General features: G+C 46.4%; 7 protein-coding genes, 3 long non-coding RNA genes and 2 pseudogenes across 16 annotated transcripts in view; 6 read left to right on the top strand and 6 right to left on the bottom strand.

Annotated features, from left to right (window-relative positions):
* Nucleotides 1–1,972, top strand: part of ZNF572 (zinc finger protein 572) — a 6,717-nt gene extending 4,745 nt beyond the window's left edge. For both annotated transcript variants that reach the window (XM_008255896.4, XM_008255897.4), the window contains exon 3: nucleotides 1–1,972. This exon is cut by the window's left edge and continues 1,306 nt beyond it. In XM_008255896.4, coding sequence (XP_008254118.2) covers nucleotides 1–205 — 205 coding nt within the window. In that variant the 3' untranslated portion in view covers nucleotides 206–1,972.
* Nucleotides 1,973–16,390: 14,418 nt separating this feature from the next.
* Nucleotides 16,391–41,224, top strand: SQLE (squalene epoxidase). Its single transcript, XM_017341522.3, has 11 exons — nucleotides 16,391–16,855; nucleotides 20,400–20,652; nucleotides 25,071–25,251; nucleotides 25,987–26,083; nucleotides 27,438–27,551; nucleotides 27,635–27,806; nucleotides 30,993–31,088; nucleotides 37,437–37,579; nucleotides 37,967–38,063; nucleotides 39,605–39,692; nucleotides 40,708–41,224. Exons 1-11 carry the CDS (start codon nucleotides 16,565–16,567, stop codon nucleotides 40,898–40,900), a joined length of 1,725 nt encoding a protein of 574 aa, XP_017197011.2. The 5' UTR covers nucleotides 16,391–16,564; the 3' UTR covers nucleotides 40,901–41,224.
* On the bottom strand, nucleotides 32,219–32,820 carry LOC138849985 (uncharacterized). Its single transcript, XR_011389332.1, has 2 exons — nucleotides 32,684–32,820; nucleotides 32,219–32,562 (listed from the first exon to the last, which is right to left on the bottom strand). It is a non-coding gene; the product is annotated as an uncharacterized lncRNA (long non-coding RNA).
* A 1,601-nt stretch (nucleotides 41,225–42,825) lies between the features above and the next one.
* On the bottom strand, nucleotides 42,826–116,789 carry WASHC5 (WASH complex subunit 5). Of its 3 annotated transcripts, XM_070075481.1 has the most exons (30): nucleotides 116,584–116,789; nucleotides 110,942–111,036; nucleotides 105,065–105,378; nucleotides 104,115–104,260; nucleotides 103,410–103,494; nucleotides 102,817–102,917; nucleotides 100,613–100,805; nucleotides 98,347–98,499; nucleotides 95,070–95,183; nucleotides 93,677–93,848; nucleotides 89,156–89,283; nucleotides 84,424–84,553; nucleotides 80,839–80,951; nucleotides 79,379–79,545; nucleotides 79,230–79,305; nucleotides 77,399–77,509; nucleotides 76,486–76,626; nucleotides 75,155–75,235; nucleotides 68,407–68,508; nucleotides 66,984–67,163; nucleotides 66,049–66,173; nucleotides 63,579–63,741; nucleotides 63,092–63,194; nucleotides 62,924–63,003; nucleotides 59,049–59,152; nucleotides 57,788–57,917; nucleotides 56,359–56,455; nucleotides 51,591–51,744; nucleotides 48,184–48,271; nucleotides 42,826–43,236 (listed from the first exon to the last, which is right to left on the bottom strand). In XM_070075481.1, the coding sequence occupies exons 3-30, from the start codon at nucleotides 105,248–105,250 to the stop codon at nucleotides 43,180–43,182; spliced, it is 3,480 nt and encodes a 1,159-aa protein (XP_069931582.1). In that variant the 5' UTR covers nucleotides 105,251–105,378; nucleotides 110,942–111,036; nucleotides 116,584–116,789; the 3' UTR covers nucleotides 42,826–43,179. The 3 variants fall into 3 exon arrangements, with proteins under 3 accessions (XP_069931582.1, XP_002710586.1, XP_051700757.1); XM_002710540.5 differs by lacking the exon at nucleotides 110,942–111,036 and having other exon boundaries at nucleotides 116,584–116,765; XM_051844797.2 differs by lacking the exons at nucleotides 42,826–43,236; nucleotides 48,184–48,271; nucleotides 51,591–51,744; ... (8 more) ...; nucleotides 68,407–68,508; nucleotides 110,942–111,036 and adding an exon at nucleotides 72,632–74,093 and having other exon boundaries at nucleotides 116,584–116,763.
* NSMCE2 (NSE2 (MMS21) homolog, SMC5-SMC6 complex SUMO ligase) lies at nucleotides 116,648–366,629 on the top strand. Of its 3 annotated transcripts, XM_070075483.1 has the most exons (9): nucleotides 116,813–116,927; nucleotides 127,247–127,417; nucleotides 146,084–146,205; nucleotides 176,054–176,160; nucleotides 206,695–206,848; nucleotides 253,745–253,828; nucleotides 355,343–355,443; nucleotides 355,790–355,896; nucleotides 366,282–366,629. In XM_070075483.1, exons 4-9 carry the CDS (start codon nucleotides 176,077–176,079, stop codon nucleotides 366,397–366,399), a joined length of 648 nt encoding a protein of 215 aa, XP_069931584.1. In that variant the 5' UTR covers nucleotides 116,813–116,927; nucleotides 127,247–127,417; nucleotides 146,084–146,205; nucleotides 176,054–176,076; the 3' UTR covers nucleotides 366,400–366,629. The 3 variants fall into 3 exon arrangements, with proteins under 3 accessions (XP_002710587.2, XP_008254122.2, XP_069931584.1); XM_008255900.3 differs by lacking the exon at nucleotides 146,084–146,205 and having other exon boundaries at nucleotides 116,769–116,927; XM_002710541.5 differs by lacking the exons at nucleotides 146,084–146,205; nucleotides 253,745–253,828 and having other exon boundaries at nucleotides 116,648–116,927.
* LOC138850101 (divergent paired-related homeobox-like) lies at nucleotides 118,824–119,396 on the bottom strand. The gene has a single exon (XM_070075919.1). It carries the CDS (start codon nucleotides 119,394–119,396, stop codon nucleotides 118,824–118,826), a length of 573 nt encoding a protein of 190 aa, XP_069932020.1.
* On the bottom strand, nucleotides 196,889–197,366 carry LOC100356786 (cytochrome c oxidase subunit 7B, mitochondrial). The gene has a single exon (XM_051844819.2). It carries the CDS (start codon nucleotides 197,272–197,274, stop codon nucleotides 197,032–197,034), a length of 243 nt encoding a protein of 80 aa, XP_051700779.2. The 5' UTR covers nucleotides 197,275–197,366; the 3' UTR covers nucleotides 196,889–197,031.
* LOC138850257 (U2 spliceosomal RNA) lies at nucleotides 202,970–203,146 on the bottom strand (annotated as a pseudogene).
* Nucleotides 233,961–238,656, bottom strand: LOC138849984 (uncharacterized). The gene is made up of 2 exons (XR_011389331.1): nucleotides 238,421–238,656; nucleotides 233,961–235,515 (listed from the first exon to the last, which is right to left on the bottom strand). It is a non-coding gene; the product is annotated as an uncharacterized lncRNA (long non-coding RNA).
* On the top strand, nucleotides 316,442–328,963 carry LOC138850031 (PRKC apoptosis WT1 regulator protein pseudogene; annotated as a pseudogene).
* A 53,948-nt stretch (nucleotides 366,630–420,577) lies between the features above and the next one.
* On the top strand, nucleotides 420,578–428,456 carry TRIB1 (tribbles pseudokinase 1). Its single transcript, XM_002710613.5, has 3 exons — nucleotides 420,578–421,690; nucleotides 423,537–423,829; nucleotides 426,198–428,456. Exons 1-3 carry the CDS (start codon nucleotides 421,322–421,324, stop codon nucleotides 426,661–426,663), a joined length of 1,128 nt encoding a protein of 375 aa, XP_002710659.2. The 5' UTR covers nucleotides 420,578–421,321; the 3' UTR covers nucleotides 426,664–428,456.
* Nucleotides 428,457–456,457: 28,001 nt separating this feature from the next.
* LOC103348129 (uncharacterized) lies at nucleotides 456,458–485,375 on the top strand. 2 transcript variants are annotated; one of them, XR_007919177.2, is made up of 4 exons: nucleotides 456,458–456,815; nucleotides 460,999–461,114; nucleotides 461,868–461,996; nucleotides 480,613–485,375. It is a non-coding gene; the product is annotated as an uncharacterized lncRNA (long non-coding RNA). The 2 variants fall into 2 exon arrangements; XR_007919178.2 differs by lacking the exon at nucleotides 460,999–461,114 and having other exon boundaries at nucleotides 456,528–456,815.
* The last annotated feature ends 81,844 nt before the right edge of the window (nucleotides 485,376–567,219 follow it).

The raw sequence follows: 567,219 nt of genomic DNA on the forward strand, positions 1-567,219 counted from the left end.
CAGGGGAGAGAAACCCTACAGATGTGCTGACTGTGACAAGTGCTTCAGCAGAGGCGCCTACCTGAGCCAGCATCGGAAAATCCACCTCGGGAAGGCTTCTGCCTCGCCCGGAGCCGGGCGTCTCCCTCAGGCGTGGGCTTGGAAAAACTGCCCGGCGGGGATGGCCCTCCTCCCCTCATTTTCCGTCTTGAATTCATCTTCCTGAGTCTGCTGGTGGTGTTTTCTCAGTGCCCCTTATTGCAAGGCGTTCTGCGATCATTGTACTGTAAGGTTTCTTTGGTGTTTCTGCCGAAACCTCTGGAAAAAGTCAGCCCCCTGGGTTAGAGGATGGGAGGGCTCCGATCATGAGGTTGTTGGAGTCTTCCAGTGAGAGACACTGCCAAGGGCGAAGAGAAAGGGGGTGGGTTGTTTTTTTACCGTAAGATAGGAGTAGCTTTAAGGGAGACTGGAGTGTTCCTGGAGTAATTGAAAGGATCTGTGAGAATTTGGACCTGGAATTGCTACTGAGTTATCCTGCTTTCCCTTGTCTTTTTAAGTGGAAATAGATCATTGCTGGCCGTAGGGGTTTGCCCAGAGAAAGGGTCTTTTTGAACAAATATGAATTTCTGCCTGTTCTGTGTGTCATAAGAGAAAGATTTAACTTTTGTAAATGTATTTTTATTAAATAAAAATTAACTTTGTAGCAGATAGAACTGCACGGTCTAATACTGTAGCTTCTGATTTAAATTTAAAATTAAGTGAAATCTAAAATCCTATTCCATAATCACTTTAGCCACACTTGCTAAGTTCTCATAGCCACTTGTGACTAGTGGCTGCTGTATTGGGTATCTTTATAGAAAGTTCTTTCTTTTTTTGAAAAAGATTTTATTTTTATTTATTTGAGAGGTAGAGTCACAGACAGAGGGAGAGACAGAAAGGTCTTCTCTCCACTGGTTCACTCCCCAAATGGCATCAACGGCTGGAGCTGCACTGATCTGAAGCCAGGAGCCAGGAGCCTCCTCCGGGTCTCCCACATGGGTGCAGGGGCCCAAGCACCTGGACCATCTTCCACTGCTTTCCCAGGCCATAGCAGAGAGCTGGTTCAGAAGAGGAGCAGCCGGGGCCAGAACGGCACCCATATGGAATGCTGGCACGGAGGGTGGCGGCTTTACCCACCACGCCACAGTGCAGGCCCCTCTTTCTTTATTTTTTTTTAATTTATTTTTTTATTTTATTTTTTGACAGGCAGAGTGGACAGTGAGAGACAGAGACAGAGAGAAAGGTCTTCCTTTGCCGTTGGTTCACCCTCCAATGGCCGCCGCGGCCTGCACGCTGCGGCCGGCGCACCGTGCTGATCCGATGGCAGGAGCCAGGAGCCAGGTGCTTTTCCTGGTCTCCCATGGGGTGCAGGGCCTAAGCACCTGGGCCATCCTCCACTGCACTCCCTGGCCACAGCAGAGAGCTGGCCTGGAAGAGGGGCAACCGGGACAGAATCCGGCGCCCCAACCGGGACTAGAACCCGGTGTGCCGGCGCCGCAAGGCGGAGGATTAGCCTAGTGAGCCGCGGCGCCGGCCTCTTTTTTTTTTTTTTTAATATTTTATTTATTTTTATTTGAAAGGTAGAGTTACAGACAGTGAGAGGAAGAGACAGAGAGAAAGGTCTTTCTTTCGTTGGTTCACTCCCCAAATGGCAGCAACAGCTGGAGCTGCGCCAACCCAAAGCCAAGAGCCAGGCATCTCCTCCTGGTCTCCCATGTGGGTGCAGAGACCCAAGAACTTGGGCCATCCTCCACTGCTTTCCCAGGCCACAGCAGAGAGCAGGATGGGAAGAGGAGCAGCTGGGACTAGAACTGGCACCCATATGGGATGCTGGCGCCACAGGTGGAGGATTAACCTACTGTGCCATGGTGCTGGCCCCAGTTCTTTATTTCAAAATCATCATTTTTGACAGCCTCAAATATTTCTTGAAAGACTCTAGAAATTTGTCCCAGCATTTTTGCCATCCAAAAGGAATTGTAATACAAACTAGAAATGGGGTAGAGTTTTGAAGGCACTGGGTTGAGAGATTGGATACATGTTGTACTTTATATGTTCAACCAACTACATTATCTAGTGATGTGGTCTCATTGCTTGGTCAAAGCCAGGATACGAGGTAGGATTCCTGAATTCTGTTTTTTTTTAAATAATAGAAGGTTTTTTTTTTTTTAATTTATTTATTTTTTTGATAGGCAGAGTGGACAGTGAGAGAGAGACGGAGAGAGAAAGGTCTTCCTTTGCCGTTGGTTCACCCTCCAATGGCCGCCGCTGCAGCCGGCGCACCGCGCTGATCCGATGGCAGGAGCCAGGATCCAGGTGCTTTTCCTGGTCTCCCATGGGGTGCAGGGCCCAAGCACCTGGGCCATCCTCCACTGCACTCCCTGGCCATAGCAGAGAGCTGGCCTGGAAGAGGGGCAACCGGGACAGAATCCGGCGCCCCGACCGGGACTAGAACCCGGTATGCCGGCGCCGCAAGGTGGAGGATTAGCCTATTGAGCCACGGCGCCGGCTTGAATTCTGTTTTTAAGTTTGACAAAGAGCCCCCCCCAACCTTCCCCCGCCGCCGCTGCCAGTTTTGACTTTACATAATCCTTAGTTCAGTAACTGGGTTCTCTTTTTAATATTTAGCCCACAATTGTGAGCCAGCCTCCAAGGACAGTCTGCCTTTGGACACTGATATCCCCTAGCGTCAGTATCTGCAGTTTTCCTTTGTCTCTCTCTCTCTCTCTCTTTTTTTTTTTTTTAACAGGCAGAGTGGACAGTGAGAGAGAGAGATAGAGAGAAAGGTCTTCCTTTGCCGTTGGTTCACCCTCCAATGGCCACCGCGGCCGGCTTACCGCGCTGATCCAATGGCAGGAGCCAGGTGCTTCTCCTGGTCTCCCATGGGGTGCAGGGCCCAAGCACTTGGGCCATCCTCCACTGCACTCCCGGGCCACAGGAGAGAGCTGGCCTGAAAGAGGAGCAACCGGGACAGAATCCGGCGCCCTGACTGGGACTAGAACCCGGTGTGCAGGTGCCGCAAGGCGGAGGATTAGCCTAGTGAGCCGCGGCGCCGGCTTCCTGTCTCTTGATGGTCCTGCCCAATGGATCTGGCCAGTGGATAACCGAGAATCACCTTCCTGGCCCATCTGCCCCATGAGAATGATGCTTTGCAAAGAAAGCACTGGATATATCCTATTCTCCCTTCCCATTTTTTTCCGACTTGTGCAAAGGTGGGTGTGTCGGGAGCTCAGGACTCATAAGCTACCCAGGATTTCATCTTATGTATTTAGAATGTGGAGCCAGGTAGGGCTAACTGTGGCTGCAGCAAAGGGCTATAGCTGGCAGATAATTGAATTGCGTGGGGATCATTTCATGACTGTGGTGCCCTTGAAACTGATGAGGCATTGTGCATTTTTGTATTGTAACATGGCTAGAAACTAAAGCAAAAGCTAACAAATAAAGGTATTTAAGAAGTATTTGGGAGTGGTTTTTCTGTTTTCAGAAAGGGAGAAAACCTTGGGCATGACTGGCTATTATACAACTGCCTAAGCATCTTTCTGCCTCTGTATGCTATATGGTACTGCATACTCAAGAACTCCAAGGGATAAGGTACTGGAAAACACAAGCTTATATTTTGTTTCAAGTCAGAAACACTTATTTCATTCACTTTGTTGTAAGCAGCTGTATCAGAAGCAGAGAATGTGACTGAATTTTTGTTGGTATTGATGAAACAAAGGATTTTTTAAAAAAGATTTATTTATTTATTTGAAAGAGTTACACAGGGAGAGAAGGAGAGGTAGAGAGAGAGAGAGAGGTCCTCCATCTGCTGGTTCACTTCTCAATTGGCCCCAACGGCCAGAGCTATGCCGATCCAAAGCCAGGAGCTTCTTCTGGGTCTCCTACACGGGTGCAGGGGCCCAAGGACCCGGTCCATCCTCTACTGCTCTCCCAGGCCATAGCAGAGAGCTGGATCAGAAGTGGGGTGCCCATATGGGATGCCTGCACTGCTATGCCACAGCACCGGCCCTGAAACAAAGGATTTGGTTTAAGTCAGAAAAGAAAAATAGGCACTTAAGTTAATTTACATCTGAAGAGATTAACAACAGCTATAATTTATATTTTATTGCTATCACCTACACTATGCTTTATGACTGCTGAAAATTATAAAAAACCGATTTCACAAACTTAGTTGACTGCAGGGTATAGATATTCCCATTTTAGAGGGTCAAGATAACTACATCAGTAAATCAGTTTGACAAGACTCCTGACCTCCTTTGGACAGAAAATGAGGAAAATAGAAGAGAGATTTGCCCCTTGTGAAGGAGACCTAACAGCTAAATGTAATCATGTTTGATGTGTTTGCTTCAGTTTTGTTATTTAGCAAATGGATTCTTTGCTTAGCTCCATGAAAGGTAAATATTCTGTATTCTCTATTTTTCTTGCTAGCACAAATGGTTCTGCCTGCAAATGAAGCATTGTTATTATGAATGAGTTGTTTCACAGTTTCTTTTAAGGGGAGACTCCTATATTCAAATTTTTTGATTCTGAGACGAGACAGTACTCATGTATTTCTCTGATTCAGTGCCTTACAGAGATCCATGTCAATGCAAGTACTCACAAATACAGTGGGCAGCTCTCTCCCTCACTGTTGTACCGCCTACCAGAGGGCATGCAAGCATGTCTGTGTTGTGGAATCTGAGGTCAAGGTAGACTCCTGTCATCCCAAGTCATCCAGCCTGGATCTACCAAACGGACCCTCTCTGTACTGTAGGTTTCCTCACCTATGGTGAGAAGTAGTGTATGGTACTGTGACTGTTGCTCTTTAGGCATCAGTCTGACATACAAGGGGGCTTCGGAAGGTTCGTGGAAAAATGGGATTAAAAGATAATGCAGGGGCTGGTGCTGTGGTGTGTAGTGGGTAAAGCCACTACCTGCAGTGCTGGCGTCCCATATGGGTGCCGGTTCAAGTCCTAGCTACTCCACTTCTGATCTAGGTCTCTGCTATGGCCTGGTAAAGCAGTGGAAGATGGTCCAAGTCCTTGGGCCCTGCACCTGTGTGGGAGACCTGGAAGAAGCTCCTGGCTCCTGGCTTTGGCTCAGCCCAGCTCTAGCCATTACAGCCATTTGGGGAGTGAACCAGCAGATGGAAGACCTCTCTCTTTCTCTCTACCTCTGCCTTTCTGTAATAATGCCTTTCTAATAAATAAATCTTTAAAAAAAGATAATGCAAAATTTTTGTGAACTTCTGAAGGCCCTGATATGCATCTCAGTCAGCCTGTTCACCTGGAAACAGCAATTACAAAACAGCATTTCCTTTTAGTTCTGTTTTTGAGTTTATGCAACTCCTTTCAAGCAGTGTAAACTTCCATTAACTAAAAAAAACTTTACCTGGTGCCTAATATGTTTGGCAGAGGTCATGTGCCAGTGGGAGGAGAAAATGTAAGCATTATCCAGTTGTTGAGTATGTGCAGCTTTGGGGCCAGTGCTGTGGTGTAGTGGGTTAAAGCCCTGGCCTGCAGTGCTGGCATCCCATATGGGTGCTGGTTTGAGTCTTCGCTGTTTCACTTCTGATCCAGCTCTCTGCTATAGCCTGGGAAAGCAGTAGAGGATGATTCAAGTCCTTGGGCCCCTGCACCCATGTGGGAGACCTGGAGGAAGCTCCTGGCTCCTGGCTTCAGATCAGCTCAGCTCTGACTGTTGTGGTCATTTGGGGAGTAAACCAGCGGATGGAGGACCTCTCTGTCTCTCCCTCTCTCTGGAACTCTGCCTTTCAAAAAAAAAAAAAACAAGATGAATACATGCATCTTTTCAGATGACTCCTGTCTCCTTGTTGGCTCTGGAACTTTATTCTGCTAAACCCACCCTCTTCAAATTCAATCATTTGGTAGTCTGAGGAGCTAGAGATAACAGGGTTTAAAGTGAGTTGGCTTTGCTTTGTGAAAATGCAAGCTCTGTGATGCTAGACTCACCGTTTTGTTCATAGTGGTGTCAGTAGTTGTTGAGAGGATATCGTACACATACGTGTTTTATGCTAACGTCCAAGTGAATGCCCTTCCAGGATATATGTTCCTAATGGACTATAAAGGCCTTGAGTGCAGGAATGGATTCCCAAACTCCAACACAGAACCTGTCATGTTGGTTTTGGTTGAGAAGTCCCATGGATGGAGTCTGCAGAATTAGGTTGTATAATCTGAGTGTCTCTTCTGGCTCCCTTAACACTTTGACCTGCTCCAACCACAGAGGCTGGGCTGGCTTTTAAGTGCAAGTGGCTGCCCTAGGAGGCTGGGTTTGTCCTTGCCCTAACCCAGGAGGACCCTCAGAATGTCCTGATTGTTCAGGATCCTATAAAGGGAAAACCTTGAGCTTCAGACTCAACTGTGTAGGACATGCTTAAAACCTCTTTCAAATTCAGATTTCAGTCACTGGCTGTATTAGCTTTTCATTACTTAAACTAAAATACCTGAGAGGAGTTTCTTGGGAAGGAAAATATTTAGTTGGCTTACAGGTTGGAGGTTACAGTTCAAGATCAGGCAATCCCATTAATCTGATGTCTGGTGGAAGCTGAGCATGAACGTGATTCTGTGATGAGCCAAAAAGCAGAGGGGAAAAGGATGCACATGCTTAGTTTATATAATCAGCCCTGTCCGAACCACCTTCTGAGGGCATGCCTAGAGCCCTTCCACTGGGCCCATCTCCTAGCTGTCATAATTAGATCAAGTCTCTACCCTAGTCCTTCAGCCGTTAGCATCAACCCATTAATTGTTAACATAGGACTTTGGAGTTTAAATGTCTTAGTGAGTTTAGGGAGCCAAGTCCTGTTCAACCCATCAATCCAAAACATTGGCTTTGTTCTCTGTAACCTCCTAAGATTTAGTAAGAAGTGAATGAGGTGAAGTACTTGACATCTCAGGTATTAAGGAAATAGTTGTTTGCCTTTTTCTGTCCACCCTCATGTGCTCCTGATTTAGCCAAGAATGGGCTTTCTAGGTACAGAAATAATCATTTCTTGGGTTGTTTCTAAGTTTCTAAAATAGATATGTTTTAAAGATTTGCTTATTTATTTGAGAGTTACACAGAGATAGAAGGAGAGGCAGAGAGAGAGAGAGAGAGAGAGAGAGGGAGAGAGATCTTCCATCCAGTGATTTACTCCCTAAGTGGCCGCAACCTCTGGAGCTGTGCTGATCGATCGGAAGCCAGGAGCCAGGCGCTTCCTCCAGGCATTCCCACGGAGGTGCAGGGGCCCAAGGACTTGAACTGCCGCCAACACTGCAGGTGGTGGCTTTACCCACTACGCCACAGCTCTTGCCCTCTAAAATAGAGATCTAAATACCACTTAGCTCATGGGTTTGTTCCGAGGATCAAATGAGATAGTGTAGGTAATTTGTTTGGCCTTGCTTACTAGCTAGTCATCACTCAATGTTAGCTGTTTACTATCATTATATAAAGTGGCCTTAGAACATCTTGAGTCATTGGGTTATCTTCCAAGGAAGCCTCTGAGTTGGAGGCATCCCCTAAGGCCACTAATCCTTTTGTTATTGTTTACCTCATGAATATGAAGGGGTGTGAATACATAGGAGTGTATAGCAAGCTGCAGAAAGCGGATAAAGCTGATAATGTGGCAGTCATTATTGTAATATGGCAAACATTTGAGCAACTGCTGCTTTTTCTGTTTAAAAATTATCCCACCTTTCACTGCCTTCCTCCTTTTTGATCTCCTTCATCTTTCGTGGTCCCTTACCTCTTTGTCTACATGTGAACCTGAACATAGGTCTTTTTCTACCTTTCATTTTGTTTCCCGTTATTCACTTCTTCCCCTACCCTGTCAGTGAAGTTGAAATCAAGTCAAGGATGAGAGTTGGTCAAATGGTGGGGTTTGGTTATAAAGACGCAGACGGAAACAGGCTACTTGGGAATCATGACACGGCGGGCGTGTGGCTCTTTACCAACAGAAGCACCTTGTTGGGGCTAAGATAGCCAGGTTTCGGATCTAACATAGATGGATAAAATTAGTAGAAGACTGGAATGGAGGTTTGGTTGAAAAATGACTATGATTAATTTTGAGCCATGCTAAATCATGGATAAATGGTATAGTTGATTATACTGACAGACACAGATAAGGGAAAAGATTTTTCCCCTAATTATTGCTTATTTTCTGATCATTAATGTAATACTTGCTAGTTGTAAATATTTAAATAAATTTAAGCTGGGAGATACTGAAGTGTATAAAGTGAATAAAGACCCATAAAAATGACCCATAATCATGTTTCCCTGAGATCATATTCACCATTAAAATTCTGGAGTCCTTCCCAGCAATCTCTTTTCTAATCAAAAATATGAATAAATGTTTGTAAAAATTGGATCATATGGTATACTCAGTATTGCATCTTGATTTTTTTCTTTAGAGATTTTTTTTTTTTTTGACAGAGTGGATAGTGAGAGAGAGAGACAGAGAGAAAGGTCTTAAATTTTTTAAAGTTTTATTTTATTTTTTTGAATGACAGAGTTACAGAGAGAGGTAGAGACAGAGAGAGAGGTCTTCCATCTGATGGTTCACTCCCCAGATGGCCGCAACCGCCGAAGCTGCATTGATCCGAAGCCAGGAGCCAGGAGCAGGAGCTTCTTCTGGGTCTCCCATGTGGGTGCAGGGGCCCAAGGACTTGAGCCATCTTCTCCTGTTATCCTAGACAACAGCAGAGAGCTGGGTCGGAAGAGAAGCAGCCAGGACTCGAACTGGTGCCCACATGGGATGCCGGCACTTCAGGCCAGGGCATCAACCCGCTGCAGCACAGTGCCGGCCCCTTTTCTTAATATTTTATCATTTTTCATTTTCATTGTTTTAGAATGACTGAGGTTTTTAATGGTTTAATAATGTTGCAGTGAGTGAATATGCTAAAACAATTTAAATTTCTGGGCCGGCGCCGCGGCTCACTAGGCTAATCCTCCGCCTAGCGGCGCCGGCACACCGGGTTCTAGTCCCGGTCGGGGCGCCGGATTCTGTCCCGGTTGCCCCTCTTCCAGGCCAGCCCTCTGCTGTGGCCAGGGAGTGCAGTGGAGGATGGCCCAGGTGCTTGGGCCCTGCACCCCATGGGAGACCAGGAAAAGCACCTGGCTCCTGGCTCCTGCCATCGGATCAGCGCGGTGCGCCAGCCGCAGCGCGCCGGCCGCGGCGGCCATTGGAGGGTGAACCAACGGCAAAGGAAGACCTTTCTCTCTGTCTCTCTCTCTCACTGTCCACTCTGCCTGTCAAAAAAAAAAAAAAAAAAAAAACCAATTTCAATTTCTCTAATGTTGGCTGACTGTTTCTACTTGTTTGCTGTTACAAGTAACACTGCTGCGAATAATTTTTTTTGATGGTTTATTTTGGTGTTGTTTGGTTTTTTCCTTTTTTTGTGGGGAGTATGCAGTTTCTCTAGGGTGAATGCCTAGAATTGGGATAATTGATTCAAAGAACATTAAAGCAATATTATTTCTTTCTGAAGTGTTTAGTAATTTAAATTGCCCAAGCAAAATTATTTTGTTGAACACATTTTTTGGGGAGGTGGTGGAGAAAAACAAATAATATGGAAGTATGTTATATATTATTTTAATCCCAAGTCAATACATGAATATGATAAAAACCTTCTTTTAAGTAAATTTTTATTTAGATAATCTTTTTCCTCTCCCTATCCCCTTTAGCGTAGGATCAGTCAGAATTCACTTTGGGTTGAATCATTTTAAGAACTATTTAGGGGGCCAGCACTTCGGCATAGTGGGTAAAGCTGCTGCCTGCAGTGCCGACATCCCATATGGGCACTGGTTTGAGTCCTGGGTGCTTTACTCCCGATTCAGCTCTCTGTTATGGCCTAGAGAGCAATGGAAGATTGCCCACGTCCTTGGGGCCATGGGGAACCCACGTGGGAGACCCGGAGGAAGCTCCTGGCTTCAGATCAGCTCAGCCCTGGCTGTTGCAGCCATTTGTAGGGGGTGAACCTGTGGATGGAAGACCTTTCTCTCCATCCCTCCCTCTCTCTGTCTGTACTCTACCTCTCAAATAAATGAATATATTTTTTTAAAGAACTATTTAGACTTCCTTGTGTTATCCTAGGCGAAATTTCAACAGACCTCACTAGAAGCTGCTCCAGGAACTATGGAAATGAGATAAGGTCCAAAGCTTAGAATGTGCCAAGAGGAAGAATGATTGAGGAAGGGCTGACTACTTTAATATACTTGTATTTTGCTACCTGAGTCAGAAAATGGAAGTGTGCCTCAAATCTAGGAGACTAGTTAAATTCAAGTTTGATAAATGGATGAATATTTCAGTTTTTGAAACTGATATTGAGGAAAGCACAGGATGGAGACTTACAAAATAATACCAAATTAGATTACTTATAAGAGTACTCCCATCTTTCCAATCATACTACTATCAACAGTGATAAAATTCTGTTATTGAACGTCGGCATTTGTGTTTCATTAATGTATTTTCCCATACTGTGTGGGAAAGGAAAAAAATAGATGTAGATGTAAGGTATGACATTCACATTGATAGTTAGAGGTTATCTGGTTACTCTTACTAATTCTTTTTTTTTTTTTTTTTTTTTTTTTTTTTTTTTTTTTTACAGGCAGAGTGGACAGTGAGAGAGAGACAGAGAGAAAGGTCTTCCTTTTGCCGTTGGTTCACCCTCCAATGGCCGCCGCGGCCGGCGCACCGCACTGATCCGATGGCAGGAGCCAGGAGCCAGGTGCTTTTCCTGGTCTCCCATGGGGTGCAGGGCCCAAGTACCTGGGCCATCCTCCACTGCACTCCCTGGCCACAGCAGAGGGCTGGCCTGGAAGAGGGGCAACCGGGACAGAATCCGGCGCCCCAACCGGGACTAGAACCCAGTGTGCCGGCGCCGCTAGGCGGAGGATTAGCCTAGTGAGCCGCGGCGCCGGCCGACTAATTCTTTTTTAAAAAGATTTATTTATTTATTTGAAAGGCAGAGAGATATAGAAAGGCAGAAGCAGAAAGAGAGAGAGAGCTTCCATCTGCTGGTTCACTCTCCAAATGGCCATAATGGCTGGAGCTGGGTCATCTGAAGTCAGGAGCCTGGAGCTTCTTCCTGGTCTCCCATGCAGGTGCAGGGGCCCAAGTACTTGGATCATCCTCTACTGCTTTCCCAGGCCATAGCAGAGAACTGGATCAGAAGTGTAGCAGCGAGGACTCGAACCAGCGCCCATATGGGATGCCAGCACTGAAGATGGCGGCTTTCCCGGCTATACCATAGCGCCGGCCCTACTCCTACTAATTCTTAAAATCTCAGCTTAAAAGTAAATTTCTTGGGGCCAGCACTGTGATGCAGGGGGCTAAGCCACCATCTGCAGTGCCAGCATCCCATATGGGCGCCAGTTCAAGTCCTGTCTGCTTCACTTCCTATCTAGCTCCTTGCTAGTGTGCCTGGGAAAGCAATGGAGGCTGGCCTAAGTGACTGGGCCCCTGCACCCAAGCAAGAGGCCTAGATGAAGTTCCTGGCTTCTATCTGGGGATTGAACCAGTGGATGGAAGATCTCTCTGTTTCTGTTCTGTCTCTTTCCCTCTCTCTCTGTAATTATGACTTCCAAATAAATAAATAAGTAAATCTTTTAAAAAATGTAAATTTCTCCAGTCAGCCTTCCTTCTCTCTTATAGCTTATTACCCTCCAGAACAATTCTGACTTACGTGACATCTTTAATTTGTTGTTTATTGCTGTCTTCTCACTTAACTCTAAGCTCCAAAATGACACCTGCAGTGTCTACTTTGTTCATTGCTTCCTTTTTTTTTAAGGTTTATTTATTTATTTGAAAGTCAGAATTACACAGAGAGAGGAGAGGCAGAGAGAGAGAGAGAGAGAGGTCTTCCATCCGCTAGTCCACTCCCTAATTGCCCGCAATGGCCAGAACTGCACTGATCCGAAGCAAGGAGCCAGGAGTTTCTTCAGGTCTCCCACGTGGCTGCAGGGGCCCAAGGATTTGAGCCATCTTCTACTGCTTTCCCAGGCCACAGCAGAGAGCTGGATAGGAAGTGGAGCAGCTGGGTCTCGAACCGCTGCCCATATGGGACGCCAGTGCTTCAGGCCAGGGTGTTAACCCACTGCGCCACAGCACCAGCACCCTCATTGCTTTATTTTCAGCACCCAGCACAGTACCTGACACAAAGCGGACACTTGATACATATTTCTTGCACTGAATTTGATAGATGGACATCTATGGCTTCATGAGCACTATTCAAGGAAGAAACTCCAGTTTTCCATATTAATTGGTCACTTGAAATTGGAAAAGGTTACATAAATGCTGGATTAAAAGTCCAGGAAAGGTCACTGCTGTGGCTGCAGCACTGGCATCCCATGTGGGTGCCAGTTCAGTTCCCAGCTGCTCCACTTCTGATCTGGCTCCCTGCTGATGCACCTGGAAAAGCAGTGGAAAATGGCCCAAGTGCTTGGACCTCTGCATCCATGTGGGAGACCTGGAAGAAGCTCCTGATCCTGGCTTCTGTTTGGCCCGGTCTGGCTGTTGCAGCCATTTGGGGAATGAAGCAGCGAATGGAAGACCTCTCTCTTTCTCTGTAACTCTGCTATCAAATAAATAAACAAATAAATAAGTAAATAAGTAAGTAAATAAATCTTAAAAAAAGTCCCTGGAGAAGTGAATGACTGATGAACAAGAAAGTTTTGAGGATTTCAATCTAATGTATTACAAAGAAAAACAATAGTGTAAAAGGAATTGCTTAGTTTGCTACTCAAAAAATGTGGGAAGGGGGAATAAAATTAAGAAAGGAGGGGTTGTATTCAATACATTGAAAAATGCAAATGCTTACCATATATGAAATATAGAATATTCAGCTGTGAGCACAACAGGGTCCTTGCCTTAAGGAGTTGAATCCTTTGGAAAAGGTATGTGGGTAATTATTATACAAATTGATGACTGCAACAATTAAGAGCTGGAATAATGAAAACCTGAAGAAAAAGAGATGTGTTAATCGGGGTCTTACAGCATGAATAGTTGAAGGAAGAGGGTTAAGGCTTTTTCCCCATATTGAGAATGGCACTTGAAAAGGCACACGTCTAGGTCTGGCCTGCTCAACTAGGCCAACTAGACAACAGAGGTATTCAAGCAAGGCAATAAAAAGGTCAAATATGATTTTTATTTTTTGTAAGATAAGTGGAACTTTGTGCAGGGAGGAGAAACAAAGTCAAACACTGCTAGATTCCTGAGCTAGATTTCTTATACTTGGCCTCAGACCAAGTAGTGTCAATACTTCTATGTCCATGACCTGTACGTCAGTTTTCTTGTCTGTAAAGTGAGGCTAAAAAACAGTATTTACCCAATAGTGCCACGAGGGCAAAACTAACGGATAGAAGAAAAACCCTCCGAATGCTGCAGGTACTAGAAGTTTTAGCTGTTGTCAGTAAATGGCTGATTTGATGTCATATTTCATTGCCTTCACTTCAAGCTTACGTGAAAGATTACTGATTTTGAAAAAATAAGCATGGCAAGATTGAAAAATAGTTTAGCAATGCTTATATAACATTTCAGTCAGTCCAGTTGGTTGTGCCTCATGCTGAGCCTTACAAATGTTCTTTCTGCCTCAAGTTCAGAAGTTGAAAAGGTTGAGGACATGGCATTATAAGAATGATTTCATAAACACGGAGATTTAAAAATCACCAGCTATTTAATAAGAAAAAAAGTCATCTTACAGGGTAAGCTGGAAACAGTCATCCATGATAATGTATTTGCATCTTAAATAATCAGCTACTTAAGCCGTTTGTCATTTAGCAATATAAGGACTCAGAGATACCAATAAAGAGTTTATTATCTTCCGGAAAATTACTTCCCTTATATTGAGTTGATTTTCTGAAGTCTCCTGAAATTTGATGTATATTTCAAAAAGCCAGTTTGTTGACAACAGTGTGGAATATTGTTGGGGAGAAATCAGTCTTTTTTTTTTTTTAAGATTTATTTATTTTATTTGAAAGGCAGAGTTACAGAGAGGCAGACACACACACACATACACATTCAGAGAGAGAGAGGGAGAGAGAGAGGTCTTCCATCCTCTGGTTCACTCCCTCAATTGGCTGCAACAGCCGGAGCTGAGCCAATCCAAAGCCAGGAGCCAGGAGCTTCTTTCTGGTTTCCCAATGCGGGTGTAGGGGACCAAAGACTTGGGCCATCTTCTGCTTTTCCAGGCCATAACAGAGAGCTGGATAGGAAGTGGAGCAGCCGGGACTTGAACCAGTGCCCAAATGGTATGTTGGCACTACAGGTGGCAGCTTTACTGGCTATGCCACAGCACCCGCCCCCAGTCTTGGTTTCATAACAGGAAAGTTTGAGGAGCTATTGATAAGAGCCCTGTGGAACACAAGATTTGGAGACCAGGATTTGGTTTTTGTTGCTTATAAGCTGTAATTTAGACAAGCCACTTAACCTCTTTAAGTTTCATTTTTATAAAATCTGACTTGTTTTGAGAGTCAAATTAGGGGCTGTGAGTTTTCTGACAAATGAAGCGTGTAATATCTGAAGCCAGGAGCCAGGAGCCTCCTCCGGGTTTTCCAACGCGGGTGCGGGGGCCCAAGGACTTGGGCCATCTTCTACTGCCCTCCCAGGCCATTAGCAGAGAGCTGGATGGGAAGTGGAGCAGCCGGGACTTGAACTGACGCCTGTGCAGGATGCAGGCACTGCCTCCACGCACTGTTTCACCGGCCACGCCACAGCGCGCACCCTGAATGCACCTTCATGGAGAGTAAACTCGTACTGTGCTAGGTGCTGTGAATGGTATCTTCAGATAGGCCTCTCCCTCGGGGATGTGATGGGAACGATAAGAGCCAACGGCCGGTGCCATCCATCAGAGGACGGGAAAAGGCAGAAGAAAGGACTGTGTGGCCTGTGACGTCAGCGGCGACTCGGTGGAGGCCTTGACGATCCAGCCACGCTTCAAACAGCAGAATGGAAGAACTGTAGGGTTTAACGAAGGTCGTCCAAGGTTAAACTGGGTGAGCGAAGGCGAGGGCCAGGGGAGTTTCAACATTGCATAACAAGTGCTCACACAGCTGTTTGTCTCTGGGCAGAATTCGGGGCGCCCGCAGGACGAGTGAATGGGGCCCGCCCCGGTGTACCTCACTTCTTTGGCCCCCGTGCGCCCCCGTCCTTGAGCGAGCGGGCCAGGCTCAGCCTGAGCACCTGGCGCAGGCTCTCGTCTCGGCGAACTCCCACTCTTGCCCCCAGGCTCAGCTCCCACAGCACGTACTTCACGCTCTCCGGGCTCTTTCTGCCGCCCTAAACCTGCACAGGGCACATGACTCAAGGCAGCGTCCGAGGCTCGCCCTGACCCCGGGGCCTGGAACGTCCGCGGCGCACCGGCAGCGCTCGCCCAATCAGTGTGCGCACCCCGACGGCAGGCGGCGGGCGTTCCGGCAACCTCTCCCTCAGAACCGCGCCATCTCTCCCCAGGTAGGATCCCAGGGGCTGGGACCACGGCGGGAGAGCCGACCCCCTCCTCCGGCGCCTCCCGGGCGGCCCCCAGCCCCACCCCTCCGGAGCCGGCTGGGCCTTCCCCGCCGCCCTCCTAACGCCGAACGCCGAACGCCATCCCCACGCCCCCACCCTACACCACGCAACATCGCCCTAGCGCCTCACCGGGCGGTACCGCGCGGGCTGCGCCGCCTGCGATTGGCCAAACGTGGCATAGCGCCATCTCGGCCTACTGCGCGGTGCGCGCCCTCATTGGCTGAAAGCAGGGGCGGGGGCGGGAAGACGCGCGCGGGGCGGGACGCCCCGCCCCCTGGGGCCCCGCCCCCTGGTCCCTCGTTGGGGCCGAGCCCTATCCCGCGGCTGAGGCGAGCTCGGCCGGCTGAGTGAGCGAAGGGCGCGCGGCGGTTGCTCTGGTTACTGCGGAAGCGCCGAGCTGGGAAGGGCCGCCGCCGCCCGCGTGGGATGCTGGTGAGGAGGCCGTCGGGAGCTGCCGCCGCCTGCGGGAGGCTCTCGGGGGGCCCGCCGTCCACCGGTGAGGAGTTGAAGTCGCGGCGTGGCCAGGTCGGGGGTCGGCGGCTCGGGACCTGCTGAGGAGAAGCCTCGGGGGAGTGACTGGCGGCCCTGTCTCCGAGGCCGGCCTCTGGCGGAGGAGGCAGCCCGGCGTTTGCCTGCGGCCGCGGCCAGCGATCGCTGTCGCCGAGAGGCGAGGCCGTGGTGTCTCCGATTTCCGGCCACCCTTCTTCCCCCAGAAGGCACCTGCCGCCGCGCCCGCACCAGCACCGCCGCATCCGCCGCCGCGAGCCCCGCGGGAACCCCGCGGAAAAGGAGGGCTAAATACCGGAGGACCGGGGCAGGCGGTTTTTAATACACGTTTCCAAGTCTCCTACAGCTGTCTCCCTTCGGACTGTTTTATAATAACTTTATACGATTTTTAAAAAAAGATTGGTCTGATTTGACTTCTCATCCTGTGACCGTAGTTACTGGACTTTGGCCGGTGCCCTGTGCTCCTTTTAGGACCGGATTTGGGGAGAGAAGACACCAGGACCCTACCAGGAGGGGGCTAAAAAAGAATCTCCACTTTGGTGCCACCGAAGAAGCCTTTGAACCATGTGGACTTTTCTCGGCATTGCCACCTTCACCTATTTTTATAAGAAATGCGGGGACTTTGTCACTTTGGCCAACAAGGAGCTCCTCTTGTGCGTGCTGGTGTTCCTGTCGCTGGGCCTGGTGCTCTCCTACCGCTGCCGCCACCGCAGCGGGGGCCTCGTTGGGCGCCGGCAGAGCAGCTCCCAGTTCGCGGTCTTCTCGAATATTCTCTCCGCTTTGCCTCTTATTGGCTTCTTCTGGGCCAAGTCTCCTCCTGGCTCAGAGAAGAAAGAGCAGCTGGAGTCCAGGAGGGTAGGTTGATGGCAAAGGGGCAAATGAATGAGCCTCTCATTGGAGAATTAGGATTGGAGTCACCCAAATAGGTTTTGTGCTGTGCAGGACGAGAGGTGGCAACTTAGTATAACTTCTCGTGTGTTTAGATTATTTTTAAAGATTCTGACTGTGTGCCTGGTCTGCATTCTTGACATTCTTTGGAATTATTGAAAACATTGGTTTCCCTTGGTGTTGGTGGCGCCTCAGTTGGAATGGAGGTTGGATGTTGATTTGATTACTAAAGGTGGAAAACCTGTTAGGATTTCATTTGGAAGGAGGATAGACCCACTTCCCAGGGCGAAAAAGATGTTTTATTTAAAATCCGTGGGTGCGGATAGGGTGTATACCTGGGAAGAAGGCTGCATGCTGCGAGTCAGCCACTGCCTTAAGAAGTGACAGCTGACGGAGAAGTGAGAACAGTGTGGGCAGCAGTGAAAATGCTCAACAGGTTAAAGCCCTTTGCAACATCTTTGAAGCATTAAGCAGATCACGGCAGTAGTGTCCTGGATCCAGAGAACAGTTGAACAGCGTCCACAGGGCAGTAGTGTTTCTACATCAAAGGCTGAACCTGCAAATACACCTGAACTTAGGATTCCTTCCCAGGGAGTGGAGGAAGCCATTGGCAGGAGATGAGTGGGGAGAAGTCCTTGAGGGTAGGGCCTCTTGGCTCCGGGTATTTGGAATGTTTCCTGGGGACACTGAAGGGCTTTTAAGTGTGAAACAGTATTTGATTTTTACTTTTTAAAAAGAACATAGGTTTTCTAAGAATGGAAGCGGGATGTCACATGAGAGACTAACAGGAGACCCAGTGAGGGAATGGCTGACCGTGGCTTGGAGTTAGGGTGAGTGGCCTGCACAGCGAGGTAGAGTTCTTGATCTACATTATTTGTTCTGTCCCCAGTACAGATTAGCAAGGTTTATAGAGGAGAGGAACTTGGTTTAGAATTTTTGCTCCACCACTTCTGGCTGTGAGACTTTTGGCAAATTGCTTAATTTCTCTAAGAATCAGTTCCCTCTTCTGTTACATGGGGATGGCACTTCCTTTGCTGGTAGTTAGGAAATTAAATGAGTTAATATTTGCAGACTGCCTGGCTTACACCTGCTTAATAAGTGTTAGCTACTAATAGTCTAAAAGTGGTATATATCTGTTAGAAATCTTTGGAGGAGTGCGGAATGGCTGTGTGTGGGCTGGAAGAATTGGAAAGGACGGGGAATTTTCAATTTGAAAATGTGTGTACTTTCGTCTAAGGTAACTTCCTTCAGTCACTGATCACTAGTCCGGGTTATTGTCATGGTGTTGTGTAGAGAAGTTTTGGAGTAAGAAAATTAGATCACCAGCAGTCACTATTGGTTCCATTTTGTGAACACTTCAGGCTTTCTCCTTATTTCTTAGAAATCAAGAGGCTTTTAAACTGATCTATGAAGTACTAGATTCTCATTCGTACTTCTGTTGATACAGCTCTGAAGGACTGACTTCCTCCAGACTCCGCTTCCAAGAGTGTGTGTGTGTGTGTGTGTGTGTGTGTGTGTGTGTGTAACAGGAAAGACTTAGAAAAAGTAATAGATCCTTAAGATAACAAAAGGAGCTTGTCTTGGACACTGCCCCTGCCCCCAACAGTCATTTGGGCAGTTGTGGCGGCCATTAAGAAATACTGATGAGAAGGATAGATTATTGCCTTCTACCCTTGGTAAAGGACAGAAAAGTATTCTCTAAGATGAATTAGAAAAATGGAATGGACAAGGGCTCAGTCCATTATAGAGGTAAAAGAATTCTGGGTGAATATTAGAATCACAGCATTAAAGCTCGAAATGATTTTAGGTTTCATCTTCATTTTGGCCTAAGTTCCTTTATTAAAATGCCTTGAAATGGAAATGAATTTTCTCTCCACCCTTAAGACAGAGAACTCAAGAAAGATGGTTCCTTGCAATTCTGTATCTGAAATGTATTCACATTTGTCAATCTACTTATCAAAAACAAATACTTGTTATGAAATAGATTTGATCATTCAAAAACCAACATGCTTGCAGTATTATTCTCAGTGCGTATAAATCTCTTAAAAGAGAATTTTTGTATCGCTTATGATCAAAGTTAAAGTTTTTGTTGTCAAATCAACCAGGGGTAAGCTTAATGTTTGTTGTTCCTAAATTGGGGGATCAACTCTGAGTAGGCTCTCCTGGAGTATCAGGATGAGGAAAAATGAAGGGGCAAAGTCAATAAGTGCTTATATGATAAGAACTAAAATTGTAAACAAATCTCAATTCCTTTGTAATTTTGTTGATTTAAATAATCCTTGATTGGTAGATCAATAGCCAGGATTTGACAGTCTCTTTGTTCTATAAAACTGATTTTTAGATTAAGGTAGATTTTTCAGTTGAAAATGCAGAAGCAGAGAGAGAAAATAAATGTTGGAACTATCTAAAAGGTAAATACTGTGTAACATGAAATCAAAACAGAAATTGTGATTCTGGTAAATGCACAGTATATATTTGAAGAACTGAAAAATAATAGACTTTGTCCTGTAGTAAGCCTTTGAAGCCCCTTATGAGTATTTATTATATTTGGCTGGTATGACTATCTTTTTTTTTTTTTTTTTAAAGATTTTATTTATTTGAAAGGCAGAGTTAAAGAGAGAGTGGAGTCTTCCATCTGCTGGTTCACTCCCCAGATGGCCGCAATGGCCGGATCTGGGCCAGGCCAAAGCCAGAAGCTTCATCTGTGTCTCTCATGTGGGTGCAGGGGCCCAAACACTTGCGTCATCTTCCATTGCTTTCCCAGGCGCATTAGCACAGAGCTGGATTGGACTGAGCAGCCAGGACTCAAATCAGTGCCCATATGGGATGCCGGTCCTGCAGATTGGGGTTTTAACCAGCTGCACCACAGTGCCAGCCCCTGGCTGGTATGATTTTCCAGAGATAGCTATATAACAGAATTTTCTAAATATCATGTTTGAAAAAAGGAACATATATTTAATTTCATTGGGATATCACACATTTTTATTTAACCAGTATTTTGATATAATTGATTTTTGAAATAGTTTTATTTTATTTATTTGAAAGAGTTACAGAGAGAGGTGGAGACAGAGAGAGGTCTGCCATCCACTGGTTCATTTCTCAAATGGCTGCAACAGCTGGAGGTGACCAGTCCGAGGCCAGGAGCTTCAGTCATGTCTCCCATGAGGGCGCAGGGGCCCAAGAACCTGGGCCATCTTCCACTGCTTTCTCAAGCGCATTAGCCGGGAGCTGGATCGGCAGTGCAGCAGCCAGGACTCGAACCAGCACCCATATGGGATGCCAGCGCTGTAGGCCAGTGCGTTAACTGGCTGTGCCACAGCGTCGGCCCTGATATCATTGATTTTTATATGTGATCTGGGTTTAAAAATGTTTCACTTGGTTTGATAATGTTTGGGGTCTAGCTTTTGCCCAAGATGCAACAGTCTGGTGTATTGGTATATTAATAGTATAATTTAAGCCTAATTATACTATACTTTCCAAATTTGGAAACGTATTTTTTTTTTTTTTACAGCACAGAAAAGGAACCAGTATTTCCGAAACAACCTTAATAGGAGCAGCTACCTCTACATCCACATCTTGTCAAAATGATCCAGAAGTTATTATCGTGGGATCTGGTATACTTGGCTCTGCATTGGCAGCAGTGCTTTCCAGAGATGGAAGAAAGGTGACAGTAATTGAGAGAGATTTAAAAGAGCCTGACAGAATAGTTGGAGAATTTCTGCAGCCAGGTGGTTATCATGTTCTCAAAGACCTTGGTCTTGGAGGTAGGTTTATCTTGATTTTTGGGAGAGTTAGAGAATAAGCAAGTGTTCTTTGCATAGGATAAACTATAAGTAATAAAAAGACATTTCAGTTTATTTCTGTTTGTAAAATTTACTGAGTTACCAATAGATTAGCATGAAAATAAGAGCAAAGGAGAAAACAGGATGTGAGGAGATATTAAATAGACTTAAGGAAATAATAATGAAATGTCTAAAAATTGTAATGGTCAAAAATGAGTATTGGAACACTCCTTGAATGAAGGCATGAAATTTAGTGAAAAGTGAAGGGAAGTATGATTTGTAGAATATATATTATATACTTGTTACAGCATTATTTCATTGAATCTGTTATTTAAGCATCATTAATCATCAATGCCTTTTTTAAAAAAATTATTTATTGGGGTGACAGAGACAGAGTTAGTGGTTCACTCCCCAAATTACTGCAAGAGCCAGGCTGGGCTGGGCTGGGCTGGGCGGAAGCTGGGAGCCAGGAACTCAGTCCAGGTCTCCCGTGGTGAAACAGCAGCCAATGACTTAGCTATCAGCACTGCTCCTGTGGATCACATTGGAAGCAAGCTGGGTCAGGAGCCAGTGCTGAGAGCAGTATCCATGTACTCAAATGTGGGTGGCAGGTATCTTAACCGCTAGGCTAAGTGCCTGCCTTAGAACCAGTGCTTTTTCAGCACCAATTGTTTATTTAGAAAATACGTATTCACTACCTACTTTGGTACTGGGTACTAAGAGTCTGTTGATAAACTAGACAGATAAACTCTATTCTTGAGAACAGAGCTCAAAATTTACTGAGGCTATGAGGTGAGAATGAGCTTGTTAGGTGTGTGTGGTAGGAAGTATGATGTATCAACTAGAAGCCTTCCATGCTAGAACTATAGTTTGAGTTTGAATACCACCTCTTAAAAGGTTTATGACTTTTGAATGCCACTTAAGAGGTGTGTGACCTTGCCTAGGTAACTTAACCTCCTTTTTTGTTCATTTATTTATAAAATGGGCTTAGTAAAAGAATCTGCCTTTCATGTAAATGGGTTCACATATATAATGCATCTGTAATAGTGCTTGACACGTATTTCGTATTCGCTGCTTTGTGTAAGGAACTGAAAAGGAGAACAATACAAAACTGGAAAGTAGTAGATGATGGAGAAGGAAGAGAGGCTTGAGATTAGGTTGGAAAGGTGGGCGGCAGCCAGATCATGCAGGCCTTGTTAGGCAGTGGAGCAAGAGTGTGACATGATCTTATTTTACCTTGAAAATAGTGGTTTCAAGCTTTTAACAGCTACTCACAGTGACAATACATTTTACATTCTCAGTACATTCAGTACATGTGCCCATCTGACAGATATTTCCTTTACTTCTTAAATACTTGTCATGATTTCACCTGATTATACACTTGGCAATTTGAAATTCATTTCACAGCTCACTATTAAGTCAAACTCTGGCATTTGTGGAATGCCATTTACATGAATATAGTATGGAAAATACACTGTAAGATTGTGGTAGTGGGCAGGAAGCAATGTTAGGAGTCTAGTGAGGACTAATTACTGAGTCTAAATGACAGATGGTGGTGGTTTTAATTAGCATGATAGCAGATATATAGAGAAGTAGACAGATTCATGATGAAATTAACAATTCCTGCTCAGGAATTGGCATGAGATGTCAGGAAGAGGATGCTATATCAGAAGTGATTTCTAGGTTTTGACTTAAGCAACTTATAAATGGTGATACCATTTGCTGAGAGTGAGAGAATATGGAGGTACTGGAGGGGAACAGGCGTGGGGGAACTTTGGGGAAGAACCTATTGGGATATCTAAGTGTAGATGTCAAATTGGATGTAAATCTGGAGTGCAGAGGAGTGGTTTGGACTGGCTGGAGTTAAAGTTTTCACAGTTGACAGCATGTTTGTGGTGCTTAAAAGCCATAGCAATGATCAAGACCCCAAGGGAAGTATAGGGAGAAGATAGAATAAATTAAGTCTTGGGAAATGCTGATATTTAAAGATTGTGTAGAAGAGGAGCATGCAGAAGAGACCGAGAAGGAACTGGCTGATGGTAGAAGAAAGCCAGAAGTGTTTGGTGTCACTTAATCTAAGAAAGGAGAATCTTTCTGTTCAGAGGAAATGGGTATGTTAAGAAAGGACAGCTATGACAAGGTTTGCTAATGAAGGGTTTGGTAAGATGAGTATAGAAAAATGACCACTGGGTTTGGCAGTTTATTTTTTAAGATTATTTATTTGAAAGGCAGAGTTACACAGAGAGAGGGAGAGACAATGAAGGAGATATTTCATCTGTTGGTTCACTCCTCAAATGGCTACAACAACCAGGGTTGGGCCAGACTGAAGCCTGGAATCTGGAATTTCATCGAGGTCTGCCACATGGGTGGCAGGGATCCAAGCAGATGGGCCCTCTGCTGTTGTCTTCCGAGGCGCATGAGCAGAGAGCCGGATTGGAAGTGGAGCAGTAGAACGTGAACCAGTGGTGCTTACATGAGATGCCAGTGTCACAGGCAGCGGCATAACCCACTGCGCCATCGTGTCGGCCCAGGATTTGGCAAATTAGACATTGTTTGTGACATTGCCAAGAAAACCTAGACTGAAATTAGTATTACTGTCACGAGTAAGAATCCTATTTTTGAAACAAATTTTAAATCTTTCTGTTTATTTGAAAGGTGGGGCTGGCTGTGGAGGGAGGGACAGACATCTTGTTTGTTCTCCAAATGTTCCACAACAGCCGTGTCTCTGTGTGGGTGGCAAGAACCAATCGCGTGAGCCATCACTACTGCTGCTAGGCTCCGCATTAGCAGGAAGCTGGACGTAGGAAGTTGGAGTCAACAGCCAGAGCTGGCTGTCAAACCCACGTACTCTGATGTGGGACATGAGCCTTTTAACCGCTAGGCTAAATGTCCACTCCAGAAAACTAATTTATTTTGATCTTAGCACAAATGTGTGGTAACATTGTTTATGAAAGCTTTTCTTTAATAAGTATTGAAATCAATATTTGATCAGAAATATATTTCATTTTAATATATTTCAATATATTTTGTCCCCAATCCAAGTACTAACCAGGCTTGACCCTGCTTAGCTTGCTCGACCAGATGAAATCAGGCACTTTGAGGGTATTGCGGTCATAGTGGAATACCATAGACGGGTCTGCTATAATGGAGTACCATAGGCAGGGTGATCTAAACAAGAAACATACTTTGCCCTTTGTTACTTTGGTCTCAATATTTTTCCTGTGGTTTTAATGTGTACCTTTTCATATGTAAGTATTCATATTTTGTTACATTTGATGATTTTCCAAAGTTTTTAGTTTTTACCTTTTAAAAAAATTTAGTTTTCAGTTGACACTTTATCTTTTTATTTTTTAAAAATTTATTCATTTATTTGAAAGGCAGAGATACAGAGAGAGGAGAGAGAGAGATCGATCTTCATCTGCAGGTTCACTCCCCAAATGGCTGCAATGGCCAGGGCTGAGCCAGGCTGAAGCTAGGAGATTCTTCTGGTTTCCCATGTAGGTGCAGGAGCCCAAACACTTGGGCCATCTCCTGCTACTTTCCCAAGTGTGTTAGCAGGGAGCTGGATCAGAAGTGGAGTAGCTATGTCGCAAACCAGAGGCCATATGGTATGGTGGCACTGCAGGTGGAGACTTAACCTTGTACACCACAGCACTAGCCCCTCAACCGACACTTTAAAAATGTTGTATTTTCTGTCAAATTTTTTTCTTTCCCCATTTCTTTTTCTGCTTTGAACATAGCAAAGAATTTTTACATGGATCTGAGGTATTATACATTTTGTTTGCTGCTAGTTTTTTTATTATTTGATTTACAAAAATTACTTTAGTTTACCTTGAGTTAATTTTGATGGAAGGCTTGAAATCATATTAAATAAATAATCCTACCCTTCCCATTTGTCCTGAGAAATCTACTTTTTCATATATTCAATCTTTTTTATATGTAAATTGGTCTTACCTTTTTTTTTTTTGGTTGATTTTTCTTCCTGCTTCTTTTTTGTGACAAACCCTCAAAGTCCTACATCAGGAAAAAAAAAAGAAGGTACTAAGGCCTGAACGTGTCCCTCTGTGTATACAACAGTTTACTCAGGGGAGGACTGCGGTTGTTCCATGTCATGTTGATTTTCTTGCTTGTCTCTCTGAGGTAAGGTAGAATTACAGAACTGACATTGTTGTGTCGTTATCTAAAACTACTACGGATTTTCTAAGACTCCTGTTCTCCAGAAGCATTAAGACTTCCAAAATAGTTACATTAATTAGCCAGTTCTCCAAATAGTAGCTTACTGTTATGAAGGCAGAGATTCACTTCTGATTTCAGAGGTGTCCTCTCTCCTCCTTGGTGCCTCGTGTATCACTCTGAGAATGTTAACCAAGCTGATTGTTTTGAACTGACTTGTTTTGCAGATACAGTGGAGGGTCTTGATGCACAGGTTGTACATGGCTACATAGTTCATGATCAGGAAAGCAAATCGGAGGTTCAGATTCCTTACCCTCTGTCAGAAAATAGTCAAGTGCAGAGTGGAAGAGCTTTCCATCATGGAAGATTTATCATGAGTCTCCGGAAAGCAGCTATGGCAGAGCCCAAGTAAGACTAACCGCTTCACATATATGATGTTAAAGAATTAATACACTTAAATTTGGCCTTTGTACAAATAAGATTTTATAAGTTTTATTGAAAGGACAGAGGACTACAGGGAGAAATTCCTGTTCCATTCTAAGTTCTCATCTGTTGGGACTGACTTCTCTTGGTTATTGCCTTCTATTTGCCTGTGGCCTTTAAATAGTCTAACAGAGGGAGTTTTTAACAAGAGAACCTTTATGTGATTGACACAGACTTAAGTGTTGATAAAGCAGGTGAAGAAGTCAGTGGACTTCTCCTTGGGACTGAAAGGGCTTGTGATCTGTGCAAGTAAAATATGAAAAATATCATTTTTGACTAGAAATAATTTGGTGGATAAACCCAAAACTCTTTTCTCCCCCTCTGTTTATAATTGTGTGTGGGTATATAGTTTCTCTACATGTACTTATTTTTTCATTAAGATAAAAAATCTAATGTGACTTTTAAAAATACTTTTTGCTTATTACATTAGTAATATGCATTCAGTATTGATAAATAAGAACATAAAAATCACACATAATTTTAAAGCCCATTAGAGACGTTTTCCCTTTTCGTCATTCCAGACCTCTGTCTATGCACATGTATGTATACACACATGCATATTTAGTTTATATGACTAAACTTGGGATAAGGAATATTTTTCATGTCTAATTTAAATGGCTCAAGAGTGCTACTATAGAAATTTGTTTGTTTATCCTTTAGCACAAAATTTATTGAAGGCATTGTGCTACAGTTATTAGAGGAAGATGACGTTGTGATGGGTGTTCAGTACAAGGATAAAGAGACTGGAGATATCAAGGTGAGATTTATTAGATGTCATCTCTTCCCGAGAAATGCGGTTTTTCCTTCTTTTTCTCTTAGTTTCAAAAACTAGGCTCACTGGTTTATTATTTATCAGATGGAGTGAGTTCTCACTGAGCTTTATGTGAGAGGTTTCAGATTGCAACACCGTGCTTTTTTAGGACATCTCATAATGCTATACAAAAGACTTTTTAAACAAAACTTACTATGTTAACAGTACTAAAAGCTGGAGTGAAGGGGAGGGCATTTGGTGCAGTGGTTGAGACACCACTTGGGATGACTGTGTTCTATATACGAGTGCCTGGGTTTGCATCCTGGTGCTGCTTCTGATGCCAACTTCCTGGTAATACACACCCTGGGATCCAGCAGATGATGGCTCAAGTACTTGGGTCTCTGCCATCCACATGGGAGACCTGGACTGAGTTTTCTTTTCTTTACTTTTCTTTTCTTTTCTTTTTTAACTTTTATTTAATGAATATAAATTTCCAAAGTACGACTTATGGATTACAATGGCTTCCCCCCCATAGAGCGAGAGAGAGGAGAGAGCATGCGCTCCATAGGGTTACCCTCTCCTATAGTTTGTACTCTCATGAGGGCAATTGCGTCTTTTTCTGCTTGTGTGATAGTACAAATATATACTGTCATTTCAACAAAAGTTGTAATAAGACCTAGCCAGATTTAAAAGCACAATGTGAAGTCAGACAATTCTAGGGTAAAAGAATCCGGCTAGTCTTCAGTGGCCCAAGCTTGCCTTGAGGTTGTTTCCTCTATTGTCTATCAAAGTGTGGAGTAATCCCAGATGGTTTGGATGGCAGAGCTGCCAAAGGAGAGGAGCCTCATGGATTCAGGAAGTCTCTAAAGGTAAAGGTCATGCATTATCTTAAGCTCACATAACAGTTTCTTCTTTTTTCCTGAAGATTTATTTATTTGAAAGGCAGAGTTTACAGAGAGAGAGAGAGAGACAGGGATAGTGTTTTTTCATCAATCACTTCCTCAATGGCTACAACTGCCAGAGCTGGGCCAGTCTGAAGCCAGGAGCCCGGAGCTTCTGGGTCTCCTAGGGGCTACAGGGGCCTAAGCATTTGACCATCTTCTGCTCTCCTAGGCACATTAGTAGCGAGCTGTATCAGAAGTGGAGCAGCTGGGTTTTTAACTGGAACGCATATGGGATGTTGGCATCACCTGCTGTGCCACTACGCTGGCCCCCAGTTTCTTCTAAAGCAAAATTTTCAACTACTCTGTAATATTGGTACCCAATAATATATTTACATCTGTTCATGTACATTTTTAAAGACTGATCTTCTTACTGTGCATCTGGCCATTTGGCTGAGAATTCTTTGTCTCTGTTACAGGAACTCCATGCTCCATTGACAGTTGTTGCAGATGGGCTTTTCTCCAAGTTCAGGAAAAACTTGGTCTCCAATAAAGTTTCTGTTTCATCTCATTTTGTTGGCTTTCTTATGAAGGTAACGTAGGAGTGTAATTGTAAAGAAATAACAGCAAGTTGAAATTTGAAAATTGTTAAAAGTATTTCATTTTGCTTTTTTAGAATGCACCACAGTTTAAAGCAAATCACGCAGAACTTATTTTAGTTAATCCGAGTCCAGTTCTCATCTACCAGATTTCATCTACAGAAACTAGAGTGCTTGTTGACATTAGAGGAGAAATGCCAAGGAACTTAAGAGAATACATGACTGAAAAAGTTTACCCACAAATACCTGGTAAGAAATAGGATTTTGCTTCTATTGTCTGAAAGCAAATTTCACAAAAAGACACTCCATATCCAGTTCTCACTAAAGCTGTGTCTTAAATAGGCCAGAAAGAAGGGTGCAGGTAAAAAGAATGCATTCAGTGAACCAGATATGCTGGAACTGAACTATTTTTTAAAGATTTATTTATTTGAAAGACAGAGTTACACAGAGAGAGGAGAGGCAGAGAGAGAGGTCTTCCATCCACTGGTTCACTCCCCAATTGGCCACATTGGCCAGAGCTGTGCTGATCTGAAGCCAGGAGCCAGGAGATTCTTCCATGTCTCCCATGTGGGTGCAGGGGCCCAAGCACTTGGGCCATCTTCTACTGCTCTCCCAGGCCATACCAGAGAGCTGGATTGGAAGTGGAGCAGCCGGGACTTGAACCGGCGTCCTCATGGGATGCTGGCACTGCAGGCGGTGGCTTTACCTGCTACACCATAGCACTGGCCCCTGGAACCAAACTATTTAACCTAACATGTTTAAAAAACAAAACACACATGGATTCAAAACGTCATGTTGTACCCCTTCAATAGGTACAATTATTATGTGTCAATTGAAAATTAAAAATAAGAAACTCTCCAAATGAAAAAAAAAAATTTCAGTGTTTTTGCTATCTTAATAAAGCATAGTATTCAGAATAATTATTAATATTGGCATATATCATAGTTTTTAAAGTAGCCTGGACAACAATCTAAGGTCTTTGAGTTCTTGAAATATGTCATAAACTTAACTGTTTTTATGCATGATTTTTATGGTAATAATAGCTGCCATTTATTGAATGCCTACTATATAGGAGATATTTCACAATTTTCTTTAATTCTACACTGCTCATTAGGAGGCAGGCATTATCATTAGTCCCGTTTTACAGATGAGAGACCTAAGGTTCAGAGAGATTACGTAGCTTCTGTAAGGATGAACTGTTTATGACAGAGCCAAGATTGACACCAGTTCTTTCTGGCTCAGATGCACCTGTTCTTTTTTTTTTAAGATTTATTTACTTGAAAGTTAGAGTTACACAGAGAGAGAAGGAGATGCAGAGAGACAGGGGTCTTCCATCCGCTGGTTGACTCACCAATAGGCTGCAATGGCTGGAGCAGCACCAATCTGAAGCCAGGAGCCAGGAGCTTCTTCCAGGTCTCCCACGTGGGAGATTCACCTGTTCTATCATGCCTGCCCTCAGAAAATGAGCATTGCAGGGGGTCTTTGAGATGATTTTAGTTTTAAGTTGAATACAAAGGCTTCAGGAAACTTTAGATGTCTTTATAAAAAAATTCCTTTTTTACATATCCAGAATTTTTATTGAACTAGTTTACTTTTATTTTTTAATAATAAGAAGATGTAGGAGAGAAATGTACATTATTAAGAATTTTGATAAAATTGAAGGGAAACCCTACTGGTCAATTATAAGATTAATAGAAAACTATTCTTGATATAAGTATGTTTTGTGTAAATATTCTGGTTTTTTTCAATTTATTTTTTAAACTAGGTAAAACCATTCTGTTGAATAACTAGTAGAATATTAATAAAAATGAAGTGAAGTAAAACAGTGGACAAAGTTAGATTTTTAATAATGACATTTTCAACATACGTACACACAGACATTTCAATAAATTTTCACTTAAGTCATTTATGAAGTTTTCAGATGGGAACATTAGTTATGAATATTTAGGAGACAATTTTGTTACCTGATATTTTTAGCATATTTTTTTTCTTTTGCTGTAGCTTTTTTTTTCTTCCAATCCAGATTAATTGGAGTAGCTTGATTTGAAATCATGATGAGAAATGTAGGTTTATATTAATATTAGTTAGGTTATGGAGATTCTACTCTTTGTGGATGGTAAAGTTTGAACATAGTGAAATCCTCCTTTGTTGTCTTACTCTGGGAACTCTGTGACAGTTCATTTTCTTTTTTTTATTTTATTTTATTTTTTGACAGGCAGAGTGGACAGTGAGAGAGAGAGAGACAGAGAGAAAGGTCTTCCTTTTGACATTGGTTCACCCTCCAATGGCCACCGCGGCCGGCGTGCTGCGGCTGGCACACCGGCCGATCCGATGGCAGGAGCCAGGTACTTATCCTGGTCTCCCATGGGGTGCAGGGCCCAAGCACTTGGGCCATCCTCCACTGCACTCCCTGGCCACAGCAGAGAGCTGGCCTGGAAGAGGGGCAACCGGGACAGAATCCGGCGCCCTGAACGGGACTAGAACCCGGTGTGCCTGTGCCGCAAGGCGGAGGATTAGCCTAGTGAGCCGCAGCGCTGGCCCATTTTCTATACAAGTAGAAGCACAAAACTTTAAAACTGGGAAATGTTGTAGAGATGAGTTAATCTAACCATTTCACTTTAATATATATATATATATATATATATATATTTATTTATTTATTTGAAAGGCAGAGTTAGAAGGAGATAGAGAGATCTTCCATCTCTGGTTCACTCCCCAAATGGCTGCAACAGCCAGTTGTTACATCTGGGTCTCCAACATGGGTACAGGGACCCAAGGACTTGGGCCATCTTGTGCTGCTTTTCCAGGCGCATTAGCAGGGAGCTGGATTGGAAGTGGAGCAGCCAGGACTTGAACCAGCACCCATATGGGATGGTGGCATCATAGGTGGCAGCTTAACTGTTAACCACAGCGCTGGCCCCAGCCATTGCATTTTATTGCTAAAGCAACTGAGGCTCAGGGAGGTAAAACTGATGTGTGCTTCTGAATCTAATTCTTTTTTAGTGTGTAAACTCTTCCACTGTTTGTGAAGTGGTGTAGTGCATTTCATCTGATGTTATCAGAATATGTTGATACAGTATATTAAATTTTAAGCACGACAGCTGTCAGCTAACATTAGAAAGAGGGTTGGATGTGTTGCTCCCTATCTCATCTCATCTGGATCCACGTCACTCTTCCAGTTTCTTTGTTCATTTCAGCTGTATGTATGCCTGTTTACATGGATTTTCTCTTAGATGCATTAGTTACTCCTTAGCCTGAACAACTGATGCTTAATGGATAATTTTATTAACAAAATAGATAATACATACCTTGATTTATCACAAGGGATGTATGTAATAGCCATGGCAGATGAACAGTAGGTATTTATATTGGATAAGAAACTGTTATAATTAAAGTGTTATAAACCATTTTTTGGGTGTGTATGATTTATTGCAGACCACCTGAAAGAATCATTCCTGGAAGCCATTCAGAATTCTCGTTTGAGGTCTATGCCAGCAAGCTTCCTTCCTCCTTCACCAGTAAACAAACGAGGTATCAGTACTTCGAATGACTTACGTGATTAAGTTATGCTGTTGTGAGGATGCAGGAAAGAGAATTGCTTACTACAGATTAACACATTCCTGATACCTATATTAATGTTATATATTTACTTATTTAATAATTGTATATAAGTCACTGTGCTAGTCAATGGGGATACAATTAAAGACCTGTCCTTGGGCTGACACTGTGGCGCAGCAGGTTAAGCTGCCGTCTGCAGTGCTGGCATCCCATGTGGGTGCCGGTTCAAGTCCCGGCTGCTCCACTTCTGATCCAGCTCTCTGCTGTGGCTTGGGAAAGCAATAGCAGATGGCCCAAGTAACTCTGCTTCTCAAATAAATAAATAAATCTTAAAAAAATATTGTCCTTACCCAGCAAAGGCAGTTTCTGGTTAGAAATACAGACTGATAATTTCACAACATTGTTCGTAAGTTTTATAACAAAAACCCATTCATTGGCCGGCGCCTTGGCTCAATAGGCTAATCCTCCGCCTTGCGGCGCCGGCACACCAGGTTCTAGTCCCAGTCGGGGCGCCGGATTCTTTCCCGGTTGCCCCTCTTCCAGGCCAGCTCTCTGCTGTGGCCTGGGAGTGCAGTGGAGGATGGCCCAAGTGCTTGGGCCCTGCACCCCATGGGAGACCAGGAGAAGCACCTGGCTCCTGCCATCGGATCAGCGCGGTGCGCCGGCCGCAGCGCGCCAGCCGCGGCGGCCATGGGAGGGTGAACCAACGGCAAAAGGAAGACCTTTCTCTCTGTCTCTCTCTCTCTCACTGTCCACTCTGCCTGTCAAAATAAATAAATAAATAAAAATAAAAACCCATTCATGGTACCTCTTGCTCACTGTGAAGGTGTGTGCAAGGCAGAGAGGAGAGTTTGTGAAATGGAAAGGGTGGTGAGGAAGGACATTGCTCAGGAGATAAAGCTGGAATTGAACCTGGAGGATGAGTGGGAGTTTGTTTGGTGGACACTGAGAAACACGGAGGAACTTAGAAGTAAATGAAATATCTGCAGACTAGAGGGGCTAGGATTGATACTTTCACAGAACTCAGTTTCCTATGGATAGGACCTACGGCTGTTTAACATGAATATATAGAATATATATAGAATATATGTTTAACATGTAGGTTTTTTTTTTAAAGATTTATTTTATTTTTTGAAAGACTGAGGTAGAGAGGTAGAGCAGAGAGAGAGAGGGAGGACTTCCATCTGCTGCTTCATTCCCCAAATGGCCGCAACGACCAAAGCTGAGTTGATCCGAAGCCAGGAGCTTCTTCAGGTCTCCCACATAGGTGCAGAGGCCCAAGGACCTGAGCCATCCTCTGCTGCTTTCCCAGGCACATCAGCAGGGAGCTGCATTGGAAGTGGAGCAGGTGGTACTTGAACCAGTGCCCATATGGGATTCTGGTGCTGCAGACCGGGTCTTTAACCCACTGTGCCACAGTGCCGGCCCCTAATGTGTAGTTTTAATCCTGTAGACAATTGAAAACATTGAAATATTTTTGGTAGTGGGTTTTTTGTTTTTAAAAGATGTATTCATTTATTTGTTTGACAGAGTTAACAGAGAGAGAGGGAGAGATAAAGATATCTTACATCCACTAGTACCCAGATGGCTGTATCAGCCAGGGCTGGGCCGGGCCAAAGACAGGAGCCAGGAGCTTCTACTAGGTCTCCCGTGTGAGTGCAGGGACCAAGCACTTGGGTCATCTGCTGCTGCTTTTCCCAGGTTTACAGGGAGCTGGGTTGGAAGTGGAGCAGCCGGGACAGGAACTGGCACCCTTACGAGATACGGCATCACAGCAGCAGCTTTATCGGCTATACCACAACACCGGCCCCTTGGTAGTGGTTCTATTGAGATAAAACTTGCAAATCATTCAGTTCACCCATTTAAAGTGTACAAGTCCACGGTTATTTTAGTATGTTCAACAAGTATGTACAACTATCACCACAATCAAATTTAGAACATTTTTATCACCCTAAAAAGAAATCCTGCACTCAATTAGCAGTTACTTCTCATTTCCTCCCAGTTCTCAGCCCTAGGCACTACTAATTTACTTTGTCTCTTAAATTTGCCTATTCTTGCTGTTTCCTATAAATGAAATCATACAACGTGTGGTCCTTTGTAACTTGCTTTTCACTTGGCATGTTTTTGAAATTTATTCACGTAGCATGTATCATTCCTTCATTTGCTTTTATGGCCAAACACTATTCCGTGGTGTGAATGCATCTCATTTTGTTTTTCCATGAAACAACTGATACACATTTGTGTTGTTTTGGGTTTTGATTATTAGAAACAGTGCTGCTGTGAACATCTATGTATGAGTTTTTTTTTTTTTTTTTCTTTTTAAAATGTCTGTCTACTTATTTGAAAGGGTGAGAGAGAGGGAGGAGAAAGAGACCTCCACCCACTGGTTCACTCCCAGAAGACTGCAGTAGCCAGGTCTCAGGCTGAAGCCAGGAGCCCGGAATTCCATCCTGGTTTCCCTTGTCGGGGACACATGTACTTGGGCTACCTTTCACTGAAGCAGAATAACCAGTGCTCCAACTGGCACTCCAATATGGAATGCCAGCATTGCATCTGGCAGCTAATAAACCCATTGCACCGTATCGCTGGCCCCTGTGTGCAAGATTTTGTATGGGCATATTAAAAGATTTTATTTACTTATTTGAGAGGTAGAGTTAAAGACAGTGAGAGGAAGAGACAGAGAGAAAGGTCTTCCCTCTGTTGGTTCACTCCCCAAATGGCCGCAACAGCTGGAGCTGTGCCAATCTGAGGCCGGGAGCCAGGAGATTCTTCCAGGTCTCCCATGTGGGTGCAGGGGCCCAAGCACTTGGGCTATGTTCCACTGCTTTCCCAGGCCACAGCAGAGAGCTGGATTGGAAGAGGAGCAGCCGGGACTAGAACCAGTGCCCATATGGGATGCCCGGTGCTACAGGCGGAGGATTAATGTACTGCGCTACACACCGGCCCTGGGCATATGCTTTTTTATTTTATTTTATTTTTTTGAAAGAGTTACAGAGAGAGGTCTACCATCCGATGGTTCACTCCCCAATTGGCTGCAATGGCTGGAGCTGTGCCAATCCGGAGCCAGGAGCTTCCTCCAGTCTCCCATGGGGGTGCAGGGGCCCAAGGACTTGGGCCATCTTCCACTGCCTTTGCAGGCCACAGCAGAGAGCTGGATTGGAAGTGGAGCAGCCGGGACTAGAACCGGCGCTATATGGGATGCTGGTGCCTCAGGCCAGGGCATTAACCCGCTGTGCCACAGTGCTGGCCCCTGGCATATATTTTCACTTTTGGAGATTTTTTCTTAGGAGTAGAATTCTGGATCATAAGGTAACTTTGTTTACAGTTTTGAGGAGCTTCTACAATGGCTGTTCCATTTTACATTCCCATCAGCAAGGTCAGAGGGCTCGAAGTTCTTCATATCCTCAGGATTTACTCTTCGCCATCTTTTTGCTCATAGCCATCCTGTAGGTGTGTCTGCTCCTCTCATGAATAATCTTGCACATCTTTTCATGTGTTTCTAGGCCATTTGCTTATCTTCTTTGATGAGAAATGTCTATCCAGACGGCATGGTTTTGAATTGGGCAAATGTAAAAATTCTTTATTGTTAAGAAAAATTCTTTAAATATTCTAGGCTGTAAATCTTTTTATATAGGTGCGTGTGTGTTTTGCAAAATTTATCTCATTCTGTGGATTTTCTTTCCATTTTTTTTTTTTTTAATTTACTTATTTGAAAGGCCATGTGACAGGGAGTAAGAGCTACACAGATGGTCATTCCTTCTGCTGGGTTCACTCCCAGAGTGCCTGCAGTAAGTAGAGCTAGGCCAGGCTGAAGCTAGGGCCAGAACTCCAGCTGGGTCTCCCACGTGGCTGTCAGAGGCCTAAGTACTTGGCCCATGATCAGTTTCTTTCTCAGGCATGTTAGCAGGAAGCTTGGATTGGTGGCACTCTGATATGAGATGCCAGTGTTGCAAGTGGTGGCTTAACCCACTGTGTCATAATACCAGCCCCATTTCCATTTTTCTTGATGGCATCTGTGCAGTACATGTTTTTAATTTTCTTGAAGTTTGGTTTACTTTTTCTTTTGTTGCTTGTGTTTTTGATGATATATCTAAGAAATCTTTTACCAATCCAATGTCACAAAGATTGATTTTCATATTTTTTCTAAGACATATGGTTTTAGTTCTTACATTTAGGATTTAGATCCATTTTGAGTTAAATTTTGTGTAGGGTATGAGGAAGGGATATTTTGTTATGGTTGTCCAGTTGTCATGGTAACATTTGTTGCAAAGACTATTAATCTCCCATTAATTTTTTGTCATTCTTGCTCAAATTCAGTTGACTATAAATGTAAAATTTATTTCTTTAACTATTATGAATTGACTTTCAGTAATATGAATTAAAAATGTTAATGGGTTAAAAGATGTTTATTTTGTTGTGAAAAAATTTTGAAAGTCCTAGATTTTTTATAAGTGTTTTCCATAATTTTCTGAAGCTCCCTTGTATTCTGTAGTTTTTCATAGTGTAAGTTTTGCATTTCTTTTTTAAATTTATTCTGGATTTCTTTCTGAATTTCATTTTAAGATTGGTTCTTGCATGTTTATTGTACATCTTAAAACCTTGCTGAACTCTTTAGTTCTAGCAGTTCCTTCAAAAGTATTAAATAATGTGGTGGCATGATTTTTTATTTTAGAGATACTACTCTGACATTGTTGTGGAAGATAGTTTGCGGGGAAGTTCAGATTGAAACAAAAATAGTGAGGCTATTTATATTCTGAGTGAGTGACAGTCAAGGCCACAACTAACTACTAGGCTTGTAAAATGGGAGGTAGGGAATGGATTTGGGTCTATGATGTAGAATGAATGAAATTTAGAGATTCATTAAGCATTGGAGTAAGAGGGAATGGGACTTCTTGAATACTGGTTTCAGGCTTAGTTTTGCTAGCCATTTGCTGACAGAGGCATAGGGAAAAAGAGTTGCGCTTAAGGAAAGCATGGGGAGAGGTGATGAATCCAGGTTTACAAGGTGTGGCGTGCCAGTACAGCGTTTGACCGGGGTGTCTGGAACATGATTGACAGCACGCGTCTGGATCGCAGAGTGGTGTGGTCTGAATGGGGGCTGTTGATGTCCTCTTCTTCCCGAATGGAGAGACTGCAGGATGCCCTAGAAGCACGTCTAATGAACTACCAACCATAAATGATAAAGCAGAATGAAGTTATGCCTTAACTGATATAAAAAAACATGCCGTGGAAACTCAACCTAATCGGCAGGATTGGGAATGTTCCATGGAAAAAGAATAAAAGCTGGACCTAGTTTGTGTTTTTTTTAATGAAGATTTCTGAGTAATATATAAAAATTTAACATTTAGGCCATTTGGGGAATGAACCAGTAAATGAAAGATCTGTTTCTCCTCTCTAACTCTGCCTCTCAAATAAATCTTTACACAATAACATTTAGAAGCTACCTTTTTATAAATAATATTTGTATGAATGTAGTGTAACTTTACAGAAATGATTATCCATAATTCTCCTAAAACCATTATTGTGGTCTGTTTTTCTCAGATAAAATCAACTCATTGTTCTGTGTAAAGGTCCCACTCGGTGACAGGTCGTTAAGCAGTCTGAGAATGGATTAGGAAACTTAGGCAGCACCTAGAGGCACTGGGAGGCACACTGTGGAGCTTTCTGCTTTTGTGCTTTTGATCCAAGGCAGCTGTTACCTAACATTTCATTAAAGTTATCTAATATTTCGTTAAGGTTTATTCTAAATTTATCATCTGCTCATTCTGAAATACGTCGCTATTTTGTTTTCTAGTTGAACTACAATAGGGCTACTTTCTTGAGGCCTACTCTTTCCCTTGGAACTATATAGACATTTGGAACTATATAGACATTTCTCTCTACTGTGGATACTGCTGTGAGATGCCAAATATATACTGATGTTTTTTCCCTAGCGTAAGACTTGTTTTTTATACCTGGCTGGCTGTAGATTTTTTTTTTCCCAAAATTTATTTTGCAAAACGCCATGTAGATGTATTGGCATTGTTGCACTAAATGTTAGGCTTTTGAGTAGATTTCTGGAGGGCAGAGGCCACGCTGCTGTTCTCATTGTGTCTCCACAGCCTGGCACACATTTTGTACCTAGTCAACGCTGACTTAATCAGATCTTGAATTTTGTGCCTCACTAGGTTTAGTCGTGATGTGTTCCCTTGCATTTTCACATTCTTATTTAATCATTCCTAACTCACACGAACAATATTTATAAATTACAGAGCTGTCATTTTTTCTCTTGTCTTAAGTGATGTCCCAGGATATCACAGTTTTAACGGCCTCTCTTTACAGGTGTGCTTATTTTGGGAGATGCATATAACATGAGGCATCCTCTTACGGGCGGAGGAATGACTGTTGCTTTTAAAGATATAAAAATATGGAGAAAACTGCTCAAGGGTATCCCTGACCTTTATGATGATGCAGCTGTCTTCCAGGTGAGGCATTAGATTATTCTCTGATAAAAACATCTCAAAATAGATTTTCTAGGGACTAAGATAGTGTTGTGTAGGGATCCTGATTCTTCATAATAGTTCTTAGGCAGTCTTGTTTAGGCTTAGCAAACCAGACTTGGAACCTGTGAATTGACAGTACTTAAAAATTGCTGTATTTGAATATTATCCAACACTGGATTGCTCACAGTGGTTGTAAATGTAGCTTCGGAGTTCATATAGCCCATTGCTGTGAAGACGCCTTGATTCTGTAATGACAGATGTAAGGCTGCCTTGCATGTAGTTAGACTTCAGGATTAAATATCAGTTTGAGAGGATTATAAACATCAGTTTTTGCTTTACTGTGTAATAAGTGATCTTTTTCCTTTTCAGGCCAAAAAGTCATTTTATTGGACAAGAAAAAGGTCTCATTCCTTTGTTGTGAATGTCCTTGCTCAGGCACTTTATGAATTATTTTCTGCCACAGATGGTAAGTGTAGATCTTTAAGTATTACTGAACTGCAGATTCTTAAGGCAAGGAAGAATCTTAGTAAAAAAGTTAGTGATTAGCCTAAAAATCAAAATGTTACCTGAGTTTGCTGACTCCCACGTTGTATTTCTCTTTAACTCTGTCACTGAGCAGGATTTTTAGTTTCTAATCATCATATATCCACCACTCTGTCTTGGAAGGCTGTTGACTTTCTTTACACAACACAGTAGCAGTACTACAGTAGTATATTCATGATTTTCAGTTTCTCTGGTCCAAACTGGGTTCTTCATATCCCGAAATGTTTAAGACTGTGATGGGTGGTCTTTCCTAAATACTAGCTTTGATTTCTTTGTAAGATAATGTTTTTAAAATAAATATAAGCTTCAAATCAAGTTTAGATTTGAAGCAGCAAAATGCATTTACCCTTTACTCACTGGAAATCCTCCTGTGGTTTTTTTGTGTCCATATTTTAGAGAGGTGATGCTCAATCTGTGTGAAAGTTTGAGCATCCCTAATTCACAACTCTGAAACCTGAAATGTTCCAAAGTCTACAAGTTTCTCAGTGTCATTTCTGCAATGCTGTGGTCCCAAGTATTTTGAATAACTTGCAGAAGTGGTGTTGGAAATGGAGGAAAAGGCAGCTGTGCCACCTCCCAACCATAGCAGTTTAAAAGTGAGTTAGTGGTAGATTACTAAAACGACTTCTGGGTTTTGAAGAATAAATATGATTTAAATTGCTTTACTCCAGAACATTTGCAACATGGCTATTTTATGACCTGGCCCAGGCGCTATTGATTAGTGCTTTGGTGACGGTACAAAAGAAAATACAATATAAATGCTTTCGTTGTCCTCTGTAACCATCAACTCTTGATAAAAGAATTAAACAACTGGCTGTGATGCAAAGCACATTTTCTCCTACATTGGCATATTAGTTAAAATAGCTTGGCAAATAAGAACTAATAGGTTTTGAGCTTCCCTAGGCTCTTGAATTATGGATTTGACTATACCAGCAAAACAGAAGTTCCCTGTTAGATCTTCTGTTGTAAAGAAAATTCTAGGCATGCCTTGAAAAGAATATTGATTCTAAGCTGTTTAAAAGGTTACTGATACACTATGATGTGAGGGTTTAAGGAGTTATTTTGAAAAGGCTTTAAAAATTACTAGTTAACCAAATTATCAAGTAAAAAGAACAGGTTTAAGAGATGGTAAGCATCTCAAGACTGGAAATTTGGTTCCTAGAATTGTGTTTTTATAATAGTTTACAAAGTATTTTGCACCTTTTTGTGAATTTACAGTATCAGGAAATAACGTTTAAACAACTCTAACTTCTGAGACCTAAATGTTAGTACGATAATTGTTAACCAAGAAATGGGCTTATCTTATACAAGTAATGTTGATTAAAAGAAACCCTGGAACTAGATAGTTAAAAGTCATCTTTAAGGCCTGCATTTTTCATCACTACGTTTTCTGATGTATTATTAACACTGTAACATAAATATGTGAATATTCTGATTGAGAGTAATTTTTCAATTTTATTTTAGATTCCCTTCATCAGCTAAGAAAAGCCTGTTTTCTTTACTTCAAACTTGGTGGAGAATGTGTTGCCGGTCCTGTTGGGCTGCTTTCTGTGTAAGTTGTTTTGATGGCACAAGAGGAAACGTGCATTCCAGATTTTCATTAAGACTATTCAGTTTGGGCCGGCGCTAATCCTCTGCCCCCGGTGCCAGCACCCCGGGTTCTGGTACCGGCTGGGGCACCGGATTCTGTCCTGGTTGCTCCTCTTCCAGGCCAGCTCTCTGCTGTGGCCCGGGAAGGCAGTGGAGGATGGCCCAGGTGCTTGGGCCCTGCACCCCATGGGAGACCAGGAGAAGCACCTGGCTCCTGCCTTCGGATAGGTGCAGTGCACTGGCTATAGCGGACACTTGAGGGGGTGAACCAACAGAAAAGGAAGACCTTTCTCTAACTCTGCCCGTCAAAAAAAAAAAAAAAAAAAAAAAAGACGATTCAGTTTGGATTATCACAAATCCTTGCTGTATACATTCTGTCCTGTTATTTATTAGTTTCCCAATCAGAAGGTGGCCCATAGGAATGAAAAATGGCAGCGTTCAGCTGTTATTTCTAGAAAACAGTAGCAGGAGAGGCAGCTTCACTAAAAAAGCAGCTGCTTTGTTTCTCTGTGGGTTATCCACATAATCTCATCTGTAGGATCCATGAGTAATGGAGAAATTTGAATTTAAAAATGAATTTGATTGAAGTGTGAAGACTCATGAAACTCAGTATTAGTTTTGACAGTGTGGACATAGGTATTGGAAAGTCCACAAAGTGAAATTCTTTGATCATTTCTCATTCATCTTTACTCTGAATGTCAATACTGATATTTTTGGAAAGACTTAGGCTTCAGCAGGTCAACCATTTAGTGTTTCAGCCTGGGATCTCAGATTAGTGAAAGAAAAGAGCTCAAAATATATGACTTATGTATTCTAGAGCAAGGTGAGTTACTGGCTTCTCTGAAAAGAATGCTAAATTTCTTATAAAACAAAATTTTCTTGTCATTAGTAACTTAACAGATAAACTTTTAAAGTCTTCTTAAATGTGGAATGTGTGTTAATTTCTGGGTCTTACAAAATTTTCTTTTCTATTACAGATTGTCTCCTAACCCTCTAGTTTTAATTGGACACTTCTTTGCTGTTGCATTGTATGCCACATATTGTTGCTTTAAATCAGAACCTTGGATTACAAAACCTCGAGCCTTTCTCAGTAGTGGTGCTGTACTGTACAAAGCGTGTGCTGTAATATTTCCTCTGATTTACTCAGAAATGAAGTATGTGGCTTATTAAGCTGAAAAGGGAACCATCTGGAACTCAACAAGTCCTAAGAGACTTCTGGAAGCGGATGTACAGAGCATGGTACTCTACCACTTCTCAAGTGGAAACTCTTGGACCAAGTTTGAGATCAGTTTGTTTTTTTGAAGTTTTTTGTATATAAGCATGTACATATGCCTAAATTTGCAATTTTAAATGAAGGGTCAAATAAGTTAGATATTTAAAAGAAATGATTGTTACCATAAATTAGTGCTAACAGAAGAACTGCAGTTTTTCTTTGGATTTCAGTATTTGGGATGCGTCGTTGGTACATACAAATAAAAGAGTGACCTCTCGTGACTTTTTGTTTCTTGTTGTGGACTTGTTTACGTGGTTTCATGACGATGGAAAGAAAAGTGAAGCCTGTTCCGTCAAGTAACTCACTCTGGGGAAGCGCCTCTCGCTGCCTTCTCTAGTGATGTAATCTCAGTTTCCACACTCCTGTAGGGAAATCATTCGAGGGCTTTTACAGTTCCACTGCGTAACACTAATAAGCCAGGGTGCTTTATTTCAGAAACGGTGAGTGAGTAAGCACTTGGGATACCTGGCAGACGATCTTAAAATCAGAATTTGCTGAGTTTATCTACAGTAAATCTGAAGAGATTAAGGACATTCAAAGGGTACTGTAAGATTTTAGTAAATTCCCAGATATCATTAATGTAAATTGCTACCCTTGAAAGAAAACTAAACATTTCAGCTAATAACAGTTAAGGCTAAAATGACTTGTAAAGCTTTTAGAATAAAAATTTCCACTTTTCTCCTTTAACGGAGAAAATATTTCACTGGTCAAATCAGTAGGAAAATCAGTTTCAAGTGTCACTTTGTCTTGTTTAACCATTCTTCTGCTTTCATGAGATTTACCTCTAATCTCAAACTTCTGCTTTCTGATTAAAAACTGCCTTAGAGCTTCCTTTTAGCAGCCGACTTTGTCCTCGCTTCACATGGATGGAGAAGAGCATGGCATTTCTGATTGGCTGTTTCCTGAACCAGCCTCATGGGGCGAGACCGAGTGCCCTGGGCCTCCGTGCCCCGCCACAGCTGGAGGGTGAGGCTGCCTTCTGCTCCACTGACTCCGTTAACACCTTTCCCACTGTGACAATGAAACAAAGCCTGGAGGGTTTCCCCCCTTCTCCTTCTATGCATCTCAGGATTTGAGGCTTTCTGACAGAAGAAGTAACTTCCCAGAAAACAAAAAAACCTGGATTACTTAGTTCTCCCTGTACAAAGATGCCAGGAGGCGGGCTTGGGACAAGGTTGAGCTGGTTGCAGAACTAGAAAAAAACTTTGCCTTGACTATAAACCAATGCTTCTTACCCTACAACTTGCTAAATGATTGGCAAGCACTTTTCAGATCCAGTTTTGCTTTTGCTTTTTCACTTGTTCTCTCCAGAGAAGGGCACTGCCAGCTATAGATTCAGGGCTGAAATATTTCTCTGGTGTCATTCAAGTTTTTGATGTTCGTGTAGCTGCAGTAGGATGGTAGCTTCCTTTTTGGGGTAATTTTTACGCAGACATGAGTTGGGATTTTGATGGAGGTACAAGCTAAGTGGTTAACAGCCACCAGAAAAGGGGAACATGAAGCTATGGGTACCAATATGGATTTAGGGCCTCGGGGCAGGGCTCAGGAGGTGCAGAGAAAGGTAGGCTGGAACGAGCAGCTGAGGTTAAGGAATACCTAGTTTTGTTAGAGCGCGGTGAACCTTGGACATCAAGAAACTTCTGTGGCACTTGGGACACAGATTGTGGTCACTACATTTGTACTATTCTAGCTGTCTCCAGGTGCCTACCAGGCTATCATGGGTGGGCCATAGTACCTTGCAGGGCCATCTCTTACCTTCCCAACAGGGTTTTGAAAGAGTGAATATATAGTTTTTAATCAAAAGCAGAAGGACGACTTTGGGTACTGTCAATTCTATTTTACTGAAAATCTGGAGTTGCACAAATAGTTCTTTAGAACATAAAACTAAATGGATTTATACATAACAGTTACATTCAGCATTTATAAGAGGCAGTACAAAAATGTGTTCTGCTTCTACATGATATAAATTGTATAGAATACCATTATTTAAACAGTATTAATCATATTAACTAGTGCTGTGAGATACATCTTACCCAGAATGGCTGATGTTTCCCACAGTGGAGGGAAAATACGCAGTTATATGAACTGTTGAGGTTTTTTTCATTTCCAAATTCATTTTAGTGATGGTGGGAAGATTTTGGGATGATCCTTTCATTGAAGAAATAGGAGAAAAAAGTTATAGGACTGTTCTGAATTCATCAAAAATGAAATTAGGCACATGTGCTTCAGCAACCTGAAAAACAAGAGTAATTCACAGCGTTAAAGTAGAACCAAGTTCAAGATTTTCCATATGGAAATTCATGAAACGATATCCTTTGGAGCAGGATGGATTACAGGGAAGAGCTGGACTCACATGGGGGGACTGCACCTGAAATAGCCACTTGCTGTTTCTCGTGTCCTCTGGCACTGTGAACTTGAGGGTGGGTATATAGCGTTCCCTGCCCCAAACGTGAGCTCCTGAGCTTGTAGAGGCATTCTGATCTAGGGGGGTTATGCCTCTGGGAAGTACTACCAGGTGGGGTTAGATCATATAACCTACTTGGAAGTGGCTGTGGGCGGGGCCCAGGGCGACACTGAGGCCAGAGGGGGAAGGGCAGGACGGCAAGAAACACGTTCCTACACATCCTTCAGAGTTCTGAGAAGGCTGCAACGGGTTTGGGGGCGGGGTCAGATGTAGCACTGGGCGATTTCCAAGTGCTGGAGCTGAGTATGTTCTAAATGTCACCTGCTAGTCACAGGGAATCAAGCTACTGTAGAGAGCATGAAAAAGAAGTAACATCTCACGATAATCCCTTCAGGAAAATGAAAACAGCTTTGCATTCTTCCACGTCATGCACACTATCCCACACAAAAACGGGTCGTCTGATCTAGGGTCCTTCGCCTCCACCAGGTCTTACATTACGTGCATCCTTGCACATCTGTCTTGGTGAACTTCTGCACGTATATCCGGGAGGTAAACCCCTTGAGGTGGAAAAGCAGGACTCAGAGTGAGCATATTACAAAACTTTTTTTAAAATAGGGAGAGCTGGCCGGCGCCGTGGCTCACTAGGCTAATCCTCCGCCTAGCGGCGCCGGCACACCGGGTTCTAGTCCCGGTCGGGGCGCCGGATTCTGTCCCGGTTGCCCCTCTTCCAGGCCAGCTCTCTGCTGTGGCCAGGGAGTGCAGTGGAGGATGGCCCAGGTGCTTGGGCCCTGCACCCGCATGGGAGACCAGGAAAAGCACCTGGCTCCTGGCTCCTGCCATCGGATCAGCGGGTGCGCTGCCCCAGCGCGCTGGCCGTGGCAGCCATTGGAGGGTGAACCAACGGCAAAAGGAAGACCTTTCTCTCTGTCTCTCTCTCTCACTGTCCACTCTGCCTGTCAAAAAAAAAAAAAAAAAAAAAAAAAAAAAAAAAAAAAATAGGGAGAGCTAAATTACTGTTCCCCCAAAGGCCAAGCCAATTTACACTCCAATTAAACAGCCTTGAGAAATCCCATTTCTCCAAACCCTACAAGCACTGGGGCCCAGCATTTTGTTTCTTGTCCTGCAAATTGCCTGTTAACATCCTTTGCCCGATTATTCTTCCTTTACGGGTTTAGTAGTCTTTTTCCTATGGAACTGGAGAAACACATTGTAAATCAAAGACACCGGTCCTTTTTAAATGTTTTCCATTTTGTCTTTTTTTTAAATTAAGATACATTTGATAATGTTTTTGGTTGCCTTCGGTATTTCTAAGTTTGTTTACAGTTTCTTCCTTTGGTATTATGCCTGGGGGTTTATAAGAGGCAATACCATGCCATCTAAAATTTCTGATTTATTTGCTTCATATTTCATGTCTAGCAATAACTTATTTTGATAACAAGGATGATACAAAGGATTAACTAGCTTTTTCTTTTTTTAAAGATTTACTTGAAAGGCAAAGCAACAGAGGGAGAGACAAAAAGTGAGATCTTCCAATCACTGGTTCACTCCCCAAATGGCTACAATAGCCAGGTGTGGGCCAGGCTGAAGCCAGGAGCCAGAAATTCCATCCTGACCTACCACTTAGGTGGCAGGGGCTCAAGCACTGGCCTATCTTCTGCTCCCTGCCCAAGTACATTAGCAGGAAGTGGTTCTGAGGTGGAGCAGCCGGGACTTGAACTGGCGCTTTCACAGGGGTTGTTGACATTGTAAGCAGTGTTTTAACTGGCTGTGCCACAATGCCAGCCCCTACCTTGCTATTTTTTAAGCACAAAATGAAGTGACTGTCTCAGCACTATGGACTAATATTCCCTTCTGAGGGAGTTTTGGATGCTGTTTTTCCTTTTATATGATTGCATGCCCAAAATTTGTTTCTAGGCCATATATTCCTATCCATTGATGCTACCACTGAGTTTCCTATCAGTACCACACTTTATTTTTGTAGTTTTACAAGATGTTTTATTATCTTTAAAAGGCTTATTCTAGCCCAAGTCTTATGAAATTAAAAAAAATTTAAGTTAAAAATTTGTGGGTTTTGCAGTAAATCTATAAATTAGAAAAATGACATTGCTATAATAGTCAAACGTTTTCTCATTCAGCTTTCATGTTTCAAAATTGTATTTTTTTGCCGGCGCCACGGCTCACTAGGCTAATCCTCCGCCTAGTGGCGCCGGCGCACCGGGTTCTAGTCCCGGTCAGGGCGCTGGATTCTGTCCCGGTTGCCCCTCTTCCAGGCCAGCCCTCTGCTGTGGCCAGGGAGTGCAGTGGAGGATGGCCCAGGTGCTTGGGCCCTGCACCCCATGGGAGACCAGGAAAAGCACCTGACTCCTGGCTCCTGCCATGGAATCAGTGCGGTGCGCCGGCCGCAGTGCGCCGGCCGCGGCGGCCATTGGAGGGTGAACCAACGGCAAAGGAAGACCTTTCTCTCTGTCTCTCTCTGTCCACTCTGCCTGTTTAAAAAAAAAAAATTGTATTTTTTCTAAATTGTTTTTCATAATCCTTTTAGAGGTTATTCAATTATCCTCAACTGTATCATTTCAGTTTTTTTTTTTTTTGAAGATTTATTCATTTATCTGAAAGAAGGAGAGACCAAGAGAGAGATTCACTCCCCAGATGGCTGCAATAGCCAGAAGCCACCATGTCTCCCTCACGGGGAGCAGGGGCCCAAGCATTTGGACCATCCTCTGCTACTTTTCCCAGGCCATCAGCAGGGAGCTGGGTCAGAAGTGGAGCAGCTGGGACACAAATCAGCACCCATATGGGGTGCCAGCATTGCAGGTGGTGGCTTTACGGGCTACACCACAACACCGGCCCCTTTCACTGCTATTTCTGTGAATGGAACCTTTTACATATTATATTTTAAATTGGTTATTAGTGTACTTTACACATTTATTCTGTAACCAGCTTGTTCATATCATTCTATTGGATGTTCAAGGAATACAGTGACATCTTCAATAAATAATGTGTAGTTTGTCTTCATCCTAATATGCATTTTAGTTTCACTTCTTATTTTATTATCTTGCTCCTGGACAGCAAAAGTAGCAGCAAGATACCATCTTACCACTTTTACAGCCTTGCCTTTCAGGAGAATGCCACTACCAGTTAAATTTTTTTTTTTTTTTTTTTTGACAGGCAGAGTGGACAGTGAGAGAGACAGAGAGAAAGGTTTTCCTTTTGCTGTTGGTTCACCCTCCAATGGCTGCCGCGGCCAGCACGCTGCGGCCGGCGCACCGCGCTGATCCGATGGCAGGAGCCAGGTGCTTCTCCTGGTCTCCCATGGGGTGCAGGGCCCAAGCACTTGGGCCATCCTCCACTGCACTCCTGGGCCACAGCAGAGAGCTGGCCTGGAAGAGGGGCAACCGGGACAGAATCCAGTGCCCTGACCGGGACTAGAACCCGGGGTGCTGGTGCCGCAAGGCGGAGGATTAGCCTAGTGAGCCGCGGCGCTGGCTTTACTAGTTAATTTTTAAAAGGTCATCCTTGGGGCCAGCGCTGTGGCATAGCGGGTAAAGCTGCTGCCTGCAGTGCCGACATCTCATGGGCGCCGGTTCGAGTCCTGGCTGCTCCACTTCCGATCCAGCTCTCTGCTATGGCCTGGGAAAGCAGCAGAGGATGGCCCAAGTCCTTGGGCCCCTGCACCTGCCTGGGAGACCTGGAAGTGAAGAAGCTCCTGGCTCCTGGCTTTGGATCGGCACAGCTCAGGACACTGTGCTGTGGCCATCCGGGGTGTGAACAGTTGATGGGAAACCCCTCTCTCTGCCTCTGCCTCTCTGAAACTCTGCTTTTCAAATAAGTAAATAAATCTTAAAAAAAAAAAAAAGGCCACCTCTGGCTTTCATTATATATATTAAGAAAAACTACCTTTAATCTTTTTTTTTTTTTATTTTTTTTTATTTTTTGACAGGCAGAGTGGACAGTGAGAGAGAGAGACAGAGAGAGAAAGGTCTTCCTTTGCCGTTGGATCACCCTCCAATGGCCGCCGCTGCAGCCGGCGCACCGCGCTGATCCGATGGCAGGAGCCAGGATCCAGGTGCTTTTCCTGGTCTCCCATGGGGTGCAGGGCCCAAGCACCTGGGCCATCCTCCACTGCACTCCCTGGCCATAGCAGAGAGCTGGCCTGGAAGAGGGGCAACCGGGACAGAATCCGGCGCCCCAACCGGGACTAGAACCCGGTGTGCCGGCGCCGCAAGGTGGAGGATTAGCCTATTGAGCCACGGCGCCGGCCCTACCTTTAATCCTTAACCTACTAATTTTTAAAAATGAGAAATGATTTTTTTCAGCATCTCTTGTATTTTAGTATCAATCTTTCACTTTCAGGTAAAAAAGTAGAACTACTAGTGATAAAGGAAAAGGAAAGAATCTCTTAGGCAAAACGCAGTCTTTCCTTGCACAAACCGTGGCTGCATGGGAATAGCTGTGGCGTGAACACGCAAACTCACTGTAGGAACCAGGTCCTCGCAGAGAAAGAACAAACCGCGTGTGGCCGATTCCTGACCTTGGCCCTGAGAGACGTCTCCCAGCTGGAGTCCTGCCCTTCCCTGGCCTGAGACGGGGGAGGTGTGTGATGTGTGAGAGGAGCGGGCGGGAAGCTGTGGTAGAGCCGGCCTCTGGCAAAGCACCTGGCCTGGCGGAGCGGCCGCAGAAGGCACCCAGCGGGTGCCCCAGGGCCACTGCTGTGACTTGCGGCTTCCAAGCCGGCCATGGCCATTCCGGACTGCCCTTCAGCGTCTTCTCACTTACCCGTCTGGGCAGCTTTGTGTAGCGGACGTAGTCCTCCAGGAAGAGCAGGGCACCCACGACCTCGGCAGGCATCTCTGGGATCTTCTGGCTGCAAGAGAGGACGGTGCGCATCCAGGCCCTGCCTGCTACACCTCAGGCCCTCGGTCAAAGTCCACATGCAGACTGCACATGGGACAGTGAGCAGACGGGGTCCAGAACCCCTCATGCTTCCTGCTCACAGGCCTCCGGGGGCCTGCCCTGCAGGGCCAATTCTCGGCAGCCCCCTCTGCCTTACCAGGGACCGCACACCCTAGCCCTGCGGCCTCCTCTCCCTCTGCTCCCCGGCCATGCCTCCCAGTGCAACCCCCAGCGGTCCCTGCCCTAGCCCTGCAGGCTCTGCACCTGACCTGGGGGCGCACTTGCCGCCGGTTTTCCTGTCCCACTCAGCCACTGCTGCCTCTGTGGAGGCCTCCCTGCCTGCCCTGGCACAGCCCTTCGCGGAGCCCGTCCTCCCAGCCTCTTCACGCCCTGCTCGCTTGCGTGCCAGCTTCCCACCAAGTATAATCTAGGCCTATGGGGGGGGGTTGGGGCCTCTTCAAAATGTTCATGACAAATGTGTATTATGAATTAGGCATGGATTTCAAAAAATGTTTAACTGATTGTAAGAACTGTACAGACTTATATGGGATACCACGTATACATTGCTTAATGTCCAATCTATCTACCCACATATTTAGCATTTCTTGAGGGGGAAACACTCAAACTCCTTTCTTGTGTTTTTTTTTAGAGGAACATGCAGTGTATCATCATGATCTACCGCTGCCCTACTGTGCAACACGACACCAGACACTCCCTACTGCTAACCATGAACTTAGTACCTGCTAACCAACCTTCCCCCAACCCTCCCTCCCAGAGAGCAAAATGTTGTTACACCAAAATAAACTTATTTGTCATTCCATTTTCCTCAAACTTTGTGAAGTGCCCTTGTACAAAGCACACCACAGATTCCGTACAGAGCTTCCGCTCTCGGTATTCTACCAGAGGAGTTTTTAGGTGTTAACAGTATTTCCCACGCATTTGCTCATGAGCGAACCTCATGGGAATGATCTGCCGACCTCTTCTCTGCAGACTGGCTGCTTGTGAGAGCGCTCACGCACGACCGCTCCTGGGACAGTTCAGCTGTCCCTCACTGGTGCCTGGCGCCAGGGGAGGAAGGCCACTGGCTCTCCACGGGCCTGTGCCCACGCACCAGGTGTTCAGGGGCCCACTGCACCTTCCCCGCAGCCTCATTGTGTGACGGCTAGAACTTCATTCGTGAGATCTCTCCCTCCTTCAAGCCCTCTTTCTTCAAGTTTTTAAAAGAAATCTACTTTTTGAAATGAGTCTGACCATACATTCTAGAAAAACATCCGATGTTTGTTTACTGCTCATTAACTCAGATGTGGAGGAACTGGCCTGACTGCAGCTCGTGGGGAGACGTGAGGATTGAAAGGAATGCAAAGGCGGTATGAGCCACCACACGCAATGGAGTCCCAGATTCTACTACTGCAATCCCGGGCGCACCGCCACTCACGGAGGGCCCAGGAGAGCGCCCGTGATAACTCCCCAGTCTGGGGCCGGCGCTGTGGCTCACTTGGTTAATCCTCCGCCTGCGGCGCTGGCATCCCATGTGGGTGCCAGGTACTAGTCCCGGCTGCTCCTCTTCCAGGCCAGCTCTCTGCTGTGGCCCGGGAAGGCAGTGGAGGATGGCCCAAGTGCTTGGGCCCTGCACCCCATGGGAGACCAGGAGAAGCACCTGGCTCCTGGCTTCGGATCAGCGCAGCGCCGGCCATGGAGGCCATTTGGGGAGTGAACCAACAGAAGGAAGACCTTTCTGTCTGTCTCTCTCTCACTGTCTAACTATATCTGTCAAATAAATAAATAAAATCTTTAAACAAAACAAAACAAGACAACCTCCCCACTCTAAGGGGAGGGCTGTATTTGGCTCAGGAAGCCACGTTTTACATGGCCAGTAACAGACTGGAATACCCAGGGAAGCTCTCCTATGGAACGTCTCTGAGCTACCAAACAGCAGGAGCAGGAGGAAGGGACGCAGCTAAGGCAGGGAAGATCCAAGGCAAGCGCCGACTCAGGGACTGGAGCGATACCACCGATAAGTGAGGCCACGTTTTCTCCTGTGTAATTTCAGAGGGTAGAAAAAAAGCTCACCAGCTGACATGTTCAGAGATGTGGGTTTCTAATCACCACATCGGGAACTTCCTAATGGGGGGTGGGTGCCTGGCTCGGCAGCTAAGATGCTGCTTGGGACGCCTGCATCCCTAACTGAAGCGCCGGGTTGGAGCCCAGGCTGCTCCACTCTCCGACTCCAGCTGCCTGCTCATGTGCGCTCTGGGAGGCAGCAGTCTTGCTCCAGTACTTGGACCCCTGCCTCCAATGTGGGAGACTTGCATTGAGTTCTAGGCTCCTGGCTGCAGCCTGGCCCAGCCTTGGCTAATGCGAGCACTTGTGGAAATCTCTTTCCAACAGACAGAGAGACAGACAGACAGACAGACAGACCTTCCTGGGGCCAGTGCTTTGGCGTAGCAGGTAAAGCTACCAGCCGCAGTGCCGGCATCCCATATGGGCAACAGTTCAAGTCCTGGCTGCTCCGCTTCTGATCCAGCTCCCTGCTAATGAGCCTGAGAAAGCAGCACAAGATGGCCCAAGTCCTTGGGCCCCTGCACTCATGAAAGAGACCTGGAAGAAGCTCCTGGCTCTGGACAGGCCCAGCTCTGGCTATTGCAGCCATCTGGGGAATGAACCCCTGGATGGAAGATTTCTCTGTCTTTCCCTTTCACTCTTTCAAATAAATAAATTTTTTTTTCAAAGAGAGACCTTTCCAATGAAACCACTCTACTGGTGTACTGCATTGCCTTAAGTGGTAGCAAGCGTCTGATCAGGGAATGTTCCAGAGAGGCTGACTCCCTGTCAGGGATGTCTCCGAGCTGATTCAGTGTACTTGGAGGGAGGCCAATTAAGATTTATTTGAAAGGCAGAGTTACAGAGAGAGGAGACACACAGAAAGACAGGGAGAGATCTTCCACCCACCGGTTCACTCCCCCAGTGGCCACAATGGCCAGGGCTGGGCCACCCAGGTCTCCCATGGGGGTGGCTGGGACCCCAGTACTTGGACCAGCTTCTGCTGCCTTCACAGCTGGACAGCAGGGAAGCTGGTACAGACGCGAATGCACCCAAAGGGACACCTCTGGCTGGGGGACCGAGGACAGGTGCATCTTCAAGGGTCCCAAACGAGGGGACGTGCCCCGACTCACTCTCCCCAGAAGGGCACACGGCCATTGCCCATCTCTGCCAGGGACATACTTAAGAGGACTTGGGTAGGCAAACTTTTGTGACTTAAGTTCCGTTTATCCCTGCGGGGTCATCTGTACCTTGTGCATTGCTCCACTGTGGAGCGGATGAACTGGCCGATCAGCGCCAGGAACTGCTCCGTGTAGCGGGAGTGAAACTGCTTCAGCAGGGTGAGCAGCCCCAGGACGAGCGGCGGCCAATCGACGGGGTCGGCGGGCTTGCGGCAGACCATTCCTGCGAGGGGAGAGATCACAGCGCCAGGTGAAGGACTCGGGCGACACCCACCCACGACGACTCTCGTGAGTGGCGAAATGTTCGGGGCCACGTCGTTGTCACCTGCTGGGGACAACCTGGCAGGCAAGGACCACTGTGCATTGCCTACAGGTGGGCGGCGCAGTCTAGTGCTTCCGGGGATTCAAAACAACAAGGCGGCCTCCAACTTTCCCCATCATCATTGCTGCCTGTTCTGCATCCCACAATGACTGCATGCGATTGCTGAAGCTTTCTGAAGATTTAGGTAAATGTAAGGGAAAAATAAAAATCCCCTGTTAATGACAGCATGACATCCTAGATACCTGAACTACTGTTCCGTGTAAGAACAACTGAAGTGCAGGATAAAGTAAGTCACAAGTCTCTCCGCACACAATGGTGAGCATTACACAAGCAAACAGCCTGCAGAAGCCAGCAGGGTGGGAGGTGCAAAGTTATGGAGTGAGTGAGTGCTGAAGCCGGCTTTCTCACTAAGGAGTTCTGCCAGAATCTGGGGTCTCTCACCTTCTACCTGCATGATTCTCTGGAAAGTAAGAGAAAGAGCCTAGGGTTTTCACGAGGAAACACAATGCTGAAAACCAACAAAGCTGGAAGTCTTACACTGCCTAATTTCAAGGCTCACCAACAAGTTACGGTAATCAAGACTAAGTATTGGCATAGAGGTAGATAAACAGATCAATGGAACAGAATAGAGACTAGAAATAGTTTTATTCTTGTATGATCAACAAAATTTCCACAAACATGCCAGATAATTTAACAGACGAAGAGAAATCTTCTGAACAAACAGTGCCAAAATTGTTTCACAGGGGAAAAATGAACCTTGACCACCCACTCTCATGCCATACACAAGAAGTAAGTTGAGAAGGACCCCAGACCTTGGTGTGAAATAAAGCTTCTAGAAAAAGACCTAAAGGAGTATGTTTATGCCCTTGGAGTAGGCAAAGATTTCTTAGATAAGACACAGGAAAGACTAATTTTGAAGGAAAAAAAATGGCTTAGTTGGACATCATCAACATTAAAAAATCTACTCATTAATGTTGCCAGCAATGGGGCAGGTGTTGTGGTACAGTGGGTAAAGCAGCCCCCTGTGACACTGACATCACACATGGGCGCCAGTTCATGTGCTGCCTACTCCACTTTAAAAAAAATATAAATATATATGTATATTTATTTATTTGAAAAGCAGAGAGTTAGAGGCAGAGGCAGAGAGAGAGAGAGAGGTCTTCCATCTGCTGGTTCACTACCCAGATGGACACAATGGTCAGAGCTGTGCCGATCCAAAGCCAGGTGCTTCTTCTGAGTCTCCCACGGGGGTGCAGGGGCCAAGTACTTGGGCCATTTTCCACTGCTTTCCCACGCAGTAGCAGAGAGCTGGATCAGAAGTGGAACAGCTGGGACTTGAACCATATAGGATGCCTGCACTGCAGGCAGCGGCTATACCCACTATACCAAAGCACCAGCCCCTGCTCCACTTTTGATCCAGCTCCCTGCTAATGGCCCGGGAAAAGCAGCTGAAGGTGGCCCAGGTGCATGGGCCCCTTTCATCCACATGAGAGACTTGGATGAAGCTCCTGGCTTCAGCCTGGCCCAGCCTTGGCTGTTGTGGTCATTTGGGGTGTGAACCAGCAGGTGGAAGAGCTCTCTCTGTGCCCCTCTCTAACAAATAACTGAATCTTTAAAAAAAAAAAAAAAAAAAAAAAAGTCATCAGTAAGAGTGAACAGGTAAATACAGATTGTGAGAAAATAGTCACAATATACGTATCTGACAAAGTAACTGTATCATCATCAATGAATTACTCCCATGCTGTGATTAAAAGATGAACAATTCAATTTAAAGACAAGCAAAAGACCATACCAGATGCAGACAGAGAGGGCAACAGGGAATGCCAACAAGCACACGACAAAGTGTTCAACATCACTAACCATGGAGGGAGGCGAACTAAAACTATCACGAGATACCACACCACTCTACCATCAGAATGGATACAGTTTTAAAAGTGACACCATCAAATGCTGGCGAGGATATGGAGTATACATACAGTCTCTGTTGGTGGGAGTGTAAGGGGTATAACCACTGTGGACAAAGGGCTGGCAGTTTCTTAAAAAGTTCAACTGATCAGACAGAGCCCTCCATTTGGGTTCTTGGGAAGGCTGGGAAATCTGTTAAACTAGAGATGCCTAAATAAGTTACAATCAATCACCTTTCTTGGACCCTGGCAATGCTGACCTACCATGTAAGAAAAGTACATGGAAACATATTCTAACAGTAGTCAATATGAAGAAATTATCCTGTCCAGGGAAAACAAACATGATGTCAACAACAGAAGCTTCCTCTAAAGAAAACACTCAAAAAGTCTTTCTGCAAAGGCACATTTAATTGTCTTAAGAACAACGCTCACCTCAGAATCAGCCCTTAAGGCATCCTGGTCTGGCTGAAAAGCCCATGAGAGCATTCCAGACATGGAAAGCCAAGACAGTGTGGCAAAAAATGTTCTACATGAAGGATCTCTGTGAGTGAGACCCCAGTGGAAAGCAGTGGCCATCAAAGAAGGATGTACTTTTCTCTGAAGGGCAGAGAGAACTTCCACTTTGCTTATGGCCTTGTCTAAATACTGACATAGTTTGTGGATTCAAAAGGCTTCCATAGCCTAGGTAGCTCATGACAAGGGCCTTGGGTGGTTGCTGATGCCATACGTAAGAGTGTTAATTGTTAAATTAACAACAGGAGTCACTGTGCACCAACTTTCCATGCAGGACTTCTGTCCTCAATGAGTTCTATTATGAAGGTTAACTGTAAAACTATTTCTCAGTTTTGTGTGTGTGCGCAATTTGTTGAAATCTTTACTTAGTACAGAGTTGGTCTTCTGTGTATAAAGTTAATTGAATATGAGTCTTAATGGAGACTGGGAATGGGAGAGGGAGGAGGGGGAGGGGTGGGAGGGTGGGTATGGTGGGAAGAACCAGTATATTCCTAAAGTTGTACCTATAAAATTTGTATTCCTTAAATAAAAAAGTTTCTTTGGGAAACAAAAAAAGAACGATGCTCACAAGATGGAATATTTTTAGAACACACACTGATGTTCCTTCCTTAGTCCTATTTTCCTTTAGTTTGATTCCTGTATTAACCCATCAGTCTAATTCATAAAAACAAAAGATAGTCAGAGATACTTTCCTGGGCTATTTAAAGTTTCTGTTTTGTTTTGCTTACAGTTCTGGGAATTCTATGTAACAGCGACATAAGCAGTTGTATAATCAAGGTACCAGATCCTCACTATATGAATAATAAAGAGCTAGTTCTTTAGAATAACAGTGAACAGTAAATCTTAAATGAAAATAAGATTCATTGTGTAATGACAATGATAAAGAATCACATTTATAAGTAACACATGGACAACAGAGAACGAATACAATCTCTGTCTTGAGAACCTTGAGTTGTGGGATGGCCTTTCACACTGATTTGATCCCCACACAGAAGGGAGTTAGCACCTGGTGAGCATTCACTCTGTGTGGAGCACTGTAAGGTGATGGAAGTCACCAAGGCTCACAGTGGTGAAGCCGGAATCCAAACACAGACGTGTTCCCTCTTCCCCAGTGGTAAGGATGCACGGTGGGCACCACACTCTGCACCCTGGGGCAGGAACAGGTACTGCCATGGGAGCGACGTCTGGGACCAATGAGTACTTTTGAATCAGAGAATGAAAACATCAGAGAGATTCTATATTTTTATCTGAAGAAAGCTTATAAAATAGGGAGGGAAATACTTTAAGGAAGAAAAGTACTTTAGAATCTCTGGTTAAGAAATAACATGATTACATTTGCAGAAATATTCTTTTAATGCATTTAAAATTAATTAAAATCTACAACGAATTCTAAAACTTTCTACTTAGTTGGATACAATTATGCAGACAGAGGAAGTAGCTGAGATTAAATAAAAATGCTCAAAATAAACTGACCAATGACAAAAAAAACAAACAAACAAAAAAAAAAACAAAAAAAACAAGGGTTATATTCCTTGAAAGGACAAATAAATTGAAAACCTTTGGTATGTAGTGTTTGTATTTTGACATGTACTCACCTATATATTAAAATAGCAGATATTCCTGTATTAGCCTATTTCTATGACTATGCTGTATTCTTCATATCACAGTACACATTTGACGCTTGTTGAATAGAATCCTACCCCAAAATGTTTCCTTCACAACATAATCAACTGCTCAAACATTAAAGAAGGGAGGCAAAGCAAGGGTCCCGCAGATTCTGCACACTGGGTAATTAATCCTTGGACAAGTGGACGTGGTCGATTTTAAACTGGTGTCTACTACATTTCATAAAGGGGCATTGGGCGTCAGGTTTCAGACACAAAGACATGGACTTCATAAATATGCATTTAACTAAGAACCCATCTCCTATTCATATTCTGTACCAACAACTATGTATTATGGGAGGGGGAAGCCATTGTAATCCACAAGCTGTACTTTGGAAATTAATATTCATTAAATAAAAGTTAAAAAAAAAAGAACTATGTATTAGATGCTGTTCTACTGTTATTTATTGCAGAAGGTAAACGTCATACAGTACCTAGATTTTTGCTGTACTGAAGTTTTGGCAACTGAGCGATCAGAAATAGAAAGTTGACAACTGGGAAATAGGGCAAGCGCTTTGTTGTTATGTATATCTGCAAAGAGAAAGCAGAGAAATGGATGGTTTCTTTACATTACACAGTAATAGAGGCACACATTCAAATGAAAAGCTTCAATTTGTTCAGACTACTTACAACTTGCAGGGTTCCACTAATTTGCTGCCTTTAGAGTTTTATTTAACGTCCCTCGTCTGACCCAAACCTGACAAACACCTGCAGTGAGCTGAATCACACACCCAGGGTATCATTATCGGCCCCTCCACGGAGAACAATTTTGCTTAAAATCAGCAGTGATTTTTCCTCAATCCCATTCATGTCATTAATACATGACATGGGGGAGTGATGAAGAGTCGGAGTTGGAGCAAAATAAAGACCGAGGCAGAGCTGGAGGGAGGAAGAAGATGAGAGAGGAAAGGCAAAGACGCACGGAGCAGGAGCGGCAGCGCCCACGTGGAAAGGAGGAATCCTCCTTCGTCATCTGGTTTCCCCTGTGCACTGCCACTGAGCAGTCCCCCACCCAGGTACCCTGCGGGAAGTGCAGAAGGGGCCTTCACGGCCATGGCAGACCCCTCGAGGAGACAGGCCAGGGGGCCTGGCCCCCACTCCCGAGCATGGAGCCTCGGGGGAGTCGTTTACCTCCCTGAGTCTCTGGTTCCTCACCTAAAAAGTGCTGATTTCAGAGTTGTAAGATTAAGTGAGATAATCCAAGGTTAGGGGGGTAATCCATGCTTGATATGTAGAGAATATTCAACAGATGTTGGCTCCCATTTGACTTCATAGTCTACCTAAAACCCTAGGGATAATATGCATTTCAGAGTTTCAAACCTTACAGATTCTAGAAAGGTAATCTAGGGTAGGAGTAACACTTGGCAATCAAGGTCATCAGTATTTCTGTATCAAAACATAAGAATAGCTGCACTAAGTAGGACAAATAATGAGTACAAACAGTCTTATGCCAATTCAGGAGAGATTCTGCCACCAAATGAGATCTGGCACCAATTTATGGAAAACCGCTCAGGCGATGACTGTCAGTCACAAGAGGACACTTGCCTGGCTAAAACAGCTCCCAGCTCCCATGCAGCTGCATCCCAGACACCAAACCCCAGACACACCCAGACTACTCTGGCAGCCATACAGCACTTCCCACTTCCGTAGAAGCCTTCATTGACTCTTGGTCCTCACAGTCCCAAGCCCAGCAGAGAAGGCGTGATCAAGGCTCCGTAAGGGCAGGGCACTGGAAGGAACGCAGGCATTGGTGTGTGGACCCAGGTTCTCCTGGTAACTGTGGCACCGTGATCTGTCTCCTGGGCCAGACTGCCTCCTGCCGGACACTGCGGCCCACTACGCCACGCTATGTGGCTCGCTCACCTTATTCAGTGGGTTGTGAATGCCAGCTGCCTCCAGATAGGCGGTGATTTCATAGAGGAGCGTGTTATCTTCTTTGGGGTACGGAAGCGAGGGGTCCTGATAATGGGCTTCGATGTCCGCCAGGAGCGCCCTAAGTGCAGGAAGAAAGCAGTGCTGAACACCAGCAGTGAACTGGATCTACACAACAGCTAACGCTGAGCAGTGAGGCGATCTTCCCGGGCCTCGGGCTCCCATCCACCAAATGAGGAATCGATCCGTCTAGTGGAAAAAACGACCTGGACATACTTTATCTTTTGGAGTCAAACTTAATCAAGTACTCTCATAATTCAAATCTTCAAGAACTGACTAGAGGCTGAGCTGCGGCGTAGCGGTTAAAGCTGCTGCTTGCAGTGCCAGCATCCCAGGTGGGCACCGGTTCGAGTCCTGGCTTCTCTTCCAATCCAGCTCTCGGCTATGGCCTGGGAAAGCAGTGGAAGATGGCCCAAGTCCTTGGGCCTCTGCACCTCCATGGAAGACCCGGAGGAATCTCCTTTCTTTGGACTGGTGCAATTCTGGCTGTGGCAGTCATCTGGGGAGTGAACCATCAGATGGAAGACCCACCCCCCCCGCCTCTGCCTCTCTGTAACTCTGACTTTCAAATAAATAAAATAAATCTTTAAAAAAAATTGACTAAACTGTTTTCAAAACCCACTTTGTCAAAGCACTGGCTTCACTACCTCTTAGGAACACGATTATTTATCTTCTGTAGGAGGTTCAAATGCGGGCAGGCTGCTGGTGAGGCGGAGAGCCAAGTGCACTTCAGGATGGGTACCCAATAGCACTACGGTCATCAACGCTCACTCTCAGCTGCCCCCTGGATGACCAGTGCTCAGAAGTGGACAGAACCTAGGAAGCTGGATGTGGATTTGAGATCATTTCCAAACCCATCTGAGTACCTAGCACAGTGGTGCGTGTTACGTGATCAATGTATGTTGGCTGAACAAAAGGATCCATGGTGGGGGCAGGGGGCGGGGAAGGAGAGAGAGGAAGGAAGAGGGACGACTGACGGGAGGAGAGGGCAGAGAGGGGCCGGGAGAGGACAAGGGATACTCTGCGGAAAGAGGCTTCTGATGCCAGATCTGACACCCACGGAGAGGAGGCCTGGGACGTTCAAGGACCTCTCACCCCAGAAGAACTGGAGAGCGAGGAACTGAAGGAACCAGGACACCTGGGAGCCGAGCCATCCAAGCCCACGGACGGCTGCTTCCAGGCCGCCACTTACTTATTGAGGTTCTCCAGAGCCGCTGCCAGATGCTTGGAGTCAAACCGACAGGAGTAATGGAGTTCATTGGCGATCTGCTGCCGCAGAATCTGCATCTGCCCGACCTGGGAAGAAGAACGAACGAGAGGCAGCACACAAAAGCGTTTCCAACGGACAGATGGTGGCAGGCAAACAAAAGACGGCAATTTTCCACCAGCAGGATGCCAACATCTACAGAAAAATGGAAGGATTTCCTGGAGTGGCTGCACAGCGAAGACCAGCACCTCGCCTGATGGGACGCAGAAGACGCTTCAAGCAATGTCTGGATAGTTCCTGTACGCTTCTCAGAGGGGCTCCGAAGTACAATATTTACCAGGTGATCCACTAGTGTTCAGTTGTTCATGGCTCAGAGGGGCGACTTTATCAAAGCTGTAGCTTTTCTCTCGTGGGGAATAAGCACTCCACGTTTAATAGCTGTTATGAGAAGCCCATCTTTCTTTTAGGCGTTCTACACTGAACTTTCTCAAGTCACTAGCATTCTCAGATTTGGGGACCATAAATCTGTCCATGTCATTCAGGACTACAGATCATTAATTATCTGGACTACAAACTAGTTTACAGAACATCTTCCAAGAAGACCCCTGTTACAATGAAAATCCCCTAGCCCTCTGGCTTTTTAAGATATTTTATTCTATTTTCATTAATTAATTCGAGAGACAAGAGACAGAGCAACAAAGAACTCCCATCCAGTGGTTCATTCCCCAAATATCCATAATATCAGGACGAGGCTGGGGTCAATCTGGGGCCCTGGAACTCAAGCCAGGCCTCCCATGTGGAAAGCAGGGCCCTAATTACTTGGGACATCACCACTGCCTCCTGTGGTGCGCATTACTGGGATGCTGGGACCAGGAGCCAGGGCTGGGTACTGGAGCTAGGCTTTCTCATACGGGACACATTTGTGTTAACACCAGGCTCAATGCCAGTCTTGAACCTTTCTGTGTGCCTTGGATGCTCCTTTGGGTATCTAGTGAAGCGTACAGACACCACCTCAGGACAATGCTTTTACACACACCTAAAAATGGGAGCCAACAGTGATGAAATGAAATTATCCGTTACAATAGAAATTGTGCGAGAGTTATGCTGACACAGCAAACCGTGGTAATTTCATAGTGAGGAACAGAAATGATAATGATTACTGGGTAATAGGAATGATTTTTGGGTGAGGCTCGAAAGAGTTCAGATTGCTCCTATAAACTTGTTGACACCACACGATCAATGGTACATTCGTGCCAATAAACTTCTTCTATTGGTTTTGAGTTTATTTATTTGAAAGAGAGAGATAGAGACAGATTTATTTTCCATCTGTTGGTTCATTCCTCAAATGCTTCTCACGGCCAAGGCTGGGCCAGCCTGAAACCAGGAGCAAGAGCTCCCTCTGGGTCTCCCAAACGGGCTACAAGACGTAAGTACTTGAGACATCACCTACTGCCTCTCAGGGTGCATGTTTGCAGGAATCTGGGCTGGAGGTGAACGTGGGATCCCAGATATTCAGACACAGAATGGGGGCATCTGGAGTGGCAGCTTAACCTGTTGCACAACACCCACAGATGTGCCACTAAATTTCTTTTTTCCCATTCAAGGCAAGGTATCCCTAAAAGACTGGCAAGGGGGGAGTGGGGAAGGGGAAGACTGTATTGTAATGCCAGCAGCAGTACAGTGGAAGTGAACATTTCTTCTCGGATTTGTTGGGGCACAGGAAAGAAAACGCAGTGGCCTTTTCTAAGAGAAGTCATGTGGATAAACTGAGCTCGTGAGAGTTCAAAGTAGGAAACGACCTCAGATGGGTGACTTTCAACCACTATTCCTACAAGGCTACTTTTCAATCACTAACACTATTTATTAATAAGAAATCTTTGAATTTACAGGAAAGTATTGTTTAAAACTTGAATAGGACCAAGCCAAGAAAATTGCAGGCTCTCTCAAGTCACTAAAAGTGTCTCTCACAGCTCATATTTGCCTCATTTATTTCCTTGCTTAATGCTCTACGTCTAGGATACACCAGGTCAAGGAATCTCATGGGGCCAGTGCCATGGTGCACCGGGGTAAGTCATCGCCTGTGACACTGGCATCCCAGATTGGAGCACTGGTTTGAGCCCCAGCTATTCCACTTCCAACACAGCTCCCTGCTAATGTGTCTGGGAAGGCAGAAGAATATGGCCCAAGTACTTGGGCCCCTGCCACCAAGGTGGGAGACCCAGATGGGAACTCTGGGCTACTTGGCATCCACTTGGCCCAGTCTTGGTCATTGAGGCCATTTGGGAAGAAGCAGAGGATGGTAGATCTCTCTCTCTCTCTAACTGCCTTTCAAATAAATAAATCTTTAAAAACAATTCTCATGAAAACATCAGTTAAGAATGTAAACAGAAATAAAGTCAATTTTGGGCCAGTGTTGTGGCATAATGGGTTAAGCTGCCGCTGCTCCACTCCTGATCCAGCTCCCTGCTAATGTGCCTAGGAAAACAGTGGAGGCTGGCCCAAGTCCTAGGATCCCTGCACCCACCTGGGGGACCCAGAGGAAGCTCCTGGCTCCTGGCTTTGGGCTGACCCAGCTCCGGCTGTTGTGGCCATCTGGGGATTGAAGCAGCAGATGGAGGATCTCTATCTCTACCTAACTCCACCTTTTAAATAAATAAAATAAAACTTAAGAAACAGAAAAGGAATAAAGCCACTTTAATAGAAATGGTTCGTAGTGCATACTGAGTCTCACTTAGTGCCTATTTTTTTACTTTTGTCTCACTTCAAGCTTGGATAAGCTACCAGGAGGCCAAGCAGCCTGGAAAGGTTGGTAAACTTATGTCACCTCTGAGTGCCTTGGTAGAGATACCTGCTCACCACCTGCACTCCAAGACTTTTCTAGAGCTGCACTGCCCAGGACAGCAGCCGCTAGCCACATAGGGCGATTTAATTGCAGGCGGCAGCTTTTACTTGCTACGCCACAGTGCCAGCCCTTGCCTTTGCCTTTCTAATCAATATTAAACAACAAAGCCTACTGAGCATACGTGAATTTTTGAGACATCAACAGCACTGTTTCAGTATATAACTGGAAACAAGAGAATAGAATGTTTCCAAATTCCCTTAGCATTCTAGACTTTCCCATGTTATGAGCACTTTTGACCACGAACCAGTTTTCATGAGGAAGCCTTCTCTGTCAGTAGGCTTTCTGAAGACATAGGCACTGCCTCATTTCACTCTCCAGCAGCAGACCAGGCCTTGGACATAACAGGCTGTAGCATATCATCAGACGATGAGAGGAGGACAGAGAGAAGACACAGAGAGTCTCTGGGGTCTACTGGCACAGGGCAGAAGCAGGCAAGGTGACTGGATTAGAAAATAAACTGGATTTCCACCCAACAAGTGTACACCCTCATTTGTCTTTCCTACTCATTTCCAGAGACACAGGGCAAGGATAATTTATGCTCCAAAGAACCTAGTTTTCTAACATCAATGCAGATACAATATGGGGGAAGAGACAGATCTCCTTTCTAACAGCTCCTTGGAAATTCTGTCTAGAAATTAACAGATCCTTGCAATAAATGCACTTGGCATTACTCAGGGAAGAAAATTTCTATTTCCTTGTATAAGAGCACTTCTGGTTTTGCAAAACCTGGTTTTGTTCAGCAAAAAAAAGGAAACCAACAGGCCCATAAAAATCCTATTGAAGAATAGTCCCAGAAAGGAAGATGACTCAAGTGAATTCAGAATTGTGCTAAAGTCTAATATTGTTGTTTCCCTGACAAAAGAAAGCAGAGTAGGTTTCTTTGGGCAATGAAGTCAGAGAAGCAAATGGTAATTTGAAAAATATAGTAGCAATTATCACCCTGTCTCCCACAACGTACCTTCATTATAGCATCGAGATAAGCGGTCCAAATCTTCTGTGTTTTGGCAATGGCGGAAAGATAAATTTTATTCGAATTTGCTGAAGGGTTAAAACATAGTTTTTTATTTAGTAAATTCTGAAAGGCTACGGTGTTAACTCCACACCAGACTAGTCTCAGGACACTTACCTACAATACTTTTTAGGGGGCTGACAGCATTCATGAGGGTTTTTAAAGTATCCTGAACAGTTCTGTCTCTCAGGATAATTTTCTGAAACATACTCAGGAAATTCTAAAAACAAGAAGGCATGATCAAAGAACCAAACGCAATGAGTACAATGAATAAACACTTCTCTTGGCTATAATGCTCTGTAGACCAGAGATGGGGCCTATGTCATACAGCCTATAGATAGGACAAAAGGGGACATAGCAACTTTAGGTTGCAAAGGAGTTATTGGCTGTAATGAAGTTTTATCTTCCCAAGCTTAAACTAACAAAAACAGTCTAACTATAAACATGCTATGCTGGCCAGAGAAATTCGCTTATTTTCAATTCTTACCTACCCAACATTAGCCTAAGACAGCATGAAATCAGTGAGTTAAAATGGTGGAACCAGATCTACTCTCTTCTCTCCCCCAAGGCCGCAGGGAACAGGCAGGGGTGTCCAAAGCCTCACCTGCAGCTCTTTCACAATCATGAAGCACAGAAGCCTGTCTAACCCATTCAGACCGAAAGTGCCCAGGGTGGTCTGGATTTCTGAGAAGAGGCGGCTGCTGGTCACTTCCTGATGAGTTTTCATATCGTACCAAGTGTTCAGCTGGTCTACGTGACACGTCATTCTAGAACAAAACCGAAACAAACCCAAAGCAGCTCAGATTCCATACCCTAAAGAGATGTGGGACCCAACAGAATTTGGGACATCAAATATCTAGAGCAACAGTTACCTGATTTGTGTCTTCTTAGCTCACCCAGTATATCGTCATGGTAACCACCCAAGCGACCAGTAAGGTCAAAGACAGTGAGGCCACGTTTTCCTACCCTAAGCCACATTGTTGGTTTGCATCGTGTATTTCCACTGGGTTGGGCTGCTGGTCTGGAATCATGCTGGGAACACAGGCTGGGTTCAGCGGTTAGACTGGAGGCCTTCAGAGCCCAGCTGTCTTCCTCTGGGGCCTTTCTTTACATTTTAGACATGGTGCCCTGTGTCATTTCCATCTGGTAAGAACGAACCCTGGCATTCTATATAATCTTTTCAACTTTTTTTATCTTGAACCTGACCTTATTTTTGAATTTTTTGAAGCATTTAATCCAAATCTTTTAAAAAGATTTAACAATTTTTAATATTTTACCATCTTCATATGTTAATATGATACACATATACAAACATACTGTTTTTCTTGAAAGCAGGGACATTAATAGCCATAATGTGGGATTCAAGACAAGGATCATAAAGTAGGGAAGGAAAAATTATTATTATGTAGAGGGTATAATTCAGTGAAGACAACATTTATAATTATCTACACACCAAATAATATGGCATCAACACTTTTTAAAATATTCTCTATATTATCTTCCATATATGAAATAAAATGCGTAGAATTTGTCTTTCTATGTCTGGCTTACTTCATTCTATCTAACCTTTGAGACCAAGGTGACAAAGCCCTTTGCTCTTTTTTCCCAGTTCCTTAAACTTGCAGATGTAGTGGTCCTCTGGCACTCAGGAGTGTGACAAGAACAGCTGCCGACAATATTTATGAGCACTTATCATGTGTCAGTTACTGGGCTAAGTCCTGTCCCTGGGTTATCTCATGTTGTTCTCACAGAAGCTCTGTAAAATACAAGCCATTTGATCCTCATTTTATAGATTAGATAACAGAGGTTCAGACAGGCCGGATTCCAACGCTACACCCTTAACCACCCTTTCAATGATTCTCAAGGAAGGGCTTTGCGTCACTGGGAGAGGTGATTCAAACTACAGGTGCCCGGATTCCGCTCCTGCAGAAGCTGATTCCCTCAGCAGGTCTGGGGTGCAGGCTGGCCTCTGCATTTTCACCAGTCTCCCGGATGACACACCCCACATCCCCAAAACCACCAGGCTTCCTTAGCAGACTGAGGGTTGGGAAAGAAAAGAGCCCCAGGAACAAGGGAGGTTCAATTTGGAAGTATATAGGGCACAAGATGGGTGTCCAGAACAGCTTCTACCTTCCAAGTGTTCCCCTGCCACTCGGTGCTGGCACTGTGAATGTGTCCCTAGTGAAGCCCCGGTTCTGATGATGAAACCAGTATATGACACGGAGATTCAATCACGCTTAATAATCCTCTCTGGAAGTCATCAACAGGGCACTGGATGGGGAAGACTTCAGTGACTCAACTCATGGGTACCAAGAAAGCAGGAATGACAAAATTTGTTGGGTCACTTATCCTTTTGGCCCATGAGTCAGAGATAGCATTCTTATTACTGTTGGAAATTCAAAGAAGTTTCTACATTGGTTGTCAACTTTCATAAATTTTGAGAGATGGAATGAGCCTGAATTAGAAGGTGGTACAATGGAGCCAGGTCACAGAACATTTGATTTATACAAATTCAACTTTTTTGGCTGGGTAGGTCCCACAGCCATTCTACTCAGTGAGCATGTGTTCAGAGGTAAGCAAGAGACGTGAGACGTGAACCACAGTCGGTCTTCGTACCAACTGCTTTGTCTAGGCTAAAATGAAGAAAAAGGAGGAAAACTGGCTCAGCTGGACTTACTGAGAGGCAGCGTGCCAGCCCCTGCTCTGGTGCCCACCTAACGTATTCTCAAGGACAGTTTCAATTGCAGAAGATTCTCACCCAGTTCCTGCTGAATGCGGTGTAAGCATGACTGGTAGGCAGGCTGTGGTTTTGAACCAGAATGGCACAGGGCTTAGGAGCGAGCTCGGGGGCAGAGGGCCTGCCAGGTATTCTGGGTCCACCATTTAGTAACAGTGTGATCTTGGGCAAGTGACTAAGCTTTTCCGGGCCTCGATTACTTCCGCTGTTAAGTGGGGGTCATGGCAGGGCTGTCTCATGAGTAAACGCCTGGAAGTGAGCAATATGTTAGGAAGAGTGCCCGGGTTAAGGGCATGTCCCTGGGGTGCAAGGCTTGGGACAATCTAAATACACTTACTTCGGGTCTGTGATCCGCAAGATCTCTCTGCAGAGCCGGCCGATGAACGTGACAGACTCGTCCACGGGGACGAACTTCGGTATCGGGATGTGAGTGGACTGGTACATACTTTGCCAATCTTGAATCTAAAAAGAAACCACAAAGACTTCGCATACCAGGAAAGGTAACCCAGGTGTCCTTTCTCTACCTAAGTTTACGCAGGCAGCACTACATGAAGAGTGAGAAGAATGGTCTCTGGAAGAGGAAACTTCCAGAAAGTCTCCCAGAAATGTCACACGTAACATTTTCTTATATCCAAAAACCCCAACACTTGTGACAAGTGACTAAAAGAAAGCGAGAAGAAAGCAAACAGGAACTTTAGACTTTTTGTCCCCTAAGTTGGTATCTATCAGTGTCATCTAAAAATCCACAACATCATGGGGCTGGGAGATAATTCTCTGAAAATGTCACCTGCACCATGAACCAGGTCAGATCCCGACATGAAAACTTGCGGAGTGGCGCCTTGTTAACGATCAACTAAAAAGAAACTTCTCACCTCTGGCACTAATGAATTCGGTGTTTTTGTTTTTAACCTAATTAAAGAAATAGGCAATAGGCACATGCAAAGATGCTCAACATCTTTAGCCACTAGGGAAAAGCATATCAAAACCACACAATGGGATATTATTTCATTTGTATTTTTTCTGGCCATGATATCAAATTAAAAAAAAAGATTATCAGCAAGTATTATAAAAATGCACAGATGTGGCAAAACTGAACCCTCACATACTGACAGTAGGAGTGCAAAATGGTGCCATTGTTGTAGAAGACGAGTTGGTGGCTTCTCAGTAACTATTTAAATACATTTTCTCACTGGTGTTTCTGAGGCTGGAGACAGGTACTTTAAACATGAGAAACAACAAATTTAGTCAAGAATGTTAAAATTTATTAGATACCTTTGTTCTTAAGAAGTTATTACACTCTTGCTCCACATTATAATTTATAATACGAGATACTTCTTCCTGCCAAATCTTCAGGCCATAGATGTTGACATAGTCCTGAATGTACTCAAAAGAACGGTGAAATCCATCCATGGTGGCTCCTAATTCTTTCAGCTTGGGCATCAATTCACTCGGCTGTGCCAAAGTGGAAACAGAAATCTATTATATTGGAGGAAACAGTCAACTACTCATTCTAAAACTGACTTTAAATGATACCCCAGCTAAGAGATCACAGTCATATCTTAAGACATAGTTTAAGCTTTGGAAATATCTATTTCCATTTCCCCTAGGATGGTGGCAAGTGATAGACATTCAGTGAAGAATAGATTTCATTCATTTGGGAAGGAAGCCTCATGTAAAAGAATATTAAAAAGTGAATATATTTTTTCAATGTTTTATTTATTTGAAAGTCAGAAATATAGAGAGGAAGAGGTGGAGGGGAGAGAGGGAGACAGAGACAGATACATCTTGCATCTGCTGGTTCACTCCCCAGATGGCTACAATGGCTGGGACTGGGACAGGCTGAAGCCAGAAGCTTCTTCTGGGTCTCCCAGGTGGGTGCGGTGACCCAAGTACTTGGGCCATCTTCCACTTCTTCCCCAGGCTCATTAGCAGGGAGCTGGATCAGAAGTGGAGCAGCTAGGACCCGAACCAGTACCCACATGAGATGCCAGCACTGCAGGCAGAGGGTTAACCTATGCTGGTGATGGCTCCTAAAAAGTGACTATGGATGAGTTAGTTCATATAACTTGATAAATATATCTAACCTTAGAACATATAAGATATTTTAAATTGAACTTACTAAAGTAAAATATTTACCCTATATCTAAATTTCAGATTTTTTATTCTTCTGAGAAAAATGACCACATTATTTAACAGATAAAGCAAAATTAAAAATTATAGCCTTGAAACTTCCAATCGCTTTTGGGTTTACAAATTCATCTATTAGAAGTTACTCTGAATCATAAATACCCTTTAAATTTTTAAACTTGGGGGTCAACAGGTGAAGGAGAGAATGGCTCAGATGCTTGGGCTCCTGCCACCCACGTGGGAGATCCAGATGTTCCAGGTTAGGACTGGTTTCAGCTTGGCCCAGTCCTAGCCACTGCAACTATCTGGGGAGTGAACCAGCGAATGGAAGATCTTTCTGTGTCTGTGTTTCTCCCCCCCTCTAACTCTGCCTTTCAAATAAATTCAAAGAAAAAAGCATTTTCTTATATGAATGGATTATAACATAGGCTCAAAAAGCATATCAGTTGTTTGTATTGAAAAGTCACATAGGAAGAAAGGCCTTGTTCATAAAGAGTTAAAAATGATGTTCTAGTCCACACTGTAAGCTGAGTAGACAAAGGGACAGACCTACTTGGTCATTTCTTACCTTGGCCCGAGGGTTGAATATCAGTCCCTTATGAAGGGCAAAGGCAACACGTTTAACCAGCTCTTTCCTTATTCCATCTTCCAGCAACTGCTTCGGATCCACCTAGGTGCAAATCACAAATATACAACATTAGTTTAGGAAAAAGCCAGTCCTGAAGAAACCTGGAGGAAAGATGATTTTCTGAGTCCACACTGGAGCGCTTTTCTACCTCTTTGCTCAATGATTTGGGTATTTTTCCTTTCCTGATCTTATTTGATCTTGTACGTACGGCTTAGACTGAATTACTCAATCTTTCATGTCTTTAAGACTCTGCGTGCTGATAACTTTACAACACAATATTTCAAAGATGGTGAGCATGGGAAGTTTTATTTTGATAAAAAGAAAGTTCATATTTTATCATTTTATCTGAACGAAACAGAAAGTGCCTTTCTTATCAGGAGGAAAAGGTGGTGGAATGAAGGGCTTGTATTTGAATTTAGATGCATTTTTTTCTTCTGGATGTTATCTCAGGGCATTCATACACGAATGAGCAAAGTCAAGTTCTGGATTGGATCACTCTGTAAATCAAATTATTCTCTTTGTTTCCAGTGTGTTTGAAATGCTGTTTGTAATTAGGGAGACACAATTGGAAGGAAAATCTGCTGTTGAACTCTTTTTTTTTTGTTAAAGAGTTATTTATTTGAAATACAGAGTTACAGAGAGAGGTGGAGACAGAGAGAGAGGTCTTCCATCCACTGGTTCCCTCCTCAATTTGCCACAACTGCCAGAGCTGCGCCGATCTGAAGCCAAGAGCTTCTTCCGGGTCTCCCAGTTGGGTGCAGGGGCCCAAGGACTTGGGCCATCTTCTACTGCTTTCCCAGGCCACAGCAGAGAGCTGGACCAGAAGAGGAGCAGCCGGGACTAGAACCAGCACCCATATGGGATGGCGGCACTTCAGGCCAGGGCTTTAACCCTCTGTGCCACAGCGCAGGCCCCTGCTGTTGAACTTTCTAAGTTTACTCTGCTACCTTTCCTGTAATTAGGAAGCTTTCATTATTCCCTTAAAGTCTCCTATCAGATCCATAAACCATCGGATGGTTTCACCACACTCCCTCTGAATTCCCTGACACTTGTTTATTTTTAATTTATAAAGACTCATTATTTTATGTGTTATGGAGATAATTGATGGATTCCATCTGCTTTAATTATATTTAAGCTTTGATTATATTTAAGACAGCCAAAATGGAAGATGCTGAAAATACAAAAGCCAGAGAAACATGCTGAACTACATGCAGACTGCGTAAAGAGCAAACCCGAGACTGCAGGAGGCTCAAGGTCAAAGGCTCTGGGTTCTATCTCAGATGAATGTAAACAAAGAATGGGATGGAAGAAACCTGTTCATTAAAAAAGACTTAAAAGACATAAGTTTTTTTAAAAATTTTTTATTTAATTAATTTATTCATTTGACAGAGTTAGTGAGAGAGAGAGAGACAGAGAGAAAGGTCTTCCTTCTGTTGGTTCACCCCACAAATGGTCGCTACAGCTGGCACTACACTGATCAGAAGCCAGGAGCCAGGTGCTACCTCCTGGTCCCCCACGCGCGTACAGGGCCCAAGCACTTGGGCCATCCTCCACTGCCTTCCCGGGCCACAGCAGAGACCTCAACTGGAACAGGAGCAGCCGGGACTAGAACTGGTGCCCATATGGGATGCTGGCACCACATGTGGAGGATTAACCAAGTGAGCCACGGTGCCGGCCTCAAGACATAAGTTTTTTTATGTGCAGATCTCAACCAGAGTTTCTAGAAATTACCCTTGGAAAGTAAAATATAGAGGGGCTGGCACTTGAGGGCATCGGGGACTGACTAAGTCATATATCTTCATTTAAGTGGTATTAGAATGAGTGGTATTTACCTTATAAAACCCATGAAGCTATAATTGTTTCTGTACATTTCAATATCTGCTGTATATTATAATGAAAATGCAACTATAAATAAATGTAATCAATGAGAGCAAAATCAAATAAGTAACATGAAGCTTGCAAAGAAAAATTCTTTGTAAGAAAAGATTTAGGGCCAGCGCCGTGGCTCAATAGGCTAATCCTCCGCCTTGCGGCACAGGCACACCGGGTTCTAGTCCCGGTTGGGACGCAGGATTCTGTCCCGGTTGCCCCTCTTCCAGGCCAGCTCTCTGCTGTGGCCAGGGAGTGCAGTGGAGGATGGTCCAAGTGCTTGGGCCCTGCACCCCAGGGGAGACCAGGATAAGTACCTGGCTCCTGCCATCGGATCAGCGCGGTGTGCCGGTCGCAGCGGCCATTGGAGGGTGAACCAACGGCAAAGGAAGACCTTTCTCTCTGTCTCTCTCTCACTGTCCACTCTGTCAAAAAAAGAAAAGATTTATAGGGCCAGTGCTGTGGAGTGTAGGCTAAACCTCCCCCTTTAGTGCCAGCATCTCATATGGGCGCCGGTTCAAGTCCTGGCTGCTCCTCCTCCCATCTAGCTCTCTGCTGATGGCCTGGGAAAGCAGTGTAAGATGGCTGGGCCCCAGCAAATACATGGGGACCCAGAAGCAACTCCTTGTATCAGATCAGATCAGCTCAGCTCTGGCCCTTGTGGCTACTTGGGAAGTGAATCAGTGGATGGAAGACCTCTCTGTCTCTCCCTCTCTCTGTAACTCTACCTCTCAAAGAAAGAAATAAAATCTTAAAAAAAAAAAAAAAGAACAGATTTATAGGGCTGGCATGTTTTTGAGCCATGAGAGCAGCCATGAACATGAGCTGCAGTGAAAGAAGGGGATATGTTAAATATAAAATAAAAGAAGGCCACATAGAGGGCTGGCATTGTGGTGCAGGGAGTTAGACTGCCACTTGCAAGGCTGGCATCCCGTATCGGAGTGCCTGGGATTTAAGTCCCACCTCAGCTTCTGATCCAAGTCCTGCTAATGTGCACCCTGGGAGACAGCAGGGTCAAGTATCCTGGGTCTCTGTCACCCAGGTGGGTTGACTGGCTCAACCAAGGTGAAGTTCCTGGTTCCTGGCTTTACCCTGGCCTAAGCATGCTGTCGTGGGTATTTGGGAAATGAAACAACAGATTGAAGATTCTCTCTCTGTCCTCCCGCTCACTTCCTTTCTCTATAACTCTGCTTCTCAAATACATTAAAAAAAAAAAAACAAAACAAAACAAAAAAAAACAAAAACAAAAACACAAACAAAAAACAGGTTTTGGGGCTGGCGCTGTGGGTAGTGGGTAAAGCCGCCACCTCCAGTGCCGGCATCCCATGTGGATGCCGGTTTGAGCCCCGGATGCTCCACATCTGATCCAGCTCTCTGCTATGGCCTGAGAAAGCAGAAGATGGTCCGAGTCCTTGGGTCCCTGCACCCACATGGGGGATCCAGAAGAAGCTCCTGGCTTCGGATTGGCACAGCTCCGACCACTGCAGCCAACTGGGGAGTAAACCAGTGGATGGAAGACTTCTCTCTCTCTCTGCCTCTCTTTCTCTCCCTGTGTAACTCTTTCAAATAAATAAATATTAAAAAAAAAAAAAAAGAACAGGTTTTGTGGAAAAGTTCAATGCTTTTGTGGATCTAAAGGTTTCAGGTGGCTCTTTCAGTGCTTCTTGGGTTGTCACTAATCTATGGAAACATTCACAGTGAGAAGGCCACATTCACACAGCACCTTCCTCACACTCCCAGTCCCTCCCTGAAGCTGACAACAACTAACAGTTCTCCCATGTGTCCTCCTGACTTTCCTCTACTCATCCATGCCTAGATTTGTCCTTAAACACACATTTAACTTCAAAAACCTAAATGACAACATTATATATATATAATCATAATATAAAATGATATGTCTTTAATATCACAATACATGTTATTCTTTTTTTAAGATTTTTTTACTTGAAAGTCAGAGTTAGAGAGAGAAAGAAAGAGGTCTTCATTCACTAGTTCATTCCCCAATTGGCTGCAATGGCCAGAGCTGCACCGATCTGAAGCCAGGTGCCAGGAGCTTCTTCAGGTCTCCCACACGGTTACAGGGGCCCAAAGACTTGAGCCATCCTCCACTGCTTTCCCAGGCCATAGCAGAGAGCTGGATCGGAAGTGGAGCAGCCGGGACTTGAACCAGTGGCTTTACCCGCTATGCCACAGCGCCAGCCCCTATCCCATCTTTTCTATTCTGGTGACCTGGCAGTGCCAGGGCTTCTCATCTCAGATTACTTAATGAGAAATTAAATTCACATCAGACTTCAAGCATGGTGAGCGGATTTATTAGTATTCTAGGGGCTAGAATGGTATTTCCTTTATCATACTTCCAGAAAACACATGCCAAAGTTTCATTTCTATTTAGATTAATGTCCTCTATTTCCTAGGATTTTAGTAATACAAGAGTTAATCAGGCAATTTAATACCTACACATTTACTAAAAACTTATAAATGTTCATAAAAGTACAATGCCCTATATATACAGGCACATCACTAGCCATCACAGGGCTCTAAACTGAAATAGTAAATGAGATATTTTATACCCTTTGGGATGACAAAAATTAAAAACTAGATAATACAAAGCATGGACAAAGGTTTGAGTGAGCACATAAGAAACAGTGATTCAGAAGGCAATGTGGCATACTACGAGGAACAGGCCCTTAGCTCCAACAGCCTACTCTGGGGCAGGGGTGTGTTTAGAGATGCTCCTCATGACGTTGGCTGGGTTAATGGGGAGCATAGTGTCTGTCCCTGGAGTAGCTAGTGAAAAATGTAATTCTGTGCAGCAATCAGAAGTAACTGTCTGACCTATAGCAACACAAATGTCAAAAGCAATAACTAGTGAGAAGAATTGGAAAAAGAACGAGACTTAGAACATTAGATTCCGATAAATCAAAAACACACACATAAAATACCACCATATGCTAAGAGTAAGCATTCTTGCATATTCAGGGGCATGCTTGTCTATGGGAGTTGGGATCCGGAAGGAAGGAAAAGTATGAGAGGAGCTTTTATGCATCAATGATGACAAAGGTCTGTGAACAGAACTGTGTGATTATCTTAGCTCTCTGCTCCTGGGGCACAAAACCAAAGTACCAAAAAGGAAGAAAGGGAGGAGGAGGGAGGAAGGGAGGGAGAGAGAGATATAGGAGAGGAGAGACAGGGAGAGAGATATAGGAGAGGAGAGAGAGAGGAAGAGAGAGAGGGAGAAAGAGAAGGAAAGAGAGAGGGAGAGAGAGGGAGGGGGAGAGAGAGAGGAAGAGAGAGAGGGAGAAAGAGAAGGAGAGAGAGAGGGAGAGGGAGGGGGAGAGAGGGGGAGAGAGGGAGGGAGGGAAGGAGGGAAGAGGGAAGGAGAGAGGGAGAGAGGGAGAGAGGGAAGGAGGGAGGGAGGGAGGGAGAGAGAGAGAGAATCGATTTTGCCCTAAGAAAATGGAAACATTTCTGGGCTGGCACTGTGATGTAACGGTTAAAGCTGCTGCCTGCGGTGCTGGCATCCCATTTAGACTCTGGTTCGAGTCCTGGCTGCTCCACTTCCAATCCAGCTCTCTGCTATGGCCTGGGAAAGCAGAAGATGGTCCATGTCCTTGGGCCCCTGCACCCAAGTGGGAGACCGGGAAGAAGCTCCTGGCTTCAGATCGGCGCAGCTCTGGCAGTTGTGGCCAATTGAGGAGGGAACCAGTGGATGGAAGTCCTCTCTCTCTCTGCCTCTCCTTTCTTTGTGTAACGCTGACCTTCAAATAAATAAATAAATCTTAAAAAAAAAAATAAAATAAAATGGAACTGTTTTGTTCTTTGCTGTGATAAAAATTTACTACAATAGATTTTTCTTAGATTTAAATAACTCTTAGGGGGCTGGTGCTGTGGCGTAGCAGGTAAACTCGCTGCCTGCAATGCCAGCATCCCATATGGTCACCAGTTCCAGTCCCGGCTGCTCCTCTTCTGATCCAGCTCTGTGCTATGGCCTGGGAAAGCAGTAGAAGATGGCCCAAGTCCTTGGGCCCCTGCACCAGCATGGAAGAATCTCCTGGCTCCTCGCTTCGGATCAGTACAGCTCTGGATGTTGCGGCCAACTGGGGAGTGAACCAGTGGATATAAGACCTCCTGTCTCTGCCTCTCCTCTCTCTGTAAGTCTTTTTTTTTTTTTTTTTTTGACAGGCAGAGTGGATAGTGAGAGAGAGAGACAGAGAGAAAGGTCTTCCTTTTGCCGTTGGTTCACCCTCCAATGGCCGCCACGGCTGGCGTGGTGCAGCCGGCGCACCATGCTGATCTGATGGCAGGAGCCAGGTGCTTCTCCTGGTCTCCCATGGGGTGCAGGGCCCAAGGACTTGGGCCATCCTCCACTGCACTCCCTGGTCACAGCAGAGAGCTGGCCTGGAAGAGGGGCAACCGGGACAGAATCCGGCGCCCCGACCCAGACTAGAATCCGGTGTGCTGGCGCTGCAAGGCGGAGGATTAGCCTAGTGAGCCACGGCACCGGCCTCTCTGTAAGTCTTTCAAGTAAATAAATAAATCTTAAAAAAAAAAAAAAAAAAAAAACAACTATTGGGTAAAACAGTTACTAGTAACACATGTTTCTCTAGAACTACAAGACAAAGGAATTCCAAGGTTATACTGCTTTTAATTGGAAATAAAGATTATTATGCTCGCTTTTCCTCTGTCAATAAGTTGGTGAAATGAAGATCAAAATCAGAATATTTAACAGCAAGATGAGAACATCACTGCCTGTTCCACACATGATAATTATCATAAAAATCTGAACTAAGGACACAGACACTAGCATTAAAAATGTTACCTTGATGATGCCAACCAAAGTCGTTTTCATCATTAAGATGCCTTCAGTAAAAATGGAAATAGCGTGAGTAAGCTTGGCGACCTTTAACAAAGAAAAAGAGGTATAATAAAGTCCTCACACAAAGACTCATCATTTCTGTGGAAAGCTAAGACGACCAGCTAATAGTCCTGTAACAGGCAAAGACAACAAAAAATGAGGTCGTAGCTTTGGATACCTATGTCCACATGCCCTGGACAGAAGTGAGGTTTTGTGGTACAGCTCAAAGACCACTATTACACATCTTGGGTATCTAAGTCAGAAGACATTCTTTAACCTTTGACAGATCATTTCCCCTTCTTTGGGATTCCGTTTCTCTTGCATCAAATAAAGACGTGGCTGGTCCCGTCTAGCTGGAAAAGACTAGCTAAAACTTTGTGGAGGGAATCTCTTTCCTTGCTTCCACCTTCTTTTCAAACCACATCAGATGTTGATGAAGCAGACAGGTGCTATCATTTTGAACATACCTAGAAATACCAAGCCTGATAATCTGAATTCCTAGTGTAGTCTTTTGAGTTGGGTAGGAGAATGGGAAATTGACACTGGGTATCACATTCTCAATTTTTCATTTGATTTTACTTTTCACATCTTTACATTTTCAGTTCAGGGAGAAAGAAAAGCAGAGGGGTTGGGGAAAAAGCACCTTTGAGGCTGTGTAACTATTCTGTGGGTTTCAAAATCTGTTGGAAATAATCAATGGAATATAGATTATTTTTAGCTACTGGTATGGTATAAAGATGGTCCCCAATATGTACAAGCATTCTGTTTTTCACTTTCAGTACATTATTCAATTAGTTAGAAGAGATGAAATGCTCAACAGTATGATGAACTAAACTTTGTGTTAGATGACTGAGTAACGTTCTGAACACAGCTACGGTATGCTAGGCTAAGCGATGATGTTCAGTAGGTTAAGTGTTTTAAATGCATTTTTTGACTTATATTTTCAACTTATGATGGTTCTATTGGGACAAAATTCTATTGCAAATCAAGGAGCAATCTAGCCCAGACAGAACAAAGGCTGACATACTAAGACTAGTTAAGAAAAGTGACCAGCCGAGTTCCTTTTCCACCGAGAACACTCAGACAAGCGAGGCCTTAACTGACACCAAGAAAACGCCCAGAATGAAGGTGGGCTGCGCTGAAATATTTGGTCTATCTGTGGTTGTCAGTGACAGTGGGACAAAGCAAACCCAAACGGGTCTCCTGGTCTCAGGCTGCGACAGGCAACGCACTCCTGTGATATTTCATGGTTGCAGTTGGAATTTTCAAAGGCAGAAGTCTAAGGGACACAGCACCTCGTATCGGGGCCCGAGCTGGGCATAGTCCCGCAGCTTGTCTTTGTCCAGGCGGGTAGGCACTTCAATGATATCGTGGGTCTGAAGCTTTATGATCTTCAGGAGAGATGTGAACATGCTTTCTGGAATGATCTGCAAAACCTTTAGTAAAAGGGAAAGGAAGAAATACATGTGAACATCTATTTTATTTTGCTTAGTTGACAAATATTGGGATGTCCCTAAGATAAGTACTGGCATGTACAAAGAGCACTTTGTCTACCAGAGAGGATGCTGGGAAACTAAAAAGAGTTGTTTAAATAACTGATAATGCAAAAAGCTGCATTCCTTCAAACATTAACTGATCACAGAATGCAAGGCTAACCCTCCCACAAATGCTGCCAGAGGAGGTATCACTTCCATGTTATAGATTTCTAAAAGACTGAGGCTCAAAGACATTAAGTAACACCACTGCAGAGCACTCAACTGGTGTATGACACAGACGGATTTTGAGTTCAGGCTGTCTGGCCCCTGCTCCATTTAGGTCTTATATGAACCAAGGATCACAAGTCCCAGGAGAAGCTGAATCAGTTTCTGGCTGGGATAGGCTGGCTCTAGATCTTGCTCCTGTCCCAGCCACTTCTGTGACTACGCTACTATAACCTCTATCCATCAGTTTTTACATATAAAATTCCTAAAATAAGATGGAGATAAATACCACCAGCATTTTACAAAAAGGTGCAAATCTTCTTTGAAAATACTACACATTATCATATACATAGTAAAAATATTTTCTTGTATTGCAAACTCCTAGAATATTTTAAAAAAGGAAAGGAACACAAATGTACTTTGCACAGGGCCCCAAGTGTGCCTTTTATATTTAAAGTAGTGATTAACCAGGAAAAGTGAATATGAGCTTGATGCTTTGTTTTTTTACCTTTCTCACATAAGACACCAATTCACCAGAATAATACTGAGACACGCTGAGAAGGTCAGGGCTATTTGCCTGATTTATACGAAGAAGGGGCAGGTCGAGGGCAGAGGCAAGCTGAAAGAAAAATAATAGTTATCTGTCTGTTTCAAAAGTTGTTTTAGAAATAACTTTCAGGAAATGTAACATACAACAACATATCTGGGCTTTACCCAATACACGACAACAATCCAAATGTCATTAATGCCATCAATAGTTTGACAGTTTATGTCTTTAAAAAACACAGTTATCTGCTGGAGCAGTGGTTCTCCAGCGTGGTCTCTGGACTAGTGGCATCAGCATCACCTGGGAGCCTGAGAGACATGCAGATCACTGGGCCCCACCCCAGGGGCCAGTGTTAATCAGAACTCTGCACTGCAGGAGCCCTCCGGGTGATGCCGATGAGGCTCCAGTGTGACAGCTGCCGAGCTACAGAAGACTCCTGGCGGGGAATCAGACATTGTGACTGAGGGACTACAGAATTTGCCAGACTGACGATGCCATCAAGTGTAAGAGTGCCGCTTGATATTATTTGCTGTGCCACTCAGAATAGAAACTAGGAGGGGGTCTTCAAAAGGTTCATGGACCATGCGTATTGTCAGAAAACTATGCATGGTGGCCGGCGCCGCGGCTCACTAGGCTAATCCTCCGCCTAGCGGCGCCGGCACACCGGGTTCTAGTCCCGGTTGGGGCGCCAGATTCTGTCCCGGTTGCCCCTCTTCCAGGCCAGCTCTCTGCTGTGGCCAGGGAGTGCAGCGGAGGATGGCCCAGGTGCTTGGGCCCTGCACCCCATGGGAGACCAGGAAAAGCACCTGGCTCCTGGCTCCTGCCATCGGATCAGCGCGGTGCGCCGGCCGCAGCGCGCCGGCCGCGGCGGCCATTGGAGGGTGAACCAACGGCAAAGGAAGACCTTTCTCTCTGTCTGTCTCTCTCACTGTCCACTCTGCCTGTCAAAAAAAAAAAAAAAAGAAAAAAAAAAAAAAAAGAAAACTATGCATGGATTTAAAAACTGCACCAAAATAAACTTATCATTTAATTCCATTTTTCCACTAAGTTCTTTTTCAGAGATGTTAAAATAGGAAGCAAATGCATCTCTGAATTGATACATCTGCTAACTCTATCAGAAGACACTGAGTCAGTTATTTGTTTCTTTACCATGATCTGATATTACTGAGAGCAAGGTGTGTGCCTGTGTTTACCACTATTTCTTGACATTTAGAGTGGACACAAGTTTGTAGCAGAGGTGCGAATAATGAATCAAAGGGCTTAATTCACCTCTAGGGAATAAAGAACCCAAAGGACACATATTTTTAATACACTAATTTTTAAAAACTTTTTTTTTTTCATTTTAAAATACTATTCTGTAAGATACTGCAACTTACCTATTAATTCAAACTTCAAAAATTTGACATCTTTTGAAACCATGCTCTCACACTGAAACTGCTAACAATTTTCAGTCTATGAAAATACCTTAAATTGGGGCCAGTGTTGTGGCACAGCTGTTAATCACTTGCAGGCACCAAGTGATTCTGTGTTCTGGCTGCTCCACTTCTGATCGAGCTCCCTGCTAATGTGCCTGGGAAAGCAGTGGAAGACGGCCCAAGTGCTAGGGCCCCTGCACCCAAGTGGGAGACCCAAAATTATCTCCTGGCTATTGGCTTTGGCCTGACCAGGCCCAGCCATTGCGGCCATTTGGGGAGTGAACCAGTGGACAGAAGATCTCTCTCTCTCTCTTTCTCGGTAATTCTGCCTTTCAAATAAATAAGTAAGTCTTCAGACTGCACTGCTCTTTGCTTACCTTTAGGAATGTAGCTCTGAGTTTCGTCACCATGGACGGGTTGACTCTGATGCTTTCTTGCATGATGGATGTGAAACTGTAGAGAGAGACAGGTGGTAAGAAGATGCTCCTGGAGGCCTCCCGGGCGACTGCCAGGCTGTGCGCATTACCTGTCAATGAGCTGCCAAGCAAAGGAAAGGTCCCCGATGATCTGCATTGTGATGAGGACCTCCTCTTTGATGTTGATGGTTCTGATCATCTGATGCAGAAACTTGCGAGTGTCGGCAAGAAACTGACACACTTGCAGATTTGATTCCAACTGGTGAAATTCTTGAACCTGTGTTACATAAATAAAGTTAACTTAAAAATATCTGAATAGCCTCGAAGGTGCTCATTTTTCCTTGAAAACACTTCAAATAAACACATTACTTATTAATAGTGTCTTGATGCAATTTTTATTTCAAATTATAATTTCAAAGATATATACGCCAAGTCATAAAATAGTACAAATTTCTAGGATCAGAAAATATGCCATTGCTGATTAGCCTGTACATACAGGACATATGTACAAATACCCTTTTTCCATTTACTATAAGTAAACATATATTGGGAAATTCTCTTAATTCTGAAGATAACCAAAAATTAAATTTTATCACAATGTGTTGGCAATTATTAGGTTCGTTTGATATACTCTTTAAAACAAAACAATGATTCCACAGGGTCATGAATTTTAATGGCTATAACCTGAGAGATCTGGGATATATGTCAAATAAGGCAAAAGATAAAAGCATCTGAAATTTACAAAGCTGTTTACAGTTGTACTATAGACCACAAAATCCAAGAAACAACAAATCAGAAGCCATACAAAGAAAAATTGTTCCAGAATCAGACAGTGGCATGCTAACAATGGAGTATTCTACTGTGTTGCCATTTTTAGCAACCATCCTAAGAACCTTGCTGGAATAAATAAAAGCCTATAAGAAAGCCTACCAAATGAAAAAATATTAGCTATGTCTTTCAAAGTGTGCAATCACACCAGTTGGATAGGGTTTCAGATTATGAGTTTATATGATGTCTGAAATAATAGACTTTATGGTTATTCTAATGCTTTTATTCCATTTTAAACCTAGTTAAAAAATTAAAATTCTAAGATTGGTATGATATAATCATTTCTTTTTAGTATAATCTTCTTCAAGTAGATAAAACAATGATAAACTTTCTTTCAGAAAAGAAAACACACCACATGATCAGAGAACTATTTTCATCTTTGTTCCTTTGTCGTTTTCCAAGGCACTCACTTACAAACCTAAAAATGGTGCCCATAAAATTCTGTTTGCTTTTAACCACCTTATCATATATTTCCCCATAATATTCTTTCCTAATTCTTTTTCCAAGACTACATATTTCTCCATGACAAAGTTATCATAGTGTAGGCTACCATTCTCTTTACGTTGGTCACTTAATTATTCTTTTAATTTCAGAGCTGTGTATAACATCACAGGCATAATAATTCACATTTCTTCTGCTTTGATGAGATATTCTTTTAGATGTAGGTAGGGGAGCAGACTGCCGGGTGGATTATAAAGTACGATTCATGACCCAAGACTGCCATTTAAGAAGACTTTCTTACCTCCTCCAAAGCTTGTATTAGTTGCACGGTTTTTCTGCCTGCAGCAGTAGAATCGTCATAATTTAAAGACAATATCTGTTTTGAGATCTCTCTGAACCAAGCTTGAAGATTTTCTATTAATACAGAAACAAGGAAAGATTACTGAAATCCTGGAATTCCTATGGCTGGGCTTTGAACTTAGTAAACAATCCTTTACAAATACAGTTTTCACTCCCCGTGCTTTTACTATAAAAACCCCTACCAGGGCTCCCAGGAATTCTCCAAAAAGTAACAATGCCTGGGGCTTGTGATCTACAAGGATAAACTTTCTACATAAAGAGCTTTATCTATGAAGGCCTCAGTGCATGTTATCAACTATAAGTGCAGGGGCCGGTGCTGTGGCGTAGCGGGTAAAGCTGCCGCCTGCAGTGCTGGCATCCCATACGGACACTGGTTCAAGTCCCAGCTGCTCCACTTCTGATCCAGCTCTCTGCTATGGCCTGGGAAAGCAGTAGAAGATGGCTCAAGTTCTTGGGCCCCTGTACCCACGTGGGAGACCTGGAAGAAACTCCTGGCTTCTGGCTTTGGATCAGCACAACTCCGGTCATGGTGGTCAATTGGGGAGTGAACCATCGGATAGAGGACTTCCCTCTCTCTCTTGTAACTTTCAAATAAATGACTAAATCTTTAAAAACAAAAACAGTGAGTGCAGAGGTAGCAGTGAGAGCAGAAAGCAGCTGGGGACAAAGGAAGGCTTGACGGTTACCAGGGAAAGCTTCCTGGAAAGCAAAGGTGGGGAAAGACCTGGAAAGGCCAACGCTGGCGGAGACGTCAGTGCATGAATGACAACGTCACGCCTCGGAGGGCACTGGACGTGCGAGGACTGAGGAGCTGTGGGGAGCGCGAGGACGGGGTGTGGAGCTGTGGGGAAGTTGGAACAGGTTAGCGGAGGCCACTTCGCTCACAGCTCAGCAGGGACACATCCTCGAGCAGAGAAAGGGAAGGCATGAGCAGGGTCCAGCACTCTCAGTGTGCCGGACAACATTCTAGGTATTCTTCTTCTTTTTTTTTTAAAGATTTATTTATTTATTTGAAAGGCAGAGTTAGAGAGAGGCAGAGGCAGAGACAGCAAGAGAGGTCTTCCATCCACTGGTTCACTCCCCAGATGGCCACACGGCCAGAGCTGTGCCAATCTGAAGCCAGGAGCCAGGAGTTTCTTCCAGGTCTCCTACTGCTCTCCCAGGCCATAGCAGAGAGCTGGATTGGAAGCGGAGCAGCTGGGACTTGAACAGCCCCCATGTGGGATGCCAGCACTGCAGGCGGTAGCTCCACCCACTACACCACAGCGCCAGCCCCAGCGTTCTAGGTTTTGTCTCATCTAACCTTCCCAACAGCCCATGAAGGCAGGAATCCTCAGGCGATTCTCAGGGAAGCTGCTGCTGAGATAACCTAAGGATCCATGCAGGGTTACACCATTACCGAGTGGCAGAGCAGAATTCTCACAGGGGCCTGCCCAAAGGTGAGGGCTGTGCTGTTTCACCTCACCCAGCTGATTCCCTACAGCTTTCCAGTTTACCAACAGGATGATTTCACTTCATCAAAAGGACTTCATGGTCTGTAATCTATTTCAACCACTGGTACAAAGGACACTTGCGCTAACTGTATAGACTTGTGCAGGGCTGAGGGACCGCTATGGAGCAGCAGGAAAGGAACACAAACTCCGAATCTGAGGCAATGGGACAAATGCAGGTGCTGGACCTTGGTGATCTGCGGCAAACAATGACATTTTAAAGTTCTGGTTTTCTCACATATAAAATAAGAATAAAGTGTTTATCTTACGGCACTGTAAGGATCACATGAGAAAGTTGTGTGGTAGTACTAAGCTAAAACCATACAGCCAGGAAAAATTATAAGACATAATTTAAAGACCTCTGGAACAAAGCTGGCATTTGTTAAGGACCTAAATGAGACCATAACAGTTATTAATGACCCTGGTTCTAGACAACTAATTTGGTCAGATTATTAGAGGTAGTTCTTGGTTTTTGGTTATAGCATGTTGCCAACCTATCATAATCCATTGGCACCTTTCTCTAATAGGGACTGTTACACAGATTAGAAATATATTTTAGACCAACTAAATCAACAAAAGCCAAAATATAAAATATTTATATTTTATATTTTAAAATATAAATATATTAATTAAATTATCTAATTTAATTATTTAATTAATTAAATTTAATTATTTAAATTAATTAAAATATATTTATTAAAAAATTTTAATAAAATGTTACATTGTGTAACATAATTGAAAATGAGTCTGAGGGGCCAGCACTGTGGTGTTGGGGGTAAAATCGCTGCCTGAAGTGCTGGCATCCCATATGCGTGCTGGTTCGAGTCCCAGCTGCTTCACTTCCCATCCAGCTCTCTGCTATGGCCTGGGAAAGCAGTAGAAGATGGCCCAAGTTCTTAGGCCCCTGCACCCACATGGGAGACCTGGAAGAAGCTCCTGTCTCCTGGCTTCGGATTGGCCTAACTCTGGCCACTGTGGCCATCTGGGGAGTGAACCAGTGGATGGAAGACCTCTCTCGTTCTCTCTGGCTCTGCCTCTCTGTAACTCTGCCTTTCAAATAAATAAACCCTTAAAAAGAGAAACTCATTGGTGGGGCTGGGGTTGTGGTGCAGCGGCCTGTTCCAGTCCCAGCTGCTCTGCTTCCAATCCAGCTCCTTGCCAAAGTGCCTGGGAAAACAGCAGAGGATGGTCCAAATCCTTGGGCTCCTGCACCCACATGGGTGACCTGGAAGAAGCTCCTGGGTCCTGACTTTGGATAGGCCCAACCCTGGCTATATCAACCATCTGAGGAGTGAGCCAGCAGAAGGAAGATCTCTGTCTCCCCATTTCTATCACTTTGCCTTTCAAATAAAAAAGATAAACCTTAAAAAAAAAAAAAAAGATCTGAGGGCTAAGTCAAATATTGAACATTTAAAAATAGTTTAATTTGTCACCTGAAAATTCAGCATGGTCTTGTGGAGGCGATGTGAAAGTTTTTATTATCTACAAAACTGCAATGTTGCTACAGTTTTCTTATAGATAAAACTTTCCAAAAGAAGCAGGAGCAAAATCATTGAAGCAAAACGAGAGCAATGCTTTATTTCAAAAACCAGATTAGAAGACAAGAATTTTAGATGCCACACATGTTGACAGTTATTAGTATCCTTGAGAGGACTGAGAGCTATAAATCCTACCTCCCCACAAAGTGCACACAAATGGACACATTAGCTTTGCACAGTATGGGGTGGGGGATTCTGACTCTCCAAACCATATCCATGAACTACGGAGAGCTTTAAGAACCCTTGGTTCAGCTTAACTGCATATTTCAAGGATAGGCTAGGACACGGGAAGTCCAGAGTGGATCTGAGTGTTGCCCAAGGGAGCATAAAGCCAGAGGCAGCGAAAAACTTCAGATCTCTATTAGCAAGAGCACGGAACGATGAGGTCATAGCATACAATGCTGAAAGCATCAAGACTTTGGGTTCTGCCAGTTTCCAAGACCTCAAACAATGCAGAGATACATTTCAAACACACCCACATCTACCTTCAGCCATTACCATTTTTCTCCACTCTGGTTAGCGGTTTCACTCCCGAAAAGACATCTGCAAGCTCAGTCATCCGCTCTGAGCCCTCCTTCTTATAATGCTCCCATTTGGCTTGCTTTTCTGCCAGCATCTGCTTGAACATCTATTGAAGACACAGCAAAGGTTTACTTACTCGAGGGGAAATGCAGATCAGGGAGTTCACAGAAAGACAGAGAGAAATACATTCCACACATCCACCCTGACCCTGTGCCAGCCACCTCTTACGCACTACTACTTTACACAAGTTGGGGGGCAAAGTTCGACCCCTACTAGGACAGAGGTTCTCATAAACACCGCCTGGCTCTACCCCTAAAGATTGTGGCCCAGAAGGTCTTGGGTAAGCCCAGGAATCAGCATTTTTAATCTGAAATTACATTTGATGATCGCTGTTGTAAGGCCCTTTCTTGGTTTTAGTGCCTGTGATTACAGTGTAATCAGTCAGGGACAACTGTATAATTTGTCGGGTGATTGCAGCATCAACTAAATTACCTACAATAGTTCTTTCTTGTTTGATGACATAGAAATTCTATTTATTCATTCACTCTTTCACAAAATTTGAATCATGCCATGAGTTGGGGAGAGAAGAAAAGGGCATAGGTCGTTTTTTTTTTTTTTTTTTTTTATTTCCCTTGAAAAAACTTGATCACTAATATCTCATTAGAAGTCATGGCACCTCCAACAAAGGTACAGGGTTTATTTCACTAGGATTTTAAGAGATGAGTATGCCGGCTGGCGCCGTGGCTCAATAGGCTAATCCTCCGCCTTGCGGCGCTGGCATACCGGGTTCTAGTCCCGGTTGGGGTGCCAGATTCTGTCCCGGTTGCCCCTCTTCCAGGCCAGCTCTCTGCTGTGGCCTGGGAGTGCAGTGGAGGATGGCCCAAGTGCTTGGGCCCTGCACCCCATGGGAGACCAGGAGAAGTACCTGGCTCCTGCCATCGGATCAGCGTGGTGCGCTGGCTGCAGCACGCTGGCCGCGGCGGCCATTGTAGGGTGAACCAACAGTAAAGGAAGACCTTTCCTTCTGTCTCTCTCACTGTCCACTCTGCCTGTCCAAAAAAAAAAAAAAAAAAAAAAAAAAAGAGAGAGAGAGATAAGTATGCCCAGTATTGACTTTTATCTCAAGAAATTTGCCATTTGTCAGCATCAAAATGCACACTGAGAAAAATGAACAAAGGGGCAGGCAGACTCCGGATGCAACTGAGGGAATCAATGTGTGTGGAGGAGGAATCTCAGTAAGCCGAGCACCATGACACATCAACAAAGTGCGCTAAGTATGAGGATGGGAAAGGATGAGAGTAATTTACTGTCTGCTTCATCTGAGTGCCAGGGATCGAGCAATGCCATTTAACACCAGCAAAGCACCAACACCAAGTCGCCCTGAGGGCTTCACCACACACTAAGTGGCTTCGAGCCCTTCCTCACTGCGCTCACAAGTTTTTTTTTTTTTTTTTAATTTTTTTTTTTGACAGGCAGAGTGGAGTGGACAGTGAGAGAGTGAGAGAGAGACAGAGAGAGAGGTCTTCCTTTGCCGTTGGTTCACCCTCCAATGGGCGCACTGCGCTGATCCGATAGCAGGAGCCAGGTACTTCTGGTCTCCCATGGGGTGCAGGGCCCAAGCTCATCCTCCACTGCACTCCCTGGCCACAGCAGAGAGCTGGCCTGGAAAAGGGGCAACTGGGACAGAATCCAGTGCCCCGACCGGGACTAGAAGCTGGTGTGCCGGCACCGCAAGGCGGAGGATTAGCCTAGTGAGCCACGGTGCCGGCTGCACTCACAAGTTTTTTTATCTCGAGGAAGGCCTCCGGGATGGGGATGGCCTTACGAATGAGGAAGTGCGCCATCACTTAAAGGCTAGGAGAAACTCAGGTCCGACGGTGTTTACAGAAAAATCAGAAAGTGATTCTAGGAAAAGTTTGGGATGCGCAAAGAAATACAGGCTGAAGAACCATGTCAAACTGGCAGAAATTCAAATACAACATTTCTTTGCTCAATTTATACTGAGTAGGTTTTCCCTTTCTTTCTGTTTGAGTTTTCTCTTCTTGAAACCCTTTAACAAGGGGCTGGTGTCGTGGTACAGCAGGTTAAGCCACTGCCTGTGACACTAGCATCCCGTATCGGAGCACTAGTTCAAGTCCCAGCTATTTTGCTTCCAATTCTGCTTCCTAAGGCACTGTGGAAGGCAGCAGATGATGGCTCAGGCACCTGGGTCACTGGCACCCACGTGGAAGACAAAGATGGGAGTTCTTGTCTCCCGGCCTTAGTCTGGCCCAGACCTGGCTGCTGTGGACATTTGGGGAGTGACCCGATGGATAAAACATACTTCTCTTCGTCTCTGTCACTCTGCCTTTCAAATAAATAAATAAAATTTTAAAACAGGGACAGAGAGAGAGAGAGATCCTCCACTGGCTGGTTCATCCCCCAAATCTGCAACAGCCAGGTTGTGCCTGGTTGACGCCAGGGGCCAGGAGTTTCATTTAGGTCTCCCATGTGGGTACAAGGGCCCAGGGACTTGGGCCATTGTCTGCTGCTTTCCTGGGTGCATCAGTGGGGTGCTGGATCGGAAGTGGAGCACCCATATGGGATGCTGGCACTTCAGGTGGAAGCTTAACCTGCTGCGCCACAGCACTGGCCCCTAAAAACAAACAAAAAATACAAACTTTTGACAATGAGTTGGTGCTCCTTTGCTCCTTTAGTCTGCCTTCTGTCTCTCCTCTACCTTAGTAAACAGAAGGAAGCTGCCATAGTATTGCGATAGATTGCAGAGAACACAGTCATGATGAGAAATGCAGGCTTGGGTCAGCTCAATGCCCCAGACCTGGCCTGATTCCCACTTACTCTACTGCACTACAGACAGAACTCATGAGTGCCTGGTGCGCATGATTCCAACTGGCCTGAGGACATTTCTTTCTTCTGGTCAGCTCTCATTTGCCTCTGAAAGGCCAGTTTTGCTTGGATCAGCTGCAGGAGTGGGGAACCTTTTTTCTGCCAACGGCCATTTGGATACCTTTAACATCATTTGTGGACCATACAAATTTTGAGTCCTGCCTGCAATTGCCTCGGCAGGGCCAGACCAGATGATTTCACAGGCTTCAATGACTGTGGACAGGACACTCTCCACTCCTGAACTAATGAGATGCCAACTTCCTGTTCCTTCCTGGTCTCTCATCTTGGCTTAACCAGGTCTTTCTTCCCCACTATCCTGAGAACTCCGGGATGGCACGGGCAAGCCTTCTTCATTTTTTAATGCCTAACACCTAGGCGGGAAGAAAGAGTAGGTACTTGATGATTATTTACCATTCAGAAAGAAAACATTGAATTATTAAATATATCAAAAAGGGGCAGAATTTCTCTGATCTTGTAAAATTATACAAAGATAGATCACTCAAAACAGCACATATTCACGTTACACTAATGAGCAACACCAACATTTCCTGAACCAGTTGATAGGGGCATGTAGTATCACTGTATACCCAGAAAGAAAGAAACATTTTGTATACCACTGACAAGACCTGGGCAAGGTGAGGGTTGGCTCTAATGGCAGTAATATCCAGGGCTAGTTCCTGGGCCGACATGATGCAAACATCCAAGGTGACTGGCTACAGAACTTGTGCATTCCCAAGCATCCTATTTTTATTATGCCCACAGAGGCTTCTTTAGGGGTTAAGACCAAGTTCAGAATTTTCCTTCAGAGAACTTGAATTCCTAAAAGTTCCTAAGATGACTCTGTTCAAATACAAATCACACACCTTACTTAAATCCTTTTCACCAGGAGCCAGCATTGTGGCGTAGCAGGTAAAGTCGCCATCTGTGGCACCAGTATCCCATAAGGGCGCCAGTTCATGTCCTGGCTATACCACTTCCGATCCAGCTCCCTGCTAATGGCCTGGGAAAGGCAGCAGAAGATGGCCCAAGTGTTTGGGCCCCTGCCACCCACATGGGAGTCCTGGATGAAGCTACAGGCTCCTGGCTTCAGCCTGGTTCAGTGCTGGCCACACGGTCATCTCGGGAGTGAACCAACAGATGGAAGATCTGCTCCCCCCAGCCCGTAACTCTTTCAAATACATAAATATTTAAAAAAAATAACCAACCCTTTTTACTAGGATAGAAATCCTGCAAGGCCCAGCTAGCATGGATCTGCCCCTACCTGTCTTTCAGCCTCATCTGTACCACCCTTCTGCCTCTTCATCCCCCTTCCAGTCAACCGGTCTTTCAGGTGCTTGAACAGATCACCCTCCTCCCCACGCAGGGGTCTTGGACATACTCTTTCCTTCCCTGGGACATTCTCCAGCACGCCCCTTACTCTGCCTAGCTAACGCAGGTCCCTTTGGCAGCCCCTGCTTCTCTTCTCTGCAAAGGCTTCCAGGTAGGACAGGGTCCTTTACTTCAGGTGCTCAGAGAACTCTGCTTTTCCTTTAGAATTCATATTTACATCTTCATTTGTGTGATTTTTCTGATCAACATCTGTGTTCTTTATTAAATTATCACCTCCACTTTTATGCCCTTTCTTCCCATCACTATTTCCCCAATGATAGTAGTTACTAAATGCCTATTAAAGGTTTAATCTTGTCCCTTTTCTGTAAGAACTGTCTCACAAAACCAAAATCTATACCTTGAATCAGAGACACAGCAACTAAACCCTAATTTTGAAAAATATTTTCGGCATACAAAACTAAGACTTTGGTGACAATTTATTCAATGTCTTTACCTCTTTGAGTATAAACTCAAACTGTGCAGTATCCAACAGCAACTGGAAGAGGATCTTGGGGTTGTACCTGGAGTCTGTTAGAATCTGGTCCTTGATTTGACGAAGGCGTTTGTTGTTTGGATCACAAGCTAGAGGCAAGGAAGAAGAGAATTACCTACTTATTAAACGTGTACAAAGTATCTATGAAATAAGGTGAAGTCTTAAATCCTTTCCTCCACTTTAAGTATTTCAAAAGCAACAAGCATCAAAAGTGGTAAGCAAAGTGTGTACCAGTAACAGGTGGTGGAATATAGCACCTCTATGCAATAGACTATGATTGAATCTGACTTGGGAATATCAACCCCACATATCACTGGATGAAGAAAGCAAGCTGTACGGTTTGCTTCCAAATCCTGTAAGCATTCTGGGATTGGTTCATATCGACTGCCCAACACGATGGGCAGGGCCCTTAGGTGCCATTTGCTAGGTAGGCAGTCTGCTTGGTCCTGTCAGACTTGCCTTCAGTTTAGGCTCTGACCCTTGCCACTCCACTGTGCACAGGCAGGCCTGAGACTGCTCCTTAGAAAGGGCTGTTTGCAAGGTTGGCATCTGGGATCATGGATTTCGGGAGGAGCTTTCATCACTGTGAGAACTGATAAGAATAGCTGACTATGCCTTAACTCTTTGGACAAACAACACAGTTCATGCTGTACATTTGCTTTCCTTCTGGGAGTTTGGGAATTTTGGTATGCGCCAAGCAGAGGTTGTCAAGGTGATCAGTACCCAGTGAAAGTCCTGGGAGGCTGAGATGTTGCTGGCTGGCAACGTTTCACACGTGTTACCATAACTCACTGCTGTGGAATTAAGCGCATTCCTATGACTGCCGGAGGACGACCCTTAGATGCTTGTGCCTTGCTTCCTCTGGACTTTACCCCATGTGCCTTCTCCATGACTAGTTTTGCTTCTGCTCCTTCTGCTGTAGTAAGCCATAGCAAGTGGCAACCTATGCTGAGTCCTCTGAGTGAATCAGAACCCAGGGTGTTCTTGGTGACTGCCTGACACTGCAGAGACCAGGGTTACCCACACCAAGGCATGGCATCTCCAAAGAGGAAGAACCAGACCAGTGGCCATCCTAATCCTTGCTTGTAAATGGGTGACAGCATGGTAGACACTCAGATTTCTGGATTGCTCACAATCCAGGCACAGAGAGCTTAAGGACAAGGCCATAAAATTAGGCAGTAATCAACCCAGGGACAAAACACTAGAGGTCGAGATGCTCAATTTAGCCTATCAGCTACCAAACAAAGCTATTTCAAAGAAAATAAACAATAGGTTAAAAGAAAATAGAATAAAAAATACTGATTTTTTGCTGAGTTTGATTACAGGGCTAATGATTTATCAAAGAAAGAATAAGATAAGCAAAATTACTTATAAACGAGAGCTATGTAAATCGCAAATAAAGTCAAAACAGAAACTTGGCCGGTGCCGCGGCCCAACAGGCTAATCCTCCGCCTTACGGCACCGGCACACCGGGTTCTAGTCCCGGTCGGGGTGCCAGATTCTGTCCCGGTTGCCCCTCTTCCAGGCCAGCTCTCTGCTGTGGCCCGGGAGTGCAGTGGAGGATGGCCCAAGTGCTTGGGCCCTGCACCCCATGGGAGAGCAGGAGAAGCACCTGGCTCCTGCCATAGGATCAGTGCGATGTGCCGGCCGCAGGGCTCTGGCCACGGCAGCCATCGGAGGGTGAGCCAACGCCAAAAGGAAGACCTTTCTCTGTCTCTCTCTCTCACTATCCACTCTGCCTGTCAAAAAAACAAAACAAAAAACAGAAACTTAAAAGACAACAGATACTGTCAAGAAGTTCTCAGCTGGATAAGGCCTTAGGTGGTAAAACTAGTATTACCCTGGTACACACATGCTTTCTTAGCCTCCCCCACCAGTATCTCAGGAAGTCTGGCAAGCACCGACAACCACGTTGTAAGAGCAAAGGTCACAGGGTGTTCTGGTACCTTAGAGTCACAGTCTTCCCTGGTACCACGTGGAGTGGTTCCAGGACCCCCTCTGGATGCCAGCATCTGTGGATGCTCAAGTTGCTTTTATAAAATGATGTAGTATCTGCATTACACCCTTACACATATCTCCCCATGTACTTTAAATTATCTCTAGATTACGTACAGTATCTACGATAATGTAAACAGCTCCTTTATAGAATTGTTTAGGGAATAGTGACAAGGGAAAAATATGCAGACAGTTCAGACATATTTCCTGTTTCTGAATAATTTTGATCTGTGATTGATTGCCTCAGTGGATATGGAACTGATGAATATGGAAGGTCAAGTGCACATTGATTTCTGAATTAGTCCATCTCAAGGAGACTCCTGAAGGGGCTCGGTTTAATGGGAAACTGCAGAGTTCCAGTTTTGCATACATTACCCTATCCAGGAAGAAATATAATAGAAATGGCAACACTGATTACACATACTTTTTTTTCCCCAGCATCATTTATGCCTACCAGAAAAAACAAAAGGTAAACCCAGGAGTTCTACATGTCTTCATATTAATTCTAATTCAGAAAGAAATATTCTGACATGAATTTCTTTTCCTTCTTGGATAGGGGACTCAAGTATCAAGTTCATTGGCAAATACTCTGTATTCTTCAATGTGTATAATATGCAGCTCCTTGGTGCAAACCAGTTTGGTTCCAGTATTCCCAGGGCCTGATCATTTCGCTCAGATCTGCCCCTGTAGAATTCAGAACCAAGGAACTGAGGGAACAGATCCTCCAGGGGTGGCAGCCTAGGGGTGAGATTCAGCAGCTTGCCAGCCTCGCTTATCTAAGGTACCTTCCGAGAGTGTTTCCTGAGCAGCTGCCAGCCCTGTAGAGGCATCCTAAGCCTGGCTAAAATGCCTTCAGTGGGTTAACAGGAGGCAGTGTAAGAATCTGCCTTTTTGCACACTTTGAGTAAAACACCCTAACAGCAAAACAAGCAGTTACTTTCCCCTGCATTAACTCACACCCAGATAGGCAAATCATTTGTTGATGGCAAATCATGACCTTGTGCAATCAGGTCAATGGCCAGACACAAAAATGGAAAACAGATGCGGCTAAAGATAAAAGCCTGGACCTCTGGCCAGCGGAGGCTGTCAGCGGCTGGCTGTCAGGCCCAGGTGCGACTGAGTCACTACAAAACCACTGCTGGTTTTACGACAGGACAAAGTGAGGCCCTTGATTGCTTATATGCTTGTGAAGGCAAGCCTTGTGGTAAAGACCATCATAAGCAGAATCAATATAGTAAAATTGGGGCCGGTATTGTGGCATAGTGGGTAAAGCCGCCGCCTGCAAGGCCAGCATCCCATATGGATGCTGGTTCAAGTCCTGGCTGCTCCACTTCCAATCCAGCTCATCGAAGGATGGCCAAAGTCCTTGGGCCCCTGTACCCACATGGGAGGCCTGGAAGCAGCTCCTGGCTTCAGACCAGTCCAGTTCTGGCTGTTTTAGCCATTGGGGAGTGAATCAGAGGAGGGAAGATCTCTTTCTGTCTCTAACTCTGCCTTTCAAATCAATAAATAAAAAATCTTTAAAAAAAAGTAGTAGAATCCTCAAATTAGAACTGGAGTTAATGTGAAAGAAATTCAACTGATCAAAACAGATCAGTGACATGATTTAAAAGTTTAACCATGTGGGGGCCGGCACCATGACACAGTAGTTTAATCCTCTGCCTGCGGCACCAGCATCCCATTTGGGTGCCAGTTCTAGTCCCGGCTGCTCCTCTTCCCATCCAGGTCTCTGCTATGGCCTGGGGGAAGCAGCAGAGGGTGGTCCAAGTCCTTGGGCCCCTGCACCCTCGTGGGAGACCTGCAAGAAGCTCCTGGCTCCTGGCTTCAGATTGGTGCAGATCTGGTCATTCCAGCCATTTGGGGAGTGAACCAATGGATGGAAGACCTTTCTCTCTGTCTGTAACTCTACCTCTCAAATAAATAAATAAAAAATCTTAAAAAAAAAAGTTTAACTATGGCATTTATTGCCTTGGATACTATATCAGTTTCCAATGGCCACTCAACAAATTATCACAAACTTAGTTGCTTAACACAGCACATACACATTCTCTTCACAGTTCCAGAGGTGAGAAACCTGCAACAGGGTTAGGAGCAAGGTATCCGTCTGCATACTTCTGGGGAGAATCCATTTCCTTGCCTTTTCCAGCTTCCTACAGCTGCCGGTATTCCTTGGCTGGGCCCCTTCCACCTTCCCAGCCAGCCACGGCCAAACCTCCCGCACAGTGCCATCTCTTGAGTTCTGCCTCTTCTGCTTCCATGTGCCCAATTTAAGGACCCCAGTGATGACACTCAGTCCACTGGGAGTATCCAGGATAATCGGGTAGGTTGTTTCCAAGTTGAGACAAAAACGACCAATTTAAAAAAGCAGCTTGACTTTCATCCAAGGGTTTTCTCCCTGCTACGCCATTCTGCACAGTGACATAGATTTTCACTCGGGGAGGCCTTATATGCGACACTATAAACACCCCTCCCCCGCTCGGTGCATACCTGAGTCTGCTGTATGAAGCATCAGCCATCGGATGGCAACATTGCAGTCTCTCAGGCAGTTCAGCAGCCTTGGGATCGTGTCCAGAACCATCTCCTCCCGTAAATAACCCTCTTTCAGAAACTGCTGCACCTGCGCGTGCACTCGCTCACTCACGGTAGCGTACCTGCTGGCCTTTGAAAATCAAAAACTCGAATTACATTTGAAAGATTTATCTAGAAAATCCAACAGGTTCAAATGAATCCCTTGACAAATAATACCATTTACAGACTATGGTATAATACCAAGGCTCAAAGGCAACTGGTTTATTGGACATTTTGGAAAGAACATGAGACTTAGAATTAAATTAAGTTAAATCCTAGGGCTGGCTGTGACTTTGGGTTAGTCTCTATTTTTATTTTTTTTTTGGTGTATTGGTTTCTTTCGATGTCAAATGGCAAACTGGACTAGGTGCTTCCTCAGAGCCCCTCTGTTCTAAACTTGCATGGGAAAGAAACAGAAGCTAACTTGCCTGTTCTTGGTAATAATGTTGACAATGGAGGCAGGGCAGAGCAGTAACACTCAAATGTCTAAACTTCTAGAGTCAGATGCAAGCTTAACAGAAATACAGCTCAGGATATTATAACTAAGTTTTCAAATCAGTCTTTTGAAAATTTCTTCATTCTATTTTACTAAGACAACAGTCAAATGTTAAACATCATTAACAAGTCAACTCAGCTTAAAACTATGCTGAAACTTTTTAAATGTCACCAACAGGGAAATGCAATGTGGGAAAGGAATTTTACTAACAAAAAATTGATGTTCTGATACTGGTAAATATGGAAGTGCTACTTCCTCTAATACAGTTCTAGGAGATATGCCAACATTGAAATTATTCTGTGCATTATTTACAGAATTCAATTTATTTGAATAAAACATGATGAAGGTTTTTGCATCAATATTGTTGTATCTGAACTCTAGGCTAAAGGACTTGAGTGCTGCTGCTTACCCAGGATATCAGAAATAATAAATTTAAATTAAAATGACAGGACATTGTATCTACATTCAGTTACCATCTTTAGCACTTATCTTACTGATAAAAAAAAATACAAATTTCAGTTGGTGGTGAAACTAGTTCTATCCATAAGGCCGTGGTCTTTAGGTAAATGTCACACTGATCTGTCTTAGAATATGAAGCAGTCTTTAGGACCCAAATCTCCAATTTACATTTACCACATAGAATAAGATAAATGTAGGATTTTAACCCAATAAAAGAAATCACCTGCCATTAATCACTGCACTGACATGTCTATGTGGGCATCTTAAATTCCCTGAGAAATCTCTTTAGCTCACTTCCTACCTCATACAGTAAGCTTGCCATTATTAGAGAATCCTTCCAGATTAGACACAACCTACCTGTTCTTTGACATTTGAGAGGTCCAGGGTATTGTTTAAGGCGGTTTTGGCGGCTTTGTAAGGTTCCCAAGCTTCAGCCAGATTAACCGTGATCCCCATGTAAATGCTGATGACCTGAACAAGAGGCACTCCTTCAGTATTTACTCATACATAGCCCTTCAAGGCAAGGGCCTAGGGAGACACAGCCCACGCCTTCAATGTAAACTTCATTCCACAGAAAAACCAAGGTTTCCCAAATATACAGGTCAGTGTTCTTCCATGTCAGCATGTTAGGACAACAGCGTCAAGGCTGTTATTCATGGAAAATGAACTGAAACAAGGTTTCCCGTTCAAACTCCCGTGTTAGATTCTTAGATGACTAAAAAAATAACAATGAAGGAAGCAGGGAAGCAGAGACTGGAGCAGAGGTTTACATTTTCATCTTGGGCTTCACATGCTTTTGTCACTGAGGGCCTCAAAGAACTTTTTTAAAAAAAGTGAGTTATAATTATTGACATTTATATTGCATGTCAAAACTGAAAAATTTAAAAAACTATCAATTCCTTTAAAATAATAAACACATTACCCATCACTTTTATTTTTCTAAACCCCAAAGTTTTCACAAAGAAATTTGTGAGATGTGAGCGTCACTTGACATTTCTTTGAAATCCCTGTAATGCCTGGTTTAACTGAAGACAGCTAGCTGGACTAACACCTCTGCTTCTGCTTTTGTCCACTATGCAACCATCTGTCAAAAAGCCTCGGGAAATGCCATGTAAACTGGGCAGACAAGGACCGCGAAAGGGCAGAGTGTCTTAGTATCACTACCAAACCAGTTTTGACTTCACTGATCCCTTCCAAGTGTTCCCAGTTCCCACAATGGGAATCCTTGGACTAAAGCAAAGAAACCCTTGATCTTGCCGTTCATCTGCCTGCTTCAGTTCCAAGGAGAAGGGGTTTATTTGCAACCTGACAGTTTGTTCAATTTTCCTCTGAAATGCTGTGGCCCTGGAGATTTTCGTTTTGTTTGTTTTTGAATGCACTAATAGACTGATAAGATCTGATCACAAATTATTCTTTTCCCTTAATGTTTCTGATCTATTCATGTTTCCTTTTTCCTCGAGTCAAATTGGTAATCTATATATTTTTAAAAATCATCCATTCTGAGTTTTCAAATGTGTTGGCAAAGTCATTTATAGGTTTTCTTATAACTTTGAAACATTTTCCTTGTATCAAGGTCTTCTTTTCCAAACCTAATATTTAATTTTGTTTGCTTGTCTCTTCTGATCAGCCTCACGATATACCTATCCTATTGACTCTCATCAAACACCACCTCTAGGTTGAACTGATCTCTCATTTTCCTTTTCTGTAGCAGTCAATTTCTGCTCATATATTATTGATTTCCTTTCACTCAATTTTGAACTCATTTATTTTTAATTTTTCTTGTTTTTCAACTAAATGTTTTCAAGGTTATACATTTTTTTAAGAATACTCAAGGAGTCACATCCCATAGGTTTTGTTGCATAGCACTTTGATACCACATAACTCTTAAGTCATTCTTCAATTTATATTATGATTTTCATTGTATCACAAAGTCTCTTTGGGACTGCATTCTTTTCCCCTCAAACATTTAAAAATGGCTTTTTAATGTTGATTTGTCATTTTCTAAATTTTTTTATTTGAAAAGCAAACAGAGACAGAGAGACAGATTTCCCATCCACTGGCTCACTCTCTAAATGCCTGCAACAGCTGAGGGTGGGCCAAATTAAAGCCATAAACTGGTGCTCAGTCTGGGTCTTCCACGGGGGTGGCAGGGACTGAAGGACTTGAGACATCTCCTGTGCTTCTCAGAGTGTGCATCAGCAGGAAGCTGGTATCAGGAGCAGTGTTGGGACTTGAACTCGGGCCCTCTGATATGGGATGTATGTGTCCCAAGCGGCATCTTAACCACTGCGTGAAATGACTGCTCCTGGTTTGTCACTTAACTGCATTACAGTAAGAGAATACAGTCTGTAGGCAATCGATTTTTTTTACTGTATTGACTTCCTTCATAATCTAATATTTTCATATATCAAATTTTCATATACAGCTTTTTCAAGCACATAGGGAAGAGCTATTATGCATTTTTGGCAGAGCAGGGATACACATAGAAAGAAATGTATTGGAATTTTCCATAATGATTGTGGTGTCATCCATTTTTCCTTGTGAGTCCATAAATTTTTGCTTTATGTATTCTGAGTATGTTATTGGGTGCATATAAATTCATAATTGTTAATTTATTTCATCGGAGTATTTTTAATATTCTAAATAATTTTTCCCTTTTAGTATTTTTCTTTAAAACTCTCTATCATGTGATTTTTCTAAGTTTCTGTTGGTTGGCATGTGCCTGCCATATCTTTTTTTTAATCTTTTTATATTCAGTTGTGCTAGGCTGTGTTATAAGGTGTACATCTCATAGGCATCATATAACTTTTTTTTACCTTTTTAATACCAAATATGGTTGCAATTATAGTGTTACAGTAAAAGTTTCTTTATTAACTTTAGGAACATGCAACAGGACTCTGAGTTTTTCTCTTTTGTCTCTCCACTCCAAGCTCCCAAGTATGACTTGTAGGTGGATAGGAGCCATCATCTCCTAACTGTAGGTCGTTCTCATACTGCTGGTAAATTCAAAGTTTCTTAGAACAGATAGTTAATGTGATTCAGTAATTGTGATTCAGGAGGAGGAAGCAGAAGAAAACCTGCTACCTGAGAATATGCTTTAGTTCATTGTATGTTTGTTCAAGAAAAAAATTTCATATATTTTAAGCACATTAAGTCAGTTTTATTCATTTAAGGATTAATATTTTTAAGCGAGACAATGTTTTAGTAAGTTACAAACAGATCCCTACAGTAATATAAACCTTAGTAGAGACATATCATGTCACAGATCGAACTTGACATACATCTAGAGGAATTCTGCTAGCATAGATTCATAAAATAGAAAATATCAAAACATCCTTATGCAATTTGGATGCATTCTCAGTAGCTAAAGCAAGATAACACTTTAATTCATGGTTTTATACTGAGTTCATCCTTTTAAGAAAAAGACTAAGTTCTTCAGGAAATTTTGCAAACCGATTTATTCCTTCATATTATGATTTATAAAATTCCTAATGCTCTTAAAACAACTTTATCTAAATGGTTTTATGTCCTAATGTTACAACATTATGACTTTTGGGTTAAAGGCCAAAAGAATGGAAAATCAGTTCATTAACAAATCTACTATGGAAAGGAGAAATCAGTAATTAATACTTGCCCAGTTATCTGGAAAATATTTATCCACTATCTCTCTCATTTTTGCCTGATGGGTGTGCAGGATGGAAGGGTCGAAGTAGAGAATCACATACAGCATGGCGGCTTGGGTTGCCAGGGCAGTGCTGCGATGCTCTGGCAAGGGATATGCCGAGACCTGCAAGACAGAGACAGCAACCCAGAGGGAGCTGTAGGTAACATCTGGGTGTATACACACGTGCTCAACTTAAATTAGTGAGTTCTAGGACACACTGGTTTCTCAAAGGCCAACATCTTTCAGGACCGTGGACGCTGGAAGCAATTCTCAGCTTGCGGCATTGGTAACCAGCATCCTTCTCATCCCTGACTCCACAATATTCTCTCCCTTCCAGCTCTTAACTCTGTTTAAAGGAGGAGACGTACAATTGCAGCAAACAGAATGTCCTAATCCTGCATCTCCTACTGGGTGTCCATTTCTGTGTCTTTCCCATCACAGGAGATTCCTTAGGATCTATGGACTCCACTCAATGCTGCTATTCTCTCACTTCCTGTTTACTCGGACTGCATGGGCATTTGACCTCCACCATGAACCCAAGGGAACTTCCTAATGCTTCAATGGTTTCTTTTTATTATTCTTAGTGGTTCTGGAAGGAATGAAATTCTTCCTCCTTTGACTTCCTAGATACCATTTTCTTTCACAGTTTACTTTAGAGTCCTAGTCCTTCTGGTCTTTTAAATGTTGGTATTCCCCAGGTCCCCATATGCATTAGGAGTCTTTGGCTGCACATAGCACATATCACCTTGAGCTAGGAGGAACTATTTCAAGGCCAGACAGAACAACGTTGCATAGAACCTGTGGGTAGGACCTGGGCTGTGAACCAGAATGCTTGAACTACCTCACCCCTTCATGTGACTGCTCTTCGTATATATATGGCTGAGTAAGGCTATCTCCAAACCCCAAATTCTGCACACTACGGATAAACCTACACGTAGAACCTGTTTGTTGGACCCAATTCCAAGTAAACTGGGGACACAGAATCTGATCCATTAGCTATGAACAAGGACTGGGGAAGATAGAGGACAGAGAATGGGATGGGACACAGCACAACCATAGCTTAACCTCTTTAGTAAGAGGTAAGGACAAAACTGAAACACCTTGCCTTAAGACTCAGACAAAATGGTCCAAATAAGAGGCAGAATGGTGTAATCAGAGAAGTGAAATATACAGGCATTGAGGAAACAGCATGAGCTTTGAATTCATAGAGACCTGAATTCAAATGTGGCTCTGCTACCTAGTTATGTAACCTTGTGTGCATTATTTCAGCTCTCCAAGTCTTATTTTCTCAACAGCAACGTGGGGACAATGCCATCTACTTTATAGCACTGCTTTGAGGAATAGAGGAAATGGGATCCTATGAAGCTGATTTAGACTGAATTCTCAACAAACAGCAACAAACACTATGGAGAAATGTGGCATGCACAGGTAGCTTCACACTGAGTTGTTCAAAAAACACCCAAAAAATAAAAGCAAATCATAAATTCAACACACACAAAATCCAGCTGGCTCTCTAAAGAATTGAACACAGCAAGTCTGTTCTGTGACAAATGATATTCCAGTCCTCACAGGCTCTGTTCTTTACTCTTACAGTAATAAAACACACAGAGTCTGTAACGTGTTTTCTTCAGAACAATGAAGCCAAATGGTCATTTCCCTGGTAATCTTTTTAGGAAGTGAATGATAGAAACGTTGCTGATGGAAGTGAGACCATGTTCAAATGCTGAGGATCTCTCAGCCCAGCTCTGGCTTTGCCTGCATGCATGGCCGTCACATTCTCCTCTGCTATCCACTGTGTTTGTGCTGCCACTGTGAGGGCTCCGGCGGCCCCTGTACTTCCCCCAGGACAACACACATTCTGCTTTACTATATTTCTTTTACTTGTCTTTTTGCCTAAGCTTCAAGCTCATTATTAGTAGACGATGGCCAGCCTTCTTCAGGGATGGATCCCCAGCACCTGGCACACAAATGGGCACATCACCCATGCTCAGCACTATTTCTTAAATGAGTGTCTACAGAATGCATCTCCTTTCCCAGAGCCCAAATCCCATCTTCTCCTCTGACGCTGCCAACATTATATTCTTGTTTATTTTATCATCCTGTGGCATAGCTCAAGGGCTTTAAAAAATCGTTTCTAGCTGCTTGTTCTCTTTGGGAAAGAAGGAAGGGAAGTGTAATTGAGGAGGAAAGTGAATTACCACTTTTCAGCTGTTAAGCTCCTAGATTTAACTCCTACCTGGTTATAGATATCATCAGATCTCAGGCGACCAATGACCATACTGATGAAGGATTCACTGATAGGCACTCTCTGGAAATAGCTCTCAGGATAGTTGGGTGGTCTTCTGGCTCCTGGTTGGCTGGAATAACCTGTACTTCGAAGCAGCTTACAAATATCATCCATATTGGAATCAGCAGAAGATCGAGCAGCACTGAATCATGTTCACAATGGAAAATAGGGGCCAAACAAATTGCACATATTAGAAACTCAAAAGTCCAGCAAAGCAGAATTCCAGTATCACTTGCCTTTGCATTGTTTAAAACACAACCATCAGTCCATTATATCCTGAAGATTCAAAATTATATTTTAAAAAGCATGTTTAGAAGGTGGGTAATATTTCTATGTGACGGTCCACGATCCTTTTTCCAAAATCCTTGGAGCTGGATTTGTTTCAGAGCACAGCATTTTTCAAATATAAGAAAGTAATATGGTATGTAGATCATATATAATACTCCAGCACAGCTTGAGTTGGCATCCCATGATCAACACATTGATAGTTCTGGAATAAAATTTATGAATATTCAAAAAAGTGAGGTGATGAAGACTACATATAGCTGCACATCTACTCTAGGCATGTTTTGACTCCAAATGATGTCAGGTTAGATCAGTTTTTGCTGCCAAATGAATTATGCCATGTGTTACGTGTGTATCTGTGCCTATGTATAGATCTGTGTATGTGGATTTTTTTCAGAGCTCTTTGGAGTTCAGATTTGTGGATTATAAAGAGGTGAACCTGAACTAACATTTCACAAACTTTAAAATATTATTTTTTAAATATCAATTTAAGGTGGGATTTATACTAACCAATTTTTCCTGTCAAGCTGCTTTTTCTATGGAGGTCTACTGAAAATGGCCATGACATTCAGGTGGAACAGTAAGCTCCAAAAGAATTAAACTAAACTCAGAATCTTCGACTTGGAGATGACCTCCTTTCTCTTTTACCGTAACTCCGATCTCTGACTTGCATTTGCTAGGTGTCACTTCAATAATGGACACTCATATTCCAAAGAATTAGTTGTACTCAAAGGGGCCAAACCAGATTTTCAAAGTTGAGCTTGCTAAGGATATGTATTTGTCTGCTTTACCTTCTTTACTGTTTTTGTTTTTCCAGGTATTTTCAGAAATATAGGAAAGGCCATTCAAATTTTTAAAAACATGAGCATTACAACAATTTATGGTCAAACTGATATGAATGAATGATATATTCTGGTAGACCCTCCTTTCACAGACTGATAAGGCTGAAAGAAAAGAAAACAGGCTAGCTCCAGGGCTATGGTTAATGTACTGCTAAGGCGACAGTTGTACTCGGTATTGCTGAAAATACAAAGTCCGCAAACAATTTCCTCTTTGTTGAAGATCTGCATCTCTTGCCCTATTTTTTTTTTTCTAATTTGAAAGCTTAAAATGGTAATTCTACTCATGATATCTTCAGCCCTGGCTCCTACCTATGGACTGTTTCTTTCTTGGATCTTAACTATTTCTGACATCGAATTTGTACCCAGTTTTTGACTCATTAACAAATGATAAATCTAGGTACTGGAATTAAAAACTGGTTCAAAGACACTGCTTCTTGAAGAGTCATAGCTCTGTACAGGCATAGCAGTACATGATTGTGGTGAATATGTGTTGCTATTCGTTTTGGTTTGGTTTCTACAAATATATGGGTGATTATTCACTTTCAACCTATCCTAAGTGGTAACTTTTCAAAGCCATCAACATGAAAACGACAAAAAGCAGGCTCACTCATTTTCTTACTCTGTCAGAGAGTACTATTTGAAAATAAAAACAAAAAAAAATCAAATGCCCCCCAAAACCCAAAAAGAATATTCATTCAATTTCTAAAATTCTTTGAAATTTTATCTCAAAGAGAATTCAGATGCATTTTTTTCTTTATACTGCATTACCATCAGGATGTGGTAATCCATATTTCTCTAATAATCTATGGTACTATAGTATAATGTGTAGATGACATGCCATATAATCTACCACTACGATATACACTATAGCTAATTGTTACATTCCTATAATAAGTTCAGAATAGAGAAGAATATGCTTTCCTATTCTATATCATTTTTCTGCTGTTCACAATAGTAGAATGGGGACACAGGCTGCGTTTCACCCACGGCAGTGTTCGGGAGTACGCAGTCCTAGCCCGGGGATACCTGTATCGATAGTAGGAGACCAGCATCCTCTCTCTGACTTCTCCCTCAATCTTCTGATCAATGACCAGCAGCATCACTCCATACAAGTACAGTGCCTCACACTGTGGAGAGATGACAACAACCAAACTCACAGGAGTGCATATTCTTATGAGTGGATGATTTTTCTAACAGAAACATATAGGCTTACTCCAAAGGGCTGTCACCTTCTCTACACAAAATAAATTTTAATTCCCAGTGATCATCTTTTAGTTGGTCTATTTTTGGAATTTTGCTGAATCTCTATCATAAAGCCATTCAGTTAAAAATTAATAAACATTTATCTTACGTGGTCACTATGTACAAGGTGCCAAATTAGACAGAATTCTTACACCGAGGAAGCTCATAGCCTCCACATAATCTTTCATTACTTGTAATTTTGTTCTTACTCATATTCTAAATTCAGGCATAGATTTGGTGGCTAGAAGATAATTATCAGTTGGTTTTGCTTCTCTTTAAAGAATGATATTCTGTATATATTTGTGACTTACAAGGAAAAAAATGACGCTAAGTTTGACATTCTTGAATTTCCGTTTTAAATGGTCACCATTACTCACCAGAAGTTGCTTTCCATCTTCATTGAGAAGCACAGTTTCTATTGTCTGCTGAATATAGACCCCTTCATTGAGGTCATCTAGATATCTGCGAACGAAGCCCCAGAGCAAGTTATTTGTTTTAACAGAAACTTGAACATCTTGAAGAAAGAACAACTTTTAAAAAACAAGACAGGATACCAGATATTCTGGCCTTCGACAAGTTTGTGGTGTTTCATGCTCTTAAAAAATAGCATTATAAGCCATAATTCATAGTGATTTAGGGCCACAGGTTGATATTTATGCATGTTCCAAGTAAAAGGTCCTGATTTATGAATTCCAAGTATCTTAGGAATAATGACATAACAGCTTGGAATAGTTATTTAAAAGCTAATGATAATGAATTATTAAGAACTGCAGAAGACACAAAGCTAACTAAAAGACTAAGTTCCTTTCCTTCCCCTCCCCAAATGTCTCATCTATATATAATATGCTGGAATATGCTACTGAACTATAGGACTGCAACCTATATACTAAGTTTATTATGATACTTCACAGGAACAGGCATTATAAGATTCAAAAGTATTAAAGATGACTACTGCTACAAGAAAGAAAAGGCAATTGCAAATAGCAAATCTGGTAGTAACAAAAAGATGTACTTTCTACTGTGACCCTTCTCCCTCTTCACTGTTTACTATTAGAATAGGCTGTTACTAAGTTCATCAATACCTGTTTAAGTCTACAATATATTTATGCACACTTTGAAACGCTAAATAAAATCTGGTCACAATTTCTATGTTGTTTTCACGAAATTCTTCATCTAAATCCTGTAGCTCTGGTTTAGCTTCCAGTTTGCTTTCCCATAACTCTGGACCCTACGAAGAAAAACACATTTACATGAAATGTCAACAAAAGCATATGTGTTGGCAACAATTTCTTAGTAGTCTTTTGAAAAATTTGTCCTTATGTTCCTCAATATCAAAAACTTAAAGCAGAGAAACAGAAAGTCATGAAGATAACAGAAGCCTAGATATAAAATGCCTTTGACAGTAATGAAGTTGAATTGTAACCAAGACAGGCATGCTTTGAAGAGCAGAACAGTCAACGTGAAATACAGAACAGCAAACTTTTCTTTTTAAAATTTGATTATATCATGGGAAGACTTCCATGCAGTACTGTCATCTGATTTTCAAGTTAATAGGTGAGGGGCCGGCACTGGGACATAGCAGGTAAAGCTGCTTCCTGTAGTGCCGGCATCCCATAAGGGCGCCAGTTCAAGTCCCAGCTGCTCCACTTCCAATCCAGCTCTCTGCTATGGCCTGGGAAAGCAGTGGAGGGTGGCCCAAGTCCTTGGACCCCTGCATCTACATGGGACGCTCAGAAGCTCCTGGCTTCAGATCGGCCCAGCTCCAGCCACTGCGGCCATTTGGGGAGTGAACCAACGGATGGCAGACCCCTCTCTTTCTCTCTGTAACTCTGCCTTTCAAATAAATAAATATATAAACAAACAAATGAATAGCTAAATCTTAACAAAAAAAATAGCTGGTGCCACATTTGGTTCAAAAGTTTTGCTCTGTAAATCTCTCTATAATTACCTAACCTCTTAGAGTCTCATGGTTCCAAGGAAAACATGCTTGTATAGAAAAGATAGCAACAAAAATGCTACAGAAAGAGATTACCTTAAAATAGCTGAAATCAAATATGATATCTCCATATTTCTGTTGATCAACTCGGTCTTTTAACCTGAACACAGCAGGAATGAACTCCGACAGCCTCAAGAGTTCAGCAATGATGGCATTGCCGCAGGAAACAATCCTCAGGATGGCCTGGCCACAGAGGTTGTTCTCGGCTAGAAAGTCCAGCATGGTAACAGGGGTCGAGTACGCTGTCCGGACGATGAGAACAATGAGCTTGCTTCAGAGCCAGAGTCTGTAGATCAATAGATGAAACCAGGTCTGTGGATCGACCAGCTGCTCCATGAAACGACCTACATCTAAGAAATTTTAAAAAGGTATAAAAGTTTCCATGTCAAAGGACGTACCTGCATATAAACATGGCATCGTATTTTCCCTCAATCCCCCTCAAAAATTCAACTCCCCTAAAGGCTTATAATGAGTTCTGATACGGGGAGAAGGGCAAATGTTATTGACTGTTTATGTGGAGGGACTTCAACAGATTAACATTCTTGACATCTTTCTCAATCTTTTATTCACTTCTCATAAAGAAAGACAAAATTGTTCATTTTTGAGCTAGGGCAAAGGAATACATATGCAGTTCCAATGCACTCTAATTGCAGAAGCAAATCTATGATTGAATATAATAGCCAATCATTGTAAACACTACCAACAGAGCTGACATATCTCTACACATATCTTGAGGTATCTGCCCCAAGTATTTCCTAGAAATGGAATTGCAGGGCTAAGGTACAGCATGTCCAAGACTGCTTTTAAAATTACAGATGCCAGAGGCAGGCACTGTGGTACAGTGGGTTAAGTCACTGCTTGGTATGCTGCCTCCTGTATCAGAGAGCTGCTTTAAACTGGTTCCTCTGCTGACACCCCCGGGAGGCAGCAGATGAAGGCCTAAGTACTTGAGTCCCTATCACCCACATGGCAGACCCAGATGGAGTTCCTGGCTCCTGGCTCCAGCCTGGACCAGACCAGGTTGTTGCGGGCTTTTCAGGGAGTGAATCAGGGATACAAGATCTCTTTCCCTCTCTTTTCCCGCCTTTCTCTGTCACTCTACCTTTCAAACAAATAAATCAAAGAAAAGAAGAGAAAAAGAAAAGGAGAAACAAACATTAGAGCTACATTCTACAAAATTCTGGAAAGATGATTTATAAATAGTAAATTAAAAAGGTCCCAAATCTCACATAACTCAGCACACAGGTGTCTAGTTCTGTTAGCACAATTATTTTATTTCTCCTTTATCTAACGCACTGAGGATGGTCAGATCACTTAGTGCACTAAATAATTACTGGCAACAGGTCATTATTGAAGGCAACGGTTGCTATGCTTTACCTTGCCACTCCTTGCTGAGCACCTGTTTGCCAAGCTGGATATGAAACTGTTTAAGCAACTCACTTTTTTTTTAAAGATTTTTATTTATTTGAGAGGTAGAGTTACAGACAGTAAGTGAGTGAGTGAGAGAGAGAGAGATTTTCCTTCCGTTGGTTCACTCCCCAAGTGGCCGCAATGGCCAGAGCTATGCCGATCCAAAGCCAGGAGCCAGGTGCTTCCTCCTGGTCTCCCACGCGGGTGCAGGGCCCAAGCACTTGGGCCATCCTCCACTGCCTTCCCGGGCCACAGCAGAGAGCTGGACTAGAACTGGTGCCGCAGGCGGAGGATTAACCAAGTGAGCCACGGCGCTGGCCCTGCAACTCACTTTCTAGTGCAGAGGTTCTCAAGTCTGACTGCACAGCACAATCACTTAGAATATTATAGTTTCTGGAAGAAGGTTAGAGGCAGCCCTCAGCACCTCTATTTTTCACCCAGAACATTGGAGTTCCTTGTAAGAAGGTGACAGGCAGTCCTAAGCACTTGTGTTTTTAAGAAGCTCCTCAGATGATTACAGATACAATGCCAGACTCATTACAAGGGTACAGAATGACCGCAGCAAGTAAATAGGAAATTAACAACATTTGTCTGTGTAAGCTGGGTGCTTAATTCCCTCCTTAGCATGAACAAATCTGGTGAGTGCAGGAATAACAAGATGAGGAACAGAGGCGGTGATCCCTCTCAGCCTGAAGAACAAGACCAGAAGAAGAAAGGAAATGCTTGAGTGTGCAGTCAAGATAAGGAAGTAAGTGTACCGCACGTTCACTTGTCAGCGTGGTGTCTTGATTGGTTCTTCTGTTGAGAAAGGTGGTTGTGCTACTCTGGGGGTTCTTAGTAAAGAGGCATCTTGCAGAAGTTTAGGAAGGGAGGGAAATCCCGAAGTGATCAAGAATGATGTATTTTAATGTCTCACATTTAAAAACTTTTCTATGGGGCATGATTTGCATGCCAGATTTGAAATGCAGAGAGAAGACAGAAGGTTGCTTGCATGCAAAGGGATCTTACAAGCTGACAAGGGCAGAGCTGACAGTGCCGAAGAAAAATAGGCGAACACAAGGGGGTAATTCATGAAGAGTAACCGCAGTGACAGCCAATGGATGAGAAGATCCTAACTCACCAACAGCGAAAAGAGCTGTGAATTACAGCAACTTCCAAAATTCTTTACTCCCATTAGGGGATACTGGCTAAAAAAAGTAATAAAGTTTGCTCCAAGAAGGAACTGGAGAAATATATTACTGGTGAAATAGGAATTATTGATCTGTTTGTAAAGTGAACCAACAACCTTTACTGAAAAAAAAAAAAAAACTTTCACCTCTAATCTCATGCTTTGGATTCTATTCTCTAGAAATCTAAGCACCAACATGAGAACATAGGTCCAAGGGATGTTTTCTGCAGCATCGTTGGTAATTACAAAAACTAGGAGATGAAGTAAGGGCCTTCAGTAAGGAAATTTGAATTTAAGTAGCCATTAACAAGAATACAACTCTATTAATTAAGTTGTGCAATTTCTGAGAGGTAATAATGAGTGGAAAAACTGAGATGTGAAAGCACATGAATAAGATGCTCTCATTTCATAAAACAAAACACACAGGGGCAGGCATTCTGCACAGCAGTTAAGATGCTGCACGGGACACCCACATCTCATATCGGAGTGCCTGGGTTCGAGTCCCATCTCTGCCTGATTCCGGTTTTCTGCTAAGGAGCATTCTGGGAGGCAGCAGTGACAGCTCAAGAAGTTGGGTCCCTGTCACCCATGTGGGAGACTCAGATGAAGTTCTTGGCTCCTGGATTCGGCCTGGCCTATTCTTGGCTGTTGACAGGCATTTTGGGAGTGAACCAGTGGATGGAAAATCTCTCTGCAAAGATATATATATATATATAACAATTTGCAAAGAAATATATAACAATTTTTTTAAAACTCAGAAACCTACATATGCAAATCCGAGAAAAACGTAAAAAGAGTTCATGCAGGTGGAAGCAGGAAGAGGTGAGGCAGCAGCTGTGTTTTGAGAGAGAGAAATACAAAGACTTCACCAAGGGAAAACAACGAACAAAACATCCTCACCACATGTGCAACTACTGTGATGTGCACAACAGCATGTCAGAGCATCACTGCTGCCCCCAGCTGTACTTTCTAAGCATCTTGTCTTTTTTTTTTTAAATTAGAACACCATCTAGCCTCCCGTTTTTGTTTATTTTTTGCTGTTATTTAACGATTTATTTGAAAAGCAGAGTTACAGAGGGACAGAAGTTTTCCATTCGCTGGTTCACTCCCCAAATGACTGCAAAAGTTGGATCTGGGCCAGTCTGAGGGCGGGAGACAGGAGCTTCTTCCAGGTTTCCCACATGGTTGCAGAGGCCCAAGCCTTTGGGCCACCTCCTGTTGCTTTCCCTGGCACACTAGCAGAGACCTGGATCAGAAGTGGAGCAGCAAAGACTCTAGCTGCACCCATATGGGATGCTGATGCTGCAGACAGCGGGTTAGCCTGCTACACCACAGTGCTGGCCCCCTAAGAATCTTCTGTGTCACAGAGACAACTCAACAAACTGCTCATGACCCACCCCTTTCCCTCCATCCCAATGGTCTCCTACAGCCAGTGCAGAGACAGGGGTAAGACAGCTGGCAGAGAGGCTGGTGCTGTGGCATAGCGGGTAAAGCTGCTGCCTGCATTACCAGCGTCCCACATGGGTACTGGTTCGCGCCTTCACTGCTCCACTTCCAATCCAGCTCTCTGCTATGGCCTGGGAAAGCGGTAGAGGATGACCCATGTCCTTGGGCCCTGCACCCACGAGGGAAGAACGAGAAGGAAACTCCTGGCTCCTGGCTTTGGATCAGCACAGCTCTAGCTATTGCAGCCAATTGGGGAGTGAACCAGCGGATGGAAGACCTCTCTCTCTCTCTCTCTCTGCCTCTCCTTCTCTCTCTGGGTAACTCTTTCAAAAAATATTTTTTTTTCTTTTTATTTGACAAGATACAGTTAGACAGTGAGAGAGGCAGAGAGAAAGGTCTTCCTTCCGTTGGTTCACCCCCGAAAAGGCTGCTATGGCCGGAGCTATGCCGATCTGAAGCCAGGAGTCAGGTGCTTCTCCTGGTCTCCCATGTGGGTGCAGGGCCCAAGGACTTGGGCCATCCTCCACTGCCCTCCTGGGCCACAGCAGAGAGCTGGACAGGAAGAGGAGTGACCGGGACTAGAACCTGGCGCCCATAGAGGATGCTGGCGCCGCAGGCGGAGGATTAACCAAGTGAGCCATGGCGCCGGCTCTTCAAATAAATCTAAATAAATAAATAAATAAATAAAAGACAGCTGGCAGAGAGCGAGATAGAGGCAACAGGAAAAGAAGTGAGAAAGACTTAGCAAACAAAATAACTCCTTGGACTCTGAGTTTTGATAAACTCCAAGGTGGGTAATTTTTTTTTTTTTTAATTTTTTTGACAGGCAGAGTGGACAGTGAGAGAGAGAGACAGAGAGAAAGGTCTTCTTTGGCCGTTGGTTCACCCTCCAATGGCCGCCGCGGCCGGCGCACCGCGCTGATCGATGGCAGGAGCCAGGTGCTTTTCCTGGTCTCCCATGGGGTGCAGGGCCCAAGCACTTGGGCCATCCTCCACTGTACTCCCGGGCCACAGCAGAGAGCTGGCCTGGAAGAGGGGCAACCGGGACAGAATCTGGCGCCCCAAACGGGACTAGAACCCGGTGTGCCGGCGCCGCAAGGCGGAGGATTAGCCTAGTGAGCCGTGGCGCTGGCCGGTAATTTGTTTTACTAGCCTACTTCTTACATGCCTGTCTTTCCCTAGACTCAAGCGCTCTGCACCTCAGGCGTATGTGTTTCCCCCGTGGCAATCCTGTTCCTTAGTGCAAGGCTTAAGAAAGCCATGTGGTCACAGTATTGTGATAACCAATCTACCCTGGAGCCTGGCCTGGGCTGTGTACTGGTTTGCTAGGGCTGCCATGACAAAGTACCACAGACTGAGTGGCTTAAAAATCTCAGATTATCTTCTGCCAGTTTTGAAGGCCCGAAGTCTAAGATCAAAGTGTCAGCAGGGCTGGGTTCTTCTTAGGTCTCTCTGGCTTCTAGATGGCCGTCTTCTCCCTGCCTCCCCTCTGTTGTACATTTCTGTCCTAAATTCCTTGTCTAATAAGAATACAAGTCCTGCTGGACTAGGGCACACTCAATTTTTTAAATTCAATTACCCCCCCATAAAGACCCTCTCCAAATACAGTCACATATAAGATACTGGGGTTTAGAAAGTCAATATATGGGGCCGGCACCGTCATAAGCTACTAGTTTTGGACTGTCCATTTAAAGTACAGATGATGCTGTTAACTGTGACACTTCCCTTTCCAGAATGTTCTGCAATACAGTTACTGCTTTTGTCTAACAACGGCGGTGCAGTTATTTTTGTATTGTACTATTACACTTTCCTCCAATCCCCATCTTTTCAGCTATCAGCTTCTAACACTTATTCAATTTTCCTTAAAGGAATTGTGTCACTTGTCTTACCTTTGGGAAAAGTGTCCTAAAAACCAGCAGAAGTGGGTGAGGTCCCTGTTATCAAGGCTAGTTCACACCACATCTAAGAAATACTGCAGAGTGACCTTCAAGTAAGAAAAACATTTCGTAAGAAGTGGCAGAAAAAGTTCTGGATAGGAACGCATCTTCAAATGATACACGTGAAATGTATTACAGTGAGTTTTTGTAATTAAAATGGATTTAACTGTGATTTTGATAACTTGTACTTAGTGCCGAGATTCCTAGTGTCATTTACAAAAAAGATTTCATTTATTTGAAAGGCAGCGAGTTGAGGCTGGAGTTGTGACTCAGCAGGTTAAGCCTCTGCCTGTGTCGCCAGTATGCCACTTGGGTGCCGGTTAAGAGACTCGGCTGCTCCACTTCTGCTGATGCACCTGGGAAGGCAGCAGAATGACCCAAGTGCTTGGGCCCTGCACCCATGTGGGAGACCAGATGAAGCTCCAGGTTCCTGGTTTCAGCCTGGCACAGCTTCAGCTGTTGCAGCCATTTGGCGAGTAAACCAGTGGATGAAAGCTCTCTCTCCCCTCTGTAACTCTCAAATAAATAATAATTTAAAAAATCTTAGGGGGAAAAAAAAGGCAGAAGGAGGGGGAGGGGAAGAGGAAGGAGGAGGGAAAGAGATATCAATCTTCCATTTGTTGGTATACTCCCAAATGGCAACACAGCCAGGACTGTGCCAGTTCAAAGCCAGGAGCCCAGAATTCCATCTGGGTCTCCCACAGGGCAAGGTCACCTGCTGCTGCTTTCCCAGGCATATCAGCAAGGAGCTGGGTCGGAAGTAGAGAAATCAGGATTCAAACCAGTGTCCACACAGGATGCCAGCGTTACAGGTGGTAGCTTAACCTGCTGTGCCACATCACCAGCCCCCATGGTGTGAATTTAAAAGTGTTAATTTTTACAAAGAATTTTGAAGGTGTTATTCATTTTCCCTAAGTCCTCTGCTACAGTTTGGATGTGTTCCCCAAAGTCACGTGTTGAAAGCCTAACCCCTGATGCAAGAGCTTTGAGAGGTAGGACCTCTCGGGGTGATTAGGTCATGAGGGCTCTGCCCTATGAATGAACTAATGCCAGCGTTTGGGGAGCGGGTTTGTTATAAGAGAGCGCTCAGCACCCCCGGCTCCCATGCTCTTGCCCTTCCACCTTCTACCATAGGATGACACAGCTTGAAGGCGCTTGTCATATGGGCTCCAGGGTCTTAGACTTCCCAGTCACTGTAAGAAATAAGTGTCTATTCTTTCTAAGTTATCAGTCTCACGTATTCTGTGATAACAACATAAATGGGCTAATACAGCCTCTGTCTGCAACTCTTGTGTAAATCACCATCTTCGGAAGCATTCATTGTGCCATCGTTATCTCTGCTGCCTTTCTCTTCTACAACTGTTAGTTTAGCCAAGTCATCACTTGTCAATTTCACGGAAGCCTGACTCATTTTTCACCTTCATGAAAGCCTGTGTAGATGGAGAAAGGCTTCTGACAGGAGTGCTTCCTCTGCAGCTGTAGCAAAACTGCTCAATGCTTGTCACGTCTTTTTAATGTTCATTCACATTCTGAGCTGCCCACTGCAGTTATCTACCACCTGCAAGGTCTGGAGAACCCTGGCAGAGCTTCCTTGTCCCTTTTGGAAGTCCGTCATTAATTCAGTATTTGGAAATGTTCTCATTTATTAGGACACTGTAGCTCTTCAACACTATTTCTCACCCCTTCCCCTTCTTCCTGGTGGAAGACACACCGGTCAGATTCTTACTCTCCTGCCTCCCTGGAAGCAAACGTTAGACTTGTGAGCCAGCTTTGACCAATGACATTTAAGAATAAGTCTACAGTGGGATTTCTAGAAAATGTATTTTTCCTCTTGCTAAAAGGAGAGAGGCAGGTGAAGAGAAAGCTATTCCTCTGCTTCTTGCCTTTGAATGAATGAGGTCTAAAGAACATGTAATACCAGGAGCTGCAACAGCTGCTTTGAGGCCATGAGGTGACACAGCTGGGGAAAAAGTCAAGAAGCTGTAGACTGTGGTGTGAAAAAATAGAAAGAATCTAAATTCTTGTTGGTATTACTGGTTTGCTGATTCAACTGCCTCTATAATCCTTGTTAAAGGAATTGTTTTTGTGGCTTACTCATTATTATTTGGGTTTTGCATGTGAATGCATCCTTAATACCAATTTTTCATTCAACAAATATTTACCCAGTGCCTAGTAGGTGCCAAGCACTGGTTTAGGATCTGTGGATACAGCGGTGAGCAAAACTAAGTTCCTGCTCTCATTAAGCCTACACACTATTGGGAGGAGGAAAGAGAAAATACTTATGAGGCCGTGGAAACTGTTGTGAAGAAAAGCCACAAATACAGGGATGGGGCACATGCAAGTTTACATGGATGATGTGATAATGGTATTTCAAGAGGAAGTGAGGGAGCGAGCATGAATGGTGGGCAGCTTCCAAGATGGTCCCCCTGCCCACAGTGACCTCTGACTCCTGGTACTCATGCCTTAGGTAGACTCCTTCCCTTGAATGTGAGCTGACTCACTGATTCCCTACTAAAGCCAGGAATACAGCACAAGTCAAAGATACCACGTATGAGATCAGACTGCAAAAACACTGTGACTTCTGGCACCCTTTCCGGCTTGCTAGTCCCTGTGGAGTAAGCTCTCATATTATGACAGCCCTGTGAAGCAGTCCACGTGACAGGGGACTGAGGCTTGCCTACAACCATGTGAGTGAGTTTGACAGTGGATCTCCCAACTCCATGGTAGCCTTCAGACAAGACCAGCTATAGGCATGCAGCTGATTCCACAGCCTGGAAACTGTGAGATAGTAAATGTTTATTCTCTCAGGCCACTGGGCTTTGGAGTAATTTGTTTTGCAGCAAGACAATAAGAAGGGCACTCCAGGCTGAGGGAACAAGTAAGGCGCTAGGGCAGGAATGCATTGTGCTGAAGGAGCAGCAAGGAGGCGGACAAACTCCTCCAGAGTGAGCAAGGGGCAGGCCCGGAAGGGGGATGTTTCCTGGACAGAGTCTGAGAGCAGGATTGCCGAGAAGTCACTGCCCCTGTCTGAAACTCTCCTGAGGGTATCCAATAAAGCACATTAAAGCATCAATTATTAACAGGTTTTCTCTGTAATGCTTGATTGGTAAACCACAGTGATCTCTAACAGGCTGGATTTCAAGCAATTCCACTTCATTTTCAGCACTGATAGGGTCTAGCTTGGGAATTAAAGGGGGGGGGGAATGGACAGTGGGCACTGGCACTGAGCCCCTTTGGAGACTCCCAGACTAACCCAGAGGTCTCGGCAGGATAACCCTCTAGACTCACGGAGAGATGGGCAAACCAGATTTGGGTACTAGCGTGGGGAAGGCATGGGGTCCTGGAGGAAACGGCTTAAAGTAAAGCCTCATTATCTGCCCTCTTCCCCATTTCTCTCCCAATAAATACTCAGGTATACTTAGCACCTGCACACACACATTCAGGGACACTTGGGCCTGTGATGACATAATTTTTTTTAAAAAAAAAAGACACAGAAGTCTTGATTTATCTGACAGGTAGAGTTATAGACAGTGAGAGAGAGACAGAGAGAAAGGTCTTCCTTCTATTGGTTCACTCCCCAAATGGCCTCTACGGCAGGTGCTGTGCCGATCCAAAGCCAGGAGCCAGGTGCTTCCTCCTGGTCTCCCACGCGGGTGCAGGGGCCCAAGCACTTGGGCCATCCTTCGCTGCACTCCCAGGCCACAGCAGAGAGCTGGACTGGAAGAGGAGCAACCAGGACTAGAACCCGGCGCCCATATGGGATGCCGGCGCCGCAGGTGGAGGATTAACCAAGTGAGCCACGGCGCCGGCCCCTCTTATTTTAATCCTTAGGTCCCTACTCAAGAATTACACTGTACACAACTTTTAAGGAGTATTAAAGGATATGAGAATCATAAAATAGATTCAACACAAACAAACGTTATGGGCCTCTATTACTTAGGTTAATAACCTTATCTGAGATCCCATAAAAACAGATGTTTGTGATGAATTCTTTAACGTAAGACAATAGATGGGTTATATTTAACAAACTTTTAGTGACATGAACTCACTGCCTGCAATCTGTCTCACCATGAGGGCATGAGACTTTTCTTCTACTTTTAATAATGCAAGCATCTCTTGTTAAATTTTTGAAGGCTGGGGAAGTTCAAACAAGATTAACAAAGAAGGAAATCACTTGGTTAAATCATCATATTTAGTTACATTATTATATATCACATCTCCTAACCAGGACTAGTTCTATTTTCCATGTGACAAATGGGATCGCCACAATCTGCACAACTAGGATGTGGCTAAAGCATTTGGTAAATGTGATGGCTGAAAGACTGGTCCTGAAGAACGGAATTCCAGAATCATCTTTCAAGATGCCTAACCACCTTGCAGTGACCTCAGACAGGCAGGTGGTTCCACAGGGTGTTAACCTGCAGCTGAGTCTCGTACAATTAGTCAAGAATGAGGTCCTCATGAACACCGCAGAAGACGCACTATTAAACCACCACTTGGCGCAATCAATGAAGACGCCGCCTAAGGACCAGTCTTCTCAATGTGGGCCCATTACTATCAGTATACAATGGAGCCAGAGATCCTCCACAATTCCCTTCTGTTCATTTCCAGGGTGCAAAGTGGTGGAAATTTTAAGCATTTGGCATGCAACCATGACTTTCAGTTTGCAAAGGCATCGTAGACAACACGCTTCCAGGAGGGAAGCATGGAAGAGTCACGCCGGGTACGCAGCAAGGGCAGGATAGCATTTCTTCGGAAACATCATCGCTGTGGATGAAACACTGTTTACCCTACTGGGAGCATAAAAGAAGATGGGTCTATATTTATCCTCCCACAAAACCTCAGTTCCATAATGAAGGAAGCGCTGGTCGCCCCAAACCCATTACCCTTAATAAAGCATAACGGTTGTTGATCAATTTAAATGTGACTGGCAGATCTCTTCCAGAAAAGTTCTGAAATGAGCCTGAGCCCTCTAGTCCGATTCAGGACTCCTGGCTGTGGGCAGAGGCAGTGAAACTTCTTCCTCTCTGCCCTTCCCTACGTCGAAAAGCGCTCCAAGCAATTGGAATTGGAGATCCAGCTCCATTCCTGGGTCTGCGCCTTTCTTTCCGAGGGACCATAGAGGAATCGGGGCCTTTATCCCCCCACCCCACCCCCATGCAAAGGACTTTGACATCTCCATGTCACAGTGAGAGCACTGAGGCGCAGGAAAGACCAACAATTTGCTCAAACTCGCAGCCCACAGCAGAGACATAATTCAAGCTCAGCACTGTCAAAGCCGCGCAGGAACCAGTTTTCTCGAAAGTAAATGGATGAACAACCACCACGCAGCAATGCTCCCGGAAAACTTGGAAGGATGAGACGCCGGCCAAACAGCGGGGTACCGCTTCCCACCGCCCCGAGTGTACGAAACGATTGCACCTAAGCGGAGATGATCAGGGGACTGCAGCCGCCGCCCCAGGAGGCGTCTGAGTCTCCTCCATCCCAGGCCCCTCATGCAGACCGCGCGCGACGCTGCAGCTGGCCCCTTGGCCAGGGCGGGGGAGGGGACCCGGGATGTGCAAGGAAGGGGCGCACACCCCGCCGGGGCTCACCTGTTAGCCGGACCGCGCTAGCGGCGCACGCGCAGGGCCGCCGGTCGCGCGCAGAGTCCGCACCCTCGTCCCAACAGTCTCTCTCCGCGGAAACCCCCGTGCGTCCCCAGCCCCTGATCTACAGCCGGCCAAACCCCGGCTTCCGCCCTTGGTTCCCCAGGCCGTCACATGACCCAGGAGGCGGAGAGCTGGGCGGGGCGTCATGTGACCACTTGCGGCGCCGGCTGATGACGCGCGAACCCGCGCTCGCCGTTTCAGCGACGGGCGAAGGGAGTTGAGGAAAGGATCGAGGATCCAGGTGTGGGAAGTTCAGGCGCACCCGGCGGCTATAGATTGGGCAGCAGGTAAGGCAGAAGCCGAGGTGGCGATGGGGAAGGGTAGCGGGAGTAGTCGCCTCCCGCTGGGGCGCTCGGCGGAGACCCGGTGCTGGGTTCTGTCCGCCCGGGAGATGGTCCTGGCCCTTTCTCGCTACAGCATTGAGACTGGGACAGTTTACCCCGGTCTCTGACGCCGTCTCTCCATCCTAAAGCCCTAAGAGTGTGGGAGAACAGGCCACCACTTTCTGATCCTAATAAACGTGATTTGAACTTGGTTCCAGGCATTTCAAATTAAATTTACTGTCGTTGGAGTTGAGTCTCTGGGCCCGGTTTCCCTTTGCTTCTGTAGAGTGCTGTGACGATTCACGACAGCGAGAAGGAAGCTCCGTGGCACCTGTCTGTGATACTCAGCAGATGTCCTGGGAGTGGCGGTTTCAGAGATTGGTATTTGTGTAATTCTCACCGAATCTTTGTCGATGGCCTATGATGTGTTAGGAGCTGTTTTGTATGCCATGTAAGTTGTTAGGATTCTAGTTTAAGGAGCACCCATGCTTAAGGAGTGGCAGCTGTGATGACTTTTATACTAGGGGTGTGTGTGTGTGTGTGTGTGAGTGAGTGAGAGAGAGAGAGAGAGAGAGAGAGAAAAGGAGGGAGGGAAGGAGGGGCGGGCTGTGAGGGAGGGAACAATCAATTGCATGGGTAAGAGACTGCCACAGAGAGAAAAGTTACATTCTAGCAGGTTGAAAAGGGAGTGACCGCTCTGGCTGAACTTGAACAAGGCTGCCATGGGATTTAGAGAGAGTCAGCATATTGTCTATAAAGTGTTTGCACAGTGCTGTATACAGAAAGATAAGAGGGAGCAGTAGGAAAGTATCTTTAAATTTTTTTCGTTTCTTAGTAATTGTGCCTACAGAGACTCTTACAGGCTTGTCAGAGGAAGGCAAAATAACATGGTAAGGAAGAACTGTTGTTCTAAACTGTTGGGAGAAGATGGGTAGAGAGCAAAAAGATGAGAGCCACCTGGGGAAAGATCTAAAAGGAGATTGTTTAAAACACTGTTTCTCAACCAATGCACTGTTGTTATTTTAGGTCACATAATTCCTTGTTGTGGGGGCTGTCCTGTGCACTGTGCCCACTGGATGCCAGTAGGTAGACTTTCCATCCCTTCCCAACTCCCAACAAACAGCAATGCCCAGGTAGGGGCCGGCGCTGTGGCGTAGTGGATTAAAGCCGCCTGCAGTGCCAGCATCCCATTTAGGCGCTGATTCAAGTCCCGGCTGCTCGACTTCCAATCTGGGCCCCTGCACCCGCGTGGGAGACTAGGAAGAAGCTCTTGGCTCCTGGCTTCGGATCAGTGCAGCTCTGGCTGTTGCAACCATCTGGGGAGTGAACCAGCAGATGGAAGACATTCTCTCTCTCTCTCTGTCTCTTTCTCTCTCTCTCTCTTTCTCAGCTCTGCCTCTCTATAACTCTGCCTTTCAAATAAAATAAGTAAATCTAAAATGCCTAGATGTAGCTAAGTTTCTGCCTGGAGAGGGACAAAATCCGCCCCCCGCACTCACCCAGCCCCAGCCCCAGCCCATTGAGAGCCACTGTCTGGTTTAAACCAAGTCTGGGAGGGTATCTTAGTCCATTCTGACTGCTCTAACAAATTCTATAAATTGGGTAATTTATATATATTTTAAAATATTTGAAAGGAAGAGTTACAGAGGGGGAGGGGAGAGAGAGATCTTCCATCTGCTGGTTTACTCTCTTTTTTTTTTTTTTTTTTTTCTTTTTTGTTCAGGGAGTTGGATGGAAGTGGAGCAGCCAGGACTGGAACTGGAGCAAGCCAGGGCTTTAACACACTGAGCCCCAGCACTGGCCCCGGGGTGTTTTTGAAACCCAGCCACCATATCGTTGTTTGTTCTTTATGGCTGGAAGTTATTTCTGTGTCTGGAAATCATTCTGGTTCTGTCTGCTTTGTGCAAAGAAAGAGGCAGCGGCAGAGCCGGGTCCTGGCTGCACCGTGGGGTCCCAGAGCGGGTAGAGGTTGTATATGGTGGTGTCTTCGCAGCAGCCGAAGTGGATGATTTGGTGTCCTCCAGAGGGGTTCCTGGGGACTTTGAGCCTGGGGTAGATGCTGAGGTGCGGGTAAGTGAGGCCCTGGGGGTAGGCGTCTTCAGGGTATCTGGCTGGTGCTTCCACTGGCGCCTGGAAGGAGTCGGGTGTGACTGGGTCCTCCAGGGGTGTCTGGTGCTGAGCTTCCTGCGGGGGTGGAACTTGAGTGGATTTTGCTCTCTTGAGTTTTGCTCTGTGGTTCTTGAACCAGACCTGCACCACCGTGGGGTCTATGTTCATTTTGGAGGCTACTTCTACCTGAAGGTCACGGTCTGGGTACGGGTTCTTACTGAACAAGATGTTCAAGTCTTCAAGCTGTTCATCAGTGAATACGGTTCTTTTCCTCTGTGATGTCTTGTTATATTTGCCTTGAAGGAAGTCCTCTGAGCCGGACATCTTTGTACTTCGACCCGTTCCCGTGTTCTGCTCCAGAGATGAGGACTGGCCCCGCTGGCATCTCCTGGGTCCTTGTGGAATGCAGTGTCGGGGTCTGCACCTCTAAATGGCCACAAAGGCTGGGACTGGGCCAGGCTGAAGCCAGGAGCCTGGAACTCCATGAGTCTCCCACATGGGTAGCAGGACCCCAAGCTCCTGGGCTATCTTCTGCTGCTCTCCCAGGCGCATTCGGAGGGATCTGGATTGGAAGTGGAGCACCTGGGACATGAGCCAGCATTCATTTGGGATGTCAGGGTTGCAGGCAGTGATTTAGCCCACTGCATCACAATGCTGTCCCCCAAACTGAGTAATTTATACACAAATTTATTTCTCACGATTTTGGGGACCGAGAAGTCCAAGATCAAGGCAGCAGTAGATTTGGCATCTGAGGACCTGTTTGCTGGTTTGTAGATGGTGTCTTCTGACCACGTTCTTTTGTGATGGAAGGGCGGGGCAGCTCTCTGGAGAATGCCTCTTAAGAATGTGAATCCCATTCATGAGAGTGATTCTAATTAAAAAAAGTCCCAGCTTCTAGCGCCATCACCTTGGAGGTAGGATTTCAACATATAAATTATCGGGGACACAAACATTGAGATCTCAGCAGATGGGCAGATGAAGTAAAGAGAAGAAGATGTTCTTACAGTGGGAGCAGGACAAGCAAAGACTTGAACTGGGCTTGTGAATGGTGTTTGTGAAGGAGAGGGTGAAAGGAGAGAGCCAGGTGTCTGAAGCCGACAGTTTACAGTGTTGTGTGTTTGCTGTTCGTGGAGCACTGTGAGTAGTGTGCAAGATGGTAGTGGTGAATGAAATAGAGTAACTGTCCAAGACTGCAGTTATAACCATGATCAAAGAGGGTGCTCTGTTCTAGTCCGTTTCGTGTTGCTCTAGCCAAACACCTAAGGCTCATTAGTTTGGAAAGAGGTTTATGTAGCATACAGTTTGGAGCTCAAGGGCGTGGTGCTGGCATCAGCTTCTGGTGAGGGCCTTGTGGTGGATCCTGCCTCTTGGCGGGAGGGCACGCAACAGCGAGGGGTCACTCAGGACGAGCAGAAATGAGAGCAGGTGGCGGAGCCAAGCTCCTTGTCTGACGGCTCACTCTCAGTAGCTAATCCATGATTTGGAGACCTCATCTGATCTTGAGATAAGAAAACCAATCTGCTGCCAAATGGAAAATATCTGTGAGGACTGGCCCCTCTCGTGACTCAAAATGCCTCTTGAAGGGCCTGGCGCTTCAACACTGTTACGCTGGGAACTATACCTCAGTGTGAGTGTTGTCCTGGACGACCCACTTCCAAACCACAGCATGCATTAGAGTCAGACCTGAGGGGCTGCTGTTGAGTTACGTACCTAGCAGTCCTTATTGGGAGGAAGAGAGAGAAGTTTCTACTCCATCTCTTTGCTCCATCTTTTAGCTCCTCAACCCAATCTCAGTCCTAATCTTTTTCCTTGGTATGTTCTGAAGGGTACGACCACATTTTCCCTAGTTCTCTGCCAGAATAAGGATTTGTTGGACTAACGTGAGCTTTGTGTTCAGGCAAATGATAAGGGTAGCTCCCATGTAGTAGACATTTATTATTTATCCCGATTCGCATTAATCCTTTATATAATTGTGTTTTAGTTCCGGCTGCCTATAGACTGGATGGCTGAGGCAACAAATTTATTTCTCAAAGTTCTGGAGACTTGAAGTCCAAGATCAGAGAGCCAGCCTGGTTTGGCTTTCTTCTTGGCTTGCGGATGACCACCTTCTCTCTGTGTCTTCCCGTGCTGAAGAGAGTGTGAGCCCTAGCATCTGTTCTTATGAGGGCACTGCCCATCCTCTATACCTCATGAACTCTCAAGGGCTCCTGGCTTCAAATATGTTTGGAGTTTAAGGCTTCACTGTATGAATTGGGGGTGGGGACACAGTTACTTCTGTTCTCCATGCTTGACTGAGCCTAAGAATCATCGGAAATGTGTAAAACTAAACAAAGCAAACGGTTTCCTCCTGCTCTCCACTAGGGACTCTGAATCAAAAAATCTGAGATTGTATTTTTTTTTATTAAGTGTTTCAGCTGAATCTTTTGTTTTTTAAAGATTTATTCTTATTTATTTGAAAGGGAGAGTTACTCAGAGTGAGGGAGTGACAGAGAGAGAGGGAGGGTGGGAGATCGAGAGATCTTCCATCCATTGGTTCATTTCCCAGATGGCTACAATGGCCAGGGCTGGCCCTGACTAAAGCCAGGAACCAGGAGCTTCTTCCTGGTCTCCTGCATGGGTGCAGGGGCTCAAGTGCTAGGGACATCCTCGGCTGCTTTCCCAGGCACAGTAGCAGGGAGCTGGATTGGAAGTAGAGCAGCCGGGACTCAAACTGGCACCCATGTGGGATGCCAGCATCATAGGTGGTGGCCTTCCCTGCTACACCACAGCACTGCTACTCGCTTCTTAGTTCTTGGCTTTAATTGTCTTAATACGGCACATGTTCTCTTCCAAGCTTGTATTGAGGGGTTGTGACAGAACTGCATTATGTTTATTCTAGAGCGTCAGATAGTGAAGATTTCTTGGAATATACAAGTATGTTTTGTCTTGGGGAAAGGTTGAATTTCTGGTGTGAAAAGCATGTCTGCATTATATTGTAGAAAGCTTTGGATACTCACGATGCTGAATTTTATTGTACAGGCAACAGGGAATTAAGACTCTTCCTGGTTTTTATTTTCTATCTTGATTTTTTTTTTTTAAATTTTTTTTTATTTTTTTGACAGGCAGAGTGGACAGTGAGAGAGAGAGACAGAGAGAAAGGTCTTCCTTTGCCGTTGGTTCACCCTCCAATGGCCGCCGCGGCCGGTGCGCTGCGGCCGGCGCACCGCGCTGATCCGATGGCAGGAGCCAGGAGCCAGGTACTTTTCCTGGTCTCCCATGGGGTGCAGGGCCCAAGCACCTGGGCCATCCTCCACTGCACTCCCGGGCCACAGCAGAGGGCTGGCCTGGAAGAGGGGCAACCGGGACAGAATCTGGCACCCCGACCGGGACTAGAACCTGGTGTGCCGGCGCCGCTAGGCGGAGGATTAGCCTAGTGAGCCACGGTGCCGGCCTATTTTCTATCTTGAATACTTGAATACAGGCATCCCTGTCTGTCTCATCAACAAGCACGAAGACTGTAGGGTGAAAGCATGCCTAGGGTATAAAGGACTGGCACAGACCAAATATATTAAAACAGGTGTTTTCAAAGTGTGATTCTTCAATGAGCAGCATATACATTCTCTGGAAATTTGTTAAAATGCAGATTTTTAAGTCCATTCCTACAGGTATTGAATCAGAAACTATAGGGGTGAGATCCAACAGTCAGCGTTTTAACAAGTATATCAGGTGAGTCTGAAGTGCTAACACTGCAGTGTGGTTTTGTCAGAGTTACATAGAGGATGTATTAGTCCATTTTTCATTACTGTAATGAAATGCCTGAGACAGGCTAACTTTATAAAGGGAAAAGAATTACGTAGCTCGTAGTTTCGGAGGCTGAAAGGTCAGGATTGGGTGGTTCCACTGGGTCAGTGGAGTGAGGTCAGTTAGTGAGGGGCTGACTGCTGATAGTATCACAGAAGCAGGAGCACATGTGGGAGGAAGAGATCACATCATTTTTTTTTTTTTTTATTTGAAAGGCAGAGTTACAGAGAAGCAGAAGCAGAGAGAGAGAGAGAGAGAGAGAGATCTTCCATCTGCTGGTTCACTCCCCAGATGGCTGCAACTGCTGGAGCTGTGCCGATCCAAAGCCAGGAGCCAGGAGCTTCTTCCCGGTCTCCCAGACAGGTGCAGGGGCCCAAGGACTTGGGCCATCTTCTACTGCTTTCCCAGGCCACAGCAGAGAGCTGGATTGGAACTGGAGTAGCCAGGACTCAAACTGTTGTGCATATGGGATGCCGCTATGCCACAGCACCGCCCCCCGCTTTAAGATTTATTTTATTTATTTGAAAGAGTCACAGAGAAAGAGAGGGAGAGACAGAGAGAGTGGCAGCCTTACCTGCTATGCCACAGCATCCACCCTGAGATCACATCTTGAAACAGGAAGTCAGAGAGTGACTGAGGTCCCACAGTCCCTTCCGAGGACATGCCTTCGATGGACCTCCCGTTAGAACTTGCCTCTGAAAGGTCACCCATCCTGACATCTCCTCACTGGGGACCAAGCTGCCAACACATGAACATTTGGGGAAGCACTTAAACCATATCCAGGCCATAGGTAGGACTTGTTCAAACAGAATATTGGGGCCTAAGGACTTTCATTCTTAAATTCAGAGTGGTGCTGATGCTACTTTGTCAGTGACCATATCGGAAATCCCTGTTGGTGGTGGTGGTTGTAAAACTCCTTGGCCTTTTATACAAATCTAAGAGAGGCAAGAAAGTTGCTAGAGGTTTTTAACAAGAGCTTATGTACATTTTTCAGAGGATCATTGTGGCTGCTGTATTGAGAATTGAGTGGAAGAGGCAGATGGGAGACCTGGTTGGAGGAGGCTGTTGGAATAATTAAGGCAAGAGAGATGATGGCTTGAATCAGGGTGGCCGTGGGGTTAGAACCTGTGACAGTGGCTGAATCCTGGAGATATTTTAACTGCAGAGCTGACAAAGATGTAGTTTCTATTTCATAAGATGGAACAGGATGCAAGAAGAATGGATTTGGGAAGGGGGTAGGTCAGGAGGGAAGGGAGTGGTAGTATTTAAATGGGATTGGCATGGCTAGGAGACTTGGTGGGTAGGAGAGGGTGGGCAAAAGAGGTCAGAGTGCCGATCCATGGGCATGCTGACTTTAGGATTGGGGGCAGGGGGGAGCTGTGCTGTTCTATGTGCTAGGTACATGGATAGTATTTCCCTCATTCACTCTTTCAGCAAATCTTTATTGAATGGTTACTGTGTGCCAGGCATTGTTTTAGGTGCTTGGAATATAGCAGTGAACAAAACAGAAAATGTCTTTGCCTTTAAGAATCTAAAGCACTTGGGGACTGGAGACAATGGAGCTGATAAATAGGAGAATGCTGTTGGCAGCAACTGCTGGGAAGACAGATAAAGCAGAGGAACTTGAAGGGTAGGGAGTACCTGTGGGGTGGAGAATAGGAGAGCTTGCTGTTTTAAATAGGGGGGCCAGGGGAGGCCCTACCTGATACGGTAAAGTGAAAAAAGTCTTAAGGAAGTGTGGGAGTTGGCCATGTAGTGTAGAGGCTGTAGGGGACAAGTATCCTGGCAGAGAGAACAGAGAAGGTGAAGTCCTGAGGCAGTACTGTACTTGATTGGAGTAAAGATGGAGGGGGAAAAAAAAAAAAAAAACCAGTTCAAGGAGATAGAGAAGAACCAGCAGAGGAGGATGAGAAACTAGTCAATGAAGTAGGAAGAACAGCAGGGGAGGCAGGTGCAGAAAGTGGGTCAGAAAGGAGGGTGCGATTAACTGTGTCCAGTGCTATCGGCTGCTACGTGGAAGAGATAGTGGCTGCAGAAGTACCCTTGATGGCAGCAGTGTTGGCTGAGGGGTAGGAGTGAGAGCAGAGCCTGGTTGGACTGCTTTCAAGAGAGAATGGGAGGGAAGGATTTGGAAACAGACACAGATGGATTTATAAAGGAGTTTTGCTAGTAGGGTGAGCAGAGAAGTGGGAGTAGTACCCAGAGGGAGAGGTGGGAGGAATGCGGTAGGGTGTTTTTCTTTAGGAAAAGCAGCAGTCAGCAGTCTGTCTGTTGAAGGGAATGTGGTAGAACCTCAAAACCTAGCCTGTTGTGCCCCAGCTGTCACTGACACTGGGGTGGTGGAAGAAAGTAGGTATTTATTTTCCAGAGTGCAGAGTGAGGAGAAAGGGCAGCTAGCAGTTTCCAGACTCCACAGGGGTTGAGGGTAAAGAATCTTACAGACTGAAATTGGGGTTGATAGTGCATGAGCTGGTCTCTGGTTGATCTGCCATGCTTGTGGTCCTCCTTTGATTAGTGATAGGGTGGCCATCATGTTCTTTTGGGAATTTTGATGGTGACCGAGTGGGCTGCAGCCAGTTGAGGAGCTATACACAGTGGGTTGTTGATTTGTTTGCTCAGGGCCTGCATTCCTGTTTAAAAAAAGAAAAAAAAAAAAAAGAGGCTAGCATCAAGATGTCACCTGTAGAGGAGATAGATGACCTGATTCTTGGGATCTGGGACCCTGTGGGGCTGACCAGACCTAAATCACCACTCTCTCAATTTGCTGAGTTAATTTCTTTAGAAAGAGGTTGATCTATAATCATCAATGCAGGGCAAGGAAACTTTTGCTAAGGGTAGGTCATGGGGAGACTAGGGCCTGGTAATATCTGCATCAATGGCACTGTGTAGGTGCAGTTTCCCAGGAGACAAGAAAGAGTTGCTGATGATGTGGGGAAGCTGGGATAGTTGCTGGGACTGTGTTCTATAGGAAGGAAGGAGGAACAGGATCTAGTGGCTAAGTGGAAGAGCAGTATGGTTGGTCTTACCTAGGAGCACACACAGTTCATTCATTTTGTTTATTTTTTAAAGATTTTATTTATTTACTTGAGAGGTAGAGTTACAGAGAAAGAGAGAGGGTTTGTGGTCTGCCTGTGATCACACAGTGCTAATGTGGTAACACCTGAATTCATGGTTCCAAGACAGTTTCCTTGTTTGTGTGTCTATACACCCTAAGTAACAGCTTTCCCATCCCTTTAAGCCTGTGTGAACTCTCTGTACTTTTCTAGTTGCTTTTATTGAATTTCAGATGATTTCTGAATTAAGCAAACTTGTTTTCTTGAAGGATGCTTTATAGAAGTGGTCCGGAGTTGAAAGAGCTGGTAGTTGAAGTGTGAATTAGGGAATGTTTAATATGAAGGTAATGACTGAAATCGTGATACTCATAGTAGATGACCTATCACAAGTTAAGAAATCTATATATAAATTCAGATTTTACTGAATCTGGGTTCTCACCAAATCTATGAACTTGATTGTTAGCACCCAAAGGAGCTGTCAGGAATATATATTTTTTTTACAGTTTTCAGAATTCAATATGTATTTTTGTCAGTTAAGTTAAAAAATTGTAGGTTTTTAAAATCCTCCCTTTGTAAACTTTCATTGATTCTTTTCATTTTTTTAGAAAATTGCATCATATAGACGGTCTACTTTTTTTTCTAAGGTTTAAGGCTTTTAAGAATTGTGCTGTTGTTGAATTCCTAAGAGAATCAAGGTTGCGTTTTTTTTTTATTTTTTTTTTATTTTTTTTTATTTTTTTTATTTTCCTCTTCCGGAACCAGTGCTGTGGTGTAGCAAGTAAAGTTGCTGCCTGTAGTGCTGGCATCCCATATGGATGCCAGTTTGAGTCCTGGCTGCTCCACTTCTGATCCTTCTCTCTGCTATGGCCTGGGAAAGCAGTACAAAATGGCCCAAATCCCTGGGCCCCTGCACCCGTGTGGGAGACCTGGAAGAAGCTCCTGGCTCCAGCTTCGGATTGGTGCAGCTCCGGCCATTGTGGCCATCTGGGGAGTGAACCAGTGGATGGAAGACCGCTCTCTCTGTGTCTCTCTCAGCTTTTCTGTAACTCTGCCTTTCAAATAAAATAAATCTTTTTTTTAAAAAGGATTTTTTTTTTTAATAAAATGATATTCTTCCTATTCTGAAATGAAGACAGTTACTGTCCCGTATGTTGCATGCATCTGTGTTTGGTGGCCCAGATGGTGGCACAATGCTTCAGTTTCTCTCAAGGGATATAGGATGTAGTTAAGAGTGGCATTGGTGGGGTATTGAATACAGTCATGGCAATGTTCACAGTAGTGTTATTTTCCTCTGCAATTATCATTCTGACGTTCTCTTATTTGTTGTGTTGAACATCTTAGGTAATAATTTCAAGATGCCAGGGCGTTCCAGTTCAAACTCGGGCTCCACTGGATTCATATCCTTCAGTGGTATAGAGTCTGCTCTCTCCTCCTTAAGAAACTTCCAGTCCTGTATCAGCTCTGGGATGGACACAGCTTCTAGTGTTGCTTTGGATCTTGTGGAGACCCAGAGTAAGTAATAACTACTAAAACTTTTCTGATTCTCTTCTATTTGAAGGCAATACTGTATGGCGGCATTACTCTAGGGGTGCCGTTGAAGTATCCTTGGGATGGTTATTCAATGAGATTGACTCATTCATATATGTTCAAGCAGTGAAGTTCATGGGCACTAGAAATTCATGGGCAAAGACACATGAGAAAGTCCCTGACCTAAAAGGAGTATTCAGTCCAAAGTATGTGGCACTTGTGAACTGTAAGGTATATAAATGTACCACGGTACTGGTATTTTTCCAGTAGTTTAACTCTACTATATTCATGTTTGGTTCCCAGTAGATAAACTAAGCATGTGCTAAGGATACCAGCAAAGGAAGGCCTTTATGAAAGTGAGAAAAGTTCATTTTTTATTAACTTTACCTATATATTTTTTTTCAAGCATAAGATCTAGAATGAAATTGTTAACTTTCTTTGGGTTAGAGTTGTTTTTATTCTGTATTACACAAGGAGCTAGGGGAGCAACATAATCTTTCTGTTTTGTGTTTGATGGCACTGATTTTGAGCAATTTGTGATATGCCTTGGTGTGATTTTCTTGCTCATCTTGTCCAGTAAATATTCTTTGGATTTTGTGGATCTGTGGGCTTACAGTTTGTATCAATTTTGGGAGAATTTCTGTGACTGTTTAATGAACTATTCTTTATGCCCTGTGTTCTGACCTTCTGGGACTCCAATGACATGTCTGTTAGAATGCTTGATATTACTGCATAAGTCAGTGGGGCCTAGTTGACTATTTTTTCCAGTTTTTTTTACCCCCTGGCTTCAGTTTGAATAGTTTCTGTTGCTTTGTCTTCAAGTTCATTTGTCTTATCATCTGCAGTGTCTAATCTTGTGTTAATTCTATCTAGTGAATTTTCAATTTCAGATATTATACTTTTTCAGCTGTTGAAAACTTAACAAAGAATTAGACAGAATCTCTTTTTTTTTCTGTCTTCCATTTTTGTTTTCATGTTCATGCTTTCCAGTACATTCTTGAGGATATGGAGCATGTCTATAATAGCTGTTTTAATATCCTTGTCTGCCAGTTCTGTCACCTCTGTCTATTGCTGCTTGTTCACATGCACATGGGATGTATTATGTGTTGCGTGTTTGGATTTTGTAGTCTTCCTTAAAGACTGTTGGAATTGATTTGGCCAGCAGCTAAGTGATTTGTGGATTAGGCTGAGCCTTTCCAGGCTTCTTGTTATTCTTTGTTAGGGTGGCTTTAGTGTGGCCTTTACTTTAGGGCTCGTTTATCCTTGTTACAAAATATGGTCCCCTGGAGTGTCTTCATTGATTGTCCTGAGGCTTCCTTCCATGAGAGAGCTCCACCCCTGCCAGGTGAAATGTTACCGTTTCCCAATCCTGGGTGATTCTGGGGAGTTGTCCACTTTATAGCTTCCAGAGATGGTTCCTCAGCAGTTTAGGATTCAACATCAGACTATAGGGCCTCCCAGGGCAGATTCCTGGAGCTCTGTGTTTGCGTAGCTCCCTCTCTGTGCTCTGGCTTACACAACCCTTCAGCCTTGGCCTCTGGGAAGTTCAATCTCTTGTCTCAGCAGCCCTTCCAGACTGCTGTGCTGTGCTGGGTCGCTCCTGGCTTGTGCAGGGAGATGGGCAATGGCAGGACTTGTGTCTGTTATTTCCCCTTCTGCAGTAATTGTAGTCCTGGTCTACCTGTTGTTAAACTGTTGTTAAACTGTCTGAAAGCACTCGTTTTATGTATTTTGTCCAGCTTTGTAGTCATTCACGAGTGGGGGGCCAGTTCCCTGCCAGTTCTCCATTCATGGCCTGCAGCAGAGGTTACCCATAATCCTTTTAGTGAATGATCTCTGAAAGTTTGAACACGACCTAGCCTGATTTGTAGTGTATTTGGAGGTGATGGGTATTTGGCTTTAGTAGGCAGGCCTAGGTAAAAGCCATTATAAAGTCAGTCTTATGAGAGAAGAAGTGGAACCCTCCCTGCCCACTACCACCACCCAACCAGGGATTGTATTTTTTCTAACATTTCTGAGTACTTTAGCTACATACTTTTTTTTGGTTTTATTTTAAATAAGCAATATGGTTTGGTATAAAATACAACATATATCTTGTGTAATTTAAAGAGCATTGTGAATACTTTGTGAAAGATTCATGCTCTAAAGCAAGTATTGGCAAATTTATTCTGTAAAGGTTCAGGTAGCAAATACTTTCACCTTTGGGGGCTGAGTCAGCTCTGTTGCACCCCTGCTATTGTAGTGCAAACCCACCATAGACAGTTCATGAATGACCGGGCATGGCTGTGGTCCAAAAAACTTTATACAAACAGGCAATAGGCTAGATTTGACTCACAGACTGTAGTGCTGTCTCCTGCATTAGGGCCAGAGGCAGCCATTCAATATTTGTTAAAAGAAAGAATTTTTTTTTTTTTTTGCTTTCAAACTTTTATTTAACGAATATAAATTTCCAAAGTACAGCTTATGGATTACAATGGCTTCCCCCCTATAACGTCCCTCCCAGCTGCAACCCTCCCCTTTCCCACTCCCTCTCCCCTTCCATTCACATCACGATTTATTTTCAATTCTCTTTATATACAGAAGATCAGTTTAGCATACATTAAGTAAAGATTTCAACAGTTTGCTCCCACACAGAAACATAAAGTGAAAAATACTGTTTGAGTACTAGTTATAGCATTAAATCTCAATGTACAGCACACTAAGGACAAAGATCCTACATGAGGAGTAAGTGCACAGTGACTCTTGTTGTTGACTTAACAAATTGACACTCTTGTTTATGGCCTCAGTAATCACCCTAGGCTCTTGTCATGAGCTGCCAAGGCTATGGAAGCCCCCTGAGTTCACCGACTCTGATCATATTTAGACAAGGCCATGGTCAAAGTGGAAGTTCTCTCCTCCCTTCAGAGAAAGGTACCTCCTTCTTTGATGACCCATTCTTTCCACTGGGATCTCACTCGCAGAGATCTTTCATTTAGGTTTTTTTTTTTTTTTTTTTTTTTTCCCCAGAGTGTCTTGGCTTTCCATGCCTGAAATAGTCTCATGGGCTTTTCAGCTGGATCCGCATGCCTTAAGGGCTGATTCTGAGGCCAGAGTGCTGTTTAGGACATCTGCCATTCTATGGGTCACATAAAAAAAAAATAGTGTCTGCAAATACTAGCTGATAGAATAAAAAAAGGGAGAGAATGATCCAACATGGGAAGTGAGATACACAGCAGACCCAAAGAAAGAATTTTTAAAAATATTTATTTATTGATTTGAAAGTCAGAGTTACACAGAGAGAGGAGGAGAGGCAGAGAGAGAGAGAGAGAGACAGAGGTCTTCCATCCATTGGCTCCCTCCCAAATTGGCTGCAATGGCCAGAGCTGCGCTGATCCGAAGCCAGGAGCCAAGAGCTTCTTCCAGGTCTCCCACATGGGTGCAGGGCCCAAGGACTTGGGCCATCTTCTACTGCTTTCCCAGGCCATAGCAGAGAGCTGGATCAGAAGAGGAGCAGCCAGGACTCGAACCAGCTCCCACATGGGATGCCAGCACTGCAGGTGGCAGCTTTACCCGCTATGCCACAGCGCCGGCCCCAGGTTTAGGTTTTAAAGAGTACACAAAAAAATGTTCTGTAGTTTGTCCTTTCTCACAGTTTATCTTCTTAGTAGAAAGATAAGCATGTATTAAAATGCCAAAGCAATGGGGAAGTGGAAAAGAAATTACAAGGCCACAGATAATTAACATCACCACTGTTCTCAAGAGAAAAGTCACAAACTCTCAAATTTTTATTGGTGAACATAAATTTTTCAAAATTGGGCTTTTTTCTTTAAAACTTACATTATCATCATTAGCAACAAGTACTATTGGTTATCTTTTAAATAACAAGCTCAATTTGTTAATTTTTTATTTTTATATATTTGAGAGGCAGAGAAACAGAGACAGACTGAGAGCTCCCTTTTCTGCTTTACTTCCCAAATACTCATAATGGCTGGGGCTAGGCCGAGGCCAGAGCCAGGAGCCGGGAACTCAGTCCAGGTCTCTTAGCTGTGTGACAGAAACCCAATTACTTGAGCTGTAACCACTAACCCCTGGTGTCTGCAATGGCAGGAAACTAGAGTCGGGACCTGGAGCTAGAGACTGAACCCATATACTTAGGTGTGGGATACGGGTATCTTGACTGCTGGGCCAAATGCCTGTTTCTTAACCCGCCAGGTCTGAGTAACCGCAGTTTGTTAATAACTTTCCATTCAGAAGGGTATTCCATGAAAAAAGCAGCCAGGTTAGCTTGCATCTCCTATAGTTACACGAAGTTTTGTCTTGAGGTAGTCAGCATTCTTTGGTATGCAGCAGAAGTGTTCTATGCATACTTAGCATTTCGTCACACAGTATTGAAAGACTTGTGCTTGATGATTGGTATTTAATAAATCTAATACATTGTACTGTTTCATCAAGGACATCTTAAGTAAAACTGGCATTTTCCTTTGGCCACATGATGGGGAGAACAGTGACTTCATGTTGCACAACTCGCTGCTGCCACTCTGGTTTACACTGCAGCACCAGCATTTTTTCCCATAATTGCTTCCATACCATCAGGGGAATCATCTGACACAATGAAACCAAACCAAACCAAACCAATCACATCTTAAAATTATTATGAAACTAGTTTTGACCCTTAGACCCCCTGAAAGGGTCCCAGGGACTACACTGTGAGCGCCACTCGATTATGAAATTAGAGTGCTTATGAGCAGGAAGTGGATGACATGAGACATTCTCCACAGAAAGCAAGCCTAGGGCAACCCCCACTGGGGTGATTCAACAAGAGCTTATTAGGCGAGTTTTATTTTTTTAAATCAAGAAATATTTTGATTTAATGTAATTATATACTATAAAGCATAATTTATCCATTTAAAATGTACTTAATTAAAAACTCAAGAAAACTTCATTATATTTACAAGTAAGTATTTGGTATATTTTTCCTCTTCAAAGAACTTCCAAGTATACAATAAAATAATTGCTAAGAAATCGAATCATAACTAATTATAAATTAAATGAGTTTCTCAAGGCTAATTTCTGTCAAAAACAAAACTTCTCAAAATTCTTACAGTGAAAACTAGTGTTTAATATGGTACATTTTTTCTAGTGTCATGTCTTTCTTTTAGCTAATACATAAAAATTGTATATATTCACGAGTTTCCATGTAAAGTTTCAATACATGCATAGATTGGGCAGTATTCAAATCAGGGTAAGCATGTCTGTCTCTTAAGATATTGACCAGTTTTCTGGGGTGAAAACACTTTAACTGTTTTCTTCTAGCTTTTTCGAAGTATATAATTCCTTATCATTATCTGTAATCACCCTGCTGTGCACTAAACACCAGGACTTCTTTGGTCTTACTTACTACCTGGTGACCAGCCTTTCTGCACTCTCACTCCCCCTGCCAGCATCTGGTAACCTCTGTTTTGCTCTCGACTTCTGTGAAATCAACTTGTTTAGATTCTGTGTATGAGTGAGATCATGGAGTATGTGCTTATTTCATTTAACATAGCACCTTCCAGTTCTGTCCATGTTGCTGCAAATGACCAGGATTCATTCCTTTTTGTGGCTGGTTAGTATTCCATTGTGTCCATATACTGCGTTTTCTTTATTTCTTCATTAGTTGATGGATACTTAGGTTGGTTCTATTTCTTGGCTATTGTGAATAGTCTTGCTGAAAACATGGGACTGTAGCAGACCAATTTCATTTTCTTTGGATGTATCCCCAGTGTGGGCTGGATCATATGGTAGTTTTATTTTTAACTTAAGGGAAAATCTCTATACTGTTTTCAGTAATGGCTGCTCTAGTGGATGGAAGATGTCTGTCTATCTGTCTCTCTCTCTTTCTGTCTCCCTCTCTCTGTGTCACTTTACCTTTCAAATAAATAAATACATACAGAAAACTTAAAGAAAAAAAACTGCAGAGACCCACGTGGAGCTATCCATAACTATCTTCATAGCAAAAATGCTCTTTTCCTTGTAGCCTTGTAAGATTGGGCAGATTTCTGCTTTGCCCAATTTCATCTTGAATTAGAATAAACTTCGATGAATTAGTTAGTAGTTATTACTGAGGCGTAACTTTCCCTCCCTCTGCACTGAAGTTCTCTCACTGCGGTTATTATGAAGTGATTAGTGAAGGGGATTCTTGCTGCCAAGAACGTTAGGGCTGCTGGAGGGTTTGATTTTGTTTCTTGTTGGTTACATTTTCCCAGTTCCTATCCCAGATGGTTAGCCCTTTTCTACTCTGGCTTATTTGAAATGATCGCCTGTACTTGTGTTTTGTTAACTACGCCGGTGGTGTCGAGGCAGGCAGACTCCGGGCCAGCATGTTTATTAGTTTGTCTCTAAATTTGTTGGTATTCTAGTAACACCTTCTTCATTTGACCTAATTGGAAAATGAAATTTGTTACGTTGGAAAAATGTTCAGATCACTGGAGCTTTTTTTCTCTAGGTTTTACGTTGATTTTGTGCTTTGCTGCTTTCCTGTACAGAATGTACTGACTTAATTTATGAGTATTATGGTTACTAACGTCATCTTTAAGTAATTGATTTTAGTAACCTTTAACAATTAGTTAAGTAAATTTGAGAAATGGTCCTTTCCTAAAATGTTACTGCCCCTTGGGTTTGGCTCTGCTTTCCCCTCATGCCTCTGTGCCAGGGCAAGCTCACGGGTGGACTGCAGAATTTTGGTGAATGTCTGCAATTCCATGGAAAAGCTATGTACACTTGGATTGAAAATGTATCAGATTTTCACTAAATATTTGAGCAGAACACAGATGGAGAAGGAGAGCTCTCGTTCCATGGATTCACTTCCCAGATGCCCACGGTGGCTAGTCCTGGCTGGGGATGGAACCCGAGGTGCAGTTCAGGAACCCAACTACTTGAGCCATCACTGCTGCCTCTCAGGGTCTGCGTTAGCAGTAGGGTGAGGTCAGGAGTTGGAGCCGAGTAGTGAACCCGGGCACTCTAAAGTGGTTACATGGGGTTCTAACGAACATCTTAACAGCTAGGCTGAATGGCTGCTCCAAGAGGGACATGGGTAAAATTCTATATATTGAATTGTTCAAGGGTCCAATAGATGAGAAAACCTTGTTGGAAGGCATGTTTTATTTTTTTTTAATATTTATTTATTTACTTATTTGAAAGGCAGAGTTAGAGGGACAGAAATCTTCCCTCCACTTCCCAAATGACTACAATGGCTGGGTCTGGGCCAGGCTGAAGCCAGGAGCCAGGAGCTTCTTCCAAGTCTCCTATGTGGGTGGCAAGAGCCCAAGTACTGGGGCCATCTTGTGCTGCTTTCCCAGGTGCATTAGCGGGGAGCTGGATTGGAAATGGAGCAGCTGGGTCTTGAATCAGCACCCATATGGGATGCCGGCATTGTGGTCAGCGGCTTAATCTACTACACCACAATGCCGGCCCCTGGTGGTAGGTGTTTTGAGTTTTCTTTCTGTGTTGTTTTTCTTATTTCTCTGGAGCTACCAGGCATAAAGCCTTCAGTTACTATGGTCAGGCAGGATGTGTGTTGAATGATGCCAGAGTTGGTGATGATGGCAAAGACGTGGGAATATTCGATGGTAAGGAGTGGAGTATGCCAGACACAAGTGGTAGGCAGGGCTCCATTTTTACATTGATATCTCAGGTGAGCCTGTGGAGTAGGTGAATTCAGGGATGTTTACTCAAAATTTTGAAGGTTCTTGCCGTATATTTAGGTAAGAATTCTATATATCAGCTGCTTATAAATAGAACAGGCAACCTGGTATAGTTTTTAGCATTTATTCAGTGAGAGAAATACACAGGAAAGTGAGGGATTTATTTAGGAGAGAAAAGTCTAGAAACTTAACGTTGGGTCCATACCAGGCAGAGAGCAGGCCGGGAGCCGTGTGGAACAAGTTCACCCACAGGTGCTCTGTTGTGGGCAGGAAAGCAGAGGCAGAGCGGCAGCCAGAAGGCTGGGCCCCCGGAGGCGTGGGACAGCCAGGGCAGGCCCACTGTGCTCCAGGCCTTTTATTCACTTCCAAAAGGGCGTGGTTACACAGTCTGACTGGCAGGTGGGTGTACAGGTGAGGTCAGGTAGGGGCGTGAGATCATAGGGGGCAGGGTGAAGGCGTGGTCTCCAGCTCACAGATGTAATCAATGTAATCCCATCTATATCATAGGGGCTATATGCCTATATCATAGGGGCTTTGCACGCGAGGAAACCGAGGCTTAGTGAAGTTAAGTGCTTTTCCTGGGCGGCAATTACGCAGGGGCAGAGTAGGGATTTGCGGATAAGCGGTGTCTCTCTCTGCTTTCTGCCCCTCACCCTTGCACTTTATCAAAAGTGCGCTGTGCCAATCTAATGGCATTTGCAGTCTCATAACAGTCAGTGACATTTAACTCAGCAAGCTTTGGCTCTTTCGTTGAGAGGGACGTTATCTGAATCTTGAACTCCAAAATGAGGTTGCATGCTTTTCTGAAAGAGCCTGTTGGCTTTTGCCCTATTCTGCTAGTGAAGTTCTCAACAGCGCTCTCTGGACTGGTTTTGAAGTCCAAGATGGCACTTCTTGGCTTTAGCCACCTCTGTAAAGATGGAGCCCAGTCTGATTATGGAAGGAAGCAGTTGGGACTTTGGGAAGCCATCATGTGGGCCTGGGCTACTACTTCCAGACTTGCTTTGGTGATGGGAAAGCAGACCCCTGTGAGGCTAAGGAGCAACCACCAAGTCTGCTCCTCCGAAGCAGGTGTGCCTGTAGAAATGAGAGAGCCAGTGGATTGGGTTGGTTGCCTGTTCTTTCATGTACCCAAATTGCATTGTGGCTAATAAATAATCATTGCCTCTTTAGTATGATTCCATTTTTCTCACCTGAGTCCCTACCCAGCCAAGAAACACAGTTTTCCCTGTGTGACAGTTGCTTCAGAGTTAATTATGAATAAAGAACAACCATCAGAATGGAAGCTCCGTAGTCAGGGGCATGTCCTGTCTACCAAGTAACTCTCCTCTACATTTGCAAATGTTAAGCATTTAGTTGACAGAATAGTTTGTTTGAGGGGTAGTAGTTTTACTCCTCAGTAAGGCATTCTTATTTATTTATTTATTTATTTTTGACAGGCAGAGTTAGAGAGAGAAAGATCTTCCTTCCATTGGTTCACCCCCCTAAAATGGTCGCCACAGCCGCCTCTGCACCAATCTGAAGCCAGGAGCCAGGTGCTTCTCCTGGTTTCCCATGTGGGTGCAGGGCCCAAGCACTTGGGCCATCCTCCACTGCACTCCCTGGCCACAGCAGAGAGCTGGACTGGTAGAGGAGCAACCAGGACAGAATCCGGCGCCCTGACCGGGACTAGAACCTGGGGTGCCGGCGCCGCAGGCGGAGGATTAGCCTAGTGAGCCGCGGTGCTGGCCTAGTGAGGCATTCTTAATTTGGTAAATATGGAAAAAAAAGAAAACCAGAAAATTATGCTTGCTCAAAATCCTTTCACCTATTTTATGAAAACACAGTAATAATTTTGCTTTAAAAAACTTTTCTGGAAGTTACTTAATTTTAGTATGCCAGAACAACTGACTTTGTATTTTCAAAGCTTGTTTCCTTAGGAAGAGTCACATTCCGGATTTTTACTACATTGTAATATATTTCTCCATCTAGAGAACTACTTCTTGTTATTAGGACTCTAGTTAAAAAAGGAGACATTTCTTTTGGGCTTGCCCCTATACTTTATTCCATAAGTCTGTTATTGAAGGGAAGCAGTAATTAGAAGTAGGTGATTCTAATATTAGTCATAGCCACAATGATAATAAAAATAACAATAACTTCAAGAAGCCAATGTTTGTATTTCTTAAATTGCTTTTATAACGAGCCAATTGAAAGTCAAAATATTATTATAAGTTAAATAAATGAAGACTATTTAAGATATATACCTACTTATGCCGCATGTGGTACTGAAAGTGTAAAGGCAGAAATGTGGAGGTAAGTGTACCTTTATGCACTGCTGTTCGGAGCATAAATTAGTCATTACAGAAAACAGTGGAGAGATTCCTTATAACTTTAAAATAGAACTACTGTATGATTCAGCACTCCTACTAGTGGGTGTTGTTCAAAGGAAATAAAATTAGTATATTGAAAAATTTCTGTATTCTCATGTTCATTGAGACTTATTCATAATAGCCAAGATGTGGCGTCAGCCTAAGTGTCCAACAGTAGATGAATGGATAAAGAAAATGTGATATACAAGGGGTCTTCAAAAATTACTTAGAAAATGCATGTTATGAAAAAACTATGCATGGATTTCAAAATTTTTCTTAACCACAATCTATATTTTAATTCCATTCCCACAAGCTTTCTGGAATGCTCTTGTATCTGGCTGTGTGTAAGAGTAATATTCAGTCTTTCATAAAAGGTGGTCTTGGCATTTGTTATAACATGGGTGAACCTGGAGGCCATTACACTAAATGACCCTTTGTTAATTTATGAACTTCATTTTTTATGACTTTGCATTTAATTTTTGTGAAAGGACTGTCTAAGCCAGAGGTTGTCAGACTTGTATGTTAAAATCACTTAGATGGCTCCTTAAGACAGATCATTGGACCCCACCACCAGAATCTCAATAAGTCTAATTGAACCCAGGAGTTTGCTTTTCTAAAAGGTTGAGGCTAATGCTGCTGGTTCACTCGGAGAACCCTGGTTTGTAGTCATTATAGTTCATTTGGTGGTAGACGTGCACCGCTAGGTGGCACCAGAACACTTCTTATTAGAAGGCCAGAGGCCTTGTTGACCAATGTTAGTTGATTGTAGAGTTTAGGATTATGCGCAAGATACAGACACTAATTGGAATTTAGTAATTTGAAGCCTGAATAATTCCACATATATGTAAAGTAAAAAAACATTGATGCTATCAGACCAAAGAAACTAAAGAACTATTATAACATTTTAAGAACTATTGTAACATTTAAATACATTGATGCTATTAGACCAAAGAAACTAAAGAACTATGTAACATTTTAAACAACCCTGCTAGGAATGAGGATATACTCTCATCTACACTAGCTTCATTTTCTGTTAGGTGGGTTACTCAATTTCATTTAAATACATTGATGCAAAATAGAAATATACAACTCCTGGGGCTGGTGTTAATGGCATAGTGGGTAAAGCTGCCACCTGCAATGCTAGCATCCCATATGGGCATCTGTTTGTGTCCCAGCTGTTCCACTTCTGACCCAGCTCCTTGCTGGTGGCCTGGGAAAGCAGCAGAAGGTGGCCCTGTGCTTGGGCCTCTGCCACGCACATGGGAGACCTGGATGAAGCTCCTGGCTCAGCCCTGGCTGTTGCAGACACTTGGGAACTGAACCAGCAGATTGAAGATCTGTCTGTCCCTCTCTCTCTGTAACTCTGATTTTCAAACAAATAATTTTTTAAAAATACAACTCATATGAATCTGAAGTACAAATGGAATTTAGTCTAAGTAATGAACCTTGACTTTGTCGTTGCTGATTACATTTAAAAAGCACTTTTTGGAGCATTTCCATGTATTATCCACTATAAATATCCTGTAGTTTTGCCCTTTTTCCAGTGGGCCAATCATGTTTGGGACAGTTTTATGTTACAGAATGTGAAGTGTGCTTTCCTTTCCTTTTGGCTGCCTTCATGAGAAAGTTGAGTGGTTTCTTTTTCAGGGCACTGAGGGAAAGTTTTGGCTGCTGTTTGCCTCACCTCACCTCCTGTTACCTTGGAGTCTTCATAAATTTCCAAACATTCCAACACCTCCAGATTTTCTCTTCCACTGACTGTGACACCCTGGAAGTTGGCATGGTTTCTCCACATGAGGGCGTCTGGAAATAATTGCTGGTTTTTCTCTCCTATTTTCTGAGCTCTCCCATTCATGTTAGAATGTCACTTTTTGAAATAGCAAATGAGTCACTTTTTAGTTTTTAAAACAGTATTATAGTATCTGAATACCATCTAGGTTTTTCCAGCCTCTTGAGAATATTCTTTCCATTGATTCTGTTTCCTTATCTTCGGAGCAGAGGCTTGGGTTAGGTTTCAGTGACCTAACAGGGTATGAAAATGACTACTATAGATAAGACTGAATTGGAGTCACTCTGTTAGATTAAAACATGAGACTAGCAATTTGTCATATATCTGTGACCACTGGAAAGATTGGAGAGAATGCTAAGCAAAGATGACAACTCAGAGCAAAAGTAGAACACACTTAAGGGACATTTTTGAAACATCAGGTTCCTTTTTATTTTTTATGTTTTAAAGATTTGTGTATTTGAAAGGCAGAGTTACAGGGAGGCAGAGGCAGAGAGAAAAGTCTCCCATCCACTGGTTCACTCCCCAAATGGCTATAATGGCCAGAGTTGAGCTGATCTGAAGCCAGGAGCTTCTTCCAGGCCTCCCAGGCAGGTGCAGGAGCCCAAGGACTTGGGCCATCTTTAGCTGCTTTCCCAGGCCATAGCAGAGAGCTGGATCAGAAGTGGAGCAGCTGGGACTTGAACTGATGCCCATATGGGATGCTGGCACTGCAGGTGGCGGCTTTTCCTGCTATGCCGCAGCACCGGGCACCCCCAGGTTCCTTTTAAAATTACATGTCTCTGGTAAGCAGAAAGAAGCTGTGACTAGATTGGTGATTGACTTAGTTGAAGCCAATTTAGTTATTCTTGAGGTTATTATCCAGATCTATTCTTTCTTTCTCTTTCTGTACTTTACAAATGAAATTACGTATTTGTGTTACATAGCATTCTTTAGACATAATAGTGTTAGTCACATGTATAATTAAAAATTTTTGATTGTCATCAGTACAAAAGAGGAGAAATAAATTTTAGTAATATTTTAGCCACCAAGTATTTATACATATATACACACACATTTATAATATTATTTCAACGTGTAATCAGTATAAAATTACTAATGACTTATTTAGACATTAAATTTTTGGAGGAAGCTGAAATAAAAATCTGACAGGTCATCTCAGTCTGAACTAGCCACATTTCACCTTTGCCACTTGTGCTTAGCAGCTTCATGTGGCCAATGGCTACTGGAGTAGAGGACAGCAAGTATCTGGTGTTTTAGTAACTAGATCAGAGAAGAGCATTAAATTGGAAGGGTAGCTAAGCCAATTTGTTTTGCAACTTTTTAACAGTTTTGATTGATGCATAATCAAATGGCTGGTAAAACAAAATAGTATCTATCAATTTCTTTTGTGTTGTCACTCCTCTACCACTGGTGTGATTGGTATTTTAGGTTTTTACCAAAATTGTTTGGCCAGCCTAAAATGAAAAATGATATATTTCTGGGGATCCTATTAGTATTTGCTTCTGTTTGAAATGCCGTATGGTAATTTGAATCCACATCTACAATGCTTTCATACTTTGTAGCTGATGTGGTAAATTAGTTTCTTATGGTATTGGGCAAGCCAGAGAGGTTAAGCCTCTTAACTTCGGCAGCCAGAATGCTCTAGTTGCTGTAAACAATTAGGCCTGTCAGCAATTGACCTTGGAAATGCTAATTTGCTTGTCCAGGGTGCCGCCTCAGGCACCAGCTTTCTCTCAGTGGGTGGGAGTTACAAACCGAGTTTGGAGAACTGTGTGCATTTGGGGCAAGCTCTAGATGCGCTTCTTGCTTCATTTTTGCATGTGGCTGAGTTGCAAGTAGGAATGTTCTTTGCACAAGTTTCTTTGAAGGTCTTGAGGAATCAGATGGAAATGCCTAGACTGAAGTTGAAAGGAAGCTTCATTCACCTTTGGAGCTACCCTTTCTCCTTCATTCCAGTGCTAATCGGCCACGATGAAGATTGATTTAAAAACTATGTATGCTTTCATCGCTATTTCATCATATTTCTTAAACCTATTGAAAGAGAACCGGGAAATCATCTTTTATTAGCCCCTTTGTTTTTTGTACTTATTAGTGCTATTGTAGTTCCAGATTCAAAAGAAGATAGTTGAATAAATTAGGAGAAAGAAATGTTAGTGTCAGGTGTTTGCCACCGTGGTTAAGAAGCCACTTAAACATTTGTTTGAGTTTGGTTTTTCTTCACTGTTCTTTTGTAATTATTCGTACTTTATGGTGATAAATAACCAATTATTTATTGGCTCATGCCTTTAAAATGCTACTAATTTAGTTAGATCAGAAAAATATATATACATATGAGATAAGGAAAACAGCATGGCAGTAAATGGTCTGTTTCAAATGAGGAAATTAGGAGTCTGTGTATTCCATTCAAGAATCAGTGAATGGGGCCTACGCTGTGGTGCAGTGGCTTAAAGCCCTGGCCTGAAGCGCTGGCATCCCATATGGGCACCGGTTCTGGTCCTGGCTGCTCCTCTTCTGATCCAGCTCTCTGCTGTGGCCTTGGATAGCAGTAGAGGATGGCCCAAGTGCTTGGACCCCTGCACCCATGTGGGAGACCTGGAGGAAGTTCCTGGCTTCAGATCGGTGCAGCTCTGGCCGTTGTGGCCATCTGGGGAGTGAACCAGCGGATGGAAGACCTTTCTCTGTCTCCACCTCTCTCTATAACTCTTTCAAATAAATCAAATAAATATTAAAAAAAATCAGTGAATGACTTTTTACGTTATGGGCCAAGACCCTGATTCTCTATCCAGTAGGCAAACATCTTTTGTAGATGCTACTTAATGGGCAACCTGGTAAAGCCAACTCTGCTTTTTGGTATGCCAGGCATATTCTAAGGGCCTCATGTGTGTTCATTCCTTTAATCCTTACCCACAATGCTGTGTGGTAGGTAATTAACACCCTTATTACCAATTTGCATGTGAGTAAGTTGAATTTTGAGGTTTACCAAGGACTATATACTTTATTTCTAAAGGAGATTTTCTCTGTTTTCACAAGAATAATCTATTTCAGATTAGAAATACGCATTTTATATATTCTTAATGCATCATCCTTTCAAAGTATGATTTACCCCTTTTTCAGGATCAGTAAACTTGGAGATAAGTCCTCTTATCTGTCCAGTAGACGTATACCTCTGCTCATGACAGAAGTGGCCCTTCTGCTGTCACCTTTATACCTGAAGAGGAAAGAGTTCCTCATTCAGAGGATCTCCAGAGTCCTTTCTGTACAAATTCTCATAACTGACTCTTAAGATCCCCTTGCTGAGCTTTTTACAAGAAAGCTAGTATATGGGTGATATTTATAAATATTGATTACCATAAATTAACTCCATAGATTATCTTTGATTAATCATTTCTCTACCCATGACCAAATGATCTGATACTTACTTTTGAAAAAAAAAAAGGAGATATTGATTTCTTTTTTTTTTTTTTTTAATTTTTGACAGGCAGAGTGGACAGTGAGAGAGAGAGAGAGAGACAGAGAGACAGAGAGAAAGGTCTTCCTTTACCATTGGTTCACCCTACAATGGCCGCTGCGGCCGGCGCATCATGCTGATCCGAAGGCAGGAGCCAGGTGCTTCTCCTGGTCTCCCATGCGGGTGCAGGGCCCAAGCATTTGGGCCATCCTCCACTGCACTCCCTGGCCACAGCAGAGAGCTGGCCTGGAAGAGGGGCAACCGGGACAGAATCCGGCACTCCAACTGGGACTAGAACCCGGTGTGCCGGTGCCGCAAGGTGGAGGATTAGCCTAGTGAGCCGCGGCGCCGGCTGAGATATTGATTTCTATGCCCACTTTAAACCATTGAGCATAGTTTATAAGAATGTTCATGATGTCACCAGCTAGCCCCATTCCATATCTGCTTTTGACATATTCCATGATCCCAGTGGATACCTGAAACTCCAAATAGTACCGAATCCTATATATTCTATACATGTTTGTGAAATAGTCTAGCAGTAATAATGAATAATAACATAGAACAGTTAAACAAAATACTGTGATTAAAATGATATGAATAGTGACTGTCTCTCTCTACTCGCTTTTTGGAGCAGTGTTTTATGTAGCAATTAAAATGACATATACCATATCTGAGTGCTGACTTTGAGCCCAATTCTATATTCCTGCCTATGTCTACCCTAGGAGGCAGCTGGCAATGGCCAAGTAGTTGGGTCCTTGCTACTTGTAGGTGACCTGGGTTGAGTTTCTTCTTCTGGCTTCATTATAGCCTGGTCCTGGCTGGTTGCAGGCATTTGGGGAGTGAACTAGCAGATGGGAGATCTCTCTCTGTCCATCTTTCAAATGAATAAAATTAAACATTAAAAAAATTATTGTACTCAGTTCTTAATGATAATATGAAATACGTACCTGTGTGATAAGTCTAAGTGAAGTGGATAACCACAGGCACTGTGAGGAAGGTATAGGCAACTGCGTAAAGGTTGCTTGAACAGAAGCAGTTAGTCTGGTAACTGAGATGGTTACTAAGTTACTAACAGGCGAGTAGTGTATACAGCACGAATATCTGGACAAAGGGATGACTCACATTCCTGTTGGGACAGAGTGGAATGGCAAGAGATTAAATCATGTTAATCAGAGTGGCGTGCAATTTGAAACTTACAAGTTGTTTATTTCTGCAATTTTCAACTTAATATTTTTGGACTGTAGTTGACCCGAGGTAATTGGAACTGTGGAAGGCAAAGCCACAGATAAGGAGATACTGTCGTGTGCCATAGGGACTGGATTCATGTGGCACCAGCATGTGCCCTGGAAGCCTCTGGTCTTTGTTCACGTGACTTCTTCCTTGCCTGCCCTCTCCATCCTGAGTGCTTAGAGGATACCTGTTCATCTTCTAGGCTAAACTGAAGTGTCATCTTTTTTATGCTGATCTTCTTCTACTCAGACCGAACTGACCTCTCTTTTGAGTTTGCTGTGCATTCATTCATTCATCAAAATGAGCATTTCTTTGCAAGTCCCCATTCACACTGGTAGAGACGGGGGTCTGAATAGACTTAATCAGTACTATCCTGTTTTCCAACCAAGTTTTGGCTTTGTGTTCCCTACAGTCTCCAATGCAACACTCAGTGCTACCATTTTGCTCAAAAGCGCCTGCCAGCAATATAGAAACAAATGAGCATGAGTTACCCAGTAGCAGGCACTTCATTAGTTCCTGGTCTAGATAAAAGTCATTCTATGATAGTCTCTTCTCATATCTATAAGACTAAGAATGGATTGAAATTTTATAATAAAGTGATACCTGAAAAGGGATTATGGAGAGGAGAGCAGAAATAATTCTTCCAAAAAGTTGTTTTTCACTGGCCAATTCATTATATTACTGGCAGAAAATAATATATTTTTAAAATTTCTTTATTTCAAAGGTGGAATTACAGAGGGAGAGGCAGAGGCAGAGAGAGAGGTCTTCTATCCACTGGTTCACTCCCCGAATGGCCACAATGGCTGGGGCTGAGTCAGGCTGAAGCCTGGGGCCTGGGACTCCACCCAGGTCTCCTACATGGGTGTAGGGTCCCAAGTACTTGAGCCACGTTGTGCTGCTTTCCCAGGCTCATTAACAGGATGCTGGATTGGAAGTGGAACAGCAGGACTTGAGCCTACTCTCATGTGGGATGCTGGTGTCACAGGCAACAGCTTAACCCACTGTGCCACTATGCTGACCCTGAAGAAATCTTACATGTAAAGTTCTTCTAGAGGCATGTATGTATATACTGAAATTGTGGGTTTTAATAATATTTTTTCTAAAACTCTTTATATTTTTTGAAGTTAGTTTCAAAATATTTACTAAATACCCATAATTTGACAAGCACTGGGCTAGAAATATAAAGATATGAAAATATCCTCCACAAATATGAAGATCCTTGTACTGAAAATAGATCTTTGTAAAAACTAAGAGTGGTGGTGGGAGAAGGGTGGGAGTATGGGCAGGAGGGAGAATAGGGAGAGAAGTATCACTGAGTTCCTGAATGTGTGTGTGTGAAATACATGAAATTTGTATACCCTTAAATAAAATTCAATATAGGGAAGTCTTATTATAGGTGTTTGCTTTCTTAACAATCCTAAGAAGACAGATGAGAGAGCTTAAGCTCAGAGGGATTAAATGACTTACCTGAAGTCGCGCAGTTTAGTTTGACTAGGATAGAACTGAAATCCAGAATAGCAGCTGTGTGAGCACGTGCATGCACACGCTCTCATGTGCCTATGTATATCAACATGTCCTCTGACAGTTCTTATTGTTTTTAATAGCTGTTAAATTTGGTGCATGTAGCAAATGGGATATAGTTTTTTTTTAAAGATTTATTTTATTCATTTGAAAGTCAGAGTTATAAATAGAAGGAGAGGCAGAGAGAGAGGGCGAGGTCTTCTGCTGGTCCACTCCCCAATTGGTTGCAATGGCTGGAGCTGCGCCAATCCGAGGCCAGGAGCTCCCTCTGGAGGTGTGGGTGCAGGGTCCCAAGGACTTGGGCCATCTTCCACTGCCTTCCCAGGCCATAGCAGAGAGCTGGATCAGAGTGGAGCAGCTGGGTCTCAAATTGGCGCCCATATGGGATGCCGGCTCTGCAGGCGACGGGCTTTACTTTTTGTGCCACAGTGCCGACCCCGGGATATAGTTTTGGTCTACTGAAATGTATTTCAGCAGATAATTAATTTAGTGTTTATCACCTTACTTTCCTGATAATGTTCTTTGGAGCACAGCAGTTTTAAATTCTACTTGATAGGCTTTTGTTTATTTTAACTTAGTTTTCTTATTAATACTTTCCAATTAACTAAACTTTTTTTTTTTTTTTTTTTTTTTTTTTTTTTTTTTTTTTGACAGGCAGAGTGGACAGTGAGAGAGAGACAGAGAGAGAAAGGTCTTCCTTTGCCGCTGGTTCACCCTCCAATGGCCGCCGCTGCAGCCGGCGCACCGCGCTGATCCTGGCAGGAGCCAGGAGCCAGGTGCTTTTCCTGGTCTCCCATGGGGTGCAGGGCCCAAGCACCTGGGCCATCCTCCACTGCACTCCCTGGCCATAGCAGAGAGCTGGCCTGGAAGAGGGGCAACCGGGACAGAATCCGGCACCCCAACCGGGACTAGAACCCGGTGTGCCGGCGCCGCAAGGTGGAGGATTAGCCTATTGAGCCACGGCGCCGGCTCCAATTAACTAAACTTTTAAAAATAACTTATTGGTATATAATGCACATGCCTTATAGTTCACCGATTTAAAGTATTCAGCTTAGTGGTTAAAATATTAACAGATATGAGGAACCATCACCATAATCAACTTTAGAATCGTTTTGTTACCCTATACCCTTTAGCTGTCACCTTTCTCTCTTTTCCCTCCAACCCTAAGGAGCCATGAATCTACTGTTTGTCTCAATAGATTTGCATATTCTGGAATTTCATATAAGTGGAATTATTTAATATGTGGTATTTTGCAGTTAGCATCATGTTTTCAAGGTTCATGCTGTGGCCTAGTAGGTTAAGTCTCTGCCTGGGGTGCTGGCATCCCATATGGGTGCCAATTTAAGTCCCAGCTACTCTGCTTCTGATCCAGCTCTCTACTAGTGGCTTGGGAAAGCAGTGGAAGATGTTCCAAGTGCTTGGACTCCTATACCCACGTGGGAAGCCTGGAAGAAGCCCTGGCTCCTGGCTTCAGATCGGCCCAGCTCCTACTTTTGTGGTTTTTTGGGGAGTGAACCAGTGGATGGAAAACCTCTCTGTCTCTCCCTCTCTCTATCTGTAACTCTGCCTCACAAATAAATCAGTAAATAAATCTTAAAAGGTTCATCTGTGGTGTAGCATAAATCAGTTAGTACTTCATCCCTTTTTATGACTGAATAATATACCACTGCATAGATATACCTATCACATTTTGTATATCAGTTGATGGATATTGAGTTTTTTTAATTGTGTTTTGGGTATTATTAACACATGCTGCTATGAACATTCACATGCAAGTTAGTATCTCACTATTTGGTTCATATTTCCTTGATGATTAATGATGCCCTGGGCTTAATGGCCATTTGTATATCTTTAGAGAAATGTCTGTTCAGACCCATCGCCCATTTTTACATTCAGCTATGTAAGTTTTTTATGCATTATAGGTACAAGTCACCTATCAGACATATGGTTTGCAAGAGTTTTTCCCATTACCTGTGTGCTGTTTTTTTACTTTCCTGATAATGTTCTTTGGAGCATTGAAGTTTTAAATTTAATAAAATCCATTTATCTATTTTTCTTCCTTTGGTCATGCTTTTGGTGTTGTATCCAAGAATTCATTGCCAAATTGAAGCTTGTGCAGAATTACTCTTCTGTTTTCCTGAGAGTTTTATAGTTTTAGCTATTGCATTTAGATTAATTTGGGATATTTTTATATATGATTTGAGTTTAAAATACAATGTCATTCTTTTGCAGATGGCTATCCAGCACCATCCTTTCCCCATTGAGTGGCCTTGGTCCCTTGTTGGAATCAGTTGACTATAGATAAATTGGGTTTTAGAATCTCAATTCTTTTTTTTTTTTTTTTTTTTTTTTTTTTTTTTTTTTTTTTTTGACAAGCAGAGTTAGTGAGAGAGAGAGAGAGAGAAAGGTCTTCCTTCCCTTGGTTCACCCCCCAAATGGCTGCTGCCACCAGCGCGCTGTGCCGATCCAAAGCCAGGAGCCAGGTGCTTCCTCCTGGTCTCCCATGCGGGTGCAGGGCCCAAGGACCTGGGCCATCCTCCACTGCCTTCCTGGGCCACAGCAGAGAGCTGGACTGGAAGAGGAGCAACCGGGACAGAATCTTGCGCCCCAACTGGGACTAGAACCCGGTGTGCCAGCACCGCAGGCGGAGGATTAGCCCAGTGAGCCGTGGTGCTGGCCAGAATCTCAATTCTATTTCACAGTGGAATTTTGAACATCTATCTTATGCCTGTACCATACCATCTTGTTGCTGTTGATTTGTTGTAGGTTTTAGAATTAGGAAGTGTGAGCATTCCAATTTTTTCCTTCTTTATCAAGATTGTTTTGAATATTCAAGGTCCCTGGAAATTCTCTATGAAATTAAGGATCAGCTTATCAGTGTCTGCTAATAAACCAGTGAGATTCTGAAGATACTGTGTTATTGCTAGGTAAATTTTGGGATTTATTACCATCTTAACAGTATCAAACCTTCCTATCTGTGACTGGGATTTTTTTCTCCCGTTTGTTTAGATGCTTTAAATTTCTTTCAACAGTGTTTCTTGGGTTTCAGAGCATATATCTTGCACTTGTTTTGTTAAATTTATCCCTAAACATTTTATTCTTTTTGATGCAATTGTAAATGGAATAATTTTCTTAATTTCATTTTCACATTGTTCGTTGCAGGTGTATAAAAAGACAATGCATATTTGTATATTGATCTTGTATCCTGCAACTTTTCAGAACTTGTTTGTTAGTTACTTTTTGGTAATGGGTTCCTTAAGATTTTCTTTCTTTTTTTTTTTTTTTAAGATTTATTTTATTATTTGAAAGGCGGAGTTAGAGGGAGAGAGAGCGAGCTTCCTGATGCCTTATTCCCCAAATGGCCACAATGGCCAGGGCTGGGCCAGGCCAAAGCCAGGAGCCTGAAGCTTCATCTGAATCTCCCACGTGTATGCTAGGGCCTAAGGATTTGACCATTTTCCTCTGCTTTCCCAGGTGCATTATCAGGGAGCTGGATCAGAAGTGGAGCAGCTGGGACTCAAACCAGTGCCTTTATGGAATGCTGGCATTGCAGATGGTGCCTTAACCCATGACGCCACAGTGCCAGCCCCAGGATTTCCATATATACTCATAAGAATGTGTCATCTGTGAATACCAATAGTTTTATTTCTTCCTTTCCAGTCTGAATGCCTTTTGTTTATTTTTCTTGCCTCATCACACTGACTAGAACCTGCAGTACAATGTTGAATACAAGTGATGAGAGGGCACATCCTTATCTTACACCGTATCTTAGGACAGCATCATCCAGTCTTTCATTATTAAGTATAATATTAGCAGGAAAACTCACTTCTGCTTGTATTCTGCAACTGCAGTGTCCTTCTAGCACCGTCTATTGAAAAAGCATACCATAGTACTCTTTGTAGAGGAAAATGCTTAAATCAATCCTATCAGTTATCACAGAGCGTGTATTAAAGTGTGAATTTTGAGCTGAGAAGCAGTTACCTGATAGTTGCCACAGCACACACAAATAAGCAAGTGGAGCAAAGCTGTACAGGTTCTACTAAACTTTTTTTTTTTTTAAAAAATACATTTGTTTATTTAAGAGGAAGAGTTACAGTCAGAGAGAAGGAGAGACAGAGAGAAAGGTCTTCTATCCTCTGGTTCACTCCCCAAATGATCTCAATGGCTGGAGCTGGGTCGATCCGAAGCCAGGAGCTTCTCTGGGGTCTCCCAGGGGCCCAAGCACTTGGACTATCTTCCACTGCTTTCCCAGGCCATGAGCAGGGAGCTGGATCAGAAGTGGAGCAACCGGGAATTCAGTGGCACCCATATGATACGGGATGTTGGCATCACAGGTGGAGGCTTAACCTACTATGCCCTAGCGCTGGCCCCAAGCTGTGAAGGGTTTGTGATAGAAAGTATTTTCAGGAAACAAGGGATTTGGTGGTCAGTTCTATCTTAGGACTTTTAGGAGACTTTTCGGAGACTTTGCATATAGGAAATGATGATAATAGAGAAGAATAGGTGTTCCACATAGAGTGGAAGAGAATATTTCAGAGGAAGCCAAGATAAGATGTGTAGATGGCTGTCACGTGTCAGGATCTGTGAAAGGTCTAAGTTTTACAAGTTAACTTGCCATAGTTTCATGGATGCTGGCTGAAGACAGGCAAATTCTAGGTCGGAGACAAAGGCCCTTAAGTCTTGTTGCACATCAAGCAGAGTGAACATCGTGGCGGCTTCCTTTCTTGTCCTGTCCCTACCCCAAGTCCCTTGGGGTTGATATCAAGGGCCTGGGTGATACTGCTGAAAGTTTGTGTCATAGCTGAGAAACTTCAGGCTTAGAGGACCCAGATTCTCCTAATAGGCAGTAAATCTGCCTGAACTTTGTCCTGAAAGAAAACCTATGTTTATTATTAGACTTCCCTGTGTCCTAGAAAGAGACAGTATGTTCCTCTTCCAAGGTTTTCTTCTTTATGCAAACCTCCTTGAAAAGATAGCCTGGAACAAAAGAGCAGTTGTGGTGCCTTTATTCTGAAAATGTTCAGAGATGGGTGAGATTCTGGAAGAATTGTTTCCCAGTACCTGCCAGATTTAAGGAACCACAAGTAGTTCAGATCAAAGGTTATCTTTAGCTTGGGCCTTTCTGAGACTTTTATCACCACATATGATAGCCTGAGCACTTGCTGTCTCTAAAAGTTAGATATATCTCTTGATGGAAAAAGGCCGCTGTTGCTGGTGTGTTTCTTTCTTCTTTCACTTTTTGCGAAGAGAACAGCAGAATACTTCTGTTGGCAGGACTGAATAATTTGGACTTTAAGACCTACTTCTAGAATGGCACTGGGTTCAAACTCAGTTCTGCCAGTGATTACCATTGGGACTTTAAGTTTTGGTTTTCTCTTTGTAAAGTAGGATAGTATTGTAAATTAGCAGCTAATTTCTAGTGCATATTTGACTTGTGCTCTACATCTCCTTCATTCCCACTTTGTGTAGGGTTGATGTGAGAATTAAACAATGTGTGCAAAATGCTTTCATTCTGCTCAGCACATAGCATTCATATTTTATTGGTCATTTGTTTTTGTTATGATTATTTGGGCTGTCTGCAGGACAGAGAAATAGATGCATTGGAACTTTTGGCTCAAAATTGGTGGTATTGTACAAAATACAGGTTGCCATAAGTTAAAATGCTAATTCTGCTGTCTAGTAGCTGTATGCATTTGAAGCAAGTACTTCATTTTTTTGGGCTTCATTTTCCTTGCGTATGAAATATGGATACCATTTCCTCTTCATGGTCATTCCTGGTTTGAAGCATGTATATGCTTTGCCATGCAGGATTTATTTCTCATCTTGGCTGATCAGCCTATAAATTCTTGCTTTGGTTATAGAGGGGATTAGGTGGAAAACAAGTGCTGTTGGGATGAGGAATCCTGTGTGTTTTGGGGTCCCAGGGAGTGCATGATAATGAGGGCTGTGTTGGGGGAGGCGTTATTTTCTTAATAGGAAAAAATGGCATTTATGATATGGCTTAAAAAGCAGAAATTTGTTCTAGTTTCAGAAAAATCATTATGGGATTTAATTTCAAGCAAAAAAGATTGGCACTCCTGAGGGATAGACCAAAATAGACATTTGAACCAGTTAACAAAATTATGTAATATGTTACATAGAAAATGCAGTTTTTGTTAATGTTCACTCTCTATTCTCTTGGAATAGTGCCTTCCATAGTTCTTAGGGAGTTTGGGAGTTTGTTAAGTTTGGAAGAATTACCCTGTAACTGCTTTAAAGTTCTTTCAGTGCTAGGTTTATGAAGGTGTTTGGATCTTGGCTGAAACTCAGTAATATTGATGTGGTAGTGATGTTATCTGAAACAACTTTCTAATTTTACGGTTTCCAAAGTACACTGTGTGCCTTTGTCTAGATGGTTAATAATTGGAAACTAAAATACAAATACTGCTTTCTATAATGAACCCAGCCAGAATCATGCATCCAATCGCTGTTGTAATGAGAAAGCTTTTGTATCTATGTGGATATAAGAGATGACTGTGCAGAGACCAAAAGGTGTTTCAGATGCTCAACCATAAGAGAGTGTCTTTCCTTCTCTCTTGTATTTTTTGGGATTGATTGTTCCAGTAATCTACTTTTCATTCATGTGGTTAACAAATATTTGCATCTCTGTTCTAATGATTTGTTTTTGGGTCTTTTTCTCACCACTCGAATGTGAACCGATGGGGAAACCTCTCAACATATAAGCAAAATCTTTCATGTTATCTGCCCTGAACATTTTAGTATAGTTACTGTACAAGCAGAACAAGTGACTGCCATGGGAATGGGGATTTTTTTTTTTTTTTTTTTTTTTTTTGGACAGGCAGAGTTAGACAGTGAGAGAGAGACAGAGAGGAAGATCTTCCTTCCGTTGGTTCACCCCCCAAATGGCTGCTACCACCGGTGCGTTGCGCCGATCCAAAGCCAGGAGCCAGGTCTTCCTCCTGGTCTCCCATGTGGGTGCAGAGTCCAAGCACTTGGGCCATCCTCCACTGCCTTCCTGGGCCACAGCAGAGAACTGGACTGGAAGAGGAGCAACTGGGACAGAATCCAGCGCCCCAACCGGGACTAGAACCCGGTGTGCCGGCGCCACAGGTGGAGGATTAGCCTAGTGAGCTGTGGCACCTGTGGGAATGGGGATTTTAATATACTGTTGTTCTTTGTTTAATTAGTGGTTTTAGTAGGTCCCAACTGAACTTTTCAAAAGAACAATAGGAAAAATATATTTGCAGAAGCTTGAGTTTACCTGGTAGTGTTTCACAAGTGATTGATTTCCCTTGCTTTAATTAAAAGGACTTTTTAAATCTGGATCTGAGAAAGAAATGAGGTAAGAAATAGGACAGGTGCTGGGCCAGCGCTGTGTTGCAGCGGGTTAAAGCCCTGGCCTGAAGCGCTGGCATCCCATATGGGCGCCAGTTCTGGTCCCGGCTGCCCCTCTTCCAATCCAGCTCTCTGCTATGGCCTGGGAAAAAAAGTGGAAGATGGCCCAAGTCCTTCGGCCCCTGTGCCCATGTGAGAGACCTGGAAGAAGCTCCTGGCTCCTGGCTTTGGATCAGCGCAGCTCCGGCCGTTGTGGCCATTTGGGGAGTGAACCAGCGGATGGAAGACCTTTCTTTCTGTCTCTACCTCTCTCTGTAACCCTGTCTTTCAAATAAATAAAATCTTAAAGAAAAATAGGACAGGTGCTAATACATTTATTTATTTATCATATACTGTAGTAACTACTCTCCAGGGATGGCCCCGGCAAGTCCCCCTGTCACTGTACATCCGTATTGTTCTTCACATTCAGAGATGGAGCTTAAATGATCAGTAATTGAGTCAGACCCAGGAGTGGGGTTCACACCTAGCTTGGCATATGTCCACATTACTGTTTTAATAAACTACCACAAAACTTAATGTTGTGAAGCCACAAACTTTTTTCATGTTTTGTCATTGAATATGTTGACTGAATTAAGCTGGGAGAGTCTAGTCTGTGTGATGATGGTTAAGATGGCAGTTGCTTGAGGCCTCTGCTAGGTTGGAACTTGGATTGTGGCTCAGTTACGTGACTGTTGCCTGGGTGCTCAGCTGCAGTTGTTGGCCAGAGCTTTATTTATTTATTTTTAAAGATTTATTTATTTATTTGAAGGTCAGAGTTACAGAGAGAGAAGGAGAGACAGAGTAAGATCTCCCATCTGCTGGTTCACTTCCCAGATGGCCTCAATTGCCAATGACTGAGCCAGGCCGAAGCCAGGAGCTTCCTCTGGGTCTCTCACATGGTTGCAGGGGCTCAAGGACTTGGGTCGTCTTCTGCTGCTTTCCCAGGCACATTTGCAGGGAGCTGGAACTACTGGTATTGCAGGCGGAAGACTTTACCTGCTATGCCACGACAGCCGCTGATCAGAACTTTAGAACTGTCAAACCCTTGGAATCTCTGAGCCCTTTTTCTCATTGAAAGCTCACTGTTACTTCTACAGTGTTGTACCTGTTAGCTGCGTTTATGTACAACTTATATTGTCCTTTCTTGCCACCCTTTTGAGTTCTAATATGTCTATACTGATGCAGTGATGCAACTCAACTCTTTGCCTTATCTTTGAGATCTGACTAATTTTCTCACCCTGAGTACCTCCACCTCTTGACTGCTAAAGTTTCTTAATAAATAGGCTAACTTTGACTTTTGAAAGCAGATAATTCTGTAACTTTGATTGGCGACCTATAAACCTGTCCATTGCCTTATTCACAGTCTTATACTTACAGCACAGCTGCTTGTCAACATCTCAGTATGTCTTCAGTGTGTTTATCTTCAAAATATCTGTATATTCTTAAATTACAGTGTGTCCAAAGCTATGTAAGTTGAAGGGAAAGATTGTGTCTCTCTGAAGCTGATACAGAAATATTTCTAAAAGTGAGGCACTCAACAACTTGTCTCAGAAACACCGAGGATGCTTATTTTAAAAATGCAGAATTGAAACTTCTGGAAGCAGAGCCCAGGTATCTGCATTTTGAACAAGACTCCCAAGCAATTCTGATAAATCCTGATGTTTGAGAGTGAGAGCCCCAGCTGTATGGTATAGTGCCTTGTACAAGTAGGTGCACTTCGTGTTTTTCACTAGATTCAATTGCAGATCAGTTCAAAAGGATGACCTTCTGATTAGAGAGCTGCCTTTGCAAATCATATTAGTAAAAATGTCTACTGTTATTCAGTGTTCATTCTGTGCTGGGCTCTGTGCTAAGTGCTCTTTATCAATGAGCTCATTTAGTTTCTGTGAAGAAAATACTGTTGTTTTCCTCTGTTAACAGAAGATAGATAAAATTAAACTTTAAGAAGTTAAATAACATCTCTAAGCTCAAAAAATGACTTTTCCCATTTTTCAAATTTATATAAAGGCAATAAATTTCATGTATTACCTATAAATAGTTTTAACAACATTAGGATACTTCTCTGCCTCTTTCCCCTGCTCCCACCCTCCCTTCCTCTGCCTTCCTTCCTTATTTTTCTTTTAATTTTTTTCAGTGGAATACTTTCAGTTTATTTTATCATCACAAGCTTAATTCCCCACTAAATAAAGGATTCAACAAGTAGTAAGTAGAAAAACCACTGTTCCTTAGGAATATAGACAAGAGCTGTGAATAATAATCAAATCTCACAATGTTAATTTCACTCGTATACATTAATTATTTTGTACTGTACATGTTAGTTACCACAAATTAGGGAAAACATGATATTTATCTTTTGGGGACTGATTTATTTCACTAAGCGTAATGGTCTCCAGTTGCATCAATTTTATTGCAGAAGATAGGATTTCATTTTTTTGGTGGCTGAATAGCATTCCGTCATGTATAGAAACCAGATTTTCTTTATCTAGTCATCAGCTGATGGAAATCTGGGTTGATTCCTTATGTTAGCTATTGTGAATTGAGCTGGTATAAACATGGGGGTACAGATGACTCATATGCTGATTTCATTTCCTTTGGGCAAATTCCCAAGAGTGGGATGGCTGGGTTATATTGTAGGTCTGTATTCAAATTGTTGAGGAATCTCCAAGCTGTCTTCCGTTAGTTGTGCTAGTTTACATTCCCAGCAACAGTGTATTAGGGTACCTTTTTCTCCACATCCTCACCAGCATTTTTTATTTGTTCATTTATTTACTTACTTACATTGTGGTTTTTACTTTGCATTTCCCTGATGGCAGCGGCTGTGGCTCCTCCTTCTCTTCCTCTTCCTCCTCTACTTCCTCCTCCTCCTCCTCTCCTCTCTTTTCCTTCTTTCCATCCTTCATTCCTCCCTCTTCCTTTTCTTATCTGAGAGAGATATATCCAAAAATTTGTCCATTAGCTCAGATATTCTTTCTTCTAACTCACTGAGTCTTGTTAATACTATGTATCCACTGTGTTTTTATTTGAAATATTGAATTCTTCATTTCTAATATTTCATTTTTCTTCAGTATCTCTATCTCCTGGAAGAATTTCTTGTCCATGTCATGTATGAACTTCTTTAACTCATGTATTTGCTTCTCTGTGTTTTTTTCTTTTAAAATTTTATTTTAAATTTAACTAAATTTAATTTTTAATTAACATTTTTAATTTTTTTAACAGATTCCATATGATTTGCAGATACAGTTCTAAGAACATGGAACATAATGATATTCCATTCCTCCCTCCTTCTCTCCCTCTCACACTCCTTCCTTCTCCTTTTTTTTTTTTTTTAAGTTTTGAGGTAGCATATTTTAAATTTACATTACAGTAAAAAGACTTAATATGACACAAAATAAGAAGTTTAACGTGGCAGTGCTGTGACATAGTGGGTTAAGTCTCTGCCTGCGGAACTGGCATCCCATATGTGTGCCAGTTCTAGTCCTGGCTGCCTCTCTTTTGATCCAGTTCTCTGCTATTACCTGAGAAAGCAATAGAGGATGGCCCAAGTGCTTGGACCCCTGCACCCATGTGGGAGGCCTGGAAGAAGCTCCTGGCTCCTGTTTTCAGAACTGCTCAGTTCAGACCATTGCAGTAAAAAGCAAAACACCCTAGTTTAGTGGGAATATAGACAGTGGTTATAGACAATAATGGAATGGAAAAATAACCAGTAAGTTTTAAAGTAATCACTGATCATTAAAACTATAGTATAGCATTCTTTTTTTAAAGATTTATTTATTTTATTTGAAAGGCAGAGTTACATAGAGGGAGGGAGGGAGAGAGGGAGAGAGAGAGAGACAGAGAGAGAGAGAGGTCTTCTATCCGCTGGTTGACTTCCCAGACTGCTACAATGGCCGGAGCTGCACTGATCCGAAGCCAGGAGCCAGGAGCTTCTTCTGGGTCTCCCACATGGATGCAGGGGCCCAAGGACTTGGGCCATCTTCTGCTGCCTTCCCAGGCCATAGAGAGCTGGATTGGTAGTAGAGCAGCTAGGGTGCGAACTGACACCCATATGGGATGCTGGCATTGCAGGGGGTGGCTTTACCTAATACGCCACAACACTGGCCAGTATAACATTCTTAACCATTGATTAGACAAAGGTATAAAACAAAGTTTTACAAAACTATATTTGCAGCAATAGTGATATGCATAGACATTTGTTTCTTGTTTGTTTTTTAAATTTTAGCTCCCACAGGTAAGGGAGAACATACAGTATTTGTCTTTCTTGGTCCAGCTTATTTTGCTCAACATGATGTCCTCCAGTTGCATCCATTCATGCTGCAAATGGAATAATTTCGTTCTTTTTTATAGCTGAATAATACTGCATTGTGTATATGTATACCACATTTTCTTTATCCATTCATCTGATACTGGTCACCCTGATTGATTCCAAATTTTGCCTATTGTAAACAGTGCTTCTATAAACATGGTGGTGCCGAAATCTCTTTGATACATTGTGTTCAAATCTTTTGGGTGTATACCCAGTAGTGGAATTGCTGGATCATATGGAAAATCTATTTCTAGTTTTTAAAAAAATCTCTGCACTCTTTTGCACAGTGGCTGCACCAATTTACATTCCACCAATGTATCAGTGCTCATCCTCGTCAGCATTTGTCACTATCTGTCTTAGAATTTAACCATTGTCAGGAGTGAGGTGATATCTTATTGTGATTTCAATTTGAGTTTCTCTGATGAGTAGTAATGAGCTTTTTTCATATATATTTGTTTGTATTTCTTCTTTTGTGAAATGTCTAGAAGTCCTTTTCCCATTTCTCAACTGGATTGGTTGTTTTTTTGTTGAGTTTAAGTTGCTGGTATATTTGTAAATTTGTAAGATAGGTAGTTTGCAAATATTTTCCCCATTCTGTTGGATGTCTCTTCACTCTGATCACTTCCTTTGCTGTGAAAAAGCTTCTCAGTTTGCTAGTCCCATTTATTTAGTTTTGCTTTTGTGGCCTTTGCTTGGGGGTCTTGTCCAAGAAGTTGTCCCCTACACCAGTGTCTTGGAGTGTTTCCCCTACGTTTTCTTCCAGCAGCTTCATAGTCTCAGCTCTTAAATGTAGGTCTTTGATCCATCAAGAGCTGATTTTTGTCTATGGTGAGAGGTATGGATCTAGTTTCATTCTTCTCCATATACACATCTCGTTTTGCCAGCACCCTTTGTTGAGGACTGTCCTTACCCCCCTGTATGATCTGAGCACTTTTGTCAGAAATCAGTTGGCTGTATGTGTGTGGGGCCCTTCAGGCCAGACGCAAGTTAGTGGGCACCGCAAGGTTCTCCCTCAGACAGTACCACCAGTGGCTCACAGGCTGCTACATTCTGCTCGCCTCCTCTTAGAAGATGGGGTTCTCCGCAGCCTCCAGCTGAGGGCTTCACTGGCAGTATCCCGCTAGCTGCTGTGAGATGGTGCCATCCTTCTCCACGGAGTCGGTCTTCTTTCTGCAGCCTTTCTATTGCAGGCTTCTTTCCAATTGCCCCCTGAGAGTGCAGTTCCTCCCCTATTCCTGGTATCTCACCGTGGTCAAAACAAGCTTGTCTCTGCTAGTCCTCCATCTTAGATGTCCTCCACAGAATGTTCCTAAGTGGGAGATAGAATTCAAATCCAGAAAGCCTCTTTTCCATGTACAAGTTGTTACTGACATTATGAAAGCTTTGCTTCTGGGGCTCATACGTGCATCCCCGTGTTTGTAGAGATAAGTCAACTAATTTAGTGAAGAAGAAGAAACTGCTAAATTCTGCCACCATTTTGGTGCTTCAGCAACTAAAAATATACTTTTGATCATATTCTCCTGTGTTCTTCTGTGTAATAGCAATGTTCTTGAAACCCAAGAACTGCATCTTGAAATGATTTTTAAATTGCTCAAAACAGATATTTAAAATTTATTAGTATCATATGAATTTAAAAGTATAATATCACAGAATGTGTAAAGTAAGATCACAGATTTATAGACCTTTAAGCATGAGATAAACCATACACTTATCTATCCCAACTCCCTCTTAAAATTGAGGGAATTGGGCCCCCAGAAGTTATTAGTGCAAAGTCTCAGAGCAAATTATTGACAGTCCCAGATGTCTTGATTCACTGTGATATCATTTCCACTTTCATTCTGCTTCAGAATCTCCATGAAACAATTAAAAGATTTATTAACCAGGTTTTTAAAAATCCTTTCCATTTACATGAACCTAATTAAAAATTGTGTAGATGTTCACTGGAGGATGACAATGTGTAGCTGCAATTAGAGAGAAATTTGGTATGTTTGGAAAGAATGTTGGACGAAGTTGCAAAAATATATGTAAGTAAATGAATAGGATATTTAAGTAGAAAAGACTTTTAAAACAAATGTTATTGTGGAATGCCTTATTTATGGGATCTTACATTAGTCTAATAAGAGCCTAAAATAATTTTGGGGGTATGAGAAAATAGCTGATTGAGTTTTTAAAAACATTGATTTGGAGAAAGAGAAAATTTATGGTTTTAATTATATATTAGCATGATACACCTCACATTTTACGATGCGTCTGAATCAGCTGGAGATCTTGTTGGAAACACAGACTGCTGGGGTTGGCTTGTGGCGTGGTGGGTTAAGCTGCTGCCTGTGACACCAGCATCCCTTATGGGTGTTAGTTTGAGTCCCAGCTCTTCCAGTTCCAGTTTAGTTCCTTGCTAATCACCTAGGAAAGCAGCAGAAGATGGCCCACGTACTTGGGCCGCAGCCACCAACATGGCAGACCTAGATGGAGTTCAAAACTCCTGGCTTCAGCCTGGCCCAGCCCCACCTAGTGTTGCAGTCAGCTGGGGAAGTGAACGAGTGAATGGAAGAGTCCTCTCTCCCCCTCTTTGTCTTTCTTCCCTCTCTGTAATTCTGCCTTTCTAACAAATAAATAAATCTTTAAAAAAAAAATGAAATTTCTTATTTAAACTAATACAGATTGCTGGGCTCTACCCTGAGTGTCAGATTGAGTCTACTGTTTAGAACTTAATAATTTGTGTTTTTAAAAAAGATCTATTTATTTGAAAGTCAGATTTAGAGAGAGGGAGAAACAGAGAAATCTTTCATTCCCTGGTTCACTCCCCAAGTGGCTGCACTGGTCAGACTGAGCCAGTCCAAAGCCAGGAGCCCGGATCTTCATCTAGGTCTCCCACAATGTACCATCTTCTTGCTGGTTTTCCCAGGCCATTAGCAGGGAGCTGGTTCGGAAGAGGAGCAGCCTGGACATGAATGGACGCCCATGTGGGACGCCAACATTGCAGGTGGAGGCTTTACTCACTGCTCCGCTGCACTGACCCCAAGAATTTGCGACTTTTAGAAATTCCCAGGTGATGCTGATGCTACTAATAATGTTGGTCCCTTGACCGTACTTTGAAAATCACTGAATTGGAGAAAACGAATTATATAATAAAATACTAAAAATATGAAAAGCAATTATACTCTTCTAGTGAGATAATTATAAACTAAAAACTGGGGTTCTTTTTGATATTTGATAACATAAAAAATTCTATTGACAAACATTTCCATAGTTTACATAAATGTCCTAATGAGTCATATTTTAGGATTAAATTATATTAAGTGTGGTTTGGGTTTTTGATTAAATATACTTTTTCAGTAACATAGTTGGCTGAACATTAGGAGTGTACTAAGGGTACTCTAGTATCACCATCAACTGATGTGGGCAGTCTTATTTTTAGTCATTTTGGTACATACATAGTGGTGTCTTATAATGAATTTAATTTACATTTTCCTAGTGATCAGTAAAGTTAGGTACCTTTTCATGTGTTTATATGGCATTCACCTATTTGGTGAAGTATTTATTCAAATCTTGTTTTCATTTGTTATTGGACTGGGTTTTCAGTTACTGTTGTATTTTTAGGTGTTTTTGAAATATATATTCTGAATACAAGTCTATGCCCTTCAGAAATTCTTTTGAAGAGCAAAAATGTTTAATTTTATGACTTAAGTTTGTCAATTCAGTCTCTATGGTTTGTGTTTTGAGTATTGAATCAAAGAAATCATTACCTAATCCAAATTCCCAAATATTTTCCTCTCTAATTTTTTTCTATAAGTTTTATAATTTTCAGTTTACATTTAATTATGTGCTCCATTCTAAATCTTTCTGTGTGGTGTAAGATGTGAGGTACAGATAGAACTACCTGTTTATTTATTTATGTGTAGCCAATTGTTGTAAAGACTCCTTTTGCAGCTAAATTGGCTTTGCACTTTTGTCAAATTAGTTGTCTGTTTATTTCTGGGCTGTTCTGTTGATCTCTGACTATCTTTAAGACAAAACCACATTGTCTTGTTATTGAAGCTTTTTAATAAATCTTGACATCTTATAGTATTAGTCCTCCAACTTCTTTATCTTTTCTTTCTTTCTTCTTCTTCTTTTTTTTTTTTTTTTTTTTTTTTTTTTTTTTTTGACAGGCAGAGTGGACAGTGAGAGAGAGAGACAGAGAGAAAGGTCTTCCTTTGCCGTTGGTTCACCCTCCAATGGCTGCCGCGGCCGGCGCACTGTGGCCAGCGCACTGCGCTGATCCGATGGCAGGAGCCAGGTACTTCTCCTGGTCTCCCATGGGGTGCAGGGCCCAAGCACTTGGGCCATCCTCCACTGCACTCCCGGGCCACAGCAGAGAGCTGGCCTGGAAGAGGAGCAACCGGGACAGAATCCGGCGGCCCGACTGGGACTAGAACCTGGTGTGCCGGCGCCGCAAGGCGGAGGATTAGCCTAGTGAGCTGTGGCGTCGGCCCCAACTTTATCTTTTCAAAGTTGTTTTGACTCTTCTAGATCCTTTCAGTTTCCATATAAATGGATCAGCTCATCAATTTCTACAGAAATGTCTGCTGTGAGTTGATTGCTACTGTGTGCCCTGCAGCCTGAAGCTCCCTCAGGATACTAAGGTGGAGCAATTATAGGTCTCTTCCTTTCTTCCTTAGGAGTCTAGTATTTTATAAACCTTTTTAAAATTTTTGTTTTTATTTTTCTGGTTGTTTCAGTCAGAGGATAAGTCTGGTCCATTATTCCATCTTGGCCAGAAGTGGAAGTGTATGGTAGACTGTTATAAACAACAGAGAAGCATCTTACACTTGAGAAAAAGAATGGGTAACAGCGTGGAAGAAGGAGTAGAGGGAAAAGACATTTGAAAAGGGAATCACAAAGGTGAAGCCGGTCACACATCTGAGGAGGAAACTGTACACTTGGAATAAGCACACTGTAGTTGGACAGAAGCTCGAGTGGATGCTGGCAGGCAGAGCTGATAGACTCTGTGACAGTTAGATGTGGAGGATGCTGACCAGGAGCCCAAGATGACGCAAGGGCTTTGGTCTTGTGTATGGCTTATGGTACAGTTCTGCTGGGCTGCACAGACTGGGTGACTGTACGTGGGATTGATGGGTTGGAACCTCTGATTTTATAGATACTACTGCACTGGTGTAATGGATACCCTGGAGTTCAGAACCAGTTACGAATTGATACTAATAGCTCTTTATTTCTTTCTTCACAGTTCGTTATAGTTATTATCCCCAAACAAATACATTAGTGAATAATCCATCCCATTACAGAAGTGGATGTAGTTTACTTTGCCCAACAAAGAGTTCTCGGAGAGGTTTCTAGTAGATTTAAGCATTTATGGATGATTATTTCCTTGATAAGAGGCTTTTCTTCTCATTTTTGCAAGGATATACTTTGACTTTATTTTTTATTTTTTTCAAAGATGTATTTATTTATTTGAAAGTCAGAGTTACACAAAGAATTAGAGAAAGAAAGAGGTCTTCCATCTGCTGGTTCACTCCCCAATTGGCCACAATGGCCAGAACTGAGCTGATCTGAAGCCAGGAGTCAGGAGCTTCCTCCTGGTCTTCCCACACAGGTGCAGGGGCCCAAGAGCTTGGGCCATCTTCTGCTGCATTTCTAGGCCACAGCAGAGAGCTGGATCGGAAGTGGAGCAGCCAGGACTTGAACCAGTGCCCATATGGGACGCCAGCACTGAAGGTGGTGGCTTTCCCTGCTGTACCACAGTGCCAGCCCCTTGAGTTTGTTTTGTAATCATAAGCTTAACCCTCCAATAAGTAAAGAATTCAACAAATAGGAAGAAAAAAAACAAAACAAAACACTGTTCTTGAACAGTAGAGAAAGGGCTGTAAAGAAAAATCAAATCTCAAAATGTCAATTTCACTCCTATACATTTTTTGGGTACTCTGTTAGTTACCACAGAGCAGAGCAAACATATGACATTTGTCTTTCTGGGACTGGCTCATTTCCCCAAGTATAATGGTTTCCAGATATTTGTCTTTTTGAGACTGGTTTATTTCACTAAGTACAGTGGTTTCCAGATAAGAGGCTTTTAAAGGAGGGAAAACAAAGAATCTTGGGAGATTGACTTCTTGAACTGGCAGCTGATTTAAGTAAATTAAGCAGAAAATAGAGCATCTTAAAGTCTGAATGTAATTAATGAGAAAAATAAGAATTTCTTTATGAAATAGGAGATCTTCCCACCACCTGCATATATGGAGGGGCAAATTTAAGAAGATAGGCTGTATTCGATTGGACAAGTATAACAGTGTTTGTAGTAAATTATGATAAATTTCTTTTCTGGGCTTGTCATTGATTTGAATTTTATCAGATCGAGTTGCCTTTATTTTTCTGAAATCAAATTTATTTTACTTTCCAAAAATAATAAACACAGCAATTATTCTCCAACAGATAGCAGTGTGAAATAGACTTACTCCCACTTTCTGTGATTGTGGCCCTTTCACTCTTACCTAAGAAATGTCAGTCAGAACAAAATCCTTCTCATTTAGACTAACCTTTAAGAGCTGAATAAATAATGTAATTATAATCCCTGTCATCATAGGTCTTACAGTAAACTTTTGATCAGATAGCTTGGAACTAATACTTATGGTATGGTTTTTGAGGATTTAATTTTTTTAGTTAAGCTGTTCCCTCACTGACTTTGTATTTTAAAGTAGTCTGACCTTATTGGTAATCTTCCTGGTATGAATCTGTTTAAAATAAGTAGAGATGCTACTTTATCTAAGGCAGTAGCTGTCCATATGCAAGTTAAGATCATTAACCTTTTTTGAGTAGCTGTCTCATTAATGAATTTATTTGATTTTTTTTAAAGATTTATTCATTTATTTGAAAGTGAGAGTTACACAGAGAGAGGAGAGGTGTGGGGGGAGGGAGGGAGAGAGAGAGAGAGGGAGAGAGGTCTTCCATCGATGGTTCACTCCCCAATTGGTCACAATGGCCAGAGCTGCGCCGATCTGAAGCCAGGAGCCAGGAGCTTCCTCTCAGTCTCCCACCTGGGTGCAGGGACCATAGAGAGAGCTGGATTGGAAGAGGAGCAGCTGGGACTAGAACCGGCACCCATGTGGGATGCTGACGCTTCAGGCCATGGTGTTAACCTACCGTGTCACAGCGCCAGTCCCGATGTTTTTGTTCTTCATCACCCTAGTTCCTCTCCCCTTCTCCACCCCAGCACCGCCTTTTAAAAATAAGATAATTGTCCTGGAACAGTAGGGATGCTTTCTAGCCTAATGCTACGTAGATTTTAGGAGGCATGAAACAGAGGCATGAAAATGGGTTATGCCCACAAGTGGTAGTTAGAATTGGAAGAACCATGAGTTGAATGACTTTTAGTTCAAGGCACCTAACTTCTCTGAGCTTACTTTTTCTTCCGTAAAGTGACATAATAATAATATCTTATCACAGAAGTATTAAAAGGGTCAAATGAGATACTATATATAAGTTGCTTAGCATAGTTTCTAGCACATGGTAAGTGCTCAGTAAGTGGTAGCTATTATTTAACTTTTTGAAAGTAAAGTATGACAGGCAAAGTTGTTAAATTTATATATCACGGAAAATAGGGAAGGCTAGTTGATAAATTAACAGATTGAAATTCAGAAAGATTTCTACCTCTGGAATAAAATGGAACACCAGTTTTCAAAAACATGAAATTTGATAGTCTTACGTTTTGAATTTTAGATAGAAAAATTCTTTTGTACTAATACAGAAAGGGAGCAGTCTGGCTTATTAGTCATTTCTGCTGAATTTTCTAGTTTTTTTTTTTTTTTAATCGACAAGACCATCTTGTGATCACACTGATATAAGTGCACGATAATAGCGCTATTGTCATAGTTTTCATTATTTACACCATGACAATAATGATTGTGTTTTATCCTGGAATCCATCTGTAAAGTGACAAGCATGTAGAAATGAAGGCAGATCATCTAAGTTGAAGGACCTTGACGACTGTTACTTGTCCTGAGAAGGCACGATTCGCAGGGTAGAAAATATCTAACAGCCATCTTTAGGTCTTTGAAGGACTGTGGCAGGCAGTGGCTTTACCTGCAATGCCACAGTGCCAGCCCCAGAAAGTTGAGACTTTCTGTATGCCTAGAAGATTGTTCTTCTGTAGCTCTGGAGTAGAGGACCAGCATTCAAGTCTTGCTTCTGATATTGAGGTGCAATTAGTTAATCTCTCTGAGCCGTATAAAGCAGAGAGCAGGAGGTTATGAGATGTAAATAACTAGCGTGTGTGAAAGAGGAATTCAGGTTTGTTGTTGGCATTGCCTGGCACTGTGCTAGGAAGGTACTCAGTCAGCTGTCTTTTTGGAAGGACTAATAATTACAACTATTCAGCAGCAAGATAAACTTTCTCATCACTCTTAGAAACAAAGTCGTTAGTTTTATCAGGGAAAATTACAAAATTTTACATGGAGTATAAATTTCTGAAAGCTCTTTGAGAGAAGATACAGTGCTTACGCAGTTCATTGCTCTCTGAAGGGCACCCATCTCAGTGCCAGGCACATAGGCTGTGCTTGGGAAATAGTTGTAGAATAAGCGAATGGAAGTCCCCCCTCCCCCCCAACTAATGCTCATATTCAGTTCATTTAGCAGCAGTCCACTCTCATTTCTAAGACGGTTGCGTATTGTTCCCCAGATCTGTGTACCTTTTGGCTGTTACTTAATTAATTTATTTAAGATTTGTTTATTTGAAAGGCACAGAGAGAGAGAGAGAGAATCATCCATCTACTGATTTACCCCACAAGTGGCCACAACAGGCAGAGCTGGGCCAGGTTGAGGGCAGGAGCCTAGAACTCCATCTGGGTGTCCCACATGGATGTCAGGAGCCCAAGTACTTGAGCCATTCTCTGCCGCTTTCCCAGGTACATTAGAAGGGAGCTGAATCAGAAGCAAAGAAGCCAGAACTTGAAACCAGCACTCCAGCATGGGATGCTCATGTAGCAAGTGGCAGCTTAACCCACTGCATCACAATGCCAACCCCTTGCTGTTATTTTAGAATGAATATTTTGACATTAAACTGAAGTAGCTTCTCATTGCTCTTTGTGTCCCTGTCTTGAAGGCCAGAGCAGCAAGAGAAAATTGACATGACTTTCATTGTGAGACCTTCTTGGAATGGTTTCTCTAACTTAGTCATTTTTAATTCCTTATTTTCTACCTTTTTTTTTTTAAGATGTATTTATTTATTTGAAAGGCAAAGATACAGAGAGAGAGAGAGAGAGAGAGAGCACTTTCATCTGCTGGTTCACTCCCCAAATGGCTGGAGCTGGGCCAGACCAAAGCCAGGTGCCAGGAGTTTCTTGTGGGTTTCACAAATGGGTACAGAGGCCCAAGGACTTGGGCCATCTTCTGCTTCTTTCCCAGGTACATTAGCAGGGAGTTAGTTTGGAAGTAGAACAGCTGAGAGTTGAACCGGTGCCCTGTGGGTTGCTGGCACTGCAGGTGTAGGCTTAACGTGCTATACCACATTGCTGGACCCTCTACTTTCTCTATATATTTTAATTTCTATAGTCCTGTTTAAAAGGGATGCCTTATACATGGCATATTTCCATGGAAAATAGTCCCAAGAATTTCATAGCAGTGGTAACCTCTGGGAGATGATTTGAGATGGGAACCTCCACATTATTTTACTCTTTGAATTTTTCACTATGTACTTTAATGATTTTTTAAAAGTATTTTTAAAAGCAATTGAGAGAACCTCATAATTATAAAAAATTTATATTGGAATGCTGAGAAATGCAGCAAGATAACTTCTGTTTGTTAAGTCTCCTCTTTGAGATGCCAGATTGAGTGCTTTCCCTGAATTCTTACTTTTTTTCAGTAAACATTTAAGCCTTACTCTGTTTTGTCTTTGCTGTCCCAGACTGATGTGAGAGCTTTGATACTGAACCCAAGTCAAAGGCAGATTCTGTTCCTTGACACTCCTGGGCCAGAGCAGACCTTGTGCCCAGTGACCTAAGCCATAAACCACTGCTTGGGATGCCTGCATCTCATATGGGAGTGCCTGGGCTGCAGTGCTGCCTCCAGCTCTGGTTCAGATTCAGCTTCCTGCTAACGTGTCTGGGAGGCAGTAGATGACAGCTCAAGTAAAGAGTCCATGATACCCATGTGAGAGACCTAGGTGGATTTGCTGGCTCCTGGCTGTGGGCTGACCCTGCCCTGGCTATCGTCGGTGTTTAGGCAGTGAACCAGTGGATGGAAGATCTCTTTCTGTTTTTCTCTCCATTGTTCTACATCTCGAATAAATAAAAATGAATAAGCATACATTAAAAAAAAAAGACTCCTGGGTCTCCAAGTCTCACACTGTACATAAGACTTGGACACAGCCAAGGACTTGAAGATGAGAGAAATGGCAGACACTGAAATTACGTTGGTTGAGAAATGCTGTGCAAAGTTTTTGGCTGCCTTGCATTCACTATTTAGTATTTAAGTAAAATGAAAACAAATTTTGTGGCTGACACTGTGGCGCAGCGAGTTAACGCCCTGGCCTGAAGCACCGGCATCCCATGTGGGCGCCAGTTTGAGACCCAGCTGCTCCACTTCCAATCCAGCTCTCTGCTATGACCTGGAAAAGCAGTGGAAGATGGCCCAAGTCTTTGGGCCCCTGCACTTGCGAGTGGGAGACCCAAAAGAGGCTCCTGGCTTCAGATTGGTGCAGGTCCGGCCGTTGCAGCTAATTGGGGAGTGAATCATCAGATGGAAGACCTCTCTCTCTCTCTCTCTGCCTCTCCTTTCTCTGTGTAACTCTTTCAAATAAAAATAAATAAATCTTTAAAAAAAAATGAAAACAAATTTGAACTTGAAGCTTTGGGTGCCTTACAATAGATGGCCAAAAGGGATCTGTGGATATGTTTTAAATTGATAGATGCCCGTAGTTTTGTGTTCACATGCTTTTGATGACCAACTGAGGTTAATTTGTGATTTTGTAAATTTCATTCATCATGGAATTTATTTCAGGCAACATTTTGAGTTATATCCTTGCCATCAAAGTTTATAGATTATTAACACACTCCTAGGGAACTGTAAGTTTAAATAATAAAGACGGCAGGGTGGTCATTACTTTGAGTAACTTTAAGTCAGTCAGTGTCTCTTTCACTTTATCTCTTAAAAGGAAGTACTTTTTGGAGTATTCCTCCAAGAAAAGAACAAGTTATTCTTTAGACCATAACTTTTGCATGAAGTGTGTATTTTCCTTATTCCTATGTAGCAGTTCAGACCCTGTAGCTGTGCCTTCCATGAAACTAAGTCTGGCCTGAAGTCAGTCCTGACTCCATCATTTATTAACTATGTGACCTGGGGCAAATGACTTAACCTCTGTGAGCATCAGTGTCCTTATCTCCACAGTGTTTAATCATCTAATTCACATTGTTGGAACAAAGGACTGGATGAGGCCCTTCAGAGTACCTGCCATAGAGTCAGTGCTCAGTGGTTTGTTCCTGTTTTAAATCCCTTTCTCTCCTGTTCATGCTCAGTGTTTTTGTTTGACCATTTTAATTCCAAATGTCAGTCTCTATGGAGAATAGTAAGGGCATTTGTTTAGCCTCCCCCCATGTCTGGTAAACATCTGAGCAACACTCACCCTTCAATACAGACTTCAAATTTACATTAATCTGTTAAGCCTTTCCTAACCCTGTGCTGCTGCTTGCTTCAAAGTGATTTTCCCTCTGGCTGACTTGTGCTAAGTACTCAGTAAGCATTTGCTAGGGAAATGAGTCTGTGAACTTGGGAAGGGTGCATGTTTACCAAGCTTCTCGTGGATCATTGCAGACTTGGGAGTTCAACTTAGCCCTTTAGAAGTTAGTGTGGACAGCCGAGAGGCTGAAGGACAGGATCTTGACCTGATGCTTTTTCATTCCAGGGGAAAATAATTTGAGTATTTAGGCTAAATAGATTTGCAGAGGAGTTAGTCATTCTGTAACAAGGGTGGCGGACGCCCACCTTGAGGGCTGTGTAGAGCCCATGAAATTATTTGATCTGGCCTTGCCAAGGCAACTGCAGGCAGGACATGAAATTCAATAAATCTATAACAGGCTAATTTTTAAGTTGATACTTTTGTATGGCCCACAAATGATGTTATAAATATCTAAATGGCTCTTTGCAGGAAAAAGATTTACACTCCTTGAAGTTTAATGCTGTTATCATTATGGATATTTGTTAGTCTTATTCTGGGCCAGGCCCTATGCTGATCATTTTATCTACTTTATCTCTCTTAGACCTCATAACAACTTTATGAATTAGGTGTACCGATTGTCCAGAGGAGGAACTGAGACTGTAATAAAATGACTTGTCGAATACTTTATAACTGGAAAGTAACATCATATAACCTAGATTTGAATGAACTTGATCCCAGAAGTGGAATCAGTTCGGTTTATGTGTCACACAGCTTCCCTCTTCTGCATCATGATAAGAGAATTGTGGATACAGAGGTGGGTGAGACAGTGCTAACTGTAAAGGGGAATGCTTCTGGAGGGCTTCTCCCTCAGTCACTGTGTTTGTCCAGAAGCCAGCTGCTTACTGACTGGTGGCACACACTGTTATACTCTGCACTATTACTTCCAGTGGGAGGCAGTTATAAAATGTGGACCACACTAATATTTATGTGGAGGAATAATTATAACTTGAAAGTACAATGTAGTGAGAAGTACCCCAAGTTTCTATTAAATGTTGCTCAAGCAGTGAGTAAGTCATTAATTTCAACTCCTGATGTATATATAATGATTGCTTAATATTACACTGCCAGGAAACACACATACACACACACGCACACACATACACACACTCATAGAGATAGGCTTGTGTATAGCCAAATAATGCTGGATAGGGTTGGAGCTATGTTTTCAGTTAATTGTTTTTGGCGAGGAGAGATTGGTGGTATGGCTTATACTGTCATTTGTTCAAGTTTATCCAAAAAGAATAAATACCTTTTTTTTTTTTTTTTACAAAGTGTGGAAGAATGAAATTTTAATTTGGAGAAATTGGGAAATACTTGTTCCCTGTATCAGCAAATAAAATTTCCGTAGTATCTTTCCCATTTATTCTAAGAAGTTTAAAATATAATCAGGCAATTCCCTGTCTCTTTTTCTTCATTCCTCTTTGCCAAAATGAACTGTTTGACATTTAATGTTTATCAGTTTCTTCTGAGTATATGAGTCATGTGGAATGGAGTTAGCAACCCCTTAAGAACATTAAGTGTCTACTTTGTCTTACTGGTTCCTGGTGTTTTACTAATAAAAGGTGTGGAGCTGAATTTAAGCGACTGTATGTAACTGATAGTGTTCCTGTGCAGACATGCCTGTCTATGACTTTGTTCAATAAAAAAAAAAAAAAAAACCTGATTCTACATAATTTGTATTTGGAATGAAGATTCCAGGAGGTAGCTTGATCATGGGCAAAGCCATGCAACTGATCAGAGACATAAAGTTGGAAGAGGTCAATAGCTGGAATTTGTCTTGAGGGTTTACCTCTAACACCACACACATACACACCCACACACACACGTGTGGTTTCAGTTATAAAGGTAAAAAGATTTTATGAACTTAGAAGGTCTGGTGTATTTGATTCTATTTTGAAGAAGAGAGAGAATTCTGGAAAAGAACCATGTGGTGAGGCTAGGGAACACAGAGTAAAGCAGAGACAGCTAGTGTAGAGAGAGGTGTGTGTAGATCTTCTAGGGCAGGTGTCTTCCTTGCCGTGTCTGTTTCACTGAAGCCAGTTCTACTGGAGGCCTGGGGGATGATGAGGGATCCTGTTTGGCTCTGGGTACCAGGTACTGCAGAACCCATCATCTTGGCTTCCTAAACTCAAGGCTGGGCTTCAGGGAAGAGAGTTTATTCCTGTCCAGTGGATGCCTTAAGCTACAGCTGTTGACCAGCTTTAGTTTGGGAAGGGCCCTATTTAGAATAGATGGTCAAGAAGCTGTATCACTTACCTTCCATTCTTTCTGAATTGGTTGCCGGTCTGGAATGAAAGTTAGATTGGTGCTCACTTGGATTTAGGAAAGCCAAGATCATCTGCTCCCTTATCTGTTGTTGTCTTTTAACCTGTGGCCTAGAAAATGGCATTATATCGGTCAAATGAAGTGTGAGTAGACCCTCAACAATGTTGGGTGTGGCACTGGATAAATTCATGTGACAAGGTCTTCAAAAAGTTCACAAGGAAAAATGCATGGATTTCAAGAATTTTCTGTACTACAGTGAACTTACCTGTTACCATTTTTCCATGAACTTTTTGAGGTGCCATGTGCATAAGAAGGACCGTATTGCTCCAGGCCTTCCACCTACATCTTTTAGTCACATAGGATCTGGAATTTGTCTTATTTGGGAGTCCCCGTCTGTAAAAATAGCTAATCTGTCTCCTCCTGTCTTTTCCTTTCTCACACCTGTCTCTTCTCCCTCATTTTGTCCCAGGGCTTTCCCATCGCAGACAACCGGCGCCGATTGGTACTGTTTTACTTTCAAACTTCTTGCTGCCTCAGCCATCATCTTCTATTGTTTTAAGTTTAATTTGATGAGGACACCAAATCCCCTATTTCTGTTTCATGTTGTACAGATCATGTAACGTTAATGCCTGTCCAACACTTCAAAAAGAGAGAGTGGTAATAGTTGTAATGTTGCTGTTAGTGCGTTTTGACATTGAGTAACAGATGATGTGTCTAATGAATAGTGTGGAGGCTTGAATTGCATAATTATAGGTGTTTTTGATTAGGGAAATCATATGCAGGCCAACTTCTTCCACCCAGAGACTTTTATATTCTAAATACCAGAGTACTTCAATCTAAAAAGAAGCCTTCCTTCAGTGATTATCATTCTTCATTTTTCCAGGGTTTGTCACTAAATAGGGAAAACCAGACAAACCAGGAGCCATGTTTTAAAGAGAGATTTAATTCTGTGCTCTTCCTCTTCTAAATCACACTTTGGACATTCTCTCAGTAACACTGTATCAGTTCACAGTGGTCTGGCATAGTGTTCAGGACAGTGCTTACCCGAATGGTTGCATCCAGACACGTGGATTTGTAGAACAGCCCTTGTTCTGGCATACTTACAGAAGCAACAACAATTTTGTAATGTAAATCACTGGACTTGATTTGCTGGGGCAGGGTGGGGGTTGTATTTCAACTAGTTATTGTACTAACTGCTTGGAATAATTTCCTAATGAGTGTGCTGGGTGACAGATTTCACAGAGACACCGTGAACTCCCCATGAGACTTCTCCATGTATTTATTAGCTTGTAAATGAACATCCAAATAAATATCTTAGGTAAATGTGACTAACGAAAACAGGGAATGGTATATTGAAGAAATTTGAAGATTCCTAGCCTTCCTAGACTTTGCCAGGTTGGGGGATGGCAATCAAAGATATGGAAAATAAAAATGAGTTTTGCCTCTGAGCTCCACTCAGGAGTACCTTTGCAACATGAAGCCTCCCACAAGGCTTCTCTTGCCCTTGAATGTTTTTCTGTTGCCACCTTTCATTGGCTGCCTGGTAGTTGGCCGTAGCCAGTTCAACTCTGTGGGTGACTTAGTTGCTTTTACAGTACTTCAGACTAGCTTTGCTGATGTGAAAGATCACTTTTCTTTAATGTCAAGTCTTTTTAATCTTCTAGACAGGAAGCAAACATTTTCTTTTTGTTACCAGTTTCTTCTGCTCCAGGACTTTAGAAAGGGCTATCCAGGACTAGATGCTATAGCTTAAGTGGCATTGCCCAGTAGTGTTGGTTTATGCTAACAGACTGACTACCAGCAAGTTGAAGCTCAGGGCCTTTGACATTCTTCTACCTGAGGACTTGTTCCCGGGACATTCATGGAAGAGTTAGAGGTGCTTGTCCCTCGATGTTTAAACACCATTTTGCACAAATGAACGACCATTTACACTTTGTAGTTAACGAAGCCTGAGTTGAGGCCTGGCTCTGCTGCTCACCACCCTCATGGCCTTCAGCAAGTTGCTCCACTGTTCTCATGTGTAAAGAAGAGATAAAACTATTTCTTAATGTTGCTGCAAGGTTTACTGTAACTCTGACATGCCCAGCACAGTGCTGGCACACAGTAAAGGAAGAATTCACTCGTTGTTAGCTGCAGCATTATTATAAAATATATACAGGTTGAGTATCCCTTATTCAAAACACTTGGGATCAGAAAGTTTCAGATTTTCAAATTTTTCAGGTTTCGGAACATTTGCCTATATGCAGGGATGAGACTTATTGACACTTGAAAAGTGTCAAGTTTTGGAGCAATTTGGGCTTTCCAAGTTTCTGATTAGGGATGCTTAGTGTAGATGAGTTTATCATCATGATCCTTATTTTGTGTGCTTTATCATTCATCTGCACCAAACTTCTGCAGTGCCAGGCTTGTAGAGGTGTAGCATAGTAGTGTTTTCTTCTTGGTATTGCCTTTCTGTGAATTTTCACCTTTTGTGTGAATCTTTCCTTCCCTCAGATTGTGCTCGTGTCAACTTTTTTCCTGTCAAAAAAATTTACAGTGACAATATAATAAGCAAATGTGTATATGTCATAGCCTCTTTATATTTTAGTTGAGTTGAATATCTGAGATAGGAAAATTTATGGTTTGGCAAAAGTTTAATTTTGACATTTGTGAAGTAATGGCGTAGGAGGATACTGCAGGAAGAGTTGCTCTAATTTTTATTAGATCTCATTCTGGCCCTCAGATGGATTAAAGTCTGTTAGAAGAAATGAGAAAAGCGATTGTTTATGATGTAAAATATCAAGTATGGGTGTTAAAGATAAATTAAGTGGAGGAAAAGATCCTTGTAGGCTGGTATAATTTCAGAATGTAGGCCTTGAGTTTAGCCCTTGAAGGATGCAGAGGGTTTAATTTGGTGTAGATTTTCAGGAAGGGCTTTCAGTAGAAGGGGGAGGGAGAATGCTGATAGTGACAATATCAGGTAGAACGGAGCGTCTAGCTGGTCAGTCCTTCTACAATCAACCCTATTCCCAGCCATCTTTTTTTTAGCCAACAGCCACCTGTACCTGCGTTTATGTGTTTATCCCTGGAAATCTCCAGTTTTTTTTTTTTTTTTTTTTTTTTTTTTTTCCCCTCCCTGTATTTGCTCTTCTTTCTCCACCATAATTCTTTGGTAGAATTGAACACAGATTCCCCATGCCTCCCTAACTTGTTGTTTCTGAAACGTGCACACAAATCAGATATTTTAAAAGAGGTTGTTAGTACAGGGATATAGGTTGACAAAAAGAATCACAAGAATTACGTAAAGTAGCCATGGCATGTTGCTGTTGAGGATGTTCTAATGACCTGTGTTAAGGTAGTGCTGTGGGAGTTCTCTTCTGACATCTCTGATTTCTGCCGCACACCAAGCTGCTGAGGCCGAACTGGCTGCCTGGGTACCACTTGCAGGTGTGCTGTGATTCCGAGTTCATTTTAAAAGCGCTGCCTTCCTGATCTCTCCCGTGTTTTCCCTCCCCTTGTTTCTGGGGGCTGCACTGAAGCATGTTAACCTGGGAGATGTTCTATGGACTGTGCTTATAACTGACTGTTGTAAAACTAAAGCATAATTTAAAAGTCTGAGAAGGTCAATTTTAAAAGCCAAATGTCAATGGATTTTTCCATTGTTTCAGATGATGTATGCTGTTTGTGGTATTGCTCTTCAGAGTAGACAGGAAATACTGATATTTTAACTGTGCTAAGATGTTTTAACAGAGAGTCCTTGAGTATGTACGTACCCAAGTGTGTCTTAGTAAGCCAACTTTCCTTTCATTCAGTTTTTTTTTAATGCTAAAATTTTTATGACCCCATGTTCTCTGTCTTTCCTGATCTGTTAAATTATATATTTAGGGCTTGGAAAAACAGTTTAGAAGCACTGTTAAGAACATTACTTTCCTTTCCAACCTGCTAGTGACTTTTTATAGTACCTTGTTCTCTGAGGATTTTAATTTTTAAAACATTGATAGAGAATTCCAATTAAGTGAAACATTTGCAAATACATTTCTAGTGATCCGTACTCTTGGTGGCTTGTTTTCTTATGTGTTTTAGGCTATATAAGGTTTTTGGTTTCCATTTTTCCCCCCGGTGTTCTGTTCATTATCCTTCAAAATTATTTGTCAGGATTATTTAAAACCTAGGAAGAAAGTGTCTTCTCCAGAAGGGGATTATGTCTGCTTCTACCAGATACCTGTAGTACTATCCATCTTGCACCGAGATTAGCGTTTAGGGTCCCTGAGGTGACCCCAGGTTGCAAATCCAGGGGGTCTAGTTTGTGGCCAGTTTTTCAGTTTGTTTTTTCTCCCTTTCCGTCCTCCTCTGTTTTATGGCCAAGACCCAGCTCCCATAGTCCTGAAGACAGGGTGGGATTATTTCTGGCTCGTTTTTGCACGGAGGAGTGGGGATCTTGCGCACTGTGGGAGGGTATTCTACCTGGGTGATCTCTGGACCCCCTTCTTGTCAGTTTCCCCTATATTTTGCCTTCCTTGCCTCTACTATCTTAGGAAACTTGTTAAGACTTGTTTGCGTTTTTCCCCCTGATTTTTTCTCAGTTGTTTTCAGTAGGAGGATTAGTCCAAATGACCTGGCCCTCATTACTGGAAGTGGAACTCTAGAACTCTCCCTTATCTAGCATTGTACACTCCTGTAGGTTTGTGTGGCAGGGACGGAACTGGACCACTTTGAGGAGGCGGCTGAGGCCGAGAGTGGTGCCATGATTGATTTAAGGTTGTACAAAAGAATGGCACATCCTGGAACTTCTTGGAATGAGTCTGTTTTTCTTTCCACCCCAACACTGCCTTTGAGCCTTCTACTAAGTGTATTTATAAAATTTTTAATGAACTTAGCATATTGCATAATACCTATACAAGATTGTTTAGACCATTGGCTAATGTAGATTATATTTGTGCAATTTTTACAGATGTGGCCATTTTAAGTGGAAAATAGTAATTGCAATCTTTTTTCCTTTCAGCTGAAGTGAGTAGTGAATATAGTATGGACAAAGCAATGGTTGAATTTGCTATGATGGATCGGGAACTAAACCATTACGTAAAGGCTGTTCAATCTGCAATAAATCATGTAAGTCTATACCACTCACCTGGTCATATTTGGTTACAACTCTCTGTCCTAGAAATAGAAACAGAAAATCAAAATTTTCTGTAGCCTCCAATATTTCCTTATCATTACTGTAGCAGCTATAAATTTTCTCTTAATCAGGAATCTTAAATATTCTCCCAGGTAGGCCACATAGATTGTCTTGCATTTTCTGTCTCAAAAATTATGGTGTAATCCACCTTTGAATGCGACAATTACATAAAATGCTAACAATTATATGCAATTTTTTGGCTGTTTTCTTTCTTTCTTTTTTTTTTTTTGCTGTTGTATTGCTTAAGCAAACAGTTTGGACCAGGTTTAGTTATTTTCCAGTTTTAATCAATATGCATCTCTTGTAAAATTCTTAGAATCAGATAATATGGAAAAGTTTTAGAGCAAGTTTAAAAATAAAAAAGGTTGGCATTTTGGTTTTTCCAGGAGCCAAACTTATCTTTGTTGACTCCAGCTGTCACAGGAACAAAACATGAGGCAGTTAAGGTGGGAACATAGCAACATCCTTTTTAGTAGTACTGTATTGAGTAAGAAATGAGCAATATGATTGCAGTAATGTTTCTGAGAAGTCCTTTGTCCTCTGAGCAGTGGAAACTCCCTGTTGAACTGATTTCATATACCTGTGTAATAGAGTGTCTTGTACTTCTGGTTTCTTTGTTTGCCTTTTCTTTCTTATAGCTATGGGAAAATTCCAAAAATCAAATATTTAACAAGATTGGCTACTGTTCATTGGAAGATAAATTTCTAGAGGTTGTTTTGTGCTTAACCTATTAAAATGTTCAATTCTGTGAATATTTCAATGATATAGTTATTTGAAATTTACCACAGTGGTGTATTTGTTGTTCAATTTAAGAATTTATATTTGTTCTAAATGTAAGACAAGGGGACCTAATGGGTGAAATGAGCCATTTATAGTTATAGGATGTTTCACTAGTTTTAATTAATGGTTAGTATTTATTAAGCATTGTATTTGTGACTTACTTTAAGAATATTTGCTTATATCCAAGTAATAAACTTGTTTGATTTGTGAAATTTTAATCTGTCCTGCCACTGTGACTGTTAGACTTGGTCTTGTGAATATTCCTTCATTAAAAAATAAGAAAAGGATGTCATATCAACATCATATTTGAAACTGGCTAATAAAGCACCTGCTTAGAAGTTTTCAGTTGTAGCTGAACCCCAGGCAGCAGTTCCTACTGTCAAAGAATGTGATTGCACTGGTCCGGAGCAGGGTAGGTCGCCAGTGTTTCCTAGAAACTCATTCTAATGTGTATCTAAGGTTGAAAATGACTTAAAAGGACAAGTCTGACTTTATAGATGAAGTGTGTTTGCTGCCAAAGATCAAAATTAGGTCTATTAGATGGATCTGTTTTGCTTTGACCTTTACATTCTGTAGAGATTTTTGATAACTATCTTTTACTTTCATACTGTACAAATATAACAGCACAGTGTATTATAGATTTTAAAAATGAGATTTGAGAATCAAAGAATTTAATGTTTATTTTCTATTAAATTTTAAGATTCACAGATACTTAAGGTAGTTTTATATCAAGTATTGAACTCTTGCCTCTTCAAGCAATTGTCACTCTTAAAAAAAAAGTTAAACACAGAGAAACCTCCATCCTCATTCATGTTCAGTAGTTAACAGTACTTATTTTATCTTGCGATCTCATCCTATTACCTTCACTCTACTAAGTGGGGAAGATACATTTCTCCCACTTTTCAGCCCTAGGCTCACACTAGAGGCTGTGGAGCAACTTGGGTAGAGAGATTCTAATGCTTGTCAGGGAAGTCTCTGGTCTTTCATAGTAGAGGAAACATCTTTGTCTTCCTTTTCTGATGCAGTTATGCTCTCTATGCAATCTTGTTACAAGGCCAAGAATAGTACATCATGATTTTACAAGGTTTCTGAAACTGAGTGGATAATAATCATTATTTTGAGGAAAATAGCTTGTACCATTTGCATATTTGGAGTTATGCCTGTTACTCTCTTAATACTTATTTTGGTGAGGGATAAAGAACGAGCAGCATCGAGGGAGGCTCGAAGGATGCTAGAGTTCCTTCGTTAACAGCAAGATCCCAGGGAATAGAAGCTCTTGCAGCCCTAGAGCGTCTTCTAAGTTGAGAAACTTACGTGGTGAAGAAACTTAACCTCTTGGACCCTCATATTCTTCGTCTATAAAATTCTTAGCCTGCCTATTTCACAAGACTGTTATGTGAATCAGATTAGATAATGTATATCAAAACACTTTGGCATTCATAAAATTTGATTTAGTGATAAGATATATTATTGCAAGCCCAGATTTCCAAACAACTTAGAAAGGTTGAACAGAATTTTCTAAAATGTTTGTACCTTATTTTACTAACTTTACTTAAGGTACTTTTTTAACTGTGGACTCTTCTACTCTGGAATTCAAGAATCGCATAAATTATGTTTAAGGTGCTTAAATTACAATATAAGGTATGGCCACTAAGATGAAGTTGTTTTTTTTTTTTTTTTTTTTTTTTTCAGAGTATTAAGAAAGAAGAAAGGTAATGGGAGCCTATAGGAGTCCTGTTTCTGTTTCTGAATTCCACAGCCGTAGGAAATTAAAAAAGAAAACTTTTTATTGTCAAGGAGCATTCATTATTTAAATAAACATTGCTGTCTTTTGCCCTCTCACTTTTACTTTCACAGAATTCTGAAGGTTATACACCTCTAGCAGGTCTTGGAATTTACTTTGGAACACTCGGAAGTATAGATCAATTCACCTGCAGTCCCTGTGTCAGTTAGCAGAAGCTCTCAGATTGCCTTCCTTTGTCCTTTGAGAAAATAGATTACTACATTCCATGGTGCTTGAAGGTAGTATTTGGTGTCAGCATTTATTTCGTGCTCCAAAACTAAAAATAAAAATGACTGTCTCTAGCTCATTTGTAGAGGGAATATTACACAGTGAGCACTAAAAATGCTTTGTCTGTAAATCATTTATAGAAACTCAGGATAAATGGGTTATATACTGTCACCACTCTTAACACTTTATACAGCATTCTATATGCCAGGCACTTCTAAGTGCAAGAAATAGGAAGTCAGTCAGCATGGCCCATGTGACCTTTACCTTCATGTTGTCCGAAGTCTAGAATAGAAGGCAAACATTTAACAAGGGACAATGCAAATGTCATTTAATTACTGTCATGATGTGTGCTGCAAAAGGAAAACGGAGCATTCAGGAAGAATTAAAACAGGGAGCATAATTTCTTTCGAAGGGAGGCTGGGAGATTTCCTTCCTGAGGGAATGGTGTTTAAGATGAAAGGGCCAAAGGAACCGTGAGGCAGGGGTGTGATAGATAACTTCCTTGTGTGAGTGTTGCATGAAATGAACGCATCTTATTTCTGATTGTCTTAATGTTAGCGTTTCAGAGTGCCTTGATCAGCCCAAGACTTAATCTGAGGAAATTGGGCCAGAGAAGTCTCATCCTCACGTGCAGTAAGTGAAAATATATAGAGTAATTGAGTAACCTACCTACCTAGTTGGTTGGTGATTCATTCATTAACAGATTTTCGAATACCTGCTATGTGCTTGGCACCGTGTTTAGTGATTTAAGTCATGACAGTAGTAGATTTAAGGATAATTCCATTATTGATACTCTGCTTCTCAAGAAACAGTTACCCCTCAACATTAATAATCATTGTGAAAAAGGATGGAAGTCATGAATGTTACTAATAAATGGCCTAACAGGTTAAGGGTAGTGTCACATTATTCGCAATCCATGATAAAATACAATGTGTATCCTCTAGTGTTTGTGATGAGTATTGTAGTCCTAAACAGAGCCTGAAATTTGCGTTATACTTTGGCGTGTGTGTGTGTGTGTGTATTTAAAGATTTATTTATTTATTTGAAAGGCAGAGTTACAAAGAGAAAATGAGACAGAGGCAGAGAGCGGGGGGGAGGGAGAGAGGAGGAAGGAAGGGGGAGAGGAGGGGAATCTTCCATCTCCTGGTTCACTCCCGAAATGGCCACAATGGCTGGGGCTGGACCAGGTCAAAGCCAGGATTGTGAAACACTGTGTGGGTCTCCCACTTGGGTGACAAGGGCCCAGTTACTCAGGCCATCTTCTGTTGCTCTTCTAGGCGTATCATCTGGATCAGAAATGGAGCAGCCAGGACTCAAGCTAGCATTCATATGGGATGCTAGGGTTGCAGGCAGCTGCCCAACCCACTGTGCCCCAGTACCAGCCCTGGAATATGTAGTTTTAAAATCATGATCCTTAATTTTATAATTTTACTTTATGCAAACTTTAAATCTGAACAGAATGTCACAGAATACCTGAGTATTGTTCTTTTAGTGTACGCTGCTTCAGAATGTTACTGTATTAGAAAATCCAAAGCCTGTGTATTTTCTTCACTTTATTCTAGTACCCTCTGTTTTTTTTGTTGTTTTTGTTTGTTTGTTTTTTTTTAAGATTTTATTTATTTGAGACAGCTATAGACAGAGGGAGAGACAGAAAGAGAGGTCTTCCATCTGCTGGTTCTCTCTCCAAGTGGCTGCAACAGCTGGAGCTGGGCCAGTCCAAAGCCAGGAGCCAAGAGCTTCTTCCAGGTCTCCCACACAGGTGCAGGGGCCCAAGGGCTTGGGCCATCTTCTACTGCTTTTCCAGGCCGTAGGCAGAAAGCTGGATTGGAAGTGCAGCAGCCAGGACACGAACTGGCACCCGTGTGGGATGCCAGCACAGCAGGCAGTGGCTTAGCCCATGAAGCCACAGCACCAGCCCCCATCTAGTACTCTCTTTTGTGTTATCTTTGTCTTATAGATAAGTAGGATTTTAAATAAGATTGTGTCCATGTATATATTTTGAACTTTTCTTTTTCTCAAATAACAGGACTTATTAAATTTTTAAAATTTTTATTTTATTTGAAAAAGAGAGGGAGAAAGATCTTCCATCCATTGATTTACTCCCCAAAGATCCGCAACAGCCAGAGTTAGGCCAGGCTGAAGAAAGGAACCCAGAACTGAGTCTCCCATGTGGGTGTCAAAGGCCTAATTAATTGAACAATCACTTGATGCCTCTCAGGGTGTACATTAGCAAGAAGCAGGATTAGAAGTAGTTGGTACTTGGGCCATGCATTCCTACATGGGATATGAGCATGCCAAGTGGAAACTTAACCACTGTGCCAAATGCCTGCCCCTACATATGTGGTTTTTTTTTTAAGTACTGTTTTACAACAGTCCCTTCCAAGAGCCTGGTGAAGGAGAGCATTTTTCTTCTTCACTGAAGCAATGAGGTGCCTTAGTGGTCCACTTGGGTTGTTTCTTAAAGATTTGTTCATGGACATACATACCCCATGTTAAGTACTGTGGTTTTTAATTGTTAGGATAACCTGAGTATTTTAACCACATTTTCAAACTAATATGTTATTGGTTAGAGGAATACAAATAGACTTCACCTAAGTTGTTGGGACGAATACAACCCTAGATATACTAAAAGTATAAATGGGTCATAGGTGTAGTTTACCTCAGCCCTGTCATTGTGCAAACTAATTTTGACTGTTTTTAACACAGCACTTGCCTGTGCTTCCTCACCCTTTACCCTTCATCATCTGGTAAGCTTTGCATTTATCTTACCCGAATTTACCTTAATATCCATCATTTTAACAAGAAATCTTATGGAGGGATCTTGCATATTGAGAATTACTGTTTTACTTAAACAAAATTGGGGGGTAGAACTTCTCTCTTAAAAATCTAATAATTTATAGTATCTGAAGGAAATTCTAGACTAGAGGATGCAATTTATAAGAAAAATTTGTGATCACCTGCTGATGGAGTACAAGAATGCACCCACTCTGTTAGTCAATTGTGAATTATTGACCAAAGAGGAAGCAGGGGAGAATTAGTTTGGGGATTATAAAATTTGAGGACAGAAGATTCCTAGCATGAGAGAAATCACTGTTACGGGAAGGAACAGCAGGAAGGTGGGAGATGACAGGGGCCTGAAATTAGTGAAGAGCTCTTGGAACCAGATGGGAAAGTCCTGGGAGGCCACCTTCTTCTCCACTGCCTGTCCCTACACTTGGCCCTCCAGGAACAGTGTGCAGCCTCTTGACACCTTTATTTCCAAAAGTTTTCAAAAGTGTATTTTATATTCCATGAATTTTTTCATCAAAAGGAATATTGCCCAAGTGTGAAAATTAACAGGGAAAAAAGTTAACTTTGATTTTTCATACTTTGGCCACTTGACCCTGGAATGTGCCTGTTATTATTACCAGTAAATAATTCTCATTCAGCGCCTTAGACTCTTTGCACCATTATCCTCTAATTAAGGATGTGTTTGGTAGCATTTTGGCTAACAACATAGTTAAGTCTGGAAATTGCTACTAGTTCACTTGCCTCTATAGGAAAAAAATCTAAATGTAAGATCTCTTAGACTATATAGTAATGTATCTGCTAGTTAATGAAAATTCTTTTTTTTAATGCTATATTATGTTATAGTAAGGCTGATTTTCATGGTTAGTTTTTAGAAATCATCTTAATGTTTTGAAGATATTAAGTGTTGGGTTTTAACCAGCATTCTAAAATGTTTACAATCTACTGACATAAATGTGCCTCTGGTGTAGCATTTTTCAAAAATTTGCTCCATATTACTTATTAATCAGGATGTGGATAAGTGTAATAGAAGAATAGGATTTTGTGGCCAAATAAGTTTGGGGAATGCTTGATTAAAAGAATTTTCTTAAAGACTTTGAAACCTTTAATATGCTTTTATACAATATGATTCTCCAAAGGAAAAGAATATTCAGAAATTTCCTAAATTACTTAACCACAAAGTTTCTTTGGGAGAGGAACTGATATTCTGCAGAGTTCACTTTGGGAAATGCTGCTATAGTCTCAGGCTCCTAATTTTACAAAAGAAGCTAAGAGGTGAGTTCAGCGGGTTGTGGCACTTTTCTGACACCCACGAAAGTGGAAGGTGTATTGAACTCTCTGCCTGAAATGGGCTTTGGTGATGTCTCTATGCAGAAGGTCAGGAAAGAGCAGGCCTCTGAAATGACAGTGCAGTATTCCAGTAGTGAGGAACAGAAAGAGAAAGGTTTTTACAAACATGCAGTGATTGCTTGCCTTTCATGGTCTCTATTTGAATCAAACAAGACCCCTCTGTGGAATGATGATTTGGGAGAGAAAAGGAGAGGAAATATTTTAGAGAAAGGAAGAGTGGACATTACAGCCTAGGGAGAAGGGACACAGCAACAGTATGGGCAAGAAAAGCATTCAGACCTTTGACGGCCCTGGGCACCTTGCCTTCAGTGACACCAGGAAATCCTGGCATCTAATTACTTGAGTTACTTAAGTGATATGAATGTTCTTTAATGTCACAAACTCCTGGTTATTGCTGGCATTGGGCATAATCTACATATAGCATTGAACCTTTGTTTTAGGTGGTCACTTTAGCCTCCTTCCATTATTGAACTTTTCACTGTGATTATACATGTTAAAGATCTTGAGATCGAGGCCTTGCCCCACTATTTGACAGAGATGCAGAATGGGATAATGCAAAAGAGGTGGAGAAGTAGATTGATCTGGGGGGATGAATCATCAAATGCTGAAGTTCACTGTAAAATTAATGCGTCTTCACCGTGTAGACTTGAAAACAGTTGCTTGTTTATTAATCACATAGTTGTTCTAGTGCCAGTGGTATGCTTAGTCAAATAAAGATAGAAAACCTTCTTGACATATGTACACTAAGTGGCTCAAAATCATTTTAGCAGTGAAATAGTTTTCCAGAGACAATAAAAATGTGCATAGGAAATTCAGAGTAATGGATAGAGCCTGTGCTTGAGTTCTGGCTCTGCACCCTCCCAGAGCCTTGGTTTCTTTTAAAGGTGGGCTGGTGCACAGGGCTCTGGTAAAGATGCAATGTGATTGCATGAAAGCACCGATACAGTTCCCTCAGACTAGTGGATAGGAGTGGTTGGAAACTTCCTTAAAGGCAAACTCAGTCCTTTGATCAAGGTGAAATAGGTGCTGAAAGGGAATTTTGAATTAAAGTCTGGAGGGGAGAGTGGGCAGCAGGTAACCACTGTGAAAGGCCAGAAATGATGTCCTTGAGAGGTTCATGGAAGATCCGCTTTCCTGGGAAGGGTTTACTCTGGTAATTGAAGGGTAAAGGTGTTTCAAGTGGAGTGGAACGCAGTGCTCATAGTTAGTGTTGTAACCAGAAAGAGTTGGGTAGCATCAGGGGAAGTGGGCTAGTGCAGAGGCCAGTGAGCATTATCGCATCTGGCTGAGTGGATTCGAAGCCCCCCGGTGGTAACTCTACCTATGTCTTTAACAATGAAATAGAGATGGTGCCCTTTAGTGTGCTCTGGTTAATGAAGAAGAGAGGAGGACAGGATTATTCTAGAGATAAGAACTAGACAGCATGTAGAAATACAATTTTAATTCAGGAATAACTTTCACTATTTTCTCTGATATTTAAGTCAATACCTTGAAGAAATGAAGCTCTGAAATGCATTTGTCTCTGTGCACGTGGTTATGCTATTTATTGGGTTATCTTGCTTACATCTTTAAGTATTTTTTACTTACTTTATTAGTAACACCTATTTTAAAAAAGTATTACGGGAGAAAAATGTGTTGGACTTAGTCCCCTGATGTATCAAATGCAAGTTGTCAGCTATATCTCAGATACATGCTCTCTGTTAGTTGTTGACAAGTGGGAGAATAGGATGAAGGTAAATGGAGGGCATATCAATGGATTTTCTGTTTTTCAGTTTGCAGTTATCTTAGTAATTTCAAGCTTTTTCATTCTCAAGTGAAACCACTGCCCGGTGAACCCTCATGGAGAGAATGGAAGGAATTTCTTTGTTTTGTTTCTCGAAGTATCAAGCTTCTGGAAACAGTGGCACTTTCATTCTTTGTGTCATGGCCAGCCAGATATTTTAACCATTGGGGCTTTCTGAATTTCATTTACTTCTGGACTTCCCTTTTTTTTTTTTAATGTCATATAATACAGCATTCTTTAAAATAGAATCGTCATGTTCATTTCTCATGGGCTAGAATAATGAAACTGGTTATTAGGTTATTTTCAATGTAATTTCCTTAATGCTTTATTTTATCTTTTTTGTTTGTTTGTTTGTTTGTTTTTTGTTTTTTTTTTTTTTTTGACAGGCAGAGTGGACAGTGAGAGAGAGAGACAGACAGGTCTTCCTTTACCGTTGGTTCACCCTACAATGGCCGCCCGGCCACGCTGATCGGAAGGCAGGAGCCAGGTGCTTCTCCTGGTCTCCCATAGGGTGCAGGGCCAAAGCACTTGGGCCATCCTCCACTGCACTCCCGGGCCACAGCAGAGAGCTGGCCTGGAAGAGGGGCAACCGGGACAGAATCCGGCGCCTCGACCGGGACTAGAACCCGGTGTGCCGGGGCCGCAGACGGAGGATTAGCCTAGTGAGCCGCGGCGCCAGCCTGCTTTATTTTATCTTAAAGTAATCATTTACCTTTCTGCTTATAGATATTGAGATTTAGAAAGGCCAAGTGAAGGTAGGTAGTTGGCATAGCATTTAAGATGCTACTTGGAATATATCCATATCAGAGTACCTGGATTCAAGCCCCAGCTCTGCCCCTAATTCTAGCTTCCTGCTTGTGCACACTCTGGGAGGTGGTGGCAGGTGATGGCTCAAGTGATTGAGTCCCTGCCATGGGAGACCCAGGTTGAATTTTGGGTTCCTAGCATCCTCGTGGCTTGGGCCTGCTTGTGGGCATATAGAAGATCACTGTTTGTTTCTCCCTCTGTCATTCTGCCTTTCAAATAAATAAAAATTTAAAAAAGAAAGGCAAGGCAATTTAACTTAAAGTTAGGAACAGTAACCAGAGATAGTTAAAGAGGTTCATCCACAGAATTGGTTTCTAGACATTCTTGCTTTCTTTTTACCTTCTCCTTAGTTGACACCTGTAAGGTCTTCCATGCTTCCACAGCTGCCTTCCAGTTACCTAGTCTGTTTGCAGTTCTTAGAATGCTCTTGGTACCAAGAAACAAGTCCTCAGGACCCAAGATGTTACTCCCTGTCATCCTGAGGTTTATTCTAGCCCCCAATATGAAACAGAAATCAAAAGTATCCCATAAAATGCTAGTGGAACTCTCAGAGAACTAAAACCTGGATGTGCTTGGAGAGAGACTCATCCCCTTGTAAAAGCAGAAATTCAATAAATTTAACTAATTAGACATATTTAGCCATATTTTTAAGAACATCAGCAAAAATATTGTATGCTCAATTCATTCCAGAAGAAATTTTTAAGATATTGCTTAAAGCACCTATAAATGATACAGTTGAAATGAGAATGTTATATCACATTTTCTGTTGTTATGAATTTTTCCTCCAGAATATGGAATTAAAATAGTTTGCCTTTAAAATAGTGCATCATTCATGATCCCATTACATTAGTAAGTTGTTTGGTGTTAATGTTCAATTTAATTATTGAATTTTCTTCTGTACCTATCCCCTGAACTAGCAGTGTGACCTTCAGCAAGTTTCTTAGCCTATGTCTCTCAGTGATTTCTTGATTAAAAGATGAGATAGCTATGTGAAAATACTTGGGAGTTAAAAGTGCTTTATAACGACAAGGTCTGACTGTTCCATCCTGTTAATTTTTAACTTTTTTTTTTTTTTACCAAAACATGCCTACCACATATTGATTTAAATTGATGATTTCTTTCTTCTTCCAACTGAACTTGGAATAAATGGTGATAGATAACCTTCCTCACATTTATTTTCCTAACATGGTCTAAACTGGAAGGAAAAACTGTGTAAGATTTACATTCCATTTTTGTCTTTAATTTAGTCATCATTTTCATAAAGGCTTAATCCTGTCCACCCCCCTGTCCCCAAGAGTTTTGTATGAATCTCATCCAACAGTTGAACAAATGACTAATGTAGATTGGGTTTGCTTGGTCACTGAGTCACTTTATTATGAAATACTTAAAACTTGAACTTGTGTGTGTGTGTGTGTGTATGAGGAAATAATTATTAACAATTTATACTTTCTGATCTGCTGGTTTCAGTGACTGACTGACTCATGAGGCAACAATGAATAATGAAAATTCACAAAGCCAGATATAATTAGTTTGAAAATAAAGTCTAAATAAGCCACAATCTCCTTTACTTCCCTCTCCACCTTTTCTGAGTGGTGGTATTTGATTGATAAGAATGTTGGTTGAGAAATAAAGATCTGACTTTAAATTGTAGTTCTGTTCTGTCAGGCTGTGGCCTTGGACAAGTCACACAACTCTTGATACTTTAGCTTCCTCGTTTCTAAAATGCAGTAGTAATAATGTTTGTCCTCTATACCTCTTTGGACAATAATAGATAAGAGAGTATATGTATGAATGTATTTTGACCCAACAAGAACAAAAAAAGAGATGAAAGATACTTATATAGTTAGAAACAACAAAGGAAACCAATTCTGCCGTAAGTAGCTCATTGTGATCCAATTTCTAGAGAGCTGTAACAAAGCCTATTTGTAGTATGGCTGTCAGTTTAGTGTCTGTTTACAGTGTTTTGGAGAACTAGCCTGGATATGGATAAGAGATAGCGAATTCACTAATCTTCCGGCTTCCCCCATTACCTAATATTTGCCCAAGGTTTGCTTAAGCCATGTTTGTAAATGTCAGTTCATATCTCAGTGCCTTTCACTAAGAGTCTGAAACCAACCTTCTTTGCTCCAGCTAAGGGATGCGAAACCATTTTTAATCCCTAGCCTACTGAATACACACAGCCTGTTTACGCAATTAGGAAAGGTGGCTGTTATTCACTCTGGGTCTCAGGAAATTTAGGAACTTGCCCCTAGATCACTTGGTTAGTGAGGTTTTTGTTGTTGTTGTTGTTGTTGTTTTTGATAGGCAACTCAAGAATCTTTTCCTGACATTCTGTTTCAAGACAGATGGAGTTTATTGAATTCACTTTGAATTGTAGTATTCAGCTGAGAATAAGAATGTTTTTGGTCTTACTGTATACATAGGCTCTTATACATAACTCTTATAAACCAGAAGTAAAAGTTTGAGAATTTAATCTAAAGAAAAAGGTGTCACAAGTGGCATTGTGGCACAACAAGTTAAGTAAGCCTCTACTTCGGATGCCCATATCCCATATTGGAGTGCTGGCTTGAGTCTATGCTGCTCCCCTTAAAGTCCAGTTTCCTGCTATTGTGCATGCTGGGAGGCAGTCGGTGTTGGATCCAGTGCTTGGGCCCCTGCCACCCACGTGGGAGAGCCAGACCGAGTTCCTGGTGCCTGGCTTTGGCCTGCTGCAGTTATTTGAGGAGTAAACCAGAGGATGAAGGTGTCTCTCCATTCACCCCCCACCTCGCTCCCACACTGTCTGTATCACTCTGCCTTTCGATGCCAGCATCCCAGTGTGGTTCAGCTTCTGGCTGCTCTGTTTCTGATCCAACTTCCTGCTAATGCTCCTGGGAAGGCAGTGGAAGATGGCCCAGAATGGAGTTCCTGGCTGCTGGCTTTGCCTGACCCAGGCCTTGCTGTTGTGCCCTCATAAACCTTCAGTTTCTTTATCTGTAAAAAAGAATAGCTATATTACATAGGGTGTTGTACTCAATACCTTCAAAAGAAGTGAGGCTTAATATAGTGGGCATTCAGAAAATATTATCTCTTAATCTCATGCCAAGATAGTTGTGAATTTAAACTGGAAAATAGTTTGAAAACTAGCTTAAACATTTAAAAATATCATCTCTGTCAATTCTGTCTCTCCCTCTCTCTGTAACTCTGCCTTTCAAATAAATAAGGTAAATCTTTAAAAAATATCATCTTAATATGAAATTTTCATTGTCATCTGCCTTCTTCAGCACTTACAGAGCAAAACAGGGGACTCAAAATAGGTTACAGTTAGAAAGTCTAGATTTTACAAGGTGGCCACCCAGTCTGAGAGCATAGCAGTTTCATGAGATTATTTTGCATTGTATTATATAGTAGTATCTTTTGCATTGTATTATATAGTAGTATCTTTTTCCAGATTGGCAATTGCTCTGTCATCTCACCTCTGATTTAATCTCTGTAAACGATGAGAACCGAATTATATACATTCTAAAATGTATGCTATAGGGAACAGGCATTTAGCCTACGTGTTAATTCCTTTTTTTTTTTTTTTTTAAAGATTTATTTATTTGAAAGGCAGAGTTTACAGTGAGGCAGCAAGAGAGAGAGAGATGTCTTCCATCCACTGGTTCATTCCCTAGATGGCCGCAACGATCGGAGCCAGCTGATCTAAAGGCAGGAGCCAGGAGCTTCTTCTAGGCGTCCCATACAGGTGCAAGGTCCCAAGGACTTTCCCAGGCCATAGCAGAGAGCTGGATCAGAAGTGGAGCAACCAGGACCTGAACCGGCACCCATATGGGATGTCAGCATTGCAGGCAGCAGCTTTACCTGCTACGCCACAGCTCTGGCCTTTAGGTATTAATTCTTATGTCCCATATCTGAACATCTGGGTTTAATTCTTCACTCTGGCTTTTGATTCTAGCTTCCTGCCTATGCAGACCCTGGGGGACAGTGGTGATGGCTCAAGTAATTGGTTCTTGCCACTCACATGGAAGACTTGGATTGAGTTCTTGCCTCCTGGTATCGAGCTAGCCCTGGCCACTATGGGCATTTGGAGAGTAGCAGATGAGAATTATCTTGTCTATCTCTCTGTTTCTCTGCCTCTCAAATTAAAAAAAATATATATATATCTATATATATATATAAAATAATAAGATGTATATTATAGACTCTGAGGCATCTAACTTTGGTTTTTGTTTTGTTTATTTTAATTTTCCTATTATACAGTGATTTTTTGATTAGGTTGGTGATAAATAGAATGCATTTTAATTTAGTCAGGAAACTTTTCTTACTGGAGGAAAATTAGAAGGCCAAAGTCAATTTGATAGCTCTGCTAGTGGGAAGTAATTTCAAATACCAGGAAGCCTTATTAATTAGAAAGCAACTTCAGAATTTGTTAGGGAATTTGATAGGCTACCAAATGAGTGGGTAGGTAATAACCAAGAGCGTTAATAAGCTGCTGGAGTATTGGTAATTCCGTAGTCTACTGTGTTGGGTAAGGCGTGAAAATTGATGGACCGGATCCAGCCTCTTGTCCTTGGCTTGCCCTCATTCCCTACTGTAGAATGCCCATTCAACGTAAAGAAAAGGGCCTTGAAGTTGGACTTACTGTTAGAACTTCATGGCATTTTGGAAGTTAACTATGTGTTTAAAGACAAATGTTAAATCCCCCAAATAGATGTTTTGCTTATCTTTTCAGTTGCTGTTATCTTGCTAAATAGGTTTTCTGAGGGATACCTAGTAGGAAGGGAAGAAAGAAAACAGCCTTTCCCCTTTGAATTCGCACAGCAGTGATGAATGGGTTCTTCTGGTTATGCAGATCCCCTGGTTTGTGGAGGATGTGACTGGAGGACCCATGGAAGACATGGAGTTTGGCATGAAGGCTCTTACCAGGCTTCACCTCAGACAGCCCTATATCAGGATACCCCAGGGTCCCACGTGTGAAAGTCTGGTCTTCCTGATGCAGAAGGCTCAGGAAGAAAAGGCTTCCATTAAACTTGGCCTTATCCTTCCAATCTCTTCCCACGTCTTGCTTGCCTCAGGTAGATTGCTCCATTCGTGTATATCCCTCCTCCCACTCTCCCATGCCATACCCTTTCCATACATGCTGTCACACACAGACGGGAGCAAAGCATGCTTCCCTTACCATGCCTGCTATGTTTTGTTTAGATTCTAGCATAAGATGGCTGTGTTTTACCAGCTCAGCTTCAGTGGCACCAACCACTGCTGAGTGGTATAGTAACAAAAAGTTTATTTAACAGGGCTAAGAAAGTTGAGATCCACGTTGGTTGGGACTTTAATTGCTAGGAACCTTGAATTCAGTGTAACAGAATATTCAGTTATGTGAGGGAATATTATTTAGGCTTTGTGTATTCAGAGTTACATTGAAAGAATTACAAAGTGAATCCTAAGTCAAAGAGGCTAGGAAGGAAGTTAGCTAAAGGGGTTAGAATAGTTTATATAGATATGAAAAAAGTGGAGTTCTTTTATTTTTCTTTTTAGGAAATATTTGTTTATTTATTTCCTATATTAGAATTGTAGGCACCTGAGGCAATTATCTCAGTGCTACATGCGCCCATGTCTTTGAGGCAGTGAGAACAAGAGAGGAAAGTAGAACTTTACTCCTTGATAGGAAAGTGTATATTGAATGCCTTCTGGGAAACTTCTCTGTGACTAACACTTTGCTAGTGTCGAAACTAAGCTGAAAGTCCGTTTGTTCAGAGGTCTCCTTAATCAAATAGTTAGAATATTTCATTTGATATACATAGTACCTAGCTTATCATTTCAAAATTTGTTGAAGAATCTTTGAAATCATTAAGCAATAGGTTTAATTTCTATGGAACTTGTGTTTCATTTATTGGTGGGCTGCTCATGAGTTTAAGCCGCCTCTCCTTAATGTATCATCTATACCACAAGCTCACGGTGATTGTGGTGAATGGAGGCAAAAACATGGCTCTCTCTGAATACTAAGACATGCTTAAATAGATTCTTTTGATATGACCTTGAGAATTTCTGCATTATATGCTGCTTGTAACAGGGGTGGGTATTTATAACATCATTCAAGGGCCATATAAAATTATTAGCTTAAAAATTAGCCTACCATAGGCTTATTGAATTTTGAGTCTCGCCTGCAGTTGCTTTGGCAAAGCCAGACCAAATGATGTCATGGGCCATATATGGCCTGCAGCCTGGACATTCCCCACCCCTGCTTTAGAAGGAGGGAGAAAGGACACCTCGGGAGGAATGTGGAAAAAAAAGGAAAATAACACATTCTTTTCTCCCAGTATCTATTTTTCAAAGGGCCTTTTGCATTGCATAGACATTTTGTCTTAATCGCTTTGGGCTGCTATAACAAAATACCCCAGATTGGGTCACCGATAAACTACAGGCATTTATTTCTCACTGTTCTGAGGCTGGCAAGTCCAAAATCCAAGGACTCTCTTTCTTGCTCCTAGAATGTGCCTTTTGGCAGTGTCCTCAGAAAGCAGAAGAGGCCAGCTAGCTCCCCAGGGCCTCTTTTTTAAGGGCACTAGTCCCTTCTTGAGGGGATTGAGGGGACTTTTGACATTGACTTCTCAAAGGACCTACCTCTTTACTATTTCCTTTCAGGTTAGAATTTCAACATGTGAATTTGGGGTGGAGGCAGGTCCACAAATTTTGGCATCACAACAACATGCATTCCATGTTGCTTCATGCCTTCAATCGTTGTTCTTGTTTCTTTGGTCTCTCTGGCACAAATAAAATTTGCACACAAAGTAACAGCATTTTTGTGCTGCCAAGCATGTGTAACACTGTGCAGGGTGCTTTATACACATCACTGTGTATCCTCATCACAACCTGTATGGTAAATGTAGAGTATTCTGGGGTAGATGAAGAAGCTAAAGTTGACAGTTGTGTGCATTGCCCAGGTTTCATACCAAGTAACGAATCGAGAGGATCTTGTGCTCTTGTTCTCTTATTTGACCTCTCTGCTTTTGATAACCACTCTATTCTTCCTCAACTTTTATGTGCTGTCAATATTCATGTTGGCATGACTCTCTTTTTTTAAGATTTATTTGGCTAGCACCACGGCTCAATAGGCTAATCCTCCGCCTGCGGCGCTGGCACACCGGGTTCTAGTCCCGGTCGGGGTGCCGGATTCTGTCCTGGTTGCCCCTCTTCCAGGCCAGCTCTCTGCTGTGGCCCGGGAGTGCAGTGGAGGATGGCCCAAGTGCTTGGGCCCTGCACCCCATGGGAGACCAGGATAAGTACCTGGCTCCTGCCTTCGGATCAGCGAGGTGCGCTGGCTGCAGTGCGCCGGCCGCGGCGGCAATTGGAGGGTGAACCAACAGCAAAAGGAAGACCTTTCTCTCTGTCTCTCTTACTATCCACTCTGCCTGTCAAAAAAAAAAAAAAAAAAAAAAGATTTATTTATTTATTTATTTGAAAGGCAGAATTACAGAGAGGCAGAGACAGAAAGAGAGGTCTTCCATCTTCTGGTTCACTCTCAAGATGACCGCAACGACTAGAGCTGAGCTGATCCAAAGCCAGGAGCCAGGAGCTTCTTCATGGTCTCCCACGTGGGTGCAGGGGCCCAAGCACTTGGGCCATCTTCTACTGCTTTCTTGGGTCATAGCAGAGAGCTGGATGGAAGTAGAACTAGTGCCCATATGGGATGCCAGCAGTATACGTGGTGGCTTTACTGGCTATGCCACAGTGCCACTCCCTGCCCCCCACCCCTCACCCCTGTATAACTCTTTTTCCTTCTAGCTTCTACCTATTTTTTTTGTGGGCTCTTCCTTAATTCTCTACTCATTAAGTTTTGGAATTTCTACCCATTCTTTGTCTTCTCTTTTCACATTGCATGAGGATACTTCAGACAGTTTATGGCAAAATAGAATTAGAAGATAAATTTATTTAGATGCAAAAAATTCTGATATCCATGCAGAATTTTTTCATAATATGAATTTTCCATGAACTTTTGGAAGATTCCTTGTTATATTACTCTTTCTGAGAAATAATATGCTCATAACTTAAATTGCTATCTTCATGCTACTGAATCCCGAGTCTTTCTTTTAGAATATGTATTTTATTTATTTGAAAGGCAGAGTTATGGAGAGAAAGAAAGGGAAAGGGAGAGACAAATAGAGAGCTTCCATTCGCTGGTTCACTCTTCAAATGGCTGCAATGACCAGAGCTGGACTGATGTGAAGCTAGGAGCCAGGAACTTTTTCCAGATCTCCCACATGGGTGCAGAAGCCCAAGGACTTGGACCATTTTCCGCTTCTTTCCCAGGCACATTAGCAGGGAATTGTATAGGAAGTGGAGCAGCCAGGACTCCAGCCAGCACCCGTATGGGATGCCGGCACTGCAGACGGTGACTTTACCTGCTGTACCACAACATGGCTCTCAAAATCCTTATTTCCATTCCAGATTTCTTATTTGAGAACCATACACATGAATTCAATGATATATTTGACTTTCTTCTCTTTAATGTATTATGAGAATCTTAGATTCAACTTACCACACATTCAGAATTTGGTGGTTGTTTCTCCTAGTTCCTCATGTCTCACATCCTATCTACAAATTTTACTGATTCTCCAGTTACTTCATTCATCTCCAACATCCCTGTTTTCGTTCTTAAATCTCCAGGGGCAAGTTTGCTGCATATAGTTGCTCTCTTCTGTTGTGTTTTCTATCTAGTAGCCCAAGGGGTGTTTCTAAATTGAAAATTTGATTATTTTGCTTTCCTTTTCTATAGCTTTACCTTCTTCAGCTTTTCCTTGGGATTCTTGGTACTAAGAACTTCTTTACATGGTTTATACCCCTGTTTACCTCTGGTCTCACTTTTTATTGTTCTTTTTATGCCAGTCATTGCGATGTACTCTTGCCTCTGGCCTTAGCACCGTCTACTGGGAATGTTCTTTTACTTCCATATGACTACCTGTGCCATATCCTTCACAAGCCAAGCTTAGTTCCTTTTTAACAGCCCTCTCTGACATCATCTAATCTCTGCTCACCCACTGGATTACTCTTGTGTGTTCTCATAACTCCATGTACTTACTCATTTTTTGTGGCATTGTAACTATAACCCAGTTCTCACTCAGAAGCCATCTCGGATATACAACTGTACTCTTTTTATTTCTACTTCATTTCATTCCCTCGGAATTGCACATTTAACCTTACAAGAATAAATTCTTTGACTTTTTTTTTTTTTCTCCAAAGCCAGCTGTTCCTCCAGACTTCCTCATCTCAGAAAAGGGCAACTGTAGTATTTCATTTCATCAGCTCAAAAAACGGAATTGTCCTTAGTGCCTTAATTTTTTCACATCTCATATTCAGGAAATCAATAAAGCTTACTTTTACCTTCAAGATATATTTAGAATCTGAGCACCTTTCACTGTTTCTGCTCCGTCATTCTGATTCATGTCATCGTCACTTCTTGCCTAGATGGCCACAATAACCTACTGATTTTTGTGCTTCTGTCTGATCTCCAGCTTCTGCCCTTCCTCGCCTAAACTCTACTGTCATCATGACAGCCAGATGATCCTTCTAAAAAGAAAACCAGGGGGCTGGCGCTGTGGTGCAGTAGGTGAATCCACCACCTGCAGCGCCAGAATTCCATATGGCCGCCAGTTCTGGTCCCGGCTGCCCCTCTTCCAGTCCAGCTCTGTGCTATGGCCTGGGAAAGCACTAGAGGATGGCCCAAGTCCTTGGGTCCCTGCACCCACGTGGGAGACTGAGAGGAAGCTCCTGGCTCCTGGCTTCAGATCGGAGCAGTTCCGGCTGTTGCAGCCATTTGGGGAGTGAACCAGCGGAAGGAAGACCTTTCTGTCTGTCTCTTCCTCTCACTTTCTGTAACTCTACCTGTCAAATAAATAAATACAATCTTTAATTAAAAAAAAAAAAAAGAAAATCAGATCTTCCCTGTCCTGCAGACAGAGCTTTCCTGCCTCTCTGAGACCTCTGTCCTGTCTCACTCCACTCCACACTCTTGTTATTACTTCTGATCTCATCTCTCTTTCCCGACCTATGTCTGTGACTCTGGCTCATTGGCTCACTCCCTTATTTATTTTCTTCTTCATTCTCTATATTGACAAGTCATCTTTGCCTTGATTGTCCATTGTAGAAGCGCTCACTCATTCCCACCCTGTGTAATTTTTTTCCATGGCACTCTTTGCTGTCTGGCTATATGTTTTCTTATTACTCTTCTCTACTAAAATGCTAACCAAGGGCTTGGTCTCTTGTGGTTAGTACTGTATTCACAGCATATAGAGCAGTGTGTGGTCCCTAGTAGGCTCTCAGTAAATAGTTGATGAAGTCTAGAGTAGCAGTTAAGTCATGGACTTAGTGATTTAACAGAGCTGCTACTGCAGTGAGTCCCAGTTCCAACACTGAGCTCTCTGCCCACTTAGACCGCTCCTTAGCCTTACTCTCTTAATCAGTAATCTAAAAGGAATTAGTTCTTACTTCTTATATTGTTTGTTTGGGGGATAGAATAAGATAATCCGTGTGAAGTGTTTAGCTAGTACCTTACTGATGTAATTAGTTGACGGCAGCTGTTGCTACTGGTACTGCTGTTAATTCTTATCAGACTGTATTATACGGTAACCCCAATCCCACCTCCTTATCCATGGTTTCACTCTTCTGCAGTTTTAACTATCCAACTGTGATCTGAAATTTTAAAAGGAAAAGTCCAGAAATAAACAGTTCATAAGTTTTGAATTGTGTGCCTGAGTAGTGTGATGAAATCTCGCACCAGCTGGCTTTATTTCTCCTGGAACATGAATCATCCCTTTGTCCAGCATATTCTGTCTGTATACATTGCCTGCCTGTTACTTACATAGTAGCTGTCTCAGTTATCAGATCAGCTCTCATGGTGTTACAGTACTTGTGTTCAAATTAAAAATGGCCCCAAAGGACAAGAGTAGTGATGCTGGCAATTTACTGATGCCCAAGAGAAGCTATAAAATGTGTCCGTTAAGTGAAAAGGTAAAAGTACAATGACATTTTTTATTATTTGTGTTTGGTATTTTGTTATAATTGTTGGTATTTGTTATGATTGTTCTATTTTATTATTCGTTTTAATCTCTTATAATTCCTACTTAATAAACTTTATCATAGTTATATGAATATAGAAAACCATACAGAGTTCAGTTCTTTTTTTTTTTTTTTAATGTTTCAAATGTACTTTATTTCTTCAATAATGCAGTATTTTGACTGGTACAGTGCTTTTACTTGGCATCACTTATGAGTTGGTTTTCAAGCAATTCAGTATTACACCAGCTGGGATGATTACTGATTTCTCCATTCCTTTGGGGTGACTCTGCCAACAGGGGACAGGTTCCATTCTATTCCAATTTGTGTTGCTGTATATGTCCATACAGCAATACAGAACGTGGCTCCACCAGCTAATACAATATTACCATATTTGTCATGAAAATCAGGTGTACGTTTCTGGTGGCTCTGCCTTGCCATTGTTTGTTGAATGCTTCGAACTTGGAGACGACTTAGCGCATTTCTGACCACAGGAAACATCGTGAAGCAGAAGATACAACTGCGGCAACAGTAGCTACCGCTTTGCTGCAATTCCACTACAGATACCCTTGCAGAGCCCTGAAGAACAAAAACCAGAGTTCAGTTCTATCTGCAGTTTTAAGCATCTACAGGAGTTCTTGGAATGTACCCCCATAGATAAGGGGGGACTCCTTTAGATTCTTTTTTTTTATCCAGCTTTTCCACTAGATAAGGTTTTTTTCTTTTCTTTTCTTTTTTTTTTTTTTTTTTTTTTTTTTTTTTTTTTTTTAGATTTTTATTTATTTGACAGGTAGAATTACAGTGAGAGAGAGACAGAGAAAAAGGTCTTCCTTCCATTAGTTCACTCCCCAAATGGCCGCCACGGACGGAGCTGCGCTGATCCGAAGCCAGGAGCCAGGTACTTCTTCCTGGTCTCCCATGCAGGTGCAGGAGCCCAAGCACCTGGTCCATCCTCCACCGCTTTCCCAGGCCACAGCAGAGAGCTGGACTGGAAGAGGAGCAACTGGGATTAGAAGTGGCGTATGGGATGCCGGCGCTGCAGGTGGAGGATTAGCTAGTGTGCCATGCTGCTGGCCCCTCCACTAGATAAGTTAAACTACATCGTTTTTTTTTGTTTGTTTGTTTAATTAACCATTTTTTGAAAAGATTTATTTATTTATCTGAAAGAGTTATACAGAGAGAGAAGAGGCAGAGAGAGAGAGAAAGAGAGAGATCTTCCATCCACTGGTTCACTCCCCAATTGGCCGCAACGGCCAAAGCTGTGCCGATCTGAAGCCAGGAGCCAGGAGCTTCTTCCACATCTCCCACTTGGTTGCAGGGGCCCAAGGACTTGGGCCATCTTTTGGTGCTTTCCCAGGCCATAGCAGAGACCTGGATTCGCAGTGGTGCAGTAGGGATTCAAACCAGCGCCCATAGGGGATGCCAGCACTGCAGGCAGCAGTTTAACCCGCCACGCCACAGTGCCAGCCCCAAACTGCATCTTAAACTGGCTTTAAGCTACATCTTAAACTTGGTTATTTTAACAACGATAACAATTTGACCCTAAGAATACCAGTAGTAATAGTGGTTAGCGTTTGCTCACTGAGTCCCAGGAGGTATTCTCCAAGTGAGCACTTTGCAGTGGAACTTCCTGCAGTGAAGTTGTATATCTGCACTGTCTAGGATGGTAGGCATTAGCCACATGTGGCTAGTGCACACTTGAATTATGGAGGCGTGACTGAGGAATACAATTTGTAATTTTGTTTAATTAATTTAGATTTAAATGACCACATGTAGCTAGTGACTATCATATTGGATCTAAAAGCTCTGAGTTCTTTACATATGTTAGTTCATTTAATATTCACGACAATCCCTGAGTTAAGTAGTCTTATAGATGAGGAAATTGGTTTTCTAAGGACACTTGCCCAAGATTACAACCGCTGCAAGGCAGACGTGGAATTTGAAGGTTAAATCTGTGGTGATCCGGTTCCAGGGTCTGTGTTGGCACCGTCTGTGCTGCCCTCTTTCTATGTCATTCTCAGGAGTTGAAGTCCCACAGGTAAAGGGTCAAGGTGACAGGTCTAATATTATTCTTGGTGTAAAGAAGACCGAGAAAGTAAATTTATGGTTTTTACCCTAGTGAAGTATCACTCCCAAGCTGAGAAATTCCCCAAATTTAGGAAAAATGATCAAAAAATCCTAGACAGGTTAATATGACTGCTCAACTTCTATATATAGTTTTCTTTCAAACTTAAATTTATGCAAACTGTGGCAATAGCCAATCTCTCTGAACCCTAGTTGATATTTTGAATACCTTTCTCCACTAACCATTCTGTACTCTCTTGCCCGCAGCCAGCTTTAAAGTGATCATAGCCTTTTATCTGACTGCAAAGTCTCAACTTTCTCTTCCAGAGAATGAGTTTCTTGATGGTCTTGTCTTCCATTATCCTTTACTTCCCAGGGTGGCAACATCAAGAGGTGTTACAGGTTCCAAATATACTCCTTTCTTTTCTCATTCTATAGCAGCAATCCTGTTTATCCTTGATAATCAAGATTCATTACTTCAGTCAACTTTATAACATCCCATTTTGTCTTTCTGTCTGCTGTTAAGAGTTACCCAGAGAATGGCTAGGTCACAGTTTAAGCCTCCAAATCATTGAAGGCATTGTTGAGTCCTTTGGTGAAGTCATTCTTCACTTGGGTCCTGAGACTGTTAAACCAGCAAAACCAGAGCTGCAATGATGGGGGGGAAATTGCAAGTTGGTCATTATATGTGATGAGGGGGAGGAGAAGAGGTGTAACCAATTCTCCTTTTGTCCTTTGGTTTCTGGGCTCTTGCATTATGGGTATGGGAAAAACAATGTCCTGTATTATTCACTACTTCTGAACATGCGGTGGGACACTACCCTACCTCACCTCTTGGGGCAGCACTAGAACTGAATCTTCAGTAGATGATTTCAGTATTCTCGAGGATGAGGTACATGAGCAGACCAGTAAATCCAAATAGCATCAACCCAGTGTGTTTTCTCTTTATAAAGTCTGCGGTGAGATACTATGATGGTGAATAAGACATTCAGTCATCTTACAGATGGCAGAGGAATGGTGGACAGAAAAGTTTCCAATTTAGGATGTGTCTTTTCATTTTAGAACTAACAAATGGCTATTAAAGTTAGGCTAAATACCTGAAATCATGTTGTTATTTTTTAATTAGCATGGGTATACAAATTTACTCTTTTTTTTAAAAAAAAAGATTTCTTTAATTATTTGAAAGTCAGAGTTACACAGAGAGAGAATGAGAGGCAGAGAGAAAGAGAGACAGGTCTTCCATCTACTGGTTCACTCCCCAAAAGGCCACAGTGGCCAGAGCTGGGCCAGTCCGAAGCCAGGAGCCACGAGCTACTTCTGGGTCTTCCACTTGGGTGCAGGGGCCCAAGGACATGTGCTGTCTTCTGCTTTCCCAGGCCATAGCAGAGAGCTAGATCAGAAGTGCAGCAGCTGGGACTCAAACCAGTGCCCGTATGGGATACCAGCACTGCAGGCGGCAGCTTTACCCACTATGCCACCACGCCAGCCCCACAAATTTACTCTTCAGTTATCTCTTAGAGTCACATGCAAAACAGAAACATTTAAGTTGAAAGTGGGGTTTGAATGAGTTGAAACTGTCATTGACTCACTATGACTTTGGACGAGATACTTCTGTGAGGTGCCCATTCCTCATGTCTTTGAAATTGAAACAGTGCTACTTTTGTGTATAAAGCTTTGAACCACTCAGATGACAGGTGCTACACAAATGCAAAATACTTGTTAATAATAATCCTCATCTCATCTTGCCCTCAGTATGACTTGTGTTTAAATTGAACACTTAAAACTGACTTCCAGGCAGTGGTGTCCTCAATATTTATGTTGGTGTGTGGCCTCCTAGCATTTGATATGTTTTCTTAGCAGCACATATCCTAGTTTGTGGTAATCAATTTGTTTCAATATTTGAATACTTGTTTTCTCTGCTAGATCCTAATCCCCATGAGAATAACAGGGACCACCTTAGTCTGTTTACTGTCTCATCTCCAATGCCTCACACAGTGCCTGTGTGTGGCAAATATTCAGTAATTTATTGAGTGGATGAATAAATGAATAAATAGTGTGTGTGTTTCTGTGAATTCTACCAAAACAAAAAAACAACAAAACCCCAGAGAGGCAAAATTTACAGTTTGGTTTTTTTCTCTCCCAACGCGGGAATCCCAATGCTGTATTCTATGTAAATAAGTGATTCCTGTTGGTCATAATCTTCAGCGGGCAGGGTGCCATGAGAAATTATTGGAGTAATTTTCAGCAGCCTAAGTGTTGAGTAACAGATGCACATAGATGGCAGGTTGCCTCATTCAGCTGCCATCTGTTGGACAACTGTCTGTTCTAATAGGACTGGTCCATCGGAACTAGAACAATAGCACTGGGACACATGCCGAAGCTTATTCATTTTCAAGATTTTTCTGAAAGGCTTGAAGGAGGAAAGGTGTTTCCCTGTCTGGTTGGCTGCTGCTCAGTGATGGTGTGTTACAATACCTTGGTAAACTATGAAGTCCACTGATGTGTCATAATGCCCAACACGGAAGTATTCTCTCAAGTCTTCTGTCAGAGGAGAAACCCATGTTAAATAATGGGGCTATGAAACTCACTCAACTACAAAGAAGTTGGTCCAAAAGAGTTCGGTGTATCTTGTGCAATGGCAATAGAAACTGGCAGGACATGGGAGAGTATAATCCATGCTGGGCATCGTGTGTGTGTGTATGTATGTGTGTGTTTGTTTATTATTTGAAGGGTAGAGAGACAGAGACAGACATAAATCTTGTATCCATTGGTTTGCTCAAATACCTGCAACAGGCAGGGCTGGACCAGCCAAGAGCCTATAACTCAGTGTGGGTCTCCCAGTGGGTGGCAGGGACTCAAGTACTTGAGCCATCACCTGCTGCTTCCTAGGGTGCACATCAGCTGCAACATGGGATTGGAAACCGATCTAGGACTTGAACCTAGGCATTCCCATATGGGATTGAGGGTGTCCCAAGTGGCATCTTTTTTTTTTTTTTTTAAAGATTTTATTTTTTACTTGACAGGTAGAATTACAGACAGTGAGTGGGAGAGACTGAGAGAAAGGTCCTCCCTCTGTTGATTTACTCCCCAAATGGCTGCAACAGACAGAGCCAGGTGCTTCCTCCTGGTCTCCCAGATGGGTGTAGGGGCCCAAACACCTGGGCCAGCCTCCACCGATTTCCCAGGCCCCAGCAGAGAGCTGGACTGGAAGAGGAGCAACCATGGCTTGAACTGGCGCCCATATAGGATGCCGGTGCCGCAGGCGGAGGATTAACCCACTGTGCTACGGTGCCGGTCCCCCAAGTGGCATCTTAATCACTATGCAAAGTGCTTGCGCTGAATTTTTCTTTCAGAGGAAAATCCATATGGTAAACCCTTTAGAAAATATAGTGTGTTTTTATACACACACACACACACACATACATATATACATACATACAATTAGGTTATACTCCGTGAAAGCATAATGGTTTTCAGCCTGGACATGCCTTTTAATAAAAACTTTACCAAGCTTTTTTGCTGTACAGACATGCAAAGGTAGAGCCAGCATTAGCCTATATAAATTGGCCACAGGGTACATTACCAGTTGGGTTGGTAATATGTCATAAGTGTGGGCCAGCTTCCATAAACGTCCCAGTGCCCAATATAATACCTGGCACACAATTGGGAGACAGTAAATATTTATTGAATTAATATTGTAGCACCAATTGAGGCAGTTCCCTCTGGATTCCATCTTCAAAGCATCTGCCATACCTTAGATCAAGTTATGAATAAGAATGTGCTAAGTGGTGTGCGGAGCAAATTGCGTATCACCAGCAAGTGCCTACAATAAACTTCTAATGGGTGTCTCCAAAATGTAAATTATTGAGTATATGTTATTTTAAGAACCAAGCATCTAACATTGGCTATTTTGGAGCAAGTAAATCCATCTGAATCTTGATGCAGTTACAGGAATGCCTAATTTTATACTAAATTCTCACATGATTCAAAAAGTGTGTGAATGACTCAGCCCATTAATACCTCTGGCTCCTGTGATCTCCTCTTCCAATGAAATGAAGGCCATAAGGCAGTAATGATAATTGGAGGAGGAGGAGACCTGGACTTTGCCCTTTGGCAATGAAATGACACAGTTTGAGCAATCACATATGTATATAATATTAATTGAAAGAAATGTGTGTTATCATCAAGTAAATATATTTAATATTAATGGTAAAGCATGGTGAAAGTAATATGTAGCATCAATTTGGGTATGGACTAGTTCCACTTTTTGTCTCCACACTTGATCTTAGCCAAAAGGCCGAGAAGCGATCACCTTTTGTCTCTACCATTGTCCTTCTTCCTGAAATAACCTCTGTTCAGAGAGGCAGACTCAGAGATACCCAACTGGGCTGTTAGCTGGCAGTTCAAGGCTTGCCTTGCCTTCCCCTTGCTGACACAGAAAAATGCTGCAGTTGTAGGAGTATTGGGTTCCATTTACATGTAGCTAATTATTCCTGAGTGACTTTGAGCTAAGCTAGAGCAAAGGAAAGATGGAGAGAAAAACACCATGAACAAGCCAAGGAGAAAGGCCTCAGAAGGAGCCAACTCTGCCCAGGCTTTGACAACCTTCTTGTTTCCGGATCTGTGAGAAAACAACTTTCTGTTTAAGCCATTTGATCTCTGGTGTTTTGTTATGGCAGCCCTTGTAAACTCATATACTTAGTGTCTTTGGATTTACAAGGGTTTTAAGTCTTATGTCACAGGGACTTTATCCTTGGGAAATGAATGGAACTAAGGATCTAATTGGTCCTGTCTGTCCATCTCAAATGTCTTTGAGGTATTTTAAATTTGTTCTCAGAAATAGGAGCCATTCTTATTTTTTTCACTAGATAACATGCATGATTGGCTAATTAAAAGAGTAGTTTCCCCTCTGCCTTTATCCCTATCCATTAAAAACAAGAAATCATAAAAAATTAATCCTTATTGATTGCATTGATTTAAACAGATAATGAGTTGAACATGTTCTGTGCTCTTGTTCTGATAGCTGGAATACAGTAAGTTCTCTTTGTAGCGGATAACTCTGCCAACTGCAGCATCAGACTTCCAGGGAAGATACTTGCTGTAATGAATTTCTGTGCTTTACAGAAGTTTTCTCAAAGTTCTGGCTATGGGAAACGAGTACACTGAAGCACTCCATTAGTTTCTCCAGGCTTTCTTCATCCTAGCAGGTTATCATGTTGTCAGCTCAGAGTGCTCATTCCCTCTGTCCTCACCGTTCCCACCTGCTACTCAGTCCTCCACTAGCTCCTGAGCTGTGATTGTAATTTAACTGGGGAATACAGTACAGTTGTCTAGAGATTGTTCAAAACATTGAATTTTATTTACATATGCTCCAAACAGATCTTTTCTGAACATCCCAGATTACATAATAATTGCAGACTGATCAAAGATCTTAAGAAGCCTCCTCTGAATGCCTTCCTCTAAGGTTGCCCTTGACTTTTCGCAAGTGGATGCAAATCTATCTTATTTTAAAAATCCAGGAAGAGAACCTATAATCTTTTGTAAGAACCAGTAATTTTTTTCTAGATCTCGTCTGAACTCTCCTTGCTTCTGTTTTGAGCTTGTCTTGTCTTACTCTCTCAAGTAGAGGTATAGGATAGTTAGTCACCAGTTATAATAGCTTTTATTCTTGAGACATATAAGACATTATTAAGTTGTCTTTCTACCTTTCTTTTCCAAATCAAGCTGTACTGGTTTTTAACCTTATAGGATTTAACATTTTTAATTATATGTAAGACTTGTCATTAAAACCTTTCTGTTTTAATAACTCTCTTTGATGGAGAATCTAGCACTGGTGGAGATCCTTAGTACAAAGAGAAGATGGTCTGTTTCTACACTGCGTATAAGTGTATGAGTGTAAATATGAATTTAAGGCATTTCATTTGTGTGCTTAATTCTTATTTCAATTTAGTAATCAAAATGCATGGCAGCTAAGTGAGAAATATTTTTTCTCTGTGACACAATCAGGACAGATAAATAGGAGATTATCTGTTGACTTCATATGAATTGATAGTCAGATTCGAAGATATTTAGAAATAATTCCTACTGACCAGAACTTAAACCAAGAATTTTCTTTGTCAACCTTGCAGCCTTAGCATTGTTTCTGACTAATCAGATGGTAGCAAATAAGTCAGTTAACCTCTCTGTGTATCATTTTATTTGTGAAATTGAGGAAGAAAGACATTAAGATAATTTCTAAATTGTTTTCTAGCCCAGATGTAGTATGTACTCTGTTAATCATAGAGGCAATAAATTGTGACTGTTGGTGAGTTAAGTATATTTGAAGCAACTAATTTGTTTGAAACATGTAAGTGCCAGAAACAGCAATATGGTGATGAATCAGGCATGTTTCTTTTTTAAATTTTTTTAAAGTTTTTTTTTTTTAAGATTTATTTATTTATTTGAAAGTCAGAGTTACACAGAAAGAGAGAGAGAGAGAGAGGGGGAGAGGTCTTCCATCCGCTGTTCACTCCCCAATTGGCCTCAAGGGCTGGAACTGTGCCGATCAGGAGCCAGGAGCTTCTTCCAGGTCTCCCACGTGGGTGCAGGGGCCCAAGGACTTGGGTTATCTTCTACTGCTTTCCTAGGCCATAGCAGCGAGCTGGATCAGAGGTGGAGCAGCCGAGACTCGAACTGGCGCCCATATGGGATGCCAGCACTGCAGGCGGCGGCTGCTTACCCTGCTATACCACAGCGCAGGCCCCATGGCATCTTTCAAAGAATTTACATTTTTTAGGGCAGCAGAATGAGAACCCACTGATTATTACTAGGGCTGTGGTAGAAGTCTAAGACACATGAGTTTTTCTTTTTGTCAAACCATTGTGAAAGGGTCAGAGATAAGAGGGCCAGTTATGAAGGCCTGAAGGAGAGCCGTGAAGTGCAGCTTATGGGGAGGCAGCAGCTCCCCTGCAGTGGCAAAGGCTTGAGGAGGAAGCGGAAACAGCAGCTCCTTTTCTTCTCAAGGGGCTGGACTATAACTAGGGAGAGGGAACAGGGGTTGTAAGAGGTTGGTTGTGTTTACACTTGGGAGTGAAAAGCCAAAATAAAGATTTCCTGGGAACGAGCCTGTAGAGAGGGAGAGTTTGTTCTAAAGGAGATGAAGAAGATGTAATTAAGAATTAAAGAACAGATAGATAGATTCAGAGAGAGGAGATAATACAAACATAGCAAAGTGTTAACTCTGACATCTAGGAAGTAGAGGAATGGTTGTTCATAGTCCAATTCCTTCAACTTTTATGCATCCTTGACAATTTTATGAATTGAAAAATAATTTTCTGGTACTGGGAAGGACAAAAAACGTGGATTGAGAGTTCAGCCTTGAACAAAACAAAGGAGGTACTTATTCCTTGTAGCAGGAAATTATGGAAGATCAAGTTGGAAGCCTAGAACTTCTTTTGTAACAGAAGAATCTCTCTCATCTGCTGGGGGTGAGGCCCAGAAGAAGGGGCTAGAGGATGAGGAGCCTTGGTGGAGAGTGGGAGAAGAGGCTGAGCAGAGTGGGGTGAAGGGAGACAGGGCGATGCTCTGGGTCTGGTGGCCTTGCCTATCCTGTGGTTTTCTCTGGTGGTTAGTGGGAGACAGCAAGTTAGCAGGAGCATTGTTGGACTGAGAGCTTCAGAAACAGAGGAGAATGAGCGGGTGAGAGGGATGAGTGCTTCCACCGTCTGAAGCAGTCTGCCCTGGAATGAGTCTCGGTCTCTCTGGTTCCTTAGTGGGAGGTTCTGTTTTCTGTCTTACCTTTTTAATTTGAATTTTGTGAGGCCAACAAAACCCCCTTAACACTATCATTAACATTAAACTAAGATTTGTGTTCCTTAGGTGAAAGAAGAACGGCCAGGAAAAATACCAGATTTAAAATTATTGGTAGAGAAGAAATTTTCGGCCTTACAGAATAAGAATTCTGATGCAGACTTCCAAAATAATGAAAAGTTTGTACAGTTTAAACAACAACTAAAGGAACTAAAGAAGCAATGTAAGTCACCATGCTTTGCTTTGCTTTGGCTTTTTGAAATTAGGGAACTGACTTGATGAACAGTCCCAAAAACTGGGTCTATAAAGTTTGTTTATCTGCTTGGCTTGATCCTCTTTCTAAGTTGCTTCTTATTGTTGTGGCAGTTCTGTATTTTGTCTGACTTTGGGTTCAAATCAGCCTGTCCATTTCTGAAAGCCAACAGTTTCCACAAAGTGCTAATAAAACCCCAGCAGCTAGAGAAAATACATGTATTTTCCTGCTGCGGGGGGGGGGGGGGGGAGGATTGGGAAAACAAATCAAAACTGAAAACTATTTTATTAAAATAGCAGTGGTATTTTTCAGATTTTCAGCTGCTGTGCCAAACTTTAAAATAATGATACTTTGATTGTAGTTTTTGTCTCTTTGGAGTAATATTTGTGACACTTTCTCAACTCTTTATTCTCAAATTCAAGAGCATTTCAAGAAAGTTCATGAAAAATACATATTATTAAAGAAAAACTATGCATGGATTTCAAGGTTTTATTTTGTGCTAAAATAAACTTCTCTTTTAATTCAATTTTTCTAAATACTTTTTGAAGGACCTGCATATGAACCAGAACGTCCTTGTTCTGTTTTTTATCTTTGTAGTAATATAAATTCCATGTGATTTTTAAAAATTTGTTGCTTCCTAAGTAAACTATTTTACTTAGGTTTTTTAATGAATAGACTTCTGATTTTAAGAATTTCAAGATGAAAGTGGAGAAAATAATATATTACACAAGGAAAAGTGTGCCGACCACATTGCTAGAAATAACGTCTCCTCTGCATAGGGCGGTATGTGTGCTCTTCATTCTTCCATTTCCACATGTGAACCCCATGCATCTTCACGTGAACTGATTGTTCACGTGAGCATCTATTGATTTCCATAGTTATTTCTTCTTCTAGGATTGAGGATGATTCCTTAACAAATTGAATGAAGTAACAAATAGCATTCTGTCTTTGTTTGTTTGTTTTTTTCACTTTAGTCTCCTGTCACCTGCATTGCATACACATGGAGTGAGAGTGTTGTATGATATAAGGCATATGTTCATTTCGTATGCTTTAATGTACTCAGTGTAGGAAGTCAGATTTTGAAATGGGCTATATTTTAAATATAAGCATTTTCTTTAAACTGATGCTGAGATCTCAAAAAATGGCTGAGGAAGCTATGTTTTTGTCTACTTCACAAATAACTTAAGTTTCACAATTTGTGATGTTTTGCAATCATGATGAGTATTTTGTTTTTACTGTAGATTTAAGCAGTAAGCATTTCCCTCGTATTTTAGATTATTTTTGAAGATTTATTTATTTATTTGAAAGGCAAAGTTACAGAGAGGCAGAGACGGAGTGGGAGAAAGAGGTCTTCCATCCTCTGGTTCACTCCCCAGGTGGCCATATCGGCTGGTGATGCCCTGATTTGAAGCCAGGAGCCTCTTTTGTGTCTCCCATATGGGTACAGGGGCCCAAGGCCATACTCCACTCTTTCCCAGGCCATAGCAGAGAGCTGGATCAGAAGTGGAGCAGCTGGGACTCGAACTGGTGCCCACAGGGATGCCAGCACTGCAGGTGACGGCTTTACCCACTTATTCCACAGTGCCTGCCCCAGATCTATTTTTTGTTCTTCATTGAACACAGTGTCCACTAAAATCTCTCTGTTGGAATTTGCACTGTTCCCCACATGGGTACTAATCCCCTAAACAGATAATAATTTGCTAGTACCTTTCTCAAAATCACTAGTGTCTTCATGATGCTAGTGTATTGCAGTGTTAGTATTGGTCAAAATAGCCAAACGTATTTTGTTTTACAACTTAGAGCTAGTGTTCACACATTATGGCAGTCATAGCATCCAATAAGACGTTTTATAATACACATTGAAGGATGGCTAGGATAGCTAGCGCAACATATAAATTGTTTCTTCCTGTGTTATTGTTTACAAAGTTAATATTCCAGAAGAGAAATTATAAAGAGTTTTAGAGTCATACACTCATGAGAAAACCATTTTCTAATAACATAGAACTAAACAAAATGTTAAATGTCGAAATCATCTTTACTCTTTTTTAGATTTCCCAAGGCCAGCAGTATGCATCATTTGTATTGATGGTTAAACCTTATGACAAAGTAAATTTGTGTTGAAAGGAATGCTTCCTTATATGATTTCCCCATGCATTGTAACACTGGAATTTAAACAACTTTCCTTTATATTTCCCCTAAAATAGTCTTTTCGAAAGTTACTAAATCTCAAATGACAGAACAAGTAAAGTATTAATACTCGTTTAAATTACTGTATAAGTTGTGTCTATCTTCCTTGCAAAATGTAATTCCTAGTGCAATATTAGCACTGTCAGTTAAGCTCACATCATGGCTAGAAGATTTTACTATAGGTGTCACTCTGCCATGAGAGTTCTGATCAGGATTGTCCCCCACAGTATTTGCGGCGCCAGGTCAAAGGTGCACTCTGATGTTAACTTAGATAATGATTCTGTTTTGATAAATTACAATATTAGTTTTTTGCCTTAAAAGATTGGAAAATGGAAGACAGGGCAACACACATATTTCTGGTTGCCATTTTGGCAAAGTAAAGGCTGAAGTGTTTTTATGGTCTGCATGTATCTGAAAGCTCTTTCATGAAAATAACCACTATATTTAATGTGCAAACACATGAGATTAAATTTTACCCAGTGAGCATCAGATCAAAAAAGTGTCAGCCAGCTCTTAGGTGGGAAGAAGTCAAAATGGAGATCAGCTGGTTCTGTCTGGAGGGCAGGCCTAATGCATTCTAATGGCAGTAGTCAATTCACCCCTGTGGGAGCCGTGGGAGCCGTGGGAGCCCAGCAGCTTGTTCTCAGGCTTTTTAATGTCCGGCTCCCATTAAATTTTTTTTTTTAAGATTTATTTATTTATTTGAGAGGTAGAGTTACAGAAAGTGAGAGGGAGAGACAGAGAGGTCTTCCTCTGGTTCGCTCCCCAAATGGCCGCAACAACCAGAGCTGAGCCAATCTGAAGCGAGGACCCAGGAGCTTCTTCCAGGTCTCCCACGTGGGTGCAGGGGCCCATGGACTTGGGTCATCTTCTACTTTCCCAGGCCATAGCAGAGAGCTGAATTGGAAGTGGAGCAGCTGGGACATGAACCACATCCATATGGGATGCCAGTGCTGCAGGTAGAGGCCTAGCCCTCTACACCACAGCGCTGGCTGGACCCTCCCATTAAAATCTTAAAATTCTCTGAGAGCTCCCAGAGATCTTTTGTTCACATGAGTTGTATCAATTGCCATTTATCATATCAGAAACCAGAAGGGGGGACTTTTAAACTCTCTTTTAAAAGTTGTGGGCTCATAACATGTTATTATAAACAGCATTTGGTATGAAATTAACATATTTTTACAAACATTGAAAAGAGTAGTATTTTACAGTTTTGCACATCTCTTCAGTATCTAGCTTCATAAAAGGCAAATAGATGCTTACATTTGCTTTCACATTCGATCTGTTATGATACATTGTTTTGATTGAGGTAGACATTGGTAAATGACTTTGCTGAAAGGGTCTTAGAAGACCACCACAAATTTGCATTTTGAGAACCCCACATCTAGGCCTGCTCCATGTTTTTCTGTGTTCAAAAGCTAAGAATGGTTTTTCTTTTTTTTAATTGTTGCAGTAAAAAATCCAAAAAGGAATAATATTTTGTGACACTTGAAAACTATATGAAAATCCAATTTTAGTTTCCAGTTCAGTGGTTGAATTGGAACACAGACTGTCCCTCTCATGTGTTGTTGTAGGTCCTTTCATGCAGTAAAGCCAACTTGAGAGGTTGTATCACAAACCTTCTGACCTGCAGACAACTGACTCTTTACAAAAGTAGTATACTGACTCCAGTCTAAACCGTATTAAAAAATAGGGACAGTTCTCTTATTTGTTTTTATTTATTTATTGTTTTAAAAAGATGTATTTATTTGAAAGGCATGGCTATAGAGACAGGGAGAGACAGAGAGAGGTCATCTATCTGCTGGTTCACTCCCAAGTGAACTTTGGCCAGGCCAAAGTCAGGAGCCAGGAGCTTCTTCTGGGTCTCCCAGGTAGGTGCAGGGGCCCAGGCACTTGGACCATCTTCTGCTGCTTTTCCCAGGCCATCAGCAGGAAGCTGGACCGGAAGTGGAGCAGATGGGACTTGAACTAGTGCCCATATGGGATGCCTGCGTCTCCTTGACTCACTGTGTCACAACACCAGCCCCGTGCTCTTATTTTTAGCTGAAGACATTTCCCTGAATGCAGCTCATTTGTCTCCTGTGTGTTTGGAGTACGGAGAGTGCCTACCATACATGAATCACTGCAGTTGATGCTATGAAATAAGTGGAAGGCAAAAACCTTGTGTTTGGAGACGCCCATATATACCAATATGAAACAATGTGAGCCTTTAATAACAAATATCAAATCAAAAACCAAACAAAAATGTCAGAAACAAGGGTCATACAACATGAGACCTAAAGGAACACACATTATCTGTTGTGTTAATATTGCAGTCAGTTGATGAAGCACTCTGGAACAGTTAGGTTAAGGAAGATTCTGAGGCTGGGTTCAGGCCTAGCAGGAAAGAGTAAGCCAGAGGATGTAGTGGGAAAGGGAAGGAGGAGTATAGATAGATGTCTAGCGCTTACCACCTCTGGAATATAAACCTAATAGTCTGTACTCACCTAAAGATATTAGCACTCCAAAAGTACCATTTCAGTGCACGTAATATGTTTCAATAATTCTGTCAATAGATATTACCAGGCATTGGCTCTAACTCCTTTGGGGAAACCTTTTTATCCCTTAGATACCCAATGGCTTATATGGGATGCTTCAAAAAAGGAAAATGAACTGAAAAGAAAATGTGAATTTTCCACAAACTTCCTGAAGCCCCCTCATATTAGAGATAGTTAAATCTATCTCAGCTTCAGTCCCAAGATTACATGAGAGCTTAGGAGTGTGTGAACACCTCTATGTAGACTTTCTCAAGTTGTCCAGCAGTCATCCTGGAGTCCTTTATTCACTTACCTATTAAATGATTAGCAGCTGTCATAGATTTTTGTGTAGATGAGCAAAAGCAGAAATTGAAGACAGTAGACACTAACTGATACTTAGAAACTTCCAAATAGATCTGAAATATATTTGCTTTGTGGTCAAAAACTAGAAATGCTAAGAGTAAGGGAAAGCCCATTTTTTAAATAAAAAAATGGCCAACGTGAGGTTGTTCACCACAAATTTAGACAATATATTTACACTGTTATATCTGTGAGTGAAATTTTGAAGCCATTTTGTGTGAAAGTGGTATTTGTATCATACATATAAATAGACATAGGAATTTATAATGTCATCTGATAATTATATAGATTCACTTGAAACACACCCAATGTAGATATCAAAACTGATAAAATAAGAAGTAGCCATTAACTTTACTAAATGATTCACTCAAGGATACCATTAAGTAGGGTTTGCTTCTCAGGGACTTTAGGATACTTTCATTCTCACTGTTTTCTAGTGGGTGGCTTTTCTTTTTCCTCCAGCTTTTTTCCAAAACTGCCACGTAGTTGCAGGAGGGTAGGGACGTCTGTGTTTTGCTTTGTGTTGTACTTGAGCTCTAGCATGAGGCCAAGGCTCATAGTACGACGGTAGCACAGGCCCTCGATAACCACAAGAGGCTTCAGAAGAAGCATTCTCTGCTTGAGAGCTTCTGACCTAGCCAGAGCAGGGTGCCCATCACCCCTGCCGTCCATAGGTGCGGACCCAGTACTGCCAGACCTTCGGGTCCTTTGGAAAACCCAGAAATCCAGCTGGTGGTTTTTCGGTTTCTAGATTTTAAACACCATGGAAGCAAGACCATTAGTTCGTGATCTTTGGCTTTCCTTTCTCATAATACCGTTTTTCGTGCCTTATTAGGCACTTTCATGAGTGGCATCCTGTTTAATTTACTAATAGTAGGTTATAGTTTCTTCAGAAAAGAAGATGATTTTGCTTTCAAGGTACTTCAGACTCAGCCCAGAATGTGCATTTTACTTCCTTGGGAACACATACTTAGGTAGTAGAAGGCTGTTGGATTCTATTGAAAAGGCAAATGCAGGCTTTGTGATGAGAGGCCAGATGTGGGATACTCTCACCCAAATGCAGGTGAACTAGTATGGTCATAAAGAAAACTAGCAATTGATAAGGTTTGTATGAATTTTGAAACTTGGAAGGAGAGAAGTGAGGAAGACACAAAGATAGATAGTGCCAAGAGAAAGATGTTTGGCTTTGCCCAGAAATATGTCATGTATGTTTAACTGGGCAAAATGTTGACCACCCTAACTTCATCCTGATACTCTTCAACTACAGCTCTCTTGGTTTGTCATAATGTATAGGGGTCTGTCCAGAGGATGTGTTTTGCTGCAGTGAACTGAAGCCCAAGAACCTCTAAGACAGGAGTCAGTTCTTCTTCATCTCCATATTCCTTTTGTACCTCCCGTAATAGGAGCTCAGTTAATATTTTTAGAATAGAATTCATCTAAGCAGAGAAACTGCCTAGAAAAAGAGGTCAGAACCTCATTAAGGCAGCCTGATGATAAAAGCCCTTATCCCTTCAACAATAAGTCATCAGTAAAGAGGAGAATAAGGGTAGGGGGATTACCATTCATAGGGTTGGGATCTAAAAACAGCAGAAAACGGTAAAAATTTATATCTTTGAAAAATCCCTTAAATTGTTAAATAAAAAAAAAAAAACAAGTCTGCATACACATATAAAACCTCTATGGTGATACATTGACACAATTGTATAGTTTATATAGTAAAATGCAGTTTTTAATACCATAGAGTTTTGATTCACTTTAAGTGTGATCATTGGGACATCTAAGCAGATTTGTTTAAACTTAAATTTGGTGACTCTTCTCTAGATTTATCATCTCTGTAACCCTCAGTTGGTCTTCATTTTTTCAGTAATGATATTAATGAAAACCATCACTATTCACTTGCTGGATGACCCTTAACTTTTGGGAAATACTAAAAGTTGTACTCATAAATTTTATAACTGAGGGTGACTTTATTCAGATTGGGTTACATCCCTCACCTGAGGGCTTAACATACACTAAGTGAAATTTCAGGCCTATGCAAAGTTTTTTTTCTTCTTTCTTTCTTTCTTTTAAGATTTATTTTGCTTGAAAGTCAAAGTTACACACAGAGAGAGAAGGAGAGGCAGAGAGAGAAGTCTTCCATCCACTGGTTCACTTCCCAGTTGGCCGCAACGGCTTGAGCTGTGCTGATCCGAAGTCAGGAGCCAGGAGCTTCTTCTGGGTCTCCCATGTGGGTGAAGGGGCCCAAGGACTTGGGCCATCTTCTACTGCTTTCCCAGGCCATAGCAGAGAGTTGGATAGGAAGTGGAACAGCCAGGACTCGAACCGGCACCTATTTGGGATGCAGGCACTGCAGGTGGTGGCTTTACCCACTATGCCACAGCGCCAGCCCCAGCAAAGTTTTTTTCTTTATGCATCTGCCTCTCAGCCTCTTCTTCTCACAGTCAGTACCTGATTCTTCCATGTGTCTCTTTTTTCCCCTCCTGCTTTCTTTGTGTCTCCCACCCCATAAATTTTCTCTTCTCTATACCTCTTGACTTATATTAATGCAGTTGAATGCCATTTTGAATCCTGAAGCTGCCTCAGGGGCAGAAAGTGATATGCCCAAGGCTCCAAAGCTAGGGAACAGTGGAACTAGAAGACAGGAGATGCCAGATAAGAGAGAACATTGGTGAGAGGTATGGAAGTTCCCTCCTCTGTTTCATAAAGTTACTTCCCAGGAATGTTTACATTTTAAGGCAGATTTGGGATACCAAATAAATAATTCAGTGATGAAAAGGATGAATTCAAATTAAAGTATTGATTCTGGGATGGTAGAGTTTTAATTGAGCCATTAAGTTATCAGGGAACTATTTTGTAGTGAGAAATTAACCTTTCTGCGTGATAATTTATGTTGAACAATAAATAAAGACATCCATTTACTCAACGTTCATCTCTGGTTTGCCTTATTCCTATTGGAAAACATTTATAATAAAAGTCAGAGCCAGATTTTGTACAGTACCTGGTATATAAAGTATTTAATGAGTACTTGAGTTAATGAATGATGACAAGCATTGTTTGAGTGCCTACCTATGCACCGATTATGGCACTTGTATGATTTTTGTGCGTAATTATTTCTCATGACTCTACAAGGTTGCTATCCATGTTTTGTAGATAAGGACAAAGGCAGAGAGAGATAATATAATTCCCTATGATCCTAAGTGCTGAAACTCAACTCCAGCCTTGGATGACACCAACACACATGTCCTTTCTTCCGTATCACACCAACTATTGAAATCGCTTCCATGTGTTTTCTTTTTTCTCAATTTAATTAGTTCAGTCATTTCTTGAAAAATTGACTTGTCACAGGACTCTTGAGTAATGGATCATCTGTTTGGGACTCCCACATCATAAGCCATGTTGATGTATTCTTATGACTCTGGAAGAATGTGCTTCATCTAGCTGAGCAGTACTCTTGGTGACTGACATTTAGAGATCCAGAGTCGTAATCATCTCAGACATCTATAGCAATCCTTTTCCACATTCCAATACATTCAGTAGTTAGTGGCTAAGAAGGATGTTACTGGTGTGAATAGTTGCTTGTTATGGCAGTGAGAAATAGGATATCTATTACATCACAAGTTTAGAACAAGTTCCGTGAAATCTGTTTTAAGCATAACAACAATAATCTCTTGCACATACATCATCTCACTTAATCGTTACAGTATCCCTAGTGTATGTGGGAAAGGAGGCATGAAGACTGCAGGATCTGTTTTTAGCAGACTGAACACCATAAAATAAAAATCATGGAGGTGACATTTACCCGGTGTCTCAGAGTCAGGAGGCCACAAGGATAGCAAATACTTTCAGAAGGGAAGGGGAAGATTTAGAATGAGAGATTGCTATAATTAAAGTTAGTAATGAACGATTCAGTTACCAAGGGACAAATGAATCAGCAGCAAGTTTCAACACAAACTGTGAGCTCTGGGTGTTTCTCATTTTCATGAGTATGATGCCATCCATACTCAGGAAACAGGCTGAGTCTAGAAGGACATTATGCTTAAGAAAATAATTATCTTGTCAGGTTTTGATTCCTGAAGTTCTGTAATTGTTAGATACAATGGGAGTGTCACACAAACTTATTAAACACTTCTAGTACTTTTTTTTTTTTTTTTTTTGAAAGGAGACTTTTAAATACAGTTTTGGCAACTTGGTGTGTTGCTTGTTCATGGTACATGGACATGGTTAATCGTTCATCATTCTGGCACTTGAAAGTCAAATAAAATATATTAGGCTTTCTGAAGCAACTATACTTGAATATTATATGGGTAGGGCAGCAATAATAGAGGGGGAAAAACTGTAGTTATGTGTATAGAAATTCAGAGCCATTGATACAGAAATGCATTGCAAATGAATAACCTTTGAAATAAAACAAAGTTTGTATAGTTTTACACATTCAAATGATAATACTAATGACCTATGTTTAATTTCATTTTAAGATTTTGGAAGCATTAATGTGGTATAAGATCTCCTTAACTGAAGTTGTGAGACCTGCTTTAGATACCAGTGGATGAACATGTCCCCTGTGGCAGGTCCCTGTCTGTTCCTGGATTCCCCATCTGCATCTCTCAGTTTCCCTTTTAGATGATGATAGGGGAGGAGGATGCCCTCTCTTTCTAACATGTGCTGCATCCTACTACCATTCTAGTATGTTGTCAATGGGATTCAAGATCTCTTGAGATGCTGGGGGGGGGGGGGTGGGCGGCAGTGTGGTGCACAGCAGGCTAAGCCACTGCCTGCAAGCCGGCATCCCCTGTGAATGCCAGTTCAAGTCCTGGCTGCTCCACTTCTGACCTAGCTGTCTGCTAATGGGCCTGGGAAACCAATGGGTGATGGCCCACATACTTAGGCCCCTGCTACCCATGTGGGAAACATGAATGGAGTGTTTTGCCTGGCCATTATGGTCATCTGGGGAGTGAACCAGCAGATGGGAGATCTCTCTTGCCTTCTCTCTCCCTCTTTAACTGTGCATTTCCAATACATAAAAATAAATCTTTTTTTAAAAAAGTTGATGATTGCCGGCGCCGTGGCTCACTAGGCTAATCCTCCGCCTTGCGGCGCTGGCACCCCAGTTTCCAGTCCCGGTCGGGGTGCCGTATTCTGTCCCGGTTGCCCCTCTTCCAGGCCAGCTATCTGCTGTGGCCCAGGAGTGCAGTGGAGGATGGCCAAATACTTGGGCCCTGCACCCCATGGGAGACCAGGATAAGTACCTGGCTCCTGCCATCGGATCAGCGTGGTGCGCCAGCCGCGGCACGCCGGCCGCGGTGGCCTTTGGAGGGTGAACCAACGGCAAAGGAAGACCTTTCTCTCTGTCTCTCTCTCTCACTGTCCACTCTGCCTGTCAAAAACAAAACAAAACAAAACAAAAAGTTGATGATCTGTGGCTGACACTGTAGCGTAGCAGGTAAAGCTACTGCCTGCAGCACCGGCATCCCATGGGGGCACCTGTTTGAGTTGTGGCTGCTCTACTTCTGATGTAGCTCTCTGCTAATGCACCTGGGAAAGCAGAAGAAGATGGCCCAAGTACTTGGGCCTCTGCACCCAGGTGGGGGACCTGGAAGAAGCTCCTGGCTCCTGACAGTGGATCAGCCCAGCTCTGGCCATTGCAGCCATTTGGGAAGTGAACCAGCGGATGGAAGATATTCTCTCTCTCTCTCTCTCTCTCCTCTGTAACTCTGCCTTTCAAATAAATAAATAAATCATTGAAAAAAAGTAGATGTTCTGAAATGATAGAGCAAAAATTATTCATGCTAGTATTCCTCATAATAGTATTTATAATTAACAATCATAACATGTCATGTCTGACATTAGGAGGCTAGTAAATAAAATGGTACATCAATAAAAGCTGAATATTTTGTAGCCATTAAAAATTATGTGAGCAGAATTAACTTCGGAAAATAAATACTAATGCTATAATAGTTTTAAAAAATGGGATACGAAGTTTAATATTCAGTATATTTGCAAGTAGCTTAAATAAAGCAAGGCATAAAACTGAATATTGAATTTAGTTGCAGTTAGGTTAAGTATACATTCATGAAAGGTGGACTTCATCATGGGGCTGGTGCTGTGGCCTAGCAGATAAAGCCTCTGTCTTTGGCACAGGCATCCCTTATGGGCACCACTTCATGTCCTGGCTGCTCCACTTCCAATCCAGCTCTCTGTTAATGGCTTGGGAAAGCAATGGAAGATGGTCCAAGTGCTTGGGCCTCTGCACCCAGATAGGATACCTGGAAGAAGCTCCGGGCATTGGATCGGCCCAGCTCTGGCTGTTGCAACCATTTGGGGAGTGAACCAGCGAATGGAAGACTTCTCTGTGTCTCACTCTTTCTGTCTCTAACTGCTCTCAAATAAATAAATCTTTAAAAAAAGGAAAGTAGGCTTCATAAAAATTAAGACTTTTAACTCAGCAAAAGACAAAGAAGCCATTAAGAAAATGGATAAATAAGCAAGCTACAGACTGAAAATGTGCATCTAAGAAAGTGAAGGAACTATATCTATAATTGATGCAGCATACTGTATATATAAGTAAAAAAAGATAAATACTCTAATTGTTTAAATAGTAAAGATTTGAACACTTAACAAAGGAAGCTATATAAATGGCTAATAAAAATATGAAAAAGGTATTACAGATTTATGGAATAAACACTACTGAGTTGGTAGCATAAGCTTCTCTACTAACTCCGTGGTCCATTCTTTATCTTAAAAAGCTGTATTTATTCTTTACTTGCTTTCTGTAATGGATCCATAGTTTTATAATCAGTAAAATGATATCCCTCAATTCAAAGAGCCACTAGCCGTGAGAGACAAACATGCTTGGGAGGATGTTTTCTTAGAAAAAAATCAGACACCAAACTAAAAGCACATTTCTGCTTCCAAGATTTCAAAAGAATTGGAAAAGTCCTAAAAGTGCTCTTTTTGTCTCTTTGTATCGCTAAGTCAATATGGCACACAATGAGAGATTGTTTGATGTTCATCACTTGTTATTCTCTAGTAACTCTCATCATCTCCATTAACTATACATTGTTGGCTTACTTGCCAGGGCCTGTCACTTTGCACTTGAAATAAGCGGGCACGAGAGAATGTCAGAGGTGGTCTGTAAAATATAACCAATAATATCTACCTGATTTCTGGCTTTAGCAACCAAGTTTTGGTTTTTCTCCATATATTTCTAAGCTTTTCTGAGTATTTTATAGATAGAACTCCATAGTATGTAGCTTTTTTGGTGACTTCTGTCACTTCTGAGAATGCATTTGAGATCCAGCCATAGAGCTGACAATATCAGCAGTGGGTTGTATGGTACGGCTGAGTAGTATTCCATCATGTGGGTAAACCAGGGTTGATCCATCCATTCACCAGTTGAAGGACATTTCAGTTGATTCCAGCTTGTGGCCCTGTGGATAAAGTTATTATAAGTATTCATGCACAGGTTTTTATATGGATACATTTTACTTTCTACTGGGTAAATATTCCAGGTATGGATTTGCTGACTTTTACGGTAAGTATTTGGTGCTTATAAGAACCTGTCAAACTCTTGAGTAAATATTCCAGGTATGGATTTGCTGACTCTTACGGTAAGTATCTGGTACTTATCTTGTAAGAACCTGACAAACTCCTTTTTGTTGTGCAGTGTATGAATTCTAGTTACTGTATACACTCACCAGCGCATGGGTTATTTTTGGTTTTGTTTATAATTTTGATCATTTTGGCAGCTATGTGGTGGTATCTCATTATAGTTTTAATGTACATTTTCGTAAATTCTTTATATTTTAATGTTTCTTGTGTTCACATGGGAACATTTGTGTATCTCCTACATTTGTCCTTGAGTCCAGTAACAGAACAGATGGCCTACAGCAGTGACTACAAGGGTAGACCCTCAGAGCAGCCGCAGTCGTTTCAGGCAGTACCCTCATAAAAATACAGGAGCTGCTACACCTGAAACTCTGAGGATGGGACTGAACTTAACAAGCGCCTCAGGTGATTCTCCTGTGTGCCGGAGTTTGAGACCCACTGGTTTACAGTAGGAGTGCTCACTCGTACCTGGGCGTCAGTAATAACTGTGGACGTTTAAAAAAAAAAAGGTCAGCACTAAGTCCTTAGCTGAGAGACTTAGTGGTAGCTGTTAGGCCTGTAGGGCTTTGTTGTCTAAGTTCCCCAGGTGATGCTAATATGTAATAAGAGTTGTGGATAACTATCCTACTAAAGGTTTGTTAGCTAGGTACCCTAGAGGGTACAAATATGACACAAGTTCCAGATCTCATGTACACAGCTTAAAACCCAAAAGGGAATATTCATATATAAATATCTTAGCATAATTAGAGCACGTATAGGTTATTCAGTATTTACCTAATGAATGAAATTGTACTTGGTGGCCTGGGTTTGACTAAAAACTAACTTTATTCTGTATGTAAGAACCTCACTTTTATACTCCATGTTGTACTTAGTATTCACCATTCAGCAGGTGTTTATTGAGTATACTAGCAGTATGGCAGTGAGCAAATAGACGAGCCTCTGTGCTCTCAGAGCTGGGACGTTCTGGTTTTCAGTACCTGGTTAGCATCAGATCACTTGACAGCATTTTGATGGAAATACTTAGCTGCTCTAAAACAAAAATTGTTTATTCATAAGCCTTCTTAGTCTTAACAATTATCATATTTGTATATTTGTAATGCTCAAGTGCTGTCCGTCAGAGTTATTTGCCTTGTATTTAAAATTTAAGGAAGCTGGGGTGGTGGGACAAGTGAGGCCGTCTGGGCTTGAGCTGCTCTGTGGCCCACCTTCCGCAGCTGCTGATTGTGCAAGATGGCTTCCCTGAGAAACGAGGGCCAAAATGAGGTACAGGATGCACCAGGAAAACAATATGGACTACTAAAAAGACAAATTCATTTGTATATAAATAAGTAAAATTATAACAAGCGTAAGTCTTTTTTTCCTGGATAACTTTTAAATTCATTTATTCATTTACCTGCATAAATGTTGTTAACAGTGTTATGGATAGAGACTGTCAAAGCCATTGAAAGATTCTGAATTTGAAATCAGAAAATATAAATTCAAGTTATGATTCAGCCAAGTAATTGTTTTTTGTTGCGTATTTTTATTTATTTCCTTTCATTTATTTGAAAGGCAGTGAGGGAGAGAGTGAGTGATCTTCCATTGGCTGGTTCACTCCCCAAATGACAGCAATAGCTGGGGCCGAGCCCGGCCAAAGCCATGAGCCTGGAACTCAGTCCAGGTATCCCACATGGTGCTAGGGACCCAAGTACTTGAATCAGCTGTCACCTGCTGGCTCCTGGGCATGCATTAACAAGCAACTGAGCAGTAATAGAGCCAGAACTCGAACCCAGGTGCTTCAGCACGAACACCAGGCATCCCTAGGAGCATCTTACCTGCCGCATCAAATGCTGATCCCATTTTTTTATTATCTCAATGAAGTTTTATTTTTCTGAAAAGTATGAGTCATAATAATAACAATAATGCTAACTAGCCCACAAAGTTATATGTTCAATTAGATATGTATGTGAAAGTGTTTTATGAACCGTAATATACCTCCCAAATATTAGTTTTAGCTTGTTAAAGGCATTTAGTAATTTTTATTTATATATATGCATAAAATATAAGGATATTTGTTTTTAAAATTACTATCAGTTGGCATGAATCATTAAGTGCAAAAAAGCATTTTGCTGAAATATTAAAATATTTTAATGAAGGATAAAATATGGCTTTATGGTCCAGTAGTTAAGGAATGTTCTGTAAATGGCAAAGATGTGAACAAAAAATATAGATCCAGTAGCAAGTCATTTTTCCATACAGTATTGATTTGGGCAACCCTTTCTTAACAAGGAGGCAAAGACTGCAATGCCAGGGATAGCACTGTTGGCACTCTGATGAGCACATGCATTGTGCGCCGATGTGTGGAGTTACAAGCTGCCACCATGTACTCTATGGCTCTTTAAAATACTAGGAGTTTGGTTAGTGATACACATTAGACTTAACTGAAGAAAATTAACTCTGCTGTTTGAGTTTGGTTATTTTTAAATCACCTGATGACATTTCAAATTTTATATAAATTTTATATATTCATATATAATACATATTTTTCCCAGTGTCTTCATCTCATGTGATCTACTTCCTAAATGACGTCACTCCCCGGGACTCTGCATGACTAAATCTATGAAGCAGAGAGGTGAGGCAGAAATGTCTTCCTAGAGGAGTGATGGTTGCTGAGGAAGAATCTGTATGAGCTCCCTAACCGGCACATAGCTCCTGGACACACCGCTTGCTTTATCTTCTTTTGAAAGAGAAAATCATGCTGATAGAGCCATTTTTAGGTTCACAGCAAAACAGCAGGAGGTGTGGAAATTTCCTATACGCCTCTTGGCTTCCTCCACCTACAAGTATAGCCTCTGCTGTTACCATTTACTTAGGGAAGAGGTGTCTGCTCTATGCAGGGTACTATACTAGTCTCCAGGAATATTAACAAGTAATTGATATCTTGACAGAGAAAAAGTGGACAAATAACCTGAGATTGCAGGGTCCTAGAACTTGACATGAAGAATCTGGAGAATGAGGGGCCAGGACTGTGGCGTAGCAGGTTAAAGCCCTGGCCTGCAGCACTGGCATCCCATATGGGCGCCAGCTGCTGCACTTCTAATCTAGCGCCCCACTATTGCACCTGGGGAAGCAGTGGAGGAGGCCCAAGTCCTTAAGCCCCTGCACCCACGTGGGAGACCTGGAAGAAGCTTCTGGTTTCAGATCCACTGAGCTCCAGCCTTTGCTGCCACTTGGGGAGTAAACCAGTAGATGGACTCTCTCTCTCTACCTCTTTCAGTAACTTTTTCAAATAAATAAAATAAATCTTTAAAAAAAAAAGAATTTGGAGAAGGAATGAGAGTGGAGTAGAGATTAATTAAAGGTTTTCTAAAATAAGGATAGCAGTTATTTTTTAAAATGCAAGAACGAAAGTTTCCAGGTCAGCTAAATCAATCAGTTTGTTTTGTTATGGGATTACATCATTTTTATGATGCAGTCTGCATTGAGCTAGAATGTCATTTCAGTAAGAGCAGGGACCTCACTGCCTTTGATCTGTATCCCCAGTGCCTAAACAGTATTTGGCATAGAACTAGCCGTGTGTGTGTGTGTGTGTGTGCATGTGTGTGCGTGTGTGTGTGTGTGTTTGGGATGTGAATGAAGGGCTACAAAAGGGGGTTATAACTTAGTTTATGGGATCTTTTTTTTTTTTTTTTTTGCTTGTGGGACAGATTCTCCATGGCAAATTCTTGAACACATACCAGTCCTGGGAATGAGAAGACAGGGCAAGGCCTTGCACCTTTTACCAAGGTTACTTTAGCAGACCAGACCTGGGCAATAGTCCTGATGATCGGTACAAAGGATGGCTACGAAGTTTGCTGGAGGTATTCCCAGACTTTCTGGCAACCTCCCTTGACCTGTTTGACCATTGAAGCCTTCCTAATGAAAGATGCTTCCTTCTTCCTCCCCTAGGGGACACACTGCTTTGATTTCAGATATATAAAGTAAGAACCTTAACTTGTAGTTCTTTCCTCCAACCCTCAGCCTTAGTAGCCTCCGTCTTTCCTGTTCTGTGGTAGTGTCAGTTTCTCCCCTGCACAGAGTATTAAGTTGTCCATTTTTCTAACATTTGATAATATTATGGAATCAAAGATGTGCAGTAGTAGCTTATTTTGGTATTTTTTTCTTACTGTTTCTGAGCACAATGGCTTTATTTTGCATTTACCAAAAGCAAAAAATTATTCCTGCAAAGATGGGAAGAATTAGCCAGTTAATGAGATGTGCTATCTCCGTCACATTTGTTCAAACCTCTGCCCATCCATCTGCATTTCCTTTTGCTCCCGCTGCTACTACTGCCCTGTTTGCATCTTGTCCTCAACCTCAGCCTCCAAGCTTGACTTCCGCCGGTTTCTGCCAGAGAAGTGACCATTTCACATGTCAGGCTGGTCGTGCTTGTCCGCGTGAAGCTGGAGTAGTGAATGGTGTTCCGTTGCTCTTCTGGGTCCTTCTGGCACCAGGCTTGTTTTTCATCTCCCCGCCCCTCTGCTGCACTCTCCTCTCTCTAGCCCTTTGATCTAGGAACTGGTAATTCTTGGAAAGTACTGTTTCCTTTCAGCTCCATCCTTTGTGTGCTTTGTGAACACTTGCTGGCTTCTTCATGGAGTTTTCTGCTACTCCGCTCTCTTCCCTTGTTTGATTAAAACAAGCCCATCCGACTGTCTTCATACAGGTGTCACCAACTTCAAGGTGCAGCAAGTGCACATGTATAATGTGAGACCTTTAGAGAAGTTTTAGTCTGGAGAGGAATATCCGGTTACACAGATTAGGAAAATCAGTAGATGAGATCATTTGGCAGGAAGTTGAGGCAAATTTTATGTCAGCTTGGAAATAAGCTATTTTGTTTTTGATAGTATGCAAAATGGAATGCAGTAATAAAAAATCATATTCATAGTCTACTACTTGAATGTGTATTAAACTGTCCTTCAGCAATGTTGGTAAAACTGTGTCTGCTGCTTTGGTGATGGTGTATCTCATAACACACACATACACACACATATCCCGGACTGAAATAATTTAACTTTCTCATCTTGACTGACTCATTTTGACTCAAATAGCAAGTTTTCCCATGACTCTGCCTCTAAGAATAGAATGTATATTATTATCTTTTCAGAATACCAAGCTTTGTTTTTTCTGTGTTGGCTATTGGCCTGGTAATCGCTTGAGCTGAAGACTAAAGGTCATAGCAGGAGGAGCAAAGGAAGAAGCGGAGGGTTGAGAGCAGAATGTTAGAATTATATGTCATAAATACCGACACTGTGGTTAATAATACACCAACTGTATCTGAGGATCAAGCTTTTAAGTTTTCATAATACAATGATATAGATCATTAAATAATGATTTAAGATAATTATAATCAACTGACTATTAAAGACATAGGATGCATGCCAAGACTCTTTAATATACTTTCCTTGTAAGTGTACTTTTGGGGATCTATTCTCATATGATATTACCAAATGCAAATGCATTGTGTACAGTATTTCTCTAAGATATTTAATAGGAAAGTTGGGAAACAGTGAAGAGCTTTGTGAAAATTATCTTCAAAATGAATCATTTAGAAATGTGTTATTGCATAATTATGCATTTTAAGACAGTATAAATATTATATGTGTATTCCAATCACCATCACCCAATAAAGACATATTGTGAGCCATGAACAAAAATAGGGAAAAAAGGCATAGGACATGAGAAACAGCAGCAAGTAATCTAGTTAGATCAGACCATGAGTATATGGGAGAAGAGCTTACAAGGGTAAGTAGAGGCTTATTTTTGGAGTTACTTGTTACTTGAATCTGTTACCCTTGTGAGTTACTTGTTGCCATTAAGAAGTAGTAGGGGGGCCAGTGCTAAGACACAGTGGGTTAACGCCCTGACCTGAAGCCCTGGTATCCCATATGGGCGCCAGTTCGAGACCAGCTGCTCCACCTGATCCAGCTCTCTGCTATGGCCTGGGAGGGCAGTACAGGATGGCCCAAGTCCTTGGGTCCCTGCACCCACATGGGAGACCCAGAGGAAGTTCTTGGCTCCTGGCTTCCGATGGGCACAACTCTGGCCATTGCGGCCAATTGGGGAGTAAACCACCAGATGGAAGACCTCTCTCTCTCTTTCTCTCTGCCTCTTCTCACTCTCTGTAACTCTGACTTTCAAATAAATAATAAATAAATCTTTAAAAAAAATAGTAGAGGAGGATGTTTAGGCTGTTGGTTGAGACACCAGAATTCCACATCAAAATACCTGGGTTTGATAACCAGCTCCACCTCCTAATAGATGGAGTAGTGATGACTCACGTAATTGTGTTCCCATCACCCATGTGGGAGAGACCTAGATTGAGTTCCCAGATCCCAGATTTGGCCCAGCCCAGCCCTGGCCATTGCACACATCTAGGGGGAAACCAGTGGATAAGCATTCTGTCTTTCTCCCTGCCTCTCAAATAAAGTAATAAATAAAAAGTAATGTTTCATGGAGAGCTAGTCTTTACGTGGAGAAGTTGACACAAATATCAAGCATATTGAATTTAAGATTCTGCATTTTAGTCTATTTTCCATGAATGGGTGGAAATGAACAAAGCTCCAGTATACGGCTCTGGCTAAAGAGGAAAGATGGGCTCTTCATCTGCTGCCAGGCCATGGAACTCTGGGAGCAGATGACCTCTGTGTGGGGGGAGGATGCCAAGCCACCCAACCTCAGGGCAAGCTCAGGAGGACTAAGGACTAAGGAGCCAAAAATATCAAAGGGGAAAATGGTTTTTCTTCTTAAGAGAATCATTTTCTTCTTTTAGTTGAATTTCCTTTTGTCCAAATGTACAAAATTCTGAGTCCTACACAGGGAATCATTTTCATGTTTCAAAATCTCATGTTTAAAAATTCATAAACTAAATTTCATAATTTAATAAGATTTAGCTTTGGAGGGAGAGAAACTAACCATTATTTTTTTATTTTCTGTGCTTCTGCTTCATTGGTCTTATTGGTCAGGTTTCCTTCATCTTTCTTTTCCCAGTCTCAAAAAGTGATATTTAAAGCAATAAAGAGTAAAAGGCGGCTGGTGTTGCAGTTCGGGTTGGCTAAGCTGCTGCTTGCAATGCCACATCCCGTACGAGTGCTGGTTCTAGTCTTGGCTGCTCCACTTCCTATCAAACTCCCTGCTTATGCATCTCAGAGGCCGTGGAAAGTACGTGGCCCCTGCCACCCATGCTGGAGGCCTAGATGAATCTCCTGTCTCCAGGCTTCAGCCTGGCCCCACCCAGGCTGTTGTACCCATTTGGGGAATTATCCAGTGGGAGGAAGATCGCTCGCTCTCTTTCTCTCTCTCTGTCTTTCTCTCTCCTGTTCTCTCTAACTCTGCCTTCTAAATAAATGTCTCTTAAAAAAAAAAAAAAAGATCAGTCCTGTTTTCGGCTATCCAATTTCATAAGCAAGAAACACATAGTTTACTTTAAAAAAAAAAACTCTCATGGCTCATGAAAGGATGAAGTTGAGGTATACTCTTTAATAGGTAGTAGTTTTTTAGCAGATCAGTCAATACAAAAGCTAGCAGTTTTTATTTGGAAATTATACTTTAATTCCATTTTTTAAATTTTAAGGTTATTTAAAAATATTAAACATATGAGATGATTTTCTTTTTAAAAGATTTACTTATTTGAAAGGCAGAGTAAGAGAAAGAGAGAGAGAGGAAAGGGACAGAGAAAGAGTTCTACCATCTACTGGTTCTTACCTCAAATGGCCGTACCTGCTGGGACTACACGAGGCTGAAGCCAGGAGCCTGGATCAGGCCTGGTCTCCCTAGTGGGTGGCAGGGGCCCAAGCTCTTGGGCCATCTTCTGCACTTAGCAGGGAGCTGGATCAAAAGTGGAGCAGCTGAGACTCAAATGGGCACTCATATGAATCCTGCAGGCTGTAGCATAACCCGCTGCATGCTGGGCCCCAGGGGATGATTATTAATGGCTGTAAACTGAAGTTGAAGACTGCTCAGAAATTAGTATTAGTATTGCTACATCATGTAAATACTCAGTCTTAAATTAAATGCTAATGAGTTTCTTTCAGTTTGCCTTTATTGTGGAATAATCCCTTCCGAAATTTAGCAGCTTAAAATCGCAACTATTCATTTGGCTCCTGATTCTGTGAACTGGTCAGTTGGCCTGGGGTTAGCTGGCTGATTTTTCCTTTGGTTTTGCTGGGCTCACCACACTGGCAGATTGTCTCTGTGCTTCTTGGTGGAGCGCCCCTGCTGGTGGGACAGCTGCTTCCCACTCCATGTGAACTCATCCTCGGGTAGACTGGTTCCATTTTGTTTACCTGCCGGCAGAGAATAGGTCAGACCTTTCAGAGCAGAAGCTGAGGGTCTCCTGAGGCCTGGGCTTGGAAAGTGCACAGTGCAACTTTTGCCCGACTTTTGGTCAAAGCAATGACAAGGCGGCTCGGAGTCAAGGGATGGGCAAACAGACTCTGCCTCGATGGAAGGAGCTAGAACATATAGTGGACAGATTTCGAGTCTACCACGCCAGCTTATCTCTGCCTGTTCATTCTGAAATTCTTATACCAAATTTTAACTGCCGAAGCAGCATAGACTTGTGCATGCACCCATAGTACTCTTTTTTTCTCAATATACTACCTCTGAAAAGAAAGGACTATTTGAGGTAATCTTACTCTTCTGATTCGTACATTTCATCAGAGACATGTTTGTGTGTTTAGACATCAAAGCAATTTGAAGAGTATTTAACAGAAACTAATGTACAACTGATTTACTTATACAGTATTTGTTGAAATATCCTTGAGTGTTTTGTGCCTGACTCTGGGCTAAGTGTAGAGAAAAAAGAAATATGTAGCACATCTTTACTTTCAAGACATTATATTCCACCAGCGCTGTGGTGCAGCGGGTTACAGCCCCGACCTGCAGCGTGCACATCCCATGTAGGCGCAGGTTTCAGTCCTGGCTGCTCCACTTCCTATCCAGCTCCCTCCTAATGCATCTGGGAAAGCAGCAGAGGATGATCCAAGTGCTTGGGCCCCTGGACCCACGTGGGAGACCTGGAAGAAGCTCCTGGCTCCTGGCTTTGGATCCGCTCAGCTCTGGCTGTTGCGGCCATTTGGGGAGTGAGCCAGCGAATGGAAGACCTCTCTTGCTCTCTCTGCCTCTGCCTCTCTGTAACTCTACCTTTCAAATAAATAAAATAAATCTTAAAAAAAGACATTATATTCTTACAAGATAGGCAAACTTTATATCCAAAAAGTGTTTATTACTAATGTGCCAAGGACTCAGCTTTAATCAAAGGTGGAAAACAGATGGACAAGACTTAGTCCTCATAGTAGAGCATAGAAATAGATATTTACAACTGCTTGAATAAGTGCTATGGGAGAAATATAAGCTGAGTGCTTACTGAATTAGCGAAAGAATGGAAGGAGGCACATGAGTGAGTGCCAGGATATGTGATTCATATAATTAACACCCTAAAAGAGAAAGATCTTTGAAACCAGGGAGTGATAGCTTCAGAGTGAAAATGAGTTTTGAAAAGACTTTGAAGAAGAGGTAGAATTTAAATAAGTGGAGAGGTGAGAATACTACTAAATTTAGAATTGGGTTGTGTTTTTCCAAGAAGGTAATTATTTAATTAAGGAGAATCTTTTCAACTAGTGAATGTTGAAGAGCATGAGATAATAGAGCTACAGAAGTGCTGTAGGAAAGATGATGCTGGCAAGATGGTTGGCACATTTTTTCCTCTCCGGTGGTCCAGGACTTAATTTTCTTCCATGAAATATTTGTGTTGGTTGGAAAATTAAATAAAGAATCTTTATTTTATTTTGTAAGGGAAGTGCACATTTCATTTTCATTGAATAGTGCTTTCACTGAGTAATGTTTTTTCCAAAAAATAGAAATAAATAAGGTATATTCCTACTGACAAGGAAATCCAAAATGAACAAAAGTAAGGAAACCCCCATTGAGTAATGTCAGCTGGTACTTTCTACAAGTATATCTGGATTTATTTAAGGGCTAAAGTGGTAGAAATAATTTGGGGATTTCCTTTTCTAAAACTTGAAAGATAAATTTGGTTTTTAAACTATCTGTTCTAGTTGGTCCTATTTAAATCATTTTGAGAAGGATCAGATAAAATGCATTTTATTTTATGCTAATTGGATAGTACAATATTTAAACATAGACCAATTACTACAGTACTCAAATATAGTTATAGAATAAAAGAATCATAATTTGTATTTATATAAACCAGAGGCAGTCTTTTCCTGTTAAAATGGCCTTTCAAACACCATTGTGAGTGAGTCCCATTATCTAGTTTATCATTGCCTTTCTTGTCTAACTTACATGCCACAGTGTGATGAGTTTCTGCAGAATTCTTTGAGAGTAACTTTTTTTTACTACCTCAGTTATTTTCAGTGACAGGGATTTTGGGGACGTATAATAGCCGCTATCATTTCATTTTAATAGGTGGGAATACATGTTCGTTTCAAAGAGAATGAATCGCAAGGCTATTACAGGTTGAAAGTGAGATTGCACTTGAAAGTACTTTACAAACTGCAAATAGGTGTAAGGCAGTGTTACTGATGACATTATTGGTCTGAGATTAGAATTTATTCTTTCAGATTCTCTACAGAGCAGTAATAGTTCATGGCTTAGACTCCAGAGCTACACATTCTGAGATCATGTCTGAGTTCAGCCCCTTACAAGCTGTATAACCCGTGAGTGAGTTTCTAAAACTTTCTGTGCTTGAGTTTCTCCATCTGTTAAAATAACAGAATAATAAAACAGCTACTTCACAGGGTTGTTTTGAAGATTCATGTATAGAAGTCACAACACGGTCCTGGCACACATTGAATGTTCTGTAACTGTTAACTATTATTTTCATCCTTACCATCATTATCAGTGTACCATGTAGATGAGTTAATCATTCCTATATGCTAATCATGTTTTTCTTCCTGAAATTCTTCTACTCTCCTAGTTTTGTATTTTCTTCAGATGGAGAGTTCACTGAGGATAAAAACTGACTCTCATCCATTTTTAATTCCTCAAAATATGGCACAGTTCCTAGCTTGTGATAGACGTTCAGTAAGTTAATGGATTATATTGTATATTTATACCTGTGACCATGGGTGGGGGCCTGTTAGAGATGCTGTTCTATTTTGCTTTTTTCACATGGTATATTTTGGGTTTTGTTCTTTTTTTAATATTTTAAAGATTTATTTATTTTACTTGAAAGAGTTACACAGAGAGAGGAGAGGCAGAGAGAGAGAGAGAGTGAGTCTTCCATCCACTAGTTCTCTCCTCAATTGGCCGCAACGGCCGGAGCTGTGCCGATCCGAAGCCAGGAGCTTCTTCTGGGTCTCCCACGCGGGTTCAGGGCCCCAAGGACTTGGTCTATCTTCTACTACTTTCCCAGGCCACAGCAGAGAGCTGGAAAGGAAGTGGGGCAGCCAGGTCTCCAACTGGCACCCATATGGGATGCTGGAGCTTCAGATGAGGGCGTTAACCTGCTTCGCCACAGTGCCGGCCCCACACATGGTATATTTTGATTATTATTCCATTTCCTATGTATAGAGCTTCCTTGTTCTTTTTTTTTTTTTAAGGTTTATTTATTTATTTGAAAGAGTTACACAGAGAGAGAAGGAGAGGCAGAGAGAGAGAGATCTTCCATCCACTGGTTTACTCCCTAATTGGCTGCAAGGGCCAGAGCTGTGCAAATCTGAAGCTAAGAGCCAGGAGCTTCATCTGGGTCTCCCACGTGGGTGCAGGGGCCCAAGGACTCGGGCCATCTGCACCAATCAGAAGCTAAGAGCCAGGAGCTTCATCCAGGTCTCCCACATGGGTGCAGGGGCCCAAAGACTTGGGCCATCTTCTACTTCTTTCTCAGGCTGTAGCAGAGAGCTGGATTGGAAATGGAGCAACTGAGACTTGAACTGGTGCCCATATGCGATGCTGGCACTGTAGGCAGCGGCTTTACCCACTGCACCACAGCACTGGCCCCAGCCTCATTCTTTTTAATAGCTATCTATTATTGTTATTCTTTGGCCATTACCAATGTCACTGCAAAGCCTATTCCTTTTTTTTTTTTTTTTTCTTTTTTAAGATTTATTTATTTGAAAGACAGAGTTGGAGGGGGAAAGAAAGGACAGTGTGTGAGAGAGAGAACAAGAACACATGCTCTTCCATCTTCTGGTTTACTTCCCGAGTGGCTGCAATGGAGTGTAGTTCTTGACCAGGCTATTGCGTGTGCCTCTGCGCACAGCCAGGTGAGAAGAGTCCAGTGGGTAGTGAAGTTGTTAGCCAGACTGCAGTTTGAGCAGATGATTCAGATAAGTGGTTGAATGCAGACCACTGAACATCCTTGCCAGGTTACATATTAATTATTTTGATATCCTCGTGGGCTAGGAAGCCCCGACTCACAGGGGCTTTATTCCGACTCACAGGCGCATAATTCCTTTATGAAAATGATATGTTTCTAAACACAGGATAGGATGGGACTGCTATATCCAGATGTAAGGTTTATCATGCACTACACAGAAGTACTGGCCAAGGAGGCAAGGGGTGACCAAGTTCCAGCCCATGTTCCCATCAAAGGCATGTGCTTCCCGTGCCTGGAGGAAAGTGTTTTCCTCATCCATCTGCTAATTCCTATGCTCAGAGTAGGCAAGGCGCAGCCTTGTGTCTTGCTCTCATGTCATAGACTTAAAATGAAGAACATCCCCCAATCTGTTAAGAAAAAAATATCTTGGGATCAATGGGCAATCATATTTTCTCATCTAAAAATTGCATTCAGTAGTAAGTGATAACTGATCCTAGTTTAATTCCCTTTTATAAAACAAGAATAGGGAAAAGGAAAAGAGAAGAACCTAAGTATTTGGCTTTGAAAGAATAGACCTGTATAAGGAAGAAATCTTGAGCTTTTATGCTCTTTTTTTTCTGACTAAGGTTTTTTCTCTGCCACGGTATTTTCCTCAGAGGGCACTGGAAGTGAAATGAATCATGCCATGGAAGAATGTCCTCTTGGTCTGCTTAGGGTTGTCTGTATCCCGCAGTGTACCTGAAACTGGTCATGGCATTAAATTGTGTTCCCAATTGGCCCAAGGACTAGGCATTCTGAAATGTGATTTCACTGCCCGTGTCTGTCGTGGATCTAAGCTTCTCTTTGGTATTTTAGTAAATATAGATTGTTATGGAGTGACTTAGCTCAGCTTCATTGTCCCCAAACAGTAGAGTCTACAAAAGGCACTAGTGCATCTCCTCATCTCCTCCTCTCTTTCTCCCTCCTTCCCTCTCTTTCCCCCTTTCCCCTCCTCATCCTTCCTACCCTCCCCCTCCTCTCCACTCTTCCCCTCCCCTCCCCCTCCTCTCCCCTCTCCTCTCCCCTCTCCTCTCCTCCTCACCCTTCCCCCTTCTCCACTCCCCACCCCTTCCAATCACACAGAGGTGTGGAGGTCTGTAGGCCACCTCTAGCCTGAAATGTGAGACTCACTTGACACACACAGTGTCGGGATTTCTTGTTTTTAAATGCATTCGGATCAGAGTCAGGCCTCTCAGTCACTCTCTGACCCTTTCCTTTGTCTTACATCTGGCCCGCTTCAACTGCTTTCTCTCTAACATTAAGGTGTGCAGTTCTTGCTTTACAACTGGGACACTGTCAGTGTAGAATTAAGGCAGGAAATTAGAAGACAGAGTGAGAATCTGCCCCTAAGAGCTTTATTTAAGTATTGAGGAATGTTTGTTCTATATTATAATTTTGTTCCAATGTCATTCTCCTAACTGCTCTTCATATTTCATTACTGTTAGACTGGGTTGTACCTTCTAGCAAGATAAATACAAGGTTGATAGACTGAACTGGGGGATTGTATCAAGACTTAGAGTACTAAGCATCAATAGTAGGCTAGTCTCTAAGCCAAAATACACACTGACACTGAGGTCAAAACAAGTCATAGGTCAGAGCTTAGGGAATAGTCACAGACAGTCTTAGGGAATAGCAGTTACATCCAGGGCCCATAGGAGCAAAGGGATCCAGAATCTGGGCCTCCAGGACCAGGAAGTATGTGAACATTAGAACAGTGAGATCGGATCAGACATCGCAGAAAAGAAGGTGGGACCCAGCAGGGCTGCTGGCTGAGTGATGGGGACTCAGGGTTGCAAGGAACTGAGTCCCTGGGAGTCGTGCAGGCTCCACGTGGAGGCAAGGCTTGCCCTAGAGCAACCATCTTTGCCTGTTTAGATTTTTTTTAATTAATAGACTTTATATTTTAGAACAATTTTAGGTTTACAGAATTGAGCAACTAGCACAGGGAGTTCCCATATCCTGCTGCCACACTGCCACCAGTTTCCCCTGTTTTTAACATCATGCATTTGTATGGCACATTTGTTATGATTGATGAACCAATATTGGTACATTATTATTAACTAAATTTATCAATTAATTTAAGGTTCATTCTGTATGCACTTCTGTGACATTTATTCATGTTAAAATTCACATAACAAAATTTGCCATTTTAACCAAGTATTCAGTGATTTTAAGTATATTCACATTGATGTACAGCCATCACCATGATCCATCTCTAGAACTTTCTGCATCCCGGAAGGAAACTCTACCCGCTGAATCATAATAACTCATCCTCCTTCCCCAGGTTGGTAACCACTCTCCTGCTTTCTGTCACTGTGTACCACTATAGTTGACTATTCTAGGTACTTCATATAAGTGGAATCATATAGTATTTGTCCTTCTGTGTCTGGATTATTTTGCTTACTATGGTGGCTTCCAGGTTCATCTGTGTTACAGTATGTATCACAGCTTCATTTTTAAGGCTGAATAATGTTCCATTGTATGGACGACGTTTTATGTATCCATTTATCTGTTGATGGACATTTAGATTTCTACCTTTGGCTATAATGCTGCTATGAACATTGGTGTCATATCTGTTTGAGTTCCTGCTTTAAATTCTTCTTTGTGTATACCTAGAAGTAGAATTGCTGATTCAAATGGTCTATGGGTTTCTGACAAATACCTGTCATGTCTCCTTCTTAAAAATAATTTTACTGTCCTAAAAATCTCATGCTTCAGCTGTCATTCCTCTCCCATTTATGCCTCTGCTTAGATCTTTTTTTTTTTAATAAAAATGTATTTATTTATATGAAAGAGATACAAAGAGAGTGGGAGAGACAGAGGTCTTCCAACTGGAAGTGGAGCAGTGGGGACAGGAACCTGGCCCTTGTGAGATGTGGACATGTAGGCGGTAGCTTACTCACTATGCTAAAACGCAGGTCCCATATCTTATTCCTTTTGTGAATAGTTAACTCTCTTTCACTTATTTGACCTTGAACTTTTCAGGTAAAGGTGAGTTAATAAAATCATAATCAAGAGTCAGGAAGTAAAATGTTTTGATAAATCAGTTATGGTCCCTTAGGCTTTGAGAGTTTTGAAAGTTATTTATGCAACATGTAGGTAACCAACACAGAACTTTAAAATTGCTTGGATTTCAAATGAGATGTTTTATCGTATCTCTGTTGCTTTGTATTGCATGCATTTATTTCACAACCCCTGTGCTAGATGCTTTAAGAATTGAAGAGTTCATCCAGGCAGGATAGACTGTTTTAGTAGGTCCCGCCTTTCTCATTACCAAGGTACCCTTTCACGGTTGTTCCCCAGGAGCCATGTGATTTGCAAGCGTCTGTTTTGTTATTACAGTTAGGAGACTTTTTCAGGGTGTTTAAAATAGCCTTTGAGCACTCGGGCATCCTGGTGATGTACGGATCTTGAGTAAGAGGTCCGGTCATGTTTTTTATCCAGTGCTTGAGTCTTCAGTTAGGCTTCTCTTGTGTGACTTGTCACTGTGCCCAGTCCTATCATGACAGCAGTGCAAGGTAGCTGGTGTGGCTGTTTTCCAGCGTTGCAGTGCTCAGATTACCATTCCTCAGTCCTCTCCTGTTGCCTGCTGACCTGGCCTTTTCCATTACACTTCCTTTGTGACAGTGACCCTTGAAATGTTTAAAAAAAAAATTCATCAGGGTAGGAAATAAAGAGAAGGCTCTTGCCTCTGTTTTTTTTTTTTTTTTTAAAAGATTTATTTATTTATTTGAAAGGCAGAGTTCCAGAGAGGCAGACGCACAGGCAGAGAGAGTGGTTTTCCATCCGCTGATTTACTCCCCAGATGGCCAGAACGGCAGGAGCTGTGCAGATCCAAAACCAGGAACTTCTTCCAGGTCTCCCATGTGGGTGCAGGGGCCCAAGGACTTGGACCATCTTCTAGTGCTCTCCCAGGCCATAGCAGAGAGCTAGATCGGAAGAGGAGGAGCTGGGACTAGAACCAGCACCCATACAGGATGCGGGCGCTTCAGGCCAGGGCTTTAACCCTCTGCGCCACATCGCTGGCCCCGATATAGTTAAATCTGCCTGTTTAGATCTTTATCTTAGAGGATCTTAGAATCCTCAGCATCATCTGTAGAAGTTATGGTACTGTCATACAGTGGTATTTTGCTTCGTAAAAAATACCAAAGTTAGCTTCCCTAGCAAGATTGGTAATGTGGGTTGCATGCACCTCAGAACGTATGCAAAGTCTTAGAAATCCTATTTATAATTAACTTTTAAATAGAAGGGAAAATTAGGTTTCAATAATAATGTATACATACAGAAAGTATATAAAGGTGAATAAACAAAATACCAGGAGGTTCACACGGGATGAACAACCAGAAGAGATGGGCCGTTGCGGCCATCTGGGGAGTGAACCAGCGGATAGAAGGCCTCTCTCTCGGTTTCTACCTCTTTCTGTAACTCTGTCTTTCAAATAAATAAAATAATTAAATAAAATAAATTTTTAAAATTATAGAAATTATCTATTCCCACAACTCCCTAATGTACTGTCTATTCAGGTATAAAAACTCCATGTGCATTCAGCCAGAAATAGCATATTTCAAAATATTGAGGGTTTTTGTTTTTTAGAAATTACATAGTATAGAGATTCAATTTTGCAAGATGAAAAGTTCTGGAGATCTATTTCACAGCAGTGGAATACATTTAACATTAATGAACCATGCACTCAAAAATGACTGAAGTGGTTAATTTTATGTTATGTGTTTTTTAAACAATCACTTAAAGGTTCACCATTCATCTGCAATCAATATTCTTTTTAACGCTTTCTGTGTGTTGGCCACTTTACAGACCCTGGCCATTCACTAGTCATGATATTAAATAAGAATTCCTTTTTGTATCAGTAGACCAAATTTTCTACTGATTTTACTTTCAGCATCATAGTCTCCGGTGATTACACTATTCATGAAATGTGAATGGTTGTGATTCTTAATAGGGAACCTAACAAAATCAATAAGCAACAGTCTACTAAAGCTGCTTTAATGGTACCAGTTTGTACATATCTTTAACAATATGCCCTCTATGTATTTGCTATTTGGATTCTGGGAGGCACATAGACAGAGGAAATGGAAGAATAGCCCAAGTTACATTTAGTGCTTCCGGTGTTCCAAAGCCTGGATGTAAATGAAAGATGAGTATTGCTATTTAATTTATCTGTCTGGATTTCTTGGCCTAATAGTTACGTATATACCATACACACTGTGGAGAAGCAACCATGGAAACACTTGTTTTCTCATTGGGCTGAATTTACTCTGGGTTGAATGTTAACACAGTGCCTGGCAGCCCTTTAAAAGCAAAAATAGCTTCCGCGTGATTCACTCTGAGTCACTGCTAGTGCTGCTATCCTGCCTAGAGCCCGACACTGAACAAGCTGGCAGCCTGTATTGCTACATTTTTTCTAGGAACTCTGAACACATTTCATTCTTGTGAATTCGCTTGTGCAACGATATTAAATAGAGTAATATGTTTATTTTGTTTCAAAGTCAAATGAATTTGAAAATGGTGAAACTGAAGTATTTTTCTTGGTCTTTCTGGAAAGACTAGATTCTCAGAATTCTCCTGTGGTTACAGAGATTTACTTTATTTTATACAGAATTAATAAAATGCCATGGAAGTTTTGTTTTTTAGATGCTCTTGGCTTTTCTGATTGAAAACACCTCACTAACGGAAGATCTTGGTCAAAAAGAGCCAAAGTGGGACCATCAAGTCAGATGCACTAAGTTTCTGACATTATCCTGCCGTGCACAAAGCTTTCTTCTTCTTTTTGAGTACAGTGAGGCATATGATATAGCCTGCCTTATAGTTAAGCTGGGTGTATAACTTGTAAACTTCTCTCTTGTTATTAAAGGTTATATAATGGGAAGTTCATTGGTTTTGAAAGACAGACCAGACCCACCCTCGGGATTTCTATTGGCCCTTTAACCGTGGTGCATTCCTTTCCCTGAGTAAACCCCTGTGGCCCAGAAAAGAGTGAGTGAGTAGCTTGTGGCTGACTGTGGGAAAACCTGTGAGGGCTCAGTTGATCTCATCTGGGCTGGAGTCAGAAACGGCTGAGAATCTAAAACCATATATATGAGGATGGTTTTCCCTTGATGTTGCAATCTTTATTTTAACATGTTTTTGTGTTTAGCTTTTGGAGTTGCCTAACAGTATAATTTCAATTGAGGTTTAGTTTCAGCTCTTGAATTTTAAACTGCAGAGAACATTTTTTTTTTAATTTAAAGGCATTATCATTTTGCCTTAGGATTTCAGTGATTTGTATAGTTTTCCTATGACAGCCTAAAACCAAAATAAGCCTAACTTAATTCTTAATATTGTTTTGAAATTGTTTTACCATAAAATTCTTACATTAGAAGATGTAACTCTGTCAGAGAATTTCAACATAGTTGCATAAATTGCGTTTCATATTACAACTTGTTCTCGGCTTGACTTCATTGAAATTAATAAAAGGACTCTTTCAGAAGGATCTGGTGACTTAGCATCATTATTTAAGGAAAAAAAAAGTAAAGAACTTACTCATAATGTATCCTGTGTTGCTAAGTTTTCAAAGTTAGCTATCTCAGCCACACCCAGAAGCCTTTTCGGAGAATTGAAATCCACGTATTCATTTATGCTGGCTTAGAATTCTCTTCCCAGTAAAGTAAAAGAGCTGAGATGTATGATGATTGCATGACAAACTGAAGTCAGGCAACTGTTGTTGCCGAGGCTTCAGTGTGATATGTAGTTCCTTATCCTGTGGTTAGAGAGATCCCTCATAGCAGGGCTTTCTGACATGGATCCTGTGGCTGCTAAAAATATCTCTGAGGTATTTTTTGTATCTCAGAGAGAACCCATCACCCTGCCTTCAATCCAGAGGAGAGAATGCCAGTCCTACTATAGCATTCCCCTGTATCTTCACGCGGACTCCCTGCTGCTACCTTTTGGAGGCATATGAATTTTTTGCATGACTTGAACATTAGCCCAGCAAGGTTTAGTTAATGAACTCCTTTCAGGTTATAAACTGAAGGAGCCAGTCTAAGTGAATCTGAACGTAACTCCACGGCCACTTAGTTATTACTGCAGTTGCATCAGGAATGTACGTTGTCATGTAGTGCCTAGGTACTCAATAAAGGCTCTTTAAATGTGAATTCATGCAGCATTGTTGAGCCTGGTCTGCCTATTTGGTCTATGAGGCTTGCTTTATTCCCTTTCACTCATCTGAACATACATTTATTGCACGCTTACTATATGTCAGAAACTTGGATATTTGAGACAAAAATATAATAAGCCGTCAAGAAATACCTTCTTCGTTTGGAAAGGCAGACTTGCAAATGATTGAACACATTAGTCACGTGCTTTTTTTTTTTTTTTTTTTGACAGAGTGGCTACAAACATGTCACTCTGCAGTAACAACAGTTATAAGTTTTTTAACTGACAATAATTGTACATCATTGTATATGGAGTACGGTGTCATCTTCCCATATCCCAAACATTGCAGTGATTAAATCAAGCTTCATCTGCTTCTTTGCAGTGAGAACATCTAAAATCTGTTTTAACACTTTTGAAACATATATTATTATTAACTGTGGTCATCATGCAGTGCAACAGACCATTGAAACTCCTCCTGTCTGGCTGGAAGCATATAACCTTGGACCAGCATGTCCCCTTTGCCCATTATTCCCTTCTCCAGCCTCTGGTTATCACCATTCTACTCTCTACTTATAGGAAATTGACTATTTGAGATTCCACATAAAGTGAGGTAATGCAGTATTTGTCTTTTTGTGGCTGGCTTGTTGCACTTAGCATATTGTCCTGGAAGTTCATCTGTGTTACCTCAAATGACAAGATTTTCTTCTTTATAGAATTCCATTGTGAACCTACCACATTTTCTTTATCCATTCCATTTGTTGACAGTTTGCTTCCATATTTTGGCTATTATTGATAATGCTGCATTGAACATAGTACTACAGATATTTCTTTAATATACTGATTTTTTTTAAAGATATATTTATTTGGAAGGCAGAGTGACAGAAAAAAAAGAGATCTTCCATCCACTGATTCACTTACAAAATGGCCACCACAATAGCTGAGACTGGGCCAGGCTGAAGCCAGGAGTCTGGGGAACTCCATCTGCATCTCCATGTGTGTGGCAGGGGCCCAACTGCTTGGGCCGTCTTCCACTGCTCTCCCAGGCACGTTAGCCGGGAGCTTCATTGGAAGCCAAGCCGCTGAGACTGGAACCAGCACTCCAGTGTGGGATGCCAGCATCACCGGTGGCAGCTTGACCTGACACACTGATTTAATGTCTTTGAATATATATGCAGAAGTGGGATTGCTGGGTCCATTTTCAGTTTTCTGAAGAACCTCCGTGCTGCTTTCCATGATGGCTCTGTTACAGTCCCACCAAAGTGTACAAGGCTCTCTTCTCCACATCCTCCCAGTACTGGATAAGGTTCATCTTTTTCAGTAGTAGTCATGTGAGCAGATGTGAGGTGATATCTCAGTGTGGTTTTAATTTGCCTTTCCCCAATGATTAGCTGTGTGGAGCATGTTTTCATAAATTTGTTGGCCATTCGTATGTCTTCTTTTGACAAAAATCTATTCAGGCTCTTTGCCCAATTTTCAGTGGGGGTGTATGTTTTCTTGCTGTTATTTGATTGAGCTCCTTTTGTATTTTCTACCTTTTTAGCTCATTATCATATTCCGGGTTCGCAAATATTTTCTCCCAAGCCAAGGGTTGTTCCTTTACTCTGTCAAATGTTTCATTAGCCGTTTAGGAGCTTTTTGGTTTGATGTAATCTTGTTTGTCTATTTTCGCTTTTGTTGCCTATGCCGTTGGGATCATACCCAGGAAGTCATTGCTCAGATCAAAGGCATGGAGCTTTCCCCCTATTTATTCTAATAGTCTTATGGTTTCAGAGCTTATGTTTGAGTCTTTTATCTCTTTTTTTTTCTTTTTTTTTTTTTTTTGGACACATAGTGAGGGAGAGAGACAGAGAGAAAGGTCTTCCTTCCGTTGGTTCACCCCCTAAATGGCCACTACGGCTGGCACGCTGCGCCCATCTGAAGCCAGGAGCCAAGTGTTTTTTCTTCGTCTCCCATGTGGGTGCAAGGCCCAACCACTTGGGCCATCCTTCACTGCACTCCCGGGCCACAGCAGAGAGCTGGACTGGAAGAGGATCAACCAGGACTAGAACCAGCATTCATATGGGATGCTAGCGCTGCAAGCAGAGGATTAACCAAGTGAGCCACGGAGTGGATTTTCATTCTCTTGCAGGTGGATATCCAGTGTTCCCACCACCATTTTTTTTTCTTTCTTCTTCTTCTTTTTTTTTTTTTTTTTTTTTTTTTTTTTTTTGACAGGCAGAGTGGACAGTGTGAGAGAGAGACAGAGAGAAAGGTCTTCCTTTTGCCGTTGGTTCACCCTCCAATGGCCGCTGCAGCCAGCGCAACGCACTGATCCGATGGCAGGAGCCAGGTGCTTCTCCTGGTCTCCCATGCCGGTGCAGGGCCCAAGCACTTGGGCCATCCTCCACTGCACTCCCTGGACACAGCAGAGAGCTGGCCTGGAAGAGGGGCAACCGGGACAGAATCCAGTGCCCCGATCGGGACTAGAACCCGGTGTGCCAGCGCCGCAAGGCGGAGGATTAGCCTAGTGAGCTGCAGCGCCGGCCCCCACCACCATTTATTGAACAAACTGCCCTTTCCCTATTGTGTGTTCTTGGCACTTTTGTCAAAAATTGATCGATGCCAAGTGCCAGCAGTGTGGATTTATTTCTGGGCTTTCCATCCTGTTCTATTGGTCGCTAAGTTCTAACAGTTGTTTTAACGATAGCAGCAATTGACCTTCTTTGCATGTTTCCTATGCACCAAGCTATTCAAGGTACTTGGCGACAGATGGCTGGTATCCCCATTGTATGGAAGAGAGTGTTGAGGCTCATCGAGGTTGAGCAGTTGGCCCAGCCTTATGGTTGAAACCCAGGAAATCTGGCAGCAGAGTTCCTGCCCATAACCATTTATGTAAACTGCCTCTTGTTGGGGAAAAGAGAGGCCTCATAGCAGTAGGAGGAAAATGCAGAATCAGGACTATGTGTTTTCTTCTGTAGGGTGTTAGATTTTTAAAAATTAGTGATTACTTTGGACTTCTTTTGCCAAAATCTGAGTTGCTAAAACAGGGTGGCTTCATGCAGTAGGATCCAGCTTGTTTTTCTTAGGCTCTATGTACTAATCCCTAAAATGAGCTGAATCTGAGAACTTAGACACATTGCTTCAGAGTCTAAAAACCAGCTCTTAAACCAGTGTTAGATTGAGCCATTCAGAGAGCTGCAGTGGCGACAGTGCCAGTCAACAGTTGAAAGTAACGCTTTCCTACCGTCGCAGCCAAGGGGGCTCCTTTCATCCTGTGCCTCCAAAAGCTCTCCGGCAAGCTCCTCCTGTCTTTCTCACTTCTTTCCCCGCCAACCCAGCCATTCTGTCCTGTAGTGCACACTACCAGGTGTGCGGAGCCCTGCAGCTCTTGTGTCATGCTTGGCTCTGTCCAAGTTCCTGAGAGCTGCAGAAGAGGGGGAAGACGTGCAGATGCTGAGCTCCCGCACCTGCTGTTCCGCAGCGCCCCCTGAGAGGAGTATGGGCACAGCCCGCAAGGCAGCCTCTCCAAGGAGCGTTCCACTGGCTTGTTTGTTTTACAGTGCACTTTGAGGAGGCCTCGGTTTTACTTAATAAGGTACTCCCTTTGTTATTTCGTGGCATATTTTATAAGAAAATGCTTTTTCTTAGCATAGGAGCAAATTCTGCTAATTTGCTGAACAAAGCCATCTGCAAGGACATTTTAGCTTTCACTTCAGGCTTTGGCAGTTGTGGACAAATGATCATCCTGTTTGATGAGGTGTAAAATAACACACTTGAACTGAAGAATGAACACATTTCCAGATGCGATGTGAACAGTTTCTTCAAGTAACAATTTCCGAAAGATGGATTTTGATAGACTGTTTACAGTGTTACCAAAGTGTCTCCTGAGTCTCTCTCAAGTTGCCCCCACTTGGTACCCACACGTGTACCACTTAACAATTACGGACACTTTTGATTCAATTCAGACTTTACTGCAAAAGAAGAATGCATACCATTTTGTTCAGTCAGAATCTAGCATTCTTTCTTGAACTTTCTCTTGGCACGTTAAGCTGACATATTGGGCATGGAGATGATGCACTGGAAATAACGCATTCCTACCCCGAGGACTGTGTGACTTTCAACTAACTACGTACGTGGCCCAGTTGTCATGTGGGTTTACTTTTATACCATGCCCGGCTCTGACATTTTAAGCTAACATTTTTGACATTCACCAGAAAAGGAAGGTGACTGTACAGTGATCAGATGATAAATTCTAATCATGGGACATTCACATTTATAATTGAAGAGAGTACATCCTTTGTAATTGAAGATAGTGCTCACGAGGACAGGGAGTAGCCAAGGGCAGAGAGCCGGGGTGAACAGCTGCTCTCCCTGCACTGGGTCCCCTCCTATCGGCAGCCAGCATCAGGCTAGATCTCCTTTGTGATTCTCCGGGGCCTCTGGGGTTTGGGAAGTCAGTTCCAGCGTTGGAGTCCACTCTGGGTTAGTGTTTCCCTGTCCCACTTTCTGACTCCTGGAGGAAGGAATGCACTTGTCTGAGAGGGAGTGGAAATGACTCTTGAGAATAAAAACTTGATTTTCATCCTAAGAAGGTGGGAGCCAGAGGAGGAGGAGCGAGAGGAGAGTTGGAAGCAGGGAAATAAGTGTGATTAGGGGAGGAAATTTGGGAGGGAGAATGGGACAGAAGATGGAGGAGAGGAAGAAATGACTTTCTCTCTTCCCCTTACTCCCCCCTTTTTGCCGCTCTGGTTATTTCTGCTTTTCCTAGTTTCCTCTTTTCTCTGCCCTTTTGATGGCACTGCCCTCCAACACTGTTCTCTCCTCTTCTCCCTCGTCTTTCTGTGTCTTTCTCTACCTGCTTCCACCCCACCCCCTTCAGCTGTCTTTGTGACCCCCATTCCCCTTCACAGAGTGTCCACCAGTGAGTGCTACAGGTACAGTCACGGCTGGTGCAGTCTCGGATAGCTCACTCTGACAAGCTTAATCAGACATTCCTGGTTCCCTTCAAATCAGAATGAGTCCCTGCCTTGGCGTGTTCATCCTGAAGTTGGGGGTGCAGTCCCCGGATCCGTGAGCAGGAGAGGGCCTGCCAGGACACTGCCATTGTGGAAGAGATTCCTGCAGTGGTGTCGGGCAGTGGTGAGGGAGTGTGCGCATCCTTGACTGGAGGATTGGTGAGGCTCAGAGAGCAAACCACACAGCTGGTGAGGGCGGGGCTAACTGGAATGCCAGCCTGGGCCTTCCCCCCCAGAGCTGCTGCTTTGGGACCTGCCAAATAAGGAGTCACATGTTGACTTACTCTGCCTTCTGTTTAGAGCTAAGGACAACTTTTGTTAATATGTTTTTCTAAGCCACAGCATTAACTCTTGGTTTTTGATCATGTCTACAGCTGTATATTGCAATTAATACTAAAAATGGAGAAGCCCTCTGCTTTGCTGGTAACTTTTTGGTGTTTGTAAATCTGAGTAAGTGTTCATTAGAATTTCCTTATATCTAATCATTTTTCATTTTCTGACAGTAAAAATGGGTATATTGTAAAATATTCAGTTTAGATGGCAAAGTGAAAATCACCTGTAATCCCATTACCCACAGATAACCATATATCAACATCTTGTATATTTCCTTAGTCTTTTTTTTATAAAATACATATTTGCAAAATTGAGATCAGTTTAGTATCCTGATTATTTCACTCAGCAGTGTTGGCTCAGTAAATATTTCAAAACAATTTTAAATTGATCCCTAATGTCCCATTTATGTGTGCACCATTGATTTATTCCTCTTTGGATCATTGTCCTGTACCAATGTTACCTCCAGTCTATCAGTGGATAACAATTGATATTATCAATTTTTAATGTCAGAGTAATAGTCTAAAAATATCTTGTTCTGTGCATTGAGTCTTAAGTATCAAAATAACAGGTTTTGGATTTATTGTTATTGTATTATATATTACAGAAACTATATCATGGTAAATTTTTCCAGTTGACACTGAGTTTACCAGAAAAATTCAGAAGCTCACATAAGTGATTGGTGTTGTGTTTGGGCAAAAATTTATGAAAGTGCTCTGATGTATTTATTGAATTAGCGGACATTTTACATTAAGTCACTCCCAGCACAAGGTGTTAGTTGCTCAATTAAACAGAAGGAAAGCACAGTTTCTACCTGCAGGAAGCTCATGGTTTAGAGCAGGTAATAAATGTAGATGAGTAATAATGTAACACAAATACATAAATATGCAACAAAGTAAAGCTGCAGGCAGTCTGCTTGGAAAAAACAAAAGTGAATGCGATGAATGTTGACCAGCAGAATGAAGGGAAGACTTCCTGGAAGAGTGAACATTTGAGCTGGGCCTCGAAGCACGATCGAATTTCACTGGAGAAGGCAGTTTAAAGGGCATTTGAGGCTATAATCAGTGCCCCAGGGGACTGAGAGCTTGTGTCATCTTCTAGAAAAGCACATGTTCCAGAGGGTCTGGCAGGGAAGGTGCTGCTTCATGGGGGCAGTTGTAAAGGAAGCATGCAGAGGAGAGGCGTAGCAGGTGAACCTAGAGCAAGACGATCAGTTACTGTGCACCTGGCTCTGTACTAAGCTCCTTCTCATATATGTCTTATCTCATTCCGGTCATATAACAGTCCTGGGAGCTGTTCATATTGCCACTCACAGATGGCAACGGGAGCTCGGAAAGCCTGAGTGACTCCCCCCAGTCACAAAGCTTACAGGAGGCAAAATCAAATCTCAAACCTAGGCCTGAAATCTGTTCTTTGTTTCCACTACCACATGAGATAGTATCATAGAAAGCCCTGAAAACTGTGTTAAGGTGTTTGGAATTTTTCGTTTGTATTGCTGTTTGCTTGCTACTTTGCTTGCTTGTTTTCTAAGCTCTTAATGTACTGATGAACTGCAGGCAGTTTCAAGTTTTTTTAAAATTACACACCCTTGATAGTGCAGTACTTTTTAACATGGATCCAGTTCAGTATTTTAACCTTCTTTCCAGTGGATTTTCTTGTATGTACCCCATTTTAGAGACCGCTGGAATTGATTACAAATAGGGAAGGGAGAGGGTCAGTGGTAGTTGGTAGGAGGAAAAGGTAGCAGAAAGGGAGAGCTTGTTTTTTGTATAGACTTGAGTTTAAGACACCTAAGTACCCAGATTTGAAGATGCTTCATACAAACTTGGAAATGTTATTAAAGATTTCAGAAAGTAAAATGGCACCAAGCCTATGCTCTAGATAAAATTCAGCTTCATCTTCAAAACAGAGTTCAACATTTTCCCCTCCAGTCTACTGCAAATGATGATTGATGAAAACATCAGGAGTCTCTTTTGTATTCATTTTAGCTAGTTATCTTTATTTGATTGCTTTAGTATTTTATCATCTTGCTCTCAACTAAATATTTACAGATTTTTAAATATGTTATCCTTGGCGATCTAAATTAAAGAGTGAGTATTCTTAAAATAGATCTCTTGTGTAGCCTGCAGCATGAAGATCTTTTTGAAGAAGACCTTGTCCATTGTAATTCATTGGCCTTTCCAGATTCCTTTAGAACATTCAAAGTTATCAAGCCTAAGCATGCCTTCAGACAGAGATTCAGATAGACATCAGGAGGTCTTTGCAGGTGGCTTATGCTTTTCAGTAACTTCCTCAAAAATATAATTCTTGTTTCCTTTTGGCCAGCCATCCATGTGAGTTAATGCCTATAAAGCTTTGCCCAGAGTCCCTTTAATTTATTAAAGCTGTACAATATATGATTAAAGACACAAGTGCTGGTTGGTGTTTTTGGCTTACTTCCATTTAGTTTGATTTTCATTAAGAACACTATTTTTTAAAAACGTCAGGCAAAAATACCTTTCATCATTGATATTCAAAGCACATTTCCTTGGGAAAATGGGAAAGAGAAGCAGCTATAGTTCTCCTGAATCTCATGAAATTCAATTAAGTTTCTTCATTTTGTCTGTTTTCTGTTCAGCATCAGTATCGGTATCCTCAGTGAATATTTATTGAATACCCAGTGAATAATAGTACTACTGAAAGCTGATCTCATGCCAATGTGGGAAAGCACCTTCTCTTATTACTTTGGATAAAAGGTGCAAAGAAGTTAGCAGTCTATGTCAAGTTCACAAAATGAGTCTTTGGTGCAGTTGGACAAACAGACTTGCAAAAGTGCCTAAAAAGAGAAACATTCTTCCTAATGGAGGAAGTGGCAAAGGAAAATCTAGTCGATGAGTCTCCCTGATCTTGCCCCTGTCTGTCTTAGACAGCAGAGGGCAGCAACATGAGATTTTAGCAGGAGTGGAGGGAACAGTTTTTACTGGCTCTTCTCAGAGCTCTGGACATAGCTGCCCTGGATCAACAGCAAATTTTTGAGACCTTGAAATAGAGGATTAAGGCATTGAACAAAATCACAGTGTAGATGATTGTACATTTAAAATGACAGTACCTGGATTTATATTTAATATATATTTTCTGATTCTGTTGCTTCTTAGGCCTTTATTTTATAGAATCTACAAGAATTTAGGACATTAGGAATAAACAGACTCTGAGGTTAGAAGCATTGATTTATGATGTGCTAATACAAGATGTTGATGGTTGTTTTACAGATAGTGGCAGGATAACCTGATATACAGGAAGTACCGACCCACGTAATGAAGGTTCAGTAGTGTGAATGGTGCAGACGTCCCATCAGGAAGACAGTGCCTTATTTCCATAGCTTGTGAGCGAGTACGGTCATTTGCTGCTTTACGTTTGCCCAGCATCAGACAGCACAGCGTATTACAGGGACAGAGTGATGAATGCATCCAAATTCCTTTGTTGTAGTCCTGCCACTGTAATATTGATTACACGCTGAGATAATCCATCCCCCCACTCCTGCCCCGTGCCCTTAAAGTCTTCCCTCCCTCCCTGAAGCAGATTTTTTGTGTTCTTTTGTTTTGCCACAGAACTGTCATCGTACTCATCACAGCACTATTTGCACCCTACTGGTTGCAACCCACCAGTGATTAATGAAATCAGTGTAAGAGGTTGTGATCAGTATTTTGTTTAAAGAGGAAAATTACTGAATAGGGTAGATTAGAAAATACCCATATGGATCATGCATACAAACGGTGTTGCTTTATGAAATTTTTGTTTATTACTTATGTGTGCATAGACTGGGTTGTAATGTAAAATGTATTTCTTATGCAGGTTATATTAAAAATTGTTTTGAAAAGCACTTCATTGTAGCATGGATCGCAGCATCATGTAATTAATTATCAGCTTACATATCCGTCCCCTAAGGAAACTGTGAACCTCTAGAAAGACAACCTTATTTTCTGCCTGTCACGTATAGGCCTTCAGTAAGTGTTAGAGAAATAAATGAATGACGTGGCAGCTACTTAACTCCTCTGAGCCTTCTATTTATTTTTCATAAATTAAAATGTTATCAGCTGTGTTTCCCAGTGTTTTCATGAAGATGACTTAAAATAATAGATGTAAAAGTGCTTTATGTAAGCACCGTGCACATAGGAAGGATTATTGTCTGGCATGATTTTTTTTATTGTTGTTGAGCAAATAAGCCACAGTAAGTCTTGAAATCTTAACTCAGTGTTTTAAACAGTACTGATGTTCGTTGTGTTTTTTTTTTTTTTTAAGATTTATTTGTTTATTTGAAAGAGTTACACAGAGAGAAAAGGAGAGACAGAGAGAGAGAGAGAGGTCTTCCATCTGTTGGTTCACTCTCCAGTTGGCCGCAACGGCAGGAGCTGTGCTGATCCAAAGCCAGGAGCCAGAAGCTTCTTCCGGGTCCTGCCCCAATGCAGGTGCAGGGGCCCAAGGATTTGGGCCATCTGCTGCTGCTTTCCCAGGCCATAGCAGAGAGCTGAATCAGAAGTGGAGCAGCCGGGTCTCAAGCCGGCGCCCATATAGGATGCTGGCACTGCAGGCCAGGGCTTAAACCTGCTGCGCTACAGCGCCGGCCCCTGATGTTCGTTTTTAAATGTAGAATGAGGAGACAATCTTGAAAATTTAGGTGCGTGCCCTTTTTATGGAAGGAGATTTCAAACACATAACGAACGAGTGTGCACAGTAGGGGATGCACGCCCAGCTTCCACACCTTGCAACTCTGGGCAGTTTTATGGTTTCCTCACCCTCTCCCACACTCCCCTTCTCATTACTGTAAAGCAAAGATGTGTTTGTTTTCTTCTTTTTATTTTTTTTTTTTACCTTTTCAAGTACAGTATGTAGAAGTATTCTTAACATTCTTCAAAGAATCTAATCCTCAGTACTGAAAAAGGTAGGTTGGTAGTGTAGACAAAGGACTGTAGTGTGTACTCGTTATTCTGACAGGAACTGGCAGGTAAGCAAGCAACTTTATTTCTCAAGATTTCATATGATGGTGACCATTCCATTGCAAAAGAGTGATCACATTCCAGAGTTGTAACAAGTTCTGGAGGCTTAGTTTTGCAATTGTCCACTCTCATCCTCCACAGGGATGTGACCTCGAAGAAAAGTAAGGAGTCCGAAGCCTGACAGAGCACTTTGGAGCCTTTCCAATTTTTGTGTTCTGTCCTACAATAGTCCTCAAACGTTTTGACCTCTAGCTGGGCAACGTAGGCTGCCACTGAGATTTCTGGGATACTGTGAAGCTATAGCAAGCCCTGCTTTGGGGCTAGGACATGCAACTTGGAAGTCAGGATCCGCTTAAAAGAAAATCATTTTAAAAACACAGTAAATCAGAACCACTTTTACTGATTTTCATTAATCTTTTTGGGTTTTCATAATTTTGTGACTCTGACTCTCGTAGTTACAAATATAAATAATTTAAAACCCTATGAATGTTTAATTCTGTCAAATATTTTATTTATGTAGAATTTTTTTCCTTTAAGTTGTGTGGAGTTTTTGAATTTTTAACCATGTATTACCCACTATGATAATTGAATATACAGCAGTTTTTCCTGTTGCAACTATTTTTTTAAGCAATTTATTTATTTATTTGAAAGAGAGAGAAAAGGAGAGAAATAGAGATCTTCTAGAGAGAGAGAAAGAGAGGTCTTCCATCTGATAGTTTACTCCCCAAATGGCTTCAATGGCCAGAGCTGACGCAGGCCAAAGCCAGGGCTCGGAACTCCATCCGGATCTCCCATGTGGATTACAGAGGCTCAGGTATTTGGGCTTGGACCATCTTCTGCTGCTTTTCCAGGTGAATTATCAGGGAGTTGGATCCAGGACGCGAACTGGAAGTCATATGGGATTTGGGCATTATAGGTGGAGACTTAACCTGCTGCGCCACAACAGTGGCCTCTGTCTCAGCTGTTTCAGTTTGTTTTAATACAGTCTTGAAATTTTTTCCAAAATGAAATTAATGCAAAGGGACTTCTGTTTTAAAAATTCCTAAGCCATCTTTGTGTGAATGCAAGGAGATTGCCTTCTCTCCACATAGAAGGGTTGTGAGTTGGGGGTAACAGAGATTGAGGAGATGAAACTTGTGTGATAAAATCACTGTGACTCCAGACCTGCTGTAGATTACCAGTACTGGTCTGTCACCAGCATCACCATTCCAGCAGACTCCCCTAGTGCAAACCTAGAAATACACTTATTTTCCTTGTTCATTCCCTGCATCCAATAAATAGGTCCTTATTGATTATTTATTTAGAAAAATCTTTTGGCTTTATCTTCCCATTCTCATGTCCAGCATGTCAGTTCTGATCTTTATCAACATATATCTGAACTAATTAGCAGTCGAGAAGAAATGGACTGATGGATTTTGGCTTTGCCATTTTATGTGTATTTATCCTTACAGCAGTCCTGGCAGGTGAAACAGTTATCCACATTTTTCAGATTGTGAAACCTGGGCAAGCTCTTGCAAATACTGGAAGAGCTTCTTGCTCTGAATCTTCCTTTCTCTGAGGTGCACTCTATTCAAGAATACCTAGATAATCTTCCTAAAATGTAGCTTTTAATAACTTCCCTTATAAAATCTATAGTTACTGGCATGTTACCAGGGATTTTCATGTTTTATCTCATTCTAACAAATTACTCCTTGAGATCCATATTGTTTCATATTACTTCCTTGTGAAATGACCTGTAAAGATGTCTGTTTCCCATTGAACCAGTTGAAAGTTCTTAATTTCGATAGCATTCCACATTTTATGCTTTGGCTCTGTTATATCTGTTTAGTCACCTCTCCCAAGGTAAACAGGAATTATCTTTAGCAAGGTCAACTTCCTTATGATCCTCTTTAGGTACCATTTTTATTTCTTTGCTAATGCCTGCTCAAAACACATTTCTTGTCCACCTAACCCAATTCCCCCCAACCCCACCTTCTCTCCTCATTTAAACTCTACCAGTGCTGCAAGGCCCATTCCAAGTTCTGCATTTTCCAAGAAGCCTTCTCCATCGTTTCTGTCTTATTTTTCTTGATTTCCTTTGCCACATATATTTGCCCCTAAGAGTATATTGTTAATTTATTTTTTCCTAATGCTGAAAATAATATATGCTTGTTGTGCAAGTATTAGATAGGATATTTGAAAGTGAAAAAGATAACTCCTCTGGCTTCTCACTTCTACCCATGGAAATTCACAGAAATCTGTGCATATTTTTTTCATAGTACACATTTTCCATTAACTTTCTCAAGACACCACTCCCCTTTCCATGCATGAATTTCAGAATTTTTTTTACTTAAAAATGGACTTATTTTAGGCTCCATTTTTTCCTCTAGCTCTTTGAAATACCGTTGTGTTTGTGTGTGTACCTACTCACGTGTATATATTATGGTCCCACATAAAGTATACTTTATATAAATGAGTGCATGTGTGTATTTATATTATATAAATGTTATAAATTTATTTAATAAGTTGTTTATATTCTTATATGTGTTTCCTGCACACATAAAATGATCTGGAAACACCAGACTACTAACTGAGGACATTCAGGAAGTTGTACTTTTGACTTTGTGTCACTGTAGTTAAATATTTTTGAAAAGATTAATTAATTTGAAAGACAAAGTGAAGAGAGATGGAGAGAAAAAGAGACATCTTCCATCTGCTAGTAAGCTCTCCAGATTCTCCCCAATGGCCAGAGAAAGGCCAGTTCAGAGCCAGGAACTCCGTTTGGGTCAGGTCTTCTGGAGGGTGGGGGTAGAGACCCAAGTACTTGAGACGTCATCTGCTGCCTGGTAAGGTATGCAGTAGCAGTAAGGGGGGTCAGAAGCAGAGGACACAAAATAGACTCTCCAATATGGGATGCAGGTGTCCCAAGCGGCAGTTTAACACACTGCACCACAATGCCCACCCCTAGTTAAATATTTTAAATAGTCCTTAGTATTTATATGTTTAAGATCATATTTAAAATGACTTCTCACTCTGCCTGTAGATATAAAAGTGCTCGTTCTGCAATGCTCTGAATCACTTGGCACGGTACTTTTTTTTTTTTTTAAGCTTACCTTGCTACTTTGCTAGACTGCAGGCTCTCAAAAGGAATAAGACAGTGTCATGTTTATGTTTATATTTCTCAAACCTAGTAAATCTGGTGTAGGACAGGGTCTGTAAATGCTAATGAAAAGTGAATGAGTAAACAAACGTACCTTTTAAAGAACAAAAAGCATCCTCCACATTTCTTGAGAGGCTCTTGATATACTTTTGAATGTTATTTTCTACCTGGCACAGCAGTGGGCAAAAAATTGGCACAGTAAATACAGGTTGATTTGAAGTTAACCAACACTTTGTGGAACTGTAGGCCAATGTGGAATCTACCATGCACTGACCCTCTTGATCCCATGCAGCAGAGAAATGAAAACCAAGAAGTGAATACCTAACTGATTAAAGCCAAGGGAGGCTTGCGGACTTCAGAGACATAAAAACTCTTTGGGCGTTAAGATTTGACTATACCCTAAGTAAAGACATTGACATCTTATGCAGACACACAGAAGAGCATGTCTCTGTGTCCAAAACAGAGAAAAAAAAATCCATTAATGTACCTGTTACGGTACCTAACAAAGGACTGTTAGACTCGCAGCACCTGCTGAGTTGAGGCGTGCATCCAAGTGGCCTGGCAGGTGTATAACCCAAGTGTGTTTAGAGAGCTGCAGAGCCTCATGCCCTGTTGCACTGAAATCCTGCATAAATAATTCCACTTGCTCTGCTTGCATTCGCACCACGCTTCCCTCTGATAATTCTCCTTCCCAAGAAACCAGTTCACCATCAGGCTGAAAGTGGCATGCCTGATTCTTCAGTTGTTCACTATAAATTAATAAAGTCTCCTGCTTCTTTTTAATACATTGGTGTGTTGTGAGTTTTGTTAGTATGAGTCTGCATTCCTGATTCCAGTCAATGAAATCAGATAGCAAAGCCTGCAAGGCTCATCCAGGTGAACACTACTGTGTGGGCTGAATTTCCCAGGTGACGTCCATCCACATTGTCGTGTACTGTGTTTCCTTTCCATTCCACACTTCAGAATACTTCCTCCCGATTGTAGTACTTAGTTCAGAACTTCTTAATGACGTGCACATTGTAGTTGGAGAGTACTAAATAATATTATCCGGATGACAGTAGACCCTTTTCTTCTGGGTGAGTATTCTTTGTCAGGTTGTGCAAATTCCACACCTGTATGAATGATTGGAATATGTGTTGTAGATGCCACATCTTGAGGACCGCCAGCAACTCCTTTCCAGTTCTTGCTTCCCAGCGTCTTCTGGTTCTCATCTCACTGTCAGCATTGATCCTGGCCTGATACCCAAGTCACTTCCTAACCCAGATCTCTCTTGCAGCGGTGAAACCTAAAGAAGATGGAAGACACAATGAGTTCGACCAGATTAAGGATAAGGATGCAAGTAGAGCAGGCAATGAACGAGGTTATAGAATTTTTTTCTTCCCTTCTCATCTGTCTCTCTCTCTTCAAGACAATTGCAATAACGTTGCAAGGGTTTCAAGTCCCATGAACTCTTATGAAAAAAATAAAACACAAGTTCTCTGTGCTTAACCATGAATGTAATGGAACTCAAACCAAGTTTCAATAAATCATTAACAGCAATTTCTTGCCAAAAAGGATATCAATGTAGATAACAGGGAAAAACCCATTACAACTCTCAGTGAATCACAGAGTTTTTTTTTTTTTTTTAATGGAGTAGTGTATCAAGTGCATTATTAGCTGCCACTTTACTACATAGCAGTTTTTCCTTTCTCCCCGTCTCCCCGATTCACAGCCAGAATATCTACTCGATCACTAAATTTCACCATCAGTTTATCAGGAGTTTACCCAGAGCCATTCCCAATTATCACTGATTTAAAATAGTGTATTTTTTCACAGATTACTAAGACTTCACAAAAGTTTCAGATAAGATAGTAAATATTAAATCTTGAACTGACTTATTTTTTATAAGCTAGGTTCTTAAAAACTTGTTTAATCACGCTAACCATAATTTTGCTTATGTAATTGCAATTCTGCAGCAAAATCAGACACCAGGATTAATACCTATAGGGTACTTCAAAAAAGTTTATGGAGAAATGAAATTAAAAGGTAAATGTTTTTTAGTGCAAGCAATTTTGAAATGCATGCAGTTTTTTCATAATACACCTTTTCCATGAACTTTTTGAGGCATCTTGTATAATACATCCATGAGACTTCTATCTCCACACAATATAATCGATATGTTCTTGTGTATTAATGTTTAATGATATGGGGCTGAAGTACAGAGTATTAAAGACTATTTATTTTAGATACTGACTAACCAGTAAATGAATTCTCTAGGCTCTTTGACCAAATTCCCCATCCTTGGGCTTTCTTTTTCTACTGGGTGAAAAATGATGCTAGTATTAGGAGGCTCCTGTTTCATCCCCATCGTCTTGAATGTGAGAGCAGGAGTTATACGACAGACTATCCAGTAGTAGAAGTGATGCTCAGAAGTATCAGAACGCCCAAACCTGCCACCACTTCTGTGAATGTCCTGCCTTAGGTTAGTGATGGCATCTTATGATACAAAGGTTCACATATTTTAAAACAAGCCAGGCAGTATAATTTGTTAAGGAATTAAAATTTAAGAAGAAAATTCATATTCCCTTCCTTCAATAAATGCTTGATGGACAGAAGATGGACATGGTCAACATTTATAATTTTTGAAAAAATTAGGACTCTCAAAACTACCTATATTTTTCAGAAGTTACATTCTCTCTCAATTTACCAAAGAGCATGATATATTGTTGATGTTCCTGCATATAGGAAAACACATAAACTATACCATAAATAAAGACAAAGGAGTAGAGTGGGCCAGAGAAAGGTAGTGATCTGAGAAGTGATGAGTATTAGACCCACACTGATCCCTGCCCCTCTCCTCTTGGCTCAGGCCACTGCCTTCCTTTTTCTTTGTCTCTTTCCTCCTGTTTTAGGTCAGGGTATAGACAAGAATTCACTAGACTGAACCAAAAAGACAACTAACTGTGGAACAGAAATGTCTTAAAATTGTGCAACATCAGGGCAAGCTGAAGTTTGCAGTTTTCAAAGTTATACAACCTTGCATACGCCGACTGCACAAAGACCAAGTGGGAGAGTAGGCAAAGATTACTTTTCTCTCCTTGTTTGCTTCTCTCAGTTCCTTTTCTGGAATCACCTGTTTTCCTTCAGTCCTCCTGCAGCCCTCTGCTCTCCATTTCTTGTCCCATTTTGGTAAAAGAGCATAAAGGCTTCATGTTATGTAAATATCTGTCTCTCTGTGTGTGAATGTATGCTCTATTTTGTTTTCATTTCTAATGACTTCAGGGTATCCCTTTTAAGTCAGATATACTCCCAACAGTAATACTAATTAAATTTTTAGAATTTCTGACTCTGAACAGTCTGAAAATTACTGTCAAAAACATACACAATTTCATGGTATTCATGGACCCTTACTACCTTTTTTATGGATCTCACCTGGCTTCAGATCCTTGCCCCGTGATGGAATTCCAAAGTTATATATTTGAAAACATACTCATTCACTAGGTACCCATTGAATGCCAGTGTGAGTCCAGAACTGTGCAGGTCTTTGAGATACACACACACACAAAAGACTGGTTCATCCATAAAAATTTGCAGTGTTAATTGAGGAGACTGACAAGTAAGTAAGCAATTATAGTGTAGAATAGATCCAGCAGTAGAGGCAGTACAGAATACTTTGGAGAGCATGTCAGATGAGTGTTTAATTAACCTTTGAGCATCAGAAGATTGTCTTTACAGTGATATCTGAGTTGTACACCTACATTGAAGAAATGCTATGTATGAAGTTAAGATAGTTATAAACTTGGCTGATGCCGTGGCTCAATTGGCTAATCCTCCACCTGTGGCGCCGGCACCTCAGGTTCTAGTCCCGGTTGCTCCTCTTCCAGTCCAGCTCTCTGCTGTGGCCCAGGAAGGCAGTGGAGGATGGCCCAAGTGCTTGGGCCCTGCACCCACATGGGAGACCAGGAGGAAGCACCTGGCTCCTGGCTTCAGATTGGCGCAGTGTGCCGGGCGTGGTGGCCATATAGGGAGTGAACCAATGGAAGGAAGACCTTTCTCTCTCTTTCTCTCTCTCTCTCTCTGTCTCTGTCTCTCTGACTCACTCACTAACTCTGCCTGTCCAAAAAAAAAAAAAAAGATAGTTATAAACTTGTATGTCATGTTGAGAAATTTGTATTTAATTCTTTTTAAAGATTTATTTTGTATTTGAAAGAGTGATAGAGAGACAGAGATCAAGAGAGAATGGATCTTCCACTCAGTGGTTCATTCTCCAAATGGCCATAACAACTTAGACTGGGTCAGTCTGAAGGTAGGAGCGTGGAACTCCATCCGGGTCTCCCGCATGGGTGCTGGGGCCTGTGTTGCCACTCTTTCACAGGCACATTAGCAGGAAGCTGGCTCTGATACAGGATGCCAGCTTTGCAGGTGGCAGCTTAACCCATTGCACGTCAAAACCAGCCCTGGATTTGATTTTTAAAGGGCCTTTAGTTGAGGGGTGATAAGAACTGATCTGTAATGGAGAATGGCTTGGAGGAAGCGGGACTTAGTGGCTGGGAGACTGTGATAGGAAACCAGGTAAGCAATAGTAGTGATTTTTCACTGACGTACTGAAGGTACAGATGTAAAGAAGTTGATAAGTTGAAAAGATATGAAGTGGAAACCACAGAATTTAGTGATAAATTAAATACATTTCTTTAACAAATATTAGTTGAGCTGCTGCATGTTAGGTATTCTGTTAGATACAATGATGAACCAAAAAACCCATCTCTGCCCTCAAACCTAGTGGCAGTGACCTCCAGGCTTCTGGAGCAGACAGCTCCATGGATGATGGTACAGTTTACCAGACAGATGAACCAGACCACAGATCCCTGGTCAGGAGAAATGCTTCTTGAAGCTTCGGTGCCCCTTTTCAGATTTCCAGAAGTCCCTGTGGTTGAGAAGGGTAGCGAGGGGTGTTACTGATGAGAATGTATCCTGTATGAACACTGTTTGGGGGAGAAGTGGAGAAGTTTGAGATGCAGATGACACGTGAAGCCAGGAGGTTGATATAACCTGGGAAATGTATAAAGAATGAGAGGAGAGGACTTGAGGATTGCACCTAGCAAAACCATGAAGAGAGAGGAGAAATTGATGGGGAGACCAAGGTAGTGCGAAGAATGTAAAGCGCGTTCTGAGGTGGAGCTAGTGGAACGTCTGGGAAGCAAAGCAGTGTGGCAGCAAGAGCCAGTGCGGGATAGATTGGACAGGTTTCTGATTTAAGGTCATGACCTGAGCTCACAGAGTGAACTTCACCCATTCTCCTCCATCGCTCTACTCTGCCTCAGTTCTACTCCTCGAATGTGCCTAAATGAATTTAATAGGAGAACGCTTTTATCACTGCAAACAGCTACAAGATGGTACGATGCAAACAAAACTTGGTTCTAAGAAGACCCTGTTAGCTAGGGGCTCATCCCGTGCTAAAGGGGATGCTGTCTAGGAGATACGTATAGAGGCCATTGGCCAGTGCTCATTCATGCCCCTCGGCTTCTAACAGCCACAGCTGGAGACCTGAACTGTGGTGTGGTTGTAGGAGAGGAGGGAGCATATTTTAAAGGTTTTGGAATCTCTGGCAGTCCCACAGGTTCTGGAGGCCAGGTTTCTTGAAAGGGCAATAAAAGGATCATCTTTGACATTGGTAGACTTGCAGAACATCCCACGCATGTGTACTTCCCCTGAGAGAGAAACGTAGGAAGGCATACTAGAGCCAGAATAATAACTAGACAATGTCCAGTAAAAAGGATATGTTTAAGTGGCACAGAATTGTGAATAGCAGTTTTTAACATAGTGGTGAACCACAATGCTAATGACAGATGATTCCTCAAAAAAGAATAATGTAACACACTAATAGCAGGCATCTGTAGTTACAGAATGCTAGTCAATTTAGCAGGCAGGAGGAAGGCAAAGGGATGCGCAGACTCCAAAAATGCTGCTGCTTTATTGACGTAAATTTAGGATGAAGAAAAGTCCAGCTATAATATAATCCAAAGGCACATGTTTAGAAAGATATATTAATGGAAAGAAATCAACAAAGGAAAAAGTTGGGATGCTACTGTTACTTTAGAATTTGAGGCAAAAAGCACCATAGTGTGCGATTTATTATCATTTCACTGTTAAAAATCTGGTGGTGAACACTGACACAATGGTGAGCATAAAACTTTTTTTTTATCAAAAGACATTGTTTTTATTAAAAGGCAACTGGAAAAACAAAAGGATGTAGAGTACTGGATAAGTTTAATTTAATATATACATTGTGTCCTATAGAAAGTATATGACTACAAAGTCAGATACTTATAAGATTTACACTAGACCATAAAGAGCATTTTAAGGGATATTAAAACATTGGAATTCTACTTGCCACATTCTCTGGCTGTAGAGTGGACAAATCCACATTTTTATGTCAAGTATTAACCAAAATATTAATTGCTTGAATTTTTAAAAAGACATAAATCAGAAGATATATAGTTGAGAACAACTAAAAAGTTAGTGAAAAGAACATACATGACTTAACAAAATGTGTAGATGGGAGGAAGGTTTAGCAAAACTGTATTAAAGGAAAATTGTTGCTTTATGAAGTCACACGGCATACACATAAATAAATTAAAACAGCAGTGCAAGGCGGGGAATCAGATAAAAAAAACAAAATAAATAGAAAAATTAAAGGACTAATAGTAATAATAAAAGAAAATAATGAACTAGAAAGAAGACAGTAGAATTAACTAATTTACTAAAAAATGAAATAGGGAAATAAAGATAGAAAAGATGAAATTAGGAATAAAAACAGGCTTATCTATGACTAGATGCACAGGGAGTTCTTTAAACATATATTGAAAAGTAATTTTTAACCTTATGGCAAAAAAAATTCAGTCTATAAAATGAATAACAGAATTTATTGTGAAAATGACCAAAATTGGCTCAAAATGGCAAATAGCTATAAATGGCATAGATGGGATTTTTAAAAAATATTCCTCCTTCCCTCAAAATACAAATTCCAGATATACTTTTCAGTAAATGTTGTCAAACCTTAAAGGAACGGATATAGCCTATGCTGGCTAATCTTTTTTAAAAAGGATTTTGTTTGAAAGGCAGAGTGAAAGAGACAGAGACTTTCCTTTTGCTGGTTCACTCCCTAAAAGGCCACAATGACTGGAGCTTGGGCAGACTGAAGCCAGGAGCCAGGAACTCCATTCTGGTCTCCCACACGGTGGCAGGGCCCCAAGCACATGGGCTGTCCTCCTGTGCCTTCCCAGGCTCATTAGCAGGGAGCCTGGTTAGAAGCAGAGTAGCCAGAAATGGAACCTGCACTCAGATATGGGATACTAATGTTGCAAGCGGTGGCTTGCGTGATCCCTCATATTCAGAAAGCATTTTAAATATGGAAATCTTCCTATTTTTGCTTTATGTAGCTAGGTGTCTCTGACTACATGCTTTATTTCCCCCAAGCAAAGAAAAAAGACATATCCTTAAAGTCATACAATTTGATGTTTTGATGCACATATAAATTAAGAAATAATCTCCACAGTCAAGCTAGTTAACATACCTAGCACCTCATGGTTACCAGTTTATCTTTTCCTTTTTTTGTGTGTTTCTGTGTGTTGAGAACTCTTAAGATCTACCCCCTTAGCAGATTTCAAGTCGCATGGCTACCCTATGATCAAATTCCAAATACTCCTATCTTTTCTTTCTCTTAAACGGGAGAGGGCATAGGATGGGCATTTGGTTCAATGGTTAAGACACAGCTTGAGACACTTGTGTCCCATATCAAAGTGCCTTGGTTTGAGTCCCAGCTCAGCTTTCCATTCCAACTTCCTGCCAATTCACACCCTGGGAGGTGACAGGATATGGCTCAAGAACTTGGGTCCTTGCCACCCACATGGGAGACCTGGGTTGAGATCCTGGCTCCTGACTTCATTGTGGCCTAGCACACACAGTGGTCAACATTTGGGGAATGAATCATCAATTTGAAAATCTCTGTCTCTGTGCCTTTCAAATCAAATGGAAATACATAAATTAAAAATGTTTTTAAGTTAAAAATACTTTAACTTAAAACTACATATAGGAAAACTAAAGTCAGATATTAGCAACTAAAATCTGGTAGCATGTTGAAAGAACCCTAAATATAATCAGTTAAGATTTGTCTCGCTTCTGGTTTATCACTTTTGTTTATCATTAGAAAATCCATGCTGTGGTAATCACATTGAGAAATCAAAAGGGAAGCTACTTTCATGTATTCATTAATTCATTATAGCAAGCCAACTATCATACTCTAGGCACTGTTGAGTCCAGTGGTGAACCAAAATGACTTGTCTTTGTGAAACTTAAGTTCTAAAAGTGATAAAAAAAAAAATAGCACATAAAGGATATTAGTGTATGATAAATTTTCAAACCAGTGGAGAAAAGTTGGCCTATTCAGTAAACTTAAAGCCATTGTTCAGTGTTTTAAAAAAGCAGCATGTTAAAACCAAAATTCATTCTCTATGTCCAAATACATTCCAGATGCATTGAAGATTTTAGTATTAAAAATTGAAACTAAGCTGAACAAAACCAATCCAGGAACCTTTGATATTATCGTATGGGCTTTTAGTCATGTCAAAAGGAAACATGCTTAAGAAAGTCTGTGAGCTGAAGGATGGCATTGCCTTGTTTCTGGGAAAGTAAGCCCAAAAGCAGTTACTTCAAACTTGGAAGCATTCAACAAAGCCAAATAGGTTCGCAAGGTGTTTTTGAAGGTGTTATATTCAAAGAACTGAAACTTTGCGAGGAAAAATCCCACGTGATTACTTGACATTATAAAGGTTTCATAGCCAAAGTCCAGTGAGTACTAAGACTCCCTAACATTTTTCGAGTAGTTCCTAGATATTTTTCTTGGCCATACATATAGAAGTGTTATCTCATGCAGCACTGAAAAGTCACCGGAAGTAGGTGCTGATAGTGTTTTACATATTTTACAGGCAGAGAGATCACAGTGGCTTGCCCTAGGGCACCCAGCTAATAGTCACCAGAAACAGGATTGAAATAGAGTTTGGTGCCAGAGTTCACATTCCTAATTATTATGCTGTACCAAGCAGGTCTCTTAAAGTTCTCCCAAACAGGTTCCTGAGTGAGGATTCGGGGAGAGGGGCGATTTCACTTGATCAAACTTTGAAGAATAAGCTTGGATGATAACTTCCTAATATCACAGCCAAAAATCCATTTGCAACCTGTGGGGAATCTTTTCTCACCTTTGTTTGGCCTTTGCCAGAAAATCTTCATGCAGTGTTTAGAACTCCAGTTTCATTTTGTTGACAAAATAACTTCCTGAAAATCACTTCAAAGAATTTTTGAGGAAAACATTTCCCAGTTTACTTCAAAACAAACGAGAGGACCTTGAATGTCATCTGCTCATTTCATCAATGATATTTGCAAGGCTGGGTTCTCTCCCTTTGTGACAGTGAAGGCAAAGCGATGTGATGAGCCTGACCCACACCGAGTTGTTCTTCCCACACCGCTTTGGTTAGAGGGCAGAGAGATTCTGGTGAAGCAGGAACACTCAGTGATTGTGTTGGTATCACATAATCAAAGTTTTTAAGCAAAAACTTTGTGTTAATATTTTAAATTTGGGATTTTTTTATTTCAAATATTAAAGGATGCCTGAAGATTTGCTTTATTTTATTTTTATTACTTGTAATTTGAGAGAAAGACAAAGACACAGAGAGCTTCCAGCCCCTGGTTCACTCTTCAAATGCCTGCATCCATCGGCCTAGGACTGGGTGAGGCCAGAGCAGGGAGCCAGCAACACACTAATGCAGGTCTCCTCTGTGGGTGGCAAGAACCCAATTAATTAGTTGAGCTATCACTGGATCTCTACCAGCAGGAAGCCCAAATCAAGAGCTGGAGCCCAGAATTGAACCTGGCTGTTGGATGTGGAATACAGGTGTTTTATATATTAGGCTAAATCCCTTCTCCTAGGTCTGAGGTTTTAAATTTTTTTAATATGGCATGGATTTTTTTCAAACATTGAGAAACATTATTTTATATATGCTTTTTGATGTGGAAATATAAAGATGCTCAAAATCTATTAGAAACAGCATGCCTTTCTTTCTCTGTCCTCCCAGATTTTTTTCTAGCCCTCTTATTTCAATTAAAAGATAAGTATATGTTGGTGCAAACACCTCTGAAATCCATGCATAGTTTCTCCAGAATACACATTTTCATGAACTTTTTAAAGATTCCCTCATATAACTTTGCTGTTTGTAGCATAAAAAGGCTATTATTTTCTTATTGTAAGTAAGCATTTATTAAAGATAGCCCATTTTACTTGTTCTACGTATTCTCATAAATTCAAATTTATAATTATTATAGCTGTAGTTTCTTCTGATTCTCATTTATTTTGTCTTTGTCTCTTCCAGTGATTTCTGAGATTTTATGTTTTAAGTCATTCTGAATCCTGATCTTTAAATAGTGAGGTTTATGTTGACAGTTGATAACAATGTTGATTATAGCATCAGTATTTGCGTATACATACAAAATGTTTACTGGATGACAACCAAACAGCGTGCTCACTATGATCCCATTTTGTAAAATAAATTTTAATCTATGATAGGACATATGGAAATAAAACAAATCTAAAAGGTTATGTAGCTATTAAAAAGTAATTGATTTGGGCCAGCGCCATGCCTCACTAGGCTAATCCTCCGCCTTGCGGTGCCAGCACACCGAGTACTAGTCCCGGTCGGGGTGCCGGATTCTGTCCTGGTTGCCCCTCTTCCAGGCCAGCTCTCTGCTGTGGCCAGGGAGTGCAGTGGAGGATGGCCCAAGTGCTTGGGCCCTGCATCCCATGGGAGGCCAGGAGAAGCACCTGGCTCCTGCCTTCGGATCAGTGCGGTGCGCCGGCCGCGGCGGCCATTGGAGGGTGAACCAACGGCAAAGGAAGACCTTCCTCTCTGTCTCTCTTCTCTCACTGTCCACTCTGCCTGACAAAAAAAAAAAAAAAAAAGGAGTAATTGATTGTATTTAATTGATATACATTTATATATTTATATGTATATGTGTATATTCAAATACATATTCAGAGTTTCTATAGTATAAATATATTCTCATAATAAAAACTATGTTTAATAAAGGGAATAAGAGAACTATAGGTCAAAGAAGACAAATGTCATTAGCTTTCTTATATACCACTCATACCCATTAGAAAGTATAATGGGGAGGCAATTAGCTAATTTAATCTTTACCACCATCTCAAACTATCCTTATGAGCCTCACTCTGTAAATAAACTGCCCATGGTCTGACAGGCTAAGTGTCCAAGCTGGGATTTACACTTGGGTCTGTAGTCTTCAGTCTTTTTTCGCTGCAGTCTACTCCTTATGCTGTCACTAAAGTCGTGGACCCCAGGCGAGGAAGCAGACTTAGAGTTGGACTGTTGAGCGTGCTGAGTGTAAATTTCCACACTATTAATTTGGAAGTAGACTTTTGGAATATGCTCTGGAACCTGGGGAAAGAGTCAGCTGAATCCATGCTTCGGATGCCACCTAGGGTTTGTTGAAGCTTTGCAAATAGGTGAGATTGTCCACAGGGAGGGAGTCATCGGCCCAAAGAGGCCAGAACCAGGTCTAGGAGCGCCAGCTTTTAAGCAGCCAGTAAAGAGAGGCTAACATGTCAGACTGGGACAGGATGGGAAATAGGAGGAGCAAATCAGTAACATACATACACTGTCTTTCATCGGTTGTGAGACCTGCTTTCCCATATTTGAATCTATTGATTTGCACATGTCTCTGACTATCAATGAGATAGCTGACAGCATTTTTTCTTAATGAGGCGTCGTAACTGTAGGAATATTATAATCTGATAGGTGATGGTTTAAAAATCGGTTTATGCGTTTCTAAATTATTTTATAATGAAAGCATAGGTTTAACTTTTACAGTCTACTTAAGCGGTGTGTAGATTAGGTTAAACGGATAGTTACATGCTGGGTGGACTGTGCAAGAGTTGAGAACTCAAGCTCTAGAGCAGAGCCAGGGCCATTCAGAGCATCTTCACCTACCAGCTGTGTCCCTTAGGTGACTCCCTTTATCCCCTTAAGCCCAGGTTTTCTCACCTGTAGAACAGGAATTAATTGTTAAGATTGTTGTAAGGATTAAGTGAGATAATTAAGTACTGAACATTGTGCCTGGCAAGTGATAGGTAAGCTCTCAGTCAACAACAGCTTTCATTATTATTATTATTTTCAATATTGATATTTCATATTAGGAAAAAATTATCCTTCCCTTCTTACCCCAGGGTACTGCTACTTCTCTATAAGTAAAGCTAAGTAACGTTTAAAATAGACAAATATGATGGGAGCTTGTGTACGCCTATGTGAGCTGTGTGTTATGTTGTCTCAAAGGATATTAAACTATGTCATCTGCCAGAGAATGTGAATTAGCAGGTGTGTGCAGATTCTAAACCTTTTTGTGCTCAGCCTAGTGCCTTGCTCTTAGTAGCTACATAACAAAGTACGGATTGATGCTGGTTAACCCCACGGGGCAGACTTTCTTTTTACTCTGAACAAAAAGATGCAATCTTTGTGGATGAGTGTTTGGGGAATTCCTGCACTATATCTCAGATTGCAATAGGGTTTTTTCCCCTTTCACTTTCCACTGTAACTCTGATTTGTTCCAGGGGATTTTATAGTTTCTCAGATGTTATACTGAATGAGAAGTAGAAGCCGCTAAACATTAGCTAGGGAGTGCAGATAATGTTATAAATATTTCTATTCGTTTGTCTTGTAAAACTGGGCATCTCATGTGACTTATCTTCATTGTGGAATTGCTAAATTAGTGCCGTGACTTTCCTCTAGAAAGCCCAAGATAAAGTCATCTTAAGCAGCTTGATTTACAAGATAATCATTATTTCATTTTCTAAGTGTTCTACTTTGCAAGAATTATGAGGAAGAAGCGTTTATTCCTTTGGAGAAAACTGATTTTTACTTTATCTTGATAAAATGCTATTGCATCTTCAGTTAATTTATAATTTCCACAGATAGTTTGATTGTCATAGTCATAACTTCTGTAAATATATCTAGTGTTTGAGAAGTGCCTCCAGAAGCCTAGAAGACAATAAATATTTTTCTGAGTGTGTGTTTCTAAAGACTATAACTGGGCATTTCTCTTAATTCAGCAAACTAATTATTTTTATTTAGTCAAAATCCACCTTTTAGAATTAGGGTTATAATTTGATCATTATTGATATCAAATTATTTCCTTTCCTCTAACTTTTAATAACTCAAACTCTAATAGCTCTTTTCACATCTGTGTTTCTATTAGTTACATTTGAAGATGTCTGAAAGCAAGGATCTTGTGTATTCTTTGAAATTCTATTTAATGTCAATGCATAAAGTTTGAGTCATTGGGGTACTGCAAAATATTTAACCAAGATGTGTAGTGTGACATCAGATAATTAATTGAATTACCACACTAGCTGTGAATGGGGCCCAATTTGCAAAAATAAATGATGTCCCCTTTTACAAGGGAGGAAATTAACAATGCTTATTCAGGTTCTAAGGCTTAATTGGCTCTGACTTACTAAAGGAAAAAAGTTGATCAAATAACTGGCACGCACTTCCCATATTTAGCAAATCCTGAATCACTGCCATTTTTTTTTATAGAACTGATTGGCTATGTTCTTTTATCTATGGCCTCAGTTTTGTCTGTTTTGTTTTATGGTAAAATGAAGCACTATAATTGCTCATAAATGCCCTCTGTTTCTAAAATGTTGTAAGATTTTAAGCCCAATTTCCCTTCAGGCTTGTTGCTCTTGTTAATTGATGTGGCTGAGTTGTCTGGAATCAACCTCATTCATGCAAGTGACTGAGACTTGAAGTTCTGTGGAGGCTATTTGGTCCAGGAATGAATCCATTCACTCAGCAGACGCGTGCTTCCACTAGCCAAGTCCTGAAAGAGCTCACGGCCCCATAAAGCCAGTTGTGGTGGTTTTAAGACATGGTTCCAAAATATTTTGACACTCCTTACATCCAAAGATGGGACTCTGCCCCTTTGCCAATAAAAATGCTGCAGAAGTGACACACTGAAATACTTCTAGGCCCAGACCTTCAGAAACTAGCAGCTTCCACTTCCTGTCCTTGGACTGCTGTCTCTTGGAACCCATGCTGTGATGAAGCCCAAGCCACCCAGTAGATAGAAAGACCCAAGCTGCAGGGAGCCCACGCCAGCACCCGCTGTGTGAACAGCCATCTCGCCAGTAGATTCTGCGGCTCCAGGAGAGCTGCCCCAGCCGATGCTGTGTAGGATGCGCACAAGCCGTCCCCACCATGCCCTGCCCCAGCTGCAGATTCGGGAGCAAACTAAGTGACTGCTGGGTTGAGCCTTGGGATTCGGCAGTGATTTGTTGCAGAAACAAGGAAGTAGACACGTACGAATTTTTGAAGCATGATGGAATTACAGTGGCAGTTATATGTTCTGTGTATCACCAACTCCTAACTTTGACCCCATGGTCCTGGTCATTGAGGGCATTTGAGGAGGGAACCAGAAGATGGGAGTGTACTGTGTGTGTGTGTGTGTGTGTGTGTGTCTTTTTAAAAAAATATTTTTGAGGTAAAAAATAAAATATTTCGAAATCTTAAAAGGATACTTAGTAACTGATTGTGGGGGAAAAAGGTCAAAATACAAGAACCCCTCCCCCCCAGATTTTTACGTTAGATGAGGGCTAGATGCCAGGGCTACCAGAAGGGAACAAGAGAGAATATGCAAAGCGTGGTTTCAGCATAGAGGCACTGAGTTCCGCTCTGATGGGCTGGATTTGCAGTCTACAGCATCCATGTAGGGATGTCAGTAAGGCAGCTACAAACAGAAGGTTCTTCCACAAGTTTGTGAGAAAATGGAATTGAAAGATGAGTTTATTTTTGGTGTGGAAAATGTGAAATCCATATTCCTCACATGATGCACTTTCTGTGAACTTTTTGAAGCTCCTATGTACAAGTCAAAAATTTAAGGTCGAAGCTGTTGGGCAGGCACTGTGGCATTCTGCCATAGTGGGTTAAGCCACTTCCTGCAGTGCTGGCATCCCATATGGGTGTTGGTTCAAGTCCCAGCTGCTCCACTTCTGATCCAGCTCTCTGTTATGGCCTGGGAAAGCAGTATAAGATGGCCCAAGTCCTTGGGCCCCTGCACCCACGTGGGAGACCCAGAGGAAGTTCCTGCCTCCTGGTTTCGGATCAGCTCAGCTCCAGCCATCGCAGCCATCTAGGGAGTGAACCAGTGGATGGAAGACCTTTCTCTCCGTCTCTCCTTCTCTCTCTGTGACTGTTTCTCAAGTAAAAAATATAAAATCGTTAAAAAAAATTACAGCTGCAAGCACAGATTAGCAGTCATTGTCAGCAAGGTGGTAGTTGCCGCTGTTATCGAGTAGGCTCACTCAAGGGAGGAATGTTCAGTGACAGAAAGAAGAGGGCCGAGCAGGAAACAGGAAGCAGGCCGTGAGGGTGCCGGCTTGAAGCCCGGCCGCTCCGCTGATATGCCTGAGAAGGCAGCAGCAGGTGGCCGGAGTCCTCGGGCCTCTGCACCCACATGGGAGACCCGGAGGAGCCTGCAGTCTCCTTGCTTCAGCCTGGCCCAGCCCCAGCCATTGCAACCATTTGGGGGAGTGAGCCAGTGGATGGAAGATAACTGTCTCTCTCTGTCTCTCTCCTCCTGTCTCTGTAGCATTGTTTTTCAAATAAATAAATAAATAAAGGCAGTTAGTTAAAGGAGAATGAACCCACAAACGAAATGGGAAGAGAATGACTTGATATGTTCCAGGAGAACCAAGGAAGGAGTTGTCTCAGAAACCAAAGGAGGGCTGGCACTGCAACTCAATAGACTAATCCTCTGCCTAGTGGCGCTGGCACACCGGGTTCTAGTCCCGGTCGGGGTGCCGGATTCTGTCCCGGTTGCCCCTCTTCCAGGCCAGCTCTCTGCTGTGGCCCAGGAGTGCAGTGGAGGATGGCCCAAGTCTTTGGGCCCTGCACCCGCATGGGAGACCAGGAGAAGCACCTGGCTCCTGGTTTCAGATCAGCGCGGTGCGCTGGCTGCAGCAGCCATTGAACCAACAGCAAAGGAAGACCTTTCTCTCTCTTTCTCTTACTGTCCACTCTGCCTGTCAAAAAATTAAAAAAAAAAAAAAAAGAAACCAAAGGAGGACAAAATCAAAAAGGGGGTGATCTCTGTTTCGAGGGTGAACAACCAGTCCAGTAAGACCAAGATAGCTGAGAGGTCGTTGATGACTTATCCAGACTGGGTAAAGCCAGACATCAATGAACAAGTGAACCGGAAGCACGATAGACATCAGTGATGTATGCCAAAGAGAATGCTGAGCAGCTAAAGAGCCCAGAGAAAGTTTGGTGGTGATGGCTCTTTTGGAGGGACAGAGAATATGGAAATACTTTTATGACCAAGGAGCTCATGCCACAAAACAGGATGTGATTGAAAAGACAAGAATAAAGGCAGGAATAAGAAGATGTGGTTCATGGAGTAACATCTAATCAGAAGTAGGAGAGCAGAGAGTCAGGGACAGGTCTTTTGGAATTGGAGACGTACCATAAAGGTGAATATAGATGTAAATAACTATAGGAGTGTGAAGTTCATAGTTGATAGCTGTAGTTTTTTTTCTGTGAAATAAACAAGGTTGTTCCTAGAAAGAAAGCAATAAAGCAGATATTAATAACTACTAAAGCAGGTGGTGAGTTTTAGAATAGTGTCTTAAGGAAAGGAAACAGAGGCTGGCTCTGAGTAAGCAGGGATTGGTAGATGATCCATAAGATGATCCGGCTGATGTTGGAGGTCATAATTCTGTACAGCGGCCCTCGGATCTGTGGGTTCTACATCTGTGGTTCAACCAAGAGTGGATCGAAATCCTCAGAAAATTGTATTTGCACTAAACATGTACAAAATATATCTCATTCTTTAAACAATACATATGATTTTCTAAATAACATTCACACTGTATTATGTAGTTTAATCTAACAATGACTTCAAGTATAGGAGAGACTAGATATAGTTATAGATATAGATACAGATTATAAACCAGTACTGTGCAGTTTATATAAGGGACTTAGATATCTGTGGATTTTGGTATCCTTAGGAGGTCTTTGAACCAATTCCCCATGGAGACTGGGGGACAGGACAACTGTATTTCTTTCAGAATTTGAGACTGACCGTCCTAAGAACTATCTGCAAAATTAGGATGCTCTTTCTCCCATCTTCCATCTTTCCTGCTCTGTTGGCCCAAGAGGTAGGAAAAGAAGATGGCCTCCACAGGAGGGAAGCGGAGCCAGGGGAGGAATGAAAGTCTGTTCAAGGCAAGAGGATAAAGCTGGAGGATGATTTCTTCTGTTTAATGACATAGGAGTTCTAGAAGACAAAGTAGAAGAGACTGGGAAGGGAATCAAGAATGAGAGAAGCCACAGATGAGAAAATGCAGAGGAATAGGCGGTTGAGGGTGGGAGAGAGGTTGGGGGTTCCCGCCTGAGGGGCTGTGGGCAGTGGAGGTGGTGATGTGATTGACCTTTTATTCCATAGCTGGAGGTTACCTACTCCAGAAAGACTTGGTACCGGATCCTGTGGGAACATAACTGATCTATGGGCTGCGGTAGGTTCTGGCCTGCTCAGAGAGCTTTTGAAGAGGATGAGAGTCCTTCAGGGCCAGTCAGGGCACTCCTTCTGGGTGAGGGCTGCCAGGGTTTGCAGCTCTCCCTGTAGAATTGTGAACAGCAGCATCCTTTTACCCTTGCTGGTTTCCTCTCGTTATTGCAACTTCCACAGACCTAACTAACAGTAGCAGTCGTCATACAGATGATAGCTTTTCCTCATACAGGCTTTGTGGTTTACAAATTGATGGTTTCATCAACTCTGAGAGACACTGTAGGTAACACTATCCAATTTACAGAACAGAAAGCATGAGTCTCTGTAAGGGGTTCAGCGTATGCTGCTAGTACATGAATGAGATAAAAATAGATACAGAACCCTTTAGAACTGTCCAGAGTCAGGGAAGTTAGGCCAAACCGTTATACCTCATCAGCCAGCCTTTGGATGCTGGTTGCCCAAGGAAGGGGGCATATCCTTGGTGAAGGCGTCCTCAGAGGGGACCGAGGGCAGAGGGCTTTGTGCCAGTAGCACTGGCAGCCCCTGCATTTTGCAGCATCTGGGTGATGCTCACAGTGGCCACCACAGTGGACTTCAGAGTAGGCGACATGTGCGTTTCAATCCTGGTAAGCCCTTCCACTTCTAGCAGCTCGGTGAGTGCGTGTGTTAGGCAGACTCGGGACAAGCTTCTTGTGGAAAATAGTGTGAGAACCAACTAATCCTTGGTTTCCTTGTGAAATAGGAGGAGTTAGCGTATCATCCTTCATGGGAGGCTGGTGAGAGGTTTTAGGGAGGTCATAAAGTCACCCCAGTACGTGTCACTTTTTAAAAGCTGGGTCTTATTATGCCATATTTTAAGTGTCTGCTTCAGTGCCAGAGACATAATATTTGCCATAAAAGTTACTCAATAAATATTTCATTTAAAAATGTTCCAGAAAGGTTCAGTAACTTCCTGGAGGCTGCAGTCCATGCGCAAGCCAGAGCTGGAATGCATCCTTCTGCCGTACTCTTGCGCTTGGGTTTCGGATCAAGAAATCTGGGAGGAGATCTCTCTCTGATGAGTCAGAGTATAGTGGAAAGGAGTGGCCCCTGAATGTGACTTTACCTGGGAGAGTCTGATTGCCCAGGCTAAGGAACCGGTATTAGCCCAATGTGAAAATGTGTTTTTCAGAATGAAATCCAGGGGATAAAATTGAAGATGAAGTCATCCGGGTAGCAGTACTCCAGCAAAAATAGCACTTTAGCAAAAGCATGATTACAGTGCGGGACAGGCTACTTTGATTCATTAGGGCTAAACGTATCCAAGTGTACTTTTGTGTACGCCGGTTGATTCCCCACTAGATCCAAATTCTAGTCCTGCGGGCTCCCTCATTTGGTAGATGTTGCACCGGAAACAGTTCACGTTCCTTCTTCGGGCTTGAGTTTCCTCTGTAAACTGAGAGTTTGGATCTGGTTGAGCCTCTTCTTGTTCTATCACGGTTTAAATTTTAATTCTGTACATACTCTACAGCACAGATGTTTTAAGATGAAACATGGCTGGATGATTCCATAAATAAAGGTGTAGAATAGCCTATGGAGGAAAGTACTGAATAGCTCTTACAGAGAAACCTCAATGTTTGCATCAGTGAAGAAGGGGGTGGAGGGGCGCTGTTTTGTGAGTCAACTTAAGAACTCTCTAGTCAGTATGTAATCATGTATGTAATGCTTACTTGTAATTTTTGTGGAATTGTCCAAAGTTCATTGTTTCACGTTTATTGACAATCACCGTTGTTCCGGATGCCATGCAGAGCAAACTTACGCAAGACCAACCCCAGCTGTGTTAATCTCCGGAAGGAATGGAGAGGTGATGAGATTCAGAAGTTGGCAAATACTAACACTTGTTTCTTTGGAAAACTGCAGTTAGGTGTTCTAAGTTAGTCTAGATCCAATGTCATAAAGCCTTTATTAACATTTATTAAAGCATCTGGGTGTTTCTTGTTTTTTTTGTTGTTGTTGTTGTTGTTCTTTTTGCTTCTGAAATTCTGTTAACTATTCTCGGTAAATTGAGTTTATGACTTTTGAGTAGCCTTTGAAATAGTCTGTTATGGAGATTCACACTTAAAGTATTTTAATATAACCCTTGAATTCAGAATTTTTTGTTTTGTTTTCTTGAGAGCAAGAGAGAGGTCTTCCTTCCATCAGCTGTTTGACTCCCCAGATGGCTGCAACTGCCAGCACTGGGCCAGGAAAAAGCCAGGAGCCAGGAGCTTCTTCAAGGTCTCCCATGTGGGTGCAGGGACCCAAGCACGCAGGCCATGCTCCACTGCTTCCCCAGGCACATTAGCAGAAAGCTGGATTGGAAGTAGAGTAGCCAGGATTTGAACCAGCACCCTTGTGGGTAGCCAGCATTTTAGGCTGCACCTTATCTGGCTACGTGGCATAGCCCCCAAATTCCGGAATTTAACAGGTATACTCACACTGTTCAATTTTTGCTTGCTTGAACCATTACACATTTTACAGAACAAATATTTAATCCTGAAGATTTCATAACAAAGGAATTTAAAGGTTAGCTTTAAGAAATAGGTCAGGGGAAAACATCTACTTTGGTTAAAAACTAATCAGATAAGGAAGTTTCAGAAATGCAGTTTAGAAGCTTGTCAAAAACATTTGTGAAATCAACTTTATATAATTTTGTGAAGGCTGTCTATATAGCTCAAGTATATGAGTCAGATCTTCCTTTAGTTTTGCCACTCATTCACCCATTCAATATTACTCATCATTCATTGTTTGTTCATTCATTCACCAAACACTGCTGTAGATACTAGGTTAACAACAAGAATCAGACAATCAGAGCTTACTCATGCCATTTCTGTGCCAAGCACTTTGACACTTAGAACCCAATGCTTTTAGCTCCACAACCTGGCATAATGGGATGAGTTACACTGGGAATCTAGTTTTTGTCCTAAACTCATTGTAAGGCTCAACGTCTTTAGGTGAGACCTACTTTATGTTAATTTCCTCTACTCTGAGACAGTATTGTTCATACTGTTTGCTTCATAGCTTTGATGTGAGAATCAGGTGAAATCCTGGTTTTGAAACAGCCTTGGAAGGTATCAGGCATTGTGTATTCTTGTAACTTGGGTATGTTTTTAGCCATTTCATTGCCTCTGTGAAAGGGGTTAAGGATGACTGCCTTGTTGTTCTCCTAAAACAGCTCTACATGTTATGATGGTCAGCAGGACCACTTCCTCCACGTGTATAAGTACACCACCTCCCACCCATGGCGTGGAGACTGCGTCGTGAAGTAGCTGGAATGATGACTGTAGTGAGTTAAAACTCCCATGTAGTAAACTAACATGTAGTGAATAAGTGCCCACACTAAGGGGGCAGAGAGAGGGATAAGGTCTTAGTTGGCATCTGTCTTCAAGAAGCCTAGACATAGATTTGAAAATTCAGAATGACTGTCTTAGTCTGTTTTGTGGCTTTTTTTTTTTTTTTTTTTTTGACAAGCAGAGTGGACAGTGAGAGAGAGAGAAAGGTCTTCCTTTTTCCGTTGGTTTATCCCCCAATGGCCGCTGCGGCCAGCGCACCACGCTGATCCTAAGCCAGGAGCCAGGGGCCATCCTCCACTGCCTTCCCAGGCCACAGCAGAGAGCTGGCCTGGAAGAGGAGCAACTGGGACAGAATCTGGCGCCCCGACCGGGACTAGAACCCGGTGTGCCGGTGCCGCAGGCAGAGGATTAGCCTATTGAGCCGTGGTGCCGGCCTGTTTTGTGTTGTTATAACAAAACACCTGAGACTTGTATTTTATAAAGAAAGGAGACTTACTTAGCTCACAGTTCTGGAGATCCAAGAGTATGGCGCTGGCATTTGCTTGGCCTCTGGTGAGGATCTTGTGGTAAGTAATCCAGGCCTGTGCGACTGAAACCACTCCTGTGAGACAGACATTAATTCTGCCCAAAGCTGGTATGCCTTGACCCTTTTTACCTACAATGAAGTCCCACCTCTTAAAAAATTTCCACCATCTCTCAATACAATTACATTGGGAACCAAGCCTCTAACATGTGAATCTTTGGCAACAAACCATATCCAACCATAGTAATGATCAAGTCAACATCTTTACCTTGATTGTCATCTCCCAGGAGCTATCTGTCGGGCTCTATAAATTTCTGAGGCCTCCCTTGGACACCGGAATACCCAGTTATGCCTATTGGACCATGGAACAGATCATCTTATGAGGAAAATAAAAAATTCTTGCTTCCTGTGTAATTTACTGCTAGGTTCAAGCCTACCAAACTGATGCTCTGGAAAGAGGTCCAATCTGTTCTAGAATAATCCTGGACTCAGGGATCCCTGTCAAATACCAGCTTTTGGGTTAAAGAGATTCCTCCGTTATAGTCACTGCCGTCTCCCAGTGCTTAGAAGAGTGCCTGACATCTGGCACTCGCTAACCGTGTTTTGGAAGCTCAGAAACTGTTGTCTATCACTGAGAGTTCCTCTGACACTCTGATTCCCTAAACAGACGGCTCCTTGAAGGCAGGGGCTGTGCCTTATTCACCTCCAGATGTCCCGGGGCTGGCACATTAGAACTGGCACTGTGCACGTTTGTCGGATGCACACAGAGAGAGGCATAACCCAGCACCATGGTGGATGCTGCAGGATTAGTGCTTCCCGGTCTGTCTCTCTGCAGCGCGGAAGGGAAAGGACTTGCTCCCCAGAAGTCTGAGGTAGAGCCCGAAGTGACCTGTCACAAGCAGGCAGTTGCACTGAAGTTGCTTTTTGAATGTTAGCATCTTTGCTTATTTTCTATTTTCTACTCCACTGATGCACCTTTCGAAAGATAATCCTCAAGAGGGAATGATGATACTCCCAGAAAATGCCTATGACTCTCCTCTGTGTAGTCCCCCCACATCAGTCACTCTCAGTGGCGGTCGTCCGTACCGCATGTTCCAGGACATAGCAGGCTGCTCTTGAAACTGCTTCAGAACCACTTAAGAGCCACAAGAGCCTAACAAACATGGATGCAGAATAGGAAAGAAAAGTAGGACAGTCTGCTAGAGGTGTTTTCTGATGTCATCTTTTGGTCTCATTAACTTTTCCACTCTTCATAAATAATTATACTAAAAGTGTCCTTATCTCTTCTAGTACCTTGACAGGTGCAGAAATCTCATTTGCTCTTCATGGCACCCTCTGTGAATGTGGCATTTGTTTGTTTTCAGTTGTTACATTTCAGTTGTGTTTGCTTAAAAGGCAGAGACAGAGAAACAGAGAGGGAGATCTCCCATCCAGCAATTCAGTCCCCAAATGCCTGAACCAACCAGGCATGGGCCAGACGAAAGCCAGGAGCCTAGAACTCATTCTGGGTCACCCACGTGGTTAGCAGGGACCCAACTACTTGAGTCATCACCTGCTGATTTCTAGTGTGCTTATTAACAGGAAGCTGGGATGGAAAGTGGAGCCAGGACTTGAACCCAAAGACTCAGGGAATACAGGTATCTCAAAGTTCCTACAGGCTCCCACAGGGCCAAGGTCAAGCAGGAAAGAGGGTCTTGCCAATGCAGTGTTGAGCCATCTGGCTTTACTTAAAATGTGTTTTGTTTGTCATGGAGTTTTTTGCATTTTGCTTTTTAAAGTATTGCATTAAAATATGACTTATCTTACTTAGATGTTCATTTTGCATCCTCTTAAATTTTAACCCCCACCCTTCCAGGCCAGGGCCTCTCACCTCACCCTAGTGGTAGCAACTGCCTTAGGGATCAAGTGCCCCAGATGACCTGGCTTGAAAATCACAGAACCTGCAGTTGAACCAAGGCTTCCTGACTCCAGATCGTGTGCTCTCTTCTCTTCATACCCCATGTAGTCACTTAAATACTGACTTTTCTAACTCTCTGACCATCTACTGGCCTTTTGTCTTTTAAATTTTCTTAGCCTTATAAGCCCCATTTTTTGCTAATATCTTTAATGCCCCTTTCTGTGTTTTGTTTTTGGGACATGGGGGTGGGGAATGTATATCCTATGCCGTTGGTTGTTTTAAATTATTTAATTTGTAAGCATTTCTGGACAAATCTTCTCTCAGGGGCACACTTCAAAAAAGTTGCTTTGCCTAGAACTAAGTTTTGTTGACCTAGATTGAGAGCAAATGAATATAGCTGTGTGTGAGCTAGAGAAGGGGAGGTCTATTCTTGAAACACCACCAAATTTAAAATGAAATAAAATAGATAGAAAGCAACTATGAATTCAACAGCACTTTTTTTTTTAAGATTTATTTTATTTATTTGAAAGGGGCATTACAGAGAGAGAGAGAGATATCTTCCATCTACTGGTTCACTCTTCAAATGGCTGCAATGACTGGGGCTGGGCCAGGCCAAAGCCAGGAGCCAGGAGCTTCTTCTGGATCTCCTACATGAGTGCAGGGGCCCAAGCACTTGGGCCATTGTCCACTGTTTTCCCAAGTGTATTAGCAGGGAGCTGGATTGAAAGTGGAGCAGCCAGGACTCATATAGGTGGGCCCATATGGGGTGTTGACACCATAATGCTGGCCCAGGCACTTCTTGTGAAGTCAAAAATTTCTATGGATTTTGTTGTTTAATAAAGTTTCTTGCATAATGAAAATAGTCTTTGATAATAAGAACAGACACAAGTAATGCTGTCCACATTCACTTTCTATGCGGGGCAGGGTGGGGGGGAGTATATCAGACTATATGGAGGTACAAACCACTTTTTACCCTTAAGATTTTGTTTCTCTAAAGTATGTATCTGGGGCCGGCACCGCGGCTCAATAGGCTAATCCTCTGCCTTGCGGCGCCGGCACACCGGGTTCTAGTCCCCGTCGGGGCGCCGGATTCTGTCCTGGTTGCCCCTCTTCCAGGCCAGCTCTCTGCTATGGCCCGGGAGTGCAGTGGAGGATGGCCCAAGTCCTTGGGTCCTGCACCCACATGGGAGACCAGGAGAAGCACCTGGCTCTTGCCTATGGATCATCGTGGTGTGCCGGCCGCAGTGTACCGCTCGCGGCAGCCATTGGAGGGTGACCCAACGGCAAAGGAAGACCTTTCTCCGTCTCTCTCTCTCTCACTGTCCACTCTGTGTATCTGTTGTTCATGTGGTATAGTTGGAGAGAACAGAAAGCTCTCCAAATGGTCATTTTCCCTATACTTGATCTTACTCCTGAGTAATTTTCAGACATCTTTGAGAATTTTGGATTCACAGTGCCTGTTGGGAATGAATAGAAGAAGGTCCTGGAACTTTGGATCTTTAAACATAGGGATGAAACATAAAATAGCAGCAGTAGACTTCTGTCTTTTTCTTTGCAATTAAGACTTAGTAGAGATAAAAGAAGTTGAAGGCAAGGAAGCATAGATCTTGGAATTACACGCCAGTGTCTGTTAACAAAAGGGAAAGAGAGATGTTAGAAAATAAGACAGCCCTGGGAATACTGCAGGATAAAAACTGACTCATGCATAAAAGCAGCGAAAGTTTGGTATGAAGATCAGACACAGAAGTAGGAAAGGGTTCCTTTTTCCTAAGCATATGCTGTCCTTATAGCTTTACTTTAGAGAGACAGATGTGTATAGGGAATTTCATTTGTAAGATATTTTTTATGGGGAATTGTGAGATGTGAGACTAGAAGGTCTGAACCACAGTAAGGGAGTTCAATGCTAGGCTAAGAAATCAGTAGACACTTAAATCTCTCCTATTTATCAAGTTCAAAGGCTTATTTTTCATTTGATAGATATTGAGGGAGAAACCATGACTTACTTTTTAATGTAGTTTTAACTCCCACAAATCTCTTTATCTCCACAAAATATGCGCTTCTTGTGCATGGCTGGCTTTGTTCATTACCCAAAATGGATCAAGCTGTATTTAGCCCTTTTACATTCAGAGAAGCTGTTCATATGTGACTGCTTTGGTGTTGGTGTCCAGGAGCATTTCAGAGTAAGGGAGTAAAATGCTGTTTTACCTCCTCTCTATTTCTACAGAGGAAACAAAACCGTGCCACCATAAAATGACACTCCTCAGTATTCTACTCACTGCTTGATTAATTTATTTCCTGTGCCTGGCTTTGATGAATTGTTTTTCCAGCAAGAGTTCTGATAGACATGAACATTCAGAGATCACAGCTTTCTAAAAAATCATTAAGTCTCTTGTTTTCTGCTTTGAGTATTTGCTTCTTGGCAGTAGTTCATGGAATCTGATTAAACCTAAAAGCTTAAAAGGCAAACACTTGTCTAGCTCTGCATTACAAAGGATGACATAGTTTGCTTGAGTCTCAGTAACAAGATATCTTGAATCAGTCATCATTCTCTGGTTATTAACATTCATCAAATTAATTGCTCAAGAGCCTTCATCAAGCTGAGAACATAACAAAATAAGGTAACATAACTGGTTAACCTGTCCCCTGGGGGCCTTCATTCAGCCATTCATTTGACATTTAGTGAGTATGTATGTATGTCATGGCAAGCTAAAGGACAGGTACAGCCTTTCTTGTTTTCTAAGACTTGTATCTTTACCAGTGATGGGAATCTGAACACAGGATAGATGTAAATGCAGTAGCAATTAGTGTAGGGAGCTACTCAAAGAGACTGACTAAACCTAAGGAAAGAGGTAAAAAATGATGTTAGAGACAGTGTACAGGAAATAGTCTGTGAAAGTCTTTGTATGACTTGCTGAAGATTGAATTTTATCCTGAAGGCAATGGTAGTGTTGAGATATTTTAAACAGAAACGAGCCTTGATCAGCATTGTTATCATTCTGGTTAGGGTAGAAGTATAAATTGAAGGAGTGAGAAAACTAGAAGCATGTAGACTGGTCAGAAGACCATTGTAGTGATAGCTAAGTGAGGAGAGCCTGGGTTAAGGTACTACCAAGGTAGACCTAGAGAGAAGGAATTGGCTTTGAAAAGTATTTGAGGGGGCCGGCACTGTGGCATAATGGATTAACGCCCTGGCCTGAAGCGCTGGCATCCCAAATGGGCACTGGTTCAAGACCTGGCTGCTCCACTTCCGATCCAGCTCTCTGCTATGGCCTGGGATAGCAGTAGAAGATGGCCCAAGTCCTTGGGCCCCTGCACCCACATGAGAGACCCGGAAGAAGCTCCTGGCTCATGGCTACAGATCGGCTCAGCTCTGGCCGTTGTGGCCATCTGGGGAGTGAACCATTAGATGGACTACCTCTCTCTCCCTCTCCCTCTCTCCCTCTCTCCCTCTTTCCCCCTCTCCCCCTCTCCCCCTCTCCCCCTCTCCCCCTCTCCCCCTCTCCCCCTCTCCCCCTCTCCCTCTCCCTCTCCCTCTCCCTCTCATCTCTCTGTGTAACTCTGCCTCTCCTCTCTCTGTGTAATTCTGCCTTTCAAATAAATAGATAAATCTTTAAAAAAAATAAAAAAAAGATATTTGGGCATTCATGGTTGCCAGTTGAATGGAGGAGACAGGAGGGAATAAGAGATAGGGTGTGGAGCCAAGGACAAGTTCCTGGTATAAATACCTAAGCAGTGGGGGTACCTGAGACTGCCTTCAGCTACCTGTAACCTGAAAGATTACACCTGAGTCATCGAAGTCTGATTCAGTCCCTGACAAGAATCCTAGATGTTCATCTTTGAAACCAACGATGAAGTGGCTTGTGACCTTTAAAAACCGAGACCTTCGGAACAGTGCTGAATAGGAATGAATCAGGTTTCACAGATAGAAACTCATGAGTTTCTTGCATCAGAGTTCTGAAGGATGCATGCTTGCTTTTATTGCAGTGGAATGCCTTTTTGATACAGTTTTCAGTCTTGCTTTTTAATAACTGGAGTCATGTGTCTGTTATATGTCTCACCTTGATAGTGATTATTATACTTAGCACTTCACATCTTCAAAGAGCTTACAGCATTAAATAATTTATCTGCATAATATCCCTGTGAGTTAGTAGGTGGGGATTATTGCCCCACTTTCCAGATGTGAAGTCTAGAGATAGTGACTTGCTCAAGGCTATAAAGGCTATACAGGACTGGATTTTTGAATCTGAACCTTTTCTTTATCTTATCACATTCATACTAGAGTTTTATTATAGGTCTTGTTATGCCATATTGACCACTTCACTTATTCAAATATCCAGCTTTTAGATCAAGAAAAGGACAAGATACAAGAAAGAGTGAAGGTAACCAAAGGACCAGGTCCAGCCTGTCGTGCGGAGGGGGTGGTAATGTAACTAGACCTCAACTCCTGGTCCACCCAGGGAAAGATTGTTCATTTTCCAGGGGAGCTATGACATCATTTCAGCTAACAGAGCAGCCAGTCATTGTGTCAGAGTCTCCTGTGACATTCTGGTGTAACTTTAATGCTTTATACAGCAGCAATAAAACAGTTACAGAAATTGCTTTTTTTTTTTTTTTTAATAAGGTTGTGTAGTATGATGCAAAGAGAACTGGCCCTAGTGTGGTTTGAATCCCTCCCAAGAGGGAGCTGGTGACATTAGGCAGGATCCCTATCCCACAGCACTGTGGGAAGGGTTAGATCTTGATGGATGTCAACTGCCTAGCATGGGATTTTATTGCTTCATAAATGGTTGCTGTTATTTTTATTCTCATTGAGAGACAGAGTATAATACTGAAAGGGCCATTGACTTTTTCTGTTGAATGGCAAGACCAGGTAAAATTGACTGTTGAGATATTACAGCCTGTTAAAGAAGCCAATGAAACATTTTGATATTGAGTCAGCCAGGTACTGGGCCCACCCCTTGTTCACTGACACATATGGGAAGGTAATTTCAGTAGGTCAGCCATCAGTGTGTACCTTCCAAAACATTATAGTCATGTTACAGTAAACTTTTTATATTTGTTGCGTCACAAAGATTTATTGAAGTGATAAAAGTTATTATGGAAAACAGTGTGCAGTAACTATGGTAACAGTTATTTGATCTCACAGTAATTAGCTAAGCATGTAGTTGCACAATACTTTCACAATGCCTTCCTGGTTAGTTCATTAAACAAAATTAGCTTTTGTTTGAACTGTCTTCCTGCAGCGTCCTAAATTTGATTTGAGTTCAAAAGAATTGGAAAGTGTATTTAAAAACTACCTTTCAGTGTTAGAACACATTTGAGGTTGCAACTGGTTTTTATTTCACTCGCTATTTTTACTACGGTATGATGGGAATTCATTGGATTGTCCCATGAATTTCTCTTGGTTTAGCAGAGTGGGCTAAGAAATGAACAGTAAGATTGGAGACCAATATGTTAATTCTAGTCCTGGACCAGATTGCAGATTGGCGTCAGCTGGTATCCTCCTTGCGACTTAATTTCAATACCTGTGAAGTTGGGTTGCTGTAAGAAAAGTGTTAGAGCCCCTAGGTGACACCACTGTGGTCATTTCTGATGATCTACTGATCTCCTGACGGGACCTGGAGTTAGGAGGTGCCCGGGCTTTCCTGCACCCCACCCCTTCTGCACTGTTGGACATAACTCATGCCATGTTCAGGATCCCGCATTTTGTAAGGTAGAATATATTGCAGATGATTCACTTAAATGGTAATGTCATTCTCAGAGGACTTCCAGAGCTCTTGAGACTTGGGCCTCTCAAACTGAGTTTCTGCCCTGTACCCCCCTGCCCACTCACTCCCAGTACGCAAGTGAAGGTGAACCTGTACTCTTTGGCAGATTGGGGATGCTAACCACAAAAGGAAACTTGTAGCTTTCAAGATTTCAAAACAGAAAACTGAAGAAAATGAAACAAAAATATCAGTTTTAACTTCTTTACTAAAAATGAGTGCAGCAGTAAGTCACTGCTTGGAACACCTGTATGCCATATCAGAGCGCCTGGTTCAAATCCTGGCTCCTCCACTTCCAATCTTGGGAGGCAAGTACTTGGGTTCCTGCCACCCACATGAAAGACCTATATAGAGAGTTCTGAGCTTCTGGCCTCAGAGTGGCCCATCCCCAGCTGTTGCAAAACTTTGGAGAGTGAACCAAAATGTTTAGAAAATTAGGGGATTCCAGAGTAAATCAATAAAACAGTATTTTTTTAAAATTCAGTGAATATTTCTTATAGTAATTTCATTTTAATTCCTCACAACTTAGGGATTCTTTTTTTTTTAAGTTCACTTAGCTTTTTTTAAAGATAAAACTAGCTTTTAAAAACTAATTTCTTTGAGTTGTGAGTCAAGCTCTTCTCCAATTAACTTCATGTCACCTGGCAATTTTCACTTAGTGAATATTTGTTCTTGCATATGGGCCATAGCATTTCTAGTCTGTGTATATGTATTTGCCTAATTAGGTTACGGTTTTCTGTGTGGAGAAATGCATCTTCAGTTTCACCAACCAGAACCTATTTGTGAGGCAGGCATTTGGCAAAGTGGTTAAGATGCCTCTTGGGATACCCATATCCCATATCCATATCCAAATGCCTAGGTTCAAGGTCCTGCTCTGCTCCCAATTCCAACTTCCAGCTAATGTTCACCCCAGGGGATAGCAAATGATGGCCAGATGGAGTTCTGGGTTCCAGGCTTCAGCCCGGTGCAGCTCTTGCAGCTTGCGAGCATTTGAGATGTGAATCAGTGGATGGAAGATCTTTTTCTGTGTCTCTGCCTCTCAAATCAAATGAAAATAAACACCTTTTAAAGGAATTTATTGAGCCTATTTGTTCTTGATTGCTCTTGCAGTTCGGGGGGACAGTCGTAAGATGAGAAAAGTGATGATGATGACAATGTTAGTAGTAGAATAATAAGTTATCCTTGGTTATTTTTTCCATCTTTCCCATTCTTACTTTTATTCTATGTAATTTTGACATCTTGACTGATGTTGAAGCCCCTAAAACTCTCTGTACACCTCTTCCTTTTCCTATTCTCTTCTTTCTCCAGATAACAAGATCTTTCTCTCACTCCATTTGGAAAATATTTGATAGCCTTTATGCAAGTCTCATTGCAGCTGCTGTGAAACGTTCCCCAGTGAACCTGGTCCCCTGGGCCCTAGCCCTCCCATGTCATTTGTACCTAATCCTTGACCCCTCTTACCGTCATACATTGTAACTTGTGGTTAAAACTGTCTTGTGAAGTGGGCTGTAAACTCCACCAGAGGATTTCTCCTTGCTCCCTGTTCCTTCCTGTGTCTTCCCATGGGGTCCAACTTGTGAGACTTCTAAGGGGGCAGCCAGCCAAGTCAGTGAGTGTGCATCACCCTCCCAGCTCCTCAGATCCCCCATTGCTTTTCCTTAGACTTCCACAGTGTTCTGTTTGTGGATCTTCAGTTAACTCAGGAAAAGAGGGAAGGAAGGACAGGTTGAGTATTCTTTATCTGAAATGCTTGGGACCAGAAGTGTCTCAGGTTTTGTAGTTTTTAAGATTTTGGAAAGTTTATATAAACTTTAATGATTGAACATCCCCAATCTGAAAATCTAAAACATATGGAGTGCCAACACTCAAAATTTCAGAGCTCTTCAGACTTGGGATTTTCAGATTAGTTCATCCTGTACTATTGACTGTGGGGAGCAATCCGGACTGGACTAAGTTACTGGAATTAAGACTTATTCTATGCATCTGCTCTCCCACAATATGGCGCTGGGAGAGAAGAAAACAGCTTTTACACAGCTGCCTCCAGTTCAACCAATAAAATGTAGGACTTGCTCCTGATTGGAGAGCAGCGTACTCGGCGTGTGGGCAGCCGAGTTGGGATTGGCGGAGGAGGACTATAAAGGAGGAGAGAGACGGCATGCACCGGGAACATCTAAGGGGAACATCTAAGGGGAACACCTGTGCAGCCCCCGAGAGAGCCGGCCGGCGGTGTGCTGCTCCCCTGCAGAAGTGGGGAATGTGGCCAGGGGGAACTGCCCTTCCACGGAGGTGGAAGGGATAGTAGCCAACCCGGGAAGAACCAGCAGCAAACCCGGGGAGGGCCGAGCAGACGAAAGAACAGCGCAGGGTCCTGTGTCGTTCCTCCACGAAGACGGGGAGCGACAATTGACCACCTAATGTGTTTTAGATACTGTGTAGAGTGTTTTAGTCATTCTCTAGACTATATTTTTATCATGAGAATTAAGACTCTGAATGAGTCTAAACTAAAACTAGGATTCAAAAAGTTTAAGTGGCATAAAGAGGCTAATAATTGTCGAAAGAGCTGGAATTCGAGCCCAGGACTGCCTGCCTCCAGAACCCAAACTTTTTCCAATCCATTAACTCTGTTTTGGTGATTTGGCCCAACTTCAGTTTTATCCTTAGCCAGATCATCAGCAGTCATCAGCACCCTATATTCCTTTGATCTTATGACCTCCTGCTGTGCTACCGGTCAGCCAAGGGTCTGCGTCCTCCTCTGGATCTTTTGTCCTGCTCTAGTGCTCTGGGACAGCATGAATCCTTCCAGAAGTGGCTTTTCACAAAGACCAACTACTCAACTTTATATTTAGACAAAGAAAACCTAATCCACCACTCACACACCGTCCCCAACCCCTGCAGTGCCCAAGACTGACATTGTCACTTAAGAGTTCATTCTCAATACAGTTTCCAAGGAAAGGACTTTAAGCAAAATTTAAGTCATAGATTATACCTGTTTACCGCTCTGATCTGTCTCCAACATGCTGTGGCTGAGCAGTTTTCCTACAGGACTTGGTCTTAATGTGCATTCCTCACACCCTAAAGCCCCTCTTCCCTACTCTTGACAAACTGAATTACTGATTGATTTCTAAACACACTTTGCTGCTGTTCACATTGATTGTTCCACTTGGTCCAACCTTCCTCCTATCACTGAGTGTAGAATAATAATAGGATGCACTTGCTGTATTATAAACTTCATAAAGGTAGATTCATTTGGATATTGCCCTATGTACAGTTCCTAATAAAGTGTGTGACATGTAGTTAAAGCTCCATGAACACTTAAATAAAAAAGGAAGGAAGGAGAAAGGAAAGAAAAGGCGGTTTAATATAGGTACTGAATTTATATTTTTGACACATCCCTAATAACCCAGTGAAGTTAGTATTTACTAGGGTTTAGATATTAGTTTGGATGGTGAAGTTCCCCAGAGACCCATGTGTTGAAGGCTTGATCTTCCAGTAGTGGAATTGTAGGAGATGGGACCTGGTGGGAGGTTCCTAGGTCATCAGGGGCATATTCTCAGAGGGACGTTCTTACGAGAGAAGGTTATCACCAAGTTAAGTTGGACCCAACCACTGTCTCTGCTTCCTGGATGACCTGGTGGTCCTCTGTCAGCAAGTGCTCCACATAACCCCCCACCGGCTTCCTCAGGGGCCAAACCATAGGGGCTGTCTCTCCCTGCCTCTCAAAATGAATAAATAAAGGCTGGCGCCACGGCTAACTAGGATAATCCTCCACCTTGCGGCGCCGGCACACTGGGTTCTAGTCCCGGTCAGGGCACCGGATTCTGTCCCGGTTTTCCCTCTTCCAGGCCAGCTCTCTGCTGTGGCCCGGGAAGGCAGTGGAGGATGGCCCAAGTGCTTGGGCCCTGCACCCCATGGGAGACCAGGAGAAGCACCTGGCTCCTTCCTTCAGATCAGCGCGGTGCGCCGGCCGCAGTGCACCAGCCATTGGAGGGTGAACCAACGGCAAAGGAAGACCTTTCTCTCTGTCTCTCTCTCTCACTGTCCACTCTGCCTGTCAAAAAAAATAAATAAATAAAAAAATAAAAATTTAAAAATTAACAAATAAAAGTGCAGGATCAAATGTGTTTGCACAAATACAAAAACAAATATCTTGCCATCTTCTTTAAATCTTAAATGCAATAATGATACTGGAGAATCATAGCAAACTACAAATTAAATGAGTACCAGAGGCCAAATAATTTCAAAAACAAAAAAATGGAAAAATTCTTTCAAAATTGTTTTGGCTAGAAAATTATTTTTAATTGGGTTGTGGGCACTTGAAGTGTGTTTGATACAGTGTCATTGTGGGGAAAGAAGGCTCCAAAAATGAAATATGCTTGGGCTCTTCAAACTCAATTGTCTGGATCCACAACACTGTGCACACGTACTTGCAATATGTTCATTAATTGTACTTAAGTGATGCTGGTCTTTGTTGTAGAAAGGAGGAGACGTGGTTACTTAATTTTGTTTTATTTTATTAATTAAAAGGAAAAAGAGTAAAGGGATCTCTCCCAGCTTATGGAGAGTGACATTCCTGCAGAAATACTGAGCAATCTTTGGGGCCAGTGTGTGGTACCAGGAAGGACCTGCAGTGGCTGTGACCTGGCTGTCCTCTCAGGTTTACCCGCTGCTCTGTCTGGCTCCTTCAGATGGTAGGAAGTGGGGGGAGGCGCCCAAGGCCTAAGGGCAGAACACCTGAGCAGGAGCAGCGGAGGCTTGCCTTCGCCAGGTCCAGGGAGAAGGCACCAGCGGCACTCCGCTGTTTGCTTTGGGAGGCGTGCCGGAACTGACCTTTCCACCTGCCCTTCAGGCTTGAGTGACTCCAATGATGAGCCATTGTTTCAGGCATTGATTATGTAGCCACCACGTTGAGGTGTTTCCTCAGCAGTGAGTATGAAACGTTTATAAAGTTGGGTCGATTTCTGATACTCATTTGCTTTAGTAAGGAAGGTCTTTTTTTCTTTCTTCTGTTTGAAAAAATGTTTGAGTTTCATTCTGTAATATAGATTGCATCCCCAAAAGCTGAAATCCACTGTGACCTGTTCTAAAACAGCTGTGGACCTTAACAGTTTTCACTGGCTGTGCATACTGTCGGCGTGCCATTTCTGTCAAAGGGTTCTCTCCCTACTAACTACTATTATGTATTATGTTCTCTCCCTGCTAACCATCTAGCAAGGAGTCATCTCACAGGGAGAAACACAATGGAACTGGCATTGAGGTGCACTCAGCTGGAGACTGCAACCATAGTCAAATGTGAAAATGTGAAGCGTGTTAAATCTGTTGTATTTGTATGATCAGTGTAGTACATCAGCTACAACCGCCATGAAGAGAAATTATTTTGTAAATCAGTGGATTCGTGTGATCTGCCATCTCTAAAATTTTAGAGTTGCCAGTTGAGTATACGTGTATTTTTCAAAGGAAATCATCAAGAAAAGACATTCCACTCTTATTACAAAGCTATTTTAGGGGTAAATATTTTGATAGATGCGGTCCAGTGCACCTGGGAGTTGAGATGTGGCTGAGCCTGAGGCAGTTAGCACAGATGGAGGGCTGAGAGAGACGGGGGTAGGGGAGATCGTTCCCTGTGTATCCTGCTAATGGTTGATCAGAGCAGCATAAACATTCACATTTTCTATGCCGCCATCAAAAAGTAGCTTCCTTTATAGAACTGGACTCATTATTTGAGAATGATAATAAGCAAACTACGGCTTTCTCACAAGTAAATATATAATGGAGTCTGTTATGATAGAAGCATTTTGTGGTGAGTACAAATGAGGATCACATCATTAGACTGGACAAAGTACTGCAAATCTGCTTAAATTTGCCTCAGACACAGTGAAAGGAATTAGGGGTAGGGTATTTTTTGGTCGTAAATGACAAAAACACATTAAGAAGGAAAGATGGTTACCTTGATGTTTCTCCTTTCCTTTTTTCTTTTTTTTTGCAGTTGAGTCACTAGCCAGATTTAATTCATTCATAACTTACCATGTATTAAAGTAATCAAGTTCAGCATCCCACTTTGTTATTAGGAAATAAGCATACACACTTAAAATGCTGGGCACTTGGGTGTCTCCTCAGTAGACAGTTTGCTTGTTAAGCGAAAATTCAAAAATTGTAACACTGTTTTTTCCCCTTGTAAAAGCTAAAGTCCTGTCATTTGTCAGCCTTAAGAAGTGCGTCCTCCTGAAGGTGCCTGTTTTTCACTCCATTAGCAGAGAGATGACTTCGCAAACCCAGTGCAGTCATCTGCCTGCTCCATAGTTTAGTTAAGAATGGCTTGAACCACGTAACGAGGAGCACATTTTCATTTGTCAGTTTTTGTTTCCTGTTGGAATGTAAGTTCCTTGAGGGCAGGACCATATTTATGTCCTCACCTAGTGGTTGTTCACTACATGTTGAAGGATTCATTGCCAAGGCAGTGACAATTTGCTTTACCATTCCCAAAGCTGTCAGCAAACAAATGGTAAAGATGAGTGGGGTTTTTAGACATTTATTTATTTGAAAGAGTTACAGAGAGAAAGGAAGAGACAGAGCAAGAGAGAGCTCCCATCCACCTATTTCTCTCCTCAAATGGCCACAATAACCAGGGCTGGACCAATTCAAAGCCAGGAGCCTGGAACTTCAGCCAGTCTCCCACATGGTTGGCAGGGCCCCAAGGACTGGGACCATTTTCTATTGCTTTCCCAGGTGCATTAGCAGGGAGCTGGAGCAGAAGCCAAGCAGCCGGGACTCAAACTGGTATTCATATGTGATGCCAGAATTGCAGGCTATGGCTTGACCTGTGATGGCACAACACTGGCCCAAGGATGAGTTGTTAAAGCTGTCTGTATTAACCACACAAGTAGGAATATGGATTATATGAGCTAGTTAAGAGTGATAACTCCCTCTTCCCCCACCTTTGGTGCAAGTTAGTTCTTTGTGAACTTAGTCTTGTGTTTCCAAGGAGAGAGAAGTAGGCCCACATGCTCCCTCCCAGTGAGCCTCCATAAATCTAGATCCTCCAGAGGGCTTCTAGACCAATGAAGTGTCCTTTTAAAACCATTTACCTAAAATGTTCTGTGCTTACAACATCTGCTGTGCCTATTATGTTCTTTTATTTAACGGTTTTATTGTTCAGTGTGCACACTGCCCATTTGCAACAATAAAGCTGAGTTGACTACAGACTTTCTAACAAACAGGTTTTTTTTAACAGCAGGAGAAACTACATGGTGCCTGTCAACACGCATACTAGTAAAACAAAAAATCCTGTTAAAAAATTATCCTATTAACCTCATGTTTAAAAAAGACAGACTCTATTTGAAATCCAGCTGATAACTATACAGAATGATTGTGAACATGTAATTCTAGCAATGCCTTTAATCCCTCCGATGATTTTAGGTTTTTGCTTGGGACCCCGGGAGGAGAGACTCGTGAGAATTCTGTAGATTATTTATTAAAGGCACAGGACTCAAATAGCGATTCACTAACTGAGGAAACCTTTTATGACATTATAAAATTCAAAGGGAATGTACTCACTATAAACTGGTGTAGTTCATCCCTAACTATATTTGGACTGAACCAAATGGTCAGATTTAGTGATTTCTTAAAGACTTCCTGGCTGCTGCCTTACAAGCCGCTGGTCTTCCTGAACACCAGCACAGCTGCAGAGACCACAGACGATTGCAGGCAGAGAGCTCTGCCCACCTTCCCAGAAGGAGTCAGTGAATGCAGATGTCAACTTCCTGTTGTTTTTTTTTTTACTCCCTCCCTCCCTCATGACAGCTATAACCGAGGTGGCTTCAAAGAATTCAGAGCTTTTCTCAGTGTCAGTCTTTCTTCTTGGAACACACGGGTGAGTTATCGTTAGCTATTTGTACAAGCTGTGCAGGGCGCTGCCGAACAACAGCATGGGTCATTAGGCCTGCAGCCAGCGGGAGGACACCGCGGCCCTCTCCGTGCTTTGTGCAGTGGCGCTTTGGAAACGTCCTGGTTTCGGGGACAAGACCAATTTGATATTGAGCCGTCAGCTTATTTGATCAACTGAGCCAAAGATGGAAAGCTCAGTCAGTACATGACAAAAATTTCAGTGCATACAGAGCGAGGCTGGCAGAGGAGACCGTTGGGTATCACTGCTGGGGGTGGCCACAGCCACATCCCACATCGGATTGCCAGGATTTGAGTCCGGACACTGCCCCTGCTAATGTGCACACAGTGAGGCAGCAGGTGATGTCTCAAGTAGCTGGGTCCACCGATGTGGGAGGCCCAGATTGAGTTCTAGAGTCCTGTGTTCATCCTGGTCCAGCCCCGTTTGAGAAGTGAATGAGCCAACAAAGCTTTCTCTTTCTCTCTCCCCACCCCCATTTCGAATAAATAAATAATTTTTTGGAAAGAAAATCTTAGAAGGTCCTGATGAATTTCCAAATTTTCCTCCACTCTGTTCAGCTCATAGTTTACTAACTCACAATCCTTTATGGGCCAGGAAGGAAAGTAAGTGGGCAAAACCAGTCCACAGACAGTGGTGGGCTAGAGAGCAAATGCTCTGTGTAGTGTTGTCACATATTCCAGTTCTTCTAGAGAAATTGGAAATTTGAATTTGTATTTTTAAATATTGGCTATTGATTGAAATTTTAAAAGCAGTGCACGGCTCAACAAAAAAAAAAAACCTTTTCTCTGGCTATATAATGCTTGATGGGTCACATAATCTCTTCTGCTCTACCAGTTCCCTTGATTTGACAGTCAATATTTGTCCTTATGAGTTTTAGTCTTTGCCTTTCAATTTTAAAACAGCTGTAACCCAGAGGAATTCATCATTTCAGTCTGTGTCAATAAAAATTTAGTAATTTCCGCTGAAAGCAGTTCAGCACAGTCCCTCTGCATTGTTTACACCTCATGCTCGGGCACTGGGCTTAATGTTACGCAGCCCACGCCTTCAGCCTATGTGTAGACTTCTAAGAGCAGGATGCCCTGATGCACATGACCTGTGTTCCACACAGTGTAGAACCTTGTTAGCAGCCTTGACTCTTCTTGCAAATGTTTTGCCTAAATTAAAATAGAAACCGTGAGGACAGTTTCGACGAGGGCAGCTATGCTGTTGCAGGGAGACAGATGGCCTGGATTAGAATCTTGATGGTGCTTCCTGATAGCTGTGTAATCTTATATTATGTAACCTCTCTTGGTCTCACATCTGTAAGTGGGACTGTTCAGGTTGAGTATTTCTTATCTTAAATGCTTGGGACCACAGGTATTTCAGATTTCAGATTTTTGTCGGGTTTTGATAAATCTGAATTTACATAATGAGATACTTGGGGATGGGACCCAAGTCTAAATACAAAATTCACTTATGTTTCATTGATGTCTTATACACATACCCTGAAAATAATTCTCTACAATATTTTTAAGAAGTTCATGCAAAAAAAGTTTCACAGTGTATTTTGCACTTGTAGCCATGACATCAGCACTCAAACAATTTCCTGTTTTGGAGCATTTTGGATTTCATATTTTAAGATTAGAGATGCTCAACTTGTCATAATAGCTACACCATAGAGTTATTATTTTGGAAGATTACCTTATATGCAAAGCTCTTAGTACATCACCTGATGTACATAGTAAATGCATAGTAACTATAAACCTCCACTGTGATTATTATTTTAATTAAGAAAGCATTGACTAGAATCAAGAGATTGGGTTTGTGCAACCCACCCTTCTTAATACGTGACCAACTAAAAAGCACTTAATAAACCTTTGTAAATAGCAATAAGTTTAGGATAACACAAAGATTTAATGGAATTATGTCCCAAGACACAGATGCAGAAATAAAAGATACTGTTTGATGGTGAGGAAGGGCTGACAACAGCATGGGGACAATCATCATGTAGATCAAGGGAATCTAAGGCCTATTTTGCCTCTGTCCCTTTCAACTCAAGCAGCCTGATCCATAGCAGGGCATTGCTGTAGTACTGACTTTATTTTTTTTTTAAAGATTTATTTATTTATTTATTTGAAAGTCAGAGTTAAACAGAGAGAGGAGAGGCAGAGAGAGAGAGAGAGGTCTTCCATTCGATGGTTCGCTCCCCAATTGGCTGCAACGGCTGGAACTGCGCCAATCCAAAACCAGGAGCAGGAGCTTCTTCCGGGTCTCCCACACAGGTGCAGGGGCCCAAGGACTTGGACCATCTTCTACTGCTTTCCCAGGCCATAGCAGAGAGCTGGATCAGAAGAGGAGCCGCCGGGACTAGAACTGGCGCCCATACAGGATGCTGGCACTTCAGATCAGGGCATTAACCCGCTGAGCCACAGCGCCGGCCCCTGTAGTACTGACTTTAGAAGGACTAAAATAAAATTGTAGAGAGTAAAAATTGTTTCGGGGTTTGGGGGAAAGTACTCTGAGTTTGTTAGAAAATATCTCTGGCTTGTTTTAGAAGAGTTGCAAACCCTGGCTAAGAGTTAGGGTGACATAACTGATGTAGAGGGAGGGCCATCCTCTAGTTAAAGATTCAGGGGGCCTGCGTTGCGGCCTAATGGGTTAAGACACCACCCTGTGACACCAGCATCTCTTGGGAGTGCCAGTGCAAGTCCTGGCCGCTCCACTTCTGAGCCAGCTCCCTGCAAATGCACCTGGGAGGGCAGCAGAGGAGGTATGGTCCCCTGCTACCCACATGGGAGACCCAGATGCAGCTCCTGGCTCCAGCCCCTCAGCTGTTGCAGCCAAATGGGGAGTGAACCAGCAGATGAAAGATTGTGTGTGTGTCTCCCTTTCTCTCTAACTCTGCCTTTCAAGTAAGTAAAATAACTCTTTTAAAACAATTTTTTTAAAGAGATTCCGGCAGAGCCACAGTGTCTTGAGACCAAAAGATCCATTAGTTCTTGTTTTAGAAAAGAACAGATAGGACTAGAGAGATTCCATCCTGTCCAGCCAGTGATAATTCCCCAACCTAAGATGCTTAGGTTCAGTTGTATTCAGGACTTTCAGCTGTTTCTCTGATTTCCCATGTTTTTGAAGCCACGCCATTCGTGTTTTAGTATCCGTACATCACTTGGGGGGAAAATGACATAGTGAAATAAAAGCATTTCCAGAGTTTCTTTACCCTACTTAGTAACTGTTGGTTGAATCTGAGTGTAAAGAAAAGAATTATTGACTTTATTCTGTGATAAATAGTAACGACAACAACAGAAAGTGGAGTTCCACATCCAGAGAAAACTTATTTTTGTTTTTATTTTAAAAAAATTTAATCCAACCAAATGAAAATAGATTGATCAAAACAGTAAAAACCCTGTTCCTCTCTGAGCTTGTGGAAAGAGCCCAATTTGTACACATTCTTTTTATAGCTAATGTGCTAATTGACTCAGAGATAACACCTGTGTAATCTATTTTTTGAAATCTCCATCTTAATGAGATTCTAGGAAAGAGTAGCAACAGCTGGTCCCACATCTGTGTGATTGATGCAGAGTGAAAAGGTTTCTAAATATATTCGGAATTTGAGTCAAATATATTGCCATGCTGTACTACAAAGTATCAATTGAACTCAAGCTGAGGAGCTTATCATTAAAATAACCAAAAATTAAATAGTACAGTTTGCTGTAGAAAGCAACAAATATTTACCTTAAGCAGTCTTTGTTAGCAAACTTGGGATATAACTGGTCCATTTCCACTAGCCAGATGGAGAGAAAGATTATAGCAGAGCACAGGGGAATAAAAATAAATCACATTGGCACAGGAAAGTGGCTTTTTACAAGAAGTCTTCGTCACATTCATTAGCTTAGGGGTGACTTGTTTCTATTTTCCCCAGTCCTTGAGTTTCATAACACCTGAGCTAGCGGTTCTCAACATCTGTCTTAGTTTTTCATGTTGTTATAATATCACAGGGTAATTTTCATGGTTCTGGAAGCTAGAACGTCCCTTGGCTGAAGTGCCAATATCTGGCAAGGGTCTTTGAGTTTCGTCATTCCATGGAAGAAGGCAGAAGGGCAACAGTGTAAGAGCGAGAAAGCAAGAAGGGGCTAAGCTCACTTTTATAGCAACCTGCCATTGGTAACTGACTCCCGCCATAATGTCAGTAATGCAATCTGACAGCAGAGGTCTCAGACCTAAGCACCTCTGCAAGCCCCCTCTTCTTAACACTGTGGTACTGGGGACTGAGTTTCCAGCTCATGAACCTTGAAGGATCCAGTCCAGCCTTAGCAACATCTCTCCTTTCCCTCCCCTCCCTCTTCTCTGCCTTCAACAGATATTTCTTACATGCCTACTCTGTACTGGGATTTTTTAGTGCCCTAAGGATCCACAGAAGAATAGGATAGACGTAGTAGTGTCTTCTTTCATGGGGTCTTAAACACTAAGTGACAATGGATATTTTACCTGAAACATATACATTCAAGTAACACCCTATCTATAAAGTTCTTGGACAGTACTTAGCACATAGTAAGAATAAATAAATAGCAGCTGTATCTGAAAACAGTCCAAGAGTCTACAAAGCCTGTAACAGCGGATCAAATATGTTAGCTGGCTGGCGCCGTGGCTCACTTGGTTAATCCTCCGCCTGTGGCGCTGTCATCCCATATGGGCACTGGGTTCTAGTCCCGGTTACTCCTCTTCCAGTCCAGCTCTCTGCTGTGGCCCAGGAGGGCAGTGGAGGATGGCCCAAGTCCTCAGGCCAATGCACCTGCATGGGAGACCAGGAAGAAGCACCAGGCTCCTGGCTTCGGATCGCATAGCTCCAGCCATAGCAGCCATTTCGGAGGTGAACCAACGGAAGGAAGACCTTTCTCTCTGTCTCTCTCTCTCACTATCTAACTCTGTCAAATAAAAAACAAACATATTAGCTACCATTTATCAAGCCTTTATGGTACACATGGAGTTCTTCATATATACACAGATACATGCATATGTGTATCCATGATCCACACACATTATTGTATCTCATCAGCACAACATTCCAAGGGTACATGTTGTTATCCCAACTCACAGATGAAGTGACTGAAACTCAGTAAGGTTGTGTTGTTCAAGATTACCTGCATGGCTGTGACTGAGCTGGGATTCAAACTCAAGTTTGTCATGACTAAAACTGAGCCTGAACTATTAGGATGGTCCTCGGCAGCATTCGTGCAGTCTCCATACGCCAGCACCAAGGATAGTGGCACTAGGCCCACTTTTCCCCCCACTATTGAGTGCATGAGAGAACTAATTTGCCCTCCACTCTCAACACATGACCTTCCGACCCCTTCTCAGGATCACAAGAGTACCAGAAAAGCAAAAGAAATTAAACTGATGGAAGATCTTTAATGCTGCTCTCCTGTTATTGGTGTCTTTGCAAGGATAAGAACAGCGAAAGTTATTTAGTGAACAATCTCTCGTACAGTTGCCCAATTTTCAAAGATTTCAAATACCATCTTTTTTTTTTTTAAGATTTATTTATTTGAAAGGCAGAGTTAGAGAAAAAGAATGGCACAGAGAGAGAGAAAGATCTTCCATCCGCTGGGTTGATCTGAAGCCAGGAAGCAGGAGCTTCTTCTGGCTTTTTCTCATGTGGGTGCAGGGGCCCAGGGACTTGGACCATCCTCTGCTGCTTTCCCAGGCACATCAGCATGGAGCAGGGTCGGGGCAGCCGAGACAATCCAGCGCACATATGGGATGCTGGCACCACAGGCCTTGGCCTTAACCCACTGCACCACCAAAGCCAGAAGTTAATTTTTAGCCCAGTGGGAACTCAAACTCAGCTCCGATTTCTTTGCCTCCTAAAAACATCTTTCTGCTGATTTTGCTGGTGTCATTTCCGTTATCGTCATGGTTTCGGCTCCCATGCCCACCTTTATGGTGCTGATCAGGATCCTTCGCCACAACCCTGCCCTTACTGCTCTGTCCCCTTAGATGTCTTGGGGTTCCAAAAGGGACAGCATGGCCTTGTATCCTCCAAAATCAATTCCTCTTCCTGCAGTCCCCACCTGAGTTAAGGGATTAGCCACTCAAGCAGACAACCTGGAATCACAATTAGACTAACCCCCTTTGTTCATCTCCAGTAGTCAAACTTCAGTGACTTTGCATCCTAGATATTTCTCGAATCTGTTCTCTAAGCCCGGTTCCTTCTTCCTGGCAGCTGTCCCTGCATTGCTTCTCCAGCGTTTGGCGTTGTTACGTTAACATGGCCAGGATGCTCTTACTCATAAAGACTCGCTGCAGGGTTTTCTTGCCCCTTTTATTGCCCTTCTACACGTGTGTCTCTCTGCACACTCTCTAGATCTTGACCTTGCCCACCAGGGGGAGAACTCTTTAGGTCAGGCAGTATTCCCTAGAATTCCTCTTCATGGATCCAGGGCCTCTGCATCCTCAATAAACGTTCGTTGAGCTGAGCCGGACTGACTTTCCAGTGTGATCAGACACGTGAGAAGCACTGGAAGCAGGGGCGCTTTGGAAAGGAAAACGGCAAGCAGTTCCTGAAGTGTCTTCTTCATTGACTATTCCAGGACTCCTGGATGTCCACGTGTCCACAAGCACTTCCAAAATTTCGGGGACAATGTGTATTATGATCAAACTATACATGTATTGCAAAAAAAAAAAAAATTGCACCACAATAAACTTATCTTTTATTCCATTTTCCATGGGCCTTTTGAAGTCCCCGCCATAATCTTGTGCTCCCCTCTTTGTCTGTGCATAACAGCATTACGTGTTCCTTTCTCTGAGTCACTCTGTGTGTGCCTCTGCTCTCTAACACCTGCTTATTCTCTTGGAAACAGTCCCAGAGCCCACCCCAGGAAGGGTTGGATGCCTCTCATACATGCTGGTATCTCTCACATGACACTTACCAGAGGGCCTTATGGTTTCCTATTTCCTCGTCTGACTTCCCCAATTAACCGTAGCTCATTTGGGACCAAGATCAAGTCATATTCCTTTTACGTTCTCAGTGCCTGACAGAGCTCTGCTTACAAAATGTTTGATGAATAATGAAGGAATATACTTTCAAAGCAGCAGATGTTTGTGGGTGTGCTGTTATGGAAATCTCTGGAGTATACCCCCACTCCGCCCTGAATATAAAGCTTCAGTTCCCTTTCTGGAGCAAGACCTCAAAGCCATGTATTTTAGGTGTGTACAAATTCTGATGTCACCACCAGAATTTGTTCAGCAGACTAGCTGTACTTAAAGCCTTTATTATCAGAGCCTTTTTGTCTATGAGTACAAATGCACCATTGATGTTTGTAGGAATTATTGTCTCCCCTTGAATGTTGACAAGCCACAGAAGCTGGTGTACACATGTGATAGTGCTTTTCGTAGAGTTTAAAGAATGTTGGCCTTTGATGTTCTGCATTGAATGGAGACAAGTCCTATTATAAGATCACCAGTGAGTAAAATGGGAACCTTCTAGCAAGCACCTGAGAAGCATCTTTAGAGTTCATAAGTATTAAAATCCAACAGATGCATTTGTTATGACATAGAAAAATGTATCCCATATGTCATGCTATAAAAATAAGTGAAAGTAGAATTTATTACTATTCATGTGAAGTAGAAATGTCTTAGTTAAGACGTGATTGAAAACAAAAGACACCTATACAAGGTAACTTTAGCAAAAAAGAAAAAAATGTCATTTAAAAAAGAAACTGTAAGGAAATAGAAGAGCCTCATGGGAAAAGGAGCTGGAACCAAAATCTGAAGTGAGGTGCTTTCTGTCTGTCAGACCTTGGCATTTCTTCTCTCTGATTCTTTCCATGACTTGCCTTAAAAAAAAAAATTTTGAAAGGCACAGCGACAGAGACAAACCTTCCATCTTCTGCTTAAGTCCCCAAATGTGTACAACATCTAGGGCTGGATCAGGCCGAAGCCAGGAGCCAGGAATTACACCTGCGTTTCCCACATGGGTGGCGGGAACCTGAGTACCTGAGCTATCAGCATCTGCCTCCTAAGCGCATTAGCAGGAATCTGGATCAGAAGCAGGCAGTCCCTGGGACTAGAATCAGACATTCCAAGTGGGATATGGGCTTCCCGAGTGGCAGCTTAACGCGCTGCACTGCCGTGCCCACCCCCCCATGACTTGCTGCTGCTTTTTCTCTCTCTCTAGAAATGCTTTCTCAGTCTCCCTCACCATCTGGCAGAATATGGCCCTCATAGCAATCTAGGATATGTCTTGTTTTGTTCCACTAAAGAACATTTACTGAATTACATGGTCTCCATTCCAATTCCAGCCTCTCAGAATTTGTGAGGCCGGCCATGTGGTGTGGTGGGTAAAGCCACCCGCTGTGTTGCCAGCATCCCATACAGGTGCCGATTGTTCCACTTCCAGTCCTGCCCCCTGCTAATGGCTGGGGAAAAGCAGTGGAAGATGGCCCAAGTGTCGGGCCTCTACACCCACGTGGGAGACCCAGAGGAAGCTCCTGAGTCCTGGCTTCAGCCTGGGCCAGCCCTGGACATTGCAGCCATTGGAATGAACCAGTGGGTGGAAGGTCTCTCTCTCCTCTGTCTCCCTCCCCCTCTCTCTGTAGCTCTGACTTTTCAATAAATAGATCATAAGAAAAAAAAGAGAGAAAGAGAAGTTGGTTGCTGCAGCATAGGTCAGAAGTCCACTACGGTCCAGGCAGCTGTGGTCAGGAAGACAGAGGTATGTTATGCAAAGATGGTACTTTGGCCCCCATCTGAATGTAAAAGAGGCAGTTCTCAGACAGGATGCACCATCACGAACTAGACAGGAAACCCCTACCACCACCAAAAACCAAGCGAGCATGATGTATGAAGTATGGTATAGCAGGTCTATCTCAGTGTGTGTTAAATATAGACTCACTGCCTGTTTCCTCCACCGAACTGCTAGTTGAGGCCAGCACCGGATCTTACTTAGTTCTGTGGTCCTGTGACAGCGCCTTAGCAGTGGGCATTCAGTACATATTTATTGGAAGATCAGAAACATATAGAAGCTCTGCCTTCATAGGAACTGTAGTCTGATAAGAAGAGCAGGCCATAACTGAATAAGCAAATGAGAGCTGTACTAAGTGAGCACCAAGAAAGTTTAAGAAGTGGAGGGCAGGAAAATGAGTGATTATCAACGTGTAATAGAAACTTTCAGGCAGTAACTGATGCTGGTCAGACTCCAAGTAGCTGGATGAACTTTGTTGATTCATCCCAAGAGGCTAGCAACACTGATCATGTAAGGTTCCGCTTCGATCCATGCCATTCATCATTTCTGCACACAGATCATTGTAGCTTACGTTAAAACATGAACTGCTAAAAGATTGTTGTAAAGAGCCATGTAAAATTAGGAGATATTATTAATATGTGCTGGAATCTTTCAATTTTTATCTTCAGTTTTAAATTGGTAAAACTCGTAATCCAGAGCTGCATGTAATTTTGAAACGGTTCTGTGAGACAGTGAAAGACGAAGCTCATAGGAGATGCACGTCTGCCAACTCTGCAGTGAGATTTGGATTTAGATTACCAATAATGCAGTGCAAGGGACATGTTCTCTGAAGCAGAATCAGGATCAACAACAGCAGGATGTGTGCTGTCCCATAGTGCTGGAAGATTGTCTCCAGTGATCTCAGTGATAGTGAAAGAGACTGGAGCGGAGGAAATGTAGGAACTGTGTTTCTGGAGTTCTACCAGTATACCTTTTGCCATATTTAACAGAAGGAACTACTCTGGAAGCAAGCCAGATCTCCTAAACAATAATTTACAGAGCTTTTCACATAGCTTTTTTAATTGGAATAACTAACTGGAGCTTCGGTGTGCACAACTCCAAAATCCTCAGTGGGCTATCACTGTAGGTTTTTCCTATGTAAAGTTCATTCTAGATAAGGGAGGTGTCCATTCCTACAGGTTGTTCAGGGACACAGCTCACTTCTCTTTGGGGCTCCATTGTCCTGATTCCCATGCATTCATGGGAAAGAGTGATGCTGGGCCAGGGCTGGACCAGGATGTGCACATCACTTCCACTCAGGCGTCCTTGGGCAGGGCTGAGCAACATGTACCACACCTGCCTGCAGGGAAGGCTGAGCAAACGTGTAGTTGGGATCCAGGAGCAAGAGAATATTGGTGATATTCTCAGTGCCTGCCACATTTAGCAGTAGGTGATGCAAGAAACAGGGGAAAACATATGGAAAGGAGAATATTGTGAGAAAGGCTCTTGTATCTTTAAAAGAATGTTGTTGGTGAATTTTGAGATTGCTTCAAGCTAGTTGTCTTTAAAGAAAAAAAGAGAAGCCTCTTACCACAGGTAGTGCTAGTAGCTTCTCTTTTTTTATTTGATTTATTTATTTGAAAGGCAGAATAAGAGAGAGAGAGAGAGAGCGTGCACGCGCAAATCTTCCATTTGCTGCATCACTCCCCAAATATCCACAACAGTCAAGGCTGGGCCAGGCCAAAGCCAGGAGCCAGGAGCTTTCTCCTAGTCTCTCATGTGAGTGCAGGGACCAAAGCACTCGGGCCATTTGCTGCTGCTTTCCCAGGTGCATCAGCAGGGAGCTGGATCAGAAGTGGAGCAGCCTGAACTCAAACTGGCACTCATATGGGATGCCCGCTATGCCACTGTACCGGCCCCAGTGCTGGTGGCTTCTACAAACTCCCTGGGATTCCCTGATTCTGTCTGTGCTAGAAAATGCAGGAAACAACAAAAAAGCATACAGATTGTGAAAAAGCATGGGCATCTAACCAGAACAGGGGTGGTTCTTGCCTTCCCTTCCCAAGCAAAGTTACGATAGTGACACAGCCACCGAAAGCAGAGGGCCATCTCCCCTAGCATTATTCTGGAGCAGCGTTTCCCAAAGCAAACAGCAATACTCGTGGAAGGCCACATGGAGATATCCTGGTATTAAAAATCAGAGAGAGAGAAGGCTGCTCCACTTTGCACTCTCAGGACTCACTTTTCCCATAGAGAACAAGATATATTGGTTTGGTTGTTGAATACTGACTCAGTGTGCTAATTTTGAAATTTATTGGCATTCAATTCAATAAGTGATCATTGAACATCTTGATGGAAAGCTCCATGCTAATTATTGCAGGGATCTCAAACAGGACGAACGCTTTATCATCAACCATATTGATTAGAAACAGCAGGGTCAGGACGACCTTACTCAGGGATGAAGCCACTGAAAGTTTTGCAGGCTGTTGTTCAGGCTCTGAACGATGTTCAGTGAACATTGTGAAAGACAATGATCATAGAACCCAAGTTAGACAGTCTTGTTTCCTGGTATCTAATGTGCTAATATTTGTTTTTATGACAGTTTTATTGAGCTAGAATTCACATACCGTAAAATTTACCCACTTGAGGGGTAGTGCTGTGGCATAGTGGGTAAAGCCGCCAACTACAGTGCTGGTATCCTGTATGGGCACCAGTTGGAGACCCAGCTGCTCCACTTCTGAGCCAACTCCCGGATATGGCCTGGGAAAGCAGGAGAAGATGGCCCAAGGCCTTGGACCCCTGCACCACGTGGGAGACCCAAAAGACGCTCCTAACTCCTGGCTTCAGATTGGCACAGCTCCGGCCATTATGGCCATTTGGGGAGTGAACAAGCAGATGGAAGACCTCTCTGTCTCTCTCTGCCTCTCCATAACTCTGCCTTTCAAATAAAAACGAAATAAATCTTTAAAAAAATTGCCCATTTAAAGGGTACAATGTAATGGCTTTTGCAGTATATTCACAGAGCTCTGTAGCCCTCACCACAATTAATTTTGGAATATTTTTGGAAAAAAAAGTTTATTAGCCTTCCTTTCCCATTTTTCTCCCAAGTCCTACCAACTCTAGACAACCACTAGACTCTTGTCTCTATAGATTTGCCATTTGGGACATCTCCTATAAATATGTGTATGTGGTCTTCTGTGACTGGCTTCTTTCATCCAGCATAATGTTTTCAAGGTTTATCCAAGTTGCAGCAAGTATCAGTGCTTCGTTCCTTTTTAGTGCTGGATATTATTCCTTTAGTATGGATATACCACATTTCATTTATCCATTCATCAGTTGACGATTTTTTAGCTATTGTGAATAAGTCTGCTGGGAACATTTGTGTACAAGTGCACACATGCTTTCAGCTTCATTTCTCATGGCGTTTGTCTAGGAGTATAATTTTTGGGTCACGTGATAACTTTGTTTATCCTTTTTAGGAACTGCCAGGCTGTTTTCCAAAGCTGCTACACCATTTTACATTCCCACCAGCAGTGTGTGAGAGTTCTAATTGCTCCACGCCCTCGCCAACACTTGTTATTATCTGTCCCTTTTATGGTAGCTGTCCTAGTGGGTGTGAAGTGGTATATTATTGTTTTGATATGCATTGCCCTAATGAATTAATATTGTAATATTTATTTTACCAACCTAGGGCTGAAGTTTCAATCTTAGACTTTCATATGCACATAATGGAAACTGTTTTGTTACTGCATTGACTTTCTAAAAGAAAACCATAGTTCTATTCAATACAAATGTCATTTGTGGGGCTAAACAAAAATAAAATGACGTGGAGTTAAGATTACACACTCACCTGGGAAATTTGTTTAGCAGAATGAACTCATTCACAGTGTTCTGAGGCCTTTATCTGAGCTACTCAGATGCTATTATGTGACATGTGCTGGATGATCTAGACAGCACTCCAGTTAAATCCACAGTGTGATGTCACCCAGTAAACACTTGGAAATGGAGATGCGTGCCTCTTCTGGTTTTATCAGTTGAGATTAGCGGTGGTTCACAGCACAGTGAACTTTTTCTCTTCTGTGATCCATCAGCCTGTTTCTCATTGTGGGCCAATAATCTGTCACTTGAAACTACTTAAAATAGGTTGGGCTTTCTTGAATGTCGTGTTGCTGTGTGGACAAGGGGTTTTGGCTGCCGAAGAAGGGAAAGAACCTATTGTGAATTTTAGTTGCCTCCTTGTCCCTTGTTTCTAGAAAAAAGCACAGTCATTTTTAGCCCTCTGCATATATATCTTGACTGTTTTCTGTACCAGCTGTACTTTCTGTCTCTACATTTTGGGGCTCCTAGTCTGCTTACCCTTTTGTTTTTTGTTCTGTTTTGTTTGAAAGATTTACTTCTGTATTTGAAAGAGTAAAGAGAGAGATTGTCCATCTGCTGGTTCAGTCTCCACATGGCTGCAATGGTCAGATCTGGTGCAGTCCCAAAGCCCGGCACTCAGAACTCCGCGTATGTCTCCTGCATGGTTGGCAGGGTTCCAAGCCATTGGGCCGTCTTCCATGCTTTCCCAGGCATATGAGCATCCCAGGCGTATTAGATCAGACATGGAGTAGCTAGGACTTGAGCCGGTGCTCAGAAACCGAGGCCAGCATCACAGACAGCAACTTAACTCACGGCCTTAGCCCATGTCCTTCTGTTTTTGTCAAGGAGAGAAAACGACGCAGGGCTTGGAAGGTCCCAGAGTTCCACCATGTTAATTTCTCCAGCTAGCAGATTCATCAAATCAGCATCCACCATGGCTGTTTGGTGGGAAAAGAAACACATAAAAAGGTGAAGAGAATTCAGCTGAGGCTTTCCTGAGACGAAGTCCGAATCACTCAGAAAGTTCCCCCAAGAAGAGACCTTGACAGCAGCGGGGTCGTCTCTACAGCTCGGAGGGAGGAGGGCTCGCAGGTCTCGCGTCGCCCTGCGGGACTGCATTCTGTCTTCAGTTAGTGCAGCTCTCAGGAGGCTGGAGGAGGGAAGGAAGGAACTAAGAGTGGATAATAAAGCCCTTCCAAGGATGTCATCACAAAGCTGCCTTATTTATTACTTAACTATTTTTTAAGATTTATTTATTTATTTACTTGAAAGCCAGCGTTGGGTGAAGAGGGGAGACAGACAGAAATCTCCCATCCACTAATTCACTCCCCAAATGGCCACAGCGGCTAAAACTGGGCCAATCCAAAGCCAGGAGCCAGGAGCTTCATCCTGGCCTCCCACGTGGGTGCAGGGGCCCAAGCACTTAGGCCATCTTCCGCCGCCCTCCCAGGTGCATTAGCAGAGAGCTGGATCAGAAGTTGAGCAGCCGGGACTCAAAACCAATGCCATATTGGATGCCAGTGCTGCAGGTGGTGACTTTACCCACCATGCCATAACATTGACCCCTATTCCTTAACTTTTTTTTTTTTTTTTTTTTTTGACACGCCGAACTAGACAGTGAGAGAGAGAGAGAAAGGTCGTCCTTCCGTTGTTCACCCCCAAATGGCCGCTACGGCCAGCATGCTGCACTGATCCAAAGCCAGGAGCCAGGTGCTTCTCCTGGTCTCCCATGGGGTGCAGGGCCCAAGGACTTGGGCCATCCTCTACTGCCTTCCCGGGCCACAGCACAGAGCTGGACTGGAAGAGGAGCAACTGGGACAGAACCGGTGCCTCAACCGGGACTGGAACCTGGAGTACCGGCACCGCAGGTGGAGGATTAGCCTAGTGAGCCACGGCGCCGGCCATATTCCTTAACTTTCAATATGGGTCTCTGAGATTCCATTAGGGAATGGTTGGAAGGAATGACTAGATCGATGGGTGGGGCCTGACTTTTGTCTTCCCCAAAGTAAAGGCAAGTAACAATTTTCTGCATCTCTAGAACTGCATCTCTTGTTGGTCTGTCTCCCTTGAGCATTCTATTAACTGAAATATTATTCTGGATGATATTGAAGCATATTGTGACCTAGTGGTGGTTACTGCTTCAACTGAAGAGCCTGAGCTACTGCATAATCCTAGCCCCTGTGCCTTCCGAACTAAGAACTAACTACTCTTTATGAAAGGATTATTAGAGATCGTAGCTAAGATTCTGATTTTTATAAACAATTAACCCTTGAGTGGTAATTTAAAATAATAATAGCTGGCATTTATTGAGCATTGACTACATGCGAGGCCTTAAATTATCTCATTGAGATCTTTCTGTGGCCCTCTGAAATAGGAACTGTTATTATTTCTATTTCACAAACCAGGGTTAAATGAAATGTGGCGCTTGCCATTTCCACAGCTTGCGTCCTTGGCTCCTGAACACTCACCTTCCCCTGTGTACACGGCATATTCAGTGACTGCTCTGTCCTTCCTCCTTATACACTAGACACGAGGGGAGAAGGGAGAGGAAGATAGGAATAGATGTTGAGAGCGAGCGTACCCGGAGAGGAAAGCAAGGTGATGGGCTCAGCTGGCTTTGCCACGGTGACTTTCATAGAAGGCTAGAGAGAACATTTCCTTGCCCTCCTTCATATTTTCGCACACAAACACACGAGGAGACCTGCTAAGGAGAGACAAATACAAGGCTGGTTATTCCTGGAAGAAAATGATCAGGATGTACATCCATGGACCAAAAGTGGACCAGACTTCCCGTGTTCTTTTCTATTCTGAAATTAGAATAAAAAGGAACATGGATTGCACTGACTTCCCTTTAGGCAGCCAAGCTCCTCGGATGGAGCATTTTGCATAGAAAATGCAGGGTATCTTCAGACAGGCAAGGAGCATTCTCTTTCTCATGCCGACATGGAGTTACTCAGTCACTTACTCAATTACATCGCTATAATCCCTCCCTGGGCTTTTCACTTGAGATCTCCTCAAGCCAATGAGCTGATTAACATCTCCCTCAGGTTCACTCACACATACACACCCAGTTTTAACAGCCTCTGTCTCATACTTGCATGCTTTTCAGTGAAGGGAAGTATCTGAATATAATGCAGAGGACATTCCTGTCTGGCAGTCTTTTCAAGCATAAAACACAGAATCTCCGGAGCTTCTCTCCCCAGTCCTTCCACTCCCCCTGCAAGAGAAATTCTCTCATGTGCTCTCTCAAGCGCCCCCGGCATGGTCATCTCTGGTTGAGGTTTCCGTGGGAGAGACAGCTCGTTCCCAGTGCGGCTAGTTTAAGTCCTGCAAATGATTTCCCTTGTTCAACCAGATTTTGTGTTCGTGGAGGCCTGCTTCTGCACACTCATCCTTCCTGAATGAGACAGGGTGCAAACTAGGACAGAGTAGCTGCATTCGCAGACATTTATGGGTTGCATGCAATATGCAGTTATGAAATGTATTACAACGGGCATATATATTCTTCATGATATTAACCTTTGGTTTGGAAGAATAAGCACAGACTTGGAAGTCAGAGAAGAGCAAAACCATGCTGACTGCTTGCCTGACGCTTTGTAGAAGTTAACTCCATCCTCTGAGGTTTGTACTAATACTCCCATTTTACAGATGAGGAAACTGAGACACTGAGTTTAGCTTTCTCAGCCAGCCAGCCAGCCGATCAGTGTGAGAGCCAGCATTTGTAATCGAGTGCTCTGGGGACCCACAGCCAGAGCTTGTAGTGCTGGTGCTGTGTGTGCCCTGTTAGCCAAGTGATGTGGGGGGTTTACTCACACTGCTTTCACATGGGAGGCTCCTGTTAAGAATTCCATGGAATACCACTGAACAGGACCAGTGGTTCTTAGTGGAGAGTGCATATCAAATTCATCTGTGGCCTGGGCTGTTTTTTTGTTTTTTGCTTTTTGTTTTTGTGTTTTTTTTTCACTTTAGGCCCACCCGGAACTTCTGACTCATTTAAATACTCTGTGGTATGTGGCTTGTTGTCACCGGTTTGAAACTCATGTCCACATTGCTTCCGAATAAGCAGGGTATTTAAAAAAATAGTCTTCCTGGTAGTACAATATTAATCAGATTGGTAGGATCACATTTTGGGTAAGATTAGAGAGTCCGATTTCATAATCCCATAGCAGCTGTTCCTCAGATACTTAAAATGTACTTCCTCGCCCTCGCTTATTGCTGAAATATTTTGTAAAATTTATTTCAAAAACAAAGAGAACTCCCATCTGATTCACTCCCCAAATTTCCGTAACAGCCAGGCCTGAACCAGGCCAAAGCCAGGAGCCGGGAACCCAGTCCAGGTCTCCCGTGTTAGTGGAAGGAGCCCAGCTACTCGACCCCAGTTCTTGCTGCCTCCCAGGGTGCATTAACAGGAAGCTGGAATCAAGAACCGAGCTGGGACGCAAACCCAGGCCCTCCGACGCGGGTTGCAGCTGTCTGAACCTGGGTCTTAGCTGCTCGGCGAGCTGGCTGCCCTGTTGCTGAAATATTTATCTGCATGCATACCCGAGGTAGAACAGCTCATGAAGAGCTGATGCCGGTAACAAGGAACGTGGTGTTCTTTTCTCCGTGTGTTTGATAACTCCTTTGCTCTAAGACAATGAGCCATTACGAAAGGAAACATTTAAAATATGTATAACATTACCTACAAAGATTTTGACCTTTTTAAGTGAACCCACCCCCCCCCTTTTTTTTTTTTTTTTGAAGCTTAATTTTACTTGTTTGAAAGAGCAACAGAGAGAGATCTTCCACCCGCTAGTTCACTTTCTAAATGCCTTCAACAGCCGGGGCTGACCAGGCTGAAGCCAGGAGCCAGGAACTCAATCTGGACCTGTCACATGGGTGACTTACAAGAGAGTGTCATGGAGTTTGAAAAGTCTTGCCCTCACCACGTAATTTTGATTTTCTTAAAGTGAAGCTGGGTCACTTTAAGAACCATGCCATTTGTTTTTCCTCCTAGGCCAGCTCAAAGGTGATGAGGCAGATGAATGGCTTAGAGGTGGCCATATCTCAGCAGTGTGGCACTGTCCCATTCAACATCCATTTGTTGAGTAGCCATTACTCACTAGGCACTGGGGTTGGAGACATGCGGAGGACACTGTCCCTGAACTCAAGTTGGCAATCTATGGGGGCAGAGGAACAAGTAGTTTCAGTAAAGCTAAGAGGTGCAGTGTTGGAGGAAGTACCAGGGCCTTTGAGACTGGGAAGCTCACCTCCTCTCTGGCCTGGGAGTTGGGGAGACAGAGGGTGAAGCTGGCTGATCTGCAATGGCTTCCTGGAGGAGGGAGTCCTGAGATGAGTTTTAAAGGAGAGATGGGCACTAGCAGGTAAGCACGGGTGGAAGAACAAGCCAGCTGGGCTCTGTGGCCTCTTGAGTGGCTCATCGCCCTACCAACCAGCAGTGCCGTAGGCTCCAAATGATGTCCTGGCTGACCGCTGACTTCTAATCCTATCGTTATCTGACTATTAAATTATCTCAGGGCAGATGTTTGGTCCAGCAGTTAAGATGCCCCTTAGGATGCCACATCCCCTATCAGAGGAGCTGCATTTAAGTCCCAGCTCTGCTTCTGCTTCCAGTTTCCTGCTGATGTGCACCCTGGGAGACAGCAGTGGTGGCTCGAGTTGTTGTCCCTGCCACCCGTGGGGGGACCTGGACTGAATTTTCTGCTCCTGGCTTCAGCCTGGCCCTCCTCGGGCTGTTGCAGGCATTTGGGGAATGAGTCAGTGGGTGGAAGATCTTTGTTTTTGTCTCTCTGCCTTTCAAATAAATAAAAATGCTTTTTAAAGTTTTTAAGATCATTTAAAAAATCATTTTTGTGTCACAATGATTAGCTGGTTTTTGTGATGTATGACTACAGAGTGAAAAACAAAAACAAAAAATGGGGCCATGTTGATTTTTTTTTTTGTCCCTGAAATGAGCAATCTGTGTGACCCATTTTGCATGCCCGCCTCCATCATAACTGGAGCAGGATTGGTTGGGAACTGTGCTCAAAGCCCAGCAGCCCAGGCTGGTGAGAAAGGGGACGGAAGAAAATCGCGGGCCTGTGTGCTTGGTTTCCAGGAGCGTGTACAGTAAGCCATGGAGAGACGAGCTAAGCCGCAACTCTGGCTAAGAGTAACAGTAGGCAATGGCTCACTCTGTCCAGCTTGTGTCATTTACTAGCTTTGTAATTGGCAAGTTAACCTCTCAGCACCTGGCCTTTTCCTCTAAAATGAGAAATAATTCCGCATACAGCACAGTGCTGTAAAGGGTGAGGGAGAAGAATGTTTGATTCTGATCATGGAACGCTCTTGGAACACTTCCTTATCTGTTAAGGGACAGAGTCCCAGTTCCCGAGGAAGGAGACCTAAGCATGATGTCAGGACCTCTGCAGTTAGTGGGCTCCAGTTCCCTTCAAGATCCGAGTTTGCTGAATAAGCCAGTTTATTTTCTTAACCCAGAGCTATTTCGTGTCTCCTAGATGCTAGGCACTGTTCTAAGCACTAGGGCTACGTTAGAGGAATCAGTCCCTGCGAAGCCCCTGCTGTGGGCATCAGCCTAGCATGTGCCGGACTTGGAGGGGCGGTTGCTGTGGAACAAGTGAGGGAAGGAAGGAGGAGATGAGATCAGAAAGCTCCCAAGGGCTGCCCGGCGCAGGGCCTCTCGGGTCATGGTGAGGACTTCAGCATTGACTTTGAGGCCACTGTGGGATGAGAATCAAGAGGATGAAGATAACTATTTAGAGTTCATAGACTCCAACAGGCATTGTGCTAAGTGCTTGACTCGGATTTTGAGATGGAATTCGACGAAGCGAACAGCTGAGGGCAATGGTTGCTGGGAAAAGAAGGGTGAAGGGGTTTCCTGGGCCAGTGTTCAAGCCCAGTTCTGTGTGACTTATGGTGTCGACCTGGAATCGAGCGACTGTAGGAGTGTGCTTGCCACCAGCTGATTATAGCCTAATTTTAGACTCCACTTGACCTCTCTGCAAGACTTGGGAGCAGAGAAGGGAGTTGGTGCCTTTACTTCCAAAGGACACAGAGTTAGAATACACATGATGCCCACACAAATGAGTTTCTGGGGCACAAAGCAAGTAAACATGGGGCCCATGCTCCTGCCCTCACACAGGCTTTTCAAGTGCTCACTTTGTGCTCACTCTTTCCACATTTAAAGCCCCGGTGTTGCTGAGTCCTTTTTCAGGGCAGGGTAGAATCAAAAACCAAAATACCAAAGGTTCCATTTCCTGTTCCTGACCACAGCAGACCAGAAAATGAGGCAGCTTTCAAAGCAGCTGCCTCCGCCCGTGAACCTGTAGTTCAGCTTTGACTCAGAGGAGCCTGTGGGAACATCAGACTCCTTACTCTGCAAGACGTTGTTCTGAACTGATTGGACACCCGGAGTCAGATTGCATGCTCAAGACCAAACTGCAGTACAGAACGTGAAAAGCCGGACGGAAGCCTTGTTGAAAATAAGATCGTTTGTTTTGCAGGACCAAATTAGGACCTGCCCGATAATCTGCTTAATTAACTCACACTCAACTAATTTGAAGCTTGTGACAGTTGAAGGAGCTGAACTGTAAGATGACAGGGAGACAGTATCGCTTTTATAAATTTTCTGCCCATTATGTTGCAAAGTACAATACTGGGTGTCAAGAATGCAAAGAAGCGTGGCCTCTGTACCCCTGTAGCTGTGTAGGAGAAGCAGTTTGTTCCTGCATGCTTTGGGTGCACTGCAGGTACCCTGCTCGCCATAAATTCCAACTGCTATGCCAAAATTCAGTGGTACATACTCGGCAAAAATGGAGAGGGAATGAAACAGAAAAAATTCAAATAATAGAGGAAGTTCTTCTGTCCGCCATTTCCACAGTGTGCGTGACTGCCCGCCATGTCCACAGTGTGCATGACTGCCCGCCATGTCCACAGTGTGCATGACTGTCCATTTCCACAGTGTGCGTGACTGCCCGCCATGTCCACAGTGTGCATGACTGTCCGCCATTTCCACAGTGTGCGTGACTGCCCGCCATGTCCACAGTGTGCATGACTGCCCGCCATGTCCACAGTGTGCATGACTGTCCACCATGTCCACAGTGTGCATGACTGCCCGCCATGTCCACAGTGTGCATGACTGCCCGCCATGTCCACAGTATTCATGACTGCCCGCCATGTCCACAGTGTGCATGACTGCCCGCCATGTCCACAGTGTGCGTGACTGCCCGCCATGTCCACAGTGTGCGTGACTGTCCGCCATGTCCACAGTGTGCGTGACTGCCCGCCATGTCCACAGTGTGCATGACTGCCCGCCATGTCCACAGTGTGCATGACTGTCCGCCATGCCCACAGTGTGCGTGACTGCCCGCCATGTCCACAGTGTGCGTGACTGTCCACCATGTCCACAGTATTCATGACTGTCCGCCATGTCCACAGTGTGCATGACTGCCCGCCATGTCCACAGTGTGCGTGACTGTCCACCATGTCCACAGTGTGCATGACTGTCCGCCATGTCCACAGTGTGCATGAATGCCCGCCATGTCCACAGTGTGCGTGACTGCCCGCCATGTCCACAGTGTGCATGACTGTCCGCCATGTCCACAGTGTGCGTGACTGCCCGCCATGTCCACAGTGTGCATGACTGCCCGCCATGTCCACAGTGTGCATTGTCGCTCCCCCTCTTCGTGGAGGAACGACACTAAGCCCTGCCTAGGCTTCATATCCGAGTCACGGCACCATTATGTCGCTCCCCCTCTTCGTGGAGGAACGACACTAAGCCCTGCCTAGGCTTCATATCCGAGTCACGGCACCATTATGTCGCTCCCCCTCTTCGTGGAGGAACGACACAGGACCCTGCGCTATTCTTTCGTCTGCTCGGCCCTCCCCGGGTTTGCTGCTGGTTCTTCCCGGGTTGGCTACTATCCCTTCCACCTCCGTGGAAGGGCAGTTCCCCCTGGCCACATTCCCCACTTCCGCAGGGGAGCGGCACACCGCCGGCCGGCTCTTCTCAGGGGCTGCACAGGTGTTCCTTCAGCTAGATGTTCCCCTTAGATGTTCCTGGTGCATGCCGTCTCTCTCCTCCTTTATAGTCCTCCTCCGCCAATCCTAACTCGGCTGCCCACACGCCGAGTACGCTGCTCTCCTCCAATCAGGAGCAAGTCCTACAGTTTATTGGTTGAACTGGAGGCAGCTGTGCGGAAGCTGTTTACCTCTCTCCCAGCGCCACATTGTGGGAGAGCAGATGCATAGAATAAGTCTTAATTCCAGTAACTCAGTCTAGTCCGGGTTGCTCCCCACATGCATGAACTCAGAGAAGTGAGCCTGCTGTTCCCTCAGCTGGCCTCAACCTCCTCATTGCACTCGTAGTAGAAAACTTGATTGCATCAAGTGAGAATTTTTTGTGTGTTGGAGTAGGCATTTGGTGCCGTAGTTAAGACGCTGCTCGGGTCACCTGCATCCCATAGCAGATGTCCGGGTTCAAGTCTCAGCTCTGCTCCCAATTCCATCTTCCTGCACCTGTGCACTCGGGAAGGCAGCAGGTGATGGCTCAAGTGATAAAGTCCCTGCCAGCCACCTGCAAGACCCAGACTGAGTTCCCAGCTCCCAGACATGTCGAGAGGGAACCAGAGGACAAGAAGATTCTCTCTCTCTCTCTCTCTCTCTCTGCTGTCTCTGTCTTTCTCTGTCTTTCTCTTTCTCTGTGTGTGTGTCTCTCTCTACTTTTCAAAAAAAATTTTTTTCAAAAGAAAAAATGTTTTGTACCTATAGCATGGCCCTAAGATGCGTGTCACCTACTTCTTGCACTGGCCAAAGGAGCAACATTCTTTCTGCTGTTTAAAGAGATACTGGCTGTGCTTGACCTTTTTAAGAGATTATCAGGCTGGCTTTTTCTTCCATGAGATTTTCATCTTGTGTTTGAGTTTATTCTACGTAAGATAGGCATTCATTGAACGGACAGATGTACAGGCTAGAGTCAACCCTGGTTTGAATTCTAATCTCTAACTGGTTTAGACCAGTTAGACTTCCAAGAGTGGCTAATGCTTAGCCTCATTTTTTAAAGCAATCTGTAAAACAAAGACAATTATATTCTTTCATTGGCATTGTGGGAATTGAATCGATGCCACACAGAAAGAGCCTGGCAAGATATTTAGCATAAATGATAGTAGCCAGTAGGTATAAATGTAGACTTTACCTATGAAAGCCAATGAAGGGTCATGGGCAGAGAAATGATATGATTGGCATGGGTTTAAGGAAAGATATGTAGTGTTCCTGTATGGACTGAATATAGAGACCTGGACAAGGACCAGCTAGCAAGTGGTTACAGTAGAGAAAGATGAGGGCCTGAATGAAGGCAGTGGCAATAGAAGTGGCAAGGGGGATCACACTGGGAGTTTTAGAGCTGAATTTACAAGCTACAGGGACCACTTGAATCAAGGTGGCGTAGGGTTGAGCCAGTATTGTGGCATAGGCGATAGAGCTGCCACCTGTGATACAGGCATCCCATATGGGCGCTGGTTCATGTCCCAGATGCTCCACTTCCAATCCAGCTCCCTGCTAATGGCCTGGGAAAAGTTGCAGAAGATGGCCTGAGTTCTTTGGCCTCTGTACCCATGTGGGAGATCTGGATGAAGCTCCTGGCTCCTGTCTTTGGTCTGGCCTAGCCCTGGCTATTAAAGCCATGTGAGGAGTGTACCAGCAGATAGAAGAGTTCTCTCTCTCTCTCTCTCTCTCTCTCTCTCTCTCTCTTTCTTTCTTTCTCTGACTCTTTCAAAATAAGTAAATAAATCCTTAAAAGTATTTTAAAAAGAGGGAGTGGGTTGAGCTTCAGATGTGACCAAAGACTTTGAGTACTGCTTGGGAGGTCGGATGGATGTGTGATATTGGGTTAACTGGGACAGAATAATAAAAGGTACTGCTTTTACTGCAAGCTGGATTATATCCCAGGCACTGAGCTGAGCAATGTCATACCTTAATTGATTTAGTCATCATGACAGTCATACAGAGTAAGTTGTGTCATTGCCATTTTTACTACTGTAGAAACCTAAACCCCCAGGATCCCAAGGTCATACAGCTCATCAGTGTCTTCCTAGGATTTTTGAACATGGATTTGTCTAACACCAATGGCTCACTTTAAGCTGTAGTAATAAATGAACCTTCACTCTGGAAGAGAGGAGATGGAGTAGGGGAAACTTCACTCTGGGAATGTTAACCTTCGATTGCTTGTGTCAGGCAGGGATATCTTAACAGCAGTTAGAAAATCAGACCTGCAGCTCTGGAGGGGTAGGAAAAGAGACACAGGTTTGGGTGGTGTTAGCATATGGTGTGGGGGAGGGAATAGGCTTACTCAGCAAGAAGTGTATAGTTTAAAAGAAGCAGATCCGAAATAAATGAAGGTTAAAATGGGAATGCTCACCTAGTTTAGGAGTCTAGATGCAGTCATATACCTGTGGCCCTGTAATTTCTTTCTGAAATTATAACATTGGGCTTTGATATATACATTCTTTTTAATGAAATATTTTACATTAATTTTCTTGTACTAGATCTTTTGAAACCAGGTGTGTATGTTTTAATTTATTTATTAGATTTTATTTATTTATTTGAGAGGCAGAGCTACAGAGAGAGAGAGAGAGAGAGAGAGAGAGAGAGAGAATGAGGTCTTCCATCCACTGGTCTACTCCCCAGCTGGCCACAACAGCTGGAGCTGGGCCAGGCCAGAGCCAGGGGGTCTCCCACATAGGTGCAGGGGCCCAAGCACTAGGACCATCCTCCACCACCTTCACAGGCCACCAGCGGAGAGCTAGATTGGGAGAGAAGGACACGAACTGGCACCCATATCGGATGCTGACGCCTATTTATTTCTTTGAAAGGCAGAGAGAGAGGAGGAAGAGACAGAATTTCCCATTCTGTGGTTCTCTTTCAAAATAGCCACAATGGCCAAGAGCCAGGAGCTGCTTCTGGGTCTCTCCACAGGTCCTGGAGCCTGGCTCCTCTAGATTTGCCTTTCTGCCTTACCAGTTGCTAACAGTGTGACCTTGGGCAAATACTTCACCTCTTTGGGCTTCGATTTCCACATCTGTAAAATGGGAATGATAATAGTGCCTATATCCTTAGGGTCCTGTGGGGAATAAATAAACTGATATATGTGAAGCACTTAGAGCTGAACCTGGCTTTCATACAGTAAGCAGTTTGTAAAGGTTGGATATTTAGTACCATTATCGTATTATGCCATTGGGTAACACAGCATGTTTCAAGATGGGAGCCACCAGCCAGTGAGGACAGATAAATCAACTCTGTCACTTAACGTACAGGGATGAGTCCAGCATTTGTCTTCGCTACCTCTCTTTGGGCGTTGAGAATTCTTGGCTTGTGGCAGAATTCAGTGGGAAGTCATTTCGAGCTCCATAGCCAGAGACCGGAAACTAGCTTGTATAAAAAATATAGGCCCCCTTCCTTCCAATTCCATGTGCCATGGCTGTGTTTAGAAACCTACGAGCAGTCTGGCAAGATACCTAAAGCATAGCATATGGCGAGATACCTACTGTATGATGAGGAAGATTGACAGGCAGCCAGGCAGCCATCGCATGCCTGTTTCATATTGTGTTGTCTGATCAGAAGAGGAAGATGATGAATTTTTCCATTGGTCCTGTTGAGCTGCCACTTGGAAGACCTTGGTTGACATGTGTCTCAGGCTCATTTGTCTCTAGTCAGAGAACAAACCTAGAATGTTAATAGTTGGCATGAGCTCCAGCTCAGAATCTGTTAGTCCCGCCATTGAACATCTCATCTCCCTGGCTAAGCTCCTTCCCTAGCTTGCCCAAGACATCTCAGGATGCCCCCTCTGTCCAGTCGGCAGCTACAGAGTTGCAGACTTGACATTGTTAGTGGAAGAAACTCATGCAGTTCCTGGACCTCTCTCTAAAACCCCACAGAGTAGAGATCTGAAGGACCTCTCTGCCAAGCAGCTGTGTAATTTACTCCTTGGAGGATGTGTCGGCTCTTGTTTCCTTTCAACTGCTTAAGAGTTAAAGCCCATTGCTGTGGTTAGAGAGGTCAGACACGAGCACTCCCTGAGCTGCATCCAGACCCCAGATGTGTTTGCTTTGGCAGTCGTATGTATGTATGTCAGCTTGTTACAACATACAAAAATTGGGAGGTTTCGCATAACATTCAGCACTTCCAAGTTCTTTTTCTATTATTTGATTTGAATGTCAGGTCCGACAGCACTGGGTCTTCCTCGCCTGAGTGAGTAGCAGTGCCTCCTTGGCCCCTATACTTTGCTATAGGCCCCACCTGGCCCCCTTTCTTTCTTCGCGTTCATTTCCTGCCCTCAGAGGCGTGGGAGTTTATGAATCTTCTCTTAGAGCCGAGTGCCATTTTCCCTACAATATAATCCCAAATGAAAAGGGAAAATTCTTCTCATTATACCCCCTGCCCTAATTTCAACAAAATGCAAATTACCGAGTCTCAGGCGTTTGCTCCCTGGTTGAAGATGAAAAATCCTAAGTAAAACCTACTTTATGGCATTTCTTTAAAAATCACATAGTTGAAAATTATCCTCGCCTGCTGGTTTTCCTGAGTCAGAAAAGCCTTTTTCCTTTGACCTTTTTTTTTTTTTTTTTGGTGGTATTTTACGCTGTTCTGGTTACTACCAGCAATACAGGCTAAACAGCAACCCAAAGTTTGACCCTCTGGCCTGGCCCTTAGTCATCTACTTTTAGCTGCTGATAGATTTGAGGTTTTGGCCAGTATTTGGGGAAGGGAGTGCAGAGATGTAGAGAGGAAATAAAATACCTGTTTCACTTCCACAGAGTTGAAAATTGAGTCATGAGGCCACAGGATACAAAGGTAAAGTGCTCAAAAGTATTTGCAAATCACTTTCCTGGGGAAGCCGATTGCTGGCCCCTTTCATTTCAAACTGCATAGCCCGCCCTCCCTCCCCACCTACCATCGGTCAGGGGAGTGTGCCTCAGTTGGTGAAGTGTGCCCCAGGTCAAGTTCTTCGCCCCTTGTAGCATTTCTTGATTGTGAAGCTGGAAGGAGAAATGTGTTTCTCTTACCACCTGCCAACCACTTGAGGGCAATTTGAGCTTGATAACGTGAGTTCGGTGTGCAGCAGCAGTCCGTGAGCGGACTGTGCCTTGAAAACACGGAGTGTGGTTATTACTGTGTGGGAAGTGTAATCAGTGTACAGGGCTTCATTAAATACTTTGGGAGTTTGAACTCAGAAGTCATATGTGAATATTAGTCATTCATTCCATTGTCATCACTGTTTCACTTTACCATAGAAATATTTTATTAATTTGCTCCAATTCCCATGACTCCGGTTTCGCTTGAGGTCGTGGACTTCTCAATCACGAAGTTTTTAGTAGCTTCGGAAGGTCTGAAATTTCAGAGGATTGAGCAAGGCCTCCATGGGGCTAGAACATGAGCTAATAAGATTGGATTGTCAAAACAAGAAGCACCAGTCTGTGGTGAAAAGGTTTTTAAGGAGGAAATGTGGAAGCTGTGAGAACCTCAAAAAGATGGTGAAACAGGCAGGTTTGGAAGGCAGTTTCTTCTCGCTACTGTCGTAGGTGGGACTCTCATCAACAGAGACGCTGCGGCGGAATGAGGTGCGCTTCAGCAGAAGCGATGGGTGGCATCTTGCTTTGGGGAAACGCTAATCGTTTGTGTCATTAGTGGGATGGAGCATCAGAAAACACTTGAAACATTTTTGCTGGGGCCCTTAAGGACACGTAGGGGAAAAGTCCAAATATGTCCAGGTGGAGAAGATACAGAATGCGGACTGGAGCCTGGAGCCCACTGTCCGCTCACCACCTGGGAGAAGTCTTTGTCGAGCTTGGGAGAAGATGTTGCGGGGACCCTACCTTGGCATTTGTCATTGTCTCCTAGCAGACGACTTGGATCCATGTTTTGTTCCTTGTGTGTGTGTGTGTGTGTTTTCTTTTTTAATCCCTAAAATGAGAACTGGAACATTCTAAGTTTGCTAGGGGGCCGGAAAAGGAGTCGTGTGTAGAGAGTGCTTGGATCAGTGCCCAATAGTGATTGCTATTATATGCGATGGAAATATGTAATAGCTTTCTGTTTTGGATATTCAGGATGTTTTCCAAAATAAAGACCGGTTCACTTACAATTTTACTTCAGATTTCCAGAATTACATTTAAATCCCCAGTTTCCAGACCTTTGGTTAGTCTGCTGTATCTCATCCATTTTGTGTCATTTTCTCACTCTCCCGGCCAGTCCAGTTCTAATAGCAGGTGCTCAAGACGAACTGTAAGGACTGTTTGGGCTGGCCCTGTGCGTTCTCTCTGTCTCCTGGGAGCTCATGTTGTCCCCATGCTCATTTACTGAAGAATACAACGTTTGCATGCCACCTGCTGCTGGGCTGCAGCGTAATGATTAACGAGGTCTGTTTATGAAATGCCTGCTGTTTGTCATCACTTATAATAAAACACCAATAAAGAATATGGCTTATTGATGAAGACACGTAGGCTACAAGGGGGAAAGCCCAATGCTCAGGTGAGCTCACTTTTTATGTTCGGTAATTACGACTGGTGAAGCTGAATCGATTTGATCAGATAAATCGGGGGTCAAAGTTACAGTCAGCAGTTACTGCTTCTGCGTTGTCTTTGTATAGCTTGGGAGAAGATGTTCTGGGGCCCCTACCTTGGCATTTGTCATTGTCTCCTAGCAGAGGACTGTGATCCGTGCAGCCATAGCTGAAAGCCAAAGCAGATAGTGTGCTCTTCTTCTAACAGATGATAGAAACCATGAAGAGAAGGAGTGTTCTCAATTCTGGGTGGAATTAGACCTGAGGAAGTCCCTGTAGCTCAGACCTTTGTTCCATTTGAAAGCCAGAATCTTTAGAGAAGTGTGATAAAAAGCACACACGTTTTTGATGCTTCATTTTCCCATGAAATTTCCAAAGAAGGAAATCTTTTTTCACCTTGGACTTTGAAAAAGAAACACAATAAAAACATTTCATTTGCTCTAACACATTTTATGATGTCACTAGGAATTCTTGATAAAGTTGTCAGCATGAGTGTGCCATTCAATTAATAAACCATGCTTCTTTCATGGGCTGTTGTGCAATCTGTCAGCATTTCCCCTTTCTTTCCTGTAAATTGTAACTTTTCTGGTGATTAGCCTTTAAAGTCTTTTCCTGATTAAGGAATTGTCAGCTCAGATCATCAGGGATTTTCCCCTTAGCTATTTTGGAAGAAATTGAAGAATTTAATCTGTTGCTTGGAAATTAAGAAATTTAGAATAATTCATGTGAATCTAAATGATGCAACAGAATCCAGAAATGGTTTCTTTTTTTTTCTTGAAAATAAAGTAATGATGGCATCACAGAGGAATAATGAAAACTTTAGAAATAAACTCTTTAAAACACTTAATAAACCTTAATGCCTATGTTCTATGTTTTTCAGAAGATTTTTGTGTTATGTTTTAGCAGCGAAGCTAAAATAAAAACAGTATAGCATCTCAGATGCTTGGAAAGTGATTTTTTAATTGAATTTCTTGAATTGCTTGGGGTCAACAGAAGTCTGTGTTGTACATTCATGCTGCATCCACAAGGATGGCAGACTGGAGCAGTGGAAAGTGTGCCGGCCTGGGCAGAAGGCAGGAGATCTGTTTGAAGTGCAGGGGGTATGCCATGGACTTCCTCCCCAGCGACAGGATGGGGCAGGGTGAGCAGGAGGCAGCTGGTTGGTGTGATAAAGAGTAAGAGACCTGTTCAAGAAGAATGGTCAGGAAAAGCCCTGCAGAGGAAGTGAACTCTCAGCTGCCCCAGAAGGAATCAGCATGGATAGGGCAGAGAAGAGCTCAACAAATACAAAGGAACCCCAAAAAAGCATGTGTAAAGGCCCTGGGGCTGTAATGATTTTGGTGTTCAAGAGACAATAAAAGCCCACGTGTAACTGGAGCGTAAGAGTGTATATTGGCAATGAGGCCTGAAAGATAGGAAGCAGCATCTCTAATAAAAGTCAGTGACAGGAAGAAAAAAATAGCAATCGGATTCATCTACTGTGTTTCAGAAGTAATGCCAGTTCTAAAAGCGGCATGTGGATGTCGCTCCCCCTCTTCATGGAGGAACGACACTAAACCTTGCCTAGGCTTCATATCCGAGTCACGGCACCATTATGTCGCTCCCCGTCTTCGTGGAGGAACGACACAGGACCCTGCGCTGTTCTTTCGTCTGCTCGGCCCTCCCCGGGTTTGCTGCTGGTTCTTCCCGGGTTGGCTACTGGTCCTTCCCGGGTTGGCTGCTGGTCCTTCCCGGGTTGGCTACCGTCCCTTCCACCTCCGTGGAAGGGCGGTTCCCCCTGCCACATTCCCCACTTCCGCGGGGGAGCGGCACACCGCCGGCCGGCTCTCTCGGGGGCTGCACAGGTGTTCCTCTTAGATGTTCCTGGTGCATGTTGTCTCTCTCCTCCTTTATAGTCCTCTCCCACCAATCCCAACTCTGCTACCCACACGCCGAGTACGCTGCTCTCCTCCAATCAGGAGCAGGTCCTGCAGCTTGTCAAGTTGGTGAGAGGCAGCTGGGTAGAAGCTGTTGCCTCCTCTCCCAGCGCCATATTGTGGGAGAGCAGATGCATAGAATAAGTCTTAATTCCAGTAACTTAGTCCAGTCCGGGTTGCTCCCCACATGTGGAAAACACTAAAAAGAAGCAACAAGGGGCTGTATGTCAAGGCTGACCCAGCTGCAAGCTCCATGTTTGGACTTGGCGACAGATAGGCCTTCCTCTTGGTCGGTCTCAGCAGCAGAAGGCCCTCATGACCTGCCTGCTGCACCTCTTCCATTGCCAACTTCCACAGAAGCAGAGGGAAAATGTGTTCAGCATCCGACATCTTGTGCCTTCTCTCCGCCAGCCACAGCCCTGCGCTTGTATTGCACGTGCCCTGGTAAGAGTCTCCTAGTACTCCCCTGTTCCTTCCTGGACAAGAAGTGTTCAGTCAGCGGACAAAGGGGTGGGTGACCTTTCCTCTTTTAAACAGGTCAGAGAAAGTGGCTTTGCAGAATGAATGAAAACAATCAAAGGGAGCCCAAATGACAGGCGGAGATCTGTTCTGCCAGCTCTTAACAACCGAATTCCGACAAAAATCTACTGATGCTTCCTCCAGCCAGTCAAGGCGCCCTGGGGAGCACCTTCAGGCCACGCAGCATTTCCAGGATAGTTGTTGAGAATAATGGAAAATGCAAAAGATCAGCTTGCGGCATTCAGAGACCCATAATCAAATAATGTAGCAGACATGCCGAGATTGGAGTTGGGTAGGTGTAAGGGGTGATTTGTTCAAAACCATTTAGCAACCAGAAGCAAAGTCTTTAGTGCCTGAGTGGGTATGGAAGCAGCAGGCCCATTCCCCCCTGCCATTAAAGGCTTACACAAATCCCATAAATCAGTCATGTGCCCTTTCCTTTCAAGGAGCCTTCACGTTTTTAGACCTCCGACCACTCCCTGAAAATAACCAAACCCAGGTGGTAGCTGTCTGCTGGTTGTCCTTATTTATTTATTTTTTTCCCCACCTCTGAAGGTGGGGCTGGGATCCTGGCGGTAGTTCTGTTTCTCCATAGCCAGCCCTGGAGAGGGGCCTACAGACCTGCATTCAGTCCATCTCATTCCCGTATTGTGCACTGCGCCTGAGCTGCGTGCCAGCTGTTGGTAATACAGCAATGAAATACCATGCTCAGCGGGGAGCAGATGGGAGATGGGCAAAGGGTGAGAAACTGCACCAACGCAGATGTGAACCAAGTGGAAGCTGAGGGCCGAGGGGCAGCACCGGATTCCAGCAAGGGCAGCAGGTTCAAGGGGGGCCTCGGAGCAGTACTGGGTTCACCTTGGAGGGTGTACAGGAAGATCTGAGTCGGCCCTGAGAGTCACATGAGCCAGGACAGACACAGAAGAGTGATCATGCGAAACGTGTTTTCATCACCGGCTTTTCTCATGTGACTTAAATCTTTTCTTCCTTCTTTGCCGGTGCGTGTTGGGAACAGATGGAAGGAGACTTAAAGGCATAGGGAGAAGGGATTAGAGCAGTAAGGAGGTGAGGCTCCAGCTAGCACAGGAGAGTAACGTGAGCTTCAGAGTCAAGACCAAGGCAGGCCCTAGGCAGTTCCTCTTCCCAAGGTCTCCAGGGTCAGCATCCGCAGCGTGGGACGAAGCTTCCACGAGAACTGCTCTGCCGATGCGACAGCGGGCAGTGTAGCATCACCCAGGGCTGGCTGTGATTCAGATAGGCCTGCTTTCAAATCCACTGCTTCCTTGTCATTTTGTATGTCAGAACCTCAGTTTCTCGTCTGTAAAATGGGACTAACAGTACCTCCCATACAGGTTTGTGAGGATTCACTAAACGTGCTCCTTGAGCGCAGTGCTGGGTACAGAGTGAGCAATGCATGTTAGCTCTCCCCTGCCTCCTATCACATCTGTTAGACCTTCTGTGCGGCAACGAGAGCACTGTGACCTTGACCGCAGTTGTATGTGCCGTGGCGGGGGCTTCTGTTTGTGCTCTACCAAATTCATTTTCCTTTGTTGGTAGCTTCATTCTTGTCGAGAGGCCGATGATGGCCAAGTGCCATCCCTGGGCAAGCAAATGAATGGTATGCTTTCTTCTCCTAATTTGAGGTAGTTCAGATATAAATGGGTGTGCGTGTGTGTGTATGTGTGTGTGTGTATAGTAATGTGAGACACATACGGCCCTGCCCTCAAGTAGCTAACTGCTTGGGAAAGTCAAGCTTACGGGAAACAATTAGGCAACAATATGAAGAAAGTATATGACAAGGGACAAAGTCTGTTCTAAGGGTGTTTATGACCCTGGCAGTAAGTGCATTGGTCACTCCAGGTGGGAGGAGGAGGGAGCTGAAGCTTTCAGAGGTGGCTCAGGCCTTAGGAATTTGGTTGGGGCCAGTCACCGCATCTTACAATAACCACTGCTCTACACATCTTCCCTCCCCCTCCTCGCCCAACCCCGAGGCCGGCATGGGCAAAGTAACACTGATTTAAAGCCAGTGGTTCCCGAAAGATCTCTGTTTCCATCTCCCATGCTTTGACATTTTTTTCCTACCAAACTGCATTTATACATAATTTAGATCTTCAGTGTTTTTTTACTCAAGTTACCCATCAGAGACCTTGATCAACATATGTTAATAAAAACTCAAGTAGCAACACTTAGCTAATTCTAATTCATACAAAAAAGAAACTAGACTATTTCACTTATTAATTGTGAATTTTGGATATAAACTCCTGCTAATGTCCTATACGTCTGTGCATCCAGAAAATATCCAGAAACCATACAGGAAGACATTCATACCTTGAACCACATGAAATGTTTTACATTGGGGCAGGCATTTGGCCCAGCAGGGAAGACACTAGTTGGGATTCCCAGCTCTGGCTCCTGGTTCCAGGTTCCTGCTGTTTTGAACTCTGAAAGGCAGCAGTGATGGTTCAAGTGCTTGGTCCTGCCCTCCACGTGGGAGTCTTCCATCGCACTCTGGCCTCCTGACTTTGGCACCGCCCACCCCATCCCTCCCCCAACTCCCGCCGCCATTGCAGCATTTGAGGAGTGGACCAGCAAATGGAAGCTCACTTGCTCACTCATTTTTCCTGCCTCTCAAATAAATACATAAAAATTTTATAATAAGTAAATAAAAATTTTAGCAAAAGAATACCCTGAGTAAAGTCAAAAAACTATCAGCTGAGGAAGAGAAATTATAATTCCTGCACTAAATTATTAAAATTCAGTAGGAAAATGACAAACTAATATTCTATAAAATCAAAGAACACAGGGCCAGCGTTGTGGCTTAGTGGGTTAAGCCACTGCCTATGATGCTAGCATCCCATATGGGAGCTGACTTGAGTCCCTGCTGCTCCATTTCTGATTCAGCTTGCTGCCAATGCACCTGAGAAAGCAGAAGAAAAGATGGCCCAGGTCCTTGGGCCCCTGCAGGAAGCTCTTGGTCCTGGCTTTGACCTGGCCCCACCCTGGCTGTTGCTGCCATTTGGGGAGTGAACCAGCAAATGGGAGATATCTCTCTCTCTTTCTCTCTCCCTCCCTCCCTCCCTCCCTCCCTCCCTCCCTCCCTCTCTCTCTCTCCCTCCCTCCCTCCCTCTCTCCCTCCCTCCCTCTCTCTCTCTCTCTTTCCCTCTCTCTCTCCCCCTCCCTCCCTCCCTCCTTCCCACCTTCTCCCTTTCTCTAACTCTGACTTCCAAATAAATAAATAGGCAGTTCCAGAATACAAATCAGCAGTAAGCATATAGAAGTATAAAATGTTTAATTTTATAAAATAATTGAAAATGAAGCATACCTTTGTAAAGATATACACTTTTGATAATACTTGATTTTGCAGAGTATATTGGGAAGTAGGCATTCTCAGAAACTGTTAGTGGGAGTACTGACTGATGAAACCTGTCTGAAATTTGGCAGAATCATTTGTGTTTAAGATATGTTTACCGTTTAACACAACAATAGCACCTTCAATAATTTATTCAACAGATAGGGATGTGTAGTGGAACCAAAGGCATGCATACAGTGGTATTCATAGAAGTGTCTCTTACATCAACCAAAAACTATCAGCAGGCCTCAAGTTTCTGATGAAGTAACAGGGACCACATTTAACAGAACAAAACTCAAGAATGTTTGTAAGAAGACAGTCAGCATCTCACAGTGTTTGGAATCCCGTCAGACAAGCATAGAATAGGTTGAATGTTTCTTCTATGAAATGTTTGGCACCAGAAGAGTTTCAGATTTTGGAGTTTGGAATATATGCATGGCCTATTGGTTGAGCATAAAATGCTCCAAAGTCTGAAACTTTGCGCAGTTTATCATGTTTGCACTCAATTTGGATTTTAGAGCACTTCAGATCTTGGGTTTTTGCATTAGGCATGGTCAGCATGTAGCAGGAAAATACAATGTATACTGGAGAAAAAAGAAAATCTACCAATCAAAACTGCCCCAGAAGTGACACAGGCAAGGTCATTTAAACAGTTCTTATGGCAGATACTGAGCACCAGTGAACTGTGGGACAATACCAAGGGGTCAAGTGTATGTGTTATCGAAGTCTCCAAGAAGACAGAAGACCTGAAAGAATTTAAACAATAGTGATTAAAATTTTTCCAAGCTTTGTGAAAACTATGAACCTACAGATCTAAATTCAACAAATCCCAGGCACAAGAAATATGAAGAGACTACATTAATGCATATTAAACTCAAATTACTTAAGTGATAGAGAAAATCCTTAAAAGCAACTGAAGTAGGAGGAGACGAATTACATACAACGTATCAAACATAAAGTTAGCAGGTTTCTCAAAAAACAATGCAAGGTACAATACAAAAGAAAAGCACTGGAAGGGAAGAAAAAAAGATGTCCAGAATTCTGTACCCCGCAAAAAAAAAAGTAAAAACTCTCAGATAAACAAAACATGAAGGAATTCATTGTTATCAATCAAGCAAACCTGCATTATAAGAAACGTTAAAGGAAATCATCCAACTTGAAAGAAAATGATTCCAAATGGAAACCTGGATATATACACACACACAATAAAAAGCACTAGAAATAATTATAACTATGAATATATATTTTTCAATTTTAACATCTGTAATTGAATTTTTCAAGCAAAAATAATAACTGTTTATATCATGCAGAAGTAAAATGTATGACAGTAGTTCAAAGGCTAGAAAGGAATTATACTGTTTTAAGTTTCTTATCCATACATGAAGTACAATAATAGCATTTGATGGTAGACTGTGATAAGTCAAACATATGTGCTGTAAACTAAAACACGAAAATACCACAACAAGGAGTATAATTAATAAGCCTACAAAGAAGATAAAATGAAATTCTAAGAAATAGTTAATTCAAAAGTTGCCAAAATTAAAAAAGAAGAAAGAGGGAAAAGGGAATTAAGAAGAGACAGGACAAATAGAAAACAAAGTATCAGGATGGAAGCTTTGAGCCCAGCCACGTGATAAAACAAGTATCAAGATGGAAGCTTTGAACCCAGCCATGTGATAAAGTCTAAGTGATCTGAGCTTAGCAGCTAAAAGACACAGAAACAAGACTCAATTACATGCTTCCTGTAATATGATTATGTCGGATATAAAGCAAATAGATTAAAAGAATGGAAGAACATACTGTCATTAATCAAAAGAAGGCTGAAGTGACTGTATCAATTAACAAAGTGGTTTCTGACCGAAGAATTTTGTCAAGGATAAAGAAGGTCTCCAATCTTGTCATCTTGGTTTCAAAGCTAAAAACTGAAAAAACAAGAGCAAATGAAACCTAAAGTTAGGGGCCAGCACTGTGGCATAGCAGGTAAAGCCGTTGCCTACAGTGCTGGCATCCTATATGGGCACCAGTTCAAGTCCCGGCTGCTCCATTTCCAATCCAACTCTCTGCTATGGTCTGGGAAAGCAGTAGAAGATGGCCCAAGTCCTTGGGCCCCTGCACATTCATGGGAGACCTGGAAAAAGCTCCTGGCTCCTGACTGTGGATTGGCACAGCTCCAGCCATTGTGGCCATCTGGGGACTGAACCAGCAGATGGAAGACCTCTCTTTCTCTCTCTGCCTCTGCCTCTCTGTAACTCTGCCTTTCAAATAAGTAAATAAATCTTAAAAAAAAAAAAAAAAAAAAAAAAAAACTAAAGTTAAGTAGATGAAAGGAAAAATAAGGAACAGAATGGAAGGTAATGGAAAAGAAATTAGAAAAATCATTGCTTAATATGATTAATACGATTGATAAATCTCTAACAGACTGAGGAGAAAAATTTTAAAGAAGAAACAAAAAGTTTACACTAATTACCACTATTAGAAATGAGAGAAGTTATATCAAGTACTTCTAAGTTATATCAGTACATACTAAAATAATAAGTTATTATAAACAAATTTATGTATCAACAACGTAAATGAAATGGACAAATTCCTTTAACAGTTAAAATTGCCAAAGCTCACTTAAGCAGAAATAGATAACTTGTCTGTGTCTGTTTGTGTGTGTGTCTCTGTGTGTGCCGTCAAATAACTTTTTTTAAAGATTTATTTATTTATTTGAAAGGCAGAATTACAGACAGAGGGGCAGACACAGAGAGAGAGGTCTTCCATCTGCTTTTTCACTCTCCAAATGGCCACAATGGCCAGAGCTGGGCGGATCCAAAGCCAGGAGCCAGGAGCTTCTTCCAGGTCTCCCACAAGGGTGCAGGGACCCAAGCACTTGAGCCATCTTCTACTGCTTTCCCAGGCCACAGCAGGGAGCTAGATCGGAAGGGAAGCAGCCGGGACTACAACCACACCCTTATGGGATGCCAGCACTGCAGGCAGATACTTAACCCACTATGCCATGACGCCAGCCCCTCAAATAAATTTTTAAAGAATTAATAATATAAGACAAGGGGCAGACATTTGGTGCAGTGGCTAAGAAACCACTTGGGACACCCACATGCTGTATCAGAGTGCCTGGGTTACCGTCCCAGCTCTACTTAGGATTCCAGCCTCCTGGTGATGCGCACCCTGGGAAGCAGCGGTTGATGGCTCCAATACTTAGGTTTCTGCTACCCCCGTGGGAGACCTGGATTGAGTTCCATTCTGACCGCAGCCTGGGTCAGCCCCTGCTGTTGTGAGCATTTGGTAAGCAAACCAACATTTGGAAGATTCATTATCTCTCTCAAATTTTTTTAAAAATTAATTAACCAAACAAAACCTTAAGAAGAGGAAATAGATAACCTGAATCATGGTGTATTTTTAAAGAAGCCAAAGTTGTCATTAGAAACATTTCCACAAAGAGGACTCCAGGCACAGGCAGCTTCATGGTAATTCTTCTAAGTGTTCAAGGAAGAGATACCAGTTCTACAGAAACTCTTGGCAGAATACTGAGGAGGAAAAAATTCTACCCAGTATCTCATCAATCTAACAGAACCCTGGTATCAAAACCAGGCAAAGTGATTACAAGAAAAGAAAACCATGAATCAATAGCCTTCAGAGACGTAGCTGGCGAAATTCTAAACAAATAGATATTTAAAAGTATCATTTTGACAAAGTGAGGTTTATCAGTTCATGTATTTTGCCATATTAACTGCCAAAAGACAGAAAAATCTTAGTCAAAGATTTAAGTACAGCACCAACAGATCTGTTTCTATAATACTTCTAAGTTAGACCTCATCACAACTCAGACTTTTGCTCCTGAAAACGTACTTAGTAGAAACGTACTCTTAGGATCAGTGACAGACTGGGAAGCATTATTGTCAAGTCAAAATCTAATCAAAGGCTACATCCAGCATATAAAAGAAATTCTCATAGTTCAAAAATAAGAAAGCCATCCAAACAACAGTAAAATAATTTTTGAGAAGATACTTGAGTGGACAAAAAGAGTTGAACATTTCTTAAAAGAAATGATGTAGGTGGCACTGCCTTGGGACTGCGAGTGTGCCGGGACTCCCTGCACGCGTCCGGAGAGCGCTCGGCGCTTTCGGCTCACCTGGACACCCGCTCCCAGCCCCGCGCCACCTCGCCCGAAGCTCCTCCGAGTGCTTAGATGAGTATGACGACGATGAAGCAGGACAGAAGGAGCGGAGACGAGAAGATGCAGTCACACAACAGAACACAATGCAGAATGAAGCTGTCAGCTTAGTAGACCCAGGCGGTTCCTATCTGCCACGGGAACCATCTAGAACAGTTTCAGGCAGATACAAAAGTACAGCTGCTGCCTCTGAAGAAGATGGATCAAGTCGATATCCACGAACAGATAGGAGTGGGTTCAGTAGATATAACAGGGATGGAAATGCTTCAGGTAATCTGCTATCTAGTAGTGCATTGGAAAAGAAAATTGAAGAACTTGAAAAGGAAATACTAAGAGAAAGGCAAGAAAACCTAAGGCTTGTGAGACTGATGCAAGATAAAGAAGAAATGATTGGAAAACTCAAGGAAGAAATTGATATGTTAAATAGAGAACTGGATGACATAGAAGATGAAAATCAACAACTAAAGCAGGAAAATAAAACTCTTTTGAAAGTTGTTGGGCAGTTGACAAGGTAGAAGATCCAAGGCTCAATGTGGAAAAAATATTTTAAAACTACTGATTGAATGTTAATGATCAATGCTAGGACTATACTCCTATGCTGCAATACCTTAAAATAACTAAGTATGTATATTTATTTCTAAAAAATGGATGGATGTTTATTTTCAAAATATTTCTTTTCTTTATTAGTTTCAGAATAGTTTCAACTTTTATTTCATAAGTAGCGTCTTTCAGTTATTAAAATGATAGATAATGCCTCCTTTGGTTTTACGTGGTATTCAAATAATAACATGGCTTAAAGTCACAACCATTTGAGTTTGTTTTATCTATGATAGTACATTTTTCTCCCTAAAAGATATATGCATAGTCTTTGTTTACATGAATTCAAATACTTTTGGGGAGTTACCTTCACATGCCTTATTACTAATGTGTGCAGCCTTTTACTTGTTGATGACTTAGTTAACAAGGTATTTAGTCTACTGTTTGTTCTTTCCACTTTAAGTGATCTATAGTAAGAGGGTTAGACTATTTTGTATAATGTAGTCTTATAAAAGGAAAGCTGTTATAAAATAAAAGTCAGTTTATAGCATGTTCTAGTTGGCTAAATGTAAATTTAAGAAAATACTTGAATTTTGCTATATATAGTAAGTAAAAATTTACTGTTTTGTGTTTGAATATTGAAAAAAATTTTAAATCATTTTAGCTTCTGAAATATTACAATTGTGATTCTAGTGTAAAGTGTCTTATGTAGGTACTACTTTTTTTTTTAATTATTCCAAGGTTTATTAGTGAACATGGCATATTTAAAAAGTTGTTTATTCTTCAGGCCTTGAAAATGTATACAACTCCAGTGTGTAAAAACATCCATATTATTATATTCATTAAACTCAAAAAAATCTTTAAAAAAAAAAAAAAAAAAAAAAGAAATGATGTAGGTGATGAACAAGCACGTGGTAAAGACGTCCAACCTCTTTAGTCCTTAGAGACACAGATCAGGGGCCGCCGCTGTGGCACAGCAGGTTGAGCCGCCGCCTGCAACACTGGCATCCCATGTGGGTACTAGTTCGGGTCCTGGGTGCTTCACTTCCAATCTGGCTCCCTGCTAATGCTTCTGGGAAAGCAGCAGAAGATGGCCCAGGTGCTTGGAGCCCTGCACCCATGTGGGAGACCCAGAAGAAGCTCCTGGCTCCGGCCTGGCCCAACCATTGCAGCCATCTAAGGAGTGAACCAGCAGATGGAAGATCTCTGTCTCTCTGCCTCTCTCTCTCTCTCCCTCTCTCTCTCTCTCTCTCTCTCTCTCTCTCTCTCTCTAACTCTGCTTTTCAAATAAATACATCTTAAAAAAAAGTAATGCAGCATATTTTTTAAAAAAAATATACAGGTTAAAATAATGACATACACACCAATTAGAATGACTAAAATTTGGAGACAGGCATGGTGGCGCAGTGGCACAGTGGGTTAAGTTGCCACGTGGATGTCCACACCCTGTGTGGGAGACCCTGGTTTGAGTCCCAGCTCCTCTGTTTCCTGTACAACTGCCTGCTAACACTCCTCCATCATCAATAGATGATGGCTCAAGAATTTAGGTCCTGCCACCCATGTGGAAGACCCGAATAGAGTTCATGGCTCCAGCCATGGCTGTTGCAGGTATGTGGAGGGTAAACCAGCAGATAGAAGATCAGTCTCTATCTCTCACTGTCCCTCTCCAACTCCTCACACCTCTCCATCGCTCTGCCTTTAATTAAATAAATAAATCTTAAAAACAAATGACAGAAATTCTTTTTTAAAAGCACAACAAAAAAGACTGCTCATACCAGGTGTTGACTAGAGTACGGAAAGTCTGATTCTCTTCCACTGCTGGCTAAATGATATAAACACTTGGGAAAATGACTCAACAGTTTCCTTAAGAATTAAACATGGACATCCCATGTGACTCAGGAATCTGTGCTGCACCAGATAAATGGTAGGGAAGAAGGACAAGGAGAAAAAAGGCTACATACTTAATTCAGAAGCAGTTTGGGTTTTTTTTTAAATATCTCTGGTCAGCTGCATTGTGTGTGTGTGTTTGCATATACTGTCTGTACATATCCATGCAGTGTGTGCAAGGGGTTTCTGGAAGCATCCACACAAGCCTAACAATGCTTGTTTCTTAGGACTGGGATTGCGAGCTTGTGGGAAAGGAACAGGGGCTTTTCATTTTGTTCATTTCTGTTGAATTTTTAAAAGCCATGTGCATATTCTTTCATAAGTTTAAAAAGAAAACTGTGACTTAAAAGATACAGAAAGAGAGGAAAAGAGAAAAACTCAAATCAGGAGCCCATCCATTGGAATAATTACGCAAGGAATGTAATTACCAATTGAAAAATATAAATCTGAACAACAGTCCAGCTTATCCTTTTGAGTCATTCTAGCTTTCATCTTTTTGTAAGAGACTTAAAGATGAGGCTCTATTAAGAAATTAATGCTAGGAGTTTGTCCCAGTTAAAACATTTTAACCTCATTTCTAGATCACATTGAAGGAAGAGAGTTTCTCAGAAGCCTTTTAATTTGAGCTACAAGATCTGCTTTTTAGTAGAGTGTGAGACTACAGCTGCGTTACGGGAGAGCAGGTGCAGGCTGAGGCGGTTTAGAAGTATTTTTCCATACAGGTGTTGAGCAAGAATGTAGGGAAAGCGATGATGATGAAAGTAGGCCTTGAATGTTTGACCCGCAGGATCCCATTTCTCCATCGTGGTATAAGTAACCACAAAATAGATGCATTCAGTTCTTGGACTTAAAGGCAAAACCGTATTAGGTAACTAATTACCACAGGGATTAGCATGAATGGGTTAACAAAGATGCTTAACATCTCCTAATGGATCTGGATGGATTAGTGAGAGGTAACCTGGGAACTCCCTTTGACTCTTTTGAGATGAGTATGTATTTAAGAGCCTCTCCTCCTTACTCTCATGATTATAGGTGAAGTTTTCCATAAGGAAAATATTTTTTAAAGATTTATTTATTTATTTGAAAATCTGAGTTACACAGAGAAGGAGAGGCAGAGAGAGAGAGAGAGAGAGAGAGAGAGAGAGAGAGAGAGGTCTTCCATCTGCTGGTTCACTCCCCAATTGGTCACAACAGCCAGAGATGTGCCAAGCCGAAGCCAGGAGCCAGGAGCCTCCTCCGGGTCTCCCATGCAGGTGCAGGGCCCAAGGACCTGGGCCATCCTCCACTGCCCTCCCAGGCCATAGCAGAGAGCTGGATTGGAAGCAGAGACGCAGGGGCTCAAACCGGTGCCCATGTGGGATGCTGGCACTGCAGGCGGCAGCCCTACCCGCTACACCACAGCCTCGGCCCCCAGGAAATATCATTTTTAACACTGTTTGCTTTAGTGACGTTGCCATTTGAGGAAGTAGCACTGGCCATTTCCCCCAGGCTAGACAGCCACTTTCTTAAGGGGACCATACTTTCTTCCTCCCTCCCTTTTCTTGAGAGACACAGCACTTCCTGCTCCCTTCGGCTGGTTCACTCCTCCAATGCCCAGAATGGATGCGGGGAGGCCCATGCCGGAGCTGGGCGCTGGGAGCTGGGAACTATCTGGGTCTCCATGTGGTCGTAGACTCAGTTCTACAAGTGAGCCATCACCTGCTGCCTCCCAGCGTCTGCATTGGCAGGAAGCTGGAGTCAGGAGCCAGGGCCAAGAATCAAACCCAGGTACTCTGATGGAGGGTTTGGATGGCTTCACTAGTGCATGAAGCCCTAGGACGTTGAAATCAGCACTGGGAATCATGTCCCTAAGGATCAGATTTCTAAACCTGATTTATGAACCTTGATGACATCTCTGTCTTCAGATTCCCAAATTCTAAAATCATGCTGTTATTGCAAAGTGGGGCGAGACTGAGTGTGATACTCGTGTTCCCCGATTACGGATCCATTTCCACACCAGTCTCATCAGCTTCTAGTGAAAAAAAGGGGGGGGGGATAAAAATTAAATGTGTATTAATGCACACGGAGAGCTGTGAATGTGTAAACGCCTGGGTACACCAAGGGCCTGGCGCGAGGCGTCCGTCAGCACACGTTCCACTGGCGCAGATCTGGACGCCGAGCCCGGCTGGGCTGGGCTGGGAACTTGCTGCCACGCCAGGCCCGGTGATGAGGAGTTCTCTCCTGGGAGCCCGGCTCAGAGGGTTTCAGGATGTGGCCCTGAGGATCCCCCGTGTGACTCACGGGCTGGTGCACAGAGGCTCCGTGGTTAGTGCTCAGCCTCTGGCATGAATCAGTGACCCGCCAGCATCCTCGCTGTTTCATGAGAAACAGCATCAGCATCAGCCTTCCATTGATCCCGGGCGCCTGGGTTTCCATTTTCTGGTTTTTTTTTTCCTTTCGTCGTTTTAGTAGCAGGAGAGTTAACAATCTGAAAACGTTAACGGCTGGAAATCATGAAAGTCACGAAGCCCCAGCCTCTCCCAGAGGCAGAAGCATCTGGCCACTGTTTCAGGGGGACCCCCGAGCCCCCTAGCTCGGTGCCTTCTCCACTGCCTGTGTTGTGCCTGTCCCCTCAGTCTGCACACCAAGGAACGTGAACAGCATCGTCAGGGCTTGCCCAGGGCTGAGCTGGGTGCCAAGGCAGCCATTTTTGTTTGTTTGTTTAGATCCAGGGAAACGCACTCTTGAACGCGCGGCAGCAGCACCAGGGAGGGTCTCACGGCTTGGCAGTCCTTCCTGGGAAACAGCCTGAATCAGCCAGAGCAGCCTGCCCTCAGTGCCCAGCAGCAGGGAGTGCTTTCTCCATGGGCTACCCTGGTGAGACTAACTAGCGTGTTCTTGGAAGTGTTTTTTAAAAGCCCAGTGAAGCCTTGCAGGCTCACGCAGGTGCCTCCTGTCTGGGGACAGCAGCAGTTCCCCACCGCGGGAGCCCTCAGCTGCCAGCAGCGCCGGCCGCATGTGAGCTCGGCTCTTCCTTCTGAGCTGCCACAAAACCTCACGCTGCCACTGTTTTTCTGGTGTCCTGTTTCTTCTCCTTTTAGTTACCAAGATTTCCTATTGAACAAATACTGTGTTTCGTTTCTATCCGGCATTAGATGTTTATGTGGATTTCGCGTTGGAACACACATCTGCCTTGGGTCCCAGGCACCCTCACTGCCAGCTGGTCCTGTTCCCCAGCAGTGCACCTGTCTGCTTTTCCCATACCCTGGGACACACTTGCAGAGTCCAGAGGCCCTGTTGTTCTGTTTTTGTTGTTTATCTTATGGTCCCAGCCCTCGCAGTATATAGAGGGAGAAAGATTATGGCTTTTTAACATGGTGCAGACTTCTTAGTGGCATGGATTCAGGCAAATTTACCTCTCTCCTGTGTCTCTGTTTTCTCATCTGCATAATGGGGGTAATATTTGTGACTTGCCTCAGAGAGTCTTTGTGAGACACTAGTGTTATAATTGACCCGGAATGTTTGCTGAGCTCAGAGTCTGGCGCAGTCAGCAGTCAGTAAGATGATGGGTGTGAGTTGGAGTGGTGACGGAGGTGGTGAGAGCGGTTGTTGGTGTTTTTGTTGTTGTCACCTCTCATTAGGCCTTTCCAGATAGAACTGTTGACCCTTGGGCCCCTGGGATTGAGGGTCAGAGTCAAAGATGGGTCAGATGAGGGGTGGGGGTGGCGATCATGACCTAGGAGTAGGAAGGGCTAGGTAGCGTTACGTGTGCAGGGCATGTGGTTTTCACAAGAGAGGACGGATGTCCTGTTGCAGGGCAAACAGAACTAGCTTTTGGAGGCACCATGAAGAAGTATGCAAATGGACTCCACTCCCTTCCAGCGCTCTCCCAGGCCAGGGAGGAGAGCCAGCCTCAGAGGAGCACAGATCCACTCGAAAAGTTTGGCCCAATAATGCCTGAGCCCATGATGATAAATTTGTGCGTAGAGCATTTCACATTTCTTGCCATGTCTAATGACAGTCATTTCTTAGACCTTGAACGCATACCAACTGCTCAAGAAAACAAACTCTAGATTTCCCACAGCAACAACGGGCCATTGAGGTGGGGAACCGGGCCTCCCCACACTGCCTCTCACTGGCACGTGGCCTTGAGTGCTCATCGTTTTCCAGGCTTCAGCTGCCACGTGCAGGGTTTGGACTAGAGGACCACAGCGCCTCTTGGTTTAAATGCAGGGCTGAGCCCTCTAAAAGAGAAACCCAGACCTCATGCCCTCTGTGCATCAGCATTTGTGTTTGTGCACGTGCACACACACACACACACACACACACTGCAAGAGGTGATAAAATGTTGGAGGTTAAGGAAGAAAGGTTTCTCATAATTTGGAGTAAGTCATTAGACTTCTGTGACTGTTTCCTCACCTGTAAAATGTTATCAGTGCCCAGGGCCCTCCCTCATAGGGTGCTTGCGAACATTAGATAATAAAAAGATTGTAAAACACTATGTAAATGTCAAGTACTGTGTAATGGGAAAGAGTAACCTCAAGCGGGGTAGGAAAACTCAGCTGGGGAAAGATGAAAACTGTACATTTTCTTCCCCCACCCCGAACTTGAAGAAGCGATCTGTTTCCTTTGCCTTTTTTTTTTTTTAATAGAAAATACCAGTTCCTTGTATCCAGTTCTCTATAAAAGTTCTAGAGTAGCACCAATTTGGGACCTGCCTTCAAAATGACACCCTGTTGTTAGAGGTTCCTTGGCTGCTTCGGAAGCCAGATCCCCTGGTGAGGAATTTAGGACATGGTGACTTTCTTTCAAATCCCAATCCCTAATCTTGTCTCAGTGGAATCACCTGGTCCACTTCTCGCTGCTGCAGATTTATCCACAGAGGTGTTGAGAGAGTGAGCAGTGGATGGAGCCTGGTAGCAGGATGCTGCTTCCAAGTGTCGATCAGCTGTACCCTTTCGAGGACAAGCGATTATTCCCTATTTGATTGAGTTGTCCACTTTTCTCTGGGGAGACCAAAGCTGCTTTGCGGTCTTAACCTGTCCCATTGCCGTGACATCCCTACTCCGTGTGGCCCTGCTGAGTGAGTTGTCTTCCTCGCTCTGCTGATTTGGAACCCACAGTCAGATGGGAAAACTGACTTTTCAAGGACACACACAAGCAAGTCTGCATCAGCTGGACCGTAAGCTGGATTCATTATCCTGTTCTGCTCCCATTTGCCCACATTCTCCTGAGCGCTCTGTAAGGGATATACCGTCGTCGGCAGTTCACAGGTGTGTAGGAAACTGGCAGATTTGCTGAGCCTTCCTGTCCACCAGTGGATATTCAAGACAGCTGGGTCTTAGGTACGTGAGCTATGAATGCCATGTTCATAGCATTGTACCATGTATGCAGTAAAATAGGCCTGGGTTTGACTAGCTCCGTGAACTTTAGCTTCCAAGCAGATGTGAATAATAGTACTTGCAGTGGGGCAGTGACTAGAAAGTGCCTGCTTAGAGGCTGGCGCACAGTGAGCCTTCACTAAATCATAGCTCTCCTGTTACAAAACAGACAGGTTCTTGGCTCCTCCTTCCCTCGTTAGGACTTTCACGGGATGCTTAAACTCCGTTCAGACAGATCCAGGCACACTGCAGATCCCTGTCTTACAAGACTCCCTGTGTCGCCGTAGCAAGCCTGCTCCTTTTTCCTGCCCCTTTCAGCGTTCCTTTTTGGTTACCAAAAGCTGGCGCAGCGAGTGGTCTTCCACCTGAGTTTGGATTTCTGTCAAAATAAGTTTACCCCTTTAGCTGACCCTGTGAGAAGCTATTGAGTATTATGAACCAACCTTTGATTTCAAAATTCTTTGGGTTCTCATGAACGCGGTAAGCTACCATGCAATACGCTTGGGAAGAGTCCAGTTTGGGTTCTCAGAAGGGGGGGAGGGGGGGGGTCTGATGACCTAATCAGTTTGGGAACTTGGAAGCAACAGAGTTATCTGAAGAGCCCAATATCAGAGATTGTTTACTGTTGCCAGCAGGCTGGGTTCCCAAATAGGGGTGGGGAAGGGGAGACACATACAGCAAAGTGCCCGGGCCCCACTCCAGACCTCTGGAGTTAGAACCCCCAAGCAGGGACCTAAGCATGCACAGTTTGCTCCTGTGTGGTCCTGATATCCTGCCGTGTTTGGGGACTGCCTTGGAAGGCCATTTCCAGGTGAGGAAGGTCAGGCCCAGGAAGAAGCGCGCCCCCTCCAGGATCACTCCCAGGGCTGCTCAGGGGCAGAGGCCTCCCTGGAACCCAGACCTCCCTCCCGGCCCCTGTGGGTTTTTTCCACTGCTCCCCTGGGCCCCTGGGTCCACTGTTGACTCAGGAGAGGCAGGCAAAGCCCGTGTCTGCACTTTCTCATCTGTACGGTGGAGATAATAGCTCCTGACCTTAAAGGGCCATGGTGGGGTTAAATAAGTTAAAGGATGTTCAGTTCACTTCGTCCTTTACTCAGTCTGTTCTTTAGACAACTGAAAGGCTGCTAAATTAAGCCATTTTGCAAAGAGGTCTGAGTCATCTAGTGGCAGCTGTCTGTGCTGGAGGTGCTTTGATCATTGTCATCTAAATGCAGGAGTTAAGTACTCGCAGCCCAGCGCCCCAGGCTGTGCTAAGTGAGTTACCCAGATAATGGTCTCTGCCCTTGAGAACAGCTGCTGAGGCAAAGGGACCTGAAGGTTATTCTCAGGGCCACAGAACAGCACTGATAGGCAGTTGACAAGGAAGCCCTGTGTGTTGATTTCGGAGGGTCTAATCTTCCAACCTAGGAGGAGGTCGGGGAGTCCAGTCGCAAGTCAAGTGTCCCAAGTTTAGGTCACACAGCAGATTGGGAGCAGGTTGTATGACCCGACCAGAAAGTTTCTTCCCACCTCCCCATCCTGGAGTGGAATGGCTTTTCTGAAGGGTTGAAATGGAACAGTGTCCATTCTGTTTAAGCAGGAAAGGCCTTAGCTGGGAGCTGGCATTTCAAGGACATCTAGCTCTGAGGCCTGTAGAGCTCAGGATGTGGCACAGGGGGTGGTTAGCAGAATGTGTTTGAGAAGGGTTGGGCCACAAAAAGCTATGCAGCATCATGGAGCAATCTGGAAAGCAGCCTTGAAGGCAGTGAATAAGGTTCTTGGGCGTGTTCGTGTGAGGGTGCATCAGGATGTTCACAGCAAAATAGAATTAAAAGCAAATGTGCATTTTCCGTGAACTCCTTGCACACTGCAGAGGGAAGTTTTAACAGGACTCTGAGAAGGAAGCCAAAGACACAAAATTCTTGCCAATCAAAAGACCATGATGGGGTGATTGTGTGGTGGGAAGCAAGTGACTTTGGAGGATGAAGAAAAAAAATGGCCACACGTAGTGTTGGCTGTAACACAGGTATTCTCATCCAGACAGGTGTTCCCCTGTACAGGCAACCAGACACATTCAGGAAATGGGGTGAGCTGCTCCAAAACACAGGTGCTGGAAGAGGCACTAGGCTCACTCAGTGTTGGATCCTTCCACACCTGGAGGCCTCCCTAAGCGTATTAGGACGCCAGCCAGCAGGTAATGAAAAATCTTCATTGTTGTCTGTAAACAAAGAAAGGAACCATATAGGGGAGATACTCCATAGAGTAAGAGAGAGCAAAGCAACGTGAGCTCTGGCAGTAATCTGGGTCATGGTCAAGAAAGGACAAGTAGAAACAACTAGAGGTTGCTTATTTGGCAAATCACTGACCTGGCAACATGAGCCAGTGAGAGAGAGGGAGAAAGGATCATAGAAGAAAGATAAGCGTGTATCATATATAATAAGAGATACTGGCGATGTAGGGTAGTTAAGGTTGAGAATGAGGTATTGCTCAGCCGAAGGGGAAAGTTCAAAGTGGATAGGTATGTTGATGTGTCATCCGAGCAGAAGGCGTAGTGGCAACAAGTGAGACTGAGCCTCAGACAGTCTTTTTCCAGTGTGTGTGTGTGTGTGTGTGTGTGGCCTTGTGCTAAGACATCTTACACCAAGACAATGAAAAGGTCAGAAAATGGCATACTAGGATAAGTTATGAGCAACACCTTGTAATGGAGAAGTATAGGGAAAGGAAAGCCCAGTATGATCCCACTCCCTGTAGGAATAGGTCACTGATGGGGTTTTGAAGAAGGTAGGAACACAAGGCAAAAGCAAACACTTCCATTATGCTGGAATCTACAGAAAAAGAAAATGAAGAGAAGGCATGTTGAGTGTTATATTATGTGTTGAGCACATTAAATAATTACTCAGCTAAATTAAATTAGATACTTGATTATATACTCAGTCCTTTCAACATTAACACCAGCTAAGTGTTGTCCCATTTCACAGCTAGGAGAACTAAGGCTGTGAGAGATGTCACCTACCTGAGTTCAGACAGCTAGGGGAGGCAGGATTCGCACAGGTCTGAATCTGAACCCCTTGCTCGTGCCACGCTGCCTCAGCCAAAAATGAGAGCAGGGGGAGGAAGATTAGGTCTCTACAGAATCAGAAGCTGTGAAAGATAGTGAGTGGATCTGGAGAAGTGCTAAGAACGCTCATGGCCTTATTGAGTGACATTGCTACAGAGTAGAAGTGGAAGGAGCTGGCCACAAGGACTTTTACTTGATTGAGTTCACAGCTTCCTTTGCCATGGGTGGCATTTAACCGCCTGCTATATGGAAGATGAAATATTAGCTGAATTTGGTTCTCTCTTGTAGGAAAAGTGAATTCCTTGTTTGAAAATTCTTTGCAAGTCACTTTTTAGTCTACATAGGATTAGGGTTGTTGTTCTAAGTTCATGAATCTTTAACTTTTAGTTCCAAGAAAAATACTGGCTCTGATGGGTGGTTTTTCACTTTTTTAAATTGATGGTCCCATTGGCAGCATAGACATATACACCAGCAAGTCATCTGGAAACTGTGGGAATCTTCTCCCCAACCAACACTGGGAATTGGCCATCTGCGGTTAGTAATACCCCACATCTCATGGTCTTGTCCTTTTCAGTGACATGGGTCATCTATTGTGTGTGAAATTATGGGTTCATATAAATTGGAACTAATGGGTAGAAGTCTTTGGAAAAAATAATTATAATTTGGGAGAATGGAGTTAGCCTCTGTGAGGTTTTTGCAATCTTGAGGTATGGCAAGAAGAATGGGCAAACAATTGGCTTGAAAAGTAGGTAAGTGTCCATGGCTCAGTAAGAACTCTGCTTCCTCTCACTGGGAAAATGCATTCCAGCCTCTGATTTAATTTTCTGTTATTGTTGCTGACTTGTAGCCATCCTCCCCCTCTAAGTATATGACAGGTCTGAACATAATTCTTCTTTGTAGTCCACTGACTCTTGTAAATAATGCTGTGATTATAAGGTTTCCTGAATACAATTTTCAAAATGTTAGTAATAACCACATTGCACCTACCTGCTATACTTGGGTAACCATCTCTGTTGCTCAATTTACTTAATATTGGTCATAGTGAAACATGTTTTCATCACTTGAAATCCAAATTTTATTTGCCAGATTACTAATGGCATCCATTTATTTCAGTAACATAAATTAGGGTGTTGTGCAAGTTTGGTTTGCACATGAGTTGACTCTTGAAGGGAACAAGTTTGCCTTGAGATCAGTAAAAGGAGTCATTTGAGTTGATTAAAACTTTTTCAAGAGAATCGGATTCCTGTCAAGGTAGAAGTTTGATCATGACTGTAAGGATAAGCAATTTAAAGCTGGAATGGAATTTTGAGACCAGGGAGTCCCCCCACCCCCTTTGTTCAGGTTGGAGAGAGAACAAATTCAGGAATGAGGGTCTGAGTGCCTGACCTCCCAGGTCACGTAGCTGAGCGGTGGCAGAGGTGAGGGGCCGTCTGTCATTCAGATGCTCTTTCCAGTCAAGAACTATTTTCTTCTCACCAGCAAACAATAGATTTGAAGGTACTGTGTTTGTCTTCCCTAGATGTCAGTTGAGAAAAATAAAGAAAAAAAGCCTATTTTCTAGAGAAGTTCTTGAAAATATTTCTCCTACAACCAGATCAACAAAACACACAACTTTCTTCCTGCAGGATTTCCCAAAGACCCCCTCAGCTTGCATTTTCTTCTCGCTGTTCTATTAGAAAAGCCATCTTCCAATTGCACTTGAGAATAACAAATCCTGTTTGTTCTCATAGCTGTGTAGAAACAGCTATTGCATCAACATTCCCAGGCAGAGTGAAAAGCCAGTGGTCCTTTCTGAATTCCATCAGCAGTGGCAACAGACATAGTATCAGAACCTCAGAAGCGATGCAGAGAAAGACTGAGAAATCAAGTTAGCAATTATATAGTTAACACTGCCCAAGATGAAAGCCTGCATTATAAAGTCCGGGGTGTTGTAAACTCTCCTTCACTTTTGAATCTGCCTGCAGGCTGTCTCTCCTTTCAAAATACAGTATCTGTTGTCAGTGGTAGATTTTAAATGAAATTTATTGCAGGAGTAATACTCGTAAATATAGTGTGGATGATGAAAATGAGTGTTTATGGAAAAGGCTTTCTGATAAGGGCAGGCTCCGGCCATCACAACGTTTTAGCTATCCTAGGATCTAAATTCAGACCAAAGGTTTTTAAAGGATTCCCTGAAAAACTAATGATAGCTCTCGCCCTCGATTCACAGTTGACATAAAGGGCAGGGATGAGCAGACAGGCTGGGGAGAGAACTCAGTACCTTGTCACAAGATGCAACTCACCCCCAAGAAATCTGGTCCAAACTGTGGGTAATGCACGTGTGGAGAGCACGCGCTTTCAAAGGCAGTGTGACACCACCTGGCTGCAGAGTGCCATGTCCTTCCTGTGGGCCACCTTGTGTCACGTCCACTCCCAGCCTCACAGTTCTCCAGATGCACCTGCCCTCTCTTGCCCCCGGGATGAGGCGTGAACTCCCCCACGCTGCTGGAAATGGTCTCTGTCCCCCAGGAATCCCTGCGGAAGCTCATAGAACTCCACCCTTGTATCGTTATGGCACTTTCTGTTCCAACACCACCGACAGTCCTTTGTCTGGGGGACTCTGCTGTTTACCTTGGTGTATGCGAGACCTACCAAGCGTAACAGTCACTCAGCTCATGGTGGGGTGGGTGGATAGGTGGGTAGAAGAGAAATCAATCAGGCAAGCTCCTGTGTAGCTTATATTTTAGGAGGCATTGAAATAATAAGAATCCTGAGCAAATATCAAGTAACATCAGAAAGCGTGCCTTTTTAGGTGCTTTTATCATCCAGCCTATTGTAATGCTGTAACAGGACAGTCCTACATATTGCTGGAGTGGCTGCCTTGAAACCCCTCAGCTGACAACCTGCTCTTCCTGCCTCCTTTTGCTTGGGGTGGCCTCCCAGTACCACTGTCCCTCCCACGGGCACCCTGAGAAGCCTCTGGGAGCCCTCTTGCCCCTTGGGCTCAATTCCCTCCTGGAACAGTCAGTCTCTTGTCTGTTTCAAGCCATCCTCTGGGCCTGGGAAGTAGTAGGGGGTCAGCAGACATTGGCTAACTGAAAGTGGCATGAATCATACCTTGGGCTCCTAAATGAGGAAGAGAAAATAAATTTTCTTTAAATTTCACTCCCGATCCCAGGAAACCATAAGCCTCCACCATCTTTTAATACAACGTGAAGTTTGCCTGTGTGTTTAAGGCTATAAGTTTCAGTTGCGCAACCGCTGCAAGAATGCTACCAGACCGTCATTGTGAAACTTGGTTAAAACTTGAAAGCTGGCGCTTCTTACCATTTACTAACAACACTAGTCAAGTTTAATTCCCATCTTTGGAGTAATTCTGGAAAACGAAGGAACTGAATTCACCCTGAAAAAGGAGAGAAGTGAGCCTGTGCCTCTCTCATCTGTAAATGTGTTGTCAACCGAAGCCCATTGGACTGTATTTTCTTCTCTTCACTTGTCCTTGCCTTGCCATTTTGAGCTTCTTAGATGTTGAATCATATTTTTGGAATGAAACAGTCACAAGCTTTTTTATCATTAGCCATTTTACCATTTAATTTAGAAGAAAGAACAGAATGATAAAATTAGATACAAGAGGCCTCTGTGTGTCATCAAGTAACCTAGTCTACTTTTGGTAGCAAAAAATAAATTCTCTTTAAATAATTGCCAGCTCGTTTTGAACCAGCTCCGTCCAGATAGATGAATGGCCTGCAGTCTGTGTGAACAGGATGAGAAACTCATCCCTCCCCCTCAGAGTTTCTTCCAACAATTAAAATTTTCCTTTTCTTAATTTCATCCCATTGCTCCTAATTATGACCCCTATAATTAGTGTGCTAATTACATCCCCTGCATAATTTCTCTGCCTCCTTGATGTTCACTCTTGATTTATTTTTAGCCTGAGTCTTTTATTGGCTCCCGAATTCCCTGCTTACCTATTCCTTCTCTGGCTTCCCGGCTCCATGCCTCAACCTGAGAGAGAGCCTTCCCCAGTTGGTTTGACCAGTCGCCTCTCTGCAGTTTGCTTTGCTTTTATCTTAAAAGAATTTGTAACTGAGGAAGATCCTAGTCAGAGGGACTGGGGAGCTCTAACATGGCTTTGGCCTTGTGCAATGCTGTGGGGGTGGCAGGTGTACTCATTACTCGGGGCCGGCTCTCTGTCTACTCACTGCATGGTCCAAATTAGCTAGGGTAGAGGTTTGCCTGGAAGTGAACAGCATCATCTTCGTTCTGTCTTCAAAAAGGTAGTGATTTGGGATCTTCTTGTTTCCCTGTAGTGTCCATAAAATAAACTCAGAAAGTCCTGTCCTTTGCTGCTCTCGTTTCCTTTGTCCTTGCGCCCTGCTTACTCGTGCATGCTTTCACGGACATTCCTGCCATCTTCTGGACTCATGCATTCTGTAGAGCTGGGCTGCCGATCAAGATCAAGGTCCGCCCTCTCAGAAACTGCTTCCAGAGTCCACCTTTAGTTGTTTTTGTGTCTGCCTTCCTCCATTTACTACATTTTTCCTCTGATGAGGGCGGATGAGGGCAAAGCATTTTATCTCATCTCCACACCATCCTAATAAGACAGAGAAGAAAGGGATAGCCCACAGGAAAAGCTGCAGCTCTCCCCCAAGCTCAGGTAGCACCATGGGGTACCTGGGCCTAGAATGAGCCCCCTGGCCAGAAGTCCATACTTGCATGAAGCGCTGGAACTCTTGTCCCCGGGGGTCGCACAGCACCCCTTCGCTCTACAGAAGAACTCAAGAGTCAACAGAACCAAGGTGAAGCCACCCAGGACCCCTCCAGACTGGATTCCATGTCCTGACACTGAGCCCCTGGCACCTGCCGCTCCCAGGGAGCTAGTGATGAGAAAAACTGTTGGCTGCCTTTGAGAGGCTTCCTGGCTAGTGGTGGAAACAGCAGCCTACAAAGATGAATTGAGTGATGTGTTAGGCGTCCCAAGGTGGACGGGAGGGGGGAATCCCTGGAGACCCCCGAGGAGGGGGTTTGCCCAGAAGAAGACACAGACCTTGGTGAAATGCACTCTGGGGCCGCTTCTGACCTCTCTGCCTTTCCATGTAGCACGGCCTAGGCTCACTGACATTCCAGTCCCTGGGTATTCTGCATCTCCCTCCCTGTCATCAGGCTCACCAGAATTGTCCCCTGCTCTGGAATGAGTGAGCACTCAATGAGCAAGAAAATCTGTCCTTGACATCGCTGGGTGTGGGCAAGGAAAAGAGTGAATGTTCCATGCTAAGCATGTTTGAGCATATTGTCGGGCACCACGAATGTCAGGAAGGAGGAAGTTTTAGAAGTGTGATTTCTTCATGTTTACAAAACGAACCAAATGACTCAGATCTATTGTACACATTCACAAGGGCTGTGTCCTAAGCTGATCCCAGCTTTGAAGTCATGTGTCTTCCTTTACATGCAGGGAAAGTGGAGGAGGGGGACAGGGCCAAGGAAGCAGGGCTTGGGGACAAGGACGTCAGGGCCTTTTGTCTGTGGAGCGTTTTCTTGGGATCTGCACTATTAAAGATTCCCTCATCCTTTGCCCTGTCCCTCCCTCCTTCCCTTCCTTCCCTGTCTCTGTCTCGTTCTCTCTCTCTCTTCCATTTCATTTCTTCCTTCCACTGAGCAGGATTTTTTGGGTGTGTTTTCGGTTAGGCTAACTTCACACAAGGCCCTGAAAACTGAAAACAGATGCCAGTGTAGACCAGAGTGTGGGTTCATGACTCTTGGATGGTCCAGTAGCCCTGACCTGATTGGCCCTGACCACTTGGCCCGGCTCTGGATCCGGGTTACATTTTGGGTGGCTTTGCGGACATTGTTGTTGACAGGATTGTTAAGCCTCACTACACTCGAACCCTCAGGCTCTGACCTTTTAAAATTTCTTCCATATTGAATATACTTTAGGGATTGTTCTCCTGACTTTTTTTTTAAGATTGATTTATTTATTTTAAAGGCAGAGTTACAGAGAGAGGAAGAAACAGAGAGAAAGAGAAAGAGAGAAATCTCCCATTTGCTGGTTCACTCCTCAAATGGCTGCAATGGATAAGCCTGGGCTATGCCAAAACCAGGAGCCTGGAACTCCATCCAGGTTCCCCATCTGAGTGACAGGCACCCAAGCACTTGGGTCATCTTCCAGTGCTTTCCCAGGCACATTAACAGGGGGCTGGATTGGAAAAGGAGCAGCCGGGATTCAAACCAGTGCCCAAATGGGATGCTGGTGCCTCAGGTGGAGGCTTTACCTGTTATGCCATAATGCTGGCCCCTGACTTTTTTTTTTTTTAACTACCATGAAGAATAATTTTTAAATGGATCAAAAATAAATCTTGATATCCTTTATCAGATGCATGTAAAAAGATAAAATAAGCATGTTTAATTAATCCTAAGATTCTGTGGCATTTTGTAATTACTATGCTTAGCAAATCCCATGGGACACGGTTTTTTATTAAACCCAGGGTCAGGGGGAGGAGACATGCGCAGGTCACGGAGGTCATGCTGAGGACCGCAGGTAGCGCTGGCGAATGTGACCAGCCCTGCCCTGCCCTGCCCTGCCCTGCCCTCACTCAGCGTCACAGGTGCCGCCTCCTTCACTTTGCCCCAGAGGAGAGAGACTTAGTGGGTCCTTGCCTTGTATCCTCTGAGGAATAAAATGTGCCATTTACTGTGAGAAGCTTTACAAAACAAATGGCATTAGAGTAGCTCTTCCTGTGTTTCCAATCTTACATTCTGTGCAGGTGTTCATTATTATTTTGTCTGGAGCTCTGAAATTAGACAAGCCAGAAGAGACCGTGGAAATTAAGCCACAATGCATTGTCTTTTAGGGGATCAGAGAAGTTTGAAATGTTACAGCTCTTGTTAGGATGCTACATCCAAAGTATATCAGAGATTGAAATGGTGTCACAGCCCCTTTCTCACCCAAAATTGAAGCGTTGCAATTTTTAAGTTGAGCAATGATAAATCTTGAAGTTCCTTTTTTTATTTTTGCTGTTCTGATCTCTGTTCTTTATTTCGTCATTTGTTTCAGTTTGACAAATTAAACAAATCCATCCATCTCCATTGCCATAAATAGGCAACCCAACTCACTAAATACAGAAATATATGTAGTCTCATGGAGAGTATTAGATATAACAAGTTCACATTAAATGATTATTCTTTAAAAATCGCAGAATTTTTCTTGATTCCTCTACTAACACTTAACCTAAACAGTGTTTATGTCATCTAGAAGTGATGGACCACAACATTTTCTTTCAATCTGTATTCTGTATATTTTTTTGTTTTAATTTGAGAGATGCAGAAAGAGAGCAGAGAGGGAAAAGGGAGGGAGGAGAGAGACCAGGAGATGGAGAAGAGGTGACAGACAGAAAGTTTTCATCCGCTTGTTCACTCCCCAAATGTCCCCAGCAGCCAGGAGCTGGGAACTCAACTCCAGCTTCCCAAATGGGTAACAGGAGCTTGTTAGTTGAGCCACCATTGCTGTCTCCCAGGATCTGCATTGGCAGACAGCTGGAGCCAGGAATTGACCCAGACACTCTGGAGTGGGGGTCATAGGCATCTTAACCACTAAGATAAACACCTGCTCCCTCTATACACCATTTTTAAATATTGATTAATCATAGTGCACATGCAGCTTTAATTTTTCACTCATGTCATAACATAAGCATTTTCCCATGTTGAAGATTGTTTTTAAAAACTATCAGATTTTGAGTGGTGATAGCACTGTTCACTTAAATTCCCTATCAGATATCTAGATCTCTCCAGTGCTTGTTATAAAAACTGCTGTAAGTGAATATCACTACATATATACACTCCTTCCTTGATAAGCTCAACAAACATAAAACAATTTGCACATTTTTGATAATGATTATTGTACTTTCCAGTGGTCACTGGTGATTTGGGGCAAGGGAGTAAAATCAGCAATTATATAAAGCTATAACATGGGTAGATTATTTCTTGGAATATAACCTTCATCATCTCACTTTTGAGCACTTCGCTTTTGTACAGAAGTGGAACAGAAATATACAGTGGTGTGGCCCAGACTCTGTCACAAGGCCCCCCTTCTGGAAAATTCACATCATAGTTAGATCGAAGACCCACATGTCTTCCTCTAAAACTCTTGCCTTCCAGTCTTTACATTTACATCTTCTTGTGGCGGTCACTTTATATTTGACAGCATTCAAAGCATTGTCAGTTCACCAGTCGCCCATGGGCTGAGCGCCTGTTAATTTACTGCACTTTGCCTGGCTCTCTGAGAACATGGAGATGGGTGAGACTGAGTTCCTTTTCTTGAGGAATCCAGAGTGGGTAGGGAAGACAGAGAAGGAGACAGATGAACACAGAAGGCTGTACCGGTACTGTAGAGGCTGAAGGAGGCCTCACCTCTGCTTGGAACTTCAGTCTTGAAGTCTTGAAGGGTAGCCAGAGATGGCAAGGGGGAAGGAGCGGACCGCATAGCAGGACAAACTTGAATGAACTGTGCCTGGTTTGGGACAAATACATGGGGCATGGGCTATTGAGATGCTAGTGGTAGGGGACAAGGACACTCTGGGCTGACTGATGGAGAGTTTCATTATGCTCAGAATGCCATGGGTGTAGAAAGGTGACTAGCCATCATAGCAGAAGTGGAGTGGAGAGACTGAGGCAGAGGGAGGAGCAGTTAACTCTCTGTGATGACCTAAACAGGAAACACTGGGGTATGAGTTGGGATACCAGCAGTGAGAATAAAGAGGAAGAGACAGAATCAAGATAGGTCAGAGAGAGAGAATGTACAGGTGTGAGAGCAAGTTGCGTGTACTGCCTTGGGTACCTGAATAGGTACTTGCAGTCCTCTAAAATAAGAAAGCAGAAGAAAATAAGCTCAAATGGGCTTTCTTATCTTCTGATCTTTGCTCGCTTCAAACTTCACTGTAAATCTAAATAATTGAGGCTTGTAGGCCTCCCAGTGCTTTCTAATCAGATTTTTCCTATTATGTGATTTTCTAGTTAATTGTCCAGAACAAAGAAATAGAATGTATGCATTAGATTTCCTGCTTCTGCTAGGTGACCTGGAGATGGTAATGGTCATTAAACCTTCTCTTTTAATATGTCTTTTTAAGACGTATTATGTCCAAGTACTCAGTGTGAGGGTACAATTTTCAGCACTTAGTGGCTTAAAACGGAAGCTGTATAACCAGATCTCACCTGATTCATTTTTGCCCCACCGGCTAAATATATTGGGTGATGGTTTTAAAAACTCTCATATTTTGACAGTGTTTAATGGGAGAAGACACAGAATGTCAGCTGAGGACAAAGGACGCATCTCAGCATGATAATGCAAACGGGTATGTTCCGTCCCATTAAAATGTCAACTCATGTGGAGGAAATAAGCTGAAATTCCTCGTTCAGTTTACTTTCAAGATCTCTCAAGGAGCATGTCGAAAGAGCTGGGGAAGGGAAAGAAGACAGCACATTGAAGACGGTGGTGGTGCTGGGTCCGCTAAGTGTGACCTCGCTGTGCCCTGGTGCATGGAGGAGCTCACCCCTTCAGAATCCTAGGTCGGTCTGTCTTGCCGGTTCTCTTTGCTGATTGCATAGCGCATCGTTTCTGTTTACTAGAGCGTGTCTGTTGGCAGGTGCCCACTGTGAGAACTTCGAGGAATGATAATCATAATCACAACACTGAAGGGACTTGCAGTTTGCCAGGCACCATACTAGGAACTGCTCATTTGTTAACTCATGTAATCCTCATATAGCCCTATGAAGAAGGGACCATTGTTAGCTCTACAGCTGGGGAGACTGAGTCAGAGAAAGGCAGAGTAAGCTTTTCTAGGAGCGCCCGGCTGGCCGGGTGATGGAACTGGGCATTCCCCAGTGGGCTGTTTCCAGATCCCGTATTCTGAAATGCTGTGAGTCTCGTTGCTGGAAAGCCCTGCCCTGTTCTTATCAGACCTCCCTGGAAAGCCTGGCTTAGTCATCCTGGTCTCTAGGAGGTGCACCTTCACTCCTCACCTCACCTTCGGAGATACCTTTGTACTTTGAACAAAACATCAGTTATTCATTGCAGAGGATGTTAAATACGCACATTTCTATCTCTGTTTCCCACCAGACCCAACCGTAGTCCTCGTCATATCCACACCTGGCATTTGGTGTAGTGCTTGGCACAGAGCAGGTATTCGGTAAATGCAAACCAAGTTGCCTTGGCTTGACTTGAACACGCAGTGTATCCGGAAAAGAGACTCCATTTATATGAAGTACTTGAATAAGGAGGAAGTTTAAGGCGCAGGGAATGTTGCAGACAACAGATGTTGTGGGATTTCAAAGACAGCATATTGAACGTGGGGTTGGGATGAATCAGGTTGAACTGGATTGGTCTGATTGGTTAGAGACAGCTTCTGCAAGTACATAGCCGACGAAATGAGGATAGATAACAACTAAGAGAAGAAGAGGAAGAACATTGATGAGAATGTTGGTGGGAGGTAATGGTAAATGAACTGCTCACGTGTTAGGAGGCAGCGGAGTTGTATCAGAACAGGTAGATTGAAAGATCTCTTCATTGACCCAGATCAGCCATCAGCTCCTCCGAGAGGCCTGTTCCTTCTGGAGACCTTCTGTTACGTAGTAATAACATTTATGAGGTCCTTATGTTCCAGCCATTGTTGATTACATCATATTAACTCAACCTGTGTTTGTGGAATTTTGCCATCCTGCGATGGATGAAACTTCTAGGAAGCCTTGAATTGTGTGCACCCTGTCTGAACATAATCAGAATCCTAATTAGCCAATGCCAGGGAGTGCTGGAAACTAGGATTCAGTTTCCTCGAGGGAAAGGAAGTGGCAACATGGCCCGGCCAGACAACTGGCATTCAGGGCAGACCACCAGTCAGGCCCAGGAAGAAATGGAGAGACGAAGCTGGCCACCAACAGTACCACAGAGTGGACCTCAAAACGGAACACACACACACACAGAGCTCTTCATTCCAAGCCAAGGAGACGGAGCCTGCTGACAGTCTTCCCCTTCCATTTAGCATGTGAGATGCAGCTGAGTCCACAGCAGGGCCATTGCAGCCCCCGCTGTAGGTTGCTGGGAGGGGAAACAGGTCAGGAGCTGGCACAGACACGTGTACATGCACCAGGACTATGGGCTGCCAACGTGGAATCACTGTGATTTTGCTGGGTGGCCCCCACATCTCCCGTGCATCTGTGCAACTTCCGCAAAGATGCTGCCCTAGCATAGTGCAAGCAAAGTGATCTGGGCAGTCTAAGAAGCATTCCAGGCCAGCAACCAATGTTTGTAAAGTAGCTCCTTCATCGGCTGCTGCTTAAGAGAAGAGAGCTTTCAGAAAAATGTTCAGGCTTAATTGAAAAAGCACATAGCAATCAACTTTTATTCCCAGCTGGCAGAAAACCTTCTTAAGTGGTAGCCAAATTTGGGATGCCTGAAGACAGACAAATGACTAACACCAGGGCTGTGTGTGGCCAGGAGCAAATGTCTTTTCTGACCACAAGACCATGTCTGGATGCTCCTTTGTAATTACCACACGGCCTACTGTAATCGTAAGACTTATATTTACTTCCTGCCTTTGACATGTAATTCAGGGTCCAGGGCTGCACCCCGCACAAACGTGAAGCTCTCTGTTCCAGTCCTCAGTGTGTGAGGCTCTGCGGGTGTGTGCATGTGTGTAGCCGCGACTGTGAAATCAGTTGTGTCTAATCTTGTGAAAAATAGGGGCCACTCTCGCCTTGTTGGACAAAACCCCTCACTAACCAGATGTTGACTGGACACCTACTAACTACCTGCCAAGGACTATTTGAGACTCATCAGAGAATAAGACAACAACGAATCTTCTGTCCTGAAAGAAAGGACAGGGGAAGGAAGGCAGACAGATAAGAAAATGGTGTTTACGGATGTGTGCTGTGCCAGGGGCCAAAGCAGGGTGACGTCATAGAGAAAGTCTGGTGGCATCTTGAGCTCGGGACATCAGAGGAGACCTCGCCAAGATGACATTTAAGCCGACTTCTAAAATGACAAGGAGCAGGCTAAGCCCCGAGCAGCAGGAGGAAACAGTGTAGGCTGGCTAGTTAGTGTGAAGACCCAACGTAGGAAGGGGCTTCGCAGCCTAGGAAGCTGCCAAAGCCATCGTGTCTTCGCGCGGTTTGAGACGGGGAGAGGGACTGGGCGGTCGCACAGGGCTGTGGAGAACACCGTAGGAGCATGCAGGGACAGGGGTGGGGGCGCTTGCTGAGCACTGACAGCAGCGAGGAGGCTCCCGCAGGGGTCTGGGCTGGCGGCAGGGGTGACTTGGACCAGGGGCTGGTCTCAGAGTGTGGTTTACAACCACAGCCAACAGAACTCGCCAGTGGCGTGGATGTGAGGAATGACGGAAAGGCTATGATGGAGGATGAGCCCCAGCTTGCAGCTTTGCTCAGCGCGGGGGCTGGTGACCGAGACGAGGAGGGCTGAAGGCAGCGCCATGTGCCTCGTCCCCGGCAGTCCCAGCTGACGAACCGTGAACCCACACGCGTCTCGGGGCTTCACATCGCTGGGGCGGATTCGTAGTCTTTCAGATAGATAACTGTAAGCATTTCCGTGGTTTCTCCTTCCCTTTGGTGTTCTCTACGACACACACACACACAACTCACATTCAAATGACCTAACTCCTTCCCTGCTCCACCCTTGAGTGCTCTGTAAATTTTAGCTGTCGTCCAGGCTTCTCTCCTTGGTCCTGGCCTTGGCCACCCAGGGACTGGGCATCTGGAGTGAGGTGTGGGTCTGAGCTGTTGAACTTTGACAGCTGTCGTGTGCCTCTAAGAGTTTACCCCATATATGGTTTGACTAGTTTGCTTGTTGTTATTTTTTTCATAATCAGACAATTTTCTGATCTCTTAAATCAAACTAATTTAATCTCTTTTTTCTTCATGAGAAGACTGATATTTTCCACATTTGCCCTAAAGATATTATGGGCCTCAGTTCTCTTGTCTATAATGGGAGTAGCAATGTAGTCATCCTTCATTGTTATTTTATGAAGATTAAATGAAATAATACATAAAAAATAGCTAGCACAGTAGCTGCTATCCAAGGGTACTTCAAAAATTTCCTGAAAAATGTAATTAAAAGAAAATTTTATTTCTGTGCAAAACATTTGAAATCCATTCATATGAGAAGCATTCGAAAAAAGCTCATGATAAACATGTAGTATGAAAAATGTATGTGGCTTTCAATGTTTTTGTACCAAAATAAACTTAGCTTTTAATCCCATTTCTCCATGAACTTTTTGAAACACATTCAAATAGCATTCAGTAAACCAGGGTACTAGTACTATCCCGGAAAAAAATATTCAGGGCCAGAGGAGCTCTCAGAACCAATACACTGAGTGTAGCAGTCAAATGAACCAGTCCACGAAAACAGAGCAACACTTTTATTTATTAAATCCCTGGAGGACTTTGACAAAACCTATAATTTCTTTGGATCTCAATTTTCTCAGGTAAATGAGAGACTTAGGATAAATAACCTCAGTTTTAAAACATCTGCGAGTCTCCGGGATGGTCTATATTTTTCTCTCCAGTCTTCCTCTTACGAAACTTTTCATAGAGTTTTGCCTTTGGGTCAACTAAATCAGTGTAAGTGATATTTATTGTCAGATCTGACCTTTTGTTAGCACACTGTAGAGTCCCAACTTTAATATCACTTTCTATAAATACAGATGGCGGGTGGGGAAACGTTCTGTCTCCAGCGAAGTGGAGCTATGGAGAACCTTTCTCTTCTCAGTCTCTCAGTCTGTGGGCGATTACTCATGGCTGGCACTCTTCCTGGGTCTCACTTTTGCTACCTTCTCCTTTCGTGATCACTGGTGCTGGTCGCCACCTCCGATCTCAGAGTTCCCCACTCAGCCTTCCCTGGCGGTTTGCCTCGCATCTGAGTTATGCTTTCTTGCTTCCTCTACCTTTTGAAATGTAAAAATAGAAGATGACAAGCAAACCCCCAGTCTTTCACATTGGCTGAACTCTGTTATTCATCTAACAGATTTTTCTGGTGAATTCCACGGCATAAAATCTACAGTTAGAAATCTACCATCAGTTCAAAATACACCCTGGGAGGAATTGACAAAGAACTCCTGGGATTTTGACTATCAAACACAGGATGAGGAATGTGGGGCAGCTGCCGACAGGAGGAGGCTTTGGGAAGTGAGTCCGGGAGATAGCAGGGCTCCCAGCTGGCCCTGGCATTTTCTCCTTACCCTCTGTGGTGAGCAGTCACTCGGTTGATAGGACTCTTGGAGGGCCCTGACTCCTGTTCTGTGAACACCAAAGACAAGTCCTTGGAGGCCTGAAGACCCATCACAAAGGTCCCTGTTATCTCCAGGGACCCCACCCCGCATCACAGCAAACGTACTAAGATATGGCAACCCCCACATGGGGAAAGGTTTTGAAAATATTTTTACAGTTTTGCTTTGGAAGGAGGTGGGCTGTAAGTAACTGATCTCATTTGTAATTGATTATGAGTTGCTCAGTAATTATCTCAGCGTACTCTGAAATGCTTGTTAAGTTAAAAAATAAATCCAGCCGACATATTGCTTCCAAATGAAATATGTTTTGTGGACAAATCAACAGTTGATGAAGTTAAGCTAACATTGATTAATTTCAACTTTATGGTTATCCTCTTTTGAAACCAATAAATGGTTCTCACGGACTCGGATATTTTCATAGGTTCCTGAGAAGCTGGCAAGCCCTGGGCACTGTACCTTAGTGCCCAGTGATGGGAAGTGTTCTTCCTGGGAAGTCATAAGCCCTGCGGTTTTCATTCTTGCCTTCTCTGGGGAATGAGAGCTGTTGGGAGGACAGCGAGCTGGCATAGAAACAGCACTAGTCTAGGAGCAGCAGGTGAACCCAAACGAAAGACTGTAATTGGAGACAGAATCCTGGCTTCCAGCTGTTAAATCACTGAGTAGCCTTGACTGGCACTCTGTGGCCTTCTTCTTACCCACAGTGGTATCTTCGCAGATCAACACACCATCTGGCCTGGGTGGAGGCCCAAAGCCATTAGTTCTATGGAACTGAAAGTTTTGCAAAACCGTCTGAACCAGAAGACAAGAATTTCCCTCTTGCACAAAAAGAAAAGTAAATTTTTATGTCTTTATAATTTCACCAAAAGGATAGAAGGAAGGGAAAGGAGAAGAGAATAAAGAAAGGAAAAAGAGGGGAAGGAAAGAAGGACTATGCCATCAATACTGGTATTTTAAAAAACTATTGATCTATGCAGATGACAAGTATGCCTTCTGCAAAAAGAGGGCTAGGCATTTGGCATAGCTGTTGGAGTGCCCGGTTCAAGTCCTGGCTCCTACATTTCCAATCCAGCTTCCTGCTAATGCGCGCTTGGGGAGGCAGCCAGTGATCGCTCAAGTACTTGAGTCCCTGCCACCCACATGAAAGACCTGGATGGAGCTCTTAGGCTCATGACTTTGTCTTGCACCAACCCTACTGTTGCTGTTGCATGCATTTGAGCAGTGAACCAGCTGATGGAAGATATCTGTCTGTTGCTCTCTCACTTGGTCTCCGCCTTTCAAATGAAGTGAATATAAATAATTTTTTAAAAAACCTTTAGGGGCTGGCATCATGACATAGCAGGGTAAGCCACTGCCTGCCATGCCAGCATCCAAAATAGGCATTAGTTCAAGTCTCAGCTGCTTCCCTTCCTAACCAGTTCCTTGCTAATGGTCTGGGAAAAGCAATGGAAGATGTCCCAAATGCTTGGGCCCCTGCTGCCCATAGGGAAGACCTGGATGAAACTCTAGGCTCCTGGCTTCAGCCTGGCCCAGCCCTGGCTGTTGGGGCCATCTGGGGAGTGAACCAGCAGATGGAAGATCTCTCTGTGTCTCTTCCTGTCTCTCCATAACTCTGACTTTCAAATAAATTTTAGGGGAAAAAAATGTTAAGGCTTTTATATGATACTAACTCCTACTGTCTCCTTCAAAAATCGTCTGTCATCTCCTTTTCCCTAAGTGAGGGGAAAGCGCAATTTAATGAAAAGAAGAAGCAGACAGTGCCATGTTCAAAGCCAGCACTACCACTCATCCTCCAGCAGTTCTCAAAACGTGACCAGGGAACCCCTAGAGTTCTCCAAGAGCCTTTTCAGGGCAGCTGTCAAGTCAGAACTGCTCTCATAATAACATGAGGTCATTTGCCTTTTTCATTCTCATTCTTTCCATGGGTGAATTTTCCCAGAAGCTGTAGGACATGTGATATTGTGGCCAATTAAGTGCATGCACAAATATCAAAATCCAACTGTCTTCTGTCAAGCCAAGCATTAAAGGTACTTAGAAAAACTGTGAAGCAGGGCCACTCTTCTCACTTGGGACAAGGGGTGGACAGGATGGTTTCTGGAAAATATGCTAACTTTTAATTCTTACAAAATATCTGTTACCATGTAAAGGGATTTTATTTTTTAAATAAATTAATACATAGTTTTTAATTCTTCAGTTTTAATATCTATCATTGGTAAATATAATTCACATGAAAAAAGTTCTTTGGAGATCCTCATTAATACCCAGAAATATGAAAGGGTTTAAGCCTACGAGCCACACACCACACACATTACCTAATAGCAGGTACCACTTAGCACTTCCTTGTGCCAGGAGCGGTGCAGAAGCACACCACCTTCTGTGTCCCTTCCTCATGTTTGCGGCTAGCTCAGGGTCTCAGAGCAGGACGGGAGGGAGCTAACCAGGTCCCCCAGTTCACACTCTGGATTACCAGACAGTATCTCCAAAAGTTAATTCTCTGTGGCTTTGAAGAGTATTTTTACTGCTCTGAGCCTCAGTTTCCTTAGCAGGAATGGGCAGAATCCTGTGCCTTGCAGAGTTCTCTCGAGAGCAGAACAATTCCGAGGCCTCCAGGGGCCTCGCACAGAGACTCATGCCACGTAGAGCCCACTGTCCTTCCATTCCTTCCGCATCTGTGGGGTGAAGGCAGGCCGAGGAGGCTCACCCGCTCCTCCTTTCCCTCTAGATGGTCTTCAGGCGGACAGAGAGGCCGACGGAACAGAAGGAGTGGACGAAGACATGATCGTGACCCAGAGTCAGACCAACTTCATCTGCCCCATTACGCAGGTACTGGTTCCTCTTTCCACCCCTGTCAGAGAAGCAGTTGGCTTCCCAGGGGCAAAATGGTTCCTGCTGGCTTTCTGGTTTGATTTCACATTTGGAGTTAAGGCGGGAGAAAAGATAAGTGATGCAGACTAAGGCATATACAGGGCAGGCTTTCCTTCCAGCATACCCTGAAGGATCTAGGGAAAAGTTCATGGCCAATGACACTGGTGCCCCGGTTTCCCTGCTTGTCCTTATCTTAAGCCTCATAGTTACCTAAGGCCATGAGAAAGCCCAGGACTAGGGGAAAGAGAGCTACTGGAAATTGATCGTTATCATTCCTGAAAGCCTAATGTCTCCTTGATTGCAGTTGGAAATGAAGAAGCCAGTGAAAAACAAAGTGTGCGGCCACACCTACGAAGAGGAAGCCATTGTTCGCATGATTGAGTCCAAGCACAGGCGGAAGAAAAAGGCCTGGTGAGTTGACGCGGGAGCGGAAGCGGGGCCTCCGCGGTGGGCAGCCAGGGCCGCTGTGCCAGAGGTCAGGCCAGAGGAAGAGACACTCAGTGTCTGCCCGAGATCACATTCGCCTCCCGGACAGTGTAAACATGGAAGCTGACTTTCTGGAAAAACCATTCAGCTGGGAAAGATTAGCAATCTGTTCAGGAAAAGCCGAAGGAACTCCAGCCACACCTTGAAACAGAAGGAAAAAGGTTGGATTGAATTCTAATCATGAGATTATAGGAGTTTTATGAATGTGTGCAATTAAAAACCTAGCCTGAAGAACATAAAGGAGAACTGTAAGACTCAAATGTGCCCTCTCTTTGTATATACACTTCCCCAAACAAGAGGGAATGTAAGTTGTTTTAAGGCTTGTTTTGTTTCGTTTTGCTTTCTGCAATACAGCTAATTTGCTTTAAAAGTATTTTAAGGGGACCGCCGCTGTGGCACAGCAGGTAAAGCTGCCACCAACAATGCCGGCATCCCACATGGGTGCTGGTTTGAGACCCGGCTGCTCCATTTCCGATCCAGCTCTCTGCTATGGCCTGGGAAAGCAGTAAATGATGGCCCAAGTGCTTGGGCCCCTGCACCCACGTGGGAGACTTGGAAGAAGCTCCTTATGCCTGGCTTCAGCCTGGCCCAGCCTCGGCCTTTGGGGCCATCTGGGGAGTGAACCAGCAGATGGAAGATTCTCTCTCTGTGTGTCTCTGTCTCTCTCTCTCTCACTCTGCCTTTCAAATAAATAAAATAAGTTTTGAAAAATTATTTTAAGTAGACACTCTAAGATGACAAGTCACATCCCCTGGCCTTGATGAATCCCATTTTATTATCAGGGGGTACTTGCCACATATTTAATTATTTAACTAACTTCCTAAAAGATTCAAGTAAACTCATGGGTGACTGATCAGTGAGGTTTATTTTAATGGAGGTTCTGAGGAATCTTTCGTGTGTTTATTCCCTCCCCAAGATCTCAAAGGACTGTGGCTCTGATTCTGTATTAACATAGAACTCTGAGTGAGCTAGACTGGCTCCGGCTTGGACTCAGTTCGGCATCTCTTGTGCGCTTATCACAGGTTTGTCTTTGCCGCAGGAATGGAATGGCAGGTGTGACCAGGTCTCAAGAGCTTTTTGATAACAGTCCCTTTGATGTGTGGTTTGTCTCTGTCGCCCAGAAATTCGCTGTTCCAGACCTCGAGTTGGAATTCCCCACCACTCCCTAGAGATTGGATATTTGGAGGCTGTAGGTATCTTAATGGTCATTCAGTCAGGTAATTTACCCTGTTTATTCTAGAAGAATAATGGTTTTGCAGCCTCGTGGTTGCAAACTCTAGCCTACATCATTCGCACGTTTTGATCTGTTTGGAGTTCCCACTTCGTAGTTGAAATGTCTCCTCCCTGCTGAACCTGTCCTCTCCTCTGTGATTATAATTTTCTGTTGTTTCTGGACTTCCAGATCTCTTTTGCAATGAACTTTTTTCTGTGTTCGTTCTCTGAAAAGCCAAAATATTGTTAACATGATTGCTAAAAACAGATATTCCTAGATAGATTTATTTGCTAGCTCTTCTTACTCCAAGTTTGTGACGTCCCCCTGTAGTCAAATAAGGAAAAGGCAGGTACTGTTACAAAGCGCATTCCTCCCCACAAGGACAAGGATATGTGCCAGTGACTCCCAGAATAGACATCCTGCCTAGTTCGATCTCCTTTATTTGTTTTTATTTATTTAAAGAGAGAGTGGAGGCCTGCACTGTGGGCTGTGGCATAGCAGGTAAAGCCGCCACCTGCAGTGCCGGCATCCCATATGGGCACAGTTTGAGACCCAGCTGCTCCACTCCAATCCAGCTCTCTGCTGTGGCCTGGGAAAGCAGCAGAAGCTAGCCCAAGTCCTTGGGCCCCTGCACTCACGTGGGAAACCCAGAAGAAGCTCCTGGCTCCTGGTTTTGTATCAGCCCAGCTCAGGCTGTTGCAGCCATTTAGGGAGTAAACCGGCAGATAGAAGATCTCTCTGCCTCTGCCTCTCTCTAACTCTGCCTTCCAAATGAATGAATGAATGAATGTGCTCTTCCATCCTCTGGTTCACTCCCCCAAATGCCTGCAACAACGGGCTGGGCCATGCCACAGCTAGGAGCCCAGAACTCAATCTGGGTCCTCGGCATGGGTAGCAGGGACTCACGTACTTGAGCTATCAGCGCTGCCTCCCAAGGCACATGAGCAGGAAGCTGGAATTGGAAGCAGAGTTGGGAATCAAACCCAGACGCTCTGAGAAGGTGTGCAGGCATCCGAAGCAGCACCTTAACTGCCATGCCGAATGCCCACACCTGGATCTTTGTAAGTACGTATTTTGACTTTCTAATCAGCCTTTGCCTTTTTTTGAATAGTACATGATATTTGCAAGTACATGAGCTCTCCTTTAGAGAAGTTGGTTGGTTGGTTTTTGCTGCCATGCTTCCCTAACTGGAGTATGTAAAACTCTGCAAATTCTCCAAGCTTAATCATAACAACCATTAGATCTAAGTGGGAAAAGTCTGGGAGGTCTACAGAGAAAGTAGTATTTGTAGCTGGCCTTGAAAAATGGGAATGATCTCAGAGAATGGTGAACAAGAATCTTTGAGCCAAGAGCTTAGCTCATTCAGACCCTTCTATTTGGTTTCCAGTAGATACGGTTGTAGTTACTGTGTATTAGAGGAAGAGTGAGAGGATGCTGCGGATAATATGAATGAGGAAGTGGTATAAAGATTCACGATAGAGGCCATTAAATATTGTGATTTCATTAGTCTCCTCCTCCATGGGGGTCTTCACAATGTTGATCAAAGTATATATTATGAAAAAGAAACTTGCCCGGATTTCAAGTATTTTTTCCACCAAGTAAACTTTTCTTTTAATTCTGTTTTTCCATGAACTTTTTGAAGTACCGTCATGTAAACTGATGGCAGTAGTTGTCGTTGTAGTGATTTATTCAAAATTTAAATAAGATAGCTGTGAAGTATTCCAGGTCCTTGGCACACAGTAAGATTCAGTAGACATTATCCCCAGTGTCCCCATCCTCACCATTCTTACTGCCGTTACTCGGTAGGTGTGGGAGGCACTGCAAGGTTTTCAAGGAGTGAGGGGAGCCCACCTGGAATTGAGGCAGTTACTCCAGTAGCAATGCAAGGGATGGATTCAAAAGGCAGGAGGAAGAAAGGTCAAGTAGGATGCTCCCGCAGCAGGCCAAGTTATAGCTAAGGAGACCCGAGACTGGGCAAGAGTACCTGTGGCATTACACCTGCCGGAACTTGGCATCGGAGTATAGGGGAGTGGAAGAGGTGAAGGCCATTTTCAATCTGAGCGTCTAGAAGAAGGAGGGTTGCCAGCTGTCAGTTGTCCTACAGAGAGGAACACGTTTAGAAGGGATTTTGAGAGCTTTGTTCAGGTCATGCTGAGTTTGAGGTCCTGCCGTACAGCCATTTGGAATTGTCCAGGAAGCACAGAAAGTGTAGGTGTTGAACTCGGGAGAGGACTCTGAGTCAGCAACATTGACCATGAGGTTTTTAGTGGTGCAGGCAGCCAAATCCAGTCACCACCATCACAGACAGAGCTCTGGAATGGTTGGGATTGCCAGGGCAGAGTCAGCAAGACAAAGCCTTGACCTGGCTCTGAGCTCTGTGGCTCTAGGGCCCTGCTCGCGTGATGTCCACAGCACCCGACACAGAGCCTGATATCAGCCCTCAGAAAAGCATCTTGTTCAGTCGGAAAAGCAGTCGGAACCGTGCCAGGAGCTGGAAGGAGTGGTGGGGGGCTGAGTTCAGGGGAGCCATGGGCAGGTGGGGCCAGGCCTGGAGGATATCACACCTTCTTTAGGACTTACTTCAGAACTTTCTTTCTTTTTTTTTTTTTATAAGGCATACTCTCTTCTTAAATTTTTAAAATTAATTAATTAATTTGAAAGGCAGAGTTACAGAGGCAGAGAGAGAGAGAGAGGTCTTCTATCTGCTGGTTCACTCTCTGGATGGCCACAATAGCCAGAGCTGTGCCAATTCAAAGTCAGGAGCCAGGAGCTTCTTCCGGGTCTCCCACGTGGGTGCAGGGGCCCAAGCACTTGGTCCATCTTCTGCTGCTTTCCCAGGCCACGGCAGGGAGCTGGTTCGGAAGTAGAGCAGCTGGAACTCGAACCAGCGCCCATAGGGGATACCTGCACTAAAGGTGGCAGCTTTACCTGCTATGCCACAGTGCCGGCCCCTTAAAGTTTTCCTTTTTTAATTTGTTAGAAAACAGATGCTGGAGTTGTGGCATAGCAGATTAAGCCACTGCCTGCAATGCTGGTATCCCATATGGGCACTGATTTGCATCCCAGCTACTCCACGTCCGATCCAGCTCCCAGCTAATGGTCTAGAAAAGCAGCAGCAGAGGGCCCAAGTGTTTGGGCTCCTGCACCCACGTGAGAGACTTGGAAGAAGCTCCTTATGCCTGGCTTCAGCCTGGCCCAGTCCTGGCCATGGTAATCATTTTGGGAGTGAACTAGCCGATGGAAGAGCTCTCTCTCGCTCTCTCTCGCTCTATCACCCTGAATTTCAAATAAATCTTTAAAAATAAGTGGGAGAGAGAGAGAGAAACAGAGCATTCCTGTCTGCTGGTTCACTCCCCAAATGCCCACAACAGCTGGGATGGGGCAAGGCTAAAGTCAAGAACCAGAAACTCCCGTCAGGTCTCCCGTGTGAGTGGCAGGGATCCAGCCACCTCTGCTCCCTCAGGGTGCACCCTGGCAAGAAGCTGGAGTCTGGAGTGGATTCAGGACCCGAGCCCAGCACTCCAGTACAGGACGCAGACATCCCAACCGCAAGACGGAATGCCCACCCCCACTCCAGTTTCTCATTAAGCATGAAGCGGTGTAGTTTCCCACAGTGCGTGTTAAAGTGGTGAGCCGTTCTGGGTTTCTTTTGTTTAAAAATATCTGTGACACATCCAGTTGGAGACATCTGCTTTCTTCCTCCTCCTACATTGTTCTGAATATGTTTTGTTAGACTGGAGTTCCAGGTACACGGTGTGACTGGGCACTGTCTGAATTTTCCTATGCATGGTCAGTTCCTGGGAAGGCCTCCGTCTACTGGCTTGAGTCAGAATAATATTGTCAAGAAGTTAACCCTAACCAACTACAGTAGTTAGAATAATTTCCTAAAATATGTCTCTTAATAAAAAGACTAGAATCTTAGAAATAAAACTGCCTTACAGTATTCATAGTCATATCCACTTTTATCACAGTCCTTTTTTATAAATTTTTTTTTGACATTTTATTTAAGGACAGGAACTAGGGGTGGATATTTGACACAGCAGTTAAGTCTCCACTTGGGACAGCTGTAATGGAGTTCAAGTACTTGCTCCTCTGCTTCCAATCCATCTTCCTGCTAACGTGGACCCTGGGAGGTGGCAGCGGTGGCTCAAGTACTTGTGTCCCTGCCACCCACGGGAGAGGGCTGGATTGAGGTCTGGGCTCGTGGCTTTGGCCTGACCATTGCAGGCATTTGGGGAGTGAAGCAGCAAATGTAAACTGTCTATATCTCTGTGTGTCTGTGTGTGTTTATGTGTGTGTGTCTCTCTTCTTTCAAATAAAATGAAAAAAAAATTTTAAAGAACAAAACCTTTTCTTGGAAATAGTGTATTTCAAAAAAAACAGTATATTTCAGAGCAGGAAGAGTAAAGTTAAATGGAATAGAAATGTGTTGTTCAACAGCAGAGAATTCCAGCGTTGTGCCGGGAGTTCCTGTTTCACCATTGATGAACTGTTAGTCTCGGTTTCTCCACCTGGAAAGGAGAAATAGCAGCATCCTCCCAGAGCATTTCGGGAACCCGGCGAGCGGTAGGGAATTCCACTCTGGCCTGGACCAGCAGACGTCTTGGCGGTGGAGCAGCGCAGGATGCGGGAGAAAGCTCCTGGCGGAGTCCAGACGCTGAGCAAACAGCTGAAGGACCGGGAGCTTACCTCACCGCCTGGTGACCCATTATTTCTGACTCAGAGGGAGGCACATAGAGCTCCTCACTGTGTTTGGGTATGACTGGAATCCACCCCGCTCTGATTGCCGGAGGTAGCCATACACCTCCTTTGTGGAGCTCGTGGACTGAGCCTTGGGATTTTGAGACCCAGATCCAGCAACTTCTGGACTCGGAATCCGTCCCTTGAGCCGATGCTGAGACCTGGGTTCACTGTGTCCTGGTGGGACGCCCTGAGACCCAGTTTGATTGGTTCAGCAGACTCCTTTGCGCTTGTCCCAAGCCACCAGGGACTGCCGTGCCCCGTCTGTGACCCCAGTCTGGGAGCCTGCCTCTCCTGCGAGGCCTGCAGGTCTGACTGACTGCTGCACAGCGATGACAAGAGCTGTGGCTGGGTGGAGCCCTGCCCGGCCTGCTCTCCAGGGTGTCGTGGGGATTACCCCTAATCCTTCCGCACAGCCGTGTCTCTCCGGAGGAGTGCCCTGATTCAGTGCCGTGGCATCGTGGCCTTTCTTGTCCTTTTTAGTTAGAAACTTGGGTCTGATTGTTCGAGGTAGAGTGAGTAACGAGTTCTCCCCCGGGCTCCTGCATCCTCCTCTTCTCCCAGAAGTCTCCCCTGTCACTTCCCTTGGCGTCCCCAAGGCATGCCAACGTGGTCGGTGGGGCTGGCCTTCTCTGCGTGCTTCCTGGGAGCAGAGGTGGACTGTGGAGCAGAGCTGGTGCCTGTGGGATCTGAAGCAAGCAGTCGGCCCTCGGCACCAGGGGCCCACTTGACCTCCCAATGGCCCTGCGCTCTACCTTCGACTTTTTAGAGGGACAGACTGGGGCCCAGAGAATTATTTCACATGCCTGGGTTGTCACAGCCCTTTCTCGTTCTTCCACCAGTGTTCCTGTCATTGGGCCATCTGGCTCCCTGTGGGAGCTGTCTGTCCCCGGAGCCTGTGGCCTAAGTGAGCTGGGACATCTTTGTTGGACACAGATCAGCCCAGGCTGCAGCTTGCTAAAAGGAGTACAGATGCTTGCTGTGTACCAAGTGATGTGGTTAATTCCGTCTGACATCCTCAGAATGGGCTTGGGGACTGACCAAAGCCTCTGATGTCACCAGGAAGTCCTCCCCGCCCCACTCTCCACTTCCCTGTCCGATGCTTATTCACTGTCTGGCTGTGGGAGTTCAAGACTTCGCTCTCTGGGGTGGGGAGAAGGGGAGGCCTGGCAGTCAGAAGTGGATGCTGGCTGGGCTGGTGCATCAGGAGACGGTCATTCCAGCAACCTGCTGGGAACTGCATTTCACACCGTGGAAGCTGACGTGATGAGAACTGCCTTTTCTTCCCTTTTTATTGTTTAAGATTTATTTATGTATCTGTCTACGTATTTGAAAGCCAGAGTTGCAGAGCAAGAATGGAGAGACAAAGAGAGCTCGTCCATCTTCTGCTTCACTTTCCAAATGGCCACAATGGCCAAGCCTGGGCCAGGCTGAAACCAGGAGCTCAGAACCCCATCTGGGTAGCAGGGGCCGAGGTACTTGGGTCGTCCTCTGCTGCCTTCCCAGGTGCATTAGCAGGGAGCTGGATCAGAACTGGAGCAGCCGGGTCTGGAACCAGCGCTCATATAGGATGCCAGTGTCGCAGGTGGTGGCTTAACCCGCTGCACGACACCATCGGCATCCAAGGATGACCTTTTCTGAAGTCGCGAAAGTATCCATCGCCTCTTGGTAATCTCAGCTGTTTGCTTTTGTGCTTAAAGAAATAATTCACTTTGAGACTCCAGAATGTAGGTGGACAGGCTAGATAAACTGCAAATTTTCAAATCACTGTAGAACATTTCTGAAGCCTTACCCTCTTAATGCAAAGCCGCATCATCAAAATGGTGTGTACCTGGGCCACTTCACCCTGATCCTCTCCCCTGTAATTATCTTCCTGTAATTAGGATCTGACACATGTACCTGACACATATGCATATCGGCATTTTTAAAGTAAGTATTAATGCTTGATGGCATTACATAGGTTAGTGGCCTTCTTGTATAGACTCCTTGATCCAGGGGCCAGTGTTGTGGTGCAAAGATTGAGCCATTGCCTGCAGTGCCAGATCCCATAGGAGCAACTGCCACCCGTGCGAGGGACCCGGATGAAACTTCTAGCTCCTGACTTCAGCCTGGCCCAGCCTCTGCTGTTGTGGCCATTTGGGGAGAGAACCAGCAGACAGAAGATCTCTGTCTCTGTCTCCCTGTAACCCTGCCTCTCAAATAAATAAATAAATCTTTAAAGACGCCTTCATCCAGAGATCAGGGCCAAGAAAAACTTTCTCTTTCATGCTGAACCGTTGGGCTGCCTACCACTAGACCAATTAGAGCTCCAGTGATGAGCTTTCTTCCCCTTTTGCTTTGTAACTTTTGTCATATACTTGTTGGTCTTGGTCTTAATATCCCAGTACTTTTAGGCGAGGTGCCTCGGATCAGTGGGTCTGAGCTCTGTGGGGACAGGAACGATATATTTGTCTGTTGTAGTCATAGGCTTGAGACCTAGGCCAGGGCCAGTCACATAGAAGGATGAAATGAGTCCATGATGTGTTGGGGATACATGAGATACAGATAGGGCAGGGACTTGAAAACTTCTCGGCCAAATGATGATCAGAGAGCGAATGACAGTCACAGGACATGAACATTATTGAGCCCCGTGCTCTCCTCATTTGAATCAGGAAACAGGGGCTCAGAGGGTCATAGGAGTTGCCTGTGGCCTCAGCTAGCAAGCAGATGGTAGAGGGAGAATTCAGATCTAGGTCAAACACGGGCTGCACAGCACTGGCAAAATCTGCTTCGCATTGCGAAGAAATCAGGTGACTTCATCCAACCCACCGTCTTCAGAGGAGACCGAATCTAAACCGACTCTGCCTTGAGTTCCGCCCCCTCTCAGCGTGACTCACGCCGATTTCCTCAGCCACAGCCTCCCCGCTGGTCCCCGGCTGCCCACTCCGTGTCTGCGCTGGGAGGCCTGGTGGGCCTGTGGCTCCACGTGACTCCCCGTCTCAGGAAGGGCGCCCCCAGTGGCCCGGCTGCTTCCCTCTTTCCTTTTCCTCCCGCGTCCCCTCTGCTACATGGCTGCCCACTGTTCGCACCTTCAGCCACCTGGATTCCTGCAGGATTCCACCTGGCCTCCTTGCCTTGTGTTCTCCCTTCGTCATCCGGAGTGTCGTGTGCCACATGTGAGCCGAATCAAAACCGCCCAGGGAGTTCTCTTCAGATTTGCAGTGAAGCCCGAAGCCCCACTCGTGTTCTCACCCGATTCCCCGAAGCCTCGGGGCCTTGGCCTTCGCCCCACAGCGCCAGTCCACCTCCCTGGCTTCTCCACTCGCTGCTGCTCAGCCTGGCCACAGGCAGTCTTGTTCCCACACCCCCGGCTGCGCTCTGTCCAACAGACCTCAGGGAGGCCTGGCTCACCTGGCCCCCAGTGCTCTCCCCCTTGACCTGGCCCTGTTGCCTCCATAACACCAGTGTGGCCGGAACTCATAGCGAACAATTGTGAGTTACTTAGTGGTTGCCTGGCTACCCCATTGGACGGTATGTCCCAGGAAAGACACTGCGCGTGCATAGCGTGTGTCCCCAATCCCTGGACAGGGCCTGGCTCAAGCAGGCATTCAGCAATAAAGGAATCCTGATTTATAATGCATGCTCCTTTATTGTCCCCCCTTTCTTTCTTTAAGAGTTATTTATATTTATTTGGAAGGCAGAGTTACAGAGAGGCAGAGAGGTTTTCCATCCACTGGTTCACTACCCAGAGGGCCACATGGTGAGGGCTGTGCCGGACCAAAGCCAGGAGCCAGGAGTTTCTTCTAGGTCTCCCATGAGGTATCAGGCCCAAGCACTTGGGCCATCTTCTGCTGCTTTCCCAGGTGCATTAACAGGGAGCTGGATCAGAAGTGGAGCAACCAGGACTCGAACTGGCACCCATATGGGATGCCGGCATTGTAGGCGGCAGCTTAACCCGCTGTGCCAGACTGTTGACCCTCTTGTGCATGAATTTGAATGGAGTTTGTGCTTAAGGCATCAAAATTCAGTGCACTGAGGTAGCGTTTGGGTTGGCAGTGAAGATACCCAAGGCCATGGCCCACAGTGCAGTGCCTGGGTTCCACTCCCAGCACCAGCTCCTGGTTCCAGCTTCCTGCTGATGCAAACCCTGGGAAGCAGTGGTGAGGCCCAAGCCGTGGGGTTCCTGGCACCTACATGGGAGTTCCCAGCCCCCAGCTGCAGCCCCCGGGCAGCTCCTGCCAGCATGGACCCTTGTGGAGTGAACCAAGAGCTGGCCTCTCTTTCCCTCTCTCTGGCTCTCTGCCTCACTCATACATAAATAAGTAATATTTTTTAAAAATGTTCAACGGACTGACTTGATTTTCTTTCTCCCTCTCAGCTGCCCTAAAATTGGCTGCAGCCACACAGATATAAGGATGTCGGACCTCATCCAGGACGAAGCCCTCAGGAGGGCAATTGAGAGCCACAACAAGAAGAGGCACCGGCATTCGGAGTAAGAAAAGGCCTCCGCCCGCGGGGTCCGCGGCGCCTCGCACGCCAGCCGCCCGCTCAGAGCCCTGCTTCTCGGGGCAGCGAGGGACCGGCCGCGCGGCATCCTTCGGGGTACAACTTGGTTTTAAGTGTGATTGAAAGCAATTTTTAAAGTTCCCCCAGTAACAATGCAAACACATTGTATACTGTTTATTTTTAAGAGCTGTGTAATTTTGAATAAAGCCTTGATTATCTACGGTGGGTCCCACCTGTCCGCCTCATGGTGCGTGTACGTTGTTCCAGGGGCTCAGCTTGTCTGTTTCTGATGCTTTAGAGCAGCTTAGAATTGTTCAGGAATGTCTTTCAAGTGATGTTTGCGATGCGAGTGTACAGCACAGAGCATCTCCTGTCGCTGCGGCAATACAGGCGTTACGTCATGACGCGGCACCAGTTGACTTTCCTGTATTTATTTCTTCTTTTGGGGGCTTTCCTTTGTCATGCCGAATGGCATGGGATTCGCTTCCCCACGCAGTGAGACTTTGCGCACAGCCCGCACAGGGCCTTACGTGTCGTCGGAAGCCACCACATCCTGGGTGCTCGGTGACTCTCTGTAGATGACCCTGCCCCCTGGGTCATCACGTCCAGGTGCAGACTGGAGAGTCCCTGGACTTCTGGCCAGCCTGGTCATGGAATTGAGCATCTTCCAACTGTGAGTGTTTCTAACGGTGCCAAGAATGCCAAGCTGTTGACTCCCATAGCAACCATACTATTTCTGGCTTATCAACCATACTATTTAAGTCACCCACATGAAGCCCATACTGACGTCACTGGGAAACCGAGAAGAGCTAATGATGGCTAACGTGTGTTGAGTACTCTGTACCAGGTGCCATTCTAAGTGCTTTACGTGTATATTAACTCCTGCTGTCTTCACAGCCAGGTGAGAGAGGGACAGTTAATTATTCCCACTTTACAGATAAGAAAAACAAGTCACGGAGCAGTGAAGTAGCCCCTGGAAAGTCATAGCACTTAGAAGTGGCTGAGAGGCCGGTGCTGTGGCACAGTGGGTTAAAGCCTTAGTCTGCAGCGCTGCCATTCCATACGGTCGCCGGTTCAAGTCCTGGCTGCTCCACTTCCGATCCAGCTCTCTGCTCTGGCCAGGGAAAGCAGTAGAAGATGACCCAAGTCCTAGGGCCCCTGCACCTGTGTGGGAGACCTGAAAGAAGCTCCTGGCTCCTGGCTTCGGATCAGCATAGCTCCAGCCATTGCAGCCATCTGGGGAGTAAACCAGTGGATGGAAGACCTCTCTCTCTCTCTCTCTCTCTCCCCCCTCTCTCTGCCTCTTCCTCTGACTCTACCTCTGCCTCTCTGTAAGTCTATATTTCAAATAAATAAATAAATCTTCAATTAAAAAAAAAAAAGTGGCTGAGCTGGGACTGGAACTTGGGTGGCCTGGTCTCAGGGTCTTGATTCAGGATTCCGTGCCCACCTTCTTCCCCTTGTTGATTTATTTGGAATCTACAAAAATAGTCAAAGCCCACATTTAAAAACCAGAGCTTTCGTAAATAAATACGCATGTCTGTGCATGCACACGCAAGAAGGAATCTAATTAAAGTACAGGAAATAACTAACTGGATGTGCTATCTACTAGGCAGTAAAGGTCACAAAATGATAACGTATAGTTGAGTTTAAAAGTACAGTGTAGCGGCTGGCATTTGAAGCAGCAGTCAAGACACCACTTAGGATGCTTAACGTGTCTTATCGGAGGGCTTGGGTTTGAGTCTCGCCTCTGCCTGCAGTTCCAGCTTCCTGCTCTTGCACACATGGGAGGCAGCAGGCAATGGCTCAAGAATTTGGGTCCCTGCCGTGCACATGGGAGACCCAGGTGGAGTTCCGGGCTCCTAGTTTTGGCCAGGCCCAGCCCAGGTTGCTGCAGGCATTTGGAGAGTGGACCAGAGGCTGGAAGATCTCTCTCTGTATCTTGCTATCTCTGTGTGCCTCTCTCTCTTTCTGCCTTTCAAATTTTTGAATAAGTGAAAATGGAAAAAGCATAGTCTCGTGTGGCCAAATTAGTTTCAGAAACATTTTCCTGGAATTCAGAAAATAGTACGACATTCAGCTGTCTGCAGACTAAGTGATGTTGAACTTCCTAAGATGTTGTATCTGAATCAGGCCTTCCTGAAGAAATGATTACATTTCAGGCAGAACAAACATACTTTTCATGGAATGTGGTTCTTTTGTGAAACACTCTGTTTCCTAAACAGACAGGGATGAGCACGAAAATGCTTGCCTAAGATTTGGATTGCATTCTCCCCGTTCTTTGTAAGAGAATTCCAGAATATTACTGTGGGTACCGATACTGGTTAGAAAAATACACCAAAATAACACCATTCCACAGTGGAAAACGTATGGTATTTGTATCTCTTGAAATTTTTCCTTCTCTGGTCTTCTAAAACAGTGTTCCATAAATTTGACTAGCCAGCCAAAGAAGTTGAGGTTTTATATGAAATTTATTTTGATTTTTGAAGGTTTGTCATTTGATGATCATTATCAACCTTGCATGTCTATTAAATTTCTATTATAGGAGTTTTCAAAACACAGAGAACATTCTCTTCAAATGGAATCATATTTGTCTTATAAGAACTCCAACATACGAGTATAAGATCGCTTATAGGAGAACACTTCCAGTCAGGGAGGAGTGGGAGTTCCTTCTCCCTTTTCCCAGGGCAGCCCCGGAATCCTGAGGTCACCCCAAGGCCTCCGGAGTGGTATCTGAAAACTGCACATTGTAGTTGAATGATTTCTTTGGCTAAGAACTGGACCAATGTGTGGCTATTTTTTTAAAGAAAATGCTAGTTCTTTTTAATCAGTGTTGAACCTACAAACGTTTAAAACATGACCACAAACTCCCAAGGATACTAAGATTGTGCTCTGTTCTGTAGAAGTTCAAACGTGGATGTCCACCCAGAAGCAGCTCCGGTGGTGAGTGTGGTTTCCAGCTGCCTCCCCCTCGCAAGGACAGGGATAAATTGCAGGGCTAAGGAACCAAGGGCCGTAAAGGTATCACCTAAGCCGATCCTCCCTCCAAACCTGGGAAGTAATTGTTATTACCCAACTTTGCAGATGAGCCTTAGGGTCATGTTCCTCTGCCCAGGGTTCCATACTTCTGTGTGGCCGAGCCCATGTTGGAGCAGAGTAATTGCACAGGCAGTGCTCTGATCCACGAGGCCCTTAGCCCCGGGGCCACGTGGGTGCTCACGTGGAGACCTGCACTGCCTTCCCGTCTTCCACAGTGCTGTCACTGGGCCCACCGCTTCCCAGGCTTGCAGACTGCAAACGCCATGCGTGTAGCATTTGGCATGGCTGGGGAGTTCTCCCTCCCTAGTTCTCTGCAGAGGCTGCTCCAAACCCAGGCCTTCCTCCTGGCTTTCCACTTCCTGGTCTCCTCCCTCTACTCTCACTCCTCCCATATTAACCCACGCCTACACCTACCTTTCCTGCAAAATACAGTTACAGCCAGGCATCGGGATTTCACCATGGACCAGACCCCCTCTTCTCTCTCCCAATCCTCCTTTTCTTCCCACCACAAGCTCCACCCATTCTTGGTGGCAAAGTGGGCCGCTCCCCCTCCTCTCTTCCACTGGGGAGTTAACCCTGGAAACTTCTAACTAACACCTGTGGGTGGTCATGGACCAGTCATTCCACTGCTCCAAGTCACAGAGTGTCGATGGAAACCAAAACATCTGGACTCTTCCCTCTGGTTTCTTTGGAAGCTCTGAGAGTCTGTCGTATTTTTAGTGAGCAGGTCCCATGGGAAGGGTAAGACCCTTTAGAAGGCGAGCAGGCAGACGTGGGTATTAGGATGTACGTGGACCAAATATGTACACTGACTCCTCAACTAGTTATTCAACACACTGCCACGTCGGCCTTGGTGCCATGTTTTGTGCTGCTTGTCCCCCTCGACAGGGGTTGTCTAGTTGAGGCAGAGAGAGACCTGTGAACACGAGATTCCGTAAAAGGTTATGTGAGCGCTGTGTGTGGGGACAGTAACACAAAGCAAAGTCTGTGAGTAAACAGAAATTGTGTTTTTGTACATCGGGGAGCGAGACGCAAGAGAAGGGAGTAGAAAGGCCGAGCGGCTTCCTCCTGAACCCTGGCCCTGTGGAATCCCGGTGTGCCCCAGGAGTCTGCCTTCTAGCTCGTGTCAGACTCCAGGGGGGCGAGCTCTTTGGGAGAGAAGAACGCTGAGGGGAAACCGAAGCCCTCGTACGTTGTTGGGCGAAACACAAACGGATGCGGCCTTTGGCTCATTAAAACAAAAAGTTAAAAATAAACCCACCACGCAACCGAGTCATTCCATCGTTAGGTATCTACCCAAGAGAAGTAAAAGCATATTTCATACAAAGACTGTGTGTAGATGTTCATAACAGCACGATTTATAACAGCAAAAAAAATGGAAACAATCCAAATGTTCCACTGGTGAATGGGTAAACAAAGTGTTATAAACCGATATGATGGAATGCTATTGGCAATGAAAAGGACCGGAGCACTTGTTCTTAACTGTGTGTGTGTGTGTGTGTGTGTGTGTGTGAACCAGCATCTCCCAATTCCTCTATTCTTGACCCCTGGTAACCACCATTTCTCTCCCTCTCCCTCTCCCTCTCCCTCTCCCTCTCCCTCTCCCTCTCCCTCTCCCTCTCCCTCTCCCTCTCCCTCTCCCTCTCCCTCTCCCTCTCCCTCTCCCTCTCCCTCTCCCTCTCCCTCTCCCTCAGGGTGTGTGTGTGTGTGTGTGTGTGTGTGTGAACCAGCATCTCCCAATTCCTCTATCCTTGACCCCTGGTAACCACCCTTCTCTCTCTCTCTCTCTGTGTGTGTGTGTGTGTGTGTGTGTGTGTGTATTTGAATTCATTTGAGAAGCACAGAGAGAGCTCACATCCGCTGGTTTACTTCCCAGATACCCGCAATAGCCAAGGGGCCCAAGCCGAGAGCCAGGAACTCAGGCCAGTTCTCCCACATGGGTTGTTCCAGAAAAGGCGAATCTATAGGACGAAGAGTAGTTAGTGGTGGCCTGGGGCTGGGGACGGCTCTGGGGAACAGTTGTGCAAGGATTCACTTTGGGCTGAGGGCAATGTTCTAAAACTGGATGTGGTAATGGTTACACAACTCTAACTAGAACCCATTGCATCAAAACAGGTGAATTTTAGGGCATGTAAGTGATAGAGACAAACTCAAGTGGTGTAGTTGTCCAGGACCTGGAGGAGAGAGCTTTTCGTCGTGGTCACGTGTAAAGAACAGGAACTCTACGAACTATCAGTGCCCCAGATTCAGCTCGTAACCAATTCTCTGTCAACCTCTCAAGAAGACGTTTTCAAACTTTTTGTTTTAAGATTTGTTTCATTTATTTGAAAAGTAGAGTGAGAGAGAGAGAGAGAGAGAGAGAGCGAGAGAGCACTTCTATCATCTGGTTTACTCCCCAGATGGCCTCAATGGTCAGGGCAGGGCTGGGTCAGGCTGAAGCCAGGGGCCAGGAACTCCAGCCAGGTCTCCCATGTGGGAGGCAGGGCCCCCAGAGTACATGGGTTGTCTTCCACTACCTTCCCAGGCACAGTCGCAAGGAGCTGGACCAGAAATGGGACAGCCGGGCCTGGAACCGGAACTCATAGAGGATGCCCGTGTCACAGGTGGCAGCCTAACCCTACATGCCACAATACCACCTGATGTTCAATCTTAATCATAAAGATTAAAGCGAAATGAGAATCTGTTCAAGCCTCAGGAAATCCAGGATTTAAAAAGCAGTTCTAAGAAAAACTATTAATGATTCCAAACAGGATAAGATTAAATAGCATAATGGATAAAAATAAAGAAGTTAATTTTATTTCTGTTCCTTTATCTCCTTACTGTATCTTAATTTTATGTGCAGTAATCAGGGGTTCTGATGAGCTACTTTTTGAAAAAATGAGCTGCTTTTGAAAGACATAATGGAGTGAGAACCCTGGAGTGGTTTCTCTCTCTGTTCATCCTGCTATTGGGAAACCTCGCAACTCAGGCCCTGGAGACGGCTTGGTAATCATTCATTCAGCAGAGGGCAGAACCACCCAAACGTGGGTTCACACACTTGTATGACCCAAGAAAGGAATATTTGGTGGGAATTTTTGTAAGTGAACCAACACAGATCTGGTTTTAAAAACGAAAACAAAACGCAACATGCAGTGACGAAAGGGAGCAGTTCCGGGATCGTCTTTTGCCATGCACTGTGCAGAGTGCAGTGGCGCGCAGCTCGGAGCGGGCGCGCCCCGGGAACGCACGGGAAATGCGGGCATGAGGGTGGGGGAGATGTGGCCATCAGGCTGTGCCTGGGGCCCTGAGCGGAGTGTTCCGGTTAGCTCTGGTCACCGCAGTTCACAAAGAATGTGGAGACACTGATTAGTCCCCAGAACAGCCAAACAAGGCCAGGGATGATGAAACACGGATACTATGTTGAAAAGCATCGGGATGTTTTTGCCCACAGAGACAAAAAACTGAGGCTTGTTTTGTACAAAATATGAGCCTGTGTCAGGAATATGCCACCAAGGCCATGAATAAGCACCATGAAAGGGCCAATTAAAAGGTCTCTAATACCCCAAAGAGAATAATGACTTGGCATTAAGGTGTGAGCACAAAGACGCTTATTCAGGGGTCTACGGAGGGACCTCCCCCACCCCGGGAGACAGTGGATAAGATGTAGGAGGTTCGGGAATTGGTATGGGGAGAAAGTGCCTCTTTGCAACCTAAAATTAGAATTTTGCATTTCCTACAATTATGAGTGTTGGCAACAAACTCCAGTGGAATTAGCGGTACTGGGGACTGTCTTACCACCACGGGCATAAATATTTTCATGTTGTATTCTCTTGTGATAAAGACAAATTTACACTCATCTCTTCCTTTAAAATACAATGCATAGATTGCTTTGGCCAATTGCAGACTAACATGAATCAGACTGACCCCCTCCCCCCTTAAACAGTTTAAAACTCAGAGTATTTATGAAAAGACTAGTTTTCAGACATCAAGCCATCAGGCAGCCCAGGGCAGGGATCCCTAAGAGAAAGCAAAGGAACCTACTGAGCCCCAGGGGTGCTTGCTGCCTGGAGACACCAGCAGGAGAGAGACCTAGGTGGAGCCTGGACGTCTGATTGCACCGAGTCAGCAAAGTGGAGGCCAAGCAACCAGAACCCATGGGGCAGAGGCCTGGGGAGGAGGGAGCTGCCCTGGAGCCCTGGAGCTGCACACAGGGTGTGCACACACACACAGGGTGCCCGGAGTCTCCCGCTGAGTCGGCAGAAGCACCTGACAGGAAACTACCTGAGGCTGGGAAAGAACCCCAGAGGATTAGAGGGAACAAAAACTGGCGGTCACACGGGCCCAAGAAGAGTTCCTTTTCCCACCGGCCAGAATGGAAGGGCTCATCATTTATGGGACATCTGGAGAGCATCCCAGACTAGAGGATTCCGCGGCGCTGCTTAGCCATACTTGACGATAAGCCTCGGAAGGAGGGCTAGGCGGAGTGTCTGTGTGAAGGGCGGCCAGCCAGTGAAGATTCTCAACTCCTCGGGGCCAAAAGTCACGGTCAGCAACTAAGTCAAGGTCGCACAAAGCAGCCTCAGACAATGTGTGTGCGAATCAGAGTGGCTGAGTTGTTGGGAGGCTTTCTTTACAGACACTGAGTTTTTCATTGAGTTTTCATGTGCCAGACAATATGATTCCTTTGGTGTTTTTGAACATTTAAACTGTAAAAACCATTCTTAGCACATGAGCATACAAAAACATACAACGCTCCCAATTTGTCCTATGGGCTGTTGTTTGCTGGCCTTTGATTAAAAAGATGGAACTGATACTAATAAGCTGTGTACCAGAACAAAGTTAAAAGTAGAGGAATACAAAATAAAGTCTAGCAACTAACAATGGCAAATCCATAATGTCTAGCATGTAACAAAAAAAATTCTAAGTACACAAAGAAGCAGGAAAGTATGATTTATAAAGAGGGGAAAATGTGACATAGAAATAGAAAGGACGCTGTGGCATAGCAGGTAAAGCCGAAGCCTGCAGTGCCCGCATCCCATGTGGGCTCCAGTTCAAGTCCCAGCTGTTCCACTTCTGACCCAGCTCTCTGATATAGCCTGGGATAGCAGTGGAAGATGGCCCAAGTCCTTGGGCCCCTGTTCCCTCTTGGGACACCCGGAAGAAGTTTCTGGCTCCTGGCTTCAGATCAGCACAGCTCCAGCCATTGTGGCCATCTGGGGAGTGAACCAATGAATGGAAGACCTCTCTCTCTCTCTCTCTATCTCTATCTCTCTCTGCCTCTGCCTCTGCCTCTCTGTAACTGTGCCTTTCAAATAAATAAATAAATCTTTTTAAAATTTATTTATTAATTTATTTTTTAAGGAATACAGATTTCAGAAGTACAACTTTAGGAATGTAATTATTCTTCCCACCATACCTGTTCTCTCATTCACACTCCCAGCTCTCCTCCTCCTCCCTCTCCCCTTCCCTGTCCCATTCTCCATTAAGATTCATTTTCAATTAACTTTGCACACAAAAGATCAGTTCTATACTAAGTAAAGAGTTCAACAATTTGCACACACACACAAACACACACACACAAAACCTGTTTGAGAACTAGTTTTACAGTTAACTCATAATACAACTCATTGAGGACAGAGCTCCTGCATCGGGAGTTGGTGCACACACAGTGACTCCTGTTGCTAATTTAACAATTAACACTCTTATGTATGAAGTCTGCGACCACCCGAGGCTCCTGACATGAGCTGCTAAGGCTATGGAAGCCTTTGAGTTCACAAACTCCATCAGTATTTGGACAAGGTCATAAGCAAAGTGCAAGTTCTCTCCTCTCTTTAGAGAAAAGTACATCCTTCTTTGATGGCCACTTCTTTCCACTGGGGTCTCACTCACAGAGATCCTTCATGTAGGTATATTTTTTTGCCACAGTGTTTTGGCTTTCCATGCCTAAATGCTCTCATGGGCTTTTCAGCCAGACCAGGAAGCCTTAAGGGCTGATTCTGAGTTCAGAGTGTTACTTAAAGCAATTAGCATTCTATGAGTCTGCTGTGTGAATTGCTTCCCATGTTGGAACATCCTCTCCTTTTTAATTCTATCTATTATTATCACCAGACACTTGATCCTATTTATATGATCTCTTTAACACTTAATCCTATCTCTATGTTCACTTTAACACTTAATATGATCACTTTACACTTAAAATGGCATTATCCCACCCAGCTTAATGCGAGAAAAAAGAAATAGAAAGGACAACATGAATAGAATTAGTAAACAAGGACATTAGAATGGAAAATAGACCACACATGTCCAAAAAGGCAGAGGAAAACATGAAGATGTTATAGAGAGATGTGGAATATGTAAAACAACCCCAGTCATATTTCTGGAAATCAAAAAATGTCTGCAATGAGGCACACACTGATGGGGTTAACAGAAGGTAAGATACTGCACTAGAGCAGATTAGTGAGGGGTGAGTATTTGGCCCAGTGATTCAGTTGCCACTTGGAATGCCAACGTCCCATATCAGGGTGCCTGGGATTGAGTCCTGATGCCTCTACTTCCCATCCAGCTACTTGCCAGTGCACACCCTGGGAGGCAGAGATGATGATTCAAGGACTTGGGGCCCTGCACCCACAAGAAAGATCCAGATTGAGTTTTGAGGTCCTGGCTTCAGCCTGGCCCAGCTCTGGCTGTTGTGAGCATTTGGGAGTTGAACTAGTAAATGGATGATCTCTCTCTCTCTCTCTCTCTCTCTCTCTCTCTTCCTTTTTGAATAAAATAAAAATAAATCTTTTAAAAAAGAGACTTTTGAAAGATTTATTTTATTTATTTGAAAGAGCTACAGAGAGAGGTAGAGAGAGAGGTCTTCCATCCACTGATTCGCTCCCCAAATGGCTGCATTGGCCTGCACTGAGCCAATCCAAAGCCAGGAACCAGGAGCTTCTTCTGGGTTTCCCATGTGTATACCGGGGCCCAAGGACATACCCCATCCTCCACTGCTTTCCCAAGGCACATTAGTAGGGAGCTGAATCAGAAGTGGAGCAGCAGGGACTTGAACTGTGCCCATATGGGATGAGAGCACTGAAGGTGGAAGGCTAGCCCACTATGTCACAGCACCAGCCCCTGTAATCTTAAGCTTTTAAAAGCATTTTTCTGAAAAGGGGTCCAGTGCTTCTCCAGACCACCCCACCAGAGCACAGTGGAGATCCAGAGGTAGGTTGACTCTTATACCATCCCTGTGATGAGGTCAGCTTTCTGGATTTGGTCTCTCCTTTGTTCCAGAACATTCTATGGTAGGGTTTGTGTGATTCACACATCTCCAGCACCTAGCACAGAGCCTGGAACCTCATAGCTGTTCCCTAATTGCATGAAAAAAAAATTCTCTGTGTCCTTGGAAGATTAAATGAGAAGAAATATTTATAAATTAACACAGATGAAATCTCTCCCAGACCAGTGGTAGCTGACATTCTGTCAGAGCCCCCTGGACACGTTTTGCATGCATTAAGCAGTTAATCCTTCCAAAGGCCCCAGGGCAGATGTGGAAACTGTTGAGCCCTGAAGATCAAATCTGGCCCAAAGTCACCGAGTGAGTGAGTGAGTGATAGGGCCGGGGCTGGAATCCTCCCCTTAGTCCAGCTCCTTCCCCTGTGGCACAGCTGTGGCTTGACAGAGGAAAGATCTATAACAGAGGAAAGGTCAAGTTCCAGGCCAGTCCGCAGCAGGAGGCTGAAGTCCTTGAGGAAATCCTGACCTTCCAGTCAATCCTAGCAGTTGGGCTCCTCTCAGAGGGAATCCCCAGGTTCTCCTCACCTGTCGGTCTAACTCCCGTTCCCAGTGAGTGACTCATGCCTGCCATGCAGGCTCCGGGAGGAGTGGCCGGCGGTGGGGGATCGAAGACAGCGAGAGTGTGTCCCAGGGCTTGGCCCTGCCCTGCCACGCCAGCCCAGGGCTTCTTTCTTGGTTCTGCTGATGGACGTGAGCAGAGTCTGGGAGGCTGTGTTCGTGACACCTTTCAGAGTCAGGCAAGTCGCTGGTTCTTCCTGCCAGCATTGGATTTCCAGTATCCAAGAAAAGGAAAGGGGATTTTTTTTTTGCTCTACTAGCCTTCCTAAAATGAGAGATCCTGTATTATTGAAATGATTCTTCTACTAGGTGTAAGGTTAATACTATGCATAAAATGCTCCAACATACGTTGGAATACAATACAGCCAAGCTATAGAAAATTAGGAGCAGAGGACGAGGCTGCAGCACCCCAGGGTGCTAGTGGTGGTGGTGAGAGGGATTGATACCAGGAAAATCTATTTAGGCCTGGCCTGCCCCTCCCCTCCCAACTCAAAGCAAACAAAGCCCCCCCCCCCCCGACATCTCCCAGAGATCCTCTGGATTAGCAAACATCTCCTAAAAGGAAGACAGCGTCCTTGGGGAGAGTTCTCCCCACCTCCCTCCATCTGTCCATCTAGCTGTCCAGCCAGCCAGCCGTGGGCTAGTCCCCCTGCAGAACTAGCTCTATGCTAGACACTGGGTTTGGATCCTACGCTAATGGGCTCTCTGCCCACCAGGTAGTCATCACCACAAAGTAACAAAGCGTTGCGGCAGAGCCACGCCAATCCCCACCCTCCGTGAGGGCTCTGCTCCTAGTGAACTTCCCAGCTCGGAAGAGCCCGAATGAACTGATGTTTGGTGACAAAGCCCAGCAGAGCTACCGGTCCTCACAGTTCGAAATGGCAGTCCTGCCTAAGCAGCATGTTCTTCACTAAAAAGCTCAGTGGCCGGCGCCGCGGCTCACTAGGCTAATCCTCCGCCTGTGGCACCGGCACACCGGGTTCTAGTCCCAGTCGGGGAGCCAGAGTCTGTCCCGGTTGCCCCTCTTCCAGGCCAGCTCTCTGCTGTGGCCCGGGAGTACAGTGGAGGATGGCCCAAGTCCTTGGGCCCTGCACCCCATGGGAGACCAGGAGAAGCACCTGGCTCCTGCCTTCGAATCAGCGCGGTGCGACAGCCGGGGGAAGCCATTGGAGGGTGAACCAACAGCAAAGGAAGACCTTTCTCTCTGTGTGTCTCTCTCTCACTATCCACTCTGCCTGTCAAAAAAAAAAAAAAAAAAAAAAAAAGAAAAAGAAAGAAAAAAAAACTCAGCAAAGAACCTAGGTAAAGACAAAGCACTGGATTTGTCCCTCTCTCCCTCCTTCCTTCCTCCCTCCCTCCCTCCCTTCCTCTCTCTCTCTCTGTCTCTGTCTCTCTCTCTTTCTTTCCTTTTCCTTTAAGAAAGATTCTGATGAGCTGAAAGACTGATGGCCCAGCTATCTCAGCTCCATTAACCAATCCTGGACTGCCACTGCACTGCCACCGCAGACGTCTTTACGTGGCTGGGTCTGATGCCGCCACTGGAGGTATCTTTTTATTTCTATCCTTCAAGGCCCGGGATACGGTGCAGTCTCAGAGAAAGCAAGCTGACATCACAAAAGCATACCTTCTCGGGCCCCTCTGCTGCGCAGCCTAAATTCATGCATTTGGAGCTTGGAAATGGGCTGACATGGTTTCAGAGGGGCAGATCTCTAACCATTTGCTCATGTGCCATTGGTTACAGTTGATATTTTGATATGAATATTGGATTCTTTCAAGAAAATAGTGCTTCCTAAACCCCACTTGTTTGAGGTCCGCCATCAGAGTTTTGTCATAGTCACCTGTGGCCCATAGTATTATTTGCTTAATATTTTTGTAAATATTTATTTATTATTTATTTGAAAGGCAGAATGACGAGAGAGAGAGAGAAAGGAGAGGTCTTCCATCTGCTAGGTCACTCCCCAACCTATTTGCAACAATCGGTGCTGGGCTGGGCTGAAGTCAAGAGCCTGGAACCCCAACCAGTTCTCCCATATGGGTGGCAGGGGCCCGGGCACTTGGGCTATCTTCCACTGCTTTCCCAGGCACGTTAAGAGGGAGCTGGATCAGGAGTGGAGCATACAGGACTCAAATCTAAACTGGTGCCCATGTGGGATGCCAGCATCGCAGGAGGTGGCTTAAACTGCTGTGCCACTATGCTAGGTCCTCGCTCCATATTTTTTAGTGACTTGAATGAACTCACTTTTTAAAATGATTAGCTTCCTGCTAAATAACAATGTATGTGAAATCGCGAATTTCTGTGCCCAGTATTTTCTAGCACACATGAAAATCCATACAGGACATAGCAGGACATTGCAAGAAATGAGCGTTCATGAAATACCGAACGTCATCCCGCTGGGTTAGGGACACTGGGAGCCTCTTGCTGGGTTCGGGACGCTGGCCAGTGCCCAAAACCTTCCCACACCCATCAGGGTTCTCTTAAGAACCTCCCTCCGTGAAGAGGTCCCTTGAAAGCGTGGTGACACCAGCATGAAGCTTCAGCTGTTAGTCATCCAGCCAAACCCACCGCCCACTGAGGCTGGGACTCCAGGCACTGACTGTCAGCAAGGGCCGGCCTGGGAGCGGTCTGCGGTGGCCAATGGGTCAGGGCTTCCCATGAGAACTGTGAGCCAGGCCACTTGGCTCCCCAGGCCTTTGGTGCTGCCTGTCCTGGGTCACACCCCCAGAGCACTCAGCCGGGTGTTCCTCCTGCCCCCCCACCCCCAAGTGAGCAAGGAGGAGCTCAGGAGCTTGTCCCCACCTGTCTCTTTGCAGCAGGTGACAGCTGCACCGGAGTTTACTGGAGAAGCCTTGGGGCATTTTCGTTCTACGAATCCATTTCTCTCCCGGGTCTGTGTCTGCCTTTGGGGCAATGCGTGACCTGCATCCAGCCAGGTGCCAGAGAAGGCAGACGGATGCCAGCCAATGAAAACAAGCCATACAGCACACGGAGCTACAGGTGAGGGCACAGCGGGCTGGTGGCTTAGGATTCACCCAAGTGGACATCCAACCCCAGCTGCATTTCAAGGGGCTGCCCCGGGGGGCGCAGATCAAGTCAGAGATAGGAACCTGGGGTTGGCTGCTCTGTGAGAAATGTGAATTGCAACACATTTCCTATTCATCTCAGCCCTGCACGGAGAGGCGTCTGGACTGGGCACATCGGGCATCCTTCAGCTTTTCCCCAGAACCGCTGGGCAAGTCAGAAGCCGCCGAGTTCCAATGCACTCTTTCTGGTTCGGTGACCCGCGGTGACTCCCACTAACCTCTCTGCACCTCTGTGTCTTCACTTACAAAAAAGCATGGCGCCCTGCTCTGCAGTTCTCTTGCACCGTACTAACACTGCTCAAAGCGGTTGTGAGCCTCAGGAGGTAGGAGCTGAGACCTAAGAGCAGGGCTTGACCACACACTGGGGTGGCCCAGGCTGACCCAGTCCCTGTCCTGCTTACATGACGGCTTCCCTCTGGAGCCAGTGTTGTGATGCATCGAGATGAGCCACCTCCTGTGATGCCAACATCCCATCAGAGCAGATTCCAGTCCCAGCTGCTCCACTTCTGATCCAGCTCCCTGCTAATGCACCTGGGAGAGCAGCAGCGGATGACACAAGTCTTTGGGCTCTTGTCACCCACGTGGGAGACCCATATGGAGTTCTAAGCACCTGGCTTTGGCTTGACCCAGCCTTGGCTGTCTTAGCCATTTGGGAGAGTGATCCAGCAGATGGAAGATCTCTTCCTGTCTCTGTCTTGTAACTCTGCCTTTCAAATAAAAATAGATAAATAAATCTTAAAAAGTGTGGGGAGCAACTGGGAGCAACTCGGACTAGACTAAGTTACTGGAATTAAGACTTATTCTATGCATCTGCTCTCCCACAATATGGCGCCGGGAGAGGAGGAAACAGCTTCTACACAGCTGCCTCCAGTTCAACCAATAAACAGCAGGACCTGCTCCTGATTGGAGGAGAGCAGCGTACTCGGCGTGTGGGTAGCAGAGTTGGGATTGGTGGAAGAGGAATATAAAGGAGGAGAGAGACAACATGCACCAGGAACACCTGAGGAACATCTGAGCAGCCCCCGAGAGAGCCGGCTGGCGGTGTGCCGCTCCCCCGCGGAAGTGGGGAAAGTGGCAGGGGGAACCGCCCTTCCACGGAGGTGGAGGGGTCGGCAGCCAACCCGGGAAGAACCAGCAGCAAACCCGGGGAGGGCTGAGCAGACAAAAGAACAGCGCAGGGTCCTGTGTCGTTCCTCCACGAAGACGGGGAGCGACAAAAAAGGACAGTTGTTGTCTATTCAAGTGCCTGAAAATGCTTGAAGATTAAATGACACAAAGAACCAACCACACTCTTAAAGGGTTAATTTGGGATGGGGGTGGAAAGAGGCTAACATTGAGAATGGGGTAAATCATTTTTCTTTTTCTTTTTTTTTTTTTAAAGATTTATGTATTTACTTGAGAGGCATAGTTACAGACAGTGAGAGGGAGAACCAGGGAGAAAAGTCTTCCATTCGCTGGTTCACTTCCCAGGTAGTCACAATGGCTGGAGCTGAACTGATCTGAAGCCAGGAGCCAGGAGCTTCTTCTGGGTCTCCCAGGTCTCCCAAACACTTGGGCCAGCTTCTACTGCTTTCCCAGGCCATCAGCAGGGAGCTGTATCAGAAGTGGAGCAGCCAGGACTCGAACTGGCGTCCATATGGGATGCCAGCACTGCAGGAGGATGTTTAACCTACTATGCCACAGCACCGGCCCAGGTAAATCATTTTTCCAAAATACGCGTTCATGTCTTTGTAATTGCTTGAGTCATTTTCAGGATAATTACAGAAGGTCAAACTGCACCACCAGAGTGGAGAGAGTCTTCAGGGTAGTGGGCTCAGAAAAGACGTTATTGACCAGGGGGACCTGCCTCGAGCAATGAAGGAGGGATCAAATTGGATAGGCGGCTTCTCCCAAGGGACCAGCAGGTGCATCTCAGGGGACTTAGAGGAGAATTCAAGTTCACGTTGGGGATTCATGTAGACAGAGCCACCCAGGCTGGCAGATCCAGATGTATTTTTTGTCCTAGTCTTCAAAGCTTGTCGTGAACACCGGAAGTGTCAACACTTGGTTCATATAAGAAACGATGGAGGAAGAAAACACTCTTGGGTTTAAAGAGGAAGAAAAAAGAAAAAGCCAAAACCCCAAGCCAAAAAAAAAAAAAAATCCAGGAGGAGTTAAACCACAGAAAAACGTAGAAAGAAGCTGTGCTGAGGGATTTAATAAAATTTCCGAATCTTAAAGGTGCATGGGTGGGGTTTGGGAAGTGAAAGATACAGTCAGCTGCATCATCCTTCTCTCCTCCGAGGAAACAGCGTGGGGCCTCTCAGAACTCTGCCTGGCGGGGGAGGAAGTGGGGAACCGCACCCACAGCCCCTGATAACATCTGACTTCTCCCCACTCAGCCTAGAGAACGGGAGGCGCCATTGGCAACAGATGCACTGGGGGCTCAAGGTGGACCCCAGCCTCGCTGAGAGCCACCCACCTTCTCTGGACAGTGATTCTTTCCCAAACTTGCCATGGGCAGAGCAGACCTTGAGGGCTTGGGCTCTAGACTAGAATCTCCCGGGACCCTGAGACTGGACCCCTCTCAGCTGCGGAACTCCCCCTCTGAGATGAAGTTCAAGGACGCTTTGTGTGCTCCCAGGATGGCTGGAGGGTGAGCTGATTCATGGCCTTTGTAGTGTAGCACTCTCTGTCCGTAATGTTTTTCACAGCACAAATAAGAAACCTGGACATGGCAATGGCCATGAGAGTGGATCCTATGGAGATAGTGTGTTTTCTCTCTCTGCCCACACAAGCAGCCTCCCAGCTGGCTCTTGGCATTGAAGCTTAGTATTAAATCCAGGAGGAAGGCAAGATCGGCTTCCTGGGCTAGCCTCAGAACCACCACCCCGACCCCGGGCTACAGGATAGCACTCTTCCACTTCCAGCACTTGCAAACAACAGGTCTACCAAGAAATCGGTGACCTGTGTCTCAGAGTTGGAGGTTCAGACCGGTAACAGCCAATGCTACCACTTTAGACTTGCAAACCTGCCCTCTGAATTTGAACAGGTGATTGCTGAAACTTCCTATCTGAAATATGTGCTTGTGCCCCAGCTGGGGAGGAGCCTTAAAAATGCACATCCTTTTCAGTGTTCGTCTCTTCTGGGAAATGCTGCCGCCATTGTCCCAAGGGAAGCCCGCGGCAGCCACAGATGGCACCCAATCTAAGCTCTGTCCCTGAGTAGACGTGAACTTGGAACTTTAATTCCCCCAGGAATGTGTGCAAAGCGGGAAGGCAGAACCTTGCAGGGAGTACGTGGTCAATCCATCACGGCTGTCATTAGTGGCTTTCATTCCAGACATGTGATTGGGTACCAGCTCTTCCTGGGATGCAGTGGTGGAGAAACATACAAGAAGTGAGGGGAGAGGCCAGCGCTGTGGCGCAGTGGGTTAAAGCCCTGGCCTGAAGTGCCGGCATCCCATATGGGTGCGGGTTCTAGTCCCAGCTGCTCCTCTTCCAATCCAGCTCTCTGCTATGGCCTGGGAAAGCAGTAGAAGATGGTCCAAGTCCTTGGGCCCCTGCACCCGTGTGGGAGACCTGGAAGAGGCTCCTGGCAAACAAACAAACAAAAAAACTGAGGGGAGCCAGGTGCCTAAGAGGGGGTAGGGGGATGGCGATCAGAGCAGAGAACAGCCAGGGACAGGCGGGAGGAGGGAGGAGGGCCACCCGAGGCAGGGAGGTGTAGGTCAGACCTGAAAAAGGATGCTGTGGGATTGCGTTCCAGGGATGGCCCCGCTGTCCTGGTGCTGCAATTCTCAGAGCACCGCTCTTGGCCTTGCTCAGCGGGAATCCGCTCAGTGCCATGCCTCCAGGGCATCCTGGGGATGCCCCAGTCTCGCTGGGGACCGGCTCTTCCCTGCTCAGGCCCTGCCCATCCTGTCTTTTCTGTCCCCATCAGCCTGCCGCCTTCCCCAGTCCCAGCCCTTGGGTGAGGCAGATCCTCCCCTGTGTGTGTGTGTGTGTGTGTGTGTGTGTGTGTGTGGTGTGTGTGTGGCCTTCTGCAAGAACTGCGACCCTGGTCTGACCTCTTCCCTGGGCTCTTGCCTCTGCCCCTTTCCACCTGGCTAACTCCTCCTTCTCCTTCGGGTCTCTGCTGAGCCCCTGCCAACCTCAGCCCCCACCATACAGTCTGCGTCGGGTCTCCAGCTTAACACAGAGCTGCATTGGACCCCGTGTTAGCAGACAGCAGGGACCAGCACTGTGCTGTGTGCCGGCAGGCGTGTGTGAACAGGGAAGCAGGAAACGTTTCCTCCCAACCCCCAGGGCAGGTGGCCCCCATGCCTCCTTCCTGTTATCACGACCAACCCTTGTACATTCCAGGTAAGCTTAGCTCCTCTGGGGTTGCACGCTCCTAAGGGCCATTCCTCTTGGCTTTAGAAACTTCTGGAAACTGCAAGCAGAGGAAGAACCTTCCCCACTGAGGGAGCAAGAGTGGGCAAGGGGGTCTCTTTCCCAGAGGTTCATCAAGTGTCTTGTCTATGAGCCAACCAAGGAGCGCCTCCAGTCACTGTGGTGACCTGAAAGAAATGACCAAGTTCTAGAACGATCGTGTCTTTCATGAGTGTCAAGAAAGCCCCGAGATGAGTGAAAAATAGAAGCAAAACTCCAGGGAAAAAAACTAGTGAGAGTTCAAAAAAAAAACACACTCAGGCTTTGTGTGCTGCTCGGTGAGCTGAGAGCCACAGTTCTTCCTGGTGCCACCTTAGCCATGGGCAGGTGCTCCCCCGCTTACAGTGGGGTGATGGCCCCAGAAACCCATTGTCACTTTTTTTAAAAAAGATTTATTTATTTATTTATTTGATAGGTAGAGTTACAGACAGTGAGAGGGAGAGACAGAGAGAAAGGTCTTCCTTCCGTTGGTTCACTCTCTAAATGGCCACAATGGCCGGAGCTGTGCCGATCTGAAGCCAGGAGCCAGCAGTTTCTTCTGGGTCTCCCATGCTGGTGCAGGGGCCCAAGGATCTGGGTCATCCTCCACTGCCTTCCTGAGCCACAGCAGAGAGCTGGATTGGAAGAGGAGCAGCTGGGACGAGAACTGGTGCCCATATGGGATGCCGGCGCCACAGGCGGAGGATTAACTTCCTGCGCCAAGGTGCGGCCCCCCATTGTCACTTGAATATATCCTAAGCTCAGAACCCATTTAGTGAGCTTAGCCAAGCCTCTCTGAACTGTGCCCAGGACACACCCATTGACCTCCAATTGGTCAAAATCATCAAACACACAGCTGCTCTTGTGATAAAGGGATGAACATCGCATGTCATTTGTTGACTCCTTGTATGCAGAAAACTCTGGTTACCCCGGTGGTGTCTCCCGTGGTGCCAGTGGGGCCGATCCGGAGCTGGGCTCGCTGCCTCCGCCTGGCATCACCAGGGAGGATGGGTCCACACATCATGAGCCTCAGGAAACACAAACATTTGAAGTGGAAGTGCATGGCTTTCTCACCATCGTAAAGTGGGAAAAAAAATCATTCAATGGAACCATCGTAAGTTGGGGACCTTCAACACAGGTTCCGCCTCTCGGGCCCTGACCAAGGCGCTGGGCACCGGAAGACGCCTGACTGAGAGAGAATCAGGGTCTGGCAGTGGGGCTGAGGCACGGACGGACCAGCGTGCAGGGAAATCTTGAAGCACGCTGAACCGTGGCTGCTACGTGCTGCTCTTTGGCACGGGTATCATTTTTACTCTGCTCCTCCTGAGAGAGCCAATAAGGAAGCAGGTGCCACGCAAGAGGCTTCTGAAGGAAGCGCTTCCGCTGTTCTAAATCGGAACATCAGAGGTCTGGTCCCCAGAGCAGCGAAGAACCCCAGGGGCCAGCCAGGATCGCCTAAGTCCTTGTCGACAGGCACACACTTGCCCAGCACCCAGGAGCATGAGCTGTTGTAGGCTCGCGGCCAAGTCCCTCTTCCTTCCCTTGGGGCCAACCTGCATCTAATGACCGACTGACCAGGTCACACGGGCCAGTTCTGTAGGCTGGGGTCTCTATTAGCCACATTGTCCTATCAGCATCTGTCCATCATTCCCCCCCCCCACCCCCATGGAGATTCCCTAGAGCACTCTGAGCTCACCTCCCACATACAGATCTCCATGTCAGGAACGGTTTCCAAGGAACCCGACACAAGACAAATCAGCATTTCAGAATGGCTGCCCACACTCCACATCTCCTCCATTATGGCTCCCACAGGTGCTGTGGGCTAGCCTGGGAACCCCTAGGCCTGACAGCATGCACTCAGGAGAATGTGTGCAGAGGTCAGAGGGCCACACCACTGACCTTTTTTTTTTTTTTTTTTTTTTTTTTTTTTTTTTTGACAGGCAGAGTGGACAGTGAGAGAGACAGAGAGAAAGGTCTTCCTTTTTGCCGTTGGTTCACCCTCCAATGGCTGCCGCAGCCAGCGTGCTGCAGCCAGCGCACCGCGCTGATCCGATGGCAGGAGCCAGGTACTTATCATGGTCTCCCATGGGGTGCAGGGCCCAATCACTTGAGCCATCCTCCACTGCACTCCCTGGCCACAGCAGAGAGCTGGCCTGGAAGAGGGGCAACTGGGACAGAATCCGGCACCCCGACCGGGACTAGAACCCGGTGTGCCAGCGCTGCAAGGCGGAGGATTAGCCTAGTGAGCCGCGGCGCCGGCCCACACCACTGACTTCTAATGGGCTTTGAGGACTGCAGGAGTCGAGGCCGTCGCTAGCCCACGGGGAGAGGTGGACCGAGGGATTTCTAGGCTGAAGAGCTCTCGTTCTTTCTGGAAACCGACCCAGCACTTGGCAGCCTTTGTCTTGGAGAAGTTCTTCCTTCTTTCAAAATCGGAATCGCTCCTCTGTGATGTGTCCCCATTTCCTCTCTCCTTTCCCTTCGTGGAGCTGTGTTTTTGCCCAGAAAGAAAGTTAAAAGGAAACAGAGGCATATGGTTTTCCTATTAAGTCTGACGCCCACATTCGAGGAGAGCCGGAGGAAAGCATTCAAATGAGGGCAACGGAAATACATTTGCATGGTGCGTCAACCTTTGAAACCGAGCTCTTCACAGACGGCCAAAACAACGGGGGCTCCCTTTGGTCCAGTTTATTAAATTTTTGCAATGCTAAGATTATATTGGAGACTCTGACTCAGAGGCTGGGTGGGACAGGAGAGCCCTGGATTCGGTCTTGACTACACACATTCGAAACGTGCTTCCGCCCCGACCGTGTGACCCTGGGGAGCGGTCTGTCCTTCTGCAGCCTTGGCCTCCCTTACTACACAGCGGGGGGCACCAGCTGTGCCACGTGTGCCTAGACTACCGGTTCGCTGGGAGAACTGAGTCGAGGGTATGGAAAAAGGTCAGTAAATCATAGAGCGCTGTGGTGGTAGTGGTAATCCTGATTGAATTCCGGCACAGTTCCACGAGCAAGTTACCCAGGTACAAAATCTCATTGCATTTTGTTTCCGAGAAATCAACCAACTGGTAAGAAAACACTTGAGGGAATGCAAAGGACCCCGAAGTGTCAAGCAGTTCTGAAAAAGAACAAGGCTGGAAGACGAACACCACCTGATGGGAAGTCCTATTATAAAGCTACGACTGTCAAGACGGTGTGGTATTGGATAGAGATGGATGAGTGGGACAGAACAGAGTTCGGAAGCAGATCTACACCTACGTGGACAACTGTGTTTTACAAAAGTGCAAAGCAATTACAGGGAGAAAAGCGCCTTCAACAAATGGTCCTGGAACAGCCGAATATCCGTATTCTCCAAAATGAACTTGGATCCAAGCCTTGTGTCATATACAAAATTTAACTCAAAGTGGATTATAGATCTAAATGTAAAATCTGAAACTACAGAACTTCTCTAATGAAAAACATAGTATGAACTCTTTGTAACCTTGCGTTAAGCAAAGATTTCTTATACATGACTGTCAAAGAATAACCCATGAAATAGATGAATAAATCGAACTTCGTGGAAATTTAAAATGTCTTCTGTTTAGAAAATCCCAATAAGGGAATCAGAAGGGGCCAGTGTTGTGGTGCAGCGGGTTAATCTGCCTCTTTCAATGCCTGCAATGACGTATCAAAGTATTGGTTCCAGTCTTGGCTACTCCACTTCTGAGCCAGCTTCCTGCTGACGCACCTGGGAAGGCAACAGATGATGGCGCAAGTACCTGGGCCCCTGCCATCCATGTGGGAGACCTGGATGGAGCTCCAGGTTTCTGGCTTCGACTTGACCCAGCCCTGACTGTTGCTTCCATCTGGGGAGTGAACCAGCAGATTCTTTCTGTGTCTCTCCCTCTCTCTGTCTCTATAAATCTCTGCCTTTCAAATAAATAGCTAAAAAAAAAAAAAAAAAAAAAAAAAAAAGACTGGCCATCCAACCACATAAATGCAGTCAGGAAAGCAAGCAACTGGACTTTCATTCACTGTACAAATATAAAAGGGTACCACCAGTTTGGAAAATAATTGCCAGCTTTATGTTTAGCTGTCCTGATCTAGCCATTTCCCTTTTGGGAGCTTACCCAAGAGAAGTAGTGACATACACCTTCTGTAAGGCTGTTCGTGGACGTTCATAGCAGCTCGATTTGTCATCTGACGAATGAAATAATCCAAATATCCATCAGGAGGTGAATGGTGGCAGGGGTGGGGGAGTGGGGGTGGGGGGTGTCATCACCGTAGTGCAGCAGGTGAACCACTGCTTGCAATGCCGGCAATTGCCCTTATTAAAGTGCAAGTTCGAGTCCCAGCTGCTCTGCTTCCAATCCAGCTCCCTGCTAACATGCCTGGGAAGACAACAGAGGAGGACTCAAGTGCTCTGGCCCCCTGCTGCCCATGTGGGACACCAGATGGAATTCTGGGCTTCTGGCTTTGGCCAGGCCCAACCCGGCTGCTTTGGGGGCCATTGGGAGAGTGAAGATCTCTGTTTCTGTCACTCTGCTTTTCTTTTCTTTTTCTTTCTTTTTTTTTTTTTTTTGACAGGCAGAGTGGACAGTGAGAGAGAGACAGAGAGAAAGGTCTTCCTTTGCCGTTGGTTCACCCTCCAATGGCCGCCGCGGCCGGCGCGTTGCGGCCGGCGCACCGCGCTGATCCGATGGCAGGAGCCAGGAGCCAGGTGCTTTTCCTGGTCTCCCATGGGGTGCAGGGCCCAAGCACCTGGGCCATCCTCCACTGCACTCCCTGGCCACAGCAGAAAGCTGGCCTGGAAGAGGGGCAACCGGGACAGAATCCGGCGCCCCGACTGGGACTAGAACCCAGTGTGCCGGCGCCGCTAGGCGGAGGATTAGCCTAGTGAGCCGCGGCGCCGGCCTTGTCACTCTGCTTTTCAAAGAAATAAATATTTATAAGATAGATGAATGGGGGGTTGGCACTGTGGCATAGTGGGCTAAGCCTCTGCCTGCAGTGCCACCATCCCATATGAGCACCAGTTTGAATCCTGGCTGCTCCTCTTCCGATCCTGCTCTCTGCTATGGCCTGGGAAAACAGTGGAAGATGGCCCAAGTCCTTGGGCCCCTGCACCCATGTGGGAGACCCAAAAGAAACTCCTGGCTCCTGGCTTCGGATTGATGCAGCTCCGGCCATTGAGGCCAATTGGGGAGTGAACCAGAGGATGGAAGACCTCTCTCTCTGTCTCTCCCTCTCTCTGCCTGTAACTCTACCTCTCAAATATAAAATCTTAAGAAAAAAGAAAGAAAGAAATGTAGTAGGTGTTTAAAAATAAATAAATGAATGAAAGACAGGTGACCGGGTAAACACACTGCTGTCCCAAGGCTGGGCCCCCTGGGGAGGGGGCTGGGTGTTCACTGCCCAGGATGGAGTAGCAATGTCTCCTGTGGCTCTCCATCCTAGGCTGGCCCGGTGCCACACACCTGGATCCCCTGAGACTGCCCTGGAGCAGAAGTGACAGCGGTGAGGGTCTCCAGTGTGGGTGTGGGCTCTGATCTTGCCCCTGCTTGCTGTATGGCTTGGAGCTGGTCCCTGAGCCCTCTGACCCAACAGAGAGATGAGTCTGCCCTCAACACTCCTTCCCCTGAGATTCTCTTCGACTTCCCAAACCTCTCATCAGAGCCCTGCCCAGGCTGGGCTGTGTCTGCCCAATTATCTGGCTCCTCAAAAGTCATGGACCCGCTTGTTCGCCAGTGTCCCCAGCAGCCGACACACAGTAGGAGTTTACCATGCAACTGAAACACCTACTATGTGCTGGGGGTGGGGCAGGACAACTCGTTTCCTTTTCTAACCACTCTGCAATGTGCATCTCATCATCCCCATTTCAGAGAGATGGAAACTGAGGCTGAATTGAATGACTTCAAGTTGTCTGGAGACACAGCTTTTAAGAGGTAAGGTGACAATGGAACCCAGCTCCTTAGACTCCAAAACCCACGAGCCTGCTGCCACGCTGGGCACCCCCTCCCTTCCCTGTGGCCCCTGGCAAAGAGCCCAGACAGTACTGGCTGCAGATGGGGGCCTTGTGGCCTGGAGCAAGGCGAGCCGCTCACAACCTTGGGGCTGGGGGCACAGGGCTGGGGGCTGCCTGGTGGCCTTGCGTTGGCCCAGCTGGTTCGTGCATGGGGTGCGCCGCTGCGTGACAGCCTGGCTGGCTTCTGGTAGCTTCCCACAGAAATCGGGCTTTCCGGGGCGGGATAGGACGCCGTCGCTCCTCGCTGACCCCATGGGAGGCCTCGGCCGTCAGTCCGAGTGAATTACTCAAGGGAAGTCAGAGCTCATAATTATTTGACTAATCCTCATGTGGCAACACACCGGAGGTTGTTTTCTCAGCGTGAGGCCGGGCCCGAGTGACAGCTCTTCCTGCCGCAGCCCTGCCTGCCGGTCTGTCTGCAGCCCCGGAGCAGGGCGCCTCCTTCCTGGGAAATGCAGATGGGAGGGTACAGAGCTGGCTCTCTGTGTGGGTTTCCTGGGGCTGCGAAACATCAGCCCAGGCCTGGAGCAGTCGGCAGTGCTGTGCGCTCTCCGAAGCGCTCTTGTGGCTTTGGCCGGCGCCGGGGCTTCTTGACCTGCGACAGCGCCATGCCAGTCTTCACCCCCATTTTCACACGTTCTTAGCCTCTCTGTCTCTGCTGAGGACACGCGTCCTTGGCTTTAGGAGCTATCTGCATAATTGTCTGACCATATCTGGATGAGCATATCCAGAGAGCCTGAGTCTACAAACATCCGCAAAGGCCTTCTTCCAAATTCAGTCACAGCCGCAGGCTTCCGGAGGACAGATCTGCTCCGGGAGCCCCCATTTCCCCGCTCCACCCCCAGAAGCTGCTGCTGTGCAAACCAGCCAATGGCACAGAGACTTCCCTCCTTGCTGGGACTAGTGCAGTAGTACTCAAGTTGCCCGGCTCTCTCTGCCGCCCTCCCTCTCCTCACCTCCTCCCACTTCTCTCCTCTGCTGCCGAATGATATTTCTAACCCTCAAATCACCTGCCTCAGACACTCCCCAAGGGCAAGTGCAGTCCTCAGTGTGGTGTTCAGGGCCCTGCCCAGCTGCTCAGCTTCTTGCTGGGGTTTCCACTCCCTCTCGCTGCCGCTATGAGCCTTGTGAGCAGCCCGCTGCTCTGTCACCTTGAGTGGCTTTTGCAGGTGCTCGTGGGCCTCCGTGGAGGTCTTCTCCAGCTGTTGCGTGTCTTGAGCACCGTTCACGGCCACCGCCCTTGTCACCCATCAGCGGCACTCACCAACATGCCCAGGGCCCTCTGCAATCAAGTCAGTGCTCCCGGGGTGGGGGGAGGGGTGGGTCCCTTTACCTTGGCAGCCACCATCGTGCCCAGCACACATGGACACATGGTAGGTGCTTAATAAACGCATCGAGCCGTGGCTTGGGAATGGTCGGCCACGCAGAGGCACAGATCATGTTGAGCTCATTGGTTCAATTCTTTTTTTTTTTTTTTTTTTGGAAGACAGAGTGGACAGTGAGAGAGAGACAAAGGTCTTTCTTTGCCATTGGTTCACGCTCCAATGGCCGCTGGCACGCTGCGGCTGGCGCACCGCGCTGATCCGAAGCTGGGAGCCAGGTACTTATCCTGGTCTCCCAAGCAGGTACAGGGCCCAAGCACTTGGGCCATCCTCCACTGCACTCCCTGGGCACAGCAGAGAGCTGGCCTGGAAGAGGGGCAACCGGGACAGAATCTGGCGCCCCAACCGGGACTAGAACCTGAGGTGCCGGCGCCGCAGGAGGAGGATTAGCCTAGTGAGCCGCGGCGCCGGCCTCATTGGTTCAATTCTGAAAGCAGCTCTGTGTGTGTTGTGTCGTGGGTGTGGGTGTGCACACTGTGGCACTTGAACTCAGTGGAGTGGGCTGAAAGCACTTGGTTTGTGACGTAAGACCTAACCATAGGCAGAGCTGTCTGTGGCCGGTTTTTCCTGCACAACTTAAAAAGACGACTGATGTTTGGAGGGGGGTGGGGGGGCTGGGTCTTGATTTTCTCATCTGCAAACTGGGACTGATGTTGCCTTCCTAAACACAGTGGCAAGATAACCGCAGAGCTGCCACTCAGCCCAGCCTTTCCACTGCTGAGGATACATGCCCAAAAGAAACGTGATCACGCAAACGCCCACCTGGGTGTTCACAGCAGCTTAGGCACAAGCAACAAAAGGTGGCCCCCAGCCAGGTGTCCATCAGCTGGGTGAAATGGGGTCCATCCAATTAATGCGATGCTACTTGACCTTGAAAAGGAACAACCTACTGACACACGCTACAAGGTGATGGACCTTGAAAACATCATGCTAAGTGGAAGAAGCCAGCCATAACACACCATGCGTTCCAGGAGACCATGGACACGAAATGTCCAGAGCAGGCAAATCTACAGGGACAGAAAACAGATGAATAGTTCCCACCTCCAGAACACAGGAGCTGACATTGTTTGCGGACACATACTCGTGCCCAGCGCAATACCCGGCACTTGGAAGGTGCTTGAGAGAGATTTGTGGGGGCTGGCCTCGTGGCACGGTGGGCTAAAGGGCCACGTGCAACATCAGCATCCCACAGGGGTGCCGGGCTGAGTCCTGGCTGCTCTGTTTCTGAGCCAGCTCCCTGCTGATGTGCCTGGAGACAGTAACGGAAGCTGGCCCAAATGTCTGGGCCCCTGCCACCCAAGTGGAGACCCAGATGGAGTTTCAGGCTCTTGGCTTTGCCTGGGGCCAATCCTGGTCATTGCAACCGTGTGCAGAGCGACCAGTGCATGGAAGATCTCTCTCTCTCTCTCTTTCTCTCTCTGACACTCCCTCTCTATATATATACAACTCTGCCTTTCAAATTAATCAATTCATTCTTTTTTTTTTTTTTTTTTGACAGGCAGAGTGGATAGAGAGAGAGACAGAGAGAAAGGTCTTTCTTTGCCATTGGTTCACCCTCCAATGGCCGCCACGGCTGGCGCGCTGCAGCCGGCGCACCGCGCTGATCCGATGGCAGGAGCCAGGTGCTTCTCCTGGTCTCCCATGGGGTGCAGGGCCCAAGCACTTGGGCCATCCTCCACTGCACCCCCAGGCCACAGCAGAGAGCTGGCCTGGAAGAGGGGCAACCGGGACAGAATCCGGCACCCCAACCGGGACTAGAACCCGGTGTGCCGGCACCGCTAGGTGGAGGATTAGCCTATTGAGCCGCGGCGCTGGCCAATCAATGCATTCTTTTTAAAAAGAGCCAGCTTTGAGTGAATTAAGCCAGTCCCAAAGGGACAAATATCATATGTTCTCCCTGATGGGTGACAACTAACTGAGCACCAAAGGGGAAACTTGTTGAAGTGAAATGGACACTGTGAGAAACAGTGACTTGATCAGCTCTTGTCCTGACAGTTGATATACAATGTAATACTTTATCCCTTTTAGTATTTTTTTTTTTTTGTTCTAGTACCATTGGTTGAACTCTGTAATTAACACACAATTATTCTTAGGTGTTTAAATTTTAACTGAAAAGTGATCTCTGTTAGGAATTTGGAAAACATTAAGTTGAGTGAAATAAGCCAATCCCAAAGGGACAAATACCACTTGTTCTCCTTGATAGGTGACAACTAACTGAGCACCAAAAAGGAAACCTGTTAAAGTGAAATGAACACTAGGAGAAACGGTGACTTGATCAGCCCTCACCCTGACTGTTGATGAGCAGCTTAATATCTTATCCCTCTTAGTATTTTTTTTGTTTGTTCTACTTAATACTTTTGGTTGAATACTGTAATCAATACACAATTCTTCTTAAGTGCTGAAACTTAACTGAAAAGTGATTGCTGTTAAATATAAGAGTGGGAATAAAAGAGGGAAGAGATGTGCAATTCGGGACATGCTCAAGCTGACTTACCTCAAACGGTGAGTTAGAAACATACCAGGGGATTCAACTTCAATCCCATCGAGGTGGCATGTACCAATGCCATCTCACTAGTCCCAGTGATCAATTTCTGTTCACAATTGATCGTAATGATAGGACTAAGAACCAAAGGAATCACATAAACAAGACTAGTGTCTGCAAATACTAGCTGATAGAATAAAAAAGGGAGAGAATGGTCCAACATGGGAAGTGAGATACACAGCAGACCCATAGAATGGCAAATGTCCTAACAGCACTCTGGCCTCAGAATCAGCCCTAAGGCATGCGGATCCGGCTGAAATGCCCATGAGAGTATTTCAGGCATGGAAAGCCAAGACACTCTGGGGAAAAAAAAATATCCTAAATGAAAGATCTCCACGAGTGAGATCCCAGTGGAAAGAGTGGGTCGTCAAAGAAGGAGGTACCTTTCTCTGAAGGGAGGAGAGAACTTCCACTTTGACCATGCCCTTGTCTAAATATGATCAGAGTCAGTGAACCCAGGGGGCTTCCATAGCCTTGGCAGCTCATGACAAGAGCCTAGGGTGATTACTGAGGCCATAAACAAGAGCGTCAATTTGTTAAGTCAACAACAGGAGTCACTGTGCACTTACTCCTCATGTAGGATCTTTGTCCTTAGAGTGCTGTACATTGAGATTTAATGCTATAACTAGTACTCAAACAGTATTTTTCACTTTATGTTTCTGTGTGGGAGCAAACTGTTGAAATCTTTACTTAATGTATGCTAAACTGATCTTCTGTATATAAAGAGAATCAAAAATGAATCTTGACATGAATGGAAGGGGAAAGGGAGTGGATAAGGGGAGGGTGGCGGGTTGGAGGGACGTTATGGGGGGGAAGCCATTGTAATCAATATTCTGTACTTTGGAAATATATATTCATTAAATAAAAGTTAAAAAAAAAAGAGCCAGCTTTGTGACAAAGGGGAAGAACGAAGGCAGGTGAGGAGGAGCCACAGGAGGGATGCAAGGAGCTCCCTGTGCACAGCAGGCACGTGGGGTCCTCAGGTGCCTGGGGTTCACACTCTGGGGGGCACGATGCTCACCCCTTGTCCCCCAGAGCCCCCTGGTGCGTGGCCTGCATCTCCGTCCTGCCTGTCCCTGGCCGAGCCCTCCCTGGCCCCTCCTCTGCCGTCCCCCCCCACCGCCGTGCTCAGCCTCCCTGACTTCCGGGGTTCACTCACCGCTCTGTTGCATGTGCACCGCGTGTGCTGAGCGCCACGCTTGGCACTGTGTATCTTCAGCTTCTGTGGATGATTTTCCCGAGTGGCTGCTCCTGTTTCTCCTCCCAGCGCATGCGAGTCTCCACTGCCCGTGCCTCCACCCCCTTTTCTGTCACTTCCAACATTCCAAGATGTGGCTCTGGACTCACAGAGCTGCCCATCCGTCCCCTAGGGCCTCCAGGACCGAGACTGTCCCTCTGTTCAGGCACGCAAACCCTCAAGGTGTGGCCTCCCTGCCCACCCACCCCTTTCCTCCCACTCCTTCCTCACCAAACTACCAAGGCTTCTGGAACACATGAAGTCTCCGTGCCCCTACTTATGCTGAGCCCTTGCCTAGATGACCCTTCCCAGTCTCTGCTTGCCAGCTGGCATGGCCCTCAGCTGCTGCTTCCTACAGGAAGCCTTCCCTGATCTCTACTGGGTTTACCCGGAGGTCGAGCTCTGCGCAGCCACAGTCTTCTCCATTGTCACCACAGATGAGGTCCTGGGGGTGGGGGAGTGCTCAGTGCAGACGCCTGGCCCAGAGGAGGGGGTTTCCAGGGCTTCAGGCTCTTCTCACCTCCTCCGTGGGGAGTCACTCACTCCATTAAAAGTTATTTGGGGGGGGGGGGCTGGTGCTGTGGCGCAGTGGGTTAACGCCCTGGCCTGAGGTGCCGGCATCCTATATGGGCGCTGGTTCGAGCCCTGGCTGCTCCACTTCCAATCCAGCTCTCTGCTATGGCCTGGGAAAGCAGTGGAAGATGGCCCATATTCTTGGGCCCCTGCATGTGGGAGACCTGGAGGAAGCTCCTGGTTCCTGGCTTTGGATTGGCACAGCTCTGACTGTTGCGGCCAATTGGGGAGTGAACCATCGGATGGAAGACCTCTCTCTCTCTCTCTCTCTGCCCCTCCTTCTCTCTCTGTGTAACTCTGACTTTCAAATACTGCACTACCCTAAGTCTCAGGTGACGCGGCCTGGCCCTGGGGGCGGGGCTGGGGTCTGCAGGTGCCCACTCACGCTTTGGGGGACAACAATCCTGACATTTTCGGTTGTCGCGGGACAATATCCGTGAGGCTTGGAACATTTCTAGTAAACCTATAGCGGTACATCCGTTATTCTCTGGGGTGTCTGAAAGACCACGCAGGGCCTCCCTAACCCAAATGCAACCCTCTAGGGACCCTCCTCCCAGCTCCATCGCTTAGCACCTGTCCTCGGAGGCCCTCGGGAGGCTCCATCGTCCCCAGCAAGGCCAGGTTCTCTGGGATGCATGCGGCGTCAGAGGAGCAGCTCAGCCCGTGCTGGCAGGGAACCGGTGGGCCTGGACAAGTCCTTGTGTACCACTGAGCCTGAGGACCGCGAGACAGAGCCTCTGCCTAGCCATCCCGGTCAGGGGACCCAAGGCGCCGGGAGACAGCCTCGCTGGTTGTAAGCTAATCCACACCAGCGGCTGGCGAGTGGCATTGCTGTCACCACGCACCGCGCTGGACGCATCGCCTCCAGGTTTCCTGGGAGCAGAGCAGCGGCCCGTCCCCCCACTTTGGGAAGGGAAGGGCTAACGTCCTTCTGCAGGTATTTGAAGGGCGGCCACTTGGGGGAAAGAGGTAACTCCTAGATCAGAGGACACAGGGCCTGAGTAGCTCCCAGGCAATGGACGATTACGGAGCCCCTGAGCTTGGCTTGCAGGTGCCCTCTGCTTGCTCGGCAGTGACGACGCCATGATGTCTTCGCTGGGCCCAGCAGGTGCAGTGCTCACCATGCTTACAGGGACCCAGGTCATGCGTCAGTTTTAATCGCTTTTAAAAGCCAGGGGGAAAAGGTGACAACAGAAATTCTGAAAATGTAACAATTAGACCAGCGGAGAATATATTCATCATTATATTCACGTAGTCATGAGCGTAATTTTTAACATATATGTATTTGTGTGTGTGCTTGCATATGGAGTAAACAGCCTGTCTTTGCACTGCGAGAGCAGGAGTACCCCAGACTGGACCATCTACACATAACAGGAACTTACTCCTCACAGGTCTGGAGGTTGGGAAGCTCAAGGTCAAGCCAGCAGCAAGTGGTTGCATGCAGAGGTCCTGGCCTCAGCTCCAAGATGGCGCCTGGCTGCTGTGCCCCCACGTGGCAGAAGAAAGCAGGTGCCCTGCCCGTTCTCTGCAGCCCTTCTGCAAGGGTACCCTTGCAGGGTACGAATTCTGATGCTGAGAGTGGAGTCCCAGTGATTCCTCACCACCTGAAGGCCCACCTCCCACCACACGGGGTCCCCGGTGCCCACCTCTGAACTGGGGAGGAGGGCACAGACATTCCAACCATAGCAGGGCCCATGGAGGGAACACCTGCCCAGGGTCCAGAGCGTGCATGATGAGGTCCTGACAAGGAGCAGGGCACAGGGAGCCCTGGATGTGTTCTCCTTGGGGAGATCTTGGTCTAAATAGACAGCACCAGCAGCCCCAGGCCATTGCAGCACTCCTCGCAGAAGAAGGGGCTTCCCCCAGCCCCTTGAGCTTGCCTTGGCAATGGATGTGGTGGAAGTGACATGACGTGAGTTCTGAATCCAGCCCTCAAGAAGTCCGGCACCCGAGACCACTGCGTGAACAATCCTGGGCTGGCCTGAAGGGTGAAGAGACACACGGGCTCTGGCCTGGCTGCTCTGTCACTCTGGCAACCGTCAGCCAGTCCCCCGAAGCTGATGTTGAGTCGGACCAGCTGAGATCAGCAAAAGAACCGCCCAGCTGAATCCAGATTACGTTGCTGACTCACAGAATTGTTAACTAACTAACTACTTATTGTTGTAAGCCACTGCACTTTGGGTGGCTTGTTATGCAACCTCAGCCTAATTGATGCAGCTGCCATCTGCCTTGAAGAAAGACACAAGAAGAGGCATGGGCTGACATCTCATCCTCGAATCCGAGCAGCCGGGTCTGACTAATCAACTCACCCCACGTTGTCCAACAGAAACGTAACCTTAGCCACAGTGCAAGCACACGTGGAATTTTAAATGATCAGATAGCCATTTTAAAGAATATTTTGTTTACTTATTTGAAAGAGTTACATAGAGAAATAAGGAGAGACAGAGAGAGAGAGACAGAGAGAGAGAGAGAGTTCTTCCACCTGCTGGTTCACTCCCCAGTTGGCCACAATGGCCGGAGCTGCGCCGATCAGAAGCCAGAAGCCAGGAGCCAAGAGCTTCCTCTGGGTCTCCCATGCAGGTGCAGGGGCCCAAGGACTTGGGCCATCTTCCACTGCTTTCTCAGGCCATAGCAGAGAGCTGGATCAGAAGTGGAGCAGCCAGGACTTGAACCAGCGTCCATATGGAATGCCAAGCGACAACCTTACCCACTGCACCACAGCACCAGCCCCAAATAGCCATATTTTTTAAAGTACAGGGAGCCATGGAAGATTACATTGAATCATGTATTTTATCTAACCAAGTAAATCCTAAATATTAACATTTCAACATCTGATCAACATAAAATAATTAATATCTTACATTCTTTCATTCATACTCAGTGTTTGGAACCCTGTGCATGTGTCACGCATCAGGCTGGACTTACCACATTTCCTTTCCTTTTTTTAAATGATTGATTTATTTATTTGAAAGGCACAGGTGACAGAAAAAGAGGGAGAGATGGCAGAGAGAGAGAGAGAGAGGTCTTCCATCCATCCACTGGTTCAACTCCCCACGTGCTCACAGCAGCCAGGTCTGGGTGAGGCTGGAGCCAGGAGCCAGGAACTCCAGCCTGGTCTCCCACATGAGTGGGAGGTGCCAAGTGCTTAGGCCATCACCTGTGTGTTGGCAGGAAGCGGGGTAGGAAGCGGCACTCCGGTGTAGGATGCAGGCACCAAGCAGCAGCTTAACCTGCTGTGCCGCGACCCCTGCCCCTGTTCGGGGTGCTTCTGCAAGGCTGTTTTTGGACGAGTTTGACATGTAGACCAGTTGGCTGACTAAAGCAGACTGCCCGCCATAGTCTGGGTGGGCTTCATCCCATCAGTGAAAGCCCTAAATGGAACCAAAAAGGCACATCTTTCCCGACGGGGCAGGGAATTCCTCCTGCCTGACAGCCTTGGAGCTGGGACGTCCTTTGGTTTCTGTGCTGCCTTCAGGATCAGATGGACACTTCAGCTCTTCCTGGGTCTGGGGCCAGCTGGCCTTGGCCCTGGAACCACAGCATCAGCAGCCCTGGGCTCCAGGTGCTATTGGGCCTGTCTTGGGACTTGTTGGGCTGCAGAACCACACAGACCAATTCCTTAGAATGTTGTTCTCTCTCTCTCTCTCTCTCTCTCTCACACACACACACACACACACACACACACATGGAGGGTGTCTGGGTCTCTGTTGTTGTGTGTATGTATATGCAATTAAATCCAGAGGCTGGCAGCCCCTGGTGGTGCAGCGGGTTAAGCCCTAGCCTGCAATGCTGACATCCCATATGGGAGCCGGTTCAAGTCCTGTTCCCCGCTGAGCCACCTGGGAAGACAGCAGAGGATGGCCTGAATACTTGGGACCCTGCCACCTGCGTGGGAGACCCAGATGGAGTTCCAGACTCCTCGCTTCAGCCTATCTTCAGCCATTTGGTCAGTGGACCAGTAATGGAAGTTCTCTCTCTCTGTCTCTCTGTAACTCTGCCTTTCAACTAACTAACTAACTAAGCAAATCTTAAAAAAAAAAATAAGTTTATTATAAGCCATTCCCAAAGGAACAAATACTACATGTTCTCCCTGACCTGTGATAATAGAGCCCCTGAAAGGTAGTCTAGAGCAGTGAGACTGACACTTTGAGAAGCAATGACTTTGAACAGCCCTTGTCTCGACTGTTGAGGAATGGGTTTTTTTCATACTATTTGTTGAACTCTTTACTTAACATAGTTAATCATATGTGTATAAAGTTAACTGAAAACAGAGCTTAGTAAATAAGAGTGTGAACAGGAGAGGGAGGAGGAAGAGGGGTGGGAGGGCACGTACCATGTTCCTAAAGCTGCAATTATGAAATGTATGAAGTTTGTATTCCTTAAATAAAAGGTTTCTGGGGAAAAATAAGTTTCTTTTGATGCAACATCAATTTTGAAATGCATGCATAGTTTTTGAAATAATAAGCATTTCCCGTAATATTTGTAAAGCCCCTCGTATATGCGCGCACTCTGCGGATTCTGTTAACCTCATTGAGAAGTGTTCACCTCTTGATCAGGTTCATCCGAGCCTTGAGATGGGCAGGCCCAGGAGGCTGGAAAACCTCCCAGGTAATTTGCATATACAGCCTGGGCTGGGAGCCACTATTCTAGTTACAAATTTTAACCACTGTATTTCAGAGGTTGGCAAACTGTGGCCAGTGGAAGGGAAGTGAGTTCGTGCCAAAGCTAGGCAGCGGACCGGGCTTCTGAGCTCTTGGGCCCCAAACCTTTATTCACTCAACAACAAAAAAGTGCATGGGGTTCAGGGGCCTGCCTGGGCTTGCAAAGCAAGGACTCTAGGTAGCCAGTGGCTGAGACCAAGGTCAAACAGGACAGCAAGGAAGAAAGAGGGTGAACTCGAAGAGTTAAAGGATCCGATTCTGTCCGGAAAGCTAAACTCGTGATGTTGCACCTGCCACAAACCTCCACCTTGAACTTGTAAATGACTTTGTTCCTGGTATTTCTTTTGACTCATGCACTGTGGTGACTTATTACCCAGGAGAGATGAAGCAACCCTTGTTAGGGTTTTCCCAAACAAGATTTTAGCTTCAAATAAAAGAGAATCCATCCGGCCCCCTGACTCAGGCTTTGCCAATGGCTGGCAGGGTGACCTTGGGCAAGCCACTTACCTCTGGGGGGAGAGGGGTTGTTGGGAGGTGTAAATGGTGCGGAAAAAATGCTTAGCCAGAGTCCAGCAAGAGATAAATTTGATAAAAGATAGCTATTATGGTCATGCTAATTATTCTATCAATGACTTGTGTGTCAGGCCCTGTTTGATGACCTTGATAAATATGAGCTCATTGAATTTTCATTAAAAGCCTTAGGGATGAAGGGCTGGTGTTGTCGCACAGTGGCTAAGCTGCTGCTTGCGCTGAAGGCACTCCATAGTCGGGCGCTGGTTTGAGTCCCGGCTCCTCCGCTTCCGATCCAGCTCCCTGCTAACGCACCTGGGGAAAGCAGCAGATGATGGTTCAAGTCCGTGGGCCCCTGCCACCCACGTGGGAGACCCAGGTGGAGTTCCAAGCTCCCGGCTTTGGCCTGGTCTAGCCCCAGCCATTGTTGTCATTTGGAGAGTGAGCTAGTGGTTTGATCTCTCAGTCTTTGTTTCTCTGTCACTCAAATAAATAAATAAATCTTCCAAAACAAAACCACAAACAACCCTCCGAGCTGAGTCCGGCTGCCACCCTCCTTCCTAGGTTGGGAAACTGAGGCACAGAGTGGTTAAGTGACCCGCCAAGGTCAAGCACAGGCAGGGCCAGACCTCTTACTCTGAAAAGCTCCCCCAGCCTCGTCTCTTTCTTTCCCACTTCTCTGCCTCTCGCACCCTGCCTGGGTGCAGACCCTGGTTTGAGGAGCAATCGAGAAGGGAGTGAGGAGGCTCGGGGCTGCTGCTTCAGGGCCACTGGCTCGTGCAGTCTCCCGAGGCCGGCCGCGTGGGAGCCAGGAGGGGGTTCCGCGTGGTTCAGCATCCTGTCCTGCCCTAGACTGTGTGGGCCAGAGCCAGCACGTGGCCGCCTCGCACCTGCTCTTCTCATCCCGAGCCCTGCTTGGGAGGAGACCGCGGGCAGAGGGCTGCCAGACCAGGGACAGCAAGCGCTTTGGGATGGCCGTGGCCTTGCCCTCCGCGGGCCAGTGCTGTGCCCCTGCTGCTGCCCAGGGAGTCTCCCCCCCCCCCACCCCTCTGCAGCCAGTCGGCCTTTCTGCTCCCTTCCTGTGATCCCCGCCCTGCCCTGCCTGTCTTCCTTCCTGTCGGCAAAGCATGACTGAGCTACCCTGGTCAGTGAACAGCTCTCACCCCACTTGCACAGACGGTCCCGACTCACGAGAGCTCGGTTTACGGCTTTGTGACTTTACAACGGCGCCAACGCAGTGCACCCGAAGGGGAGAGCGTGCCTTGAACTGTGAAGCTTGATCTCTGGGTTAGCCACGTGCAGTGGGGTCCTCTCTCCCCATGCCAAGGCGACAACTGACCCTCCGCAGTGTGCTGACCGGGCACAGTCGGTAGGTTAGCTGTGCCAGTGGTACCTTCGGTTGACAATCGGTCTACTGGGACATGACCCCATCATTAGCTGAGGAGTACCTGTACCCTAGGGGTGGGGCAGGGCAGGCACTCAACTAATTGCACCAATAATTCCCTTTCCGTTAGTGATCAATGATAAAAATATGGTCACTGGCTGCCGGAAGCAGGAGTAAGACTCAGCTTGTTTATTTAGGGGTTCCGGGTGCTCTCCCTGGGGAAGTGACATTTCAGTTACAACCCGAGGGATGAGTGGGGTGGGTGGTGAGAAGAGGCCCCTGGGAGCGGACCCAGCATGTGCAAAGGCCCTGGGGCAGAAAGTACCTGCTGCTTTAACATACAAAGAAGGTGTGGCTGGAGCAGAGAGGACAGGAGAGTAGAACAGGCAGAGTCGGGGTGCGGAAACCTTTGTGGGGGTGGGGGTGGGGGTGGGTTTTATTATAGCTGACAAGGATTTTCCGGATTTTGGTCAGCGCTTTGGAAAGTAGCGCCTGGCCATGCGCCCTCCCTCCTTGGGGTGCAGCCTTTGTGTCGCCTTCAATGCTTCTGTCCTGACTCGCTTGCCTGCCCCACTTCCTGGCAAGGCACGGGACACACGGGAGGTGCTCAGAGCCCCCAGGGCTGGGCAGGGGCCCTCCTGGCTCTGGCCCTTGCTCTGCTGCAGACAGCACAGAGCTGTGCCCTCCTGGCTCCTGAAAAGGACACCTCAAGTTCCCAAGAATCCCCCCATCACTTTCTCTGCCCAGAGCGCACCTTGATCCCTGTGCGGCGGCAGCCCAGTGGGCCACAGCCAGCCTAGGGTTTCCTGAGCAGAGCCCACCAGGGCGAGGGCCGGCCCGGAGTCCCACAGGGCAGCTCCACAGGAGGCTCTGGCTCCCTCAACCATGGGGGGTGGGGGGGGCTGCTCAGACCCTGCATCCTGGCGCGCTGGGACAGAGAGGCAAGGGGACATGGCCGCTCTGCGCACTGAAAGCTTGGCCTTTGAGGCCAGAGGACAAGGGTGGAGCTGGTGTCATGGCGCAGTGGGTTAAACCTTTGCCTGCGACACTGGCACCCCATAGGAGTGCCGGTTCGAGTCCCAGCTGCTCCACTTCCTATCCAGCTCCCTGCTAATGCGCCTGAAAAGGTAGCAGTTGATGGCCCAAGTTCTTGGGTCCCTGCCCCGCCTTGGGAGAGCAGGATGGAGTTCCTGCCTCCTGGTTTGGGCCTGGCCTGGCCCGAGCCGTGTGGGGAGTGACACAGGGAATGGAAGCTCCCAGAGTCTCTCTCTGCTCCTGCATTGCTTGGCTGGCGGCTCTGTCCTAGCAACGCCGGCATTGCCACTTGTTCTTTCTCATCGTGTCTCCAGCAGCCGGTGTGCAACACCAGATTTGTGAGTGAAGTGACCAGCAGAACACACAGCCCCCACTGACTGCTGTAGGCATTAGTGAGCCCAGTTAAGAATGGAATTCTCAGCTGAGCCCAGTCCAGCCTGCTTTCAGACTTGTGAGCTGATAAGTGGTTATTGCTATTAGCCATTCAATTTAGCAGCCGTTTCTCAACCACAAATAACTCTTGTGGGAACAGACACCAACAGTGCCACTGTTTTGTGTCCTTCTCTCCTTTTTCTTTCTTGACAGTGGATGTGATATCTTGAGCTGTAGCAGCCGTTTTGTAACTTGAGGGAAAGACCAACAGAATTATGCTGTGATTAGCTTTGACTTTCCTCGTTCAATTTTGAAAATTTTTTTAAAGATTTATTTATTTATTTGAAAGTCAGAGTTACACAGAGAGAGAAGGAAAAGTAGAGAAAGAGAGAGAGAGAGAGAGATCTTCCATCTGCTGGTTCACTCCCCAATTGGCCACAACGACTGGGGGTGCACTGATCTGAAGCCAGGAGCCTCTTCCAGGTCTCCCACGCGGGTGCAGGGACCCAAGGACTTGGGACATCTTCTACTGCTTTCCCAGGCCATAGCAGAGAGCTGGATCAGAAGTGGAGCATCTGGGACTTGAACAGGCACCCATATGGGATGCTGGCACTGCAGGTGGTGGCTTTGCCCACTCTGTCAAAGTGCTGGCCCCTGAAAAATTTTTATGCGAGAAAATAAATCCCTATTTATTATAATACCATGATTTTAGTTACTTGCAAACTAAATTTTTTTAACATTTATTTGAGGGGGCCAGTGCTGTGGCATAGAAGGTTAAGTCCCTGCCTGCAGTGTTGTCATCACAAAGGGTGCTGGTTCGAGTCCTGGCTGCTCCACTTCCTATCCTGCTCTCTGCTATGGCCTGGGAAAGCAGCAGAAGATGGCCCAAGTGCCTGGACCCCTGCACCCATGTGGGGGACCCGGAAGAAGCTCCTGGATCCTGGCTTCAGCCTGGCCCAGCTCTGGCTGTTGCAGCTGCTTGGGGAGTGAACCAGCAGATATCTGTCTCTCTGTGTATTTCTGCCTTTCAAATAAGTAAATAAATCTTAACATTAAAAAAGATATGAAAGGCCAAGTTAGAGGAAGAGACAGAGAGATCTTCCATCCATTGGTTCACTCCCCAAATGACTGCAACAACCAGAGCTGAGCCAGGCTGAAGCCAGGAGCCAAGGACTCCATCTGGGTCCACGTGGAAGGCAGTGGGCCACCTTCCACAGCCTTCCCAGGTGCATAAGCAGGGCTCTGGGCGGAGGTGGTGCAGTGGAGACTTGAACCAGCGCCTGTATGGGATGCCCACCTCCCGTGGGGCAGCTTAACCCCCTATGTCACAATGCTGGTCCCTCAAACGAGACTTCTAAGTACCCCATGCCACGCGGCAACCCCTGAGGCAGCTGGGAAAGATCTGGGGTGGCCAAGAATAAAGATGAGCAATGGCGTCCGATGGGAGAGGAATGCATGGCCTGGGTGCAGGTGCGCCGGGCTCCCTGGGCTCAGCCTCAATGCGCCTTCAGCACCCGGTCTGATTATGCCTCCCAGCACACGCAGCTTGGCAAGGGCTCATGCAGAACGCCCGCGAGGTGCCTGGCTCTGTCCTCCCGCACGGCACCGCGAGCTCTCGTCCCTGGGCCACGTCCTGCGTGAGGACAAGTGACTCACACCACTTGTGAAACTCCACGGCCAGTGGCTATTTACATTTTTGCCTTCTGCCCGCCCCAGCCAGGACAGTTCGGTTCCGGCTTGTGATGATCTCCCGAGGGAATCTTGCTGTCGTGGGGCGTGGCTGTGGGAGAAGGTGCTTGGCTCTGGGAGAGTTAACGGGGCACACGCTGGAGGAAGGGGCTTGTTTTGGGGGGGGGGAACCGTCCCCAAGGTGGCCCAGTGCCATCCTGCAGATCATAGTCAGGGGCCATAGCCACTGCACACCAGCCTCACAGCAAGGCCAAATGTGCTGGTGAGCTCTCATGGGCTTGCTTGGCAAACGAGGACACTGAGCACAGAGAGGTTAAGCAACTTGATGAAGGTCACACAGGCATTGTGTCGCGCGACCCCGATTAAAGGCCAGGCATTCCAACTCCAGATCGCAAACTGTCTACCTGCGGGGGTGGGGGGGGTGGGGGGGGTGGGGGTCAGGCTCAGAGAGGTCAAGGGACTTCCTTAAGGTTGCAGAGGCATGGTTTGCACTTGGGTCAGCCTGGTTGTACAGATCCCTGGGGGTCCCTGTTCTCCTCCTGTCACCTGTGAACTCTGCTACCCCCCCACTCACACACACACTCACACACTCACACTATCTCACACACACTCACACTCACACACTCATACTATTATACACACTCTCACACACTCTCACACACTCACACACTCTCACACACTCACACACTTTCACACACTTTCACACACACACATTCACATACACACACTCAACACTCACATACACACACATTCACACTCTCACACACACACTGACACATTCACACACTCACACACACACTCACACAAACACACACACTCTCACACATCCACACACACTCACACTTACACACTCACACACACACACACACACACACACACGCTGCCTCCTGCATGGGTCCCTGCTGGGCTCCAGGCCAGGCGCCTGAAAGTCAGAGGGAGCCTTGTTTCCAGTGACCTTGGCCAAGTCAAGGTTCTCGTTTGCAGAGCCACCTTGCTCATCACAGGGAATTGGGGGGATTAAGCGAGGGTGACTGCCGGCGCCCCTGCTGTTCTCGCAGAGCCCCAGCCTCTGGGGAACGTTCCCAGGCGCAGCCGGGGAGTTGGGGGCTTCCTGCCGCTGCTCAGAATCACTGCCCTCCATAAAACACTGCGCGATGCGAGCATTTTGCAATCCCGTATTGCGTCAGGAGAACTCTGAATAGCCTCATTCTAAACGCTTCCCCGCCCAGGTGACGGCTCAGCCAGCAGGAGGTTGGGCACGGAGGGGCAGGACAGACACTTCCTTTCCCACCACCCAGACAGCGCCTGTGGCAGGAACATCGGACCTTGGATGGGTCCCAAACACCCCGGCAAAGCGCTCGTCCTCAGGGGGCGGCCAGCCTGCAGAAGGGGCTGGGGGGCTGGGGGCCTGGGGAGCAGCTCCCCGCCCCGCCCCAAAGAACTCGCATTCCTGCCCTGCCACTAAAGCTGTGCACCCTCTCTGAGCCGGGGCGCCCCGTCTGCAGAGTGGAAAACACAGGCACCCCGGATCCCAGAGGGAGGCTGGGAGGATTGAATAAGCCAGCCTCGCTCTTTAAACCAAGTCCACGACCCCTGGTGCTGGGACTCTGTGTCTCTGGGTGGCTTGTGGGGACCTAGAGGCACTGAGGGAAGCCCAGCCCCACTGCCCGGCCATGACCTTGAACCCAACCCTCCGACCTCCGTGAACTTTGTCGTTGGGATGCGACTACGCCCACCCAGCCCAGGGGGCGGTGGTGTGAATTCAATGAGAATTGGGCCTGGAGGACCCAGCCCAGGGCCTGGCGCAGAGGAAGTGCCCATCAATGGCAGCCTTTATCTCGACTGGGCTTGGATGGGACTCCGAGGGGAAGCGGAGCTCCGGGAACAGAGGAAGCGATTGTGCAGGGCCTGGGGGGGAGGGGCCCTCCCTGGAGACTGGCAGCGAGCATCCCCCGGCCCCCACCCCCCACCGGCTGAGCCCTACTTCCACTTTATTATCCACAGGGGCATTCATCCCTGCAGCCTGGGAACAAGCCACGGAGGGGACCCTCTGGGCCTGGCACCCTGGAGCGTTTCCCATGCTCTGGTTTGCTCCTAGGTCCCCCCGCCCCGGGTGGGGGGGCACGGAAGGGAACCAGAAATGTCTTTAACCCTTTCTTATCCATGAACCATTTTCCCATAAACATCACTGGGGATGTGGACTCAGGGCAGGTAAGAAACCCTTGGCTGTCACCCCCGAAGGCCGGGGGACTGCCCTCTGCGCTGCCCACCATGGGCGGCTCCACCCAGCTCTGCGTCCAGCGACCTTGTGGGAGCGCGTTCAGGTGGGCTGTGGCGGGAGCGTTTATACCACGGAAATCAGCACACGCACAACCCAGAGCGGCAGCGGGCGTCGTGGCTCCTCGAGTTCTGCCACCACTTGGGCTGCCCACATCCCGTCTCCACGTGGCTGGTTCAAGGTCTCCGCTTCTGATCCAGCTTCCGGCTAGAGCACCTGGGGACAGCAGCTGCTGGCTCCAGCGCTCGGGTCTTTGCCACGGGTGTGGAGACCCAGATGGAGCTCCTGGCTCTGGCTTCAGCCTGGCCCAGCCTCAGGTGTTTTGGGTATTTGGGGAGTAAACCCATAAATGGAAGATGTCTCTGTCACTCTGCCTTTCACATAAATAGAAGTAAATGTTAGGGGCCGGCGCCGTGGCACACTTGGCTAATCCTCCATCTGAGGTGCCGGCATCCCATATAGGCGCACAGTTCTAGTCCCGGCTGCTCCTCTTCTAGTCCAGCTCTCTGCTGTGGCCCGGGAAGGCAGTGGAGGATGGCCCAAGTGCTTGGGCCCTGCACCCACATGGGCGACCAGGAGGAAGCACCTGGCTTCTGGCTTCGGATTGGCACAGTGCACCGGCTGTAGCGGCCATTTGGGGGGTGAACCAACGGAAGGAAGACCTTTCTCTCTGTCTCTCTCACTGTCTAACTCTACCTGTCAAATAAAAAAAAACAAAAGAAGTAAATTTTAAATAAATAAGTGCACTTTAAAAGGAAAAAAAAACCACACCTAAAGTGTTTACCAGGATGCTGTAGGCTCCAAAGACTTGGAGGAGAGGCTGTGATCGGAGTTAAGGTGGGAAAACCCACATCCAGGAGATGCGATTGGCTTTCAGGGCAGGAAATCAACGGGGCTGAGCTAACAGGGAGAGAGGAGAGGAGGGCTTCATAGCTCCTCCAGCTGGAGCAACTTAGAAAGAACTGGAGAGAGGTGGGCATTGGAGAGCAGAAATCGAACTGATGGTACAGTTGCCCTGATGTCTGCTTGCAGACGGACAGGAAAGGACGAGGTGTGGGCGCAGAGGGAGCAGCCCAAGGCTAGGAGGACCATGGGCAATGCCCCCAGCACCCACCCCCTCCCCCCACTTCCTTTCCCGTGCAGCTGGGTGCAGTGCTGAGTCCACCCCAGCAGGGGAGCCGTGTGACCCGGCCCTGCTCCCGGCTGTTAGTTAGCTGGGGGGGGGGGGGTGAGGGGAGGCGGGGCGGGGGTGGTGCACACAGCACACATTGGTTGTCACAGAGTTCTGGACGCTGGAGGCCTGAGCCCCAGGTGCCAGCAGGGCTGGTCTCTTCTGAGGCCGCCGTCCTGAGCTTAGAGAGGGTGGCCTTCTCCCTGTGTTTTCCCGCTGTGGGTGTCTGGGGCTTACTCTCCGCCTTTGTAAGGACGCATCATTTAGCCAGGTGCCACGGCGGGAGTCCGTAGTCCCGGCTACTCGGGAGACTGAGGCTGGAGGATCGCTTGAGGCCAGGAGTCCTGGAGTCCTGGGCTGTCCTGTGCCATGCTGACTGGGTGTCCACACTAAGTTCAGCATCAAGGTGGTGGCCTCCTGGGAACAGGGGACCGCCAGGTTGCCTAAGGAGGGGCGAACCGGCCCAGGTCGGAAATGGAGCAGGTCAAAACCACCATAGTGATCGCATACATCAGTGAGAGTAGTGAATGCCACTTGCAGGCCCCCTCCCCTAACACAGTCCCCCGAGGAGTTGGGGCTTCGGCACAGGGAGCTGGGGGCACGGTTCAGCCCCTAGCACTGGTTCTCAGCCGAGCCCATGCACCCGGCCAAGTGAGTGGACGGGGTCCCTGGGGGCACTCTTTTCCCTCTGAAGGAGAGGAATAGGTAAGGTGCCCTCCTCTTCCTCTGAATGCGGCCACACTGTGGGGGGGGGACACTCGGGCCAGCTGCTGAGGCCGGCCTGAGCGGGGACAACGCCTAGGGCGGAGGTGAGGATTACCAATGTGGTGCCTCCCCCACGTTGCCTGTGGGTTTCATTGCCTGTAAGTGGAGGTGTTGCTCACCCCTGCCGCCATCAGGGTCTACTTACCCCTGCCTTCTCTGCCGTCCTGCACAGTCCACTGCTTGCCTGCTAGCAGTGAGGCCGTGTGACTGCGTTCTCACCGCTGTGGGATGAGTGAATTCCAGAGGAGACTGGAGGCACTGGTGTTGTAGCGCAGCGGCTCAGGCACCACTTGCGATGCCCACACCCCACGTTGGTACCGGTTCAAGTCCCAGCTGCTCCACTTCTGATCCAGCTCCCTGCTGATGGCCTGGGAAGGCACTGGAAGATGGCCCAGGTACTTGGGCCCCTGCCACCCAGCTGAGAGACTTGGATGGGGTTCCACACTCCAGGTTTCAGCCTGGCCTAGCCCTGGCCATTGTGGTCGTTTGGGGAATTAGCCAGCAGGTGGAAGAGCTCTCTCTCTCTCTCTGCAACTCTGCCTTTCAAATAAATAAAATCAATCTTTTTTTTTTTTTTAAAAAGGAGACTGTACAGTTGTCTGCCCTTATCCAGGGGGGATGCATTCAAGACCCCTAGCGGATGCCTGAAAGTTCAGATAGTTCCAACCACACAGGAGTACGCTGTTTTCTCCCATACACACACACCTACGATAAAGTTCACGAACTAGGCACAGTAAGAGAAGACCTATATAACAGTGTAATAGAAGTTGCTTTAGACCGATGGATTGCTTATTTCTAGAACATTCCATGGACCACAGTTGACTGTGGGTGGCTGAAATGGCAGCTAAGGGGGGATAACTGTACATGCCATTTGCAGGCTCAGTGGGTGCCTTGTTCCTACTCTTTGTCACCTGCCAGTCCGCTGGAACTTGGAGGTGACTGGGGCTTGACCTTGACCATGCAGAGGGGAGACTGGAGCCACAGCATGGAAGGAACCTGCATCCCTATATTCTGCCAGCCCTCGGGAGTCACAGGGGAGAGTGCAGCCTTCGGCATCCTTTAACCGTTCTCATTCCGCTGTCATTGGTGCAGCATCTGTGTCGCGTTGAAGGGCGGAGGGAGTTTTGCCAGAGCAAACTGAACCTGACATGGATCCTCAAGACGACTTCGCCTGCTGAGCCGGAGATGGCTTCCAGCTACCCCGGCTGAAAGCTACTTCCTATCCGCCGCATGTGCAGGTTCCGTTTGTACGAGCAGCTTTCTGATAATGTGGCTTCCTGTGGGTGGCTCAGCTGAGCAAAGCGAATGTTTGCATTGATCTGCTGATGCGAACATCCTGGTGTGCCGGATGGCTGCCTCTATCAACGCCATTCTCACTGCCGATCAAATTCCAGGAACCAGGGCAAGCTGCGCCTCTGACACTGAGGGCAGCTTTGGGTTCCAGCGCCTGGGCCATGGGAGGCCTTTGGGCAGACCCTCCCTCTCCGTCCTGGGTGGCCATCTCCCAGCGCCCGTTTCATTCTACCCTACACCATTCTCAGAGTTCTGAGTCCAGGGAGGAAAGAGCCGCTCCTCACTTATCTCTCTACTACCAGCGTCTACCATGGCACTCGGCCATAGGAGGAGCCCAGCACAGTGAGCTGAGTGACAAATGACGCAGGCCAAGGACATGGATCCCGGTCAGAGCCCCGGTCCAAGGTACGAGCCATCTTAAAAAGCATTTTTGGCAAACTGACTCGTGTTTTACAGGAGCTGGGTAAGCGTGCCCTCACACCCACAGCGGAGGCCGCGTGGAGTTCCAGCCCCAGTAATGTACAGTTCCCTACAGAAAAGGAATAGGGTGAGGAGAGAGCAAGCCTGGGGAACCAAGTGGAGGGAGGAGACGAGGAAGCAGAGGGGCCACACAATGGGTTTAAATCCTGACTTGCTGTCTTTAGCTGTGTGACCTTGGGTAAGCTACTTAGCCTCTCTGAGCCTCCCATTTCTCAGAGGAGATAATGTATGCAAAGCAGAGTGAGTGACACAGCATAGGCGCTCAGCATAGGTGGAGTCCCTTCCCCAACAAAGGCAAATAATCCAAGAGGGACGTGGTCTCGGGGAAGGAGCTGGCCTGAACCCACAGGCAGTGTGGACAGCTCAGAGTGCTGTCTGGCAGGGCTGCATACAGCGAGTTGGCAGTGTCCACGCTGGCGCCCGTACATCGGAGAAGAAGAACCGCCGGCCTCTGAGATGGGCAGCTGGGTGGCATCTGCCGCGGCTCAGGACACTCTGCAGCCCTTCAGCTCTGGAGGTGTGAAAAACGGAAAGCAGAGAAACCAACAGTCGTGTGCCCAGGGGCTGGCTCCCTTCAGGAAGGAAGGGAGACAGGCTTGGCCGGTTGCCTAGCGCAGACCGATTGAAGGAAGGTGTAACAGGAAAAGAGCCTGCAGATCTCAGCTCTGATCTCAGCAGGGCGGGGACTTTTTTTTTTTTTTTAATAAGAAAAAGGAAAAAGCAGCCCGTAGGATGTGTGTGTGTGTGTGTGCGCGTGCGCGTGCGTGTGTGATGAATGCTTCATGTGTCCAGATGACTCACGTGCACGGCCCGGCTAGGATGGGCTGAGCCCAGGGGCCTCCCTGAATCCTAGGACATGCTCCGTGGGATGCTGGGCAGTTGTCTGTGTGTTTGCCCAGGAGCTCGGCTCCTGGGGCTCCCCTGCACTGGGGTGTACAAGGCTGCGATTCAGCCTCCCACCGTGAACTTTTCTAGTTCGCGTCTGAAGGTGGTGCCCTATTGGCTACTGAGGGCCGGCAGCTGGCCAGACCACCCAGAGTGATGCAGAACCATCCCAGAAGGCAGCTGGGGGTCAGGACACACAGGGCATGGGGAGAAGGCTGTGCTCTGCCCTGGTTGAGGCCTGAGCTGGAACATTCTTCCCGGAGGTGACCCCCGCCCCTCACCCATCTGTCTGGTGGTGGCTGGACTGAGCCGGCCCAGGCCAGTGGCAGCTGGCTCTGGCACCTGGGGGCCTACCTGCGGCCTGCCAGCAGCGTGCCTCTGGGGTGGGTGAGAGTCTCACCTGGCTTCCCGGGGCTGCCACTTCCGGTGCCCCAGGGAACAAAGCGGGAGCAGCCAAGCCCTTTGTGACCTGACAGAGGGAGTCTTAAGAATGTCACCTTCGGTGTATTTGATTGGCCAAACCAGGCACAAGGCCACCGATTCAAGAGGCCTCGCCTCTCAAAGCGACACGTGCAGAAGGGTTTGCAACTGTGTGTTCAAAACGATTGGCGCTGTGGCGCAGCGGGTCAAGCCGATGCCTATGATGCTGGTATCCCCTATTGGAGCACTGGCTGGAGTCCCAGCTGCTCTGTTCCCCATCTGGTTTCTGGTTCATGTGCTTGGGAAGCCTGGGAAAGCTTGGGCCCCTGGGAAAGTGCTTGGGCCCCTGCATCCGCATGGGAGACTCAGATGGGGTTGCAAGCTCCTGGCTTTGGCCTGGCCTAGACCCAGCTGTTGTGGCTATCTGAGGTGTGAACCAGCAGGTGGAAATGGAAGATCTCTGTCTCTCCCTGTCTCTGTAACTCTGCCTTTCAAGTATACGACACATCTTTCATAAAAAGAAGAAACAACTCTGAGGGTGGTCGTCTGGGCTAGCAAATGAGAGGGAAGGGGGCAGCCCTTATGTAACCAGACACCCCTGAGGCAGCCTCCGCTCTGCGAAACGTCTGGTTCCAGGCTCTGGGCTTCTCTCTCTCTTGCCGTCTGGAGGGTCTCACGGGAACAAAGGGTCACAGAGGGGCACCTCTGGGGAAGCAACCTCAAAGGTCTCCAGGACCCAGGCAGCTGAATCGATGTGAAGCAGAGGGTGTGGCAATAAGGAGTGGTGGGGACTGTGGGAAAGCAGACAGCGCACACGTCACTCCTCAGAGTCACCAACACTACTACAGGCTCACAAAACACAGCTGCAGGTGAGCTGTGGGCTCCGGGCTGCTGACTCCCAATTTCCACAAAAGAATCCGGGCCAGAGGTGAATGGGACCTCAGAGGCCTCCAAGGTCAATGGTTTTCCAACTTTTTTTTTTTTTTTTTAAATCTAGAGCAGGTCTTATGGAAGAACCAGGACACAGAACACTGGATGACAACTGGAATGAGCAGCCCAGAGTCCCCCATCAGTCTCCTGCTCCCTCCTCGAGGTGCCCCTGCGAAACCCTAGGGTTCCAGGGAACCCAGTTTGGAAATTAACAATTTAATATCTTCGTTCAAAAAAAGAAGGGAAGCAACCTGCTCAAATCCATATTTGAATCTGAGCGAACGGCAGAGCCAGGCTTCGACCCCAGGCCCGTTCTGACGTGAAGATCGGAGCCCTTTCCACTGGCTATGGTAGCAACACGTCTCCAGTGACAAAGCTGCGCAGTGGACAGAGTGGTTTCTGCTGGCGTGAGCCACCCCCTGCTGCCTTCTGCTCCAGCCCCTTCTCAGCTGACAGGCGGTCATGGTGAGGGCAAGCGACTGGCAGGGCAGGGGCTAAAGGCAGAGTCAAGGGGAGTGTGTTGGGGGGATCTCCTAGCCAAGGGGTGGAGACCTTGGTTTTTGTCCAGTGCTGGAAAAGGAGTTAAGACAAAAATGAACCAGTAGATGGGGAAAACTCACAGGTAAAAGAAGGAAGTGAAGGGTGTCTCACCATTTGATCCAAGGTGGGCATGCACTCCAATTAAATTTTAAAAAAAAAGATTTGATTTATTTATTCAATGAAAGTCAGAGTTACACAGAGAGAGACGAGGTCTTCCATCTGCTGGTTCACTCCCCGATTGGCTGCAAAGACCGGAGCTGTGCCAATATGAAGCCAGGAGCCAGGAGCTTTTTCTGGGTCGCCCACATGGGTACAGGGACCCAAGGACTTGGGTCATCTTCTACTGCTTTCCCAGGCCATAGCAGAGAGCTGGATCGGAAGTGGAGCAGCTGGGACACGAACCGGCGCCCGTATGGGATGCTGGCACTGCAGGTGGTGGCTTTACCCACTATGCTACAGTGTCGGCCCCTCCAATTAACTTTTAATTCCGAGTTTCCATGAATTTCCTACATGACCCTGGCATTTCTGTTAATGCTGCCTTTCCCACTACAGTTCGTTCCTGGAAGGCTCAGGATTGTGCTGATCACAGACCAGATCAAAAGGGGGAAGATTCAGGCATGAACTGGCAACAACGGACACACAGAGAGAGGGGGAGAGGGTTTTGCTGTAAGCCCAACACTGCTTCCTGGGTCACCTTTGCTCTAGCCCTTCCCTAGCCAAACCCTCTCCACTGGGCACAGCCTGCAGCTCCCCTGCTAGGATGAGTTCCAGGTACCCTGGACCCCAGCACTCCCTGTCCCGAAGGCCGGGGACTTGCTTGCAGGGTCCACGTTCCCCAGGTGACCAGATGGCACTGCTGTGCGGACTCAGTCCCCAAGCAGCCAGGAAGGGCTGAGGGGCAGCTCCCCTGGTGGTGGGGGGCTAGGGTTGAGATGTGGCCTGGCGGTCCTGGCAAGAGGAGGGGAAACAGGTCCCAGCCCAGACGCCCCCTGACCAGGTTTCTACAGATGTTAGGGGAAGGTCAGTGGATTGAAGGCTTCCCCGGCTCTTCAGATAAAGAGAACTGTTCAGAAAGGATTTCTTTTCAGTAGGCGATTGGGTGATGCTTAAAGTAAGAACAGCACTGCTAGGAGTCAGCCCAAATGGGGTTCCAGTTCTAACTATGCCACCTTCTAGCTGTGTGGCCTCCGATAAGTTAATCTGCTTCTCTGAGCCTGTTTGGGCAACCATACAAATAGTGGTAATAATATTTTCTAAGATTGCTTTGGACTTTCAATTAAACAACACAGAGTCTAGCATATGGGAGAAACACAACAAATGCTTCCTAAAAATGGTCTAAATTTGTTATATTCCTTTTTTAAATGTAATTTACAATCAAGGAGCATGGTCTACCCAACGCATACCCACCGTATCGGGTTGTGAGGCCTTGCACAAAGTGAGGCAGGGTGATGCAAGCCAGAAGCCGGGCAGCTCTGAGGATGTCTCTATAGTTAGTGTCCAGGACACTCTGGCCCTCCCACCAATGCGGCTGTGCCCCTACCTGGGCGTGAATGAGAATGAATCAGGGCTGAGCACATCAGCAGCTCAACCTTGTCCAGAAAAATCAATAGACGCTGTCCTGTGTTATGCAATACACGGGTTCCTGAAAAGTTGGAGGTAAATCAATTTTTTCCCAGTTCAACACCCAGAGTCAGCTAAGCATTGAGCAGAGGCTACGTAGGACATGCATGCGTGTGTACACACACACACACACACCATCAACCATGGTTCTGGTTTCCAAAGGACCTTGCTGATGGCATCATGTGGTCCATCCCTTTCTAAAGCAAAACACTCTTTCATGTGGGAAGAATTACTTCCTAATTAACACCCTGTTTCTTTCTATATTTGTATTGGTCTGCCTGGATTTCCACAGTAAAGACCTTTTTCCATTCTGGCATATGGCAAGCTTACAATGCGTACTTATTGACTGCATACACATTGTTTAAAATCAAGGTGTTCCCATAGCTGATAATCTCGCACACTTGTGTATGGGTGGATAACCCAAAAGTGCTGTTCGCATAGTGTACCTATCTGCTTCCCTAAGAACCTTGTTGGTCCTTAGAACCTTCCACGGTGGCAGCCACGACCCTAGCGTGGCATGAATGGGACAAATCGGGCCTGGGCTCATCAGCAGCAAGGCGCATCAGGGGCAACTGGCTCCTTTAAGTCCGTCTCTGAAAAGCCTGATGAAGTCCCAGTGCGACCTCGCCAGCACGGGGTCCAGACAACGGCAGTGCACTTGGGCCCTGGCCCGCCTGACCTCAGGCCCTGCCAAGGCTTCCCATGCTTGCGGACTGCAGGCTTCCAGGGTTTCAGCTCCTGCTCTCCCCACAGTGTGCAGCCTGCTGCCTCCCAAGGCAATACAGACATTTGATTCTGAAGTGGCCGTCTTCGGAGGATTAGATGGAGGGACTGGGAGCACCCAGGGGGACATGTACATCGGGCAGCAGCTGCTGGGGACATCTGAGCGGTGGTGTTTTGAAGGATGAGTAAGAGTTCCTTACATTGGTGGGGGAGGCAGGGGTTGGGGTGGGGTGATGCCAGTGGGAGGAAACAGCACAGGTAAAACTGCAGAGGTGTGGATTGGCAGGTGGGGAGGGGGCCCTCCCAGGCAGGGGTGGGGAGGCGGTAAGGGAGGCCGGAGAGGGAAGTGGGCCTGGAAGACGGCCGACTTCTCCACATTGTGCTGTTTGGATTTTATCTGAGATTTCCTGCAGGGCTTTTGGCCAGGGCACGATACAATCAAATTCCAATTTTAGGAAAATTACTCTGATAGCTGTGTGGGGGAGGGGTTGCGAGGGTAAAGGACGCGTTCGGATTTGTGCACAGCTGCATGTCCAGCACTCAGTAGGTGCGCCGGCACCGGGTAGGTGCTCACTGTGCAAGGGATGTGGGAGTGACTCAGGTAGGAATGCACTACAGGAATCCAAGCGAAGGTCCTGAACTCCTATGATTATGGGAGCAGAGCGAGGCTGGGTAGGAAAATGAAGTCCAGCCAGGAAGTTTGAGAGGAACAGCTGAGCATGGGAAATGAGTTAAAAAGGTACCGGGAGAGCAGAAGCAGAACATGGAACCGGGGGGCGCCTGGAGATTAGAAAGTTGCTGCCACCTGCGGGCTGGAGGGGCAATGGTGGTGTCACCTGATCCTAGGAGGCCCAGGGACGGGCTGGGACCATGAAGAGGGGGCGCGAGGACTCTCAGGAGATCAGCGGGAGGCTTACGGGGGGCTTGCCCTGAAGGGAAGAGAGACAAAGCAGGACTGGGGGGAGGTGGAGCTGGGTGCCCTTCAGAGGGGGCCCAAGTCGCTGCAAAAGGACCCAACCTTTATTCTGCCATCAACAGCAGCGGATGTGGGCCCTATGGGGAGGCAGCATGACCTTGGGCAAGGTGGCTCCGAGTCAAGGCCATTTCCGGAGGGCTCCTGATGCGCGTGTCCAGAGCCGGCAGGAGAAGTCCTTTGGTCCTGAGAGGGCACGTGGGCAGCGCACCGCAGCCGCCGCCCAGAGCGACTGGATCCACACAGGAGCGGCAGCCAGCTGCCCCACGCGAAGAGTGAGACAAAGCGGCCTGGCCACACTCGCTCTCCCACCTGCCAAGCTCCCTCCAGCGCCCTGCACCCGGCAACTTGGGCTGGAAGCCAGTGGGCAAGAGGGCCTGGGAAACAGAGCTTTCGAGGGTCAACCCCTGGGGGCTGTGCAGGGGAGGCAGGGAGGGGATGGCCCTGGGGGCAAACAGGTCTGGTGGACCCAGTGACCACTGTCGGAGAGGGGGAAAAGCAGACCCCAGGGAGAAGTCTGGCCCTGGGGGGTGGGCGGGGGCTTGGTGAATGGTAGGGGTGCCATTCCCAGAGAAGAGGAAGACAAGGTACACACCTTGGAGGAAGATGCCCCTGGACCACACCAACTACGCCATGCAGCTGGCAGCTCAGTGCCTCTTAAGTTCCTGCACAAAATAACCCTGAAAGACCAAGAGCATAGGTGGGCTCCCTCCTGGCCACAGAACGAAGCGTGCTGCTGGAGCCCTCCCTTCGACCTCTCAGACGGCCTGGGCTGGCTCAGCTCCCCACCACCCTTGCAGCCAACCCGGCTCTTCCCTACACCCCTGCCTGGGCTGGCCACCAGCACTGTTCACAGCCACCCGGACCTGAGCAACGCTCACACAGTCCCACTGGACCCCAGCTCAAGGGTCTTCTGAGTCCTCCCTAATGCCTCTTTTCCCCTACAAATTGCCATCTCTCTGTTGGGTCCCCAATGATGTTAAGTGCTCAATTGCTCCACCACTGGTGAGCTATTTCCCCATCTTTCTGGGTCTCAGTGTTTTCCTCCGTGACGTGGACTAGAGGAGGTGGTGGTGGTCCCACAGGTTCCACGCTAGGCACAGGGACTCCCACCCTGGAGGCCGCATCTAATTCGAGCTGTTATTGCTGCTTTAATTTTCATCTATTAATCCCCAGCGCCTAGCCCTTAGTAGACGCTTAGTGTTTGTTGAATGCACGGAGAATTAATAAGGAAATGGATGTATTCCTAGGGCTCTACCTGGTTTTAGAAAGTTAACGATTTAGCAGAAGTTCAAGGTCGCCTGCCTTGGGCGTTCAGGGGCTCCAAACTGACCAGGTTCCGATTCCGAGCTGTTTTCACGGAGCTCGGCGCAGGGTCTGGCGCACACTTTGCGCTCACCCTAAGCACTCTGCAGCGTCCGCGGGGCCGTGGCCGCAATGACTGCCCCGCCTCCTCCACACCACCTACCCCGATGCCCAGGCTGGCACCCGCGCCCCAGACTCCGCGGCGCGTGCGGAGGCCCGGGGAGGGGCAGGGATCCGGCGGCCGCGGCCACGTGGGCCCCTTCCGCCCGCTCCCACATCCTTTGTTTCCCACCCGCCCGGCTCAGGAAGCTCTTTCTGCGAGTCACCGCGAAGGGGCGGCCCGGGAGCCTGGAGAAGCTATTTCCGTGCAACCCGGGCGGCGAGGAGGTGGAGGCGGCGCAGAAGGCCCCGTGTTTGCTTTCGTTTCGTCCAACAGAAGGTTCTATTTGTGGAAGCGAACAGACGCTGGGGATTAGAGCTGGGAGGAGGCAGGAAAAGGGAGGGGGGAGCCACATCCACTACCACGCACAGGTCTTCCCCGGAACTACCGCGTGGGGGTGAATGACTGTCTCTGGAACTCATCACCCTCCCCAGGCTCCCTCCGCACCCCCACCCCTCTCCTCTGGCTGCAGCCTGGCCGCCCACGGCTCCAACCGGAGCTCCCCAGGTGCTGGGCTGCGGGGGGATCCCCGGGGCCAAAGGCGTAACCGCGGGACCGCAGCGAGCGGCGGGTGCAGAGAACCGCGCCGCGCGTGCCCGCGGCCCATTGTGCTCGCTGTGAATGAGGCGCGCGCACCAATCAGCGGCCGCTTCGCCCCCCGAGGCCCCGCCCTCCCGCCCACTTCCCCGAGACCCTGACGTCACGGGAACTTTTCCTCCGCCCCCTCCTTCGGCCGCTCGCGCGGAGCCGGGGGCCTGCAAGGAGGGCGCGCGCCGCCTCCTGCCCTGCCCAGCCCGGGGGCCGAGTGCGCGCGCTCCGGGCGGCCCGGGACGCACCACCTGCGCCCGAGCGCGCGCCGCTCCGAGCATCCCAGGCCCGCGGGCCACCCCCCGCCCCCCAGCCTCCTGCCCCTCCCCCCCAGTCTCCTCCCTCCGCTCCGGGGACTGCTCGCCGGGTGGCGGAGCCGGAGTCGTCGCGGCCACCTCATTGCACAACCCGGCTCCCCAACTGTTTACACAGGCCGGCCTGTGAGTGTGTGTGTGTATACAGCGTGAGTCACCGGGAGGCGGAGGAGGTGGAGGAAAAGGAGAAGGAGGAGTGCGCTGGCCGGGATCGGCGCGGCGCACACACTCACTCACACTCAGTCACTCTCTCCGAGCGCGTCGCGCCCGCTCGCACACGCCCGCAGTCCAGGAGCGCGCGCAGGACCCCCGGGCGCCGCGGAAAAGTTGCTCCGGCTTTGATTGCTCCGGGACGTGCATTGGCTCCGCGGCTCTGCGCAGCCCGCGGAATCCTGTGCTCGTGGCCCGGGACCCCGGGAACGCAGGCCGCCGCCGCCTCTGGGACGGTCGGCAGCCTCGGCAACAATAGCGGCGGCCGCCCCCTGCGAGGGGGCCCCAAGTCGGCGGCCGCGGGGGTCCGAGGACCTGAGCCGGCCTCCGCCCCCCGGCCGCTGAGCCAGCGTGGTCTCCGCGTGTGCACCCGACAGCGCCGAGCAGCCACTCCCGCTGTGGCCCCTGTGGGGGCCGAGCCAAGCCCGCTCTGCAAACTCCATCCCGCGGGCTGGAAGAAGTCGCGGCGCCCTCGCCGAGCCCGCAGCGCCTTCCTGCGCGGATCCGGGGACTTACAAAGCCGGGACCGCCCCGGCCGGGGACGGGATGCGGGCCGGTCCCGTGCGCTCTTCCATGAGCGGCGCCTCGCAACCCCGGGGCCCGGCCCTGCTGCTCCCGGCCGCTCGGGGCACCCCGACCAAACGGCTGCTGGATGCGGACGACGCGGCGGCGGCGGTGGCGGCGGCGGCCAAGTGCCCGCGACTCTCCGAGTGCCCAAGCCCCCCGGACTACCTCAGCCCCCCCGGCTCGCCGTGCAGCCCGCAGCCCCTGCCCGCCGCGCCGGGAGCCGGCGGCAGCTCCGGGAGCGCGCCGGGGCCCAGCCGCATCGCGGACTACCTGCTACTGCCCCTAGCCGAGCGCGAGCATGTGTCCCGGGCGCTGTGCATCCACACCGGCCGCGAGCTGCGCTGCAAGGTAGGCGCCCCGGGGAGCACCCGGCGGGGGGATCGGGGGCGCGGGACGCGGTGCCCGACGTCCCTCCGACGCGGGGGGCTTGGGGGCAGGGCGGGTTGGTGCGGGGAGCCCGACCAGGCGGCCATTGACCGAGTTCACCCTTTTGGAGAGAGGTGTAAAGGGGGGATTCGCAGGCAAGCGGAAGTGCAGGGTTCAATTGCTTTATAGTCCTTGCTTGGCGCTGAGTTTAGCGCGTGGCGTTCCCATATAAGTTGTGGAATTGCAATGGATTCCAGGGCCATGCCATTCCCCTTCTCTCATTCTCCTCGCCGCCCCGCCCGCCCGCCCTTGCCCTGGAAGGACGCCCCGCAGTGGGTGCCTGCTCGGAGCCGGGAGCAGCCGGCCGCCCCCTCGCCGGGGCTCCGCTGCGGCTGGGAAGACCTGGGCCGGCCCGTGCCCTGGGGATTCCGACGGGAGCCCGCGCTGGCACGCGAACACCGCCCTGCCCAGGGCCGGTCCGGGGCGGGGGGTCTTCCAGCCGCGGCGGGGGGAATTTGCCCGGAGTCGGAAAGTGGGGAACCCCCCCCCCCCGCCCGCTAGGCGTCCTCGCTTCCATTCACTTTATTTTCCGGTCAGCGGTTTGCATTTGCACCGCAGGGAGGAGGAGGTGGCACTGGGACAGGCAGAACCCGCCGGGTCCGCGGCCGTCCCCGCCCCTGGAGGCTGGCACTGCGGTCGCAGGCTCCCCTTGAGGAGCCGCCTTCCGCCCACCCGGGCTGGGCGCCCCCAAGTTAAACTTGCTCTTGGATTTTCTGTAACTCACCTGACGCCCCTCTGCCCCCGCCCCCCAACCTTCCTCCAGGGCTTGCTGCTGCCACCTACCGTCCTACCCTTATGAAATTGCAAATGTACAACCAAGCCCAGGTTTTTAAGCGGGGAGAAACCTTTTTCGGTGACTGGGGCTGAGAGCTGTTCTGGGGAAAGCGGGTGTGTGTGTGTGTGCTGTGGGGTGGGATAGGAGGCGGAGAGGCAGCAGCAGGAGGCAGCCAGGCCTCAGAGGTGGGGTGGGTCTGGTCGTTGTGCAACCCCTTCCAGTTCCTCCAAGCAGATAATAGCTGAATCCAGATGGTGACAGCCCGTGTGTCACCGTTTCCAGTTGAGTCTAGGATATGAGTAACCGGACTAAACAGAGGGCCCTTAAAGAGACCTGCCAGCTTCTTAGGGGAGATGCTGCCGGTTCCTGGAGCGGGGTGGGTGGGAGGGGGCCTAAACAAACAATGGAACAAAGAAAAACCATTGGGACGGTCCAGTACCCCACCTGTGGGAACTGGCTGCACCTGAGTCACACGGCAGGCGGGTCGCTTAGTGCTGCCCGGTCACAGGCTGTCCAGCCAAGTCATTTGTTCCTTCTGACAGCTCTGTGGCCCCCGCTTCCCCTGGGAGGCTGCGGAGTCACGGGCCGGTGCCTTCTCTGGGCTGAACCCTTTGCCTTTGCAGGAGACACATGCACTTCCTGCAGGCCCTTGCCCGCGTGCTCTGCAAACCGGGAAGGGCCCCAGTGGGTGGGAGCTCTGGGGGCTTAGCTCTCAGGGTCCCTGGAGAAGACTGACAGGCGGGCACAGAAGACTGTTCTTTGAAACCGCTCATGGGGGGGGGGGTAGCTCTCTGGATGCTTGCTAGCCTTAGATGTCACTGGCTGTGAGGGTACTAGGGGTCCCTGGGGCAGCATCAGAGATAAGGAAGCCACATGCATAGAGCTTCCCCAAAGCCCAGAGATGGAGCACTTCAGTCCGGCTCCCTGGGGGATCTGGGAGCTAGCCTCCGCCTTTCTCAGCCCCCTAAGCACCCCGCCCCATTCTCTCCGCAGGTGTTTCCCATTAAACACTACCAGGACAAAATCAGGCCTTACATCCAGCTGCCGTCACACAGGAACATCACCGGCATCGTGGAAGTGATCCTTGGGGAGACCAAGGCCTACGTCTTCTTTGAGAAGGACTTCGGGGACATGCACTCCTACGTGCGAAGCCGGAAGAGGCTGCGGGAAGAGGAGGCCGCCAGGCTCTTCAAGCAGATCGTCTCTGCTGTCGCCCACTGCCACCAGTCGGCCATCGTGCTAGGGGACCTGAAGCTTAGGAAGTTCGTCTTCTCCACGGAGGAGAGGTGAGCAGCCGCCACAGCGCCTCCTCCTGTGGCCTATTGGAACCCAAGTAAAGGCACGGGTCGTGCAATTGGGTGCAGTGTGTTGGTGCACAGCAAAACCAAGGGCTCAGTTGTCCCAGAGGTAGTTGTAGAAGTCCTGAGGAGTCACGGCCAAGGTTGGTTTATTCTGCATTCTCGGGGGTGGGGTCTGGAGACACCTTGGTGCCTCTGCGGATGTCACTTAGCGGCAGGGTGCTCTACCCCCAGGACCAGGCCTAGTCCCCATCGCTGTCCACCAGCTCAGTCTTCTGGGGTAGGAGCATCAACTTTGCCCTTCACGATGACCGAGTTCTACAGGAAGTTTGCAAGTCTTGTTTTTGTACCTTGAAGGTGTGACGGAGCTAGGCTGTCCTGTTTGCAGAATCTCACTCTGCCTTTTTTTTTTTTCCCATCTTGGGCTGGGCTCCCCATACTTTCTTCACATTTCCCTGTGACTTTTTAAGATAATCCGGTTTGGATTCACCTTCAGAAAATAGCCGCATTGAATAATAAATGGAAGTTGGCTAGAATTGATTGCTAAATATAGCTCCTGGCTTACCTCACAAAGGACGAGATGAGGCTGATAAGAGCATAATGAGGCATTTAGATTCAGAGTGGAGGTTCCAGAACCAGAGTGCAGGAAGATGCATGGTGGGGGGGCACCTGATTTTAAGAGGTGGCTCGCATCCCTTGTGGGAAGACTAGGAGGAGTAAGAGACTTGTAGATGTGGGAGTGAGTTATTTTGTTGTCTGTGTTCACACAGTGCTTCCCCCACGTGGAATCTCTCACTGCATGTGTTATCAGTCACTCCAGTGCGCGCTAAAAAGTACGGGGGTGAGTTGCCAGGCAGCCCGACTTTTTATCTGCCCTTGCAATAATTATTGGTACATACTGATTAGCAAAGAAAGGCGTAATGTTGGCAATGGAGAGGTTTCCAATTCCTGGAATATGCTCCTTTGATACGGAGAGGCATTTTTCTGAAACATGCCTTACACACCTCCTTACTAGCTTTTGAAATCTGCATTGCACAGGCAGATGTCATGGGCACGGGGTTTGGCAACCCGAGGGTTAAGCAATGGCAGGCTGACGCTAGTCGTGTAACCAGCACAGGTGCAGGGTTTTAGTGCTACAGCGGCCAATCAGGAGCAGACAGTGTGCGTTGAGTCATATTTTCCGTTTACAGAACCAATGGGTATTTTACATAACGACTAGGAGGTCATGCTGAGGACATACCGAAGTTAGCACATGCATACTACACTCCAGGGAACAGGAAGGCAGGAAGGAAAAAAAAAAAAAAAAAAAAAAAAAAGAAACAACAGAACCAAACCAGCAGACCTTTAAGAGGAAAAGGAATTGACCCATCAGCCAGGACTACATGTTTGCATCAGGGAAATTTGTAACAAGGGACTTAGTGAAGTTGGAAGTGTTTCAGAAAACGCAGGAAAAGCAGGCTGCCAGCGATGGCGGCAGTCCCCACCTGGCTGTGGGGGATCTTGGGTACTTGGGTGGCCAGTGCTGAATGAGACACCTGAGACAGCCTTGCGGCTCAAAGGTTGTCAAAGTTTGGCTGTTACCTGAACAGAGACCCCCGTATACTGTAAATATGCCTGCGTGTTGGCGTGCCATTCTAGGAAGGACGTGTGTGTGTGTGTGTACGTATGAAGAGTTTTAGGGGCCCTACACCCCACCAAGTCCACCAGCCATTTCTGTTTCTTTCTCCCGTCCAGGCCAAGCATTCTTTGCAATTAAACACCCCCAATAAATGTAATTAACATTCCTCGCAACTTTCCCATCATGGCCATCCCAGGCAGGGCCCAGGTGGACAGAGTTCCTCCTGTGGGTCTGTATCGGTGTGGGCAGCTGGGCCGTGCGTGAGGACGATGACGGTGGGCTGTGGGTTCTGTAAGGCAGAGCGTGTGTCCTGGTGGCCCCGGCAGTCAGTGGAGTGGTAAAAGAGATGGGTTTGTAGGATGCTTGTGCCCTGAAGGATTCCCTGTTCTTCCTCCGGTAGCTTTTGTAGAAAATGTCAGCGTTCCCCCGAGACAAGCTCCGGGTGGGACAGCAAGCGATGTGAACTTTGTCAGTTGCGTAACCCCCATTAGGCTCTCTCTTATGAGCTCCAGCATCATGAATGCTATTTGGGGCTTTGCCTCATGCCCTCCACCCCGGGTGCTCTCTCGCTACCTTGCAGTTATTGCAGTGCGCATTGCCTTGTGAAATCCCAAGTCCTGGGCGCTTGCAGGGCACTGCTTACTGGATGAAGGGGTGAGTGGCACTCGCGAGGCCTTTGCTGTTTGTGCCTGTGGGTGCCGATCTGGAAGTAACGCCTTGGTTCCTCTTTGCCGGCAGGACCCAGCTCAGGTTGGAAAGTCTGGAAGATACCCACATCATCAAGGGGGAAGACGACGCCTTGTCGGACAAGCACGGGTGTCCAGCCTACGTGAGCCCCGAGATTCTCAACACCACGGGGACCTACTCCGGGAAGGCGGCGGACGTTTGGGGCCTCGGGGTGATGCTGTACACCCTGTTGGTCGGACGATACCCCTTCCACGACTCAGACCCCAGCGCCCTCTTCTCCAAAATCCGACGTGGACAGTTCTGCATTCCAGAGCACATTTCCCCCAAAGCCAGGTGCCTCATTCGCAGCCTCCTGAGACGGGAGCCCTCCGAGAGACTCACGGCTCCCGAGATCCTGCTCCATCCCTGGTTCGAATCCGCCTTGGAACCCGGCTACGTCGACGCGGAAATGGGAGCCGCAGACCAGACTGTGCCCGAGTTCCAGGAGGACAGTGACATGAGTTCCTTCTTCTGCTAATCCCGAAAACCTCAGAAACCTCGAAATTCTCACACATGGCATTTCCAGTTCTAAAGACGGACAGGCCCTTGGGCGTGGCGCCAACCAGATAGGGGACCGCCTCGGGGGTCCGGCACTGCTGAAAACCACCATAGCACCTGCCGGCCTTCTTTGGGTTGAACGGCTGCTGACACTGATTGGCTGCACCTGCAAAGTGGTTCCCCTTCTGAATGAACCCTCGCCAGCGCCCCTCTGTGACACCTGGGGGTGCTGCAACTTTGGTAGGTGGCAGAGAGCTTGGACATCCTCCACCGTGTGTTCGAGCGGAATGAACTTGAGCGTTCGAGTGGAAGATGATACAGCTCGCACGACGGCAGTTTGGGTGGCAATAACCATATCTGAACAGGGTGACGGATAGTTTGGGCCAATAAACCTAGCATCTTGGAACTCATCTTTGGTAGCTGACGTTGCTACCGCAGCTTCTCGAATCGGAAAGTTCTTTTGGTTTGTTTTAACACTCATCCTTTCCACACTCACACTTTACCCTTGACTCTGCTCTGCTTTTTGGAGCACACTGTTTTAGGAGCTCAGGAGCCCGCCCGCACCTTGAACCCAGACCCTCTCTGCACCAATACCTTCTCCCCGCCCTTGAAACCTTGCCCGCCCCCATAGCTATAAAAGCACTTACCAGCTGATTGCCCAAAAGACCTGAGCTCAAAGAGACTGCAGAGTTTTAAAAATAAGTTGAGTGTTTGGGGATTGTTAGCTTTCTAGGTTCTGCCCAAGTACGCTAGTACTTACCCTTTTTCCCCAAGGCCATCTAAGGGTGGAGCTTCGTGTGGGAGGAGGAGGCTGAGTAGGAGACTCCCCGTCTCCCAGTCCCAGTGCAAACAGGAAGCATCTCTGTGCTTTGGAGAGAGGGATCGTTGGATAGTCTTAGGAGACTTTCAGCCCAACTTCCGGAATTTGCTTGGGCCCCTCGGGGTGTGCTCTGCCTCCGGCAGTGTTTGTGTGCCTGCAGTTTGGCATGAGGGTGTGTCCCTATTTCCCTTGTGCTGTGGTGTAGGAGTAGATCCCTCTGATCAGCTGCTGGGGTGGGAGAGCAAGCCCCAGATCTTTGAGGGCCAACCTCTTTCTGCCACCTCCCAACACAGAAATATGCCGCCCCCTCCCCTTCCTCTCTCTCCTCTCCCCCACCTCAGCTCTTCTCACCCCGGGGGATCCAAACGCCCCCCAAGAGAGAGGAGCTTCATGGAGAAACTGCAACTTTGCATTAAACAAGTACAGATGAAACATCCGCCACTGTTTTGGACAGTGCTGGAATCTGGTGGTTACACGGGTAAACCAAACATACTGTATTTAGAGAAATGGCACAAAAACAGGCAGCCAGCTTTAAGGGCTACGCCGAGGCAAACTAAACTACTAACCTGCATTGTGAGAATGCCGCGTATACCTCACGTACTGTGTACTTTGTACATATATTTGACCTTTTATACATACTGTCCGGTGTCGTTAGGCTCGTCGTGTTGTCTTGTCTGTCTGAATAACCCGCGTGTCTAAAAGCCACGTGAATGTGAATGACTGTTGGCAGCGTTGCCCCGACAGAGCCGTGGGACTGGAAGAGGGAGGGCAGGCGTCTGTCGCACTAACGCTCTTGTGGTTGTTGTCGTGTCTGTGATACATTCTGGGCTGGCCGAGGCTTCTGCCGGGAAAGCTAGAAACACTAGACCCTTCCTGTACATGTGTACATATGTGAACCTTGAGACAGCCATTTCTGACTTGTAGAGAAATTTTAATAAATCTGGTTTCGTAAAGAGATGTGGTGAATTTCGCGTTTTTGGAACCCGGTCTGCCTTTGCCATTTGCAGTTTGGGCCTGGGATGTGCAGGTCCCTGGCGCCAGGGCTGAGAACCTCAAAGGGGAGATGGAGAGGGAGACGGATGATGATTGTTGTCTGTTGTGGGGAGCAGCTCGGACTAGACTAAGTTACTGGAATTAAGACTTATTCTATGCATCTGCTCTCCTCTGTGGGGAGCAGCTCGGACTAGACTGTTACTGGAATTAAGACTTATTCTATGCATCTGCTCTCCTACAATATGGTGCTGGGAGAGGAGAAAACAGCTTCTACCCAGCTGCCTCCAGTTCAACTAATAAACTGTAGGACTTGCTCCTGATTGGAGGAGAGCAGCGTACTCGGCGTGTGGGCAGCCGAGTTGGGATTGGCGGAGAAGGACTATAAAGGAGGAGAGAGACGGCATGCACCAGGAACATCTATGGGGAACATCTAAGGGGAACACCTGTGCAGCCCCCGAGAGAGCCGGCCGGCGGTGTGCCGCTCCCCTGCGGAAGTGGGGAATGCGGCCGGGGGGAACTGCCCTTCCACGGAGGTGGAAGGGATAGTAGCCAACCCGGGAAGAACCAGCAGCAAACCCGGGGAGGGCCGAGCAGACGAAAGAACAGCGCAGGGTCCTGTGTCGTTCCTCCACGAAGAGGGGGAGCGACATAATGGTGCCGTGACTCGGATATGAAGCCTAGGCAGGACTCTGTGTTGCTCCTCCACGAAGAGGGGGAGCGACATAATGGTGCCGTGACTCGGATATGAAGCCTAGGCAGGGCTTAGTGTCGTTCCTCCACGAAGAGGGGGAGCGACAGTCTGTCACCTTTGGTGGACTTGAACTTGCCTGCTTTTATTTTTTTTCCCCATTTAAATGGGCACATTCACTTTTTTTTTTTTTTTTTGCAAATTCTCTTTGAGAGGTGAGACCCATTGGGTGAAACTGGGTTGGTGGGTGCTGAGGGTTGAATTTGGAGTTAAGAAGCCTTGAGTTGCAAATCCTCGTGGGTTTTAGTCTTCTTCTGGGTCCCCCACCCCTGAAGACTTCACACAAGCTGCGAGCACTCCTTGGAGCAACGTCATGCATATCCAACAGGATTTTGTGGTTCTTGGAGAGGTTCTCATGGGTCCCTGAAGGCATCCTGGGCGCTCCCCCACATCAGACCTAATTAAAATGGCTACTGAGGCATTTCCTTGTCGTTTGCCCTCTGTAAGTGTAAACATGGGAATGGAAGCAAAGAAAAAGTAAGGCAACGTTCATTTGAGTCCCACAGGTAGAGAAAGGATTTTTGACTTAGGTGAATAGCTTCCCTGTTACTTCAGCAACTCTTAGAAGGTAAATTAGCATCTGGATCAATTCAAATATTTTATGGTATAAAGTGTGGCGAATATACAGAAAATAGCACATCTAAGTGTGCAGCTGGGTGAATTTTCACAAACCGAGTGGACTAGCGAAACCAGTAGATCTAGAGAGCAAAAGACAAGACCCCCAGAGCCCTGTGCAGCCCCTACCTGACACCTGCTCCCAGCGTAATCGCTGTGGGACAGAGCTTTAGCTCTAAACGGCAAAAATTGGAACACAGACTAACTTCTCACTCCAGGCTCACGTGAGGAGGTGCACGGAGGCGACACCTGTAAGACCAGGCTGAGGCTGCCCAGGAAAGCACACCTGTGACATCGGGGTAAGCACAACTGACTGGGGACCCTGTGGACTAGGAAGTTCAGAAAAGAAATGGGGAAAGCCCATCGGAAGCAACGTGGAAAGTCGCCAAATGCTTGGGTTGTTTAGAAACGAGGAGACAGCCTGGGGCTGGGGGCATCCCATGAATGGGACCTTAAACTTGATGTTGCTGGAGCAGCCTCTGGAACGGGTAGGTCTGAGTGTCTCCCTGCTTGAGTGAACCTAGACAGGGCTCAGCGTATCTCCTTGGGCATCCAGAATGCTAACACTTTGGACTTGGCCGAGTTTTTAATCTAAGGATTTCAAAACACTTTGCAAGCAATTAAGGTTACAACACCAGTTGGTACTGTTGTTACATGCACCCAATGGAGAAAAATATGGGTCAGGATTGGCTGGGATGACATGTGATGCCACAAATCCATAAATTTAATCTCTGCTAAGGTGGAACAAATCTGGGGCAATCGCAGCCAGTTAGATTACAGAGGTCAGGACAAGCATGCAGAAAAGCTGATCACTTTTCTTTTCCCTTGTCTCCTTCACGTACTAGTCATGTATATTGTTCAAGAAACACCTGTCTTTTGAAAGGCAACAGATTTTATTACGTATTTGTGAGGCAGAGAAACAGACGTCTCTGTAAGCTCTTACCGTAGTATACTTTCTAGAAGTTTCTCTGTCTCTGCTCCCTCTAATATACAAAGCAGTTGAGTGAAACAGGTAAGTTAAATATTTTCCCTGTTGTATAGGTTGGAAAACTGAAGTTCAAGGGTCTTTCTGTAGCCACTCAGGAGTAGCTGCTCAGAGTTGGGGTCTGGGTCTTGGGACTCCATGCCCAGTGTTGTTTCTGTGTGATGCCACCACATAGCGTCTCCTGCTAAGGGTGATGATGAGAGAAGGAGTCCATGAGAGGGCTTCAATAAATTCATGGAAAACATGTATTATGAAAGTATTATGCATGGATTTCAAAATAATTTTTTTAAACTAAGAATGGAAGAATTCTATTTTTTTTTTTGACAGGAAGAGTTAGAAAGTGAGAGAGAGAGAGACAGAGAGAAAGGTCTTCCTTCCATTGGTTCACCCTCCCAATGGCCGCTACGCTGGCGCTGCGCTGATCCGAAGCCGGGAGCCAGGTGCTTCTTCCTGGTCTCCCATGCGGGTGCAGGGCCCAAGCACTTGGGCCATTCTCCACTGCCTTCCTGGGCCACAGCGGAGAGCTGGACTGGAAGAGGGGCAACTGGGACTAGAATCCGGTTCTAGTCCCATATGGAACTTGTCCCATCCATATGGGATGCCAGTGCCACAGGTGGAGGATTAACCAAGTGAGCCATGGTGCTGGCCCCTCAAAATAAAATTTTTGCACCAAAATAAACTTATCTTTCAACCCATTTTCCACGAACTTTGTGAAGTCCCTGTACAGAGTCTTTTTTTTTTTTTTTTTTTTTTGACAGGCAGAGTGGACAGTGAGAGAGAGAGACAGAGAGAAAGGTCTTCCTTTTTTTTTTTTTTTGACAGGCAGAGTGGACAGTGAGAGAGAGAGACAGAAGAAAGGTCTTCCTTTGCCATTGGTTCACCCTCCAATGGCCGCCGCGGCAGGCGCGCTGCGGCCGGCGCACCGCGCTGATCCGATGGCAGGAGCCAGGAGCCAGGTGCTTTTCCTGGTCTCCCATGGGGTGCAGGGTCCAAGCACTTGGGCCATCCTCCACTGCACTCCCTGGCCACAGCAGAGAGCTGGCCTGGAAGAGGGGCAACCGGGACAGAATCCGGCGCCCCAACCGGGACTAGAACTCGGTGTGCCGGCGCTGCTAGGCGGAGGATTAGCCTAGTGAGCCGCGGCGCCGGCCCAGAGCCTTTTTTTTTTTTTTTTAAAGATTTTATTTATTTATTTGGGAGGTAGAGTTACAGACAGTGAAAGGGAGAGACAGAGACAGAGAGAGAGAGAGAGAGAGAGAGAGAGATCTTCCATCTGCTGGTTCACTCCCCAAATGGCTGCAATGGCCAGAGCTGAGCCAATCCAAAACCAGGAGCCAGGAGCTTCCTCCGGGTCTCCCATGTGGGTGCAGGGCCCAAACACTTGGGCCATCCTCCACTGCTCTCCCAGGCCATAGCAGAGAGCTGTACTGGAAGAGGAGCAGCTGGACTTGAACCAGCGACCATATGGGATGCTGGCACCGCAGGCAGAGGATTAACCTACTGCACCACGGCTCTGGCCCCTGTACAGAGTCTTTAGCTCCCTTAACATCTTCAAGATGACCCAGTACTTACAGGTGGAAGCGCCACTGAAGATGGGAAATCCATCATTTGTTCAACAGACACTTACTGTGCAGCCACCATGTGTCAGAGACCAATTCAGTGCCTAGCACAGGGCAAGCGGCAAAGGCCAGCATGAGTGGATGTCAGGTGAGTGGGCTGTGGGTGGATGGACGAATAGAGCGAGCCATGGATGGAGATCCTTCTGCAGCCCAGAGCCTTGAGGATGGAGGTGGAAAATCCGGCGCCCCGTCCGGGACTAGAACCTGGTGTGCCAGCACCGCAGGTGGAGGATTAGCCTATTGAGCCGCGGCGCCGGCCAGGTCTGACTCCCTTTTAGTGGGCATTCTGTCTCTCTGGTTCTCGGTGCTCATCTTTGAACAGGAGCGCGTGGTTTGATTGCTGTGGTCCCTTCAGCTGCCGTTCTGTGAAAATGGGTTTATGTGAGTATGGTTTGTGCTTTCTTCTAATACTGGACAATGGGGTGGGTGTTTGGTGCCGCAGTTAAGGTGCCGTTTGGGATGGCTGTGTCCCTGTTGGAGTGCCTGGGTTCCAGTTCTGGCTGCACTCTCGATTCCACCTTCCTGCTAATGTGCCCTTAGGAAGGCAGTAGATGATGGCTCAAGTAGCTGGGCCTCTGTTGTCCATGTGGAAGCCGGAATGAGTTCCACGCTCCTGTCTCCAGCCTGGCTGTTGTGCACATTTGGGGAGCAAGCCAGTATTTGAGAGATCCCTTTCCCCCTAATAAATGCAAATCAATAAATAATAAACATAAACCAAAACAAAACAGAAGCTAGACATAGGCACAATGTGACTGCGTTCCTTCCCTAATTTCATTTCAGATAAGGAAAGAAATTGCAGCAATGAGGCTTATGGAACTGGCTTTGCAACATGACTTTGGCTGTGAAGGGAGGGCAGGTGTCCAGTGACTCTTCACCCCCTCCTTCCACCACCAAGGAGGAGTGACCCCTGAGATCTGCCCACAGCAGATTTCAGTGGATTTTTTAAAAAAATGATCTCAATGGCAGTGGATGACTTGGCAGCCCCTAGGAGAGGTAGGAGAAGAGCAAGATGCGACCAGCTGGGGCCCCTCAATCCTGCCAGCCACTTTACAGGATGTAGCTCACTGGATCTTGTCGGCAGCCCGGCAGAGTGGATGCTTTGTCTCCTTTTTACAGATGTGGATGGATGCTAAGATCCTGAGGTCGAAGAGTCGGTCCCAGGTCACACAGCTGGTGAGTAGGTGGGTGAGACTCTACCCCGGCTTTGCAAGATTTGGTATCTTTGTGCTTTTCCATCTCGCACTTTCCATGTTGGTTCTGAAGAACTAGACAAGCAAGACAGTGTCTTCTTTTGGGGGCAACTATGGGGCTGGGAAATTTTTCTCTTTATTTATTTATTTATTTATTTATTTATTTTTGCCAAGGAGCATACCATATGCTGGGTCAGTACTGGCTCCAATCTATGACTTCCACCAGTTGAAGTTTATCCAGGGAGTGCTCACAAGGTACTAAGAGCTGTGCTAAGTGTTTCACATGAATTAGCAAATGATTACATCACAGTGCTCCCACTTCCTTCAAGGAGCACTGTTATCACCCCCTTTTGTAACTGAAGAGATTGTGGCTGTGAGGATTTGCCCACAGTCACAGCACACTATTAATTTGCTAATTTGCACTCCCACAGTCCTTAGCAGGAAAGCTTACTGCTCCTCTGTTTTGAGAGCTGGGAGGGGACTTTTTACACATTTAGTCCTACATGCCGTGTTGTATCCAAGAACAGAAAGAGGATTTTAGTGGAAAAAGTGGGTGACGGTTGAATAAAGTCTGGAGTTTAATGAGGAATACTGAACCAGTGTTGGTGTCTTAGTTGTGACAGGTGTGCCATGGTACCATGTACAGGTAGCATTAGAAGAAATGGAGGGAGGCATACACAGGAACTCTCTGTATTACCTTTGCAACTTTTCTGTAAATCTAAAATTATTCCAAAATAAAACAAGTTTCTTTAAAGAGGAGATTTAGGGGCTGGTGTTGTGTGCAGTTGGCAAAGCGGCTGCTTGCAATGCCAGTGTTCCGTATCGGAGTACTGGTTTGAGTCTTAGCTACTCTGCTTCTGATTCAGCTGCCTACGAATGCCCCTGGAAACAGCGGACGATGGCCCAAGTACGTGAGTCCCTGCCGCCCATGTAAGAGACTGGGATGGGGAGTTCCTGGCTCCTGGGTTCAGCCTACCTGTTAGGGCCATCTAGGGGAGTAAACCAGCAGATGGAAGATCTTTCTCTCTGTCTCTCCCTCTCTCTGTCGCTCTACCTTTCTAATAAAGAACAAGATTTAGTACACACTCACCCCTTTTTCAACTGGGGGAAACCAAGGCTGAGCCTGGGGGAGTCACTGCTAAGCGGCTGCAAGCTCCTCCTGACCCCGCAGCCCGGACCTCCCGCAGTTCCAGCTTCCGGGGTGCTGGCTGGCGTGGGGTGAGTGACCTTCTAGAATGTGCCTGGGTCTAACGAGGTGAGCACACGTGGCACTTCCGTGGAATGTGTCAGAGACTCTTCTTGTCCCAGAACGTGGCATTTTGAGAAATCGGCTCCCGGTCTGCTTTTGGCGCCGTGGCGGAGTGAGTGTCGCTTTCAGTTGCCTGTCCAGCCAGTCTGAGGGCTGTGCCAGGAGCTCAGGCATTTGAATCCCATGCCTCATTAGCTAGAGGCCAGCAGGAACAGGGCCGGGAAGACGTCCCTGCCAGCTGGGCTTGGCCTCAGTTTGAAGAGGAAGGCATTTAGGGGGGTGAGGGCTCAAGCACACCGCAGGCAGCTCCCTCTTCCAGACTCCCGTTCAAGGGGCTGTGGGTGCCATAGCACCTGCTCCCCGCGTTCACCTGGAGGGCTTATTGTTCAGGTGTCTGGGGCAGGCAGGTGCCAGAGCCCTCAGAGGCCGGGCAACACCACTTTATAGACCTGGAGCCGTGCCTCGGAGGGGAGCGAGCTGCTGATTGGCACCGACACTTGTTTTATAACTTTCTTTTGCAGCAGCAGGGATTTGACTTGGTTTCCGAACTCCCGCACCTTTTTCCTGCTCTGAGAGCATTTTCAGAGAGACTGGAACAGATTTACAAGGCAGATTTATTTCAGTTGCAAAACCTTTTGGAATCCATGCATCTGAGCACGTCTTCACACAGTTCATGGAAAATGTTTGAAAAAACCGTGCATGGATTTGAAAATACTTTTGTCACAAAATAAACTTATTTTTCACGCATGGCCTGGGGCCCCCATGTGGCATATGTCTGTTCACTTTAGACGTTTTAATTCCACAATGAAAGTCTTACCATAGGGGTAAGGTGTTGTGGTGCTGTGGGCTAAGCCACTGCTTACAAAGCAGGCATCCCATATCAGTTTGAGTCTGGGCTGCTCTGCTTCTGGTCCAGCTCCTTGCTAATGCCCCTGGGGAGGCAGCAGAAGGTGGCCCAAGTGCTTGGGCTCCTGCACACATGTGGGAGACGTGGATGGAGTTCCCAGCTCCTGGCTTTGGCCTGGCCCAGCCCCTGTTATTACACCCATTTGAGGAGTGAACCACTGGATGGAGTGAACCACTCTCTATGTCTCTAGACACAGTCTTTTTTAAAATTAATTAATTACAGAGAGGCAGAGGCAGAGAGAAGGAGAGAGAGAGAGAGGTCTACCATCCGCTAGTTCACTCCCCAATGACCACAGTGGCTGGAGCTGGGTTAATCTGAAGCCAAGGAGCCAGGAGCTTCTTCCTGGTCTTCCATGCAGGTGCAGGGGCCCAAGGACTTGGGCCATCTTCTACTGCTATCCCAGGCCATAGCAGACAGCTGAATTGGAACTGGAGCAGCTGGACTTGAGCCGGCGACCATACGGGATGCCAGCACTGCAGGTGGCGGCTTTACCTGCTATGCCATAGTGCAGGCCCCTCAAATAAGTCTTAAATAAATCAAAGCAAATAAAGTCCTACCGTGTCAGTCTGTGTGGCAAACCTGACATTTATTAGGGGAGATCATTTTCCATCTGAGCCTCACTGAGCTGGTAATAAAGAGGAAAGAACTTGAAATTTACGGGCATTGGGAACTGGGGTAGAATCCGGGTTCTGCTGCTGACACCGCCGGCGACTGCTCTGGGCCTCAGGCGCACGGGGAGCTGATATGGCAACCGTGGCCGCCACCCCCTCCCCCCCACCCCCGGCTGTGGCTGTGGGGATTCCTCGAGGCGCTGGAACTCGGAGTCCACCCTGCTGACAGCAGGCCCCACATGCAGAGCACACCCTTGGGAGTGGGAAGAACCCACTCGGTCTGACTTGGGTTTGGATCCCAGCCTGGCTCCCTATTTGTTCTGTGACCTCGGGCAAATTGCAGCCTCTCTCTGACCCATCCATTCAATGGGTACATAGTAACGAGTCCTGTGCTAGGCTGCAGCCCAGTGGTGATGAGGCACCCAGCGGCCGGGTGCCAAGGGGAGCCCAGGCGCGGACTGCAGTCAGGGGTGTGCTCTGTGGGCACTGGTATGTATCCCCCTCCCTCCCTTTCTCCCCTGCTTTCCTCTTCTGGTTTAGGATCTAGGGGGGCCAGAGTGATGGCTCGGAGGGAGGCAATGCCCAGGGACCACCCAGGGGCACGGCCAGCTTTCCCGCCATCTGGATGCCTGGGGTCCTGCTGACCTTGGGCTCAGTTCAGGGGAGCAGAGAGCAGCCTGGCATCTCTGACCTTGTCTGGCCACCAGCACCTCCAGTGTCACAGAGAGGTCTTGAAACCATCTCACAGAGGCCACCTGCTTCCCACACGAGGCTTTGGACTCCACAACAAGAAGAAGGATTACAAGCAATCAGCACAGTACCACTCTCTGCTGAGGCAGGAGGCGCTTAGGTCCAGAGTGGCAAAGAGGCTCAAAGGGAGGCCTGTGCTTTGAAGAGTGGCTGGGCACTTGCCTGCTGGAGGAACTAACCCACCTTGGCCTCAGTTGCCTTATCTGTGAAATGGGTCATAGGAATCCCTGCCTCCTGAGATGAACTTGCAGTTCAAATAGGATCATGCCTGTAAAACACTTCCTACAGGCCTGACATGTAAAAAGCATTCAATGAATGTTGGCTATCAAGAACTGGAGTCAGGGGCCAGCGTTGTGGCATAGCGGGTAAAGCTGCCACCTGCAGCGCTGGCATCCCATATGGGTGCTGGTTCGAGTCCTGGCTGCTCTGCTTCCAACCCAGCTCCCTGCTAATGTGCCTGAGAGGGCAGCAGAAGATGGCCCAAGTGCTTGGGCTGCTGCACCCACGTGGGAGACTTGGAAGAAGCTCCTGGCTTCGGATCAGCACAGCTCTGGCCATTGTGACCATTTGGGGGAGTGAACCAGTAATGGATGGAAGACCTTTCTCTCTCTCTGCTTCTCTGTATGTAGCTTTGTTCTTTCAAATAAATAAATCTTTAAAAAAAAAAAAGGGGGCCGGTGCCGTGGCTCACTTGGTTAATCCTCCGCCTATGGCGCCGGCATCCCATATGGGTGCTGGTTCTAGTCCCGGTTGCTTCTCTTCCAGTCCAGCTCTCTGCTGTGGCCAGGGAGAGCAGTGGAGGATGGCCCAAGTGCTTGGGCACCTGCACCCACGTGGGAGACCTGGAAGAAGCTCCTGGCTCCTGGCTTTGGATCGGCGTAGCTCTGGCTGTGGCAACCATTTGGGGAGTGAACCAACGGAAGGAAGACCTTTCTCTGTCTCTTTCTCACTGTCTAACTCTATCTGTGGTGGTGGGGGGGGAAACAAAACCAAAACCCACAAGCCTGGGGTCCAAGAAGGTCCAGGTCAGTAAGTCAATCCATTAAAAATGGGTTAAACTGTGTTTCTCAGGGGTGGGGGTAGGGGACTCAGTCAAGGTGCAGATTCTGTTCACTGGAGATGGATGGGGCCGGGACTCTGCATTTCCAGCCAGCTCCATGAGCACGACGCTACTGGCTGCTGGAATGGTGAGGGCTGAAACCCATTTCCAGACAGACCTGTTAAGATGAGCTAACTCCTGGAAATGGATGTATTTGGGGTAAACCCCATTGGAGGGGAGTGGAGAGAGAAAGCGGTCTTATTGGTAGCTGCTTGGCACTGAGGCTGTGGAATGAGTTGCGTCTTGGGATCCCTAGGGCCTCTCTGGGAGATGTTATCCTCTCCACTGCACAGAGAGGGAACCGAGACTTGGGCGCTACACACCTTACCCAAGGTCACACAGCCATGCAGGGTGGGGCTGGTTTGTGGACTTGGGTCTCCCCGGTCCCAATCCCAGTGGCTTCCCGTGTTCCTTGGAGAGAACAGCGGACACAATGCCAGGTAAGCCATCTCTCCTCTCTGGGCCCAGGCTTCCCTGTTTGCAAAATGGGAGGCCTGGGGCTGAAGGACCCCCAGGCTCCCTCTCAGCCTGCGCTGGAACCCGTGTGCTCTCTCCTGTACGCAGCCCTCGCTTGGCTGCGTCCCCAAATCCTCCCGATTTGGTGCTGCATTCTGGTTGCGCTCGTATCGGTTTCTCCCTGGCAAGCTGGGCACAGCAGCAGAACTGCTGGCCGCAGCCGTCTTCCCCAGCAGACGAAGCGGGGCCGAGATGGCCAGAAAAAAACCAGCACCTGCGCCAGACAGAACATTCTTCCACACCCTGGAGATGAGTCTTTCAGTGGCCCTAAGGTCAGTTGCTTCAACTCCAGGTCATGTGGGATCCAGTTTCACCTGGAGCCACAGAGCACAGGGCCCGAGTGCTAAGGGGCTTGGCTGGACCGTGGAGAGGCCATTGGCTGCACCTGCAAGTCTCGGGTGGACTTACTCCTATCTCTCTGGCTCATGGACTGCAGGGTAGAATGGGGCAGGATTTTACTGACCCCAGCTTGAAACTCCGGGTTCAGATTCCAGCTCTGCCACTCCCTAGTGTAAGACCTTGGGCAAGTTATTTAATCTCCTCGGGCCTCAGTTTCCTTATCTGTAAGATGGGACTGCTGCTGCTGGTGGTCTTGTAGAGTTCAATGAGATAATACAAGCGAAGCCCTCAGCACAGGGTCTGGTACCTGGTAAGCACAAGTCATCTTGGCAGGGGAAGCCTTCCGGCCGGGGGCTCCTAGGACCTAGAACAGTGCTCAAAGCGGGGAGTTTCTAGAGTGGTGGTTTTCAAACTGTGTTCCGAGGAACCCTAGGGGGACCAAGACCACTTACATGGAATGCAGCGGGCACAAAGGGAAACACTTAAGGACACAACTTATTCCACTCCCTTCTTCTGCCCTGCCCCTGACTAATTTTCTGCTTTACATATGATTCTCTGGGTAAACTTTTATGTGGACAAAGAACTCGAAAATCATGAATAGCCCAGATTTGGTCTTGGGCCACCTACGTAAGATCACCCTGGGTGAGGATGAAGGAGGCAGGTTCCCCACCTTCACTCAGAGGAGGAATCAGACTCTCTGGGGAAGGGGTGAGGGGCCTGGATCCGCTTCCTAGGGGATCCCCTTCATGGCAACGTCTGAAAAGCAAGGCCTCGGTCAGTGGGGTCTCCCCGGGGCCAGTCGGGAGGGCGGAGGCCAGAGGCGGCTCCATTCTGAGCACAGCGCTCCTCCCACGCGGCAGCTGGCGAGATGCCGTCCCACGCACCATACCTTAGAGAGGGGCTTGGGAACAGCTGGCATTCATTTCTCGCGGTTCTGGAGACTGGGAACGCCGAGATGGCGCACAGGGGGCCCAGCTCCTGGCTCGCAGATAGCACCCTCTTGCTATGTGGTCACACGGCAGGGGTAGGGGCGCACTCACCCGGTTCGCGAGAGCTCCACCCTCAGGACTGGTCACCTCCTGGCGGCCCCACCCCCTAAAACCCACACTGGGGATTCGGTTCACGGCTTACGAATTTTGGAAGCCATAAGCATTCAGAGTCTACAGCAACAGCTAAGCGGCTGGCAGAGACCCCCTTCCAGGTTTTGCGAGGGGGGCTGGAGGGAGACAGGGACCCGGTCACCCCAACAATTGTGGCATCTTTCTGCCTCTTGGAGCTTTGGCTTTGCCCTGCATGGTGGGCGCTCAGTGGGTGTTGACCGAAGGTAAGGAGTGAGGGGATGAACTGTATTATTGCAGAGAGAGAGAAGCAAAAGCCTGCAGTGTCACGGCAGGGAGAATTAAGCCTCGTGAGGAAAAGGGCAGCAGAGGAGGGGCAGGGAGTTGTAGGCTGGGGGCTCCGTTTTGGGTGGAATGAGGACAGAAGGCCTTTTTGGTGGAGGTGACATTTGAATAGAGACCTGAGGAATATGAGACGGAGTCACCCAGGTGGAGAGCATTCTGGGTAAAGGGAACAGCAAGTGCAGGGGCCCTGGGATGGGAAAGGACTTGACATTGAGAAACTGAGTTCGGCTTAAATGAGATAATGTATGTAAATTTCTTAGAACAGTGCCAGATACACACTGGTTTTTACTATTATTGGTGTAATTTTATCTTCATGGTGAGAAGATTTACTTTTCATCTTATTCTGTTTTATGTCATTTTAAAAGTCATATTGACTGAATACAATTTCCATATAATAAAATTCACTCTTGTCTGGTCTGTAGATGGATACAACTTGACCAATGCACCTGCCCCTATAAATCTCACCGAAATCACAATTATAGGCCATTCCTATCACCACAAAAGTTTCTCCCATTTCTGTTTGAGTTCAATCTCCTTTACTCGTAACCTCTAGCAATCACTGATTTGCTTCCTGAATCTGGAGTTTGGGAACCACACAGTGTGCTCGCTCTCTCTCTCTCTCTCTCTGTCTTTTTTAAGATTTATTTTATTTATTTGAAAGGCAGGGTTACAGAAAGAGAGAGAGAGACAGACAGACAGACAGACACAGAAAGAGCTCTTCCATCATTTGGTTCACTCCTCAAAGGGCCATAATGGCCAGGGTGGGCCAGGCTGAAGCCAGGAGCCAGGAGCTTCATTCAGGTCTCCCATGTGGGTGCAGAGGCCCAGATACTTGGGTCATCTTTCACAGCTTTCCCAGATGCGTTAGCAGAGAACTGAGTCAGAGGAAGTGGAGCAACCAGGACTCAAACTGGTGCCCATATGGGATGCCAGCATTGAGGATGTGCAATTTCTCCTTTTCTCTTAGCTTGATACTATTGAGATTCTTCTGTGCTTACTCCTTTGGGTTCCTTTGTAGGCATGGACCTCACATCGCTCATCCCATTGTTTGTCCATCATGTTGATGGACACCAAACCTTTCCATTCAGGGGTTGTTATAACACAGGCAGAAGCATTTGTGGATATGTCTTTGTGTGGACATGGTTTCATTTTTCTTGGGTAAATCCCGAGAAGTGGGGTTGCCTGGGCATGAGTTAGAGACCACTGGTTTGTTTTCCAGAGCAGCTGCACTGTTTTCTGTTCCCTCAAGCCAGGTAGGAGACTCTAGCTGGGCCCGTCCACCCACACATAGTATCATCAGATTTACATACGTATCTATATTTTAGCCATTCTAGGAGATGTGTAGCAGTGTCTTGTTGTGGTCTAATTTCCATTTGCCTAATGACTGAAGAGGTTGAGCATCTATTTCATTGGGTTGTTGGTTTTCTTACTGAGTTGTAGGGGTTCCTTTTCAATGCCAGATGCAAGTTCTTTGTCTGATTCATATTTTGCAAATAGTTTCTCCTAGTTTGTAGCTTGTCTTTTTGTCTTAAAGATTGTCTTCAGAAGAGGTAAGGTTTTCTGTTGGTATGAAGACCAATTTATCAATTTTCCTTTCATGGTTCATGTCTTTTCTATTCCAAGAATTTCTGCCTGACCCAAGGTTACCGTGTTTTGTCCTGTATTTGTTTTCTTCTAAAAGGCTTGTAGTTTCAGGTTTTACATTTAGGTCGATGATCTGCTGTGAGCTAACTTTTGTATATGATGTGAAATCAAGGTTGAGAGTTTTTTTTTTTTTTAATATTGATTGCCTAATTGTTCCATCACCATTTGTTGAAAGATCTGCTTTGTACATACAAGACAGAAAGATGTTAGGACTTCGCTGGGTAGAAAGGAATTTCTAGTCCAATGTGAGCGCTGTCAGAGAGGGGCTGAAGGCACAGATGGGTGTGATCCTCGGAGAAATGGTGCTCCCAGGGACCCACGGAGAGGGCCCTCGTGGGCACCAAGAGCAGGCAGCCCCGGGGCGAAACCAGCAGCAAAGCAGGGAGCCGGCCGGCCAGGGTGGTGCCTGGTGGGGTGTTTCTCTTGTGTTCTCAGAGATTTGTGCTGTTCTTGCGTAAACGGCAGGTTAGGAAAGCATTAGGTAACGCGAGGGTGGCCGGAGCGTATTACACACCAGCCTGGCGCGGGGCCACGGAATGCAGCCTGCGGGGCCTGGCCTGGCCCGGCAAGTCAAATATAGCTCGAACCAGGCCAGAGCCGGCTTCCTCTCTCCCGTCTGCAGCCAGGACGGAGATTTTGCTGGTCGGGCTGGTGTCTGTCGACGCCAGAGAAGCCGGGTCTTCCCAGCCTCTTTTGTGCCCTTCAGCCTCCAGAGGCTTGGGAGCAAGCTGAGACATTTGGCAGTGGCTCTACCCAGATGGGAGTTAGCAAACACAGCTGCGTCCGAGCCCTCCTGGCCTCTCCAGCGCCCACATTGCCTCCGGCCCCTCTAACGACCACTTAGATATTTTGGCCCCTACCATTGTGACCCAGGAACCAGAGAGGGGTCGCGTGGGAAGCTGCTCCTTTGGGCATGCTACTATTGTGCCCCACACCTTTCTTGAGCATCTCTTATGGGCTCCGAAATCCTCTCATTGACAGGGCATGCTCTCTGCCCTCTAACAGCTTCCGTTATACTGTGGGAGATGGGAACTGAGCAGAACGGAAGGTGGAAGGGGAGTGAACCTTTGCTCAAGGCGTGCCCTCTGCCAGGCACTGGTCAGGGGTCTCCGGACACTAGCAGAGTTATTCCCATAGCAAACCTGCAGGGGTGGGATGGTGATTCCCACTCCTCATGTGGAAACTGGGGCTTGGAGAGAGAGGTTGGGTAACTCACCCAGAGCTGCACAGCTATTAAGTGTCAGAGACAGGCAATGAGCTTAAGATGGTTAGATTTCAGGACCTGTGAGCTTTCTTTCCTTATTCTTGTCTTCAATTTATTTACTCCAGAGACACAGTGGAAGAGGGACTCCCATGCACTGGTTCCCTCTCCAACTGCTCATAATGGCCAGAGCAGGGCTCAGATCCAGCGTGAGAGCCGAGGAGTTCATTCCGGGTTTCCCATTGGGGTGGCCAGGCCCCGGTTGCTGGCAGCACTATTGGTGCCTCCCAGGGTCTGCACTGGCAGGAAGCCGGAGCTGGAAACTGAGTGCAGGTCCTCATGTGTGGCATCAGGGCATCTAATCGCTGGCCATGCACCTGCTCTGTGAATGTTTACTTGGCGTCTTGCTCTGTGTGTGCCACGAGAGCTCTGTGGGGGCTGTGTGGGTCCTGGAGGCAAAGGGGCCACAGGGTCTAACCACAGCTGCTATCGCACAGAGGGCGGGCAGAGGAACCACAGCGCTGAGATGCTGCAGGCGACACGAGGGGCCTCCCTCCAGCAGGCCTGGGTGGCATTTGTGGAGGAGGTGGCGGGCACTCGAGAGCCGTCTGGAAGGAAGGCTACGTTCTGCCAATATCTGGGCAGTGGGTCCTGGGGGGTGGGATATTCAGTGGTGAGAATGGTAATATATATAAACAGTTTATTGAATATATAAAAAGTTTAATGAACCGATTAATTCATTAATTAATTAAATAATTACATTATTAATTAATAATTGATTAATTGAAAGGCACACAGACAGGGAGGAAGAGAAAGAGAGAGAGAGAGAGAGCGAGAGAGAGATATCTTCCATCCATTGGTTCACTCCGAAAAAGGTGGCAACAGCCAGGGCTGGGACAAACCAAAACCAGGATCCTGGAACTCCATCCAAGTCTCCCACGTGGGTGGGAGGGGCCCAAGGACTTGCACCATCTTCTGCTGCTTTCCCAGGTGCCTTAGCAGGGAGCTGGATCGGAAGCAGAGCAGCTGGGACTGGAACTGGAGCCTACATGGGATGCGAGCGTCACAGGTCGTAGCTTAACTTGCAGTGACACAACGCGGGCCCAGGGAAGAGGCATATTAGCAAACTGGCAGTTGTGATACACTCAGTCTGACTATTGTTCTACTAATTTGCTCCTTTTTAGCAGCCCTAGTATAGATACTGCTGTTATCTGTTCTTTACTGAGGCCCAGAGAGGTTAGGCAACTTGCTCGTGGTCACACAGCTGGAAGTGGTCGAACCTGGTGTTAAACTCAGGCTCTGGACAGGGACATGCAGTGTGCCAGGAGTGCTACGTTTGTGGGTGCAGCATAGCAGATGGCCAGATTGAAAAGGTAGGTTGGGCCTTGTCCTGTGGCCTGTGGGAGCTCTGGGAGGTTTTGGGGTAGGCGGATGATGTCAGAGTACTTGCGTTGCAGGCAGGTGGGGGGTGCAGGAGAGGAAGTGAGAGGGCAGCTGGGGGAGATGGGATTGGAGCCTGCTGTCCTTACTCCTGAAGGCACTGATGGCAGCATTCCATGCCAGGGCTGGGCAGCGGCGAGAAGACTTGCCCAGCTGCAGGCTCCGGCCTTGCATAAAGAGGGTGCTCAGTGAGTGACAGGTGAGCCACGACACACGCGCGAACCTGGACAAATGGCAGTGGGTGGGCCTGCAAATGCCATTAGAATTCTGCACAGGAAACTTCCGGGGGCAGAGGAGGATGACTCCTCTACCCTCCATCGACCCGCTTTGGACAGATTCAAGCACCATGTCTAGGGCAGGACTTCTCTGTGTCTGCCTCCAGCCCAGATCTCGCCCCCCAGCTCCACCTGGTGCGCAGCCCCTCCACGTGTCGTCGCCGACTCGCAGAGCCCAGAGCTGAACGTGGCGTTATCGCACCTTACGCTTCTCGGGTTTCCGGTTGTCTTGTTTTGGCGGTCAGCACAAACACCTAGGGGGTAGTTTTGCAGTCAGTGTCCACTAAGTCTCGGTTCTCTGCTTCCTAGTTATCTATGTTACGGGCCATTTAACAAATAGTTATGGGTCGCTGAACAAATACGGGGGTGCTTTAAAAAGGTCATAGAAAATGGAATTAAAAGCTGAGTCTATTTAGTTGGAAACATTTTTGAAAATCATGCATACTAAAGGTCTTCAAAATGCTCATGGAAAACATGTTATGGGGGCTGGCGCTGTGGTGCAGAGGGTTAAGCTGTCACCTGCAGTGCTGGCATCCTATCTGAGCGCCAGTTCAAGTCCCGGCTGCTCCACTTCCAATCCAGCTCCCTGCTACTGCGCCTGGGAAAGCAGCAGAGATGGATTGAGTGCTTGGGCCCCTGCCACCCACGTGGGAGACCCGGATGCAGTTTCTGGCTCCTGGCTTTGTTTCTGGCCCAGCCCTGGCCTTTGTAGTCATTTGGGGAGTGAACCAGTGGATGGAAGATCTCTCTTTCTCCCTCTCTCTGTGTAACTGTGCCCTTCAAATCAATTAATATTTTTTTTAAAAGAAAATGTATGTTATGAAAAAAATTAGACATGGATCTCAAAATGTTTGTACCAAAATAAACAGGTTTTCATCCCATTTCCCATGAACGTTTTGACAGGTGATGAGTGTCTAACAGTGAACAAAACAGACAGAAACCCCTGTGGAGGCCTCTCAGGGTGCAGCCTCCCAACCCCCGCCTGCGTTCCCTTTAGCATCCACTGATTTATGGGATCCTGTGTCTTGTCCCTGCTTTGACACTGTTCTTGTTGCTGAAGTCCTGCCTCTGGCTTTGGCGCCCTGTAAGCCGTGTTCTACCCCTGGCCACTCCCTTGCTAAATCTGAGCGAAGCTTCTCATTGGCCAGAAGCTAAAAGCTGCACTCTTCAGCCTGTCCTACTGTGCCCTCCGTGACGCACGCCCTGAAAACCCCTCCATTCCCAGAGTGGCATCTGCCGCTGTGACTTGGGCCCCCTTGGCCATATGCTCTCCTGGGTGCCCTTGACTTTGTGCAGTTGCTCCCTCAATGGGATACATTCATGCTTCTCCTCCTGGAAAACTCCTACTCATGCTCCAAGGCCCAGATCGAATGTTCTCCCTTCTCCAGGAAGAGTTCAGGGCCTCTTCCTCTGTGTGCCTGCAGAGTCGGCTCATCTTGATTTTCTGATGCGTTGCACACTGACGTTTTTTTCATCTTCCCAAACTGAAACCCCGTATCTGTTAAACACCAATTTCCTGTTTTCCCTGTCTCTAATCCGGACAGCCATTATTTTACTCTGTGTGTCTATGAATTTGACTACGGCAGGGCCCTCGGTTAAGGGGACTCACACAGGGTCTACGCTGTCGTCACTTAGCATACCGTCCTTACAGTTCCCCCAGGCTGCAGCCTGTGCCAGCAACTCCTTCCGCTCAAGGCGGGGTCAGATTCCATAGCATGGCTCTGCCCCATTTTGTTTGTGCATTTATCCATCGCCAGACCTTAAGTTGCCTCCACTTTTGGCTACTGCACATAACCTGCCGTGAACAGGGCTGTTCAAGTATCTCTTCAAGTGTCCGCTGCTTTCAATTCTTTAGGGAAGACCCCCAGAAGTGGACCTGCTGGGTGCTATGGCAGTTCTATGCTCTTTGGGGAAGACCCCCAGAAGTGGACCTGCTGGGTGCTATGGCAGTTCTACGCTTTGTTGAGGTGCCGCCGTATTGCATTCTACAGTGGCTGCACCATTTCACACCCCAGCAGCAGTGCACGAGGGTCCCAGACTCTCCTTCGCTGTCTGGAGGGCCTCATGCCTGCTCCGGGGACCCGGCTGCCTGTCTGCCTCGCATGGTTCGCAGGGCTGTTGTGAAGACCACGTGAATCGATGCTTGTAAAGCACATGGTGTCTTACTGTTCCTGTACCCACACGCCAGTGGAGCTTGGCTGCCCCGGGAGCAGCTGGCACCTGGGGGAGCTTCCTCATCTGCCGGTAGAAACCGTGTCTTCCAATTTGCCCACTGAGAATAACAGGCTCATCCCTTTTCTACAGGGAGCCTAGATGCCCCCGGCCAAACTAAGGAACTCTCAAATTCACCAGACCTCAAGGGCACTGTGGCAGGCCCGCAGGTGTGGCTGCGGCGAGTGCCAGGCCCTGCTTTCTGGAGGCTCTGGGTTTAGTGGCAGGTGCAGCCCTCTCACGAGTGAGTAGCCCTGTCCCTCCAAGTTCATTGCTTCTCCCCTTAGGAGGCTCGCACATCCCTGCTAGGCTCACCCCAAGGGCGGCCATTCAGCTTGCTTTGGGCAATGAGACATAAGCAGAATGCATGTGTATTATTTCTGGGTGGAAGCCTTAAACCATGCACATTTTTAAATACATGTCCACCAGGTGATGGGCAGATATGGGGGGTGTGAGAGAAACCACTGAGAATGGGGGGCTGTTTGTTACCGCAGCATAACCTAGCCCATCCTGACAAACACACTGGTTCAACAGTTCAGTCTCGCAGCGAGGAACATGCCAGGAAAATAATGCAGAATGTTGGTGAAAACAGAAGAGGAGAGGGGGAACAGAGATTAACCCACAGAGGTCTCCCGTGGTTCCTACTTTTAGCCTTGAACTCACATACGCCTTCTAATAAATGAGGTAGGGCTCATTCTTTTCATTTGTCAGGAAAGGAGTGTTGGTTCAGAGACGTTAAATTTCCCAGTATCAGCTTATGCTGAATGGAGTTGGTTTTCAAATTTAGGTCTCCCTGACACATACACCCTGGATTTAAAAATAAACTGTCTTAATAATAGCTAACACTTATGTGGCATTTCCCTTGTGCGAGTCCCTGATCATGTTCTAAGAACTATGCGTGAATGAACTCATTTAACCTTTACATGAGGCCTAGGAAGTAGGTGCATGTATAATTATCCCCATTGTACAGGTAAGACAACTAAGACCAAGTGACTTGCCCCATATCACACAGCTGGCATTTGAGGTCCAGAAGTCCATGCTTGTAATCACCGCCCCAGCTCAGCCTGGTTCTCCCATGGTCATGGGTGAGTCAGATGGGCATCCAAATAACTCCTCCCTCTGTGGACTTTGCTTGAGTGATCTCACCAACACTCATGGTCTTCAACCACTGTGAATCAATTCTCACATATCCAACATAGACCTCCTTCCTCTTCCCAGTAAGTCTCCATTCCTAGATGTCTGGTGTGCATCACAAACAAGGTGCAGTCCTCAGGAGGTCATTGTCAGACGTCAAAATGCAAACAGCCAAGTGCTCCTCTTGCTGAAAATCTCTCCATGTCTTCCCAGGGTCTTCCATCAGCACAGGTGCCTGGCAGGTGCGTCTCCTATTTCGCAGCTTCCTCTTCCTCCTGTTGCTGACCTTTCATTCTGGAACATCCTTTGGACTAGTCTCCACTGTCCTTTACGAATGAGGTCTGCAGTAGCTTCATTCACAATATTCCCAAACTGGAAAACCCCAAATGTCCATCGACTAGTAGGTGAAGAGACCAACTGCGCTGTATCCACACAACGGAATACTACTCAGCCACGACAAAGAACTCACCAATGCACAAAGAGGCATGGTGAATCTCAACAGCATTAGGCTAAATGGAAGAAACCAGAAAGGAAAGAATCCTATACTTTAGGGTTCTCGAAAGTTCTAGGAAAGGCAAAATCGTAACAGAAAGTAGATCAGTGAGTTCCAGGGGTTGAAGGAGAGGTGCAGAGGTGGTGATTAGGTACAAAGAGGCACTGTGGGATAGGGGGAGGTGAAAATATCCTGGATCAGGAGTGTGGTGTGATTCACACGTGTATGCGTTTGTCAAACTCACAGAATTTACAACATACGCTTAATGAGATGCATCTTACTGGTGTAAATGATACTCCAATAAAGTTGTTTTTAAAAGAGCCCAGGGGCTACTGTTCTGGGCAGCTTAGCAGCCCCTTCTGCGCCCTCCACCCTCCCCACACTGTACTTTCAGGACCTGCTTTCTGGTTTGTGTCCAGCACTGGCCCTTGAGTGCCCTGAGCCCCTTTTTGCACTGTATCACCGTCATGTCTCACACTGGTTGGTACTTGCTGGGGAACCAGGGAGCACTGGCCTTACAGAGAATTATCAACGGCTTGCCAAAGTGATGGGGCTGCCTTCGGAAACCTTTCATTACCTTTATGACAACGTTCAAGTCCCCAGTTGCCCAGGCTGGAAGAAAAAACATCTCTGGGGGCCGGTGCTGTGGTGTAGCGGGTAAAGCCGCCACCTACAGTGCCGGCATCCCATATGGGCGCTGGTTCATGTCCTAGCTGCTCCACTTTTTTTTTTTTTTTTTTTTTTGCTAGGCAGAGTTAGACAATGAGAGAGAGAGAGACAGAGAGTTATAGACAGTGAGAGAGAGAGACAGAGAGAAAGGTCTTCCTTTTGCCGTTGGTTCACCCCCCAAATGGCTGCTACGGCCGGCGCTGCGCCAATCCGAGGCCAGGAGCCAGGTGCTTCTCCTGGTCTCCCATGAGGGTGCAGGGCCCAAGGCCTTGGGCCATCCTCCACTGCACTGCCGGGCCACAGCAGAGAGGTAGACTGGAAGAGGAGCAACCGGAACTAGTACCCGGAGCCCCAGCTGGGACTAGAACCTGGTGTGCCGGTGCCGCAGGCAGAGGATTAGCCAATTGAGCCACAGTGCCAGCCAGGGGTTATAGATTTTGAGGATACCACAGGTCTGAATTCAGTCTGTTAGTCCAGATGAAAAGGTGTGTGGTTGAATCATGCCTGTGAAATTGCCATGCTGATAGAGGGAGAGAGGACTCGATCTCCAAATGGAAAACCAAACCAAACCAAACCAAATCACAGAAACGCTTTTTCTGCCCCCAACTCCACCCCCAACCCCCGTTCGCAGTCTAACAATAGTTCCATCCCTAGTTGTTGGTGCTCTTTCTAAACGGACTTCAGTGGACTCCAAAGGAACCAGGAAATGGTAGCATACACAGCCCACCGAATCAACTCCATTCTGCTTCCGTGTCTTCTTCCCAAATAACTCTTAGGATCAGAAGGTAGAGAAATGACTCTGGCCCCAGAGAGCCCCTTTCTGTGTCTTTCTATGCTCCAGTAGAATGCTCCACCATTCTGGGGCCAAGAAGCTGGTGTTTGGCAGCAGGGACACACAAGGATGTGGGCTGTCACAGTCTCAGGTCTTAGAACGGTGGCTATGTACCTGCAATTGTGTGGCCCAACGGCGGGAGGTCATTCTTTGGGTCTGCATGAAGCTTGCCAATCAGACATAATTGAGCAGGGTAGGCTTCCAATAATAAGGACCGACAAATGAGCAAGGTAGTTACCACCAGTCAGTGGACAACCCAAGTAGGATTTAACAGGGACTGGTTCTTCCCTGATACCACCAGACTTTGGGTGAGTGAGAAGTGCTTCTGCCTTCCTGGTTCTGCCTGCCTGGTGGCAAACAGTTTGGTTTGTAGCCAGGTTCGCCTGCGGGAGGGAACCCAGCTCACCCAGAGGTAGCATGGTGGACCAATCCCTAATCCTTAAACCTCTGTTCTTTCCCATGTAGTTCCTGTTAAATCAACTCCTGGGAGTGGGCAGGACAATGCTATGCAAAGTACTCTGGATCTTAAGCCAGAAGGTTTGAGTCGATTTAATATTATTGGAAGTTGCTTCCGTTTGGGGACAGACAAAAAGCCAGCTCCTGTCCAAGTGCCTTATATGTGGTGTCTCATCTAATCTTAAGTATGAGATAATGATGGTGCTAATGAGAGTTACTAATTATTGGCTATTTATTATGTGACAGAGCTGTTTAAAGAGTTTGACATGGTTTACCTCACTTAACTTTCACAGTAACTCTGTGAGGACAAAAATCTTAAACATAGAGTTTGACTCATCACCACCTAAGTACTCCCCATACCTCTGTCGCCCAGATTAAGTTATAAAACATTTCCCCTGGATTCCCTCAGCCCCCTCCCCATCCTTACCATTCTCTACCCAAGGTAACTGCTATTTCAACCTGAGCATGCAGGTGCATTTGGCTCACTTCAAAAATAAACTAATGCTTTTTGGGGCTGGTGCTATGGCGTAGTGGGTAAAGCTGCCGCTTGCAGTGCTGGCATACCAGATGGAAGCCGGTTCAAGTCCCAGCTGCCCCACTTCCGATACAGCTCTCTGCTATGGCCTGGGAAAGCAGTAGAAGATGGCCCAAGTCCTTTGGCCCCTGCACCTGTGTGGGAGACCTGGAAGAAGCTCCTGGCTTTGAATTGGTATAGCTCCGGCTGTTGTAGCCGATTGGGGAGTGAGCCAGTGGATAGAAGACCTCTCTCTCAGTCTGCCTCTCCTTCTTTCTCTGTGTAATTCTGACTTTCAAGTAAATAAATAAATCTTTAAAAAATAAAATTATTGACTATGAAAAAAATGCTTTTTAAAATTAAGGTGAAATTTACATAACATAAACATTGATTATTTTTAAAAAGATTTATTTATGTATTTATTTGAAAGCATTACAGAGGAGAGAGAGAGTGAGACAAAGAGAGTGAGAGAAAGAGAGATCTTCCATCCACTGGTTTACTCCCCAGATGGCAGCAATGGCTGGGGCTGAGCCAGGTGAAAGCCAGGAGCCAGAAGCTTTATCCAAGTCTCCAAGCACTTGGGCCATCTTCCACTGCTTTTTCCCAGGCCATTAGTAGGGAGCTGGATCAGAAGTGAAGCAGCCGGGACTTGAACCAGGATTCATATGGGATACCAGCATGGCGGGAGGCGGCTTTCCCTACTAGGCCACACACCAGCCCCAACTTTGACTATTTTTAAGTGAACAATTTGGGATGGGCATTTGGTACAGTGGTTAAGTTGTGATTAGAGATGCCCACATCCCATATCAGAGCACTTGGGTTTTAGTCCAAACTCTAATTCCAATACGTTTTCCTGCTAATGTGCACCTTGGGAGGTAGCAGGTGATGGCTCATATGGCTGAGAACCTGCCACCCATGTGGGAGACCCAGATTAAGTTCTAGGCTCTTGGCTTTAGCCTGGCCAAGCACAAGGTGTTTCTAGTATTTGGGGAGTGAACCGGCAGGTGGAAGATCTCTCTCTTTCTCTGTCTCCTTGTATCTCTTTACATTTCAAATAAATACATCTAAAAAAGTAATAAAAAAATTCTTGAAGGCTGGTGCTGCGGCTCAATAGGCTAATCCTCTACCTGCGGCACCAGCACACCGGGTTCTAGTCCTGGTTAGGGCGCCGGATTCTGTCCCGGTTGCTCCTCTTCCAATCCAGCTCTCTGCTGTGGCCCAGGAAGGCAGTGGAGGATGGCCCAAGTCCTTGGGCCCTGCACCCGCATGGGAGACCAGGAGAAGCACCTGCCTCCTGGCTTTGGATCGGCGCAGTGCCGGCCGCAGTGCGCTGGCTGCAGCACCATTGGGGGGTGAACCAACAGAAAAAGGAAGACCTTTCTCTCTGTCTCTCTAACTCACTGTCCACTCTGCCTGTCAAACAAGAAAAATTCTTGAAGTGAATGATCTAGGGCATTTGGTACTTCTCCATGTTGCACAATCATCACCTCTATTTCCAAAGGATTTTCTTCACCCCAAAGGGAATCCCATGTTCACTAAGCAGTCTGTTTTTCAGCATCAAATAAATGAATCATGCAGGGTGTGCCCTTGTGGGTCTGACTTCTGTCTCTCCGTGTGTGTGTGTGTGTGTGTGTGTGTGTGTGTGGTGGGTGCTAGTAGTACCCTTGCCTGATAGATAGACGAGGACAGTAAGAGCCCGTGACCGTGACCATCGCCTGCTAAGCAGTTGAGCCATGCTCCCCGGCAGTGGGGCCCTGGAGCGTATGCCACGTTGCAGAGGAGGAAGCAGGCTCCGTGGAGGGAGGTAGCAAACTCAGGGCAGCCAGCCAGGATGTCAACACAGATTCCTCTGATGGCAGCCCCAAGCTGTTGACCGCTACTTGCTGACCGCTTGCTGTTGATTGCCGCCTTGGTTTGCTCTTGACCAGCTACACGTGTGTCTAGGGGCCTGTTTTGGGGTCTCAGTTTCCCAGTCTCGACAAAGCCTTCTGAACGCTCCTTACTGGGCTGTAGGAGGCTCGATGGAGAGCTCCTGCAAACTAGGGAGTGCATACAAACACAGCCATTACAATTTAGACACCCCAAGGCAAGGTCTAGTCCCAGCTCTGCTGCCGACTACTTCAACACTTTGCTATCTCTGCATTTGGGAACTTGGCAGGGGATGGGGGAGTCCCTGAGGAGAGCTGTTCAGGTGGCCCATGGGAGTCCTTCCTCGTCTCTCTGAGTGTTTGTGAAGCGTGTTTCCTGCCTTCAGTCCCACCCAGAGAGCACCACGCCAAACACTTGCATTTCAGATTCTACACCCAAGGATGTCCCCTTCGGAAACATCCCTTCCTTCCCAGCCTGGTGGCCCAGGAAGTACATCCTCCGGGCAGAGCCTTCCGTGGGATGGTTCTGTTGGCATTCGTCCAAAGCAACACCTGCTGGTCCAGCGGGCAGATGAGGAGGAAGACAGACAGCCGAGTGGCCAGAGACGAGAGAGGTTTGCTCCCCGAGGGGCTGGAGAGAGGTTTGCTCCCCGAGGGGCTGGAGAGAGGTTTGCTCCCCGAGGGGCTGGAGCTCCCTCTCCTCCCCAGTGCAGGAATCTGTGCATTCGCACCTGCTGCGTTTCAGGCCTGTGAATGAATGGGAAGGAATGTCACTGGGAAGGAATGTCCCGTCCTGAATGGCCAGCATTCCTCACTGGGACTCTCATCTCTGCTGGGCCCTGGAGCCTGTGGAAGCCTCGAGTCACTTGCTCTGTAACAGCCGTGCTCTGTGGACGTGGGGAAAAATGAACTTGGGGCAAGGGTGGCACCTTTCTCGTTCTCCTCTATCATTCCCTTAGAAACCAAGTCTTCCACGCCAGGCTCCCCTTTCCAAAGGATTGCTAAGGGGAAACGTAGAGGGAATGTTCCAGAGCGCTCTGCTGGCCCAGGGGTGATTTGCCAGAGTGGTTTCCTGGATTACGGCCTCTCCCCCCATCAGCAAATCATGTGAAACTAGCCCCTGTCAGCTGCAAACCCTGAATGTGGGAAAAAGAGCTGACACACAGGGCCTCTTTCCTGAAGCTGACATTTCTCATGAATAGCGAATTCCTCCGTGTGGGCAGTGGACCAAGACCAGGAATTCTCATTAGCTGGTGATAATCGGGCATGACTCCGACTGAGTGGACTGAGCGAGGCAGCTGGGAGGAGAGGCGTGGGCCTGGGCAGGGGCGACCCACCGCTGAGAGCTGGGCAAGATCTAGCCTGGGCTGCTGGCAAAATCCGAACGTGCTCGGCGTGGGAGACTCGTTCTTAGTTCCCCACCAGCTCCGATCCCCTCCTGGGACCCCCTCCAGCTCCCCAGAGCCCGGGAGTGAAAGGGTTAATGCTGACACAGCTGGGATCTCACCCTCCTCTGGATGGGGAAATGCTTTAAAAGCCTCTCCCGCTGCTGGCAGTCCAGGCTCCAGTCGTCTTCCTGTTTCCTGAAACCACACCTCTGCTCTCACCTCCTTAGAGGTGAGGAGCCAGGAAATGAGTGACACGCACGCATCATTTCCCACGCGGAGGCCCGGCCTCAGCCCTTTCACATCCAGGCTCCGGACAGTCAGCACTCGCTGCTTCTGTGTGTGTTACCTCCTCTCCGGAGCATTTCCTGGTTTTCCCAAACAGAGTGAGTCACTTCCTTCCCCGGGTTCCCATGATACGTAGGGCACCGTGGCTCTGTGATCCGATTTCATCGTGTGAGCCCTGTGAGTTCTCTTTCGGATGTGTGGACAGTTGGGAAGGAGGCTTTTCCTCCGAAGGGGAAAATGTCTTGGCTCCTGGGAAGCTCAGAGCCCAGGGTGCAGCTCCCCTCGACCGAGTGATGGATGGGAACTGTGTGGATTAATTTCTCGCTGGCTGCACCTCAGGCCCAGCCTTCCTTTCCTCCATTTCTTAATTTATATGGAGTATTAGTGTTACTCTCTGTGAGCCATTTCAAGTTTAAAAAAAAAAAAAAGAAGAAAATTGACATTATCAACAGCAGCCTGGCCTAGCCCTGGCTGCTGGGGCCGTATGTGGAGTGAACCAGTAGATGGAAGATCTCTTTATTTCTGTCTGTCTGTGTCTTTCTATCTCTCTGTCTTTCAAAAAAATAAATAAACATCCTAAAAAAAAAGTCCACCCAGGCACACAGTGTGATGAGCCTGACAGCCATGGTGATGACATACGGGATATTTCTATCACCCCAGGGTTCTGTTTCCTCCTTTCCCAGTCAAATTGCCACCACCCAACCCTGGTCCTGGGTGCCACCGGCCTGCTTTCTGTAGTTCTATGTTAGATTGACCTGCTCAGCAGTTTCATCCAGGTGGACCCACACAGGATTCGGTCTTCACGTTTCTCTTGGTTCCCCGGCAGGATGCTGATGGAAGCATCAGTGCTCTTACGTGTCCGAGTAACACCTCCTTTTTGTTGCTGAGTGGTGTTCCTCTGCATGGCTGTATCAGGACTTGTTTCCCCACTTACCTGCTGAGAGGCACATGAGCAGGTTTGCGTAAGTAGAACGGAAGAAAGTCGATCTGGTGCGGGATGCACTACAAACACGTCTGCACCCATGTGAATGCTTGTGCGTGGTGTCTGGCACACACAGATGCCCAAGAAATACGTGGTTGAAGAGCGGGAATGTGGTGCAGTGGTTAATATGCTGCTTGGTGCTCAGAGCTCATACTGGAGTTCCTGAGACCTGGGTTCACGTCCCAGCTCTGCTTCCAATCCCAGCTTCCTACTAACGCGTAACCTGGAAGGCAGCTGGTGACGGCTCAAATGATTGGGTCCCTGCCACTCATGTGGAAGGCCCAAACTGAATTCTGGGCTCCTGGCTTTGGCCTCATCTAGATATGGCTGTTGTAGGTATTTGGGAAATGAACCAAGGGCTGGAAGATCTTTCTGTATCTCTCTCTCTGCATTTCAAATAAAATGAAAATAATTAGCTACAGGATTGAGTTCACATTCTCTTCTCCTCCTTCTTCCTGCTGTCTCCGGTGCTGCTTGAGCATCTAAGACTGGACAGGAGGGTGGGGGCGGGGCCAACACACCCACGAGGACTTCACCTGCGCCTCCTCTGAGCCTCACACAGCGGAATGCAGTGACGTTCCGACACTGTCTCTCCGCTGGAGACCCTGGAACTCTGGGTGGAATCCCATTGCCCCACGGATTCTCACGTGGCCTCTCCCAGCACTGCGTCACAGGTCACTGGGCTGTTTCCTTCCTGAACCTGTTCTCGATCATAATAAATCAGAGTCGTCCAGGTTCATCAGCCTTGCTGGACCCCCGTGAAGGATTTCACCAAACACCGCAGTGTCCTGGACTCAACAGAACCCCTGGCTTCCGATTTCTTTTTTGTTTCTCTCTCTCCTTCCTGACTCCAGTGTACCAAGATGTTCCAGTCTTGATGTCATCACTTGACAGCAGTGAGTTTGGTTTTTAGCTTTTCCCTCATTCCTAGCTCATTCCTCCGCCCTCCCAGAGCGGCTTCATCTCCCGCACTTGTCATCTTCTTCATCCATCACCTCACCTGCTGACGGGTGTGTGAATGCTGCTATGGCCGCTGTTCCGACCTCACCCTATTTTCCTTCTTGACCTACAAGCTACCTCCGTGGTTTCTCCTCCTTCCACTTGTTGATGTGGCCCAGTTTGATGCTCCCAGCTCAGACCTCTCTCACCCCAGTCAGGAAGGGGAAACGCGGAGGTTGGAGGACAGGTCCGCGTTCCTGTACCTATTAAGGGGATGGATGTGAGTTCCAGCTGTTGGATCACTGTGAGAGAAATGGGGGTGGATGCAAGGGGATAATAGCTGTGGCGAGCTTACTACGTGCTCGAACTCACTGTGCAAGGGCACTTTAGTTTGTCTCATTTAATTCTTTTTTTTTTTTTTTGGACAGGCAGAGTGGACAGTGAGAGGGAGAGACAGACAGAAAGGTCTTCCTTTTCCGTTGGTTCACCCCTCAATGGCCACTGTGGCTGTTGCACCGTGCTGATCCAAAGCCAGGAGCCAGGTGCTTCTCCTGGTCTCCCATGGGGTGCAGGGCCCAAGCACTTGGGCCATCCTCCACTACACTCCTGGGCCACAGCAGAGAGCTGGCCTGGAAGAGGGGCAACCGGGACAGAATCCGGCGCCCTGACAGGGACTAGAACCTGTTGTGCCGGTGCCGCAGGTGGAGGATTAGCCTATTGAGCCACAGTGCTGGCCCTCATTTAATTCTTTAACATCTGTTTCATGGATGAGAAAACTGAGGCATGGGGAGGTGGAATGAATTTCTTTTGGTCCCCGGTTAGAAAGTGGTGCACCGGCCTTTATGCTCAGGGCTGCGGATGTACAGGCGCAGGCACTCTTTCCTTGATTGTATTGCGCAACTCTCTCTTTAAAAACCCAGGCTCAAACAGATGGCCTTTAAATCCAATTAGCTCAGGACACGCGACCTTTCCTGCCCCCGCCCCGGGTCGGAGCCCTGATGGGAATAGCTGCAGCATGGGCCCATAAGACAGCAGCAGGCACGGACGCTGTCTCGAATTAGACCGGGTCAGCAGTTGCAGGCTTGGGTGTTATTAGCAGTCATACAGTGTCTTGCAGCGTCAACCCTGAAATACCTTGGACTGGTTCCAGTGAGATTGAGAGCCAGCAGGACACCGAGAAAGCTGGGGAAAATCTGCTAGCCACTGTTGTCCCTGTCTGATAAGCTGGGATGTGCATTGTTCCAGAATTACCTGGTTGGTTATAAATGCAAGGGAAGGAAGGAAAGAGTTAGTTCCTGGCTGGCCCTTTCTGCAGGAAGCCATGTGCTTTGGTTATTCAAATCTTCCCAGTGTGGGAGGGACTACGTTGTCCCTTCCAGGAGCCTGGCTGAGCTGAAGAAGTAATTTTCTGTTGCCATGCACAGGTTGGGAATGTGGACTGCCCACCAGTTTAAGAAGCGACTGGTGCCGGGTCCCTGGGTCTTGTCTGCTGCCCCCTCCTGCTCATGTGACATGACGCCCTCCTGTGCCGGGTCCCTGGGTCTTGTCTGCTGCCCCCTCCTGCTCATGTGACATGACGCCCTCCTGTGTTAGGAAAGGCTCTGGCCTGGATGCTTGGCATGCAGAAGGAATTTGTTCCCAAAGCTTTATTTGCAAGTATGGCGCTCTTGGCTTTCTTCCATGTCACTCCTCTGCTGACGATTTGTGCTCTGGCAAATCCTGAACTGTCTTTTCAAATCGCCCTGACCTTTCCTTTCTCATATGGTGTCCACTCATGGGTGGGGAAACTCTTTCTGCCAAGGACCATTTGGGTATTTATGACGTCATTCGCAGGCCACACAAAATTAGCCTGCTATAGATTGGTTTTTATTTATTTATCTTAAAGATGTATTTATTTATTTGAAAGTCAGAGTTACACAGAGAGAGAAGGAGAGGCAGAAAGAGAGAGAGAGAGAGAGGTCTTCTGTCTGCTGTTTCACTCCCCATTTGGATGCAATGGCCGGAGCTGCACTGATCTGAAGCCAGGAGCCAGGAGCTTCTTCCAGGTCTCCCACGTGGGTGCAGGGGCCCAAGGACCTGGGCCATCTTCTACTGCTTTCCCAGGCCATAGCAGGGAGCTAGATCAGAAGTGGAGCAGCCGGGTTTCAAACCGCTGCCCCATATGGGATGCCGGCACTGCAGGTGGTGGCCTTACCTGCTATGCCACAGCGCCGGCCCCTAGATTTATTGAACTTCAAGTTTTGTGCAGTTGCCTTGGCAGAGCCAGATCAAATGATTTTGTGTGCCTTATATGGCCTGCAGGCTGGGTATTCCCCACTCCTGCAAATGAAAACATAGCCCCTTCCCCAAATAACTTTGTTGTATACCTTTAACCTCCCCAAATTACCCACTTTCATTCTGCAAAGCAAGTTTCCTGCATGAGGCATAAATATAATTTTAAACCAATAGAAACGAGTGACCGGGCAGACATGGTGGTGCAGCAGGTTAAGCTGCCCGCATCCCATATCTGATGCTTGGGGCTGAGTTTTGCCCCTACTTCTGTTTCAGCTTCCTGCTAGTGCACCTTCGAGGCAGTAGGTGCTGTCCGAGCACTGGAGCTCCTGCTTCCCCCGCCCCCACCACGTGAGAGACTAGGAGTTCCTGGCTTCTGGCTTTGGGCTGGCCCAGCCTTGGCTATTGTGGGCATTCGGGGAAGTGAACCAGAAGATGGAAAAATCTCTCTCTGCCACTCTGCCCTTCAAATAAGTCAACAAATAACTTCTACTTCACTGAGATGAAGATGTATGCTCTTTAAAAGGCACCATTAAGAAAATGAGATGACAAGCCCCATAGTGGGGGGGGGGGCAAAATGTTTGCCAAACAATCCAATTAAAGGAGGATCAAAAGGTTTTTTTAATAAACTTCTTACCAGGGCATATATACAAATGGCCAGTGGGTACATGGAAAGATGCTTCCCTAACATCAGTCATCAGGGAAATGCAAATTAAACCCACAAGGAAGTAGCAACTCATACCCCCTAGAATGACTACAAAGAGAGAGACTGACAACGCCAACTGAGGACCTGGATGGGCTGGAGCTCTTAGATGCGGCTGGTGGCAATGCAACATGGGAGAACTATCTCTCCTTAGCACGTGTGCGATGACTCCGCTCAGCTAAGATGATCCCAATTTTGGGGCAACATGCAGAGCCTCACAGCCGGGGGTCGAATGAATGCCTTCCTCTGGCCGTTGGGCCCAGAGGCTCGGCTCTGCCAGTCAAGGTCACAGAGCTTCACGACGGCCTCTGCGCCCCCCTGCTTGCTGGCCTTGATGTCCACGAGGAACACCACGGTGACCAGCAAGTGCTCGCCCTTGACCTTCACTTCCCTTTCCTTCCGGGGCAGGGAATTTGATGATGGCTAAGCTTGTCTCTCCCGGGGATGCTCTTCGGAGGTTTCTTTCTGCCTTTGGAGCCACAGGGTCTCAGGGCTGCGGGAAGGTGGGTGCCGCGTGGATCTTCATTTTTGGAGTAGTTTTGGACACGTTTTAGAACTGAAGACTCTTCCCAGTCTCCGACACCTTTGTTCGGGTTTAAGTCTGGTAGTGACAAGGGCTTCCTCCTTTACTCTCAGTGCTCTGCTGTCTGAATGTTTGTGTCCTGCACAACTTATACGTTAAAATCCTAACCGCTTCAGTGACGGTATTAGGAGGTGAGACTTTTGGGAGGTGATTTTTTTTTAAAAAGATTTATTTATTTATCTGAAAGTCAGAGTTACACATGGAGAGGAGGGGCAGAGAGAGAGAGAGAGAGAGAGAGATCTTCCATCCACTGGTTCACTCCCCAAATGGGTGCAATGGCCAGAGCTGTGCCTATCCAAAGCCAGGAGCCAGGAGCTTCTTCTGGGTCTCCCATGTGGGTGCAGGGGCCATCTTCTACTGCTTTCCCAGGACATACCAGAGAACTGGGTTGGAAGTGGAGCAGCTGGGACTTGAACCGGCGCCCATATGGGATGCTGGCACCACAGGCGGCTGCTTTACCCACTACGCCACAGCGCCAGCCCTGGGACGTGATATTATTGTGAGAGTGGAGCCCCCCGTGGGTGGAGCTAGTGCCCTTATAAAGAGGCCCCGGAGACTTCTCTTGTCTGTTCTATCACGTAAGGACTCAGCAAGAAGGTGCCGTCTGGGAACCCGGAAGCCGTCCCTCACTGTAGCTGCCACCAACTGGACCTGCCAGGGCCTTGATCCTGAACTTCCTAGCTGCCAGGACTGTTGGAGGTAAACGTCTGTAGTCTCTGAGCTCTGCAGTCCTTGCTATTATTTTCGTGGCACTGAGATGCTGACTCCTCCTTCGACCCACAGACGTCACCTCCTCCAGGCAGCTGCCTCTGCTCTCTGGGTTACAGGCTCCTCCTCTTTGACCCCCCCCAACCCCCCAGCAGCTGACTGTTTGTGTGGATCTCGGGCTACTTATTTGAGCCTCAGTTCCTGCAAGCCTGCGTCCCTGTGATAACAAGCACACTCAGTACAGAGGTGGGTTGAGATAGAAAGAGGCCGTCTCAGAGTTCCTCGCACCCCATGCCTGTTAGCCACTCAGCACCCTTTAAGGCAATTCTCGGTCCCCTGCTGGAGACTGGGGTCGACTCGAAGGCCGTACTCCAAAGAGTGGGAGTTTACTTCATTGTCACCGTGAACTTTCACGGTGGGCGTTATCCGCTGATGCCCACCACGCACTGGGCCTGCAGCACGAGCCCAGGACAGGACACAGCTGCACGCAGTGAATGTTTAGGGACCAAGGCTTAGGCGTGCTACTGCCTGTTTTATCTCTATCCAGCCAAGGGCAAGGGAGGCCCAGGTAGGTGAATTACGTGGATCACTTCGTTGATGTAACGTTGTACCAGCAGCCATGGTTTGAACTGTGCCGTGACCATGCCACGGCCACAGCAGTGGTGCCCAGCGGAGCAAGGACATTTGTTCTCCTGGTACCAGGGCCGCCTCTTTGACAGCTACCATTTGCTCCGCTCTCTGCAGCTGGTGTCGGAAACGTGGCTCTCCAGAGAGCAAGTTCACGTGTGTCCTCACAGAGCGATACTGGCCCGACCAGGCTCCAGCCCCTGTGCCTTGCTCAGCTGCACAGGTAGGGACCAGCTGAGTCTCTTGGTAAGTAGCTGGGTGCAACTGAAGGCCAGGCCTTGGGACCTGAGTGCTTGCCTTCAACCCTGGGCAGTGCCGTCTCAGCCTATCCGATCCAGATCACATCCGTGCCTTAGCACATCTTTGCCGGGCACCTCCTGCAAGAGGCATTATGCCAAACAGAGACACAATGCAGAGGCCCAGGGCAGGGAGGGAAGGAACTTACATGCAGAGATTAGTCATCGCTGACCTGCATGAAGTATGCACTATGTGCTAAGTGTTGTCCCAGAGACCATACATGCATTACGTTTACTTAATTTGCACAGTGAACCCTTGTGGTAGGTATTAGCCCACCATTGTACAGATGAAGCCACTGAGGATAATAACAGCATTAGAACACATGGCTCCCAAGGGGAAGAGCCTGGATTTGAACCCAGAGTGACTATCCTGTGCTGTTTCACAGGGTGGAACAAGGCCTGAGGTAGCTGTTGGGATGGCCTTTGAAAAGGATAAGACCAGGGCCGGTGCTATGGTGTATTGGGTTAAGCCTCTACTTGCAATGTTGGCATTCCATATGGGCGCCGGTTCAAGTCCTGGCTGCTCCACTTCCGATCCAGCTCTCTGCTGTGGCCTGGGAAAGCAGTAGAAGATGGCCCAAGTGCTTGGGCCCCTGCACCCACGTGGGAGACCAGAAAGAAACTCCTGGCTCCTGGCTTTAATTGGCTCAGCTCTGGCTGTTGCAGCCAACTGGGGAGCGAACCAGCAGATGGAAGACCTCTCACTCTCTCCTCTCTGCCTCTGCCTCTCTGTAGCTCTTCCTTTCAAATAAATAAATAAATAAATATTTTTTTAAATAAAGAGAAAGAGGCAGGCTGTGGGGAGATGCAGCCAGGGGAGGCACCCAAAGTGAGGACACCCTGGATGACTTGCACTGGAGTCATGTGGTCATCCCCTCCCCTAGTCGGATAGCATCTCTGGGGACAGGCCTGCAATACCGAGACAAGCAGAGCACCACTGTTGAGCAACGCGATCTCATCTCTTCGGACTTGGAAAACTCTGAAAAGAAGGATCGAGGGGCGGGAGAGGCAGCATCCTAGGTCCCGGCGTCCCTTCCCTTTTCCCCCTCTGCCCTAATCCGTGCTGCCTGGTTCCCTGCTCTGAGCCCCCGCTGTTGCTGAGTCCCATGAAAAGGAATTCCCTCCTCGCCCACCCTCCCAGCTCTGTTTGCCTGTGAAGGGCTCTCACTGCTCTGGCAGCGCCGTCCCCACCCCCAGGGCAGCTATGGGCACCGTCACCAGCAGCAGAAAGACCAGAGCAGCCTGGGCTCCGGGCACAGACCAAGATGGATTCATGAAGCCGGTGACTTAGCTAGTGCTGGATTGTCCCAGGTTCCAAGGTTCAGGGAGGTAAAGCAACCCCACCCCCCAGGCCACATAGAGGGATAGTATTAGAACTGTCTGATTCTTGTTCTGCTTGCCCACTCTTAGCCTTTAAAATGGGGGTAGTGAGGACTGGCATCATGGCACACGGGGTTAAACCACCACCTGGATGCTGGCATCCCATATCAGAGGGCCAGTTCTAGCCCTGGCTTCTCCACTTCCCACCCAGCTCCCTGCTAATGAGCCTGGGAAGGCAGCAGAAAATGGCCCAAGTGCTTGGGTCCCTGCACCCACGTGGGAGATCTGGGTGGAGTTCCTTGCTCGGGGCTTCAACCTGACCCTTCCCTGGCTATTCTGGGCATTTGAGGGGCAAACCAGTGGGTGGGAGTCCTCCCTCTGTCTCTGTCGCTCCCTCTTTCTTTGTCACTCTGCCTTCCAAATCGATACATCTTAAAAAGCAATAAAATAAAATGGGGGTGGTGATACTTGTCTGCCTGGGACAAGCTAATGCTGACTACAGAGTGTGGAATAAGCCAGGTGCTCCATCAACAGATATATTAGCCCTGCCCCACATCCAGCCCGTTTGTTTGTCTTTCCAGATTATGAGTGTGTGTGTGTGTGTGTGTGTGTGTGTGATTTTCCTGCAATGGAACAGCAGGAAATTGGAGATTAGACAATCCTCTTTTGAGTATTCCAGTAGCTCCTATGGTTCCTTGCCCATGAAAAAAAAATCAAAGGGTTCAGAAGTTGTTGGTTAACAACATAGCCTTCTAAAAGATGTTCAGAGCCCAAACAAGGTCTAAATTCCTTGGGGCTGCTGTGTCAAAGGGGTGCCCCTGTGGCTTATGGGGGCCAGCTTTCCGGAAAAAACCGTCTTGGAAACAGAACCCAGCCCAGGGCAGTGGGGTGCTAGGCGGCCGTCCCAGAGCGAGACCCCAGTTTCTCCACTCGGCTGGTTGGAAGGGAGCTGAATAATCACTTGCGTGCTGGTTGCAACAGGCACCCGGGCTGGAGTTGAGACAGGCCGACTGAGACGGCCTGGATATTAATGCGGCTAATTACGCCGATTGCTTCACCAGGAGATGGGAGATAGGACCGGGCCTGGGAGCACTGGTGGGAAGGCGCTCTGGGACCCAGCCCTTGGTGTGTGCATCGCTGCGCCCTCTGGGAAATCTCCGGCTCCGGAGCTGGCAGGTCCTTCCGCACCACTCTGAGCATCACCACAGCCATCTTGGTGTGGCTGTGGCGGGAGAGACGGGGCCTCCGGGAGGAGAAAGCTGGGGTCAGGAAGAGTGGTGCTGGCGGCTGGCTGGGCAGTGGTTACAAGGGGCACCTGCCGGGCAGGGAGGGAGTTGCTGCCCCCCGGGAAAGCTGTTGAGGGTGTGTCCTTGCGTGCTATTTGATTGCAGAGAGGGCAAGGCCGGCTTTCCCTTTGCTGTTAACTTGACATTGGCTCTGCAGGGCGTAGAGGTTTGGGTTCTATTTCCTGTTCTTGGTGTCTGGAATTGGCCACCCCTGCCATTCTATCAGGATTAGTGACACATCTCATCTGTCTCCTATATCATCTATTTATCTATCTATCATCATCTTTTGTCCATTTGTCTCTCATCTCTGGCATATCTTCCTCCCACTCTTTCTCTCCATATTATTTTATGTTGATGTTTTAAAAATTTTATTGTGTTTTGTTTTCATTTTGTTTGAAAGACAGCAAGATCAGGGCTGGCGCTGTGGCGTAGCAGGTAAAGCTGCCGCCTGCAGTGCAGGCATCCCGTATGGACGCCTGTTCAAGTCCCAGCTGCTCCACTTCTGATCCAGCTCTCTGCTATGGCCTGGGAAAGCAGTAGAAGATGGCCCAAGTCCTTGGGCCCCTGCACCGGCATGGGAGACCCGGAAGAAGCACCTGGCTCCTGGCTTCAGATCGGTGCAGCTCTGGTTGTTCTGGCCAATTGGGGAGGGAACCAGCAGATAGAAGACCTCTCTCTCTTTCTCTGCCTCTCCTTCTCTCTCTGTGTAACTCTGATTTTCAAATATAAATAAATAAATCCTAAAAAAAAGGGAGCCCAAATTGGAAAGAGTCCCCCAGCCTACATTTGAGCCATCACCAAATCCAGCGCATTCCACTTTCAAAATGGCCTCTTCCATCGCCAACAACCTAGGCCCAGGTGTGCGACCTCCCGCCCAGGCTGCTGGGCTTGTTAAATGGGGTCCCTGCCCTTGGCTCCCGGAAGCCACACAGCAGCCAAAGCCTTAGAGATCTGATGGTGCCGCTCCGTGACCCAAAGTCATGCCTGCAAGGCTTGGTGGACTGGCCCAGGGAGCAGAAAAAGTATGCTTTATGAATATTTAGAGTGTTTTACACGTTATACCCTTTCAGGGTGATTTACTTAGTGTTAACGTTTAGTTCCTTAGTGGTCACTGGATGTTGCCTTATTATTTGGCCCAAGAGTGGCTTTGTGGAGAGAATGAGCAACCCCTCCTGACTCAGATTCTGGTCTGCTGTGTGACCTTGGGGTGTCTATTTTGTGTTTTGGTGCCCTGTTTTCTCCACTGTCCAAAAATAATGATTTTGGGATCCTGAGCTGCAGTCTGTTTTTTTTTTTTTTTTTTAAGTTTATATTCTATGTACAAAATCACTGATCCTAAGCCACCAGAGTGGTTGTGAGATTGGCTGATGGGTGGAGACCCTCTGAGATAGGCTGTTCAGCTGTGGGGTCGGAAGTACGAGGCTCTCCTGTCTGGTGGGCCAGGCTGCTTGTTCTGCAGGCGAGAGAGGCAGGGTTGGGTAAAGTGTCCCTCAGAAGCTCACGTGTTGGAAATGTGGCCCCAGCACAGCAGTGCTGAGAGGTGGGATTTTGGGGAGGTCATTGGATCTCCAATCCATCCATGTCTTAATGATCAAATGGGTTATTGGGAGAATGGCTTTGTTACAGAAACAGCTCTCTCTGACTCACTTGCTCTGGCTCACCATGGATGCCCTCCACCATGTCCGGACCCAGCAGGAAAGGCCTTGTGCCATGACCTTGAACTTCCCAGCCTTTGGAACCATAAGTCAAAGAGAACTCTCTTCTTTATAAATTAGTCTGTGGTTTCAGTTACAGCAACAGAACACGGGCCAAGGTAGTTTTGGCTGAAGTGGGACTAGAACTCACAACACTTGGTTCCTCTGTGGGCAAACTGTGTTCACCTACAATAGCACCCCACGAGCTGTGCGATATTGCAGTGGGACAGACATTGGACCATCCTGCTCCAAGCTGCACCTCCCTGGGCAGGGCTGGGTATGGCCTGGTGCTGGGGAGGAGAGGGCATGGCAGGCAGGCAGGGGCAGAGAGGAGCGGGGCCCTTCTCAGACCATGCACTTCCCTGCTGCCTTGGCTGGGTGGTGCTGGTGTTGGCACGGTGCCATCCCTCAATTCAGTTGTGCATTATATTCATTTCCCTGTTCAAATTTTTTTAAAACAGTAGACCTGTATTACTCTGGTGATAATACTAGTTATGATCATTTAAGAATGTCCCACTAGCTTCAGTAGTATTGGGAAGACAGGCAATGAAATATATATGTGAGAGCCCTACTATCGGGCCCAAGGAAAATCCTAGATCAATAAGTAGGAATTCCAGAGAGAGAGTTGTCATCCTCACAGTGAAACAAGGGTGGCTGGCATGGGAGAAGAGAGGCAGCAATCGGCTCAGCAGAGCCATTTCCTCTCCCTTCTTGGGCTTTGTCTGGTCTTTCCTCCTGGCCTTGGCTTGGGTAGGGACCCTTGTCTGTTTAAGGCATCCGTGTGCAGTCCCTGGATGGGGGCCTGCGAGCCTTCAGAAGGGGAGGGGCTCCGGGTTTCTCATCTGCATGCTGCACCTGACTCCCTTGTCTTCATGGTGAGGGCCCTTGCTGCCCCTCCCCCGTGGAACTTGGTCAGTCACTCATGCGAGCATTTATTATGCACCTCTGCAGGCACAGATAGGCACCGTTAGTGGGATGAAAATGGTCACATACGTTCCTCTTCGCTCCTCATGGAGCTCAGAACTCAGGAGAGGAAAGGAAGTGTTTGAAGCAGTAAGTACAGAAGCAAGACAAGTGCCCGGATGGACAAGGGCGAGGTGAGACGGGGCCAGAGGAGGGCAGCTCCCTTCAGCTCAGCTTAGGAGCTTCTCGCCCACCTTGGGGGCTCATCATTGCTGGGGCGCAGCAGTGTTTCTTTATTGATTTATGAGGAGAGAGAGCGAGAGTAAGAGAGAGCGAGCGAGCGAGAGAGAGTGAGCTCCTATACTCTGGTTCATTCCCCAAATGGCTGCAATAACCAGGGTTGTGCCAAGCCAAAGCTAGGAACCAGGAACTCAATCCCAGTCTCCCATGTGAGTGGCAGGAACCCAATTATTTGAGCCATCACTACTGCCTCTTGGTCTGCATTGGCAGGCAGCTGGAGCTGGGAATCGAACCCGGGTACTTCAATAAGGGACCCGAGTATCCTAACGAGCACCGTAAGTACTGAGTCAAACATCGATTGATGGACTGATGGATATAGCTACTTGAGAGAAACAGAGACAGGGCGGTAACTTTAGCAGCTGGGCCTGCCTCTCGGTTTCCCTGTCCGGGCCCTTAGGTGAGTTATTTGTCCTTTTCCAAGCTTAGGCAAAGTCTCCCGTGGGAATAAAATGAGAAAGCGTTAGCTCCTGGTGAGGTTCAAGGCCCATGTGACTGCTTGGCAAGGGGGTAAGGTTGTCAACCGTTTTTACAAAAGAGAAAACCTGTGCAGAGATGTTTGAGGCTCCGCCTGAGGCTGCATGGGGAGGGGAGGCAGTTACAAATCCTTCTCTGAATTTTGACCTACAGCCTGCCTGCCCACCCCCGCCCCAGAGACGCCACAGGCAGTCGGACTGCTTTCCAGGTACCTCTTCAGCGACTCTCTTTTCTTTACTAAGTTTACGAATGCCTGGAAGCTTTGCAGTGTGGCTGGCGCTCCGGCAGCCTGGCCAGAACTCAGTGGTCTTCTCTGGGTTTCCATCACCCCCCACCCCACCAATGGATGCGCCCCCCACCCCATACCCTCGGTCCTTTTTTGGGGAATGTGTAGAAAAGGATCGGGAAGGTGGCTTTTCCTCGGGCTGTAGATGTTTACTGGGTCAGGCTGACAGATTGCAAAACGGGGATTGGGAAAGGGTGTGTAGGGGAAGGGCCCAGAATCTGGGGCTGGTGGCGGACCCCAGCAGACCTGCAGCCCACAGCCAAGGGTCCTACCCATCTCAGAGACGGATGATCCTTGGGTTCTTGACGTCTGAGTACTCTGTAGAGCCCACCGCCCTGGAGGTTGCAGGGGCTGAGGTTTTTGGAGCAATGCCCAGCTCCTGCTACTGCACTTCCTTGCCAGCTACCGTAGTGATGAGGCTGCTGGGTGCAGGGACTTTACCTGCACTCCTCTCTTGCTGCTGGCTCCCACATCCACCCAGGAGGAGGGCAGAATTGGCTCTCCAGGGACATCCCCAGCTCTCCGGCCCTCACATAGCTGCCAGCTAGGACTTGACTGCTTCCCTTCGGGCTGAGAGTTCATGGGAGATGTGGGATTCCTTGCCGATCAGGTCTCGGCAGGTTCACGTGTATTCCAGGAACCGAGACACTGGAATGGCTGACAATGGACGTGGACACAGGTGAAGCAGGGGGAGGGGCAGGAGAGAACCAGCTCAGAAATTGGAAGGCCGGGACCCTCACACGGGGCGGAGGACTTCAGTTGCCTCCAGCTGTGGCCAGAATTTCTGCTGAGTCTCTCTTGAGGGGGTCTTGGACAGAATCAGTGATGTGATTGGCAAAAGCCGAGGGTCTCAGTCCAGGCTCTGCCAATCACGAGCCCTAGGTCTGATGCCACACGTCCCTCAGGCGTACTCTGAGCTTCAGTGGTCTCTCCTGTGCAATGAGGGTTTTTTTTTTTTTTTTTTTTAACCTTGCTTGCGATGGCTGAGAACATGGATTCTCAAGCTAGACTGCCTGCTGCCTGCATTCAAGTCCAAACTTTGCCTCTTCCTCTTTGCGACCTTGAGCTGGTCAGGTAACCTGTCTCTTCTTAACCTCCCGAAGTGGGAATGGCAGTGGCACCCTCCTCCTGGGGCTATTGGCAGGGCTGAAATGAACCAGTGAGTGGCTTTGAGTTGCCATTGTCCTTAGTGAGATGCAAAAAAAAAAAAAAAAAAAAAAAAACGGCCCTTAGGGTTTTAATCTACCGTGAGAGGTGAGGTCTGTTTGCTGCACCTACCTGTTTGGGGGAATATTTGCCTTTTGGCAACAGGTAACCAGAACCCAGAACTGGTCAGACTGGCAGTGCCCTGCACACACACACACACACTACTCTGCCTGACCTCTGGTTTTAAATCTTCTAGCCATCAGCCATCAGACCAGACAGGGTGTGGGGAAATGTCCACAAACTGGCAGCTCCAGGGCCCCAGGAACTGGCCTGATTGAGCACTGGACTCAGAATCCAAAGACCTGGTTCTGATCTGAACTAGCTTTAGTCCCTGGGCAAAGTCCCGAGAGCCTTCTGAGCATCAAGCTGCCCTTTGCCACAGGGCAATCCGGGATTGTCATTAATCCACCGTGGGAGACAGCAGACGCAAACAGGTGTTGCAAACAGGAACTCTCGATGTATTCAAACTTGGGGAGCGGATTATCGTGGAGTGGAACTTCCAGCCCACGGGGCACCTGCCCGCCGGGAGACTGAGGCACTGCTTGTCCTCAGCAGGTGTCCAAGCCTGTGGAGGCCCAGGAAGACCTCACACGCTGGGACTTGGCAGGCGGATGACAGCCCAGGGGCACTGGAGGGTGCTGTGGTGTGACTGTGTCTTCCAGATTTCCGGTCTTGGAAACTTTATCCCCAAGTCCTAAGTTGATGAGGTTGGACAGGTGAGACCTTTGGGAGGTGATTGGGTCCCCGGGGCTCTGCCCTCGTGGACAGATAACCTAATCATGGCTTAATGGCTTAATGGATTAGCAGGTAAGTGTGGGAGTGGCTTCGCTACGAAGGCTGCTCTCCAGGCAGCTTGTCGGTTTCGCCGTGGGATGCTCTCCGCTGTGTTGTGATGCAGCCTCACCAGATGCCGGTGTCGTATTCTTGGACTTCCTTAGCCTGCAGAGCTGTCAGCTAAATAAGCTCGTGGTCTTCCTGGATCACTCGGTCTGTGCTGTTAAGTTACAGCCACAGAAATGGGACACGACAGGGGTGAGGCCACATTCCTGATGGGCCATCGGGACACTTGAGTTCTTACCTCTGCCTGCTCCATTCTCGTGTTCTGCGAGCAAGAGGATGGTGGCAGAAAGCAACACAGTGTGACTGGGTACAGCTCAACGGGCAACTGCATAGGAAGTCATTTTGCACGGAAATGACTACGCCATGGATACAGCACTGGCCAGGAGCTTTGGCTCCCCCATGGCTATGGGGCAGGCATGCTGTGTGACCTCAGACAAGTCCTCTTCCCACTCTGAGCCTGGGGCCGTATCAGTCACTGCCAGGCCTGGTACATTGAGTGTGTCAGCCTGTGGGGTGGGGGTAAGAGATGCAGATAGCTCACCCCATTGCAGACCAACTCGGAATGACTGGGGTGCACCACTGGGATGATTTCCAGCCCACCCAGTCATTGCCAATGGTCAAGCAGGGTTGGGGCTAGTTGGTCCCAATGTCCGGGAAAGTTCCTTCCAACTTGGGCTTGTTTGATTTCTAAAAAAGCTCATGGGATTTGACAGTCACAGGTGCCCCCAGTGCTGTTAAGAATGGGGGATTGTTGCCCAGCAACAGGGCCCCCGTTCTCGACTCTGGCTGTGTGTGTGTGTGTGTGTCAGAAGTACCTGGGGAGCTTCCAGAAAATATCCATGACAGTGCCCCACTCAAAGCTGGTGCATAGGCCTTTGGGAGGGAACACCCCTAATTTCCAACTCCATGGGTCATTCTAATGTGCAACTGGAGTTGGGAGCCATCAGTGTAAAAAGAGCCCTGCTCTTGGTCCCCTCTGTTCCCCTTGCAGGGTGCTTGTGGCTGCTGTGGGGTCAGCCTCCTCCCGCAGAACGTGGCTCTGAGAGAGGCAGATGGTTAGTGGCGAAGGACACAGACTTTTACCTCCTTAAGGGCTGTGTGATTTGGAATAAGTCTCTGACCCTCTCTGAGCCCCAGTTCCTCTGTTTGTAAGATGGGGCTGGCGACAGTTATCAACCCCAGGGAGCTGTGGAGGTTGAAGGTGGAAACACACACAGCAGGGCGTGGCGCATAGTCAGTACCCCACCATCTGAGAGTGGGGTCTGTGCCTTGTTCACTCCCAGACGCGGCTGGGAGATCTGGAAGCTCCAACAGAGACCGATCACATTGGCTCCAGAAGATCCTCTCCATCTCCCTGTAGCCTGCCTTGGTTTCCCCTGAAGCTCATTTGCTAAGCCTGCAGTTCTAAACCTCAGTTGTGGACCAGAATCTCAGGGAGAGCTTTCACAAATGCAGACCCCCCAGCCCCGCCCTCTCTGGCCTCCCCAGCCCCAATCACAGCTCTTATTCAGCAGGCTGTGGCTGGGGCCCAGGGACTTGGGATATGCCCCCTAAGTGACTTGACTGTCTAGCTGAGGCTGAGAAACATTGTACTCCATTTGTAACTCCTGGTGAGCCTGTCGGTTTACTTTGTATATACCTTTATTTACTTTGTGTACACACCTGTGCATCAGAGAAAAGTCATTTATGAACGTGTATTTGTGACGCAGGGAATAAAACTTTATCAAATTATTTTTTAATGATGGGGAGAGTTTTCTGTGGAGTCTTATATTCTCTTGTCTTGTGGCAGCTTGAAAAATGTATTTTTCAGTAACGTTCATCAAGAGGCAGAGTCTTGTTCCCTACTCTTTGACACAGGGCTGGTCCTGAGTTGCTCTGACCAGCAGGCTTTGCGGCTCTCATCTCCATCTCTCAGAACTCTTTGCTGAGACCGCTACAGAAGGGACTACTTACCAGGCTGGAGGATGAGAGGCCATGTGGAGGAGAATGGAGGTGGCCCAGCCAAGTCAACACACCCCCCACCAAACTCATGAGTGACACCATCTTGGACTGTCCACTCCAACTGCTCACCCACAAATGCCACCTCGTGAGTGAGCCCAGGCAAGACCAGCTGAGAAACTGTCAAGCCAATCAGCAGGATTGTGAGAAAGAACACATCAGTATTTCTTAAGCCGGTATGTTGGGTTTGTTACATAGCAAGGGATATCAGAGAAACACCATATCTCTCTCTTTCAACCCAGGGTCTGTATCAACAGGAAAGGTAACTAGGTAAAATGGGTAGAATTGGAGCAACACTAACCCCCCATCTGCCCTGGAGATGAAGCCCATGTCCCAGGTTAGCCTAAGATGTGAAGTAGCCCAGAGGTCCACATGGGGCTACTGAGGCTGGGGTGATACAGACTCTGTGTGGTCTGCAGTTATCCTGTAGGTGACCCAGGCTTTGGCCACCCCTGACATCCCTGCCTACATTCATGGTAACATCTATTCTGTGGCCCCGGGGCCTTGGGGAAACTTGGCGCAATCATGAATGAGTTAAATGCTCTCTGATTGTAAGCCAGAGAGCCTGTTTCCATTTTCAAAACTCCATGTGTCAGTGGCTCTAATGCAATGTCTAGCAATGTCTTGAGCAAGTGACCGGCAGGGGACATAGGATGCTGTTTACTCAAGATAGCCTCATCATGCAAAAGCAGCTTGCCTAACCAGGTTTGTAAGCAGTTGTTACGAGACCACCATTGCAACAGGGATTGCTCTGGGGGCTGGTCCCCAGAGGGGTTGGTCCCTTCAGGCCAAGTCTGGGGCCATCACCTTATTTCTGGAGCCCTTGGGACTTTGGTTCTCTGGAAAAGAGCAAAGCAAAAGCATAGTTGGGAAATCCCATCAGATATGGAGTGACCCTCGTAAGAAGTCTCCATGCGTCCCTCCTGGATCAGTGGAGGCTGTGGTGGCTCAGGACCCGTGGAGGGAGAAAACAGTGGGTGTCTGCTTGCTGAGTGCTGACCTGGGCTTTTGAAAGGCATGGTGGCTGGCGCCATGGCTCACGAGGCTAATCCTCTGCCTGTGGCACCGGCCCCCTGGGTTCTAGTCCCGGTTGTGGTGCTGAATTCTGTCCCAGTTGTCCCTCTTCCAGTCCAGCTCTCTGCTGTGGCCTGGGAGGGCAGTGGAGGATGGCCCAAGTGCTTGGGCCCTTCACCCGCATGGGAGACCAGGAGAAGCACCTGGCTCCTGGCTTTGGATTGGCGCAGCTCACGGGCCATAGCACACCAGCTGTAGGTAGTGGCCATTTGGGGGGTGAACCAATGGAAGGAAGACCATTCTCTCTGTCTCTCTCTTTCTCACTGTCTAACTCTGCCTGTCAAAAAAACAAAAAACAAAAAACAAAAAACAAAACAACAACAAAAAAAAGAAAGGCATGGTATGGGTAATGAGCCTTTGGGCTTGCGAGTGGGGCATAATTCTTTCTTCAGCAGTGAAACCATGGTGGATGGGGAACTACACGCCCTACCTACTCTCAGGGTTGGCCCTAATGGGTGTTTTCCAGAAGATCAAACTATTTTAGATCCTTCATCTTTTCTATCCCTTCCTCTCGGACAGGGTCTGAGTTACAGGCATTGCTACCAAATTCTCACAGCAATCTCACTGCATCCATTTTGTAGCCGGAGAAAGGGAGGATCAGAGAAGTTCAAGGTCTGACACAAGCTTCTAAGTCAGTGTGTCCCACAGACGTAGCAAGGGGTCCAGAGTGGGAACTGCGTACACAATGTGACATTTTCTGGCAGCCACATGTGTAAAGGAAAAGAAGAAACAGAATGTAAATTTCATCATATATATATTAAAGATTTATTTATTTATTTGAAAGTCAGAGTTACACAGAGAGAGGAGAGGCAGAGAGAGAAAGAGGAAGAGAGAGAGAGAGAGAGAGAGAGAGAGAGGTCGGTCTTCCTTCCGCTGGTTCGCTCCCTAATTGGCTGCAACAGCTGGAGCTGCGCTGAACTGAAGCCAGAAGCCAGGAGCTTCATCTAGGTCTCCCACGTGGGTGCAGGGGCCCAAGGACTTGGGCCATCTTCTACAGCTTTCCCAGGCCATAGCAGAGAGCTGGATCGGAAGTGGAGCAGCCAGGACTCGAACTGGCGTCCATATGGGATGCCAGCACCACAGGCGGCGGCTTTACCTGCTACACCACAGCACCGGCCCCTCATCATATATTTTAACTCAATATCTCCAAGACACTATCATCTTAGCACACAATCAACAGAAAGGTTGTTGGGTGGTTTTACATTTCCTTTTCAAGTTGGGTTCTTCAGGTCTGGGGTATGTTCTGCTCTTTTGCCATCTGGTGGCTGTGGGGTTGGCCAGCCCGATTCCAGCTCACCTCACTGCCTGCGCTCCTCTCCTCCTTACAGGTGTCTGGTTTCCCACCACAAGCATCTTATCATCTCCATTTCTCAAAGGAGGTCCTGGGCCAAGGCACTTGATTGCGCCTCTGCCGACTCTTCCACAAGGAAGCCAGCATTCTGCCCAGGTTTCCCTTAGACCCAGGGCCCAGGGAATATGGAGAAAGAACCCTGAACACCTACATGCCAGGAGCTTAGGACTCTTCCCCCACGGCCTGGCAGGGGCAAGCAGTGACGTCTGCACAATCCTAGAGACGCAGATGTGCAGACACATGGATGCTCAACAGAGCATGACCCACAGGGACAGACACGGGAGGCACAGCGCCCATGGGGGCACTTCTGAGCGTGTTCTTTGTGCTCCTGCACAAGCGTCCCTGTGTCACTGTACCTTTCCCATGAGCACGTGCCTGTCACTTTCTCTGTGTGGTTCCCGGGCACTTCTGCTTCCAGGCTATGGCAAACGGAGTTTGCATAGCTGAAGACAAGCTTCAGGCACCGCCCCCCCCCCCCACCACCACACACACACACCCCTTCAAGATCGTCTTATCAGATAGGTACTATTAAAATTGAAAAATTGTAGACAAGTAGGGGAAGAGAGAGAGAGAAAGAGGAGAGAGTGAGAGAGATCAGCGCTGGGGTGTAGTGGGTAAAGCCGTTGCCTGCCGTGCTGGCATCCCATATGGGTGCCAGTTCAAGACCTGGCTGCTCCACTTCCTATCCAGCTCTCTGCTATGGCCTGGGAAAGCAGAAGATGGCCCAAGTCCTTGGGCCCCTGCACCTGTGTGGAAGACCTGGAAGAAGCTCCTGGCTCCTGGCTTCAGATCTGATTCTTCAGATTAGCCCAGCTCCCGCTGTTGCAGTCATTTGGGGAGTGAACCAGAGGATGGAACATCTCTTTCTCTTTCTATCTCTCTGTGCCTCTGCCTTTCAAATAAACAAATATTTCTGCATTTCAAATAAATAAATAAATTTTAAGAGAGAGAGAAAGAAAGAGAGAGAGAGGAAGAGAGAGAATGTCCTACCTGCTTATTCACTTTCCAGATGCAATGGCTGGGACTGGGCCAGGCTGAATCTGGGAGGCAGGAACTCAATCCAAGTCTCCCAGGTGGGAGGCAGGGACCCGACTACCCGAGCCATCATCTGCTGCCTCACAGGGTCCATATGAGCAGGGAGCTGGAGGCAGGTATGGGCCCCAGGGTGCTCTGACATGGGGCGTGGCAGTCTCAAGCAACATCCCAACTGCTGGCCAAATGCCTGCCCCAAGGTATGGATGGTTATTGCCCCAGTTTTGCCAAGAGGAGGTGAATGCCTTTGGCAAGGTCGAGCAGCTCCGTCCTGTCTTGTGCTGGCCTGGGTCTGGACCCGCTGCTGAGTTCTCAGCCAGGGCAGAGCTGGAAGTACAGATGGGGGGGTGGGCTCCTCCCCGGGAGCGAGAGGGGAGAGGAGTCTGCAGGTGGGACCATGCTGTAGGGCGGTGGGTGCAACATCTGGAGAGACAGATGCATAATTGCGAGAGGTTGGCAGCCTTGGCACGGAGAGGGCTCTGTCCCAGCGTCTGGGCTCCTTCTCCATCCCCTCTGCTCCGCATCCAAGTGAGGCGGCCGGTCCAGGCACTCCAAGGCCCTGGCTCGTCCCGATTAGCTCGTCCCTGGGTGGAGGATGTTCCCTGAGTGTCTTTTTTGGCCCCCGGGGGCATTGCCCAACACTGTGTTTGCCACATGGTCGTCCTGTCCCAGGGTTTTGAAATGAAGTGCGTAAAGAGAAGGCAGAGGTTTTGTTGTGTTGTTGTTTTTTTCCAGAGAGCAGTTTCTCTGCTCCATGGGGGGGGGGGGGGCAGGGATGTGGGACTTCTGAGAGAGACATGTGTCCTAACTTCAAAAAGAGGAGGGAGAGCTGACACTAGGTGGCTTTGGGGAGAAGTGACTGCCCAATGGCAGGGTTAGGCAGCTTGGGGACCGCGGAGGGAGGGGAGCCGCTTCAGGAGATCCGGTCACAGAACCAAGGCTGCAGCCCCCTGTGGGCCAAGCCATTAGGTTTGGGGACGGGTCCATGTAGTGGCTCCTGGGGCTTGGGGGAGACGTGAGGAGTGAGAGAGTGACCGTGAGGCCCAGTGGTATTAAACACTGACGCTAAGTTGGGGCATGGTGGCCGTGTGTGTTTTGGGTGGGGTGTAACGAGAGGATTTGAGTAGTGCATTTAGAGTGTGTCCAGGTGCCGGCACGGTGGCATAGCAGGTAAAGCTGCTGCCTGCCTTGCCAACATCCCATATGGGCGCTGGTTCAAGTCCTGGCTGCTCCACTTCTGATCCAGCTCTTTGTTATGGCCCGGGAAAACTGTAGAAGATGGCCCAAGTCCTTGGGCCCCTGCACCTGCGTGGGGGACCTGGTAGAAGCTCCTAGCTCCTGGCTTCAGATTGGTGCAGCTCTGGCTGTTGCGGCCATTTGGGGAGTGAACCAGCAAATGGAAGACCTCTCTCTCTCTCTCTGCCTCTCCTTCTCTCTCTGTGTAACTCTGACTTTCAAATAAATAAATAAATAAATAAATAAATCTTTTTAAAGGAGTGTGTCCAGTAGCAAGTGATGGAAAACCCAACCCGTGGCAGTTTAAATGAGGAGGGGTTCTTTTTTCCACAAAGCAAGAAGTCTTCTACTGCCTTCCCAGGTGCAATTGCAGGGAGCTGGATCGGAAGTGGAGCAGCTGGGACTTGAACCATCACTCTGATGTGGTTGCCGGTGTCACAAGCGGCGGTGCAACCCGCTGCAGCTCAGTGCCATCCCCTGCCGTCTTTAGGACACATCACTTAACGGGCTTTCTCCTGTGATGTAGACAGAACACCCACCTTGTGAGGCGGTGGCTGTGAGGCTCAAATGCGAGGGGCGTGGCCCAGGAGCCCAGGGAGAGCAGTGGGGCCCTGGCCAGCTGGTGGCGGCAGCAATGGCAGCCACAGCCCTGTCCCCTGTGTCTGCCATGGACTGGCCCTGGGCCAGCCGCCCAGCAAGGGACATCAGCCTCTAGTTCCTTTCTGGAAGTTCACAGCCCAGCAGCCAGCAAACGTCCCTTGGGTGCATGGAACGGAGGAAGGGACATTCAAAATAGGAAGGCTTATGGGTGGGGAGAGGGACTTGCGTTTTCTTTTTTCCAAAAAGAAAAGAAATGCTTCATGTCACGTGTTTGTGTTTTTCCCGTCAAAAGGAGAAAGGAGGGGGAAGAGTGAATGCGGCTTCCTTTCAAGAGAACATGTTGGCCGGCGCCGTGGCTCACTAGGCTAATCCTCCGCCTTGCGGCACCGGCACACCGGGTTCTAGTCCCGGTCAGGGCGCCGGATTCTGTCCAGGTTGCCCCTCTTCCACGCCAGCTCTCTGCTGTGGCCCGGGAGTGCAATGGAGGATGGCCCAAGTGCTTGGGCCCTGCACCCCATGGGATACCAGGAGAAGCACCTGGCTGCTGCCTTCGGATCAGTGCGGTGCGCTGGCCGCAGCGCACTGGCCGCGGCGGCCATTGGAGGGTGAACCAATGGCAAAGGAAGACCTTTCTCTCTGTCTCTCTCTCTCTCACTGTCCACTCTGCCTGTCAAAAATTAAAAAAGAAAAAAAAAAAGAGAACATGTCAGTGACTAAACAGGAGCACAAGGCCCCTCACCTTGGTCCCCGAGAGTGGCCTGAGCGTAAATGCAGTTTCCGCACATCCAGTGATTCGCTAATTCATGGTTGATATTTAACAAAGGCAGGAGCTACATCTGTGGGTGCAATGAATAATACCCCACCACTGTGGTTTGCTGTGAGCCCCTGTATGGTCCTGCTTGGTGAGTCTGCACGCCTACAGAACCCAAGTCCCCTCTAAATGCTGATGGGTAGGCAGTGTGTGTGGCCGGTGGGAGCAATCAGAGAAGGCTTCCTGGAGGAGGTGAACTTTGTGGCACATTTTAGGAAGCAGGGATCCATGGAGAGAAGCAAGGCCTCGAAGGGCTGGAAATACACTTGCGAAGGCTCAGGTGCAGAAGCCCCACGAGAGCAGCCTGGGGAGGCAAGGCCCGGGGCTACTCAGGCTCTGGAACTCTCGGGGGTCGGGGTGGAGGGAGGCAGTGCCCATCAGGTGGGAATGAGTCCCAAGGGATTCAGAGGATGGAGGGGGGGGAGGAAGGGTGCTGCTGTGGCCTTGGCCCCGTCTGGAACCCCTGCTGAGAAACTGGAGGTCCACCCAGGTCCCGTCCCACCAGAGGCCCCAGTCCCAATTAATTTTTTTAATATTTATTTATTTATGTGAAAGGCAGTGTGGGGCAGGAGTGGAGGAGGGAGAAAGAGAGGTCTTCCATCTGCTGGTTCACTCCCCAAATGTCCATGAAGGCAAGAGCTGGGCCAAGCCAACACCAGAAGTGAGGAGCTTCTTCTGGGTCTCCCAGAAGCACTTGGGTGCTTGGGCCCCCGCCATCCACCCGTATGTGGTAGCCATGTGGAAGACCTGTGTGGAGTTCAAGGTTCCTGTCTTTGGCCTGGCCCAGACCTGGCTGTTGTGGTCATTTGGAAAGTGAACCTGGGGCCAGTGCTATGGTATAAAAGGCTAAGCCTCCGCCTGTGGCGCCTGCATACCATGTGGGCTCTGGGTCACATCCCGGCTGCTTCTCTTCCGATCCAGCTCTCTGTTATATCCTGGGAAAGCAGTGGAAGATGGCCCAAGTGCTTAGGCCCCTGCATCTGAATGGGAGGCCCAGAAAAACTCCTGGCACCTGGCTTTGGATTAGCCCAACTCCGGCCGTTATGGCCATTTGGTGATTGAACCAATGGATGGAAGACTTTCTTTCTATTTCTCTCTCTCTGTGTCTGTAAATCTACTTCTCAAATAAATAAATAAAATCCTTAAAAACAAAAGTGAACCAGTATGTGAAAGAAAGATCCACCTGTCTCTCTCTCTCCCTCTCTCTCTTTTTCTCTGTCACTCTGCCTTTCAAATGAATGGATAAATAAATCTTTAAAAAGGAAAGCGAATTGCAAAGTGCAGAGCTGGGATTTGAACCCAGTCTGAGCTGAGAGAGTGTAGTCTTCATTGTGTTGTGCTTGCTCGGCTTGGGCATTGTTCGCATTCTGGGCTGTGTGTGGTTTTGCTGTGGCAAAGGCTTAGCAGCACCCCTCGCCTCTGCCTGCGAAATGCCAGGGGGCTGCCTCCCCCCCAGGGTTGTGACAACCAACCGGATAGGTGGCAAACACAGCCTGGGACACTGGCAGGTGTCCTCTGGGGGAACAAACCCCTGAGGCTGAGAAACACTGTCACACCACAGAGAACAGGGGCCATGCTGCCTGCTTCTTTGGTACCCTTTGCAGGGTGCCCCTGGCAGCGTAGATGGCGGGTGTCACTCTGTGTGACTGCCTGCTGTCATTCTCTGGGTTTGCACTTGACCCCGAGATAGGCCCAGGCTGTGGAAGATGCACTAGAGTGAGGATTCACGCCTACAGTCTCTGCAGCGCTCACGGCTTGATTCAGCCCCTGGGCGGCTGCAGCATCGCCAGGCACTTTCTCCAAGAATTGGGGACTTCCGTGCCTCTCGGCACACCTATATGTATTTAGGGAACTCACACTTCACTGGGTAAGGCCCGCTGCTGCTGGTACAACCAGCAGTGCTGTGCGAATCAGGAAGCCACCCCCTTTTCCAGCCCTGTTCTAGGCGCAGTCTTGCTGGGCAGCACACACCGGTTCCTGTCTTCCCTCAGCATCTTAGATAGCGCCGAGTCCACAGCCTGCACGACCATTCACAGCAGCCCTGGGTTGGAAAGTTTTGCTGCCTCTGCTTGAGGACCTGGATAACTGAAGTCCAGGGATAAAGCCTGCACGTGCTTTGAGACTGAAGACTTGACCCTTGCTTTCCCTCCCCCAGTTCCGCTCTGGACTTGACACATTTATTCCTGCGGCAAACAGAGTAAGCCTGTCGGTTGTGCAAGCGCAGTTTCCGGAGCTTTGGTTTGGAGCCTCAGAAATGCGGGAGTGCAGATCTCCGCGTCCGGCTCGGGAATGCTCTCAGAGGACCTGTGAGATCCGAGGACTTTCTTCACATCCTCAAACCCAAACAGCACATTGCAAAACACTGAATACAGAAGCAGATGCAAAAGTCCACCTGGCTTTTCGCAAGCCCCGCATTCAGACTTGCAAAGCGAAAACAATCTCATCCTTCTCACTTGTTTTCGGTTTTAGAACACAGGGAGATTCCTCTTGCCCAGATACCATTGCTGGTCACGGGCAGTGGGTTTACCACTGCTATTTTAGGGGAAACAATAAAGACCAAAGATTTATTTATTATTGTTTAAGATTTATTGATTTATTTGAAAGTCAGGGTGACAGAGATGAGAAAGAGAGAGAGAGAGAGAGAGAGAGAGAGAGAGCGCGCGCGCGAGAGCTTCCATCTATTGGTTCTTTTCTCAAATGGCCGTAATAACCATGTCTGGGCCAAGTGAAAGCCAGGGGCCAAGGACTCCATCCGAGTCTCCAACGTGGGTGGCAGGGGCCCAAGCACTTGGGCCATCTTCTGTTGTCTTAGAATCAGCGGGGAGCTGGATCATAAGTAGAACATCTGAGACTGGAACTGGCGCCCACATGGGATGCTGGCATTGTAGACAGCATATTAACTGGCTGCTCCATGACACTGGCCCCGGGATTAAAATGATCTTATTTTTCAAGTCTGATACAGCAAATATCAAATCGTGTCAGGAGCAGTCCACAAATATGAGAGCATGTTAGGGGCTTCCATAGCTTCTAAGGGTAACCAGTTCCCAGCCCCTAAGGTTGGAGAACTGCTCCTGTAGCGGCAGCGCCCTGGGCTTGGAGAGCAACTGGCTTTCCCTCCAGCGCCAGCCCTGTTCCTTGGCAGCTGGTTGAGCACCTCCGGAAAGTTTCTAGATTTTTCTGAGCCTCAGTGTTTCTCATCTGTACAATGGGAGCCGTGTGGGGCGTGAGCATTTCAGCTGCTGCCTAGACCCAGGTTCTGTTGGAGGGGACCCCGGGGTGGCTTCAAGGGGTTTGTGTTCTGGGGCTGGTCACAGGGGTGGGGCTCTGAGCATGTCTCCTGCCGCCCCCGCAAGGTAAATATGTGCGGATTGGGAAAGTTGGTCAAAGGAATGGAATTCAGTTTGTGAAATAGCTTCAAAGGGGAATTGGAGGCAATGATTCTGCTTTGATTATTTTGATCGTAACCACTTTAAAGTTTTGTAAAGCTCTGTTTACTCTCTCCTCTCTCTCTCTTAGAGGGGCCTTCTCAGGGTGCAAATGAGCTGGCCCTTGCTGGAGTCTACTCAGGTAGATGCCAGCCGTGCCGGGGTGTGCTGCCCTGGGCCTGGCTTTGGAGAAGTACACAGGTGCAGGTGAGCTCCGCCTGCTATGGGGTGCAAGGCTGACCGGGGTGGCTGTGGAGGGGCTTGGTCACCAGGTTCGCCATCCCAGGCCTGGAGAAGGTGCTTCCCTCAGCCTGTCACGAGGCCTGCGATTTCTTCCATGGCTGAGGTTCTTGTTTACCGGGAAACTTCTAGAAGATAAAAGAGCCGCTTGCTAGGACAGGCGTTGCAGATCAGAGCAGCAGGGTGAAGCCGCCGCCTACCACACGGGCGTCCCATATCGAAGCGTCCCAGCTGCTCCACTTCTGATCCAGGTCGCTGTGAATTCGCCTGAGGTGGCAACGGAGGATGGTCCCTGTCACGCACATGGGAGACCAGGGTGGAGTTCTTGGCTTCTAGCTTTGGCTTGGCGCAGACCTGGCTGTTGAGGCCACTTGGGAAGAGAACCAGCAGATGGACAGTCGGTCTGTCTGTCTGTCTCCCTCTCTCCCTCTGCCTTTCAAATGTAGATAAATAAATTAGCAAATATTTACAAACATGCAGTAACGTGTTACCAACCATCCACATTCATGGTGAAGTGCTCCTCTTGGTAACAGAAAGCAGGGGAGAGAACAGACCAGTTTTGAATGTTGCGGTTCTCACTGAGCGTCAATTTCTTTGCTCCCTCCCCTTGGGAGCTGCTGGGAGTCACCCCTTGTGCTAGGACCAACCCTGGAGCTGATGAGCTGATGAGGGCTTTAGGTCTGAGCATCAGCTCTCTCTGTCCCTCAGCCTCTGAAACCAGATCTTTGCTTTATTTGTCCCAATTCTGGGTCCAAGTCTTTTATGACCCCAGATAACTCAGCCCTGCTTGGCTAAATACCGAGAAAAACCAAACTGGAAATTTGTGTTGCAATATTTAGGAGCTTGGCTGGACCATGAGGTCCTTGTACTGATCTTGAAGACACTGTTGTCCTTCTAATGAATTTTTGGTTGTTTAGCTCAGAGCTGTCACTGAGGGCTTAGGCAGAATAAGGTCACGCCAATGCCCCACGTCCACATCCTAACCACTGGGACCTGTGGATACGCTACCTCTCGTGGCAAAAAAGAGGACTCTGATGGTGGAATCAAGTTAATTATTTTACGATGAGAGTCCCCAGGATTATCTGGGTGGCCCCAGTGTAATCGCTCCAGTTCTTATGAGACAGAGGCAGAGACAGAGCCCTAGTGGCGGACACAGATGTTGGACTGATGTGATTGCTGGCAATGAAGACGGAGGAAGGGGCCGTGGGCCAAGAAATGCAGGTGGCTTCTAGAAGCTGGAAAAGACGAGGAAACCGACTGTCCCCTGGAGCCTCTAGGAATGAAATTCTGCTGAGCCCGCGACTTCAGTGCAGCGAGATCCCTGTTGGGTTTCTGACCTCCAGAATTCTGCTACTGCATCCATGTACGTCTGAGTCACTGGGTTTGCAGGAACTCACCATGGCGGCCGTAGCAAATGCAGACAGCTGGAAGAGGAGCTATCAGAAGCAGACCAGTGGTGGGTGAATAACTCGAAGGGCACTGGGAGGGCTCCCGGTGTAGATACAGCAGGGACTATCCCCCCTGGAGCCTGCAGGCGGCAGGGGCCCAGTGCCTCTGCTGAGTAGGGTGGCGTGGGGTGGTCAGTGCTAGGTGAAAGCTGCGGATCAAGGGCAGAGAAGGAAGACGCTGTTTCTGCTCCATGGGCTCACAGGAGGACTCAGCTCCCGGGAGCATCGGAGTCAGTGCTGGAGGGAAGACACAAGGTTCCCACAGACGAGATGGGCAGAGGGAATTGTGCAAAGAGAGGCAGAGAGGTGGCAAAGTTCAACCCCCATCCAGAACCTGGGAGTGAGCTAGGACTGGAGCCAGGGAGGGGTCAGGATGCTCATGGTTATGAGCCACAGCAAACCTCAACCCACTTCGTGCTGCGAGGGATCCCCAAGGTGGGTGCTTCCGGGCTGGCCAGAGCACGGGCTCAACAGTCTTGCCGGGGACTCTGGTTCTGCTGCCCTGACCTCACAGGCTGCGCCTTGGCGGTGTCCCCAGGAGGGCTGCTGATCAGATGTGACAGTGTCTAGCAGAGGGTGAGGCACTGGGACTTCGCAGGAACCACTAGTTGTCAGCAGAGATCTCTTTTCTAGAAGTTTCTACTCATGTCATCTCCGCATGTCGCCAGGGCCTGAACTGGGTCCGTCGCTATTGGCAAGGGGAGTGTTCCCCAGAGAAGCAGTGTATGGAAGACTAAGGTGTCAAGTGCCGTTGGGGTCTGTCTGGGTGTGGGGGAGATGCAGAGCTGGTGGAGGTGAGTTGGGGCGGGAGGACTTGCACATCAAAGTTAATGTCCTTGGACTTGGGGCGCCCTGGGGAGGGACTTGAGAGCAAGAGTGTGAGCTGGTCAGAGCCGAGCTCTTTGCAGAGGTAAGAACCCCAGCCCAGTGTGGAGTGGAGAGGGGAGTTCCTGGAGGCTGGGACACCACATGGGTGGTAGGTGTGCTACCTGAGCAAGAGGGCAGTGGGGACGGGAGGGTGAGGACGGAAGTGAGAAGCACCATGGGTAGTAGATGGGCTGCTGGTGGGGGGGGGCACTGTTCCCTCTTCCCCCAGGGCTGATCCATTGCTGAGCCGTCCCAGCACTCCTCTGCCCACCCCCTTTTCACAGCTGACTCTGCTTCATGCCCCCTGTCCCCGCCCAGACTCACTGTCCTGTTCCCTCCACCGGCCTCCCCGCTCCTGACTCCCTGCCAGCCAAGGTGTCTCACCACGGGTGCCGTCGGCAGTGTGAGACAGGTGATTCCCTGTGGTGGGGCCCCTCCTGTGCACTGTGGGGAGCTTAGCAGCATCCCAGGTGAGTGTGATAACCAGCTGTGGCTGCCCACGTGACCACATGATGTTCCCTGGGCACAGAACCAACCCTGCCCAGAACCGCCGCTCAGGTCCTGTCTTCCCACCTCGCCTCCTTGTGTAAAGTGGTGAGCGTGAGAAAGCCCCTCCCTGCCTCCCGTCGGGAGCCTCCCAGGGGTTTCTGCAAACCTCTGCGGAGACCCCCAGCTCCTGCTGCGTCCCTCAAGCCCACCGCCCACCAGGGACACCCCTGGGACTCCCCTCTGCCCCTCCCACAGGTGGTTGCTTCTGCTTGAAGTGTCCTTCTACTTCTTAGCCTGGCTTACTCCCGAGTTCTCCTCCGATTTTAGATCCAATGGGACTTCTTCCAGGAAGCCTTCCGTGATGTCCTCAAGTCCAGGTCGGGTCCCGAGTTACACAGCACTCCCAAACACTACCTTCTGTTCTTGGACTGAGGGGTTGTGCATGAAAATGAATGAGTGGGGTCGCACTGTGGTGTAGAAGGTGAAGCTGCCGCCTGCAGTGCTGGCGTCCCATATGGGCTGCTCCACTTCTGATCCAGCCCCCCTGCTAGTGCACCTGGGAGAGCAGTAGAAGATGGCCCAAGTGCTGGGGACCCTGCACCCCTGTGGGAGACCTGGAAGAAGCTCCTGGCTTTGGCTTGGCCAAGCCAGGCTGTTACGCCACTGGGGAGTGAATCAGTGGATAGAAGACTCTCTCTCTTCCTCTCACTCTCTCTATATATCTGCCTTTCAAATAAATTAGGAAAAAAAAAAAAAAAAGGAAAAAGGAAAAGAAAATGAACGGAGCCAGCAGTGTGTCAGGTGGGTTTCCTGTGTCCCAGGGTCATCCTCCGTGACAACCACAAGTTACCCCTGAGCCCTCCCAAGAGGACCCCGCTAATGCGGGTGTTGGTCCAGCTGGGAACACCTCTTCTAAAGGGCCCTCTTGGCTACAGCATAGAAGAGCCAGAAAACTCAGCTCTGTTGACTTCCTGCTGTGTGGCTTTGGGCAACTCACCTCACCTCTCTGAGCCGTGGGCTTTTTTTTTTTTTTTTAATAATCTATAAACAGGCACCCACGATTGATAAAATGAGGTCTGTATTGCAGACAGCTTGGCTGACAGCTGTGTATATAAAAACCTGACGCACAGGAGAGCCCACAGGTGAAAGCCTGGAAGCTATCATCGCTCCTGAAGTCTTCCTTGGGGGTGGGGGTCTTCCTAGCCCCGCCCCAGCCCAGGGGCTGGGTGGGGGTGGGCTAGGGAGAGGTTTGCTGGGACCCTAAACTCTTACTCATCCTGACAGCCCCAGGCCCTGCTGCGGGAGTCACAGGACCTCACCCCAGGTGGTTAGAGACAGCTGGCTGGGAGTGGTTGGGTTTTTTCACAATCACAGGTTCCTGAAAGTCACCCTCAGCTCTGGGCTGGGTGCAGGCCAAGGGGGAAACACAGAAACAGGAAGGGACTTCCTGTTAGAAAGCAGAGGACTGGGAGGGGGGCCTGTGCACTCAGTGCCCAGAACTGCAGGCCCCGTGCAGGGGCGGGGGCGGGGGGCCGGCTGCCGCACCCTCCCATGGCCGGGTCTGGCCGGGTTTGCCTGGGCCGGCCTGCAGGCCACCTTGATCTGCCTTTCCTGGTTCCATCCGGCTCCGGGCACGGCTTCCCATCTGATTGGGCCTTGCTCGCTGTGTCTCTTATGCCCCACACTGCCTGCTTGTGAGCCAGCTTAGGAAAGAAGGAAGGAAGCCGAGGGCCTCCTTTTCGGAGAGGCCCAGCTCCACACAATGGCTCCTTCTAGCTCCCGGTGGCTCCAGGAATGAGAGGCCTTCCAGGCTACACAACCTCCTCCCCACGCCCATCCCCTGGAGCCCTGGGCTGGCCTTTGGTCCCTTTCTAGGGAGGTAACATTTTTTTTTTTTTAAACATACAGTATTAGTATTATTTATTTATTTATTTTTTTATCTTTTATTTAATGAATATAAATTTCCAAAGTACGACTCATGGGTTACAATGGCTTCCCCTCCCATACCGTCCCTCCCACCAACAACCCTCCCCTTTCCCACTCCCTCTCCCCTTCCATTCACATCAAGATTCATTTTCGATTATCTTAATATACAGAAGATCAGCTTAGTATACCTTAAGTAAGTATTTCAACAGTTTGCTCTCTAGGGAGGTAACATTAAAACTATCGGACAACCAGCTTGCCATGCGCCATCCCGGAGGACACACACCTGCCACACCCCACCCAAGTCTTCACCCTGCTGTCACTTCCTTCCGGAAGACCCAGGACCCATCTGCTCATGTCTTTTGCAGCTGTCTGTCAGTGCTGGGGTCTTCAGCAGGTGTCAGCACCCTCCCAAACCTCAGTTTCTGAGGCTGTGACATGGAAGTGCGACACTCGCATCACTGCTCAGGTTGGTGCAGGTGGGCGGTTCCTCTCCCTGCGCCCCGCATAGCACAGGCTGACACTGCCTGCAACCGTGAGTCCCAGTTTGCCTGGGACTGCCTCCTTCATGCCTGTTGTCTTAGTGTAACTATTAAAAAAAAAAAAAAAAGATTTACTTATTTACTGGAAAGATGGAATGGTGGGGGGTAGGAGAGAGAGAGAGAGAGAAAGTTTCCATATGCTGGTTCACTCTCCCTAAATGGTCTCAACAGCAAGTTGAAGACCATTCTGGCTGAAGCCTGAAGCCAGAAGCCAGGAACTCTACCTGGTCTCCCACATGGGTGGCACGGCCCCAAGTGCCTGGGCCATCTGAAGCTTCCGAGGTGCGTTGGGGACAGCTGGATTGGAAGTGGAGGAACCAGGACTCACACTGGGACTGGGATTTGGGAGGCCGGCCTCACAAGCAGTGACACTGCGTGACCATGCCCAGCCCAGCTTGGTGTCATTCTTAACAACACTTCCTTGACTCTCCGAAGTGTCCTGTTTGGACAATAAATCCCATGGTCACTCTCTGTTGCCTTTCTTAATTGCTGGGTTCCTCTTTCCTTGGCCAAAAGACACCCTGTGTAGAGGCAAGAGTGCTGGCTTTGCTTTGGGTGCTTGCCCCAGCTCTGTCACCAGTGTGGCCTTGGCCAAGTCACCTCCCCGAGCCTGCGTGACCCACCTTGCATGGATAAGACCATTCCTTTGCTTGGAGGGCACGGCCATCTATTCTCATCTGCAAACCCAAGGCCTGGCACATAGTAGGCGCTCTGGCACATAGTAGGCGCTCTGGCACATAGTAGGAGCTTAGCGGGGCGAGTGATGGAGCAGGGGAACATTTGTTGGCAGTGAGGGAGCCCCTCCTGGCCCCACTTCACACTCGGGGAGATCCTGGTCCTGGGGTCCCTGGATCGGGGGCCAGCACGTGCCTGCGGTCAGTGCCCCTGCGGCCCAGCCCGCGGACTTCCTCAAGCCACCCCAAGACGGTGCAAGAGAAGGCGCTGGGCTCACGCCCTGGCTTGCTTTCAGGTGCTACAAACTATTTCCCTGACCTCCCTGAACACCTGTTTCTTCAGCCTGAAGCTGAGAGGTTGGGCAAGACAGGTTCTCAAGCTGCTGCCAAGTCCAGCCAGGTTTCTGGCCTCGGGCATCACATTGTAATGGGTTGATGGGGCACCAAGACCTCCCTCTGGATCCTGGCTTTGCCTCTCAGTAACTGTGTGACCTCAGGCAACTCACTTAACCTCTCTGGGCCAGCATTTACTGCAGTGGACAGTGGGGGGAAAAGGCGCAGTATCGGGAGGAGTCAAGGAGAAACGCATGTGAGACATTGCCTGGCGCTGAGCAGAGCAGGCACTTGATAAACACTGTCTCCCCCAGCAGGCGTGGCTGCCGGTGGGCCTGCAATGCTCTCTCCGCTCCCCACTTTCCTAGACCTGGGCAGGGAAGCCAGGGCCTGTGTCCCCGAAAGGATGGTGGCCTGCCACACCACTGTCACCGCCAAAAATTTATTTATTTATTTGAAAGGCAGAGTCTCATACACACGCACACAGAGAGAGAGAGAGAGAGAGAGAGACAGAGCGCACAAGAGCTAACCCCCATGTCCCGGTTCATTCCCCAAATGCTTGTGGCAGCCAGGACTCAGCCAAGCTGAACCCAGGAAGCCAGGAGCCGGGCACTCCGTCTGGTCCTGCCTCGTGGGTGACAGGAACCCAAGTGCTCCAGCCATTCCCTGCTGTTTCCCAGGCGCATTAGCAGGGAGCTGGATTGGAAGTGGAGCAGCTGGGTCTCGAACAACCCCTTGAACTGGCTTACGTGGGAGATGGGCGTCCCAAGTGGCAGCTTAATGCGCTATGCACAAAGGCTCGCCCCACCCATCACATTTCCTGAATCCAGGGTTGCTTGGTGTTTGGCCTCACAAGGATGTGAGATGCAATTAGGAAAACCAGAGGATTCAATAAGCCGCTTTCATGGAAAGCGCTCGGCATAGACAGGGAGCTGGGGTGGTTGTGCGCACGGCCCTGTTTACTCCCTAAGGGAGGAGGCGGCACAGCCCAGGCTGAGCACCTGCTAGGCTCAGCGTTTGCCCTCCCCTGATTTCCCTTCGGTTTTGCCACGAGAGTGGGTGTTGTTATTCCCACGTCAGGATGGAGCACAGGGCGAGGGCAGCTTGCCCAAGGCGGTCTGACTTACTCCCAGCAGAGGGGAAATTTGAACTCCAGTGTGTCCATTACCGAAGGCCAGATGCCTTCTACTGCCCTCTCATCCGGGCTCAGCAGGCGTACTCGTCCATCCTACTCAGGCACCAAGGTGCTCGCCTCTGGGGACTGCCTCACTTTCCTCCCTCCCCACAACCCGAGACACTGGCCTCCCACTTACTTCTCAGGGTTGCTTTGAAGATGGATAAGAATGTGTTTTCCCAAAGCTCTTGGGGCTCTGGGAGGCCTCCCTCGGGCAGCGTGTTATTAGCCGATGCACAGTGGCAGGGCCCATAATGAATGCTCACCCAACATCCTGTCTCTGGGGCCAGCGGCAGGCATTATTAGCCCCATTTTAGAGATGGAAAAGGTGAGGCCCACGATCATTATTTGTGACCCGCCCATGGTGCCAGGATGAGTCAACGGAGACCCAGTGTCACTTGGCTTTCCCTTTGTTCTCTTTGGCTCCCAAGAAGCAGACGGTGAGGAAGAAGAAGCAGGCCCTGGGAATCTCTGGGCCTTGTTTGGAGGGGGCAAGGGGCCAGGCAGATTGGGTGGCTCCAGCATGGCCAGGCCTGGCCTAGGGTGGGGGTGGGGACGATGAGGATGGGGGTTCAGCCGCCTTCCTTACTGGATGGCATTGCTGGGACTTTGTCCTCCAACTTTCTTTAGCTGTCATTTGGTGGCTAAGATGATGGCCAAGGTGGTGGCGGTGTGTGTGTCCTAGCTCCCTGAGCCTGAAAGGGAGCAAACTGCAGGCCGGACAAGGGAGGGGAGAGCCAAAGGCTCACCTCTGCTGAGCGCTTTTCGTGGGCCGTGCATTTCACAGGCAGTTTGCCATCTCATCCCCATTCCACAGATGGGGAAACTGAGGCCCGGAAGGGTTAGACAATTCACATCAGAGTTGTAGAGCAAGCGAGGACAATGGCAGGATTCTCACCCATGCTCATATGGCTCAAAAGCTGTCACTTACGGAGTGGTGACGGGCAACTTACTGTGCCTGCTTGGACTTCCTTGGAAGAGGTGGCATTCTACAAGGGTTGCTTCCGGGCCATAGGACCCGTGTGCTCGCCCTGGGGCCCACACTCAGAAGGACCACCTACCTCTTTTAGTGACCTCCACTGTGATTTTTGAATAAGAGTCCTGTGTTTTCTTTGCACAAGGCCGTGGACATTCCGTGGCTCCTCTGGGCTCTGTCTACAAAGGGCTGCAGTTTGAGCTGCTGGAAGGCCTTAGGCCGGCCACTTCCGCTCAGTGTCCAGAGCTGTGCCACAAGGAGCCTGAGTGGAAAGCGACAGGCTGTGCAAGCTAACCGTTCCCAGAGCCTGCGGACCCCTGTGCACCCGGGGGACACAGAGCCTGGGCTCAGCAGGGAGGCCCCGGTGCCTGGTGGAGCCTAGAGTGACGGAGAGGGGCTGGAGACAGGAAAGCGGATATGGCAGCCGTGTGCACAGCTGCAGGCTGCAGGGCCCCTCACTCCAGCTATTAGTCACAGGAAGTCGCTGAGAAACTGTTGACATACATGATCGTGACTCTTCGGCAGTCATAACTGGATGGGAAGTGGAGCAGCTCTTCCTTTTGAGCCGACAGACGTCCCTGAACTACTTTCAAAGCTGTCGGCGGGGGTGACCATGACCTTCCCCTAGGAGCTCGCTGTGGGAGGCACGCTTGGTGCTCCAGGGCACACCCCTGGGCCCGTCTCTGGCTTCAGCCGCACGGCACCTGTGCTGGGGGGCATGGTTCCACGAGAGTCCAGACTCCTGCTCACAGCCTCCCACCCCAGGCGCCAGACATGACGCTGATTTTCTGGCTCTGGCTGGGTTGTGAGAGTCCCCTCAGCCCTGTGCGAGGGCAGCCTGGAAGCCAGACGTGCTGGAAGCATCTAGAGCCCCTGCCTTTGAGGGCAAGTTCCAAAGCACACCCGTAGATGGACATTTCCTCTCCCCATCTCCCGCTCCTGCCTCTACTCCCAGGAGGGTGAGCTCGCTGGCAACAACACGGTGTCTCCCAGAGGGAAGCCTGGTGTCAGGCGGGTGACAGATCACATTCGGAGTGGAGTGGCAGCCTGGGCGGAAGCCGGGGTATAGGACTGCCTTGGCAACGCCTGGCTTCTGGTCTGAGGCTGGTCGTTCCCTCAGCCGTGTCATTTGGGGCCGGTGACTTGAGTTTTCCAGGCCCCAGGAGCTTCATCTATAAATGTAGAGCTCAGCTCCCCGGCTGGCTTTGGGAACTCATGCTGTAAGATTGGTAACCAGCTATACGCGCATGAGACTGGTGCAAACCAAGGCGGCGGCTGCCGATTACAGAGGCAGGCGCTGGTGCACTGTGGAGCACAGGCAGTCCTGGGAGTCTGAACACGTTTGGTCCTTGGCCTCCTGCCAAGGGCCTCCCCAAGAAGCCTCTGGGCTCTGACAGCCTTTTTCTGGCCGTGGTCAGCCTGGTGCGCGTGTTAGGGTGGGGTCCAGGTGCTTCCTGGTGTGCCATGGAGATACTACTTATGCAAGGGGACAACTGGGGCTCCTGTCTTGTTGTGTGGGTGTTCATGAGCCGCTCCCTGGAGCTTGGTCAACAGTGGCTGCACTGGTCTGCTGGGTGCCCATGGGGGTGAACACAGCACGGGACAGCCATGCACTGGGCTCACAGGTACTGGGCAGTTGCCACGTGCCAGGCATTGTGCTATAGCTGGATCACAGCAGGGAACAGAGCACTGGGGAAAAAGGCAGCTGTAAATATGCAGTATAAGGCCAGGCTGTGTTATGCAGAGAAAATGTCGGAGCAGGGAAATGGAGGGTGACAGAGAGCCACCTATGGAGACGCGTGGCCAGGGAAGGTGATTGGAGGAGTTGACTTGACAGCAGAGGTCAGAATGACATGGGAGAGTGAATCATGAGGCTCTTTGGGGGATAAAAGCAGAGATATTAGTCAGTGCAAAGGCCCTGAGATGAGGGAGAGCCCAGTGTGTTTGAGCAAGGTGGCTAGAGTGGTGCAGGGGAGGGGTGCAGGGACAGAGGAAGAGGGAGAACTAGAGAAGGAGGGGAGGGAAGAGGTGGGGAGAAGGGAAGCTCAGAATTCAGACAGGGACCAGGAAAGCCACAGCAGGCAAGGCTTTGCAAGCCCAGGGAAAGTTCAAGGGATATCTTTGCCTATAGCTGCTGTGTGACCTTGCATAGGACCCTTGCCCTCTCTGGGTCTGTTTTCCTCATATGCCAATGAGGGGTGGATTAGGGAAGCCATTTCCAATTCTGCAAAGTCTGCTTTTAAAAAACCCAACGCCCAGGCCCTGCTGCCATCAATGGGATGAGACGCTCCGGCACTCGGGCTGAGCACCCGTGGTTAGTGCCGGCTCCCCAGGGGACCCTGTGAGCAGCCAGAAGTGAAGCCCGCTGGACTGAACCAGAAGGCCCTAGGGGCCAGCAGGGGTGCCCATCTCCACCCTCCCTGGCTGCCTCTAGCTCCTGCCTCTGCTCAGAGCCGCTTTGGCCAAGGTCTGTAGCCTGCAGCGTGCCCCACGCCAAGCCAAACATGCACGTCTGCGCGAAGACTAAAGCAGTCCTGCTCCTGTCTGTCTTGCTTCCCCGAGACCCCTGGGGCCGGAGGGCGCAGAGCGAGGGCTGCTGGGGCCCGGGGAGAATTTGTCTACGGTGCACATTTCACTTCTACAGGACCTGCACAGCTGCGATCTTGCCTCATCGCGGCTGCCAGCCCCGAGGGCCGGCCTTCGCCTGGTTGCTGATTTCCCAAGTTCCTCTTCTGGGCATGTGCTCGTCCCTCTGCGTTCCCGTGGCTGCGTGGAAGTGGACCGAGGCCCGGAGGGTGACTCAGAGGGGAAGCCCCTGCCCTGGGACGCTCCCAGCGGCTCCTGGATTGCGTAAGGGCCATGTCGGAGGAGATTGCATTGGCCGATGACTCACAGCGAGCACACATGGCTCCCGCCGCCGCGGGGACGGGCCTTCCTCACGCCGCCGTGCAAAGTGGCGCTTCTCGAAATGAATCAGTCCTGCCTGCTCCCCGGCTTCGTGGGAGGAGGACGAGGGTGCAAATTACACATTTCCAAAGTACTGGGATGTGCCCAAAGGCCTGGGAGCCCCGGCCGCTGGGGACCACATCTTTGGTTTCCTTGGTGACTCAGAGGGCCTCCCTCAGCCCCCAGCGCAGCTACCTGGAACCTGCTCAACCTGGTGGGGTCCGTGGAACCCCACCACTGGTGCCTACGGAGCACTGAGGGAGGAAGTCTGAGTAGGTGTTGGCCAGCGCAGCTGCTTTCTAGGGGTGTGAATCCTCCCCTTGTCTGGGGCCCGCGAGAGAAATTCCTGTTGGGCGGCAGGCTCCCTCGACACCTGTGAGGCAGAGGGGAAGCCCCTTCTGCTCCCGCAGCTCAGAGGCACCAGAGCCAAAAGGGGGCAGAGCCGGTGGTGGTGGGGAACCATCAGGCTGAGCAATAGGCCAATACTGGGCTTGAGGCCCAAATCCAATAGGGCGCTTGGACAAGTCCCCCTGCCCCCAGTGTAACTGAGCCTCTGGTTCTCATTTGGAGCATCAGGAAAGAGTATCTCCCCACTGACCCTGTCGTGCAGAACACAGGGGGTCTGGACGAGGCAGCAGGGGGCAGGTGCTGGGACTGAGACACGAGGCCTTGGTCTGTGACTTACAGGTATCTCTCAGCGTCCTCATCTGTAGCTGGGACTGAGGTTACAGCGGCTTCCTCGGAAGGGGATGAGTAAGGTAATGGCTACATCCCTCACAGAAGCATGCCTCCCGGGTAGTGAGCGCTGGCTATTGTTATGTAAATGAGCACCACAGAAATCAGACATTGCTACTGTCAGAGCCCAGCCGGGGTAGCTGGCATTGTGACAGTTGTTATCATCATCATCATCACCTGGTCAGGAGAACTCAATAGATTCAGATAGAAGTTGGGGCCTGAGGCTGGCACTGCGGCTCTCTAGGCTAATCCTCCACCTTGCGGCGCCAGCACACCGGGTTCTAGTCCCGGTCGGGGCGCCGGATTCTGTCCCGGTTGCCCCTCTTCCAGGCCAGCTCTCTGCTGTGGCCCGTGGAGGATGGCCCAAGTGCTTGGACCCTGCACCCGCATGGGAAACTAGGAGAAGCAACTGGCTCCTGGCTTCGGATCAGCGCGGTGCGCCAGCTGCAGCGGCCATTGGAGGGTAAACCTTTCTCACCTTTCTCCCTGTCTCTCTCTCTCTCTCACTGTCCACTCTGCCTGTCAAAAAAAAAAAAAAAAAAAAAAAAAAAAAAAAAAAAAAAAGAAGTTGGGGCCTGAAAGGTCACTGGGGGGCAGGAAACCGGAAGTCACCACAAATTTTGGGCATCCCTTCAGCTAGGGTTGGTCCAGAGCAGAGGGGGACTTTGTGAATGGCAGCATGGTGGCAGAAAGACAAAGGGGGCAATTTGTCTTGAAGAGGGCTGCAGTCTCAGGGGTGTTATCCGTCTCTACAAAGACGGAGCAGCTCCGTCTATCCGTGCTGAGGAGGTGCCCCGGCCCCCGCGAGCAGCCCGACGCCACGGCACAGCCAGGCCACTGAGGCTGAGAGATGAGAGTGTCCACTCATGCATGTGTCACAACAATGTGCCCCGTTGGGCAATAGCTGGAAATCTGAGCAGCTGCTGCCGCTGGTAACCCTGTTCCTTACAGACGTGCTGTTAGAGTCCTGGATTCTGGGTGGCATCGCTGGCTTCAGGGTTAACCAGAAAGTCCCAATGCAGTGATTCTCACTCCTGGCTGCAGGTGCGTGGGCTCTACCCCCAGAACAATTGGATCGGAGTGTCTGTGGGTAGATCAGGACATTGTAGGATATAAGATCTCCCCAGATGGTTCCAGTGTTGAAGGAGAGTTGAAAATGCACTGGTCCAGTTTGTTCCTGCACTAAATTGAATCCTTTTCCATCCTGCCTCTCCCTACTCGCTCTACCCTATCTCATCCCATTCTATCCCTCCCACCTTCTACGCCACTATTTCTTATTTCACTGTGATTTATTCTATATGGATTCATGCCAGTGAAATTGACTGATTCATCACCAGAAAGCATTTATCGAAGGCCTGCTGTATACAGTCACTGGTCTAGGAAGGTCAGATACTGTAGGAAACAGGAAAAGAGAAAGTCCCTCTTTCAAGGAACTTCTCATGAGGGATAGATGGGTGTATTCAAGGGAACAGATTAGAAAAAGAAATCAGGGAATCAGTGACAGATGTGAGCATGATGGCCACTCAAGGAAGTTGCGGGCAGAACATTCCAGAAGGAGGAGAGGGCACACTGAGCATCTTCCCTTGCAGGCTATTCCATTTTACTCACATAACTCCTTACTTCCCACTCTGTAGACAGTATGCACTCCATCCCGGTCCTAATTAGTTTCTTTTGACTTGGCTTAGCCAGCTGAGCTACTCGTCTAATTTCAGGTCTCAGGTCTCAGGTGGGGAAATGACCAGTGCCCGCTGGTGGGGAAGGCACCGTCTCCACCTGGCTCAGCTCAGGTCTGGCGAAATGCGTTGCCCGACAGTCGTCGGTTAAACCAGGTGCAGGTTTCGAAGACATTAGAAACCAGTTGTCTGCAGATACATTCCTGTGTATCTCGCCAGTGAGCTCAGGAAATTTTGGTTTGCATGAGTATACTCCAAATACAGAGCCTCAGGGTTCTAACGTCCTCTTGCTGTCTTGGGGTCTGAAATCACCTTCTCTGGGCCACTCCGTGAGAGGCCTTCCAGAGATGAACATGTTCAGCAGGTTTCAGCGGTCAGTGGTTCTGCTGGGATGCTTTGAGATCGTGCGTAGGCTAGGATCTTAAGGGAGTGACACGTGGGACAGGCAAGGTTTGATTGGGGGCGGGGAGGGAACGTTTTAGTTCACAAGATCGGATAAAGTTGGGGGCACCAAGATGCGCATGCGTATCCCGGGATTGTGGGAGGACACTGGGCTGTGAAGCAGTGAGCCAGGAAGGCCAAGGCCACACAGGGCTCCAGCAGTGTTCTGCGGATGCCCAGAGTGGCAGTTTTTAAATTTTTTAAAAAGATTTATTTTATTTGAAAGGCAGTGTTACAGAGAGAGAGAGAGAGAGAGAGAGAGAGAAGTTCCTTCTGTTGGTTCAACTCCAAATGACCACAATGACTGGCGTGGGGCCAGGAGCTTCTTGCTGGTCTCCCACATGGTTGCAGGGGCTTAAGCACCTGGCCCATCCTCTGTTGCTCTCCCAGGCACATTAGTAGGGAGCTGGATCAGAAGTGGAACAGCCAGGACTCGAACTGGTGCCTATAGAGGAAGCCGGCACTGCAGGTGGTGGCTTTATCCACTATGCCACGACGCTGGCCCCTGGAGTGGCAGATTTCAGACAAGTCTGCAGATTCATTGACATGTGAGGTCTATGTCTCCTCCCCTTGGCTCAGACCTGGACTCGGGAGTGACTGTCTTGGGAGCAGTAGAAGGCACTGAGGGTTTGCTCTATGACGCCCTAGTCTGGGTCATGAAAACCCATGGAGAGTCTGCTTGAGTCTCCCCTGTCACTCACCTTGGAGGAAGCCAGCCAGCATGTAAGATGTCTGATGCCCCAGCACTGCTGTATGGAGAGGGACATCCAGGCACCTAAGCCGCAAGCCAGCCTCAGTGGCCAGCATCTGCAGCTGAGATGGGGCAGTCCTGGGCTTCCAGCCCCATGGAGTCTTCATTTCAGTGTGGCCTCAGCTGGCAATGACTCCGACCTCAAGAGTGTTTCTCGCTGACTCATGAGCCAAATAAGATGGTGGTTGTTTTACACCATGGGGCGTTGGGGCTAATTTATTTCATAGCAATATTAACCAGAGCTCCTTGAACTTAGCCAGTTCTCAGTGGATCCGATTTACAGGCCAAGCATCCAGAAAAAAGTGACAACAGGATCTCAGAATGGGCTGTCCTCGGGCAGTTGAAAGGGAGAGAGGGAAGGAAAAGTGTCTCATGGACCTGGAAAGGATTCTAGAGGCCACTCAGTCCAAACCCTTCATTTGAGGGACTGAGAGGAGGCGACTTGGCCAAGGTCACCAGGCTGGCCAAGGTCACCTGTATCGTATGGGAGAAATCCAGGACTGAGATTCAAGTTCCCACGTTCAGACTCCTATTTACAGTTGTTCTGGGTGGATGTAGGACAATGGGGACTTGTGGGTGGTAGGGTGGTTGGCTCTGGTCTCACTAACTTAAACACCATCCTGGATTTCCCTGGAAGTGACTCCTTGCCTAGCGTGTCCTCCCTCTGCCTCTCCCTGCATATCTGAATCCTGGCCGGGCCATTTTCTTTTTGAGGCAGTCACTGATTTAATCTGTGCCAAGAGCTGTACTGGGGACCGGGCTCCCTTGCCAACCCTGCCCTCAGAAGCAAGCCCGGTCTCTCCATTTGTAAGAAACAGCTCCGTCTTTGAACTCCTGTCCTGTTGTTGCTAACCCCACACTGGTCGCCGTACTCTGTGTAATAATTGGGTTTGCGACTCATCTCTGCTTTCCCAGTCCTCTGGGGCGTGATTAGCGCCTGATTCATGGATGTCTCTTTTCAAGCACGTGACTGAGCGCCTGACCCAGCTGCCTGTCATTGTCAGCCAGTGGCAGGTGAGCGTGCGTACCTGGTGGGTTGGGGGTGGGGAGGACACAGATGTCGGAGAATGGGACCGAGGAGCCTCGTTCCTCCAGCTGAGAATTTCAGTTTCTCGTGTGACATCATAGTGACATCCGAGACTTCCTGGGTGTTCCTAAGCCTCAGGTGTGCAGCTGTGGGCTTTGCACACGTGGACTCCTCACAGCCACCTTCTCCAGGCTACAGATTGGAAATCAGGGGCTGAGGGCTTTGCTCAAGGTAGACAGCTTGGAAGGAGTAGTATATGTGTTCAAACATAGATTGATTTCCATGCTAACTCTTTTTAAGCTTGAGATTGTTAACTAATGGTTGGTTATACGATTGGATAGTATATGAAGCTCACCAATTCATTTATTTTTAAAAATTATTTATTTAATTTATTTAAAAGGGTTGAGAGGGAGCGAGAGAGGGAGAGTGCTTCCCTCCACGGTTTCACTCTCCAAATGCCCTCAGTAGCTAGGGCTGGGCCAGGAAGAAGCCAGAAGCCAGGAGCTCAGTCTGGATCCCCCACTTGGATGGTCCCAGTTCCTTGAGAGAACCTAAGTACTTGAGCTGTCATCTGCTAACTCCCAGGATACGCTGTAGCAGGAAGCTGGAACTGGGAGCAGAACCAGGCACCCTGAAAAGGGATGTGGGTATCTTTAGGCCAAGTGTCCACCCCTGTAATCATCATTTTAAGTCATTTGGGTAGAATAGGAAATAGAAGAGTGTGTTGCTACGGGGCGGGGTGGGGCGGGGGGTCAGGTGACTGGGTTGGGAGATGCACTTGCAGTTTTGGGATGTGGCAATGAACCACAGGTCTGAGAAGATTTCGTTATTCTGTAAGTGGGTACTGGTTGACTACCGGCCTGAATCTGATTCTTGAATTCAAATCCCAGAACCTCCCTGAGGACTTGGCACCCAGTAACAACCTTCCTGACACCACTGCTGCCGCAGATTTCCCGTGATCACCCGCATCACAATCTGTGTTGCCAGCTCCCCCAGCAGAAGGAAGCAGGAGGGGCTTTGTGCTTGTTACATAACAGCTCAGGGGCAGGCTTTGTGGTTGGTTTGGCGGGGTGGGGGGGAGGTTGTTAGTTTCCCAGGGCTACCAGCACAAAGCACCATGAGCAGGGTGGCTTAAACAGCAGGCATGTACATGCTGTGGGTGAGAGAGAGAGAAAGACAGATGGGGTAGGGGGAGAGAATTAGAGCGAAAGCTCACTATCTTCCATCCACTGGTTCACTCTCCAAATGCCCACAACAACCTGGGCTGGGTCAGGCCAGAGCCAGGACCCAGAACTTCATCTGGATCTCCTACTCGGGCGGCAGGGACCCAAGTACTTGAGCCATCATCTGCTGCCTCCCGGGAGGCATAAGCAGAGGCTGAATCAGAAGCAGGGTAGCTAGGACCTGAACTGGCACTCTGACACGGCAGGCACCTGCTGTGCCACGATGCCTAGCCCTCCTTGTGACACCTGACAATGAGAGGGCCATTTTATTGACCTTTGACCTCTGTTGGTTAAGGGTTATATAGTCGGTATCCCCTTCCCTTCCCTCTCCTTCCTCTCCCACACCTTCCACCCCTCCCCTGCTGCTTTCCCTTTTCTTAGAAACTGTTTTATCCAGTTGACATCTTCTATGGAAAGTCAATGGGTAGAATGGGTAAAGGCTGACCTGCCCTGGTTGAGGAGGGATAGGAACCTGTAAGGTACCCTGGAACACATTTTGGGAACTGCTGTGTGAACTGCTCTCATTCGCCTCCAGCTTAGATGATCTGGGGATACTTCTCACCCTGAGTTTGGCTCAAGCCCAGGTCTATACGGTCTGGTTTATTTTGGGGCCAGTTCTGCTTGCGACTTGTTCTGGGCCTTGTCAATGGCTGCCCAGGAAACGTATCCCCAGTGCTCTTACTCCTGACGTTCTGGCTCAGAGCGGGCTGTCTGAGGGTGCCAGACGGGGCCCTTGCCAGAGTGTTTCTAGTTGTCCTAAGCAGTGTGGATCTTTTCCATGGCTCTGCCTCTTGCTCTGGCCTCAGAAACATAACTTGCACTGACGTGGAAAACCCGGTCTTGTCCATTTTGCAGGGGGCTGTGGTGTGTGTGGATACAGAGGGTACCTGTGTTGCCTTGCCCTGAAACTAGCTTCTGTTGGAGGTGCAGGGTTGCAGTGAGGCTGAGGGTGGGGTGCGGGAAGACGTTGTCTCAGGCAATCCTGGTTCCGTGGAGGAAATCCTTGTAGGAGGTGAGGTTTTAGTGGACAATTCAACCAAGGCTGAACTACAAAGAGAGCCCAGCTGAGGACAGTGACTGATCTAAGCCTGTCACAGCGTTCCTAGTCTCTGACCTGGTATTTGATTTTCTAACTTCCCTTGCAGGGAGGTCACTGCTATGACGGGGTGACAAAGACCTGCACCCTGCTAGCAACCTGGCTGCTGGCACACTCTCTCTCACTTTTTAAAAAAATATTTTTATTTATTTTTTTTTGAAAGTCAGAGTGATAGAGAGAGAGAGAGAGGAAGAGACAGAAATCTTCCGTTAGCTGGTTTACTCCCCAAGTGGTTGCAAAGGCCTGGGCTGACCAGGCCAAAGTCAGGAGCCGGGTACTTCGTCTGGGTCTCCCACATGGGTGACAGAGGCCCAACACTTGGGCCATCTTCTGCTTTTCTCAGACCCTTAGCAGGGAGCTGGACCAAAAGTGGAGCAGCCAGGACTCGAACTGGCACCCATATGGGATGTCAGCACTGCAGGCGATGGCTTTACCTGCTCCGCCACAGCACTGGCCCCAAGGGGAATTTGCCTTTTAAAAATGTTATTTTCAATCAACACATAATAATTGTACATATTTAGCTTTTTTTTTAAAGTCAAGTTTATTGGAGAGGCAGACAAAGAGAGAAAGCTCTCACTGGCTCTTGTCTAAATGCCTGAGTTGGCTGGGGCTGGGTCAGGACCAAACCCAGGAACTGAGAATTCAGTTCAGGTCCCTCATGCGGGCAGCAGGGGTTGAACCACTTGAGCCATGACCTGCTGCCTCCCAGGGTCTGCATTAACAGGAGGCTGGAGTCAGGGGCTGGAGGCAGGACTAGAGTCCGGGTACTGTGATGTGGGGTGTGAATGTCTTAACCACTACTCAAACACCAGCCCCATGGTTTGCATTCTTGATAGAGGGATAGAGGAAGTTGACACCCAAGCCATCCCATAGCTAGAGTGGCCGTGAGACAACAGGTATGAGGACCACTGTCTCAGTCTGTTCTTGCTGCTGCACCAGAATATCTTAGATGAGGTAGTTAATAAACAGTGTAAATGTACTGCCCATAGTTATGGAGGCCGGGAAGTCCATGGTCAAGGTGCCGACAGGCTTGGTGTTTGCTGAGGGCCTGGTCTCTGCTTTCCAGATGGCGCCTTGTTGCTGTCTCTTCTGGAGGGGCAAGCACTGTCCACTGGAGGAAGGGACAGACAGGCAAAGAGAGGAAGCTGTTTCCTCCCATGGCAGAAGGTGAGAGGCAAGAGGCAAAAAGGTCTGACTAGTCCATTCTCTCCAGTCCTTTTAGTTCCGTCTGTGATGGGCTAACCATCACCAAAGGGTCCCACCCCTTTCAAAAAAAATTATGTATTTATCTGAAAGGCAGAGATAGAGATGAGAGAGAGAGAGAGAGAGAGAGAGAGAGAGAGGCTCATATGAAGTGAGGCAGAGCGGAAAGACAGAATGACTCAGGTCCTGGCAGTATTTATAAGCAGCTGGGTCAATGAAGCAACTACCTATTCCACCTCTGGACGTCTTACACGAGAAAAACATATTCTTACTTAAGTCTCTGTGGATTAGATTCTGTTCCGTGCAGCTCAAAGCCTTCCTAAAAGCAAGTCACTTTCCTCTCCTGGACTTGAGAGGCCTCATCCATAAAAAGAGTGGAGCTGACCAGGTGACCCCTAAAGGTGCAGCCAGTGATGGACAAAACTGGTGGGCTGTCCTGGCTGCATAGCCACTTGATGCTCTTTGGTCAGGTGCTCCATTAGCATCAGGATTAGTCGCACACCGGGAGCTGCAGACATCATGGCATTAAGCCAGAACCTCTAAATACCAACCGGCATAGTTCCCTCCTCAGATTGACCTCTGATACCACAGGGTCTGCCCGGGCTCACGGCTTATGGGTTGGGGCAGCTTGTAACTTTACCAGGCCCTGCACCATAGACTTGTCTGCACTGGGCTCCGTTCAAAGTTGGTAGTCTTCTGTGTCACTTGGAAATCAGCTTGGGGCATTCTTCCCATGTGTAGAATATGCTAAATCCGAGCTGAAGAGGCTTACCAGGTATTGTGCTTTTTTCTTAGTGGTGGGAAGTACAAGATACAGTAATATGGCCTTTACTTGGGAAGGCGTGTCCTGGCCTTTCTCAGAAACCTTTAGGACTGATACGGCAGGGCCTGGAATCTTCAAAGGGCTTATCCTCTGTTCTCTGGAATGCTCATGTTAGTCAAACCCTCCAAGGTACTTGCCACTTCTTACTCACCGATGTGCAGAAAGTCATATCAATACAGTCAACCAAGGGGGTGCTCTGTGCAGTGTCCAGATGGTCCAAGGCCCTTTAAGGGCAGCACTAATCTCTACCATCCCCTCATGATGCAATAATATTTTTTTGATTTTTAAGATTTATTTATTTATTTGAAAGACAGTGTGACAGAGAGAGGGAGAGACAGGCAACAAGAGTGAGAGAGATCGTCCATTTGCTCACTCATTCCCCAAATGGCTGCAACAGGCAGACTGGTGCTGGGAGCCTGGAACTCCATCTGGTCTCCTGCGTGGGTAGCAGGGGTCCAAGTGCTCGGGCCATCCTCTGTCGTCTTCTCAGTCACATCCACAGGAAGCCGGATTGGAAGGTGAGCAGATGGGACAGAACCAGCATCCTGATAGGAGTTGCCAGTGTCTCAGGCTGCAGCTTAACCCATGGAGCCACAATGCCAGCCCTGCAATATTGGTTTTGACTTACAATTTTTGCTCACAGGGGATGAGTAGAGGCAATTTTGGAAGTTTTGTCTTGACCTTCCCTGTGTTGATAACTCTCATCTCATTGGCCAAGGAAATAGTGTGACGGTTCTGCCTCTTACTGAGGGTGCTATTTCAGTTGTTGACTCATGGCTTGAAGAAATGACCACTGGGCAAGTCCATGGATGCCCCCTGAGCTGGACCCGTTTATTACTTGACCTCACATACTTTCACCACAACAGAGACCAATACAGCATCTGGGGTCCTCAAATATCAACCCAGACCCAGCGTCTAGCAGTTGTCGAAGTTTCTTGGTGTTTCCGTTTCCCTGATATGAGTTACCAGAATAACAGCCTGCAGGTCACCTTGACATGGTGGTGCAGGGTCTTGCTTCCTGGAGGTTTGCTCTTTTCTTCAATCGACAGGTTCTGTATCTGAAAATGGGCTCCTTTCTTGAAACTTGGCTGAGCATCCTGATCCTTGATTTATTTTGATTGCAAAGATTGAGCAATTCCCTTGCTGCCCGCCCATCTAGCTTATCCGTAGGAATGTTGAATTCTAATAACCATCTCCATAGCCATCTGTGGGTCAGGCCCCTGGCTGCCTTGGTGGCTTTGCTGGCGCAAGACGCCATCTTCACTCCTTTGGCCTGTGATAGTTCAGTGCCAATCTGGCAAGCGTTTGTCCAGAGCTATCAGTGGAGCCTACCAGACCCAATGGTTCATGGCTGAATGATGTCATGACCTGGCCCTAGTAATGGGTCTGGCAGCCAGGAGGTGAAGGGGAGGTCTATGCTGGGGGGTGGTGAGGGGCGAGTGCATGTGTTTTCTTGCGACATAGAAGCTTCACATCATCTTCAAGCTGGGAGGGAGTGCTAATGTTCCTGGGACTCCTGATTGCTTCTGCAGCTCAGAGAGATCTGAACATATACGGGGCTCCAATACTCCTGGGTGCACCTATCCTAATGTCTTTACCCAAAATCTCAGGTCCTACTTCTTTCTCATCAAAACCCTACCCTTGGCATTAACACCATTGCCCAACTTAGGAGTGTTCTGGTGCTCTGTAATCCTCATCATAAATATCTGGGCCTGGTTCTGGACTTTTTCTGTCATCTGCTGTAGGAAATGGGAACTCTTTGCATCCTGCCAAAGAGAACCTCAGACAGGGACACATTGCCTCACATCAGCAATTTCACCATCTTTTTCTGGTACATTAATGGCACTCAACAAGTCAATTGTATTGTCATTATACATAGACCCTCATCTAAAGCCCTCGATAGTCTGAGCTACCTATCAGTTCAGCCCCTCCTCCAAAAATGCACCCCAATTTCCCCAAATGCTAGGCTTCACATTTATACTGTTACATCACCTCGGGAGTTACACATTCTCCACCTCCCACTCCCTACCCAGATGGTGATGTCAGCCAGCCAGGAGGGAGTGATTCAGCTCCGAAATGTCATTTGGTGAGCTTCCTTAAGCCACCCCACTTCTGGTACCAATCTTAACTCAGATATCCCGAGAAACAGACTCTGAGTCAGAGATCTAGATTCAGGATGCTCACTGGGGAGTGCTCTCGGAACCATGTCTGCAAGGGAATTACAGCTCCATGATTGGGCAGAGGGAGAAACTGAATCCTGACGCAGTCACATCAGAGACCTCAGCCAGTCGCATGGAGAACTCTGAACGCTGAATGACCAAAACGGAGGTCACTGCCTTCCTGTGTTGGTCGGTGGTGGCTGCTCATGGGAGGGGAAATAAGTGGGGGTGGACACTGCCTTTCAGTTAAGGTGATTCCTGGGCAGGGACTTGGCTCTCACCCATCACCAACATCCCTGGCAGTTGGGCCAATGAGGGCCTTTGTCCCCGAGTGGATCAGGGTGGGGTCCACTACAGAGGCAGTTATCAAAGTGTGGTTCCCCAAGCCAGCAGCATCAGCATAACCTGGGAGCTTGTTAGAAAGGCAAGGTCTCAGGGCCCAGCGCTGTGGCATAGTGGGTAAAGCCACCACCTACAGTGCTGGCATCCCATATGAGTGTTGGTTCAAGTCCCAACTGCTCCGCTCCCATCCAGCTCTCTGCTGTGGCCTGGGAAAGCAGCAGAAGATGGCCCAAGTCCTTGGGCCCCTGCACCAGTGTGGGAGACCTGGAAGAAGCTCCTGGTTCCTGGCTTTGGATCGGCACAGCTCCTGCCATTGCGGCCAACTGGGGAGTGAACGGATGGAAGACCCCTCTCTCTCTCTGCTTTTCCTTCTCTCTCTGTGTAACTCTGACTTTCAAATAAATAAATGACTCTTTAAAAAAAATCCATTCCATGTTTGCTTTAAAGAGTCCCTGGTCTGGGAATCGCATGTTAAAAAAAAAAAAAAAAGAAAAAGAAAGAAAGGCAGGCAAGATCTTAGACTTCAGCCCAGATCTGCTAAGTCAGGAACTCTGGCTATAAGGTTTTCTAATCTGTGTTTTAACAAATGCTCCCCATCAGTTTGATGTAACTGAAATTGAAGCCCATGGTATATATTACAGAGAGCAAAACCTATGGATCATTTCCAAAGAAAGATTCTCCTGTCCTGGGTCAGTTTCAATATATTTCCCCAGAGATGTTCAATTGTGGGAAGAATTGTGTATGTATAGTGATGTCTATTTACAAGTAACTGGTTTCCTTGATCTATTCTTTTCTAATGTGCTCATTTGTTTCTTAGTGGACTGATGCAATTAGCTCATTGTTTTCATCTGTGTGGGATCTGTGATGTTTCCCAAAGAAACTTCTAGTAGCTTTTAGGAAGGGCATGGGTGGGTTGTCAGTAACATGGTTCCCTAAGAACACGACTGTCTTCATTCCCCTGAAACTTCACTGTCCTTGGTTTCAGTTACCTGCGGTCACCCATGGTCCAAAAATATCGAATGCAAAATTCCAGAGACAAACAGTTCATAAGTTTTAAATTATACACTGGGGGGCTGGTGCTGTGGCGCAGCGGGTTAAAGCTCTGGCCTGAAGCACCAGCATCCCATATGGGCGCTGGTTCTAGTCCCAGCTGCTCCTCTTCCGATCCAGCTCTCTGCTATGGCCTGGGAAAACAGTAAAAGATGGCCCAAGTCATTGGGTCCCTGCACCCACGTGGGAGACCTGGAAGAAGCTCCTGGCTCCTGTTTTCGGATCGGCGCAGCTTTGGCCGTTGCAGCCATCTGGGGAGTGGACCATCAGATGGAAGACCTCTCTCTCTCTGCTTCTCCTCTCTCTGTGTAACTCTTTCAAATAAATAAATAAATAAATGCATCTTTTTTTTTTTTAAAAAAAAGCTCTTAAAAATTGTACACTGTTCTGAGTAGCATGAGGACATCTGTTGTGAGCCTGTTCTCTTAGCCCAGGATGGAACTCATCCCTCTGTCCAACATAACAGGGCCATACACCTGCTCTGTCACTTGGGAACTGTGTCTGTTATCAGATGGATTCTCTTGGCATCACAATGCTTGTGTTCAATTAACCCTTATTTTTCTTAATAATGGCTCCAAACAGCAAAAGCAGTGCTGTTGGCAAGTTGGAGCTGCCAAAAAAAGCCATAAAATACTTAGGGGAAAGTTCTTAATCAATAAGGGAAGAAGAAAATTGTATGCTGCAATTGCTTAGATCTGCAGTAAAACAAGATACTGAGAGAGAGAGAAAGATCAATTCACATAACTTTTATCATAATGCAAATATATTGTTATGATTATTGTATTCATTATTAGTTATTATCGTCAATCTCTTATTATGCCTAAATGTAAATTCAACTTTATTATAGGTATATACATAGTTTACAGGGTGTTGTTCTGTTTGGGATCTCAGGCATTATTTGAAGGTCTTGAAATACATATCCCATGGATATCGGGCACTGCTATAGCTACAGAAATCCAAGCAGGCCTCTGGTCAGGACTCTGCAGAGCTTGGTTCCTCTAACTGCTCTGGCTGTAGAAGCCAAGGAACCCTTTTCCATCTGTAAAGAAATGGGTTGCAGTGGAGATGAGAAGCAAGTCACTCCGGATAACTATGCTCACTTCCAGGGTTCTGAGTTCCAGCACCAGCTCTGCCATAGCCACTGGGGGACATCTTGGGTGCATCCTCCCCATTGCTGGGGTGGACCCCCGTCTACAAAGTGAGAAGGCGTGGAACTCAGCAGGTTCTGAAGTTCCTCTCTGTGTGGGAGCCACGGTTGTGCTGGTCATCCTTGGTCCCCGGGTGTTTGGAGCCCGAGGCCTCCAGATGGGTAGAGTCTTCTAGGCTCACTCTTGTCTGCGTGAGGGGTGCCTGGAGGCCTCACAGACCACACCCCTCTGGTGTTCTCTAGCTCCCCACCCCTTCTTAGTCTCTGAGCCAGCCAGCCTGCCTCTTTCACTACCTTGTGCACTTTGGGGGGGGGGGTTCTTTTCCAGAACTTTCCACGCCAGCTCTTTGCATTGGCTCCATCTCATCTTCTGAGTTTCAGCTCCGTGTTACCTCCTCACTCCCCTACTAGATCAGCAGCAGCACCCCTGCCTCAGTTCCTATCACATCAGCTCATCTGTGTCCTGCCAAACATTTTTCACAGTCTGACCCTCTCTTGTTTCATGGAGTTTACTTGGCTGTTGCTCGGCTGATCACTGGCATGTACATCCCTGTGGGAATGTGTGTCTTTATCAACAGTATCCCCAGCCAACATCCCTAGCACACAGTTAGTGGTCCCAAAAATGCTTGGATGGGTGAGTGACAGGAGACTTACTCCCTGGAAATATGGCTTGCTCTGTCTCCAGTTGTCTCGACCCCTTTGGCTGTCATTGTTGAGGATGGGTTTCAACAGACAGGCCTGTTCCTCATGCTGCAACGTTACTGCACCCTGAGGCTTACGGCATCTAGCCTGGGATCCCATGGAACAGGCCAGATGTGCTGGACTTGCCTTGTTATCATAGAAATCCACTTCCCTGGCAGCCTCCCCAGGTTGCCAGAGAGAGAGAGCGAGCGAGCGAGCAACAGCAAGTTGGACTTGGCTTTGCTCTCCAAACCTGCAAACAAACAGAGCATCTGGTTTCGAATTTCACCAAGGATGTGTCAGCAGAGCCTGGGTTACGCCAGCCTGGGTGGGTGGGGGGAGAGATATGGAGGGGGTTATGTCACCAGTGAGGTGTGGTGGTGTAACACGGGTGACAACACCGTGCAGGCCCGGATGTGTTGTCAACAAACATGGGGCATGCGCTGGGCTGCTTGTTGAGGGCCTGGGGAAGTGTCATGGTGACCCCCCCAGGGAACGGAGGGGAAGCAGTCACTTCCTGAGCATGCGTGCCAGCTGCCTTTGTGTGAGACGTCCGTGCGGAATCTCACACCTGTCAGGTGGGGATCCACGCTACTGATGTCACTTTTACCCGTGAGCAAGTGGAGTCTAGGAGTTGAAGTAACACGCCCGAGATCACTTGGCCTGGGTATACAGTGGGGATCAAACATGGCCTTGTCAGGAACCCAGTTTTGTTTCCCTCTCCTGAGGACTCTGGGTGTAGTTGCAGCTCCATTGCTTCCCAGCTTTGAGGCTCCTCCAGTCCTCACACTCTGTCTCAGTTTCCTGGTTCAAATGAAGGTTTCCTCTGCCCGCTCATCTGCTGGGGCAAGGACTGCATGACTGATGCACTTAGGAGCTCTTAGAAGATGGCCTGGCCTTCTGGGCCTCGGGCTCATCTTCCTTCTCTGTGGGCAGAGACGAATCCGGGAAAGGATGAGACTCAGAGAGAGGGAGGTGGAAGTGAGATGAGAAATCGCCTCTGATTGGCTCCAGGTGAGTGGACGCTGTCTTGGGATCTGGGCAGCTTCTCCTCTCAGTGCCTGCTCCATGGATGAGACTGTCCCTACTGCGTGTTGACCCCCAGGTCACTCTGCCTCCCACTTTCCTACTGTGTTGGCAGCAAGGGTAGGGTCAGGTTGCAGGGGGAGCAGTGGTAGGAGTCCAGACAGTGCAGAGAGGACACCTACTGTGGGCCGGGCCTTTCGCACGCCATCTCCTTGACCCCTCCCCTTGGTCTTGTCACATGAGATAGGGCTCTTTTCCTTTTACAGTTGAACAAGCTGAAAAACAAGGTCAGGTCAGCATCACACAGCATGCCAATGACAGAGTTAGATTCTAGCCTATGTCCATCCTGTGTGGCTTCTCAATCGATGGACAGGCTGTGGGGGCCAGTGTTCCTCCTCTTCAAGACTCAAGTTCTTCCTCTAAAAAAGAGGTGTTCAGACCAGGTGATCTTTAAGAGTCCTCCTAACTCTAACATGCCCTGAGACACTATCTTAGAAATGCTGGCCTCCCACCTGCTCTGCGGAGCTGCTGGTTTGGTCATCTCTCTTGTGTTGTGGAGCTGGGAGGGCCCAGATGGGAGGAGCTTGGGCCAGCCCCACTGCAGTAAAGATGTGACTTCACCTGGGGCCTCTGGGTCTGAGAATGCCCCCAGAATCCTCAGTTCATGGAGGACATAGCATCCACCCACTTGAGAGACAGAGCCTGTGGTTGGTAGCTTGTGGAGTTCCCTTTCTTTGTTTCTTGATTGTAATGAAATCAGTGTAGCACAAAATTTACCATTTAATCAGTTGTAATCTTCATTCCTTGTCCTATCCCTGGAGTGCTCTCTCTCTCTCTCTCTCTCTCTCTCTCTCTCTCTCATCTCTTTCTTTCTGAAGGTCTCTCATTCTCTCTGCTCTCTGCTCCTTTGCTCTTGGGGGCAGATGCATTGCCAGTGTTCCAAGAAGAACATAGGGCCCCCATGAAGACAGGGCACCTGCTCTCCAGTTCTGCCACTGCCTCTGGCTAAACTCTTGAGTAACTGATGTGACCCATGTGAGCCCCAGAACACCAAGCGGGCTCAGGACTCCCTCATCTGTAAGTGGGGTTAAGGACACCAGCTCATTCAGCAATGAGGCCCTTCCTAAGAAGGTGTAGAGTGGGGTGCAGATAAAAGGGAGACCCGATGCTGCATCCATGGCTGCTCACTGCCTTCTCGTCCCAGGAAGATGCTCTGGGGAAACTTCACAAGCAGGGAAGGGCCAGGGTTTCTAGGATGGAGGCTCCGGAGATCAGAACTGGAGGACCCGTAAAGGTCATCTGGTGCACACCCCTTAGGCAAGGTGCTCAGGAGATGGGCTGGTGCCCCCCCACCTCCCTGGCTGTGGGAGGCTCCAAAGCCCACAGGAAGTTTCCCAAAAGTCAGAGCTTGCTGTCAGCCTTCGTTTCCACTTACCTTCCCCTGGGCTGGGGCCGCTGCCCATTCTAGGCAGTGTTTTTCTTATTTCTTCCTGGGATCTGCTGCTGTAGGTGGAGTAGGAGGCCTTGAACTGCTTGCAACCCTCTGACCCCATAATGAGTGGACTTTTCTCAGACCAACCCAGCCTCCCACTCGTCAGACACCATCGGGGTACCCCGCCATCGATTCACGGTAGACACTGACACCTCACACTCACTTCTACAAGGCTGCCCTCACTCCAGACACCAGACATGAGCATCAGGTCCTCAGGTTACTCACGCTCTGTCCAAATGGACCACAAAGGTCAAGGTTCTCACATCCCCCATTCATTCAAGTTGGATGATTTGTTAAAATAGCTCCCCAAAACTAGAAAACCCTGAACTTACTCTTGGTGGTTTCCTACAGGAGACATACATGAACAGCCAGACAAGAGAGGTACCTGGGGTGAGGTCTAGAAGCATCCTGAGCTCTGTCCCCCTGGGGTTGGGATCAGCCACCCTCCTGGCATGGAGATGTGTTTACCAGTTCATAGACTCTGTGATTCTCATTACGCAGGGGTTCCTGATGGAGAGTTCATGATGCAGGGTGGAAAAGGGTCATCAAGAAGCCACATAGATATAGAGAGAGGCAAGGGAGAAGGCAGATGACCCTAAAGAGCATGGTGTTCTGAAGCCACGGGAAATGGCAGTGGGGTGGGGTGGTTGTGGAAGGGGAGGGGTGCTCCCCAGGAGGTGAGAGCCCGAGGACAGGCTGCTGGATTGGCCACGGGGAGGTGACCATTGTACCTTAAAGATCTGCAATAGAAAATGGACAATTAACTCATTTAAAAGAAGAGAAAGAGAATAAAGAGAAAAAATAATAAGCATAATTGCAGTTAAGAAAAACACTTATCTACTTGATAAGTGAAATAAAAGAATGGTTTTTGGGCTTTTCAGAAAACAACATGAGCTGGGATTGGCATTGTGGCATAGCAGGTAAACTCACCGCCTGTGACGCTGGCTTCTCATATGGGTACCGGTTCGTGTCCCGGCTGCTTCACTTCTGATCTAGCTCCTTGCTAATGGTCTGGGAAGAAGAAGATGGCTCAAGTGGTTGGGCCCTTGTCACCCACTTGGGAGACCCGGATGAACCTCCTGGCTCCTGGCTTCAGCCTGGCTCCGCTCTGGTAGTTGTGGCTGTCTGGGGAGTGAACCAGTGGATGAAAGATCTCTTTCTGTCTCTCCCTCGGACTCTGCAATTCTTTCAGATAAATAAATGAATCCTAAAAGAAAGAAAACAGCATGGCATCAGTTTTCAAATAATCAGCCTGTGGCTTTTCCACAGTCATTTTTCTACAGGGTTGTTATTTCTATTTCCTGGTGCGATCCATCCGATGAAGACTTTCTTCTCTTTTTGTTTGTCTCATCCCTGCCATCTTTCTCTGGGTCCCTAGATACACACATGCACCCAACCATACACATCACCCTGTAGACCTTTCATATTTTCTGTTGTGTCTCGTGGAGACAGGCCTTTGCATGACTAATCTCATTCTGCAGAAATCCCTTGCTACAGAGCCAATTGACAACAAGCTGGTTGATTCAGGCACCGTATCTCATCTGCCCTCCCTCCCTCTCACTCTCTTCTGAGGCCGACTTCCAAAGAAACCTTGCATGAATAAGCTGTTTTCTCCCTGGGCCTGTCTGGTGCTCAGGAGTTCAGGCAGCCTGTGCTGATGCTCGGGCCAGGGGGCTAATGAGCAGGAACGAAAAGTGACTGGCGCCAAGAGGCCCCGGGTAACTCTTTACTGGACGGCAGCTCGGAGTTTCCAAAGCTCCCAAAGAGGCCTGTGTTGCAGTCTTCCAGACTCCGGGAAAGAGGACTCAGAATTGGAACGGCCTTGGAAAATCCCGGATGCGTGGCCACAGTCGTGCTGACAGAGAGGGGCAATGCGCTAAGCAGGTTTGACTTCCCTGCCTGTGCAGCTCTCTTGGAGTGCATTCGTTAGTGCTGAGCAGGGTGTCCGTTTCCTGAGCACCTACTGTGTCATGCACTGTACCAGAGCTTTATGCATTCCACTTCGTCTAGTTCTCATGGCGACCCCGTTAGGCTGGAAGCTGAGACTTATGGGAGTTAAATCAACCACTGGAAGCCAATGGCTGGGAAGTGGTGGAGTTGAGATGTGAAGCCGGTTCTTCCCACGTTGGCAGCTCACCTATTATGTCTCCCAGAAAGGCAGGGGCATGCACACTCCATGGTATCCACGGTGACATGCACCATACTTGTACTCACAGATCACAGGCACTTGCTAAATATTTAATAAATAAGGTAAGATTACTGTATTAGTCAGCGGATAGCTGTCATAGTGTTGTGGAAAAAAAGCAATCCTTCAAAAATCTTAGCGGCGTTCTATAACAGACACTGGTTTTTCTCACTGATGGGTCTGGGGATTGGCTTTGGTTCAGCTAGCTTGGTACTGGGCAAACAGCCTGAACTCCAGGCCTGCGTTGGAATTCCTTTGGCTCCATGTCTCTCCATTCTGATCTTAAGGGGTCATCTGGGGGCATGACCGTCTCATGTACAAGAGGTGAGATGAAGATATGAAAGACCCTGGTCCAATCCCATCTGCTCTCACTTCCTTTCCAAAACTGGTCACATGACCCAAGCCCATCATCAGGATACCCTGGCACTCGAAGGGGAAGTACTACAAGTCACAGAGCCGGAGTTTTTAAGGATAATTCTGTGACAGGGAGGGCATGAAGAATTGGGAAGCAAACCCAACCCACCACGCCCACTCTCAGCTGTGATGAACTCATTTGTGAGTAATGGTAAAACCCCAGGAACAGCAGCTCCCACAATACAGCAGTTCCTCCCTCAGCCATGAGCGCTCAGGCCAGGCTCTGAACTGCAAAATCTGTCGGTAGCCAGGCTCTTTCTCTGTTTTGTTGCTTGGCCGTGCGCACTTATGTCCCTTGTTGGTGCAGGTAGGGCTCCGGCCTTCATGCCCACACACCACACAACAATGGGAGAAGGGGCAAGGACCCACACCTCTCAGGTGTCACTTAGAGGAAGCTACAGGAGGGGCCTTCAGAGGTTCATGGAAGGCGTGGATGATCTTTGGATTCCATGAACTTCTTAAGGTAACCTCATATGCCACCTTGGCTACTGTGCCTCTGGCCAGCGCTGAGTTGCAAAGCCACACTCACCTTTAAGGAGGATTTTAGGACCGTAGGCTTTATTTTGAGTTACCATGGGACCAGCTACGTGTTCTGTTTCTAACGAGGAAGGAGAGAGTGGATACGGGGTCAGCATCAGCCTCTACCACACTCTCTCCTGTGCTTATCAGACATGCAAATTCAGAAAAGGGTGTGATGTGCTACCCAAGCCCAGACTTTGGCTCCAGCAGATCTGGTTCCAAACATAGCACTTTCTCTGGCCACACTGCCTTGAGAACGTCACCTGCTGTCATCGTACCTGTTTCCTTAGTTATCAAACGAGCGGAAACGATCTCATTTCAATGAGTTGTTGTAAGAGTTCGATCAGTGAAGATGTGACCATAATAGTGAATGGGTTTTCTGGAAGGTTAAACTCTAGAGAGGAAGATGTATGTGTTAACAGCTGGTTATTAGAACAGAATTCTTCAGGCTTAGTCATCCCAGTACCTGCTTAGCATACGTGGGATCTTAGCACACACATGACTGGCTGTGGCTGTCTTTATCACTAAACAAAAACGTATGTGATCGATTCTGCCTCAGTTTTCCCATCTGACAAATGGGAATAACAGTCACACGAGCCTCACTGTGGTGCTGAGGATTAAGTGATCTGATGCGTGCAGTGTTCCTGGTCTCATCTGCTGTAGGGTGACTGCTCTCCAGTATGTCATGACCATTTCTGTTTGCTCATGTCCTAATCAAGGGCTTGGTACACACTAGGTGCTCAATAAATGCTCCTCAGATGAATGACGACTCAATGAAGAAGTGGTTCTGACTTAAGAATTTCCTGCGGACAAGTAAACAACTCAAACCCAAAAGCAACCCAGCAGCCAGAGACCAGTTTGGATGCACTAGGGGGTTTTCAGTTCTGGAGACAAAGCCAGGCAGGTTTCATTGATGAGGGCTATCTCTGATCCCGGCAATCTGTGACCTCTTACACTCCACAGGGCTCTCAATCCCTCTGCACCCTGTTGCTCCTCTACAACCTGGAGAGGGTGCTGCTATCACTCTCATTGTACCAGTGGGGAAACTGAGGCTCGGGGAACCGGAGCTGGGCTCACCGGGGTGCTGCAGATGTTCCGACTCTTCCCGAAAGGCCATCAGCATGGTTCTGATAGCTTTGCAGCTCCGAGGGCCAGCAGGGCTCAGCGGCTTTCCAAGGCGCCCGTGACCAGCGGACACAGCAGGAGAACCCTCTGGCTGTCTTCCAGGGAAGCGTGGGCTGTTTGCTGTGAACAGTGCCTCCAGGGAATCACCGCTGAACGCCCTGACCCTCCCTGGGAGAGGATTAGGCCTGAAAGCATTGCTCCCTGGAAACAGCCCAGCCCACGCCTGGCCAGCGGTGGGAGAGAGGGCTGTCTGCTGACAGCCATAGTTTCGGCCAAGATGATCAGCATTGTTGTGTGGACGGCCCGTGTCCTGTGGAGGTTTGGGGACTTCCCCCTAGTCCCTGGTGTGTTTTGGGGCAGGATAGGGAACAGGCAGTGGAGAGAAGAATTACATATTTATTCACTATTGCCCAGAGAGACGTCTCTGTGCTAGGCATGCTATGTTCTTTCTTTCTTTAAATACTCACGATACTACTGCAGAGGCTGTGTCGGTAGCTCATTACAGAGGAGGAAAACTGGTGCTCGAGAGGATACAAGAACCATTGGCCAGGATCTTTCAGTAGATGAAGAAGCTTCAATTTGAATTCAGACCTGTCTGAGTTCAAAAGAAAGATGTAGTTTAGCTTTAAAAAATTATTATTATTATTTTTAAGATTGATTGATTTATTTGAAAGAGTTACAGAGAGAGAGAGAGAGAGAGAGAGAGCGAGGTCTTCCATCCACTGGTTCACTCCCTAATTAGCCGCAACGACCAGAACTGTGCTGATCTGAAGCCAGGAGCCAGGAGCTTCTTCCAAGTCTCCCACATGGGTGCAGGGGCCCAAAGACTTGGGCCATCTTCCGCTGCTTTCCCAGGCCATAGCAGAGAGCTGGATCAGAAGTGGAGCAGCAAGGACTTGAACCAGTGCCCATATGGGATGTCGGCACTGCAGGCGGTGGCTTTACCTGCTATGCCACAGCACCGGCCCTTAAGAAATTATTTATTTGAGAGACACACAGAGAGATAGAGACAGAGAGAGAGCGAGCAAACTCACACTCGCCAATTCACTCCCCAGATTCTCACAACGGCCCCTGTCTGGGGCTAAAGCCAGGAACCAGGAACTCAATCCAGGTTTCCCATGTGAACGGAAGGGGCTCAGTCACGTACGTCAGCCGGCTCTGCTGCCTCCCAGGGTATTCGCAGAAAGCTGGACTTGAACGCTGGAGCCGGCTGTTGAATCCAGGTACTCTCACGGGGCATGCAGACATCTTAACCTTTGTCTTTACCGCTAGACCAGAAGCCTGTCTAGAAAGACATCGTTGGGGCTCTGGGCTGGAAAGTCAAATCTGTGAGATGAATATTTCCTCCTTGTGTCTGCCACTGTCACGTATCTGTCTCTAGGGATCCTGTGTTGGCGGTGCAGTTTGACCATCACATGGACTGCTGACCGCAGAGGCGAGCAGGGGCTGTGTGCACTCAGGAACAAGGCTGGACCCATCAGGAGGAAGGAACAGCTTCTGTAGTCAGGCAGGGGCCTCTTTTTCTCACTGGCCAAGGTTCCCTAGAGAGGGGCAGTGGCCCACTCTGCAGTTCCAACCGGCCTGCCCCTCGGCCTCCCCTTCCGGCCATTGGTATCCTTTTGGGAGGCCTTGGCAGCTGGTGCTGGCACACTCAGGCTTCACTCCCGGCAGAACGACTTGCTAGGCACCAGCTTTTGCTCCTCAGAGCTGCAGCCTGGAAACCCCACTTTCTGGGGTGGGGTGTAGAGGGGTGCAAGGAGGCAGCTGGGGCAGAGGTCTGAGGCGAGAGAAAGCTCATAGGGAGAGGAGCCCTTGTGCAGCGAGAGCTGAATGTTAGCTGACGTGCTGTCCCCTTCTCATGTGAAAGGTATTTCCTGTGGCGCTCTAATTCCTTCCCTTGGACCCTAAATGTGTATAAAACTCCTTTCTTCTGAGCAATCCTTTATTGACAGTATTTTGGCATCTACTATATCTGTGGAAGAAAATGATGACAATATGAACGCAACGGGCAAGAGGTGGACCATAAATAAATAAATAATAAGTAACCACCCTGAGGGCAGTGGGCGGAAGCAGATCCACATCACGGGCATGGTGGCCCACACATGATGGTTTCCCGACCCCAGGAGTCCTTGAGAGTACTGGGGAAGGCACGGAGCTTCTTGCAATTATCGAGGTATACCAAGAGGACCTGAAGACTCGGGAGGGTGGGATTAAGTGAGAACTAGCTAGGGTAGGAAATGTCTTCGGGACTTAAGGCATGTGGGTTGCCTTTCCCACAGGCAGCTGTCTGTGTTGTGAGTCAGTCTCCGGATTTTCCTCCTTCTTTCCTTTCCATTGCCCTTAAGGAAAGGAGGTTGTGATCATTTTAGAAGCTGCAGTAGGTAGCTCCCTCAAGAGGTGCAGGGCCCGATCCACAGACACTGCGGATATGGTACCCTATGTGGCAAAACCAGGCTCCTTGGCTTATTCAGGTGAGCCCAATGTGATCATGTGGGTTTCTGTAAGGGGGAATCAGGAGTCCCAGAGCCGGAGAAGGAGACTTGATAGAACAGAGATCGCAGTCTATAGGATTACCAGGATTGAAGATGGGGGAACGGGGCCACAAGCCAAGGGATGCAGGTACCCTCCAGCAACTGAAGAGGAAGGCATAGGTCTTACCCAGAGCCTCTGGCAGGAACTCAGCCCCTGCCAGCACCTTGACTTTAGACTTCTGATCTCCAGAACCACAAGACAATAAATTGGTGGTATAACAAGCCACCTCCTTGCTAATGTGTTACCATAACAACAGGAAATAAATACAGAGACAAGCACCACTTTCTTCCTTTTTTATTTCCCATTTGATTTTCTTTAAAAACTCTATTTATTTGAAAGGTAATTAGAGAGAGAGAGGTGAAAGATCTTCCATTGGCTGGTTCACATCCCAAATGGCTACAACTGCCAGAGGTGGGCCAAGTCTCAGTCAGGAGCCAGGAGCTCCTCCTGAGTCTCCTAAGTGAGTGGCAGGGGCCCAAGTACCTGGGCTATCTTCTTCTACCTTCCCTGGCACGTTAGCAGGGACCTGGATTGGAACTGCAGCAGCTGGGACTTGAACCGGCCCCCCTATGGGATCCCAGTGTTGTAGGCAGCAGCTTAACCTGCTGTGCCACTACACTGCCCCTCATCCCCCTTTGCTTTTCTGTAAAGGAAAAAGGGCAGGAGTCAGCTTTGACAGTCTTTCCTAAGAGCCTTGATGTAGTTCCTTTCAATGAGGAAGCCTCCCCACTGGCTCTCCCTTTCACCACCTCCTATTTCTCTTTCTCCCTCATCTCCCTGGCACTCTCTCTGCCAGCAGTGGTAGGGAATCCCTGATCCTCAAACTTACACTGAGATCGGAAAGACAGAGTTACAGAGAGAGAGAGAGGTAAAGACAGAGAGAGGGGCCTTGCATCTGCTGGTTCACTCCCACTCCCCAGATGGCTGCAATGGCTGGAGCTGCACTGATCTGAAGCCAGGAGCTTCTTCTGGGGCTCCCACATGGGGGCAGGAACCCATCTACTTGGGCCATCTTCCACTGCTTTCCCAGGCCATAGCAGAGAGCTGGATTGGAAGTGGAGCAGCCGGGACTCAAACCGGTACCCATATGGGATCCCAGTGTTACAGGTGGAGGCTTAGTTCACTACACCACAGCACTGGCCCCTAGAATTCTTACTATGTGTAGGGCACTATACTAGGGCAGGGGATAGATGTGGGAACACATCCATCCGTCTATCCATCCATCATCCACACAGTCACTCAGCTGACTGACACACGCATGTGTTACCTTTCTCACATGCTCTATCATGCACTCCTTTAATCATTTTATTATTCCTTCCCCTCAATCAGTCAGTTGCTTAGAAGTCTTGGCTTTTACGCATTCATTTGTTTGTTCCCTCTGATTCACTTGTTCTGCCAGTCACTTACTACATTAATCCACTTAATCACGCGCTACTTGATTTACTCATTCCCTCATCGGTGTGCACTCATTTTCCCCATCATTTAGTCATCCATCGTTTACTGAGCCTGTGCTGTTGTGGCAGACCCAGCTTCCTAGGAGGGTTGCCACCGTCCATGGCTGCTTTGCTACACAGCTCAAGAGGATTCCTCTGTGATACTCGTCTAGTGGGGTCCTGGAGAACCCCAGGAGGGGGGCGCTACACAGTTTCTTAACCCAGGAGCCTCTCACAGGAGGCGACACATCTTCCCGGGAGATGCCACTCCTGCTGCCTCCCCAGAAGTGATCAGCTGGGAGGAGCCGCTACGGAGCCTTCAGCTGCCTCTGTCCTTCCTCCCATCCCCCTCAGAGAGGACTCCCCGAAGCTATTGGCCGTTTCTGACTCTGGGCAGGGACTGAGCAGTGACGCATTGGGTGGAGGCAACACCTAGGCAGATAGGAAGCCTGTTCTGTGTGGCTTATCTCAGGCCCATGAAGCAACCGGAGATAGAAGCCACGAGAGGAGGAGAGGCTCGGCAATCTCATCAGCAACTGTTGTTTTTGTACTTATCTGAGGATGGGGGTGGGGGCTGGGGCTGGGAATGAGCTTGAGTTGCAGCAAAAGGAATCTAGATTAGACACCTGGAAGAACTTCCCAACATTCAATGTTGTAAGGCCCAGGAGAGATAGTGCAGCTGGCTTTTATCTTGAGTCTATGGTACAGTACTTGTTATTCATTCCACGCTTCCTCAACACACACACCTAGGCATCCGGACACTGGATCTAGAGCTCTTCTCTCTCATTGGTTTCCGCTGGGGCCGATTCTTCCCTGTATTTTACTGTCAGAGCCTCTGTGTCCTTGTAGGTTGTAGGCTGTGGTGAGAATTTGGTATAACAAGCAGCCTATGAAAGTGGCTAGCCTGGGCAAGACCAGGCACATAGCATGTGCTGGAGAATTATCTGTGGCATCTGAGTTCTGGAAATCCCATGCCACGGTAGTCCAATAAAAACATAACCAATAAATCATTAACGAGGTTGAATTTATAGGGGCACAGAATGCTGTTCATGTTGGTCAACAGCCATAGGCTTTTGGAATGAGACAGAACTTGGCCACAGTTAAAGCTGAGTGTGGGAAGGGGAGTGCGTTAGAGAGGAGGAAGGGGAAGTGTCTGGAAGCGTGGATGAGGAAGTCAGGAGGAAGTCAGCCCGGTGACTGGAGGAAAAAATAGCCCCAGGTAGATTGTACTTTTAAACAATTTTTAAAAAGATTTATTTATTTAAAAGGTAGAGTTACAGAGAAGGAGAGACAGAGAAACAGAGAGAGATCTTCCATCTGCTGGTTCACTCCCCAAATGGCCTCAGTGGCTGGGGCTGGGCCAGGCCAAGGCCAGGAGCTTCATCCAGGTCTCTCATGTGGGTGGCAGGGGTCCAAGCTCTCAGGCCATTGTCCACTGCTCTCTCAGGAGCATTAGCAGGGAGCTGGATTGGAAGTGGAGCATCCGTGACTTGAACAGGTGCCCATATGGGATGCTGGCACTGCTGGCCATGGCTCAACCCATTGTACCATGGTACCAGCCCCCATAGGTAAATTTAAACAGGAGAAACACATGTTTCAGATTTTGCTCTTTGCAAAGAGCATTCTGGCTGCTAAGAGAAGACAGAAGAGATGGCAGGGGGTTCAGGTTGAAGGCCCTTGCAGAGGTCCAAGTGAGGTGCTAAAAGCAAGGGTCTGTGGTCAGGGAGCGCTCAAGGGGAGCCGAGTCCCAGCTGCCTCAGCTCTCTGTGGAGGACAGGGGCAGAAGGTACGGGCAAGACCCCTGGCAATTGCTCTAAGCACTCTCCTCCAATGCTCCGAGCAGAAGTGTGCTAGAGACCAGGGAAGGCCAGTGCTGGCTCTCCAAGGCTTCCCTGCCCGCACCCTCTTTGATCCACTCATTTCCCTGGAAGGCCGTTCAAGGAGATTATGTAAACAAGGCAGAATGGGTTTGTCAGTCAGGGGTTCTTCATGGAGCCCTGCTGTGTACTCGGCCTCGAAGATGCATCAGGGAGCCTTAGAGGAGGAATACCAGGGAGAGAGTTGGAAGGGCTGCTGAGGTCTGGACCTCGCCATTCATTCAAAAAATCTTGACCGGGCAGATGTTCATGTGCTTGGCATCTGTCGAGGTTCTAGGTTCACAACAAGGACCAAGAGTGACCAAGTGTGTGCCTTCTCGGAGCGCTGAATCCTGGTCTCCCGGGGGTTAGCAGGCCAGCGAGCTTTGAGGGTTTGTGCTAAGATAGCAGGCTTCCCTGGTCCCGCCAGTGAAGTTCGGTTCTTACATGCTCTAGCCTGGTTCTCATGCTCACGCGGATGGGGTGTTTGACCTCTTTCCAATCCTTACACAGGGGGTGACCTGCTAATGAGAATGCAAACACATGGCTTAGGAATTAATCAGCTTTGTTCATCAAGAGTCTGACTGCCCAGCAAGTGGCTTAGCTGCCACCGTTGCCCCGTTTCTGCATCTCTGCTTCCTGAACCACACTCTCAGGCCCGGACGATCCGCGCCATTCCGGTTGTAGATAATATTTCCCCTTCTTGCTCAGTCACTCATGCAGAGTCTGGTATTCTTGCTACACGGTGAGCTCGTTGACATACGTAGCCCAGGGCGTGGCTTCCAACGAACATTGTGAAAATAGTCATTCAATGAATAAGCAGATAAAGGAGATCTTCAAATCACTACTATCACAAGGAAATTGGGCTACCTGCATCCTTGAGAGAAAAGACAGCAAGTTAACTTTTTATTTATTTATTTATTTATTTATTTATTTTTGACAGGCAGAGTGGATAGTGAGAGAGAGAGAGACAGACAGAAAGGTCTTCCTTTTGCTGTTGGTTCACCCTCCAATGGCCGCCACGGCTGGCCGGCATACCGCGCTGATCCGATGGCAGGAGCCAGGTACTTCTCCTGGTCTCCCATGGGGTGCAGGGTCCAAGCACTTGGGCCATCTTCCACTGCACTCCCGGGCCACAGCAGAGAGCTGGCCTGGAAGAGGGGCAACCGGGACAGAATTCGGCGCCCCGACCGGGACTAGAACCCAGTGTGCCGGTGCCGCTAGGTGGAGGATTAGCCTATTGAGCCGTGGCGCCAGCCAACTTTTCTTTTTTTGAGATAATGCCACATGGATTCTCAATCACAGGGTGAAATCTAAATATCTGGGCTGACATTTGCACTTTTGTCCCCCGACAGTGTAGCAATGGCCAATGACATAGATCTGAGAGTCAGGGGCTGTGGCTTTAAATCTTGGCAGTTGCACCGTGTATCCTTGGGCAAGGTATTTAGCTCTTGTAAGCCTCAGTTTTCTTTTCTGTATAATGGGTACAGGTAGTGATGTGGTTTAGCACAGACTCTAAAAGTAGACCCCTGAATTCAAATCCCAGTTTTACCACTTGTAGCTGTCATCTTGTACAAGTAATTTATTCTCATCTTCTTCATCTGTAGAAGAGTACTATTCGCCTTGTAGGGTTGCTGGGAGGATTAAATGACTTAACACACAGAGGTCACTTAAACAGGGTCAGGAGCCTGGTTTGCATGGTAGAGGGTAGCTCTATGCCAGACAGAGATGGACTAACATAACACCTGAAAACACCTGCCCAGCACAGCTCCTGGGATGGCTGTGCTGTGCAGTGCCTGCTAGCTCTCGGTGCTGTTCCATGTCTTGTTGCACATTCTTTTTCTTTGTGACACCTCTGAAAATGGGATGCATTTAACAGTTACTTTGGGAAAGAGGCATTGATGATGTAGTTTACCTTGTCTGCACATCAGTCTCGCAGAACGATGTCAGCCGCTTGGAAGAGGACCCTGGGTCACAGAGGAGTGGTCTGTGAGGAGCTGCAGCTTCCTGTGGTCATCCCTGAGCCCCGCGTGGCTCAGGTGAGGGCACGGGGCAGGGTTCCTGCAGAGACAACTCTTGAGTCCAAGAGTGATTCAGAGCTGGTGGGTGTTGTGCCTGGTGGCTAAGAAGGCTGAGTCCTGCATTTGGGTTTCTGGCTTCCGTTCCCTATTCTGGCTCCTGACCCCAACTTCCCAGAAATGCAGACCCTTGGAAGCAGCAGCGATGGCTCAAATAATTGAGTTACTGCCCCTGGTGTTGGAGAACGTGGAAGCTCCTGGCTTCATAATGGGTATCTGGGGGAGTGAGCCAGAAGATGGGAGCTGTCTCTCTGCCTCTCAAATAAATAAATTTAAAAAATTAAAAAGTTTGACTCAAAGGAGCTGGATTCTCAATGTGGCCACATTTTAGGAATATTTTAAGAAATACATCTCATACATTTTTATGCATGCATGAAAGTGATATACAGTAAAATCTAAGAATGTCTTCAGTAAGTATCAATTACACATTCTTAGTAACCAAGACACAATGTGTCATAATTCAGTAGGTGACATTTTCTTTCTTTCTTAGAGGTCCAGAATATAATGGTGCATCTCATAATCGCTGACCTCTGAGAGGGCTGAATCACGGCGCTGTGCACATCCACCTGTCAGGCAGTGTCGGAGCAGCCAGGCCACTGCAGCAAGTGCTGTGAGAGAATGGAGGTAGAGGGAGCAGAAATGCAGGCGGAAGCCACTGCCTGGAGCTGGCCACACAAGCTTCCTGCAGATGGAGGCGTCGCTGGAGCACTCGGGCTTCTTGTGCTCTCGCCTCAGCATCCTGCTGCTAACCTGACCTGCTCTGGGTTTCCTTGGGTGACCTGGTCTTGGCTCACCCTCTGCTTTCAGGCACGTCAATTCTCTCCGCCTGAGCAAGTTGCAGCCACCTGGGCTGAGCCTCGCCTGTGACTGACTGCTCAAGGGACAGGTCTGGTTAGGGCAGGCAAGTCGGTCTGATAAGGAGGATGGGGCAATTTCAGACCAGCACCACCTTGGAGAGAATCTGGGCTTACCCTCCAGGGCTCAGGGCATAGGCAAGCAAAAAAGGGAGGGGTCTTACATCTAGTGAAAGTGCAGAGCCCAGAGTCCCCAGAGCAGGCTGAGCTTCCTGTCTCCTGTGCCCAGGGCTTCTTAGAGATAAAGCAATGGCCCCTGCCCCTTCCATCCCTAACGTGAGACTCTCTAGGCTTCCCCTGAGGTCACTAGAGGGTTCTGTGGGAACACAGTTTTGTTTGTTGAGAAGAGTAGGCGATGATCACTTAGTTTGCTGACCCTGGGTACAGGTGGTGACATGTGGCTGTCAGGAAGGGAAGCGCCCAGGATGGGGTAAGAGATTGAAGGAGGTGGCTGATTGTAGCCACTGCTCTCATTGCACACGGGGGAGAATTGCAAGCACCCACTCCTTTCCGAAAATCACTCCCAGGGCGTGTGTTTGTAGACCTGAGTCCAAGTTCTCCAGCTAACACTTGAAATTTTGAACACTCCATGTGCTGTGAGTTTACCTCCTAGGAAAGAGACAGTTGATTTGATTTGACTATTTCTGGCTTGAAAACAATTTTAAAAAATAAAAGAAAGAAAAAGAAAGAAAATTCCCCCAAAGGCAAGCAATTCCTTGCTGGTTATATCTCAAGGATAAAGCTACATTTCCCTCTCTTATTTATTTGTTGATCAGTTTTTGGTTGCTCCATTGAGCAGGCATTTACTGAATCTCTATGAAGCAGATGCTTTGCTAAGTGCAAAGAACATATATATGGAGGATCTCTGGCTTCCAGAAACTTCCAAGGTAGTAAATAAGCAAATGCCTGTGATGTGAATGGAACATTTGCTTTTCACAACCTTCCTTTGAAGCAGGTGTTGTTATCAGCTTACAGATAATGAAACTGAGACTCCAAGAGGTAAAGAAACAATGGCAGATGGACTATGGGAGTTCAGAGTGGAGAGAAATGATTTCCATTTTGGAGTAGATTGGAAAAGCTCTGGAGGGGGTGGAGAACTGGGGCAGCCAGTTGAGGGGGCTGATGGGGGCTGGTTGGGAAGCTCAGAGAGCAGTTAGTGGGACTGTGGAGGTAGCCTGGGCTCCTGAGACCTTCCAGGGGGTTCAGTTCCATGAAAACAGGTTGACACCCCAGTCAGACAGGCGTCTTCCCTCCAAAAGGGCATTACCACGCGTTGCACAATGCCACTGGGATGAGCAGCTGTGTTTGGAGAGACAGCTCAACCTCCCATGCCTTGTGAGTATCTTCTCTGAGGGAATCGGCTCAGCTACCTGGGGGAGTTCTCTGGAAACCTAGGCAGCCACTGGAGGCAGCCAACTATGGGCAAGGGGCTCACCTGAGACCACCTTCTCTTGGCCATTCCTTGGTCCTGAAAACACTTACTGAGTGCTTGCTATGAGCCAGATGCTGTGCAAAGAGATGATTTAGACACCTCTGGGCAGTCAACCTTGAACTCAGTCTAGCGAAAGGGCTCTATTACCATCCTAATACAAACCAAACACTTGCTAAGCATTGTTTTAGTGCTTTTCCTCATCACAACGAAGAATGACTGTGTCCTCATTCTTATTTTACGAACGCACGGGAGCACAGAGATATGTAATTTACTCAAGGTCACAGACCAAGTAAGAGATAGAGCCAAGATTTAAACCCAAGCAGATTAGGCCCAGAGCCCAAGACTTTGATCTTTGTGCCATATCACCTCTTATTCGTTCTACCAAATGAATCCAAGCATCAAGACTGGAAGATGCACAGGACACTGCAAGAACACAAAGAAGGGAGGAGCCTCAATCTAGTTGGTGGGGTGTGGGTACCAGGAAGAGCTGAGACTACTGAGACTATGTACAGTCCTGAAGGCTGAATGGGGGCCACACTGGGTGTGGAGAGGCTGGGGGAGGGGGGGAGTTCTGAGCAGAGAAGGAACCAGAAAGGGCACAGATGGCCCCAGGAAGTGTGAGGAACCCATTATGGCAAAGGGCATGTAGGGGAGCGGTCCAGGGTGGAGAGAGGCAAGTGTCATGGTTGGAGAGGTGTTCCCTCCAGTCACTGGGAAAATGCAGCCTGGTGCTACCCTGGGTTCCCAAGATCTCCAGGACTGTGAACTAGCCAGGCACACGTGGCCCACCCAGAGGGCTGACTGCCTTTGTGTAAATAAACAACCCCTTGCACACATCTCTGTACTTTGAGTGACAAAGATGCCTGCTGAGGCCGCTCCCTTAGGGTGACTTGGGAAAGCCAGGGTGCTGTGACAGCTTTCCCGAATGTTGATTTCGTCACCTTAACATGGAGTTTTGTAACAAGCCCTCATGCGCTGTGGGGGTGGAGCCTAGAGGATGTTTGTGGGGGCCCCGGATTCCTCCGTCTTGTTGTTGGCAGATTTCCACAGCAGATGGATCTCGATTCAGCAAGTAAGGCACTTCTTGAGGTGGGAGGTATGGAGGTGGGGTTGAGGTGGGGGATTTTACAACAACAGCTCTCAAATGGGGGCTTTAAAAAAATCTTTGAGGGACTGGCACTGTAGCTTAGTAAGTCAAGCCTCTGCCTGCAGCACTGGCATTCCACATGGGTACAGGTTCGAGTCCTGGCTGCTCCACTTCCAATCCAGCTCCCTGCTAATGTACCCGGGAAGCAGCAGAGGACGACCCAAGTCCCTGGGCCTCTGCACCCACGTGGGAGATCCCAAAGAAGCTCCTGGCTCCTGGCTTTGATTTGGCCCAGCTCTGGCCATTGTGGCCATTTAGGGAGTAAACCAGTGGTTGGAGGACCTCTCTCTCTCTCTCTCTCTCTCAAATAAATAAATAAATAAATAAATCTTTAAAAAAATCTTTGAGTATGCAAAAACACTTTACTAAAACACAACGTGACCCTTCCTAGTATGTCACACTCCTCTCCCTGGAACAATGTCCAGTTGGTGTCAGAGTAGCAGCCTTAGAATTTACAAGTTTGGATTTGAGATATCAGCTCTGACAATCTACCAGCCTGAGCAGATTGGATCAATAAAATGATCGCTACTCATCTTGCAGGGTCAGCTCCTCTGAACGCCACGGATTCCTTCTTGTGCAGCCCATCGGTTTGTGCCCTCGTCATTCTTGATCCCCATCCAGGGCTCGGGCGTTGCACAGTCTTTCCTTAGACACTGCAAAATGGCAGCAAGCATTCCTGCTCGCTCTGTTAATTGACAGAATTGAAGCAAAACACACGGCTCCAGACACTAGCAGCCTTTCTTGTGAGGATCCTCTTGGTTATGTTGATGCAGCTTTAAGGGAAACTAAATTTTGCTTCATTCTTACAAAAATGAAGTTTTGCAACCATCTGTGTGTTATATATCCTGTATTCTTGAAAATACTTGTTTCAGTTAGTGGTGGTTTGTACCACATATGTAAGAATCCAAATATATATAGTATAAATATATATATATATATATGCTTTTGTTCTTTAAAATTTAGATTTAAACTTAATAACTAAGAATCTAAGCTTTTGGGACAAACTTTACTCCTAGATTATTTTCTTTCTTTTTCTTTTCTTTTTTAAAGATTTATTTATTTATTTGAGAGGCAGAGTTACAGAGAGAGGGAGACAGAGAGAGAGGTCTTCCATCCGCGGGTTCACTCCCTCAATGGCGGCAACAGCAAGAGTTGAGCCTGGCCAAAGCCAGGAGCCAGGTGCTTCTTCACAGTCTCCCACCTGGGTGCAGAGCCCCAAGCACTTGGGCCAGCTTCCACTGTTCTCTGAGGCCATAAACGGAGAGCTGGATTGGAAGAGGAGCAGCTGGGACACGAACCGGTGCCCATATGTGATGCCAGCGCTGTGGGCAGAGGCTTAGCCTACTACACCACAGCGCCGACCCCTAGATTGTTCTCTGACAGTAAAAGTTAAGGGCTATCTAAACTCCCAGGATCTGTTTTCTACCTTGATTTTTTTGTTTTACTAATTGGAAAAATGATTTCTTATCTATGAAAATAGCTGTGATTATTTTTTGGTATGAATCTTCTGTTTTGTCCTAAATAGTTTTGAAATGATTGTTGTTTTGCTCAGATGATAGATATATAGAGAAAGAAAAAAATAATGAATATAGCTAATTTCTTTTTTTTAAGATTTATTTATTCGTTTGAAAGTCAGAGTTAGAGAGAGAGCGAGAGAGCGAGAGAGCGAGAGATCTGCTGATTCACTCCCAAATGGCTGCAGCAGCTGGGGCGGGGCCAGGCCAAAGCCAGGAGCCAGGAGCCTCTTCCTGAGGCCCAAGTGTTTGTACCATCTTCACTGCTTTTCCCAGGCCATTAGCCAGGAGTTAAATTGGAGATGGAACAGCCAGGACGTGAATCGGCACCTATATGGGATGCTGGCTTTGCAGGCAGCTGCTTAACTTACTATGCCACAATGCCAGCTCCAAGATATTTTCATTTTATGGCCATTGGACAGAATTCCTGAAATAAATTTTATATTTAAGATAAATTCAAATTTGAAAAATTTAACTCAGTACCCTGCTCTATTTACCAAATACTTGATCATTTATTTATTTGAAATACAGAGTTACAGAAAGTGAGGAAGAGACAGAGAGAGGTCTTCCATCTGATGATTCACTTCCCCAAATGGCCACAATGGCCTAGACTAGGCCAGGCTGAAGTCAGGAGCCTGTAACTAATGCCATCCGGGTGGGTGTCAGGGGCCCAAGCACTAGGACCATCTTCTGCTGTTTTCCCAGGAGCATTAGCAGGGAGCTGGATCGGAGGTAGAGCAGCCAAGACTTAAACTGGTGCCCGTGTAGGATGCCTGCATCTCAGGTGGTGGCTTAACCCACCGTGCCACAGGGCAGGCTCCCAAATACTTGATCTTTTAAGAATCATTTCATACCAATTCCTATGTTCCCTAATCTTTGAAATAGAGTTGAACCCCTGAAAATGCGATGCACCATAATGGATAGCCCCAACACGTTTTCAACGAGTGGCATGGCTGCCTGCAAGTCGTGTGTTCACTGTGTAGAAACATGCCAACAACCAGTCAGCCTGTTCTCCAGTGCATGAATGGATAGGATTGAGAGCCTCTTGGAGTTATTTTATTTCTTCAGTCACAAACTGAAACTTCTTACCACCGACTTCCAAACCTGGGGGAACGGTGTTACGTGGGTACGAAACACTGGGCGCTTTTTGTCCCATCAACTTTGCTGCAAGTCCCCCAAACTTTCTGCTGCTGTCAGCAAACACTAAGATAGACTTGGCCAAGGATTTCATTCAAATCAACTCTATGTTACATGCCCACGTGTGCCACTGTGTGAGTACTGGCTCCAGCTTTCTTTCAACCTTGAAGAGGCCTGCCAGTCTCACTGGGCTGGGCTCAGCCCCTGGACGTCTTCCGCACACACAGGCTGACAAGGGCTCTCTCATTGCTCTCTTGGTTGGCTCATCACATATTGGCTAAGCTGAGGAAACACTGATCTCATTTCTTCATGTCCTGAAACATTTTGTTCCTCATTGTTCTTTCAAAGATTTCACTTTTCAAACATTGGTGATTTTATAGTGATCAATCATTGAACTCCTCTGTCCAGATAGGGTCTACGAGGATGTGGATTTCATTCGTTTGTTTTCTTTTTGGTACAGTTAGGCAGTGCCTGGGGCAGAGTAGGTCCTCAATAAATATTTGTGGAATGGACAGTTGAATTTTTTCTTTTCTTTCTCTGTTTGCTGATTTCAAATGTGTTTCTAAATGTTGTTTTGCTTTCTGGGTAACGTGGATTCCTGCGTTAAACCAGGAGTTGTTAAATTTTTTCTGTCAAGTGCTGCATGGTAAATATTGTAGGCTTTGTGGACATTACTTTTCATTCACAGGAACTCACTTTTGCCATTGGAGCACTAAAGCAGTCAGAGACAATATGTAAATGAATGAGTGTGGCTGTGTGACAATAAAACTTTATAAAAACAAGAAGTTGGCCAGATTTGGCTAGTGGGTCATAATTTCTTGACTCCTGTTTTAAACTATTATTATTGTTAATAATAATAAAAAATCCTGTTTTCTTTTTTTAAAAAAAAAAGATTTATTTATTTGCAAGGCCGAGTTATGGGGAGAGAGAGATTGATCTTCCATCTGTCGGTTCACTCTGCAAACGCTGCAATGATCTGTGCTGAAGCCAGGAGGCAGCAGCTTCAGCTGGGCCTCCCCCGTGGGCGCAGGGGATCAAGGACTTGGGCCAGCTTCCACTGCTTTCCCAGGTGCATTAGGAGAGAACTGGATCGGAAGTGGAGCAGCCAGGACTCAAACCAGCACCCATTTGGGATGCCAGTGCTGCGGGCCGTGGCTTTAACCCTTTGCATCTCAGTGCCAGCCCTGTTTGCTTTTCTTTAACTTGTTTGGTTAAGTAGATAATAATCCCAATATTTTTACCCTCAATTAATGAAAATTCTGTAATTACAATTTATTTCTCATGAGTTTTCTGAGAAATTTCAGTGTTTTTTTTTTTTTTTTCCCAAAAAGGAGTGGGAAGTCTTCTTTCACTGGCAGCAGGATCAATCTGGGAACAGGGTGCTACGTGCTCCAGCTTTGTAAGCCCGTGATCCCGAGTCCGTACACTTTGTAGCTCCCCCCGGAACTTCCTGGGCTTTGAAGGCACATTTTGGTTGATGCGTAGAGCTATTTCTGATGTTATGAATTTGAAGTCATGTGCAGCATCACTTTTTTTTAAAACAAAACAAAACAAAACAAAACATTTACTTATTTGCAAGGCAGTGACAGAGAGATGGGGGTGGAGAGAGAAAGGGTAAGAGAGAGAGAGAGATAGGGATCTTACATCCACTGGATCACTCCCCGAATGGCCTTAGTGGCTGGCTCTGGGCCAGGCTGAAGCCAGGAGCTTAGAATGTCCCACTTGAGAGGCAGGGGCTCAAACATTTGGACTGTCTTCTAGTGCTTTCCAGGCCTCTTATCAGGGAACTGGATGGCAAGCTGAGCAGCCTGAACTCCCAGCAGCCTGGTATGGGATGCTCCCTTTGCAAGTATGAGCTCAACCTGTGGTGCTGCAATGTCCTGCCGTGTGCAGGCTCTCAACCTGAGATGGCCTTGTCTTCTACCTCCACATTGGCCCCTGATGTCCACTCATTCATTATCTGTGGGGCTGAAATTGTCCCTCATGTAAACTCTTGACAAGTTTCATGAAGACTTTCCAAAAATTACAAGTGTTAGGGAAGACACCATAATTTATTGTGCCTAAAGGATAAGTCTATAGAGAATACGTTTTTAAATTTTTAAAAATTTTACTAAAAGACGCAAAGTGCTGATGGGAATTATAGAGTAGCTTGATGGGATGAGCAATGGACAAGGAAGTCCTGGCATGCCGAAATGTGACATTTTTGTCAATATGCCCATGGTTTATTTGCTATCACAGCAAGGCATTAGATTAATATTATTTTATCATGGCCGGCGCCGCGGCTCACTAGGCTAATCCTCCGCCTAGCGGCACTGGTACACCGTACTCTAGTCCCGGTCAGGGCGCTGGATTCTGTCCTGGTTGCCCCTCTTCCAGGCCAGCTCTCTGCTGTGGCCCGGGAGTGTAGTGGAGGATGGCCCAAGTGCTTGGGCCCTGCACCCCATGGGAGACCAGGAGAAGTACCTGGCTCCTGCCATCGGATTAGCGCGGTGTGCTGGCCGCAGTGCGCCGGCCGCGGGGGCCATTGGAGGGTGAACCAACGGCAAAGGAAGACCTTTCTCTCTGTCTCTCTTTCTCTCACTGTCCACTCTGCCTGTCAAATAAATAAATAAATAAATAAAAAATATTATCATGGTTCACATCAAGTTGTGATGCATACTTTACAATTTGGAACTGATTTTATGTAATAACATAGTCACATTTATTGAGTATTTGCCATGTGCCAGAAACTGCACAAGACTCTTGCATCAATTATCTCATTTAATCTGCACTACAAAGCCCCCACATAGGTACTTGGCCTGCTCCTACCTATCTGTGCTTTAGAAACCTTGTGTGTCTTTCCCAAGGGTTCACATGTGTGGAGCTGGTATGTGTGTTTTTAATAGGCACACTTCTCTTTTCTGTTAGGAAATGCATTTCTTGATACTATAATGAAATACCTGAGACTGGCTACTCTGTAAAGAAAAGTGGTTTACTTAACGCACAATTTTGGAGCTGATAGAGCAGACAGCAGGGCATCAGCTCTGGTTTTGTCCCATTGTAGCAGATGGCGCAATGGTAGGCTAGGGAGCCACAGAGACCTGGGACTAACTTGGGTCCCATGAGAGCTGGGCTAATTCCTTCAGAGAGCAGTGCCTCTGATGACCTAAGCACCTGCTACTGGGCTGTACCTCTTAAAGGTCCCACCTCCTCTTTTTTTTGACAGGCAGAGTTAGACAGTGAGAAAGAGAAACAGAGAGAAAGGTCTTCCATCCGTTGGTTTATCCCCCAAATGGCTGCCACAGCCGGCGCGCTGCGACGATCCAAAGCCAGGAGCCAGGAGCCAGGAGCCAGGAGCCAGGAGCCAGGAGCCAGGTGCTTCTCCTGGTCTCCCATGCAGGTGCAGGGCCCAAGGACCTGGGCCATCCTCCACTGCCTTCCCTGGGCCACAGCAGAGAACTGGACTGGAAGAGGAGCAACCGGGACAGAACCGGCGCCCCAACCGGGACTAGAACCTGGGGTGCCGGCACCGTAGGCGAAGCATTAGCTTAGTGAGCAACGGCGTTGGCCCCACCTCCTCTTAACATCACCTCCTTGGGGACCAAGTCTCCTACACATGAACCCCTGGGGACCCACTTAGACCATACTCCAACAATATCAGGGGAGAAAGTTGGGTGGGAAACAGAACTTTCCACTCTAAGTGGGCTGTCACCACCTTCTGTGATTTGAGCACTGGTTAGGTCCTGAATCTGTCCCTTCCTTTGTAAAGATAAAAAAAAATCCACAGGAGAGAGTTCCAACTTAGTTGTGGGGGTGAAGGAGAGAGGGGGGCAGGGGTCGAGTTAAAAGGATACCAATTGCACGCAGGGCAGGGATGGGAAGGGGAGGCAGAGAGAGGGGACGATAGTGGACCCTGCGGGGATTTGGGCAAGCTGAGGGACTTTTAAAGCTGATTTAGAAAGCTGGCGGGTTTAGGACTTTCCGGTAAAGGACTCAGCAGCGTTCTGGGACTACGGGTGCATCTTCAGCAGAAAGAATTCCCAGGGACGACGCGCTAAGGGCGAGAGTCTGCACAGGAGCTTGCTGCCTTGAAGGCTATCTTGCTTGTAGCACAGTTTTTCTGTGAGTAATACCAACCGCTGCTTCAGCTACTCTGCTCTTGGCGCCCTACAACCACAGCTGTGGGCATCGCTGTGAAACGGCAGGCTCAGAGAGGCGAGTGATGGGCTCCAGGTCACACAGCGAAGACGATGGGCAGCGTCGAGGGTGAGGATGACGCAGGGGAAGCACACGGAAGCATCTTTGTTCCATTCTTTCCTGACAGTGACCGGCCAGGGTGTGGCCTTGGATTTGGCTGAAGTGAGGACTAGGGGGGAGATAATACCTTTTGGTTCTTCAGCACCTGGTTTAACAAGCCTTAGCTTTACTGTCAGTAATTAATAGAAATAACTGTTTAGACCTGTGGATCGTTAAAAAGCACTTTCACATCTGCTATTGCATTTAATCCAGGCGAGTCTGTGATGTGGGTTTATTTATTGCTTTCATTTTAGAGATGAAGCAGCTGAGGCTAGGGTTGCTTTGTGGTCCTCCTTTGTGTGTGAGCCCGGCCCAAACAAGGAGACAAGGCAAACACGGTTAGGTGCGGTGGAACTCAGGCTGAGTGCCTGGGATGCAATCCTGATTCTCCCACTTCCTGGCCGGATGGCTGGGCAGAGGAAAGGGGAGAAGATGGGATTTGGGGAAGAAGGAAAACTTTCCAGGCAGAGAGAACGAGGGCCTGTCTGGAACAGGCAGAGGAGGAGGGGCCACAAACACGGGGCTTAGAATCAATTATGTGTGTTCCATCTTGCCACTTGTTATTAACTTTTGACATTGGCCTCTAAGTGTCTAAAGGGGCGTCCACGAAACCTGCCTCACAGGGTGGTGGTTATGAGAACCACATGAAGTAGAAGTGCTCAGTGCAGGGGTCAGCCTGTGCTTGGAGCTGCACCGCGGAAAGGCATTGTGGTTCAGCGTCTGGGCTTGCCTAAGGGACTGGCCTGGGTGAGGCTTTGTACCTGTCGGAGTCTGGGGACAGGGGGGTGGGGGAACACCCAACAGTGCCTGAGAGGCTCTTGGGGTGGGGATGATGGGATCCAAATGGCCTTTCAGGAACCACACCCGTGCTGGAGTTGCTGTGCCTGGGACGCCCCATGTGATCATCTCTCATGGCCAGGGCTTCACCGCTAGTACACAGAGCCCCCGGAGTCCCACTCCTTTCTTCTCCGGGGCAGCCTCGTGGGCCCTCATTCACTTTTGGCCCTTCACTGGGCTCCATCACTGACAGGGCCCAGTACAAAATAAAAGCATGGAGCCCCCTTTAAAAATTATCCAGAAATTACATGATGATACAGCAGAACATGAGGCCGAATAGAGGGCATGGGCCCTGTGCCTCTGCCCAAGAACGCAGCAAGAAGTCATCTTTTCACTTGTGCCCTCCTGGGCCTCTCAACAGACTCTCAAACCCCAGCTTCGAGCTGTTCTGGTTCACACAGCAAGCATGGGCCTTGGGAAACATCCCGTTTTTGATGTATTCTCTTAAACCAATTTTCAAGTGCATTGAGAGGCATTGGCAAGACCAATACTTTCCTATTCAGTGTGTAGTGAGAGGGAGACACATCAATACACACAATTATTAATGCACTAATTATTCTAGAGTTAGTTGATGATACCTAGCATGTGCTGGGTATAGAGGTGAAGCAAACACGGCTAAGAGTCTGGCATTTGAGGCTGAACTACTCGGGTGGGAATCCCGGTTCTCTCACTACTGGCTGGATGACCGTGGACAAGCTACCAGATTTCTCTGTTTCAGGCTCCTCGGCTGTAAAATGGGGGCAATAATGGTACTGTCCTCATAGGGTTGCTGGGAATAGAAATAAATTCATTTTCACATTAAATGAGCTAACTCAAGCAGATTTTTAGCCCAGCCACTGGCATGTAAATTTTTCTTTCCTCAAGGAATGAAAATCGCGTTGGAGGGCGGGGCATTTGGTACAGCCACTAAGATGCTCCTTGGGACTCCCGCATCCCATGTTAGAGCGCTGGGGTTCAAGTTCCTGACTGCAGCTTCCTGCTATGGCACGCCCTGGGAGGCAGCTGGGGATAGCTCGGGACTCCGGAGACTGCCAGTCACATGGGCGCCCCAGGTCGAGTTCTGGATTTCTTCCTTTGACCTGGCGTAGCCCTGGCTATGGTGGGTGCTTGGAGAGTGAACCAGCAGATGGGAAGTCTCTCTCTTTCTCTCTCTCTCTCTCTCTGACTCTCTCTCATTCAAATAAGCAAAAGAAATAAAAAGAAAAAAAAGTCTACTACCAACAGAGAAACACACACACACACACACACACACACACTCATGAGTCATTGCTTTATTTAACAACAGCCGGTCACAGTCCGTCACATCTGCTTGCCCCTGTGTGTGGCACTGGTGGATGCAGAGAACAGGGAGATGTTATCTCTTTCCAGTCCCTCCCTGAGCTGCAAGTGCCACGGTGGGCAGTGTCGCAGCAGGACCCTGTTGTGATGAAACCACTGCTTCTAAACGTGTAGCTCTTCCTTGTCTGCATCATGCTCTGTGGACTGGCCAGGGCGAGCACGCGTGCAGTGGAGGGGTTTCCAAGGCACTCGTAGAGCACAGAGCCAAATGCCACCCGCTGGCTGGCTGCTGGCGAGGGGAGAGGGTGGAATAGTTTCCCCTCTCCATCAGGGACCTCGCTGTCATGTGGAGCAGCCCCAGCTTCGGCCTTTGGCAGCGTGCATGGTGAGACGAGCAAGGCAGAGCCCCATATTTGGCCACGGGAGCAGTTCCCTTCACTACACACCCTCTGACTCACGCTCCCGGCCCAGCAGCCCCGGTTGAGCTCACAGGCCCTCTGACTCAGGCGCTGCGGGGCGTCCTCCTCGGGGGGCGGGCTTCCTTCGTCAGCCTCTGCTCTGCATGGGCTGAGCTGGGTGCTGTCTCTGCTGCCGGCCCCCCACCTTCCATCCACGTCCAGCTTCTGTGCAGTTTGCAAGGTCTGCCTCTGGCATGGGGTATGTCACCCTTGCCTCTCCTCCAGAAATGAGCCAGGAGACGCTACGATTCAGATGGGTGGCAGAGTCTCAGGGCTGTGCAGTGGGAGACATCAGAGATTTGGGATCTTCTCCTGGCTCTGTGTGCCTGTGGGTTGCTCACGGCCCCTCTCTGGGCCTTGGCTGCTGTAGGGTTGATGGAGTCTTGGAGGAGATGGGCAGCTAACGAGAAGTTGTCTTTTGGTCCTTTGCCTCTCACCATGTGTTCCCTGGAAATGCAGTGTGGGCATCACCTTGGAGCTGGTTGCTGGTTGGAAGTGCAGAATCCCGGGCCCCACCCGACCCACTGACTCAGTCTCTGTGTTCTAACCAGACTTTCTGATGACTCATGGGCACACGGAACTCCTAGAAGCCCAGCGAGTGTGGCTGTGCACTGGAATCTGCAGAATTTCACACTCCCCGGAGCTGCTGGTTTCATTGGGTTGAGGTGTATCCTGGGCGCCTTCGAAGCTCCCCAGTGATTCAAAGGTGCAGGAGAGTGCAGAGGCCTTGTTCAAGTGACTTGGGATAACGCCGAACGGCCAGCTCTCACGCTCTAATGCATGTAATTAGAAATGGGCCACACAGACGGAGGTCGATGCATGTGAACATGCGATTGGGACAGGTGGGGGCTGCAGAGGATGGAGGAGAAGGAATGTTGCCATGACAACAGGCCCCAGGGGCCACTGAGCTGTGGTTGATTGTCCCAGTGCCTGAATGCATGCACACCCAGGGCCCAAATCTCCCACAATTTCAAGAAATGCCAAAATATAGATTTTTAACATGATGCCTTTTGATTTCTAAATGTTGGTTCAATTTCTTTCCAGAAAACTGCATGGTATGGTCCAAACGCGATGGGCCGGAGGTGGCCTTAGGCTTGATGCTTTGTAAGCCGTGTCCATGCTAAAGTGATCCACTGTCCTAGTTTGCCTGGGACTGTTCTGACTTTGGTGCCACACGTCCTGCATCCTGGAAGGCCAGGAGCTGAGCAAACCAGGGCATAGATTATTTTTATGATTTATTATTTTTATTTGAAAAGCAGGAACTTCTCCCAGGTCTCCCACATGGGTGCAGAGGCCTGAGCACTTGGGCCATCTTCTGTTGCTTTCTCAAGCCATTAGGAAGGAGCTGGATCAGAAGTGGAGCAGCTGGGACTTGAACCAGCACCCATAGGGGACACCGGTGCTGCAGGAAGTGGTTTAACCTGCTGAGCCACAGCTCCAGCCCTGGGATGTAGAACTTGGTACAGTATAGCTGATACTACACCAATTCTGGAGCCACATTTCCCAGGCTTGGATCCTTGTTCTGTCATTTACTTGCTATGTGATGTCGGTTGCCTTAAACTCTGCATGCCCTAGGTACTTCATAGCAAAATGAGGGTAGTAAGAGAACCTACTTCACTCTCGTTGTGAGAATTAAACGAAGTCTGATACACGCATATGAGGTGCTTAGAACCATGCCTGCAATTTGGCAAATGCAATATGGGTGTTAGCATTTATGATTCAATCCTAAAACCAGAGCATGGAGTGGGAGAGGTGAAATACTCAGTGCAAACCCAAATAACTTCACCCATCTTCAAGCCCATGAGAGTGTGGGTAGTGAGGGGAGAGGGCCGAGATCTGGATGAGGGAGACCCGGCCTTGGGGCTCAGCTTTGCCTCCCGTGGCCGCTGGGCAGGTCCCTTCTTTGTGCTTGCTTGCCTCAACTGTGTGAAAGCACTGCAGGAACTCTGTGGAAAATGTGCTTTATGTAAAAACTATGCTTGGATTTCAATGTTTTTTTTTTTTTTTGCATGGGAGTAAATTTACTTTTTGTTTCAATTTTTTCATGAACATTTTAAAGTACCCTGGTCAGCTGGAGCAGCTACACCTCCCTTCCGGAAAGCTTGGAGGATGCATGGGGTGATGTGTGTGAGTGTGAGACTTATCTGGAGGGTGCGTTCCTCACAGTGCTGCCTCCTGTTATGTCTCAGCAATGTCCAAAAACACAGGTTCAAGTTCAGGTTCAGGTTCAGGGCAATTTTTAAGACTTTGTTTCATTTTTTAAAAAGATTTCTTTATTTACCTGAAAGGCAGAGTTACAGAGAGGCAGAGGCAGAGACAGAGAGAAATAGAGAGAGGTCTTCCATCCTCTGGTTTACTCCCCAGATGGCTGCAATGGCCAGAGCTGAGCCAATCTGAAGTCAGGAGCCAGGAGCTTCCTCTGGGTCTCCCAGGTGGGTACAGGGGCCCAAGGACCTGGGCCACCTTCTACTGCTTTCCCAGACACACCAGCAGGGAGCTGGATGAGAAGTGGAGCAGCCGGAACTCGAACTGGCACTGCAGGCAGCGGCTTTACCTGCTACACCACAGCACCAGCCCCCATTGTTTCATTTTTTTTAAAAAAGGATTTATTTATTTATTTAAAAGTCATAGTTTTAGAGAGAAAGAGAGAGAGGGAGAGAGACAGTGAGACAGAAATCTTCGTAAGAGTTGCCTCTTTTTTTTTTTTTTTTTTTTTTTTTTTTTTTTTTTTTTTTTTTTTTTAGTGCTATTTAGGACATCTGCCATTCTATGAGTCTGCTGTGTATCCCACTTCCCATGATGGATCGTTCTCTCCCTTTTTAAATTTTTTTAACTTTTATTTAGTAAATATAAATTTCCAAAGTACAGTTTATGGATTACAATGGCTTCCCCCCCCCCCCATAACTTCCCTCCCACTCGCGCCCCTCCCATCTCCCGCTCCCTCTCCCATTCCATTCACATCAAGATACATTTTCAAGTGTCTCTATATACAGAAGATAAATTCAGTATATATTAAGTAAAGATTTCATCAGTCATCAGTTTGCACCCACACAGAAACACAAAGTGTAAAATACTGTTTCAGTACTAGTTATAGCATTACTTCACATTGGACAACACATTAAGGACAGATCCCACATGAGAAGTAAGTACACAGTGACTCCTGTTATTGACTTAACAATTTGACACTCTTGTTTATGGCGTCAGTAATCTCCCTAGGCTCTAGTCATGAGTTGCCAAGGCTATGGAAGCCTTTTGAGTTCGCTGACTTCGATCTTATTCTGACAGGGTCTTAGTCAAAGTGAAAGTTCCTTCCTCCCTTCAGAGAAAGGTACCTCCTTCTTTGATGGCCCTGTTCTTTCCACTGGGATCTCACTCGCAGAGATCTTTCATATTTAGGTCTTTTTTTTTTCCCTAGAGTGTCTTGGCTTTCCATTCCTAAAATAGAGAGTTGCCTCTTACAAAGGGGATTTCCATTTGTTTCTAACCTTTGTTGATTGATTTTTTTTGACAGGCAGAGTGGACAGTGAGACAGAGAGACAGAGAGAAAGGTCTTCCTTTGCCGTTGGTTCACCCTCCAATGGCCGCCGCGGCCGGTGCACTGCGGCCGGCGCACCGCGCTATCCAATGGCAGGAGTCAGGTACTTCTCCTGGTCTCCCATGGGGTGCAGGGCCCAAACACTTGGGCCATCCTCCACTGCACTCCCTGGCCACAGCAGAGAGCTGGCCTGGAAGAGGAGCAACTGGGACAGAATCCGGCGTCCCAACCGGGACTAGAACCCGGTGTGCCGGCGCTGCAAGGCAGAGGATTAGCCTATTGAACCACGGCGCCAGCCTGTTGATTGATTTTTAACATTGACAGCATTTGCTATAGTGAAATCCTTGTGTGTGCATTTGTGTTTTCACATCTGAGTGTGTGTTTAGGACAAATCCCAGCACTGGGAGAATTTCTTTCTAAATGACCTCAGTAGGCAATAGCACTGTGGTGCACAGGCTTAAGATGCCGCCACAATGCCAGCATCCCATTCTGGAGTGCTGGCTCAAGTCCTGCCTGCTCTGCTTCCAATCCAACTTTCTGCTAATGCACCTGGGAAGGCAATGGATGATGGCCCCAGTACTTGGGCTCCTGTCACCTGTATGGGAGACCCGGATGGAGCTCCTGGCTCTTGGCTTCAGCATGGCCCAGCCTCAGCTGTTGTTAGTCATTAGGGGAAAACTAGCAGATGAAAGCTCTCTCTCTCTCTCTCTCTCTCTCTTCCCTTCCTGTCTATGTCACTCTTCCTTTCAAATAAACCAATAGATGAATTCTAATAAAAAACGATAGAGAGAGAGAGAGGTTACAGAAAAGGAATTTCACAAAGGGGAGATACCTGAGCTCCATTCCTTGCAGAGAACACATGGACTTTTTCAGCCACCCAGCATGTGAGCCCTCCTCCGAATTTTAGAGGGCACGTGATGCTTTGAGTGAGCCAGGCCCTGCTACAAGCCAGAAGAGGTTAACATTTCCTTTCCGCCTCATGGCAGTGCTGCTGTTGGACTCTGGGTTTAGGGCCTGAAGGTTGTACCACAGAGAGAGGGATGCTTGGAGTTTACGCTCAGGGAGCTGGGTGTTGGGAGCCCCTTCTCTCCAGCCAATCAGAGCCGCTTTGATATCCCTGGTCCCCCTGTTTCCTGCCTCTTCCAGGAACAGTGGTCTGACCTCAGGCAGCAGAGGGGCCCCTGCCCATGCTTCCCGACTCTCCCTCCTCCGAGAAACCTTTCTGTGCTCTCACCCAGAATCATTCATTCATAGCTTCATGCATTCAAGCCACAAGTTTTTTTTTTTTTTCTCAACCTTGTAGGTCCCAGGTGGTAAGTGAGCTACCTGCACCACCTTGGGTTTTGCCTTCATTTGTGGTCTGTTGAGTTAGGTGGCTTATCCAAGGCCACACAGCTAAGGCCCTGCTGCGACCTTAATGCCGGGCTCCTCTCACTTCCAACGGGACATTGCTTCCATCCCTTCCATCATATTCCACAGTGGGCAGAGGGCAGGGGTCTGAAGCATCCTCTGTGGCAGAGTTCCTATCATCATCTGCTCACGCATTCACTTGTCAAACTTACAGTGACTAGCTGCTGTATTCCAGGCTGGCCCTGGGGATACAAGATGGCAGTATGAACATGACCCCTGCTCGCAGTCCGGTGGGAAGACAGGAGATCGCCTATTCACACATCAACAAGTGTGTCTGCAGAGTGAGATGAGTCTCCCAAAAGACAAGCAGGGAACAGGCTGAGGTGTCCTCCCTGGCCCTGCCACGTGGTGCTCTTCCTGTTGGGGGGAGATGCTGTGCTGTGGGTGGTTCTGGGGACCAAGGGATGGGAGGAGGGGGCAGGGTCACTCACCACTCACTGCCACCAACAATGTAAACAGCAGCTCTGATTGAGGGCATGAGAGAGGCCATTCCCCATTCAAGGCCTCGGCGGAACAGGCAGGATATAAAAAAACAGGCGTAGGATAAATTTGGGAACACAACCCCAGAAGGCTATTTTTAAACTCCAAACGAGGAGTTCCATGAACGCTGAAGTGTCTGTGTGATTTCCGGCGTGTTTGTAACCAATTATTCCTCAGGCGTGGCAGTCTGCCTGAGACTCCGCGCCACGGCTGGGGAGAAGCCAGGGGGTCTGTGGCAGGAAGAGAAGGAAGGTGCGCAGCCACAGTGGTGATGTCTGTTGGCAGCTGACATCAGGCAGGCAGGCCCTGTTCATTCACAAAACATTTGTCGAGGATCAGCTGTGTCCCCGACACTGGATCAGGCTCTGTCTATGCAAAGAGGAGCAGAGGAGAGTGGCTGGCCTCTAAGAGCTTCCCTTCAGGGGCATACGCACTGAGAACAGTCTGCTGGGGACTGGAAGATCTCCACCCCGGTGTCTGATCCTTGACTCTGCCTTTGAGATCCTGGCAGCTGCCAAGTTCACAGGGGCCTGTTTTCTTTCCATTTGATGTCAGTCTTACCTTACAGCTACAAAAGGAGTCCGTCATAGTCATTCATGGCTTTTATTTTTCAGGGATAATTGTTGCACAACTGCCTTGTGCCTGGCATCGGGCTAGCGGTGGTAATACGGAGAAAGGGTCCCTGCACTTTGAAAACTTCCTACTCTGTGGGGAAACAGAATGAACCCAAACCCCCAAACCCTAACATTGTTGGGTGGGGTCGGGAAGGTGGAGTGAGGTAGCAAGTGCTGTATGTTGGGTGACTCTGGGAGAGCCTCAGTGTGTTAGAACTTTAAAGGAACCTTGGAGCTAGTCTAGAACTTGAACTCTTGCATCAACTCAAGTCCTAAATGGTACTATGCATCTGGGAGGGCTTTTCAGTCATATCTTTTAAAATTGTTAGCTTACTCTCAGATAGGACAACTTAGGTTTGTAAACTTTTAGTTTCGTTGCTTTGGCTAGAAGTAAATCATTGATGCGTGGTGTCAAATGCTGGTCACAAGCTAAGACTGGCTTTTGACATCATAGACATTTCTGGAATATGATTAGCAGATCAAAAACCATGGTAGTCGTGATGCCTGAAGTAGACCTGTCCACTTGTGGATGATACATATGTGCATAAGCGTGCTCCCACGTGTGCATACACACATACCCTTGATTAATAACAAGTGAGGAAATGTATTTGTTATTGCTCAATAAGTGGAGCTTGTTTGTTAGACACAATCTTTCAAAACATGAGGTCCAAAGGGAAAAATTATGAAATGCCCTGGAGAGTATAAAGTGTGGGAATCGGTGCTATAGTTGTGGGATGCGAGTCTTGACTCTTAATATCTCTATCAAGTGATCAACTCCTGTTTGCCTTCTTCCAGTGACGGAGAACTCACTACTCTTGGTTTCAGAGTGGACACCTCACCTGGGTCCAAGGCCCTCTGTAGTTTTACCTCCCTACTCCCTTCTCCCACTGTTTTGTTTCTATGAGACCCAATGCTCTTCCTCGCTATTTCACTAAATGACTGTGTGCCTTGGGCAACGTATTTCCATGCCTTGAGTCTTAAAATCACGATTTTCTGATGAAGGGATCAGACCACATTGAGGTGTTGTAGAGAATGCTAAAGATCACCAACACCCTGACTCCCCTCCCTTTGGGCACACGAGTAAGCTGCATCTCCCAGGCTGCCTTGCACCCAAGAGTGCATGTGTCGTCATGAGACACCAGGTGTTTAGCCCCAGCACCGTCTCGCAGGCTTTCCTGATCTCTCACACCTGGATGAGTCCAGATGGACTTTGAAGTCAGTGGTGAGGCACAAAATGAAGCAAGCTGGTCCTTGAATCACACAGGGAGCCTGTTTATCAGGAAAACCATTGGATTTTGTGAGATGAGAAGCCAAGTTTTATAGAATTGTGACATATTTGGGGGTTGTTTATTACAGTTGTTGGCAGTAATTATTCTGGGGGACCAAAAAGAATGCTTATTTCTTTTTCCCCTGGGTTCAGAACCAACAGAAAAATGTTGATTTAAAGTAGATTTTACTGATAAAAGTTGGGTTTGAGAACATGGTAGAGGAGTGTAGCCATGCACTTTACAATGCTGTTCTCTAGAGTTAGATTTTCCCACGCCATCAATGGCAGCTCTGTGCCTCTGCAGACTTTCCACCCCATGGATGTGATCCTATAGATGGATCTTAAGACAGTTCCTTAAGGGAGAACCCAGAAAATTTTATCTATTTTTCCCCTTGAATTCATTGACCAGATAAGGGACTTCATCTCTCATGAAGAAAGAAATGAGGCAAGAAGTATAACCCTGGAAAATGTCCTCCTGTGTGGAAACATGAGGTCAGGAAACCAAGGTTCCTATCCAAGGTTCCTTCCAGGCATGAGTTGGTGAGCATCTTTGAGTACAACTTCCTTAAGGACAGGAACCACATTTTCCCCTCCTTGTGTCACCCCCACAGGACTGAGCACAATAAGAGGCCTACAGATGGGGCTGAGTCAATGCTTGCCGATTGACCCATAACACCTTGTGAGCATATCTGACATTTGCCCCACTGGGTCATTCCAGAAGGAGGAGAAATCGCTGTGGTTTGACCCCTCACACTGCTAGTCCTTGCCTAACCCAACAATTTGGTAGTGTGAAAGGCCATGCTGATGACCCAATCCTTCCTTGGGGAGATACCCGTGCTCTCCTTCTGCCCACCAAGTCCCATGCTGGGCAAGACACTTGACACTGCTGATTTCCTGGCCAGCCCGTTGCCCTGGGGGTCACTGGTATGTCAGATCCCACGGTTGGTTGTAAGTTTCTGAAGTCAAGGACTAAGTCTTATAGTATCAGTTGAGAAGAACCTTTAGTAGGTAGTGGCTGAAAAAAGGTAGAGGTTTATTATCTCTGCTAAAAAGATGTCAAGATAAGAAGACAGGCCTCAAGTGACAGCTGTGTAACACCATCAATGTCACACAACTGTTTTATCTGTTTTCTTTATCATCCCTAGCTCATAACCCCCATCCTCAAGGTTGACTTATGATTGCAAAGTAATCATGGCAGTCCCAGCCCTTATTTGTAAGAAAGAGGAAGGAAAAGAGATACAATCCCTCCCCCATAACTGAGTCGAGACTTTACTTTTAAGGAATTTTCCTGAAGAAAGCACTAACAGAGAATGCTTATACCACATGGGCCAGTACAGAGCCAAATGGTCACATCTCTCTACAAAGGTACCTGGAAGATGTAATTTTTCAGTTGATTCAGTTGCCTTCCCTACAAAATCAAGATGGTGTTATCAAGGGAGAAAGGGAGAGTAGATATGGCAGGCAACTCATTAATTATTTCTTTAAAAAATGTATTGATCATCTACTTGGGGCAAGGCATACTGCTTCATGTATAGCAAACTAAACAAATAAAAGCATAATATAAAGTGAATATTATATTCCTTTGAAGCAGAGCCAACATGTGTGTGAAGAACAGTGTCAGACTTGGTGACCCAGGGTGGCTATCAGAGCAGATGCCATTGGAGCAAGAGCCTAGATGAAGCAAGGGATGAGGTATGTGCGGCTTGTGGGGACAAGTGCTCCTGGCAGAATCCCAGGTGTGGGGACATTTGAGGCACATTCCAGGGACAGCCGGCCAGCTAGAGAAGCATTCAGAAGCCATATCATGCCTGACCTCCTAGGCTATGATAGGGAAGATGGAATTTCTCCCAAGAGTGAAGAACACCAAGCAAAAGAGTGATGTGTTCAAATTCAACTGCTTCCCTACTCCCTGTTCATCCTTCTAACCCTCCAGTTAGACATGTGTTGGACCCATCATTCTGTTCTCTGCCTGCCATATCCCTATCTCTGTAGTACACTGTGGATACTTTCTTTATATTTGTTTTCACTAATTTTCTCTTCAAATGTGCTAATATTTTGTTTAAGCATTGTCACAGCCTGTTCTCTCTTGCTGTATCAGAAGGCTGAAATGGGGGTAATTTGAAAAGGAAAAAAAAAAAACTTTATTTGAGCTGACAGTCTTGGAGGCTGGGGAGCCCACAAGGCTGGCACTGACATCTTCTCCATGGGGAGGGTTTGGTGCTGCTTTATAGCAAGCTGGAAAGCAGGTGAGGGAGAGGGCACACATACGCAGGAGAAAAGGGGGCCAGACTCCCAAGACAGCTAATCCATTCCTGTAAGAAAGCCATTCATTTATCCATAAGTGCTCTGCACCCATGACCCAGATACCTCCCACCAGGCCCCCCCCTTTCAACATGCATGTTGAGGAGCAGAGGTTCTTTTTTTTTTTTTTTTTAAAGATTTTATTTATTTATTTGAGAGGTAGAGTTACAGACAGTGAGAGGGAGAGACAGAGAGAAAGGTCTTCCAACTGTTGGTTCACTCCCCAAATGGCTGCAATGGCTGGAGCTGCGCCAATCCAAAGCCAGGAGCCAGGTGCTTCTTTCCAGTCTCCCATGTGGGTGCAGAGGCCCAAGGACTTGGGCCATCTTGCACTGCTTTCCCAGGCCATAGCAGAGAGCTGGATTGGAAGAGGAGCAGCCGGGACCAGAACTGGCGCCCATATGGGATGCTGGCACCGCAGGCAGAGTATTAACCTACTGCGTCAGGGTGCCGGCCCTGAGCAGAGGTTCTAACTTATGAACTTTTGGGGCACCCATTCAACTACAGCAGCAACACATTGAGTTTCTAATTTTAATGATCAGATTTTTCATTTTTAGGAGTTTTAGTTCATTCTTTTTCAAACATGCCTGATGACGTTTAATTCCCTCTTTTATTTCCCTGAATATACTTAGTGTGATGGCTTTATGTATTGTATCTATTAATTCCAGCACCTGCAATTTTTGCTACGGATGCTATGTTTGTTGATACGGTTACAGATACTACAGTTAGTTGATTCTTCTCTCTCTGTCTTACGAGACTTTGTGCGTGTATTTGTGATTTTTGATTGTGAGCTTAGCTCCTTGGAACAATATCTGTAACCAGGCATTGAGGCTTAGCTTTGAAAGTCGTTACCTCCAGGGAATACTTGATGATGTGACTTGTTTCTTCCCGGCGCTCAGATTTATTTGGGTTCTTTTGGGCCGCAGAGGACACAGGGATACTGGCCCCCAAATGCCGTGTCAACTTGGTTAAGAATTCTCAAGCAAAGAAGGTAAAACCCATTCCAACAGGTTTCATTCTGGAGAGAGAGTTTTTCTTCTTAGTTCATCCACTGAGATTCTCATTCTTGACTGTACTGACTTCTGTGGGGTTTGCTGATCTGGCCTCCCACCCTGCCCGGCACCAGGGCTCTGGCTCTTGCTCCCCCTGATACCCACCCCAGTGCACAAGGTCCGTGAAGGTTTTGTCTTTGTGTCACCGGGGACCACATGCACTCCAGGCCTGCGTCTGTTTCACTGTTGCTCACCCCACAGATTCAAGATTTCCTGTTTCTGGCATTTAAGGAACTTCCTTTCTGTTTTGCTAGCTCAGTCCTTCCTTAAGGAATATATTAAAACTATTGTGCTAAACTGGAAGAGTTTCTGGCATACTCTACAGAAATCACACGGCTACATTTATGCATGAGAGGGCCATTCCAGGTATGGGGAGGAAGGGGACTCTAAGGAGGAAGATCTCACATTGGGGGATAATTTAGGGCAGTGTTTCCCCAGTGCAGGCATAGGGCGTGGTGGCTTGGCCTGCAGAGAGGGTGGTACAGCACAAACGGGTTGGAGTTAGTTTCTATTTTGAACTTGCTGATTACAAGATTTACTCGCAGTTTTAATGTGAGGTGTGAGGGAGAAGAGAAGGAGCTGAAGTGTGGTCTAAATCTTGTGGCCCGAGCATCTGCGTTCAGGGTAGAGCTGAGAGTAAGTGAGGAAACAGCACACATGCATGAGGTTCGCTCACAAAGATCTGGATGGCTGCAGATGTGGGTGGAGGCAGATGCATGTGGTTGGAGCGCTCTCATCCAGGATCTGATGATTTCTGAATCAGCTACACAATGGATGTCTAGACTCAGATATGGGCACCCAACCTTGAAGTGCAGGGAGGCAGCCGAGGCCTGAGAATCCTCTCTACTTTCCCATTGCACTTGGCTCCATCCCTCATCCTCCACGCTTGCCTAGAAGCCACCAAAGGAGGCAGAGGAGGGAGCGAGTGCCCTGCCACTTAGGGGTGTGTATGGGCTGGGTCGCTGGTTCCCAGCTTTTGGATTCTGGTGACCCGTAAAACTGAGTCAGTCACCATTAGTGGATGAATGGATACAACATCAGACAATGGGATATTATTCAGGCTCTAAAACGAAGGAAATTCTGACACATGCAACAACACAGATGAACCTTGAGGGTGTTATGCTAAGTGAAATAAGCCAGGAACTGAAGGACACATACTGGAAGGTTCCACTTACAGGAAGTACCTGCAATAGTCCAAAAAGGGGAATGGTGCTGGCCCAGGGCTTGGGGGGAGGAGGGGTTAGTACTGACTGAGCACAGAACTTCATTTTGGGATGATGAAAATGTTCTGACGATGAATGCTACTGACGGTTGCTCCACAGTGTAATAATACACTGAAAATGGTTAAAGTACACTCAAAATGGTTAAAATGCTATAAAAATTGAACCAAGCAAACCAATATTGTAACATTATGAGCTTTTAGTTCTGTTCATTAAAGACATTACAGACCAAACTACAATGTATTGCAACCATTTTTTCCACCCAAAGAAGTGATATTTTTAACCTCAAGGAAGTAAGAAAGATGGGTTCTCAAGGCACAGGATCATCCTTTGGATGGGAGGGCTTTAGTTTAATTGAAAGCCTAAGTTGTTAAGTACATGGCTATAATTTCTTTCAGAGGCCACACTGGACTTGTGTGGTTAGTGTCTGGAAGCCCCAAGCTGGCGGGATGACCCCTTGTTGGGAAACGTGGAGAGGACCTCAAGGAGGATGGGCTGCAAGCCTCTGCTGATATTTGCTCAAGGAGATGGACGAATGGGCGTCAACGGGGGTGACCACCAGGGAGAGCGCTGTTTGTGCCTGCTGCTTGCCATAATTATTAATAGTGCCCCGTCACTGTCAACACAGGACTTGTTAGGATGTGAAATGGTATGGTCACCCTGGTTAACCCCTCCTGTGCGGGAGAAGTGGCTGGGCTGGGACCACTCTGCCCACTGAGAGTCCCTGGGATGCTGGTCTGTAGAGGAACTTCCCAGCACTGGGCAAGGGCTAACTTCTTGATGCATAGCAGTTATCCTCATCCAGCTGCTTAGGAAAGCACAGCCTCTGGGTGCTCAGATTTTGGACGGAATTCCTGTTCCCTAGGGGTTTGACCTTCAGCGTTACTAAGTTCCCTGAACCTCAGTTTGCTTCTTTTTAAAAATAATTTAATATTTAAATATTTTAAATTTTAATTAAATATTTATTTACTTGAAAGTCAGAATTACAGAGAGAGAAGGGGGGGGGGGAGATCTTCCATCTACTAGTTCACTCCCCAAATGGCCACAAAGACCAGAGCTGGGGTGATCCGAAGCCAGGAGCCAGGACCTTCTTCCGGGTTTCCCTCATGAGTTCAGGGGCCCAAGCACTTGGACCATCTTCTGCTGTTTTCCCAGGTGCATTAGCAGGGAGCTGGATCAGAAGTGGAGCAGCCAGGATTCGAACCAACACCCATATGGGGTGCTGGCACTGCAGATGATGGCTTAACCTGCTGTGCCACAGCATCAGCCCCGAACCTCGGTTTCTTATTTGTAAAGTAGGGTCACTGAACCTTCTCTCAGAGTTGTTTAGAAATGGCAAGGTCCGGCGCCATGGCTCAATAGGCTAATCCTCTGCCTTTCGGCCCCGGCACACCGGGTTCTAGTCCCGGTGGGGGCGCCGGATTCTGTCCCGGTTGCCCCCCTTCCAGGCCAGCTCTCTGCTGTGGCCAGGGAGTGCAGTGGAGGATGGCCCAGGTGCTTGGGCCCTGCACCCCATGGGAGACCAGGAGAAGCACCTGGCTCCTGCCATAGGATCAGCGCGGTGCGCCGGCCTCAGCACGCCAGCCGTGGCAGCCATTGGAGGGTGAACCACCGGCAAAGGAAGACCTTTCTCTCTGTCTCTCTCTCTCACTGTCCACTCTGCCTGTCAAAAAAAAAAAAAGAAATGGCAAGGAAATATCACAATATCCTTCCTCCCGCAACCCCCCCTTTCCTTCCTTTGGGCTCTAAGCTACTTCTGGGGGTCTGTAAGTGTCTTTGGTTTGGTTTATGAAGGCTCTGACCTCTCATGAGCGGAGAAGGGAGCACATGTTAAATTACAGTCAACAGAAACCAGAAAACAACTCCTGTGTGGAGACGCCTTTGAACTGCTGTTTGAAAGGCTGGCAGCTGGCGGCTGGCAGCAGAGTGGGAGAGAGGAGCTTTGTTGGAATCCCCTGTACCCAGCTTCCCCCTCCTGGCCAGTCGTGGCCTTCTCCTGGTACCCCAGAGGTGCTTTGCAAATGCTAGCTGCACAGGACTCACCCTTCAGGGCTGGGCTCCTGCCTCACCTCTTCTGAATCTCCCTGGGGTGGTCCAGACGAGGTGTGCTCACTCCTGCCGTGAGCTCCAGGAACCAGCACCCAGGTGGCATCCATCACGCTGTACTGTGATTGTCTGTTCAGTCCAGCTAAAGAACTCCTGGAGGGCAGAGGCTGGGTCACTGCCCTTCTCCTCCTGCTCCTGGAGTGGTGCCAAGCACGACACGGGCTCAGTATGCGCTGCACAGAGCAGAGTCGTGGATCAGCTTGTCTGACGTTGGGGGTGGTCAGTGAGGACGTAGGGGCTGACTATCAGGGGCCACGGGCCAGCAGGCTCCAGGGCTAGGATCTGCTTGGCACAGACTCTATTCCCCATTTCCCAGAGATTGTTCTTGTAATGCACTGGCAGCATGCCCAAGCCAGGCTCTGACTAGTTCTTGAAACAAGTTAAATCTTTCCCTTTGGGACAATTCCATCAGCAGGGTAGATGAGCATGCTTCTCCGACGACCTTGGCTGTCATGATCTCGACTGTTGGGCCATTGCCCACTTGATTCCTCAAGGCCCTTAGCAGCAGCCCTATTTTGCTTGGCCTGGCTTCTGGCTGGTGAGGACATGAGCTCTCTCTTCCCAGATCTTGGAGTGGAAGACAGCTCCATCCACACCCCCCACCCACAGCTGCCTGTGCACGGCTGTGATGGAAACTGGCTCCTCATCCAAAGATCGCAGTGGAGATTGGAAAGTGCTCGTCAGAGGAGGCAGTTGTGTCATTGTTGGTGCATGGACAGGGGCCAGCCTGCACACAACACTACAGCCTTCCCATCGCCCTTGCTTTCCACTCTGATGGAAGATAATGCCAACTGCAGACAGCCTGCACTATCTCCCGGGCTGGACTGAGTTTCTTTTTTTTTTTTTTTTTTGACAGGCAGAGTGGACAGTGAGAGAGAGAGACAGAGAGAAAGGTCTTCCTTTGCCATTGGTTCACCCTCCAATGGCCGCCGCAGCCGCGCTGATCCGATGGCAGGAGCCAGGAGCCAGGTGCTTCTCCTGGTCTCCCATGGGGTGCAGGGCCCAAGCACCTGGGCCATCCTCCACTGCACTCCCTGGCCACAGCAGAGAGCTGGCCTGGAAGAGGGGCAGCCGGGACAGAATCCGGCGCCCCGACCGGGACTAGAACCCGGTGTGCCGGCGCTGCAAGGCGGAGGATTAGCCTAGTGAGCCATGGCACTGGCCTGGACTGAGTTTCAAGAGAGGAGAGGCACAGAGGTGGACTTCAGAATGGCCAGATGGTAGGAGGTGGGACTATCTGTAGGTATCCACAGACCCGCGCACTCCTGATCTGCAGGAGCAGCATTTGACTCTCCAAGGCCTACCTCTCACACCCGAGACCGTGCATGTGTCCTGCACATGCATTTATAGATCAGCCTCAACCTGATTTGTCACATCTCCTCTCCACACAGGATCAATGGGGAGCCTGAGGTTTAAACACCAGGAATCCTTTTCTACTGGGTCCTTAGATTGGGGGATAATGCAAGGGTCTCCCCAAAGGGAGCACACAGAGGATTTAATTCTCTCGCTGCAAATGGAAGCACAGCCTTTGTTGAGAAGAACAGTGAGCACTGGAGGGCCAGCACTGTGGTGTAGTGGGTAAAGTTGCTGTCTGTGATGCTGGCATCCCATATGGGCGCCGGTTCGAGTCCTGGCTGCTCCACTTCTGATCCAGCTCTCTGCTATGAGCTAGGAAAGCAGTAGAAGATGGCCCAAGCCCTTGGGCCCCTGCACCCACGTGGGAGACCCAGAAGAAGCTCCTGGCTCCTGGCTTCGGCCTGGCCCAGTCTTGGCTGTTGCAGCCATTTGGGGAGTGAACCAACGAATGGTAGACCTCTCTCCCCTCTCCCTTCTCTTTCTTTCCTTCTTTCTGTATTTCTGCCTTTCAAATAAATAAATGAACCTTAAAGAAGATTGATACAATTGAGAAAAGCATAAAGATTTAAGTTGATATTGGCATTAATTCAATTTTCTAAGATTCTGCTTATGTGGAGAGGACTAGTTATTACATTCTTGGGTTTGCTTATCTTTTTTTTTATTTTATTTTTTTTATTTTTTGACAGGCAGAGTGGACAGTGAGAGAGAGAGACAGAGAGAAAGGTCTTCCTTTGCCGTTGGTTCACCCTCCAATGGCCGCCGCGGCCGGCGCTCTGCGGCCGGCGCACCACGCTGATCCGATGGCAGGAGCCAGGAGCCAGGTGCTTCTCCTGGTCTCCCATGGGGTGCAGGGCCCAAGCACCTGGGCCATCCTCCACTGCACTCCCTGGCCACAGCAGAGAGCTGGCCTGGAAGAGGGGCAACTGGGACAGAATCCGGCGCCCCCACCAGGACTAGAACCTGGTGTGCCGGCGCCGCTAGGCGGAGGATTAGCCTAGTGAGCCACGGCGCCGGCCCGGGTTTGCTTATCTTTTAAGAAAGTAAATCAAGGCTGGTGTTGTGGCACACCAGGTTAAAGTCCTGGCCTGCAGTGCCAGCATCCTATATGGGCTCCAGTTTGAGTCCTGCTTGCTCCACTTCTGATCCAGCTCCCTGCTTATGCACCTGGGAAAACAGTGGAGGATGGCCCAAGTCCTTGGGTCCCTGAACTCACGTGAGAGACCCAGGAGAAGCTCTTGGCTCTTGGCTTCAGCCTGGCCCCGGCTGTTGTGGCCATATGGGGAATGAACCACTGATTGGAGGATTTCTCTCTTTATCTCCCCTGCCTCCTTCTGTAACTGTACCTTTCAAATAAATAAAAACAAATTTTAAAAAACAAAAAAGAAAAGAGTGCTGAATCTGGAGTTAATTCAACTTTGTCTCTCATCCAGTTCTGTGAACCTGGGCTAGGCATATCATTTCATCTTATTTTATTTCTAAAATCCATTTAATGAACTTTTTATTTGAAAGAGTGACGGGGGAGGGGTAATTGGGGGGGGGGAGAGGAGAGAGAGAGAGAGAGAAAGAGCACTTTATTTCACTGGTTCATTCCTCAAGATGCCTGTAACAGTCAGGGCCAGGCCAGGCAGAAGCTAAGAGCTAGGAACTGTATCTGGATGTCCCATGTGGGTGGCAAGAACACAAACACTTGAGTCATCATGCGCTGCCTCCCAGGTGCGTGAGCAGGCAGTGGGACTGGAAGCAGAGGAGCCAGGACTGGAACAGGCACCTGCTATGGCATGTGAGTATCCCAAGTTGCAGTGTAACCTGCTATGCCACAACACCCACTCCAGTACCGTTTCCAATATAACGCCATGAATGATTGTAGGTGCTTTGTAAATATTAATTGATCTAATATTTATAAGAATCCACAATGCAGATGTTATTATTCACCTCATTTTTAGATGAGGAAAGTGAAGGGCAGAAATGTTAAGTAACTTATTCAGTCACATTGCTATTCAGGGGCAAGTCTGGGCTCTCTCCGGATCTGTTAAATGAGAATAAAACTTGCTGCCTTGACCTTGTCAGTGTTTAATTCATGTGAACTCCCATAGAGCTTCCTCCTCACCCCTGCCACTGTGGGAACGAAAGTCCCCTAAACTGCAAGCTGTCTAAGCTCTTGCCCAAATGACTACAGAGTCCCCAGTGTACAGCAGACACTCCAGGGGTGCTGTTGAGTGAGTGAGGGGACCAGCCCCTCCCTCCGTGTTGTGATGAGACCCACCTGGCTCTGTCCCAAACACGGCTTTCCAAAGGCAGGGCTGCTTCTTGTTACATCCGGATCCCAGGACCCCAAGCATAATCCTGGCAGAAAGATGCTCCTGTTGAATGAATGAAGCCACATTACGGCCTTTTGCCTTCTGATGGAATTTGTCTGTGAGTCATGAACTTGAGCTCAGTTAAGTGTCTAAACACAATGGACATTGACACCAGGCAGCTATGGAGTAAGTCTGGTGGCCCAAGAAGATAAGGTGGAGAAAACGGGTTCTTCTAAAGTGCAGTGGCTTCAAACAGCCACAAGTCATATTTCTCCTCATCGTGGAGTAGTTTTCTGTTCTCTGGGATGTAGCTGAGGTTAGCCCAGTATCTCAGCTCAGCTGAGAGCTGCCTGGGGCCTGGGACACCCAAGATGGCTTCTCTCCCATCCCTCTCTTCTCCACGTGGTCTCTCATCTGTGTAGTCCAAGACTTTATATTGGAGTTGGATTCTAAGAGAAAGGAAGCGAAAGCTCTGAGCCAGGCTCATAAGTCCTGGCATGTGGCATGTGACATTCCCTTGGGCAAAGTCAATCACAAGACTTGACAGGCTCAAGGGGAGGGATGTGGATGCCCCGCCCCACTCAGGGAGTAGGGGGAGGAGCTCAGGTGTGTACAGAGATTCAAGGCACCATTAGTGGGCACATTACAGACTCTCTTCCACAAAGGTGCAAGGGGAGTATGGCAGGAAACCCAAAGCCCCCCATGACAATGACTAGCTGTTGAGGGTTAGGCTGTGCTTTGCCTGACAAAAAGCAATGGGTTTCCTAGGCAGGCAGTAGCTACTCTGGGTGAAAGGCCCCCACGGTGGCTGGCAGGTCTGGGCTGACCAGGCCGTTAGAAACTTTCAAGGTTCTACCTTCCTTGTTCCCAGTGATGACACGGACATGAGCTGTGTGCAGCACACCACAAATCCATGGCGGGACCGCAGTGGCTATTGCCACATGGCTCAGAGCGTGGCTGCTGGGTTCAAATGTGGATTCTGCCACCAAAAAGCTTGGAAGGTTCATAGAATCTAGTTGAACCTCCATTCTCTTGTCTACTGAATGTTGATGAGGCCTACTTTGTGGCTCTTCAAACCTGGGGAACTTTGGAACAAGCAATCCCAATCTCTCTCTCCAATGGTGAGAGGGTGAGTAGCAGGAATTCTGGGACTAGGCTGAGTTCAAATCCTGGCTTTTCTAGTAATTGCCCTGATTACCTTGGGGGAAAGTAATGACTTGCCCTGTGCCTCAGTTGCCTCTTCCGTAAGGTGGATATCTAATATTTACTATAGAGAGTTGTGAGGATCCAGTGCGTGCAGACATAGAGAAGCATCTGGAACGATGCTTGGCAGGTGATTCACAGTTCACCGACATTGTCTACCATTAATAGAGTGTTTTCCCAAAAGGCAAAATGAGATAATGCTGCAAAGGCCCAGCACGCACCTTGCCTACAGAAAGTTCTAGTTGTTGTCACGGGGAAATCAGAACATTTAGCCCATCTGCCCTCTTACTGTGCTCACGCTTGGGAATGGGAAGTGAACACTCCCAATTCCCCTCTTTAATCATTCTCCTGTGAGCAATGCGAATCTAATTTAATTGTTTACTCTGCTGCTGTTTACTTGTGGACAGGGGACTCCCTTACAAACAGGAACAGGCCCTGCCCTCCTCTCCAGCCATGTGTGCAGACTTCCTGCCTCCCATGGGGCGTCCACTTTGATGGTAATCCTCCTGCCGCAGAGGGTGGAGCGCTCCTCCTCTTCTTTGTCCCAGGCTCAGCTCCTACCCGGTGGGTACCTTCCAGATCCACTCGTGCCTCGGCAAGTATTGGTTTGCCGTCACTGCACCTCGGCGTTCTCATCTGTATGATGGGATTAACGACCATATCTGCCTTAAGGAATTATTGGAGGAATCAACGGAGGCGATGTTTACCAGAAGGACTTATGAAGTGGCTGGCGCAGAGCAAGTGGTCGACAATGGGCATTTGTGGAGGCTGGTGCTGTTACGAGCATTCAAAGGCCTGGCCAATATCCTCCCTTCTCAGGGAAGCCTGCCCCAACTTCTCCAGATGGAAGTCAGCGTTTTCTCTGGGGTTTCCTGCTTGCCCTTTCTCTGTTGCTTTAATAGCAAATCTCTCCCAACCCTGAACTGCAACCATGGAGAGGCATGGTACGTTCAGAGCTGAGGTTTTGTGCTGTGATCAGCCCTTGCGCTCCACTGGTCTGTCCCAGGCCAGGGCATAGAGCGGGGCGCACGCCCATGAGCTCATGAGCTCATTTACAGCTGTTAATAGGGCACCTGCCCCGTGTTAGGCCTTTAGGCTTTGCTTTTGCCATTCCTTTACCTCTTTAAGACTGCGTAGATACTTCTTCCTCTGTGACTTTGAATAGAGTCTGCTGGGGGTGGTGGGGAAGAGACTCGGGCCAGGCATCTTGTAATTGTATAGCTCCCAGCCTGCTCCTCCTTGGAACAATGCAGCTCACACCACTTCTCTCTCGTCTTTGGGATTCAACAGCATCACGTGCATCAGAGGGCCTGGCGGAGAGTGGGCCCTTCCCAGCTATAATTACCATCCTGTGGCTCTGCTTGAGAACAGTTCTGTCGCCCTGAAGTTCATTGTCAATGTTGTGGGTGCACTAGCAGGAGGCACCTCGCTGGAGATTTCTCTCGAGCTCTTGTTTTGTGCAGTGAGGTTGTTGCCAGGGACATCCAGGTGCAGGTCGGAGGAGAAAAGCAGCAAGGCCAGGAGGAGGGTGGGCGGCCCTCCTTCCCAGGGGAGGGACATTGGGATATGTTGCCCTTTCTGGAGATGGGAGAAAGGGGTGCTCTCTGCCGAGTCTGTAGGACAGGGAAGGAGGGATTTGTGAGTGGTGCCAAGTAGGAGCAGCCCTAACTCAGTCTCTGATGTCCTCCGGGACCCCGGGAGAAAGAGCTGAACATGAGAAAAGGAGTTAGAAGAATTATGCTTCTGGAGCTTGACATGAGGCTCCTGGGTGCTGGTCAGGGGGTTGGTTTTGGCCTTTGCACATTTTCAAGGAATGATGTAGGTGTATGCTTCAGAAATCACCCCACGTGGCAGAGAGAGAATCGTGGCGGAGAGAACCCCCGGCAGAAGGAACTCGTGGCTGAGAACACCCGTGGCAGCTGCAAACTGGACACCAGTGCCTCTGCTTGTGTGTGACGAGGACTCATTTGGTTCCCACGTGGCCTCCCTCGAGGACTGGGGACAATTTGTCGGGCAGGGAGGCAACTCCAGAGGGAGATCCTGGACTTCATGCTCGCAGTGTAGGTGGGGACTTGAGAGAGGACTTGGAAAAAGACGTGGACTGTGAGTGCCATTGCGCTCCGGGTTTATGGAGCAGTTCATACCAGCAGCGCGAGTCATCCCAGAGGCTGTTGTGAAATGCTAAGCGAGATTTGTTCTTAATTAACTTTAGTTTTGCGGATTACAGGATGAATAGGTCCTTTGAGGGGAGGTGCTCAGCGGGTAAAGGACAAGAGGTGTCCGCTCTGGGGGCTGGGGCGTGGATCTCTCAAGGAGGAGGGTATAGGCGCCTTCTATACCATGGAAGGGCCTCGCACACCCGTCAGGGGCTTGACCCCTTTCGGAGGAGTGGGTCCCTTGATTGTAACCATTTGGTGGGGGCTGCAAGAGCTGTCTCCTGAGGGTCCCCAAGATGGCCACCCGCCTGGGCGTCCCCGAGCTATGAGCCCTCAAACTCCTTATCCACACAGACCGTTCTCAGAAAACAGCCAACGCGGCAGCTCCGGGTGGCCAGGATTGCGACACCCGATGTGTTTGTTCCCCATGTTTGTGAAATACCTCAGAGGCACCGCTCCAGCGCCACCTGACTAACTTTCTGATTGCCACAGGGCCCTGACTCTGTCTGCCAGGACTCAACCGGGGCTGACTGGCACTGGCCTGAGATTTGGAGAGCTTTGTGGGTTCTGAACCGAGAGGCTTCGTTTCTGTCTGCTTGGGTGGGGAGATTTTTTACCTCCTTGGAGCTCCTAAATATCACTGCTGGGGTTTGGAGGCAGCTCTGATGGCCTGGAGTAAGCGGTGTGGCCGTGGGCCAGCCACTCAGCCTCTGAAGCTTTGTTTTCCTCCAAGTGCATGGTGAAGGTAATAATCCCACCAGGCAGGCCTGGGGCCAGCAAGCCCACCACACAGCCAGGAGGTTGGCACAGCAGCTCACTCACGGGCCTTGCTGCCCTCTAGGTCTCTAAAGGCAGAGTTGACCTCAAATTTCCAAGTCGTTAAAATGCAATCTTGCATTTAATTCTTGCAAATGAATTACTACCAACCTTGACTGAGAGGAGGAAGAGACCTGGCTAATATATAACGTCATGGCACTCAGCAGCCCTGGAATTCGGCTCAAGCATGGGGTGGTGTTACTTAGTGGGGCTTACTCAGCCGAGGGAGGGGGTTGCAAGAGGCATGCGGTCTTATGCATCATTTCCGTCACCCACCTCCTTCTACCAGAGGGGAAACTCAGAAGGTAGGGAGGGGATGTGTGGACAATGATCTGTTATGTGCCAAACACTGGAGAGCAGCTTTGCATATATTGTCATTTTGTCATTGCCTCAGCCCTAAGAAGTAGGCGGTATTATTCCCAAATAACCATTACTCAGTAAATATTTATTGAGTGATTATTATGTGCTAGGCATTGTTCTAGGGACAAGAGCATATGAAAAACTGGGGTCCAGAGAGGTGACGTGACTTGCTCAAGATCACACAGCTGGCTGGTCAGGATATGATCCTGCTCCTGCTGAGTTTGTTCCAGGACTGTTTATATTCCAGGATGCTGCACAGTCACACACACACACACACACACACATAGACGCACCCACGTGGGCATATACACAGCCACACCCACACTTATGCGCACACACTCACACACACCTCCAAGCACACACAGCCATGCCTACTCACACACCAGGCAAACACACAGCCTCACACACTCACTCATGCTCACACACACATGCACAGTAAAGCACACATACATCCCTTCTTTTTTATTTTTTTTATTTTTTTATTTTATTTTATTTTATTTTTTTTTTTGACAGGCAGAGTGGACAGTGAGAGAGAGAGAGACAGAGAGAAAGGTCTTCCTTTGCCGTTGGTTCACCCTCCAATGGCCGCCGCAGCCGGCGCGCTGCGGCCGGCGCACCGCGCTGATCCTATGGCAGGAGCCAGGAGCCAGGTGCTTCTCCTGGTCTCCCATGGGGTGCAGGGCCCAAGCACCTGGGCCATCCTCCACTGCACTCCCTGGCCACAGCAGAGAGCTGGCCTGGAAGAGAGGCAACCGGGACAGAATCTGGTGCCCCGACGGGGACTAGAACCCGGTGTGCCGGCGCTGCTAGGTGGAGGATTAGCCTAGTGAGCCGCGGCACCGGCCCCACATACATCCCTTCTAACACATGCCCCCAACACACGTGCACTTGCCTGTATGTTCACACATGCCATTCCATTTCGTGTGGAAAGCTGTTTTCAAACTTTCGGAATTTCTGCATATTTCAGATCAGCAAAATTACAGACACAATCTCCAAGCTTTCAGCTGCCGTCCCTTCCTGCCTCTCTCTATCTCTTCCCCCCTCCTCCTTTATCTTCCTTCCTCCCCACTTGCTCCTCTCTTCCTACCTTTTTTCTAGCCATGAACTCTTCAGAAATTATTAGGACTACTGGACTCAGGTTGAAACTTTCAGCCACAGGGTGTAGACTCCAAGGCCACAAAAATGGAACGAATTCGCCCAGTTCTGCCTGGGTCAGACTTTCCCCTAGGCAATCCATTACTCTCTAGAAGCCCCGGCCGTACCCTGCTCTCCGGCTCTCTGTGGTCAGGCCTGGTGTGCTCAGGTTCAAGTTCAGCCCTGGTGGCTGGGCGTCCTCAGCCCAGCACCCACATCCCCCGCTCTCCCCTGCAAGTGCCAAGCACCCAGGAAGGCCTCTTCCAAGTGTTTCATCCTGCCTCGGGGTGGGGATGCGTCTCTCTCTGGGTTTCAACACCTTGCTTCCACCTGGTGCTTCAGTTGCCAGCTAATGGGTGAAGTAACTCATCTTGGTGCTGGCGGCATTGAAGCTGGGCTTTGTGGCAGCTGTGGTCTGGTTCATAAAAAGCCCAGAGAGACAAGGTGAGCCAGACCCACAGTCTCTAGTGGCCACTGGAAGGTAGGCTGGGGTGGGGAGCATGGCTGGCCTTCAGCTCAGCTCAGCCGTGTAAGCAATAAAACTCTTCAGAATATTTCGTTATCCTGGCAGCTCGAGGTGGGGGTGGTGGAATCTGAGAGACTTTGGCAGCTACCATGTCTGCGTCCCTGCAGAGTGCCAACAGTCACCTCTCCCAGCTCGCCTGTTTTCCTGTGTTGTCAGGGACACGTCTCCATGCACCTGACGCTGTTGTGCATTTACCATCGAAGGATCTCGAAAGGGAGCCTGGAAACTCTGAGCTCTCACTGGGGCCCTTCGACTCCAGGGTCTGTCACTCATTCTCTTCCAGGACACGTGGCAGTGCCCAACGGGATGAGTTCAGGCGCTCGCAAACAATCCCTAAGCACCGGAGACAGCACATTCTGCAGGCAGCCCGGGAAGTGTTTTAGCAACATGCGCTTTGCCTCGGGCAAGCTCACGGTAACATACACACACACACACACACACACAGAGAGGAAAGTGACAACAGGAAAATGGAAGTAGGAGCCCCAGCGAGGATAATGTTCTGGATAAGAACACCGCCCAGTGAGAGAAAGGGAGCTGAGTACCAGGTGCCTTGAGGGCACGGGGCCCACTTTGTCACCCTTAGTGACAAGAAGTGGAATTCTGAGGGTGGGGTTCTCTTGGTGGCTTGGCTGAGGGTCATAGGTGGTAGGTAGGATGGAGTCTTGTATTGTAATGAGACCATAAACTCTCAGCGGGCAGGGATCCAGGCTGTCATCTGTTTCCCCTTCTGTACAATCTAACTCAGACAATGTTCAATGAAGGCATAAAAGGAAAGGCGTTTAGGCTACATTTATATGACGCTATGTCATGGTCAAAGCCTTGTGCTGTGAGTCAGCCCCTTCTGGTCGCTGAGCTCACGTTCAGGCATGTGACCCCCTCCCCTCCCCTCTCTGGCACCAGCCTTTGTGCGTAACAGAGTCAGGCTTTGGGGAGCTGCCTCACCAAGGTTACACCAGAGAGCAGAGTGTAGTCGCGGGTGGGAGTGGATCCACTGAAGCATTGGGATGTCGTCAGGACAAACTGTCTGTCCCACGGCATCCAGGAGGAAGCGCCTTGACCTTGTGTTACAGATCCCAGGGAGGCTGTCTTGGAGCAAGATTTGGGGGTGTCTTGTGTATGTAAGGGACGAAGCCGGTGTCTTGTGTATGTAAGGGACGAAGCCGGTTTAGACGCAAACAAAGGTACAACACACGGCCTGCACACACATTCATCTCTCCATCTCTCCCCTACTGACTCTTTTCACTGATCCAAAAAGTACTTAACAGATCCAGCTCTTTGCCAGGCACTGTTTCAGGCTTTGAGGACAGAGCTTCAGGCAAGCCAAGTCTCTGTGGCTGCGAGAAGAAACCCTACAGGGGAGGAAAGCATGAGTTGGAAAAGAACTGGGTGTCACGGGAGTGTTGGACAGGCAGGAGCAGAAGGAGGGTCAGCAAGGACTGCACCCTAAAGGGGAAAGGATGGTCAGCCTGGAAGTGGGGCGTGAAAGCTGGGGACACGGCAGCGTGAGCTCCAGGATGGGAAAGAACCAGGCCCTTGCAAGCCGTGTGCGTCCAGAGTGTAGGCAGTCCAGGGTGGGGCAGAGGGAGGAGCGGGTGAACAAGAGAGTGGCGGGAAGATGATGAGAGAGGGTGGTTAAGGCCAGGCGGGGCTCATGGAGAACCTTCTGGGCTAGGATGAGGATTTGGAACATCTTCTAAAGCTGTCAAAGCAACATGATCTCCTGAGTTGAATTAGGGTGCTGCTGGTCTACAGATGCGGCAGCTTGGTGAAGTACCTAGGGTGGAACCTCTAGAGTGGGGAACCTCCAGGGTGATGGGATAGGGCTTCTCTTCACTGAGGTAAGGCGCACAGGACGGGGAGCGGGGCCGTGGGGAAGACTTGTCTTTGCAAACACTGGTTGGAGTAGTCCATGCCGTCCCTTTGTGGGATGTTGAAGATCTCACCCAGAACCCCTGGTGGAGGTGTTCTTCTTTCTCTTTCTGGTTTCTCTTTTTTCCTTTTCTGGACCTTGTTCTCCTTAGGATCATCTATTCAAGATCTTTTCTCCCCAGAAGCCCTGCTTGGGGTCACGGAAGGGCATGAGAGAAGAGAGCAGGAGCAGAGGGGAGCGGCCCTGCTGCGGCCGTATTCCTGGCTAAGCACACTTCCCAGCTTAGGAGGGCTCACTGGGAAGTCTGTTGGGGTGACAGAAATAGCTTGACCCCATTCCATTCATTTAGTTCAACTCCACCAATATTTCCTGTGTGCCCACCCCAAGCCTAGCATGGGATGCACACAGGCAAAACCGTATCCACCATTCTTGTGGTGCTAACCCAGTAACAGGGGAGGCAGGAACGCAAGGCAAAATTTGACCCTGGGAGAAGAATTAAGGCATACTTGAGAGAAATTTCTCACATTTTCAGGAGCAGAAACCGAGGTCAGAAGCGAAGAGAATTCCCTATGTGAATGCACTGTTCGGAAGCAGAGGCAGGACTGGCAGCCACTTCTGAGCCCCAGCCTCAGCTGTCTGCCTGTGGTGTGCTGGGCCACCCGCGCGGACCCATCTTTCCACAAATGACATGCGTCGGAGAGGGCAGCCTGATGTAGTGGCAAGAATGCCGGCTCCAGGGCCAGGCAGCCCTGGGTTCAAATCCTGGCTCTGGTGTGAGTGGCCTTGGGCAAGTTGTCAACTCCCTGGTACCCCCAGGATCTGCAGGCGCTGGGGAGTTGATGACAGAGCACGAGTGAAATGTGACTTTCACCCCACTTCTCACCCTTGCTGGAGGCCATTATCACCCTGTGCCTGGACCTTGCTGGCTTTGCTTTCTCTTGTTTGTCTGCTTTCGGAGTGAGGCTTCTTGTTTAATTGATTTATCGGGGATGAGTCCTCAGGGGCCAGAGCATGAACAGCCTACACAGCTGCTCCCTTTTGGAGGCAAGAGGGCCAGGTTTTCTTTTCTTTTCTAGAAAAATTCTTATTTATTTGAGAAAAAGGGGGGCAGAAGGGAGAGAATCTTGTATCTGCTGGCTCATTCCCCTAAGTGCATACAACAGCGGGGGTTGGGCCAGGCTGAGGCCAGAAGCCTGGAACTCAATCCAGGTCTCCCATGTGGGAAGCAGGGGCCCAACCACCCTGCCCACCAACTCAGTTGCTGCCTCCCAGAGTGCAGAGTAGCAGGAAGATAGAATTGGGAGTGATGCTAGAACTTGAACCTAGGTTCTCGGATACAGAACGCAGGTATCCCAACTAGTGTCTTAACCTTTAAGACAAACACCTGCTCCAGGGGCTGGATTTTTCTACTCTCAGAGTTCCTGGTTGTGGAGACCCTCACCCCCTCCCTGGGGGTGTTTACCTCCTAGGAATTTCACTGTGAGACAGCTCCGGACTGCCCACAGAGGTAACTCCCTGGAGAAGAGTGCATTGTAAGGTGTCAGCACCCAGGGCACCTGGCAGCTGGAGATGGGGGTGCTGGCCTGGCCCCCAGCAGGATCTTGGGTGAGGCTCCAACGCTGTCTTGCCAGCACATCTATGGCTCTCACTGATCTCACTTTCTGACAAGAGGAGGACGAACCTGGGGCAGCGGATCCAGCCTTCCTTGGATTAACACGGCAGGTCTTAAGTGCCTCTGTTGTCATGGAGAATGATGCTGTATCTCCACTTGAGAATGCTGCCGGGTTCCACTTTCAGATACGGACGTTCACATGCAGTTCGAGGGAGGCTGTATCCACAGTTACAGCGAGAAAGGCCCAGGGTCCCGCATGGAAGAACGGGTTTTGTCTTCAACTTCCGATGGCTCTGGTGGAGAAAGTGCAGCATCAAGAGGATCTACTGGGCTGGCACTGTGGCATAGCAGGTAAAGCTGCTGCCTGCAGAGCCAGCATCCCAAATGGGTGCCGGTTTGAGCCCCGGCTGCTCTACTTCCATTCCAGCTCTCTGCTGTGGCCTGGGAGAGCAGTGGAAGATGGTTCAAGGCCTTGGGCCCCTGCACCCATGTGGGAGACCCCGAGGAAACTCCTGGCTCCTGGCGTTGGATTGGCACAGCCCTGGCCGTTGCGGTCATATGGGGCATGAACCAGTGGATGGAAGACTTCTCTCTCTCTCTCTCTGCCTCTGTTGCCTCTGTGTAACTCTGCCTTTCAAATAAATAAATAAATATTTTTCTGTGTCCGGCGCCATGGCTCACTTGGTTAATCCTCCACCTGTGGTGCAGGCATCCCATATGGGTGCTGGGTTCTAGTCCCAGCTGCTCCTCTTCCAGTCCAGCTCTCTGCTGTGGCCCGGGAAGGCAGTGGAGGATGGCCTGAGTGCTTGGGCCCCTGCAGCCACGTGGGAGACCAGGAAGAAGCTCCTGGCTCCTGGCTTTGGATCGGCGCAGCTCTGGCTGTAGTGGCTATTTGAGGGGTGAACCAACAGAAGGAAGATCTTTCTCTCTGTCTCTGTCCCTCTCTCACTGTCTATCTGTCAAATAATAAAATAAAAAAAATTAAAAAAAATTTTTTTTAAAAAAGAAAGAGGATCTACTGTGTGGTCTCAGCAAATCCCTTGCATTCTGGGTTCCCATCAACCCAGAGTTTGGCCCAAGATGAGCCAGGACTGCAATGGTTGTGAGTGGCTTATTCACGAAAGGGAACTCGTTGCTTCTCATGACGGATGGGTTGGCTTCGGTGCTGGCTGCAACCGAGGATGTCAAGGGTCCTTCTGGTTCTGACTTCCTCTGTGTGACTGTCATCCTCTGGCTGGCTTTCTCCAGGAGGCGTCCCCAGAAGTTTCAGGCTTGCATTAGCCTTTGAGCGCATACCTCCCCTTCTTCCATGTTTTCACTGAAGTTCCAGAAAATGGTCTGCTAGGCTCCAGGTGAGTGGAAGGTTCCGATTGGCCGAGCCTGTTTGTGGGCCCACGGGTGGCCGTGGGAGCGTGAAGGCTGGAGCAGCAGCCTAAGTCGGCCTCTGCAAGCCCTGTGGATCACAGTGGGGAGGGTGGCTGTTCTGTGAGAACCAGTGTGCTCTTACCAGATGCAGGAGTGGATGCCAGAGCCGGCGGTGGCCTACTTTACCCAGTATCCTTTGCAGGGCTGCTTGCAGCTCTGTCTCCAGGAGAGTGTCTGTGGAGGAGGCCAAGGCTCTCCCAGGAGCCCTCCCTGCTTCTTCTAACCCTTCTTCCCCTGCAGCGAGCTTCCAGTGCCCCGTCCATATCCTGTCCCCACTCCCCCCATCCTAGGTCTTCCATCTTCTTACTTAGAGGAACCAGCTGTTCAGCCCCTCTACTTAAGCCCCGCCCCCTGCACCTGCATCAGGAGCAGAGCTCCTCCGAGCCTACCTTTTTCCTTACTACCTGGGCACCTGGGGGTGCAGAGCTCGGTGCCTGCATGAGGATAGCAGCAGGGTGACCCCTAGGCTGCTGGGAGGTTCCCATGTCCCTGCAAGGGAAGAGCTACACCTGGCTGCTAGGTGTAGCCAGTTGTCAGAGTCAGGGAATCCGCTGCCCCTCCCTCTGCTCAGTTGCATTTCTCGGCCTCCTCTCCACTTGCCACCCCTGCCACACTGGACTTCTCCCTGTGCCCCCACACACCTGTCTTCTTCTCTCCATATTCGCCCATGCTCTTCCCACCGACGGCAGTGCCCTCCCCTTCTTGTCTACCCTAGGCGTGGCTCACATCTCGTTTCCTCCGGCAAGGCCTCTCGGGCTGCAGACATCATGGCCAGCTTGACTCCGGCTTCAGAGTGCGCTTCCTGTGTCGGGCAGCCCGCTAAATCCTCCTTGAGTGTCAGTGAAGGGCAGAGAGGACAGGCATAGGTGGACCACTCATGCCAGCAAAGGGATGAGCATCTACAGGAGGGAGAATTTGGACAAGTTAATCAGGGTCCAAGGCAGGGGGAGCACCCGGGGCCAGGGCACCAGGGAGTCCTGGGAAGCTCAGCCTTGGCCCCTTGGCTGGCCGTGTGGGAGGACTGAGACCTCACCCAGCCCGGAGAGCAGTAGAAACATGCTGGAATGACTTGAGGGGTAGTTCACAGGCTTATCTGTTCATAATAAAAATGAAATTACACTAAAAATACAGCCGTGTGTGGGTTGCGAGACTGCTTAATCATTCCTCGTGTAGCCAGATGTGAGCCTCTTTAATTGAAGCAGTAATAATGTGGTGCTCACAGCACCTTCCCTCCTTATCTTCCCCTCTCTCCCTAGCTTCCCAGGAAGTGGGGCTTCTTTGGCCAATCTGCCTGCTGGACCCCCCCCCCCCCGCCCCGAGCTGCCTGGAGTGCTCCCCATCATTCCCAGCCTGGAGGGGCCCCCGTGTGCCCCTCTCCTCCCCAGGGCAATGAAGAAGGACTGGCTCACCTTGAAGGGTGCTCTGAGTGGGGAGGTGAAGAGGGGAGGGAGGCGAGGGGAGAGGCAGGGCTTGTTCACCCGTTCATCAGGCACAGCAGCCACCGTGGCAATGGTGTGGGAGCCAAACACAGCAATGGGCACTAGACAGGTGGAAATGGAGCCGTCCCATTCAGGACCCAGCTCGAAGTCACCTCTTCCATTCCGTGGTCCTTGACCAGGGCCCCCACCACGCGCCTGCTGGACTGTCACAGCCCGGGTCGCCTCGGTGGATCCTTGTCAGGCAGCTTTGCTGGCCGTCACTGCTGTCACTGCGCAGGTGCCAGCTACTGTGTGTCTAGCTCATTCCTGTTCCCGAGGGTTGGCCAGCACAGGGCGCCTCATGGAGGAGGGCTGGGCAGATTCAGGAAATCAGAGGCTCTCCGGCTATGTGGCTCAGGAAGCCCCTCAACCTCTTTACCACCCCCGTCCCCACTTCCTCAACACAAAACAGAGCTGAGAAAACCCACTTTGCTGGGTTGCGGCCAGGTTAACCACGGTGGCTCTGCCTGGCACCTCCTGGGTGCACGGCATTCATGTCTTATGATTAATTTTAGATGTGGTGGTTCCCAGCCCTGGCTCCACACCAGAGCTCCCCTTCTCAGTAGCAGACATGCTGGGATCCCCCCTGGGCACTTCTGGTCCTGCACCTGGGTGGAGCCCAGACACCTGCTTGTCAAAAGGGCTCCTCTGGTTAGTCTCAGGTCAGAGCCCGTTTGTGTCTGTTGAACACACGACTGAATATAAAAAGCACTGAAAATAAACTTCCCATGACTCCCTGGTGTCCAGATTTCAGTGAAGGGACAGGCAAGCCTCCCAGGTGCAATGGCCAGGGGCTTCGTCTACGGGGAGTGCTGGGGTCCCCATTGCCGGTGGGGCCCCACGGGGGCAGGTGCAGCAGAGAGGAAGTTCACTTGACTTCCCCCACGCTAGCTCTGTGACCAGAGGAAGCCAGTGTCCACCTTGCTGCTGTCTCGGGGTGGAGTCCTGCGTGTGCATCTCTGCAGCGAGCACTCTGCACGCTTTTCCATCTGAGGCCCAGGTCTGGTGAGCAGGATGCCCTGACGCCAGTTGCCCCGCCTTTGTCCAAACGTCCCCTGCTTACCCGGCATTGGAGGTGCAAACAGAAATTCAACCCCATTTACAGTTCTGGCCGGCACTGGGGAGATCCCCAGGGACCTTTGCGAAGACTGATTCCCGAGCAGGAGCCCAGGGCCTGAGGCCTGGGTCTGGGGTGGACTCTCCTGCCTGCTTGCAGTGTGTCTTTTTTTTTTTTTTTTGACAGGCAGAGTGGACAGTGAGAGAGAGAGACAGAGAGAAAGGTCTTCCTGTTGCCGTCGGTTCACCCTCCAATGGCCGCCGCGGCCGGTGCACTGTGGCCGGCGCACCGCGCTGATCCGATGGCAGGAGCCAGGTGCTTTTCCTGGTCTCCCATGGGGTGCAGGGCCCAAGTACCTGGGCCATCCTCTGCTGCACTCCCTGGCCACAGCAGAGAGCTGGCCTGGAAGAGGGGCAACCGGGACAGAATCTGGCGCCCCGACAGGGACTAGAACCCGGTGTGCCGGTGCTGCAAGGCGGAGGATTAGCCTAGTGAGCCGCGGCGCTG

Source organism: Oryctolagus cuniculus, chromosome 6, assembly GCF_964237555.1.
Source record: "Oryctolagus cuniculus chromosome 6, mOryCun1.1, whole genome shotgun sequence".
Taxonomy (NCBI): Eukaryota; Metazoa; Chordata; class Mammalia; order Lagomorpha; family Leporidae; genus Oryctolagus; species Oryctolagus cuniculus.

Bases quoted from the DNA above. Each gene is read 5' to 3' on its own strand.
- SQLE (XM_017341522.3), top strand. From the start codon at position 16,565: ATGTGGACTTTTCTCGGCATTGCCACCTTCACCTATTTTTATAAGAAA. The intron at 20,653-25,070 runs GTAGGTTTATCT...CTTGTTTTGCAG, and splicing joins CAAAGACCTTGGTCTTGGAG to ATACAGTGGAGGGTCTTGAT. The intron at 37,580-37,966 runs GTGAGGCATTAG...TTTCCTTTTCAG, and splicing joins ATGATGCAGCTGTCTTCCAG to GCCAAAAAGTCATTTTATTG.
- WASHC5 (XM_070075481.1), bottom strand. From the start codon at position 105,250: ATGCTGGACTTTCTAGCCGAGAACAACCTCTGTGGCCAGGCCATCCTG. The intron at 98,500-100,612 runs GTAGGAGTTAAA...TCTGTCTTGCAG, and splicing joins CTGATGATATCTATAACCAG to GTCTCGGCATATCCCTTGCC. The intron at 66,174-66,983 runs GTATCTAATAAA...GTTTCTTTTTAG, and splicing joins ATAACTTCTTAAGAACAAAG to ATTCAAGATTGGCAAAGTAT.
- LOC138850101 (XM_070075919.1), bottom strand. From the start codon at position 119,396: ATGTCCGGCTCAGAGGACTTCCTTCAAGGCAAATATAACAAGACATCA.
- NSMCE2 (XM_008255900.3), top strand. From the start codon at position 127,261: ATGCCAGGGCGTTCCAGTTCAAACTCGGGCTCCACTGGATTCATATCC. The intron at 127,418-176,053 runs GTAAGTAATAAC...TTTTCCTTTCAG, and splicing joins GGATCTTGTGGAGACCCAGA to CTGAAGTGAGTAGTGAATAT. The intron at 253,829-355,342 runs GTTATAGAATTT...CTTTCCCTCTAG, and splicing joins TAGAGCAGGCAATGAACGAG to ATGGTCTTCAGGCGGACAGA.
- LOC100356786 (XM_051844819.2), bottom strand. From the start codon at position 197,274: ATGTTTCCTGTGGTCAGAAATGCGCTAAGTCGTCTCCAAGTTCGAAGC.
- TRIB1 (XM_002710613.5), top strand. From the start codon at position 421,322: ATGCGGGCCGGTCCCGTGCGCTCTTCCATGAGCGGCGCCTCGCAACCC. The intron at 421,691-423,536 runs GTAGGCGCCCCG...TTCTCTCCGCAG, and splicing joins GCCGCGAGCTGCGCTGCAAG to GTGTTTCCCATTAAACACTA. The intron at 423,830-426,197 runs GTGAGCAGCCGC...CTTTGCCGGCAG, and splicing joins GTCTTCTCCACGGAGGAGAG to GACCCAGCTCAGGTTGGAAA.